Below are 442972 nucleotides of genomic sequence, written 5' to 3' on the forward strand. Positions count from 1 at the left end.
TTATAATTCCTTTTATTTTATTAATAACTTTAATAATTTTTATAATATAAAAATTACTTTTAATATTATTTACTTTTAAAGGATTATTTATATTATTAATATTAACCTTTAAAAAGTTATTATTATTATTATTAATAATATTAATAAATATTATTATTAATTTTATTATTTAAAAGCTTATTTAATAACTTACTTTATAATTTATTTTAAAGTTAAACCTCTTTATAAATAAAGTTTTTATTATAAATTTTATTTAATATAACGTTAAAATTAACGCTTTTATTAATAACTTTTTTAATAATACCTTTAATTAATTAATGGGATAAAATTAAAATTAAAATTAAAAATTTTTATTTATATAATTATTATCGTTTAATTAGCGCTATTTACCTCGTTTTTAACCCATTTATTAAAAATTTTATTTCCATTGGTTATCTCCTTTATATATAAATAAAAGTACTTTATAAAGTTATATTAATCGATCTTATTTATAAGTATTTAATTAATTTTATAATATTATTTTTATTAGAAATAATTAATATTTTCTATTAATATTATCGATATAGTTTATTTAAATTATATATCCTTTAATAATTTTATAATTTTATTAAATAATATTTTAAAATTTTCGATTACGTTTTTATTAATTTATATTACTTTAATAAATTCCTTATTTAATAAATATATCGAATAAATATTATTAAAATCTAATTATTTAGCGGCTTTCGCTTCCTTAATAATAACTTTAAATATATTATTAAAATCTTAATATAATATATTATTTAATAATTATTTTATAAAAATTATTTTAATTATTATATAACGAATAATATTTTATTTATTAATACCTTTTATAATTATTAATTAAAATAAGGTTATAAATAAAATTTAATTTTTTATAAATATTAATTAATTTATAAATAATATATTATTTTTTAATATTTTCGACTATTTTTATTAAATAAAGGTTATGTTTATAGATAGGTAGTTTATTTTAATTTTTATTTAATTAATTATTTATTATAATATTCGTTAAATTTTATAAATTTTACTGTAAAAGGTTATCGCGTTATTTATTTTAATCTTCGATTAACTAGTCGTTAAATGCGTTATTTATTAAATTATACGAATTTTTTAAAATAGAGTTTTAAAATATATAATTTTAAATAACTTTTTTTCGGTTTTAATTAAGCTTATTATATTTAAGAATTTATCGTTATTTAATTCTTTAATTATAATATATTAAATCGTTTTATTTAAATTTAAAGTTATAATTAATTCGTTTTTATTTATTAATTTAATTAAGAAAGATTAATTATTTAATAATTTAATCGTTTCGTCTTATTATTATTATATATATATATAAATTAATATATTTAATTAAGGGCTTAATAAAAAAATTTTTTTTTATAATAGTTATTATTAAATAAAGTTTATTTAATTATTTTTATTAATTATTCCGAAAATTCTTATTTTTTAATATTTTATTTAATTTTTATATTAAAGTTTTCGTTATAATTTTAATTATAAACTTTAAAGTTTTTATTATAATTAAATTCTAAAAGTTTATTCGAATTTTTATATTTTTAAGATTTAATTAACATTATTATTTTTTTCAATTAAATATTTCCTTTAATTATATAATCGTTTATAAATAATTTATTTAAGTTTTTATTATATTAAATAAATTATAATAAATAGTTTTAAATTTATTTTAATTTTATAATAATACTTTTTAATTATTAATTAATTTAATTATTTATTATTAAATAATTTAATTATTTAATAATACTTTAATATATATTAAAAATTTAATTTATTTAAATAATAAAATGTATTTATAATGTTTTAAAAAAAAATTTAATTTTCTTTTCTTTTTAATTTTAATATTAGGTTTATTTAAGATATTAAACTTTTTATTAACTTTAATGCCCTTTATTAATTTTAATAATATCTTTTATTTTTAAACATTTTTTAATAATAATTTATTCGTTTTATTATATTTTTTAATAAGGTTTAATATATTTTTTATTAATACTTTATATAAACATTATTAATTAAAAGTTATATTATAACTTTTTTAATAAATTAAATATTTTAATTTAAGTCAACCGGTAACTTTTATTATTTAACGTTTTATAAACTTTTTAGTTTTATATAATTAATATATATCGTTGTCGTTATTTATTATAATTTAAATTAATTATAAACGAATTTTTTCGAAAAAAATTTCCTTTTTTCGATATTAAATATAAATAAATTATTAAAACTATTTTATATACTTTTCATATTAATAGGAAGTTTAATTTATAAGTTAAATCCCTTACGCATTTTATAATTATAAATAATTCGACTTTTTATTAAATTATTTTAATAATTTATTATTTAATAATTTATAACCTTTATTAAATTAAAAATAAATTTTATTATTTATATTAAATTTATAATAACGACGAAACTTATTATATTTTATTTTAATTATATTCGTTACGAAATTTATTACTGTCTTTATTTCTTTTTAATATAATCGTTATATAAGATTGAAATCGATCTATTTATACAGTATTTTTAAAATAAAAAGTAATCCTTTAAATTTAAATTTATATATTATTTCGTTTAATGTTCAATTTAATATTAATAATAAAGTATTATTAAAATTAAATTATAAAATTAAAAATATCTTTATTTATAATACTTTTAACGTTATAATATAAAATTTAATTACGATATTTATATTAAGATTTATTTTTTAACTTTACTTATTTATTTAATTATATTATATTATATTTAAAGCGAGTTTCGTTTTAAGTTTTATTTATAAAGTTTATTAAAACATTAAAATAAATTTAAAGTTTTTATTTAAAATTATTTTATAAAATATATTTTAATTATAAAATAATAAAGTAATAATAATTAAATTAATTTATTATTTTATTATATATTATATATTTTTAATTATTAAAATTCTTTTTTTATAATTTATAAATTATTATTAAAATATTATTCGTTTTATTATAATTAATTATTTATTATAAAATATTTTTTATTAATATTTTAAAAAAATCGATAATAAAATTTTAAATAATATATTTAAATAATAATTTAAGTTATTTAATAAATTAAAAAAGTTCGATTTATTTTTATATTTTTTTTAATTAATATAATAATTTAGATAATATTAAATATATAATTAAATTTAATAATAAAACTTTTTAATAATAAATTTTTATAACTTATATATTATTTATTTTCTTTTCAAATAATATTTAATATTATATATTTTTATTAATAATTATTTAATATAATTTTATAAAATATATAATTCTATTATTTAAACGCTTTTTTTAAATATAATAAATTATTAATAAATTTATATTAATAATTTAATTTATTTAAACTTTTCGGTTTTATATTCGATTTAATAATTTTCCCGCGTTATTATATTAATTTATCGATTAATCTTTTCTATTTTCGACTTTCTTTATAATTTATTATAATTTTATTTTTTTATTTATGATTTATTATAATTTTTATAAATATAATATAAAAAACATTATTTATAATATTATTTAAAATCGACGTTTTTATATTTTATAAAGTTTTATTATTTTCCTTTAATAACTTTATTAAAAGTTTTAATAATATATTAAAGATTTTATTAATTAAATTTAATATATATTATATATTTAATTTATATTTTAAAAGATATAAAAATATAATTATTAATTTTAAATTATTTCTAATTAAATTTACTAATTTTAATAAAGATTATTTTACGATTTCTTTTATTAATTTATAATATATTGATATAATAATTAAGTTTATATAAAATTAAAGTTTAATACATTTCTTTTAATAAATTTATATTAAATAAAATATTTCTAATTTAAAAATTTAATATTTCATTTTAATTTTTATAAAAATCTTATTTATATATATAATAAAATAAATCTTATTAACGTTAATAATTTTATTATTTTATTTTTAAAATAAATAAAATATTATAATATTATAATTATATTTATTTAATATATTTAATTTAATAAAGGTTAATTTATTAAGATTTTAATAAATTAAATAATAAGTTTTTATTAATTAGTTTTATAAAATATTAAATATTGTATATTTTTTTTAATCGATTAAAAAGTAATTATTATAATTTATTTCTTTTATTTTATTATTATTTTAAAAATCTACTTTTTTTTTATTTAATTATTAAAAAGTTTATTTTTTTTATAAAGGTTCGATTTTTTATAAATATTAAAGGATAAATTTTTATAAAAACTTCATTATATTAATACAGTTTTTTAACCGATTAAATTTATTAAAATAAAGGATTATTATTATAATTTCGATATAATTATTAAATATCGTTATATTATTATTATTAATTATAAATTTTAAAAATTATATAATTAAATAATTAATAAAAAACTTTTTAAATAATAATAAAATATTAATTTCTTAAAATTTTTAAAAAATTTATTAAAAATAATTTCAATATTTTTTTATTATATTATTAAATATAATTATATCGTTAATATATATTTTAATAAAAAGTAAATTTATTAATTTTTAATCGAAAAAACGTTATATCAATATTAAAACATTTTTAAATTTTATTAAAATTATATTTAATATTTTAAGATTTTTAAACGATATAATTAATATAATATCTTTATATTATTCCATTATTAAAAATTAATAAAAAAAGTTCGATTCGTTTATTAATATTATAAAATATTTATTTTAAATTAATTTAATTATTATTTTAATAACTAAAAAAGGATAAAAATTCGGAATTATTATATAATTAACGGGCCTTAAATTAATAATTATTTTATCTTTTTTTTAATCGTTAATAATATATTATATTATAAAAATTAAGTATTTAAAAAGCGTTAATCGTTTTATTTATTTTAAATAACTCGATTTATATATAAAATTAAAAGTATTATTTAATAGTTTTTTATTTTTAATATTTAAAAGGTATTTAAATACTATTAGTTTTTAAAATTATTAATTATTAATTAATTTAATAATTCTTTAATTTAATTAAAATTTATTATATTTTTTATATAAAAATATCGCTTTATAAATAAATTTACAGTCCGTTATAGCTATATAAACTTTATATTTTATTTGTATTTTTAAAATATTATTAAATTTATTAATTTTTAATTAAGATATTTTTTAATTTAATTTTATTTTATTATTTTTAAAAAGTATTTAAATTTTATTTATAATCGAGGTTTTTTTATTAAAAAATTAATATATTTCTTTTAATATATCGAATTTGTTTTATAATTAATAAGAATTATCGTTACTTTTATATTCGTTTAATTAAAAGTTTAATATAATTATTACTTTTATAATATTCGCTTATATTTATATAATATAATTAAAACTTTCGTTTATTATATTTTTAATATATTTAATTTTAATATTTTATTATAAAATAACTTTTTTATTTATATCGTTAATAATTAATATAAATTTTAACGATTTAATTAATATAAATACGTTTATTATATATAATATTATTATATAAAAAATAAAGTTTTTAAATTAAACTTTAATATTTTTAAATAAATTAATATAATATATTAAAATTAATATTAAAAATTAAACGGAAATAATTATTTTTATTTTTACAGTAACGTATTTAATTAAAAGTATACGTTTTTATTTAAATTCGATTAAAATAATAAAATTATTAATTATTTAAAATATAAAATATTTTTATAAATAATCAATAATAATTTTTATCTTTTTCAATTATAATATTTTATAAAACATATTCGAAAATAATTTATTTATTTAAATTTTTTTTTTTTAATATATATTATATATAATTAATATAAATCGTATAAAATAAATAAATAGTAATATAAATTAGTTATAACTCTATATTAAAATAAATGGATATTTTAAATAATAAAATTAAAAAAATTAAACCTTTAACGATAATAAATAATAAATATTAAACTCCCTTTCTATTACAACCCTCGACTATAACCACTTATTATTCCCTACGGCATAAAATTTAAGGTAAACCCGGGGCTCGCGATAATATTATATTTAATTATTAAAAAAGGATCTATTACACTTATTTATATTATATAAACTTAAAATTTATTAAAGATTATTTATATCGAGTAATAAAGTTTTTAAAATTAACGTATATAAATATTAATTCTACGTAAGTTTTTAAAAAAATATTTCGAAAGTAAATATAAATTCTCACGATATATATTCCTTAAAATCTATAATTTATTTCTCCTTCTTATTGTATATATATATATATACGTTACTATCTTTTACTTTAATCCCTTTTATATTATTATATACCTATAATATTATTTATATTTTAATACCTACCTATATATACTATAATAATTATTAATAATAATAATAATATTATATTATATATATCTATAAAAGGCGTTTTTAATAATTTTAATAAAACCGGCGCCGTTATATTAATAATTAAATTTTAATTTTTTAAAAAACTTTATTTTTATAATTATTATATCGCCTTTAATAAATTCGATTTTAAAATACTCGAAACCGTATTTAATAATATACTTTTTAAATTATTATAATATATAACCTTTTATATATATAATTTATATATTATATATAAAGTATATAACGATAAAGATTATTATTAAAATTATTAAATAATAAAAGGCGTATTTATATATATACAAAACGGAAATAAAGTTCCGAAAACCGCGGAGCTTTTAAGTAAACTCGACGAAAGTCGATATAATAAGATCGCGGATTAGTTTAATTAATTAAAGGGAAAGGACCGTTATTAATAAATAGGAAATAAATCGAGATTAATAAATAATCTTTTAATAATAAATATATTACTATTAATTTATTATTAATTTATTATTAATCGATTATTATATAATTAATTAATTTATATATTTATTTAATTTAATCTATTATATAAAAAGTAATAAGTTTTATATAAATTTTCTTTTTAATATAAATAATAGATTAATGTTTTCTATAAGATAGGAAAGTAATTTATTAATTATTTATATATTATTATTAAATTTAATTATTTTTAAGCGATTTTATTTATTAAAACTTTTTACTTTTAACATTAATTTAGTTTTTTTAATTAAACTTTTTATACTATCGATTTCAGTATATAGGAATGGTTCGATTTTTATAATTTTATAATCTTTAACGATAGTATTTAAAAATTCTTTATTAATTATTAAAATAAATACATTTAAATTTATATATATTTATAAAACTTTTTTTTATATAAAAACTTTAATTTATATATATATATATCGGTTTAATCTTTTAATTTTATTATTATTTTATAAATTTAAATAAATTATTTCTAATTATTATAATTTTTATAATTTTAATTTAGTCGTTATTACTTTATTAATCATTAATATTATTTTTATATTATTTATATTATTTATTTATTTTTAAATAATATATACGTTTTAATTATAAATTAATATATAATTCGTTTAATTTATTATTAATAAACTTTAATTTTCTACGTTATTTAATTTAAATTAAATTAATAAATTTTTATTTATATTATATAAATTTTAATTTTAAAGTTTAATAATTATATAAATATTAATATATATATATTTAAATAATTTTAACTTTATATTAAAATTTTATTTATATTTTTTATAATTTTATTTTATTTTTAACGTTTTTATATAAATTTCTTTTTAGTGGGGTAAATAATATTTTTATTTTTATTATTTATATTAATATAAATTGTTTTTTAATTTTTATTTATAATTGTATTGATTAAAATATATTTTTTTTAATAAACTTTTTTTTATATTCGTTAATATTTAAATTATCGCGATTAATAAAAATTTCCTCGTCGTTTTTATTAAATATTATTAGTTTATTTAATTTTTAAATTTATTATTAATAAATATAATAATAAAGTTATTTTTAATATTAATATTAATAATTTCGGCCGTAATCGCGAAATCTTTATTTTTATTTTTATAAAAGTAAATTAAATTAATTTATTAAATTATAATAATTTTTTAAAAATAAACGGTTATTAAAACGATTATTATTATTTTAATTTCGAAAGTTCTAATTTTAATTTTAAAATAAATTTAATTATTAAAGTTTATTTTAATTACTTTTATTATAGTTTTTTTATTTATTTTTTTTTAATCATTTGTTTTTAATTTTTCATTATAATTGATAAAGTTTGTTATAAGAGTTAATAAAGTTTTTTATTAAATTAAGGCTTCGATAATAGATTTTATAATATCGCTTTATAATAATTATAACTTTAAGAATTATAGTTTTAAAAATAATATATCGTTTATTTATTTATATAATAAATATTTTTTATATATAATTATTTTTTAATTTAAATATTTTAAAAATTAATTTAAATTTATATTTAATATTAATTAAATTATTAATTATTATAAATTTAAATATAATTTATTTTAGATTTAATTAATATATTATATTAATTTATTTATTTATATAATTTTATAATTTTAAATTATTTTTAATATTTATAAATAAAAAGAAACTTCGTTTAAAATTATCGATATAATAAAGTTAATTTTTTAAAAATTTTATAAAACTTTTAATTCTGAAATTTTAAACTTTATTTTAAATTTTAATAAATAAAATCGAAAGTTTCCTTTTATTTAAAGTTTTATTATATTATTAAAAAAATTATATTAAATTTATATATTTCCTTTTAATAATTATTAAAAATATTTTTTTAAAATCTTTTTATTAATTTTTATCCTTTAGTTTATTAATTAAGCTTTTAATAAATAAAAATAAACTTTTTAAATAAGCCTCGAGTACTTTTAATCGATATTTAAAGGGGTTTTAATAAATAACTTTTACGTAGTTATAAGCTATTAATTTATAAAAGGTTTTAAATAATTTAAAAAGGGTAAATATTAATAAATTATTTAATAATAAATCCTTTTTATTATTGTTAAATTAATATTTATTATTCGATACTTCGTTATTATATATATACCGTTTACGTTAAAAAGTAATCTTATTTTCTTTAATAAAATTATAATTAAAAGAAATATTATAGATTAAAATGTACTATAATAATAAAGGTAATAAAATCCGTTTAAATATTAAAGGTAAAAATAAATAATTTATAATATATTTTATAACTTTTTAAAAAGTTATTTAAAATAAATATTTATTAATAAATTAATTTATAAAATAAATAATATAATTTATTTTTATCGTTTTATTTTAAATTGTTTAACTTACTTTTTAATAGATTAATAAAAAAGTATATTTAAAATATAATAGTAAGCGATATATATCTTTAATAAAACGAATAAAATAAATAGTTTTATTAAGGGGTATTTTTAATAAAAAATTAATATTTAAATTTTTTATTAAAAAATTAATTATTTAATAAATTTAAATTAAATTATATTTATAAAAAAAATGATTAGAAATCTTAAGTATTAATTAAATTTCTAATAATATTTTTAATAATTTAAAAGATTTTAAATTTAAGTTTATATAGAAGAATTTAAGATTAATAATCTATATAAATTTTATTATATATTTTAAAGTTTAAATATTTATCCACTTTAATTACTTAATACATTAATCGCTTTAATAAATATTTTAAAGTTTAAATAGCTACCTTAATTATTTTAATTTATTAATTATTTTAATATATATTTTAAAACTTAAATAATTATTTTAATCGTTTTAATTTATTAACTGTTAATTTATCGACGCTATAAATTTAATTGTTTATATATATGTTAGTTTCATTATTAATATTAAAAGTAATTTAAAAAGGGAATTATTCTTTTCTTTTAAATAAAGCTAGTATCTACTTTATTAATGTATAAAAAGGCGGGTAAATAAGTTAAAAAAGGTTAAGAAGGTTAAGAATATAAATATATTCTTATAACGAAGCTTTTTAACTTATAATTAATAGCTTATTATTAGAATAATTGTTTATAATAAACGATTAATATAATATTATATTAAGGTTTTTAATTACTTTAGAGATATTATTAAATATAAGTATTTAATAAAAAGTTTAAGATAATAAATAAAAAAAGTATAGTTTTAATAAAGTTTTAATTAAGCTTTATTTCTTTATTTAAATTAATTCTAATAAGGTTACCTTTATTATAAGTTTAATAAAAGGTATACTTTATAATAATTATAAAATCGAATTTTATAAAAGATTTAATAAAATAAAAAAAGTTATTATTAATATTAACCCTTATAATACTTATTAATATTAATAAAACCCCTTTTAAAACTTTAAATCTTATAATAATTAAAAAATAAAAGAATAAAATCCTTATTTATAAAACTTATATTTAAATTAATATAAATATAAATAATAAACTTTTTATTATAATCCTTTTTATAATTATTATAATAATATTTAAAAAAATAATAAAAAAAACCTATAGCTTTTTAAAAACCCCTATAAAATAAAAAGGTAATATCATTTATATTATACCTTATAAATTAAGAATAACTATTAATAATATTAAATTAAAGCTGTTAAAATAAAAGATAAAAATATATATATTAAATTATATAAAATAAAAAGAGAATAATATTAAATAAATTAAATTTAATATTTTAAAAATATAATAAATAATATATCTACGTTATAAATTTTATAATATAATATATAAAAATTTAAAAACCTTATAATAATACCCTTTTTTTTAAAACCCCTTTATTTTAAATTATAATATTATTATTATATAAAAACTTTAAATTAACTATATAAAATATAATAATTATAATTTAATAATAATTATTTTTATATTTTAATTACTTTTAATAAAATTTAAATAATTTAAAATTACTTTTTATATTAATAAGTAATTTAATTTATTATAAATTTCCTTTATTAATTATATTATATATAAGATTAATTAGTTAGGAAAAAGATTAAAGAGAAGTATAGTTTAATTAGAGATGGCCTTAAAGGGTTATTTAATTAAAACTAGCTATTAAGCTTATAGCGAAGCTATAAGTTATAATTATAATTATATTATAATTATATAGATTTAGCTTTATATTATATATTTAATTATATTAATTATTATTTATAATATAATTAACTCTATTAATACCGCTATTATATTTAATGGTTTAACCTTTATTATTATTATTTATACCTTATATATATAATATTTATAATATACCTTTAAAAAATTATTCGATTATTTATATTTTTAAAGGGCTTATAATTATTTATTTTAATTATAAAATATATTTTAAAATTAAATAAATTATTTTAAGGGATTTTAATATAAAATTTCCTAAATAAATAATTAAGGATTTAAGTAATAAAGGTATAAAATATAAAAACCTTTTATATTTTTAAAACTTTTAAAAAATTAAAGCTTTAAAAGTTATATTATTAAAGGGATTTTATATTTAAAAAGAATATATTTTCATTTCTTTTATTAACCTATTTATTTATAATATAATAGCCGTTAATTAATTTATAAAATATAGAACTATAAAAGATTTAAATTATAATTTAAATTATTAATTTATTTATATAATTTTATAATTATAAATAATTTAAACGCTATTTATAATCTTTAGCTAATTTATTAATAAATGAATATTTATTATAATATATTTAATCTTAAAGCTTTTTAAATTATAATTAAAGATATAATATTTATTATAAACCTTATTATTTATTATTAATTAAGTCTTTTAATAAAATATAAAATTAAGAATTAAAAAACGAATTAATTTTAAAAGAAATAATAATAGGATAAAATATTAATTAATTAGGAATTATATTAAAAGGTTTATAATAAAAAGGTTATTATAATAAAAAAATTATTTATTAAATCCTAATAAAAAAGAATAACGGAGGGTTATATTAAAAAGCTTAGAAACTTTTAAAGCTTAATTAAAATAATAAAGGTAAAGAATTAAAGTATAATTAATTAAAACGTTATATTTATTATCAAAGGAATTATTATATTTAAAGGAAAAGTTAAAGCTTTTATTAATATCTTTTTTTTTAAAACTATTAAATATATTAAACATTATAGATTTAAGCTTTAAATTAAAATTTAATACTTTTATTAATTATTTAATATTCATTAAAAATAAAGTAATTTAAATTATTCTTTGTTTTAAATTATATAAAGCTTTAAAGCTTTTTAAGATCTTTAATTATAATTTTTAAATTTTGATAAATATCTTAATATCGATATTATATTTATTATTTAATTATTATTTCTTTAAGGACTTTTACCCCGTTAAAGACTTTTTATTATAATATTTAAAAAAAATTAAATAAAGACGATTATATTAAAGTTAAATCTTTTAAACCTATTATCCTTTTAAAAACCTTTAATAAAGCTTTAAAATCTATTATTATAAAATAATTAAATTATTATATTAAAACTTTTTACTTTTTATTATGAAATTATATTAAAGTTTATAAAATAAAATTTATTAAATATATTATTTATATTCTTTTAAAACATATTTATAAAGTTTATAACTTTATTAATAAAAAGGAGTATTTCATAATTATATTATTAATATTAAATACCTTTAAAGTATTTAATAACGTTATTTATATTAAGTTTATTAATTATTTAATTTATTATAACTTTTTAATATTTATTATATTTTAAATTTAAAATTAATTAAAAGATTATTATGTAAACTTTAAATTATTAAAAGGGGAATTAAATTAAATTATTTAAAATTATAATATTCTTTAAGGTTTATTATTATTATCGTTATTATAACTTTTTTATAATATAAACCTTTTAAATAATATTATAAAAGAAAGTATTTTGATAATAAATATAATTAATATAATAATTATAAAAGCTTTAAAAATAACCCCCGTTATTAATATTAATATTAATAATAATACTTTATAAAATATATTATAAAATATATTATTAAACAACTTATAAAATAATTTATAAAATAATATTTATATATTTATTATAACTTAAGTTAATAATATAAATATTTTAATTATTAACTAAAGTATTATAAATAATTATAAAGTATTAAAAATAATATATAATAAAATAATAATTTAAGTAATTAAATATAAATATATTTTTATATTAAATAAATATAAATTTATATATTTATAAATAGAATAAAGTAATATTAAAGGTATATTTAATAAAACTATAATATTAATTATTAGAATTAATATATTAATTATTATAAACTTTAATAATACTTTATTAAAGGAATATATTTAAATATTTAAATTTAAATTAATTAAATTAATAAAGAAATTATAATATTTTAACGTTTAATTTAATTTAAACTTTCTATAATATTATTATATAATAATTATTATTAGAAAAGTTTATATATTAATATATAACCTTTAAATTATTTTTAACGTTTATTAAAGGTATAATAATATTATAAATTATATATTATAATATAATATAATATTAATTATATATTAAAGCCTTTTATAAAAGTATTATAAATTAATATTTTATAACGTTATAATAATTATAATAAAAAGTATTATAAATAGTTATTAATAATCTAAAAATTATTATATAATTAATAATAATTATAAAGATATATATATATATTACTAATTAAATAATATCTTCCCTTAATAAATTATATAATATATTTTTAATTATAATTAAATACTTTAATAACGAATTATTATAGTTTTACCTTTAATAAAATTTAAAAAGCTTATTAATAATCCTTCTTTATATTATATATTTTATTAAATATTATAAGTAATATTATAGAATGTAATTATTAATTAGGATTATTTTTTTATTTATTATTAAATTATAATAAAATCGAAATATAATAATAATAAAAAAAAGAGAAAAAATTAATAAAGTATATTATAATTATTTTATAAAAGAATTTAAGGTTAAATTATTAATTTTTTATAAAGATAATAATAAATATAATAATAAAGTTAATATAATAATTTATTTATTAATATAATAAATAGTTTAATAAATTTATTTAAAGATTATATATATAAATAAATTTATATAATTTATAATATATTTAATTAAATTCAAGGGTATTTATATATTATTAAAAATCGCTTTTAATTTATAAATTTAATAATTTTAATAAATTAATATTTTTATTAATAATTAAATCATTATCGCTTCCTTTATATCATTTTAACGTTAATTTAATTAATAGCTTTTAATATAGATTTTAAAATAATTTTAAAAATTATAATAAAGTAATAGGAAAACCGTTAAAATTAATATTTTCTAAATTTTAATTTATATAAATATTCCTAATAATGAAAAAGTTAATTAATTAATTAAGAAAATTATTAAAGTATTAACTATAATTATTATTACTATTTAAAAATAAATATTATATATATTAATTATTTTTTAATTATAAAATTTATTATTAACAGCTTTAAAAGTTATAAATATTATTATTATTATTTATATTATAATATATCTATTAATAGCGATAGTTACTTTAAAGCTTATTTAATAATTTACTTTAAAACTAGTTATTAAATTATTAATATTATTAATAATATTATTTATTTTAAAACCTATATAAAAATATACTTTAAAATTAAAAATGAAATTAATAGTATTATTTATTTATTTAAAATTAATTATAAAAAATGAAATATAAACGGCTTTAATTATTATAAAAGTTATTCTTAATAATATTAAATTATTTTTATAAATTTTAATATTAAAACTTTTTAAATTATTTAAATTATTATAGAAATACTTATTATAAAAATCGATATAACTTATTATTAATTAATATTTATTTATTATAATAATTATATAATGTATATTAATTAAGAAAATTTTTAATTAATAATAAATTAATAAATAAAAAAGTATATTTTATAAAAGAATATTATATTATTACTTCTTATAATTTAAAAAAGTTATATTTTTATAATATTAAAGTTTAAAATATATTATAATAGCTATTATCTTTTAATTATAAATAAAAAAATCATTTTTAAAAATTATTTATAATAAATTTAAATAATTAACTTTTTATTATATAATTATAATAATTATTAAATAATATAATATATATTATTAATTTATTTAAAATATAAAGTATTTAAAGAGGAGGTTTAAGCTTTATTTAATTTTAATTAAAGAACGTTATAATCGCTTATAAATATTTAAATAATTTAAGAATATTAAAAAATTAAAACCGTTATTATATTTATATTTTAAATAGGTCTTTTAAAACGCTTTATTAAAGAAATAATAAAGGATAAACTACTGCTTTAAAAACCTTTAAAGGAGTTATTTAAAGAATCCTTAAAAAAACCCTTTAATAATACTTTTATAATATTTTTATTTAATTTACAATAAATAATAAACCTTTTAAATTTAATAATTATAATTATTATATTATTATATATATAAGCGATTAAAAAATTATTTTATAAATATATAAACATTATTTCATAATTACTTTTATTATTAAAAAATTCTTATTTTATAATTTATTTAATAATTTAATTAAAAATAATTATATATTATTTTAAAATAATTAATAAATAACCCTTTTAAATAATTATTTTATAATATATTTAATAAAGTTGTTTTTTAATAAAGTTATTTAACGATATACTTTATAATATACTTTATAATATACTTTATAATTTATTTTATAATATTCTATTATTTTATTATCGACTTAATTTATTATTAAATAATTACTTTATAATTTATTTAATAATATAATAAATATATTCTTTAATATTAAAACCGTTTATTAAAACGTTTATTAATAATAATAAATATTTTAAAGGATATTATTTAATAAAAATAATTTATTATGAAAACGTTATATATATATTATAAAACATAATATTTAATTATTATTAATAAATATTAATAAATTTTTATATAATAACGTTTTAAAAAAATTTATTATAATATTTTATATTAACTTTAATAATATATATTATTTAATAAATAATTAAAATATTATATATATTAATTAATTTTATTTATTTAAAATTTTTTTCTAATATATATTATATATAATTAATATAAATAATATAAAATAAATAAATAATAATATAAATTAATAATAATTCCGTATTAAAATAAATAAATATTTTAAATAATAAAGTTAAAAAAATTAAACCTTTAACGATAATAAATAGTAAATACTAAACCCTTTTTTTATTATAACTTTCGATTATAACTACTTATTATCCCTTACGGTATAAAGTTTAAAATAAACCTGGGACTCGCGATAACATTATATCCAACTATTAAAAAAAGAATTACTCGTTCGTATTATATAAACTTAAAATTTATTGGAGATTACTCGTATCGAATAATAAAATTTTTAAAATTAATATATATAAATACCGATTCTACGTAAGTTTTTAAAGAAAACTTTCGAAAATAAATATAAATTCTTACAATAAATACTCCTTAAAATTTATAATTTATCTTTCCTTTTTATTACATATATATATATATATATATATATTACTATTTATTATTTAACTTTAATCCCTTATATATTATTAAATATATATATAGCTATTAAATTTTAATACTTATCTATATATACCATAACGAATACCAATATTAATAATAACGCTATATTGTACATATCCGTAAAGAATACTTTTAATAACTTCGAAAAAACTACTTTATTAATTATATATTATAACGTTTTAAAGTTAAAATATTTTATTAAATTTATTAACCTATTAAAATTAAAATACCTCGATATTGTTAAAACCGTCGATAATATAATACCTCGAGAGTCGAAATAAAAAATAGTTTTATATTTATACTCCTTCTTTATTACTTAATAAAAAATAAAGGTGAAAAAAAAAAATCGGGAAAAATAACGACCGGTTTTCTCGCGATTTCGATAACGGATACCGCGTCTTTATAAGGTTAAAAAAAGGCCGTATAAATATAAAAAAAGAAATTACGTTAATCCTTAATCGCTATTCGAAAATTCGTTATAACGAAATAACGAAATAAATAATATTAAAATATTAATAAGCAAGAAATAAAATAAAATTAATAAATAATTATTTAATAAATATATTATTATCGATTTATTATTAGTCGATTATTATATAATTAATTAGCTTATATATTTACTTAATTTAATTTATCATATAAAAAGTAATAAGTTTTATATAAATTTTCTTTTTAATATAAATAATAAATTAACGTCCTCTATAAAACAATTAATTAATTTTATTTATAATATTAAATTTTAATAATTTTAAACCTATATTTAATATAATTTAATTATTTAAATAACGATTTATTTTATTATTAATATCTCCCTTTTAATTTTTACTATCTTTAAGAAATTATATAGCGCGGGATATATTATTATTATAATCCCGTCCTTTTAATAAATATATTAATCTTAATAGACCCTATTAAAGGGATTAATTAAGGAAGAGTTATTATTCTTATTTAAAAATAAATAATATAAAAAGGCAGTAATAATTAACTCCCTTATTAAAGAACTTAATAAACTTTAATAAGTAAACCCTTCTTTCCTTCCTTTTTTATTTTTTTTTAATTTTATTATTAAGGTTATTCCTATTTAATCCCTTTAGTTAATAATATCTCTTTAACTTTAATCGATTAAAAATTAAACTTATTTTAATTTAATAACTTTATTAAAAATTAATTAAAATTTATATATTTAATATAATTTTTAATATATTAAAAGTTTAATTTATATATTAAAATTATTATTAAAATAATAAAATCTATATATATAATATAACTTGATAAATTTTTATTAAAAATAAACGATTAAAATTAAAAATTTATATATTAATATAATTTTTTACTTTAATTAAATATACCTTTAATTTTTAAATTATTAAATATATATATAATATAATTAGTATTTATTTAAATTTTTTTTCTAATATATATTATATATAATTAATATAAATAATAAGGCATAAATAAATAATAATATAAATTAATAATAACTCTATATTAAAATAAATAAATATTTTAAATAATAAAATTAAAAAAAATTAAACCTTTAACGATAATAAATAATAAATATTAAATCCTTTTTTTATTATGATTTTCGATTATAATTATTTATTATTTCTTACGATATAAAGTTTAAAATAAATCTGAAACTTACGATAATATTATATTTAATTATTAAAAAAAGAATTATTCATTTATATTATATAAATTTAAAATTTATTAAAAATTATTTATATTAAATAATAAAGTTTTTAAAATTAATATATATAAATATTAATTTTATATAAGTTTTTAAGAAAAACTTTTAAAAATAAATATAAATTCTTATAATATATATTCTTTAAAATTTATAATTTATCTTTCCTTTTTATTATATATATATATATATATATATATTATTATCTTTTATTTTAATCTTTTTTATATTATTATATATTTATAATATTATTTATATTTTAATATTTATTTATATATATTATAATAATTATTAATAATAATAACGATATTATATTATATACGTCTATAAAAAACGCTTTTAATAATTTCGATAAAGCCGACGTAGTTATATCGATAATTAGATTTTAATTTTTTAAAAAGTTCGATTTTTATAATTATTATATTATTTTTAATAAATTCGATTTTAAAATAGTTAAAACCGTATTTAATAATATACCTTTTAAATTATTATAATATATAATTTTTTATATATATAATTTATATATTATATATAAAGTATACGGCGGCGGAAATCGTTATCGAAATTATTAGACGATAAAAGGCGTATTTATATATATACGAAACAGGAATAAGGTTCTAAAAACCGCGGAATTTTTAAATAAATTTAATAAAGGCCGATATAATAAGATTGCGGATTAACTTAATTAATTAAAGGGAAAGGGCCGTCGCCGATAGACGGGAAATAAATTTAAAAAGGCTAAAATTAACAAATAATCCTTTAATAAATATATTACTATCGATTTATTATTAGTCGGTTATTATATAACTAATTAATTTATATATTTATTTAATTTAATCTATTATATAAAAAATAATAAATTTTATATAAATTTTCTTTTTAATATAAATAATAAATTAATATCTTTTATAGGATAGATAATTAATATTTACTTATTAAATATGTATATCCTTTACTTAAAAAATATTTAAAAAACGTAATATATTTAAATAAATAAAAATTCCTTTATAAATATAATTTAATAAATTATTTAATTTAAATTATATAATTAATAAATTATTTAATTATATTATTTAACTTTAAATAATATTATTTAATATTATTATAAATGTTACGATTTTTTATAATTTAAATATTATTTTATATAAAAATATTATTTTATTTTATATACTTTTAAAACCTTTTTATATTATATTTATAATTATTCTTTAATTAAATATCGGTTATTTATATATAAATAGGTTATTATTATAATTAAAAAATCAATGAATTTTTATTAAATATATATTAAAAACGACATTAAATTAGAATTTAACACTTTTTATTTTAATATCTTAAATTATTAAAAAAAGTTTATTTTATATTAATTAAGTTATTTAAAATTTAATTCCAATATATTAATTAATAAATTAATAGCTTAATAAATCGATATCTTTAATTAAAAAAATTATAAGTATTTAGAAAAAAACCTTTAAAAGCCTTTAAATTTAAATATAATTCCTTTAACTTTAAAATAAACGTTTATATTACCGGGTAATAATAATATTTAAAGATTTAAATTTTAATAATAAACCTTTAAAATTTATAAATTTATAAATTTATAAAATTATAAACTTTAAACGTTAAATTATTTAATGATAAAATCGTTAAATATTAATTATGAAATAATTTTATTTAATAAATAAATAACTTAATAATTATATATATTTTAAAAGATTAAATAAATAATATATAAATTATATAATAGAATAACTTTTATATTTTTTAAAAAGAATTTAAAAAGGTATTTAAAACTTTAAATAAAAACTTAAAATAAAAAATATAATAATTTATAAAATCCTTATAAACCTTTTTATAATAATTAAATTAAATCAACTTTTATTTTAATTAATATAATAACTCCTTTTATATTAATACCTTATAAAGGTAACGATTATAAGATTTAATAATTAATAATAATAATTATAATATATCTATTAACAACCTTAATATATTAAATTATAAATACTTTTTATTATATAATAACTTTAAATACTATTATTTAAACTTATAACTTAATTTCTTTTATTAATAAAAAATACTTTAAATTAATTTTTATATTTATTAATAAATATCTATAATTAATAATTAAGGTATATTTTAAATAATTATAATTAATTAATTTATAAAATTTAATAAAAGATATCAATATTTATAACTTTAATTCTTTGGATTTAAAGAAATAAAGTTTAATTTAAAATAATAAAATCGTTATTTTTATAAATATTATAGCTTTTATTTTAAAAATTAATAGTTTTATTAAAAATAATTATATTAATAATATAATTTAATAAATCTTAAACTTTTTTTAAACTTTATTAAAAAATAAAGCTTTAATTTAATAAAATAATAAAGTATTTAATTAAGATAAAATATTTTTAAAAATTTAAAACTTTTATTATATTATATAGGCTTTTTAATATCGCTTTTAATTAAACGAAAGTTTAAGTATTAAAAAATCTTAATTAATATTCCTTTATTTAAAAAATTTAATTAATAATTAAACCGTTTTTAAATATTACTTTAATTAATAAATTAAAAACGTTTAAAATATAAAGTTATTAACGTTTAATAATTATAATATAATTAATATTCGATAATAAATTTATAATTAAATTAATATAGAAATCTAACGATTTCTATAACCCTTTAAAAATAATAATATTAATATTATATTTATAAATAAAATTGATAAAATATAAAATATTTTATATAATTATATTAAATAAAAATTAAGGGGTTAAAATCGATAAATATAAAATATCGTTTAAATTTATATAAAATTTAAATTTATTAATAATTATATAATTAAGGAAATTTTTATTAAATATAAATGTAATAAATATAATAACAGAAAAAAAAAAAGAAAAAACATTAATAAAAAAATGTTTAATCTCGAAACGATTTTAATAAATCCTTTTTGAAAAAAAATTATAAAAAAAGGATAACTTTAAAAAATCTAATAAAGAATTTAAAAAAAAAATTTAATAATAAAAATAATAGAAAAATAAATTTTATATATAATAATTTATTATTATTCTTTAATTCCTTAAATTTTATTATTTAAATTAAATAATAATTTATTTTATAGAAAACGTTAATTTATTATTTATATTAAAAAGAAAATCTATATAAAACTTATTATTTTCTATATAATAAAGTAAATTAAATAAATATATAAATTAATTAATTATATAATAATTAATTAATAATAAATCGATAATAATATATTTATTAAAGGATTATTTATTAATCTTAGCCTTTTTAATTTTATCTTTTATTTATTAATATTTTAATATTATTTATTTCGCTATTTCATTTTAACGAATCTCTAAATAACGATTAAAGATTAATATAGCCTTTTATTTTATATTTATATAACCTTTCTTTAACCTTATAAAAACGCGATATTTACTATCGAAATTGTAAAATAATTAATCGTCGTCTTTTTTAATTTCATTTTTTATTTTTATTTTTTATTAAATAATAAAAAAAGAATATAAATATAAAATTATTTTTTATTTCGATTTTTAAAATATTATATTATTAATAACTTTAATAATATTAAAATATATTAATTTTAATCGATTAATAAATTTAATAAAATATATTAACTTTAAGGTATTATAATATATAATTAATAAAATAACCTCTTTAAAATTATTAAAGGTATCCTTTATAAACGTATATAATATAGCGTCGTTATTAATATTAATATCCGTTATAATATATATAAATAGGTATTAAAATTTAAATAATTATATATATATTTAGTAATATATAAGGGATTAAAGTTAAATAAAAGATAGTAATATATATATATATATATATACGATAAAATAGAAAAATAAATTATAGGTTTTAAGGAATATATATCGCGAGAATTTATATTTATTTTTAAAAGTTTTTTTTAAAAACTTATATAAAATCGATATTTATATATATTAATTTTAAAAATTTTATTATTTATTATAAATAATTTTTAATAAATTTTAAATTTATATAATATAAATAAGTAATTCCTTTTTTAATAATTAAATATAATATTACCGTGAATTCCGGGTTTATTTTAAATTTTATATTGTAAAAGATAATAAATAGTTATAATTGAGGGTTATAATAGAAAAAGGATTTAATATTTATTATTGATTATTATTAAAGGTTTAATTTCTTTTAACTTTATTATTTAAAATATTTATTTATTATAATATAGAATTATTATTAATTTATATTATTATTTATTTATTCTTTATTATTTATATTAATTATATATAATATATATTAAAAAATCTTTTAAATAAATTAAATAATAATTTTAATTATAATTTTTATTATTTTTAATTTATATATAATTAAAGTATAATCTATAAAAAATATTATAAATTAAACTTTATTAATCCTATATAATACTATTATATTAAAAAGAAATATAATAATATTAAAAAAAAGTTTAAATCTTTAATTTTTATATTTAAATAATAAATATATAATTATTATAATTATATATTTACTTTATATAATTTAATATTTAAATATATTATATTTATAATTTATATTAAAAGTTATAATAATAAAGAATAATCGATATTTTAATAATTTATTAAAAATAAATAATTAATTAATAACTTTAAATTAAATACTTTAATTAATATTTAAATTTTTAAATTATTTAAAATTAATATTAATTTTATTATAAATATTATTATATTCTTTATATATAAATTTATAATAACTTTTAAAATTATATTATATAAATAAATTTATATATAAAACATTATTATTTAAAAAACTTTTTTTTTTAAAGAGTTTATTTTTATAATTATAAATTATAAACTATTATTTAAAAATCGTAATTATTATTTTTATTTTAAAAAAATTCATATCGTAAACGTTTTAATTAACGTAAAAATAACCCGAATTATAATAATAAAAAACTATATTAATAAGCTAATTATAATTAATAAGAAAATTAAAATTAATTAAATTTATAAGAATATAAATATTAATTATATAAAACATTCTTAAAAAAAGGTATTTAAAATATTAATTATTATAATAAATATTATAATAAAAATAATAAATAATATATTAATTAATAATAATATAATCTTTATTATATTAATTATAATCGAAATAATCTTAATAATTAAATATTTAATAATAATAATATTTATCTTTATTTAAATAAAAATTTTAATAAATTATATTAATATTTAATTATATATCGATTTAAATATAAAGTTTATTTTGATTTTAAAACTTTAAAAAATTATTAAAAATTATCTTAATATAAATAATTTAAATTTAATAAATATTTCTTTAGAAATATTTTTACTAAATTGAATATTTAATTTAATTTTAAAATATATTAAAAAAGTTAAATAAACCGTTTTAATTAAATTATAGATTTCGATTCTTGATAAATTAAAATTTAATAAATTATATATAATTTTTAAAATTAAAAAATTAATAGATATTTTAAAAATTATTATAAATAAAAAAATTTATATTTATATTAATAATTAATCTTTTATTCTATTTTATAAAGGATTTTAATTTATTATTTATATTAAAAAGAAAATTTATATAAAATTTATTATTTTTTATATAATAAATTAAATTAAATAAATATATAAATTAATTAATTATATAATAATCGATTAATAATAAATCAATAATAATATATTTATTATTAAAAAACTACTTATTAATTTCGGTTTATTTCTTATTTATTAATAACGACCCTTTCCTATTAATTAATTAAGTTAATTTATAATTTTATCGTATTAACTTTTATCGAATTTATTAAGCTTTATAATCTTTAAAGCTTTATTTCGGTTTTATATATATATAAATATACCTTTTATTATTTAATAATTTTAATAATAGTTTTTATTGCTATATACTTTATATTTAATATATAAATTATACATATAAAAAATTATATATTATAATAATTTAAAAAATATATTATTAAACGCGGTTTTAAGTATTTTAAAATTAAATTTATTAAAATTAATATAATAATTATAGAGATAAAACTTTTTAAAAAATTAAAATTTAATTATCGATATAACGATATTAACTTTATTAAAATTATTAAAAACGTCCTTTATAAATATATATAATATAATATTATTATTATTATTAATAATTATTATAATATATATAAATAAATATTAAAATATAAATAATATTATAAATATATAATAATATAAAAGAAATTAAAATAAGAAATAATAATATATATATATATATAAATACATATAATGAAAAGGAAAAATAAATTATAAATTTTAAAAAGTATATATTATGAAAATTTATATTGATTTTTAAAAACTTTCTTTAAAAATTTATATAAAATCGATATCTATATATATTAATTTTAAAAATTTTATTATTTAATATAAATAATTTTCAATAAATTTTAAATCTATATAATATAAATAAATAATTCTTTTTTTAATAATTAAATATAATATTATTATAAACCCCGGATTTATTTTAAACTTTATATTATAAGAAATATTAAATAATTATAATTAAAGGTTATAATAAAAAATAGGTTTAATATTTATTATTTATTATCGTTAAAAGTTTAATTTTTTTAACTTTATTATTTAAAATATTTATTTATTTTAATATAAAGTTATTATTTATTTATATTATTATTTATTTATTTTATATTATTCATATTAATTATATATAATATATATTTAAAAAAAAAAATCGATTCTTTATTAATAAATTATTTAAAGAAATTAATAACTATTTTAATATATAAATAGATTATAAAATTATAAAAATTATTAAAAAACTAATAAATAAAACTTTTATTAATAAATAATTAATAAAATAAAAAATTTAATAATTAAAATTATTTATTAAATATTAAAAATAAAAAAACTTTAAATAATATATATAATATGTTTTATAATGTAAATCGTATAAAATAAATAAATAAATTAAACCTTTTTATTATACCTTTTTTTATTATTTAATAATAAATTAAAGAAATAAAGAAAATAAAAATTATAATAAATTTAAAGTTATTAAATAATATAATAATATTTAATAATTATTCATTATTATTATAATTTAAAATTATAATATATATATAAAGTAAATATTTTATTATTATTATAAATATAATAATGTTTTTTTATTAATTTATTATTTATTTTAATTATTAAATTAAATTTATTTCTATTAATTTAAAAAATATAAAACGATTTATAATAATATTAATAAACTTTAGAAATATTTTAATATATATATAACGTTTTATAAATATAATCTTTAAAAAATTTAATAACTTTTATAAATTTTTATTAATAATATTATTATTTATTTTAAAATTATTAAGGAATATTTTAAATATTTAAAAAAAGTTTTTAATTTATTTAATATAAATAATATTTTTATTAATTTTAAAAAATCGTTCGTTAATTATCCTTTTATTAAATTATTAAATTTTAAAGTTAATAATTTTAATTTAAATACGATTATTAAACGAATTATTATATATTATTAAATAATATTTCCAATTAATTTATAAATATTAAAACAATATATTAATATATTTAGATTTTTTTAATATTTAATACTTTAATATATATAAATTTTAAAATTATTATAAAAAAAAGTTATTTTTTTAATAAAAGAATGAAAATAAAAATATATAATTATTAAAAATTTAAATAAAAAAATAATTTATTATAAATTAATTAAATTTAAACTTTTTAAAATTAAAATTTTTTTTTTTAAAAGAATTTAAATAATTATATATAATAAAGTAACTTTATTTTATTATAATTTTAATTAAACTTTCTTTATTTAATTAAATAAATTATTTAAAAAAAATCGATATTATAATTTTTTATTTTAAAAAAAGAGTTAAATAATAATTTAAAATATTAATTTTTAATATTTTTATTAAATTAATTATATATTTTAATCGATATTTTCTTTAATTAAAAATAAAATATAAACCTTTTGAATTTAAAATAATATATTTAATTTTAATAATAAATAGATTTAAAACTATAATTTCATTAAATATTATATTTATCGTTATCTTTATAAATTATTTAATTATAAAGGGTTTTTATAAATAAATTACTTTAAATATTATTAATTTTAATTATTTAAATAAAAAATTAATAAATATGTTAATTTATATATTATAATATAAATTTTAAATATATTATATAATAAAAAGGATTAATTTTACTTTTAATATTTTTAATAAATTAAAAGTTCTTTAAAATATTAATAAATATATTAATAAATTAATAATTTTTAATAAAGTTTAATATATAATAAATAATATTAATTATAAATAAATAAAAATAATTATTAACGATAATATAAAATAAAAGTTTTTTAATAAATATAAAATAAATACTTATTTAATTTCTATTTTTAATAATTTTAAATACTTAACGAATATTAACGAAATCGTTAATAACTTTTTTTTTCTTAAATACCTTCTTAAGATTAAAAAAAAACTTTTATATTATATTAATTATTTAAAAATATATAAATTTTTTATTCTATATATATTAATTTGAAAATTCTTAATAATAATATATAACGATAAATATTTTTTTAATCTAAAATAAGTGTTAAAAATTTTTAATATTTTTATAATTAAAAATAAAAAGAAATTTATTAAAGAATATATTATATATTATTCGAATTATAATATTAATTATATCGATTAATAATTAAAAATAAAAAATTATAAATTTATTTATAATAAAAATCCTTTATTTATAAAAATTATAATAATAAATTTTATTTTAATTCTCCTATTTATTAATATTAAAAAAACTTTTTAATAATTAAAAAAAAAGCTTATTACGATATATATAATTATATAATAATAATTTTTTATTTAATTTCTAAAAAAATAATATTAATTCCCGGATATAAAAAATATATTATTAAAAATTAAATTATTACTTTTATTACTTAAATCCTATTAATTAATTAAAAGATCCTTTATAAAGTTATTTTTAATTAAAATTTTAAATTTATAAATAACTTTTAAAGAAATACTTAAAAAACTTTAAATATTTATTTCTTAATAATTATTATGTAATATTTATAAATAAATAAATTATTTAAATAAAAGAATTAAAATATAAAAATCGTTATTCGTTATTATTATTTTATTTATTTTAATAATTAATAAATCGATATATTCCTAACTTTATAATAAAATATAAATAATATGTATAATTAAATAACTAAATTTACGCCCTATTAATGACTATTTAATTTTAAACTATTTAATTTAATTAATATAATTATTAATATTAATATCGTTAAAAAAGCTTTTAAAAATATTCGCTTTATATAAAAATACTTTTAATAAAACGTTCATTTAATTATAAACTTTATAATTATAAATATTAAAAAAAGATATAATTTTAAATATCGATATATTAAATTTGAAATTAAAAATAAAGTATATTTATAACTATATAAAAATTATTACTTTCTTAAAAAACCTTTAAAAGAAATTATTATAATAACGGTTTAAATTATAAATAATTATAAAAAAATTAATAATTTAATTTATAAATTAAACTTCCTTAAAAAAAGTTTAATATATTTAATAATTTCGATTAAATATTTAATTCTTATTCCTTAAAGGGAAAATCCTTTTAATTAAATTTAATTTCTTCTTAATTCTATCGATATTAATTAATATAGATATAAATTTAATAATAATATTTTATAATATAAAATTAAAATTTTAATAAATTATTATTTAAATTAAACCTATAATAACTTTAAATACCTTATTAAATAAGAAAGGTTTAAATATTAAAATAATATATAAAAATAAAAAAATACTTTTATTAATATTAAAAAGTTAATTAAAAAGTATTAAAAATATTAATTTAATAATCAATTTATATATATTTTATATTAAAATAAATAAATTAAAAATTAAAATAAATAATTTAAAAAGAAACGTAAATTTAAACGATTATAAAAAGCTTTTAAAAAACAAAATATATATATTTTTATTAAAAAAAGAAAGTTTAATTAACTTTATAAAGTTATATTATTAATAATTAATACCCCCGTTAAAAATATAATAATTATAATATATATTTTTAATAATAAATTATTAATTAATTAAATTAAGATACCTTTAATAATTAAAAAAATATTCGTATTAAAGGAAAAAAACGAAATATTTATATTAAAGGAATTTATAATTTTAATTAAACCAGCTATTTCGAATAAATTAATTCCTCCTATAAATATCGTTAAAAAGCCTATATTTTTAAATATACCGGCTGTTATTTTAACGTCTATTAAATTAATTATATTTAATATAATATTAATTACTCTTATAATAAGAATAATTATAATATTTAAAGAATTTAAAATTAAAATATTAATAATTATTAATAAATTAATTATTATTTTAAAACGAAATTATAATAAGCTTTTTAATATTATAAATAAAAAAAAAGAACTTTTTATTATAATAATTAAATTACATTATAATATACTTTTAATCTAAATACCTTATAATATACCTATTATTATAATATACCTTTTAAAATATTAATAAAATAAATTAAATAATATAAAGGATTATTAAAAATAATAAAAGAAATTTCTAACCCGGTAATTTAATAGACTTTATTAAAAAAATTAATTAAAGAAAAGTTATTATTTTTATTTAAGAATAAACGATATAAAGAAATAATAATAATTAACTCCCTTATTAAAGGATTTAATAGGCCTTAATAAATAAACCCCTCCTTTCTTCCCTCTTTATCTTATTTTAATTTTATTATTAACGTTATTCTTATTTAATCCCTTTAAATCCCTTTCTTTTATTTTTAATATTTAAAATATATAGTACCCTTTTATAAATAAATAATTTATAATGTATAAAATAATAAATTATATATTTATTAAAGGATAAGAAATATAAAAGTATATAAAAAGTTTGTATAGAAATTTTTAAATAATAAAGGATAATAAAAAAAGTTAATTTAAAATAGCCCGAGCTTAATAAATACCTATTATAACGAATATAAGCTAAGGGCCTTAAAGCGTTATATAAATTAAATTTATAAGTCTTATATTTAACATAGTATTATAATTTATATAAAGCTTTACTTTTAATTAAATTTTAAATTAATTCTTTCTTTAAATTAATATAATAAATAAGTCCTATAAAATAAATATAAGTTTAAAAGGATAAATACTTTATTAATTAAATAAAAACTATATTAAAAGAACTATATTAAGCTTATAATAGGGTATATAAATAATAATATTAAATATAATTCTAATAAATATATTAAACCTTTAATTAATTAATTAAGCTATTAATCTTAAAATTAAACGCTATTTATTAAATCTTACATTTAAGCTTAATATTATATAATATAATTAATTTTTTATAAATCTCCTATATAAGTAATAATTTATTTTATTAATATATATTAATTATAATTATAATTTAAAATCAACTATTAGCTTTTATCGATTTAATATAATATAATAAAACTATATTTATTATAAATTTAATATTAATAAAAGAATTTTAATAATTATATTAATTATATTAAAAATAAAATTAATACTTTTTAAATATTATATTAATTATTATTTAAATTATTTTATTCTTTTAATATTTAATTCGTTCTTTTTTTTCTTTACTTTTATTTTTAATTAATTCTTTAATATTTAAAATAAAGAAGAATATTAAATTTAAACTTTAAATATAAGAATTTAAAATTTTTTAATTTTAATTAAAACAATTGTTTTAAATATTATATATAATAAGAAGAATATTATATTATATATAATAAAAAGAATATTGATTTTTTAAATGTTAATTTATTTTTATATAAATTTAAAATTTTATAAATAATTTAAATTACTTTATAATAAATAAAATCGCGATTATTTTAAAAATATTATTTAAAAATTAATTTTAATTAATTAAAATTAAATATTTATTATATTTTTAAATAAAAAATTACATTAAATAAAATTAAAATAAATAATAAATATTTTTTAAAATATATTTAAATTAAATATTTATAATATTATTAAAGATTAATTTTTTATTTATTTAATAATTTATAAAATAATAAATAATAATAATAATTTAAAATAATATTTAATTAGAATTGTTTAATATTTTTATTAAATAAAAATATTAAATATTATAATTTTAATTATAATATTAAATTTATATTAATTTAAAGTAAATCTTTAATTTTATATTTTAATTTATATATTATATTATTTTTATTCTTTAATTTTAATTTTTATATTTTTTAATATAATTATTATAATATTTTATTATATTTATTTAAAAATAGTTAAAATATTTAATATTATTTTTAAGTAAAAAAGAAATATTTTAAAAGTAATATTATATTAAAAAATTTAAAATTTAATAATAATAATAATATTAAATATAAACATTTTATATTTAATTAATATAAAAATTGTTTTAAATTTTATAATATATTTTATAATAATTAATAAATTAAAAAATAAACGTTTAAATATTAAAAATTCAATATATTTATTTTATTTATATTTAATAAATAATTATATTATCTTATAAAGGATATTAATTTATTATTTATATTAAAAAGAAAATTTATATAAAATTTATTACTTTTTATATAATAAATTAAATTAAATAAATATATAAATTAATTAATTATATAATAACCGATTAATTATAAATTAATAATAATATATTTATTAAAAAACTATTTACTAATCTTAATTTATTTCTTATTTATTAATAATAATCCTTTTTTTTTTAAATAATTAAGTTAATTTATAATCTTATTATATCGGCCTTTATTAAATTTATTAAATTCTATAGTTTTCGGAACTTTATTTTTATTTTATATATATATAAATATACCTTTTATTATTTAATAATTTTATTAATAATTTTCATTATTATATACTTTATATATAATATATAAATTATATATATAAAAAGTTATATATTATAATAATTTAAAAGGTATATTATAAAACTTAATTTTAAATATTTTTAAATCGAATTTATTAAAAGTAATATAATAATTATAAAAATAAAGTTTTTTAAGAAATTAAGATTTAATTACCGATATAATAACGCCGGCTTTATTAAAATTATTAAAAGCGCTTTTTATAAATATATATAATATAATAATATTATTATTATTAATAATTATTATAATATATATAAATAAATATTAAAATAGAAATAATATTATAAATATATAATAATATAAAAAGGATTAAAGTTGAAGGAAAAAATAATTATATATATTTATATATATATTATTATTTTTTACTTTAATCCTTTATATATTATTAAATATATATATAATTATTTAAATTTTAATATTTATTTATATATATTATAATAAATATTAATATTAATAATAATGTTATATTATATATATTTATAAAGGATACATTTAACAATTTTAAAGAAATTACTTTATTAATTATACATTATAATGCTTTAAAGTTAATATATTTCATTAAATTTATTAATTAATTAAAGTTAATATACTTTAATATCGTTAAAACCGTTAATAATATAATATTTTAAAAATTGAAATAAAGAATAATTTTATATTTATATTCCTTTTTTATTATTTAATAAAAAAAAAGATAAAAAAAAAAGTCGGGAAAAATAATAATTAATTATTTCGCGATTTTAATAATAAATATTATATCTTTATAAAATTAAAAAAAAGTTATACGGATATAAAGTAAAAAGCTATATTAATCTTTAATTATTATTTAGAGATTTATTGAAATAAAATAGTAAAATAAATAATATTAAAATATTAATAAGTAAGAAATAAAACGAGATTAATAAATAATCCTTTAATAAATATATTATTATCGATTTATTATTAGTTGATTATTATATAATTAATTAATTTATATATTTACTTAATCTATTTTATTATATAAAAATTAATAGATTTTATATAAATTTTCTTTTTAATATAAATAATAAATTAATATCCTTTATAAAATGGAAAGTTTTATTATTAATTATTAATTTAATATTATTTATATTATGTTTATCTTTATATATTAATAAATATTTCTTTTTATTTTATATTCCTATTATTTTAATAATATTATTTTCGTTTATATTTTTATATATTAATTTAATTCAAAATCGATATTAAAAGTTTTTATTAAATCTTTTCTATTTATTTTAATTAAATTTTATTTCTTTATTAAATCTTTAATTATTAAATTAATTATTTATTTTATTAATAAAAATAACTTAATTATATAATAAATTATTAATTTATTAACTTTATAGTATATTAATAAAAAAATATTTTAATTATAAGTTTTAATATAAAATTAATTAATTAGGAAAGAGATTAAAGAGAAATATAATTTAATTAAAGATAGCTTTAAAAAGCTATTTAATTAAAATTAATTATAAAGTTTATAGCGAAGCTATAAACTATAATTATAACTTTATTATAATTATATAGGCTTAGCTTTATATTTAAATTAATATTAAATATAATAAAATTATCGTTAAAAATTAAAATTAAATTTAATTAAAAATTATTTAACTTTTTTATTTTATAATATCTTATTTTATTCCTTAATTATACTGCAGTTTTAATAATTAATTATATTATTTATTCTTAATAAATATTTAAAAAATTATTTAATAAATTATTAAATCTTAATTTTTTCTTTAATTAATTTTAATTTAAATACGTTTTATAATTAAATATTTATTTATAAATCGCTTTTTTTTTAAATTTATTTTTTAAATCGTTAAATAAATTTTTTAATATTCGTTTTATATTTTTCTTAAAATATAATAATAACGCTTCGATTTCCGATTTTATTACGTTAATCGCTTTATTTAGTTTTAAAAATTACGTTTTTTATTTATTTTTTATTATATATTAACGAAAATAATCAATAATAATATTATAAATGTTATTAAACGCGCTTAACGTTAATTTAATAATTTTTTTTCACCTTTTTATTTTAACTTTATATAAATTATTAATTTTTATTTATAAATCTTTTAATTAATTTTAATCGTTAATTAATTCATTAAAATAAGTATAAAATTAACGGCTTTTTTAATAAAAAGTTTAAAATATTAATCGCGTTTCGTTATTTAAATATTTATAAATTTAATTATTAATATCCTCTTTTTTAAATTTAAAAAACTTAAAGTTATTAATAAAGTATATTTATTTAAATACGATATTAACGTTTTATTATATTAATTTATCTTTTTCTTAAAATTATTTAACGATATTTATTAACTATATATATATTTAATCCTTTTTATATTTAATTTAATTAACTTTTTATTTTAATTAATTATTTTTATAATAAATTTTTTTTTTCGCTTTTTATTATATTTAATTATATATAAAACTATTAATTTAAAACCTTATATTATCCTATTATTAAATAAAAAAGTTTTATAATTATTTTATTATTATATAAAATTTTTTAATTAACCTTTTTTCTTAAAGGCTAATATATTAACGATTAACGTTAAATCTTTTAAAACGCTTTATTTAATATTTAAAAAAGGTTTTAAATTAAATATTAACCTTATCTCTTTTGATAATAACTCGTCCTTTAATATTTTATATTAAATATTATATTTTAATATAATATTTACCGCGTTTTTTATTAATATTTTTTATAAAATCTTTTTTATTAAATAAAATATACAATTATAAATTTATTCCTTATCTAAAATATATATTAAATAATTAATTTTTTAATCTTAAACGATTATTATTCGTTATTATCTTTTTTTATAACGATATACCTTAATTAAAGCTTTATTTAATTAAATAAATCTCTTTCTTTAAATATTAAGTATAATTAAATAATTAATATTACTTAATAAACTCGTTATATTTTTAAGAGATTTAATTTATAGATTAATAAACTTATTTTTTATATAATAATAAAGGATTTAATATATTATTATAATTATTTATATAAATTATTTCCTAATAATTTATTTCCTAATAATTTATATCTTTTATATAATTTAAAATAAACCTCGTTTTTTATATTAAATTTATAATATCGTTTTATTTAATTATATTATAATTTTATTATATCCGCCGTGAAATTTAACGTATTTTTTATTTTTTATTAATATATTTTTTATATAATTTTTAAATTTATTTAATTTTTCGAAATAATTAAAACTAATAAAAAGCTTTTAAACCGAAAGTTTAAAATTATTTTATTTCATAATTTTTTATAAACCGCCGATTATATATTATTTAGATTAAAAATTATCGCCTTTATTATAATAAAAACGAAATATGATTTTTATTTTTTAATTCGTTTATTTATTTTATTCGTTTATTTAGGTATAATAATTTATTAAGAAAGTTAATTTTATTTTTTATTTAATTTAAAATATATATTAAAATTAAACGACGAATTTAAAATTATGATTTAAAATAATTTTTTAAAAAACGTTTTAATTAGTTTATAATAGCGTCGTTATTATTTAATCCGCTTAAATTTCTATAATATATATTATATAACCTAGTATTAATAATTCTTTTAAAAAAAATAGTTTATAATTATTATAAAATTATTATATTTATCTTATTTTAAGATATATTATATTATATTAATCATTATTATTTAAAGTAAGCTAATTATAAAATCCTATATTATCGCTTAAAATAGAAACTTTAATATTTCGATAAATTATAATAATTCTATTAATTTTAATCGATCTTATTGAACTTTAATATATTTAAAATAATTATAAATATATTATTTAATTTATTTAAATAATTTAAATATTATAAATAACTTTAATTTATATAATATTTATTTTAAAAATTAAACTATATATAATATTAATATATATAATTGTTTATTATCGTTTACTTTTTATAAATATAATAACCCGTCATTAAATAACTTATATTAATACCTTAATATTAATTAAATAAATTTATATTTAATTTAATCTTTTTAATTAGCGTTTTTTTCGGCTTTTTTTTTATAATATTTTATTAATTATTTAACCTTTTAACGATTTTATATTATTTTAATTTTATTTTATAGGCTTAAATAATTTATTATTTCTATTTAAACTTTATTTAAAAATTCGAATATATTATATAATTAAAGTCTTTTATTATATCGTTTAATATTAATAATTTCTTATTTATAATTATTATTTAATTATTTTTATTCTCTTTTATAAATAACTATAATAACGAGTTTAAGATTAAATTCATTATTTTTAAAATATATCTATTATTAATTTAAAATTATTTTTAATAATATTTATCGATTATAAATTCGTTTAATTAATAATATTTATAAATACTCTATAATTAACTAATATTATAATGAAGGCTTTATTTAATTAAAGGTTTATTTTTAACATCTTTATTATTTAAATCAAATAAGATATCTTTAATTCGATAGTTTAATATTATAATTCGACTTAAATTAGAACTTTATTTAAAAATAGAATAGGTTAAATATTTTTTAAATAAAATATAATTACTTTATAACCTTTATTTTTTAAAGCTTTTATTTTAAAGAAAAACGATTTTATTTAATCGTTAATAGATTATTATAAATATTCTTATATATTATAATTATAAAATTTAAAAGAATGCTTACTCCGTTTTTATTAGTTTAAATTTAATTAATTCTATTTATTTTTTATAATTAATTATCATTTTATATTTTCAGCTTTCTTTATATTCTTTTTAAAATAATTCTATTTTATAATTTTATAAAGGTTTTAACTTTTAATAATATTATAATATAAATTAATTTAATTAATTTATTATTTTAATATATTATTTTAATAGATATAAAGTTATTAATATAAATAATTTAATTAACGTTTTAGTTTTATTTTTAATAATAGATATATTTATTTTATTAACTTTAAATTTTAATAATTTTATATTAAAGTAAGTTAAAAACGATTTTTTAATTATAAATAATATTTTAATCTCTTTAAATTATTAAAATAACTAACATAAATAATTTAAATACTTTTTATTTATATCGTTATAAATTATAATATCGTTAATATAAATTTTTATAAAATTTAAATTATATAATTATTAATTTAGAAATTATTATATAAATAATAAATTATTATAAAAACTTATTAATATTATATTAAATACTTTTAATTTTTATAATAGTATAATTATTATTCGATTATAGTATTTAAAGGCGATTAGAATTTAATAAAAGAACGTTAATTTATTTATAATAGTAATATATTATTTTCTTTATAATTAAGTGATAATTATATCTTAAATTAATAAAAAGTAAGTATTTAATACTATAATTTTATTTAATATTTATAAGTTAATTATAATATACCCCTTTTTAATATCGTTTATAATATATTATATAATAAATATCGAGTATTTAAATAAAGTCGATTCTTTTATTTAATTAAACCGCTTTATTTTATATATTTTATTAAATATTTTATTAAGAAATTTTTAATTATTAATATTTAATAAAATGTATTTTAATAATAATCTTTTAATTTTATTAATTATTTATTAATGTAATTATTATTTATTTATTTTTTAATAGATAAATAATTCCTCGATTTATTTATAGCTTAGAATGTTTATCTATTAATTTTTTATATATTTTAACGAATTTAATATTTTATTTAATAATATATATATCATTAACCGCTTATCTTTTAAATATATTATTTAATTTTTAAATATTTAATAAAGGTTTCTTATTATTAAATCCTTAATTAATATCTATTATATTTTAAATATCATTCGCTATTATTATTAGACTTTTTAAAATTAAAAATATAAACTAATTTAATTTAAATTTATTTAAAAATTATAAATAATTATTTATTATCTCTTCTTTTATTTATATTATAAAAATCATTATTTTAATTATATAAATCTTATTTTAAATAATTCTTATAAATTTATAATAATTTATATCTTAAAATTAATTAATATATATTTAGTTTTTAAATTCTATAGGTTTATTTATATTATTAATTATAATTATAACTTTAATGAATTAATATAATAATAATATATTTATTAAGCTTAAAATATTTATTATAAATATTTATTTATAAATTATATCTTTAAATTTTAAAAATAATTCTATTTAATAAATAGGGATTAAAGTTATAGATTTAAATAAAATTATTATATTTCTAATAATTTAAATTTATTAATTTATTTTAATTTAATAATATAAATATTTAACTAAAGTTATAAAGTCTTTATTAATTATTAACTTTAATATATTATCTTTATAATTAATAATTGCTTTATAATTAATTAATTATAAAATATTTAATAATATCTTTAATAATAATCGGTTATAAATTTAAATTAAAATAAAATATTTAATTATTATTATTTCTTTAATATTATTAATTCCTAAAATATATAAAATAAAATTAGCCTTTTTATATAAAATAATACTACCTTTAATTTCTTTTATAATATATTCCCCTTTTATAAATATAGTTTATTTAAAAATATTATATTAAAATTAATTATAATCTATTATTATATTTAAAATACCTTTATTAATATATACTTTAATTAACCCTTTTAAAATATAAATTTATATTTTAAAATATATATATTCATATTCTTTAATATTATAAACTAAGGTTTAATTTATAATAATTCTTATAATTTTATATTAACTTTAAATATTAAATATATCCTTTTATATAATTATAATTTAATTATCTCCTTTTATAATAATTCATTTTAAATATTAATTTTAATATCCTTTATTTAAAAATATATTGGATTTTTTAACTTTTTTAATAAGGGTTTCTAATAGTATTTTCTAATTAACCTCATTATTTAAAACGATTTCTTTAATTAATTAAGTTTTTAATTTAATACGTTTATTATAAGAGCTTTAACTTTTAAAATATTTAAAAGTATATTAATTTATAAAAATATATTTTATATATTTTATATTATTAGAAAATATTTTGTTATATTTTTAATAATTCCTTTCTTTAAAAGGTTTTATTAATGTTATATTTTAAAAAAATATAAAATAAATATAATTATCTTTATTATTGTTTATAATAAAATCGCCTTTATATATTTATGTAAATATTAAATAATTATTATTAATTAATTTATTCTTTTATATATTTTAATTAGGGTTTTTTAAATCTATATAATATTTATCGTTTATACTTTAATATATTTTACTTTAATATTATAATTAGATTTAACGATTAAAGATTTATTAATTAAATAGACTTTAATTATAATAATTTCTATTATAATTATTTTATTTATAGCTTTAACCCTAGTTATTTTAATTTCAATAAAAGGAACTTCGATTATATTATAAAGGCGATTATAGGAATTAAGGAAGCGATCGTTTATTATTATTATATTAATTATACCTTTAATTATTATTTTATTTTTAATTATTATATTTATTATTTTAATTTTTATTATTATTTTAATTATTATTATATAAAAATTAATATTTAATTCTTATTTTAATTAAATTAAATTCGGTTTTAATAAATATCCTTTAATATTTAATTATAAGGTATTATACTTTCTTAGGTTAAGCTTATATAATTAACTATAATAAATTATTATATATTTAATTAAAAAGGGTTTAATACTTATAATATTATTAATATAATAGTAATAAGGAATATATTATAGATTATTATATCCTTAATTATAATATTTAATATTAATTATTATTAAAAATAAGTCGATTTTAATTAACCGGTTAATTTTAACTATTATTTATAAATTCAATTTTTCTTTTTTAAATAGTTTATATATAAATTAAATAATATTATTTCTATTAGTTTTATTATTAAACTTTATAAATTAAGGTAAAGTATATTTTATAAATAGTTTATAATTTATTTATTTATAATTATTTTAAAGGATTAATAATTATATTTTTAATTATATATTTATATTTAGATTATTATTAATCTTAAGATTTAATTATATTTTTATTATATATTTTATATGTTTCTTTAAATATTAGCGGTGTTAATTTTAAATCGTTTAATAATTTTATTTATATATTTATTTAATTAAATTAATATTTAATATTTTTATATTTTATTTAATATTTAATATTAAATTAACGTTACATTTTATAATAATGAAAAAAAATTAATAATAAATATATTTAATTATATTAAATTATTTTAAATATTATTTTAAATAAAATTTATTTAACTTTAAACGTTTTAAAAATAGATATTTATTTTAATTATTATATTATCTATACCTTTAAATATAAGATTTAAATTTAATTAAAAGTAATTAATATTTTATATTTTTTAATTATTTATTCTTTAATTATAATATTAATTAATTATAATTTTTATAATAAAATTAATAAATATATAAAGAATATTAATTATAAAGAATTATTAAAATATTATAATAAATATAGTTATTTTTTAATTTATATTAATATTAAGACTTAAGTTTAAAGGTAAGTTTAATAAGGAGAAATCGTTTAAAGGACTTTTTATTAACTATTTATAAGTTTTATTTAAAGGTATATTAAAGGGTCTTAATTAAATAAAGTTTTTTAACTTTATTCCTTATAATAAATAATTTATATTAAAAGGAATATAAGTATAAAGCGAATTAATAAGGTTTTATATTAATTTAAATTAAATTCCCTTTATATATAATATTAATTATAATAACATTAATTTCAATTTATTTTATTTAAATTATAAAAAGATAAATAATTTTAATTTAAGTTTTAATATAAAAGATAAATAAGGAATTAATAGGGGTTTCTTTAATTATTTTTTTAATTTAGTTTTTATTAATAAAGATAAAAAAGGATTTAATTATTTATCCTCTTCTTTAATTAAGGAGATATTAAATAATATAATTATTTAATTAAGATTTATTATTTTTTATATTATAATTAATAAATTTAATAAAATAATATAAGCTATTCTTTATTAATATACTTTAATATATTTATTTAAAAACAAATAGAAATAAATATCCCTTTTAACGGCTAAAAAGAATTATCTTAATAAATTAAGTTTAACGATTTTATTTATTAATATTTTATAAATTAAGCCGCGATTAATTGTAAAATTTAGGGATATACTAAGGTTTTATTAAATATAAGCTTTTATAGTTTAAATTATATTTTTAAAAGACTTCTTTTAAAATCTTTAATATATTAAATAAATAGATGATAATATAAAAAAAATTTATATCCTTTTTTTAGTACTTTATTTATTTAAAAACCAATAATATTAATTATTAATTAATTTAAAGCTTTATTATAATTAAAGAATTAAATTATAAATATATTTAAAATTATTAAAATAACTTCGTTTTTAGGGAAATCTTTAATATATTTTAATATTTTAATTATTATTTTAAATATATATTTATAATATATAATAAGTTTTATAATAAAGGGGAATAGTTTTTAAATATTTATTTAAGGATATTAATCGTTAAAAATGTATTAATTTAATTTAATTAAAATCTTATCCAATTAATTTAAATCGGTTATATTTAATATTAATAACTCCTTAGATTTAATTAAATTTAAATATTTTTTAATTTTATAAAGGAAAATAATTAATTATAGGGTTTTAATTATCAAGGTTATTATATATTATTAAGTTTATATACTTTAATATATAATAGAATATAAGGAATAGATTAAAACTTTTTTTATAAAGGTTTTTTTTATTTATTATATTATTATATAATTAATATTATTACTTATATATTATTTATAAAATTTAATAACTTTAATATATTAATAATAAATATATATATAAAAGTTGATAATTATTAGGTATAGTATTTATAATCTTTAATTTAATTAAGAGATATTATTATTATTAAATTAATTAATTAAAAAAAGAGAATAAAGGAAATATAGTTTAATTATATGTTAATTTAATTAAATTAATTACCTAAAGCTAATCTATTTAATATAATATAACTATACCTTTAATTATAGCTTAATTTTATATAAATAATATTTATAATAAATTAAAATTAATTACGTTAATTCTTTAATAAAAAATCCTTTAAATTTATATAATATATATTTTATATTAAAATAATACTTTATATTATAAACCTTTATTAAAAAATCGACTATATAATCCTTTAATATATATAATCTTTATTTATTAAAAACCTTCTTTAAATAAAGTAATTTATTAATTAAATAATATTAAAAACTTAATTTATTTAATTTTATTTATTAACCTCTTTTTTTTTAAAATACCTTTTAATAATTTTAATCTTATATTTTACCTTTAATTGATATAATTTAATAAATAAATAATTAGATATAAAAATATATATTAGATTAAAGGTTTAAATCCTTTTAAAAGCGCCATTTTCTAACTTTTATTATAATAGGAAATAAAGTTTTTTATCGTATTATATTAAACTAATAAAAGTTAATAGATTATTATAATCTATAGTTATAGTTAATATATATTAATAAAACGTTTTAATATTTATATATAGGTAATTATAGAAAATTAATTTATTTATATAATATTAAGCTTAAACCTAGGATTTAATATATAGCGTTTTAATTAAAATTTAATAATTTAACCGATTAATTAAAAAGCTCGCTATATTTATTAAAATTTTATTTTAATATTATTATTTATATATTTATAATAAATTTAATATAGTTTTTTTAATATAATTTTTAATTAATTAAGAAAGTATTTATTCTTTTAAATTTATATTTATTTTATAAGATTTATTTATTATATTAACTTAATTAATTAAATTATATAACGGCTCTATTATAAAATAGAGTTTATTAATATTTAAATAAAATTAAAGGATAAAAAAAAATTTATATTTTATTAATAAACTGCTTTTATTTTTATTTATTTTTATAATTTATAAGAAACTTAATTTTCTTTATTTTATTAATTCTTATTTTTATTAAAATTAAATATATAAATTTATTAATTATATCATTTAATTTTAAAGTCTTTTTATTATATATAATTATTTTATTATTAAAAAACAATTAAATTAATAATTAAAAAAAGGTATTTAAAATTTTCTTTATTTAATTAAATATATATTAAATATTTAATTTATATTTTAATAAATAAAAACATCGCTATTAATTATAATTTATTCTTTATTAAATTTATAAATATTAATAAAAATTATTTAATAACTTTTTTTATTAATTTATTATTAATTAAAATAATAATTAAATATATATTAAATTTCATCTTAATTTATTTTTTATAATAAATTTATATTAAATATAAAACCTTTAATTTAATTATTTAATATTTTAATTTAATTTTTATTAAAACTTTATTTATATAAATAATAAATTAAATATTATTAATATTAATTATTATATTATTTTATTTCTTTATAAAGTAAAAAATTTAATAAATGATATTTTATTTAAATTTTAATAAATTAAATAATAAATTTTAATTAATTAAATTTAAAATATTTTAATTATTATAAAAAAATAATAAATATTTTATTATAATATTTTATTATTATTAATAATTAATAAAAAAATTTATTTTATTAATAAAAATAATAAATTATTTTCTTTAAATTAATATAATTATTTTATTAACGATTAATAAGGAATATAAATTAAATATTATAATATAATTAATAAATTATAAACTAATAATTATTTATCATTTTTATTTTTTATTAATTATTTATTATATAATAAATATAAAATATTTAAAAAATATTAATTAATATATTTATTTTAATCTTTTTATTTTATATATAAAATTAAAATTTTAATTTAATAATTATTAATCCTTTAAATTTAAAGGATATTTAATTATAATAATATATTATAATTATTAATTATTTATTAAATTTATAATATCTTTTTTTTTTAATAATTTAATAATATTTTTATTAAATTATAATTTATTATATTTATTATAAAAAGAGATTATTTTATTTATAAAAATATAATTTATTATAATAATTTATATTTTATACTTTATTTTTATTAATAAAATATTATTAAATTTATTTATTTTTAATTATAATAATTTTATATTTAAATTAACTTTATTATTTTTAAATATAATTTATATTTTATTTATAATTAAATTCTTTTTATTTAATATATAAAAAGCTTCTTTTAATATATAAAATTTCTTTTATAATTAAAATAAATTATTTATTCTTTTAAAAATATCTTTTAATTTATTAATTATTATTATTATTATTATTAAAGATTTAAATAATAAAAACGTATTTATTATATAAAATAAAATGTTTTTAATTTATTATCTTTAATTTTTAATAAATTGCTTTTAATTTATATAATTTAATAAATAAATAATTAAATATAAATATATATATTAAATTGAAGGTTTAAATCCTTTTAAAGCCGTTATTTTTTTAACCTTTATTATAATAAGAAATAAGGTTTTTTATTACATTATATTAAATTAATAAGAATTAATAAACCGTTTTAACCTATAATTATAATTAATATATATTAATAAAATATTTTAATATTTATATAAAAAACTTATAAAAAAGTTAATTATATTTATATAATATTAAATTTAAATTCAAGACTTAATATATAACGTTTAAATTTAAATTTAATAATTTAATTAATTAATTAAAAGCTTATTATATTTATTAAAATTCTATTTAATAATATTATTTATATATTTATAATAAGTTTAATATAATTTTTTTAATATAATTTTTAATCGATTAATAAAGTACTTACCCTTTTAAATTTATATTTATTATATAAGATTTATTTATTATATTAACTTAATTAATTAAATTAAATAGCGGCCCCACTATAAAATAAGGTTTATTTATATTTAAGTAAAATTATTAAAAAACAATTTAATAAATTAATATAATTAATTAATATTAATATTAATAATTATAATAAAATAATTGATTTTAATTAAATTTTTATTTACTTTTTTATTATAGTTTATTTTTATTTAAATTTAATTGAAATAATGAAATTATTTATAGTTTAAAATATTAATTTCTTTTTTAAATAATTTATAATTATATCTATATAATTTAATTAAAATATTTTTAAAAAAATATTAAAAATTATTTTTAAAAAAATATCAAAAATTATTTTATTTATAATTTATATATTGTTAAAAAATTTAATTACGTTTGATTATTTAATTTTATTAATTCCTTTTATTTTTAATATAGTATATATTTTTTAATAAAAATTATTAATCTTTTTATTTTTATATAATGGAAAAGTTTAATTTTTATAACTTTATAATTTTTAATTATATTATTAAAAAAAATTTAATTTATTATTAATAATAATAATATATTTAAATTAATATATATTATAAATACCCCTTTAAAAATAAATACCTTAATCTTTATTTTAATATAATAATTCTTTCTATTTAATGATTTATCTTTTTATATATTTAAATATATAATTTTAAGTTTAAATAGATTTTATAACTTTTAATTATTGTTTATTAAATTTAATATTAATAATATTAAATCTTTAATTTTATTAATATATAATAATTTTTATTTATTATAAATTATATTTTTATTAATTTTTTTATAAAATAAATTAATTTAAACCTTTTTATAAAATAAATTATTATTTATTTTTAATAAAAACCCTTTTAATACTTAAATCGATTTAATCTCTATTTATTATATTATTTTATTATATAAACCTTAATTATTAAATTTAATATTTATATATCTATTAATAAATATATAATTAAATAATTTTAATTTTAAAATAAATATACCTTTATATTTTTTATATTTATTTTCTTTTTATAATTTTATAAAGTTATTTTTATATTTTTTATAATAAATAAAAACTTTAATTTTATTTTTATTTTTAATATTAATAAAATATTATTCCTTTCCTTTATTAATTATTTTATTTATTAAAATATATCCTTTTTATAATAATTTATTTTCTTATTTATTAATATTTTAATTCGTTATAATTAATAAATATTTCTTTTTTATTATTAAAAAAATTATTTATTAATTAAAGTATTCAATTTATTAATAATATATTTAATAATATAAACGTTTTTAATTTATATAACTTAATAAATAAATAATTAAATATAAAGGTATATATTAAATTAAAGGTTTAAATCTTTTTAAAAGTGTCGTTAGTTTTTTTAACCTTTATTATAATAGAAAGTAGGGTTTTTTATTATATTATATTAAATTAATAAAAATTAACGAACTATTATAGTTTATAATTATAATTAATATATATTAATAAAATGTTTTAATATTTATATAAATAGTTTATAAAAAAATTAATTATATATATATATTATTAAGTTTAAATTTAATTATTTAATTAATTAATTAAAACTTTATTATATTTATTAAAATTTTATTTAATATTATTATTTATATATTTTATAATAAAATTAATATAATTCTTTTAATATAATTTTTAATTAATTAATAAAATATTTATCCTTTTAAATTTATATTTATTTTATAAAGTTTATATAAAATTAATAAATTAAGAAAGTAAGAGGAGAGAAGTATACTCAATTAAGTTAAGCCTTAAAAAGGCTAGCTTTCTATTTAACTAATTAGATTATAATATAACTATAAGTTATAATTATAACTAAGGTCTTACACTTTTCCTTCTTTAAAAAGAAATAATACCTATTATATTATCTAAAACCTATTATTAATAATATTACTTTATATAAATAATATATAAAATAATAAACTTTAATTAAATTCTTAATAGTAAATAATCGTAATTTAATCCTTCTTTATAATACCTTTAAATACTTAAATCTCTTCTTCCAGTTAAACAGGTTAAAATAAATTATCATTATCTCTTCCGCTTAAGCTATCGTACGATTATTACTTATATAAAATAGTATACCGGGAATTAATATTTATATTCTAAATCGGTTCGCAACGACGGTTAAAATAATTATATTCGCGCCTTTCTATTATACCTATAATAAAAATGTTTATTACTAAATAAATTAAGTTTATTGCTAAACTAAAAATATTATAAGTTATTATTATATTTATAGTAATTATAGTTAGGGCACCTGCGGACCTTATAATATAAATATTTAACCTATCGGCATACCCTACGCAAGGAATTAAGAGCTTTACTACTGCATCGACTAGTTTTTTTTTTTTATAGCTCGTTATGTAAGGAATTTTTAATAACTTTTAATCGCTACTCTAATACTATAATTTATATTTAGAGTTTATCTCTTATAATCTAAAATATTTTAATATTAATTACTACTTATAGACTTACAATATCTTATTTAATCGATATGAATTTATTATTAATTAAAATATTAATTATAGCTTATATTTCGCTATTAATATCTTTTTTAAGTTCGTTTTTTAATTTATTAATCCGTTTATTTATTTACGTTTATATTATAAAATTTTTTTTATTTATAACTTTTTAAAAAAAGACTACGAACTTACTATTTATATTTACGCTATTAGAAGTTAAAATAACGGTTAAGCTAATTATAACCTATTTAATAATTTACTTTCAGGTTAACGTATTATTCTTATTATTATTAATTTTATATATTTTATAAAAATTAATTAAATTAAAGATTTCCACCCGCTTAGCCCAATTTTAGACTTTAACTTAAACCTAATCGACCTCGCTTTTTATATATTTTAAATCGTTTTTATTTAATAGCGCTATTTATTTATAAACGCTTTTATTATTTAATTCGCTAAGGTCGTTTTTATAAATTAAAAAATAAACTATATGTTATAAAGGAGGTATAGTTTATTTAACTAAGTTATAAATTAACTAATTAAGTCCGGTTATTTCTAATAATTTATAAATAAAACTAAATATAACATTAAAACTTTCTACCGCGCTGCTATTAAAACGTACGATCTCCAAATTGTATACATGTAATAATACCAATCCCTTTATCTACTCGAGCGACTTAAAATTTTTATGGCCAATGACCATATCCACCCGCAGCAATTAACTCTTGACTTGCCGATAGATTTAAGAAAATAAAAGGAGAGAAGCATACTCAATTAGGCTAAGCCCCGAAGGGGTTAGCTCTTTATCTAGCTAATTAAATTATAGCGTAGCTATAAGCTATAATTATAGCTGGGGTCTCACAGTTTATTTATTATATCGATTTAATTAATCGAATTATATAATAATTTTATTATAAAATAAAATCTATTTATATTTAAATAAGATTAAAAATTAATAAAAATAATAATATAAATAATATATTTATTAAAAACGATTATAATTATAACTTTTATTATTAAATCTTTATTTATAAATACCTTTACTTTTAATTCTTTTATTTTATTTTAAATAATTATTTTAATTATAATTTAAATAATTTTAATTACTTTTTTATTAATTCTAATTATAATTATTATAACTTTAATTATTATTAAAATTATTTTATTTATAATTATAATTATTTTTATATAATTATTTATTATTAAAAACTTAATTTATTATATTTAAACTATCTTTAATAAAATTTATAATAAAAAATATTAATAATCCCTTTTATTAAATTGAAGTTTTAATTATTAATTAAACGATTTTACTTTAAAAAAATTAAAGATTTAATAAATATAGTTTTAAAAAAATATTCTATTTATTTATTTATAAAATAAATATTCTTTATAAATTATTACTTTTTTATAAATACTTTAAAAATATATTAAAGTTTATATTTAAAATTAAATAAATAATAAATTATTAAAAATCTAAGTATAGTTTATATTAAATTTAATGAATAAATTAAATTAATTAATTTATTTATATAATTTTATAATTATAAATAATTTTTAAAATTTATAAATAAATTAATTAATTTCTCTTTTAATCCTCTAATTTTATTTAAATATTAATAAATTTTATTTTATAATAAGGTTATTATATAATTCGATTAATTAAATCGATATAATAAATAAGTTTTATAAATAAATATAAATTTAAAGGGGTAAATACTTTATTAATTAATTAAAAATTATATTAAAAAAATTATAATAAATTTATTATAAATATATAAATAATAATATTAAATAAAATTTTAATAAATATAATAAATTTTTAATTAATTAATTAAATTATTAAATTTTAATTTAAATATAATATATTAAATTTAAAGTTTAAATCTAATATTATATAAATAAATTAACTTTTTATAAATTATTTATATAAATATTAAAACGTTTTATTAATATATATTAACTGTAATTATAAATTATAACGGTTCGTCGCTTCTTATCGATCCGGCGTAGTATAATAAGAAATCCTATTTCCTATTATAATAGAGGTTAAAAAACGGTGTTTTCAAATAGATTTAAACCTTTAATTTAATATATATTCTTATATTTAATTATTTGTTTATTAAATTATATAAGTTAAAGGTTTAATTATTTATGTAATATTATAATTATTATAAAACCTATATCTTATAAATTATATAATATTTTAACTTTTAAAATTTTAAATTTATTTTTAAATTTAAAAAAATAAAATTTCAAATTATCCTTTATTTATATCTTTATTAAATTATATAACGAATTATATTAAACCTATATATCCTCTTTTAATAATTATTTAAAGTTAATTAAAAATATAATTTATTATTTAATATTATTATTAATATTATTTTAAATAATAATTATAAAAGAAACGTTCCTTTAATAAATATACGATTTAATTATTATATAATTATTAGGGTTGGAAATTAATTTAACTAATTTAAATTTAATTAATTTTTAGTCGACTAATTTTAGTCATTAAATTGAATTTAGTTAATTTAATTTAGACAGTAAAAATTCTAAATTTAGTTAATTTAGTTAGTTAATTGAATAAATTTAATTTAGTCTTAGTTAGTGACTAAATTAATCGACTAAAATTCATTTTATATTCATAGTAAAGAATAAACCTATTTAAAAATAAAAAGATTATTATATATAATTTATAAAAGAAATTAAAATTATTTATATTAAATTTAAAGGTTTAAAATATTTAATAATAATATAAAAGTTATATTAATATTTATAATAAATAAAATAATAATATTTTTAATTTTAAATTCTATTTCTTTAAATATTTCGTTTATATTAAATTAAAATACTAATATTAATATTTTAATATCAATATTTTAATTTTAGTTTTGTATTTTAATTTCAATATTCTAATTATAATTTTAATATTTTAATTTTAATTTTATAATTTTAATATTTTAATTTAAATTTTAATATTTTAATTTTAGTTTTATAATTTCAATATTATAGTTTTAATTTTAATATTGTAATTTTAATTTTAAATTCAACATTTTAATATTAGTTTTATAATTTCAATATTATAATTTTAATTTCAATATTATAATAGCTAGATTTCAATATTCTAATTATTACTTTAATATTTTAATTTCAATTCTTTAATATTAATATTATAATTTTCATATTTTAATTTTAATATTTTAATCTTAATAAGTAAAGGGGTTGTTTTAAATATTTATATTTTTTATAATATATCTATTTAAAACTAATCTGTTTTATTTTTTTATTTATTCCTTATCATTATCCGGCTGGATTAATTTATTTAAATCCTTAATTTTCTAACTCTTTAATAACATAATCCATTTAACTACCTTTGGGTTTAATTTATTCCTGGATTTAGTTATAATATTTCCTGATTGGGAAAAAGACCGTTTAGTTTTAATTGTAGTAGTTGGAATATTTAAATACTTTTTAGTTAAATTAGTTAAAATCGGGAATCGATTTTTATTAGTTTACTAATATTTTAATGGATCGGTTTATTATTTTATTAGTAAATATTTAAAATTATAAATTAATAAATAAATAACTTATTTATTATGATATTAAACTTTCGTTTAAATATTCGATATATTTATCGGTAGTATTTTGATTTCGATTTCTTTGAAATAATTCGTTATTGGAATCGTCATTTATATCGTTATTATCGATTAAATCGTCGTTATTTAATTTGTCGATATCGTTATTATCGTTATTATATTGGAATCGATTGTATTCTAATTTTAATAAATCGATAATATTATTTTTAATACCTTGATAAAAATATAAAACTATATTATTATTAAAATGTATTGTTTTAAATCGTGGATTTAAAATAGTATTAATAATATATGGTTTATAATTTTTAATCATAGTATTATTTAAACGACGATGAAAATATTTATTTAATTCTTTAATACCCGTTTGAATGGATAAAATTAAATTAGAATATTTTAAGGCTTATTTAATATTATTAGTAAATCTTTTTTTTTTAAAAAAGGAAAAGGATCATAAATAAAATAAATATTATATTAAAGTTATTTCTGTTTTTCATATTAAAATCGATAATAAACGCATTAAGTTTATTATATATTTAATAAATATAATATAAACTCGTAGGTAAAATCGGATATTTTTCGCCTTGTAATTTAACCGATAGTTTAATAAATATTTTAAAAATTTATTTAATTTTAGTTAATAATAATTAGTCAGAATCGGTTAAAAAAATCGATTTGAATTCGTTATTTTCCGTATTAATATTAATATATAATAACACGCTTTTAAAATAATTAATTAATGATATTATTTTAAAAGTAGAATTCTAACGTATTAAATTATTTAAAAAAAGAATTAATTAAGGTTTTATATAATAAGGAATTATAATTACTAAGGGGAATTTTTCGTTAATTTGTTTTTAATCGATAAGCATTAATATTAATGCCTTAATTAAATAATTCTTTAATTTTAACGTTATATTAAATTAAAACAATAATTCGCCGGACTCGATTTATTAAATTTAAATTTTATATTAGTAAATTATTATTAGAAAAATTAATATTTAAAGAAATAATTTACCGATCTGATCGTTATTATCTTTTGAATTTAAATCGTTATTAATATAAAAAAAGAGATTTAAATTCTCTTTTTCCGTTAAAATATAACGATTTAATATATTATGTATTATTAAATTAATAATATGTGCGGTATAGCGAATATTGTTATTAAATACTTTATTTGTTTTAGTTAAATAAAACGATTTAAAATTATTAACAAACGTATTATTATTCGTTATATTATTGTAAGTAATACTAAATTTATAAAATAATATTAATATATATTTTATTAAAAAGAAGTTAATAAAAAACTTACTAATAAATATTTTCTATTTTAATCGTATTATACGGGTGTATAATATTCTAAAATAATTAAAAAATATTTAAACCCGTATAATGGTTATAAATTGATTTAAAATTAATTAATTTAAAAATTAACTTAAAATCGTTATTAATAAACAATAAATTAACTCCTATATAATTAATTTGATTATTTGCCGTCTAAATATTAAATGTTATATTAAAATAACTATTATTCATAGAATGGTTATTTAATTCGATATTAAATATATTTAAATATTTAATAAAGTCGCATTTAAGGATGGATCGTATTTTTTTTCGATTTATAATAACATTATTAAATATAATATATTAATATTAAATAAAATTAAAAAAAGAATTAATTTACGATTTAAAATATACAATTAAATCCTGAAATGAATTAGAATTAACTATATTAAACCATAAATCATTATCGATAATAAAGGTTAAAACTTTATTATAAATATTATCGTTATTAAATTCGGTAACGGTAGTAGTGCGAGGGCGTTTTCGTAATAATTCGAAAGGGTTATTTTATTAATTTTTTAATTTTAAAACAAATTAATTAATAAATATCTTTAAAATTAATACTTAAATTTAAATATTAAAATCAATATTTAAATTTAAATATTAATATTAATATTAAGAATTTAAATATTAAAATTAATATTTAGAATTTAAATATTAAAATCAATATTTAAATTTAAATATAAAAAACTGATTTACTTTTTTATCTTATTTTTTCTAATTTTAGATTATAAGCAATTATTAAATGCTTTAATTAATAATAAGGTTATAAATTAAAGGATTAAAATCTAAATAATTTTAACTCGGTAAACTAATCGTATTTAAATAAAATATTATTTTAAAATTAATTATATTATATTTAAATACTTAAATATAAATTTAAAAATATTTTACTTACGTAATATATATACATTTAATTCAACGATCGCAATTCGGTTTAATCGATAATAAAAAACGTTTAAATAAACTATTTTTAATAACATAAATCGATAAATTAATATCGTTTAATTTAAAATTAAATTTATTAAAACGCTCTTTATTCGATAAAGAATTAACCGACGATTCGGTATTAATATCGATATTATCGTTAATTATTTTGTTTAAATCGTTATTTTCAGTTTTATTGTCGTTAAAAGGGTTAATTAAAATTAAATTAAATAAGTTATCTAAATAAAATTATTAATAAACATTTAAATAAATAAATAAATATTTATTAAAATAAATATTTAAATAAATAAGAAAAATAAATATTTAAATAAATAAGAAATGGAATAATAAAAGTAAAAAGTAATACTTAAATATAAATAAATATATTTAAAAGAGTAGATATATATATATATAAGAGCTTTATAGAATGAAAATTTTAAAAGAAGAGGAATTATAATAATATCTATCTAAAATCAAAATTTAAAAAAAACATAACGCATTAAATCAAATTTTAATACATTACTAAATTTAAATACTACGACATTGAATTTTTAAATTAAAATTTAATACCGTATCTATTTTTAAAATTAAATTTAATATATTATTAAATTTAAATACTACGGCATTAAATTTATAAATTAGAATTTAATACCGTACCTATTTTTAAAATTAATCTATTATATATTAATTAAATTAAATTCATACGTTAATTTATTTTTAAATTTAAATTCTTTATATATATTAAATAAATTCATATATTAATTTATTTTTAAATTTAATTTATTTATATATATTAAATAAATTCCAATTAAAATAATTTTTTTTCCATTATATAATAATAATCTATTATATTATTACTATTATTATTACTATTTTATTAATTACACTTTTAATTATTTAAAAACTTTATTAATTTTTAAATACTTATTTACTTATTTATTTAAAAATATTATTTATTTTTAAACATTATCCTTTACTTTATTTTATTTATTTAATTTTTTAAATTATTTAAATAAATAGTTTAATATATCTCCCTTAATCTTTATTACTATTAATTCGATTAAATTAACCGATTTAATTCCATTATTAACTCCTTTATATACTTACGATTTATTAATTTTTAATAATAAATCGAATCTAATAATTTACTCTTTAATTAAATTTAAAGATTATAATTCTTAATCGCTTTATTATTATAAACATTCTTTATTATAAAATATTTAATTATTATTTAAATAAAATAATATTAAAACTTTAATAAATATTTTCCTTATTTTATTTTAAAAATAATAAATTAAATATTAATATTTAATTAAAATATAAACCCTTAATTATATTTAAAATTTATTTCCTATTATATAATATATATTAAAAGAGGGGGAAATCTAATTTATTTTATACCTATATATTTAAATTTAAATCGATTATTAAAGAACAAAGGAAATTATAAATTTATTTATAATCTTTATAATAATAAACCTAAATTATATTATTCTATAATATAAATAAATATTATATTAAAAAATATATAACCCTATTTAAATATAAAATTAAATAATTTAATTAATATTTATTATAAAGGAAGGGATATTTATAAACGTTTAAAAGGTACTTATTTAAACCCTTTATTAAAATAGATTTAAAAATATCCATTTTATTTAGATATTTAATAGGAGTTATAGCGTATAAATAATTAAATTCAAATTTAAATTTAAATCTAAATTTAAGTTTAAATAGGATATTTAGAATTTAATTTTAAATAGAAATATTTAAAATTGAATTCTAAATAGAACATTTAATATTTAAATTTAAATTAAATTTAAAGTAATAATATTAAAAATAAAAGTATAATTAAAATATAAAATTTAAAAGTAAAATATTAAAATTTAAAGTAATTATAAAATAAAAATATTAAATTAAAAAATAAAAATAAATTATAAGAAAAATATTTAAATATTAAAGTTAGGATTTAAATATAAACATTAAAATAAAATTGAAATAAATATATTAAATCTAAATATAAAACTTAAATATTAAATATAAATACAAAATTAAAATATTAAAATAGAATTGAGATTTAAATATTAAATTTAAATTAAGATAAAACGAAACTTAAAGTATTAAATATAAATTTAGAATTTAAATATTAAAAAGAAATAATATTAAAATAAAACTAGAATTGAAATATTGAATTTAAATTTAGAATTTAAATGTTGAAAATATTTATTTTTAAATAAAACTAATATTGAAATATTAAATTCAAATTTTAAAAATAAATATTGAAAATATTAATATAAAAATAAAATTAAAACTAGAATATTAAATTGAAATTTAAATTTTAAATATTAAAATATTAATTTAAAATATTAATATAAACTATTTATTAAATATATTATATTTAGATTTAAATTTATATTATTTATTAATATTTTAATTAAATTTTAAATTAAATATTATTAATTTTATTTATTTTAAAATTTAATCCGTTTATATTAAATATATTTTTTAAAAATATTTTAGGAATTTAGTTTAAATAATTAAAAATCGATTAATTAATCGATTAAAATTCATTTAAATTATTTATTGATTAATTACTTAATTGAATTTATTTAGTTAATTTTAATTATTAAATAAATTAATAAGATTAATTTAATTAATAGTATAAATTTAATTAAAATAAATTTAATTAATTAAAATTAGTTTTAATTTTAAATATTATTTACTTTAATTAATTGTTAACCTTAAATATATATTATTTATTATTATACCTTAAATATACTTTTTTATTAATTTATTAAAAAATAAATCGAATAAATTAAAGTTAAGCGATAAAGGTAAATTTTAGAATTTATTTTATAAATTAATTTATTAACGTATATTTGTTTTAAATAATTTTTTAAAAAGCTGTAAAATATATTATAAATTATTTATTTTTCCCGTAATATTTAAATAGATATTATTACCTTTATCATTATATTATATTTTAGTTTAAGATATTTCTTTTAATTATAATTTTATTAAAAAAATAAAATTATTTTTTAATGTAAATAATATATATATAATAATGAAGTATTAAATAATAAATACTAATTTAATAATAATAATAAAGTTTTGTTATAAAATAATTTATTAATATTTATTCCGTTTAAATTATTTAAAACTTTTTATAAATTAATATTTTATAATTATATAGGAATTATTTATTAAAACCCTTTTAAATATTAGTTAAAGGTATTCGAGGTTTATTTAAAAGGTTTATTTTTATTTATTAAAAACTTAATTAATAAATTATAGGATAAAGATTAATAAAAATTTTTAAAGATATATCTTTAATTAAATTAAGATTAGAGTGAATAAAAGATTTAAAATTAAAAAATAATATACCGGTTATAAATAATTTAAAAAGCGGCGGCGATAATAGTAGAAATAATTATTTATTATAGGAACCTTTTTTTAATGATAATGTATAAGGTTAAATTAATGAAATAATTACGATTATAATTATAATAATTAATTTTCTAAATAATGTTTTAAGAATTTTTTTTATTTAATAATAAATATTATTTAATTTATTTAAAAAGTTTCCGATTTTAAACGATTAAATTATGATGGAAGTTAATTTTAATTAATTATTTTATATTTAGTATTATTATTTAATATAATAAAGGTGATTATATAATAATCGGGGTAAATATTCATTAGTAAAGTATATTTTTAATAATAATAATAATATATAATATTATTAGTAACGATATATAAAAAAAGAATATTTTCTTTATTAATTTTAAATAATTATTAAAAAAAGATATATAAATTTAATATAATTTTTTTAATAATATAATAAAGCTTTAAATAAAAGGAGACTTTTAATTTTATTTATTAAAGTTTAAAATAAAATTTAAAATTTTAAAATTAAAGGTTTTATAAAATCTTTAAGAGATTAATTTTATTATATTAATAATTTCGAACGGAATTTTATTTTATTCGTAGGTATTAGAAATAGTTTAAAATTATAAAGTTATATAAATAAATAGATAAATTAATATAATATATTAATTAGATTTAAAATAAATTATATTTAAATTTATAATAATTAATAATAATCTAGTTAATATTTAATATAAATTTAGATTAGTTTTTAAGGTATTTAAATAAAAAAGTAATTATATATAAGAAATATTTATTATATAAATAAACGAATAGTATATTATTTTTAGAGCCGCGATTTTTAAAGTTATAATTATTAGAAGGAGATATTCTAAGATTTATTATTAAAACTTTAATTTAATAAAAAGTATTATTTTATTTTTATAAAGATAAAGATAAAGTTTCTATAGTTATAAATAAAGTTATTAATATCCGCGTTAAAAATAACTTTATTATTGTATTTATTAATAATAAGTTTAAAAATTAAATAAATTATTAATATTTAATAGAGATAATAAAAAGATTTATTAATTATAATAATATAGATATTAATAAATATAAAAAGGAGATTATAAAGGAAGGATATATTTTAATTAATAAAATTATAAATAAAGGTAAAGAGGATATTTATATTAATATAAATAATAAAAATAAAGTTATTATTTACTTTATTAAAAAAATGATTATATAAAATTATTAAAAAAAAGTAAAATTATAAAATGTATAAATAAGGTTTTAATATAAAGTTAAAATTATTAAAATATATATATGTTAATATCTATATAATTATTAAACTTTAAAGGTGAGGTTTATATAATATAAATAAAGGTTTATTAATTTAATTTAAATTAAATAATATAAAGAATTAAAGTTTATTAATAATAAATTAAACGAATTATATATTAATTTATAATTAAAGTATATATATTGTTTAAGAATAACTAAATAATATAAATAATATAGAAATAATAGTAATAATTAATAAAGTAATAATAATTGAATTAAAATTATAAAAATAATAATAATAAAAAATAATTTACTTAAATTTATAAAATAATAATAAGATTAAGGAATTAAATTAATATATATATATAAAAATTAAAATCTTTATATAAAAAAGAATTTTATAAATATATATAAATTTAAATATATAATATTATATCTTTATTAAACTTATAATAGAAGATATTTTATTAAATTAATTTAAATAAATAAATAAATAATATTTTATTAAAACTTTATTTATTTACATTTTTTTTTAATATATATTATATATAATTAATATAAATAATATAAAATAAATAAATAATAATATAAATTAATAATAACTCTATATTAAAATAAATAAATATTTTAAATAATAAAGTTAAAAAAAAATTAAACCTTTAATGATAATAAATAATAAATATTAAACCCTTCTTTTATTATAACCCTTAATTATAATTATTTATTACCTTTTATAATATAAAGTTTAAAATAAATTTAAGGTTTATAATAATATTATATTTAATTATATAAAAAGGAATTATTTATTTATATTATATAAATTTAAAATTTATTAGAAATTATTTATATTAAATAATAAAATTCTTAAAATTAATATATATAAATATTAATTTTATATAAATTTAAAAAAAAAACTTTTAAAAGTAAATATAAATTCTCGCGATATATATTTTATAAAATTTATAATTTATCTTTCCTTTTTATTATATATATATATATATATATATATATATTATTTTTTATTTTAATCCTTTTTATATTATTATATATTTATAATATTATTTATATTTTAATACTTATTTATATATATTATAATAATTATTAATAATAATAATAACGTTATATTATATATATTTATTAAAAATACTTTTAATAATTTTAATAAAATTAATATTATTATATTAATAATTAACCTTTAACTTTTTAAAAAGCTTTACTTTTATAATTATTATATCGTTTTTAATAAATTCGATTTTAAAATATTTAAAATCACGTTTAATAATATACTTTTTAAATTATTATAATATATACCTCTTTATATATATAATTTATACGTTATATATAAAGTATATAATAATAAAAACCGCTATTAAAATTATTAAATAATAAAAGGTATATTTATATATATATAAAATAGAAATAAAGTTTTAGAAATTATAAATTTCTAAATAAATTTAACGAAAGCTAATATAATAAAATCGTAAATTAATTTAATTAATTGAAGGAAAAGGATTATTATTAATAAATAAGAAATAAATAAATCGAAATTAATAAATAATCTTTTAATAATAAACATATTATTATCGATTTATTATTAATCGATTATTATATAATTAATTAATTTATATATTTATTTAATTTAATTTATAATATAAAAAGTAATAGATTTTATATAAATTTTCTTTTTAATATAAATAATAAATTAACGTCCTCTATAAAATAATTAAAACTTTATTAAAATTATATTTCTTTTATTTATTTTTACAAACGTTTTATTAAGTATTTATATTTAATAAAATATATAAAGAGGGATTATTAAAAAGTTCTATAAATTATATTAAAAAATATATATTATATTTTATTATTAAAAGGTTTATATATAATTAAAGGTAAATTATATAATTTATAAAAAGGAATTACTAATTAATTAATAATATATATAGTTTTATAATTATTATTAATTTTATAATAAGTTTTAAATTATTAATAATTATTCATAATACTTTATATTATAATTATTATAATATTATAAAATATTATTTTATAATACTTTTTTAAAAAGCTTTTATATATAATTAATATTATATTATATTATAAGATATAATTTATAATATTATTATAATTTAATATAATTATTAAAATTATAAAGTATTATACCTTTAATAAATATTAAAAATAATTTAAAAGTTATAAATTAATATTTAAATTTTTTTAATAATAATTATTATATAATAATATTATGAAAAGTTCAAATTAAGTTAAACGCTAAAGTATTATAACTTTTAAATTAATTTAATAAAATTAAATTTAAATATTTAAATATATTTTTTAAAAGAAATATTATTAAGGTTTATAATAATTAATAGGTTAATTTTAATAATTACTATTATATTTTTATTAAATATATACTTAATACTACTTTACTTTATTTAAAAATATATAAATTGATATTTATTTAATATAAAAGCATATTTATATTTAATTATTTAAATTATTACTTTATTATATATTATTTTTAATATTTAATAATTATTTATAACGTTTTACTTAATAATTAAAATATTTATATTATTAATTTTAATTATAATTAATATTTAAATATTATTTTATAAGTTATTTAATAATATATTTTTTAATATATTTTAAAAGGCGTTATTATTAATATTGATATTAATAAAAGGGATTATTTTAATTTTTAAAGTTTTTAAAGTTTTTATAATTATTATATTAATTATAATTATTATAAAAACACTTTCCTTTAAAACATTATTAAAAAGGTTTATATTATAAAAAAGTTATAATAATAATAATAATAAATTTTAAAGAATTTTATAAATTTAAATAATTTAATTTAATTCTTTTTTTAATAGTTTAACTTTTATATAATAATTTTTTGAAATTAATTTTAAATTTAAAATATAATAAATAATAGAAAGTTATAATAAATTAAATAATTAACGAATTTAATGTATTTAATATTATTAAACGCTTTAGAAGCGTTTAATATTAATAATATAACTATTAAATATTTCTTTTTATTAATAGAATTATAAATTTTATAAATATATTTTAAAAGAATATATATAATATATTTAATAAATTTTATTCTATAAATTTTAATATAATTTTATAATAAAAAATAAAAAGTTTTAATATAATAATTTATTTATATTATAATAATAAAATTTAAAATTTTATTAAAGGTCTTTAAAAGGATAATAAATTTAGAAAACTTAGTTTTATTATAATTATTTTTATTTAATTTTTTTTAAAATTATAATTAGAATTTTTTAAAAAGATAAAAATTATTAAAGAAATAATAATTAAATAATAAATATAATATTGCCTTTAATTTATATAATTTAATAAATAAATAATTAAATATAAAGTTATATATTAAATTAAAGGTTTAAATCCCTTTAAAAGCGTCGTTTTTTAACCTTTATTATAATAAAAAGTAAGGTTTCCTTTTATATTATATTAGACCGGTAAGAGTTAATAAATCGATATAATTTATAACTATAATTAATATATATTAATAAAACGTTTTAATATTTATATAAGAAATTTATAAAAAAGTTAATTATATATATATAATATTAAACTTTAATCTAAGATTTAATATATAATATTTAAATTAAAATTTAATAATTTAATTAATTAATTAAAGGCTTATTATATTTCTTAAAATTCTATTTAATATTATTATTTATATACTTTATAATAAATTTAATATAATCTTTTTAATATAGTTTTTAATCGATTAATAAAATACCTATTTTTTTAAATTAATATTTATCTTATAAAACCTATTTATTATATTAATTTAATTTAATTAATTAAATTATATAACAGCCCCGCTATAAAATAAGGTTTATTTATATTTAAATAAAACTAAAAGATAAAAAGAAATTAAAAAGAATAAATATAATATTAATATTAAAGTATTTATTAAAATTTAAAAATTATAATTAAAAATCTTAAAGAGTTTTAAAATTTTATATAATTTAAAATAGAAAATAATTTAATTTTTTTTTTAATAAATAATTAATTTATTTTATAAAGGATATTAATTTATTATTTATATTAAAAAGAAAGTTTATATAAAATTTATTACTTTTTATATAATAAATTAAATTAAATAAATATATAAATTAATTTATTATATAATAATTAATTAATAATAAATTAATAATAATATATTTATTAAAGAATTATTTATTAATTTTAACTTTTTTAATTTTACTTTTTATTTATTAATATTTTAATATTATATATTTTATTATATTATTATAATAAATCTTTAAATAATAAATAAAAATTAATGTAATTTCTTTCTTTATATCTATATAATTTTTTTAAATTTTATAAAAATATAATATTTATTATTAAAATTATAAAAAAATTAATTTTGTTTTTAATTTTTTATTTTAATTTTTATTTTTTATTAAATAATAATAATAAAGAAAAATATAAAACTATTTTTTATTTTAATTCTTAAAATATTATATTATTAGTAATTTTTACGATATTAAAGTATTTTAATTTTAATAAATTAATAAATTTAATAAAATATTTTAACTTTAAAATATTATAAAATATAATTAATAAAATAATTTCTTTAAAATTATTAAAAGAGCCTTTTATAAATATGTATTATATAATATTTAATATATATTATTTAAGGTCGGGGAATATAGGAAGAATGTAATAAATTAAAGAGGCCCTTTTAAGCTAGATAAGTAAGTCTACCTTAAAAGGACTAATTCCTACTAATCTTATCGATAAGGATATCGATAAAGAATTAAGTGGATTTATTACACCCTTTAATGAGGCCTATTAATATTCTTATTAATATTAATATTTATTATAATATATATACTTAATAATATATAAAACATTAAAATTAAAATAATAATAATAATAATATGTATATATATAATAAAAAAATTATAGATTTTAAAAAATATTTATTATAAAAATTTATATTTATTTTTAAAAACTTTCTTTAAAAATTTATATAAAATTAATATTTATATAATTTAATTTTAAAATTTTTATTATTTAATATAAATAATTTATAATAAATTTTAAATTTATATAATATAAATAAATAATTCTTTTTTTAGTAATTAAATATAATATTATTATAGATTTTAAATTTATTTTAAACTTTATATTATAAAAGATATTAAATAATTATAATTAACAGTTATAATAAAAAAAAGGTTTAATATTAATTATTTATTATTATTAAAAATTAAATTTATTTAATTTTATTATTTAAAATATTTATTTATTTATTCCTTATTATTTATATTAATTATATATAATATATATTAAGAGAAAAGTTAAATAAATTATTACTAAAAATATTAATTTATTTATAATATTAATTTATTTAAAATATTAAAATTAAAAATAATTTTTAAAAAATATAAATATCTTTTAATTTAATTAAATATATTATTAATTATATTATAATATTTATATATATTATTTTTAAATAAATTTATTAAATCATTTATTATAATAATAAATATATTATATTAATAAATATATTCTAATATTTGTTTTATTATTATAATTATTATTATTTATATAAAAAATTAATAATATAATTATAATATATCTCTTTTTATTATTATAATTTAATTTTATTATAATTTAATAATAAATAAATAAACAATTTTAATTAATAATTATATTTTATAATAAGATTTATAATATTTAATAGAATATATAAAAAAGGATTATTAATAAACTTTATAAATTTTATTAAAAAAATATATTATACTATATTATTAAAAGGTTTAATTATAATTAAAAAATATATTATATATTTTTAATATAAATAATTTATTAAAAAGAATTATTATTAATTATATAATATTTTTAAAATTAATAATAATTATTTATAATACCTTTCATTATAATTATTATAATTTTATAAAATATTATTTATAATTTTATTAAAAATTAATTATAATTAAAATATTTTAATTTCTATAATATATTAAAATATAAAATATATTTTTATTAAATTTATAATAAAATAATTTTATTAACTTAATTTAAATAAATTAATAAATAAAATTTTATTAAAGTTTTATTAAATTAATATTTCTTTTATTTATTTTTTTTAAATTTATTTTTATATTAAAATAATATTAAAAATTAATAATATACCTTAATAAAGGGCCTTATTCAATTCCTTATCGATATCTTTATTAATATATTAAGACCTTATTTAGGATAGCTTAAATATAACCTTTTTAACTTTATTACCTAATTAAACTTTAAAATTTTATTTTTTCTTATCCTTATTTTATTACCTTATATTAAATTTATTAAATAGTAATATTTTTTAAAAATATTTATTTATTTTTTCCTTTCGATTTTTAAAGATTCTTTTCGATTATTAAATTAAAATTTTAATATACTTTTTAATTATTAAAAAAACGCGATAATTAAACTTTTAATTTTAACGCAGTTGAAATTTTAATACATTATTATAAATATTTTTTTTTAAAAGCGACGAAGTTTTAATATTTATTATTAAAATAATTAACTATTAATTTCTATTTATTTTTAATATAAAATTATAATTATTAATCGTTATAAAATCTTTTTAATTAAATTAATTTTATTCCTTTTTTTATTTAATTTTAAAATCGATACTATATCGAATTAATAATTACGCACGATTAAAATTTCAATAAATTACGTTTAATTAAACGTTTTTTTAAATCGATTTTACGTTTTTATTATAACGTTAAAATTTCAATATATATTATAATATATCCCTTCGAAAAGGATAATTTCTTTACTTAAAATTTTATTTTTTTAAATCCTTTTATTTAATATAATATCGAAATTTTAATATACGCCGTACTTTTATTATAATATTATAATTCCAATATATATTATAACATTTTTTCTTTAAAAAGGTCGATTTTTTTATTTAAAATTTTACTTTTTTAAAATTCTTTTATTTATTTAAAATTATATATTAAATACTAACTATTTATATATAACTCTTTTATATTTATTTTATAATATTGATATTAATTATAAATTATATTAATTATTTATAAATTATTAATATATAATATTAATTAAAAAAAATTAAAATATATTATTAATTCTAATTTTCTATTAAACTTTAAATTATATTTAAAATCGATTAATTTTAAAAATAAAATTAATATATATTACCCTTAATTAATTAATAAATTTATTATATATTACCTTAAAATAATGTATTAAAATTATATTAATAACGTTAAAAATATACCGATTATATTAATATATTATTATATTAATTATATTATATTAAAAAAATAAAAAATAAAATAAAATTAAAAGAAATAAAGAAAATTAAATTAAATTAATTTAAAATAAATTTTTTTAACCCTTTTTAATTAATTTAATAAAATTAATAAAGATATTAACCTTTTTTTTTATCTATTAATATTTAATATACCTTAATAAAAAGCCTTATTTAATTCTTTATTAATATTTTTATTAATATATTAAAACCTTATTTAAAATAGTTTAAATATAACCCTTTTAACCTTATTACTTAATAATAGATCGATTGAGGGGGTGTAAATACTAATGTATTCATGTATATACGGAGAGATAGAGAGAGAGAAAAAGGCGCTAGTTAGCTAGTGGGTAGAATAGACTTAAAAGGTGGACCGTTTCTACCTTTAAGGACCGCCTACTTAATTAAGTTTAATACTTAATCTCCCTTTATTACCTATCTTATTTAAGTGGGTCCCCCTATTAAGGCTTATTACTTAATTAAACCTTAAAATCTTATTTTTTCCTACCTTTATTTTATTATTTTATATTAAGTTTATTAATTAATAACTTTATTATTATATATTATATTAAAATTATATTAAAATTTAAATTAATTTAAAATATTATAATATATAAATTAATTTTTAAAGTTTTATTAAATTTTTTTTATTTTAATTAAATTCTTAAAATTAAAATTTATTATTATATAAATATTATTATATTTATATATATAAAAGTATAACGAATAGCTATTAAAGTTTAAAAGAAACTTTATAAATATATTAAATTTATATTAATTAAAATAAGAAAGTATTTAAATATATAAAAGATCCGGTTTTTTAATATAATAATAATATTTTAATTTAATTATAGGATTTAATATAAAAGTATAATAAGTTCATTAAAGTAATATATTTTATTAATAAATTAAATTAATATTTAAATTAATCGTTAAAATAAAGAGTATTTATATAAAATATATAAGAAAGGTTTATAATTTATATATTTAATTTTTTTTTATTAATTTTTAAATTACATTAAATATTTATAATTTAATATTTTTAATTTTTTTTAAAATTATATTAAATATTTACAATTTAATATATTTATATTTTAATTAGATTATATTAGATATTTATAATTTAATATATTTATATTTTATTTTTATATAATTTTTAATAATTATTTTATTTAATTTATTTATTTTATATTAATTATTTATTATTAATTATTTAATATTATTATCGTTATTTTATTTTAAATATATTAATTAATAATAATTATTATTAATAGGTTTGTTATTATAAATAGGGTGTTAACGTTAATCGATAAGTTTAATTATTATTAGGTTTAGGTATGTTTCGAGGTATCGTAGGTCCGTATTATAGGTAGGGTTTTTAATCGTATAGTTGAGTTAGGTTATAATAAAAAGGAAAGTATATTAATTAATTAATTAATAAAATATATTTAAAAAAATAAAACATTTTTATTTTTAAAAATTCTTTTTTAATTAAGTTTAATATTTAACCTTTCTTTATTATTTATTTAATTTAAATAAATTCTTTTATTAAAGTTTATTATTTATAATTTTTATTCCTTTAAATATAAAAATATTATTTAAAATATAATATTCTTTAAAATTAATTAATAAAATTATATATATTAAAATAAAGTTTATTTAATTAATTATATAATATATTAAATAGGATATATATTTTTAATATTATTTTAATTATATTAAAAAAAATTAATTTATATAATATATTTATTAAAAATTTTTTTTTTTATATTAATAAAAATATAATTTCTTTAAAAGGTTTAAATATTATATTGAAAATATTAAAAGTTTTATAAACTTTATAATTAATTAAATTTAAAATTCTAATTATATAATTAATTAAATCCTTTATTTAAATTCTATTTTTTAATAAATTACTTTTAATTAAAAGTATTTTAAAGCTTAAAATTAATAAATTATCTCTTAAGATTATAAGTTATTAAAGGGTTAAATAATATATAATTTATATAAAAGTATAAATAATTAATATTTATTATTTAAAGTAAATAAATTATATTAATTTATATATTATCTAACTTTAAAAACTTTATTATATAAGTTATAAACTTAAATAATCTTATTATTTATTATAGAAATAATGGTTTTTATTAATAAAAGGTTTAAAGAGTTTTTTTATTTTTATTATTAAAATATTTAATTTATTTTTTAATTTAAAGCTTTATTTTTATATTAAATAATATTTTTATATTTAAAGGAATATATTTAAATTATTTAATAATATAATATTAAATTATAAGTTATATATAGTTTATATAAATCTTTATTATCTAGCTATACTAACTATATTAGTTACACTAGCCACACTAGCCACACTAGCCTCTAATAGCTGCAACTTAGAACATAAGTAACTTTACCCCAGCCTCCTTATTTTTAAGGTGTACAATCTTACCTACTCCACATACTACTCGTCACTCGTTGTCCCACGTTTCAATCCATTAACTCTCTCTTTCAAAATCATTACGACACGGTCAATACACAGCACTACACATCTCTAGGCACCGTCGCGCTTTACTCTTATCTCTTCTGTACTGGTTTCGCGTGACGAAGTGGCCGTGTCGCGTTCTGCCGATTAAACCGAAATAAATGCCCGTGACGCGCACCTCCGATCAATTGGGCCGGCTTCCTACTCAACGAACGCCGTCTCCTACTCCTGCCCTGACGCTCGCTCTCGCAGACCGATGCGCGACGTAAGGAGCACGCGGAACAGACATATAGGTCTTCGTTGAAAGGACCGGGATCCGAGGAAGGGGACTACCGCTCCTTTCGGTGGTCTTCCTGCAACCGCAACCGGTATTTGTTTCTGTTTAATCCGCTGGGGCGCGCGGAGATTGCTACTTAGCTGTTATCTTCTACTCAGCATCGCATATCGCCGTTCTGGTTGCAGGCCTCAACTGGTGGTCTGGTAGTCCGGTTGTCATAATAGTAAGTCCTGGCCCTAATAAATGTCTACTGATGTGATGTTTCCGGGAAAGTAGAAGAGGAAGAACCCGCCATGCCTGCCCAAACGGCAGCAACAACCATACCAGCGGCCAGCCCCCCAGCCTTTCATATACCCACAGAGCATACGAACCATTTCATCGCCAGCGGGAAAGCTGTCGTCGAATGGGAAGCGTCTCTAGGTGGGACGCAATATCTTCTCCATCCCGATCCCCGGAATCGACATATTACATTCGAAGCTTGCGTTGAGAAGAACGACACACAATGCCTATCCTTCTTCCGACTCCGTGTTCCTGCCATGCACATGCACCTGCATGCTATCGTCCTGTACATACACATACCCCCCCATCATATATCATCCTTTGAATGGACAGTTGGCTGCGATGCCGCCAACCCTGCCGTTCAGTCAAAACTGGGTGGTGACCTTACCCGTCTCCAATTCCATCTCAAGGAACCTGTCCAGGTTATTGTGCCCGGCCAAGTGCCGCTGAAGCCCAAAAAGCCCGCGACCGCGACTGTGATCAAGGCGCTCGAGTCGCTGACAACAGCTCTGTGTATTACTGTATACCTCGAGCACACGACGCTGTCCAAAGCACGCCTTGGTTCCATTGCCCAAGTCATACAGTCGGGTCTTTCCCGACCAGTTCCTCGATATGGTGACTTGCATAGACTTTACAAGGGTATGGGAGGCAGCATCCTCCCTGCCGTTACAGACCCATATCGCCCTGAGCCCGAGGTTCCTGCATTGGCGCAAGCCGACAGTCCACCGTCGTACGACGAAATTGGCCCCGGACCACCCATGCCTCCGGGGGGGGTCTGGCTGCGTGAAGGAGCCCGATCTGCGGAAGCGGCAGTGCAAACGACGTCGGCAGTGCAGCACCTCTAGCACGCAATCAGACGACAATGTCCTCGTAGCGACGCATACACCGGTGCCGTTGTTGGGGTCCCATGGGAAGGCAGTTTTGCCCTTGGGGGGCTTAGCTGGTGGCGAAGCATTGCCTCCGTGGGCCCAAAGCCTCTTCGCCGAACTTGTTGAACTGAAAGGGGTCATCGCCACGCAGGAAAGAGTGATCCAAGACCTACAGCACAAGCTGGTAAAACTTGAAGGCCAAGCGAAGACGCAAGACAATGAGAGCGCGGTCCTGCAGCGTCGCATGGATGAGACCGACGTGGCCATTGTGGACTTGGATGCCACCGCGACGCAGCAAGGCGAGTCTCTTTGTGAGCTGGAGGACAGTCTTGCCTCTTTACAAGAGGATTGGGACTCACTCGCCGGTCGACGGGCACCCGAACTGGAGCAGGTAAAGGAAGAGCTTCGGGTCGAAGTCATGAACCGCCTCAGGAGCGCGTTGGACTCCCCGTGAGGCTCGTTCTTTTTTTAAACCTATGCATTACTTGCCTGGTCCCTTTCTCCCACATTCGCCAGGCCCTGGCGCCGTTACCCTCGACGCTGATGAGAAGGACGCGCGGGCAGGCACGTGGCAGTTGGGAGGCCTGAGCAAGCAACTGGTCCGGGTTACGGGCTGGAGCGTCGGGAACGGCTGCCCTCCGACTACGTAGTTGGGCACGCCGCCAGCGTACAGTTCTCTGATGAGCTCCAGCTGCGTGTAGTGGCCAACCACGGCCAGGCTAGCCGCTCTTAGACAGGCATATCGAAGACGGGGGGCGGCTGAGGTATGCGAAATGCGTACGAACGAAGGAGCCGGCGGATGAAATATAAGCCAGAGTACCCCCGACGAGGACGCGGCCGCGCATGTCAAGGACGGCGAAGCTCAACGAGGTCAGCGCCTACAGTCGGCACGCGCGTCTCCATTCGAACATGCCCGTGGTAGGCCTTTTCCCCGGCTTTAAGCTTCCAGGATATTATATACACTATACAAGCAGCTTAGCTCCCACGAGTATAAAGATATCGAAGACTTGTCTCGGGACTCTTTGGAGCAGCATGATCAATACACATGGATTGTTAGTAGCCACATCCGCGCAGTGGTGGCATTAGTGACGTGTCTGTTTTGTTGCTGCTGCTGAGAATCACTGCGTAGAGCAGTCGTAATGACCAATTGATATGAACTGCGGCGTAGTGGACATTGGTCTGTAAACTGCTGACTACCTTATAATCGTTGGCTTGGGGAATCAATAGGCATGGGCGAAGTTTGTAAATAGGATGGGTATTCCGAGCATGGATGGATTCCCCTGCTTGATGGCTGGTATTGCAGCCAGCGCACGTGTACATATAGGTACGGTAGGCCGTTGATGGCATTCCACCAAACTTCGGCCCACAAGGCTATCTATGTACGTACCTCCTCCTGCCTCTGCTACCTCCTCCAACCAATCAATTGGTCTCTCCATCTCTCCCGCCTTGCAACATAATCAAGGTGCGTAATTCTTCCACCATGGAAAACGCCGACGAGCCAGATGACTACATGTCTATGGACTTTTCCAGTGTCTCAACTAAACCTGCCGTGGAGACTTCGCTGCAGAGAAAGCAGCGTCTAAGACGTGAGGCTGAAATCAAAGGACGCCCCAAGTCCAAGGCCGAGCTTGCTGCCGACGAGGCGGCTGCCCGGGACCATGCCCTGTCAAAGTCGCTCCTGGACCCCGCCGCGCCTTCCGCCCAGAAGTCCAAGGGCCTGGCCATGATGAAGAAGATGGGCTTCGTCGCTGGCAGCACCCTCGGTGCCCAAGATGGCGCTGCAAGTGCCAACGCGGAACCCATCCGCATCAGCATCAAGGAGGACCGTAGCGGCATCGGCCTGGATGCCGAGCGCAAGCGCAAGGTCGATGAGGCCGCAGAGCAGCGAGGTCTGCCGCCCCAGGGAAAGCGGCCCAAGGTCGATGAGGGCGAGTTTCGGGACCGCGTTCGCAAGGAGCGCGAGGCTGCGCGCACCGAGAGGCAGGTATACGCGGCACAGAAGGTGGCAGAGATGCTGGGCGAGGAGGAGGTCCGAGGCCCATGCCAAACACAACAGCAACAGCATCAAGATCCGCAAAGCCCGCAAAAGTCCAGGTCGCGGGCCCTGTCCACCAGGCGTCTGAAGAGCATCCATGTTTTCTGGAGGGGCTTGGTTCGCCAGCGTGAAGAAGCAGATCGGGACCGCCGCATGCGGCATGATCTGGAACAGAGCCTGTCGTCTCGGCTGCCGACCTACGGAGAGGGGGACGACGAGGACGACGCCGACGCTCGACAAGCCATGGGTAGATCCGACCAGGTCGTAGCCCCCTTTGGGGACCTGGAGGATGAAGATGCTGAGCTGGATGAGTTCAACGCGTTAGAGCCCGAGGCCAGGCTACAACGTCTGGTGGCATACCTACGCGACGATTACCGCTACTGTTTCTGGTGCAAATGCGCCTACCCGGACAAGGAGATGGATGGATGCCCGGGCCTTACAGAGGAAGACCATGATTAAACTGCATTGCCCGTCCCAGCGAGACCTTCATGTTATAGGCGATCTTCCATGCTAGCGAGCTAGGTTGTGGTGCACTCGTGAAGACGTGATTGTGCACTGGCCAGATGCCAACTATGACTAAGTATACATGAGATTTATTTAGACTTGTACACGCCCATCTGGCTGGCTGCTTCCACAAACTGCCCCTCGCCATCCGGCAGCGCCGAGATCTCGGCTTCCAGTTGCAGGTCGAGGAAATTGCCCATCTCCGCCGCCTTCATCTCGCCTGTCATATCGTCGTTCGCCCCCAGCTGTCCTGCGCTCACCAGCTCCCCGTGTCGATGAGCAAGGTAGTTTTCGACTTGCGACACTGCGAGCATGAGCCTCCGTTTTGCCTTGGCTGCACGGGCTGTGGTTTTTGCCACGTCTGTCGTCCCAAGCAAGATTTCAAAAACAAGGGGCCCCGGATCCGCGTAGCCAAACAGTTCGCGCAGTGTTCTGTACGCCACCAGTAGCCCAACCTGGTCGTGAAGTTGTCGGAATGTGTGTAGGATGACTCGGGCCAAAGAATTGTCTATACTCTCGCCATTGAAGGAACGCACATGTGCAACCATCTCGGCAAACAGCGTCCGGCTAGACAATATTTCCGAGCCGAACTGCTCCCGGGGAATACTGCGAAGCCTGTTGACAGACAAGCTTCGCCAAAGCGCCGTGAAAACCCAAGGGTCCGGTTTGATGTCGTACTCTGCCCTCAAGCGCTGCCAACAGCCAGCCACATCCTTGCCGCGTCCACTCCCGAGATAGGAGGACAGTAGCTGATTTACCATGAACGAGTTTGGTGCGATCTCGGCCTGGGCGAAGGCATCCCAGACCTCTTCCACTTTTGCGTACAAACCCCGGGCTTGATAATTCTCTGCAAGCAGGGAGAAGGTCTCCAAAGTGGCACAGGGCCAACCGAGCCCGGCGGCCTGCATTGTAAGGCCTTGCATGGCCCGTCGATGCTGGACGAACTGGAGCCGGGCGTTGATCATGGCCCAGCCGGTATCGTCTGCGTGCTTGTAGTTCTCTGCAGACCCGGACCGTAGCCAAGCGCCTATCAGACCGTTCACTTGGATCGGCCGAAGGACGACCCCCTTGCTCTTCATTAGCAGTAGCACATCGCGTGCGCCACCGTAGTCGCCGTTCCCAATGAGCCGTTTGACCCATTTCCCAACGAAGAAAGGATTGGCAACAGCCAATGGGATCCGGGACCTCCCCCTCAGACGGATGGACCCAGAACTCATCATGTCGACGAAAATCCACAATGCGCGCTCCGTCTGGTTGGCTGCCAAGAAGAGCGATATGATCTGGTCGTAGTCATCAATGCTCATCTTGTCCCCCAACAGCGACGCCAGCCATTCGTAGACGTCGTACGCTTTGTCTGCGCGTTCACTCGAGTGGTCCAGGTGGGCTCGGATGAGGGGGATGAGGAACCGTGGATCACTTTCCTGTGGCGACTCCAGAATGGTGTTGGCGATGCGCTCGGCCCGTTCGACGTCGCCGATCTGGCAGTACATGCGCAAGCCCAGCTGCCAGAACTCGATAAACGTTTTGGGGTTCGTGCCGAGGGTTGCGGCCCATCTCCGGTGATTATCAATGGCCTCTTTCTTCCAGCCTTCTATAAACATGGATTCGACGGCCAGGAGTTGCCTCTCGGGACTCATCGGGACACCTGCCACCTTCATGTCCTTGGTGAGATAGTAGATGCGGGCCATGCGGTTGGTGTTGTCAGGGGTGTCTACGGCAAGCACGTCCCACAAAACTTCCCACGCCCCGCGGGGCACGACATTCCAGTCCTTGGCAAGCGCCGTCCTGGAGTTGGAATAATACATCCAGAGGCGGTTGCGCTCCTTTGGGCCCAGCCCGCCTTTGTTAAGATAGCCTGCGCTCTTCTGCAGCTTCTCGTTGAGGCGCAAGAACGTATTGCGGACTTTGTAGCTTGTGCCAGGGTTGATGAGTATGGATCGAGAAGACGGCGCGTCCGACTGCTGCGCGCGCGTAGGACTCCATCAACTGCATGTCGGCCATGGCATCGTATGCAGTCTCGACGTCTCCCGAGCGTGGATCTTGGCCGGGCGGGCGGGGTGGCGCCTTGAAAGCTCTCTCCTCAAGAACCCTGGCAATGCTGTTTACTTTCTCCAGGCTCTGCTCCATCTCTTGTAGCTGACCGGCGAACTCACCGCCTGGATCCATGAGAGAGCCGGCGAATTCATCCTGGCCTTTCAGACGGCGTAGCTTCCCGCCCTTTGCTTCCTCGAAGTAGTTGACCTTGACCTTGGGTTCGGCTGTCTCGCTTTCCCTGAGGAGGCCAAGACTCCTCAGGGTGCGCAATCGTTCGGCGTCATCGTTAGACCGAGCGGCAAGAGAAGGACGGTCGGTACTGAGGGCCTGGGGTGGCTTCTCGCCGGTGGCTTGGCTTGAGGATTTTCGCAGGCCGAGTGCGACTATTGCGGGAGGGCGCGGCGCCCTTCGAAGGGTCGCAAGGCAAGATTTGCAGACGAAACTTGGACAGCCCAAATCGATCATGGACGATCTCGAAGGCATGGGCGCTGTGGTACAAAGAAAGCGGAAACAATCAGATAGTCATAGTCGGTGGGCGTGGGTAGTTTTGAGAGATGCCCTCTCTCGACATTCGACAAAGTTGGGTACGATAAGATAATGGAGGCCAAAAGGGCTTGATGAATGTTGTACCAATCAATTTAATCGATTGGCTTATACGTTTTTATTTATTTATTATTTTTTTTTTTTTTTGTTTTTTTTCCCCCGGAGGTACCTCGATGACGCCGGGCGCCCTAACATACATCAATGCTGCATGCGATAGGCATGGCGCATGGGGGTTCCTGGGTTCCTTAATGCCCGTTACATTGATGTAATTAGCGAACGGGTCCCAGTAGGTACCTAAGCAATACGTGCAGGTAACAATTAGTGGGTGTACCTGAACCTGGCAGGTCAATTGGTGGTCGGCCATACACACCCAAACAACACACAGCGTTACACACTACATATATATCGATGTACCTACATTACTTACCCAACCTATAACCTACACGCTAATTCACGAGGGTCGTTTATTTAACCTCTCCTCTTCTTACTACCTGTCAGCTAGAACCGTCGTGCCCAACGGTACGACACGTCCGAGTGATTGTGTGACAACCAAACGCACCCATTGAAGGAATCGCGTTGCGCCGGAAACCAGCTCTCAACCTTCTGCGCATCTCATCTCACATCTCACACCCTCCATCCCCCTCTAAACGCCGCCCAACATGGCAGATATCGAGGTGCTGGGCGAAGCACTTGGGGACCAAGAACACAAAGTAGGTACACATGCCATCTCGCCGATGGATCTCCCCAAAGGTTACTAAACCGTAGTCCAGGCTGCCTACATCTTTGACCCTGCAGCGGAGGCCCCCGTGTCAACCAGACCGGCCAAGCGCCGGAGGATCTCCAAGAAGCACGCCGCACAGCCGGAAAAGCACAAGCAGAAACACGCCCACCGGTTTCAACCTCTTCTCAACGGTTTGGAGAGCAAAGAGTTCCTCCAGCTTCGGCAGGATGCCTTCCTGAAGTCCTGGTCTCGCGTCCAAGCCAGGATCGATGTTAGTTTAGCCAACCTCCCCCCCTGTGGCCCTGTTTATGAACTAACCCCTTCAAGGGCGTGCTTCGGGAAACGAACCAGTCGACTCTGGAAGCCGTCACTGCGTTTATTGGAGAATGCACCGCGGAAATGACCGATTCCCGCATTCCGTCGGCCCTCATCATCACAGGAGCTAACATGGCCTCGCAAAGTCTGCTTTTTGAACAGCTCTCCGATAGCCTCCAAACCCGGGCCGGAGCCAAGGTTGTCTTACTACGCTCGGGGGACGCTTCCAATCTCAAGGCAGCTTTGAGAAAGATCATTCTTGAGGTGGTGGCCACCCGCTCAGATGCCGCAGAGGAACAGGACCTCTCCCTCGGGAACGACGTATGTGCCCTTGCCCTTGTGCCTTGCTCGGTGCGCTCATTTCTTGTGTACAGGGCAAAAGATACCTGAATTACGACCTCGAAGCCCTTCGGGGCCATCTCGCCCATCATCCTTCACCACATGTGATAGTGGCTTTTCAGGACAGTGAAGCCTTCGAGACAGGTCTCCTGGCAGACCTGATCACATTGTTCAGGTATGGTTAGACCGATACCACGCTGCGTGGCCCTTGGAACTGACCGATTGCCCAGTTCCTGGCTCGACCGGATCCCCTTCAAGCTTCTGTTCGGTGTAGCAACTTCAGTCGAGCTATTCCAGGCGAGGCTGCTGAAATCAACTTGCCAGCTGCTCTATGGGCGCCAATTCGATGTGGAACAGGCAGACACCATCGTGGAGAAGATCTTTCAAACCGCAGTCGCGCACGTTGATGCGCCTCTCCGCATAGGTCCGGTGTCCCTCCAGATGATCCTGGCCCGGCAACGTGACCAAGCTGCCGGTATACCTGTCTTCGTGAGCTCTCTCAAGGTGAGTTGGCCACCAAGGCCCCCTCCCCTTCTTTTCCTTGCGGCAGCCCTGGTCCTGACCAGTTCTAGTACGCGTACATGTGCCACTTCTACACCAACCCATTCAGCGTACTACTGGCAGACAATGCACAGGAAGTCGCACTTCAAGCAGACCACCTCGAGGTAATCCGGTCCTTGGGCTCGTTCCGTAACCATGTCGAAGCAAGTCTGCATGACAAGGCAATCGGCCATGTGCAATCGCTCCTCGACGACGACGACTATCTCGCCCAGAAAGTCCAAGAGCAGCTTTTGTCCGCGCGCAGCTGGGCTTCCCGCTCCCTGCGAAACCTTCAGATTAGGATGTGTCATCAGGGGCGCACCTCGAAGTTCACCCAACTATACATCGATCTGCTCTCCCAGGGTGTGGGCGAGCCAGATCAGCTGGCCGTCTTTCTGGACGCGATGAGGCGGATGGACCCATCCGAAATGGTGTCGCTCCTCCACCAGATTGTGGCCATCATCAAAGATGGCGACAGCAACATGGGACTGGAAGGGTGTGGAGGCGACAGTGACCCGAGCGTGACACTGCTATCCGAGGTCGCCGCAGAAATCGACACGCTCTGTCAGGAAGCCAAAGAAGCCGGATTTACTGTGCGAAGCGAATACAGCGGACAAAACAAAATCATGCGGACCACGGTCATTGCGCAAAAGGTGCAACTGAGCCACGATGCTGCCACGCTTACCCCACAGGACAAGTCGTATACCAGGCTGGTGGACAAAACTGTTGAACATCTGCAGGCCATTTTGATGTGTGAGCGCGCAGAGGATGTTTGGCTGCATGAAGCCTGGCTCTACGATTTCCAAACCCCGTCTCGGGAGGTATTTATGCCGCGGCCACGGTCGGTCGTCCAGCGAGCATTGCTTCGGCCACATGACTATTTGGCATGCTCTTGCTGCAACTCGTCCAAGGATCAGATCATGTCTACGATCCCTGTGACCGCCATATTGTACCATCTCTACCTCGAGACGGGTTCGCTCATAAACGTCGCAGACCTATGGACAGCCTTCTTTGGCATCGTTGGCGAAGATGAGGGGGATGGTCTGGACGAGCGAACGGCGCTTGTCATGTTCTATCGAGCCATGTCCGAAATGAGGGTCCTGGGCTTTGTAAAGCCTAGCAGAAAGAAGGTGGACCACATTGCTAAGCTTGCGTGGCTCTAACGAGCCAAGATGCGGATGGACAGAGGGTGTGCTGGCCGGCGATAAAGCCCCCTGTAGGCGCACTGGGGGAAAAAGGGTAGGGGGGAGGGGTTCCAGATTCCCCAAAGGCGCGAGGGCCCGGGCATCTTTCTTGTCGTCGAAAACACAGTACGGACAAAGCCTTGCAGACAAACATGTGACCTTTGACTTGTCCAGCCCAACCCAGAGGGACGGCCTGGTCTTTGGTCGGCAATTCCGGCTCCTCATAGAACAAAGCTCGAGAGGCACGCCTGAAGCAAACAGCATAAAGGGGCGTTTGGTCTCACATGTACACCAGGCAGAAAGAAAGTCGAAACAGGCGCAACAAGGCGCTCAACAATGGAAACGGGCTTGTACAAGAAGAAGGTTATGGCCGCCGGGATTTTCGCGTTGGTTCTTCCCCGGTCTTGCCTAAGCCTGCCAAGTATTTCTCGGATCATCAGGAGCTCTCTCTCTCTAGTGCTAATTCCAGTCTTTATATAATACTACCATTCAGCTGCTGAGCGGCTTCGGCGGAACCAGTCGATCCCTTCAACCGGGTGAACAGCACCATTGGATTACTCTACTGCCAGAAGGGGATTAAAACACATATTCTCGCCTTGTTTGACGGATAAAGCGCATTTTATATTTGATTTCTTGACCAATCCCATTCACTATCCTGGTTACTGCCGTCTAGAGGTATCCATCATATTACTTGCCGCATCCGGAAGTCTCAGAACAACCAGAGGACGGCGGGCCAATCACAGTTGTGCAAACAAAGAACAATAAACCACAGCACACAAATACTCACACCAACTCACTCGGAACCACAGGCTGTCGGATTTGGCAGGATATAACAGTAGATCCGGTTCCCGGGACTCCTTCTGAGTCGCTCAGCCAAAGTAAAACAATGCCCTTCGAGCACACGCATCTTCCGCCCTCCCCGTCGTCGTATCCCCCCTCGCCGACGGATATTGCCATGGACAGCGCACAACATTCCAGCCCGATGGACACAGACTTCCCGTCGTCCCCAACGGCGTACTCCCCAGCAGAGAGCCAGTTCTCCACATCGTCGCTGCCGTCCTCCATGTCCTCGTTCGACCTGGAGATGGAGGTTGAGATGGATCTGGACAGCGAAGTGATGCCCATGTCGCCCACCGCGGCATCCAGTGTGGCACCAGCATGCACAGCCCCCCCAGACTCCCCGGCCCCCCTGGCCCAGACGAGCGACTACAGTGGTACGCTTCGGGGGTGCTACAACGCCCCCACCGGCAACGCTGCACCACCGCCGGGGCCGCCGCCTACCCTGACATCACGACGTGCCGCCGAGAACACGGCGTTCCGGGAGAAGGTGCGGCAGATGGCGCTGCCCCTCGCGCCCCTCGTCCAGCTCACGACCGGGGACGTGCATCCCCGATTCCCGGCGACGCTGCTGAACTTCTGGCTTCTCACCGACCACGAGCTCGAGTCGCTGGCGACCTTCTACCACCAGCGCACGCCTTGCGTCTGGACCCGTCACTACCCGTGCCCCGTCGCGTGGAGCCCGTCCATGCCGCTCGAGGAGAAGCGGCGCAAGATTGGCAAATTCATCGGGCTTCGAGGTTGCGAGACACCGGTGAGCAGCAAGTCGGAAGAACAGCTCATGGAGGAAGCCAGGCAAGCCAGGTGGCGAGAGGAAGACGAGATGTGGAGGCGGAAAATGCCCTGGTAGTGTGCGTGCTGGATGGGTGGACTTTGGAGTATAATGACGGGACCACGATTTGACAGATAGACACTTGTTCACTTCCATGCCCTCGCTTTCCCACAGACAATCGCAGGCAGGTGGGATCTATATTCTGATTCGGGCATTAACCTGACTTAATAATAAGACCTTGTTTTCATGCTGGTAATCTAGCAAGGGGCGATGGAAAGCATCCATCGAGTACAAGGTCACCGTTACTGCACCCCTCCCTGAACGCCGAATATGATGCAGAGCGATTTTAGGCCGGCGGTTGCAAATACCCGCCCAAGACATTACGCTTCCATGCCGGGTCTCATTTCTTGCCCTTCTTCTTCTTGCTTGGCGTTGTGACCGGGGTACTCGAGTCGACCAGTACGGCGTCATCGTCACTGCCCACCTTGGCGCTGCCCTTTGGCGGCTCCTCTTCCAACTCCTTCAGGAAGTCGCTCTGAATTGTCTCGCGTCTCTTCTCCCACCACTCCTTTTCAGCAGCCGCCTTGTTCTGGATGTCGTCAATCCGAGACCGTAGTACCGTGTTAGCAGCGATTTCGTTTGCGGATTGGAAGATGGTCTGGCCCCAGCCGGGGGCAAGGGCATTGGCCTGGAAACGGGTCAGTGGGAGGGCGGTGTTTATGCAAGTATATGGGGGAAGCGCAGGGCCCAACAGACCTCCATGACGACATCCTTCAGCTCTTCCTCAATCTCCTTCTCGGCACGTTGGAAGCGTTGGTTCAGGTCCTCGCCGACGCTGCCCCGCTGTAGGAGAGTGTTTAGAGCCTGCTTGGCCTGACGAACTTGGATGATGCGTGCAATATCTTCGACGGCGCGCCTGAGGAGGGCGGCACGGATGACGCCTTCGGGAACCTTGGTCTTGCGGTCCTTGTCGGCGTCGAGCTCCAGCAATGTCGAGTAGACTTCCTTCTGCAGATGTGGGGGGAACCAAGGCGCGAGGTTGGCGGATTCCGCTATGGGAAGGCGAGAGGGGTTAGCATGAGAAAACCAGGGCTCGGGGTATGCCTGAGACGTAACGTACCGGCCTTGCGTTTTCTGTAGATGGTCGAGAAGACATATAAAGAGCTGCCGAGGACGAAGATGTAGCCAAAGGGCAGAGCCAGGCTCCACCAGTCTATGTCGAACATTGTGCCGGGGGTGTGCGTGCTGGCAGGCGTCGCGCAAGGTTGGCCGAACGAGTCGTCTGTTTGTCTACCGAGATCGCAGGAACGGCCGGTTGCGGTGGGGGATGGATATAAACGAACGTGGCAATTGGGGTTGCGTACGCGACGTCGACGTCGATGTCGCGGTCGTGGTCGTGGTCGTGGTGGAAGAGGTGGTTTTTTTTTGTGTGTTTGTGGTCGCTGCTGCTGGGCCCCCCGTCCGAGAAATAAATCAATCGATGCGTGCGAGCTGAGGTGCGATCTTGACACTTTTCAAAAGCCACCTAGCGTTTACCAATACCGCAGCAGCGTTCCTCCAATGCTCACTGGCTGGGCCGCATGCACTGGCTGGCCGCTGAGAGGTAGGTACCTACCGTGCCAGCTCGAGCCAGGCCTGCGCCGCCCCACCGACTTGCCAAAGTACCTCCAGCTAACCTTCAAGAGAGGACCAGAGGCTCTCAGAGGTACCCAGCCGAGGACTGCCGCACATGCCACCAGCTACAGTACCTACCTAAAGTAGGTATTCACCTCAGTAGGGACCCACCCACCCCGTAAGCGCGCTCTCACCGCCTAAATTTTCAAGCATTCTGCCGCTCCCAAAGCAATTCGACGCCGGAGAGACTGAGGCTTGCTTAGACAGCTTCTTCGAGTTCACCCGCGCAAGTTACCTACCAACCGACCTAACCTACGCCGAGCGACAGGCCACCGGCTTCTCATCATTCACCATGTCGGAGAGGAAACCCGAGTTCTTGCGCTTTACAGGCCACAGGCATTTCACTCAACGCCTTGTCTTGTCCACCCTCACCGGCCGTCCTGTCCACATCTCCAAGATCCGATCCTCCTCCCCCACCAATCCGGGCTTGGCCTCACATGAGGTCTCCTTCCTACGACTCCTCGAGGCCGTCACCAACGGCTCCTCCATGCAGATCTCTTACACCGGTACTGCCATAACATACCAGCCCGGCCTGATTACCGGCGCTGCTCCAGGCTTCGGCGCCGGCGAAGGCAACGTAATCGAACACCAGCTTCCTGCAAACTGCACCCGCGGCGTAACCTACTTCCTTGTTCCTCTATGTTTGCTCGCCCCCTTTTCCAAATCCCACATGAACGTGCGCTTCACCGGGCCGGGCGTCATTACCTCAGCTACCGACACTGGCGACCTCTCCATCGATTCCTTTCGAACCGCCATCCTACCTCTCTACGATCTCTTCGGCATCCCGGCCATGCGCATCGAGCTGCGCGTGCTGCAAAGGTCATGCGCAGGCCATAAAGGGATCGGGGGCGCTGGTGTCGTCGAGCTGAGGTTCGCCAGTCAGGTCCGCCTACCCAAGACGCTACATCTCAACCGTAGCCCCGGTAGGATACGGAGAATACGCGGTGTGGCCTATGCGACGGGTGTCTCGGCCAGTAACAACGCCCGCATGATACATTCGGCGAGGGAGGTCTTAAATCCGCTAGTTTCCGACATTCACGTGGCCGCTCAGTATGACCAGGCGCCCTCCACCCAGGGAACAGAGAAAACCGCCGGGAAGAGGAGGATCGGCATAGGCTTCGGCATGAGCTTGGTCGCAGAGTCGAGCGCGGCCGGCGTCTTCTATTCTGCCGACGTCGTGGCTCCTTCCGAGGGTGGCGTGGTGCCAGAAGATATTGGTAAGCGGTGTGCCTACCAACTACTGGAGACAATACAAAAAGGCGGGTGCGCCAGTTTCGCCGCCTCAAGCACCATCCTGACCCTCATGGCCATGGGCTCAGAGGATGTCGGCCGGCTGCGACTAGGAAGGGAAGTTATTGGCACCGAGGAGACCATCGAGCTGGCAAGGGACCTCAAGACCTTTGGCGCAAGCAGTTGGGGCATGAGGAGTGTGGAGGACGATGACACGGGTGACATCATAGTCTCGGTGAAGGGGACAGGTGTGGGCAATGTTGGACGAAAAGTAGCGTAAACAGCTAAATAATATTTATAAACTTTGGCAGGGAGTTGGACGTTGATTTCGATACTATCACAGCTATCATGTACGGGTGGCTCGGGCAGTGGCCCGCCTCGCGTTTCTTTGCGCTGCCAAGGCAGCAAGAGTAGCATTGTAGCCCACGTTCTGCTCAAGGACAGGTTAGCCTCTGGACAAGGGGGCAGGTGACTGCAGGACACTTCGCTGGCAGCCAGTGAGCAACCGAGATGCAAAGTACTGACCTGCAATGCAAACGCGGCACCGCTTTCTGGCGTGTTCAATCGATCTCCCCAGGCCGTACGGATAGCATCCCGCACGTGGAATTCCGCCAAGGTCGCATTCCCCGAGTTCAGAACATCCCCAAGCTCTTCATAGCTACTGTTTCGTCGGGCCTCGGCGCTTCTAGGTTCTAGGCCCTCGCCCTCTGTACGTTCTGCCAGGCCCTCCAGGTTGCCCATTTCGTATGCTCCTGTCGTACCATCTTCCGTATGGCTGGCTGTCTGCGCATCCCTATGAACGCCGCGCTCCTCTGCGTCATGATCTTGGGTTGAGGTCGGTTGCGTGCTGGCCCTTCCCCCTCCGCCTCCCCCACTGCCCGTTGTTCTTCGCGGAGGCTTTATGATCTTGCGCACCTTGTCCCTCTCCATATTGACGGACAGCATAAAGCATTGCAGGCCGAGTAGTATAAGGTCGAGTAAGAGCAGCGCGAATTTCGAAGCTGGAGGCTTCTGGCCCACGAAGTCGACCAAAACGCCGCCGTGAAGATAGCCTCTCGATGCTTCACTGGCCTGGGGTAACGACGTCACGATGTGCAAGAGCATGCAGAGGAGGTTCGGGCCAACGATGGCGCTGACCTGGTAGTTGGGAAGGAGGAAAATGATGTTTTCGGGTTTGGGAGTCAAGTAGGTCCATTGCGGTAGCCATCGAAGGAACAGCCGGAAGAACGAACACCTAGACAATGCGCGGTTAGCCACTGCTCATTCAGCAGGCAGATCTGATGCGGCCTACTCCATGTAGTATAGTGTACATAGCTCGGCGTAGATCAGAGTGTCCAAGCAGCCGAGCAAGTGTGTCAAGAAGGCAAGCTTCTTAGTGAGGCCTTCTTTTGCCTTTCTGGATAGCGAGGATCGCCGTCTGCGGGTGTCTGCGGGTGCGGCATCGCTTCGTCTATCGCCGTCGTCGCCGCCGGCGCCGAGGCTGGAGGGATCGGCGGCTGTCTCGTCGTCGCGACGGGGGAATGTCGAGTGAGATTCCGCCAGCGATGTTGGGGTGGGATCATGGTTCATAGCTCCACCACATTTGATGATGATAAACCGCTAGGTGTGAGTGTGACCTCACATGCTGCTCCCAAGATCGATGCCGTCGTGCGGGATGCTATGCTGCAATGCTGCGGTGCTGTGCGGCAGGCGAGCAGATGTGGACGGAAGGTTGTACAAGCGGAGGTAGGCTCTAGGGATGTATGTAGGCTCGAGTTGGCTTTGAAGTCAGGTTGGTGATTGATGGACCCTGGCTGGCTGGCTAGGACCAGCCCGAGCTGGCTTAGGCGTCCTGACTACCAAGGCTGTCTGTCTGTGCTCTCCCGGCGCCCGGCGCTCGCCCGGTGCTCTCCCCCAGCTCATACAGTGCCCAGCGTAAGAAAAGTACCTGGTACTAAGTACTTACTGTGAGGGGCGACCCGCATTTAGTATCTGCCCGTCTTATGATGTAGGTAGGTACAAGTACATTCCTTTTCCATCCGCCTGTGCAAGGTGCTCAATTGGACGTCAAAAGGTTCCAGATTTTGCCAAACCTGACCGAAAGTCACGAGATACTTGTAATGAGCAAGAGCAATGCAGACGATATGTAATTTTCTATTCGGTACAATGGCACCATGCTGTCGCATGGTCCCGGTGCCACTTGCTCCGCAGACTACTACCAACGTGTTGTACGCCTGAACGCCATGATCATGTTCCCAATCCACAATCCGGAGTGCATCAATTCTTGCTCTTCTTTGCTGTGTCGTCCTCGGGCCCTGCCTCCTCGTCCTGCATGTCACGACTCCTTTTGAGACCCTTCATCTTCCTCGTCTGGAGATCGCCCAGATCTTGTCTACCCAGGTGGATTCTACCTAGCTTGTCGCCCATCAAGTCGGTCGAAACGTTCTTCTTGGTCCGCTCCTCTCCAGCCTTGGGCTTCTTGAGGGCCTCTTTCCACATGTCCTCCTGCGGTTCCTGGATACGGCCGGGCCGGAAGTCCATGCGGGGTCCAACCTCCTCCACTTCTACGCGCGGAACCTTGTGGCCACTTCGTTTCGTGCTGATCATGTACACGCGCATGTGGATGGCCGGCTTCACCTCGTCCCCAGCTGGCTCATCGGCGGAGATGTTGATCAGGTACTGCAAGCCCTCGACATCAATCTTGTCTCCGGTTGTGTCCCCGGTGAACAGCTCGGTGAACATGCTCTTCGCCATGGTGTATTCATTGGCCGTCGGAGAGTCGAAGGCAGTACCGGAGAAGACCAGCATTGGCCGTAAGCCAATCGCAGGTTTCCGTGTCTTGAACTGTGAGATCTGGCGGTAACTTTCAGGCTCAAGAGAGAGCTCGCTGGAGCGGGCAGATGGGTTAGTTGGGAGCCGAAATGGGGATGCAATCAAACGTACATCATGTCGAGGACTTTGTGGCCAAATGTCCTCCCCAAAGTCAGAGTATGAGGCCGCTTCTTGGAGCTCGAAGCAAAGACGAACATGCTGCAGTCGTTCCGCTCCGAGAAGAACTCCAGACTTGCCGGATCTGTGAAGGGGTGGATGTCATTCTTCTTGGTGAAGCGCTTCGCGAGAGGCGTTCGGAGCGCAAAGAGGTCGCCGAGCGCATTCTGGCAGACCTCAGAGCAGGTCGTCTGTTCGTAACCGTGTGAGCCCGGCTGTATCGCATGCGTCGCACATCTGTGGAAGACTTACATATCGGAGGAAAAGGGCGGTCTTTGGGTTTTCTACGATTTTGGGCGCTCGCTTCTCCAAAGCTCGCTTCGATCGCGCATTGCGCGGTTTCCTATGTTCGGATGAGTACGTATGCGAAAAGGCATTTCGGGGTGGCAGACTAACACTTGTCGAAGCATTGCGGTGGAATGGTTCGAGATGGGCTACACCAGGTTGTTGTGCTCTGCTGGATTTGTCTCTGCTTGCAAGCCGCATCAAGGACTGGAAGGACGCTCGCTATCCTGAAAATTTAAGCGGAGAAGGACGGCACAAAAAACGTGCCTTACTCAATCCCGTACGTACCCACCACCTACACCATCAATCAAATGGCCAATTGATAGTGCTGCCCTGGGCTCCTGGGCAGCTGGGCTCCATGGACCCAAGGTATGTAGGTCGGTTCAATCAATCAATCAATCACCAATCAATTGATTGATTGATTGCACCTTACCAACCTACCTATGTACATAAGTAGGTAGGTACCTACCTACTCGTTATCGAGTTCCTGCCGACGACGACCGGTGCGATAAGAAGATTGAAGATAACCACTCATTTCATATGGATGGAACGAACCTGCCCGCCTGCGTACCTCGCACCACCGCCCACCGTCGCACTTCCTATTCGGACCTTTCGGATCTCATGATTTGCCTGGCCTCAGGCTCCAGGCATGTTAGGTATAGAAAATTCCCATCGCACTTGTAGGTTCTCGTTTTTGGTAGCCAGCCCTGCCACTGTTGAGGCTAGCAAGTAGGGGTGGAAGTACACCGAGAGAATTTGATGATTACCTACATACATACCTACCTAGCGTGGAGGGCTCGGTGACGTTTTCGAGCAGTCCCTTGCAGGCATCTAGGTAGCCCCTAATAACTTACTTCCCATGCTTGGCGAAACGGTTGACGGGTGTCTCTAATTCAGATGCCCTAGGGGCTATTCTTGTATGGTATCCTTCTTCGCCCGGCACCCGGCACTGGACGATATATTAGTATTGCCTGCCCACGTCTGTCTACGTAATGGCATGCTGGAGACGCCATGATAATTAATCCACATGTAGGTATAATCTGAGGAACATTCGGAAGAACGCACTCCAAGCAACAACAAAGCTGGGGGCTAAGGTGCTAATTGCGTCCGCCGCAGAGCCCGTCCCATGAACCAACGATTTGGCGAGTGGATACGTATTTCCCCTCCACTGTCTCTCCTGTCTGTACCCAAGCCGGGATCCCAGACCCCCCCAGCCCAGACGGACATCTGATCGGTGAGTATGTATGTACATAGTGGTCGGTTGTTGTGCTTTGCCCTCGTTGGGGAGTGGCAGGTACGGGGTGTAGAGGGGATTAAGATGAATATATATCCATGGCGATTGATTGATTGATTGAAGAACCAGTCAATCTATTTACAGTATATGCACGTAGCAGCCTAACTCTCTCCCATCTCGACCTAGCGCGTCATTTCCGAGGTTGTCATCTAGCACCGCACCCGATCCCAATCAACATTCTTAGTAACTTGAAACACCACCACCTTTTTTTCCCTTAAGTTTGTGCTAGCATCTGCGCCTCTCGCGCCTCTGTTGTTCGCCCTGTCCACAAGTCGTTCCGAGCTTTCGAGCCTCTTACACTCGTTCGCGTTTCTTTGTCTTCTTTCGTTGGTCGAGGGAAAGTATCCATAGCCAGATCACAACAGTGATCTCTTCCGCTCAATGCGCCCGGGATGATAGAAGCCGCTTAAATATTTTGGTCCGGTGTCGAAAGCAAGCTCCTCGACTCCTTGCAACCAAAATCTCGAGAGAAAAAAAAACCCCTCCATCCTTCCCGTCTGGCAGTCAATGGAAGGTTAACATTGCCGTTGACAACCTACTTGTCAATAGCTTGCAGACGTGTGCCTGTACCCAAAATCAGCTCATCCTTCTATCTCGGGTCAAGTCCAAGGTTAGCTTTTAAGACCCATCTGCACCCTCCCATATTAAATCCAGTCATGATATGAGTGGGCCTACTGTCTTTGTGACGGCTCCCCCAGCCGTTGAGTCGACACATTCGTTCCGCCGCTCGCATTCCTTCTCAGACATGGTGCCTGAGCGATCACGACTGTCTCACTCAAACCTTGATGTGACATCACGAAAACCATCGCCGAGCACCAAGACCAAGCACCTGTCGCCTCTCCCAGCCTTCGACATTCCCTCCTTCGACCTGCCCGATTTCGACTTCGACCCCAACTTCTCCATCCCAGCTCCTGACCGCACGGCTAGCACCGATGCGAAACACACGAGCCTGCCTGCCTCCGAGCCAGATAGGATGGGCAGAGCAAGAGGCAAGTCGCTCTTGACCCGCCGCCAGTCATGGATGCCGGGTTCCAAGTCGGCATCTGACCTTGACCTTCCGCAAGATCAAGAAAAAGAGGCACCCAGGCCGCCCCAGAGCCCCCTGGAGCCCCATCATGCAGACCAGAAAGCGGTGGACAAATCGAGGTCGGTTTCGGGATCGTTTGCTTCGCTGGCGAAACGCTCGACCAGTTGGATTTCCACATCTCGTTCCCCGTCTCCGTCACCCAGGAAGGAGGCTAGGGACTACGTATCTCATAAGTCCCTGGGTCGTGAGCCCTCTCCCAGCAATGAGCCGGCCACGAATTCTCCGAAATACGTTCGCAAGCGATCTACATCGGGCATGGATCGAGAAGCCAACAAGTCCACCGACTCGCTGGGCAAATTGGGCAACTACCTATCCAAGATGAAGCAGCGCCCACAGAGCCTGCTGGTCAGGGGAATGTCAGTCAATGACGGTGATAGCACGGCCTCGTCGGTAGCTAGCTCGGCAGCGAACACCCGCCCTTCGAATGCAGCATCGGAAAATAGCAACACTACAGTTCCTGACGAGCTCCAGCGGCCACCGACGCAACAACCTCGAGATCCGCTGTGGTCGGCTTTCAAGGCGCTGGATGCCGAGTACGGCAAATTCCAGGCCAAATCCGTGCACATGAAAGTTAGTGTAGTACGCAACACGCTCCTCCCCTTTCTGCGTAAGTATGCTTTGCATCCGTCCAACAACACGTTGCATTTTGAGGAACTGGAGCCCAGGGCAACCATCTTGAACAAGTGGTGGATCGGTCTGTTGGACCTGTTGGACGGGAAAGCAACACAGTCGGTTGCGGGTGTAGACAGGCCCATTGTTCTCGAAGTGACAACCATCTTGATGATGCGTCCGGAATGGCGTCAGTGTATACCGCAGTTCAGCCCCTTAGCGCACCGAACCCCTCGCGAGCCAGTCGGGCGGAAGGGACGCGCGCATGGCGACGAGTCTGGCGGCCATTCACGAAGCTCGACGGCGGATTCCGACTTTCTCGCCGAGTCGGCTGAGCACAACGTACGCACGATGTTTGTTACAAATCTCGTAGCTCAGATGGGCATCGTTGTGGATAAACTGTCCCAGCGGCATGCACCATTGAGCCTGGTCAACTTCGCAGGGAGGGCTTGTGCATATGCGTTCTTCTTTGCTCCTGGGGTGGCGGAGGTCCTCGTCCGTTTGTGGGCTCTAACTCCTGATCTGCTCCGGCGCGTCGCCGACGAGTTCTGCCTGCCCCGACGTAGTAAAGGAGAAAGCGATGAAATCGTGGCCCTCTTCCCGCCAAACCTATCAACTCTAGGCTGGTCCTCGGTGAGGGCGATGGTCCAGTCGTTGCGACAAGCTGCGCAACTGCCCCTGGCCACGGCCAAGATTTCTTGGCATGGACAATGGGTGTCGAGATGGAGAGGGCACGACACCGATCTGTTCTTTCTTTTTTGCAAATACTATTTTATTCTCGCCGAGGAGTTCATGCCCTCGAATCTTCCGCTGGCGGAGAAGGGACGCGCGCCTGCGTTTGTATTAGTCAACGCGCAGCTTCTGGCCACCTTGGATTCGACGATCCACCGGCAAGCGGGCCTAGAGGCTTCCATGGGTCTGCCGCTGTCCGAGGGAGCAGATGCATCCGCCATGGCGTTACCCATGAACCTCAACAACAACATCAACAGAGGCATGAATGAAAATCGCCTTATTGCTCTTCTCAAAGACTTCCTGTCTACGAGCTCCATGGCGTTTCCAGGGGCTCGGCACTCCTTTGCCGAAGCCTTCATGGCGCTTATGAAGGCCGCGGCCAAGAGGACGTGCCAGTTCGACCACAACGCATGCTTTACGCTATGTGACTTCCTCGAGGAGTCATTAGTTGCGTACCGAGGCTTCGTCGGCATGGGCCGCTTGTCTCTCGACTACATAGACTGGCCGTTCTGGCTCGAGGTGTGTCGAAAAATCCTTGACTCAAACCACACCATGTCCGAAGTCCGAGTGCTTTCTCTAATCTTTTCCATCTGGGATGTCGCTACGAGTGAGCAAGCTCGAAAGGAGGCCATCTGCCAGGGCTGGCTTCTGACCGAAGACACCTTCAACAAGCTGTTTAATAATTGGTGCCCAATGGTGAGAGCATACTACATGCGTCTTCTTTGCTGGCGTATCTGTCGTAATGACGGCAGCGCAGATGACTCTGATATGTACGTCTCCGCACTGAACGCATCCATGGGAGACAAAGTTACTGACCGAACGCACTTAGCCGGATGTTCCACCTCGCGGCCACACGCCTTGGGACGGTTTGGTCCCATTATCTTTGGCTACGTGACGCAGCTGAACGAGAAAGCAACTGTGCACCATCGACCGCCCCAGCCACACCCGCCCCAGGCAAGCGGTTCATGATCATCCGCACGGAAGCCCCTGGGGCACAACCGGGGCTCATGGTCGGGTTTGACTCCTTTTCCACATCGTTCAACCCGTTGGAGTCCACATCAACAGCGCCGGCCCCGCCCGAGTTTGTGATCCCGCCAAACCCGGATGCTGCAGCCTACAAGAAGAAATGGAATTTGCTAGGCAGAGTCCTTCACTTGTCGAACAGCAACCCTGACGATGCCGAAGTATCAACGCGAGATGGCACAGTGGCCCGCAAAGCGGCGCCTCCTCCGAAGGTAACAAGCAATCCGGTCACTCCCCCGGCCTCGGATACGGATAGTATTGGATCCTCGCCTGTCTATGAAAGCCTGAAATATGTCTTCAAGTTTACTCTCTCTTGGAATGGGCCAAACTTGATGCCTCCTGCAGAACGTATATTGTCGCAGCCGCGCCTGCCCCTCCCGGCCCAATCTCAACTGGGGTTTCCAGATATGGGCCAGGGCTGCCAAACCCTCCCTTGGGCCGGCCTGCACCAACCCGAGCGGTGTCGGGTAGCGTGCAAAGCGGGTTGATCGAGGCAGCAAAGAACGCCGAACTGTCGGAGACGTCAGCAAGCCCGCGATCCTCGTCGACCATGGATCGCCGGGGCAGTCAAAGCCCAAGCATAGAACGGATCAGCAGCAATCAGTCGTCGCTGTACCAAGACCGCATCACGACGCCTACCACGGAAGCAATTACACACGGCACCAAACCAAGTAGCCATCTCGAGAGAGGGGCAAAGTATTCGGGGCGTGCTCTGGCAGAGTGGAGCCTGGTGGTGGCGGAATGTAACAGCTTCATTGATCGCCGGCGAGACGAAGGCGTGCCTGACCTGTGCGAGGTCGAGGTGCCTTCGCTAGGGATGCCGCGGTGAAGGATACACACATGTATAATGGGCCTTTGTGATTTTTCTTTTTGTTTTGGTTTGCAGCATATCTCTCTCCCTTTCTCTCCCTCCTACCTACCCTATTCCCGCCACCCCCTGCACACGGTCGGCGTTCGGGTTTCTTCCATGATTTCCCTGGCATGTACGGATTGATTTTTTTTTTTTTTTTTTTTTTTTTTTTTTTTTTTATCTGCAAAGCGAGTCCTTCAGGGCACGCCTATGAGTCTACCCCTCGTGTTATGCACAGATGGCATATTATATAACAAGCAACGGCGGCGACTTGGACAAGGAAGTGGCGTATATATCGCGGGTCCAAAAATATTTCAAGTAACCAGGGTTTTGGAGTTTGTGGTAAAGGGAACGAAGGAGTCAATAGAAGGAAGTGGTTTATATGAGTAAGAGGACGGTTCGGCGTCTTTGTATCAGTAGAATCATGTATTACATAGTATGCAATCAGCGACTGGCTGGATACATAAATTTATATATCTAGAGATTACATGGAAGTCCGGGAAAGTATACCCGCGGCATATATACTGAGGGGGCAAGTCCCCTCATACACAAGCATGCCCCTTTTCACGTGCTGGGGAAGAGACTTAAGTATGTCATGGCGGCTCTAGGATTGCACTGCCTGCTACATGAGTAAGCCACAGAGCAGTAAGGTTGGAAGTCGAGGCAATCAGTGGGATTAACTCGAGTTGTGACCGTTTGTGGTGAGTAAATCACCTACATGCCTGCCTACTTATACTTGTGTACTTGCTACCTACTTAGCATTGGAAGTGAGCAAGGATGTAAGTAAGGATGAGTAAGGATTAGGAGAACTATACGGTTATTAAGGTGCCCCCGCCTGTTATAGTGGGTAAAGATGGATAGATGTATGCATTTAGGAGGTACTTTTGGTTTGGTTTGGGAGTTTGGTGGTTTGCGTTAGGCCGACCCGCGCGATATTAGCAGTTCAGCGCTCCAGTCAGCGCTCCCCAGCACTGTACATACCTTAGGTATGCACGTAGGTTGCCTACTTCAGGTGCCTAAGTACGGAGTACCTACCTCGCACTCCTCCCAGTCCGTCATCCGCCACAATCTGCTACACCTTCCACCTTGATGTACTCGTACATGCAACTCGACTAACCTTAGCCATTTACTCGCGCTCCCTCTCTTTTCTTCTTTCTGTCTGTAAAACATATCTATCTACCTTCCTGGCCTGCAGCCATCATCACCTTTTCAATTCGAGCCCCATCGAGCTCGAATTTAATCAATCGCATCTCCTGTCTGTCAGCTTGCACCACCCCGACCGACTGCCTACATGTAGTCTGGTCTGTCGACCCTGGCACACCACCCAGACGACGAGCCCGGAGCCCGATCTTGCTTGGTTGCCGCCGGCAACGCGGCGCATCCGATTTACCCCAGGGCCTGCCTGCTCCAAGTCGACGCACACCGGCACATGTGGCAGCTACCGGCATACCAGCCGGCTCTCAGACTCCTGCTCGAACCCCCGTTGCGCTTCCGAGATTCGCGGCCAACCGATCCGGCGCCTCCCTCCCCCCTCTGACCTCGCGAGGACCTGCAGCGATCCCCGAGACGCAGTGGTCGCTCTCTGTGCATCGAACCGCGCCGACGCCACCACGCCACGCAGCCCCGACGGCGTTGCCCAACATGCCTTCAGCCCGTAGGGTACGCTTCCTGGTCATGGTGGGCATGGCTGTCATCGTCACCGCCCTCTTCTTCACATCCAAATTCGGGTCCGATGAGAGCAGCGCTTTCCAGGACTTCTATGGCAAGACGGTGAACGCCATGGAGCGCAAGCGAGGCAGCGGCGGCGCCCAGATCATCATGGACGGCAAGGGCGCCACGGCCGTCAGCGAAGCCAAGGACAAGGATGGCGACGGCTCCGTGGGCGAGGATGACGTCCAGCAGGCCAAAGAGATGGCCGAGCGCCTCCGCGCCGCCGAGCAGAGGGCCAAGGACCAGGCCAACGCCAAGGCGCCCCTCAAACCCGATGCCCCTAGTGAGGTCGTCGGCGTGGGGAGCTCGGCCGGCGGCCAAAACAGGAAGCTCAAAGACAAGGAGGGCTCCGCTGACAGCAAGGATGAGTTGGACCCCGAAAGCAAGGTCGAGACCACGCTGAACGAGATGTTCAAAAGGTCCCCAGGTACGTGACGGCCGCTTTCTTCCCCTCTCCCCCCACCACACCACCCACTAACTTTCGGCTTGCCATAGTCATCATTTTCTCCAAGTCGTACTGCCCCTACTCGAAGCGGGCCAAGGGTGTGCTGCTCGAGAAATACACGATCGACCCCGCCCCTTACGTGGTGGAGCTGGATCAACACCCCCTGGGCAAAGAACTACAGGCCAAGCTGGGGGAGATGACGGGAAGGTCGACGGTCCCCAACATCATGATTAATGGCAGGAGCATTGGGGGCAGTGACGAAATCAACGAGCTCGATGCAAGGAAAACTTTGATTGACAAGATCAAATCCATGGGCAGCAAGAAAGTCTCCATGAAAGAGAGGTTCACAAAACCTGCCCCGAAAGGCGGCGATAGATGAGACTTGGGTCAGGCCAGCCTAGTCTTTAGTGTCGAGTAACTTGCTGCATGCCACAGCACATACAATCCCCCGGTCCAAGACCCTTGCTACAGTGCTGTGCATGCCGTTCTGCGGTTGGTCATCGGGGTGCTCGGGGAAACCGCAGAAGATGAAGAAGAAGATGGCGTGGCTCTACACCTCTGAACTATATGGGCTGGGGAGGCGGGACCCCTACAGTCTCCGAGCAACGGCTGCCATGATGAAATGGCGGGGCAGACCCGTACAGGAATATATATATGTGTGTGTATGTGTGTGTGTGGGCACTGGAGATGATACCAAAGGTCGTGTATGATTGTTGGTTGTAAAGGATATCACAGTTTTTTAGAACGGCATACTTTTGGGTTCCCTCTTGTATTTATATCATCTGGCATTCCAACCGATAACTAATTTTGGTCAGTGTAACCAACATCGCCCATCCATCCATCCATCCATTCATCCATTCATCCATTCATCCATCGACCGACCTGTCTCCGGTTTACTCTCAGGGTGCGAGGCCCATGGCTCCATCCCTGTCCCATGCCCATTCCGAATCTGGTCAGATCCTGGGTGGACGGGTCATGGTATCAACAGTGCCTGGTGTTTTGGGTTTGATGCCATGTTCACTATCATATGCTGCTGTAGGGGGCTTGCCAACGTCGGACAGAACGTTTCTGAGTCTTTGCGCCAGAGACCTGTTCGCTTTGGTCGAGGTGGCAGTTTGGTCTTGGCGAGAACAGACAGTGGACGAGTCTGAAAAGATGGAGGTGGCATCAGGCGCTGGGGCCTGGGTTGGACGGCAATCTTGGTCTGGCATCGTGGTAGGGGCAGGGGCGAGGGCGAGGGTGGTAATTGCGCGATGCGGACTGGACCTCGGACAAAATGCCTACGACTTGTTCTTGGCCGGTAATTATATTCGCATCCGTGTCCACGAGGCAGACTGTACTCGGCGTGTCCGGCCAGACGAGCAGCAAGGCGTCGCGTCAGCTGGCGACGCATCGTGACTCATGACCAGGAACGCGACATGCCCACCTGCACCTGCGCCGGCCGGGGTACGTCTTGCGCGATGACGCGGCCGAAGAGAAGGCATCCATTCTGTTCAACATGGCAGCCACGGCGGCCACTACGTACTTACCTCGATCAATGAGGGCCTCGGGCGCTGGTCCGGTCATACCAGCTACGCCAGTCGCGCAACGCGAGACATGGAAAGACGTTGGGCACTGCATGATGTAATGACAAAATGACAACCTTGATGGCTCACCATGATGCCATCAAGGTGCGCATCGCTGCTCGCCCTACAGGCGCCCGAATAAAACCACCGCGATCGTCTCCTCCGACTCCAGACCTACTCTAGAACCCTTTCTAGAGACAGGAAGTATTGCTTGCAGCATCGTCTTACTTGGCCACGGTTTCTGGGAGATCCAAAATGGAATTACTGCCGCCCGAGATAATCCTGGGGATGGTGGAGCAGCACATGAGCATGGCAACTGTGATGCAGTTCATGCGGACGACCAAGGCACGTTTCCATCTTTCTCTCGAAGCCAGGAAAAGGAAAGGAACTGACCTGGCCGCATAGACTATCCGCTCGACCCTGCAGACTTACGAAGCATCCATTTGCAAAGCCCAGGTGGCAGCACGCGGCTTGCCGCCCATGGGGGATATACTTTGCACTCGCGGCCCGGAGCGTCGCATCCTTGCCGCCAACACGTTCGAGGCCATTCTGGAGCTGGACCTCCGACAGGAGCGGATCGGCGACGCCTTACGACGCGACTTCTTGAAGACGGGCAGCCCTCCGCTCCTGGGCCCGCTCACGGCACGGCAGCGAGGACGGCTGTTGGAGCTCATGAGGGCATCCCTGTGCCACTGCGATCACATTGCCGACATTGCGGCGGCCGGCAGCCAGGACGGCGGCTCGGGCTCGGGCTCGGATGCTTGCACCCAGACCCGGACGGCCCAGATCGAGTACATCGGGTCGCTGTGCACGAAAGAGCTGGCGGCGCTCTTCTACACGGTGGACACGGCCGGGTTCGGGTTCGTGCGAGCGCGCAAGTACGAGGCCGAAGACCCTCTGGTGTGGGAGAAGATCACGGTGTTTGAAGAGTGCCTCCTGCGGCACGGCTCGTGGTTCTTGTGGGCACACATCCAAGGCGGGCACGGGCACGGGCAAGGGCAAGGGCAAGCAAGCCACGCAACGCAGCTGATCGCGGCCGGCATGAAGGAGCTGACGGATTGGGAGACGGGCAGGGACGGGATGCTGCCTGGTTTACGAATGTCCCTGGTGGACGCGTACCGGCACCGGCTCGAGGACGCGAATGACGTGGACCTGGAGGCGTCCCTGAGGGACCGGGTACGAGGCATGGTCATGGCACCGCCGAATCCATGACGGGGGAGACGGGCCAATATCAGTACATGTATACTACTTGGTCGATGCGGTTCCATGGCCAGCTGTTGTGATGGTTGTGTGGGAGGGGCGGGAATCTCGCGGAAAACTCCAGAGCCCTGATCCCGGTCCGCATCGGCAAGAAGGCCGGGTTTGCCCCGAGTCACATTCCCCCACACACAATTGGCCCTCCTCATGGCGGGGGAGGGGGCTACCTACCAGCAACGGTATGTAGAGTATTCGTGGTAGAAGTGTTCATATAATTCACATGCTCCTTCCAAATCCTTATGACCAGCCATATATACCTATACACACGCATACGCACACGCACACGCACACGCACACACATACACAATGTCGGCCGCCGGGAGACATTTCCCGGCCTCCCAGCCAGACTGGAACAACCTCGAGGTGCTGCACAGAAACACCCTGCCGGCCCGCGCCCACTTCCACACGTACCGGTCGGCAGAGGACGCCCTGACGTACCAGGTCGACAAGGCGCAGGCCTACTGCCTCTCGGGGGCCTGGAGGTTCAAGCTGTCGCCGAACCCGTTTGAGGCGCCCGAGGGCTTCGAGGACCCGTCGTTTGACACGAGGTCATGGGACCGGGTGGCCGTGCCCAGCATGTGGCAGCTGGGCGGCTACGGCAAAGGGCCGCACTACACCAATGTCAACTTCCCCATCCCCGTCGACCCGCCCCACGTGCCGCTCGGCGACAACGAGACGGGGTCCTACGTGCGCACCTTTGAGGTGCCCGGCCACCTGCGCGGCGGCCAGCTCCGGCTGAGGTTCGAGGGCGTCGACTCGGCCTTCCACGTCTGGCTCAACGGCCACGAGGTCGGCTACCACCAGGGCTCCCGCAACCCGGCCGAGTTCGACGTCACCGCCCACGTCGTCGACGCCGGCCCCAACACGCTGGCCGTCCGCGTCTACCAGTACTGCGACGGGACCTACATTGAGGATCAGGTCAGTCCAGACGGTGCTTCCTTCTAACCTGTCCAACCAAGCCTGGCTAAAACCCCGATCCGATTCCAGGATCAATGGCGCATGAGCGGCATCTACCGAGACGTCCATCTGCTGGGCTTCCCGCGCGAATCCCGCATCGAGGACCTCTGGGTGCAGACGCAGCTGGACAGCCAGTACGTCGACGCCCGCCTCAACGTCCGGGTCCGCGTCGCCGGAAGGGGCGAGGTCAAGGTGGCCCTGCTGGATCCGGCCATGTCGGGCACCCTGGCCGCCTCGAGCGCAGCGACGCAGTCGGACGGTACCCTCGACTTCTCGCTGGCAATACACAACCCCCTCAAGTGGACGGCCGAGACGCCGACGCTGTACCACCTGCTCGTGTCCATGGACGGCGCGAGCTACGTCTCCCACCGCGTCGGCTTCCGCCAGGTCGAGATCAAGGACGGCCTCCTCCAGGTCAACGGCAGGCGCATCCTGCTCAAGGGCGCCAATCGCCACGAGCACCACCCCAGATTCGGCCGGTCGGTGCCCCTCGACTTTCTCCGCCAGGACCTGATGTTGATGAAAGCCCACAACATCAACGCCATCAGGACCTCGCACCAGCCTAGCGACCCGCGGCTGTACGACTTGGCCGACGAACTGGGGGTGAGTCGAATCGGTTGGACGACGGACCGACCGTATGTGTGTATGGACACCTGTAACATTGATGCTGACTGGCTGGCCCCCGTCTAGTTTTGGGTCATGGACGAGGCCGACCTGGAGTGCCACGGATTTGAGACCATCAGTAAGCTCCCTCTCTTGCCTGCCTGGGTCCGAAACTAACCCTGCTGCCCGTCCGCCCGCCCAGGCGATGCCAAGCTGAGCCCTGCCGAGCGCGCCCTGCCGTTCCGCGAGCGCCAGCTCCTCACGAGGCTCGACGCCGCCAAGTGGACAAGCGACAACCCCGACTGGGAAAGGGCGTATGTCGACCGCGCCCAGCAGCTGGTGCGTCGGGACCAGCTGCACCCGTCCGTCGTCATCTGGTCTCTGGGGAACGAGGCCTTCTTTGGCCGCAACTTGGTGGCCATGTACGACTGCATCAAGGCCTTGGACGACAGCCGCCCCATCCACTACGAGGCCGACATCCACGCCGACACGGTCGACATGTACAGCAGGATGTACCCGCCCATCGAGGAGATCGTCGCCTTCGCCCAGGACCCCAGCAAGACGAAGCCCATGGTCCTCTGCGAGTACGTCCACGCCATGGGCAACGGCCCCGGCAACATCCACGACTACCTCGACGCCTTCCACAAGCACCCCAAGCTGCAGGGCGGCTTCGTCTGGGAGTGGGCCAACCACGGCCTCCTGAAGCACGACGCCGACTCGGGCGCCGACTTCTACGCATACGGCGGCGACTTTGGCGACGTCCCCAACGACTCCAACTTCGTCATGGACGGCCTGCTCTTCTCGGACCACACGCCCGGCCCGGGCCTGGCCGAGTACAAGAAGGCGCTCGAGCCGGTCCAGGTCGTCTCCCACTCGCCCGGAAGGGTAGTCGTCGTCAACCGCTACGATTTCGTCACGCTGGACCACCTCGAGTGCGCCTACTCGGTCCTGGACGAGGGGAGACCGACTGGCCTGGCCGGGCAGATGGACATGCCCGCGGGCACCCGTCCAGGCCAGACGGCCGAGCTGGCGGTGCCTGCCCCCACGGACCTGGCAGGAGAGGGCACTCTGCAGCTCTCCTTCCGCCAGCGTTCCGAGACCCTGGCCCTGCCCTCGGGCTTCGAAGTGGCCTTTGCCGAAGTTCCCCTGACGTCGAAGTCCGCAGCAGCAGCAGCAGCAGCAGAAGCAGTGGCCCAGGGGGCGCCTGCAGCCAAGTTGGCCATCAGGGAGACTCGCACATTGCTGACGATTGAGTCGGCGACCACGGCGTGGGCCTTTGCGCCCGTCCACGGCAAATTGCGCTCCATCAAGAAGAACGGGGTCGAGTTCCTGGCCGGCAGCCCGGACCTGACCATGTATCGGGCCCCCACCGACAACGACGCGCCGCAGGACGGCTGGGACTGGAAGGAAAAGAGGCTGGACTTGGCCCAGTCCAGAACGCGGGGCTGCTCGTGGGGGAGCCCCGACGAGGACGGAACCACCTTTGCCGTCCAGGTCCGCCAGTCCTTCGGCCCGCCGACGCTCTCGTGGTCGATCGACCTGGACATCACCTACACATTCCACGCCTCCGGCTCGCTCAGGATCCACGCCAAGGGCACGCCACGGGGGGATTGCCTCCCTCGTACCCTGCCCCGCGTCGGATTCGCCATGGAGCTGCCGGCCGAGTGGGGCCGTGTTTCGTGGTTTGGCCGCGGCCCGGGCGAAAGCTATTGCGACAAGAAGCTCTCCCAGCGCCTCGGGGTCTACTCGGCCGACGTGTCGCAGCTGTGGACGGACTACGAGTTCCCCCAGGAGGGCTCGAACCGGACCGACACTCGCTGGCTGAAGCTGGCCCACGCCGACGGACAGGTCATGACGGCCCGGTTCGCAGACGCAGACAGCAGCCGCCCAGAGGCCGGCAGGCCGACGAGGAAGCTGTTCGATTTCCATGCCTCGCACTACCGTGTGGCTGACGTCGAAGCTGCCAAGCACCCGTACGAGCTGCACAGGAAAAAGACGGCCAATGTGGTGCTGCGGCTCGACGCTGCTCACCACGGCCTGGGCTCGGGCAGCTGTGGACCTCGAACCCGAGACGAGTACGCTTTGCTGACCAAGGACTTTGAATTTGCCCTTCTGCTAGAGTAGATCCGGGGTCACGGAGAAACGATTGTGCATCTTGTGTTATTAAGCAATGCAATGCATGTACCTAGTAGGAACAGAATAACTAGAAGTAGTAGAGGCCAGAGCACTGTATACTATCGGGTCCACCGCTCGAGTGCCCAGGCCGTTTAGTTGCTGCCCCGTTGCCCCTAGCGCTGTCCCGACAAAACATGTTCTGCCTACCATTCTACCGTGCTCGTTGTAGGAACTGATCCAGAGTAAACATTGCCGCCGCGCCCATAAAGCCTGCCTCGCCGTCACCCGCGTGATTGTCGTGAATGCGGTCTGCCTGGTCAGGGGGAGGCGTCGGGGTAGGCGGTCGCCCAAGGGGTCGGTGTGGCATGGGCGGCCGCGGCGGGAATCCCCAGGGGAGGAAAGGGCCAGCAGGTCTGACGGCCCCTGGCAGGAGAGGCGGCGGCGGTGGTGGGCGCATGTTGGCCGGCCGCATAAAGGGCATAAAGGCCCGGCCTCCCTCGTAGTTGGGAGGGTTCTGGAAATAGCGGCAGCTCCGCTTGTGGCGGCACTGGAGGAAGCTGTCCTGGTCATGGTAGTACTCGCCGAGGCATACGTAGCACCACTCATGCCCGCAGACGCCTGCGCAGCCGAGAGGGGGGAGGAGGTAATCAGTGCCAGGTCATGTTGGCAGGTTGGCAAAGGGCTCTGCCCAGACTTACAGGTGATGTGGTCACAGCCCGAATACTTGTAGACGTCCTTGCGGCACCGCGGGCACGACTTGGTCATCTCCTTGACCTTCTTCTCGGAAGCCTTGTCGCCCTTCCTCTGCCTTCTTGTGCGCCTGTCGTAGGCCTCGCAGGTCTCGCCCAGATGCCAGGGTACATTGTGCCGCCTGCACAACGACGCCTTACACGCGTGGCACTTGACCTTGGGGCAGTCGGCCCTGTCGAGCTGCCCGGCTCCGCAGCGAGGGTTCAGGCACCATTGAAAGTCGCCCATGTTGTCCAACGCCGCTTTGGTCGCTAGCGAATCGTACCTGCACGCGCGCACACACACAAAAACACACACATTAGGCCATCTTCTTCTTGCGGGACTGGGCCGGGGGGGTGCAAACCTCTCAAACGTAGCCGGGTCGGCAAAGGCGCCCACGTCCTCAAAGGCCAGAAGACCACTGCACTCGGGGCATTTGAGGCGGTCCCACGAGACGGATCCCATGCTCGAGGCAATCCACTGCCCGACGCAGTCTCGACAGGTGGCGGGCTGGTGGTCGCAGGCCTTGGTGATGCGACCCGGAAACTCGGACACCCTCTTCTCGTCACTGCAGACGACGCACGTTTCCGACTCGGCCACCAGCCAGCCCTCCTCTTGCACAAACCGGTCCTGAGCCGTGCGGGCCAGCTGGAATTCGACCGTGGACCCGAGGCTGACGCGCGAGTGCCTTCCCAAGGGCTTTCCTTGCAGTGACATGCTGATGTCTTCCGCTTCAATCGGCCCCCCTTCCGAGGACGATTTGGGATGGCCGACGTTGGTCAAGATCCTCTCGTGAAGCCACGTCCTGAGCGTGCGGAGTCCCACCGGGCGACCGCAGCTGAACGGATGAAAGATGTATTCCTCGTTGACCCCCTTGACGACAATATAGTTCCTCTCGGCCACGAGGTCGATGAATAGGGTTTGGCAGAGCCAGCCGTCCACCCGCCGGGCTTCCCAGTTGTTCCCCTGCAGTAAGCCCGGCCGCAGACCATCTCGCGCCGACACCACGACGCGGGAGCTGTCGTCTACCCCCAGGCAGGCGGCGATGCCGGCTCGGAGATCCCGAATCGTGCTGCCGGCTTCGATGCGGTCCGCGAGGCCCTCCACCTCGTGAGCATGGAACTCGACCCGGTCACTCCACAGCAGGCGTAGACTGCGACCGCCGCCACCTCGCGCTACCCTGTAATGCAGGGAAGCAATGGCGCGTGGTATCCTGTCGTCGCACAGAGCATCGCCGCCGTGGTAGAAGCAAATACTCGCATCTTCATCAATAGGGTACACACCATGTCGATATTTCCGGCGCAAAAAGGCCGAGACCTTGGACAGGCACGACGCGCTAGGGGGGATGCCAATCCTGATATTGGGCCGTAACCTGTCGAGGTCAGCGAGCTCCACCTCGGACAGATGCGCCGCACGCTGCGGCTTGGATGGCGGTTCGCGCGGTGGACGATGATGGCTGGCATGGCCGTGAACATGGCTGTCGCAGGGAGGCCTAATGTGTCGATGGGAAGCCGCTGGCGAGCGATGGACCATCTCGAGCGCTCATCGAGCATGTCCAGAGTCGTACAAGACGTCGCCGGATGGCCTAGTTGTTAGTTCTCGGAGATCTGAAAAGAGTAGACTATCGCCTTGGGCGGACGGGGAGGAAAAGAAGAAGTAGAGAAAAGAAGAAAAAGGCACATTCTCCGCGTGGGCCCAACGGTGAGGAGTAGAGTTGCACAAGCCAGTATCACCAATAAGGGTAGAGAGAGGGCAGAAGTGAGGCTCTGGACGGCGACGGCCGGCAACCCGCTGGAGTAGTCTGGCCTCGTCGGATCCAAGTGGTGGGCGGGCAATCCACTTGGCACTTGTCAAGAGGCCCCGAGCGTATGCAACTCTGGTGCCCGACGATCCAATGGTTCTTGATTATGGAGGGTGGTGTGCAGTATGCAGTGTGCATCCTCAACTCACCCTGCCGCGCCCGGTTAGAGTGTTAAGAGTGTGCTCTGGCGCCAGTGGCCCAAAGCCACTTTGTAGAGGCGACCAATCACCAGAGTCATCACGTTACTTCGGATGATTCTTCTTTAGGACCTTGTCAGCTGGGCACACACATCATCAGCAACCTTCTTCCAAGGATTTTTAGCTCGATTCGATCCCGAACAGTCTTGTGCGACAATAGACGCAAATCGTTGGTATCTCAACGGTGGTGATATTGAAAGATCTAATAAGAAGCGATGGAATATATTACATCTACATATATATAACCCAAATATAATTAACATCAGATATATAGGAATCAAGAAGAACACAGGCCGAACATAGGGTTTACGAGTAAATGAAAACCAGAAAACAAACGAAACATGCGTTGGCCTGTCCGCCAATGATCACAGCCAACATTGGACATGCTAGTTGATGTTCATTACTACTGGAACATCGATGCAAGCGTTGGGAAGGCACCTTCGGTCCGTAGCACCAGGTATCACGGGAGCGCAGTTCTATCTACCTCGAGGGAGCTCCTGTCTGCAAGGAAGGGCGTGCGTCAGCATCTACTCGAGATCCATGCCGTGCAAGTTGTGATTGTTGAGCTCGAAATTCGCAACGGGGACGTCCTGGGGATCCTGCGGGCCTTCTTCATCATCCATAGCGCGGCTGATCTTGTTCATCCCTTTGCACGCCGTGTCGGCGAACCAGTGAAGCTCGTCCAACGTGAACTGGTTGAAGTTGGGGAACTGGCAGTCGATGGTCTTCTGCCACCCAGAAGTCGGGTTCTTCTGGGTGGAGAAGTAGTGAGGGGCACTCCAGTCTCTGGGCTCCAGGTCGTGTGGTCTATCCCTGTCGGCGTACGCCCACGCCTGCTCTTCCTCTTCCGGCCAGTACGCGACAGGTGAGCCATCCGGTCCATCGGGCTGCTGGATCCCGGAGACAACCTCCACAAATCGTTGCTCTAGGGTTCGGCCGAGGCCCGAAGGATCCTCGAGGTCATAGCCCAACATGGGGTGAGGTTCTTCCCCTATGACATACTGGTCATAGCCCAGAGACGCAACGCGGCAGACACGTAACCGCAGCTCCATCTGACGGAGGCAGGTTGCGATCCACCTGTGGTGCTGTGGTGGTCGCGTATTGGGGAGTCCAATCCAGAGCACGTCATTGGGGGTTTCGAGGGCGCCGGCGCTGTGCACCTTTTTGAGATACACTTGGTTCAGATAGAGCTCCTTGAGCGAGTCTCTGAAGCACCTGAACATGGAAAGGAGCCCGCAGCCGGGCACTTCGACACGACGAAGCTCAAGGTAGGTGAGTCGCGGCAGGACCGACTTGGGCGGCTTCCGTATCGTCGGTATGGATCTGAAATGCCAGTCGTCAATGGTGCAGTCGCGCTGCGTCGTCGTCTTGAGGGGTTCAAAGGGGCCGTCGTCCCAGTCCAAACTGATCAAGCAGAGGCTCTCGAGGTTCGGTGCCTTGCCAATCATCTCCCAGAGGCGATGCCGGAAGTTGAGGGCCTGCGCCTGCCCTTCCTCGTGTCGCCGCACCGAGATGAGCAAGTTCTCGAGGGCGGAGAAGGCGTCAATGATGTTCCTGACGTCGCGGGGGTTCCTCCACAGCTTCACGATGGTGGTGTCAGTCACGTTTTCCAGGACGAGCGTTCTCACTTTGGCCGACTCCTCGGGCCGTTGGGCAATGGCCTCAAATGTGTTGCCCAGGATCATGGTAGCAGCTCGACAGTGCTTGGAGATGAGTTGGAACGGGAGGTTCAGGCGGACGGCCGAGACATTTGGGGTGTATTCTAGCAGCTTGCCCAGGCTGTCCCGGTAGTCGACCTCGGTAAAGGAAGCCTCGTTCAAGCAGTATCGGTCTCGCAGGGTCGTGACGAAGGCCTCCATCGAGGGGACGGTGGAGAAGATCTTGCTCAAGTAATTGACCTCGCCTACGGCTCTTGTCAGCACCAGATGCGCGCGTGGGGTAGCAAAGCAGTGCAGCTAGGTAGGCTAGACAGATAGATGGCTGCTCACCGTCGTCCCTGACCAGCATGAGGTCGAGATACAGCGCATGGCACAGGTGGCCGATGCGGCCGAGGGCGCCGTCGTCGAGCGGGCGCTCATGCCTGGCAGCTTTGTCGAGGCGCGTGAATTCCAGCTGCAGCGTCCGGAGGACACATGGCTTTATAATGTCGTCGAAAAGCCGGCAGACGGTGCGGAGGCCCAGGAGGGAGTTTTTGTCACCATAGTGATTGATGACGCAATACTCGAGGATGGAGAGGACGATCTCGGGAGGGAGGGTGTTCATAGTAGTACGAGTACGGTAGCTTGGTGGTGGTGTTGGTGGTGTTGGAACATGGAATCAAGTGGAGACGGCGAGACGCGGGAGCCGGGGAATTAACCTACAACCCGCGTAGCGCAGGGGGGTTTGGGGGGAAGGAGGGGCGAAACTAAAATAGACACAACTGCACATGCGTGCAGCAGGCCACTTTTTGCCATGTATAAGTCTATTGGAATGCATGCCTACGTGCAGGCAAAGACTACCTAGGTTTTTATATTATTTAGAGGAGAGAGAGAGAGAGAGAGAGAGAGAGAGAGAGAGAGAGAGAGAGAGAGAGAGAAAGTCATTATAGATGGTATGCATGGTATAATGGTAGTTACATGTATGTAGATACGTATAGGAGTAAGCTGTATATACATCAATACCTTGAACCCAGCTCTCTGTGTAGGTGGTACTGGCACCGCATCCATGCATGCAAATCCCACCGCCAGAGCGACTCTACCACGACGGTCTCTCTTCTATTTTCTATGTTCGAAAGTATGGGGGTTGCAGGCCAAAGGCATCTGTGAAACCAATACATGCACGCAAAAAAGAAAACACGCCAGATCCGGCCAGGCAGCCCCAAACCAAGAAAGGGCAGCAAAAATAAAAACACAGACAAATCTCTCGTCTAACCCTAAATCATATTTTGGTAACCGTCGGAGGCTAGCCACCCCGTATGCTCTATAGTCCCGTAACGCCACGTGTCGTGATCAAGTCATGTTCAATCCAAGCCTCTAGTGTCCGTTGACACCGTTCGCCGAGTCCGAACCGAGGACCGCCTTCTCCAGCGCCTGTTGGACATCCCTTACGAGGTCGTCCGACTCCTCGATGCCGCTGCTGATTCGCACCAGGTCGTCAAAGACGCCCACGGCCTCTCTCTGGTCCTTGGGGATGCCGGCGTGCGTCATGGCGCTGGGCAGCTCCACCAGACTCTCGATTCCTCCCAGGCTCTCGGCCAAGGTGTAGATCTTGGTAAGGCGGCAGAAACGCTCGGCAGCGGCGTGGCCGCCCTTGATGCGGAAGGACAGCATGCCACCGCCCATGCCGTCGCGGTGCTGCTTCAAGGCAATGTGGCGATGGGGGTGGGAGTCGAGGCCCGGGTAGTTGACGGCGATGACGTGGGGGCTCGCCTCCAAGGCCTTGGCCACGGCGGTGGCATTGGTGCTGGACTGGCGGACACGGAGGTGCAGCGTCTTGACACCGCGGTGTGCGAGCCAGCAGTCAAAGGCCGAGGGGACGGCGCCACCGGCGTTCTGCAGGAAGGCCAGTCGCTTCTGGAGGTCGTCCGAGTTCACGGCGGCGAGGCCCATGACGACATCACTGTGGCCGTTGATGTACTTGGTGACGCTGTGCACGACAATGTCGGCCCCGTGGTCCAGGGGGTTCTGGACATAGGGGCTGAGGAAGGTGTTGTCCACGACGACGAGCACGCCCCGGGCATGGGCGGCGGTAGCGACGGCGCGGACATCGACGAGCCTCAGGGTGGGGTTGCTGGGGGACTCGATCCAGACGAGCTTGGTGTCGTCGGTGATGTGCTCGGCAATGTCCACCTCGATCTGGGGGGTGAAGGTGACCTTGACACCGTGTGCCTTGGCCACCTGGGTGAAGTAGCGGTGAGTGCCTCCGTAGACGTCGCTCACGCTGATGACATGGGAGCCCGAGGCCAGACTCTGAAGGATGGTGGCAGTGGCGGCGCTGCCGCTTGCAAAGGCCAGGGCGTGCTTGGCATGCTCGAGGGCGGCCACGGCCTGCTGGAAGTTGTCGCGGTTGGGGTTGGAGCTTCTCGAGTACTCGTAGATGCCGACGGGCTGGCCGACCTCGCGCTGAGCAAAGGTGGTGGACAGCGAAATGGGCTCAATGACGGCGCCGGTGGTGGGATCATGGGGCGCTCCGGCATGGACGGCCAGGGTGCCAAAGCCGAGGGTTGGCGATGGCGCGCGGGGTGGGGTGGCGATCGGCTGCTCAATCGGGACCGTCATGATGGCAGGACAGGACAGGGCAGGGCAGGAGACGGGAGACAAGAGCCCCGCGTCGCTGGCGTTTTATTGGAAGATGGCAATGTTGTCACCCGCGGTCCAGATGGCGCGAGTAGGACGAATGAATATGGCCGAGTAGTATATATTACTGCCCGTCTTCCTTGCTCTGGCTTCCTGTGACTTTTTTTTTTTTGAAATACTTCTTTCTGCTCACACAAAGTCAGCAGTGCACATTCGTCTCATGTCCGATTTTTCCAGTGGTGTCGGAGGCGGCTCCACTGCATAGCATTGATACATTGATGTATGTACATATATATGTACGTAGGTAGGTAGGTAGGTACCTAACCTACTACTAAGCAGATCCAAGCTGGAGGCGGGCAGACCTACATGAACTTTGTTTCTTTCGCTTGCTTCTTGATGTGTTCTTGGGCGTGAGGGAGAAGAGGAAGAAAGGTCTGACTGGCAGTTTCCGTGACTACTGGGCCTTTTTATAAGTATCCTTATTTTAGTAACAGGCATGAGAATCGACCAAGCATTATGTTATAGTGGGAAGAGATTTTGTAATCCATTCCGAGGCTTGCCGCACAATTGAAGTGTGACCCATGCCCACTTCGGTTTTAGGTAGCCAGCCAACCTCTACACCTCCAACCCGCCAACCCAACGTCGATTCCGCCATCCAGACCGACCGCCTCTCGAGAGACGTGCGACTCTGGGCGGCATATGAGGCCCGTTCCTGAGCACGCAATCAGGCCCAAGGCCATCTTCCCAGAGTATCGAGTGAAAATCATGCAATTTCCACGGGCAATGGAACGATGCAAAACAAAGTTCTTGACCTACTACTACCTATGTATACGACCTACACCTCTGTGTCGGCGGTCCGTTTAGAAAGCGGGCTTGTTACGTATTACTAATTAAAGCACCACCGAAGCCGCCTAGCCTCAAATCTTGTCTCGGCTTGATCCTCGACTGGGTGGGCAACCGGATAGACAGGCAGACAGACAGACAGACACTGGCAACCGCGTCTACTCTCGGTTCATGCTTCCTCATCTACACACGCAGCCCTGCATGCGCCTTCCGCTAGTAGTATATACTACTTACATAACATAAGTAAAGTAGGCAGTAGGCAGGTAGCTAAGGTACCTAATGTACGCCCAAATGAGACCACGGGGCCATGGCCATTCCGGGCATGCTTTCTATCTACCTCCACCTCCATGTAGCATGTTACCAACTACTGTCCAGCTCCAACAAGCAGGGCTATCGCTTCAATATACCTCCGGGGGTGGCATCGGCGCGGGCCGGAGAGCCGGGACCGCGCATAGCCATGGGCGCGCAGGAGAAAAAGAGGATGCAAGGGTACATTGCCTACATGCATGGCCCTTCCGCACTCTCCTCCCGCGGCGCGGAACGGTGGAAGGAGAGTGAGGGTCATGAGGAATGCCTCGCCTCCAGGCCATCCGTCCGTTTTGCCCCGCCGTAGCGGCGGCTTACTGTCTCGAGACACTTTATTTCCAACCGCAGACCATTGCAATCTACATGCCATGCTTATACGCAGCACAACAACCGCGTTGACAGCGCCACCAGGTCACCCCAATAGTATATATATTTAAGCATGATTGATGTCAGCATGATAACAGGATTACGTTCGTCTCATGCACTTCTGAACTAGGTACGGCTGTCGATGTTGCCCGGGCAGACAAAGAGTCTCGTCCGCCCGCCGGCAGGCCGTTCTTGGTTCGAGAGGTAACGGCATATATAAGTAACCATATGGTCCTTTCTCGAACACCCCATTCGTTTGATTTTCGAGGTCTGCATTGAGGCGGCAACATCACCCATACCTTGACCAGCCAGCAGGACGAACATTTGATCCACCCAGTAACAATGAATTGGCTCACACGAGCCGCCGTAGTCGCAATCGCTGTCCTATCATCCGTCGGTTCAGCTCGCCATTGCCAAAACATTACCGTACCGATCTCTATCTCGTCTCGCAATGGCAAATTCCACTTGCAGGCCCCTGCCACTAACATCGAAGTCACCAACTTCGTCCTCAACATTACACGGCCAGGCAGTAATTTTACCAAAGCTGTCTTGGACGAGGCCAGTACCAAGCTCCCAACCCCCGAAGCACTGCTGACTCTGTCCCATAGTATGTGACCGTGAGTGGCAATTACAGCATTGCCGCGACTTATTGCGAGCCAGATTGCGGGCCTGGCAAGACTCTCCAGGTGCTCACACACGGCATCGCCTTCGACCGTAGCTACTGGGACTTCCCGCTCAACAACTACAACTACAGCTACGTCAACCAGGCCATCGGGCGAGGCTATTCCGCTTTCTTCTTTGACCGCCTGGGCCTCGGGCAGTCGTCACACGGCGAGCCCGTGAACGAGATCCAATCCTGGCTCGAGGTATCGGCGCTCTACGCTCTGACCACCATGCTCCGAGAGAACAGAATACCCGAGATCAAAGCCAAGTTCGACAAGATCGTCCACGTCGGACACAGCTTCGGCTCCATCCAGACCTACGGCTTGGTGGCCGCCTACCCAGACAGCTCGGACGGGATCGTCCTGACGGGATTTAGTCAAGACCCCGCCTTCCTTCCCTACTTCCTACTCGGGAACACCCTCGTTGGTGCGAATACCATACCAGCACTCACGACGTATCCCGCCGGCTACCTCGCGGCGGGCAACGTGTCTGGTGCACAAATAGGCTTCTTCGCGCCCGGCCAGTTCGACCCATCGGTTCTTCGAGCCGCAGCAGCGGCCGAACAGCCTGTGACTATGGGCGAATTGTTGACTGTGGTTGGGCCGTCTTCAACCACTAACGCGTTTCGTGGACCGGTCTTCGTGATCACCGGCGGTAAGGCGCCCGGGGCTCTGTTGCGGTACATCTAGGCACTAACAGCACTGCCCAGAGCGAGACATCCCGTTTTGCGGAGGTAATTGCTTCCAGACCAAGCCATCCATACCCGCAAATGCAAATAAATCCTTCACAAATGCAAGTTATTTTGATAGCTTCGTGGTGCCAAGTTCAGGCCACGGCCTGAACCTCGTGAGTACCGAATCCTTGGCCCAAACAAACGTGCCGATCTAACCTAGTTGAAGGAGTTCATGTTCCCTACCACGTACGGGAGGATTCTTGGGTTTTTAGACACCCATGTGTCGTCATAAGAACAACTCAGCCCACTGGTACGCTGTCGTGCTGCTTGCTTGATGCATAGTAGCAGGAATTATGACGTGGTTGCATGCAAAGCCCAGCTGCATGGTGTAGCCCATTTGGCTCTGCATGAGTCCGAGCAAGCAATCTACGATAACACCATTGTATCCCTGATCTTGAATACGAGCACGGTCGAGATAAGTATTACTTTGGTTCATGGCCCCCTCTCCGAGTCGGTGATTTAATCATTTTGTAGTAAATACTAGTATCCTAGCGTTGGCCCTATAATGTATGTCGTATAGCTTAATCTATCATGGTTGCTCTTCCAGCCAGGTGTAATAACGGTCTAGACGGTTTTTGGGTTGTCTCCGTATTTGGTGCTCATGTCCGCTTCTTCGTCGAAGTCCTGCGCACTGCTACCTTCGTATGCAAGTCGAACGTCTGTGATGGCGTCGCCCACCTCCATCCAGTGGTTACTCGTGGCAGGGATAGGGAAAAGGCGGCAGAAGCCCCAGTAGAGGGCCGATGACACAATGAACCCGCAGAAGAAGTTAAGGTTGAACTAGAACACTGTTCAGTATGGGCCATGCTAACGCACTGGTGGAAAGTCCTCGACGCGGCCAAACACGGATGGATGAGTGCAGCTGAAGGAAAGGCCGGGGCCGACTCACAATATAGGTAGCACCCGCAGGTACATCCCGGCCTACGGCGCCAGCGAAGCCAACAACATTGATGAGGATCCCCCCAATATAAGCAGCATAGGCACGCCAATTGATGCCAAATGTAAAGAAGTAGGGGCCTGTCTTGCGTGCATCGTAGAGCTCCTTGACTTCCAGGTATCCCTTCCGAACAAGATAGTAATCGCAACACATGACACCGGCGATGGAGCTCAGGAAGACCGAGTAGGCGCTTAGGTAGGTTGTGAACTGATTGCTGTCCGTCAAGAGGGTATAGGGGCACATGGCCAGGCCCACAACGGCGCAGATGTAACCACCTCGCCTGATATTGATGAACCGTGGCAGCAGGGCTGTCATGTCAGTACCGGCCGATACCGAGTTAGCCGCAATGTTGGTCCCCAGCTGCGCGAGGGCAAAAGCTGCGGCAATGACAAAAACGCCAAACCGCTGAGCCGAGCCGCCATCGTCGATGAATCTCTCAAGCAACTTCAAGGGGTCCCAGATTGGCTCACTTCCTGGGTATATGACCGCCGAGGACGACGACACAATAATGCCTATGAAGCTTGTAACAGCAAAACCGAAGGGGATCGTGAAGAGTTGTGACCAGAGAGCATCGCGTGGCTTGGCAGCAAACCGCGTGAAGTCGGGGTCGTTCACAATCAAGGTAGCAAAGTTGGCAATCGAGGACATGATGCCTGCGACAGTTTAGCATCCACACCCGATACTGCTGTCACCACCATACGTAACGGGAGGAGTCTTACCCTTGACGAACTCCCAAGCCAGCTCATTTCCATGCTAGGGGGGCTCTGGTTAGTCAGGCACCAGGTGTAGGCTGGTCGCAGGCTTACTTTACTGGATGGCTGGCGTACAATGGGACCTACGCCACCAGCCCTGACAATGGCCCAGATGAAGAAGGCTATGCCCGCGCACGGCACAAAGTAAGCCTTGACGGTGAACAGGTGGCGGATCTTGTGGACGGGGAACCATATGGCGGGCAGTGAGCAGAACCAGAAGATGAAGAAGGAGACGTAGTCAGCAGAAGTCGCTCCCGAGTTCGCCGGAAAGGTGTTTGGAATAGTATCCCGATCCTGTATGTTTATGCACCGGCTCAGTATCCAGGTCAACCCCAGGCAACTGGGCTGGCCGACAAGGAGGCGGCGGACTTACCCACGAGAGCCAGATGGAACGAATCATCAGATAGACGCAGTGCCCGCCGATCCAAGACTGGACACCGTACCACACACAGGCCATGGCGGCGCGGTTGAAGACAGGCCAAAGACTGCCCCAAATGCCGAAGCTAGACCTGCCCACAACCGGGAAGCCGATGTGGTACATGGCGCCTATCCGACCGGTCGAGCATACAAAGCAGCCAGCAATGGCGTATCCGATCCAAACGCACAGCCACGACTGCCACCACGAAAGCCCGCCGACAATCATGGACGACGAGATCATCCAGGTGTTGATATTGAAGGAGTCGGCAATCCAGAAGCCAACGAAATTCCACGGGCCCCATTGGCGGCGCTCTGGTTCTACTGGCTTCAAGTCATTGTTGGTCAACTAGAGTAGAGGCACGCCGCCCAGTTAGCTGTAAGATCCCCGGCGCTTGAGCACACGCGGTGGGTAGAGTCAAGAGAAGAGCAAATAGTGCCTGTGACTTGCCATCAACTGCGCCGTGGTAAGTCCATCCTCGTTGTCGACCGCGAGCTTGTCCGCCCACTGCGCAAGCCGGCTGTTGTGCAGCTTCTGCATGGCGGCAACCTATATGTACTGACACGGCAATGAAACAGGGTGATGAGGGTAGGTAGGGCGTCTAGGTTTTGATCGGGTATTGGCGTGGTAAGAACAACTCCCGCACACCAGATACGTAATTCTTGCACGCGAAACCCAGGCCGCTTCCGTTGGAGATGACGGACACTTAGCTACAAGGTTTACGCGGCTAGCAGTCGCATAGGGGTCGTGGTGCTTGAGGAGGGAAAACGGCGTGGATGAGCAAGATATGTATTTCGCTGCTGCCAAGGTTGATACAGACATCGAGCAAGGAAAGAGGAGAAGAAAGGCAGGGAGAATAATCGTGTCTCACGACGGAGGGGATGACATTGCAGCAACGGATATCCATGGCTGCCACCATCCCCCATCTTTCCTCTTGATATGATATGCGGCTGGTAGGTTGGCTTTGTCTGCAAAGGCTAACAGAGCAAGTACCGCTACGGCATGCGCATGCTGTCCTGTACATCCCCGAGCGACGAGCGATAAGGAATGACGCCTCCCCCACACGTTACCTAGGCGGATATGTAATTGATGGCAGGCATCTTTACTCTTTGTTGCTCAATCGGCTCGTTCCTTGCCCATCCTTGCAGTCTAGGGATTTCAAGGTGTATTGTCCGTGGTCGGCTTCTCCGCCACATCTCTTGCTGTTCCTGCCCTGTTTGGTCGAGCGGCCGAGATAGGAAGGCAAGCAGATCCAGCTTTCGCGTTCCCATAACTCCAACTGCTGGATGGGATGATGATGAGACTAGACCTGTCGAGTACGTGTGTGGGCTGACAGAAGTACATGCACGAAGTCGGGATAGCAGATCATTAGTGGGCTGGGCACGCATATCACCGTCAGTATTCCCAGCGGGATCCCCAGCTTATCATGTACAGGTGCTAGCGACAGCCACCCCTGCACTGCCAAGACCTCGACAAGGCCAGCACGGGCCCATGTCTAGATAACCAATTGCTCGATTCTATCGAGTAATACTCCCAATTGTTAAGTCTCCGGATGCCATTCGGATACCATACGTACGTACGTACCTGCAATACCTTATGTACAATCTTGGTGTAACCCGTATCAGCACGCCGAATCCGCAGCGCTGAAACCTATGTATGTAACCCATCCTGTTTGGATCCTTTGCATTAGGTATAATCCACATTGCTATGTCAAGTTGGCACAGTCAACTTGTCACAACGCTTGCCCCCTTCATTGTCTACCCTCAGCCAGTCAGCTTCACCTTCGCCAACTACCCCATTACCATTTTTGCCAACCAGAAACCGGAAGTACAAATCACGCAAAAGTGTGATACGAGGAGGAATCTAGAACGGCATGATTCACAATGTGGTATTTGCGCAAATTACATAAGATACCTCGCCGCCCCTTGGGTACGTCCAGAAGATCAACTCCAGCAAGTCTGTAGTGGTCCGCATACTATATAGTAGACCTGTGCTACCGCAAAATAAACCCACACCCGAGTAATGCCGCGGGCTCGATGATTGCAGCAAATGAATCAATCCGTACCACGCGAACTCGTATCCTCGACAAATGAAGTCCGCATACCAAAGGAAATTGACATCGGCGAGATGACAATTGCAAAGTATAGGTATCAGCGGAACCCCAGGTCCTACATGCGAATCCGGAACAGGTACCTAAGGCGTATCTGGGCGATATTGTACGTGATGTACTCGTTATACATCAGGTACGCGTTGGGCACATGGGTTGGACCTGGTTTCGCTGCAGATGTATCGGGCATCTTGACCCCTTGCAAAGATGGGTGAACACACTGTGCATCCTTCCACTGACTTGGTCCTGTCATGCCTTGGCCCCAGGTCGACGACATACCCTTCGCCTTGGCATCCTCGCCTGCACTGTAAGAGGCATCCGTGAGGACGTGCATTGGGTCTCCAAGCTCTGCTTCGCAAAGAAGCAAGAGCGCATGGCCGTTAGAAATTCCGGCACAGCAGTAATTTGCCGACTTGGACGACATATCGGCCAAGTACACGCCTTTGCCGAACATGTATCCCGAAACAGGTGCCTCTGGGGGTGCGATCCGAAGACCCTGGCTGAGGATGCCGCCGAAGTTTGTGCATCGGGAGCCGTGCCAGAGCAGTCTTCTGTCCTTAGGGGGCCCGGCGAATTCGCTCTGCTCAAACCGGTCCTTTTCGCCCTGTCGCTCGATGCGAAAGATTTGGGCAATCTGGTAGTTCGCATTGTGGGTTTGTCCACGTGTGGCCATTAGGTAGTTTGCCAGCTCTCGGAACTCAGCACTGTCCCGCTTGAGCGTGGTCATCTCTTCCATTCCGAGTCCTTGGAATTGCTGATCCAAAAGATTAATCTTTTCGGCGTCCTTTTCGTCGCCCTTCATGATGCCAGAAGCATCCTTCATATCTGACAAGCTCTCCAGAAGTTCTATTTCTTTCTTGAGCATATCGTTACTTTGGATGACTGGTGGCCGGGCTCTGCCAAAGGCATGAGGGATCAGAGAGAAGAAGGTGTTCGATAGAGCCTCCTTAGCATCATCGAATGACATGCCATGGTTGGTCTGAGCCGAAGCTGGGTCACCCAACAGCTCTGACAGGTCTTTGAGGGCCTGGAAACCCCGGAGAATGCTGCTCTTGCTGAGCTTTCCGAGAGGAAGCTTATTCACATCATAGTTTAGGTCACTCATCGTGGCAGCGAAGTATTGTTTGTTGAAAATGAGCTCCATCAACTCCTGAATGGCGGGGTGTAGCTTCGATTCTGGCGCTGCCCTGATGGCCTCGCCGGCGGCCTCGTCGAGCTCAGGGTCCTTCTTGGCCGGGGCGGTTTCCTCATCCTCGGAATCAGGGGCGTAGCTGCGCTCGATGAAGGTGTATTTCTTGGGTTTGGGTTTCTCTCCCCGGTCAGCCCAAGCCAGACCCGACTTGTCCTTGAACTTCTTGTTGAAATGCTTCATTGCTTCGTCCAAAGTACCATCGCCAAGGACTGCATGCTGGCCTCCTTCACCAACTCTGCCCCAGCGGGTCCATGTCTTGTAGTCGCCAGCGACATTGCGGAGAAGCTGGACGCGATAGAACTTGTTGTTGTTACTGGAGGCGTTGGTCTGGTTGAGTGAGGCGTCGTAGATGACACCAGCATCATCAACGTAGACTTCATAGTGTGTGAGTGTGCACATCTCGTCAATTGGGATGTGCAACTTGACTTCTGGATTGGCAATCTGCGCCTCTCCAATTGGCGGGTGCTCTGTCTTGGGCTCAGCTTTGGGCTCAGCTTTGGATGTCGCCTTTGACTCCGGCTTGGGCTGTGTCCTTTTCTTTTTAGCAGGCTGCTGCTGAGCATCAGCCGAGTTGTCGCTGGCAGCTTGCTTGCGGCGTCCATCTGCGGGTTCGGACGCGGATAAAGGCCGCGACGGTGAGCTGGACTGCACAGCGGCAGCCTTTCTCTTGGGTGCCATCGTGACTTATACGCCCGATTGAGGGGGTAGCAAAGCCGGAGTGATATTAATTGGCTAGGGCGAGTCTTGTAAGCAGGCTGGCTCTGTGTGTGTGTGTGTGTGTGCAATGTGGCCAACGGCAGGAAAGGTGAGAATGAGGTTTGAGGCAAATCAGATGGAATGCCAGGGAATACGGTTTACAAAATGCTCAAAATGAAGCAGCTTTGCATTTAAATAAGTAACATCTGATGTTGACATTAAGGCATTTGGATTAGGTGGTTGCAGGCAGCAACGACCCTTGGCATGGATCTTGGCTTGAGCGCCAGGCAGACAGGCAAGCAGTTGGTAGGCAGCCACCTCCCGAAACTATTCCTGAGGTGCAAGTAGAATCAATTTGATTGAATGCAAGCAGGTAGGTACTACATAATTGTACCCTCCCGATGAAAACCCAACCTGGGAACAACCTGGAATTCGCACAAACGCTTCAGATTTGCAGCAAGGGAATTCGCCTTTCCCCCCCTTCTTTCTTTCCTTGTCAGAAAGGTGATTGATTCCCACCCACGTCCCCGACTACCAACAACAGTCCCAACGGCCGGCCCTTGGTGCCTCATATCGGCCTGTCACCATGTCGTCGACAAGCTTGCTCATGACGATGCCTTTGGAGGTTTTGCTTTCCATTTCCTACTACTTGACGACTACAGACTACTGCAATCTTCGCCAGTCCTGCAAGCACATCGAGGCTTCCCTTCACTCCTCATTCGCCAAGGAGTACTTCTCCAAGCGGCAGTTCGTCTTGACAGAGTTCAGCTTGCAGGCCCTTGTCGACATATCGAGATCCAAGTTCTCGCCATACTTGACACACATCATTTTCGCTGCTGAGCGGCCAGTATGGGGAAGACCGCATTCGGCCGTGGACAGCACCGCCGAGGCGTCAAGGAGACTACGAATGCGCCAGGAATACACCAGCCACATCAACCTCACTAGCTTCAGCCATGACTTGGAGATGCTGGCCGAGGCATTTAGCAACTTGCCTAACCTTGAGACAATTGGAATGCGGGACTTCAATTCTCGTACTCGTTTCCGCGACCATCTCAGTGGCATGGAATGGAGAAGTTACGGCGCCAACACCTACCAACGAGACACCGGCTTGGCCCTGGCTAGAGCCTCGCCTCCTGGACCCTTTGGCCCTGCGCAGTTGTCCCTGGACAACAATTGGCCTCTGTATGAGGCCCGACTCTTTATTGGCCTCCTCCAGGCCCTGGGGAAGTCGGGCTCACACCCGAAGAGATTCGAGGTTATCCTGAGAAACATTGGTCTTTTCGACATGGCCTTCAACCTACCCCGGTTCTCTGAAACATTCACTGACCCTGTTCTGGCTCGGCTGGATACTTTGTTTCTGGATTTAAGCGAAGACCAGTATCCCGCCATGACACGTTCTGGTCCAGATCAGGCGCCATCTACTTGCACTAATTACTTCCTAAGGGGTTTTCTTTCGAGACTACCAGCTCTTTCATCATTGAGATTGAACTTCGCCATGTCCGACCACCGCAAAACCTGCGACTTCCTGTCATGGCTCGCGTCGCCGTTGCCGTTGACGGCCAACAGCGACAACGAAGGATGTGACTATGCCGGACTCTCTCCTCCGCCGCCTGTTGCATTCTCCAGCCTGAAGCAACTTGACCTGGGAAAGGCCTCAATCAGTATTGACGTCTTGATTTCTTTGGTAAACAAGTTCCAGCCCAGCCTGCAGGGCCTCAGTTTCTACAAGGTGACGCTCCTGAAGGGGGCCGAAGTATCTGATTCGCTTGGAAAAGTGAATTTATGGACCAGAGCCCTGCGTCACTTAATCAAGTCGAGCATGGCTCTTAAAAGCCTCAGACTTGACACGGTCTACCAAGACCATGCCCACCAAACGCTGCATATTCAATTCAAGGACACAGCTCGACCTCGGTCGAGGACCTTGTCCTGGTGGAGAGGGCAGGACAAAGAGAATGGGCTGAAGGATATGGCCAACAACATGGTCATCGATTGGCCTGAATCCGATGATGAGAGTATGGATGATGAAGGTAAGGGATTCGAAAAAAAACCTGAAAAGAAAAGACAGAAAAACAAGAAAACCCCCATTTGCTAACACTACGTAGACTCGGTTGATGAACTGGATGACGACGAAGACGAGGACGAGGACGAGGACCAGGACGAGTAGGAATCTGGCTGACGAAATGTTCGGAAGAAGCAACCCAACGTACAACCAACTGTCCCGTGTATGACTGCCCCATCGTCCGTCCTGATGGTGCTCATTCTGTTGTCAGCTGCCAATAGAATGATCGGTGTTGAAGGTAACTGGTGATAGGAAGGCTATTACGTCGCCTCCCCTGCCGAGAGTTTTTCCTATGGTCGATCACTATAGGTGGTCAGAGAATCGGCCGTGAGTCGAAACAGTACCACGTTTTGTCGTTTAGTCTTATTTGCAATAGCTAGCAGATGGGACTCGTGCCCACAATGCCCAAATAGATAAAGTGTCAGATGTACATATCAAGAAATGCGTGTGTACTTAAGGAAAACTTGGTTTTGACAAGCCATCTACGACAATATACCGATTGATCCACTAGTCAGCCGCCGGCTTCTGGCTCAGCGGCATGTTCTACTGAAAACCGGTGGTTCAAACGACCTGCATTCGCTTGACGGCGCCCGCCGGGAGGACGGTGGAGGTGGTGTCGGAACTCGCAACCATGAGCGACTCGCACTCTCCGTACAGCTCGTCCTGCTCGTACTACCTGCCCGTTCCCGGTTCGACGGCGCGGAGGAAAAGTCCTTGCGCTGTCCAGTATCGGCATTCTACCCCTCTACCTTCGTGCTGTTACGTGTCGTCAATGCTTCAACGGTACGGGGAACGGCCTCGTAGTATAAATTCTTCTTGGCATTGCCATCTGGACCGAGAATGGTTTTGTATGCCGTGGGTGTCTTCACAAGCACACTATTCGGGAGATACCGGAACGCTGGACCTCTTATGGCTCAGCCATGCGTTTGTTCACAAGAAGTAGGACAGGACCTCACATATCTTGCCTGCAGGGACCAGGGCCAGACATGGCGGCCCTCTTCCAGTGTGTGTCAATACGAAGGCCACCCTGTCAGACGAGCCCAGAAGACACAGGGTACTTGGCAAGTGGGAGATAACACAGACGAGATACTACCGCTGCAACAAAATAGGCGCAGAGGGTAGAAGCTGCCGCAACGGTAGCAGGGCTTGACTAGGCCTGACTATTTGGAGCTGACCAAAGGGAGGGGAGAGAGCACCCAGGTTATTATAATGCAGCGTCTATTGTTTCTTGTACACACATGCTGCATTTACTTGATGCTTGGAGGCATGTCGACTTTGGATGGTCTCCAACCAAGCTTCCTCATTAGGGGAGTTGGCTCGATTATTGCTGCACGTCTGTGGAGGCAAGGTAAGCTTTACGCAAAGTGATGGGAAGTATAATGTAATACAAAGAGAAGGTCTCAGTGCTCTACATTGCGACTCTGACTGCTGACCTCACGACTAACCCCCAAGTCGACATCCCCTTGACCTTTCACTATTGGCTCAATAAGGCAGCCTTAAGCTTCTCGGCACGGCATCGCAGTTGACAAGGGATGCCTGTAAACAGAGGCTGACTTTGTTGTGTTGATTGACTCGGAACTGGATTGACTGACGTGTGGAAACTAATAAGAATGTGAATAGGGGCGGGCAGAGGAACCACACCAGCCAGGCGTCAGAAGGCCTGCCTGTTCATGTCAACCAACAAACCATTCGGCGCAACGGGGTCAATCTAGCCACAAGTGTGTGCCGGCAGGACGGCAAAATGGTTTGCGCCCTCCCCTCAAGGATTATAGACTATCTATGTAATCGTTTCCATGGACCTGAAAATGCAATGCGCTGGTCAGGGGCCAAGAGACCCCTGCTAAGAACGCCTTTGCCCATGTGATTGACGCCTCTTTGATGATACCGTGAAACTCCGTTCGGATGCAGAATCCTCGCAACACTCCAGAAAAGCAGACTCGCTATCGACGAGACAACAAAACCCGCTAGATACATGCAAAACCTCGAAACCAAGCATCGCAATAGCCGGCCGACGTATTATCGAATGCCTGACCGCTTCTTCTTCTCTTCCTTCTGCCTCTTCAGTTCCTCGAGAAGCTTTTCTTCTCGGCGATCCTCCAACCTCGCTGCCCTCTCTGCCCTCGACTCTTCGTCATAGATATCGTCCATGCCTGCTTCCATATCACTCGAGCCATCCGAGGCGTAGTCATATTGGCGCGCATACGGATTATCTTCGTCTTCGTCATCAACCACGAAGTCGTCCATGTCCTCGTCGTCTTCATCCCGATAACGGTCGCGACGAGGGGCTTTAGGCGGAGCAAGGATTCCTCCCGGAATGCGTCTGGATGCTGGCCCCTTCCCAGAACTTGTCAATTTCATCGCAGGCGGTGCTGAGCGTGCCGTGCCGGAATAACCTGTCATGACAGGCCCCTTCTTCTTTTTCTCGGGTGCATCGCTGCCAGAGGAGGTAGGCCGGCTCTTGCTGCCGCTCTTGGCATCGCCAGCAGCACCGTTCCTGGGCACGGCCCGAGAACCCTTCACTTGCGAAGCGCCACCCTGAGCTGGCCCTTTCGTGCTTGTTCCATTGGTTGCCGGCTTCTTCACACCTTTGGTAGTCTCCCTCTCCCTCTCCTTCTTTGGCAGGGGCTTTTCGAGCGCTTTGTGTTGAATAATTCCTGCTTTGGGCATGATTTGCTGGGCCTTTGCACCTCGGGCCATGATCTCGGCGAAAGAGCCCTTCTTGGGTGCCTTGGATGGTTCTGGTGCATTAGAAGCAGCGGGCGAAGGCCTTGCTGGAGCGTTTTTGGAAGCAGCCGTAGAGGAAGGGGGCTTCGGTCGTTCGGTCAGGTCTCTCCTGGCAGGCGGGGGCACACCGGTCTGGCGATTTGCGGTGGCGGTGCCTGCGTAGGGTTTTGAGCTTGCCGGTGCCGCAGAGGCAGATCGCTGCCCGGCTTGAGATGTAGAGGATTTGGTGGTGGGATTGGGAAGACGGCCGGCTGTAGGAGAGGGCTTCCGAGATAGCGAGGATCGCGGTGGTGCTCCATTTTGCTGGGTTCTGGGGGTTTTGATGTTTGCACTACTACTTGCATCATCGTCGGCTTTGCGCTTTAAACCAACAGCAGTGGACGTCTTGACGGCCGAGGGCGTGCTGCTGGTGGTGGCCTTCTCGCCTGTAATTTCGGCTAATAAATCGGAAATCTGCGGAGACACGGAGTTGTCAACACACCAAAATTTGCACGACCGAAGCCTAAGGTTGTGCCTGAGCTAACCCATCGTAGGATGACGAGAATGGCGTTTACTTACCGGCATCTTGATCAGTTACTGAACTACAGTACTCTCTCAATCGGAATGTTGAGGGACTGCGCAGGAGCGATGGGGTTGCTGTCAGACGGAGTCGTGTGCCAGGGACATGATAGAAAATGTAGTCATGCGTGGTGGCGCTGCGCTCACTAAAGATAGCGCGACTGTTCTGTTTTCTGGTTGGGAAAGCTCGGATGTGGACAGGCTCAAGGATCGAGGTATTTTGATGGGCGAGGATGCAGCGGCCGTGAAGAAGGATGCACGCGATCCCGAACTGCTGAGGGAGGGGAAGGGAAGGGAAGGGAAGTAGAGAGAGTGTGAAGGGAGTTCGGAAAGAAAGAACCCAGGTTGTTCTTATGGACAGACAGAGACTCGACTGTCTGGCGATAATGGAGAACCACGTCCTCTCATAGGCTGGGCTCGGGATTGGACGAGCCTCTAAAGGTGCGCTAGCCTGAATTTAGGTACCAGTCATGAAAGGTTAGTGCAGACAGACAGACAGACAGGTAGCAGACAGGCAGAGACCAGTCAGTCCAGTCAGTCAGTCAGTAAGTCGTAGAGACCTCCAGCAGTCCGAACTAAAGTTTGGTTGCAAAGGGGACGGCAAAAACCCGGTTAAGGATTACATAATAACACATGAGTTCATGACATAACCGACGTAGAGTGCATAAATGCACAAGACATGCATGAGGACATGGAATGTGCTGGATAAGAATTGAATTGCCCAAAGCAGCTAGTCCCACAGGGACCGACAAGACAAGGCAGATGTGGAGGCCATTTGATGCCCATGTCGGAGCTTTGCACCGCATTCCTCTATCCTCGTGGGATTGGAGGAGTAGGCTGTTTATCAGCCCTTTTGGAGAGGGAGCTACCTAGCTACCTAGCAAGAGGTAACATGAATCTGTCACAATCCGCTTGTATACAAGTTTACATGACGTACCTGGGTGGAAGCAGCCACTTTATAGTACACTTAGCTAGACCTACCTACCCTTCAAGTGTCGCAAAGGGGGAAAAGAAGCAAAGATACATAGGATTTACACCGTCCTGAGATTTGGGGGGGCATCGAGTAGGCAAGGTGCATTTGTTCTTTCCCTACATGCGAAGGATAAGGTTGGTCAGATGAGAATGAAGAAGTCGTCGCTCTGTGCCAGGCAAGAGGATATCTACATACTAACCTACATGGCCTATTGGTGTATGTATGCACTCACTGCAAACTGGATGGCGGGGTTCAAATGGGACAGACAGAGCTGGGTCACCTCGGCCCAATCAGAACAGAGAGTGAGCTTGTAGTAAGGGCGACCCTAATCAGGTGACTCTTATCGGTCAGAGTGGAGCACCGGGAAAATCGATGCACCCACCAAGACACAGGCAGCCCACCTAATTTTGGAGGGCTGCTTGAAAGAGGCCGAACTTTTCTCAAGGCACTGGGAGAACAGAATTATTCCATCACCAAACCACCCCTCAACTAACAAATTTCCTCAAGGACTCGAAGACTTCAGTCTCCGCCCCAACTCGCGGTTAAATTGATTGATTTCTCAAGTTCCCCCAAGACAATCTGTAAGTGGCTTTTTCCGCAGCACTTGGATCTGGATTCGGAAACTCATCTAACACGAACACGTCTAGTCACCATCTTCCAAAATGAAGCACCTCGCAGCTTACCTGCTCCTCACCCTTGGCGGTAACGCCTCGCCCTCCGCTGCCAACATCAAGGAGGTTCTCCAGTCCGTCGGTATCGACGCTGAGGAGGAGCGTCTCGAGAAGCTCCTCTCTGAGCTCAAGGACAAGGACATCCAGGAGGTACGGCATATTTTTCCTCATCCCCGCGAACTGCCAAGGCAATCCGCATATATGATTACTAACATCACCATCTACTAGCTGATCTCCGAGGGTTCGTCCAAGCTTGCTTCCGTTCCTAGCGGCGGTGCCGGTGGCGCCGCTTCCGGAGGTGCCGCTGCCGCCGGTGGTGCCGCCGAGGCCCCCAAGGAGGAGGAGAAGGAAGAGGAGAAGGAGGAGTCCGACGAGGATATGGGCTTCGGTCTCTTCGATTAAGCGAATCGTCCCGGATAACGACGCTTACGGAATACTGAAGAAGTTTTGCGAAAATGAGACTGCGATGATCTGGCATAGGATCGGCATTAGGTATCCAAGCATCTTGCGCTTCTTGCAAAAGACGACTGCTGGATGCTCAGGAACGTTTAGGTCAATCATGGCCATGAAATGATACAGTCCGACTTCTCAGAAAACAAAGACCCATCCTGTGACCGTTGAATTGTGACGAGCTTCGTATGTTTCCAACTTCACCATGATCTTAACTGTCAAGCAAGGTAGGCAATCCCAGCTGCGGCAGTCTGTGTAACTTTGCAGTGCGACTTTACCGAGTCAACGTATTCACTTGTTGCCTTAATCGCGAGGCCATCTCTTCTTAATGTGCCTATTGCTGAGCATGTTTCGAGTACATACTTATATATAAATAAGTGGATATATATTGGAATGATGCACTCTATACATGCGCTGTACCGAAATGGAGTTGTTCACAGAGATAACGCTGGGCAAGGCCTAGGCAAATACATACCTATGTCAGGCCAATGAGTTATGCGCCAGAAGCTGGAAGTCATTTAACTCTTAGCAAGGTAAAGTTGGAAGCGACCCACTTCCTTCCCACTGTTTCCCGAGCAACGCCCTATGCGTGTCTGATTGGGCGATGGAGCACAACCCAACAATGAGTGCCACGACAAGGATGCCCTTTTGACCCAAGCTCGTACCCACGAGATGCAACGCGAACCCATAATCTTTTGCATGCGCGCCCGCATTGCTGCAATCTCCCTCCAGATCGCAATTCTTCGACTATGAGCAGTCCGGACGCGTAGAACATTGCTAACATCGGCCCAATTGACCACCATCATATTACTTCGACGTCTTCGCTTTGCCGGTCGCGCCCTTGTTTTGGCTAAACCACAAGTCCGTTTGTTCCGTGATTAATCCTTACGAGATCGTCAATTTTTTTTCTTCAATACGAGCCACAGGAAAGAATCACCAGAGATAACAACTGGACATTGGGATGACGACCACGTCCCCCGCATCCGTTGGCTCGAGCCATCAATCTGCGCCATCGCGGAAACCATCGTTAAGATCAGGTTTGAGGAGAGCGTCCTCACGATCACAACTCGACCGTGCCCTCTCGAATTCGGCCGCCCATTCGAATCACGCGTCTTCCAGGTCTCAATATGCCGCAAACACCACTTCTCATGCGGACAGCTCCGATGACGAGATACCTGTGCCTATGAAGCTCAGCGCACTCACCAAAGCCTTGCTAAGCGATGGCGGGTCCGCCGACCAACAACGTGCAGGTCACCAGTCCATGGCTTCATCGGCAGCTACACGAGGAGTTCGGACTAGAGCGCAGAGCCATCGCCCTTCTTCCCCCGTGTTAGCGGCACCGAAACAGCCTCAAGAAGTTGAGAAGCCTGTCAAGAGGCGCAGTATCCTGAACACATCAGCAGCATCCCGGGCGGAGGAGAGGCGACATACAAGAGCGAGCAGTGCCCAGCTATCTTCCCGACCCACCTCGCCAGCACGCAGTCAAGCCAGCCATGACGGGAACAGCCCTGTGCGGAAGAGAGTTGTGAGGCTAAGTACCACTCCGGGTGTCGCAGCGCAGTTTGGCGCAGTAGAGCCATCAAAACGGCGATCCACCTCCCTATCTGCCTCTCAGAGGGGAGCTGCTAGGCCACCAAGCCGAGAGAGTGTGGTGGAGGAACGGGCGAGTGCTTCAGAAATCCGGGACGTGAACACACCTGTTGCCCAGGCTCCTAGGAGCGTTCGCATTGCGGTCGGCTCTTCCGGCGGGAGGGGTCACTCATCCGGTTCATCGTCCAGAAGGACAGATCCTGCATCCCAACAGCAATCCGAGAACGATGCGCCCGAAGAATCCCTCACCGGCCAGCGTCCTCGGTCTGGCCTTGGCCATGGCAGCGGGTCACGACCTGGGTCTCATGGATCGAAGACACGAGCAGAGGAGAGCCAGGCTCTGCAGAGTGCCATGCGTGTCAAGAGAGTGGGGAAAATACCCGGAAGTTTCCTGAGCGGACCGGCGCGACGAGGCCGGAGGCGTCAAAGCGAGGAGGATGGCGAGAACGAGGGCGAGATGTTGCCTCTGAGCCAGGAGGAACCAGAAAGCCAACTTCCGCAGGACATTCTCGACCTAGAACCAGCCGACAACTTCGCTTCATCCTATTATGTGCCAGACCGCATCGCCTCTGGCAGTCCCCCCAGTGTGAAAGGCTTTTCGAGACGCGACCCCGAAGCATCTGTCGCCGAGCAAGGACAAAGTATACTGTCTAGGCGGACGTCGCCAGACCGAGAGGATGTCCCTATCCCACACCATAAGGTTCCATCGCCACTTTCGGACTTGGCTGCCCAGACTGGCCAAGAAAACGATGCGCCTCCCACCTTCAGAAGGAACAAGGGTTTGGAAAGCAGTATCCTCGAACAGAGTGCTGCCAAGGCATCGTCCCGGCCGATGAGCGCGCAAATGGGATCCATGCGACCTACTTCCCCCGAGCGGAAGCCTCTGACATCCCTTAACCAGAACACACCGAGAAGGGCTGCCCCTGCACCTCCGCCGAAGATGTCCATGCTGGAGGCGGCCACTTCTACAGCTGGAGCGGCTACTACCCAACAGGCATCTAGAAAGAGGAACTATATGAAAGTCAATGGGAAATACTACACCCGGATCGACTCGCTTGGCCGCGGCGGGAGTGCCAAGGTATACCGCGTCGCCGCAGATAACGGGAAAATGTTTGCTCTGAAGCGAGTGTCCACCGAGAACGCGGATCCTATGACGATCCGCGGCTTCAAGGGGGAGATTGACTTGCTCAAGAAGCTGAACAGCGTCGACAGAGTCATCAGTCTGATTGATTGGGAAATGAATGAAGAAAAGCAGGCTCTCAGCTTGGTCAGTCGGCCCATTCCTCGCTTACGCTGCATGAATAGCTAACATACCGGCAGGTTATGGAAATGGGAGAACTGGACTTCAACTCGCTTCTACGGCAGCGTTACTCGTCCGAGACGTCACAGTTTGACCCCGTCTTTGTTCGTTACTACTGGCAGGAGATGCTCGAGTGCCTTGCTGCAGTGCACTCTTGTGATATAGTCCACTCCGACTTGAAGCCTGCCAACTTCGTCGTGGTTCACGGGCGTCTCAAGCTAATCGACTTCGGCATTGCCAATGCCATCCAGACTGACGAAACGGTCAATGTCCACCGGGAAACGCAGATTGGAACGCCAAATTACATGAGTCCCGAGTCGTTGCTCGATTCTAACACGATGGGGCCGGACGGTCGTCGCATCAGCTCCAGCAGCCGGGTTCCTGGCGCCCCGAAGCTCATGAAGTTGGGCAAGCCAAGCGATGTGTGGAGTCTGGGCTGTATACTTTACCAATTGGTCTACGGCAGCCCACCTTTCGGCCACATCCCCAACCAGATGCAGCGATGCCAGGCCATCATCGACTGGAACTACCCCATCTCCTTTAAGGACCGCGGCATGGGAAACGTGCCGGTATCGCCCAGCTTGCTGCGTACAATGCGACGGTGTCTGACCCGGGACCGGGATCTACGACCCACGTGCCGCGAATTGCTGAGTTCGCAGGATCCATTCTTATATCCTGTCGAGTGTGGCGAGGGGCAGCTGCCGCTGAGTGAGGAGCTGCTTGGCCGCATCATCCAGAGTGTAGTCACCAGATGCAAGGAGAGGATGCCCACTGAAGCCGAAGCGCTGAGTGTGTGGCCTAGTGCGTACTGGGGCAGCATTGCAAAGGCTGTCGGGAGGGACATTGGCCGGTCTGGATAGAGACTGTGGTGGTTCAGGCTAGCAGATATACTTGGGCTACGGTCACCACCATGGCATGACTGGAGATTCAACACGAAGGGACGAACAAGGAACAACTTTGAATGCATGAACGAGTAGTTGGGATGTACGCTGGTTGGGTGGGAAGGGATCCTTTTTCGCTTTTTGATATTTGTGTTTTTGAGGGGCGGGCGTGGCGCATCGCCGGCCCGGCTCCCTTCTATATTTGTCGTCGTTCGTTCATCGTGCCAAAGGCGGATCTCGCCATGGCCGCGGAGTTTCTTGGGGAGCTTTTTTGGCATAAGACGGTCGAGGCATCTTGTTGGTTTATTGCTCATTGCGCGTTATATCTATATTCCCCCTTTGACGCGGCAGTCGTTTCACCCTGCGCTCTTTTCTTTCCTCCTTCCAGAGTGTCTAATACAAAATTTCAACATGGATATGAGGTCTCGAGATGTTGGTCAAGTGCTGCTGTTTCCTTTGATTGCTTATCATACAGATAGGTGTCACATTGCCTAGTCAAGGGTCTCTTAAAACCCTCCAAATTGAGTCTACAAAATCTGTACGGGTTGGTGATAGATGATACACCGTGGCATTTGTGACAGCAGAATCGGCTACCAGTTTATCCTCCCTGGTATATATACCGACGTGGCATGCGAATGTGTACCGAACGGCCGTTGCCCATGGGAGTGGCTCTCCGAAGCACATCTTGCCCCTACAAACCGACAGCCTCGGGACCGTTGATCTTGACCTCGCTGACGCGCAGAATGGTAAAGTGGTGCTTGCTTCTGACCTGCTTGTTGCGTCGTTGCCGGCGCTTCGTCTTGATCTTGATGCGCATAGGCTCTGTCTCGGTGCCGAGGACGGTGGCGCGGCATTCAAACAGTCGTTCGTCGACATAGGGGCTGCCCTTAAGGGTGAAGTCGCGGGAGCCCAGAGTGCTGGCGCGGTCGAGGCGCAACACGTCGCCGGGGACCACGCCGGGCATCTTGAAGGGCAGCCGGATCTGGTCGCCCGCCGTCACCAGGTAGGGGCGGCCCCAGATGTGCGCGGTCAGATAGTGCGCGGGCTGGGTGCGCAGTAGAGGCAGCAGCTGCGCGACGGTGGCCTGCGACTCGTTTGTGGGCGGGTTGACTTGCTGCGGGATGCGCGGGTAGAGAGCCTCTGCCGGCTGGGGGGTTTGGGGCCGGGACTCGGCCACCAGAGGCGCCGCCTCGGTTGGTCTCGTAGGTATGCTCGAGGCTGCCGTGGCATTTTGAATGGGTGTCGTCGCCGAATCGCTGGGGCTTGGCGAGTTCCTCCTCAATGGTGTTGTGGATAGCGATCGAACGGGCAGCTTGAACTGGGCGGCTGGCCGAGGCGTTGAAGGAGCTCGCAGCTCGAGGAGGGTGCGGAAAAGTGAGCGACTCATTTTCGCGGTGTCTGGCACTGGACTGGAAGGTTCACGTCGTCACCGTCGCTTTGGTGATTGACATCTGGCTGGTTATGTCGTGCAGCCCGTAAATTCTTCAGGTACTAACTAGCCCGCCTTCTTCAATCGATGACAGGGGTCTGGTCTTTGCTACTGGGAGTGGGCACCTCACATTCAATAGTGGAGTTGCCAGCAATCGCCAGCCAATCATAAGGGTGGATAACAAATTTATCCGCCTACATTTTTTTGATAAGTGGCGGGTCCCCAACTGCATCGCAACAATTTATCTATCACGACCAAGCAGCAGCAACCACCATCTGCTTCCATACATCTCAACAACCCCCCATCGCCAGGCACCATAACGCACCATGCCCCAGAACGAATACATGGATCGCCACAGGCGGCTTCACGGCCGCCGGTTTGACCACGACGAGCGAAGCCGCAAGAAGGAGGCCCGCCAGGCTCACAAGCAGTCCGAAGATGCCCAGAACCTGCGCGGCCTGCGCGCCAAGCTGAACCAGCAGAAGCGCCACAAGGAGAAGATCCAGATGCGCAAGCAGCTCAAGGCCCACGAGGAACGCGACGTCAAGTCCGCCGGAGAGAAGGACCCCAGCGCCCCTCTGCCCAACTACCTGCTCGATCGCAGCAACCCATCCACTGCCAAGGCTTTGTCTACCTCTATTAAGCAGAAGCGCAAGGACCAAGCTGCTCGATTGTAAGACTGATATGGCATCCCGAGATTTTCTAGACCAAACTTTCTGACTTAGCTTCGTATAGTGCCGTCCCTTTACCGAAAGTAAGCTTGCCATGGTTATTCTAAGCCGCTGGCAGTCAGTTGGAGCTATGCCATACCGGTTCATTACAAAGTTTGGACTCTGGAGCCTGCGTATCTTGAACTAACCGCCCAAACACGACAGGTCAAGGGAATTGCCGAAGAAGAGATGTGGGTTCTATTGTCCTATCCTCGTCGGCGCTGTTTCTGGCACTAACACGCCCACAGGTTCAAGGTGCTCCAGACGGGCAAGAAGGTCAACAAGAAATCGTGGAAACGAATGGTTACCAAGTCAGTGAAGGCTGTCTTCTCTCAAGCATTCACGTCTATCACCGCTAATCAAGCATTCTGTGTTAATCAGGCCGACATTTGTGGGCCCAGACTTCACTAGAAGGCCAGTGAAAGTACGTTATCCTTCGTTTCGCTCTGTTTTCCATACCAGAAGCTAACCTTTGATACCGTGCTGCAGTACGAACGTTTCAGTAAGTCGACCGAGGCCGGGATAAAGTGGGGCATCGGAACTGGTCCGAGCGTTACCCGGACCCCTTCAAGGTCCGGGGCAGCCGAGACCTCCGTAGCAGTTGCCCTTATTGCCCTCTCACAACATGCTCCATTTGGAAGAGTTACTGACGCCGAGAGCCTTTAGTACGTCCCATGGGTCTCAGATACAAGAAGGCTCACGTGACTCACCCTACGCTCGGCGTTACGGTAATGCTTCCGATCATAGGCGTTAAAAAAAATCCATCCAACCCGCTCTATACGCAATTAGGGGTGTTGTCGGTCAGTATCACAGCCTACATGGCAAGATCGATACCTGCTAACTTTCGCACGTACAGAAAGGAACCATCTTGGAGATCAACGTCAGCGAACTTGGGCTCACAACCACGTTGGTTCAATCCTCTCCTACTGATATATCATCAACGACCTGAGGACCTTCACTAACGATATTTACAGAAACGGGAGCGTAGTGTGGGGAAAATATGCGTTAGTAACCACTCCAATCTGTCTCGGGAGGGCCGAGTATGTGGCTCATGTCACGGCGCTGCAACCGGTGCTCTAGCCAACCGGTCAACCGGTCCCAAACCCTGCTACACAGGCAAAAGGACGACGTTGTCAAGCCAGCGTCTTGACCGTCTAAGAGCTTCCCACTGCCCCTCACAGCTCATTGTTGCGCTACCTGCTTTCCCTCCCGAGACAAAAATTCCATTTTTCCGAAAGAGCTATACTAATGTCTCGATAGCCAAGTAACCAACAACCCCGAGAACGATGGATGCGTACGTATTTTGTTTCCTCCTATGCCATGATATCAGCTGACTCGAGATTGCTTCATACAGGTAAACGCCGTTCTGCTTGTTTAGACCACGAGTGTGAAATGGGGAAATGGAATGAGCGAGAAGGGAAGACCGGACATGTACTTCGACGAAGACCCGAATCATGGTTGTGAACCGGGCAAAGAAGTACAACCCAGAACTGCTCGTTTTGGAGTTTAGGCGTTTATGCGTAGATAGTCACTGAATCAGGCTGCTAAATTGCCCTTTGGTCAGGCCACACATGAATGCCCTTCTTGCTTATAAAGCTCGCTCAGCTACTGGAGACGGACGCATATGTTCGGCATTCAGGGGAAGGAGGCCACGTGACCGAACCAGGGAGATACCGGGCCGGCCAATACGCTTTCTTGTTTCCACAGTATGATGTAGTGAGCGACTGTCAGTCTATATCAAAGTACTCTGCAATACGATTTAGACTACGACCAAGTTGGTTGGCGGCAGTGCATTGCTGTACTTGACAATTCTAAGGCGTAGGGGCCCAAGCTGCAGTAGCATCTATCACAGGAAAAGGCAAGACGGACAAATTCATCGTTTATATTAAAGTTGGATCTAAACTAAAACGCTAGCACCCACGCAGTTCCTTGACATGTAGCTACTCCCGTCCTTGAGGCTTCAGCCCAGAAAGATGGGCCTGTGACCTGCGACCTGCGGATTTGTTCGGTGTCAATGTCGTGGGTAAGTTGTGGTACTATGTTCGGGTACCGGGAATGGCAACGCTCGCTTATTCTTTGTTGTTGTGAGTGGAAAAGAGTACCCGCCTGCCTCAATGAACTCAAGGGGTCAGCCAGGCTGTCACTTGAACTTGATCGCAAACCTCAAGCTCGACGGGCGCAGGATGAAAGTCGGCCAAGTCTTCTTAGTCAACTGATTTCATACCCAGCTAGCAACGTGGCACGATAGGCATTGCCGTCGTGGAAGCTAACGGATGCTGTTGCAAACCCGCTATAGGATTGCGGGATCGCAATAACAAGCATGGCAGGTAATTCTTGGAGATATCCCTGTGACCTGGACATCCTGACTTGGATGAAGGAAAAGACCTCGAAAAGCAAAATCTCTTCCCATTAAGACACGATAAACACGCGAAATAAGTACAGGAGAAATCCGAGTGAGCCGTACAAAAAGGCGTCTCAGGTCCAAACAGGGAATTAAAAACAACCCCGGACTGGTTAGTTTCCGCTGTGGCCAGCATATGGCTTCAGCTCGTTCATCATATCTCTGGTCTCCGTCGAGATGTACGCCGACTTGACACGGCCATCTGGCAAGACGTCGGGAGCTGGGGGGAGAGCAGCTGCGTCAACAACTTTCTGGGGAAGCGGGTGGACTGGGCGCTGGCTTGAAGAGGAAGGCTGATTGGTAGCTGGCTGTCCAGTTGCCAGTCGACCCGCGGTACGAAGGTCCATGATGCTCCGGACTATGGCAAGGTCCTCCTGATCCTTGTCATTTCGAAGTAGACGCTGTTTGAGCGTCATGCGCCCACCATTGGCGGCTTGCTCACGCAGAGCTTGCTCACGAACCAGGTTGTCGTGTACGAATCGGCACTTGCCCTTCTTACCACAAATACCACCCGTGGAGTAGTATTTGCAGTGATTGGTAGGATCTGCTCTGATGATAGGGGGAGGCGGCAAAAACGAAGAAGCCTTGCGGGTTGGCAAGGACTCGGGCTTCTCGTCTTCCGAGTCGGACGAGGAGGATTCGGCACCATCCACTCGCATTTCATCCCCCTCGTCGTTGGCCTCTCTCTTACGCTTCTCAAGCTTGCGTTCCACTTTGGCCAACTGCCGACGCAGCTTCTCTGCCTTCTCCTCATCTTTATCCAGCTTCGTGACCGGCTTCTGGTCCTCACCGACTTCGGCGCGTTGTGCTGCTTCGGCTGCCTTCTTGGCCTCAACGCGAGCTTTGGTAGGGAAATTAGCACGACGCTCGGCAACCCAGCTTGCCATATCATCAACACTGTGATAAGCAGGGTCAGTATACCGCTTATTGCATGAAAGAATTTTGAGCATGACCTACACTGGAGCATCTGCCCCGAGAAGTTCTGACAGCCGCTTCTCCTCATCCACCGACTCCTCTTCCGACTCCTCGCCGTCACCTGGTGTCAATCCTAGTGTGTTTGTCTTTCTCTTCTTTTTCTTCGAAGATGAAGGATCAGACTTCTGAGCAGGACTGTGGTCGTGGTGCGGCCGTTGGCCGCGGTGACGGAACTTATCACCTCCTCGATCGTTGTGGTGGGAACGGCCTCTAAACGCCCCGGGGCCATCACGACCGCGACCCCTATTGCTGTTGTTGTGTGAATAAGGAGTATGTGCAGGCCCAGAGTAAGCGGGCGCAGGAACAGGGGGGTAGGAGGGGTAGGGTGGCGGCGGGTAGACCGACGGAGCGTGGTGCTGAGGGGAAGGATAATGCTGGGCATAGCCATTGCTCGCTTGAGTGGCATGACCAGCGCTCTGGTCAAACCCCATTCTGATAGCCGGACCCGAACCATGGTCAGGCCTATGACCACCTCGGTCACTCTGGAAGCCTCCGCGTCCGCCTCTGTTGGAGTAGGGGGGAGTAGGCTGCCCCGGTTTCACTCCACTGCCGGGCTGCATAGTCCGGGGTGTTGGAGCCATAAGACGGCGGGTACGACGGTTGTGGGTTTGGGGATATGCCGTGGGGGGTAGTTAGAAGGCGGGGGTGCATTGTACCCTTGCGGTGCGTAGCTTGGGTGGAAGGTACTTGGCGGGAGGGGTGCATTGGAATGAGGAGAATGGTTGGGCTGTGCAGGACTGCTCCAGTAGCCACTTGGTGTCTGACTACCATACTGTGCTGGGCTGTGGCCTGCGAATTCCTGGTGGGAATAGCTGCCATATGGAGGGCCATGGTGACCGCCTCGACCTCTGTTTGCACCCATGCCTCCTGATCCTCCACCTCGAGGAGCGTGCGAGTATGATGGGCTTTGGCCATAGGAGGGATAACCACCGGAAGGTGCGGCAGCTGGAGGCGGCGGAGGCGGCGGAGGGTAGGAGTATTGTCCCGCCATTGTGTGGTTTTTCTTGGTACGCCGTAGGCACGGGAGTATGGTACAGGAGAGAGATACGGCACGACCTAGGTCATAGGTCGGGATGCAGAGAAGACGGATGATTACAACACGGCCAAGTAATGCGAGCGAGTAGCTAGTGGTGGGGAGATCGGCCTTCAAGGCTCCGTTCTCTGCAAGCTTCAACGACAGTACTTGCAACTTCAGGAGTTGAGGCAGGAAGTCGGCCACCGCGTAGCGCCAGTAGTAGTATGTAGGACCGGAGCGAAGTAAAATGGCAGTATCCTCGAGGGCGGCTCTTGGGAAAGGAAATCGACGCTATTTAGATAAGTTGGACCGGATAGTCAGGAATGGCAATCGTATCGTATCGTCTAGATTGGAAGAAAATGGAATGAAATATCGCAAGAGGGATAGGCGTTGGTCGGGTGGTCTCTCGACTAAAGATGAAGTTGAAGTTGGTAGTAGTGTGGGAAAGCGCAATGAGGCAATCCTTGAGCACTAAAAAGGTCGCTGGGTTAGGTAGGTACCTACACATGTCTTGCTAAAAGCCAAAGCCAGGGAGGAGGAGCATTGATACGCCGTGGCGTGGCTGTCCAGGTGGCTGAAGTGGTGTTTATTGGAGAGCTCTGACAGTGGGTACCTAAATAAATTCAATGTTCGATTTCCTCTACCAGACAGAGAAGCCAAGGTTGTTAAATTGATAGGTTAGGCTACATACCTAGGTACTCCATGGGTAGCAACCTGTAGGCAACTCCGACCTAGAGCTACCACTTTACTGCAGAGCTAAAAGAGCCCACATAAATCCCGTCTTTCAAAGTCAAAGTCAGGCAGGTGAGACTCACTTGAAAGCAGCCGGAGCTAGCTTTGCTTTCGAGGCCAACATATCAATCAGCAAGTGAGTGATGTGGGAAAACATTTCGCAGAAATGTTCATACTGGTAAGACGCATCCTACCACTCGCCCTCCAAGGAGAAAAGGCCTCAATGCTAATATGACTGTTTTATGACGTTCTGCGCAGACCAAGATCGCGGACTTGGTGCAGATTGCACCGGCGCAGTTCGAGAAGCATAGCCGAGTCGCTATCGAGGACAACATCAATGCAAAGTACTCCAACCGTGTCATTCAGAAGATTGGCTTGTGCATTTGCATGTACGACCTGCTATGGGCTTCAGAGGGTTTAATCGGCCATGGCACAGGCCTCGTCAATGTCAATGGTGAGTCTGCCTGCTTGGTATAGCTACTAACCACATAACGCCACCACCGCAGCCTAAGCTGACGCTGCGCAGTCGAGTTCAGACTTATTGTCTTCAGGCCATTCAAAGGTGAAACCATCCTCGGAAGGATCAGCAGCGCTACTCCAGAGGGTATCAACAGTACGTCCACATTGGCCCTCCCTCTCCAAAAGCCATCAGTCTCCAACTGGCCCCTGACTCTCTTCTAGTCCGTACCGATTTCTTCGAGGAAATCTTTGTTTCCTACAAGGAGCTTCCCGAGTCTTGCGAATTGTGAGTTGGGCAAATATCCCAGCTGTAAGGGTGGTATGGCATCACATCGAGACTGACCGTAATCTAGCAACCATAATGCCCAGCTTTGGACGTGGGTGGTAGATGATGATCGCATGTACTATGACAAAAACGAGCCGGTACGTTTATCAGTCATCGACGAAGTTTGGCATGACCAAGTACCGGAGGGCACTGCCGAAGACGCGGTGGAGCAAGCCAAGAAGCTATCTCCCTACAGCATCCAGGGCACCATGATGAAAGAGGGCCTCGGTGTCTGCATTTGGTGGGACGATACTGAAGAATAGGGAAAGAAATGGAAAACGGTATTCGGATAGTGTCCAACGATACACAACCATATACGCGAGAGCGGTCGAATACTGCTATGTTGGCGTAGCCTCTATCTCGTTTTGATGCCCTCGAGCAATCTGTATTCCACGTCGTCGAGGATAGAATAATGCTTAATGACTGCCAAATTCTCCGCCTCGGCCTGAAACTGCTTGTCGGCATCGACACCTGGCCCAAACATATTGGGTGCCTGGGGAGCCATTCCCTGCATCTGCTGGGCCATCTGACTAGCGGCTGGAATAGGTGTGAGCTATAGCTTTATAGATATATAAGGGGCCCGGGAGGGGTTGGAGGGGCGGGGAGTTATTACCATTATCACTGCCCAGCAGGAAGTTGAAAACAAATTGAAGACCAAAGTAGCACAAAAAGTACCAACTGATGCTTGACATCCATCGGGGGTCCATCTCCTTGGTCGCTACACCGGCCTGCAGCATACTTTTGAACTTGATGGTGATTGGGAAGGGCAACTTCAATATAACGAAGCCGCTGAAGAAGGTGTTGATCCAGCTCATAATGAGCGTGTTCGGGACCATCATGGCCATGTTGTTCTTCATCATGCCCATCATGCCATCCATGGCACCAGGGTCGGTCATGGGGTTGGCGGGGGGTTGGCCGCGGCGCTCGGGGTCCTTGAGGTATGCGCCTGACTCGAAGGCAGTGGTCAGGAATTCGCGGCGGGCCTTGAAGGACGGAGCTGTCAGGGCATGGAAGTTGGATCGAACCGCCACACCATGCATGAGGGACCTCTGTTCCTTCAGCGCGGGCTGGTCGACCTTCTTGGGCGGGCTTGCCATGAGAACGGTTGCGTAGTGGCGGAGGATGCCGGTGAGGATCATGACTACGGTAATGGGAAAAAGGATCCAGTAGCTACACACAGTCGGGTTAGCTCGGCGCATCTATGATTAATCGAGGCAGGAGTCGACTGACAATAGCTGGGGATCCCTTTGGATCGTCTGCGGTGGTAATTGGGCCATCTTTGCAAGGGAGCGGCCTTTGGGCACCGTAGACTGCAGAGCTCCGTGTGCAAGATCTGGATCGGAGGAGTGTCTTCGCAACGGGTTTCTCTGAAGCGTGGCTGAAGGGTGGTTCCCAATGCAAGCTCAGGTGACTATATGTAGGTACGTGTATGGAGATGCAGGTGTTGACGGGACGGAGGGTCGGCCGATCGTTGTAGCGCTCCGGCACAGTGAGTTCAATCGAGAGGCCGGCTGGCAAGCTGCACATGTGTGGTGTAAGTCAGGTAGCACATGCACGTATCAGCCTCCACTCAAAACTGCCTAAACCGTACCTGGGTAAGTACCTAACGCAGCAGAAGGCCACCTCAACCTTTCCACCCCGGTAGCCAACTCGATCTCACGTAACCCGGACCCCAGCAGCTGTAACGGGGCTTACTTCTTCAATTGACGTGTTCCCTGGCCTCAATTGAACCCAAGTCTCTGGTATCCGACGAAGAAGAGCAACTGGGCGAAGAAAACAGAACAAGTATTAAATCGACAACATGGCTTCCCAAGAAAAGATCACAGTCCACAATCTGGCGGGTACGTTTGTCGCATCAAGGCCTCTTGGAACCCGGTGCATCCCCCCAACCGAACTGACATGGAACCGCAGATCTGAAGAACACCTCCGATGATGCTATTCCGAACTACCTCAACTCTCTGAAGTTCAAGCAGAACCATAGCCTGGTCGACACACGACTGGCTCTCGGCTATTCTGCCTTCGCCATCGCCGGCGCCTGCTTCGCCTGGGACTACAAGTTCGGCTTCGAGAACACCAAGTACTACTCTGCCGTGGCCGTGGGTGTCTATACGGTGATAAACACCATCCTCACCTTCTGGATCGCGTTCGTGGAGAAGGGGATCGTGTACCAGGGGACCACGCCCAAAGGAGATAAGGTAAGTCGGACCTCATGGGCCTTGCTTTTGTCCGTTGTGCTTCTCGAGCAGCCCCCGCTGCCCCGAGCAACCGTGGCTCTGTCGTTGGTCGACTAACGTCCTTGGGTAGATCTCCATTGCCACCTCGACCGACAAGAACATTCCTATCTACAAGATGAAGATCACGGTTACCAGCAAGGGCGGTAAACCTAGCCATCTCGAACTGCAGAAGTCTTTCACGGAGTGGTTCGACGCGGCCGGCCACTTCATCGTGCCCCCCTTCCAATCTATGCTGGCCACCTCTGTCCCGCTCATTGCGACTGCAGACCCCAAGAGAGTTGCGGCCACCGCAGCAGCACAGGACCCAACATCGGACTTTGTAAATATGAACCAAGATGTCCTGAACGCCTTGGCGGCCGGCGACGATGTGGGCAGCGCTACGAGTGCCGATACAGCCTCGGGGAAAAAGACCAAGCGAAGAAAGGCTTGAGAGGTTCCACTGTACTTGTGAAAAGAAATAGAGCCACTGAGCCCCCCTGACAATGCTGTCCAAGTTCAAGCCCCCTTTTATTAGATCCAACAGGTGCACCGTAGACATCGTGACTCGGCCGAAACCAACACGCCCACGCCCGGCAAACTAATCAGGGTTGGCCACATGCGATGTCGTGGATGTATGTCACTAGGTCGGTAGATCAAACCGGATACGACTATTGGACGATTACAGGAAGAAGAAGAAGAAAGAAAAAGTTTTCCTATTCTGATTTATTCGTGGGGACTATAGACGCTACAGACAAGAAGAGGCCTGATTATCCTAGATGAAGCGTTGACCCATCAGTCGTATATGTCACTGCGTTGTTGACAATCTGCAAAGCTGCTCGCGGCTTCGGTTCCAATCCAGACATAAGTTATCCAGATCTTTATTTCGTAGGCCCTGAACCGAGTCTGACAGGAAAGACGCATCATCAGGACAAGTTACTCCAGGCCTTCCTGCCAGAGATTGCCAACGCTCTAACCCCGCGTACCGGATCTCCACAGGCCAATGACAACCCTTGCAATACCGACACGCGATGCGGCAGCAGATATCTTGGTTCAAAGCATCCTGGCAGTTGTCTCATAAAGGTCAGTGCCGAATGTCGACATCTGCCGGCGTCGCTGCGAGTGGTTGTGCGCTTTCCAGGGCCTTGAGAGATCAACAGCGAACTATCAACATTCCTTGCCATCTTGTACACGGCCATGGTGTTTGTGACGAGTGCGGTCAAGTGCTCTTTCAAGCGCTCGGGATCATGCTCCAGAAGTTGGCACAACACCGTCATGACGGCGTTGATGTCGTCACTTACGCCAAAAGTAGCCAGCGAACGGATCACCACCCTTACTATCTGATCGGCATCGGACGAGTAGTCGTTATACTTTAGGTGCCTCAACACAGCAAAAATGGCCACAGAACGATTCGTAGCGCATCGATCGTCCTGGCCACTCTGATCTGCGCCCAAAGACGGGGAAGGAAAACATCTGTCGAAATACGGACGAACCGTCTCCTGGTAGATCCATTGGCCCCGGAACGGCTTAAGGCGTGCATGGTGTTGCTTAGTCAGATACTCTTTGGGGCTCACCAGAATACCAAAGCACTGGGCTAGCTGGCGTCCTATCGTGATTTCAGATGGCGCGGTATCGCAAATGGTTCGGAGAAGCCAGTTGTGCGCGCTTGTTGGTCGGTATCGTGCAACATCGCCAGCAAGGAAGTGTAGGACACTCTTGAATATAGCTAATCTGGTAGGCACGTCCGGGCTGTCGATGGCAGTTCCTCTACTCACCTGAGTATAACCGTCAGCGAGGCCATTAAGTACTACTGACCACTCTTCGGCGGATATATATTTGTCTGCCGACTTGTTAGAAAGCGTGGCTAGCGTGGCGTCGAGCGCGACGCGCCTGCTGCCAGCACACCGAGTCGGTGATTTCATCAAGATTTCGCACAATGGCACAATTGCTCGAAGCGGGCTCTGCAGGGCACAAAATATCAGTATATGGTCAATATGAGAATAGTGAATGGCGCATTGCTTACGATTGTGCTCAGGGTGCCAGGCCAGAGACCTTGAAGAATACCCAGTCCCAGCGGCGCAACACGGTAGTCGTCAGCGGGACTGAAGGTGATTTGATATCCTTGTTTATTCGCCTGGAAAGATTGAGACACTTGTGATCGGAAGTTGGCGCTTTCAGGCTCGCCATCTCTCCCATGGAACAACAGGGATGTTTCGAGGGCAAGTTCCAGTTCTTGCTGCATGTCCTCGCTCAACGAACATATGACCGAAGTTGCCATTCGTGCTAACTGGTAGATAAACCGATCTTGTTGTTCAACTTCGTGACTTGACTCAAGAGGGGAAATCTGCACTCAGGCCTATGAGCTTGTCGAGAGATGCATCCATCAGTGGTGAAGCGCCAGAAGCCAACTTGATGGACGTGAACCGTCTGTAGAGCTGCGAGACGACATGGATGGAGTAGCCCTGGAACTGCTTATAAGAGGAAACGGCATCTCCCTCCATTTCATTCAGGCTCTTTAGAGTCAGGTCCAGGTCGCCGAGTTGATCCAAATCAATCCGTGGCAGTCCTGGAACATATTTGTCAACGCCGGTGATCCATTGCTGGCGATTGGTGGCGTTGTCCCCAGGAGGAGACAGTGACTCCTTGTCGGGTAGTAACGCTGCCAGCGTATCTGCTGATCGAAGGATGGCAACGTGAATTGCATCTAGAATGGCTATCCAGTAAACCGGGGGCTCCTTCAACAGACTGTGTAGTCCCTGGAGAAGACCATTGATAAGAACAACGAAGTTCAACAAAGGAGATCCAAGTTTAACAGGGGCGGAGCATCCAATGCGGGTCAGTCGTAGTGCCACATCGTTCAACAATGCCGCTTGGTCCGTTGCATGGGCTTGCTTGTTTCCGAGGAACTTGGGCATTGTCGACAAAAAGTCGAACACCAACTGTTGGAAACCAGGCGGATAGAGAGGGACAGCCCTCCCCAGGGCCGTAGTGGCTGCATTGCAAATGGCGAGACTGTCCTCTTCAGAGGCATTCTGGACCAGACTCTTGCCCTCTAGAGGATATATGATGGATGACAGAGCCAGCCATTGGAAAACATTCTCGCAAACCTGCTGGGAACAGATAATTCGAGAGTCAGGGCCGCTGGCACGTTGCGACACCAAGGATGCCATGCCATCCATTGCCTTGGCTAGTACATGCGGCCCAGCGCCGGATTCCCATATGCGCGCGTATGCATCTGCAAACAGTTCGTCGCCAAAGAGATCGTCTTTCAGGTTGTCGTTTTCACCGGCCACGTCGATAAGGGCGGATCTGACCAGGAGAAGAGAGTTGAGCAAGGCAAGGATGTCGGCTTGATGGGATTCGGATTGGGTTTGTCTTAGTGTAGTGGTGATGTGCGGCATGGCGGTCTCTGCTACCAGTGAAAATGATTTTGAACTTGCAGCAGCAATAGATGTTAATAACTGGCCTGCTTGGGACGTATAGGTCGCGTTGGACAAATCGTCGCCCAAGTCTCTCCAAGCTGCTGAAAAGAAGTCCCGCAGATCAGCTTCGGGAAGCCTCTTAGCAAGCGTGCCGATTGCCTTCAATGTGGCATCGATGGTGTCTCTTATCTCTCCATTTCTAACTTCGTATTTTAGTGACGCCCATATCTGATTGGCGTATGGAACTACCCCCTGAGCAACATGCTCGTACTGTGCCACGCATGCCTCCAGAGTAAGGAGGATGTCGACTTTGACGGTGACGGTCACCGCATCCCCTTGATCCAGCTTGTTCAACAGGAAAGGAATCGACATGTCTGCAATACGGTAATGGGACGCAAAACAGGCTCGCACAGCCCCCTTGAGGTCATCCACGGTAATACCAGATGGGGTGACTGAGGCTCGTAACGTGATAGGGAAGTAATCGGAAAATGATTTGAACACTTCGACCAAGACCTCCTTGGCTGGTGAAAAGTTCTGGAGGAACAAGCGTAGTATCTCAAACCATTTCATCAGGTTTTGGGGGTCCCTCTCACTCCTACAAACGTCCACGAGGGTTATCATGAAGTCGCAAGAATTCCCATGTTGGTATGCCAGATCTTCCGCCACGAGCGAATTGCTGAGCAAACCGAGGACAAGGTCATATATCTCGAGACGGGTTGTTGGTGTTTGTCGCATGAAATCATCACCTAGCTTTGTTACACTCGTGATGATTTCACTGCCAAGTGTGGGCCTGAAGCCATCCATGGATGTCAGTTGTTTCAGAGCCCTGGAAGAAGCGCTGATGCCGGCACGGTGGTCGCTGGAGAAGAGGGAGTTGAAGAACCCGACGAGGAGCTTTACTTGGTCAGGCTTGAGAGAGCTTCTCTTGAGGGACTCCAATGTTCGCGCGAGAAATCCGAGCGCCTTGGCCCGTGAGATGAGGTCATCATCAGCGGCATCATCTGGACTCGTCATCCATCTATTAATGGATGCCACCCATTGGCCAACGGCAAGTCGGTTGGCGGCACTCTCAATAGCGGTGGCAGCTTGAACAGGACTGTCGTTGTCATCGCCATCCGAAAGCACATATTTGAGCGCAAGATCATCGAAGGACGCCATGTTCAGCGCGCGGTGTTCAAAGGGGGATTGCGGGCTGTTATCAAAGAACCTTGGCCGATGACAATCTGCCACCCCACGAAGAAGTCTAAACGCGGGCTTGGCCGGTTGTATGTGCGCGCATACGGTGTACCGCAAACTTGTGCGTGTCCTGGTAGTCAGAGATGCGTCTGTGTCAGGTTGTGTGGGCTTCGTGGGTGTGACATGCGATGTCCGTGGCAGCCAAAGCAAGATATGGCTGCTGCTGGTGATGAGAGAGCCTTGCAAGCGACGTCGGATGGCCCAGTCTGAAGCATTAACCCCACGTATTGAACGGACTGGCTTGCCGGAGCCAATGACGGAATGCGGAACCCCCAGTTTGGGCTATCGCTAGGCCGAATCTAGTAAGAGGGGGGGGATTGATTTTTTTTTTTACTCGCCCAGGACCTCGATCGACTGGGTAAATGTTAGAGATCGCTTTTGGACCCTCCTTCTCCCGCCGAATGTAGGATTCGATCTGGGTTTGATTTCAGTCGCTCCTTTGCACTCTCTTCTATTCTCGGCGGATTTCACCATCAGGTCAATATTGCGACGTGTTTCTGACCAGTACGATACCAGGCCTATTTACTCACTGCCTCTGACGTCTCTTTTCCAAGTATACTCGGCAACATATCATATCCTACCTGATCGCGGGGTAGTGGGGCAGGTATGTAGAAAATGACTTATCTGAGGTCGAAAACGTACATATGGAGAGACACACCAGTTGAAATGATGAATACCACCGATGCACCCCCCTTTTATACACGTCTTCGCACACGCATCTGGCTCATCTAGCTGACAACAGCCAAGGTCCTGTATACCTCTGCTCATCATGGCCTCTCAAGACGTCCCGAAAACCTGCAAGGTGATTCTGGCTGATAACATTGCCAAGAATCTGCTTGCGGAGGTGACCGAAACTCTCAAGACAATACAGCAAGATGCCCCAAGCAGGCCCACTCTTGTTGCCTTTCTGGCCAACGATGACCCGGCTGCCATGAAGTATGCTGAATGGTCCAAGAAGACTTGCGAGGAAAAGTACGTGCCTCGGACTGGGCGAGCCCTTTGGGATGCCTCGGGCTTTTTGACTAATTGGTCTCAGCGGCGTCAACTTCGATCTCCGCCAAGTTGACAAGAACACCATGGAAGAAGACGTGATGAATGCTAACGAGGACAACGGCGTCGACGGCATCCTCGTCTACTACCCCATTTTCCCCGGAAACCAGGCGCAGGACAGGTACATACAAGAAACTGTTTCTCTGCAGAAGGATGTAGAAGGCTTGTGCCACAAACACATCTACAACATGTACCACAACGTGAGATTCCTGGATCCTCCCCACAACCTCAAGAAGTCGATTCTGCCCTGCACACCTCTGGCTGTGGTCAAGATCCTGGAGTATCTCCACATCTACAACTCCATTCTACCGCCCGGAAACCGACTCTTTGGCAAGACCATCACGGTCATCAACCGATCTGAAGTGAATGGGCGGCCTATGGCTGCATTGCTTGCCAACGATGGCGCCACCGTCTACTCGGTCGACATAACCGGCGTCCAGGTTTTCACCCGTGGCCAGGGTATCAAACAACCCCGGCATCAAGTCCAAGACAAGGAGGGTTGGGGTCTGGAGCAGTGCGTCCCGATCAGCGACGTCATCATCAGCGGCGTCCCTTCGGGAGAACTACAAGGTGCCCACTGAGCTGATCCGGGATGGTGCTGTCTGCATCAACTTCGCGTCTTACCGCAACTTTGATGGGCCCGCTATCAAGGAGAAGGCCTCTATATACGTGCCTTCGGTCGGAAAAGTGACCATCGCTGTTCTCCTTAGAAATCTGGTCGTGAGTTCCCCCGCGGCAAAGCTATATTGGAAGTCTGGCATGGGATCATCTAACTTGATAGCAGCGGCTTATTGCCAACCGTCCATCAACGAAGCCTGATGGCTCAACAGATGAAGCTCAGGCCAAGGCCAAGAGTGAGGCATTCACAGAGGGATAGAATATAACGCAAGCAATGACAAGAAAGTATTGTTGAGAAAGACGCACGATTGCGCTACTCTGTTTCCTTTTCATATTCTTTCCCCCTGTCCTATTTTATCTAGACTAGAATTGACTGTCCGTATATGTGGGACGATCTGTATACCCAACTTACCGAGATATATCGCACAGAACACAGTTTTGTCGCGTGCAGATCGAACGAAAGTCCAACCACATTCGTTGCCAGGTCTCAAGCCTCGGTCTTCCAGGCGACTGGCCATTGCCCCTTGGCCAAAACAGGTTGGCGGTGCTCGTGTATGTAGGTAATTAATGACCAGGTAATCAGTCTGACGGAAGTAGCTGGTTCGTAGTGGGTCCTCCGCATCAACGATTCCTTCGCCAATCCTCCTTGCAGTCGGGTGCCTACAAGTTTGATGCCAGCTCCATCGATTAGGTACGCAACACCTTCAGGCAACTAAGACGGGCAGTTCCAGGCACCATGGTGATACTTGGGTGTGCAAGTGGGGAAGTCACGGGACCTCGTGGGTTGTTCGCGGGGAGGCTATTTAGGCAGCACACGCTATGAATTGCCATGTTCGTCATTAGGGAACTACACATGCATACTAAGTAGGTATGTACTTGCCTTTTTACTTTCATTTCTTCTTACCGAAGGAAGCTACGGCTGCCTGCTGGGCTCCAAGCTACACAGTGCATGTATGTATGTAATGTAGGCAGGCAAGGAGATAGAGAACAGGCGGGATTGTATGCATAAAGTCTCGCCATCCAGGCTCGAAGAATTTGTTGACCTCGTCTCCAGTCTCTGTCATCCCCATCTCTTCAGCCAAACCACCTGCCATTACACTCTTGACCTGGAATCCCTGAACTGCGACTACAGCCACGAAGGCTAGGTTGTCAACCTGGTAGCCATGGCCACCAAACCACTCCCCAAATTGCCTGTTCCTCATGACAAGTTGGTCGGGTACATCGCCAACCATCCATCAACCCCCATAGCCACGCTGATCCAACCCTACCGCCAGTATGAGACTCTTTTACGTGAGACTTTTGCTCAAGATCGAACGAACCCCCTCTTGAATGACCCCTATCTCAACGTTCTGCCTGTTTTAACACAAGAGACATCGAACATCAAGGCCCGTGCTCGTAACCTCGAACACGAGTCGGCATCGGAGAAGGAAAAGTACATCATGAGCCTCCCAGACGACAAGCGTCGACCCCATGGGTCACAGGCAGTGGTCCAATCCCTAGGCGAGTTTCGCCACAACTTCTCTGTCTTCTCCGAGGCCGCCTTAGCCGACTTCGATTGGTCCAACGTCGTTGCTGCTGGCTCTTCTGTCGTCAACTGTCTCCTCCCAGTCCCGGACAAGTACAAGGCCTCGAAGCGATCGCTCCGTCAGTACTACCACGACAAGTTCTGCCCTGCTTCTGATGTCGACCTCTTTTTGTATGGTCTTGACGAGAAGCAGGCTGTAGAAAAGATCAAACAGATCGAGACACAGATCAGAGACGCCATACTTGCCGAGACCACTGTTGTTCGTACCAAGAACGCAATCACCATTTGTACGCTGCATTGCCTACCCCCGCTTAGATGGCATTTTACTCACTTACAGCAGGCAGCCAATACCCGACGCGGCATGTGCAGGTAAGGTGTATCCTCAAGTATGACATGAGCTGGATGCACTAACATTATGGAAGATTGTCCTGCGAGTCTACAAGTCGGTTTCGGAGATTCTGACCGGATTCGACATTGATTGCTCTGGTGCCGCCTATGATGGGCAGCAAGTGTACTGTACACCTCGTGCGCTGGCCGCCTATATCACTCAGGTCAATCCCGTTGATCTCTCGCGTCGAAGCCCATCATATGAGAACAGGCTGTCCAAATATAGCCACCGGAACTTTGAGGTTTACTGGCCTGAGCTTGATCGCTCGAGGGTAGATCCAACTATATTTGAACGAAGTTTCAGCCGGACTCTTGGACTTGCCCGCCTTTTGGTGCTGGAGCGACTGCCAACAACTAACGCCCACGAGCAGTATCTGAAGAAACGCAGAGAAGAGCGTGGGCGTCCCGCCCTGAATCATCGTTTTCAGTTCAGGCTAAGAGGTAACATCAAGGATGCCCACGAAGATGAAGTTGCAGACTGGATCAACGAGGACGATGTTTCCAGTTATCACACGTTCACCATCCCATACGGGGAGAAGTTCCACGCCAAAAAGATCGAAAAACTATGTTATACTAGAGACTTGTGTAAGCTAGGCACCCAACCCCTTTTGATGTTCGGTCTGGCAACAACGACGCATTGGAGGCACACCAGATCGGAGCTAACTAGATATGTAGTGCTCAACGCTGAGTGGAACCAACCCAAAGACAGAGAGGTGTATCTTCATCGACATCCCGCCTTCTTTGGACGTGTGGGTGATGTTATCGCGGATTGCTGCGGTACCTGTCCAAAGCCAATCACACCCGAGGAAGTCGATATTGCGAAGAAGGAAGGCGAGATTTATGTTTCCGGGGAAGTCTCTTTCCGTATCGATAATCCCGGCAGACAGGTAAACAACCTCATGTACGATCCCTTCCTGGTCATTCGATTAACACAGTCGCAGCAAATCGGCTCCTTCAACCCTCTGACGGAGAATGATTGGACCGAGATGGCGTACGTGGGCAATACCGCTCGCCTTTGTCAAGCCATTGTGGATGAAGATCTCGATCATGTAGAGGACTGGCTTTCTCAAGATGGAGCTGATCCAAACCAACGAGATTACACCGGGCGCACGCCTCTACATCTTGCCGTGTCAAGTTCAACGCCAGAGATTGTGAGATGTTTGGTTGGTCACGGTGCACGGCTTGTTCCCAGGCTTGCCGATGGCCGCACTGCACTTCACCTTGCCGCTGCACGTGGCAGCGTTGAGATTGTCAGGATTCTCTTACAAAAGAGCTCCGGGAACGAACAAGAGCACGATGAAAGACAAGACATTCGACGAAAGGCTCGCGAAGCTGGTTGCCAGGAACATGGAAGTCAAGCGACAGGCGAAGCAAGAGATGCAGACAACCATGGTTCCAAGGAGGGAGAGGATTCCGACGAGGAAGATGTCGATTTGCTGACTGACGGCGATTCTGACGACGAAGACCATTCGATTGCCACTGGGTCGTTCGTCAAGGTCCGTGAGACAGGGGGTGAAAAAGAGACCGCCGAAGACAACCTACTTCTCGATGACGATGCAAGCGACCCGGATTTCTACAAAATCGACATTGCCGCATGGGACTCCCACTGCAGCGCACTTCACTTTGCTGTTCTTGGTGGTCATGTCGAGGTCGTGAAACTCCTTTGCCAGGAGTTTGCTGCTGACGTGTTGGCCCCAGTCAAGTTCGGCGACGGCTCGAATAACGATGGCCGGGCTGCCATACTGACCCTCGCTCTTGCACTGGCTCTCCCCATCGAGAAAGCCACGATGATGGCCGAAACACTGATCAGTCTTGGAGCCACATCATCACAAGCCGATGCAGGCGGAGTCACTGTGTTCCATCGCTTCATACAGCAGGGAAGCCCGACTGTGATCAACAAACTATGCGAGAGTGACAAGATGGGCTTGAAGACAGCTATCAACCACGTAGTTGTGGGCGGGTCTCATTGGCGTTCCACCGCTACGACCCCTCTCATGACGGCTATCGAGAGGGAAGACCCCATTCTGGTGATGCGATTGCTGAAGGCGGGTTCTCGCCCCGAGATTGACTTTGATGCATGGCTGAAAGGTTGGTGGCTCTTCCAGCCGGTTTGGGCTCCTCGAAGTGCACACGCTAACACGAAGCCAACAGGAGCAAAGCACACCCTAACACGAAGCCAACAGGAGCAAAGGTGACAATGGAGAGCAATCTCCGAGATCACGAATCTAACCAGAGTATGTTCGCACAGTCGGTGGAACAGCCGCTCATAGTAGCAGTTCGCTCTACTCAGCCGTCCACCGCCCTCGAGCTGCTCAAGAAGGGTGCAGACCCGAATGTACTCCCTAAAGAAAGCCAACGGGTGGTTCTGAGCAATAGGTATGGAGGGTACAGCACAGGCCGGACAGCTCTGGACATTGTACGCGCCACGCTCGAGAGCCTGCGCGCATACGAAGGGGAGAAACTCGCCTTCTTCCCAAATCCTTCACAGAGGTCATTTCAAAGGAAGTTTCTGGGTTACAGTTCCTCATCGACAAGCAATATGTATGGAAAGCCACCCAACGGACCCCAGAGAACTTTAGAGTTCCTTGAGCAGTTCAATGATCGGACGTACCAGCACTGGGTCGTTTCAGCCGATATTCGAAACAGGCTTGCTTTCTACGAAAAGGAGTTGGTTCGGTTTCAAAAGGAATCGGAGCAGATCTCCAACCATGATGGCCTTACGATGAAGAAAGACGCCATTGCAGATCTCATGTCACAGCTTCAGCAGGTTGAGGAGGCTCTAGTAGCCCGAGGCGCTAAAACGTTTCACGAACTGCATCCTGACATTGAAAATCCACAGGAGACTCGTGGTTCCAGTATCAAGGAGGAGGAAAAGCCATACGAGTACAACTTCTCCTTCAAGGGTGTGAAGGACGTTACTGAAGCAAGAAAAGCTGCTTACATCCAACTGTTGGTTCCGAGTTTCCAAGTCCCATTATACGTGTATTTCTGACATTGTAATAGCTTCGAAGCAGCCTGGCAGGGTGATCTGGACAAGATCAAATCGCTAACTTTGGCATCCTGGGACGCAGACAAGACAGAGCCCCCATTGAAGGTGGCCGTGGCTGACGAGCCGGGCAACACTCCGTTCTCCTTGGCATTTCTAAAAGGCCACTACGACGTCGCCAAGGCCATCCTTGAGATTGTCCAGGCGCAATGGGCACCAACTGATGAGGGCAATGTACGATACAAAATGGCCCATGACAACGACGAAGAATGTGGTGAAGGGTCAGATGAAGAGAGCGAGGCCGCGGAGCCTGAACTTTTCAAAGAGATCATCGACGGCGACTTCACGATTGAGAACATAGGGCAGGTTTCCATGCAAGTCAGAAGCAATGTCCTTGCTGCTGACTTTTTGCACTGGACGGCACCTACATTTGATTTTGACGGCGCAAAAGTGGAAGGATGTCACGACAGAGAAAGTTTACTTCATCTTGCCATGAGGAAAAATGACCTAGACAGGTTCAATCGCCTCGTAGACATGGGTATACACTTCACCAACCAGCGACCTCATTCCCCTCACGACGACGAGACGAGCCGAACCTACACCTTTCCTGCGGCAGACTTCTTGAGCGCCATCAAGCTCGGCCGCGTTGACATGCTATCTAGCATCATCGGGCGTACTGGCGCTGGTATGCCGCTGGAGTGGGTAACGAATGCCTTCCGGCTAAATGCCTGCATGATCTGTGTCGGTTTATTCGTGCCGCTACTGATTGTACTGGCAGGCATCTTGTCAAAACGAGTGGCGTCAACCTGCAAGTCAAGCCACGTTACTACCAAGGCCTCACGGTCTATGGGAAAAAGCGGTTAGTCTTTACTGTTTACGGTTCCGCGAAGATACCAGCTGTGCTAACGCTACAAAAGATCCGACTGGGCCAACGCAGGACGCTCTCTGATGACGAAAACCACGGGCAGCCAGGTTCCTCCTCTACTCACCGCAGCTCTTGTAGGCTCTCTGGCTTCGGTAGAATGGTTCATCAGCGACATTCCCGTGCGCCAGTACCTTGAGTTTGGCGGCTCCACGTCGGCAAGGGACGATCCTCGGCTGAAGCACCTGAGGCAGTCGCCGGGTGGGTTTGACCGAGCTATAATTAGGTGGCTTGGTTTCCAAAGTAAGTCAAGATAGCCAGTCTTGTCTTCGCCTACATGTTATTTACTCACTATCCCTCAGACGATCTGGTCTTGCACTGTGCCGTGATGGCTCCTGTAAGAGACAACACGGACAAACTCATCAGATATCTCATTCGAGTGTGCCCATCATCACTCGAGTCCAGGTCTGACGCTGGCTATACACCCCTTTTCCTAGCCTGCCTCCTCGGCCGTGAGCAGATTGCCAAGACGCTCATCGAGGCCGGTGCAGATCAGTCTGTCAAGGACAAGCAGTTCAACAACATCATCCATGCGGCACTGACGAACCAGCCCGTCCTGGAGCAGCTGCGGAAGCTTCTTGATCTCTTAGATCCAGAGCTCCGGAGGCACCTTTTCGTTCAGCGAAACCATCTTGTTCATGGCGGCAACACCCCTCTGCACTCCTGGCTCTTGAGCGAGAACCCCGCGATATACTCGCATAGCTACACTTACCAACTTCACTATCCCGGTCAATCGGAAACCCCAGAGACAAGTGACAATGTCGCCATCTTGAAGACGCTGCTGGAGTATTCAGGAGGCCAAGACCTTGACATACTGAATGGGTCTGGCGACACGGTTGCGCACAGCGCCGTCCTCTTGCAGCTGCCGGAGCAGATGCGCGTGATGCTCGAGCATAGCCCCAAAGGCCTGTACCGTGAGAACGCGGTGGGCCGCACGCCCGCCGAGATGGCCTACGACCTCTTCCTCGCCTACAAGGTGGCGCCGCCGCGAGACATCGCCTTCAAGCACCACAGCTTCAGCCACCACAACGCCAAAGACGGGGCCGACAAGCTGGTGAGACAGTCGCCGGAAGCTTTCCTCGCCCAGAGCAAGCAGCCCAAGGTCTCGCGCAAGGAGCGCGTCTGGGAAGTCGTCCAGGACTTCATGGCCAGGTTCCCCGGCAAACGCCGCCTGGTCAGCCTGAATGAAGCGAACGATGTCGCCCGCCGCCTGGGCGAGAACTATTCGTGGCAGCGCTACTACACCAAACAGACTGCAACCGATGCCGAGGAGCAGGAACGTGGCGAAAAGGAGAAGAAGGGGGAAGGTAATAAAGAAGAGACGGACTACGTCACGGTCCAGTACGCGGCTCGCAGAAGCCGCGCTTGGGGTAGAGACCAGTAGAAGGCATGCCGTGACTGCGGCGCCCTGTATTAAGGGGTTCGACCGTACGGATTGCTTTTGTTAGAATTTCACCACCAGACATTGGAAGGGGCCCTCTCCCTTTTTCCAAGATCATGCTATGCAGTCAAGATGTAGCTATATTACCTACAAAATATGAATATTGATAACTGCCCTTGATCTGACGTAGGAATAGTATTCGGGGAATGGCTAAACACCGCTCTAAGGGAAGAAAGATAGCCCCCTGACGCCATCAGATGTTCACTTCAATGAGCGGCTTCCGAACTTCTTGGTCCACCTGGCATCGAATGGGTGTAACTCGACGGCGCTGGGGTCGGCATGTCTCTTCTTCTTGGACGACGTCGAATGCGCCGCGGTGAGATTGCCACAGTCGGGCCGCTTCAGCTTGGTGTTGAACGTGTCGACGACCCAGATCAACACGCCGTTGGTCCAGCCAAAGCCCTCGACCACCTCGTACTCGCCGCCACTACCGACGGCGTTGGTGGAGTTGTCGCCGTACTTTTCGAACATGATGCCCTGGTCGGACGGGCTCAGCCCTTGCAGCTGCGGCGTCTCCGAGGTGGATCCTCCGGTAGCCCGCCACGTGCAGAAGGTGCTGTCCAGGTAGCGCTGGGCCAGTCCCAATGCCAGATCCTGGGTTCCGAGATAGTCTGGGTCGTCCTCCCCGAAGGTCGCCGGCGTGTTGAGCAAGCCTTGCATCAACACGTACATGAGCGGCGGCCAGACGTTGGGCTGGTCCCACTGCTGGCCCGTCACGATATTCGTGGCCGGGATGGCCCCGGCCTCTCGGGCGAGAAAGTCGACGAGTCTCTGGTATGCGATCCGCACGGCCAGCGGATTGCTCTTGAGCTGTCGGGGTGCCGCGCCAAGCCAGAAGGGGTAGAACTGCCCGACGTTGAAGTAGACTTGGTGGCCCTCGGGGGCGTCTCCCTTCTGTGAAGCCGTGGCGTCCTTGTCTGCAGGTACGAACTGGTTCTGGGCGCTCGAGGTCAGGTTGTAGTCGAAGTACGAGTTGTACTTGGCGCTCCACATGAGCGTGTACATGGCGGCAGAGCGCTTCTCGGCCGTTGTCGTGAACCAGGCCGCGCCGGTCTCGTTCCCTGTCGCTTTCAAATACTCTGCAATGGTGACTTCGTTGGCGTAGAGTATAGAGTTCAGATCCACGGGGACAATATTGGCCGTGTTCAGCGACCGCAATGGAAAGTACACATCATCAGCCGCATCCAGTGGGTTCTTCAGCCAGCGCGTCGTGTAGTCCCAGCCGGATTCCGCGCCACTTGCCAAGTTTGCATATAACTCTGCTTTTTCGGAGCCACTCAAAGCATGGGTTTCGGGGTAGATGATGCCCGAGGCGGCGTAGTATGAGCGGTTATTGGCCGTGACGTAGTCTTCCTTGTAGGACTCGGGCCTGGGCTCCGTGTTCTCCACGCCGTAGTGATTCAGCGTGTAGGTTTGACCACCGGCTTGGATCTCGACTGAGCGGTTCTGTGTCCAGAAGCCGTGCTCTTTCACCAGCAGGGGTACTGCGCGTTCCAAGATGCTGGTGTCGTTGGTATACTCGACGTAAGACTTCACCATCTGTGGGAGGACTGGTGGCTGCGACCTGTTGAGGTAGTATATCCTGGCACCATTGGGCACAAATCCAAACTCGTCAACCAGATCCAAAAAGTTCTCAATCACGTTCCTAGCAGGGCGAGGTATCAGTATGACTAATAGTGTACAGACTTCGATCATGGTCAGGTAGGAGACTGACTTGGATATTTCGGTAAAGCTCCCGCCTGTCCGTAGCAGTCCTTGCAGGATCCAGTAGGAATCCCAGTAGTACGGCTCTCTGAAACGTCCGCCGGCCTGGAGGAAGTCAGCACAGTTCAGAAGACAGCCCCGGTCAAGCGAGTAAAGCTTGCTCGGGTTGAGACGATGGGGACGGGGCGGTGAGCACTCACAACTACGAAGGTCCTCTTGAGGGGAATGAAGCTGTCGACACAGTCAGGGCAGTTGTTGGCGCCAACGTACTCTCTTGTCAGGTCAGGCCAGATCTCGATGACTTTCTGTGTGAACTCCCTGATGACTGTGTCATTGACCTTCTCCAGGAAGCCGGCATCCGTCGACAGCTGGTCCCTGGGGACGTCCCGAAGTTCGGAGCCGGCCTGGCCGAAGTAGGTCGAGAGAAAGTCATTGAGTTCAGTATTGTTGCTCAATGGCTTGGACAGGTTGCTGAAAGCGGCCACGACTTCATGTAAGGGCCGGAGCGTAGGTCTAGTTGCCGTTGGTTAGGACACACGACCTTGTATCTCTTCGAGGGGGATGGGGGTGCTTACAGATCGACAAAGGTCTTGGAATCGGAAAAGGGACTGGCCAGCTGGATGGCCTTGAGGATATCGCCATGGCAGTACAAGGTCGAGTTGCATGGTGCTATAGTAGAGCCATTCTGGTAGAGGCCTGAGACAAAGGCCGGCACCAGGGCTACGATGGCAGCCGCCGTAGCTAGTCGTAGACGTAGCATGGCATAGGAAGGCGGAAGCGGGATCCGTAGGTTGGCCTCCGTAGGTATTGGAATCACAGACAGGGAGAGACTTTTCGCATTCACTGAGGCTCGTTTCGAAGGTATGGGGAAATGTATATTTCTATAATACCCTCGTTTGAGGTCAGGTTGGGGGTTTATGTAGTAGTTAGTAGTACAGGGAGGCGAGACATGGTGGTGATGGCACAGCCAGCCGTACTGGCCGACCCGACTTGGTCACGGATCTGCCGAGTCGCTCACTAGTGGGGTAATGTGACGATGGATGGTGCATGGCGCTGCTTGTACGCCTGCATTCGGCTGGCCCAGTGCTGCAGTCGGCCTGCATCCGCGAGCCGAACACAGCTGTAGCCAATACGAGCAACTATTGGAAGCCAGATGGCTGGGCGACATGGCCTACTTGACCCATTGCGCTGGGAGTCTGACCAGGATTTGCGGCGCCGCCCACTGCTAGTATGTAGGCCTAGCCTCTATCGGCAGCGTCGTTGCCGTCTTTGTCTAGGTAGGTACGGAATGTACATGTATTTTAACTCCGCAGAAATCCTCCCCACGAAAATCGAGAGGCTCCCCGCATCCGATCCATATCCCCTGCTTTCTCCCCATCTACAGGCAATATGACGAGTGACGTGAGGCTGGGGATCCAATTGGCCCCTTCACTCACCGGGCAAGAGCTAGTAGTAGCAGTAGCAGCAGCCGTCATGCGTCTTCTCTGCAGCCATGACGTCATAACTTTTTGCATACCACAGTAGGTTAGGTCAATTGAGCGCATCCGATTTCAATTGAATAATATCAACAGAAGCGTGCAGGTGGGTTTCTACCTAGGCTTTGTATACATGTACTCCCGTGTCGTTGGCATGCTTGGGACCAAGCTTGGGAGGAGTGCTCCTCTCCGCGGCCACCTGCTTGAAAACCTCGGTCAACTTCTGGATAGCCCCTTCGCCAACCTGATAGTGCGTGATGATGCGGTTGCCGGATAACTTGAGCCCACGCTGGGCGCCCAGTTCGGTGAACCGCTCCCCGCTGCAGCCCATCGACTCCAGGTCGAGCCAGAGCATGTTGGTGTGCACCGGGTATAGCATCTTTCCCCCCATCTCAACCCACAGCTTCTCAACCCGCTTGGCCGTGGCGTGGGACTCCTTTAATAGCCCCCCTTCGCCGTTGGGGCCGGTGCCGAAAGTGACGTCGACGGCAACTCTTGCCGCTGCCGTGACGACGCCCGACTGTCGCAGCCCTCCGCCGATGGATTTGCGCATCCACCGAGAGTGCTTGAGCACCTCCTTGGGCCCGACAATGATGCTGCCTATGGGGGCTCCGAGCCCCTTGGAGAAACAGAGGTTCACCGTGTCGAAACACTCGGCAAAATCCTGTAGGGAACCGCCGCCCGAGGCAACCACCTCCCAAAGCCGGGCACCGTCGCAGTGCATCCGGATGCCATGCTCCCGGGCCCACGCTGAGATCCGCCGGACCTCTTCCAACGGCATGATCATGCCCCCGAGGGTGTTTTCCAGACTGATGACTCTCGTCGGACAGTCGTGAACATTGTCGCCTATGCATGCATGTTCCTTGACGTCTTCCAAGGTCAAGTGGATGCCATTGCGAGGAACCACGGCTTCAATCATGGCCTGCGAAAGGGATGCGACCCTAATAGAGAGAGAGAGAGAGAGGTAAGTATCAAGTTTCGACTAGCAGAGCTATATATATACACCGATATACACATATACGTTACACATCAGTAAACATTGCGGGAAACGTACCCTCCAGCCTCGTATCTGATTATGTGAGAGCGGTGGTCGCACAGCACACTGTGCGGTGGCTGTACCAGCAGGGAGCGGAGAGCCAGTTGGTTTCCCATTGTGCCCGACAACACGAACAATCCGGCCTCTTTGCCCGCCAATGCCGCAACGTGAGCCTCGAGGTCTATGGTTGTCCTATCCTCGTTGTACACGTCGTCATCCAGAGTTGTCACAGAGATGGCCGCCAGCATGGCGGCGGTCGGTGTTGTCTGGGTGTCACTCCTCAGGTCCAACGCGGCAGCTCCTCCATGCCCGACCCAGGTGGCCGGCGCGCCGTTCTGGCCATTTCCCTGATCCATTGTAAGTGAATGTGTAGTTGTTGGCGCAGGAGCAGTACGAAGGCGCCGAGACTGGCTGGTGGCAGGCCGAGGTATTAATGGGGACGCTGCTAGGTGCGGGGAAGAAGCAGGCGGCAGCCGAGGCCGGCGTTGCTCCGGCCTAGACGATAGGGCGCGGCGGGTGACGCCGCTCCACAGCTGTGACTGGTGGCCACGATGCGACGAAAGCTTCGGTCGAGCTCGACATGGCAACCTTAAGTCCAGTGGCTGTAAGGTTGAAGAGCAGAGCGCCGGACTACAGCGACCGGCATGCTTAACTACTTGTACAGTTCTCATCTTGACTCAAGCTCGGGCGACGATCCCCGACCTATGTTATACTCGGCAACTAATATAGGTAATGGAGGGGCACGTTAGATTAATAGAACAGGAGAAGTGCGAGTGGGAGAATGGGTAGATGGAGAGACAGTAGGTAGATGAGAGGAGAGGCTTGGCATCCATCCAGCTTACTTACTGGTTGGGGCTCTTGGCACTTGGGGTCTTGGACTCTTGGGGCTCCAATTGCAATCAATCAATTGCAATTGCTCTTATTCCCCCCCTGAAGAAACCAAGACCGGCGCTAGCTTCAAACAAGGTTAGGTATACAGCGGCATTGCACTTGCTTTAAATTTCAATCATTGGGTGTCATGCCATCTACAGTTTGATTGGATTCGATTGCAGATAAATACATGTACCTATGCATTGTAGGAAAATTACCATGGCAAGAGCGTTGCTTTGCTCAGGGTCTTTGCTTACATGCCTGCATCCAGCCGATGGTATATACATTACTTACCTAGCCTTATACGAAACCACCTAAGTAATCCGGTGATTCCTAGCAACCTGTCTGTCTGTCTGTCTTGATTCCGTTCTTCTTTCCCAGCATTAAGGCATTCCGTTTTTTTTTTTTGTTTCCATTCTCACGGTCGCCTTCTACCTGCTAGTTTCCTCGTCTAGCCTGAACTGAATTAGCTGGCCAGTAGCCCCCCGACCAGACCACCTGCAGACCCCCGTCCCGTCTCCAAAACTTTGCGACGTCGTCGGTCTCGCAATGCCGCAGCAGCACCCACAGTAACTGCCATCCCATCATGCGCGCCCCGAGGTGTCTAGGTTTAGACAGGCGGTCGGCCCCGAGACTTATAGCTGGCCTGATCTTCAGTTTCCTTCTGTTGACTTGGCTCAATCCGGCCTGGACAGATCGGACGGTCCACCGCGTCAACCGCTTCGACCCGCATCTCCAGGCTGGAGAAATAGATGGGCTCTGCAAGCAGCATGGATGGGCCCCCTTCAGGCCGCGGGGCTCGCCTGCCCGCCCGAGAAAGGTCTACGATCTTCTGATGGTCAACACGGAGCTCGACTGGCTGGAGATCCGCCTGAATACCACCTATGACTTTGTCGACTACTTTGTTGTCGTCGAGTCGCCAAAGACCTTCACCAACCACGACAAGCCTCTTGTCATCAAGGACAACCTGGACCGATTCGCCGCCTACCGGGACAAAATCATCTATCACACCCTGGATATCCCCCCAGGCTTTCACTCGGATCGAGCAAATCCTGCGTGGGACTGGGAGGACCTCCAGCGCAACGCCATGTACGATCAAGTACTGCCCCGGCTCCAGGGCCCGCAGGCCCCGGAGGACGGCGATGCCATTGTCGTGGCCGACGTGGATGAGATTATCCGTCCTGAGACCTTGGTCCTTCTCAAATCATGCAGCTTCCCCCGCAGGCTGAACCTCCGGAGCCATTTCTACTATTACAGCTTCCAGTTTATGCACAGGGGTGTGCAATGGTCGCACCCTCAAGCGACGTACTACCAAGGTTGGCGGACCATCTTACCGGTGAACCTCCGGAACGGCGACGGGAACCTGCCGCCCCTAGTCAAGCTGGAGACTGCGGACCTGTGGGACGCGGGTTGGCACTGCTCGTCCTGCTTTTCCACTATCGAGGAGCTGCTCACCAAGATGTCCTCCTTTTCCCATCAGTGGATGAACCACGAGCACTATCGCAACCGGGAGTGGATCGCAGAGCATATCCGGGAGGGCAAGGATATATGGGAACGGCCAGGGCAGGAATATGACAAGATCGACAACAATCAGGACGTGCCCAGCATTCTGCTCGACCAAGGAGGAAGATTCGGATACCTGATGAGGCGAGACGGACCCAGCGCCGGATTCACGGATTACCCCTGATCTTGCACCAGAAACAGCATACTCGTACATACTGTAAGATGATAGAACAAATACCACACGCCCAAGCGAATGGATGGCTGCAGTTCTTGTCTTGGATTTGTTTGCCCTGTCCCTGCACCTGCTGGTGACAGTAATGAGGACCGTGTCACAATGGCAAACATCGGTGTGCCAAATCAGGTTGGTTTGTGTTGCAGCACTCTGTCGAGTGCAACATACAGTAGACAGCTCTAGATGGAATTGTCGCTGCTTTCGAGGGCACGCAAGGCACAGAATGTGGGTTAAGGTTCAGAACCTTCGTCAAGGTGTATCCGTGGCACGATTTGATGCATGTCGCAACTCAGAGGGGGTGGCGGAGGACAGGCTCGGTCGCTTTGTCGGAATATAAGTTGCACTTGGTTTGCAGCGGCAATATCTTTTGAAAACCCAACACGAGACACAGATAACACGCCCGCACTTCCGTGCTGGCATCGGCATTGTTATGGGAGCGCAGAGAGACCGACCAATGATTGGAAAAGCGACAAGAAGCATAAGAGACCAAGCCGGCATGTCACTGTTTGTGGTTTTCACCATGTCGTTCTAGACATCGGCCAGCAGGGGAAACTTTAGCCTCACGTGCAACAAAGTCGCGCTCAACGACAAAGATGTCGAGCTACAAAGGGCTCTCTACATTCTGATTGGTACCAGAGTGTCTCGGTTTCCCTGTTACGGCTTCTCTTCCTTCGAACTCGAGACCGAGGCTGGACCTGCCTGTCATATGGCTGATCCCGGAGACAAAGGACTAGGCCCAGTGTGATACCCGCCACCCAGGAGAAAGAAGAAGCTGGGAAGAGAGTGAGAAAGACTGACCACGAGGGAGTCTGACATGAGGATCTGAGACACCATCACCTTTGACCAACGGTCCACACACAGGTGCCTGGGCAATGGCTAAGCTATATTGGTTTCAGAGAAGAAGTGAGTTGACTCTTAGTCTTGACGACGACGATGACCGACTCCCTCAACTCGACGGGCTGAGCAGCGGGGAATTCCTTGTGAAGGGAAGTTGTACAATAACAGGCTGCAACTGCTGTCGAAGCAGGGAGAGATGACCCTAGTCTACGATGCGCGTGCCCCAACTGCGATGGCAGTGGGAACATCACTTGGTCGGACTCGTTGCCGCATCTAGGCTAGCAGCACCTTGAAGGGAACCGTGGGCGGGGAGTGAGTGGGGTACTAACCGTCTGTCGAGGAGAAGATGGTTACTTACAGTGGCATCGGCAGCGAATGCAATACTTAAGGGAAGGGACGAGGTGACTGTGAGGTGATGGCGAGGTAAGGGGAAGAAAAAGGGCTTGATGGATGACCCAGTATCTGTGTAAGCTGGAGGGTTGGGATGGAGGATCCTCACCTCAGCAACTGCCCTTCACGATACATCATTAGTTGATAACCTGCATCACTTTGATTGACTACACTTACTGGTCGGGTGTTTTTCATACATTCCGCATAGATTTGTCCCGGCTTCCTGCAACAGTCCGGTAGCAAGCACGCACTGCACCACCGCATTTCTCCATTCTTGTAGTCGACCTACTCCTTCTTCCTGACTTCTTCCACCAGTCTTCCTTATTTCACCTCTGCACAACATCTCTCCACACCAATACACCAACCAATACACCATCAAAATCCACACGCTCCCGGTGCAACACGCGAATCCCGAATCACCATGAAGCTCCTCGCCGCCACCCTTGTCTGCCTCCTTGGCGTCCTCGGCCTCGTCGAGTCTCAGGGCTTCCTCGGCAACTGCACTTGGCAGTCCGCCAACCTGACCGGCAGCTTCCTTGGCATGTATTGCAACGACGACGACATCGCCGACTACGGATACCAGTGGACCTGTACGTTACTGCATCCTTTACCCGGCCACTTCCCTCACCCTCCTTGACTCAACACGCACATGAGTTGCTCGCTTTCACAGCTGCCAGAATCTAACAGTCTTGAAAACGCCAGGGTTCGACATCAATCCCTGCCTGATCAACAACGGCGGCCAGCTGGTCCCCTACGATAAGTGAGTTCCTGTTGCCCCCAGACCTGTGGCCCCGGCGCTCTACGCATACAGAAGAGCAACAGCTGACCTGCCGATCCCTCACAACAAAGCGGCAACTTCATGACCAGCTGTACCAACCTGAACTTCACGGCCACCAACCTCACCTTCGCTCTGACGGCCCAGTGCTCCGACACGAGCAGCCACTTCGTCCCTGCCGCCTACGACTTGAGTAAGCACCACCACTACTGCTGCCATCCATCTGCCCCCTTCCCGAACTCGTGCAACTGTATACCACGGAAATAAGCCTGCCTACTGACCAAATCTTCGTGCCCATGACATAGATCAAGTCCTCTGGAACCACAACGGAACTCTGGGTTGCTTCGAGCACCATGGTAATGCGACCGAATGCGGCCCGCAGTGCGACCCCGGTTTCGTCGTAATCCCGGATCCGTCGTAACCTGATCAGCTTCCTTCTGCCAATACCTCCCCGCTTAGGCCTGGCCAAAGGTGGTATGGGTTCTTGCCCGGAGGAAGTGGCGCCATCATCTTGGAGGAGAACGAGTTGATGACACGGACAAGTGGACTGGCTGTCTTAAGTACTCTCTAGCTGGATGCGTTACTTTGAGACGTCATGGTTGGGCTGCGAAACAAACACAGAAAGTCCGAGTCGCCGCGTGCAAACATACATGGAACCCCTTCGTACTGAATAGCGCAAGTTCTGAACCTATTTGATTTCCCAGCCCATCCTTCATATTACCTCTTCTCTATGGTGATTTTAGCCTGTCATTGAGGTTGAGTGAGTCGGCTCCCCTACATAATGGGGCTCTTCGGTGTCCATCTAGCGTTGATATTGCCGATAGGTCGGGTAGCCTTGAATCTATCTATATGTACACCTCCCGAGTAGACGGTAGATCCGCCTACCTCTCTCTTCTTCCCATGGCCATAAATCATGCAAGGACACATGTGCAAGGGCACGAAATATGTCCATGCCGTAGTTTTTGTTCACGCTGACGCTCAAAATGCTTCCAATATTGGCATGACGCCCCCTTTCGACGCGATATATCCGCCCATATGCTGAAATACTCAAACAACTCGTCCACACCCGTATGCAAACGCTTATCAGCTGCGTGGTTGCGCTTAAGAGGCAGCTGGGCCCTCATGGAAAATGCGGCAGGCGACGCTCCATTTGTTGACTCCGAGAAACGCCAGAAAAACCAAAAGACTCTGTCTTCATTCGTCATCGTAGTCGTAATAATCCTGCTCCCAAGATTGTTCTATCCCTCTCCCTTCTACCCGACTTATGCCTCCTTAGACTTCTTGGCACCAAATATGTGGCGGCCTCTAGACTTGCTGCGGCCCTTTTTGGATTTAACACTGGATTTGACACTGACAGCAGCATCGTCATCCGCGTATTTGCTCTTGTGAATCCTATCGAGTGATGTCAGTTTGGCTGTCCCCAGTTGAACCCTCTGTTTTGGGATACTTACCAGCTGTTCCCGGGCATGCTCATTCCCTTTGCCTCGGCCATCCTGTAGAACTTGGCGCTCTTCTTCAAATCCTTTTTGCAGCCAACGCCCTGCGCATAGCAGAACCCAGCTTCAGTGAGAGCGTCCACGTCGCCCCAGCCTGTAGGGAATCCAGTTAGTTCATGTCGCCACAGCTGAAACATGGGCAACTTACTACCAGCAATCTCAAAGCACCGCAACGCCAGTGCCTTGTCCTGCTCAATTCCCCATCCATTCATGTGACTGACGCCAAGTTCATATATACTCAGAGCAAACTGAGCCTTGCGTGTCTTGCGTTCTGTAAAATCCACCGTCTTGCCGTCCTTGACGTTGCCTTCATCTTCGGCAATCTCCACACTCGCACCCTCAGCAGCCTTTCGCAGCCATTCTACACCTTCGCGCTGGTTTGGCCGCATGCCCCATCCATGCCGGCAAGCCAAAGCATAGAGTAGCATGCCCGTCGGAGACCCGCCTCGCGCCGCTAGACGAAGATGATATGTAGACTCTTTCACCGAACCTTCCTCGTGGCACTTGATTCCCTTCTCCAGATGTTCGTCGGCGCTCATCTCGGCCGCCGTAGGGGCAAGGGACCTCGCGGGCTTCACGGTGCTTGCCGAATCGCTTGTAGCTGTTGACATGGGCGTGCGACCTCGAGTCTGGTCGTGCAGCGGAGACGTCAAAGGCCGACCACGGGGCGCGTCTTCTGAAGGTCTTCCGGCATCGCTGGTCGATGTACGACTCGGGGCGGGCGAAGGCCCACCATTCAAGGAAACCTCGTTGGATAGCTTGCTTCGCTCCAGAGAGGGCCTTCCGAGGTAGGGATCCGCAGCTGGCGCCGTGTCCAGATACCGCGACGACGAGCTAGTGGGCCGCGAGGGCGGCGACGGGGGAGCGTGGCCTTTAGTGAACGGCTGCACATTGCTAGGGTGAACCATCGGCTCCTCCCATTTGAATTGCGAAACTTCATCTGGGTTGAACATGCCCGAGTTTCTTTGCAGCGCCTTGCCTCTCGGCAATGAATATTTAGTGTATATGTAGGAAGGCGCGCCTCTACCGTCTTCGCCTACGCCGTCACCGAAGGCCTCGCTATGCATACTGATTGGCGTCTGCGCGGCTTCATCACCCAAGACAAACGATGGCTGGCTGTCTTGGGATGCTTGACGGGATGGTGTCTCAAGCCGAGCCGGTGGGTCAAAGCCGGGTGTTCCTGAGCGGCTAAGGGGCCTCGAGAAGTTGAAGGAAGGGCGTGGTAGCGATGCAACCGAGCTTATCGAAGGCGACCTTGCGTGGTGGAAATTTGCCGCCATTGGCGACGCCAAGGAGTGGCTAGAATAGGCACTGCTGCCTGACAGTTTGCGAGGCGGTTGAGAGTGGAAGGACACGCTCAATGTATCATCATTATGCGACTCGAGCGGTGCCGACATAATACTCGAGGAGCGCTTTGGAAACATGGATCTCGGAGGAGCCAGGCCCGACTCGTGGGAGATTTGCCGGGTGAGCTTCTCTGGAGACGGCGGTACTGATGTGGGCGCCTCGTCGAGAACGACATTTCCAGCGTCTCTGGAGCTTGGGTCTGGTTCCGTTTGACTCGTTTCGTCCTTTTGCTCTGGCAGACTTTCTAGGTCTCCGGGAGACTGTTCTCTTCGGGCGCCAAACACGCCATCATCTGCCTCGTCAAGTCGATCCAGCTGTCGGCCGCGCTCGAGGAAGCCGCGCTCAACGTAGGGATTTGGGGGCACCGGTATCGATTCATCCGGGGTAGGTGGTATGCGGCTCATTCTGGGGTGCATGGACACTGGTCGATCGGACGGGTCTTCGAGCTCGGAAAGTAGTCCCAGGCCTGTTTTTTGCATCGGGGTCTCGTCATGGTCTTCGCTTGAATCATACGACAGGGACCGAAAATATTCCGAGCGGCCCTGGACCACGAGGGGGCTCTCGACAGTCAAGGGGGGCAGTCGACTCATCCTCCTGCCCTGCTTGTTGCTCTCCTCCAGCTGCTTGGCGAGCAGCCGGCTTTGCGCAGCGAAGGCATCGAGTGGTGAGAGCGCAGGAGGAACCTCTCCTGCGACGTGTAATCTCGGGGATCGCAAAGGCCGCTGTGAGCTTGCGACAGATGCCGAAGAAGTCGACCTGAGGTCGATGAAGTTGGGTCGGTTTGCCATGTTGTTTCTTTGCAGACCGGCCTAAGGTTGCGCAAGGCGCGCGCGCGCGATCTACGATATATGGCAGCCGTGGTTCGAGTAACGAGGTGTGGCGTTGAAGGGTCAAGATGCAACGGTGCGACTATCTGCCTGGCGGGCACAATTGGGTTACGGCTGTTCCTATCCCAGTGGTTGGGTTCGTTTGTGGTGAGGGCCCAGTTCCCGTGTGCATCAGAATTCAAGTTGCGGCGCCGTAGTCCTCCCGAGAGTCAAAGTCGGATTGTAGAAAAGTATGCAGTAGGGATACAGAGAGAAGATGGAATTCAGGGCGCCACGGCTAAAGTATAATTTTCTAAGGAGTAGGGAGGTGATGGCTCGTTGGTGTGGATGGCGATGACGGTGGGCGATGGGCGATGGCGATGGCGATGGCTTCTGTCGCGAGTGGCAGGATGTAACAGGAACGAATAGGAATGCCGGAAACGGGGGTGTACACAGCGTATGTAGTCGATTGATTCGGGATGGCCTTTCTCTGGACTGGTTTTCAGGGTATCCGTCTCCAGGGATGTGATTCAGGATTTGGGGCCGTTTGTTCTTTTGTTTGTCAGGTATACCGTACCGTATGTCGGTGTTAGTTGGTACGTAAGAAGGAACTAGTCGGGTACCTGAGTGTGGCGGTTGAAAAAGAAAGGGGTGCGTCGTGGGAGGGCGACAGGATTGGCCGGCTTCGAAATGACGGCCCAGGTTGCCAGGTACCACCAGTTGCTGCTGGGCTTGATGAAGAACGGCAGGCACACGGGCAAGCAACAAAAGCCACGGTGCATCAAACCACACGATCCCTTCTTCCCCAGATGTCAGACTGGAACTACTTGGACTGGTGTTGCATGCGTGCATACATCAATACAACATCAATGCATGTAGGTCGTAAGGTTAGGCATGTAGGTAGGTAGGTATGTATGTAGGTAGTAGATATGTAAGTGACAAGCAGCGGTGGCAGTACCGTAGCAAAGAGAGGACGACAAAGGATTGGTGGGCAGCGAGCTAAATCAAGTATGTTTAGCTGCTGCTGCTGCTGCTGGTACTGATGCTAGGTCGCAGACTGGGATGACGGGGGGGTTGAAAACAGTAAGTCAGTAGTAGTAGGTCAGTAGGCCAGTAGGTCGGTCATGTGGGTGGGCCTGTACTCCGGCAGTATGTCAGAAAGTTAGGTGCCTAGCGTGGTCAGTCAGGGCTGGCTAGGTGTGCATGTACAAGATGTATGTAGTGGCTTCTTCTACCTTTCAATCAATAATACATCAAATTCGATCAATTGATGAATGAGATTGATCGAAATGGGCATTTCCAGGCAAGAGGGACGGGAAAAGAAAACCACGCCCGTCCCGAATGGAGAGGTAGGAAATAACAAAGCACCTGGCAAATAACGACAGCAGCCATCCAAAACCGTCCCTGCTGCCATGCTATCCCATCGGGATGGAGATGCGTATTCTGATGTGCAGTCTGATGGGCCACCTCGAAGGGGGTCAATTTTCTTTAGCCTCTTGGCAGGAGGGTCCAAGTTGGCAGTCCCGCAGTTTCGCCTGGTACCGGCGTCCGAGCTGTGATTGAAGCTGACGACGAGGTATCACTTACCTCAACATCGATGGGGTCGGGCAATATAAGGAAGGGTTACCCGAACCCCTACCCCATCCGCTCTTCTCGCCGGGCGGCTCAATCACCTGTTCCATTGCCGAGCGCTCTCTGGCAGGAGGAGGGCAGGAGGTGGGAGGTTATCTCGAAACCCTCATTAGGGGTCCTGGGTTCAGACCTCATATCTGGTCGATAATGCGATGCAGATGCAACCCCTGTTCCACCGCGCATCGATGTATGGGCGTACCCACATCCATCTCATCACCAGGAGGTAACTTATTTGATGTTGTAAGTCGGTAACCTCCAATGTAGGTAGGTACAGATGTACATATCGACTTTGAGTGCTGCAGGAGGTAGGTAAGTCAGTCAGCACTGTATGCACGCCCGTGCAGCTAGTAGTACAATGCCGTTCACGTGCATGCAAACCCCCTTGGGAATGGGTTGGAAGTTTATCCTGTTTTGGACCGTATAGAAGCGTACGGTACATACGATCTAGAGATTTCCCATACAGCGTCGCCGGTGTTTTGCTCGTATTGGCCGTAGAGACATCGACTATGCACCGAGCCAAAGGCTTAGCCTGGTCTAGCCCGTCAAAAATACGAACGGGCGCATTCGTTGGGCGCTCTAGGCCACATCGATGCCTAGCTTTGGACGGCTGTCGTCCCAAAGAGGGCCAAAGATTTAAGAGGAGCCATTTTTCCGCCTTCTAGAGCCCCTTCGAAGAGCACACAGCCCGGCCGGACACGACGCAACCGAACCAACGTCAAGTCACGGTTAAAAATAACCTTGGAACTTGGGACGAGCCGGCACGTTGGACGTCGGCACAAATGTCCACCTACCTCCTTTGGACGACCGTTAACTTATGAGACGGAATCTGGGGGGAGGGGCAGTGATGAACCAAGCATCCTGCGATCGCATGCTGTAGTTCACTAGGTTAACCCCATATCAATGCATTTGCCCTATATGGTAGCATAACGTTAAGTCCTTAGGGTGCTGCTGCTGGCTGCTTAGACTGAGCTCCAGTTTGCATCTTAGCCTTACTTGTAGCTGCATCACGAGGGCCGTGGGGGAGCCTACCAACATAGAAGGCATTGAAGCTACTGGCGAGTATCATCGAAACGGTGCTTGTTAGTCAACCAGCTTCACGGTTATGGCTTATCAGGTATTATAGCTTTTAGTAGGCCAATCTTGGGGCGGTTGGTTGGCCCGCATCCCGTCCTATCCCAGCTTTCCATGCTTGCTCCCATCACGGGTTCTGGCATGGAAATTGCAGTATGTGAGTGCTCATTAGATGAGACCCCTTCCCCCAATCGATTCATGTCAGATTGCTGCGACCTTCGGTAGTTGTGGTGCGAATAGCGTCGGGCTGAGAGGCTAGAAACAGCAAGGCCGTTCCTGTTACACACCGGAGGGGAAATTCTGAAATTCTAGAAGATTGCGAACCGCAATGCTGCAACTCCTTGGTTGGCTGTTATAAAAGGCGGAACAAGGAGGACCCATCACCCGATTTCGATTAGTACTGCTAGGTATGTAGGTACATATATAACCTGAGTGATGGCAGATGAGAACGTACGTACGCTCACTTCTCTACTGAATCCACTAACGGTGCCCCGAAATTGGAGGCATGCTGCCATTGCATCCTCGGGTATATCATGTACCTACATCAATGATATGTACGTCCTTGCATCAATGAACCAATATAAGAATCTTAGTAAGCAAGGGAGACGATCCGATGTGTTGCGTTAAACCGCCTCCCGCCTTTTGAAACATGATTGATCAAGAGTTCTTTTTTCTTATAATTAAGTTTAGGTTAGGCCCCCGATTACATCGCCGATGCCACATAGGTCACCTTGCCTTAACGCCCAGTACCGGTACTGTCTGTAAAGGTCTCGCAACATTACGTAGCTGGCTTGCTTGCATGGCTTGTTGCTTGCAATTCGTCCGGCTTTCGGCAGTTCATTGTTTTGATCGGCGCCGCATGTTTCAGCTGTCTCTGCGGGAAGTTTGATATCTTCCCACCGAGACACCCCATTGCTGTGAAGCTTCGTCCTGCCAGATGCCCTCAACCACCCATATAACATTACCTACCATATACACCAATGTACCGATTAAGTCCATCAGCCGGCCGTCGGCTTTTTGGCTCAGTAGCACATGCAAAGCATATAGGCTGCCGTTGCTGGGGCAAACAAACATATGCTGTTGCTATGGAAATGCCAGCACAAGAGTATCACTGGGGTTTATGGCACGCCAATATCTTTACATGCACTACACTACGCCTTACCCAGCTTGCCTGTTCAGGCATTGTGTAGGTAATTCTTCAACTAAGCCGAGTGGATGTGAGAAGCTTGGTAGCGGAGAATCCCTGCAATGTTGTGGCTCGAAGACGTTAGGTATTATACATATTCGGAATATCTATGTAGATATCGCGCAACGCTGCGTGCAGGCCCTCCCTCCTCGCCTCGTACACAGAAGGGAGTGCGCAGCCACCTCAATTGTGTTATGTGTTTAGCCTGCCCCGAGTTGGCCAATGTGTCATTGCCCCCCGTACCTGTCGCATTGATCAGACGAGGCCACGGCAGCACCTCACCTCGTGTCTGGCGAAGATTTGGCCGGTGCTTACTTTATTTTAGTGCTTGCATGACGTCAAGCTCAACGAGCCGGTGCTTGGCCTTGAGTGGGTGGCATCGGGTTTACTTTTCATCTTGTCCAAAAACAGCCATTGTTGGTGGTCAATGTCGATGGAGGATGGCCTTCGCCAGCTCACTGACCGTGTCACTCGATCGTACGCGTGGAAGCCTGGGACGTCAAGATGAACGTTGGCCCTTCATCTAATCCAAATAAATCTAACCGATAACTCCGCTTCCTATGCATCACATACAAACCCTAATAAGAACCTATGAGAGATCTAAGTGGCCCCTATAGATCTTTAGAGCGCAACTTCTTCAGCCTCGTCGCTCCTTCATAGACACCACGGTCTACTGCGGCAGCAACCGTCAGCGTGCCACCAATGACAGCGCAGATACCAGTGAGAAAACCGGAGAACGTTTTCACGCGCTCCTCGCGGTTGACAACCTTCATTGGGGAAATATCCTGTGTATCCGGTCAACGTCTACTCATTTTGGGGTCGTGTTCTGGCAACTTACGTAGGAGAAGAATACTCCAGGAATGCCACCTTGCGCGTGCTTTCGCTCCTGGTGGCCCTCGGCAGCATCGTCGCCACCAGCAAGACTTCTCTTGTGGCTGGTAACCGAGTACTGGTGAGTCTCCAAGCTGCCATCAAAAGCTTGGCCCAGATTTCCAAGCCAAGTGCCGTCGTCGTTCACTTGGCTGCCTTGCTTCCAGCCCAGGGGCAGGTAAGAAGTAGGCACAACCTTAACAAAGTACATGAAGTTGAAGTTGGGATCCTCCGTCGACTGTTTGACGCCGTCTAGCGGGTTCAAGTGATGGTTTGTCCAGGGGATGTTCTTGACACTCTTCTTGGCGATATCTTCGGGAAGTTGCGGTCCAAAGCGCAAGTGGTGGATGGTGTGTTCAAAGGAATGGCCAATGCCGGCTGGGTCATCCCAGTAGTTCTTCAGGTCATGAACGTGCATGTTCATGTTACTGAAGCTCCTCCCAGGGGCGAAGTGGAAGTTTCCAATGACCTTGTTGACCCGCAGACCACCTTCAATACGGCAACCCTCTCGGCGCTGCTCCTCCAGCTTTTCGGAATAGTGCTCTCGTTCGCACTGCTCGACATTCTCGCCACGGCCAAAAGCCCACGATGCCTGCGCGTAGGCTTCTCGGACCTCGTCGCAAGTGGAACAGCATCCGGCCTTAACAGCGTTGCTAGGAGCGGGTGCGCCGTAGCAGGGACCGCAGTAGTCGGGATCAAGATGCTGTGCAGCCTCGTCGGCGGAATGACTGGGGGGCTTTTCGTCAGCAGTGAGACAAGCAAGCGTGCCTGCGCAATGATGCATGGACTTACAGCGACAGAGCCTTGACATCGATCACACCACCGCCTTGCTGAGCGGGCTGGAGCCGGACCTTGTTGACTCCATGCATGACTCCATGTTGTTGTTCTCCGGAAACGTCCATGACATCCAGAGTGAGCAGCTCGCAAGGAATCTTGGGGAAGGTAATGTTCATATGGATCTCCATTCGCTCTCCTATCGTCGCATCGTCAGCGGCCACCAGAATGGGGGCAGTCTGCATTCTCCAAGCCACATACCTCTTCCCTTGTCGACAATGAGCTCTGGGTGTATCACCACCCTCCTGTAGTCAGCCCATTCCCCCCAGGCGAGATAGAGCACCACGATCAACGAGACGATGGTGACGATGCCGCCCGATGTGGTTCGTATCCTCGCATCCTCGACAGTCTTGGTGAAGGCGTCGAGCTTGGTGAATCTCGATTTGGCGGCCATGGCGAGTTCGGAGGCGGGCAACTTCGGGTTTCAAGGAAGGACGAAGCTCCAGGGCGCGCAAGGCAAGCAAAGCAATGTAACGATAGCACACTGCAAGAGCTGCGAAATGCCGCGGCTGCTGAGTGGGTTCAAAGGGGTCAGGGACGAATTGAATAAAGGAAACAGAGGCAATTCCAGTTCTACCGTGAACACGGCATTTGGGTTGGATCACTTTGGTTCCTCGGAGTGAATGCTGTTCGATAGGTACTCTCGGAGATGTCGATCAGGTCGCAAGTCGTCGAGGCCAGCAATCAAAATCCACACTGCGCTCAAAGTCAAGTCGAATCGAATCAAGCAATAGGTAGCACAGGCAAAGCACAGCACGTAAGTAACCCCGGACGCGCCAAAGAACACCTTTCGCTTTTCAGGGACCGCGGCTTAGCTTCCCAGGTTAGGGGCCAGCGGGCCCATAAAAGATGCTAACTCTGGCTTAGCGACGCTTATCTAATGCGCTCCCTCCTATCATGGGCATTCAATTGCATTTACCTAAGGTTCAATGTCGGCTATGACTGACTAGGTACAAATGAGGTATGTATGTACATACCTGACCTGCCCGCATCTATTAATTGATGACCTGTATGTAACACGGCAGTTGAACATTCGATCAGGTATTCCGGTACGAAAACCGATGGTTAGATGCTTGATGTGTGTGCTTGGTAAGCTGCCCTCCAGCCAACCAGCCTGCTTAACTGTTCAATACATGTACTCAGTCGGCTGCTGTATGCGTGCATGCATGCGCTGACTACCTATGGACCAGGCCGCCCGCCGGCTGGCCGGCAAGTCGTCATGATCGGTGTTGTGAAGGGGTGTGCACTGGTAGTCCATTATCAATCATTGTCAATACAATTCAATCTGATGCTATCTTCAAACTCGTCCGCAGGGCTCGCCGCCCTGGTCATATGCCTCCCGCGAGGGTTGGCGTACGACCGTAACCTCGGTCTTCCTTACGATGCCTAGCCCCTCAAGGATGTTCTCCTGGCTCTCTGCTGCTTTGGACCCAGAGATATCGATTTCCCGATCAGCATGGCTGCTAAGGCATTGCATGTCGTCCCCGCCTGCTACTCCTGCGTCTTTCCATGTGTTCAGTGCATGGGCAGAGTTCCTCCCATATCTCGTGTTACCGCCTGTCGTGCCTCGTCGGGTCTTTTCCGAAAAATACTTCATGAGCGGCGCGAGCGTCGGGGACACATGTTACAATGATCCCCAGGTTGTTCTCGATCGTGGACCACATTATCAGCTTGGCAGAGTCGAGGTAGTTGGCAAGGCTCTTGATGGTCTGAATGCGGAACATCTGGATGATGGTGATGAAGATGCCGAGAGCAAACAGGCCGAGGAGCACCACCTTCTTGCGGTTCTGGATCTTGGACGCATACAACGTTGGGAAGGGGAGCAGCATGCTTCAAGACTGTAGTCAGTATGGCTGGCCTGGGAGCTACGGTGTCTCTGGTGGTTGCTTACACTATAACATCCAACACTATCGTCATAGCAGCCACGGTGGTATAGAAAGGGACAGCCTCTATGCAGCGGCCGTGGATGATAGTCGGGTCCCATTGCTTGGCGATCTTGTCTGTTGTTAGTCGATCGTGGCACGTACACCATTCGGGTGGCACATACCGGAGTACAAAGGTTGATCTGGACCACCAAGAAGGAGGCGTGGAATAGGATAGTCACGAGGGACACCAGGACTGCTAAGAACCTCCAGATCCCCTTTGGCAGAAATCGGAAATACGATAGCAAGAGGCTGAGCTTAAAGAAGAGAATACTGGTGATGTAACTGCAATCGAGATGTCAGTCGGCTGTTTCGAAGGGGGGTACAATGGCCACTTACAAGGGAGCGCCTATGTATTGCAGCTGCATTATGTGAGCGACCTTCGGATAATCGGGACAGAGGGAAGCAACATACCAGTCCGAAGTTGTAGAGATTCTCTGGCGGCATGTCGTCGACATTCTGCAAACCCAAGCCCCATTTCGTTTCTAAGAAATATGGGTGAGCCATCGCACACAACATGACGGTGTGATATCGCACATCAAGCGTTTGGAGCACTTACGAATAACAGTGACCACTGCGAAGCCACACGATGCCAACTGGAATGATGTCAGCAGCGGGTCAAGCCATACATAGAGGAAAACACCACATACCCAGCCTATGACAATGACCACGTCGTCTTGAGTATAGCCGTTAGTTTTGTGTCATCGTATGTATCCGCCACTTGGACGGGGACGGAAACCTACCAGCACCACTGGCCTTAACCAGTACTACCCTAACATATGCCCGGAGAAGTACACTGACGAGCGAAAGCGATGTGAATAGCAATGCCACGGCCGAGATCCAAATAGCATCAGTGGGTGCGTCGTTTTCTGCATTGAACGTCCAAGCCATGGCGAATCTGCTTGAGAGGTTCTCTATGCACCGTTTCGTCCGTACTTGGAGGCTGGAGGAAGGCCTGGGAGAAGATTTAGGTCAGAATGGGCCGTGAGCCGACCAATTTCGAAAGCAAGCAGCGACGGGTGTCACTCTGGGGAAACACAGTGAAGTAGGTGGTTGATGTATCAAGTTCCAGTACAGCACAGGTGCGGGAGACTAGAAGGATAACACATACACAGTAGCGCTGCTAATGAAAGCGGCACTTTATGACGTCGAATGCAAGCGGTGTTGGGTCCTCCCCGTCGAGAGATATCGAATCTTAAAAAAGCAGCAAGGCATCCTCTCCCTCCCACATGGAAGGGACCAATTTTCTATGGCCGTGACTACAGACTTAGCTAACAAGGTCAAGGGCAGAAGGCAAACCCAACTCCTTATTTCACATCTCTAGGGCAGCTGAATGTCATGGGTGATGTGGAATCCGAGATATTGTCGCCGACAAGACCCATGGTAGCCATAAGCCTCGGGGTGCCCCCCATCCGGCAAGATCACCTAGCTGCTCGACCACATAGCGGTCAATACAAAAGCCGTGGGGATCGGGCTCGTCCTACCTGAACCTGAGATTCGACGACAAATTTTCGTCCAGCCGATCCTCGTGTGGAACAACATTGATATACCCTTTGGGCGCATGCTCCACGGAATGTCATATACCTATGATGTGGCAGCACAATACAGCGTCAACATTGGTAGATCGAGACCATAACGAAGAACATCAAAGTGTCGGCGGCAAACGTTGCTCCCCCATGTATCAAGCGTGGCCGCGGATAACGATCGTATCAAGATGCGTTGGGAGTTTCCGCTGGGACAAGGTGGTGTTCACTCGGGAACCCACGTGGCGGATACCAAACGGCTGGGTCACACCCGCCGTATGATTGCAACGTTCGGGCATCCCGCCTATGAACGAGTCATGTACTACGAAAGCGAGGTAATTCATCTGTCGATCCCTGCCAGGGTCAAGCACTGCAAGCCTTTCCCCAGAGGGCAAAACGAAGGAAGGCTTTCTGATACGGGATCATCGCCCCGTATTTCTCACTGTCGCAGTCTGCCAGCAGCGTCAAGCCGGGGGTATACTGGAATGTTATGTTACAGCTTGGTCCATGGTAACGAAGTATTGGACTTAAGGTTAAATTTTAGCTACCGTACAATCCGCCTTCAGGTGAATCTTGGTTCTATCGGGATGCGCCATTGCGATATCCAGGGCCGCGATTACATTAATTTTACTCTACTTTATCTCCTTCAGTTTTATCCTCTTCGTATATCGGCTGAAAAGGCATACCGGGTATGCGGTATTCGTCCTGGGGGCAGGCCTCACTGACTCGAACGATTGTGGAAGGCAATTCGCCTACCCCATGTCTGGTCCACCCACGAAGTCATCTTGGGTACGGGTCCCAGCCCAATAGATCAACAACACCAACGCCGCATCCAGACAATGGGGCCCAAAGGCGGAGGCAAGTCCGCACTCATGCTCTCGCTGACCGACAGCAGAGCCAATGATGCTGGTTCTTGATTGGAAAGCCGCCCGGGGTAGCACATTCTGATATCCAAAGACCGTACGCGTGCTAGCTGTGCCGCATGGGAATATCACCCCGGGCGGGCCAAGCTCTTCCAAATCATACGCCGAGATACGTCAAAAGTAAGCAGAGTTCCGGTCGATCGCAATGCTACGCTTTCTCTTCCCAAGCACGTCCACTCGTTTTTTCCCTCGCTTCACCGTCTTGGCCAATTGCCTCTTCGTGCTGCTGATAGGTTTCTTCTGCTCGCCAGCATGAAGCTCTTCTCTTGCTTGCTAGTAGCCGTCGCTCCTGTCGTCGCTGCAGCGTCACGTTGCCATCTCGCCGCCGCCGCGGGAACAACGAACACCTGCAAATGTTTCCCGGGAGACAGCTGCTGGCCTTCAACTGCAGAGTGGAATCGGCTGAACACCACCATTGGGGGTCGTCTGGTGAAGACAGTTCCCCTTGGCACGCCTTGCCATGGTTCGGATTATGATGCCGAAGTGTGCAAAAACCTGCAGCAGCAATGGCAGTTCGAGGATGTCCAGTCAGTCTGCCATTCCGATTCCTGAGCCCCCACTTCTACGTCTGCGATTTGCTAATACCGGAAGCAGCATGAGCTCCTCTTCTTCGGTAATGGCACCGTTCTTTGCCAACCAGAGCTGCGATCCTTTCCAGTCTAGGTCTCGTCCCTGCGAGCTGGGCAACTATGTTCGCTATGCCGTCAACGCCACTGGCGTCGACGACATCAAGGCGGCCATTGCCTTTTCCAAGGAAAAGAACATCCGATTCGTCATCCGCAACACTGGCCACGACTATCTTGGACGTTCAACGGGTGCCGGAGCACTTGCTGTGTGGACACACCACCTCAAGGACATCCAATTCCTCGACATCAACGACAAAGGGTACCAGGGGAAAGCCGTCAAACTCGGCGCCGGTGTCCAAGGATTTGACATCTTGGAAGCTGGCCGTGACAAGGGGCTAGTCGTTGTTGGAGGCGAATGCCCTACCGTGGGTATTGCAGGTCAGTGGTACCATGCACTTGTTTTTCAAACGCCGCTTCGTCTACCGAGAGCTGCCCTCGGGCTCAGGGACTACTGCCCGGGGAGACTTCTCGTGGCCGACAACTAGGGTATCCGTGAGTCCGCATATGCTAACGCAGTCTCATCTTGTAGGTGGATATACCCAAGGAGGCGGACATTCAGCTCTTAGCACCTCCTTTGGGTTAGCTGCGGATAATGTCTTGTCTTGGGAGGTCGTTACCGCTGATGGAACCTTTCTCGAGGCCAGCCAAACCGAGAACCCCGATCTATTTTGGGCTCTTAACGGGGGAGGCGGTAGCACGTTTGGCGTGGTAGTTTCAATGACTGTCAAGGCTTTCCCGGACGCCACGATTGGCGGAGCGACCCTTTCCTTCTATATGGGGAGCAACCCCAAGGAGAGCTTCTACGGGGCCATTCAAGCCTTCCACGAGGCGTTGCCGGCTATGGTTGATGCTGGATCGATGGTTGTCTACTACTTCACCAACGAGTTCTTCATGATCTCGCCCCTGAACGCGTATAACAAGACAAAGGGGGAGGTCGAGACGATTCTCCGGCCTTATGTTTCGGAGCTCGATTCTCTCGATATCAACTACACCGTGGCGTATAGTCAGTTTGATAGCTACTACGAGCACTACGACCACTATTTCGGCCCGCTACCTCTCGGCAACATCCAGGTTGGTATCGCCCAGTATGGTGCGCGACTGATCCCTCGCTCTGTGGCGGCCAACATATCCACGACCTGGCGAAGCGTTGCCGAGCAAGGAGTGACTTGGATCGGTGTCGGTACCGACGTCTCCTCCTTTGGGAACAGTGAGACCACATCTGTTCATCCAGCCTGGCGCGACGCCCTTGTTCACACCACGTTCACCCTGCCCTGGAACTTCACAGCTCCCTGGGAAGACATGATCGCCCTGCAAGACAAGATGACCGAGAAGATCATGCCTGAAGTTGAGGCCGCCACAGCTGGCTCTGGCTCGTATGGTAAATACCACCTCTGATCCACACTCTCCTTTACTACATGGTAGCATACTGGATGGATGATGGCTGCTAACAACTGATTTAGTCAACGAGGGCGACTGGCGCCAACCCAACTTCCAAGACACCTATTGGGGTTCCAATTACCAGAAACTGCTTGCCATCAAGAAGAAGTTCGACCCAGCCGACTTCTTCTACGCTACAGTCGGGGTAGGAAGTGAGGCTTGGAAAGTTGTCGAGGACGGCCGACTGTGCCCGGCGTAAGTTTGTGTCTGCATCTTCGTCCGCGCCCAAGCATTAACCATACAAGTAGGGCGGTCCCCCAGCCAGAAGATACCGGGATACATATTCTCCGCCGTGTAGAGCTTTGATGATTTGCCCCTGAGCACAATCAGTACTTGGTCGATACCAGCCGTTGTTTTTGGCCGTGTGCGTCATACACTTGCTTGACGAAAGCCGGGAGCCATGTTCAATGTATCATATCAAAATTGTGTACCTTAGCTAAATGAAATATAATACCTAATGATATAATAATACCCAGTGGCTGTTTTTCAACGTCGACTTTTGCCTCGTATATGGCCGAGTCACTGCTTTTGAAGCAGACACCACAAGGGCAAAAGCCGACGCCGGCAAGCCGAAGCCGACACGCCAACTGAGATAGTCGTCGGCCTCGGCGTGTCGGCTTCAGTATCTAGCCAGGTGAGGATGGGCATTGTATACATTACAACCGATATTACGACAAGCAGGTAGGCTGGATAAATTGAGTTAGGTCGTGTAAGCTGATGGAAGCCGGGCAGTGACTCAGATAACCCTGCCCCACCGTAGCACAGCGCGATGGATATGATTGGTATAAATACAGGATGACTTCGGCCGGTCGAACAACCAGGCCCTACCCGGGGCTTATACACAGTCGTTCACATCAATCTATATCCAGTTGTTACTTGGTCACGTCAGAACCTGGACTAGCTTCCATCTAGATCTGTCTCGAGATTGCCATCTGATTACAATGGCGACTCTGCAAACAGAAACACCCATTGGTGCTCTCCCAGCCCCCATTGTGACAACCCCCAAATGCTATCTCCGGTCCTATGACCCACGGGATGCTCCTGCCGCGTCTTCGTTGGCGAACGACGCCGAGGTGGTCCGTTTCCTACGGGACCGGTTCCCCCACCCCTACACACTGGAGGACTCGCAAACGTTCATCAAGTCGACGCTGGAGGCGGATCCGGTCCTCGATTTCGCCATCTTCGCCACGCCAGGCGCTGGCGATGAGGGAGGCGAGGGAGAATTCGCGGGTGGCATGGGCCTGACGCCGGGCCGCGACGTCCAGTCCCGCACGTGGGAGCTCGGATACTGGATCGGGCAGAAGTTCTGGGGACAGGGCATCGCGACCATGGCCGTCGAGGCATTTGCGCGCTGGGCCTTCCAGACGTTCCCCGAGCTGCACCGGCTCGAGGCCGAGGCCTACCATCTGAACGCCGGGAGCATCCGAGTCCTGGAGAAGGCCGGATTCACCAAGGACGGGGTCAGGCGCGGCGCCGCTTGCAAGAAGGGCGTGGTTATGGTCAGTTCCCGATTGCTACCGAGTCTCCCCCTGGCCAGTCGGTTTTCGCTCTTTGTAGTATATGCTGACTCACGATCACCCATCAGGATGTGCATGTGTATGGGCTGCTTCGGACCGAGGTGGATCAACTGGACTGACGCTGGAACGGCCAGGGCGGGAAAAGCCTTCCCATACGGATTGCTGCCTACCATTTTTAGATGCGGTGGCACAGAAGCTTCAGAAGGATTAGACTTCGCACGACTCCTAATATATAATTCGAGGGATGAACAAAAAGTCTACCTTGGTATCGCTTGTATTTGAATGAGTATACAGCCACGCATCCACCTGTGCTCTCGTCGTAAGGGCGTATGCGTTTAGTCAGAGATCGTGGCCATGGTGAATAGAAACTTCCCTGTGGAGGTGAATCGCTCCGTATTGCTGGCCCAAAGCGGCCTTGCCGTGTTGAGTCAGTACGCGCAGCGGATAGTAATCAGCATGATGGGGAAACATTCTCGCCATCTTGGCCACAGAGCATGAGGTGCGATTTCCAGGGAGCAGTAAAACCGGCGAAGGATGTGACAGAGCCAGGTAGATTTCCCAGCCATATGGCGCCGTCTATTCATGGCACGGTATACAAATACAAAGTGCTCTCATCAAGACCTGATGTCGTCCCTAACCGTTACATAACCCTGCTACTTTCACGAGTCCACCTCCATCTGCTCTCCCTCTACAGTCTGCACACTGACGTACTTGCCGATTTCATCCTTGGTGATGATCTTCTCGTTCAAAACAGCCGTGGTACCCCGTGCGAACTTGTAGTTCTTGAGCTTCTGACTCCGCTCGTTGGGCTTGACGTAGCCTCTGTGCAGGGTAGTCTTGTCTGGTGTAATGACCGCCACATCCACGTTGGATCCAGATCCAAGATCGTTGAAGATACCGGCTTGGATCGCCTCGGAGCAGAGCTTCATGGCATCTTCCTGGGTCAGCGTAGGCTTCCACTGCGTCTCGAAGACGGACATGGCAGCCAAAGAACCAGAACCCATGGTGACGTACGGCAGCTTATCCGTGCTTCCGTGGGCGTGAACGGTGAAGAGATGGACGCCTGTCGGGTCGACACCAGCCACGACCAGGTAGGCGCCGATGTGACCTTGGTATCGGAAGAGGTGCTGCTTCAGCAGGGTCATGCATGTGACGACACGAGGCTTCCGGCCTGTGGACAGGGAGTGAAGCTCGAGTTGGGAGGAAATGAGGGCGGTGGTGAACTCTGTATCGGCAGCAGTACCGGCACCGGCACACCAAATCTGGGGCGCTATGTAGTGAAGCTTCTCGCAGTTCTTGTCGGCAACGATGGGGCCGCTCGTGGCTCGGGTATCAGCAGCGATCTGGGAGACAGGTCAGTTGGTTATTTGCCCCGGGACTTGGCGTGAGTGCAAGGAGGACAAGACGTACCACCACGCCGCCATCGTATATGCAACCAACGATGGTAGTGCCTGTGCTGGTGGCCTTGGGTAGAGGGACACCGCGCGCATGCAAGGCTGCATTGCGGTTGTAGTTGGAGAAGTCGAAGCCAGGCATGATGGCTGCTTCGAGAATGGGTCGCGGTACGATCGAATTGCAAGCCGACTCCCGATGGAGGGGGGGATTTCAGTGAATGTTGTTTGGGTGGATGGAGGTAGGGTCACGATGAAGCTGGTTATGGGCGTGGTGCTGTCCGGGTCGGGCGCTTCGTTGACGACGGGTGGCAGGTGGTGATTGAATGGATGCCCTCGCTAGTGATGAAGCAGGCTGGAACGCTGACGAACAGCTGGAGCTGCCTTGAAGCTTGGACGTGGGCGCCCACTAAACACGCCTTGTACTCAGGTACCTACGGTTACTAGCCTGAGGTCCGCTACTGGGCTGGATCGATTTGATTGATCAAATTGATTGAAAGATGCGCTGGGGAGAGCTTCCACCCTGGATTACATAGGTACATGCACTTCAAAAAAGTACCTTCCCTACCTCAGAAGACCAGCCTCTGCGAGCGTTGGAACTCGTAATCTACGGTGCTCAGAGTGAGAAACATGCACCTGATGACTACAGTACACATGTGATCTTTGATCCTGTCCCGATTCATTGCGTAGAACCGGCAAGTATCTATGTTGGGTTGCTTCTTGGAGTAGCGGGAACAACAAAGGCCCCGAGCTGCTGCTGGACGACAGCATTCAAGGGAGGGCCCATTAAAAAGTGGCCTTGGCTTCGATAGCTACCTTGCCTGTAAAGGTCAGTCACGTCGTCGTCGCGATTACCTGCCTCTTACATTTACAGCCTCTAATAATCCCATTCATCAGGCAGGATTTTTCTTTCGTCTTTTGTCTTCTTCTTCCTCCGCCCTGATCACCTCCAGCGACGCGATACGCGACAAGACCTCGTTACTACCGATGCACATTAACCCCTTCTAGAAGAGCACCTGGCCCTCTTGTCCGAAACTGGGAACTTGTCAACAGGCATGGCTTTTGGCTTTGGGAATGTCGGCAATGCCCTGGGCCCTGGGCCAGCCCAAGGGACAGGAGCAGGATCCGTCAACCAAGGACCAGACTTGGAACTTGTTTCCACCGAAAACCTCGGTTTTCTATCCATAGCCGGTGACGCCAAAGTCCGCTTCACCTCTGCATGGTCTCCCGCCCCTGCTCAGAACGCCTCGCTTCTCACCATTGCTTCGCGGAAAGGCCTTGTCGCCGCAGCCGGCCCTGACGGCCTCACCGTTGCGACTACCGAAAATGTGCGCAAAGCCTTTGCCGGTTCGAAAGACGCCGACAGCGATTTTCGATCATTCAACCCAGAGCTGAAGCTACCGTTGCCCACGAGGATATGCCAACTCACCTTCACGGCCGACGAGAACTATCTCGTTCTGTCGGCCGAAAATGGAGGTGGTTTGGCTGTCTACAATGTTCAAGCTCTCCTCCAGGGCTCGACCAGTCCCGCCTTCGAGATTCCAACCAACGGGGAGTCGTTGAGGGCCCTGATACCGAATCCAATGCCCGAGAAGGGGGAGTTATGCGCTGTTGTCACAGACAAAGGCAACCTGCTCATAGCAGATATGAAGAAGAAGGATTTTGTCGCCGGGAAGAACGGCCAGATATTGAAGGACCAGGTCAGTTGCGTCGCCTGGAGTACCAAGGGCAAGCAGCTGGTTGCTGGATTGGGCGATGGCACAATACAACAGATGACGCCTACTGGCGACTTGAAGGCTACGATTCCCCAGCCTCCATCTTTGAACGGGAGCTTCTTTGGTATGTTGATGCCGGTATTTTTCGTCTCGAGTAACTACTTACCATGGCAGTTTCCTTCCTGGCCTGGTTGGAGAACGACTTGTTCTTGTCCATTCATATTTCTACGGCCGAACAGCCGCCTCAGTCTTGTTATCACTTGATAACTCGCCAAGGCCCGAATTTCAATTTTCAGAAGATGACGGACCCGGTCGACCCATTCGGGAGCCCCAAAGTTCCTCATCATACAGCAGCACGTTTAAAGGATTTCGACCCAAATCTGCAGGATCTTCTGGTCTTCTCCTCGACTGCAACCCCCGACATTGGCCTGATGTCGCGTTCGAAAACGCCTCTGACCTCGGACATGGATGCAGCTAAGATAACGGGCGTCTTCACAACCACGGAGCTCGCAGACGACTCCAAGCGTGCAACCTTGCCAATGGGAGAAAGCCTGGACAGCGGCTTGCCTGTAGGCACGGCTCTTGACTTGTCGAGTAAAGAGTCTGTCTATAAGCCTATCCCGACTGATGAGATGGAGCAGTCTGCAGGTCCATTGCCGGGGTATTGGGTCCTCAACGATGAAGGCGTGCTATCGGCGTGGTGGATCATTTATAACGAGTCGATTCGAGCAGGCACCACTTATCGCAACCTAATAGCTGCCGAGGGCAGTGCACCTGCAGCAGCTGCAGCAACCCAGCCAGCCCAGTCGAATGCGTTTGGTGCGCCCAGCACCACCGCTGGGACACAAGCTCAGCCAAGCACGTCGAGTCCGTTCGGCGCAGCCAGTGCCTCGCCATTCGGGGCACCATCTGGCCCTGGTAAACCGGCTTTCGGCGGACCTTCGGCGTTGGGAGCCAAGTCATCGCCCTGGGGTTCGCAACCGGCAAGTTCAAGCGCTGGCGGTGCTGCTTTCGGCTCGAGTGCTTTTGGGGGCCAACCTGCAGCCTCAGCCCCGAAATTTGGGACTCCTTCATTTGGCCAGCAGTCGGGGATTGGGGCCAAAGCCTCTCCATGGGCTACGGCATCAACCTCTACGAGCACGCCTGCTTTTGGGCAGTCTGGATTTGGTATTGGATCTGCCAGCTCGGCAGCACCGTTCGGAAGCGCAGCTGGAACAGCGAAGCCATCTGGCGGGTTTGCCAGTTTCGCGAACCAGGGTGGATTCGCGGCTTTGAGCAACGGTGGTGCTAAGAGTGGGACAAGCATCTTTGCTTCAAACAAACCGACTGAGACTTCCATGGAGACCAACAGCAGTACCTCGTTCCCGCCGCCGAGCTCCAAACCAGCAGGGGGGGCAAATGCCTTCGGCTCCCAACCGTTCAAGCTTACTTCTAGTTTCCAGCGCGACCCCAATGAGAAGGCGGACGATGGCTCAAAGGAAGCCTCTTCTGGGGGCATGTCCATGTTTGGGAGTGGGTTTGCCTCTGCAATCGGAGAAGCTGCTGCACCAACTAGCCCTGGCCCGTTTGGAACCAAGGAACAATCTACAACACCTACGACAACTCCAGCTCCATCCAAGTTCTTCTCACAGACCACCACCGCGCCGTCGGGCGGCGGAATCCTCGGTCAGCCCTCGAAGCCCACGTCGAGCATCTTCGGCGCTCCCAAGGTCAAAGTTGAGCCGGAATCGCCGAAGCCGCTCTCCGGGGCACCGAGCGCTCCTCTCCCCCCTGATTCTACCAGTAAGGCATCCTTTCCATTGGGCGAGTCATCATCCTCATCAACAACATCAATAGGTTCCCCAGATTCCAGGAAATCACCTGAAGAAGCTCCCCTGCCTCCCAGTTTCCCAACTTCGAAGAGTAAGCCGGCAGAAAAGTTACCGTTACCACCGGACTCTCCACCTTCGCGTGGCGATGACATTCCACTGCCGCCTGACCCGTCTACAAACAAGAAGGTATACGATGTGAAATTCCCTCCCCTCCCTGGAGAGAAAGAAGAGGCCAAAGCCAAGCCCAAGGTCGAGGCCTCGAATGATGCGCCGTTACCCCCCGATCCTACAACAAACAAAAAGGCATACGATGTGAAGTTCCAGCCAGTTCCAGGGGTCGCATCCCAACCTGCGAAGCCACGGTCTGTCTTTGACCGGGATCCTCCCAAGTCCACCGGGATGTTCATGTTTCCTACAAATCCACCACCCGTCTCGGATAGTGAGGAAGACGACGAGTCGGATGAAGCTGAAGCAGAAGACGCCAGTGAGGCCGGCACCGAAGGTAGTGGTGTTGACGTCGCTAAAGATCTGAGTCCGCCTCCAGGAAGCAAAGATGGTAAAGACAAATCGCCAGGGTTCACCCCCCAAAGCTCATTTGACGGATTGGGTGGCAGTTTCTCGACAATATCTCGGCCAGAACCGGAGCGTAAATCCCTGTTTGATAACACGGGGCAGGGATACCAACGTTCCCACAACCCAATCCCATCAGCCCCCGTTCACCAAGTCCGATACGCGGGGCTATCCCACCAAGGGTAATGGGAAGTGAGCAGAGCAGGTCGTTCAGTGCCCCGGGAATGGCATCACAGCTCCTGGGTGCATCGCAGAGACCCCAGAGCCGACCAATCAGTGGACGAGAAAGCGTCACGGTCGATTCACACATAGAGCAACAGCGCAAGGCTCGCGAGAGGAAGGAAGCCGAGGAGGCAGTGCTGTTGGTCGACGAAGAAGACGAGCGGAAACAGGAACTGCTTAATGCTAGCATCAAGCCGACCCTGGAGCTTGACGAGTTCATCGCGCACGCCGGCCCAGCCCCAGCTGCCGACAACAATATCCCTGCGCAAGTCGAAGCAGTGTATCGCGATATCAACGCAATGATCGATACGCTCGGGCTCAATGGGCGGTCCCTTGCCAACTTCATTGCCGGTCACTCCGAAGCGCTCCGGCATGAAAGACGTGAAAAGGAGGATCTCTCCAACCCGGATGACTGGACTATTGGCGAGCTCGAGGATCTGAGCAGGATCATTACGAGGGACCTAGCCCATGACTTGAGAGAAGCCCGTATCAACGATGCCGAGGACAAGGTAGCCGAATGTCAAGACTTGCTGCGGGACCTCATCCGCGACCGCAGCAAGCGCAACGATCTCCAGAAGATTATCCACGCTCGCTTTGATCCTGACCAGGTCACCGCAAACCGAGCACTGCCATTGTCGACCGAGCAGGCAGGACGGCAGGGTGACCTTCGACGAGATCTGGCCCATTTCACCAGGCTCTTGGCCGAGACGGAAGAGGGCCTTACCATGCTAAGAGCCAAGATTGCAGCGGCTGGCGGCGCCAACGGAAAGGGCGGCCCTGTGCCTACAATAGAGGCCGTGGTACGCACCATCACTAAGATGACGGCCATGGCCGAGAAGCGCAGCGGCGATGTCGATCTATTGGAGAACCGGATGCGGTCCCTGCGGTTCGCGTCGCCTGGCACTCTGAACTTTGGGTCCAGCACCCGGAGCCGCGAGGGCTCCCCCTTCAACACGCCCAAGAAGCAGCTAACCTCATCCTTCATGTTCTCACCCGACAGGTCGTTCCGCGAGAGCACCCCAGGCCACCATCCCCGCGCCAGCGCCATGCGCCACTCGCTCTCGGCGTCGGTGGCCAGCATCGGCGGCGGCATGTTCGCGGTGCCGCCCCGGAAGAAGATGAGCGGCTTTGGCGAGGTCGAGAAGAAGGCGGTCAAGGAGCGAAGGGCCCGCCGGTCCGTCGTCCTGGGCAAGGTCAGGAATGCGGTGGCGCAGAGGGGGCCCGTCGTCATTGCGCTCGACGAAACAGACTGAGCGAAGACGGAACTGGAGGGAATGAAAGGGGGATGGGACATTTTTATGCAACGATTACGACGTTAGACCAAAACACCAAAATCTGTATCACAACATGTAGCAACATGTACCTGTAGTCTAGTTTTCTTGGACGAAAAGAAAAAAAAAAGTTAATAAGGAACCCAGGAGCACATTGCGCATCATTGAAGCCCATCGAATCTCGCATCTGACGTTTGATCGTCTCTGCCTGGTCTGACAGCGAACATGCTCGATGATGCAGTTTGTACTCAACTTATCTATGAGCACCACCACAGGAATCATGATTCTATGATTATACAGCCAGACGTCCCGGGTTCTACTTATGGATCCTTAGATAACTCATATATCAACAGTTTAAATTTAGGGGGTATAACACAAGTAACAACCCAATTTGGCCTTTGGGTTAGGGAGCCGCACAAAACCAGCATGCTCTTCAATATGGCCTCTTCTTCCTCGCCACCCTGCCCCATCTCTCTCTGCCTATTAGCGGGGGAAAGAATATAAATTCACCCGTCTCTTCTTCACATTGGGAAGACTAGTCAAAAACCCACTGCTGCTAGAAACAAAACTTCGTACCTCGACTTATACAACGGCGCCTCCGGCCTCGAGACGCGCAACCAGTTTCTTGACGCTGGACCACTCCTCCGACCTGACGCCGTCCTTACCGCCCAGGTCGGGGCCGACCTCGAATACGGTGACGGCGGCATCGATGCCGCCCGTGGCAAGGCGCTTGCCCTCGCTGGGCTCCCACGCCACCTTGTTCAGACTCTTGCTGAGCATGGTGCGGCCCTCCTTGCGCTGGCTGGGGCTGATCTTGGTGATGGGGATCTCGGTCTCGATGCTCAGGTCCCAGATCTCCAGGTTGCCGGCGCCGTCGACGAGCGCGAACACGCCCGGCCGCACCGGAGACCAGGCGGCATCGTAGACGACATCTTCTCGCACCAGCTCGAGCAGAGGAGCCACGGCGGTACCTTGGGGTTCGACAATGGTGGATGTGGCGGCGGGGGCACGAATCTTCCACAGCTTGACGGACCAGTCCAGCGAAGACGAAAGCACGAGGTCGCCGAGGTCGACGGGACCTCTGGGGGGGTGGAAGTCGACAGACATGACGGGGGCGGCGTGGCCCTTGTAGGCGACGCGAGAGTCGATGCCCGCTTTCGCGCCGGCGCGGTCGTAGCGATGGCAGGGGTATATCGGACCTTCCTCGGAGCCAATCAAGAAATAGGTCGGATCCGCTGCTGGGAAGGCCATGGTAGTTGGTGCTACGTCATCGAATTTGGTGGGATGGGGGTTCGTAAGGGTGAGGGATTCCTGAGGCTGGGCCAGCATGTCGACGGACCAGACGCAGAGGTTGCCGTCGGTGGAGACGGAGATGATGTTGTTGGCGTTCTGTGTACCAACAATATCAACCGAGTAGACGGGATGCGAGTGGCCAGAACCGGTCAGAGGCGTCTTCTGAACCGGGGCCGACTTGGCTCGGGTGTCCCACAGCAGGACCTGGCCCGAGTAGGTACCGCCTATGATGAGGTTGGGGTGGAAGGGGGAGAACTTGGCGCTCAGGATGTCCGACTGGGCGTGGAAGACAAACTCGGGCCGGTCACGCAGGTTGGCGCTCCAGACCTGCACAATTCCATCCGGGTCGTGCGGGGCCGAGGGGTTCTTGGTATACGACGCAAGGAGCAGCTCCGGGAACTTGGGCGAGAAGTCGATGCTGCTGACCATGCGCTTCTTGGACCAGCGCTCATCGTAGAATTGGAGGACTTCCTTGACACGCCGCCGGCCCTTTCCGGCCACATTGCCCGCCTGCTCTTCGTCGTCGTCCAGTTCGTGCACTTGTAGACTGTAGTCGGCCAGAATGTCGTATTCGGAATCCAGCGCTCGCTCGATAACCTTGGTAGACCGCTCGACGAAATCCACAAAGTCGTCCGAGGCCGTCACGGCGTTGAGCTCCTCGTCTGTCAGTTTCCTGGCGGGGAAATTGGACGTGGCTACGGAGCCGTCCAAGGTCGCCTTGAGTTCTTCCTCAATCTCCTTGCGCAGGTTCTGTCGCAACTCTTCTTCTCGTAGCTTGGCCCTGGCGCTCTGTCTCTTGGTTGGCGTGGACGGGGCGCCGGTCAAGTCGTCATCCTCGGGCAGCTCCGAGATGGCGCGGGCGCGTGTTGGCGGGGGTGTCCATTCGTCCGTCGTCTGCACGCCCTTGCTGTAGGAGAAGATCTCTTTGACGGGCGAGGGCGGGCACTCGAAGACGGTTTGCAGAGCGACGGTGGTGAGGATCTGGGGCTGGGAAGGGGCGGCAATCTGGCCGTTGGCTTGCGATGCCAGTTCCGAGATGTCGCCGCTCAGCTCGCCGGCGCTGAGGACGCTGTTGGGACGGCTGCCTCGATGCGCCGGGGATGCGGCGCCTGTGGACACCGAGACCGGCCTGCTCTCTCCGACCAAGCTGTTGATGAGCAACTCGATTTCCTCGCGCTTGTCGCCTCGGCCAGGTGTCGGGGATATAAGCTGTGTGCAAGACAGGAAGATGCAGAGTCAGCTGGGCGCCTCGGCCTAGAAGGACAGAGCAGAGTAGGTGCAGGTGGGACATACATCGCCGGAACCGCTTACGCTGGGCCGACCAGCACTGGACTGGTTCGCCCTCAACTCCCGCTGCCGTTTGAGCTCGGCGAGTTTCGCCTTCTTGGCCAGGATCTCATCTCTGCGTTGTTGCATCTTGTCGGCGCCAGACACCCATGCCGGGTTGGTCCTCGCGTGCGGCTGTTGTACAAAGTCACAATGGCCCGATCTGAGAGGTGAGAAGGAAGGGCAGGAGGAGGCGGCGGCGACGGGTTGAAGATGCAAGTTGGTGTTCGGGGGGTGGGAGTTGAGGTCTTTGGGGTTTCGGCTTCAAACCGATGAACTGAACTGAACTGAACCCTTTCAGGGTAGGCAGTAGGTTAGGTAGTAGGTAGTAGTACTCCGTAGCTTGGCTACCTAAGGTCAATCTGTCGCCGCCAAAATGAAATGCGCGTTGGTGTTGCAGGGTTGTCGTCCCTTGTACCTTACTTATCCCTGAACTAAAAGCATAAGCGAAATGCATAACACATACTTATGCATAATGGGCACAGTTATGCACCTGGGAAAAAAAGCAAGAGCAAATTCCATCCAAATCAATCAAAAGCTCGGCAAAAGCTACTTGAGCTCAGCTAGGTACTTTTGGGTACGTACTTCTTCCCATCACTCAATTGCAGCCGCCGTAGCCAAAGTTTTGCCGTGCGAAATCTCCCGGCTCGACAGGATTGGACTGATAGAGACAGACTGAGCTCCAGCACTCGGCCGTCGCTCCATATTCTCTGACATCAACATCAATTCAACTCTCCTCCTCCCAATCCCGTCAATTGGCATTCTCTCGCCTTCGCGCTTGCTGCGGATTTCTCTTCTATTTCTCTCCTTCATCCGCCAGCCCTCCGATCCATCAAAATGTCTGCCTCTTCGGGAGTTAACGTACGTGGGCCATATTCTTCCTCTTCCTCTTCCTCTTCCTCTTCCTCTTCCTCTTCCTCTTCCTCTTCCTCTTCCTCTTCCTCTTCCTCTCCCTCTCCCTCTCCCTCCCCCCCATCCGGCACCTCCAGGCCTCGGGACCTGAGCGACCCTGCAGGAGAGAGGGGCATGAAAAAGAGAAGGCGGGATCATGAATGAAAGGAAGGGAGACCGGTCCCAGTCCCCTGAAAGCATCAGGCGCCTATCTCGGACCTCTCTCGATCTCCCCCCAGAAACTGCGCAATCGGACAATTTACAGAAAGGGAAGAGAGAATATGACGGGGTATGCTAACCACTATTCTCTCACCAGGTGCTTCGGTACTCCGCCCTCGCTTTCGGTGTCTTCTACGGTTTCAGCCACCAGCGATCCATTACTGCCTCGCAAAAGGCCGCCGCCGCACAGAAGGAATGGGCGCACAAGCAACACTTAATAGAGCAGGCTCGCGCCCAGTACGCCGAGTCCAAGAACCCCAAGCCCTCGTCTTCGGAGAAGAGCCCTCGTACGTTTCTACCTTTCTCATGTCGCAAACCTTCGTCTGGCGCGTGGCCTCATCCCGCGCTTCATTCGTGCGAGCAAATATCGCAGATGCTGACTTTATCCGACGCACAGTGAAACAAGACCCCATGGACCCCAAGTTCGACCTCGAGGCCTACCTCGTCGCCCTGGACAAGCAGAGCGCATGATTCGATTGATCCCTGATCGGTTACCCCGACTTTGGACCAGACGATGGGCTGTAATGTGAAGGAGCGGAGATGGAGGTGGTGGGAAGACCCTGGCATAGAGCTCGCCCGAATCCAAGAGGAACCAGAGTAAGAACGAGGGCTATTCGAAAAAGAAGAGAGTCTCATCCATGGGTTGGAGTGTATGACACTGGAGCAGAAGCTAGAGCAGCAAAACAAACCTACGTGGAACCCTGGCGATGCCGCCCCTGCAGGTGCTTGCTGTCGTAGTGGTCTTGCCTCGGCGGGTTGGGGCGTGTATGATGACGACGGTCTCGAAAAGATAACAAGCCTCATAGATTTTCCTTAGGTTCTTGTGTACATGTGTAATACGACAATTACTAGATCCCAGCGGGTGCCGGTGCCTAGAACCTCGCCCATACAGATGTATACTTACCTTGAATACAAAAACACCTGAAAACCAAAAGAATGCTCGGGGGTACTGATGAGAAGGGACGTCGCATTGGTCCTACATAACTATGTAATGTCCGCCGTCTCTGCTGTTGGTTTACACTGGGTATATTCCAGTCCGGGTATCAGGGAAGGGGGGCTAAGGTATTCATTCAGTAGTGTGTATGTTGGTGGATGTATACCGCCGTCGGGAGAGGCAGGCAGGCAGATAGATATGCGCCCAATTGCTACTCATATCCGCGGATCTTGTCCCTCTTCGTCCTGGAAACCGGTATGCTGGGGTATGTACTAAACAAGTGTACGTTGCTATCCTTAACAAAGTCTTTCCTCAAAAAACGCCCCTGTAGTTTTGGTGTGTGTGTTTGTGTTTTGGTGGTTGTTGTTTTTTCTCTCCATTTTTCTGCATTCATGTCGCTCAAAGACAAAATTGTGCCCGATCATCGTCTCCTCTATAAGGCTTGGTCCAAAAGATGGAATAGCCAGGGAGGGAGTAAGGGGTTTCGTTCAGGCAGTCCAACAAGCCATCCGGTGTAGTCATGGAGACGTATCGGAAAAAGAGGCTTTTGTGTAGTAGTACATCGATTCAAGGCAGAAGCTCGTGGGCAAATGCAGCATGCAAAGGTGTAAAAGGAAACGCCAGCGCAATGCAATTTTCGGCAAAGAAGAAACGCGTAAAATCAAAGGCAAGGCTGATTGGTAGCCAAGCTAGGGTCGCAAAAGACCGCCCAGGCGGCGAATTCGGTGACGAGGAGCTCGTGTGCCCGAAATGGGGATGCCGTCGTCCATCGAATGGCCGGTGTGGGCAAGGAGGGACGAGCTGTCTGCGGGCGGTCGAAAGTCAGACGAGTGACTTGAGAAGGTTGACTCCATGTCGTAGTTGCTATACATATCTCGTGCATCCGGCTTGTGGTATCCGGTGGTCTTGACATCAAAGTGTCTATTATCGGCGTGACTGCTGTGGTTTGCAGTCTTGTGGGCGCGGTCTTCTGAGCTGGAATATTCTAGAAAGGTATCAGTATGAGGTGTATACCTCAGGACTGTGTTCCTGGATTTCAGAAATGCTTACCGAGTTGCTTGGGGCTCTTCTTGCTCGCAGCATCATCACCTTCTTCTTCCTCCTCATCAGAACCACCTCCTGCAGCCATCTCGTAGTGATAGTTACCATCGGTGCGTTCCTCGTCCGAAGGGCAGGATTCTATCGAGATCAAACTCGGTGTTAGGTTACCGAAGAACGGGTTGCTCGATGCCGTCGAACTCTGTTGTGACGAATCGAAAAGCCCTGATCGCTTACCAGCACGCATGAGGTCCTCTTCCGCCAGCTCCTCGGCAATCTTCTCGAAATGGCTCTGGTCATACGCCCACGAATCATTCACAATGCGGGGATAAGCGGCATGGATCGATGAGGCTGGATCGGTTGGAGTCATGGGGGCAGAGCCAAACCCGTTCACAGGGTTTCTGGGTGAGGAGTCGTACTCGCCAAACGGACTTGCCTCATCTTTCGGGAGAGAGGCTGTCAGATTGGGAAACCTAGTGGCATCCGGGCTTTGGGTGCTCCGCCTGGCCTGCGGCGATTCACCGGCACCAGAAGGCTTCTTTTGGGCCAGCAGTTCTTCCACATCGACTGGGATATTCTTCTTGCTGGCTCTACTACCAGGCGGCGATCGTGTTGTATCCATGGCCGCATTGTATGGCTGGCCTTGTGCTGGCGAAGTAAATTCGGAGAACCCAGAGCGCTCGTTGGAGGAGTGAGATGGAATATAAGGTAGAAATTGGTCCCTGTATGACTGAGTGGGCATCGCAATATGATTTTCATCAGGTCCACTGGAGTCCAGGTCTCTGTTGGCAAGTTCCGAAGCCTCGTTGCGCACTGTTGGTTGCTTGTATCTCATATTCGTACGAGCTGGTTTTGCCTGTCCATTGTCTGCGACCGATGCAGTGGTATGCTCGACGCTAGATCTGGGAAGAGTACGAGGCTTAGAGCTGTTCTCTTTCTCATCCTGATGGCCACGACGAGCATCCAATAGTTCCACATTAGCAAGATGGGATCTACGGGAGCCGCCCTTGGAAAGCCGGGTGCTGGCTGACGACTGCGTGGCTGGCGTTGCAGTCTTTCCTGTATGGGACAAATGCTCTGTGGTTACAAGTGAAGCTTGGCGGTGAACTTTGCGTCCTGGCATAGGCGAAGAAGCTCGTGAAGTTGCTTCCTCAGCAGAGGATATGGAATTGGTCTCGCTATTGGGCGCATGATGTGTTGAAGGGGCACGCAAGAAGGATCTGAGGAAACTTCGTCTTCTGGGCTTCTTGTGTAACTTATGGCGACGGCTTCGATCGTCAAAGACATAGTGACCCTTCTGTATCTGTGACTCTGCGCCACTACTTCGGCTCGACGCAGGAGGGCCCTAAAGACAAGTCAGTGATATAACTGGATAGAAATACAATGACAGGAATGCTCACATGTGGGATGAAGAGTTGGCTACGCCCGTCCATAGAAGGTGCCTCGGAGTCTGTGAATGCGGCAGCAGCAACACACCGTCGGCAGTAATCAGGCTCAGCGACTTCACCTTTCTTCAGGCGATGCGTCATATGGTACCCATTAGATCTCATCTTACCACATCCAGCACAAATATGCTTGTATGGGAAGCGAGCAGGCTCCCCGGCATCTTTTTTGGCTGTCGACTTTCCCTGATGTTTTACAGAGTTCTCTGCCAACGCCTTGCTCTCCAGTTCCATAGACTGAGCCGGAATGTCTTCCAACGGCGGTCCGCTGTTCTGTTCTCCGCTGCCCGGGTTATTCTCATGGGCTGACTCATTATCTCCTGCAGCTAACGCTTCGTCGATACCAGCGTCGGCTGGGACGTTGCCATGTGAAGCAGCCCCCACTATATCAACCGGCGGAGGGGGAGGCGGCGGCTGGGAAGGAACTAGACCTGCTGTGGCGCTTGCCATTGGGGAGATATAAGGTGCCATATTGATGGGCTGTTGCTGCAGGTGTTGCTGCGGGTGTTGAGGAGGCATTGGCAGTGAGCCGGGATGATTCAACGCTAGACCTTGTGGGTGCATACACAAACCAGCAACCTGAGGGTTTTGAGGACCAAGCTGGGAACAATAGAAGCCTGGAAACGGGGCAGTGGCAGGGAATTGAGTTGCGTTGTATCCATGACCGCCCACAGGATAGACAGCAGGCAGGTAGCCAGCCATTGTTGGATATGTGGGATAATAGTCAGCCGGGTGGCTCTGTCGTGGCATGTTAAGGGGAGGCGGAGGCGGCGGGAGACAAAATGACGTCGAGGATTGGGTGGTCTCTGAGTCTGTGTCATCATCGTCGTCGTCCGAATTATACAAAACCATCTGCTTGCGACTGTTCTTTGCACTCGAGGACGTGGTTGACTGTGACATGGAACGTGAGCGCTGGCGAGGTTCCTGCTTCGCAGTGCTTCTCGGTGACTGGAGATCCTCAGAATACATTGCTATTTGTCCTGGCTTGCGGCGGGCCTGGGTTTCGGACGAGGGAGGGCTAGCTCCTTTACGCTGAACCGATTTCAGTTTGGCTGGAGGGGACGAGCTGTCGTCAAGGTAGACCTCGATATCCTGGTCGGAGGCTGAAACCGAAAGGGAACGCCGGCGAGCACTCTGCCTGGGCGGGTTATCCACAAGGAGCTCTCTCTCATAATCCACTCTGGATGGGATGCCAAAGCTTTGGCCGAGGATATCGAAGCCGTGTTTCTGCAATAGCTCTTTGTTCTTGTTGGGGGCTGTAGCTGACTTTCCTGACTTCGCCTTGGCCGCAGACGCCGAAACCTCTGGGAGCTGGGGCTCATCGGCCCCTGGTGATGCGTGGATGTCAACATGGCCTCGGGTGCTGTAGATGGTAACATTGATTGTCAGCGACATTCTGAGGCACTTATAACCCTCTCGAAAGGTCAGAGGTGATGTTGTAACATGCGAAGGAGACTGTAGTCCAAGCAGGTGAACTAGGTTGATGGTTCAAAAAGTAGGGGACGGAAGCAAGTCGCTAGCTGCTATGCAACTATGAAGCTGGTGGTAGGAGAAATATGCGACGGAAGATGGACCTATATGCGACGGAAGCCACTTGCGATGGAATCTGGGGAGAGCGGAGGGCATAGCAAGCATGCAACGGGGAAAGAGCTGGGACGGAAGAGGGAGTAGCAGAGATGCGACGGAAGGATCCAGCCTCAAGGGACAACGAGAAGAGAAATGACTTACCTGGCAGCACCAAGGGCCTTGATGGACTTCCACATGCCTCACGCCTTGATGCCCTTGCTCTTGTTGCGTTCTCGTCTTTGATCCAAGTTCTGGAAGATGGTATGGGCACGTCGAAAGAGAGGAAAGGAAAGGAAAGGAAAGGAAAGGGAAGGAGGATGGGAGAAGTTGCTGAAGGTTGTGACCAAGCTACTGGCCCAGACGGGCGCGGAATGAACCAAGACGCAAAGTGTCTTGGGTCAAGTTGCGAAAAGTTGTGAAGGTTGAGGGCAAGTAGCTGGATGGCGGTGGTGGTAGTAGTGGGAGGGAAGGAATGAAGGATCAAGAAGTCAGGTCAGAGCTGGGGAGGATATGTGGGACAGGCACTACATGTCAATGCTACAGTTGAATGTAAGCTTCAATCACAAAAAGGCCAAATGGAGCAGGACTACAGTGTGATAATTGTTGCCTGTCTTGTAAATTTGTAGGACAATCGGCGATTGTTCTGTTGCTTGACATTGTTGCATCTAGGCTTCTACGGGGAGGAGAGGCATGGGGCCTTCCTTCAGAGTACAATCAATCAACTTTTGGTGATATATTTGCATATCTAGGTACATGTTAGGTCAGGGAAGGCTCATGGATTGTTCCCAATCCATCCATAGGCCCAGAATTGTATTGTTCGGCCTGAAGAACAGGTAGAGAGAGAGAGGCCAGGCAACACGTTCTGGAGGGGGGGGGGAGGCAATGAAGCTTGGGCAGGGCAGGGCACGCGCAGTTCATGAGTAGCATGACGAACATCACTACACCATCACACCATCAGTATTTAGGAGCGACAAGAGGCAGGCAATAGTCAAGATAATCTATTTTTGGCACCTTGCTTTTGTTTGATAAATGTTACATACAAATACAAATGCCTTTATCGTTGGTCATTTGTTCTCTCAACTCAAGTCAACCATCGCCGAGGCACGTCATACATAATATATAAGAGGCTTGATTATCTAGGGCTCACTGCCACCTTGAGCATGCAATAGATCACCTACTCCACTCTCAACGCCCTTGGGCCTCGCTTCTTAGTGGCCTTCTTCTTCTTGTGGCCTCGTTCAAACGACGCCGCCGCAGCATGGTCACGGCCGACATTGTCGAGATCCTTGACCTTGTAGATACGGATGATCCAGTTCTCACTGGTGAAGGCCTCGTCTAGAGTGTTGAGCACGGGGCCAGTGTCGGGGAGACGAACACCACGGACTCGGTCCTGGGCCTGTCCAGGAGGGAACATGGTGTGGTAGTTGTAGTAGGACATCTTGTACCTATTCAAGCTCATTAGTCAACTGCCACTACAGGCCGGCAAGGGGGAAAACTTACATCAAGCTGTTCTTCATGGTCTCGGTGGCATCACCGTCAACACGGTACTCGCCACGGGGAGTGAAGAACTTTCGCTCGCTGACCTCATCGGGCCAGATGCCCTCGGCAATTCTCACCATCCACAAGAACTTGTTGATGTCGTCACCCGAGTATCCCAACAAGCCGCCAAAGACAACCAAGACATAGTCGACTTCGTGTTGGCGCATGATGGGGTAGCTGACCTCCTCGCTGGAGCTCATGGCTTTGCCAACAGTGGCGATGTGGGTGTTGTTCCAGGTGTTGTTGTCGACCAGGGTGGGTCGGTCAGCCATACCACCAATCTGGTAGCCGTAGTCCCACCACGACATGATCTTGGCATCCTCCTTGGTGTTCTGACGAAGCCATTGATAGGCCTCGCGGTAGTCATCAATGATGTGTTGGCTACCGTCGGGCATTCTGCTGGCGAGAACGACCGAGGGAGACGAGTACGCATTGGACGTAACCCACGTGCAGTGAAGCACAAAGAGGAGGAGGTAGATGGTCATGATGCCTGAGACCAACCCCTTGGACAAGAAGCTGTAGACACCGACGTAGGGCGAGTTGGCGCTGCGGAGACTGCCAGTGTTCTGCTTGGCCTTCTTGGAAGAACTATCCGTGGCATCCTCTTGCTCGGGGTCCTTGACCTTAGGGGACTTGACCGACAGGAAAGTGCTGAGAAGCTGCGAGGAGGCCATGGCAGCGGCAACACACACAATCGGAGTGAGAGTCAGCATAAGTCGAACCATCACACCAGCGAAGTAGCTTCCGAAGAGGGCATAGACCACGACGAAAACGTGCTCATCCTTGAGGTCTTGGAAGCACAGATAGACACCGGCAGGGAACAACCAGATCAGCATGTTCAGGTCGAAGAAGAAAGCAGGCCAGGCTGTGGGTTGATGCTCCGACACCGAGGCGATAATGGGGATGTGAATCTTGGCGTAACCAGTGTCCCACAGCGAATAGAATCGGCCGGACCAGGGGGCGATGTAGCCGGCCGAAGTCATGGCGACAAGCGCCAACAGCGCAAGCCCGAAGACTGCACCCAGACCAACAAACAAAAAGGCCTTGAACTGGGCGCCTGAAAGCGCGGATCGAATATAGTAAATGAAGGCTACCAACTGGAGGAAGCCGAAGATACCTGGTGAAATGATTAGCGGCCTTTTCCGGGTGCTTTGCTACACGGCAGGGTACTCACCGAGAGCGGGCATGTGCTCGCTGGTGCGAACAGGTAAGAATCCCACAAAGGGAATCTGCATGCTGGCCAGGGTACCCAGGGCATACCAAGTGGTGTAGGAGACGTAGAGTCTAGTGCTGTATCTGCCCATGCAAATGAGGACAAAGGCGTGCAGGGGCACCAGGCAGGTAATGAATGCGTAGCCACCCCACGAGGCCACCATGTAACCGTAGAAGAGAGCACACAGAGCTCCCCACAGGACGGAACCAAGCTTGAGGGCTTTGATCCACAGGTAGAAGGTGAAGACCAGGAGGAAGATGGCAATGGCCTCGTTATCGTACGAACCAGCGACGGATCTCGAGATATAACCGGGAGTGATTCCCATGAAGGCAGCGGCCAACAGACCAGCCGAGGTGTTGGTGGTCATCTCATTGGTCAACAGGTATGCGGCGAAGGCAGTCAAGCCAGAGAAGGCAGGTGCCAACAAGACACAAATGTTTCTGATATCGACGGGAATAGTGAGGGCTCGGAGGGCGTGGTAGATGGCACCGCTGGTGACCATCAGGCCGGGGTACAGCGTTCCTCCGGTGACTCGGCCCAGAGGGTGCCATGTTCGGTCATCGAACCAATCCCAGAAATCGTAGAACCCATTGGCGATCAAGTACTTTGTTGCTCGGAAGTTGAACCACGGGTCGACTATCTACAGGGTCAGCATTTTGTAGGCCGGTACCGCAGGAGACTCGGGGGGGGGGGGGCGCTCCTAGGTACGGTCTGGGAAGGAGGAACGGGGGCATAGACTGACACTCGTGGATGATACTCTCGAAGCCTAGAATGGTGGGCATTTGGTTAGCACACATTTACACGCGCGCACACACACGCAGCAGTTAACACCATGCGGCGTTTTGAGTGGGCAATTGGGCTCGACCTACGAATGACAGAAAACAGACGGCTGGAAACAGCAGCGCCGGCAATAAAGCAGAGAATGAGGACCCTCAGCAGAGTGCGTAGACTCTTGCTCTTGCCCACGTCGGCCAACACCTGGATGGGGCTGGGGTCAGAGGCGGTTGCGACAGCCATGATTGATCTATCGCAGCTGTCTGTTCCCTTCGAACAAAAAAGCGATTAGGGAGTTATGGTGATCATGGAAGTCGAGGCAACCAGGGCTTGGACCGTTGCGGGAGTAGATTGGTGTTGTTTGGTGGGTGGTTTGGGGATGTGAGGTCGGGCCAAGTGGATTCGGAAACCGACTTGACTTGACTTGACGTGTGAATTGAATTGGCTTCAAATTCCCTTTTCCAATTGAGGACAGCTTGCTTCCAGAGCTTGGTTGGAGCTTGGGGCCTCTCCTCTTAGCCTTCCGGGTAAGGTCACTAAAAAGGTGGGCGAGTGCAGCTGTGGGTGGATCAGCTTTTCCGCGCGTCCACCAACCGATCTTATAGGCGCATGGCAGCAGGCAGTGGAACCAGGGGTCCTCCACCTGGGGAACAGCCCGATCAGTGCCGACCAGGCCATCTACATCTGAAATATTCATAGCTTGGCATGCAAGACACAGACGCTCAGGGTGTTATAGAAGTAGAGAACTGAGACAGTATCCTATGGCAATGCAGTGTATTACCACACTCTCTATAGTGTGTTGCTTTGTCTTGAATAAATGGTAAGCTACTGACTTGCGTTCAAGTATCGTAAGGTGATCATCTGCATGTATGTGGTCGCAGCATAGCTACTCGTACTTGATTGGAAGCATGTAGAACCAGTAGTTAGGTAGCGTCTATGCCAATTATAAAACAGGTAGGTATACTCATATTTCAATGGCCATTGAAGTAAGCAAGCCCAAAGCCCTTGCTGGTCAATACGACACCGCAGCATACAGCCCCAGACACCCGGACACCAGCACAGCACCACCCCGATAGAGATTCAACAGCGCCCAGCGGTCAACCAGCGCATGCGCCGTCTCCTCCTCCTCGACGCCGACTTCCCTCTCCTCCACCTCCTTCGCCCCCAAGCTTTGGGCCTCGTCGACCTTCCGCAGCAGCTTCTCGTTGATGGGCGCGAGCAGCCCGAGGGTCCAGGGCATGACGCTGAGCGCCGCCAGGGCCGCGACCGCGTTGCAGATGGCGGCGCCCTTCTGGGTTGTTCCCCGGGTGGTGGCGGCGACGGTGTAGTAGTACGCCAGGGCCGCATGGGCGAGGCCTGGCACCATCATGGCGGGCGGGAAGAAGCGCGACGTGGCGGCGAACATGCGGCCCCACTGGCGCAGCATCAGCGGCGTGGGCGACTCGAGCAGGCGCGGCACCACGAAGAAGGAGAGGCCGAGGTTGAGGCCCGCCGTCGTGGTGAGCACCGCGGCATTGGTGGCCTGGAGGGCGCGGAGAGCGGGGGTGTTGGTACTGGGTGACATTTTATACTTTAGGACTATTCCTGAGTCTTTGGTCGTAGCTCAAGTTCATTCGGCTTCGCAACTGTATACTCTAATCAAATGAGTTTTAGAGGAGAAATTTGATGGATGAATGAACGATATGGTCCAAACCAGCCAACAGCCTCCATCTATTTGTATTAATATGCGTGCTGGGGATATGCGCCGGTGGCTTGTACGCATGATCCCAGCATCTTGGGGTAAACAGCCTAGAAATACAGCTGGCGTCAAAACTAATGACATCCAAGTCTGGCATTTTCCTCCTTTTTCAGATGGGGGCTTGCAAGATCTGGAGATGGAGTTAGCAGAATACACCAGTGCTTCTTCTCTTAGGGACTCCTTCCACGGATTCTAATTTTTGCCCGAATGGTTATGCGTGCTTGCCGTGCTACATACCTCATATGCACAGACGGTATGGATCTTGGGCACTTACCTCAAGCAAGCCGACATGACCCCCCACCCACCCACACCCCGGTCCGGTTTTCCTCCCAGAATCTCCGTAATTCCGCTGCCCTACTTGACTCTTTCTGTCAGGCCAATTCCTCAACGTCCAAAGCCCGCTTGGCTTAGTGGTAAAGCGCATCACTAGTAATAGGGAAATCACGATCTTCTCCGGAAGGCGCGACCGACCAACGATATGATGAGATCACTGGTTCGATTCCAGTAGTGGGCAATTCTCTTTTTGGGGTAGGTGCCAGGTGCGAGTTATTCCTTTTTGTTCCTCCTGCTTCTTTTCTTTTCTTTTCTTTTTTTTTTTTTTTACCCCTTGAGGAAGTTGCGACCTTTGTTTCAATTTTAAAAGCGAGTGCCTACCTTTTTATTCCTAACTTATTATTTTTATTTAATAATATATAAATTTATATAATATATAAATTTTATTTATAGTTTTATAATTAATTATTTTTATTTAAAAGGGATAATAATATAAGATAACTATTTTAATTTATTTACTTTTATGTTATAAAGCTAGCTAAGTTAGTTTAATAAAGTGATTTTCTTCCCATTTATTCCCATATTGCTTCCTTCCCAGTACTTTCCTGTATCGTCTGGGCTCATGCCAGCTAGCAATTGTCGAAAATCACGAGATGATGTCTGTCTCGTAGCATCTTGCTTATGCTTCCAAGCTCCTCCTCAGATCTCCTCATACAGCGTAATCGTTCTTTCATTCGAAGCAGCCAGAACCCAGTAAACGCCACCACCCGCGGCAACGTATTCCGCCCCGGTGGTACAGATCGCCGATTAGTATATATAAAGATGCCTTGGCCCAAGTTATGCATCTATAGGTATGGATAGTAAAGGAAACGAACAAGGGTCTAAGGGGCACGTAACCCGTAAATAGGGAGGGGAGATCTATACGTTGCTGTAGACAACTGGGCTGTTTTGCCGATATCTTGGGATGGCCCTCCCAAAAGGGGGCGGGCCAAGAGGCGAAGGCTGTCTGCTGGCACGCAAAGCCAGAGCTCTTACCGCCTCAGCGCGCCTCCTCTCGAACAGTTTGCTGCGCTCTTGTTCCCGTGAGATATCCCGCATGCGACCTTCGTGATCGGCGTCTGCCTCCGCCCTCATGCGGTCGGCGTGGAGACTCTTCTCTGCTCGGGTCCATGTGCTGTCCAGCTTTCGAGCCACTCCGTCAGGCACACACGTTGGTGGTTCGTCAGCCGGACGTCGCGTAGCCGAACCGCCCCAATAGCACTCGAAATCCAGCTTGGCTTGGTTGTGGACGTCGTCGGTGCCCCAGAAAACAATGGTATCACCATGATGTAGCTTCATCCAATACTTGGACGGAGCCTTGGGGTTCTTCGGCTCATTCGGCTGGAGGGGATTGTTGTTGATGCGCAAGCCGTTGGTCGCCTTGGTGGAGATGTAAAAGGCAAAAGACTCGGGCTCGGGGGACGCACGCAATGTTGCGCTGCCAGCCGAGCGGCTACGCCCCCAGGGCCGGAAGTCGGTCGGGGACCCAGTGTAGCCTTCTCTCCACAGCATTACTCGGAAAGCATACTTGGGCACCTTGGACTCCAGCGGATACTGGTAGACAACGGTGTTGTCCCGCTCTCGGCCCCACGACATGATTGGATCCTCCATCGAGAGGCATATGCCACCGATCAACGAGCCAGGCATCGGCCCCGACTTCGGCGTTGAAACTAATCTAGCCACCGTCTTGCGGCGTGGTTCACTTTCGTGTGTTGCGTTCAACAGCTGACTGTCGGGAGCGAGGGTACTGGGTATCGAGGCTAGTTCGTCGTCCAGAGCGAGCGGGTCTGCCTGAGGCGCGTCCCAGTCTCTGAACCGACCAAGAGATCGGCTATCGCGCCGTAGGAGCGCACGCTGCGTCTCTTGGGGGGCCATCGTCGACCCCAGAGGCTTGTTCCGTTTGGGTGGAAAGTATCTCATAGCGAGGTCCCAAAGAGGAGACTTTCCTGGGCTAAAGTCCTCGTTCCTTTTCTGGACGGCCTCCGTGAAGGCTGCATATTGCAAATGAGTCATTTCCGGGTAGTCGAGGTGCCACGTCTGTCTGTCGGCGCTGTCCCAGAAGGTTGTCTTGTGGAGAGGATAGTCCATTTGCCTCCCCGATTCACTTCTAATGATCGGAGGAACGCTGGCAAACAAACCGAGCTCGCTCTCGACTGCATCTTCTTCCGAGTCGTCGTCTTCCTTTGATTTGATCCTTTTGAAAGAGGGCCGAAGAGCAGCACTTGGACGGTCAAACTCATCACTACTATCATATCCGGGCTTCCGCTTGCTCGTGCTCAGGTCTCCGCCTTCAATTCGCAAGCTCGGTTCGGTCCGGGCCAAGGACTTCATGTTCAGGTTCTCCAGGATGGACTCCGCGCCTCCTAGACTCTGAGACCCAGCGCCTAGCGCCATACTGCGGGAGTTGCCTATAGATAGCGTGTCGTCGGAGGACAAGATGGCACGGGGTTGAGACAGCTTGGGCTGGCGTGGGGTGGATAGCTCGTCGGAATCAAAGCTGTCCAGGATCTCGGTGCCCCCTATGATTTCCGTCTCCCCCGCACTCACTCCAGATAGTGGAAGATTTAGTCTCGACTCGTGAACGGCGCCGGAGCTTCCAAACGCCGAGTTGTTCACCTCGCCCCAGAGTTGTTCGGTGGCGGCCTGGTTGTCCTCGAACGTGTAGTTCTCCTTATCTTCCTCGACGTCCTCGAGTTGCGCGAGTTCGTCCATTGTGAAGTCAGGGAGGGGTTCAAGCAACGCGCTAGCCTCGGCAAGTCCTGCGCTGTGTTGCCCATCGTGGAGGCTTAGCTGAGAGGCACCCTGCTCAAGCCCGTCATCGGAAATCTCATCAAAGGACTCGCTCGCAGTTTCGTTAAGCCACGGGTGGGCCATGAGTTCTTGGATTGTGGCACGGGTCTCGGGGCGCCGGTCGATCATCCTCTGCAAGAAATCGATACCCTCTGCGGAGACATTCTGCTGAACCAACGGTCGCGTATCTAGAGGGCGAGTCATGATGTGGTGCAGAAGCTCGGTGTAGCTAATGCCATTCTTCACCGGGAATGGGGGCGATCCCGTGATAGCGTAGAACAGCACGCCTCCGAGGGACCAGATATCCACCGCATGATCATATCGTTCCCTATTGACGGGCTTCCGGTCCTGACGACGTACCCTGCGGCCATTCTCGTCGTAGGTGCTGTACTCGGAGTAGACCTCAGGGGCACAATAGAGCAGAGTGCCACAGAATGTCTTCAGGAACGTCTGCTCAGTATCGATCATCTTTGATAAGCCAAAGTCGGTCAGTTTCACGATGAGCTCCGGGTTTGTCGATTCTACCAGGATGTTGTCTGGCTTGACGTCGCGATGCGTAATTTTGTTGTCATGCAGGTAGCCGACGGCATCAACCAGCTGGCTCGCGATGATTTTAACATAAGGCTCTGTGATGGCGTTATTCTCTTGGACTAGCTTGCCGAGATCACCCCCAGGGACGTATTCCATGACGATGAAGAACTGGTGGGTGTCCCAGTCGAAATGTTCGATATATTGCACAATATTCGGCTGATTACAGTCAGCGCGCTGGCGCAGAAACGGGCGGGGATGGCATGACTTACATGATGTACTCGTTGCATGATTTTCATCTCATTTTCGACTTTTTGATCTAATATACCGTTCTTCATGAACTTGCGCTTGTCAAGCTCTTTGGCAGCATACGGCAGACCGTTGTATTTTGAAGTGACCTTGTACACAGTTGCGAAGGCGCCTTTGCCGATGACGCCGACCCGACTGTACTTATCACCACCACGCCATTCCCGTGGAAAGCGCTCCGTGTTGAGCTGAGTCGTCTCATCGATTGGGCTTCGTTGTTGACGCCTCTGGTGGGGCGGCGGCATCAGTTTGGCCTAATCAGCGGTTTAGCAAAACCGACATGTTGTGTCATGGGTCACAACGGGGACGACTTACACCAGGGGCAGTGTTTGGGGCTATGATTGTCCGGTCTGGATCCTGACTTTGTAGTCTCCTCAGATAGTTGTTGAGGTTCTTCTGGAACTCTGCTTCGAGGTGATCATCTCGGCGCGGCACTCGGACAATAAACTGCAAGTCGTCGTTGTTTTGGTGCATGAAGATCTTCACGGTCGAACCGCTCTCCAGCGTTCGCCTAACTGCGCCTGACCCATCCTCCGCGTTCTTCTTCTTCAACAGGATGTCGTCGACAATAGTGCCATTCGTGGACTGATCTTCCAGTAGTACGACGCCGTACTTGTTTATATAGATGCGAAAATGGATGTTGCTGAGCCTCCGGTGTGGGTCGTGGGTGAAGCATATATCGCATCGTGTTTGATTGCGACCGAAGGTGAAGCCCAGATGCGGACTTTTGACAACGGAAGACAGCTTCAGGACGATCGCATGATCGCCCAGACCACGGGTGCGGCCGAATTCGCGGGCCCCATCTTCGCGATATAGATCCGAATCGATCGCATCGGCCGCGTACCTGCCCGTGATGTGCGGGCTGAACTCTGGCGAGTCGGCTATCCTCTGAATTTCGCGACTGGCATTTTCCGAGTTTGGGTAAAGAAGGCAGACAATGTCGGATATGTCTTCGTCAGAGAAGCCCGAGTTTTGCTTCCCCAGCCGCCGCGGATCGAGTGCAGTCTGCGTCGCTAAGGAAGGGAGGATTAGACAGGCGCACGGGGGAATGCGACGCAATGCGACGCAGTGGGGAATTCAGTTCGCACCTTGCTGAGTAGCCTGCGAATCTTCTGCCGGGTCATCCATTGGGCAGGAGTCGCAAACGGGCGCGACTGGGCTCACCAGCGCGCCTAGGCCTATGGCTGGAAGCAATCAAGAGCCAAACCGCCAATGTTGTAATTCACCGACTGCAAGAGGTCAGGGTCGAGCAGCCGGCGTCTAAGCGACTGGAGAGCAATGCTTTGGGGAGTGAAGATGGGAAACCGACCGGGGAGCTATACGGTGGAGGCTATGCAGTAGAATAGGTAAGAGGAGATGAAAAAGCGCCCGACTCGGTGAGTGGTGAGGTAGGTTATGTGTGCAGGCAACTATTTCGATGGCAGGGAAGATCGGACGGCGGGGTGATCCCTGGTTGCCGTGGTTCCTGTTTACCAAATTCGGCAAAGGTAACGTCAAGGCAGGCGAGAGGGCGAAACGCGCTCAGCTGGCTGGCTGGGTCTCGTGCTAGTCAGAGCACGCGGCAGAGAAAACATTCGAAGAAAAGAGCCGGGGGGGCGAGAGAAGAGAAGTGATGCGCATGTATGCTGTATGCTGTGTGTTTGTGTGTATATGTATATATATATATATATATATCGATCATAGGCGTGCGATGCCGAGAGTCAGGTACTTGAAAGTTGTGAAGTCGAGAAGACATCCATCACACGGGACTTTTCGTTCGATGGCGCTGTCCCAAAAAACTTGGGCTCGCAAACGTTAAGCGGGACGCAGCAGTCAGTACCAGGCGGCCAGGCGCGACAGGGACAGGTGCACCTTGCACGGGACGTCAGTGGGCTACAGGCTTGGTCCTGGGACAGGCAAACCTATCACTGCTAGTCCTCCAAAACAGGCCTAACCATTGGTCCTGGAGGCCTGCCGGGTGCTCACCCAATCTCTCCCCGGATTAGCCTAGGCAAGTAGGCATCGGTGAACGAACAATTGAATGAGGAAACAAATCCCAAGTTTCGTTTCTCGCGCCCGCTGACTGGCTGAAACTGACCAGGGACTTGGGGCGGAAACCTCGACATTGACTGCCACCCTCCGGCAGCGGTTGCTTATCGTCCAATCTGTAACCTGCAGTGATGTAACTCCCTACTACTTACTATACATTGATGCACTACATACATACCTTACTACCTCAGATGTAGAAACTCAATTCGGAAGACTAGTTTCGCAATCGCCATAGATTGACGTTTCACGAGGTATACTAGTAGGAAGTGCCATGATGACACCAAATCCTGCAAGGCAGGCAATTGGTTCGCTACCTTGACCAACGATAGCCAGTGCAGAAAAAAAAAAAAAAAAGCAAACGCCCCATTGCCAGTGAAATGATATGTGACAGCAGATGGCCCTAATATTGGTCGATCGCTGCACAAAGACCATGATGTATGCTACTGTGCGATAGGCAGTCATGGGGACCGAGTAGGTCACGTAAAATATACCGAGATAAGAAAGTGAGAGATGGAATGACAAAAAGCAAATGCATGTATTCTATTAGATCGCCAATGTCGAATGGCGACTATGCAGCAACGCTCCATCCGCTATATGTAGTACAATATGGAATAAAAGAAATTTTGAACCCCCAGATACCCAAGATTCTGTCCCAGTTGTGTCTCCCTTTATCCGAAAAACGTCTTCTTTTTCTTGGGTTTGTTGTCCATATCCTTGAGGATATCGTCGAATGTGCTTCCGCTCTGGGAGCCCTGTCGGTCGGGTGATGCAAGAGTGGGGGATCCTGCCATGCCGTGGAGGTTGCCCGACGATCTGCTTCGGTTCATCATCATCATGCTGACAGGCCTGCCAGCCGGCGACGACTCCCCGGCACTGAATATCCTCGAGGTCCGGTGGTCACTCGAGTATCCATTGGCTGGCATGGGCACGGGCTCAAGTCCCAGAGCGATGCTGGACCGGTAACCCGGTTTGCCCGCTGGCGAGTGAGATCTGGGTCGCAGTTGGGGCGAAGGCGCCATCAGGTGAGGAGACTCGCTGCGGCCTGGCGAATTCGCAGGGTCTAGATCCTCGAAAACGGACTGGGGTGCCTGGAGTGGCGAAAGACCATCCTCCGGGGGCGGTGGCAGTGCTGCAGCATTCGTCTCCCATTGCTTGGCTGCGAGCCAACAGTGGCTTCGGTGGTAGATGCCCTCGACCGAGAACTCGACAGCATCCGCGCTCAGCTCGACAAACCCAGCACCGCCCGCGACCTCGTACCATCTCTTGCGCACCTCCGGCGCGTCTCCCATCCACGGCGGATGACCCTTGGGCGGTTGGCACAAGAAGTACTCGACGCCCTCGGTGAACTTGAGGCCAGGCGCATCGACAACAAGCATGGGGAGAGACTGGATCACAACGTAGAGAAATAGCCAATATCCAATGCGCTGATCAGCCATCTCGGGAACCGACTTGCCCTTGGCTTCCTTCTGCTCCCACTCCATGAACTCCTTGATGAACGGTATCTTCAACGTAGATGTCTCAAAGTCGTAGGATTTGTTGAGGATCAGAAGAAATTCGTAGCTTTGAAGGTTTCTCTCCAATTTTGCCTGCTCCTTATGTGGCAGGTCGTGGAAATTCTCCTTGATCGAACGCATGGCCGGGACCCGGGGAATATCAAAGGGTATTGGTGGAAGTACAGGCGGCGATGAAGTGTCGTATTCCGTAAGGATTTTTCGGAGAGCCGACATCTCGGGTCTTGATGAATCCGATTCAACATCATCGGCAGTTTGGTCGATGACCCGTGGGGTTATCGACTCGCGATCGACGATCAAGTCGTACAGAGCGCAGAGATCCGAGTACAAGATCTTGAGGACCAACCTGTTCAGACCACTTTCAGAGAAGGGATTCTTCTTGCTGCGGGCCTTGGGAGGCCAGCTGCCAAAGTTGGTCTTGTAGTAGCTCAGCACGAATTGCCTCATGCGACCAAAGGATTTCCTCCAGACGCCGTATTTGACATTCCTATATTCGGACATTGACGTCGAGTTCGCGGTTCCAGAGAAGAGGGATGGGAACTCGAACGATTCTAGGCGGTTGTTGACGCTGGCTTGGCGGCTAACCAGATCCAGATGAGCACGCTCTAGCCTCTGCCGCGTGGGGGCTGACACCATTTCCCATAACGGAGACTTCAGGTCACGAATGGCCGAGTACTTTCCGACAGCATGAGCAAATGCCTCGCTAAAGAGATCCCATGACCGCATCCGTTCTCCCAGGACAAGCGCCTCCAGGGTCTTCTCTCTGCTATGTCTCACATCGGCCAGGGCCATGTTCTCCATGAAAAATGAGAAAGCCATCTCTACTGAAGCACCGAAAGTTGAGCCGTCTTCGTTGCAGAATTCGAATTCGCCCAGTAAGCTCGAAATCCGCAGAAGCACGGCGAACAAGGTGGGTTGCGCCTTGGTGCAAACCAACGGTTGCCCAGTGAGGAATGCGAACATGTTTCGAATGGCCACCAGTCGATCTACATCCTGCTGAGTGGTGTTCTGTTCTTGGCCTGGCAGAGACACGTTGGGGACATATAGACGTGAGTCTCCATTGTCGTCTTCCTCCGGCGGCGGTGACTGGACATAATTGCGTGCAGCATCGGCCGCCGAAAGACTGTCCTGGCCCAAGAAGGACCGGTTGCCGCCGGTGGGCGAGAGCGGGTCCAGGTCCAGGTCGCCCGCGAGGATATCCTGAAAGACAAGCGAGTAGTCTATCACAAAAGAGGGCACCTTGAAAGACGCGCCGAGCCCACTGCTTTTGGGGTGCAGGCAGACCAAGATCGTCCCAGCGTCGTTCCAGAGCTCGGGCACCTTCTCGCCGTTCGTGAGGATGGTGGTGTTGTAGTCCGTGTTGGGCTGGCCAAGGATCCATGCAGCTGCACCTTTCGTGTTCCTCAAGTCCACCGAGTTTGATCTGGATCGACCTCCTGGAAGCCAGCTTTTTCTCAACCGACCCCTCTTCTCTGCGTCTCGCGGCGGGCTCTGGCTGCCATGGCTCGAGCCAGGACGAGAGGCCATTGTTGGCGTAGTCACCGCAAGAGTTGATCTTCTCTCGGCAGGCGGTTGTGCCGAGACGCTCCTTCCTCGGGCATCTGGGACAGGGGACTGCTGTCGAGGCATAAGGTTGGCACCTGCCTGCGAGCTTGATGAGCGTTTATGCGCGTCGTCTTGCATAGAGTTCCGCCGCGAGCGCTGCCCGCTAGTGCTTCGCTTAGTCAACTTTCTACTCGTCTTCGATTCTGTTGATTGCACCGGCGTGTCGGCTGCGCCCGGTGGCGGTGGCGGTGGCTGGTCGGGTTCAAGAGGCACCGAGTTGTCTACTTTCTGCAATTTCGTCTTGCCTGGCGGCGTTGAGTCGCCAGAGCCCGAGGAGACCCGCTGACGATCGCTGTGGACATCATTCAAGGTGGTCTCGCTCGCTCGGAAGTCTGTCTTGTCGGGCGAGAACCAGTCTTTCATGTGCCCACTCGTAGCTGGCCGTTCGGGTATTGTTGAGGGGTTGGAGTGGTTTTTTTTCAGGGGCGAGTCTGGGGGAATCGGCTTCCGGTGGACGCTCTCGCCGTGTTCTGGCTCTACGGGGGAAGTGATCAGTGAGGGGAAGAACATAGACAGCCGGTTACGCTTCGACAGCTGGCGAGTCTTTGTGAGAGGCATGAGCGCTGGCTCAGAGCTGGCTGAGTCGCCAGCAGCTGGGTTGTCTGCTTCTACGACTCGGCTCAAGACGGGGTCGTCTTTATTGATTGGCAAGGTGAAGCTGCGTTCGGGGTCCTTCTTTGCAAAAGACCTCGAGGCAGCTCGCTTGTCTGCATCGGAGGAAGGGTCGCTGTCGAACTTGAGGAGGGATAGAAAAGAGGAGACAGACAGACTGCGCCCAGGTTTGGGGCGAGAGGCAGACTTACTTGAAGCCATCGTTGCACAAGCGACAGGACAAAGCGCAGAAAGCGTAAACCTTGATCGAGGAAAAGAATGGCTGAACAAAACAGAAGACAGTCCAGTAACTTTAATTCGCCTCGAGCCGTCTGGGTCAAGGCAGCCGGGCTGAACGGAGCCACCAATGGGCGTCCCGAATCCCGACGGTCAGGTCTAGGGGAAGTCTCTCTACCAAGTTGGTGGAGAGTTTCGGAGACAATACGTTTTGGTGGATGACGTTTGCTCCACCGGGCGTTATGCTGCTGGTGTTGCTTTTCCAGTGGTTGCGAGGGTATGCCTGTCCAAAGCGTCTCATCTGAGCACAGAAGTCAATGTGACGGTAGTAAGGGATGTTTGGGTCAAAGTAGACGAGAGAAAACGTTCGCTAGCACCCAACAAAAACAGTCCCTGGGGAAAAAAGGGTTAAAAAAAAAAAGGAAGAAAAAGGGACCATGAGGGCAAGCGGAAGCGGAGGAGACGGCCATAACGAGTATGCATACATACATCCTAAAAACCCGACCATTCCCATCCCATCCCATCCCATAGGGCACCTAGAGAGACCTAGGGACACACACCTGTATTCGCATATCGCTTGCTCTCTTTCGCCGTGCCTCGCCGCACCGCTGCAGACCTCCTCCTCCTCCTCCTCCTCCTCCTTCTCCTCAGGTGGGAGTGGGAGAGGGAGCGCGCGCTGGGTAGCGAGGACAAGCGAGAGCAAGGGTACGTGCCTACATTGCAAGTACCGGGAGTTGGGGGAATCGTGGGTGGGCATGCAGCATGGACTGGATGTACAGTGTAGGTATCCATGCATTAGCGACCCCGTGTTCCTCGCATCGTGTATTTAGGAGGACTAGCTCCAACAACTAATATTGACGGAGACCTCCTGAGTCCTATTTGCTCAGCCCGGCTGGCCTGTAGCCTGCAAATTTGGATGCGCTAGAATCAGCTCTCATTACCCGGCATTGACTATCGTGTTTCCAGGGCCATTTCCAACTTCAACAGTGTTTCTCTGTAGATTGGGCGTTTGCAAACGCGAGATCAAGCAAGACCGACACTCGAGGCACGTCTGAGCAGCGGCAGTCCGAGGTCAGAAAAAGTACGGTAAGATGACGCAGCGGGTGCAGGGGCAGAAAACCTGGGATGGAAGAACGGATGGGTTTCTGGATGGATGGGATGACCACCTCCAATTTACCGCCAAGCCCATCTGCCCATCTCTCCGCACTCCCGTCATGTACTAAGCTGCATGCAGCAGCAAACAGACAGGCAGGTTTTTTTTTTCCTTCTTTTTGGGGGGCTTCTTTTTTTGGTTCCCTTTCTGCTCGACGTTAATTAACTTTGTCTCTCTTTCCGTCTGTCTGTTGACAACCTTAATATACAGAGGTTGCAATGTAAACAATCACCTGTCGTCTGAAACTTCCCACTTGTTCCTGCGTTTGGCCAAATGTCTCTGTTCCTCCTCCCCCCGTGGCCTGCTTTGCGCTACGGCCTGTATGTTTCAACAATAGGAGGGAGCGATGCCTACCTAGGATTGTGGCGCGTGGCATCAAAAGAGAGGGGCGCGGGCACTACGAGTAGGTACTGCTACGAGCTCAGGGAAGAAAAAAAAAGAGGGCTATTAATAGCAAACATCCACTCACGGCGAGCTATCGATGCACACAACGCCATGGCTAACAGACTGACTTGAGTGTGAAAAATAGTACGTGTCCGTCGTACGGATATCGCGGCCTATAATATAATGGGCATGGCTCCTGCTCCCCCCCCTCTTGTCTATTGCGAACCACAAGCTGAAGTCAGACGTCGCCGCAGCGTCTTTAGCTCGACCCGTGGCTGCCCTGCCTGCCCTGCTCGAACAATGTATGTAGGTATGTACTTGCCCAATTGCTATTCCTGTCGTATCAACATGCAAAGGCAGAGGACTACGCCGTGGAGACGTGTAGCCTGCCTCGGCCTCCTCCCCTTTGATTGGATGAACGAACAGCCGTCGTTTTATACGTAATTCGCTTCGATCGCAACGAGCCCCAACAGCGAATGGATTCGACGACGCGAATCTCTCTAGTCCCTTCATGTGTAAACGCTAGCCAGCCTTATGGCAATAGACCTCGATGATAATCAATGAGTACATTATATAAATATCTATACGATGACTGTAAATCCCCGATGGAATTCCGTTCCGCTTTTCAAGCCTCACTGGTCTCCCGCCCGTGCAAACCCAAAGCACACGCCGTCCGTCGATGTTGGGTTGGTACGGCAACTACCACTGCAGACGGCTGCATATGCACTGCTTCAAAATAGGAAGAGGCTTTACGATTTACCAATGGACACGGAAGTGAACTGATTAAAGGGATTTGAACGCCACCGCGTTGGCTGCTCTTGCGGTTGGGACGGTCCAGCTATTTCCCCACGGAACGAGCAAGCGTAGTCCGCGCCTGACAGATGGCACAAACGTCCTCGTTTTTGCATGGCAACGTCTTTGTTACCGAGGCAAACGGCACCTGGCTAAGAGAGTCTCCGAGTCTTCGTGACGGTCAGACACTCCCGATATGTGTACGTATAGCTTACTACATAGGTGAGGTATGGACTCGATTAAATTCGACGGCGTGGGGCCCATCCGCCTCGTGTAGGGACATTATTAATCCACGGCAATTTCAGATCTATATTTCTCGGGAAACGGAGTCGACTGACTCCCGGTTCAATTTTCGGCCGTCCTCGAGACGAAGGCGAGGAGATGAAAGGCAAGTGGTACATTTGCGTGGTCAAAGCCGGGCGGGCCGCGATCCGTGATGACGTCGCCGGAGTCCTCGCATCCTTGGGCACTTGTTGAAATAGGCACGTTGATCTTCGATTCCTAATACAAACGCAACGCACACACCTGGTAACCTAGGCAGTAGCCGCCACAACTCGGTAGTTTCTCGGGTGGGATGATGGGACCTGCCCAAGCGCTGCTGTCCTTCTGGTGGAATGTTCGGATCTGAAATCCTTCTCATCCATAGATCCCGAGAGAATTCGGGAGTGGCTTGACTCGACGACGCTCACGGCAGGATAGAACGGACAAGATTTCGTCTTGAGGCTCTAAGTTTCACTATCGTAACCCAGTATATTAAATATTGCATGCTGGGGGCAAGTATGCCAATCAACACCAGACTGAGCGGACAATCAAGGGGTGTACATTATCTACTTGTATACTTAAATTTCCATCAGCTCTAGGTGGCCATTTTAACACTTTTACCCCCTGTGACGATGTGTCGGCGGTCTCAACTCTTACAGCGCAGACTATGTCTTGTATGCTAGATAGAAAACGATGTATAGATCAACCACCGTGGCATATACCCTACGTGGCTATGGGCACCGGCACACGCTTTGCACATATTGTTGAAGCACGACAGCTACAACAATCTCTCTATATAGCACAATCTCTCCAGTCGGCCAAGTGCCAGCTATAGCATCGCGCTCCGTACTCAATCAAGACCGCCTCCGAAGGTGTGCAACTGTGTCTTGGCAGAGACGCAACGAGGTACGGATTAATAGGCGGCAGTTTCCCGCAGACGCACAATTCATGGCGATCCAGAGCCAAGAAGAGGGATCGTCGTATAGAGATTTTCATTCGGCCCAACAGACTGTTCTCTGACCTGGCGCAAGCTGCCTCTCCACCGATCCAGACAAGGGCAAAGTCGAACGAGCGGTGCAGTTTGGGTTATGGTATGGGATGAAGCGATGCGGAGGCATGGGGAAAAAAAAATGTCCAAAATGTGTGAATTGCGTGATAGCTACATAGAGAGCAAGAGGTCAGAGATGTTGCCAGACTACGGGACCCCCATGTCGTCCATATGGGGCGGAGAGAAAGCGTGGGTCGGAGGCGGATATGTACATGTAGTAGTAGAGGCTAGAGGACGGGCCATTACCCATCGACCCTCCGACCCCAATCCTGCAGCCAACACCGCAACAGCCGTGGGAACATTCGACGGGTCATCGTAACCCCCTCCCCAAGCCCCGTCTCGTGATATGTGTAGGCTCAAGTATGAAGTCCCATAAATCGCTTTATCTAACCATGGTATGACAAGCTTAGTAATTGCAGCCAGAAGACGCAAGATGCCGCCGACCCTGAAGACGAAGGGGGTGTGCTGATTGCATGAGTGCCAATCACAGCCCGACCCGCCCTGTTCGCATTGTGGTGCACACACAGTACCATACCTACATTACATACCTACCTACCTTTTGGAGGGTGGTGATAGATGGATCGGAGGAGGGGGGCGCGCTTTATACCCCCTTGTCTCCCTTCTAGATTTCCATACCGTACCCAAGGAGTGCAGCTATCAGATCCAGGAACAAAAAGAAAAGGAAAGTGAGGTAGGGGGGGTCCTTTCCCATGAGCAGTACCATGAGGTTGGCGACAATGAGGTGATGTGCCGGGTCCAGTGTGTCGCCCCGGGGGGGAACTAGCAGGTAACAGGATCTGGCAGTGGTACAAGCGAGCATGTAGGTAGGTAGTAGGTATGTACAAGTCTAGAAGTATACGATAGGAATGGTTGGCAGGCCATGTATGCACGTTCCCTCCGTGTAAGCCGACATTTTTGCCTTTTTTGGAAGGAGTATCGGAACGATGTCTTAGAATTGGTTGCGCATAGAGAGGCCGGGGAAGTCTATAGAACTCGGGATCTGACTAAGGTATTCAATTCACCATCGCCGAATCAATTGCACTGCATCTGTCTGCTGTCGAGCCTCGCCGGACCTTGGCCCCCAACGCCGTGTATAGTAGAGCGTTGCCATGGCTGTAGTTCTTGTCCTTGACATCCCGACCGGCCGGCCGACACTCTGTGCGACCCGTCAACAACTGGCTTGGTCAACTTCGGTGAGAAGCAGGGATGCGATTCGTCAGTTCAGAGGCTCCCGTAGTAGCTTGGCCAGGCTGCCGACCAATCAGAGGGATGGCTGCCGATGCGCACTTTGAGGTATCTCGCCGATGCGTGCCTCGACTTCTACGAGTCGAGATGCTCGTCTCACCGGGAAATGACACTTCATCTTGAACCTCATTTGTCTCGTGAGCTTTTTTTGCCTGTTGATACCCCACAAGAATCTTGCTGGACACACGCCAGTGTGTTGATTCCGCCGTGCATTGTCTTACAAGCCAAGCTATGACTGGTGACTTACACGCGGGCATGGCGGCTCTCGGACAACTCGCCAACGAGGCCCCTGGCTTTATAAACCAGGTCGGGAGGAGACACACCCCACGGCAAGTCCCACTCAACTCAGGCAACTGGCATCAGGACCCGTTGCTCCAACACCCCCAGCTCGAGGACTTCCCATTTGACTTCCGTGACTGGCCCTCTCCCTTTGAAGAAGTCCAAGACGACCCTTATAGCGGCAGAGCTAGTGTCCCGCGCCAGACCTCAGCCACCCCTGCCAACTGGCATGACCATGACCAGTCAAGAGTCTTCTCTTTTGACATCAGTGAGTGGATAGTTCCCTCCATGCTGGATGAAGCCCAGGAGGAACACATGGAAGGACGAAGCAACCCCGACGCGGCATCCGTGCCAGGCCTCACGTCAGGATCTTCCGACGAAGGAGGCGCCTCGCCTTCTTCGCCCGTCGAGGACGGCGCTCCCGACAAGGCCCGGCTGAAGATCCTCAAGCAACATGACGACGACTACACCATCCCCCAGCGTGAGATCAGGCCCAAGAACCCTCACTATCCATCCCGGATTCTCTTGAACCACAACCTGGAATACACCTCGTCTCCAAACTTGGTGGACAACTATCGGGACAGCGCCACGTCAGGCTACACCTTATCATCGGCGGCTCACCAAGTGTCGTCGTCGATGAGGTCGCCCACGATCCTTACACAGAAACCCGGGCGAGGCAAGCGAGCAGGACCGCTGCACAACAGGGAGAATGTTGCTGAGGTCCGCGAGAGAGGTGCGTGCTTGCGATGCCGTATCAAGAAAACCAAGGTAAGTAAACCTCACACTAGGATTGGCACCGATGGCCGTTGACAGCAAACGCAGTGCAGCACGCAGTACCCCTGTGACCACTGTAGCAGCCATGCTAGAAAACAGTGGCGGGACAGCATGCTGAGCGAGTACGACCTTTGCGTTCGCCTCGAGAAAGGGATGGCGCTGGCATTCCCGCCAGACTTCTGTACGTACTGACACTCGTATATGTCAATATCGTCGGCGCCGCCAAGAATTGCCGCACGGTGGCCGTGTCCTGCATCGCTGACCATGTTCCTTCCAGCTCCTGCCGCAAGCAAATTCGGCGGCAAGTCCAACCCTCTCAGGTGGTTCATCTATTTCGACACGCAAGCAACGCTTCCTGAAGCCTTGGATGTGTGTGTGCAGGAAGTCGAGCTCGGGCTGCCTGCCATGAGCCACCAGGCGAGCAGCGGTCGGTCGCAGAGATGCTACGTCTTTCTCCGAGACTCCGTGCCTTCATCCCAGCTCATCGAGGAGTGGGTAGAGAAGCAGATGCTGAAAGAAAGTGACTCCGGGTTCTTGTCGGCCTTGGACCTGTTTACCTACTCCTGCGTGAGGGGTGGGTTTCACAACGTGCCACAGGTGAGTCTTGGCAGTCTTCCATAGCACTGCGCCATGCTGACATCACCAAGTACAACTTGCTTCACAACGTTCTGAGGTTTAGATGCATGTACCAGATATGGAAGCCTAGGCGCCTCTACTATCGTGACGCAAACGCCTCCCAGGCATACGTGCTGCCGGCCTCCATCGTGTGTGAGCTCAGAGGGATGGCACGAGCCGAGCTTCATCGGCTTGAGCGTGATATCTGGACCACATTCGACAAACTCTCGAGCCCTGGTGTCATGCAGGCAGCAGATCAGCTTCCGACTTGGGTCAGCATGATGTTGTTGATGCTTACCTATAAAGACATGCACACCATGGAAAGGATGCAAACCCAGTCAAGATCCGGTTCTTCTCATCGCAGTGGTGGCAACGCCGGGGTCTATCAGTCATTTGGTAGACCGGTACGAGAGCTCTTTATGGCCCTTGTGGTAATGTGCGAAGCCCATTTCAAGCGAGGCGTGCCCGATGATATTGCGGTTGCGGACCCGACCAATCATGCCAGTCAACGTGTAGGATCTTATTGGCAACAACTCCCCCACGAATCAAAGATGATAGCCAATAGTCTGGAGCAATTCTGTATGTTGCAAAGTTTTCTTCTCTCTTCTTCTCTCTTCCTTCCTCTTCTGCCTTATCTTATCTTGTCTGCTGGTCTTCTGCAATTACTGACTGACTATCGCAGTGCCCTCCCTGAATCGGGAATCAAGCTCACTTGATCCCTTCATGAAGACTCTCTTTGCCAAGATGGTAAAAGGCCATTCCCGTGGGAGCAAGAGGCGGAAAACAGCGTCATGATGGCCCAGTGAGTGTTGCCCAGAGCACAGGGATGTACGCCACACTTGGGCACCGAGGTTGGGTTTCAATGGCCACCTACTCGGACGCAATGCGGGCGGGCTTGATCGCCCCTGGTCCCGGGCACTTCCATGTGCGTCTTGAATGGCGTCCAGATCGTGGACGGGTTAGTTTCTTCAAGTCTTCGCAAGGTTTACCGTAGTTTTCCGCCTCGTACCGGACTATGACACCTGAACAATGATCGGTTCAACTTTTCTGGCCACAGTGTACGCGTTTTTCTTCTGTTTCCCAACATTCTTGAAAAGGCTCTGGAGGCTCGGGAGTTCAATTCCACGAGAGGCGTTAGCGGGAACCAGTATAGTTAGCTCAATACGATCCTTTTTCTTCTTCCCCTTTGTGGCGACCGCACGGAACCTGAAGTACGTGATATTTTAGTACAAGTTCGTTACAAGACTCAAGGCTCTTACCTAACTGCATTGCCGAGTTCCCCCGGGCTCCTTGGCTCGGTCGGGCAGAGCGTGGTCAATACAGCGGCAACCGCGCCGAAATACTCCGCCCAAAATACTACCTCCGGCGATGCGGCATATGCCAATTGCCTTAGACTCGAGAGCAGCTGCTGATCTATGGGGCCCAGGTCTGATCCCCATCTGGCGCACAAAGTAAGAGCAAGTGTTGCACGTGCAAGATGCGTGAAACCAGGAATACTGGGGTCCCGGGTTATAGCACGGTGTAGCTCATATGCAGCATTCGCGCTATCTGGCTGTCCAAGACGCGACCAGATTGCCTCGACGAACAACGGACCCAACTCGAGGGTGAAAACTGTGTATATATTACGTGCATCAAAGCCGGGAGGTACCGCAGACTTCAAGGTTTCGATGGCAGATGACAGCGTGGCGTCACCGGTGGTATCCCCGGGCTGTCGAAGAAGCGACAGAGGCCTCGTCTCTCGCATATGTTTGGGCAATTTCATGAGCAAGGCGCCCTCTCTGTTTCCACCGCTGCAGAAAGTGACACTGCGTATGTTTTGGACGGTGCTGACAAGCGCCTCCACGACGGTGGCAATGGCAGGAAATTGCTCTCGCCGCCTATTTGACATGCCGAAGATTTTACCTTCGTCCTCATCGTTGATCCTACGCATCCTTTTACTCTCCTTGAAGAAAGAGCCGGGAACCTTGCAGTTCTCTAGGTTAGTGACCCTTCTCTCCAGAATAACGGTCCCACTGTTTCATAATAGGGGCTTGACGCGGACAGAACAGCCGGCCGGAGTTACTTACCGTGTAGGCACCCACGGCTGGAATCGGGTATGGCTGTATCGGATCATTATGCATTAGCATGCTTCCATAGCCGCGGAAACCGCCACCGCAGAGATAGACATCTATGCCTGCGGGGTCTGAACTGGATGCTTGAAGGGTTGTCGGGAACTTGTTCTGCAGATCTGCGAAGGCTTTCTGCATTCCCGTATTCAGGTCGGATCGCGCGATATCTTGCTGCTTCGCTTCACCTGACTGGATGATCTTGATTAGCTTCGCAGCGCCGAAGGGGAGGCTCAACCCGGACTGTGCAGCGGCAATCTCGTAGTCGTCCATGGCTGAATTCAAGTACGTCATCTGAACTGATCCTCCACCAAGGTCAAGAAAGAGCCCGTCCACTTCTGCGAAGCCACTTCTTGCCCCGACAGAGCCGAACAGGGTCTCGACCTCGGGAGCCAAGATGCATATGCCAAGTCCAGATGCGGAATAGACAGCCTCAAGCATCGACGCCGCATTCTCGGCCTTGCGCATTGCCTCCGTAGCGAAGACCGTAATGTGGCCTGGTGGCACCCCATAGCTGTCTGCGATGGCCTTGAAGCGGGCCAGGGTTTGAGCAACACGGGTGATAGTTTCGGCTGGAAACTTCAACGGTGCAGTGGATGGCGAAGTGCTGAGAGCGTCGAAAAGCGAGATGGCGGCGCGCTCCTTGTACAAGCACTTCAGTAGGCGAGTCTGTGGCGGCGAAAGGTCCGATATGGAGAAGCGAATGCCATTGCTACAAGTTAGTTAGCCACCGTCTATTGCCAAGATACGAGCAATGCCGGCAATAGCACAGCAGGCAGAAAGCATCACGAACCTTCCCATGTCAACCAATGCGTAAAGGTGGTTGGGGAGGTCGGGAGTCCAGTTAGGCATCTTAGCCTCGAAATTGGCCAAAGTCACGACTTCTGTGATGGCCGCCATATTGAGCAACTCTGCGTTCTGATCTTGCTTTCGTTCTTTGTTTCCTCTGTCTCTTGTTTCTAACTTTCCTCCTTCTTCTGCAATCGGAGTAGACGATGAAATGGCAACCAGCGATGAGCAGGTCTATGTAGGTACTCACAAATATAATTGTGGCATGGACAGGACTGCAAGATGCATGGGAGCAGATGTGGATGCGAAGCATGTCATTGGCGCCTGATGGGAAGACTCCAATTGCATGGGTCCCGCAGCAGCTCAACCAGGAGGGGGCGCTAGAGAACGATAGTGCCAATCCTGACTGGAGCAAGCTAAGCCCTATCAATTGATTGATCGATCAATCAATCCAATCAAGCATAAATATCCGCCCGCGTGCTTGACGTCCGAATTCATGGACGGGCTTTTATGGGACACGGCACTTTTACCTACTTACTGGTCCCAAGTGCTTGGAAGTAGAGTAGATCGGCTGCCAGAAAACTAGCGGGATGAATAGCTAACACATTCTAGTTCGCTCCAAGTGTTCCAGTGTGCATTCTCATGGCCAGGTTGCCTTCTCCATGTTGCTGTAGTCATTCGGCTCGCCCACGAGGGCAGATCTCGCGTCTTGCCACCTGACTTGACTGCCCCGAGACGTGAAGTCTTTGCTTCCTACCGTGCCGCCAGCCGTGGCTCTGCTCAAGGCGATGTTCCAAGCAAAGCTGCTATCGCTCATACCAACCATCAGATCGGCCTGGAGTAGTAGCTCGTAGTCTACCAGCGTCTGCTGATCCCAACTCAAGCTTGACAGATAGCCGAGTTCTTCCTTGTCGAGCAGGTCTCTTTTCGTGACCACGGTGATGTTGAAGCCCCGGGCCCGTTCCGTGAATGACGTGACGTGCTCTGCGGATGCGCCGGGGGCGAGATACGCAAAGGAATATCTCGACTGCACCATGTAGCGCAAATAATACGCCGCTTGCTTTTCATAGGGAAGAAAGTCAATATCCCAGAAGTCTTCCTGCGCACGTAAGTGAACGCCGACGAAACCGAGGGCGGCGCTTGTGTCGCCGTCATTTTGGCCGGCATGAGCAGCAACCCTTTTCTGCATTGAGAAGAGCGCCGAAGCAGCAAGTCTCCGAACGTCTTCTCTAAATCGCAGGACATGCCCAAAACTTCGTGCGAAAGCAGGGCCGTCGTACGAGGTGGGCCATACGTACCGCGTCTGGGCCACGTTGACTCTCAAGGGCCAGAGACGAGTCTTTGGGTTGGATTTGTAGTCCAGGTACTTGGTGAACTGCGAAGCCCATCTCCCAGGCTGCGCTAGAACCGTCCGGTCCACCCGGCTCAGACCGAGGGCGTTAAGTCTGAGTGGTATGGGACTGGCCATCGGTGTATCGAATAGTTCGTCAATAGACCAGTACACCTTCATTTGCGGGCAGAAGGTGGAAAGCGTCCAATTCAGGTGACTCCTGTCATAGTAATAGTCGGACGGCGCACCACGCTGAGGTCCCTTGGGGTTTGGAAAGAACCTGGCAATGTCTCTATCGTCACGACGCACGATCTCGGGAATGATCAACTCCGCTAAACATGGCAGTCAGCCCCAACAACTTCAAACTTTATCTATTATACGGACTGACCACCGGCCTCAATGGCAAACCGGATGCAGTTGAGATGAACGTTCCGGACTACGCCTATGCCACCAGTTGGGGCATCACAATTGAAAATCAAGCCCTTGGTCCAATTCTTGGCCGAACACAAAGAAGCAATCGGCTCCCCGTCAAAATCGCCATCGGCATCTGCCTTGTTCTCGAGAAAATTACCCATGAAGAGGACCTTTTCATTCTTTCCATCTGCGGAGACTTCTAGAAACCCAATGTAGTATAGAGACCAGCCAAAAATGACCAGTGTCAGTAGGAGCTTGATGGATGATGGCAATGCTCTGGCCTGATCGAGCATGGTGTCGCAGGAGGCAAGAGAGAGAAAGAGAGATATATATATAACATGTAGCACGCGAGAGCCTCGCCAACATGGCAAGACCAGTTCAACTCTTAAGTAGGTAAATATCGAGCCCTCAAGGGATGAAGACCAATATGAAAACAAGCCATACTGTTTCAGTTGGACAGCACATATCGATACTGGCGTCTTCAGCCCTTCGAAGAATGCCGCGTCAGTATTCTAAGGGGCTGCCCTGTATTGATACGTTTCAAATCTGCCTTTGCGACGTCCATCGAGGTAAATCCATCCATAACACTGTATATAATGTAAATTTGTAATGGCAGCATGCCATTGCCAGGGAAATGCCCCCAATCCCCCGGCGAAAATGGTGAACAGTAAGCACAGCCTATAGATATGGGCCATGACGTGATCACGACGTATCCCTACGGTCTCCTAGAGTAGAGTTATACACGAGGACCAACGGATCGTACGCAACCACTGTATCGTGGCCATGCCAAATGCGTTCAGCCGTGGCACCAGTATGCGACTGGCGAACATATGCAGCGGGTATATGATCGTATGGGGATAGTTCGCAAATAGTTGGAAGATTGATCCCAACGATTGAAGGCAAGTTTGGATATATGCATGAACATTAGCCCGAACCAGAGAGAGAAGGAAGCTGGACCTCTTCCGAGGGGTCCATTGGTGGTTCCCTCGACATGTGGGATGAGGTCCGAGGCGCGTGGCAGTCGTGTCAGTTTCGCGATGTATAGATGAGCGTTGATTGGTTGGCCTCCAGAGGTATCACATCCCGCTTTCTTTCGCTCCCACTGCTCCAACCGAGCACTGATAATGAATGGATGGGCATCCGAAATGATGTCGGGAACTCGAGATGACGGACAAACGCCCGTTGGAAATCAACGAGGTTGGATTTGAGACGACGGATGAGCTTATTCTGTATTTTGAGCTTGATCTGGCCTTTGCCCTGACCTATGGAAGGGATAATCCTTCTTTCGTTGCAAACACCTACTTGAACCTTGGTTTGTGTGTGTGATCCATCAAATCAATCATTCAGGCCAGGCACGCACGCATGCACGCATGCACGCACACACGCACGCACATATTGGATCAATTGATGTACTTGCATAGTCGTACTGTGTGCATGTATGTAACGACTTCTCTCCCAGCCACCCTTTTTCAATAAGTGCCCGTGGAATGCATTACTACTACATTGCACTACCGCACTCCAGACTCCAGACTCCTGCTACTACATAAGAAATGTCTCACTGCACATGCCCTACATCTGGTTTGGCTCGGCTGTGCGTGCATGTAACGAACGACTGGCTGCAGTACGTACTTCCAGATCGCCGTTGTGATATTTGATTCGCCCAGGCACGTTCTCTGGGGATCCGAGTCTGCATCACAAGTAATCCCGTATTGAGTTGAGCAACAAACCTAGGGTAGGCACAGTGTATCTTCTTCACAGGGTGTCAACACCATATCTGCCCATCCATGCATTGGTTGATCCATTTGGCCATTGCCTTCGAGTTTCTGCAGTCGCTGCGCATGAGCCAAACAAGCTGCGCTGCCGTAAAACAAGCCATCACGAGAATACCATGTTTGGTCCTTTTCCTCGCCTGACTGGCTTGCTGGGCCTTGGTCCACCTCTTCCCACCATCCGATTGCTGCTTGTTTGCACTTATCGCCCAGCCGTTTTGCGCCTCTGCTAGACGCGTAGGTGCACTGTCCTCGTCGTGGTTGACTGCGCACCTATCGGTTCACTCGTTCGACCCCGCGGTCCGTCGATCAGAAAATAAGAATTGAAAATTAAAAAAAGGTATGCCTACCTGCTGTGTCCATATTTGTTGGCCACGTCCTGCAACCATACTGCATGGGCAGGGTTGCTGCTTCACAGAGACATGCAGTGGCACCTCTACTTTAGGCCCAAGCCAAGCACCGGCGTTGAACGTCTCGCCCTTGATGGTGAAGTCCTCTTACACTGCTAGTACAATCAGCACCACTGCACCTATCAGCACCTGCATCCATCGGCGCTGCCAGTGCAGTTGGCTCAGATGCTAGTGTCTTGCGGACTGGAGTCGCAAGTCTCGCAACACGGACTTCCACCACTTCAATGACCTACATCAAATACATCAATCTCATACGTGCATATCTCTCACATCGAACCGCTCGCAGACTTGTTCCAAAATGCCATCAAGTGTGGTCAGGCCAGTCAAGGGCCGGTCTCGACTTTCACCCACAGGCTCTTCCCCATGCCATTTCCTGATTCCCTGCTGCCTTGCTACCTAGGTACCTACAGGGATGGCCTAGGCCCCCCATAAATGTCCGCGCTTTGGCTCGACTCTAGCAGAAGACCTAGGCTGACCGCTCAACTTCAGAGTTAGTACAGTGGGCACAGTGGACTGGTCTCAAGCCAGTCCAGCCAGTCCGGCCAGTCAGGAAGCCGGTTTGCACTGCTCGTAGGTACCGTGTTGGGCTCACTTGGCGTCAAGGCGTGGCGGTTCAGGGCCTTTCCCGTCTTGCTTTGGTCGCTTACCGCATTCCCAATCCCAAATCTCAACCGCGTGCAGCCCGAGTAGGACGTAGTCCAGAGTCCCCGGGTACATGGCTGCATGAGGAGGTACGCAGGTCGACCGATCACCCCCCCCCCCCCCCCGTACATCTGCCCGTACCCTCAGCAGGTATCCCCCTCATCTTCCTTCTTTTCTGGATCAGTAAATAAACCCAGTCACTGCTCTTGGAACTGATTGATTGGAGGATGGTGCTTGTGTAAAGTAGGTACCGTCTCGCTCTTCTCCCCTGCCCCCAGTCGCCGCTCCACCTTCACTGTCACCTACCTGCTTTCGTTCAGTTCCGCTCACTCGCTACCTACATTACAACCTATCCCGCCCGCTTCCCGTCGCTCATCTTCTGCTTCCCAATTGCTTCAATTGCCCTGCACGATACGATACAGTCGCTCACTCCTATATGCTTCCCCCCTACAGCCCGTCTTGAGCGGACGGATTGCTGACGCCATCGATCCGGCAGGGAGAGGACTAGCAGTCTATTTACTCGAATCGTCATATACTTGGATTTGAACCGATCAGAGCGGGAGTCCCTTTGCTTCTTCTAACTGCTATACAATCTTCACGACGCTGCAATGACAAATCGCTTCCTTTTTCTTCCCGCCCAAGTCTAATTCTATATAAATATCGTAAATACCAAGGGCCGACACTGCGCAAGACAACCTGGGCCGATCGACACGACTTGCATATCTCACCGTCTTGGTTTCAGATTGCGACAAACTTGCGCGCCGCCCCCCCAGATTCCAATACAGCGCTTTTGTGTCAAAAACAACAAAGACGCGTCTATCACCTGGGCTTCCGCTTTGAACGATCCGCCTGCCGAAGCTTCGTGGGAGGAAAAACGCCAGTAAACAATATCGTCGAATACTACCCACTGGTCGCAACAAGCGCTATACATGCATCGCAGTGATCTCCAAGGTTGAAATTTATCACTCTCGCCATGTTGCCTCTACAATGCGGTGCGGCGACTCTCCCAAGGGGGTTTCGCCTGCCTGCCAGCGAACGCGACCCCAGGACTCCGGAACCTTCTGCTCCTATGGAGGCAATGCCGCCATCGCCACCGCGACCAAGACTCAAACTCAAGAGGCGCAATATTACTACCCAGCTCACTGCGCCGACACAACAGTTCTTAGCGTCTGTCGCTGCTGCTGATGTACCGATACCGAGTGTGGAGGAGCCATCCTTCATTAACACCGATGAGGATATGGTGGATGATCTATCCGAAGTGGATCTGATCGAACACGGCGATATGGGGTTGTTTGAACAGCTCCGTGCGCGCGCATTTTCGCCTCCCAAGACGCCCGCTGGGGACGTTGCGCCGACTCTCTCGGCGAGTGAATATCCAGACTGGTCGATTGAATCCTGTTGGAGCGGCTCTGATGCAGAATCGAGCCCGGAATACGAGTCCAGTCGCCCGTCAACGGCCTTCTCTACCCAAACCAGCGCGTCATCTCTTTACAGCCAGTTTTCTCACGCCTCAGACGACGACGATTGTCAATGTCCCAACGCCAGCGGTCCCGAATGCGAAGATTCGGATAGCGCTATGCCAATTGCGCCCGCCACGCGTTCCAGAAAGCCTAGGCGAGCCCCATGGACCAAGGCCATGAGCGCGCATCTGTGGTCTACGTATATGTTATACTTGCAAGACCCGCGAGTCACCCCTTTTCGTCTGGGGAAGTGTCGTATCCCACCTGAAGGTGTTTGCAATCGTGTTGCGCGGGAAGCCAAGCGAAGTTGGAAGGGCTCCAACGCCGTGACCCCAGCGAACCGAGACAGCACACCCACCGTAGAGACTAGCAAGCCATTCATTCAATGGCCACACACATGCGCAGCAACCAAATCTCAGCTGCGTGAATTATGCAGGCTTAAGGCTAGTACGCAGCCTGGAAACGCTATGTATACGTCTCGCAGTCCTACACCTTTCCAGGTTGCGGCTCATCGTCGTTGGAACAGGAAGCATGGGCCTGCGCGTCCACCTTCCGCTTTCTCCGCTCAAGATATGGCCATGTCCCTGACATTAAGTACCTCGGAGACTATGCAGCCGCATGGCCCCCTGGCGCAACTCACTTGCTCCCAACCCGAGCCAGAGGAGCCGGTAACACCGACTGCTGCTTCTGCGGAAGCCGCCCCGGGGCATACTTTGGAACATGCACCGCCGGTTAGTCGTCGTCGACTTGCTTCGCCATTCTTTGCTCGCAGTTATGGTCCTAGCTCGACAACACCGCTTGTTGATGGCGCAGATGTACGAAGGCAGCCTCATACGGTTGGTGCCCGCAAGTTGTTGAAATCGCCCGTGCGACTGACGCGCTCGAAATCCGGCACGCAGAAACGCAGGTCAGTCAAGTCACTCGAGGACCAACCACGGCGGCGGCCGAGCTTGTCTGCAGCTCTCTGGGGAATCCCCCCCACGGAGCCCGGATTACGAGAAGGAAACAAAACCCAATTTAGTTCAACAGCATCTGCAGAGAACGACAGTATGTTCATCCCAAGGTCAACAGATATGTCTGATCCGTTTGCCCCTGCCCAGAGCGGCGCGTCTGCTGGGCTTTCTGTGGCAGCGGCCGCATCTCAAATCCCACGACTGGGCTCTCCTTTTGGCGCCAGTCATTCCTTTCCCAATAGGTTGTCGCAACCGTTGGGCTTCAACTTGACGGCTCTACGCCGGGGGTTTGCTACGGTACAGCAGCCTTCCGAGACGAACCCCCCGAGCACCCCTTCCCGGTCAAGCCTGGCATCCAGACTTGCTTACATCGACCAACGACTAAAAGACTTTCGGAGTCGAAATAACGTCCCTCGGCGATCTCAGTCACCATGGTGATGATGATTGGCCTAGAATAAATCACGACAGCCAACTTGCTTAGCACAGCTATTTTCTTTGTATAGATTCCACCACATACCGACTACTGCTTCACTGGTGCAGGTGCCCAACTGTATTGGGCTACACTGCGACTTGCGGACAAACTACGAATTACGGGCACGCATTAATTTCTCAGGGGATAGGACAGATTGAAGATGTTTCACGGTTTCGAGGTTTGTCTGGGCCAGATGACGCATTTCAAGTGCCCGTCTCGCACCCGGACCCCTCTTTCACGATAATGAGGATATGATACGATTTGAATGAATGATGGATGGTGTCTTTATGAGACGGATCAACAGTTACGCTATACCATGCCAGTCGGCAATCTGGGCTCGTGTCCAATTGGATACTGGCGTTTTGGATACCAACGCAACAGAAGAAATTTCCCAACGATGTTATGAAGAAACAGGACACTGTAATTAGAATCAATTTCATTAAGCCCCTATGAACACCAACCGGCCCAGGAAGCGGAGAGTGTTGTAGACAAATTGATATCGCAAGTCCACTGCCCGCGTATTGAGACACGTGATATGGGAAATGTAGAAACCATACATTAATATTTTAGTATTGCACATTCACACAAAACAACAAGATGGCCGAGTCTCGGTGTTTAAGTTATCATTTTATACATATATGTAGTTGCTTTGATTGTTGTGCGGAATGGCTTCCCTTCTGTGAGCAGTACACATCTTTACTATGTCTTTGAGCCTCCAATAGGCTCCTCAGAGGTAATAATGATAAGCATATCCTCATCCACAAAGTTAAGTCCTTCCTTCTAGCACCCTAAAGGCCGTGCTCCCTTCTCCCAGACTCGCGTCCTCACCATGCATAGTAATAGTGTATATCTCAGTTGCGTCGCGGTTATTTCCAAGCCTGACTGGCCTGGGTACCTTTTGGGTGACCACAGCATGTACCGTCGTGTTTGTGTCTTGGCGAAATACAGAAGAGGCACCGCACCGCCCATCTGTTTAAATGTGAATGTTGCTAAAAGCTACATGCAAAAGGAGGCATGGGACTGGAAATCCAAGCCCATGCATCCCCAAAAAGGAGAAGAAGAAGAAAAGATATCATGAAAAAAACGTGGCTGTCGTAATAGGATTGTTTCTCCTTGGCTGGGCTAGCAGCGCTCGCACACTCGCTCGCTCGACTGCACTGCTCAGCAATGAGGCAAATTCTTCGATCATGACAGAAAGAAAAAACAAAACAAAAGGAAGGTAAGGGGGTGGAAACGAATGTTTGCTGCCGAAAGAGAAGGGGGCAGGCGGAATGATGGCGCTCCCTTTAGGGCATGCCCAGGTATAACTCGAAAATGGTCGACCGCGGCGACAGCACATTGCGGCCGTAGGTAGACTCGTGCTCCGACTCGCTGCTATCCTCGTCGGAGACGGGCGAGCGCAGCGCCAGCACCTTGTGCCTCTGGTGATGTTGCTCTTGCTGTTGCTGCTGCTGCTGCTGGGCCTTGACGTGGGGGCAGCGGCCCTGCCTGACGACGGAGCGGTGGGTGTGGAAGGAGCACTGGCGGAAACCGAATTGGCGCTCGTCGTTGCGCAGGTGGTTGGAGGGCAGACGCAGCTGCGGGTTCTTGGTGGCGATGCGGACGCGACTCTTGGAGATCTTGGAGATGTGGGCGACGTAGTCCCGCCAGAAGTCCGGACAGCCCTCGAAGAGGTCGTTCATCTGCTGCGCCGTCCCGGGGCGATCGAAGCCGCCACCCAGCGTCCAGGCCGTCATGGCGACGATCCACTTGCGCAGGCGGCAGCTGGCGTCGGGGTCGCAGTCGACGTAGATGTGGCGCACAAACTTGGAGCTGATGTCCCAGTTGCACATCAGGTGCAGGTCCTGAACGGCGTCCATGGCGGCGTCCTGCAGAGCCGGGACCTCGATGACGTGGGCGGCGAAGAGGTGCAGGTTGACCAGGTCCCACTGCAGCTCCTCGGCGTAGTCGTTGCAGATGGAATCGTCGATGATGGCCCGGAAGTCCTTTTTGCTGATGCTGTTGTCGTTGCGCTGGTGGAGCCAGTAGGTGAAGAGCTCGAACATCTCGGGATCATGATCCTCAAGCCAAAGGATGTTGAACTGGGCGTTCTGCTGCTTGAGTACGGCCGTGGCGTCCAGACGGTCACGGAAGTAGGGGGAGCACGACGCCAGGAGCTCTCGGGCTATGACGAACTCGCGGCTCTCCTCGCCGACGAACACCTGGACATTTTCCGAAGTGAGAACCCTGTACAAGTCGGAGAGACAAGGTCAGCGAGATGTTGGTATTGCAGCGTCTGAGGGAATCGAAGAGCGCCGAAGGAGAAGCAGAGGTTTGTCGGGACTTACGTAGATATCGAGAACCTCGTGGCCCTCGAGACTCTCTTGAGAGCCGAGCTTGTCGGTGCCATTATCGTGTTGTAGTTGTTGTGGCTGTCAGGGCTTGCTAACAGTATTATCGAACCAAGAGATATACCAGCGGACGGACCGGGAGAAAAGAAACGAGCGGCGATCACAGTCGAACGAAGAACAAGTCAGGCCAGCTAAACTCTTGTTGAAGCGGAAAACCTGCCACTTGGGTCGACGACGATGCTACTGACTACGGGATGGACGTAGATAGAGAGCAAAGCAGAAGAAGACAAAAAAGCAAACGCACACCCACACATAACACGGAAGGATGGAGGGCAGCTTTCTAGAAGAGCTTAAACATCAGGAGTGGAAACACGGCAAGCAGCAGGGAACCCATTAAACCTGGACTTTCTCCAGGATCTCTCGTCTCACCTTGCTGGTGAAAGTAGGCTCGGAGGTTAGGGATGGATGCACTCTACCTACTGCCTACATGTACTTAGCACGCCCACACACTTGGGATCTTAGCACCCAGCACCCAGCTTATCCGCTGCTGGATGGGGTGGGTTGTGATGCTACGCAAAGTAGACAAGCGGCCCAAGACCCTGGACGTTTCTCCCGGACCGGGCAGAAGAGTGGGAGCCCACACGCAGGCAAGCCACGAGAAGACAGGGCAAAGAGACCAGGCCCCAGGCAACAGGACGGTGGACCAGGCCCAGGCCCGGAAACAAGATGAACAGTGAGGAGTCGTCAGACAGTATGTACATACTAATACCTGATGGACTGGATTGGAGTGAGGCACCGAAACGAAACGGGTGCCCACGAGCCATGCAGCCGTCTCCATAGTTCAGTGTTGTATGTGAAATATGGCGCGGGAGTTGCCAAAAAGTGACATGGACCGAGCATGGATGGGCCTTGGGTCCATGGGCCTCGATAACCTTGTCCAACTATAATCTTTATTTTCCCTTTCCTTTCTCTGCTTTCTCTTCTCTTCCCTTCCTTTGGCGGAGCATGTCCGAAAGAGCACCCCCTGATCTGCGAGTAGCTTCCTTCGAGAGAAAGACGAGATGAAAAAAAAAAAAAAAAAAAAAGAAAAACATCCAATGTGCATGCTAACAGAGCAGAGCCCCACGTCAGCCTGTCTGGGGTTGAGGGCCAGCTGGGAAATCGACCAAACAAGCTTACAATTCGTGCACACACCATCATTTCGTGCAGCGATCGGGGTTGTCACTGTTGTGTGCTTGAAATAACCTATGAGGTAAGTGCAAGTCTCAGCCTGAAACCCGGCCGCCTATCAGACGCGCATGTCGTTGTCGAATCGTTATCGTGAATGCACGCCCATCTTCCAACTTGGCATTAGCAACTAACTGGTAAACCTGACGGCGGCCAGATGGGATTGCCGCCTTTCCGCGCCTCGTGTTTCCAACTAGGATTGGCGCGGCTTGTTTCGAAAGGCTCCCCAGAGCCCGTGAGCCTGCATGCAGTGGTGTTTGCCGCATACCTACCACCTACATACCTACCTACCTACCTACCTAGTGCTACGTAACCTCGCTCTTCGAGTAGATTGGAGGGGATTCCCACGTCATGCAGGCTCATTACTAAGTCATCTTTCCCTCACCTCCCGAGGCTATCGGCAAGCGAATACACGACGGCCACCGAGCTAAGTAGGTATGGAAGTATGTATATAAGCAGCTCTGGAATACCCGCCTCATACCTCGGTCGCAACGCAGTCGCCGAAGCAAAGACGACAAACAATCACCGGGATCCAGTGCTGCTGCTGCCGTTGCACGTTTTCCTTTCCCAGGCTCAGGCTGTGACGGGGCGGCTCAATCTGTATAGGTAGCACGTCCCCTACGTAATTTATTCGATCCCTTGTCCCTGTCGCTGGCTCCCCCCAAGCCCCCTGCTGCATCCGTTCTCAAACCAAACAAACTCCACCCACCCTCTAATTCATCCCTGCTCGCCCGGGGATTGCACCGTGGCATCGATCCTCAGCTCATCTCGCCAACGCATGCCAAGCCTGTCTCTTTGACCGCGGGCTGTCTCGACCAGCGAGCTAAATTGCCGACGCTCCAAAGCTCCAGCAAAGTAGCAACGTGCTAGGAGATTTCCATCACCATGGCCCCGTCATCCACTACCAATGTCCCGGCGCCGGGCGTGCCGTACTTCACCCCGAAGCAGGATCCACCCGTCGGCACCGCCCTCCAGCCAGAAACGGCGCCTACTCTGTTCCAGCCGCTGGCCATGCGGGACATGACGCTGCAGAACCGCTTCGTCGTCTCCCCCATGTGCCAGTACAGCGCCGAGGACGGCCACCATACCGACTGGCACTTTGCCCACCTGTCCCAGTTCGTCCTGCGCGGCAACGCCCTGACCATCGTCGAGGCCACTGCCGTCACCGCCAATGGCCGCATCACGCCGCAGGACTCGGGCCTCTGGAAGGACAGCCAGATCGAGCCTCTGCGCCGCATCGTCACCTTTGCCCACAGCCAGGGCCAGAAGATGGGCATCCAGCTGGCCCACGCGGGGCGCAAGGCCAGCACCGTCGCCCCCTGGGTCGCCACCCACACCGGCACGGCCAGCGCGGTCGCGCCCGCCGAGGAGGGCGGATGGCCCGACAACGTCTGGGCGCCCTCGGCCATCCCCTTTTCCGACACCTTCCCTCATCCCAAGGAGATGACGTTGGACGACATCCGGGACCTCGTCCAGGCCTTCCGCGACGCGGCCGTCCGCGCTGTCCAGGCCGGCTTCGACATGATTGAGATTCACGGCGCACACGGCTACCTGCTCACCGAGTTCATGTCGCCCCTGAGCAACAGGCGGACCGACGAGTACGGCGGCAGCTTCGAGAACCGCATGCGGCTGCTGTTCGAGATCATCAAGACCGTGCGCGACGTGATCCCCGAGGGCATGCCGTTGTGGCTGCGCATCTCCTCGACCGAGTGGATGGAGTGGGCCGGCGAGCCCAGCTGGACCGTTCAGGACAGCCTCCGGCTGGCCAAGATGCTCCCCGAGGCCGGCATTGATCTGCTGGACGTGAGCTCGGGCGGCAACAACTCGCAGCAGAAAATCCAAATCTCCACCTACTACCAGGTCGACATCGCCGGCCAGGTCCGGGAGGAGGTCCAGAAGGCCGGTCTCAAGCTGCTCATCGGCGCCGTCGGGTTCATCACCAATGCCGAAATGGCGAGGTCCATTGTGCAGGAGAAGCCGCCGGAAAACGGCAACAAGCCGCCGGAGTGCGGTGCCATCGAGGTAGAGCAGGAGGCCGGGCTAAAGACGCAAGCCGATGTAGTACTGATGGCACGACAGCTTCTCCGGGAGCCCGAGTTCCCCCTCAAGTGTGCCTTTGAACTCGGGGTTGAGGTTAAGTGGCCCAACCAGTATGCTCGCTCAAACTGGAGGGCTCATCGTCACTAGATGTAGGGCCCAGAGTAAGGGCGACGACGAGAAAATACACGGATTGCAGGGGACAGGCGAGCGGGATTTATGAGACATGATTATATGCGATGAATGCTTTCACTTTGACTTGGATTCGCCCTAATGCGAGAGCTACCATAAAATGCACGATATAGCGGGCTGAAACGAGCCTGAGCTGATGCACATTCCTCTGATCTGGCCAGTCTGTCGGGCTTGCTGGCTTCCTTGATTGCGTCTCCCTAGCCTACTTTCTCTTGGGAGGGTACTTCTTGCTGCCCACTTCGACCTTGGGCTCGCAGGTGCACCACTCGTCTTCTTTGATGTTGTCCATGACGCTGGGAATATGGCTCCCACAACCGTACCAGGTTGCCTTGTCTATTGGTGGTGTTTAGCCAAGTGTCCTCTAGGCTTGGCCAAAGATGCACCGATGTGCCTCACTTTGCACGTGAGGGGGGCAAGGGAGGATAACATACTGCAGCTTCCGCAAGTTACTTTCATACACATTTTGCAAGATTGCAGGTGGTAGTGGTGGTGGTGGTGATAATGACGGTGATGCCAAGAGGTGGTTGATGACAATAAGTTGCGAGGGTTGTTGGTTGAATTAGAAGGTGAATGAATGAATGGTTGGTTCAGATGATATTCAAAATCTGGAAATCGGTTATGGATGGGTACATGTGTAGATTGTACTCAGGTAGGTCCCCGGACTTGAACGCCGTCCACCACACACACACAGCCTGGATTCTGCGAACTGCTGCGGGTAATCTGATCGGCGAACTACTCTTCCGATGCTACAAGCAAGCCCAACTAACCGCTTTCCCCGTTCTCCGAAGTCGCCGATTATCTACTTATTGGACCGAGGGTGCTGATTGGTGTTCCAAATATTGATCCATCAATACCTAGCGTTTGGAATTGCATGTACTTATAGGTATAAGTAAGGGTTATATTTACGTTCATATGGTATAGCACACAATAGCATTATGCATGTTTGCAGTTTTCATTAAATTACAGTACATACTTATATTTCTATGTCATTCAATGAACCGCACAAGTAAAATCTACGGCGAAACGTAGCCAATAACCAAAGTAAAGACAAATATGTACAAGCCTATTTCACACGTAACGCCCGCCATAATGCCACATCACACTACACGACTATGTACGCGTAGACGTCCCGTAAACCCGGTACATCTCATTCGACATGCGTCTCGCGCTCGTCCGGCTTCCTGCTGCTCATCTCGCTCTCGGCTATGGATCGAATGAGCTGGGTCGCAATCTCCCCTCCGCTCGTGATGATCTCCTGCGATTGCTCACAGGGGACGTGGAGAAACAGGACCTTGCGCGGCCGGTTCTGTTTCGTCAGGTGGGCCATGCTGGAGTAGTAGATGAAGTCGCACAAGTAACGTCCCGGATCCTCAGATATCCTCAGGTCCAGCCCCTTCTGCAACGAGTCGAAATGTGCACATATGTCAGCCATCAATAATGAGTATTGTTTTTGCGCGTGGTGCCTTTCTAGACACCGGGACATACCGGACAGCGTTCGACCCATCGCTTGTGGATATCGCTCACGTCCAAGTCGGACAGGAGCTCCTGCGGCAGGCCCTCCCAGATCCACCCCTCGTCGCCGCCCGCCTCGCGGCGCCGCCGGTCGTCCTGCAGGAACTGGCCGTCGACGTCCTTGATCAGGTAGCCGGCGCGGTGGGCCCGCCGCTCGACCTGCCACAGGTGCTGGGGCCCGGCCATGCCGATGTGCAGCACCGCGTCGACCCTGCAGTCCGGGTCGTCCCACAGGCTCGGCACCAGGCCCCGGACCACCTCGTAGTTGACGCGGACCGGCGCCGGGTGCACCAGGATACGGACTCGCGGTAGGGGAGTGACAGAAGAGGAGGTCTTATGGGCCGGGTCCTTCACCCGGTCGACAGGGAGGTACTCGGGCAGCGACCGGGCGATCTCCCACGACGGGTTGACCGGGTATTGGTCTTTGAACGGCTTCAGACAATAATAAATGAGTTAAGAGTTCTGATGGCATCGGCTTAAGAAGATAAATGTGTCCCCATATGCAGGGTGAGAGTAAGGGCATATGCACTCATGACTTGACTTACACCGAAGCCCGTTACCAAGATAGTGAACTCGTCGTCGTCTCTGGAAATACCGACGGAGCCCATGGTTGCGTGTGCAAAGCTAAGCTTTGCCGGAGGAAGAGGCGAGGAGGAGAGGCAATCGGGGGGAAATGCTCAATCGTACAAGAAGTGCCCCCTGGTCTGGTCTGGGAGGGAGTGGTGCAGTGCCGTTGTCATTCCCAGAGGGGGGCTATGTTATTTGATGTTAAGTTATGTTGGAAGATGGAGAAGAGGTGACTGTGACTATATTTGATGCAAGTAACTTCAAAGAGCAAAGGGCGACTCCGCTCCTCCGCATGATGACGGACCGACCCCCTCGGCCTGAAGTTTATTGTTCTGTTACGTTTGGGAATGGGAAAGCAAGCAAGCAATGGCTGATGCTGCATTTGTGACTTGCTGCATGCGAAATGGCGGAAACCAGGCCCTCTGACCACCTCCCTGTCCCCTCCAGAGCTGGAATGTTGTCCGAACTTTGCGCAAGCGTCCGGCGGCTGGGCCTCGGGTGTTTTTGGTGGGTTAACGTTAACGTGGTGGTGGTTGGGTTTGGAGCAGGTTTGGCGTCATCCCAAAGTAGTCGTAGGTTAGTTACACACTCACTTCTTCTGACCTGCATTGGCGCATCGCCGGCCAACCGGGTACGAATGCCATGCATGCACGCTGCCATGTTTGGCCTTTTCTCTGACATACGTCTTCCAGTAAGTACATAACGTAGGAAACCGAAGCATTTCCATTACTTGATTGGCCAACCCTCGGCCGACCAAAGCCTGTTGTTTGTTACCTACTTCGGCGGTTAGTTCGTATTATGAGCCTGTTCGAGGTAAATCGCATGTCCATAGCCAAACTCCAGACTAGATGCCGATGGATATACCAGAACCGCGGTGTCTCGAGCATTATCCTATATTACATGAACCACCGTGCATTCGCTATCCAGTGTGCGAGCACGTCTGATTGAGACTGGCTGACTACTCAACCCCATCCTCGGTACCGCCTTCTTCTCCCTTCGTCAATATTTCCAAGTTCCCCGTGTTGTCCCAGGCGACTCGGCCTTCATTGACCGCGGACCGCAGCTGTTCGGACAGCACCTCCTTATCGCCTGTGACTGGATCCCATGCCCAACCCTCCTGCATCCACATCCACCGCAGATACGCCCGTAGCTCCTTATCCTGCGGCAGTACACGCATCCACTCGGGCTGGAACTCGCCCTCGCGACCCTTGCCCTTCCAGTCTTGGGCGCGCCCGAGCAGGACGTCGCGGCAGAAGATGCGCCAGCTGTCGATCGCATACGCGCCTTGCGTCATGTGGCCAATTTCCCATGCCGAGGTACGTGAGTCGTCGTGTCCTTCGGGTGGAAGCTCCTCTCCGGCCCGTATGTCGCTGCCATCCCCGGCCGGGGGTAGTTCTTGACGCCGTAGCGAACATTCTTTGTCGGCGGTCTTTCGAGCCATATGCGAGCAAACTTCTGAATCTGTGCCGTACGAACCACTGAGAGCCCAAGATGTTTAATCATGGCCGCGATCTCACTTGGCGCCGCCTCCGCAAGCGCCTCCGGGCTACGGAACGTGTCCATCAGCGTGCGGAACACGGGGATGGCCGCCTTCCCAGACGTCTTCACCAGGAAGGTGACGGCAATGAGCAGGCGGAAAGGATCATCGGCAAGCTCTTCTTGAACAAGGCCGAATCGCTGTGCGAATAGTGTAGGAAATGGCAATGCGGAGACTGTTCCCTTCGGCGGACGTGGACTCTTCGTCTTCGTAGGACTCGTGACCTTGGGGACAGCCTCGAAGAACTTTGAAGAATTGATTCGCTTCGGTGTACAGGTGGATGAACGAAGCACACGCCGGGGTGGCTTATCGATCGTATAAGAAGCTTGTTCGCTTCCAACCAATGTAGCTTGCAAGGAATCCGATAACGTGCTCTCGTCCCCGTTTACCGTAGATTCGACCGCGTCGCAAGTTCCTGGATGTGGCGACTGTCTGTCCACTGCAGTATCAAACTCCTGGATCTGGATATTGTAACCACCCATGGGATCCTCGCGTTCCACGTCGCGGTGATCGTCCGCTGGCCGGGTTGTGGAAAGACCCTGCGCGTGATTTCCATCCCGGCCTTCGTCATCATCTTGAGGGCCCTCATTGTCTTGAGCGGCGTCCTTGTCTTTGTCATTCCCGCTCCCGAGATACCAGGTCGTGGCGTCCTGCAAGACTGTGGGGTGGTGCTGCGCTGCAAGTGAGGCGTCAGTCGGCTCGAGTTGCGCAGCGAAAGCAGATCCTCTGGCTTGCCTCCTCGCTTGCTTACGAGACCTTTTTGCAATTTTCTTAGCAATGCTCTCAGGGATTTCGTCTTCGGCAAAGTAGGGTGAGTTTTCGCCTCGCTTCCGCTTGTTCTGTTTGCTGTCGCCGGCGGAAGCTGCTGGCGCCTGTTGCTGTGCCAACTCGGATTCTGATTGACCGGAGGAGACGGGCTTCTGGGATGAGCCCCCAAGAAGTTGGGTAACATAGGTGAGAATGTCCTGGCCATCGAGTGGCTCTGGGTTTGCATCTTTCCTGAGCAGCGAGTTGGCACATGCCAGCATCATGTCCAGCTCCTCGAACCCACGCAACAGGCCCAAGCTTCGAAACTCAGCGAGCCCGTCCGGGTCCATTTGGCCATGAGCAACAGCCAGACCGAATGCCTCTCTGTCCAAGTCATTCTTTGTGTTCCAGCCGAACATGAAGTCATCTGCAAGCTGGCTGTCCGGATCCTTGGCAGTTTCTGCCGGCTCCGTTTGCTGCTGTTGATCCGCTAGGTTAGCGGCCTGCAGCTGTTGTTTACCGGCATCTTTGTCCGCCAACCTCTGCTTCTTTGATTTCCGTCGGCGGGAGGCCATTGTTCCGTGAATGTATTGTGGCCACGTTTGCCTTTTACTGCATCGTGCGTGGTGAAGTTCCGTTCGTGTTGTAGCTAGGAAATATGATGTGCAGTCAGGCAGCCTGTTTTGGTGATGGCAAACAGGTGGGGTGATTCAGTGTGCACATTAGAGTCTACCAGAATACCACTATTCTGGAAATTGTCAGATATTCGTCAGACTTCGAGAACTCTGAAGGGCAGCAGACATTGTTCGATTTGATGATCATCCCAAGGCATGCATTTCAATAGTCGTGACATTGATCAATTGCTTCTAGTGTTGGGATGCTTAGTACGTGAGGGAGGTGGGAAACCTGAGGCTCACAACAACGCTTGAAGTCATGTACCATCTTGTCACTAAGAGCGAGAACGACAGGGCCTTTAAGTGAACCAAGTTCGCCAAAATTTTATGGGCACCCGAACGTTCCAAGGCTATTCGGTTTGGTGACTGTAGTCTTCTCTAAAGATTTATATGCACATGTGAAACTTGCTACTAGGTAGGTAGCAAATGCAAACCACTCCTGAACAATAGATACATCAATATTCTGGCATTCCCAGAGAAACAAGTTTGCCTTGCCGCCGGATCTTCATGCATAAAGCCAATAGATCTTCTCCCCAGTTCTCTCATCGCAGGGTAGACTGGGAAGGGGGGGAGAAAACAGCTTGTCAAGCAAACAGACAATGCAGCATCTTCTTCAAATCAGAATTGATAAACTTGATTTACACTCTAATGTCACCGTCTTTGGAGCTCCAGTACCGCCGTTTTGCAACCTCGATTCTCTTCCCGAGACAAAAACAAAAGAGCTACGGAGGAGCGTACTATTACATACAGCAGGGTTTAGGTTTCTAGTGGCGAGTGGTCTTGCTGGCCTTGGGAGGGTCGTACACCGTCTTCCTCGACTTGATCGGCGCCCACTTGTATCGCTTGACCCAGATGCTGAGAGCAGTCAAGACTGCAGTGACGGCCAAAACCTTCATGCCCATCTTCTTGCGGTCGTCCATCTCGGGCTCGGCAGCCCAGTTCAGGAACTCGGTGACGTCCTTGGCCATCTGCGAGGTCGAAGCCGGGGTTTCGTCCTCGTACTCGACCAGGCCATCGTACAGAACACGAGCCATGGCAATACCGGTTCCGGGGAAGTAGGGGTTGAAGTTCAGACCCGCCTGGACCTGAGCACCAGCCGGGGGCTCCTCGGGGTAACCGGTCAACAAGCTGAAGATGTAGTTGCAGCCACCGTGGCGGCCCTTGACGATCAAGCTCAGATCCGGGGGCAGGGCACCGTTGTTGGCAGCTCGGGCAGCCTCGTCGTTCTTGTAAGGGGCAGGAATGTAATCCGAAAGCTTTCCAGGTCGCTTCTCAATCTCACCCTCATCGTTGGGCTCCGTGTCGTACTCGTTCTGCTCAGCCAGCTCCTTGGCCTCGTCGACAGTCAAGACGGTACCGACGAGTGTTCGGTAGGGGACACGGCTGAGAGAGTGGCAGGCGGCGCAGACTTCCTGGTAGACCTGGAAACCACGGCGGAGGCTGTGATTCGGGTGTCAGTGGGAACCAATGACGAAATGCGAGTTCATCTGGACTCTTACGCTTGGTGGTCAAAGGTCTTGAACCATTGCTCGTGAACCCAGGGGTACGCTGTGGGGTGCAGACTGTACAGATATTTTGTTAGCAACGTCATTTTGATTAATTGGTGTGAATTGATATGATAATGCCATTTGGACCGCACCGGATCGACCCGGCTTGGTCCAGCGACTTGTGTTCATCGTCTGCACATACCCTTCTTCGGCAGGTGTCATGGCCTGAGCAGTAGGTCCGTAGAGATGGTAGTACCAAGCGACGGATCCAATGGCAGCAGCAGTCGAGGCGGCGGCGGCCATGTTCAGCCGCGCAGGGGACTCGGCACCGGAGCTTGACGTCGAGGCATTTCGCTAGAAGAAAGATATATAGTCAGCTACGACTGCTCCATTGCAGCTGTCCGGGTGGCCACCCTTGGTGGCAGGAGACCCATTGGAGCCAGCATTGAGGCTGGGACGAGCCCCAGGCAATTGATTGAGCTGCGTTGGGAATCGAATTGGTCGTACCTTGGCGAAGCTGGTCGCGCCATTTCTGGCGGAGTTGAGAATGCGCGTCGAGCGCAGGCAGGATCTTGCCAACATGGTGGGCGAGCTGCTCTTCAGGCGGATGAAGGGCGGCAAGCTGGTTGACAATGTCAATGGGTCGTCAGACTCGTTGTCTGGAGGTTCGGGGTATTTCGTCGTTTAGGGTGGTGAGAGAATTTGGAAAGCTCGAGAGAAGAAGCCGAACAGCAATCAGGAAAGCCTGGTTTCTGATTCGCCAGTCCCGAAGAGCAAATGCGGGTCGACTTTCCTGCGCTTGATCCGAGCGCTCACGTGATCTTCCGATCCTCTGGGTTGGGACCCGAAGAACCGAAAATCGGATAACCAATCCAGTGCTTCTTGTTACTGTACATGCAACTGCACGCACTCCAAGGTGGGAAGCTACGATTAATGGAGATGTCACATCAGGCTACTACATTCTGGCACGGGGCCATAGTTTGTAGATGCGTCTAGGCTCACAGATTATTTTCTTGTATAGAAGCCACTCTCTTTTCCCGTTCTGGTGAGTAGTTGACGCGTACGACAGATAGGCAGCTGTAATATGCCACAAGTGTTCCAAGTATAAAATGGGCAGCACTGGCGGCCTGGTAGTAATGTATGCCCATGTAATCGCGGCCAATACCGCTCAATACCATATCAAGCCCGGGCATCTTTTTTCTTAGCTCTACCCTCCCGTCTCATCCTTTCAAAGATCACAATCAGCGAAATACAGAAATACAAGAGGTCCCTGGCCCAGCATATGCCATGCGATCCGCCACTGAACAAGCGTTTGCCATACCCGAGCTGCTGGAGGCCATATTGCTCAGAGTAGACATGCGAACCGTCCTGGTATCGGCTCAGCGGGTCTGCCAGTACTGGCGAGAGCTTATCTCGCAGTCAAGCCCGCTCCAGGAGCATCTCTATTTCAAACCAAGGCAAACAGCCTTATGGGGTGATCTGGAAGAGAACCCGCTGGCCTGCGTCGCCCTACCAATACGCTTGTTTGCAGGAAACCCAGCCTCTTTGAGCACGTGTTGGCAGAGTACCTTATCAGACTATATGCGGCTCGTGTGCGACGAACAGTCGGTATGGGCATCTTGCGAGAAGGTCAGCCGGCGAGAAGCAAGTTGGCGCAAGGTGAGAGAGTCAGCTAATGAAACAATGCCCTATGGCCTTCTCAACTACGTGTCAATATGAGCCCGTGTTGAGTTTAGCTGACAATAAACGAGTGTAGATGTTGATTTGTCAACCGGTAACCCGTTTGCAAACCAAGTGGTCTCAGGGTAACGATCAGGATACCACTCGGCATTGGTTCGCAGGACCAGCATTTCTCTCACTGCAAAAGGAACTCAGCTTAGAGCAGGTAGTTAAGAGTGCGTGGCGTGGCATGCCCAAGTGTGAGGTGTTATATGGAGTCAGAGTTCTGACGAGCGGACGCGGGCCCGATCTCCAAGTCTGGGGAGACAGCCAAGGTTTCCACGGGCAATATCAAGGGTGTAAAGTAATTTGTTTCCATAAAGAAGGGCACCATACATACTGAGTTTCCCCTTAAATTGCCCTTTAATTATATTGCTACCTTCGCCCCGGTCATTTTTGTGTGTATCATTTACAGAAATCTCACGTAGATCATTGGCCATTCGAGCTTGAGATCTTCCTTCTCTCCTTAACAGCATTGGCGAGGTTTTCAAGCACTGACTCGGTTTCTTGCCAGCCAATGCAAGCGTCCGTGATACTGATTCCATGCAGCAAGCCTTGGGGACCTTCCTTTGGTACCTTCTGGCTGCCTGTATCAAATATGTTAGCCAATGCAGATGAGCAACTCTGACAGGGCAGGACTCACCCTCGTGAATATTGCTCTCAATCATGACACCCATGATAGCGGACTCTCCTTTCGAGATCTGTTCGGCCAGCTCGGCAGCTACCTTAGGCTGGTTCTTGTGGTTCTTCTGGGAGTTGCCGTGACTGCAGTCCACCATCAATCGCTGGCGCGTATTGGACTTGGCCAAAGCCGCCTTGGCTTCAGCGATGCTCTGGGCATCGTAATTGGTGCCCTTGCTTCCACCTCGCAGGATGACGAAGCAGTCATCGTTACCCACTGTACCAACGATGGCAACAACGCCCGGCTTCGTGACGGACAAGAAGTGATGGGGATGCTTGACAGCACCAATGGCATCAATGGCAACGCCCAGCGTTCCATCGGTGCCGTTCTTGAAGCCGACTGGGAACGACAAACCGCTGGCCAGTTCGCGATGCAATTGGCTCTCGGTTGTTCGGGCACCAACAGCGCCCGCTGCGAGACAATCGGCCAAGAACTGAGGGGAGATGGTGTCGAGCATTTCGCTGGCGATGGGCATGCCCTTGTCGGTCAAGTCGACGAAGAGCTGTCGCGATATGCGCAGGCCCTTGTTCATCTTGAAGCTGTTGTCGATATCCGGGTCATTGATCAAGCCCTTCCAGCCTACCGTTGTGCGGGGCTTCTCAAGGTAGGATCGCATGACAATCACCAACTCGTCCTTGTACTTCTCCTTCTCCTTCAGCAGCATGTCGCAGTACTCGAGGGCGGCCTTGGGGTCGTGGATGGAGCAGGGCCCGATGATGACCAGCAGACGTTGCTTCTCATCGGTGCCATTGACTACTGCGGCCACCTGCTCACGGCCCTCGAGCACTGTCTTCTTTCCGGTGGGAGTCTGGGGAATTTCATGTTGCAGCAGGTCCGGTGGCGTCAAGGGGTTGTAGCCGCGAACTATAATATACCAAGTCAATTGGAGTCGCAGAGCAATTGTCCATGTGGTTTCTTACTTCGCCAATCCTCGCTGTCGGCCTTGTTGCCCACATTCTTGTTCTCGATGAAGAAGCTCTAAGAAAAAGTGAGTCAGAAGAGGCTATCCGTGTAAGTGGCCGCAGTGATGTAATGGAGGGGCTACCTACCGACATGGTGGGCTGAAATCGGAGGCTGTGGAAAGATAATAAAGACCAATTGTCGGGACACCCGGGCTTGAATAGGGTCAATTGAAAAACCTATACTAGAAATAAGGGGGAGAAGATGTTACAATTGTTTGCTGGAGGACTGACAGGAAGAAAAGAAAAAAAGTCTGGCGGCCGCTGAGCGCAGATCGGAGCTGTATCGCATGCAGCTCAAGCTATGAATTGAGGTGACGGAACCGAAAGGCGGGGCAACAGGGAGAGCCAGTCCAGTCGCCATGCAGCCATTAATTATCACCGTTGTATCTCAACGTACATGGAGAGAGCCATCTGATGATACCTCCCTCTTCGGATGTGACGTTGGTACCCCCCGTGACTTAACCTAAGATGATTACTTACCAGTATCGTTAGTCGGGTTCCTGATGTACAAGTAGTCAGGTTCTAAATATATACGTACAAGCACTGCACACATCCTGTGATCAGAAACATTGATGTTTTCATTTGTTTAGCTGTATGTATGTAACCGTGCCCTTGCTGCCGCTGTTCGTCAGGTCATACGATTTCCATGTATACCTACCTACCTGCCACAGTTCAATGTTCGTGATATTTCGAGCAGAACAAACACATTCTTCTCCACTCTCTTGTCTTCCATCCATGGGAAAGAGTCACACCAAATCGGCCCCCTTATCAGTTGCGGATAGTCATTACTTCGTCTAATGCATCTTTTCTCCCACGTACACTCAGTAAGTATGAACCTGTTAACACTGAATGTACAAGTTGACTTTGGTGTATTTCTTCTCCCTTTCTCCCTGATGCGACCTGTGACCCGGCTTATTAGTGTTTGATTACATGCATCTGCCCCCCCTGACCTTGATGCAATCGTACTCGGAAAGTCCCTTACGCGGTGATACTGCATCCAATCACCACACTCCTCGAGTCCACGCTGGGTATCTCATTCGCCCTTTGTACGGAGGCCGGCAGGATTCTTGACCGCTTCCTTTTGGAACCGTTCCACACCATTGAGCTTGCCGTACAGCCACTTCAAGGCCATGGTGCTGCCTGACATCAAGAGCGACGAAAAGGTAAATAGCAAAAGCCTTTGCCACGTGCTCAAGATCTCAAAGATGGGATACGGATACCTGTTCACGAGTATTAGTGTAACAAGCCCTCCAGAGAAATGATGTCCAGTTTCCCTACCATCCATTTTGAGTGAAGCAATACTCTACCCAAAACCAATAGGCGAAACCTAATACGGTGCTAAGGGTGACTGCCGAGTATGCGTTGACCGTCCATGGCGGGCTAAGTAGAAGAAGGTCCAGCGCGAGCATCAGGCCTGGCGCGGCGTGGAAACCGAAATCGGGAAGAAAAGCAAGCTGAAAGTCGGGAGGGAACACGAGGGACTTGTCGATGGCGCAAAGTCCCCAGTACAAGACAGTAATCAGAATCTCCAGGGGTGCCGAGAAGACCGACAACGCATTCTTTACAGCAAACAGACCAGGCGAAAGTGTAATGTCTGCCAGTAGCCCGGCGATGAATGTGATTTGCGCCAGAGACAGGCCTATGATGGTAAGAAACTGATAGTGACCACCGTAGGCACTTGACATGGGCGTCTCCCAGTTGTTGAGGAACCGGAACGAGGCCGTGAACGAAGCAATACCTGCAGCATGCAAGAGCAGCGAGAATTGCCTTGATGGGGCTTCCAGCCGCTGTAGCTGATGTCGGGCCATGGTACCAGGATCGTGATCTCGTGGATGAATGTGTGCGGTTTATGTTTTTGGTAAGTACAATTGGAGGGACAGATTACCAGTGACGAAGGGTTCTGTGCTAACCCTTGAAGGGCCGAGAAGTTCTTAAGCGCGTATGAATCAATAAGACATGGTCAATATTACTACAGAGCAAACGAGACGTCATTGACGATATCAGATGGGTCCTCGGCTTTTTCGAGCATCCCGTGAACGCGCCCAAAGTCCATCCAACAAGGGTATAGCAAGAGCTGCCTGGCCCTTCGGCCTTGCCTGGAACGAGTACGAGCTTGGCTGACATAATCTGATCTTTGAATTCCGGAAAGGGGTAACGCGCCGGGGCGGACCTCAATCCGGAGGCTGCTATCGCCTGGAGTGTAAATCCAATTGGCATTGTTTCTAGAACTCGATAAACAGATTCGTGGTAAGTAACATATGCCCGAATCTAGGTTACATGGAGGTTAGGTTAGGTACACCTTTAGAATCATTCAGGTACCCGGGCGCCCACGTTCCAGCCCATCGGTGGTCGGCGTTTTGGGGGACAGTGCCCCGCGACAGGGAATATGCGACGCTTGTTATTATTAGCTTGAGCTTCTGCTAGAGCTTCCGTCAAAAAACATCCATCGACCATAGCTACAGACTTGCATCGCAGCGCATTGTCGCGCAAACCCTCCTGTCCAACCACAATACTTTGTCCTTTTCCCCGTCCATTTGATCCATTATTAGTGAGGAGTGCTTTTCTTTCATATACCAAGCATCGCAATGACGGGGGCCAGAGAGGACGAGGACTCCAAGTCCAACAAGCGCAGTCACTCTGACTTCGCAGACCAAGCCGCTGATGGTGAGTAGTATGCAAGCACACGGATTAGTCTATCTTAACTGTTCGGCAGCTGACCGGCGACAGACAGCTCTTCGGACGATGATATGGGCCCACAGCTGCCCTCGGCCGCACCTAAGAAGAAACGAAGAGTCCTGCCCTACGAGAAGCTGTACATTTCCGCGCTGCCCAAGTCGAATCGATACTCCAAGTCGCTCATGCACAAGGAGCACCTGTCCTTTGTCACCGTTACGCCCCTGACAGACTTTCTGATCACGAGTTCCGTCGATGGCGTTGTCAAATTCTGGAAGAAGGTGGTCGATGACATCGAGTTTGTCAAGGAGTTCAAGGCACACCAGGGGGAGATCAAGTCTGTTTCGGTCAGCCAGGACGGACGAAGTTTTGCCACGACAGGGGCAGACAAGACCGTCAAGATCTTTGATGTCATAACTTTTGATCTGCTGGCTATGCTAACGCTCGACTACACCCCGAGGTGCATATGCTGGGTTCACAAGCGCGGAGCTTCCATCCCTCTGCTGGCGGTCGCCGACGACACAGCGCCATTGATCAACATCTACGATGGGCGGGGAGAGAACCAGACGCCTATACACACGATCAAGGGTCTTCACCGGAGTGTTGTAACCATGATGGCTTTCAACGATGTCTACGATTGCGTAGTGTCCGCCGACGACAACGGGATGCTCGAGTATTGGAGCCCTAGCTCGAATTACGAGAAGCCGGAAAACGTCTTCCAGTACAAGAGTTCGACCAACCTATTCGACTTCAAGAAGGCGAAATCCACGCCGACATCACTCACCATTTCACCAACGGGCCAACAATTCGTCACATTCTCCATGCCCGACCGCAAAATCCGCATCTTTGAGTTCGCGAGTGCCAAACTGTACAGGACGTACGATGAATCCATGCAAGTCATCGAGGAGATGCAACAAGCTGGAACCGCCACGCAGAAGCTCGATGATGTGGAGTTTGGGAGGAGGCTCGCCGCAGAGCGTGAGATCGAATCGCCATCATTAAGGAACAAGGTGAATGTGATCTTTGACGAGTCTGGCCATTTCATTCTGTACGGGTCGATACTAGGTGTCAAGGTTATCAATACCTTTACAAATCAGGTTGTCAAGGTCTACGGAAAGGAAGAAAACATGCGCCCGGTGCATTTGGCCATTTACCAGGGGCAACCGCAGAAGAAAGGCGTTACGACAGTAGCGATGGCAGCATCCAGCAACCCCCTTCTCCAAGAGTCGGAAACACGCGACCCCATACTGGTCGCAACGGCGGTCGGCAAGGTGCGGTTTTACATGTTCACGAACCAGGAGGAAGTCTCCAAGTCGGCACGAGATGTCCAGAACGAGAAGCCGACGATGCTAGGTGCCAAGAAGGCGGCACAGACGAAGCAGGCCGAGACAGGCACGGCGGCTATTCTGCACACAACGTATGGCGACATACACATCCGGCTGTTCCCCGATGCGGCGCCCAAGGCCGTGGAGAACTTCGTGACCCATTCGAAGCGCGGGTATTACAACAACACCGTCTTTCACCGAGTGATACGGAAGTTCATGATCCAGGGCGGTGATCCGCTCGGTGATGGAACGGGAGGCGAGAGTATCTGGGGTAAGGAGTTTGAAGACGAGTTTAGTACGCTTAAGCACGACAAGCCCTACACAGTTAGCATGGCCAACGCAGGACCCAACACCAACGGTAGCCAGTTCTTCATTACCACGGAAAAGACAGTAAGTAAAGGGGGGGGGATCGGCACCCGTGTCAAACTATTAGTCGCTAACGTTTTAATGTGCAGCCGTGGCTTGATAATAAGCACACTATCTTTGGTCGGGCGATTCAAGGCCTGGACGTGGTACACAAGATAGAGAACGTGCGGACGTACAAGGAGAAGCCAGAAGAGGACATCAAGATATTGAACATTGATATAGTATGAAATCCACTCGACGGGGAGCATTGAATAGAGTTTCCGGATGACCTCATCGTGGCGTTGATTGAATAAGGGCCGATGGCAGGTCACTTTTTTGATGCGGGTTGATGTTTTCTGTACGTGTACGACTAGCAGTCGCAGTAGTCGGAAGAGGCCTGGTCGAGTCTTGACGGTCGAGGGAGGGGGGAAACGAGTGTCAGCCGTGGTTGGGGTTCGTGATTCGGTGACACCCAAGCAGCTGGACCGTGGAAGGCTGCATCAGTACTGTGCTTTGGTTAGTGTAGTGCAGTGCTATCAAGGCGCGCGAGTCATGCCCCACGTGTATCTGAAGCGGCAATCCGAAACCGCCGGCCTAGCGAACGACCTTATCTGTCTCTGGGGGGAAGCATGACCATTTGATTAGGGACCTTTGTGAATGAATGAATACTTCCACGTAGGTGCGACAACTTGTTATATATATACATATACTTACCTATACTTACTTGGCAACACACGCGTAGCCTTTTTTCGATCTTGTCGGGTACTGACGGACTGCACTTACTCCATCGAGAAGACACTGCTTCGGCGCGCATTGCCTTGTTGCAGATGTCAGCTTAGTGCGTGTGTGCAGCTGATGTTATGCCTCAATTCTAATCCCGGGACCAGTCTGCCGGACCCCGTGCCCGGCCCAACATGCCACGACCCAAGAAGCCTGGGGCGCCTGAACCGAAACGAAGGAGCCGTAATGGGTGCTGGTCAGATGCTCTTCTTGGCCGATCAATAATTCCGGGGTTGACGTGACTAACCAGCTCTTCAAGGCCCTGCAAAAACAGAAAGATCAAATGCGGGGAGGAACACCCGAGCTGCTTGAAGTGAGTATCCGTATCTGGCCCAGAACATGACCGGAAGAAAAGAGAAGAACGAGAGAAAAAAGAAGACGGAACTTTCCCCAGCCACGGTATACCTAAGTAGGCATGCCTAGCTAAGTATATGGAGCTGTTTTGCTAATGCGGGACCCAGCTGCCAACGAGCCGGTGAGCATTGCGATTATAGTATCAGGTTGAACTGGGATGGCCGCCGGGGAAAGCGGCCGGAGCCCGAGGGTGTAGACACTGGCGCCGCTGCCGCACCGTCCTCATCCTCCTCGTCTATTCCGGCCAAGGGCTTCAAGTTGGTGCACCAGTTCCCGGCGACAGCCTCAACCAGTGGGCGAAAAATTGAGCCATTGGGGGGGCCAGTGCCTCCTCTCCCTCCTCCTCCTCCTCCTCCCCCAGGGACGGTGAAAGGGAAGGTCACCTCGTCTCCGGCCGGGGAGGCGTCTGCCGCAACGCCACAGAGCTCGCCCGGAGACCAGCGCCCGAGTTCCAGCAAACGCATCAAGCTCGACAGCAAGGCGGCGGCCGAAGCCGGTGCTGACCAAGGGCCACCACTCTTCTCTCCGTCCTCTGTCAGAGACGCGGTGCCGCCCACGTTTCGATGGGCTTTGCCCGTCGTCCCTTCGGGCGCGTCGCCTGATACACCTACCACTGCGTCTACGTACAGCGACGATGACGCAAGCCAGACTCCACGCTCTGACCGTCTGTCGGCGACATCGCCCGACATCAGGAGAATGTCGGTCCATTCGCTCCTGTCCGGGCCCCCGGGCCTGCAGGGCTCTCAGGATGACTATGCCAGTCCTTCCAGCCTGCATTCATCTAACACTCACACATCGCAGTCGAGCCAGTCCAGGTACTACGGCATCGACCGGGGCCTGCCTGACCTGGACCTTGGCAAGAACGACGACGGCAACGCGATAAGCTCGGGCGAGTCTCCTTTCAGCCAGCGTGATAGGATGGAAACGCCCTTCGGAGACTTCGATACGGACCAACTCTTCTCGGCCGAGTTCGGATTCGGCGTGGATATGGACGATGCGACGGAAAAGACGGGCGGCTATTACGACAAGCCTGTATCCATCTACATACCTCCTCACCTGGAGCCTCTACCACCCAAGTAAGCATCTCTCCTTCGTTTGCATGGCGGCTCGTATATGCATGTTTGCTCACATTTTATAATTGTCAGACTTCTCAACAATCCTATGAATCTTCTGGTAAGTAACAGGCCCTCCGTTCTTAACTAGGACTAATTCTGACGAAATCGTATAGTACTTCGTAAGCCTCGTGACCATGTCTGTAGTCAGCCTGTGAGCCAGTGAACTGATTGAACTATTCATAGCACCACTTCATTAACAACACAGCAAGAGGTATGGTACATGTGCTTTTTCTATATCACTCCACTTTACCGCTTCTGCGACTCCCTGATGTCCACATACATGATGGATGATGCCTAGGCGTAAAGTGATATACCAGCACCTCTGCTAACATGGCCCAGTACTTGTCCCATACGACGACCCGCAAGCCAATCCGTTCCGCAACACTTTGCCCCTGATGGCTGTGAAGAACGATGATCTTCTAGCTTTGGTACTTGCATACTCAGGTATGGACACTCCAACCCCCGTGCACTTGCTGCTTACTTACCCTGAGAGACAGCCTCCCACAGGGCACGCGTCTTGAAACATCCGGAGCCAGAGCTTCGCATAGCGACATGGGTTACCGACATCTTCCCTACTTTACGACAGGCCCTGTCCGATCCACGAAAGAACTTTTCAGACGCCAATCTCGCAAGCGCAATCATGTTGGCATCGCTGGAGATTGTATCGCCCAAGATCTTTGGCTACAGCATCCCGTGGCAGAAGCATCTGAGTTTGGCACGCGAGCTCATCACAGCCCGTCCTGGCGGCCTGCATTACCAGGGCAATTTCCGACAAGACAACGTTTGCTCATTTCTTTGGAGCTGGGCTGCCTATCTTGACGTAATAGGAAGTCTGAGCGGAGGCCCCAAGGACTCGTCAACGGCGTGGATGTTCGACTATGAGATAGAAGATAGGAGTGATGGCTATGACGAGATTGACTGCATTATGGGTTTCACGACTCGTTGCGTCTATTTGCTGGCTAAAATCGCCGACTTGGCCCGGAAATGTGATGCTGAGCGGCTCACACTGCAGCAACAGCATCATGGCACGGCTGGATGGAAACCCGACCCCGAGACGTTGGCACTTGGCCTCAAGCTCGAAGCAGATATCAAGGAGAGCATGAGCCAACCCCCGCGACCTTGCAAGCACATCCACACCAAAGGCAACCTGGAGAAATGGGGTCGCGTTGGCCTCGCCGCCACGAACAAGGCCTTCCACTGGGCCGGGCTGATCCACATATACCGACGCATCTTGGGCAGGCCCTCTGATGACGAGGATGTGCAGACGGGCGTGAAGAAGATCATAGATTGTTTTGATAACATACGGCGGCACGGGACGTCGGAGCAGAGCATGCTGTTCCCCACGTTTACGGCAGGCTGCGACGCGCTGGAAGAATCCCAGCGGGCTTTCATACTCGAGCGGTTCGAGACTGGCGAGGCGCATGGGATGACACAGGTAAGAAAATCCCGACTGATGCCCTCCCCCCTTTCTAGTCTGTCGTCGCCAGCTGACCTGAGGTTATGCTATGTGTAGGTTCGTAAGGCGCGAAAATTGATGTTGAAGGTTTGGGAAACGGGCCAGCCTTGGGAGACCTTGCTGAGCACGGAGTTTATCGGATGATGCTTTGATACACGTGGTGGTTCTTTATCTTCTTGGTTTGGTCACATTGCTTTCTCTCGCTTTTCGGCGCTTTCGCTTGCCCTGGAGATTGGGACTTATAACCGTGGGTTGGTTCGGTCGGGGTTGGGTGAGGGCGGCAGCACCGTAGTACTGCCCTTGGAGTTCGGTAGAGTATACCTTGGGCGGCTCATTGGGTTCGAGCTCAGCTTCTTGCCTCTGTACTTGGGTTCCTAGGAAGGCTTCTCAGAATGATTAGAAAATATAAAGTAGGTTTTGCTGGGGGGAAGAACGCGTTTGGGAACATTAGGTACCGTTGTGACATGGACTTATTCATCGGGCAGGTACCTGTTGCACGAGGCATTGAAAAATGGCACTGCTAACCGCAATGACAGCATCGTCTCGCATACGTTACTTACAGGAGGAATACGAGGCCATGACCAGACCGACCTAAGATCTACAGGCTGGGTCCAATAGATAGGCGTGGCTGGAGAAGAGAGAAAGAAAGAAACGTCAGGTACTAAAGATCTATGCCTACACCACCGGGATGGACCGCTCTTAGCATCTCTTACTTGAGACATTGGCAGCTGAAGAGGGATCTACACCAGAAACAACCAACAAGCCAACGCACTCTACGATCAACGACACGAAGAAACTATCACCTTGGCATTGCAAGTGTCAACTAATCATTGCATATCTCCTTCGGGGTATACAGAACGGTCCTATCCATTTTCTGGGTGACGACAACAACAGTCGGGATATGTTATATTCTGCACCACCCTAGACGACCACGTGGCTGCCTCAGCACCGAACAGGCCGCTGTCCCCTGACGAGACCCGACAGATGTCTCGCTGGACTCGGTGTATGATTGAGAGATGCCCAATATGGGTAAGAAATCAGCTCGGGATTTGGCTCACGGGTGCCATTGCCCAGCCAACTCTCCTGCAATCCTGGTACATCCTCGTCGAGCGGCTACCTGCCGATGTGTGGCGTCGAAGCATCCCCATCTTCTCATGGTAGCAATATGGGCTCACCGGGCTGCTTTTGTGAGCTCTCCATCAGCACTTAGGATACTTGCTTTACGAAGTACTTGGACAGGGATCTTTGGGACGGGGAGCGGTCTGCCCGAAGATGAGCTGTCGTAATTCCCGCCCAGTCGTCACGAACCATTGGTCTGAGCTCCGAGACATTTCGGGCAATACGCATGAACGGGCAAGGGCGACGAAATTTGGGAGGAAACGTTTAGTTTATCCGTATTTCTTTTTTTGGTTGATACGGTCGCTTTTACTGCTCGATCAACATGTCCTTCTTCACAACCACTGTCCCTGCTTTATTGGAAGCACGGCACGGGGAAGCCATAGGAGAGAGAGGGTAGAGCCCAGTCGGCCGTGGCTGATACGAAAGCAGACGATGGAAATAGTATTCAAGAGAAGGGCGGGCCGATGTTTGAGAATTCCCCGTATATATGCGGCGCCCATGCCGTAGCGCTGCGCAGAAGGCAGTAGGTAGCTGTGCCCGTGACATGTCAGCATTCCTCCGGCATTTGCGTACATGCTTGGCATCGCCGCCACGACGCAACCACACGGGCTGCATACCATCAACATACACACGCAGTTTATGCAGTCAAGTACGTGACGATAGTTAGGTGTCCACGTAGGGTCACCTGCCATTCCATGAAGGCCAAGGCTCCGGTAAAAGAAGAAGAAGAGAGAGAGGGAGGGAGAGGATGGACTTGGTCGAAACGAAGAAACCTCAGTTTTTCTTTCCCTTGTGTACGACCGACGTCCAAACAGCCACCCCAGCATCGACGCTAATGCAAGTACCCGTGGGTTCATGCAATGGGGCGGTGACAAACAGGGTCGGGATCAGGATCAGGATCAGGACCAGAATTAGGATCAGGAACAGGGATGATAAACACGGGGGTTGCATCTGCTGCTGCCAAGCATCCCACGATATCGATCGCGCCATCTGCACCACTCTTCCGCGCTCCAAGCAGGGCCATTTCTGTAGGTCTTCTCTTCTACTTTTTCTTCGTCGTCGACGTCTTTTTTCATTACTCCATGCTGGTATGCAAGAGTTGGGCCTTTATATGCCATGTTATGCAGGAACAAGTTCGCTACATGCTCCTCCCTTAACTGAGGCCCATCCCATCGTATCCATTCTCATCCCTGGCTACTTACATACATGGACTATTACTGCCATACAACCGAAGAAGAACATCATCAATGATCATGCACTTGTGTTGTAATAGCCCTACAGTTACTCTGGTGACGACTTGTTGTTTGCCGAGCTGAGATCAGCTGCGCTGTAGCCTCGCCCGATTCTTCAACGGACGTTGGAATGCGGGAGGTGTTAGCCCAGGCACGCCACGGAGCCACAACAGCACGTTTCCGGATGGACCATCAACAACATTCCACAGCAATTCGGCCCAACAACCCGCTCGCAACTGCACATGACCCGCTGGAAACACCGTGATAGGAATCCTCCGAGTAGCAACAAGCAACACGCAACACGCAACTGCACTTACTGACGTTTCGACACGAACATACATCGTCCGACCAGGCCGGACTGGACTTCCACCATGGCCCCGCGTAGTAGATTGTACATAATGACAGACCGTGTCGGCAAGGCCGACTCGTGTTCAAGTGAACCAGAAGGGAAGCAGAAGAAGAAGAAGCATCCAACCTGTGTCTTGCCAGCCAGACCAGCCAGACAAGTAGTTCTCGTCTTCGTCTGCGTCTGGAAAAGAGATAGATAGAGAGAGAGAGAGAGAGAGAGATGACTGTCTTAGCCCCCTGAGGGCCTTGCAGCCCAGATATGTAGCCAGCAGAAGACGGACAGAAGCTCCAATTCTTTCTCGCCCTCTGGAATCGAGTCTCCCTCGCAAGCAGACAGCCCAGCGGCCTAGTATAGTCCCTCCCGTGTCCCGAAGAGGCCTCGGAATGTACCGAGGACCCTCCCAGGTTTTCGGAAATAGAAACGCCCCTGTCCGAAGACGAAGACGGGCTGGCTCTCTCTCTCTGTGTGTGTTGGATTGGGCGCAGAGGTGATTCTGGCCTGTGAGTGGCGGCCGGAGAGCGGTCCTGCCTGCTGCGTTCGCTCGCATTCTGCTCGACTGTCTCTCAATCCACACACGCACACGCCCGCACACAATCTCTCGCTCTCCCCCCTTCCCCCATCCGTCCTCGGGCTTTTTCTTTCATCTGCCCCTTCCGAAAGCGGTAATGGACGGCGCCCCTGCCACGCCCACAAAGCCGTTCGTTCACACTGGCAAATGGGCCATACAAAGTCGCGAAGTCCCAAGTAAAGACCATGTACCATTTTCTTTCTTCCGATGCTGTTGGTCGCTTCTCCAAAGAGCCTGCTACGCCGCGGGAACAACAGACTGGATATAGCAGAACAAGACAAACAAAGCCGGCGCCCAAGCCCGTCGCCCATCGCCCCTGTTTCTCTTTGCCCGCCTGCTCTTTGGCTCCTTTGGCTCCTTTGGCAGCACCTATACCTTGCCTCCCCGCCAAAGACCTTGTTACGTCGGCATACTCTATATCGAACGGACAAATAACCGCCATAAAACCGACTTCTCTTTCGATCGGCCCTCGGCCTCTCTTTCATATCAAAGACAACCTCCCTTTAAGCCGATAGTAGCATCATCTTTCTGCTCCTCGGTACATTGGCTTGCATACGGTATACCCAAGTAGCCAACCAACATCACTAGTCCCGCGCGCGCCTCTCTGCTCTGCTCCATTGAAGCGGTAGACTGCCCAAGCAGGAAAGAGGGTAAAAAGAAGAAGAAGAAAAAAAGGGCCAAAAAGCCCCAAGGGGAACAAAGAAATCAGAAGAGGGCTTGTGCAGAGCACAGGTACAGCAAGGCTGCATCTAACTAACTGTCTCCATCTGATACGGGGTGTTAGTGACATTCGCCCAGGGGCGTGTACATCCTCAGCTCGTCAGCATCATATCTGCCGGCCTGCTGTATTCCCACCCTAATATCTCGTCTATCTGCCTGCATCTTGCAGCGGAGAGATACCTGCTTCCCACGCGCAAAGCAGACAGACAGAAAGTGGATATCTAAAAGGGAAAAAGGGCCGGAGACGCGTCTCAATACCACGCGCCATTGACTGCCAGAGAGAGAGAGATAGAGAGAGAGAGGGTCATCTATCACTCCAGGTTCGTTGCCTCCAGCATTGCTTGACAAGTCATTCTTTTTGAGCCTCTTGTTATACACACACACCCCTCTCCCCAGTTCCTCCCACAGCACCCTCCACTCCAGCCTGGCAGCAGAAGCAGTACAAGACAAACCCACGTCTTGAGTGTTTCTGATAGGTCTTTCCACTAATCCCACCGCCTCTGCCGGCCATTCTGTATCTTCGTATCATTCACGCAGGGAGGATACACACACACACACACATACACGTACATGGCGCTACAGATGCATAATCTGTAATACAAGCGACATCACCTCCCTCACCTCACAGGCAGACAGCCATCGCCAGTGGATATAACACTTCAAGTACATATCAACTGACAATAATTTCTGAAACTCCAGGCGCAACCAGACAGACAGACGGCTTATCCTCACCCCCTTGTCTCTTCCCAACAGTAGACCTGACTGAAGCGCGCATACGGCCTCATTTCTGTCACATTGTCGACGCTTTCCAGAAGGGTCACCGTCCCCATTTGCAACACCCCGGACTTAGACTTTGCCCATCCCCTTGCGCGGCAACTCCGTGGCATTCGGTACATACACACGCAGACACACCGCTATCACAGCTGCCAAGTTGCGGACCGGGGCCTTGGTTCAGATAAGACATTAACCGGGCTCACAGCTCACGGTCTCTCATCCAGAGACACGCAGCGCTCGGAGAGAGGAGGGAGACGTAGCAGCAGCCTTGGCCCGCTACGACTTCACCATCCGACCGGGTGCCTTCGCTACCTGGAACCCTCCCCAGCTAGGTGGTGATCACTCATCACACCGTCGCGGCGAGTCCCCATCGGCCTTACGAGAATTTGGTCCTAATATCGCCCCTCCATTAACACCTAATATCTAATCTCTCCTTTATTCACACCCGGCTTCCCTGGAACCCTCGTTGCCTCCAAGGAAACAGGTCCCGTCTCGAGAGACCTAATACTTTTTCTATTTCAAGAAGATATGTCGAACACAAGACCAGCCTCTCCTGCGCCTTCGCAACATCCAGACGCGGGCGCAGATTTCTCTAATGGGTTCCAACAGCTGGTCAACTACAACCAGTCCTCGCCAGCCGTCGGCGTGCCGTATCCTCCTCGCCACCAAACACAGAGTCCGTTCAACAACCATGGCCTGCCCATGTACCCGAGCCCCTATGAAGGCACGCCGAGCCATGGAGGCACACCCGGCTACTACCACGAAGACAGCTTCGACTCGCAATACCCGGACCCGGACCCCGGATCTGTAAGTATCGACCCTATGCTGCTTGACGGCGACGACAAGACTAACACGGGGATCAAGGTCACCCCTCACTCGAATTTCCACTCGCCCCCTATGCCCCCCAAGCGCTATGCTCTGCGACACTCGACGACGGCGGCGACGAGCGAATCGGATCCGTTGCGCAGCGTGCAGTCTGGCGGCATCTCCAAGTCCAAGCCGAAACCGAAGCCCAAAGCCAAGGGGAAGAAGAAGGCGGCCAACGACTCGGATCCCAAGTTCAACTTCGAGGAGCCCTTGTCGGTGATGTGCAAGAGGGTGACGGACGTCAAGGATGCCGACATCGAGGCGTGGGTGCACCGGTCCATCGACGAGCGGCGACGCGAGGTGGAGGCGGACAAGAACCACAAGATCAAGCGGCCGATGAACGCCTTCATGCTGTACCGCAAGCACCACCAGAACCGGGTCAAGATGCGCTTCTCGCACGAGAACCACCAGATCGTCTCGGCTGTGTGCGGGCAGGGCTGGGCGCAAGAACCCAAGGAGGTCATCGAGCAGTACAACGAGTGGGCGCGCATCGAGCGCGACAACCACGCCCGCGCCTTCCCCGACTACAAGTTCACGCCCTCCAAGTCCAAGAAGGCCAAGAAGCCTGGCGGCGGCTACGAGAGCGACGACGACTGGGAGGTGCCCGAGCCCAAGGACGTCTTCAACAACGGCGGGCTGCCCCCGGGGGGTTCGCGCATGCCGAGCTCGCGGGCGCGCAGTGCCGACCACCCCGACGCCGACTACCACCCCGGCGGCCGGGTCGTGTATCCTTCGTCGCCATACCAGCCGCACCCGTCGCATTCGTCGCATGTGCGCAACATGTCGCACTACAGCTACCAGAACCCCAACAAGCCCCTGCCGGCCGCCTACAACGCGGGACTGCCGCAAAACGAATACTACGCGCAAAGCGTGCAGACGGTCGGGCCTCCGCACCACTACGGCCACCAGCCGGGCATGCCGCACCCGGGCTACCACCACGAGAACGTGTACATGATTAAGACGGCCCAGCCGACGCCCATGATGCACCACCACCCCGGCGGCACGCCCAACCATCATCACCCCTACTCCACCCACGGCACGCCCGTACCCCTGGCCGACTCGCCCTACGACTACCCGCCCTCCGCCACCATGTCGCCGCACCCGTCCTCGCTACCGCCACCGGACCACCACAGCCATCACCACCCCCACGACTTCTCCACCGGCACACCACACCCGTCGTCGTCGTCGATGCAGCACGGCGGCTACGGCGCCCCGCCCCCGGACACGGGCGGCAACGACTTCTACAACGAGCTCAACGCGCACAACGACTTCTTCAACCTGGGCGCGGACCCGCACTACATGGGCGACATGGGCACGCCCGTGAGTGGGGCGCCCGGCGGCGGCGGCGACCTCGACGACGCGCACCACCCGTTCATGGACCCGAGCGCCTTCGACCCGGCGCTGACGGGCGGCGGCGGCGGCCTCGGCGTGGGCGCGCCCTCGAGCCTGGCGGGGCTGGGCGACCTCGACGCGCTGGACCCGTCGCTCCAGGACCCGGCCGAGTGGAGGACGCAGGAGCTGGACGACCTGCTCGAGGGGACCTCGAGTAGTCCGACCGACACCTTAGCAGTAGCACCTCCGGGGGGTACTGGTTCAGAAGCGGGCGGCGCTTGAGGAAGTAGGCGGCATTTTTTTTCGTTAATTGGATGAATATCTTCCATGTCGTGTTGGTTTTCGATGTCGTTGGTATGCATGGAACGGATGAGCCGGGTTGGGCGCCGGAGGAATTTCGACTATTGTATCTATTATTCACTTTTTTGCCTCCTTTACATGACGCTGCATCTCTCTTGGATGTCACAGGACTGGGTTGGTTAAGGGGGTCTTCTGGTGCATCGAGTCCAGTCAATAGGACTGCTGCACGTTTTTCATTTCTGTATGATATGAACCAAAGGGGGGAGGAGTTCGGGGAACATAGAAGAAGAAGGGGGGGTTAGGAGGCGAGGTCGAACTTTTATGAGCTCAAAGCATGAATGAGCAAGTAGAAAGAAAGAGACGAGAAGCTGCCCTCTTGTCTATTAGAAAGATATCCAATAAGTCACACATAGGGATTAACTTGGAGACACCTCTTTTTCTTCCGGCTGGGCCAGTCCAAGCAATGATGTGAAGGAAATGTGCTGTGCGTGAATAGGTGACTTACATGGACTTTGCTGGCTCATTGTCCCTACCTTCTCTGGGCGTGGACTGTGCTGTGCTCTTAAGATCTCTTTACTGAGGCCACCTCAAAAAAAGGGGGAGATGCCACTCCCTAACAAAGAACACTGACAGGTCAAGAAGTAACACTTGGGTGCCTTTGTGAGTAGTAACATCAGCCGAGTGTCTCGACAACGGGGACGGCATCTGAAAAACTTGATATCATCTTCCCTCACCTCGACTTCTTTATGCCATGGATCCTCAGATCCTGGTACCATTCCCACCCTGGCTCATTCACAGCTCAGGAGTAGTGCTTTACTCATACCGCAATGACTGCTACGTCATAATCCATCTCGTCATCTTGAATGACCTGTCAAGCGGCCATGCGAGAACCTCCCAAGACTGCGAAATGTTTTAAGATACCTTTTCATTCGGAGGCTAAACCAATATACTCGCTGCGCTACGCTATAATTCATCCCTTAACCGTTCAGGCTCCTGAGATACTGCGGCCTCCTCCTCTGCCTCTACCTCAAAGATGCGTTCATCTGAGCTAGGATCCTCCTCCGCCTCTGGCATTTGCTTGTTCGGGGTGGGTATCTCCTCGTCGTCCCGTTGCATTTGTTTGTTCAGGTTGGGTATCTCCTCGCCGTTTTGTTCTCTCCGTAGTGTTTCGTCTCTGGACTCGTCAATGATTCGTCCGACTTGATCAATCATATCAACCATAGATTCTGGGTCAATGGGTTCAGGAGACTCCTTGGGCTGGTCGTGATCCACTCGTATCGTAGGGACGTCTTTGTTGTTCATTTCAGCTGTCGGAACACCGGGCTGGACGCCAGCGGACCCTGCCGCATCCTTGTCCGCGCCGTGGTGGCGAACCGAATTCGTCACTGTGACTCCGCTGCGGAAGAGGGTCCTGACAGGCAGCCATATCAACCACCACATGGGACCATACAGGAAGCGCCGGTAGACAAGCCAGCAAAGCGTTCCCGCGAGGAGGTAGAAGGCCGTCTCCAGGTACCAAGTATCGCTCTTCTGGCTCTTCAGCAGAGTTCCCAGCAGGTCTCGCGAGCGAGTGAGCACACTATCCAAGCTCGAGTATGAGTCGGACAGCTGCGCCAGAGCAGCCGTAGATTCCTTCAGCGTCGTGTGCGCAAAATCGCTCCGTGACAGCTCCGCCGCCATCATGTCGTGGGTCCTTCGTAGTGCTACTGTAACATCGTTGGCAGCTGACACCGTTTGTTCGTCCTTGGTCATGTCGGACCGCATCTTTTTCCTCCGCCGCACCGGCGGTTGCTGCTGTTGCTGTTGTTCGGATGCTGGGGACGATGCGCCAGATCGCGTGTTCGGCGAGGCGGCCAGGGTTGCCAGCAGAAGCTGCCGCTCCCGGCGCTGGGCGGTCTCGCGGTTGCGCTTGGCGGACATCTGGGCCTTACGGAAGGACGCCCGGCAGCTGCCCAGCTCGCCCTTTAATCGTTCCACCCCATCCGTCAACCGAGCCTTGTCGTGCTGCTTCGGGGGCCGATGGGACGTGATGTCTTCCTGGAGCAGCTCCAGGTCTTCGTTCTGTTCGCGTATGATCTGGATGATTTCGGTGCTGAGCTCTGCGCTGACATCGTCGTCATCACCAGCGGCTAGCGGTACCGAGCCGGGCTGAAAGTCGAAATTGGCGAGACGCTCGATGAGCTCGCGCAGCTGGGTCATGGCATCTTGCAAGGATGTGAGCCGGTCGTGCAATTCTGCGAACCGCTGTGTCCGATCGTCGGTCGACATGGCTATTTGCGAAAAGAATATGCAGCGCCCTTTCTAAAGATAGGTGTTGTTGCGCTTGGAGTGCAAAATGCCCGATGCGAAAGTGTCCCTAGTCGAAGAGGAGGACACCTCGACTTACAAGTCAAATGCAAATACAGGGATACAACTCTGGGCAATTGCTTGGGCCGTTGGTGACGTTGGTTTTAAGAAGCCCGCAGCCGCACGGCCACACTTTGAGCTAAATGCCCACCAGCCACAGGACAGCTGCAATTGATCGCGACCGGCATCTAAGTGCTCGCAATAAACCTTAGCGAAAATCGCTTTGCATGTAGAAGGTGCTTCGTTTCGAACCGCACTGGTTGACTTCCGCCCGGCGCAATTGCAATCCAAGTATGTATCATGTGTCCCCCCTCATTCAAGTCCGACTGCGACTTCCAAACATCTCTGTCCGGGTTCTAATCTCGGTGCTTCTTCAGCAGTCGCAATCATGATCACCAGGTTCATCACCGAGGTGAAAACCAAGTTCAACCCGTTCTCCGCTTCAGCCCGATCTACACGACTGTTCCTGTCGTCCTTGCCGGCCAATGCACGGAATCAGGGCATGAAGATCGACACCAAGCTTCTGCCGCGCACCTCGGTCGACCCTGCCCTGCTGCAGGTCAAGTTTAGTACGTCCGACCCTCCAAGCTGAGAAAGAGAGAAAAATGGCATATGGCTCCAGGACTAACAGGTGTGCTATTACAGAGGACGGCAAGGAGATGAACTTGGATGGCGCAAAGCTGGGAATCAAGGGAATCATCGAGGAGGTGGATCGCCACTCCCGTTTCCTGCAGAAGCAGGCCGACCTGAACGACGGTTAAAGGGACAGCGGCTGGTCTACGGGAAACATCGAAGCATTGCTAAGGCGTTTGGGTCATTTCCAGCAGAAAATTCCCACTGCACAAATACTGCAGCGTCTTTGTTGTAAGATGCAGTGTATAAGAAAAGAGACTTGATACCTACCCAGGCTGGTCCCCAGCTTGTACATGTAATATTATAAGCGCAAAACGCAAGCTTGACCTCGGAGGCTGTGGCAGCGATGCCTACATCCAGAGGTTAGCATCGAGACCTTCAGGACATGATACCCTTCTCAACTTATCTTCCACCGGATTAGACACTCTTGACTCCCTATCAAAGACGACGTCGGGTCAAGGTCAGCCAAGAGCAAAGCCAACATGCGCCTCGCGCCTTCAACCGCTGCAGATGCCACCAGAGACCCCTGTCTCCGGAATGGTTTTGCTGTTCAAGCATGACTCTGCCATCCAGGATGTTGCTGTCAAGCGCGGTGGTGAACTTGCGTCTGCTTGGAGGATGGGCGTTTCTGCTCATGTCTCTAGTAACCCATGTACATTACATAGGAAAGAAGGTTGGGCAATCAGTATACAAAAGAAATATACATATACGATCTATGTATAGTTTGCCAGTGAGTTCTTATTATAAGTGTGTACGGAGTAAGTAGGAGCTAATATACATGTTACATACCTAACCACATGTAAGCAGCCTCAATGGCCGCACAGTACTTAAGTGAACACAGCTGTAAATGCCCCACCATCTACGACCCCGCCAATCTACAATTTCGGCCAGCGCGTATGCTCGCTGGCAAGACGCGACTACTATATCTTCCACTTGCGCAACTGCTACTGCGTTGTAGTTTTCGGGTGCATCCTCACGTCCGCCGCCCAAAGCCGACTTATATTCCCCAAGACTAGACAGGAACCAGTAACACTTTTCGTTTCGCCATGGACATCGACGACATCCTGCGCGAGGTCGACCCCTCCTCGTCCGGGCTCCCCTCCGAGACGCGCGACCTCCAGTCCCTGACCCGGGTCTGGGTGGCCGAGCGGTCGACGCCGGAGCTGCAGTCGTGGCCGACGGACGGGCTGGTGGAGCGGGTGAACGGGCGGATCGCGTCGCAGATCGAGCGGGTCGAGGCGCTGACGGGCGACATGGACCCGCGCAGCAACTTCGCCCTCATCGTCATCCAGACCGAGCTGGAGCGCTACAAGTTCCTCGTGCGCAGCTACCTGCGCGCCCGCCTCGCCAAGGTCGACCGCCACGCCCTGCACTACCTCTCGACCCCCGAGCTGCGCGCCCGCCTCTCGCCCACCGAGCTCGCCTACGCCACCCGCCACCAGGCCCTGCTGCACAACCACTACCTCGCCTCCTTCCTCGGCTCCTTCGGCCCCACCCTCCAGAACCTCAACGACACCTCGGGCAACATCACCATGATCGACACCCCCGACTTGGAGAACGCCGTCTTCATCCGGCTGCTACGGGACGCCCGCATCATCGGCAAGGGCGTCGACGCCGACGGCGACGTGGAAGGCAAGACGGGCGACATCATCATTCTCAGGTGGTCTGATGCGAAGCCCTTGGTCGACACCGAAACCGCCGAGCTGGTGTGAGGGCATAGAGCACTGCTAAGCATACGAAGCTATACATCAATGTTCTCTATGTTAAATAGGGACAGGCCTGGGATCAAGCATCTACGAATTGCAGGGGCCGCTAATGGCATTGCTGTCATGGTATCCCACCTCACCATTCCGTTGAACGCCTTCGAAATGGGAGACCCCTAGAGTGCCGCGCTCATCCAAATTGGGACAGACCAGGTACGTTATTATAATCGCTGTCTTGATAAAGCCTCGTCTGACAAGCAATAGTAGACCAAAGTGCCCTACAGCATAACGCATGTACTCTACATCTGCAAAGTGCCAGGTATGAGGACGAACGCTTGCGTCATCATCTCTTGAGATCGTGAATCGTAGCCGTTCTTTGTGTGGGGACGATATACTATCTCCGACAAAGGTCTTGCCTGGTAACTAAGGTATAAGCCGTAAAGTCGGGGATAACGAGACAGGCTGTGCGTCTCGCGGTTTCCCCTGTTATAAATGAGACCTGGGATCGGGTTTAGACCCTTTTCCCTTGCTTGAGAAGATCTGAAACCTTCGGCGGCAAAACAAGAGCACTCCTGTCGTTGCGGCGATGGAAGTCTACCAGAGATACTGCCGTCTTCTCCGGTAGGTCTTCGTGTATGAAGTGGCCGGCCTCTGGGAAGACCTGCAAGTTGTACTTGCCTGCAAACAAGAGTCAATAGAGTTCGGGCCACGCCTAGAAGACGGGGTATGATAATAATAATAATAACAACAACAACAGCAACGGGGCAGCGTAGCCTACCTTGCATCTGGCCAATCGTCAATTCAGTGTCCAGTCTGTCCGTGCCTGCGAGCAACAGCAGCTTTCCGCCTCTTGCTTCGAGGAATTTCTTGCTTAAACCTACGAACCAGCCTTCCCAAAAGGGTTGTGTTCGCGCCAGATCTGTTCGCCATTTCCACGGCCGCGAGTCGCCTTCTGCTGCAGGCTCGTTGCTTAACAGACTTGGCACACTTGTACGTGCGGCGGTCGAGTTTCGTAAAGTCCGTGACCGTACATGCCATTCGATACCAGCTTCCACTGTGGCGAAACCAGTTGGTCTTGTCGACAGGTATGTTTGCATGCTCTGTAATGCATCCATTGCCGAACCTTCCACCACGTCGAGCACAGCGTAGCCTAGCAGGGCATTTCCCAGCTGTGCAGACTTGGCGAGCTCGGTGACGACGGCGCCTCCGAGCGAGTGGCCCACGAGTATGATGGGAGGCAGTTCTGTCCATTTCATTTCCGCCTTGGTCATCGTGATGACGGTCAGGAGGTCTTTGGCCAGGGTGCCCAAGCTTAGGTCGAGCTCCCCCCCTCAGGCGTGACCGTCAGGCCGTGGCCGCGAGCGTCGCTTGATAATATGCCGGCGGCGGGGACGCGCTTGCGAATCTCCGATGCGCAGACGGCAAATGAGAGACCTGAAGAGCCGGCTCCGTGGTGCATCACAAATAGGGGCCCTTTGTCGCCCGGTGATGTGAGATAGGCATGGAGGGTGAGACCAGGCGCACTACCAGGGGGCTGCAGAAATAGCTCTCTCTCAAAGTAAGTTGTCCATGGTATAGGCTGTAGAGTTCGCCCTCGTGCTACACTGCTTTCCCTGTCAGTAGCCATTGCTTAAGGTGGGGGTTTGAAGAATCCTGTTTGGTAGAGGAAATGGACTCACCCTTGAGGCCTGGCAAACAGCTTCTGGCTCGGGGACGGTATGATTGTGCCTGTAGAAGAGGCCGAAGAGGCCGAGGAAGAGTCGTCGTCGGGGTGGGATTCCGGGAGGTCGGTAATGTAGCTGTCCGCCTCCTCCATCTCCTCCTCCCGCTCATCGAAGGCATCGGGGTTAATGCCTGCAGTAAGCCGGGACTTAGCCCAGGCTTTCTGCAGGTCGCTCATGCCGAATCTTGGTCTGTAGGATGGGCTAGGGTGCAAAGGGTATGTGCGTGCAGCATCCAATGGCTACAGCGCGAGGGGGTTGCAGGTTTCCCTAGATCTATAGTCTATAGACTATCCCCTGAGCCAGCAAGTTTGCTGAGAGTAAAGCTGGTTGGGGGGTGAGTTGGCGGGTAGTAGGATGTTCTGTTTTCCATGAACCGAGATCTGCGGTTGAGCCGAAATCAGGGCCACACGCAACCGATGGAAACTATGAATGAATCCGCAGTCCAAACAGCAAAATAAAGAGGTTTCAGGGGTTGAGACGGTTGCCGCTTGTTTCTCATGTAATCTCTACCCTCATTGACTTGTTTAGACAAAGCATGGCGGCTATTTGTCGCAAGCAAGTGGTGGTTCCTGACCCTGCCCTGTTAGTTAGCGAGAGAGTGAGAGAGCTGGAGTCTTAGCGGGGTTGACATCATCCCACCTGCCTCTTTCCCGCCAGTACCTCTGGATTTTATCTCCAATTTACATGCACCCATCAATCGATCCTACCCGTTGCTGGTTTGCTTTTCTCATGGTGTTAATACGTACCCGACATCAACTGATGTAAATTGCGATGGCTACTTCGACTGCATCGGCACGTACGTAGATTGGAACGACAGGGTGCATTGTCTCCGGTTTCTAGGAATAAACTCAAAGCTCGTGGCTAGACTGATTGAGTAACACGTTAAGAGATAAGTATGCAACGCAGCCTATCAGGTGCAGCAGTAGATAGCGCTCACTTTTAATACATTGGCACCCATAAGGACTGCAAAGTATATAGACGTGCACAGACAAAAGTTGTATTCCGGATGCATTCCCAGTTCACTTTACCCAGACTTCAATCAATACAAGACATAAGCCGTAGTTGGTCCTTCTCGACCCAGGGGCCAACAACTGCTTCGCCACTCTTCTTACGGCCGGCGTTGAGTCACTTCCCGTCCTAACTTGAGTACAAGTCCCTGGCTCTCGGAGGGCCTTGACATTACATATCTGCCCATATATATATATATATATATACATATATCGTATTGGGGTAAGCAATGCCTTGGCTTGAACTGAAGATTTACACAACCAAGACTTGAGCATCCAAATATCCGAAGAAGAAAAAAGAATCGTCATGTCACGACGACTAGTGACGGTCCGGAAAGTTAGCGATGTCCAACCCATCAAGGGCGCTGACCGCATTGAAGTTGCTCTCATAGATGGTTGGCAATGTATTGTGAAGAAGGGGGATTTCGAGAAAGGACAGTTGGGGATGTTTTTCGAGATCGATAGCTTTCTCCCGGCTGAGGATCCGAGATGGGCTTTTCTCGAGTCCAACTTCATCAACTGGAACGGGCAACGAGGGTTCGTGGTCAAGTCGCAGAAGATGCGCGGTCAGATCTCCCAAGGCCTGCTGATTCCGCTCGGCGACTTCCCCGAGGCGGCGGGCGTACTGGGGAAGCTAGAGGATGAACTTGGCCAGACAGAGGCCGAGAGGCTCATGCAGAAGTCCTCTTTCGAGAGTATCCTGAAGGTGCAGAAATGGGAGGCTATGGACAACAAGACGGACGGGGCGAATGCGACGCCCACGGAGCCCATACCGTTCTTCATCCGCAAGACGGACCAAGAGCGCTGCCAGAACCTGCCCCACGTCTTCGAGGAGTGGAAGGACGAGATCTTCCAGGAGAGCACCAAGATGGACGGGTCGTCCATGACAGTCTACTTTGTACGGAACGACAGCGACAACTTCCAGCACCTGCCCGAAGTGGACGCCGCCGAGCAGCCGACGGTCGTCCAGCCCAACGGGCGCTTCGGCGTCTGCTCCCGCAACGTCGACATCGCCGAGGACGACCACGACAGCGACGCCGGAGGACCGCAGTACTGGCGGGTCGCCCGGAAGAACAAGCTGGCCGAGCGACTCTCAGGACTGGGCCGCAGCCTGGCCGTCCAGGGCGAGCTGTGCGGCGCCTCGGTCCAGGGCAACTTCGAGGGCTTCCCCGCCGGGTTCCACGACTTCTTCGTCTTCGCCGTCTGGGACATCGACGCGCAGCGGTACCTGCCGCCCAAGGAGACCGAGGCCCTGGCGGAGCAGCTGGGGCTGCGGCACGTGCCGGTGGTCGGCTACTTCCCGCTGCGGGAGATCGCGACCAGCGTGTCGGACCTGCTGAAGCGTGCCGAGGGGGTTGGATTAAATAAGAGGAAGCGGGAGGGCATTGTGTTAAAGCATGTCGGTAGTGATTTCGGTTTCAAGGCCATATCCAACTCGTATCTACTGAAACACGGGGATTAAAGCGATCAATTTTCGAAGTCTAAGTTGAAATCTATATATAGCTATCAACTATGTTAAGTGGTATATCAATTTCAGCATCCTCATCATCCTCGTCATCGGATGTATCGACTCTCTGCTTTAGCGGCCCCTGCCATGGGAGGCATCTCGGCGGACTCTGTCCCACAACTGGTCTCCAGCACGTTTCCCAGTTCACACCCAGAAATTCCTGATCACAACCCGTGCCGCCCAGGACGCTCAGCACCGCACACTGCGGCGCGTCAAAGTCCAACAACTCCGGATCCGTGGGGACATAGCACTCGTACTCGTACAGCAAGTCGATGTTCCTCAGCCGCGTCCCCAGGTGCAACTCCCAACTCCCCGTCTCCCACTTGTAAGTGGCCTGCTCGCCTAGCAGCAAGTTGTAGAACGTACCCATGGTCAGCTGCCCCGCCGCGTTCGACGACGACGACGACGAACAGGACGATGGGGGAGGCAGCTCGACCTGCAGATACTCCACCGAGTCGCTGGTCTGCGTCGTGTAACCCTTGACGATCTCCAGGTGCGTGATGGGCCCGCCGCTGCCGAGCAGCGGGAGACGCCGCCAGCTAGCCTCCGGGCGCAGGTAGACCTCCCGCTCGGCCTCGCTCTGCGCCCAGGGGAGGCGGCGGAAGGGGAGGGTGCAGTCGCCCTCGAGCGAGAGGTAGTAGTAAATGTTCTTCGCGCGCTCGTCCGCCGTGAACGCGTCGGTGGTGTTGAAGAGCGGTGCGAACCTGGCCTGCAAAAGCGGGTGCAAGCAGGGAGTCTCTTGCTGCCGGGCGAGCGACGAAGAGGACCTGCCCACCGAGGTGATCATGTCTTGGATGATGCTACGAAAGATCCTGGACGTTGCTTGACTGAAGAAAAATGCCCGAAAGTCCATCTGGCGAACATATTGCAGGATCTGGATTAGTATCTCAGGTGGGATATACTGTAGTTGAGCCATATCGACCTCGAGCGCCATCCGCAAAAGGGGGTTATGGCGTTACAATACATTAATCCTACATCTGCGTAGTTTGCCGGACGAGTGCTCAAGTCGAAGAGCCCGCAATTTGTGTGCCACTCATTAACCGAATCTAAACCGAAAAGAGTAATTAATGTGCTATAAAGCCGCATGTATCTGCCAACGGACGCATTTCTTCTACGAAGTCTACATATTACACGGTGGAATATAAAGTTGACAGAGCAGGGACAGAAATGTCACGAATCATATTCGGCAGTGATGCAAGAAGTCGTAGGTTTCATAGAGCAGCGCTTAATGATGCTGCAGAAAATCTTCAAATTTTAGCCCCTTTGTTAGGCTCAGCCAAGTCCAACTCCCTTAAATGCTAGCATGTATGTACGCCGTGTGATGCAAAATTCCATTGTGATGCGCCGTTTAAGCAGAGATCGTCATGCCTTCTGCCTTCTCCGGCTGGGCCTGTGTAGTTGTGACGCCCCGTGCCGATAGGGGCTGTTTTGCCTGCGCGCGATACTCGGCCTTTTGTCCACCCGCCGCCATCGCTGTCTGGTTATTTGACTTCTTTCCCGGCTTCTTGGGGCCTGCTGGGTCGATGTCAAGCCTGTTATCGGCATCGCGGGCCTGCTCGAGAAGATGTTCGAAGCCAAGCATCTCGCAGGTCTTCGTATAGCTCTTGCATGCACTGATGAGTTTGTACTCGGGTTGTTTGCCTGGAATGATTTGGCAGAGCAGGTACTTGGTGTTGCCGAATTTGTTCTCAACCTCCATACAATACCGCAGGTACTGCTCCGCCACCTCTTTCCAAGGTGCAGCACCTCCATCGGCCTTAGCCCTGAAGCAGCTCGAGTTCTTCTCGGCGCAAGTCGCGATCATGGCTCCATCGGTGCCAAACTCCTCCATCAGGCTCAGGGCGTGGTCACGGTCTTCGACGTCGCCGTTCATCACACATGCGACGCCAGCTTCGTGACAGACATCAGCCACCATGCGCAGCTGCTCACGAATCGCGCGCTCTCGGGGGCGCATCGGAGTTGTGCGGCAGTGGATCGTCAGGCCGGTGATACCTGTTGCGACGAGTTTGCGAACCAAAGCCTCCGTTTCCGCAGCCGTCTCGAGGAGCCTGATCTTGACGCTAATTCCGATTTCATGCTCGGATCCCACTTTGCCAACCAAGGCTTCCAGAATAGAAACAAGGAGGTCCGGAGTTTTGAGTAGAGCAGCACCCATGCCGCAGTGTATACTGAAAGGCTTGGGGCACCCAGCGTTGACATCGATCCCAGCGACATCGGCAGCCACCAGCTTTGCGGCTTCGACGGCCAAATCGGGGTTGGCAGTGCCAAGCTGGAATATGAGTTTTTGTCCTTCTTTTTCTGGGTGTATCTGGAACATAACGCTCTCTTTGGCATCAGGGGGAGGCTCTTTCCCGCCCTTGTGTGGCTTTCGCGTCCACATGAGAGTTTTGGTCTCCTCGTGAACCTTGCGGGTGGTACCAATCATGGCCTTGTCCACGGTTTCGGGGCCTATATACACATACCGATCATCAGTCATCCGTCAAAAGCCTAGTATGTTCCGCAATGCGCGGGTTATAAGAAGTACATACCCCAGACCAGGTCGGCCCCATAATGCAAGGCCAAGAGTCGCGATGGCAACTCGCCAGAGCGCACCATGGGCGCAAGTACGACTTTGCCGCGGTAGTCGACGCCCCGGCGGGGAATTGGAACCTTCTTGATTTCGGTCGCCATAGTGCTTCTCATAAGCCGGCTGAGAAGGGACATGACACGGAAGAGGGATTTGGATGGTGGCAAGCGTAGGCTCAGACTCTTGAGTTTTTAGAAAGTCTGTTGCCGAATTACTGTTACTCACAATTCCCAGCGGGGCGGATCCATCTTATCTTATCGGAAACCCCCCACCAGGCACTGCAACGATACCTCTAGACCTTCCAGGCGGGCTTTAATTGGAAGGGCATGTTGAGTTGCTTGCCTCAATACATGGCGATGCCGATAATTGGCATGTACTTAGAATATTAGAGCTCTGTGTGTAGTCTTCAAGATCTTGCTGTCTGTATAATTATTCTCCCAAATGCTGCATTTATCCCACCAATTAATGTACTTGGAGTGGAATCTGTGTGGAAGGCTGATGGCTGATGTAGTTTCGCTCCAGAGAAGCCACGCCACATGCCCGCTGCCCGCCTGCATGCGCTGTACCTCGAAAAACTAGACAGGCATTAGAGCGTCGAAGAACTATCCGAGTCATATCTGATTGGCTCAAACGGACATGCACATTCGGGTAGGTAGGGGTGTACCGCAAGCTAAGGCTGTTGAGGTTAATCTGAAGCCTTCCCTTCACCCAGTCCGCCAGTTACCTAGGTAAAAAGAAGATCGAGAGTTGCCGTCAGTCGAATCCGTTCCACGCTGTCCATCTTGAGCCGTGGCTTGTTAGATACTGGAACCGGCTGTTGCTGTACATACATACCCCCACGTCTCACGAGTGCCACGGGAGCTTGAGGTGTATATGTTTCTTCCATCCTTATGTTGTCGTTTCAAGCACCTGTATTTCGTCGCCAGACACTGCAGGTAGTCCGGTTTTCGCACCCGCGCCAGAGCCAGAGCCAGAGCCAGAGCCAGCTCTCAAAATCTTTACTGCCTCAGCAGCTGCAGCGGTGCCTTAGTCATTCCTGCTCCCCTTTAGTAGCAAATACCCGCCGCCGGGCCAATCACACCATCGCAACCAGCAAGCTGGCCGACCAATCCAGTAGCCAGCAGGGCCACTGTACCCCTCCCCCTCCTTCCCGCTCTAGCAGCATCCCCTCCGCCGACCCTTTCCGTCACAATAATTCTGCAAACGCTCCATTGTTGTTGTCTTCTTCTTCCTCCGCCAAAATAGCATCCCAACGCTCCGCCCAAATAGCTCGTCATCTTTCGAGCTCAGCGCCCGTATCAATCGACCAGAAGCTTCATCGTCCTAGTGACCCGTCCGGCACAATGGCCTACTCCGTCCGCAAGGTCGCGGCTCCCAACACCTTGGAGCACCGCGTCTACGTCGAGAAGGATGGCGTCCCCGTCTCCCCCTTCCACGACGTCCCCCTGTACGCCGACCAGGAGAAGGGCATCCTGAACATGATTGTCGAGATCCCCCGCTGGACCAACGCCAAGCTCGAGGTTCGTCTCCCACGCCTGGCCCTGCCGCCCCCTACTGCCCACCGTGTTGGTTCATGGCCTTACTGACACCCGATTTGCCTACTAGATCTCCAAGGAGGAGCTTCTCAACCCCATCAAGCAGGACATCAAGAAGGGCAAGCTTCGCTACGTCCGCAACTGCTTTCCCCACAAGGGTTACCTGTGGAACTACGGTGCCTTCCCTCAGGTTAGTATATCCTCTCTGCCCTCTGTCCCCTTGCCTCTTCCCGAAACACGGTAGAACCGATGTGATCTAACCGCGACCTGCACAATGACAGACCTGGGAGGACCCCAACGCCATTCACCCTGAGACCAAGGCCAAGGGTGACAATGACCCTCTCGACGTTTGCGAAATCGGCGAGCTCGTCGGCTACGTTGGTCAGGTCAAGCAGGTCAAGGTCCTCGGTGTCATGGCTCTGCTTGACGAGGAGGAGACTGACTGGAAGGTCATCGTCGTCGACATCAACGACCCCCTCGCCCCCAAGCTGAACGACGTCGAGGATGTCGAGCGCCACCTGCCCGGTCTTCTCCGTGCCACCAACGAGTGGTTCCGCATCTACAAGATCCCCGACGGAAAGCCCGAGAACCAGTTCGCCTTCACCGGCGAGTGCAAGAACAAGGAGTACGTTTTTTCTTCCCACTTTCCTCCGCAATGTACCGCATACTAACTGAGTTGACAGGTACGCTTTCGATGTCATCCGTGAGTGTGGCGAGGCCTGGGAGAGACTCATCACTGGCAAGACCCCTGCTGGCGGTGTTTCCACGTAAGTCATCCCATAATTTCCTTTTCAACTCGATACGAAACAAGCAAGAATATTAATTCATTATTTACAGCACCAACCTGACTGCTGCCAACTCCCCTAGCCGTATCAGCCAGGACCAGCTTCCTCCTCTGCCTTCCAACCAGGAGCTTGCCCCTGAGAAGATCGATGCTTCCATTGACAAGTGGTTCTTCATCAGCGGTGCTGCTGCTTAAATGCCGTACACATTTGGGAACTGATAGACAAAAATATTGCGGGGTTTTACTAACGATCGAAGGGGTTATAGGTGGTTGGTTACTGAAAAGCACATGCGTGTCTATAGAGAGCGCCCCTTTCTCCCCTGTTGATAGTCGTTGCACAAAATATACAATTCACTGCATATTTACTTACAAGCATGAATTCTTGTTCGTCACCCATTGCATATTCACACCTCTGAACGTCCGTCTCGCAATGTACGCTTTGATGCAAAGAATATCACGGTGAGCCATTGTAAATTCATGGATGTACGCTTGAATGCAGGAAACATATCGATCAATGATTTCTGTCTAAATTCGCAATCAGTCCATCTGGCGACCGCAGATTGGCACTCAGGCCGAATGGCAATGCTTCACATTGCAGGCCCTGTTGAGGCGTTGGTCCTCCCCCCTATCTCTTGTAACATGCAAAATCCAAATAAGCATGCAATCATTTACTGAACCGTGGTTAATTCAGACGCCCCATGCACAACAAAGTATCCTCTATCTGCCCTAACCAGTTGTGCCTCTAACATGTATGTACAGCAGCCACAACCCAGCCAGTACTAACGGAATATATATCCTATATAACTACAAAGCTGATGCATAAGTCATGCACCAAAAGAGAATAAAAACCTCAATGTCCGGGGCCCATCGTACCGTACCGTCTTCTCCATAGAAGCTTACAGGCCTCTAGTCGAGCCACTAGGCGAAACTGGACGAACAGGCTCGGAGGACTTGACGGGGGGCGTGTTGATTTGCTGCTTGGGCGAGGGAGACAGCGATGTGGCCGGAGGGTATATGGCTGGCGCTGGCGTGGAATGAATGCCATTGCTCGAGTTGGCTGACTGGGGCGGCGGCGAGCGTTTCTTCTGGGGCGAAAGGCCGTTCTGAGAGGGCGGCAGCGTTGGCGTCGAGACGCGCGGGCTGGAGCTGGGATGGGTCGGTTTCAGCTGCGGCGTTGAGAGGCCAGCGGGGATGCTGCTCGTGGTTTGTCCGGAAGAAAAGGACACCGAGGGAGGGGACAGCGCGGGCAGGCTGTTTGCTGCAGCCTCCAGGGGCTGCTTGAGGGGCGAGTCGGATCTCGCAGCAACAGATGGAACGCTCACATCCGCATGAGGAGGCATGCTGGATGAAACTGGGGCGGCACCATTGGTCTTGGGGGACGATACATGGAATAGCCCCTTGGGTGGGAGGTTGCCCTTGCTAATGGTAGAGTACGCCCGAGACTTGTTGGGGGACTGTTGCGGAGGAGAAAGCTGCGGGTGTGGTGAAGAGAAAGGGTTGAGTCCCTCGCCGAGTGTATATGGTGATGGAGGCAGTATTGCTGGCGCCTGGCTTGCGTGTTTGACAGGAATACTAGGTACTGCTTTAGTCTGCTGTTTGAGACCTTGTTGCAGCTGTGTACCGTTGAGAGGCGGTATTTGAGAGCCTGAACCACTCGGGGGAGATAAATCAGGCTTCGTCAAGCCTTTATTCGGTATCTCGACAACCAGTCCGCCATGCGGCGATTTGCTCGGTGGCTGTTGTTGTGCGCCTTCGGCCTGTTTGATCGAGGCAGGCGAAGATGATTCGTCGTCTTGATTCTTCACCTTGAGCTTGATAACAGTTTGCTTGGCATTCGCCCCCTTATTCTTGCAAGCACCACAGATGAAGTGGAAGTCGGCTCGATCGGCTTCCTTCTGACTGACACCCGCGCATTTGCTGTGCTGCCACACATTGCAGTTCTCGCACGCGATACTATGGGTGCCGTCGTCAACTTGCCCGTACATGCCGCAGACGCAGTCAAACGTCCATTCTTCTTCGTCGTCGAGCTCCTTCAGCGCTTGCTTGTTTCTGTCAATCTCGGCTTGAAGTCGGCGTTCTGATAAGCGACCAGTGCCTGAGTTCAGATTCCTGCTGTCTTCGGACAGCTGCGCCAGCTCTTCCTCATGCTGAATCCGTCGTGCCTCGCGCTCTTTGAGTCGCTTCTCCCGAGAGACGAGCCTGCTATCCCGCTCCTTTTCTATCTTGGCACGTTTCTGCTCTTCCTTCTTCGCAGCCAAGGCTTCACGGCGGTGCCTCTCCTCTTCTTCTCGGATTTGCTGATCGTGTTTTTGCTGCTCTGCTTTGTTGGCGATGCGACTTGAGCGCTTGGCATGTGCCAGCTTCTCCATGTTGAGTAGCTCCTTCTCTCGCGCAAGGGCTTTTCTCTTGCGCGATTCCTCATGCTTCTCGAGGATGGGAACAAGCCCCTCCTCGATACGATCCCGCAGCACCTTCTCGTTCTCGTCGCGTGTTTTGCGCATTGTGGCCAAGAAAGCCTGCACATCTGGCAGACTAACGGCAATACATTCCCACTTGGCGCCTCCGAGACCGTCGTCCTCAGGCTCGGCAGGTTCCTCAGCCTCAGACCCTGGCGCCTCGTCTTCTTCTGGGTCGGCGGCAGCAGACCTTGATACGCGGCGTCTCTTAGCGGCTCTTGATGCGGCAGCCTTGGCTTTCTTCGTATTCCTCTTGGGCTTCCAGGTGCTGTTGCTGTCCGGGGGCGGAGCATCCGTCATGCGATAAAGACGGTCGTCGTCAAGCAGGAAGTAGGTGCGATCATCGCTGTCCCAGCCGTAGGGCTCAATCCTCCACTCGGTCTGGTCGGAAACGCGCTGTTCGTCCATCTTCTCGCGGATTCGCTCAGGGTGTAGCATTACCCACTGAGTCAGTTTGTGAAGAACACGAAGCTGTAAAACAAAAGTCAGCCACACTGTCAGTACTGCGTGGGGCGTTATCGACCTACCTTGGTCAAAACATCAAAGTCGTGGAATTTGTTGGGCTGCTCCTCCGTGCCGAAGGGGTTATGATCTGGATCTTTGGAAACATACTGGCGCCTTGTATACTCGTCGAACAGATCGGGAGTCAAGCCGCGGTGTGATGAGACAAATTTCAGCAGGCATAGGCCGATGTCAACGAGGACTGTGGAATGCGACTTGAGGCACTCTGTTTCCAGAACCTACGCAGGAGCCGTTAGTCTGCAAGTTGGCCAGTCGCCGTTGTCAGCTGACACTTACGTCGATATCGATACTGTCATCAATCTTGACCACCTTGCCAAACAGATATATCCACTGAAACAGGTTGGCGAATTGCCACATGTTGCGGATACGATGCAACAGTGACGTCTCTTGGGACTGGTCCGAATTGGCCGGCGGTGCGGCCGGAGCTGGCGAATCCGCTTCGGGTTCTGCATCGCGCCGTGTGCGCTTCCTCGACGAGACCATCTTGACGGAGTGCGACGAGGATTTGTGGCTGATGGTTTGCGCGGGAAAGTTGGATGGAACAAGGTTGCTAGTGACTTCGCGGTAGCAGGGGGGGTCGCGAGATGTCGTCAGGTCGAGGGAGATGCGATAGAGATGGTTGACACCATGGGTGCGACTGCAAATGGAGGACTGTCCAAATGATGCTTGACAGGCCGATGCAAAGTTGCTCTGCACAGGTCGGTGGGGGAATAGGGCAGCAAGAAACCTCCAGCCGTCATGCAAATGGGATTAGATGTAAGGTTCGAGGCTCTGCTTGATGTTGGTATTTTTGTGTTCAAGGCACGTTCCGTCGAGCTTGCAAACGCGTTTGGCCAGTCCCTCCATTAAACCACTAGAAAAACGCGCCGCGCAGTCCGACCAAGCAGACCAAGCATTCCGGCTTTATTTAGCTAACACCGTACCCCGGTACACACTCGCATCAAACCATCTTCTTCAATGACTTCCACCATTCATGACAGAGTGATTTTCGTCACGTGCATACAACAACAACAACCTTTGAGCAACTGAACTGACTACTACCTGCACTGCAGTTGACTAGGCATGTAGGTATTCTTACTTCTGGGTTGCCCTGCCTCGTTGTGTGCATCCATGCATCGCCTGCTTGTTGTATCTCAAGGTTTCTCATCTTTTCTACTAGTTCGGCAGACAGGTCTAAACATCGAAAGACATGTCGCCTAATATCAGCAACCTACAGTCATTAGTTTCACTATCAACGTGGTAGCTGCAAGAGTCTGTGACTAGGAATGCCTACTTGACCCTATCATTCTGCAGTCTTCCAGTTATCCTGGGATAACTGGAACAATAATGACAGCGGAACAACTGCTGGTAATTAGAATTAACAGTGGTTATGGTGCCTCCAAGACGTATACTAGGACCAAATAAGCATCTTAGAGTATGTTTTCATGTTTGTAGAAAACCCGTGGAGTGTTGGTAGTATGCAATGTTAAGTTTGGTTAATTACCTCCTGAGTCCTTATATCGCCTTATATTAGTCAGCAGCTATTAGTAACATCTCTCCTGGCGCTGCATCTTGATCGTGTATGTGCGGTTCTTACTTGGGGAGATGATTCGTGATACAACATGTGGGAATTGGAATGGCCAATAGAAACCTTGTCTACCACTCATACTCAACATCATCGTAGCATTGAAGCACTACGAGGTAGTCTGCCAAGCGCGTATACGTCTAACGGAACGCGCTCAAACTCACAACTGCAATGCTGGGGATGAAGCAACAACATGGCCTAATGCACAAGAACTGGAGAGGCTAATGTAGAGAAGATGCAAGATCAGCGCTATCATCGTGTTTTTCAAGAGGATCCATCTGGCAGGAACAGACAGTTTGTCGTTTCAGGACCCCTTGCCAGTGTTTGAACGCATGCCGGCATGGGATCTGGACGAATTCTAGGTAGTCGCTCTTGTGACGTGTCCCCGGTGTCTCGCGTCTAACAACTCCCCACAAGCACAGAGATGATTGATTACCTGCAACGCAACACGCAATCTCTCCTATGTACTCGTCGGGTCTGTCCACCAGGGAGTAATATATTACTTAACACCAGTCGGCCTTCTCCCATGCAATCGTTTCGCTCTCCGGCTGGTCGGCATGGTCGGCATAGCCGGCATGTCCAGAATCAATACACGGCAAGCAAACCCCGGTGTGCAAAGCGACAGTGATACTGATTATGAACTGGCCCTCGAATGCATGTGGTACAATTTCTGGGAGCGTTGATATCCCAATCCGAGATCAGGGTATGTACTGGTCATTTTGGAAGGGAATTAATTTGATTTTAGGGGTATTAGGTACGAGGTAATGTTTCGTATTTTACAGCTGTAATGTTTAATATGGATGCCGGTGTTAAGGCTGGGTTTACTTTTGCAATTAACATGCCGACCAGAGCTGCTGTTATGATGCTGCCAGGCACCAGGGTGTGTTCATGCAATGATGGGGGCATCGTAGAACCCGTCTTGGCAGGTTCCGTTTCGCCCATGAAGAAAGTTGTGAATCCATCAATACCTAACTCACTCAAACTCTGGTTTGGATGGCGCAAACAAAGTGGGCTAGAACTTGTCGACCCCAAATTGTTCGTGTTGGTGTAAGTTGGAGCCGAGAGTTCTTGAGGCTGAGCTGGCCTGAGAGGAACCTTGTAGCTGCATCAATAGTGTGCAACTATGCATTCGGGTTGGTAACTTGCATTGGGGGGGGGCACGATTTGATGTGTGTCTTACTCTTTTGCTCTGGAGGGGCCCCCAAGAATCCTGGCCAAGGGGCGTCCCAAATCGTGGCCTTGCAGAAGATGACCGTTGGCTTAGGTTTCTAGTGCAGCTGGCAGGCTGGGTTAGTGCCTGGGTGCTGAGTGTTTCTAGTACCAGAAGAGCATAGTAGCAAGTGACCCCCCAGCAGGGGTGGATGGGCTGTAGGAGGCGTGGGAGGTCGCGCAATGGGGGCTTGACGGCACCTCGCAGGGCACGGGCAGAGAGAACCGCAGGGGCGGATCATCTGTTGGTCTCTGCCCCCCTGGTCGGATGCCTCTGCACCCCCAATCGCATCCAGTAGCGCAGTGTCAGAGAAACGGGAAACTTCGAGGTCGAGCACGTCTGACATCTGAAATCACCTTCACATCAGCCAACATAACCTCCATACCTACCTAGTACATGCACTAGAGCAATTGGGACTGCCTCACCCACCAACCACGGAAACCCAATCCTTGCGACGAGTTACATCCAACTGCCAGAATCCAGACATATCGGCGTTCCTGTTTCCTGCTTCGGTTTCGATCAAGACTGTTGTTGGCAATACAGAGAGTTGGTCCTTGTTGAACAACGGGCCCCTCGATCCTTCGTTTCTGTCTCTCGCTCTCTCCCTCCTTCCGACCCAGGCCAGCGTTGCGACGACGGCGATCACGACGACAGCCGTGACGGTAACGACGACGGCAACGGCGATAACCACCGCGCTCGATTCGACCTTTTGCTAGCATCTCTGTTTCTGTTTTGGAAAGGGCGACAACTGCGACCGGATTGGCCTTCTACACTCGCTTCTCTCGTGATGCTCTTTGTGTCAATCTAAACTACTAGTTGCGATTGCGTTCGCGCATTGCGCTGGCATTGCCTAGACCACTCGCCCGATTCTTTATGCGGTGGCGAGAGACATAGACCACCATGTCATCACAGCATCCGCAACAGCCTCCCCCGTCGCCTCAGTCGATACCGTTACGAAATCTGGCAAGATCTCCAGGCGAGCAACAGCAAGATGTAGAAGGGCAAGGCGCGGGCGCGGGCGCGGCAGCAGAAACGGGCTCTCGGCTCGGTATTCAGAGAATATCCCCGCCCCCGATGCAGAGGAACGTCGACTTGCCCGGACTCACGACCTACTGGGGACAGCCACAGGGTGTGCAACAAGAGCCCGGTGCCTCCCACGCCGGGCATGTTGGTTCAACCCCAAGCTCTCCTATAGACCCTGCCGCTCTTCAGTTTGCCCTGCCTCCGGAAATACATCCACCTCAGCCATCACCCGGACAGGCCTCGCCCAGTTCGCTGAATCCGTACGCCATGCAGACAACGTATTACGACGAGCCTTCGAGCGGCGACTACTTCGACTCGGACAGGGCACCATTAACATCTTCCGCGCAGCCGATATCTGGCGCACTTGGTACTCCACCAATCGAGTCTCAGCCGCGAAGCAGCTTCCAGACAGTGTCAAGCTTGGATGGCACCCAATCGCCCAAGCCTCGAGACACGAATATGCTGGGCTTCGATCTGGGTCCGGATTTCGAATCCAACAAGCACAAAAGTTTCGGCAACTCCCTTACACCAACGGATCATCGGCTTTCGCGGTCCCCGGGAGCGGCCTTGTCCCGTGCTGGGACAATTGTTAGGGCCATGTCCCAGCGTGTGGTCAATATCAGTGGCGAGGCAGAAACACTCGAACAGCAGCATCAGCGACGGTCGCGTTCTAGATCTCCCAGCGCGAGATCTCCCAGCGCGGATGGTCGCAGATCTCAGCTTCCGGGCGATTTTGGGGCCGACACATCATACCAGTCCCAGCTGCACCCAACATCGCCCCTCGAGAAAGCTGGAGACCCGTTTACCTTTGCTCCCGAGCCCCCAGTACTTCCCAGAAGGCCTATGCCAAATCCGCTTAAAGGCCGCTCACTCGGTATTTTTTCTCCAGAAAATCCCATTCGAAAAGGGCTCTGCGATGTTTTAGTCAATCCCTATATGGAACCATTCATTCTCATCCTGATCGTGCTGCAAACGATTTTGCTGGCTGTAGAATCTGCTCCCAACGTCCATACCGAGGGCAATGAACGACCTAAGAAATGGGGTGGCAATACAATCGACTGGGCCATGCTGGTTCTGTTTGTCATTTTCACTATAGAGCTTTTCGCGCGCATTATTGTGTCCGGCTTCGTACTCAATGCGACCGAGTACAGCACCATTGACCGAGGCAAGGGTGTGAAGAAACTAGTGGCCGAGAGGTACGAGGCAGTCTTCAAGCCGCAGCGGCAGAAGTCTGTAAAATCCCCTAGTAGGGAAGACACATTTGGCCCTCATACTTTTGCCCGCTCGTTCACGATGATGCATGGGCAGAGGCTGCCGGAAACGGTTGAAGAAGCACAGAGAATGCAACTGGCTCGCAGGGCCTTCCTGCGTCATGGATTCAACCGACTGGATTTCGTTGCGGTGGTTTCTTTCTGGATCACATTCGCGTTGAGCATCACGGGCCTAGAGGCGGAGCACCGTATCTGGATCTTTCGGATGCTGAGCTGTCTCCGGATCGTCAGGCTCCTTGCTCTTACCAATGGTACCTCGGTAAGTTAAATCCCATTTCCCCTGCATAGAAACTGGCGCCGCTAAAACTCCTCCAGATCATCTTACGGAGTCTCAAGAGGGCAACGCCCCTACTTCTCAGGGTATCCTTTCTTATTCTATTCTTCTGGATCCTATTCGCTATTATCGGAATTCAAAGTTTCAAAACAAGCTTGAGCCGGCAGTGCGTATGGGTAGATCCGGACGACCCCCAGAACTTGACTGCGACTTATACCAACGATGAAGTCTTCTGTGGTGGGCATCTGCATGAAAATGGAACAACTCTCCCTTGGGTCAGGATGCGCAATGACAATTTTTCGGACTTATACTCGACCACGACACACCCGAAAGGCTTTATCTGCCCTAAGGGGTCCTTATGTCTACTGCAAGACAGCCCCTACAATAATACCGTCAATTTCGACAACATCTACCATTCCCTGGAGTTGGTTTTTGTGTTGATGAGCGCCAACACCTGGTCTGATCTGATGTACTGGACCTCAAACTCGGACTATCTGACGTCCGCGCTATTCTTCGGGGCCGGCATCGTGATCATGATGCTGTGGATGACCAACTTGTTGATTGCTGTCATCACATCATCCTTCCAAGTCATTCGAGAGGAGAGCAAGTCCAGTGCTTTCACCTCGAGCCAGGAACCCTTGATAGCCCCAGCGTCAGACCAAGATCGCTTGCAACGTACATCGACCTTGCAGAAGTTATATGATAAAACCTCGATTATCTGGGTCATGCTGATCACGTTCGACCTGGTAACGCAGGCTTGGCGGAGTTCTAGAATGCCGGACAGCCGAGCGACCTTTATCCATGTTGTCGAGATCATTGTCACGAGCCTGCTGGATATCGAGATTGCCATTCGTATTGCTGCCAACTTCAGAGGGTTTCACAGGAACTATCGCAACCTCTTCGATCTTTTCCTCGCAGTGGCCACAACCATCATTATCCTCCCTCCGATCTACAACTCGGGTCAAACATACGCATGGCTTACTGCTTTTCAGATACTCAGGATTTATCGCGTGGTGTTGGCCATTTCTATCACGCGAAAGCTGATTCTACTAGTTCTGGGAAATGCTGCAGGTATTGCCAACTTGCTGCTTTTTGTGTTTTTGATTACATTCATCATGGCCATTTTTGCCGTGCAAATCTTCCGCGGCGAATTGCCGCCGACCGAAGACGGCGAGCTCGTCCGGATATCTTTCTACAACGTTTACAATGCCTTCTTGGGCATGTATCAAATTCTATCTAGTGAGAATTGGACCGAAATACTGTATACGGTTACCTCATACACAACCCACAGGGGAACCTCCTGGTACGGCTCAATGTTCCTTATCGGCTGGTTCATTCTCGCCTTCTTCATTTTGGTCAACATGTTCATTGCTGTCATCCAAGAAAATTTCGATGTATCGGAAGATGAAAAGCGGTTGGAACAAGTGAAGGCGTTCTTGCAACGAAAGGAGCTCGGAAACAACTCCAGCAATCTAGCCTTGTCGACAATATTCACCTTTGGGAAAACTCGGAGGAAGAAGGACCCTCTTGATTATGGGCCTGCAACCATGGAGATGCTCTTGAAAGATGCCGTTGTGCGCGAGTTTCTTGACGATAGCATGGATCCATTGCAGCAGTCATCCGCTGATGGGCATTCCTCACAACAAGGAGCAGGTGCCGGGGACGTTCGCCCTGGACTGCTCTCCGGCGTTTGGAGCAAGTTGCGTGGCTTATTCATCGACAAAGATCCGAACCCCTTTTACTCCAATATCCGGTTTAACGGCCCAAATGACACACTAGACCCTCGACAGATGGCTCGCGAGGCTGTGTCTGCTACATCAGCCCGGCGCAAGGCACAACGTGAGTACCTTGCCCGGCATCCAACATACAACAACGCTCTTTATGTCTTCACGCCAAAGAACCCCATCAGGCGCATGTGTCAGAGACTGGTTGGTCCAGGGAGAGGGAATGAGAGGTTCGACGGCGTTGAGCCAAGCAAGATTGCATGGTACACATTCTCCGCCTTTATATACGCCGCGATTGTGGCCATGGTGGTTCTTGCCTGTGTCACTACTCCGCTGTACCAGAAGGAGTATTTCGAGACACATTCCTTCAAGTTCTCCAACTGGTTCGTCTGGGTCGACATGGGTTTTGCTGTGGTCTTCAGCATCGAGGCGGTCATCAAGATTGTGGCAGACGGATTTTTCTTCACTCCGAATGCCTATTTCCGCAGTTCCTGGGGCTTCATCGACGGCATCGTGCTTATCACCCTTTGGATTAATGTCCTCACCCTTCTGGCCAACGACGGAGCCGTCTCGAGGGCTATCGGTGCCTTCAAAGCACTGCGAGCTCTTCGTCTGCTCAATATCAGTGACACCGCAAGAGATACTTTCCATTCCCTTGTCATCGTCAGCATCTGGAAGATTCTTGGAGTAAGCCACCCTCAATCCCCCGTATAAAATAGGTCACCTCTCTTGCTAACTTGTTGACTTAGGCCGCGTTTGTGTCCGTTTCTCTCTTGATTCCCTTTGCCATATACGCGCTGAATCTATTCAATGGCCTACTTGTCACGTGCAATGATGACGTCGAGAACCTGAATGAATGCTTCGGTGAATTCCAGGCTTCCCCGTTCAGTGACGACTGGCCCATGCTAGCACCTCGCGTGGCTGCCAACCCTTTCTACAGTTTCGACGACTTTGGCTCGTCAATGTTTATCCTTTTCCAGATCGTCTCACAGGAAGGTTGGACAGATGTATCATTCTCTGTTCAAGCAATCACTGGCAGGGGTAAACAGCCCGAGGACCTCGCAACCCCAGGAAACGCCATGTTCCTTGTCGTCTTCAACATCCTCGCCACGGTGTTCATCCTGACTCTGTTCATTTCCATCTTCATGAGAAACTACACGGAGCAAACGGGCGTGGCCTTCTTGACTGCCGAACAGAGATCATGGCTCGAGCTGCGTAAACTCCTCCGACAGATTTCGCCGTCGAAAAGCTCTTACGACGATTCTGAGAAGAAATGGAAGAAGTGGTGTCACAAGCGGGCAATTGAGAAGCGCGGCAAGTGGTATACAGCCATCACCGGCGTTCTCGTGTTTCATCTAATGCTTCTGATGGCCGAGTTCGAACCCGAGCCAGAGTGGTGGACACGTACAAGGGATATATTGTTCCTGGTCTTCACATTCACCTACATTGCAAACATCGTTATTCGCGTTGTCGGTCTTGGCTGGGCGCGATTCAGAAGGAGCTCTTGGGACATGTTCTCGCTCATCGCCGTTACCGGTGCTCTGGCCACGTCTTTCCTCATCGAAAGCAATCCGAAGCATGATACTTACAACCAGTTACACAAATTCTTCCTGGTGGCCATTGTCCTCTTGTTGATCCCGCGAAATGACGCTTTGGATCAGCTCTTCAAGACAGCTGCCGCTAGTCTGACGACGATCGTGAACTTGCTGGCCACCTGGTTGGTATTCTTCTTGGTCTTCGCCATAGCCTTCACCCAGACGTTCAGTCTCACCAGGTTTGGTGGTTCGGAGGATGCAAATTTGAACTTCCGGACCGTACCCAAAGCCCTGGTCATGATGTTCCGCATGAGTACTGGAGAAGGCTGGAACGAAATCATGGAGGATTTCGCAACCATAGAACCACCCTTCTGTGTCAAGGACCCCGAGTTCTTCGACAGCGACTGTGGCAGCACAGCCTGGGCCAGGGGCTTGTTCATTGGTTGGAACATTGTCAGCATGTATCTCTTTGTCAACTTGTTCATCTCTCTCATCTACGAGAGTTTCTCTTATGTATACCAACGTTCTAGTGGACTGCCTAGCGTTGATCGAGACGAAATCCGGCGGTTTAAAGAGGCATGGCGCAGTGTTGACCCAGCCGGCACGGGTTTCATCACCAAAGAACAATTCCCCAGGTTATTGGGGGAGCTCTCTGGTATCTTTACGATGCGCATCTACGATCCGGAAGATTCCGTTCGATCCATTCTTGAGGACGTTCGCAATGATCCCTCGCAGGGAAGGCACACGTCCATCGCTTCAGGCGCGGCATCCACGAGTGCCTATGGAGTCGATATCCGCAAGCTCAATGCCAGACTGAACAAGATTGATGCCGAGGAGGTTCGGAATCGCCGCCGCCAGTTCAATGTCTTCTTTGAAGAAGTGATGGTTTCTGCGGATCCGGACAGGGGCATCTCCTTTACCACCGTACTCATGATTCTGGCGCACTACAACATCATTAGCGACAGCAAGAGCTTGAGGCTTGAGGAATTCCTCCGGCGCCGTGCCCGTCTCCAGCGTGTTGAGGAGGAAGTCCGTCGAAGAGTTGTGCTTGGGTTCTTCGACACACTGTAAGTTTCGATCCCACTTTGCCACCTCCTTTTTGAAAACCGATCGCTAACGACCCTTGCTAGTTATTGGGCACGCAAGTTCAAGAGACATATCGACAAGAAGAAGTTGGGCAGAATGACGGCAGTTCCCCAGCTGGACGTTCCTGATATCTTTGTCGAGGACGAGGATCAGCGGCTCAAACCTCCGCAGCGGACTACGCTGGCTGTAACGCCGCAGAGCGCCAGCCGATCGTCCGAGTTCCTGGGTGCCTCGAACGCCGCGCGTCCGCTGCACAAGAGTTGGAACTCGAGCCAGGACGTAGGATACGACAGTTCCTCTGCGCACCCCTTGAGCGAACCGCGCGCCCCCTCCATGACACGACACCAAACGCAAATGTCGGCCTTCAGCTTCGAGCTGCAAGAGCCCGGGACCTCGTCTGCCGGGAACAGCAGGCGCGGCAGCTCCGTCAGTCCCGCGCAGGTGCGCGAGTTGTTGGACGACTCGGTCTGGGTCGAGAGTATCCGACGCAGTGCGACGATTCGCAAATCTGTTCGTAAAACCGACTGGAGCGCATACTGAGGTTGAAAGGGGTACGGATAGGAACAAGAGCAGGAGCAGGAGCACGACTGATTCTCATGATCACCAACGAATGCATAGCAGGCGTAAAAACGGGCGTTTGATGGGGAGGTTACATTTATTTTTCTAGCCGGCGGTTCAGGTTTGAACGGGTCAACGGACCGACAGAATACGTTCACGGGGGTTGGGTGGACGAAGGCTGCATGCATATATAGATTTAGTTTACGATACGATACCACCACCATAGCGATAGCGAAAGGAGGAGGAGGGCTAGGCCATCTGCATAAGTGATTTAGCAAGCGAGGTAGTTTTGTGGCAGAGTCACCGGCCCTATGTCTTCAAACGTAAATAATAAACAACATGAACCCGTCATCTCCAGAAATCGCAAACAGTTCTTGTAAGACCAAGCAAGCTCTTGGGGGTTTGGAGGGGAAGGGGATTCGCAAACGGCATCAACTGCGGTGGCTCAGTTTGTCGTGGGCAAACTCTGCAGGTCATAAGCCCCTATTTCGGTCGACGAGATGACAGAAGTAGTTTCACACAAGGCCATGATTTATAGGCAGGCTCTTTCTTGGTTTGGTTTGGTTCATGGTCAGCATCCACTGGTTTTGTGGTTCGTGCCAGGAGTGCCCAGGCTCTGCGTACGAAATCATGAGCTTCTATTTCCATCCAGAAGGTCTCAAGGTAGGTTCTGATACTCAGTTGCTATGTGCATTGCTTAGCCTGTGAGGCAGGATAGGCATCCTTGGGCGGGGGGGTGCAGGATGCATTATGTACGTCTGCATAGGGCTTGACGGGAATGCAACGGTCTGAGACAGATCTGTCTACATACAGGAACATGCAGATAGATAGCTGTAAGCCGCCACAGAAGTTCTTCTTTAGCAAACCTAATTACGTATGTAAACAAATACAATAATCAAATACATGTATACATTCTATCTACTAGATGTGCCAAGCGCAATGATTTGTCTTACTTGTATATGTATACTCGTATAAGAGTCGGTCGGGGCCGAATGGAGGTTGTGACCATTGGATCGGGACCTCAAGGATTGGGGTGTACTTGAAATAAATCGATTGATGTGCATGCCAGGTGCTTTAAGCCAAGGCAGGACTAGAAACCCCCTAGTGGTTTCGCGGGGCTCTCTATACTTCTCCACAGCAACGTAGGTGGCGGTGTTGCCGTACATAGACAGGCGGATTCCACATTGCTCTCTCTCTCTCTCTCATCAGTCCTTGTGGCCGGCCTGCCTAGGTACTGTAGATACATGTACATAGTTTGTTTCGTCTTTGTTGTCGTCCAATGCTCAGTGGGCAACGGCTAAAAATAGGTGTTCTACAATTTATGTAACCTAGCCCCAGGCGGCTGGCGGCAGAGATAAGAAGAGACGATGGTTCTTGCGGCTTGCCTTCCCACAAGATACATAACGAGCCTCGTGATCTTCGAGAACGGTTCTTGTTCCTCGTCAGCAGAGTCGATCTGCGGCCTTGCCGGGCCCCTCCAAGAGTTTGAAGCAAGGAGCCGTGAAACAACCAGCAGCGCAACTGGGATGCTTCCCTGTCACATCCCGAGCCCTCTGCTTTTTGGGGCATTGAACCTGCGACTCGACGAGTACCCCACCTTTGCTCCGAGTGGGGTGGCATTGTCTTGGGTTGAGTGTCACGTAACGGCATCCCTGTCGTCGATCATACCGTACCAACTCCTGATGAGAATTGCTGGCTCCTCCTCTACTGCCTCCTCCTCATCATCACCACCTCCGCGCATGCACGGCATCAATAGAAAAAGTAAGTGAGGGTGATGACGGACGTTCTGTTTTGTTTTTCTAGCCTAATAACCAACCCAATGACGTTTACACAGCTTAGGTAGATATAAAATCCAATTGACACTGATGGCTCTCTCCACTCCTCCAACGTCTTGCCCATTGTCCATGGTGGGCAAAGTCGACGCACTGGCCAAGAGACTGTTACATCCTTGATACGAGTCGTGGACAGCAGGACGGGAATGCCAGGGAGGGCTTGTTTCACCCGCCCTCATCGCCTGTTGACGCTCTTATTTTTCCGTCTTTTTTTTTTTTTCTCTCTCTTTGGTCCCTCTACCCAAGCGGAATGTCTCCCAATCCAGCAGGTGCGAAGAATTGGTCCCTACTGTGTACAATGTTAGATTCTCAAGAAAAGAAGGGAAATAGAAGAACCCAATCTAAACTCTAACACCCGGACAGTACAGTGCTACTGTATGTGGCTGCACCTCATGGTCACCGTGGTCTTTTTTTTTCTTTTCGGCAACGGTCTGATGAATGACACAAGCCGACGCCTTGTTGTCTCGTACCTACCTTAGCCAGGCTCTTAGCAGCATGACTAACTCGGCTGTTCATGACAACCTGCAACTAGTGTTGCATAATCCCAATCTCGCGTACAATGGATCCCCCCTGGGGCTTGCCAGACCCTGAGCAGCGACGCCTTCGGAGCTGGGTGATCTTTTGGCACTATCGCCCCATAATGCCCCATCGCATTCTTCACCCAGAGTGCCATCCTCTTGATCGGCCGTTCTAGTTGCGGCTTCCATGCAACCTCGAACCCCTGTCGCCCTGTCCTGTCAAGTCAAGCGTTGGAGAGTTTTGGTGTGTGTATGTGTGTGTCAAGGTCTGTCTTTGCCGGTACGGTACGGTGCCAGGTGCTGCTCCTGCTCCTGCTCCGCTCCCGGCCACTTACAGTATACTACCGTACTACTAGCCCTCTGGAGAGAGTCTGGGACCTGCGCCGCATCAATGCCTGCCACTGGACTTCAGACGACCGTCCAGCCCAGAGTCTCTGCGTCTCCGAGTCTCTTGTATAATAAGTATCCGGGCTTGGTCTCTCATCCTGGCCTCCGTTTCTTCTTCTTTCCGATCAGACTCTCACGTGTGGTGTCCCGATTCCTTCTCTCTCTCATCTCAGTCGACCTGTGTTATCAAGTCGTCCTCCCGACCACTTGACTTCTTCTCCCTGCTCTATTCTATCTTCTCTGGTCAGAATAGAACGTCCTATCTTTCAGTCAACTGACTTCGATCTACGCATCTAACGACATTCGCTTCACGCAACCTTCGACTTCTTCCAACCCCTCAGGCTGAGCCTCTTTTCCACCACCACTTAATACCCTGGCTTCGGTATCACGTCGGCTTGTCCTTGACGCCCATCTCTCATCGCCCTAGGCAACATCGATTTCTTCGGATCCGTCGTATAAGAGACCACCCCCGTCTCTTTCTTCCGCCACAGTCCAGTTCCTGCAACCAGACTAGACATACCATCCGCCAAGATGCAGTCCCCATCCCGATTCCAGACCATCCGCAACCGCTTCTCTCCGGCCGGCATCCGCACCAGCTTCCGCCGGGCCTCGTCGGCGTCGTCGCGGTCGTCCAGCTCGCGCAACTCGTTTGTGTCCAGTGCCTCCAGCACCCCCACCGAGACCATCAACAGCGTCATGTTCCGCCAGCCCTCCATCCTCTTCATGGAAGAGGAGAAGAAGGTGCATGGCTCGGAGCTCGGCCTGCTGGAGCCGCGGCCCATTGTCTACTGGGGCGGCATGGAGGAGCGCATGGGTCATTTCTAGAGCAACCTCAAGCCATCAAACTTCAACCGAGCTTTGCCCCGTACCGAGGTACGCATAGCTCGACGGCCAGTCTCTACATACTTTACAGAGATGAGGCATAGTTCTTAACTTTTATTATTCTACAACGACCCGCTGGATGGAGGTATTTTTTTTTTTGGAGACGAACGCGGGCATTTGGTACTGCAGGAGAAGGAGGGCCCTGGACTTGGTTCGCCAATGATTCAGGCACGCACGATATGATGGAGACAACACTTCTACGCACGCACGCACGCACGCGCGTGCAAACACACTTTTCTATGGAATCCGATTGATGATTGCAACCTCAATTTTTCAGGGATGCGACAGGAGTGGCAGCTCGGTCTACTTTGGACCCTAGGGTGAATGGCGCTCAGGAGAAACCTGGTCTCTTGCTAGGGACCGCCGCCAACGACTTGGACCGGCTGATGGATTTATTTTGGGATCTTCAAGAGATAGACAATTGATTGAATACAAAAATCCGGTGTTGGCTTGTCTTCGGGCAGTCACACTTCCAACCCAACCATAACTTTGACGCCAAACTTGCTCGGTGACCAAGTGACTAATTGCTCCACGCGTAAAACTTTGTTGTAATATGATGATGATGAATAAATCTGGTGGGGACTGACGGAAGCATACATTCATTCATACGATTATTTCCCTACAGTATTCCAGCGACTATACGAGTCAGGTTTATATACTACGTATGTTCCTTGGCTGTCTAGAAGGGCCTTATTATATGGTAGCAAGTGAGTATATACACTTAATGGGCCTAGCGGCACCCGGCTGCCCTGCCTGCTAGCATCTCTGCCGTTGTTTGATTCGCTAGTCATTTGGCGTATTCGGCTGCCGATCCGAGTGCCCCCCGATCGGGGATCTGACTACTCACTCACTCACTCACTCACTCACTCACTCACTCTCCACTTCTCTCCTGCACCTCTCCCATCTTTCCGCAGCGCCGCTTCCGGCACAATGACTACTAGCCCCGGTCTCGGCACTAATGCAGCCCAGGCACCCAGAGATTATAAGATGGCATGTGTCAAGAAAACCTTCGTCTGACTCGGGATTCATCTAGTTACGACGTGCGTATAGTGTAGTATACGCGGCAGACCTGCACCATGAATCGCAGTGAGGGCGAAGAGATGGAAGAGCTGACGTTGGCTCAAGACGCATCGCCTCGTCCGGCGGAACAGCCACCACTACCAACAACAACGCCAACCTCGGGCTTGACGAGAGCCCAGGCTGCCAGGCTGTACGTGAGTCATGCCTTCTCGACCTGGAATGCGCGTGGGTACGAGTTCGCTGCTGTAAGTGGTTTTTCGCCCTCCCCCGAAATAGGCATACAGTTTGTTGACCATGCCCCTTTGATTAGATCCTATTCACGGCGAGAGCCTATCCAGATACCCTGGTGGCGGCGGCGTTGCGGTAAGTTCCGGATCTCAGCCAGAAAAGGCAAGCGGACTCATTTGCTCTTTATTTAGCATGATCATCATATACCTGGTCATGATCATCCTCTCCGGCTCGATAGGAAGCTGGGTCCAGAATGCCCCGAACCGGCTCCGGACCCTGCTGACCACCATCGTCGTCAACCGAACCTCGGTCATCGTTGGCTCGTTCTTCTGGCTCCTGATCCTGAGCCAGGAGGACCTTGTGAGACAGGAGACGGTGTTCGTCCTCCCCAAGAACGACGGCCTCAAGCACGTGATCTTTGTAGTGGCAGTGACGTTCGGCATCATCGAGCGCTTGAGCTCGTCGGGCAACCTCATATCCATGGAGAGAGACTGGGTCGTTACCGTAGCTGCGCCTCCTGGGCAGCCGTATGATTTGACACACCTGAATGCCGTGATGCGGCGGATTGATCTCGCCTGCAAGCTGGTCTCCCCCATTCTGATCTCCGCCATCATCTCGGCTACGGACTCGGTGCGGATAGGGGTCATCTACTCGGCCCTCACTAGTCTGATTAGCATCCCGATCGAGACGGTCTCGGCTAAAGGGGTATGGAACAGCAGCCCTGTGCTCCGCGTTCCCAAGTTGAAGAAAGAGGCCCCCGAAGCGGCTTCGGTGCCCGCTTCGGCTCGAGCTATGTCATGGACAAGCCGCGTTCGTCAGTTCTTCAAGGGCTTCGAGATGTACTTCTCTACCGCGGTTTGGGTGCCCTCTGTCGCGCTCGTTCTGCTGCATTTTAACATGATGACCTGGAGAGCCACGTTCATTACTTATTTGATCAACGTTGGCTATTCTTTGAATACCATAACAATGGCCCGGGCCGTTGGGTCGGTCTTCGAGATCTCCAGTACCGTGGCCACGCCCCTCGGGATCCAATATATGAATAAGGCGTACCGGCAACATCGAAGCCTGGCTGATGAAGAAGACGAGCTGGAGGTCGGGCTGATCGAGCCCGATGAGCAGCAGCAGCAGCACGCGGCGGATGGCCAAACTTTGGTTGGTCTCCAACGGGTTGGTCTATGGGGTGTCAGTTGGCAAGTAGTGAATCTGGTAAGCAAAGGCACCCGGGTAAATTGCAAGAGGCTCCTTGGGCCGCTAACACATTCCGTACAGGCTCCCGTAGTTGTAGCTCTGTGGGCCATCTCGTCCTCGCGGGAGAAGCAGGAGACGCCGCCCTCCTTGGTGTCCTCTGTTGCACCAGATCTGGGCTGGAGCCTGGTGATCTTCTCGTTCCTCTCCTTTTCCCGCTTTGGCGTCTGGGTGTTCGACCTGACCACGCAGCAGTTGACGCAGGTCCTCGTCCCGGAGCACCAGCGGTCCAAGTTCGCCGGTGTCGAGACATCCGTCGTCAACGTCTTCGAGATCATGGGGGCGGCTGCGGCCATCTCTTTCCCGCGGACGGAACAGTTCAAGTGGCTGTCGCTGGCGAGCTTCGTGGCGGTGACAATCAGTTGGGCCTTGTATGCTGGATGGATTAGGGGGCAGAGGGGACACCTGCTGCACTGGGAGAAGCTGGGGTTATGGGGCAGGGCTTCGGGGAGGTGATACTTATCTACATCAGGACAAACAAACCCAATGAGGTTACTAGTAATAGGTAGAGCAGCGTGCCTTCGTCAACCTAGCTGGGTGCTCCTTAGCTGGCATACAGCACAGCTTGAGCTGCTTCAGAACAATTCAATTGCCGCCACAATCAAGATCAGCTTGGTGATTGTTCAAGTCCTTATTGTTGTGCTTGTCACTGACCGGGTCCCGGTCCTCTCTGGCCTCGGTTTGTTTTTCCAGCCCGTACTGCTCACGCCTACAAACCCCCCATCGGTCACGAACATTCCACTTCACTTTACGAGGTTTCTTGTAAAACCACCTACAGAAACTGCTTCGGTTCATCCTCTTTTTGATCCATCACATCCTCAACAACTTTCACAGTCTGCCATCAGAATTGTGTTACTGAAGAACATAAACCTCTCAAACATCATCACTGCTTCTACAGACGTCTTCTCCGACTTCTATAGACTACTCTCCTAATCTGTTTGCATCTTTGCAAAGTCTTCATCTTTCGCTACCTCAATTTCCTGCGAGGTCTCTTAACCCAGTATTCAATTCGACAAACCAGGGTTTGCTGAACGCACATAACACGCCCTGCAACATCCTCGAATCAAGTAAGTAGCCCATCTCTCCTTGGTTTCCAGACGTTGGGAATGCTCAACATCACTCGAGAGCTTTTCCATCGTTGCTAACTTGGTCGATTTCCAGAATGTCGTCGTACATCCGACGCATCATTTCCATGCGAGACGCTGATGGTCCGCGAAAGAAGCCCCTCGTTAGCAGCAAGGAATATGCCATGGCATGCCCTCCTCAGCTCTACGATGACTCGGAGTCAGACGATGCTGACGACGAGTATGAAACGGGCGATGAGTACCTACTCATCTCGTCGCCTGATACCCAGAGCGACGAATCCGAGGGTAGCGATACCGATCGCGACGTTGGCGCCAGCAAGGGTGATTCTGGCATCCTCGACATCATCGAAGACTACTTCAGCAAGCCAACGGTCCCGCTCTACCAGAGATTCGATGACATCGTCCTCGAAAGTAGCGAGGCTGAAGAGGATGCCCCGCCTGTTGTAAAGTTCGACCCTGCCATTCGAGTTGATACAGCCGTCAAAGGAGGGGTCAGCGATGTGTCTCAAGACCGCGACATCATCGTTGATCATGATTTGCAGGTGTTGGAGCAGAGCATCTCTCTTCGAGAGGGTGTATTTGCGCTGCAACAGCAAGACGAGGACGCTGGTGATGATACAGACGACTGGGAAATTGCCTCTGTCTGCTGCTGCGACAGCTGGGCATTCGAGCTGGAGGTTGCAGAGGAGGACCATGCTGCACGGGAAGAGGAACGGCTCGCAGTCGCCAAGGTACGCTGCTCAGACCAAACTTCTCGTATCTCTCCCGGGCCTGCTCAGAACGATCGTCGTCGGGATCGGAAGGTCGCATTTGCCGTTCGACCTAACGTGTTCGGAGAGGACTGATCTCGACATAACGGCAGTCATTCACCCTAAGTCACCGACTTTGCCGGACGACACGTGAAGACGGGTGGAAAAAGAACGGCATCAGAGACAAGCGCAGTATCAGTGCGAGTTACTCTGGCGAGCACATGCAACGGTACAACAGAAATCACCAGGAACTAGAGAGAACACGGCTGTGTTCTTATCAACTGCCCGTATCCTACCATACGATGGCCAACTTGCTGGCATCAGCTTCGTGGTTAAAGACGACGGAGCTATAGGAGAAATGATGGGCTGGGAAACGAGAGACAGAAATTATTCAGGACCGTGCAAGGTTGTACACGATATTTTCGTGGAGAGGGAACTGGAGGAAACGAGTTACATTGCCTGTCCCTCACACCCATACCACGCACAACACTCAGAGGACAATACGACTGCACTCCAGGATTGCAACAGGTCAATAATTCATGGAAGGAGATGCATAATGGTGGCCAAATCCTTTTCACTCACAGGACATGTACGATAGTCAGATGGCAATGATAACGAGCTGATGCCGTAGTGTCACATCTTGACACATCTAGTCAATGTATTTTCACCTGGTCTCAATGCATTGCAGATAAGTCACTGTAGTAGCAAAGTAGCAAAATAGCATATGTGAATCCGCTTGCACCTGATAACTCGTTGGTGGTCTTGGTCACCTTTACTCAATGTCTATGCCGGTGTCGACTGTGTCCATGCTATTTGTTCTATCTCGTTGAATCTCTCCTCTTACCTAAATATCGTCCACTCCGAGGGTGCGTCTTGTGAGATCTCTCGACCCCATCATCCAGTACACTGAGGATTTCCCAAGACGAACATCGCAAGCAAAGGACTGGATTCCTCCGTCATTATCGATTCATTATACTTTACCTCACCGTCCTCCTGTACCCCTTGGCAGTTCTCAGCCCCTTGGAGTCGGCGACACCAACAGCTGCCATACCAGGTCAACAAGCCAATACTCCTAGGTTTCTCCTCCCAGTAGACCAACTGCAAAGGCCAGGCTTACACCATCCACCTCCCTTGAAGATGCCCAAACAACGAGACCCGCCCTCCCCAAGCAAACCCGTCCCAGCCTCCTGGTGGTTCCTCACCGGCGGCACCGGCGCGCCCCCACGGACTCAAGCCGGCTTCCACCACCTGACCCTCGAGCGCAAAGCCGCCTACCGCGCCAAGGTCATGACCAAACTTGAGCGCAAAGAGGCAGAGCAGGCCCGAAAGGACGCCGTCGCCAAAGTAGAGCAGACCCGGAAGGATGCCCTCGCCGAACTCGAAGCAGAATATGGCCCCTCAGGGCTCGTGGGCAGGATGCTATGGCGTCTTCGGGGCGGTGTGGGTGACAATAGTCCAAAGCAAGGGGATGGGGACGGGGTAGCAGCCAATGGCGACGGAGACAAGAGCTGTCAGCGAAGGCGGCAGCGGTTGGGTCGGAAAGAGCTGATGAAGAAATACGGTCCTGGCTCAGGTGTTAAGGCGGGCAGGACTGAAATGGCGATGGCCAAATCTAGAAGTGTTCCCAAGCCGCAAGCCGATGCTCAAGCTGGTGGCAATGGTGACCAGGCACCTGTCAATGGCACAGCGGCGGTTAACACAACATCGGTCGATGCAAGAGAGGACGGCGCAGGAGAGGACGGCGCAGGAGAGAACAATAGAGGCGACGATGCAGGAGGCGAGAATACAGAAGCCACAGCAGCCAACGATGCGCCAGTAGATGGTGTCAGCAACGAGAACACTGCTGGATGATGCCTGGCCAATCCAAACAACGCCGAGAAGCACAACACAGACGAGTACCCAAATGCAGCAGCATCGGACACGGAGTAGTCAAAGATAACGCAAGGAGCAAACAAGGAACACATCACTCATATGTTGCACCAAGAGTAAAGCAAGTAGGATCATGCAGTACGCCGAATTTTATTTGTCCATTCGTCCATAAACCGTATTCTAAGTCCAACAAGTCACATGAATGTACACATCACACATTCCCTTCCAAGTCCCCCATCCCCATGCAGCCGACTGCACCTCTCCAGCTGTCGTTGCTTTAACCGGTGCTTTCACGCAAGCATAGCAAAGCCAACGAAGTCGGACTGGCGACGGCTTCTTTCACTCCGTGTGAAAGAGCCGAACCAGCAGCAAAACTGTGACGGATGCCCTGTAGACCAGATAGGTATAAGACAGGACCAAAGCGGCTCCATCGGGAAATATGCTAATCAAAACAACAAATCAAGGACGCCATCCTCCTTTGACTCCTAGACGCCCCTTTGCCGCATACGCCATGCATCATCAACAGATGGCAGAAAAAAGGGGCCAAAGTACTAAGAATAACGGAGATGCACGCAAAACAACAACAGCCAGCCGCAGGCTGTCAAAAGTAGTGAATCCCGAGAAAGGCTCAGGATGCTGGGAGAAGACACCACCACGCCCACGTCTGGATCGGGGAGTCGAGGTTGTGCAGTGGTGCGTGTATGAGAATCGTCGGTCTAGAGCATCATGCAAGGAATTATCGTGAGGACCATCCAAGGTCCAGGGGTATCCTGAGACATTACAGAACACTTGACATAAAGGTATCATCGCGGTGAAACAGGCTTGCGTAGGTGTAAACAAATACACAAGGCTTAAGACGAGATCTCGTCCAAAGAAAGGGCCGTGTCAGTGATGCCGAAGATGGGAGCGTTCTTCTTGGCCCATTGACGAGTGAGCAGAGATGCTGTTGCTTTGTTAGAAGACGACACGTTATAGGCGGCGGTGAATGGGTCCTTACCTTTCAAGAACTTCTTGCTAGCATATTTCTTGTAGAATGCCTCATGGATAACGGGCCGGGCAAGGTAGTCGACCATAAGTTCAAAGACGGGCTCAATCTCCTCCTCTGTGTAGCCAGCATAGTAAGACAGAGTCGGGTCCTGCACCAGGTTAGCAAAATGAGCGGCGGAAAAGGAACGCAATGAACGGCAAACTCACCCATTCACCTCGATCGAGGATCATGCGAGCCAGGAACATGGCAGCGGCAGCGACGTGGCTGGGCCTGTATGCCATGAAACGGTGATCGAGCAGGCTGATCTCCATCAGGTACTTCCCTATCGTCCGAGACTGGATGTCATAGTTGTCCGCCTTGGAGATACGACGCAGGAAGTTCATGGGATTCGGGTAGCTTAAGTCATACTCGAGGGTGCCCAGGATGAATCGCTCAGCACTGAGAATCTCGGCCTCGGTGAAGCCATCGTCGGCAACGTGCACAAAGTTCTGAACGTGAGGGGAGAGAACCTCCTCGTACTTGGAAGCAATGAACATGGCAGTGATGCCAACGAGCTGGAGACGGTCGAGCTGGACGACCTTGGCAGACAGGAAACGATCGATGATGTTGACAGCCAAGAAGAGGGTCTCCGGCAGGAGGTGGAATCGTGTGTGAACCTCAATCAACCAGTCGACAAGGATGCCGCGCGTCTTCCACTCGAGATCATCTTGGTGCTCCATGTACTCAGGGTTGGGCACCGACTTGGGCTCCAGGTCGCGCAGGTACTCGAAGATTTCCGTAGCATACTCGGCAGCCATCAAAGGATCATCCATATCCTCGCTGTCCAAGTTGGTAACACCCTCCGGGTAGATGTTGTCGTCCTTCGGTGCGGGCTCGGGCTTGACTTCTTCGACAACCTTCTCGACGACTTCTTCGACCTTGGCGAGCTTCGTCTGGGGCCGCGTCTGCTGGTTCTCGGCATCTGGGTTGAAAGGCTTCTTGCGGGCGGGTTCTTCATGGGCAACAACATCGGGCTTAACAGCTGTGCTGGACAGAACCTTCCTCTTTTGTGTGGTGTTGGCGGCATTGGCACCGACAACACCGCTTCCGGTGCGGGTGGCCTTGGCAGCGGGCTCCTTGGTGGCCACGGGAGCTCGGGCGGCGGCAGCGCGAGTGGTGGTCTTCTTCACGCCGACGGGGTAGCTGGCCTTGGAGACAAGGCCTGCAGTCTTGGTTGCGGCAGCCTTCTTGCCCTCAACCACCTCGGTCTTGCCCGCGTTGGTGACATCTCCCAGAGCACTTCGTTTCGTTCGCGTAGTGGTAGGGTTCGCGTTTACTGCTGACTTCTTGGATTGCAGAGGCTTAGTGACTTCGGATTCCAGTGCGGCGGCCTTAGCACGCGTCATACGCGCCGGAGCACCATTCTCGTCATTCTCGTTCAAGACGCCGCGTTGCCTTGTAGCACGTCCCTTCGCGGAGAAATCAGTCAGTACGATTCGAAGACGCGAACATTGATCGTGTTTCAGAACACGGCCTGTTTTTTTCTTTCTCGAGGCACGCGTAGGACGTGTATTTTTGTGAGGATGTTACTCACAACGGCAGGCATATTGCTGATTGAAGAACACTGTAATGGGTTCAATTCGGTGTCGAGGTGGTACTATAACGAATCAGGTCAGCTGGGAGTCTCGAGAGTGGGTGTTGTCAAGGTGTGAGTGCGTGTGTGGCTAGATATAGAAAAGCTAGGGAGGATATGTGTGGGGCAATGCTTAGGAGCGCCTTCAACACGCCCAGGCATGATGCAACACGTGCCTGACGCGATGCAAAGGCAGCAAGAGGGTGCAGGTTGGGATAATTGGGTTGGGGAGGGCACCGGCTCTCTTGTCGAGGAGGAGACGTACTTAGATATTATTATCGAGGCCTCGAGGGTGGTGGTAGGGGTGGTTGATATCAACACAAGCCCAAAAGTGAACTGAAGGGCAGCGTGACCTGTCAGCTACTAAAGAGTGAACCGGATTGATGGTGAGCTGGCGCGGTTGCTGTGGAAGTGGTAGGGCAATCCGAGCAATGGTCTAGAGGATGAAGGTTTGGTGGAGGGTCCGGTAGGAGGAGGAGTCGTTGGGTGGAATGAATGGAAAGAGAAGAGGTGTAGATGAGGTTCTAATGTTTACAAGAACCGGGACGGACAAGGTGTGGTTTTGAGTGAGAGAGGGCAATGTTTAGCTTGTCAGACAAGCAAGACGCAAAAGAAAGCGTGCACCGAGTGGAGCGGGCGTGCAAAAAAGATACCTGGGTACCTACTTCTTTTTTTGACGTGAGCGTGTCTGGTGTCGGCCCCGTCTCTGGAGCAGCGGTGCAGCGTCTGATCCCAGTGGGCGGGCGTGTGAGGGCGAGCGGTTACGCGGGTTCGCCTGCTATTCGGGCGGTGCCAAGCGTTGGAGACGTGCTACTGCTAGCTTGCTAACTCACTAGCCCAGCGCGTCTTGTTCGATTGTGGAGTAGGTCACGACGTAGGCGTAGCGAAAAAAAAGCGTGTCCAGCTGGCACACGGATCAGAATCAGGTTTGAGGTATGCTTGTTTGACGAGACAGTATCGGCTGGCTGTGGCTGGGAGATGTCGATAAATTCAATATGTCAATATGACTTTATTCACACTGCTTTCCGTTCGTTCGAGCTGCCAAGCTGGAGGAGGGAGGAAGGAGCCTTTTTGAAGAAATATAGAAACCGACTAACTTAGAACAGTCCTGTACTTTAAAATTGGTATGCACTCGACTCTAATTTCAGAATGTCTAAGAACAGACAGGAGCATGGACTGGAGGGAGGAATGTGTCACAACTTGGAAGATATACAGTTATGGATGGATAGTCACAGTCCTATTTATACATGCATTATACACATAGCGCAACATTAAGGACGATCGCTCAATGGATAATATCTGGGGGAGGGAGGAGACCTACACGATGCGGTAGATACGACGACACGATACGCCAGAAAGCCGAACAACAACAAGACCCGTCGAGCTACCTGCCTAGCTGCCAGTAATCGACGTAACCGTGATCCAGCGACCGTATGTTGAATGCCACCCTTGGTCCCTTCCCTGATTTATTTCCTGCTGTTCCGTCGTTTCGACTGACGCGATCCTCCAATTGTCGCAGGTCCCGCCCGGTTCTCCCTAGAAACCAGCGATGCGAGTCCCACTTCTCGCATTTTTGTCAATAGCAACAGCGGAGCAACGGCGGGCGAGGTATCCTGGTATCGTCCGGGTCTCCACCCGTTTGGACGCGTTTGCGGCTTCCCGCGTTGGGATCTGAGAAATGTGGCTTGTTCTGGACCGGGAGTCTGTGGCTTATATACCGAGCAGTAGTTCGCAAGTTCCCGGCAGCTCGAACCGCCCTAAATTAAAGGTGGTGGTGGTGGTGGTGGTGCGAGGTAGGTTACCTAAGGTAGCTGGTGGGAGGTACCTCTAGGCTTGCCCGTAACCGACCTGCCAATTGAGTGTGTCGGGAGCGGGCTCAGGTGAGGGCGGGGGGATCAATTGCCCGGGGCAGGAACAACCTAGCTCCTTGAGCTATCGAATCAATTGATGCGAACCTAGGGACCAGGGAAAATTACACGATCGGCCTCAGTTTGTATGTGACGGCGATCAGTAAAGACAAGGGCAGACAGGGAGCTCGCAGCAGCCCGACACCAATTTCTTCCCTACCTATTTTCTGTGCGCCTAGGAGGCAGCAGCAGTTGGCTGGCGTGCCATGATGTTGCAACCCAGGCTGTTGGCCGCAAAAGCGCCTCGGTCGGTGTTGGCGAGCTGCCAATGGTCGCCGAGCGCAGCATTCATCCGCCGCTATTCCGCCCAGATCCAAACCGGTGTCGAGCCCGTCACGACGTCCGTCCCCAGCCCGAGCAGCTTCGCAGCCGAGAGGCCGCAGTACGCGCAGGACCGCCAATCGACCGTCATTTTGCGAACCTACAAGCCCCGAACCCCAGGTGTGCGGCATCTTAAACGGCCCATCAACGACCACTTATGGAAAGGCCGGCCATTCCTGCCATTGACCTTCCCCAAGAAGGGTATGGGAAAGGGCGGTAGGAACTGTCATGGTCGCATTACTGTCAGGCATCGTGGAGGTGGTGCCAAGCGCAGGATACGCACTGTCGACTTTTCCCGCTGGGCCCCCGGGCCGCATATCGTCGAACGCATCGAGTACGACCCGAACCGCAGCGCCCACATTGCGCTTTTGACCGAAGAGCTCACCGGCAAAAAGTCTTACATCATCGCACCGGACGGGACGAGGACCGGAGATGTTGTGCAGAGCTATCGATCTGGTATCCCCGAGGACCTTTTAGCTAGTATGGGTGGTATCATCGATCCGGGTATTCTGGCCGCCAAGACTGCCCATCGAGGCAACTGTCTTCCGCTCCACCTCATTCCCGTCGGTACACCGGTCTTCAATGTTGGCTCTCACCCTAAGGGCAAGGCCGTCTTCTGTAGAAGTGCCGGTACCTACGCCGTCGTGGACTCCAAAGAGGAAGAGACCACGGCAGACGGTGTCAAGGTTGTAACGGGCAAGTATGTCAATGTCCGCCTGCAGAGCGGTGAAGTCAGAAAGTGCAGCAAAGATGCATGTGCCACCATTGGAGTAGCCAGCAACCCCCATCACCAGTACCGCCAGCTTGGTAAGGCTGGAAGAAGTCGATGGTTGAACATAAGGCCTACAGTGCGTGGTGTGGCCATGAACAAGGGTATGTTTTCGCATCGGCTGTTGCCTATATGTCTCATTGCTAACGGAACATGCAGTTGACCATCCCCACGGTGGTGGTCGTGGAAAATCGAAGGGTAACAGAAACCCCGTCAGTCCATGGGGACGACTGGTATGTTGCCTTTCCCCCCTCGCTCAGATCCCTGTCATAGCTGACCCATTCTTCAGGCCAAAGGTGGAAAGAAGACACGGAGAACAAAGAATGTCAACAGATGGGTGGTTGTTCCCAGAGTACGCAACCACGGAAAGCGCAGAGACAAGAAGGGCAAGCAGGCATAGACATAGACGCGTCGTTTGCATCTCGCTGTATATCCATCTGTACAAATCAGGACCTCCTATGTCTGGATGTAGACCTATGTATAAAGAGCTGTACAATACAACAATCATCCAAGACAAAGTGATATGCCGTGCCTCTGTACCATCATTGCCCCTTGCCTCTTTTTGCTATGGTGCAGTGCCAGGTGCAACAGAGCACAGGACATATCTTCAAGCTTTGACGAGAGATGGGATATGAAATTGCCCCCTAGGTGCCGGTGCATATGCAAATTCACCATAGCACTTATGATTTGCATGTCAGTACTCTAGAAAAATAGAAGAGCCGTAATGCAATAAGGGGTCAGGCCAATAATTGGCGGCGGGTCCTGATAGTGAAATTGTTAATTTAAAAAAGGAGGCGACAGAGCTGCATATATTGTCTTTCGCTGCCGGTGGGTCCCCCGTTCAAAGCGGACGGGGAGCCCTAGGCTCTCGATCCGGATATGGAAATCTAGGCAAACACGTTGTAATACGACCGTGGGCTGGTGGATTGTGAGTCACGTCAATAGTCGAGCAAGGGCCCGATTCCAGCCTTATAGGTACGCATGGGACGACAGGTGAATATTCGGTGACCCGGCAACGCCCCCTCGCGATGCTCACACGCCGCCGGATGGTCATTACAGATAGAACCCCGCCAGTCTTTCGTAATGCCTTCTACCTAATCCTCCATCCCTATTCGCGTGTGTTCTGGCGTGTGCAGTCCGTGATTCTGGGGCCCTGAAATTCCTGAACGGGCATGTCGCGTTTTATGGTCCCGCCGCGGAGCGGTGGCCGGAGCGGTGGCTCGATAGCGATGTCTTGCATCTATCGGCTGCCACTTCATCAGCAGCTACTGCTATCACTAAGAGCGTGCATGCAGCGCGACTGGTTTATGCTAAGAATGCAGGCCGGGCAGATGGCATCAGATGTTAATTCGGTGGTTCAGGCCTCACCGCCCCATAGCCCGACTGCTGGGAAGTGGAGGCAGTAACGGGATTCCTCGTCCCTCTGTGGGATCACGACTGCTACTTCCGGCTTATACGAGAAAGGATCGACCCTCACCCTTTCAGCTCATGTTACTCTGTGGCTGCTCTGTGTTCGTAGCATCGCTAGACAGCTCCGATTGCCCGGTTGTACACCGCTGCACTGGCACCTAACTGGGGTTGCTGTGACCGGTGCCGAAGTTGACCGCACCATCCTGGTGCTACGTACCCGTGGCGGAGAGCCGGTTCTCGGCCTTGGTCAGCTCCCCCGCTGCACCATCAAAGTCATCGCCCCGGGCGAGCGTGTACCCGTTGACGGCAGGGACGTCGGCCCGGACAGCTACAGGGTGGTGTAGAGTTCCATCACGCGGCCATCGTGACTACACAGGCCGTCTCGCCCGTAGTACTACTTAGTGGCAATACTACTGGGCGATTGAAGGGCTGCAGCTGCTCAGGAATGCATTCAACTTAAAGGCTTGCATTTTGATATATTGGATACATGTTATTGAAGACTCAAGGGTGTAGGATGCGATACTGGTTCGGATTAGGCAAATAACGCCGTTGGTAGAGTCTCCAGAGGGGGAGGGAAATCATCGAACACACACCTTCTCCTCTAACCGTTGACCATTCATCTAGGTATCAAAAGGTCCAGTGCTTCTTCGGGATCATTAAAAAACAGCCACGTGGAGCACATCAAGCATAGGCCCTGGTGCCGTACATCTTATGGTCCCCAATGTCGGTCTGGAAGGACAGAATATCACGTTCCATGAATTTTTGTATCACTGAAGAGTGAGATGGATAAGAATCATGAATGGCGCCTTTTTGTCTACCTGATGTTTCATACTACTGTCTACAAAAGTGTGAGCCAGTGTCTCCGCTTGTATCGGTGGTCTGTGATGCATATATAGCAATTACGACATGATAGGCTCAAGGGTGTTTCCACTAAATTGTTCAAGTCAGTAAAGCCGGTTCGTAGATAAGGAATAGGGGGATGGATTCTTACGCAGTAATGGTTGCCCAACCGATCAGACGCCAATGCTTCTCGATACGCCGAGACAGCGCAATCTTCTCTCCGAGGTTTGTGCATGCAGGCGAGGTCAGAGACAGCTTGGCAGCATCCTGCTTGATAGCAGCAACCTTCGCACCAGTCGATGTGGAACCAATGTTGACCATGAGAACCTCGTTCTTAGCCAGCTTGGCAACCTTGGCCTGCTTGCCGTCCGCCGTCCGGACACCCAGCAGTCTCTTGAGCAGGTAGAAGTTGACCTCGATTTCGCTGTAAATGGCAGGAAGACGTCCCTTGAGACCCAAGACGAAACCAACAAGACGATCGGCTCTGCACAGGGTAGGGTCGATCCTTGTACCAACACCAATCAAGCCACCGGGAACGGCGTACTTGAGGTCGTTGAACTCGGAGTTGAGCGAGACGATTCTGCTCACAATAGGCTTGCACTGCAGGTTGCCCTTGTCGTCGCGTGTGACGATACCCGGGCGAATCTCGATCTCATCTCCAAGCTTCAAGACACCGTGGAGAATACTTCCACCAGCAACTCCACCCTTCAGGTCCTCGATCTCGGCACCAGGCTTGTTGACATCGAAAGATCGAATAACCATCATGTGGGGGTCCTGAGTAAAGTCTCTGGGGGGGACAGGGATGGTGTTCACAATGGCCTCGTTGATGGCATCAATGTTGAACTTCAGCTGGGCAGAAATGGGGATGATGGGGGACTTGGCAGCGGGCGTGCCGCGGACGAACTTCAGGATGGACTGGTAGTGCTGCAGAGCGGCTTCTTCCCGCATCAGATCGACCTTATTCTGAAGAATGATGATCTTGTCCAGCTTCATGATCTCGATGGCGGCCAAATGCTCTGAGGTCTGGGGCTGGGGCACGGACTCGTTACCAGCAATCAGCAGCAGAGCGGCATCCATGACGGCGGCACCCGACAACATAGTGCTCATGAGAATATCGTGACCAGGGCAATCGACGAAGGAGACATGACGCAACAGCCGGTAGGTACCACTGCATCCCTCGCGCTCACACGGGGGGTCGACCTCCTTCTCGCTCTTGTAGCTTCGGAAGCATGTAGGGCGCGGGCACTCTTGGTTGTCGCACTTGTAGATCTTGGCGTTGGCATAACCCAACTTGATGGTAATGTTTCGGATCAGCTCGTTCTTGAAACGAACAGTCTGGACGCCAGAAATGGCCTTGACGACGGTGGACTTTCCGTGGGCGACGTGGCCAATGGTACCGATGTTGATGGTTGCTTGGCGGGCGATAATTTCCGGTGTGAGGGGCGATAACGAGTTCACGTCGAGGTCTTTTGGGTCGGTCTGGGGAGGCAACTCTGGTCTTTGAACAGGCGCGGGCGCAACCATCGGGGTCTTCTTCATGGCCGACTTGAGGGGCTGCTCTTCCTGCTGCTCCTCGGCAGCTCCCTCAGCTCCTCCCTCGTGGATGGACTCGTTGTCGGAGCCAGAGTCGGACTCGGCTACATCGTTGCCGAATTTGTCGCTGGTAGTCGCCATGATTGCGGTGCGATAAGTTGCGACAGGGTGGTGAGGTTGTGGTGGAGGCGACTTTACTGGCCGAGCTTGGGTCGGATTTGAGGTGGTGGGATGGAGGTCTTGATTTTCTTCAAATTTAGTGTGCATCTACAATCATGGATTGGCGCTCGCAGTAGCGATGACTCAAGTGAACCGAGGGGCATTACCCCACTATGGATAATGGGGCTCAGGCAGCTCCAGCCACAAAAACGACCAAGCCACAAATCTTTCTGATATGTGTTGAGGGAGAAAGCTTGACTCTTCCAATGCATGCGTGTTGACTTTTTTCGTGCTCGAGGATTTTATTGATGACAATATCAATACATATATGTATCTGGTCTCTTTTTTATCTCCTACCTTACTGTAGGAACAAACAACCTCATTGTTCAAGGTTCATGATGGCTTTGTGTGCGGGATAACCATGGGCATCATATGAAAGTATTGGATGCCAAAGCATAGGTTTGAATCCCCAGAGTTGGGTTCTCATTCTGCTGGTGAAATGGATTAGTCACAATGGATGAGATAAGGCTATAGGCATGGGGCGGATGGTGGCGAGAGGCATGTCCCAGCCGCACATCCGAGACATAGGACACTATACTGAGCGGCCCGATATGAACTACAACTATCCGACATCTTTGAGGTTGTTGGGTGTATGGGTATGTCTTTGAAGCAAATTGTATAGTTTGACCTGTATGGGGTTCACCTTGTTCCCAGGGTCAGGGTCGCAGGTTAACCAAATAAAGGATTGTTTCATGGCTTCCGCTCAGAACTTCCGTTCTTGATGGCTGTTGTAAGATTCTCAAATGCGATCACTTGGTTTCATGGGCATGACTGTGGGCATAGCAGCCAAGGCCAGACCTTACGAGCCAGCTACTCCCACCTGCATCGAGTTTTGATGTGTTCCTGTATCTACTACGAAGAGAAACGAATCATGGTGTCTAAACTTAGACAGCGAGATATTCTTCTTTCTCGCAGGCTCTGTTGCTTGGTGGATGCGAAAACCGTAAGTGACGATGATGACTCGAGATAAATTTATCCCACGACCCCTGATCTCTGCAGAATATCTCGAAGCGAAGCGAGGAACACATGGTCTTGGTGATGGTTGCCGAAGGCCGGTCTTAAAAATGTTGCCCAAGGTCAACTTACGATTCTAGGCCTCGCAACGGAGAGGGATGGGCCGGAGGAGGGGGATGGCTGTAGCTAAAAATAAAACCAATTTGTCCCCGAATGCAGCAAAAACTGGGTTAATTCCTCTGGGCACAGACCAGAAAGAGCTCGGCCGACCGTGACGATCGGAGTTCTTAGCGGCACAGCAGGAACACCTCCAATTCAATTGCCAGTGTCACCCACCATGGGGGACGGGAATGCTTCCCTTTTGGCTCTCGAACTGCCCGACACTCTGGACGAGTCATTCGGTTCGATTGAATTTCCCAATGAGAACGGAGAGGGGTTTTCTAGTGCTTATATCATATGTATATTTGGCCTACAATATATAACCTCCTACCACTTTGTCAATGGCGTCGCGTCTTGGGTTGCAACAAAGCCGCTGTACACGTACTTTCGCTTCTCAAAATAGCTGGGTTGGCAGCTTACAGGCAGCGAAAACAAGTCTGCACTGCTACACCAGGGTTGGTGTGAATGCTACGGATAAGCTCACCTTCACAATCTTCCCTTGTGGGTTGGTATATTTTGCGAAGCTCACAGAGTTGAACTTACGATGTCATTTCATTCCCTGTTGATTGATATATTCAATGTCTGTGCAGCACGGTTGGTGGAGCTTAAACATCATCTCTCCGACAGAGACGAGAAAGAAACGAAGAAAAATCCAAAGGTGCTCAGGTGAAGCCAACACAGAAGGCTGGCGCAACCCTACCTGGCGCTCTCAGATCAGCTTACCGCCCATATTTTCGACCCCATGCGACATGGACGGGCGGCATCACACGATTCTTGCCGCTGATTGGCTACGGGGCTTGAGACTCCACAGGGGTCTTGAAGCCCGTTGGCCTATCATGCTTGCAGATCATCAACAAGGGTATATCGAGGCGCTCCAGACCCTGCTCTGATTGGTTTGTTGCCTCCAACCGCACACCCAACCATATGCGAATACCTCGCTTCTCTCGTCCTCCCCTCAGCTTAATCCAAGACAATCCCTGTCGACGCTTGCTCTTGTTTCTGGCCTTTGCAAAGACTGCCAGAAACCCCCGAGTGGCTGTCGCTTTTGATTCGTACTTGGCATCCTCGACAACTTGTTGGCTGCAATGACTGACCAGGGCGCCAATGCAGGCCAGAAAAATTCGTACCGCCCAAATGGCGCCCACTGCTAGTCTCCGGGGGCGACTGTACCCTCCTTCAATATGCTGATTGATATTAGTAGACTTCGGTAAGCCGGCTGGGCGAGCAGCATGCAGTGTTCAGAGGTACTTTGCAGCCGGGTGGTGGTCTTGCTTCTTATTAACAGTCGTCCACGTATATCCAGCCATCCATGGTGATTTTCATGTTGCCCCTCATCTCTGGTCGTTCTGATATACCCAGCCTTTTCCCATCTTTCCGGCCAACGACTGTGATTCTCTCGCTTCCATTCTCGAGTTCACACCGTACTACTTACTCGTCTCTTCCTCTCTCTCTGTACTGCGCAGTCTGTGACAGCAAGAATCATAGCAACCGCCTCACAGTTTGATCCGAGGTTTCGCGAGCTATCGATCGAACGAACGGGACAAGCAGGACGGGGCCACTCCGTCACCCCGTGGGCGTCTATTTGGACGTATCGCCCGCTCAGAAATTGGAGCGTTATTCTAGCCGCCCTATCAGAGCCCATCACCGGCTTCCCATCAGCCTAGTCCCTGTGAGCAATCTCATTGACTCTTGCATGGCATGACCTCCACAGCTAACGGGCCCATGCAGCGGCTTCTTGAGATAGGTTGGGTGGTACATACACCAGACCGGCGCCTACACAAAACCGCCTCTGGCCCCAAGTGCTCAGCCCTGGGAAAGCTTTCTTCTCTCGACAGCTGGTCTCTCCATTCGTAACCTTCATACAAGTTGCTTCAGCCATATCTTGAACACTTGCATATCCCTCCCATTTCCTTGCAGCAGATTATATACACACTACCTGGCTGTCGGTTGTATAGAACATCACTTTCTTTCTTTCATCTTTACTATACACATACACCACACAATGAGCTCTCCCGATGATAGGAGGCGGCCCGCCGTCCAGCACTATACACCTTCCCGAACATCCTCCCAGGGCTCTTCGTCGTCAGGGTCATCACTAAAACAGCTGCGGACGCCGAGGTTCGCGGAGGCCACCAGTATCCACTCGCCCGTTGATGGAAGGGGACCGTTTGCGGATCCACCTGAGGCTACACATGCGCAACCGGCAGACGTAGGCTTTGGTTACATTGGCGAGAACACTGCGACTAAGGACTCGTCGAATGCCACAGTTCCCATGACGCCCTTGAAGAGTGCCATGAAAGTTCCCGGGACGCCAGCCAGGAGGTTCGACAACCCCTTGAGCCCGACGTTCAGGGAAGAAGAGATCCTCGGCAAGCGTGAGCAGGACACGGAGAAGGAGCAAGCAAAGGATCTTGTCAGTTTCAACCAGCTTTGAAGTTGTCCAATCAAAACAGCCGTGCTAACTGTATTACAGGCCATCAAGACAAGAGTGAGGTTCGCCAAGTTTGCGCTTCGTGGCGTCAACTTCAGCTGCAGTCTCATCATTCTTTCCATGCTCACATCCTCCTTCGCCATCTTCAACGCGACCAAGGCGCTGCCTCCCCAAAACGGTCTCCCGCCATGGGCAGAAAACACGAATTCCTGGCCTCAGAAGGTCGTTCTGGCCGCGGCTTGCCTCAACTTGTTTATCTGCGTTCTCATCTTCGTCGGCTACTGCCGGGGCGGCCACCACCGAGCTGAGAAAGTCGGCGTCTACTACACTCTGTTCGCTGTCGGCTGGTTCATCTTCAACATGATTATCTGGGCAATTGCCGCTGGTGTTCTACAATTCACGAGGAACAACAGCGGAAACAAGGATATGTGGGGATGGGCTTGCGTACAGAATCACCGATCCGAAGTCTTCTCCGACAAGGTCGACTATGCGCTCGTATGCAGACTTCAGGTAAGATCATCCACTTCCATGACAACCGGAACCCGTACCAGAAGCCGAGACTAACCTTGCACTAGAACTGGACCTTGATCTGCATCATTATCGAAGTCGTCATTGAGGTCATCAGCATTACGCTCTACAGCGTCATCTTCTACCGATACTACACCAAGCGCCGCCTGGCGAAGTCGATGGACATGCGGGATCGGGCGCGCTCCGACTTGTACCTTGCACAGCTGCGATCGCAGTCGGCTCCCAACACCCCTGGCTTCGGCCCCAAGTCCCCGGCCTTCTCGCAATATGCTCTGTCGCCGCGCTTCCCGCCTTCGGCCTACAAGTCTCTGGGCGAGATCTCGGAACAGCCCCAGCCAAGCTTCACCCCGGCCAACAACGTGGCCGAGCCATCGTCGTCCTTTGCCCAGGCTGCGTCACCGCAGAGCGAGAGCAAGCCGTTCAGCCTGCAGGCACCGCCCAAGAAGGCACCGAGCGCCACGCCCAGACAGGGCACGGGGGCTCTCCGGACTCCTGACACGCCTACAGCGCCAGTACAGAACTTTGACTTCGTGGCGCCGGGCGAGCAGCAGTACGCTGCCGTGCCGATCCCGGGGGCATACGCCGATGCAGCCAACAAGCCGGTCTACCGGTAAAGAAAGGCACGTCGAGTTGGACACCTGGCGGAAAAAGGGAGAGTTGACGAATAATGATGATTGGAAACCACGTTCCTCTTGTTCCAGCTGGGCTGATGGAGTCTGTATATGTTGGGAGGGTGGACAGTTTTGCTTAACTTGGGAACAACAACGGCGTTCTATATGGGATGATACCTGGGCAGGGGGCAGCGATGGACTCTTTGGCGGTCTACCACCCCTGAACACACACTTTTTCTTAACTATCGCTACTACGACACTTTGCCCGCGCAACGCTTTATGTGCGCCGAGGCCCGTCAAAATTTTTTTTTTTTTCATATAAAATGTAATTACACACTCTGTACAATCAAAGAGATATCCAAAAGCATCACTACATAGTAAGATTGCAGACTTATAGCAACATTTCAAGACTTATCTCAACTGTATTGCTTGTGTGCTCGCTGAGAATACCGTCCGAAGACCTCACGCGTGAAGACTATGCCATGTCCCTTTCAGCTCTACACAAGAGTGGCTAGTATAATTCAACGTCATTGTTGATCATGCATTACATGTCGTCTATTAACCAAGTGAAAATGTTGGACATTTCGGTGTTGGCCAAGCTGCAGGTTTGCGATTTGACAACAGCTGGCCTCGATGCCCATCGGGGACTAAGTAAGAATAATGGCCGACCCACCCGACTGATTACCCAGCCAGAAGGGCCAAGTCTAGGCCCTGTCTGTCCCCTTGTCTCAATCGCGCCAAGCAACTTTGGGTAAAAGTGTAGCAGCAAGACGGAAGGCCAGCAAGCAAAAGCAGGCGCGTCATCCCAGATCGTACGCAAGACAATTATTTGCCTTGCACCACACCAACACACTTCCACACACCACCCAAAAACCCCCCTCCTCGAAAAAGCAGGAACCAATGGCAAGCACGGCAGCAACAATGCAGCGTCTTCTTTGGCGGCAAGCGGCCCTGGCCAGGGCCTCCGCCCGGTTTTGCGCATCGTCATCGTCGTCCTCTGCCTCCGCTACTCGGTCCTTTGTCTCGTCCTCGCGGGTCTCCAGAGCTGCCGCTACCAGAGCGACTACCCCTATTTCTTCGCCGACCTACCGATCCTCTGCCCGAAGAGCCTACAGCTCCCAACCGCCCCCCAACCCGAACCCGAACCAGAGCGTCAAGTTCTGGCCTTTTCTGATCATCATTGCTGCTGGTTTCGGCGGTTACGTATTCCTTGTTAAACGCAGAATCGGTAAGTTTATTCTTCATCACCACGTGTTTCGTTACAGCCAGCCATATTAGGTCTGCAGTACAGATCCACGAGATTTGTTTCTTATCTCCCACGTACCACATACCACAATTCGAAGCAAACCTTTGGTTTATTTTCTCTGTCTCCCCGTAATACGTCGGGGGGCGTTCGGCAGCAAAAAAGCTAATCTAATTCTTTGGGTAAACTCACAGAGATGCCTGCCACCGACGCATCCAAGACGGCCTCCGGCCGCATCGGCGCCCCCGCCAAGTCCACACCCACCTTCAACCCCGATGACGTGACCGTCGTCTTCGTCCTGGGCGGCCCCGGCGCCGGTAAGGGCACCCAGTGCGCCCACCTGGTCAAGGACTACGGCTTCACGCACCTGTCGGCGGGCGACCTGCTGCGCGCCGAGCAGGACCGCGAGGGCAGCGAGTTTGGCGAGATGATCAAGGACTACATCAAGAACGGCCTCATCGTGCCCATGGAGGTGACGGTGCAGCTGCTCGAGAACGCCATGACGGCGACGGTGGACCCGTCCGGCAAGGGCGAGACCGCCGGCAAGAAGGGCAAGTTCCTCATCGACGGCTTCCCCCGCAAGATGGACCAGGCCGTCAAGTTCGAGGAGGCCGTCTGCCCCGCCAAGGCCGTCCTCTTCTACGACTGCCCCGAGGCCGAGATGGAGCGCCGCCTGCTCGACCGCGGTAAGACCAGCGGCCGCGCCGACGACAACGCCGACAGCATCCGCAAGCGCTTCCGCACCTTTGTCGAGACCTCGATGCCCGTCGTCGACGCCTTCGAGAAGCAGGGCAAGGTCATCAAGATCGACGGCACCGCCAAGCCCGAGGAGGTCCACAAGACTACCCAGCAGCGCATCGAGGCCAAGCTCGGCCGCGACTTCTAAATCCATCAATAATAGACTTGCTTTGCTGGCTGGATCCTTTTGCAGACAGACAGACAGACACATCCCCCACCCGCATACAATCTACACTTAGATACCTATAGACGCCCCCGTCCCCTGCAGCATGCGGTCCTGATGGTGGCGACCAGAGGAAAGAAACATACGACTGGATCGGGAAGAGTGAGGGGAGCTTGATTTGTTGGTTATAGAGAACACGCATAATCAAAGGGTCTGCCTGCTTGGAAGACCGAGTGGAAGGGCAGATCCACCTCCTTTTTGGACTTGTATCATAGATCGTACACTACATCGACAGACAGACACAGACCAGAGCCGGTACAAATGCCGGCTCTGGCTTTTCCTTATCCCTATATATGTATTGTTCAATATCAGTTGACTTCGTTGCAAACAAAACAAGACACCGTAAGAAACATTGCTCAAGAGTTTCAGAGTAGTATCATATTTGCATTTGTAGTGGTCTGTCCCCTATGGAAAGACTCTTCTACCATTTTACCAGACAACGTGGCTTGCTTTAGCTGCTCGCCGTCTTCTCCCTCGAGAGGCTGCTTTCGTTGCCTCTACCATGTGACACGGAGAAAGACCCTCGTACTGTCGCTTACACCCCATGCCTCCCCATGCAAAAATGGATGGGGAGGGAATATAAGCTTCTACTCAAAAACGATTAAATCGCATTCCCCACTTGGGCAGTTTCTTTCTCAATATGCCGAGAACAGACGGGGAAATATGCTTCGCACAATCATCACGATGTATCGCCGTCGCCGTCGCCTCCCCCATACCAGAAAATAGTCAAATGCCAAAGCCCGTTTCATCTTCGTATCATGACAACATAACAATGAACCCAGACGCCAAGTCTAGACCACGAAAAATCACCATGCCATCCCTAATGGGTCCCCTTTTTTGGTTGCAGAAGCGTAGGAAAAGCGAGAGGGACTATATTGTAGGACACATCTAATCCTCATCATCTCCTCGGGGCTTGGGCGGGGGGCGATCACTGCGGTCGCGGTCGCCACCGCCACGTCGGCGGTCGCCGCCTCTCCTGTTACCGCCATCCTCGAATCCGGCACCGGTGAGCTTGCGCTCGAGCTCCTCCACCTCACGCTTGCGCGCAGCTTCGGCGTTGGCCTGCTCTTTCCTCAGCGCGGCAGCAACGGCGGCGATGGTTCGGCGCCAGCCGTCGACCCGGTCGCCAAGCTCGCGCCATTGCTTCTCGCCGAAGACGCGGTAGACGGTACGGTGGACAAGGAAGACCTGCTCGCGTTGCGACAGCTTACCCTCCACGAGACCGGCACGGATCACGTCGATGGCCCACAGCTCAATCTCGTTCTCGGGGATAGCCAGCGCCTTGGTGATGAGCTTGTAAGGGATCTCACGAGACGGCTGCGACGCGGCGAGCGAGGCAAATGTGAGGAGGCGGATCTTGCGGTGCAGAAGATCGGCGTTCAGGTGCTCCTTCTCGATGAAGTCGTCGTGCTCCTCGTTGAAGTCGTTGTAGTCCTCCAGGTCCTTCTCGGCGAAGATCTCGAGGAGCTCGAAGTAGACAGCGTGAGAGTCGGCCAATGCCTGGACGGCAGGAAGGCCCATCAAGTCTGAAAAATCGTAGTGAGTAGGAGAAAGGAGGGCCGACTTCAGGGCGCGGAGGGCCAGGCGTTGGGCGTCCTCGCTTGAAACCTCATCCTTGCCGAATGTGTTGATTGCCTTGACGATGAAGTCGTATGACGTGCTGTAGATGGAAACGGTCAGTATAACACACCCCACCGCTGTATACATGTATGATATCAAGAATATTGACTTACTGCTCATCGCCAGCCTCGGACGCGACTTCGGCGATCTCCTCGTACAGCTTGCGTTGCTCCTCCTCGTCAATCTCCCACTGCTCGACCCAGGAGTCGAGTGTGCGCAGGTGCTTCTTGAGGTTGTCGAACATGGAGTACTGCTTGACGAAGCGGACGATAGCGGAGAAGATGTGGAACCGGATCTCGTTATCGGGCTTGACCATGTTGAAGATGTTGGTGAGAGCGCCGAGGGCCAGGGCGGGGCCGTTCTGGGGAGAGGAAGTAATGGGCTTCAAGAGGTTGTCGCAGACGCGGGGCAGCAGCTTGTCGGCGTTCTTGGACTGCATGACGAGGTAGACAAGCAGGTTGTAGGCGGCCGTGAACTCCTTCTCGGGGACCTGGTTGAGAGCGGAGGAGGCGACGATGATCTTCTTAAGGACCTCGTCCTGCTGGTCCTTCTCGATCAGCGGCTTGACCTCGTCGCCGATGCGCACGTAGTCGGCCATCTCCTGGGCCAGCTCGCTGAAGGTGCCATCGACGAAGACAAGCTGGGGCTGGACCGAAGTCGAAGCCATGGTGTCGGTTTGCGGGTGGGAAAATAGGGTTGCTCGATCCACAGGCGGGTTGAGAGGTTGAGGAGGATCTTTTGGATGCGGATTAAGTCTGACGCAGTGCTCTTGACGGGGACCAATAGCTTCGAGTACGCTATCGACTTCGCAATTATGTTCTTCAATGGCGGCCTGGCGGAGCCGATGGTAATTCGGGAAGGCGTCAATCTTCTGCACCAGCAATTTTGGGGATTTTTTTCGTGGGATGATTTATCTATCCGAGCGTTGTGCCTAGCGGGAACATGTACGTAGCCCATGCTGCCCCTCCTTTCGCAGGCTCCCCCTCTTTTATGGGCTTGCCTCCATGCTCAACCAATCGTGCCTGCTGCTGGATGCCCCGCTCTTGACAGATTCTACAGATGCTTTAATCAGAAACAAGAGGGACATACATGCATTAATCCAGTCTAGATTACCGAAACCAGCATAAGGAGCAATCCCGGTCAAGAAACAGGATCTTGGATATAGCTTCGTTGCTCTTTTCCCATTCCGTTGCTCATGCTCTTATCGCCTCAAGCCAACGGATTGCCTTTCGCCTACCTACAAATCCTTACTGTGCCAGAACTCGCATGGTATTGCTCTAGGTAGAAGAAAGTTGGCTTTCAGCCCGTACCATGATCGTGATGCATGTCTGTCTGTATTGACTCATCTACAATCACTCTGCTATGGCGAATGCAGACCCAATGAGATGTTTAATATCAGCAGTACCGTCGATACATTGGTACGGGCTCGACTTCCCGATGGAGAAGGGGTGCGTTGGTTGCAACCAACACTTCTACGCCATGTACTGGGGAGGGAACATTCGCTCCGGGAGGAGTTCTATTACATCATTTGTACGAATATATCGACCTGCCCCCAGCACTTATAACCCGTTGACTGGGAGCAGCTTTTAAATGTGACTGTGCACTGTAGTTGTTACCTGTACTATATGCCCATCAATCTGGCCAACTAGATAATATCTGACACATAAGACAATATGAGCTCTCTGCGACATCTTCATCTGGATAGCTCGCAAAGGCAACCACTACTCAAAGACCATACGCATGTGGGAGGCGAACCGCAATCCCTGCCCATCAAGCAGGTCCATACCCATCCTCGCGAATCAAACGGCGAGGAGAATGCAAGTGTGTACTTCATAGGCACCGCGACGACAATCATTGAGTGGCAGGGCACTCGTATCCTCACGGACCCGAACTTCCTACATGCAGGAGACCACGTCCATCTCGGCCCCGGTGTCTCGGCGGAACGGCTGACCGACCCGGCTGTTGACCTGCACGAGCTTCCGAGCCTGGACTGTATCCTACTCTCACATTACCACGCCGATCATTTTGATCAAAAGGTCGAGGCGTCTCTCAATAGACTCTTTCCCATCATTACCACACCTCATGCCAAAAAGTGCTTGACCTCGCTGAAAGACGAGCCCTTTGGGCGGGTCACAGAACTGGACTTCTTCGAGAGCGTAATGCTTCATACCGGCAATGAACCAGCCCCTGACACCGGCGTAAAGCCAGTCATCCGGGTGACGGGAATGCCTGGGAAACACGTACCGCCAGGCGCGCTGGCCGCTGCCAACGAATTTCTAAAAGCAGTGCCGCCAGTCAATGGCTGGCTCGTCGAGCTTGGCTACGCCCACGACACGGCCTCGGGAGCGGATCCCGAGGCGATCGATACGGGCTACCGGATCTACATTTCCGGAGACACGCTCTTCGTGGACGAGCTTCAGGACATCAAGCAGAGACTCCAGGACGACAAGATCGACTTGATGCTCATCCACCTGGGCGGGACCACCATCCCGGGGCCCAAGATGCCTCTGGTAATGGTGACGATGGATGCGGAGCAGGGGCTGAAGCTGATGCACCTGATGAATCCGGACGTGACCATCCCGATTCACTACGATGACTACTCGGTCTTCTTGTCGCCTCTTTCAGACTTCAAGGATAAGGTGACTGAAGCAAGATGGCACGATCGCGTTGTTTACCTGGACAGAGGTGAGCAGTACAAATTTAAGGTCCGGGCTGCGTGAGGGAGAGTAGGAGGAGAGTCCGATCTGGATCTGGGAGGATTTGGCAGTTTTGAGTTGGTCCGGCTGTCTGGGCTCACTAGGAGGCATGTGTGACTTCGACTAAGAGAGTGTTGGGTCTTGGCAATATTTTTTGACATAATGTTAAATGGAAATTACATGCATATAGGTAGCCGTCCACTAGCCATTGGTTGGTTACCCTGGAACCTTTGGAAACGAGATGCTTATCAGGTGATACTTTAACATGGACCAGCAACAGGCACCGACCTGCCCCGAGTCGCCTTGGAAGCCAGCTATAGAGCGCCTGTTAGTCTGTCTGTTGTCTGTTGTCTGTTGTCTGAACCAGGCTCAAACCTTGCCGGGAAAGATCTACGGCGTATAGGCTGATAAGGTTGGCAATGGTCCGTCCGTCCAGACTCTAGAGGAAGGAGTTATGCTGCACGGACCTTGTCTCTCTAATATAAAGCATTTTAATTAACGCTAAGGTTAAAACCAGGGATAAATAATTACGGCCGCCACCCTCCTTTCTTTTAATTAATGCTCTACTTTACTCATTTATTTCTAAATAAAAAGTCTCTTTGTTAAAGGCTTGGGTCCGACGCGCCCAACACCGCCGGCATCGCGTGCACTCTTGCTCTGCGGATTCCTATTGAAGGCTTCCAGAATTGGACCGCGCATATATCCTCCGCTCCGTTCTCGTTCTAGGTCGAGGTGCTGCTGCGTGCCGTGATAGGTATACGGTGGTCTCTCTGCCTGATATAGAACACCGAGCTTGGCTTGGGCTCGCACTCACTCTGGACATTCCAGTAACGCATGCGCCGTGCCGTGCACGTCTGTTTGTAACCAAAAAAGCAGCGACCAGGATTGGACCGAATCCCTTGATTTGAGCTGACAGAGCCACCTACTTGCTCTCTTCACTTACACTACCTATATATACGCCAGCCAATGGACCGGGATCGGATGGAGGGCGTAGTCTCTACCTCAGCTCCGGAGGCGCCCATGCATGACGCACCGCTGCTCAGTCCGTCTCCAGTACAACACGAACAATCCCGCAGCACCTTTGCGGCAATCCCGAATGGGGCCGCTAGAGAGAATGGTCCTGGCCTGGTCATGGCCGAGCCCGATGGAGCAGTAGTGTTAGCAGCAGCAGTCGGGGCTACAGCACCGCAACCGCAACCACAACCACCGAGTGCCGCCCAGCCGCAGCAGGCCGCGCCGCAGCCTCCGTACGTATCGTCAACATCGCCGGCCTCGGCCTCGGCACCGCCACCGCCACCGCCCAACCAAGTCACGCCGGCCTCGACCCCCAGCGTGACCCCTGGTCCCCCGTCGGCATATCTGTCGGCATCTCTACCACCCAGGACGTCGCCATTGGCAACACAGGCCCCGCCGGCGCATTATGTCCGCCGGACCTCGATGCCGCAAGGAGGCAAGGTGCCCATAGTTGAGCCTCCCGGAGCGGGCCTTCGGCGGGCCGCCAGTCAAAACCCCAATGCTTTCCAGTCGCCCAATCGTGACCATTCCCGGGAGAACCCCAAATTCAATGACGACCTTTCCAGACTTACGCACGCCGTGCAGCAATCGGTGCCTGAGGCGGTGCGACGGGTCACTCGTGATAACTGGGAGAAGATATTGCTGGGGACGGGTTTTCACCAGGCCTTCGTCGTAAGTAAATGCCATGTTTTATCTGTCGCTCAAATTATATTCAAATGGTCTGCCTTTTTCTCTTCAACTAAATGCCATGCCCATACCCATGATCCACCCATTCACGCATCCTACTGCCATCTTCCCAACGTCCTATGAACCCACCCCATCTTTGAGATCCGACCCAATCCTTAAGAAAAGAAACGCTCCCATCCCGATGTATCTTGCGATAGTTCAAAGCACCTTGTGACTTCCGTCTGATAACCCAAGCTATGCTTTTAAGACCTCATCGCAATCATTCCTTCTCTCTTTCCTTTCGCTTTTTGAAAACTTCGGGTCGTCGGTTGTGGCTCCCACAAGCGGTGTCTTGCATTCAATACAGCGCCCATCGGCATTGTCCATCCCAATACGCAATTAGGATTCCCAAAGCCATTGTGGCAGGAGGCACCCACATTTGACTGACTTCATACTAGATGAACGCCGTCATTCATCACGCAAACGGTGATATTGTTCGTCGTGGTATCAGGGAATTTGGTCGCAAGATGGTGTCAGAGTCCAAGGACGCCATCATCGCTCATTTCGAGCCGGCGGATATCGACGCAGTTGCTGATGCCATCCTGGACAAGGCGAGTGATTATTTTCTCGACAAGGCCCTAGAGCGGCGTCTTGCTACCATTGACGCCCGCTCCCTTATCGACGCCCTTGCCCGTGCTGAGCGGCTGGGGTACGAAAGCAATGATGTCAATGGGGACAACGGCACAACCGCATCACCGCCGTTGCCAACACCCGCCACTCAATTCCAGCAACCTCCCCAACATCAACAACATGCGCACCAGGACCTTGCCAGGCACTCTCCTACTTCACTAATACCTCCTCCTCCTCCAAAACCGCAGACAAGCTTGCAGTGCCCTCTGTGCTGGCGGAAGTTCGCAGCTGCGCCACCTTACGAATATGTAGGTACCCATTGCCATTCCATTCTTGGATATAATTCTCTAACTTGCCAAAAACAGCATGTCAAAAAGCAGCTTTGCACGAAAACTCCTCCCAACGCGGATGGTTTCCCCTTCAGCTGCTCTGAGTGCGGTGCTGGGTTTGTCACCGCAGTTGGACAGAAATCCGTGAGTCATGGTAGTCAACTTGTATATCTGGATTCAGACTAACATTGATCTAGCACTATCTGAACCGCGTCTGTGGCCAACACAGCTTCGCTCCGGCGACTCCAAAGGGCCCTGTTGCCAGCTCACCCGCGCCGCAGTTCGTACAGCAGCAGCCTGCGCCGCAAATGCAGCAGCGGACCCCGTATGAACAGCAACAACGACCTCCGCCGGCTTGGTCCACCCCCGTTCAAAAGCAACACCCGGCAACGCCAGGTTCCTCAGCACCGCCCTCATCTTCGGGCCCGGTTCCCGCAGATCCGTACGCACATCTGAACCCAGACACCCGTGCGAGGCTGGAGCAAGACCTTCTGGCAGCCGAGGCCTCGTATGCGCCCCGCTTCAAGGAGGCAGAAGATATACCTGACCCGGATGAGAGAAAACAAAAGCTGGAAGGTCTTCAGAACAGCTTCTCGACAAAGCAGTCAATTATCAGGAAGAAGTACGGCGTCCGACTCCGACAGAGGCGCACCAAGGAGGAGATAGAGGCAGAGCGCATCCGTCTCACAGGCCACACTGGCACTCCCGGTGGAGGCAAGCGACAGCGTGTCGATGACGGGCTTGGGGACACGCCGTCGTATGTACCGTCGTCGCAACAAGCCCACGCTACTCCCTCGGTGAACAACCCGGCGATTACACCAACGAAGCACTTGTCGGTAACAGACATGAACTCGTCTGGACTAGGAGGTTCTAGTGCGACTGCGGCCACTGCTGATCCGACTGTTGGCCTGCAACAATCCCAGCCAGCGCCTCCGCCTCCGCGCAACAGTTTGGCTTCTTATCAGCGGAATGGCTATCGTGTGGACAGACACGTCTCTCACTCGGCTACCCAGTCCCCTGTCGAGTCTCCTGTCCAAGCTTCTTCTTTTACTCCGGTCAACAGCCATAGCGCAGCCGCCGAGGCAACCGCTGATGCACCGACCTGGCACCCATCCCCTACCGCTGCAAGGAGCGGCTCGGCTGCAGCTCCTCTGGTTCTCGACGATGACGCTTTGTCTGACAGCGACTCGGATGGGGATGGGGGAGATACCGGCTAAACTCCCCCCGATGGGTAGCAGGCCCAACGGGCCCTCCTCAAGAGGCTGGGCTGGTTAATTTCGTCCACAATACGGATAAATAAGCTTGCACACTAGAGACCTGTGGACGGTCAGCAAGAGCTTGCATGATTTGATCCTTGAAGTTGTACGAAGTTGAGCGACCCGGCATGGTTCTTCCGAGATTCTCCAGTGGTATTTGATTTGTTATACCCCAACGTGCGTTGTGTTTTCATTTCTCCGTTTATTCATTCAAAAACGAGTTGCGAATCTTAACCTGGTTTGCGATACTTGGTACATACACACCGATGATGGCCGCTGTACTTTCCCAGCACATGCTTGTTGTTGCATGGCCCCCGGGAAATCAACTGGAGATGCTATCGAGATGTGGTTGAGAGATTCGCGATGCCCTCCAGTCAATATTCTTCTTATGCGTTCTGCGATTTGATTTCTTCATTCCAAGGCTTCAAAAGGTGTTACGGAAAAGGCGAGGGAGAGAAGGGGATGTTCAAGATCGAGAGAGGAGGAGGAAAACGTAGTGGTGACAGCGTTATACCCTCAGGCTTCGCCAGCCTGATCTCAAATTTTCTGCGTTGCGCTTTCATTTTCTTGTTAATGAGACAGGGAGTTTACTGTGCCAGCTTTGGGCCGCATTGCCTAGGTGCTTATTTGTACGATGTCCTTGTTTCTACCACCACGTTGAGTTAGGCAAATAGTCGTCGGGAACGAATGGCTTCTGCACATACACGCATAAATAGAAGCAGTCTCCTACTTTGACCACGTATTGTAGCAGTATCTTGCACTTTGGGTAATTTGGCAATGCCCGCGGTGAGATACACAGTAATGAGGCAGCTGGCGTAGCAGTCACTACGAGTGTCTATTCTTTGGCTCGGCTAAATTGGGGGCTGGATAGGACAATCCTGCATTGTCTGGGTCGATACAGTAGGTACGTGATTATGCTGCTGAAGACCAGGCCAGGTAGCCAGCGAGCAAGATCAGCCTTTGAAGGAAGACTAGCGAATATGGGGGGCAGGATCAACTCGACATTATGGACTTTGTCTCGGCGCTGCAACCGGTGCTCTGGACGACGTTGTCAAGTCAGCGTCTTAACCGTCTACTAGAGGTAGCACCACCCCTTACAGACTTGCGCAATCCTATATAGGTTTGGTCTGCTGCATTTGATATGTAGAACCCGTGACTTCAGGGGGCCTGGTTGATTTTGCATAGCATATAGTCTCACATGATAAAGAAACGAAAGTAAATGAACGATATTCGTCCCCTTCGACGAGGTTATTATTCTTTTTTTTTTTAATATCACAATATAAGTATCCGTTCCATCGCCCTGCCATGATCCGTCACTGCTGTACTTAACCCTACAGCGTCTCTCATCGCCTACCCGGGCCTCCGGCCCAGCAGACACATGGGTGTCGTAACCAAATAAAGAAACCATCAACCATCCATTAAGATGCTAGAAACAAAGAAAGAGAGCCGAATGCTCGCAAGAAGTGGTATCGAAGTAATAAACAAAAGGAACCAACACGCCCAGCAGTGCACGTTTACAAAATAATATAAACCAATCTCAGATTTTTCCTATTTTCCCATATTTGGAAGGTAGGCAAGTAGGCTCCTGGATCTGCCGTCGACTTTCCTCCCGACTCAGCCTGGAGCCCAAATAATACCCGAGAGACCATCATGACCGTGCAACAACAACTTGGGGGGTATGGTATGATATAAGATGCACCTCCGTCTGTCCTGACCTACCCTGCTTATGTCAAAGAACATATAATCAAGGAAAACGAAAACCCCCTGCAAACTCCATGCTCTCGAAACGTGGAAATAAACATAAAAGGCCAGCTTATGCAGAAATCCGACATGGACGATAAAAACGCATCCCGTGCATTAACAATAACGAAGTCGCAACGCAGTACCGCCTCCTGAGCTGGCCAAAACCCCCCAAAACATCCCCCCCTCTCTCGCCAACATTGACGATATACGCCTGCCAATTACCGAACCGGTCAAACCGTACTCGCTCAGCCGGTCACTCGCCTAACCCAGAGCCCCGTGGGCTCGTACTCGGCCTCGCGGTCCATGCGCTTGTAGGCGCGGTGCAGCTTGAGCCCAAGCTCGTACTCCTCGCGCTGCACGTCGGCCAGCTCGTCGCGGAGGACCTCGACCTTGCGCTTCTCGGCCTCGCGCTTGGCGATGACGGCGTTGCTCGCCAGCAGGTTGTCCGTCGGCATGAGCTCCGTCATCTGCCGGATCGCCTGGTTGATGTTGATGCGGCGGTTCCCGAGCGACTTGAGCTGCGCGTTGAGGTAGGAGACGCGGTCGCGAGCCGATACCTCAGGCGGCGCCATCGGAAGCAACTTGTCGCTCGACTCGGTCGAGGCTACCGAGACCCGGCTGTGGTTCCCGCGGGGGATCGGGTGCAGTCCAGAGGGGCGCGGCTGGGCCGGGACCGGAGAAGTCACGTAGTAGGGAGAATCCATATTGATCTTGATCGGCTCGGCAGGAGGAGTGCGGGCCTTGGGTTTGTCCTCGTAGCCGCTGACGATGGGTCGCTTGCGATCGAGGATAGAAGAACCGCTGGGGGACAAAGATGTCGTCGGAGACTGGTTGTATTGCCGGGGAGGCGTAGGTAGAGCAGGCGTATCTTCTTCGGCAGAGAGCCTCGGGGTGCCGGTCGCAGAGGTTCCGTACGTCGTGACACTGAAACGAGATGGCGGCTGTGTCCACTCTTCGGGAAATCCTCCAGGCGGCCGTTGAGAAGGGTGGATTTCGGGTTGCTGCGAATAGGTAGAAGACGAAGTAGAAAGTTTCGGGGTATGGCCAGCTGCTCCGGCAGGCTTTCTTCGGGTGGCTTTCTCGTTTGAAGGAATTGGTGTCGAAGTGGAAGGTTTCTTCGACGGAACAGGATGGGTGGCGGCAGGCTTCGGCGTGGGACGATGATCGTCGGACAGAGCAGGGCTTGGATATCTCTGGGACGGGTGGTCAGGTGTATCAGCTGTAACGCGCTGCACCGGGGGAGCTGAGGATTGGGCCATGTTCCCGCTGCTAGGCTTTTGAGAGAGGGTCTTGGTGGTAGTTGCGCGCTGAGCTGGTGGGGGTGAGGATGTTTCAGACCCCAATGAACTAACAGGGGACAAAACACCTTGGCCACGGTGGTCGTCTCTGGGGTCTCGGTTCGTCCTTCTGGCGCTCTTCGGCGGCACGTTCAGCGGCGGCACGTCGGGCGTGTCTTTCACGGGCGGCACTAGAGGCGTGCGCCCGCTGGCCCCGCGCCAGCCCGGCCTCGATGGCGGCATGGCGGGCTCAGCCAGCGCTTTGCCGGCAACTGGAGCTGGTGCCGGGGCCGGTGCTTCAGCTGGAGCTGGAGCTGGCGCTGGAGCTGGGGTTGGTGCTGCAGCTTTGGGCTGGCGTGTCGATCGAAGGCGTACGCCGAATATGTTGCCGCCGTCATTGGCCGGCGCACGGGCTTGCAGTCCTTGGGCGTATTGCTGGGCGCTGGGCACTTGCGAAGGGAGTCCGCCGCGGTCTTTGGAAGTCGGCTCGCCCGTGTGTTTATCCCAACGCACGTCGACATTCCGCTGCTTGAGCCGCTCCCTGGATTTGGACTCGTGCAAGGCGTGCACAGCTGCATCCGAGTTCTTTCGTCGCTCTCGTCGCATCATGGGGATCTGGCTTCGCGCAGCAGCATCTGGGCGAGCTGTGGGGTTCTCCATGGTCAAGTTGCCTTCTTCGATAGGCGAAACGTCCCCGTCGTTGGGTCTGTCATGAGTGCACATTGTTAGTCTCGATGCCCCTTCTTCTCGACCGTCATAAGATTCGGAGGGGCGATGCGCCAAGCAGGGATCGGCAGCAGCAGTTCTTATTCCACCAAAGGTGACTTGACTTTCTAAGTGGCTGCAATGAAGATTTGTTCGTAACGCCGCAATTCCAAATTAAAGGTCACGAATGTTTCAACAAGAGGGTTTGTGGAGGCGGGGAGAGAAGCCGAGCGTAGTAGTTGCACACTGACACGGCAAGCAATACAGGCAATCATCCGACGACTTCCTACATTCACCTCAAGTGCCGTGGCTGCTTATGGTCACCCTACCGAATGCGCCTACCTCAAGGAAGCTCGAGGCGCAACAGGGAAAAGGAAAGCAGAAACAGGAAGAGGAAAAGGGCACGCATTAGCCTTAACTTACCGTTCTGGCGGACCAGAATTGTCAGGTGAACTCGGCGGAGAAATCTCGGCCGGGTCTGCATACACCTCGTTTCTCAGCTGCTGGGCAGCAAAGGTGGCAGCGAGTGGCGACGGCTGCGAATAGATAGACGACGCCGGGCGCCCGTAAGAAGAACTTCGGTTGTTCTGGGTGGACGGCGGAGGCGCCTGTACAGCAGGTGCTGATGTTTGACTGCGGTAGTGTGGTGTCAGCATCGTGAAGTTGAACTTGGCTTTTTTTCCCCTTCTGCTTTCCGCTTCAATAATTCGATCTCGCTTCCACTTGGGGGCCCGAGGCCGACTTAAAACCAGGCCACAGAACAAATAGTACGAGGGTAGGAGGGACAATGACCCAATCGTGCCACCATCAATTACACATCCCTGGGAGCTGAACTGAGAGGCCCTTTGCTTCTTCCTTTCTTTCTGTCCTTCCTTCTCTTCCTCCCTTCTTTCTTTGTTGATTTGGTTCTTTTTGGCGTTTGCTCAAGTAGATGCGATATCTGGCAACATGGCACCCCGGGCTATTTGCGCGTTGTTGTCGCATTCAACCTGACCCTCTTTCTGCGGGTTGACGCGATTTTGGGCCAGTCTGACCGAAACCACCCATGACAGATAGACAGACAGACATAGCCCAAGCCCAAGGTTAAGCCCAACCTTCACCGTTGGCATTTTGGGGTCTGGGGGTCGGTCTATGGTGTGGCTGACAACCATGACTGCATCACGCCAGCCGGAAGAAGCAACATCGGCCAACCATTTTTGGTTTTCCATGTCCTGTTGGAGCAGCCCCCCGGACGGCCAAAGTCCAGAATTGGAGGGGGCGCAGAATGGATGCATGCCAACTCGAATAGACTTGTTGTTTGTGTTGTTCTTGCAATTGTACTTGCACTTGCATTTGCATTTGCATTTGCCAATCCGGGATTCAATGCAACGAATGCCATGCAATGCATGCAATGAGTAGGAAAAGAAAGGAAAGAAGGAATGCGCAACTTACTACGGTTCCGAGCTCGGTGCCCTTTGGGGTCTCCTGGGGGCCCCTCCTTGGATCTCGTAAGAATATCCCGTTGGTCGCGGCGGGCGTGCAGGAGGCGTTGGTGAAGATGATGAGGTTCGCGAGTTCTGCCACTGTTCGAGTTTCTTCTGCTTCAGCGCAGGAGCTCCGCCGTCCTTATTACGTCCCGTCTGGCCTGGCCGTAGCCGGTCCCACATGGTTGACATGACAAACGGGCTCGCGATGCCCGCGCCTGATACCTAGTCGGTGCTGCTACTAGCTAGTCGAAAGGGGAGGAGGGGTGTGGTCCTCTCTTCCTTCCTTCCCTCCCTGAACTGTAGGATCCAGTTTCCGGCTGGTTTAAAGAGTTTCGCGTAGAGTGGTGTCAGATCGCCGCGGGGATGGGCTTATCCGAAGGGCCAAAGACGCCAATTGACTTTGGGTTGCTGTCGCGGACGAGTCCCTGCGCGCGCGCATGAAAGAGGTCCCTGGGTGATTGATGCCAGCCCGCGCCCTCCGAATTATGCCGGGATGTCCTGTCCAGAGTCTGTGCGGGTGCTGAAGAATGTCGCAAGAAGCAACCGAAGAAGGACCAAGGACGGTTAATGATGTCGGATGGGGTGCAGTCGGTCTGTCATTTACGGGAAATCACAGCAACCGCAGAGTCGGTTTGGATCTTGGTTGAATGGGCGTGGCGCGTGGCGTGTAAGTGGTCCCAGTCTCCCAAGTCTCCAGTTCGCAGCGTCGGGCAGATTTGATTTGATGCCAGTCGAGAGCACGAGAGGCAAGGATGCGGCAGCCCACTAATCTTTGTCGACGGTAGCTCGGCCGGTATATGCCTGGGTGTCTGGACTTTTGCTTGGCAGCGAATCAAACCAGTCGCAACAGCGTAGAAGGGTTGAAGAGCAGACCGGATACGCCTAATTGGTTGGAAGACGGCGGTCGCGGCAAGTATATGTGTCGAGTCTGGACTGCGTACGTTTCGTATCACTGGCTGTCTATTCGTTATCGCTACTCGGGGAAAAAGGTCGCGTCACTGGGCCGCCGTGGTCAGGTGTGGATATCTTGTAATTCGTAATTCCCGGGCCTGCTGCCCAGTTTTTACCATTCAAGCTCTGCCAATGGGTGGATCGAGGGGAAAAGAAGGAGAAGAAGAACCAGAAGAAACAAGCAGAAGAAGACGAAGATGAACGAGTGGAATGAAGGACAAGAACGCAATATGCAAACACCGTACGCACAGTGGCTGGCGCCGAAGAGGCAGGGGAGGTAATGAAGTAATTAAAGAAGAGGGCGAAGAGATGGAGGTCGGCGGGTAAACGTTTATGTTTCTGTTCTTCCTTTTTTTTTTTTGGTCTTTCCTTCTGCAAAACGGCTTTTCGATAACAGATGAATCGGTAGTAATAACGGCCGACATAAGACGAACTTAACACGTCGATCTACGACTCGGGATGCTCCTGCAATCCTGTAATGTGGTATTCAACGGCTGTCGCCTCCAACACGATCCTCCGCCGGCGTCCAAGAGTGTTTCTATCCCTCACAGACCGTTGCATCCCGCCCTGGCGACCTTCTCCACTGTCTGCCAGTATTACTATTCAGCGCAATTTCACCATGGGCACGTGTAATTTCTCTATCTCAGATTAAGAGCTGCCAGCAAACACCACCGACAGGGGGTTTTTGGAACGGAGGGCGGCAGCGAGAGCGACGGCGAGGCTAATGCGATGGGCCGCCTAGGAGTCTAACCTACACAAGTGCCAAAGGGCTAAGGGACGGGCCACCTGAGAAATCGCAACTGTCAGTTCAACGGCGCCTGGCGCCGAAATCAGTGACAGCCCTTGGGACAATGTGCCGAAGCCTGGAAGTTGTGCCTGCAGCCAAAAGTAGATTATGGGATCATGCTGGCCGTTTCATGTGGCCTCGACGATTCATGAGCCTTGCAAGATGCGTCCTAGCGTTGACGCAGGGGGTCGGCAAGGCTAATTTGCTCCCCATGTCTCCCCGAGTCCCCGGCCCACCCACACGCACGCCAGCCAGCCCTGAAGATGGGGAGCAGGGAGTGCCTGTCTCTTCTTAAGTGCAGAGTGCAGCGCGCAGAGCATGCCAAATGCTCTTACAGGCACAGACTGACTGATACCGCTCGATGCTTCATTTATGTACGCATACCGAAACGCTATATACACATATGCCGCCAGGCCAGTGCGTTTCCCGTCAATGACATGACATGTATGGAGATGAAGATCAATACGATGGATGACACGAGGGGGTTGCAACTTGTCTCACACGTGGGCAAGACATGGCATGACTGTAGATGGAAGAGCACTGCCGGCTTTCAGCCCCTCAAATACGACCATCATGAGGAGGTCGTGTGGTGGCCAGGAGCCAAGAGGTTGCAATATGAGCAGAAATATGAGGGAAGATAGCGGTGTACGACCTACGTTGGCAGTACCTTACTTGACGTATCGTCCGTCGGCTTCGCTTATCAGCGGTCGGACGGCGATCCGGCAGGTGCCTGCCGATACGGGCTCCGACCCCGCCCCCCGCCACCGCTTCCCCGAGGAACTGCTTACACTGGATAGGTGGTAACGTTACTGAGGTGACGTGCATGACTGGTGATAACCCTCTTCGCTCTGCATTCGAAATTTGCCATTTGTGAATAGCAACCTTGGTCAAGAACAACCACTGCGTGACTGATTGGTCGCTCATGCCGAGTGCGAACCCCTCAACTACATACTTCTCGTGGTCTATGGCAATGTGAAGAACGGCAGTGCTTTCCTCAACCGTTACAAGAGACACCCAATCTCAAGAATATGCATATGAAAATGAGATACTCCTTGGCGTGCTTTGCCATGGGCGTTGCAGCCCTTCAGCCACTGCCACCTCCGCCGAAATCAACATACAACGGCACCGGGCCTGGCCTGGTTCTCGACAGCAGCTTTCCGAAGACCATCTATGTCCAAAGTGAACTCGCCTCGCACCGGGATACAGGTGGTCTGACTCTGATTCCACCTTCGGGTCAGGAGTTTGCCGAGACATTCCGAGATGACCTTGCTCGTCTTACCAAGAGCGAGTGGTCATTGAAAGTGGTGGAGTCTTTTGGCAAGAACGACTCTGGACTCTTTCTGGACCTCACCCGAGAGGATGGGCCAGCCGGCTTTCAGTATGCAAGTGGCCAGAGTACCGAGGAGGGCTACACCCTCCGTATCGCGGCCAACCAGGTGCGGATCACGGGCTCCGGCGCCCGAGGCGTGTGGTGGGGGACGCGGACGCTCCTGCAGCAACTCCTGATATCGAACTGGACGTCGGTGCCCGCCATGGAGCTCCGAGACGCCCCCGCGTACGCGACCCGAGGCTACATGCTCGACGCCGGAAGAAAGTGGTACTCCCCCTCCTTCCTCAAGGACTTGTGCACGTACGCCTCCTTCTTCAAGATGTCCGAGTTCCACTACCACATGAGCGACAACTACCCCCTCAATCGCGGCCACAACGAGACGTGGAACCAAGTCTACAGCCAATTCTCGCTCCGGCCCGAGAGCCGAGAGCTGGCGGGCATCGTCCAGCGTCCCAACGAGACGCTCAGCCGCGCCGACTTTGAAGACCTCCAGCAGCATTGTGCGAGCCGAGGTATCACGGTGATCCCGGAGATCGAAGCCCCGGGCCACTGCCTCAGCATCACGAAGTGGAAGCCGGAACTGGCTCTCGAGAAGAGGGACTTGTTGAATCTGAGCCACCCCGAGAGCATACCCACAGTCAAGAAGATCTGGGCCGCGTTCCTGCCGTGGTTCCAGACCAAGGAGGTCCACGTGGGTGCTGACGAATATGACTCGGCACTGGCCGACGACTACATCACCTTTGTGAACGAGATGGCCACGTTCGTGAACGCGACGTCCGGGAAGAAAATCCGGATCTGGGGCACGGAAGAGCCGTCCGAGAACCTCACCATCTCCAAGGACGTCACCATCCAGCACTGGCAATACGGCCAATCAGACCCCGTCCAACTCAGTAAAGCGGGCTACGACCTCATCAACTCGGAAGACTGGTGGGCCTACATGTCCCTCAAGAACGACCACATGCCCATCCTGCCCGCCCCCTACCCCCGATTCTTCAACGAGACCAGGACCGTACGTTTTGCCGACCAGGCGGGGTGGCAGTGGCAGCCCGCCCTCTACAACCCGGTCAACACCACCGAGCAACTGCCGGACGACGCGCGCGGCAACAAGGGCGCCGTCCTGGCCGCGTGGAACGACAACGGGCCCGACGCCACCACCCAGCTCGAGGCCTTCTACGCCATGCGCCGCGGCATCCCCCTCGTGGCCGCCCGGGCCTGGAGCGGGGCGCGAGGGCCGCAGCTGGACGTGTCGAGCCTGGGGGCATCCATCGACCTCCTGTCGGCCCAGGCGCCGGGCCAGAACCTAGATCGGCGGAGCGACTTCACGTCCTGGACCATCAAAGACCCCCAAACCGGCGGCGGGAGAAGTCCCGACTCCGTCGTCACGCTGGGCCACGGCAGCAAGGGCATGAACTACACCCTAACCCTCTCCGCCACGGGCCCCTTCGTGCTCTCGTCAGCCGACACGACGCTGCAGCTCTCCTCGGCGAGCGACGGCGGCCTGCTGACCTTCGTCTCCGACGGCTGGACGTATCCCCTCCGCGCGGTGCACGAGCAGGACGGCTTCGACCCCGGTCACCCGGGCCGCATCTGGGCCAACTCGACGCGGTCCACGCACGAGCCCGTGACGGTCTCGACGCCCGCCGAGATCACCATCACGGGCGACCCCGTCGGCGGCAGCCGGGTCTGGGTCAACGGCCGCTTCGCGGGGCGATTCGAGGTCTACGTGTTCGGCGGCAAGAACACGTTGTTCAGCTGGAGCCAGATGGCCTTCGTCGCGCCCCTGGAGACGGTGTCGGGTGGCGTGCAGAGCATCAAGCTCGAGCCGATGATCAAAATCCCGGTTGGCAACAGCGGCGGAACGAACGTCACGGTACCGCCCGCACAGAGTCAAGGGGGGCGGCTGCACAGCCATAAACAGTCGGGAGGGCAGCTCCTATTACTGGTTTTGGCCGGTGTTGCGGCTTGCTTGCTGCTAATGAATACATAGGACGATGCAATCGTTTCAGCCAGCGACTGAATATATAGGCTTCGAGAACATGTTTGTTCAAGGATAGTATGGAGCTTACGCGTAAAGTAAAACCTCGAGGTTAATAGGGGTTGAAGTGGAACAACCCAATGTCTACACGAGTAGTCCAGTATTACTACCAATCTGCGATCCTCCAATATGCAATGTTTTGATTTCATGTATATTGATATATAATTGCTTGAAACCTTCTGCCAAAAGCTATTCAAAAGTATCCAACGAAGCCCCAAACCTACAATAGGTAGGCAGGGATCATAACCATCTTCGCATCTCCACATCGCCACATCGCCACATCACCCCATCACGCCGCCAGCGTATTTGGCGCCGGTCCAAACTCGACCACCTTGCCATTATCCAACCGCACGAAGTAGTCCACATCCTTGACCGCCTCGAGCCGGTGCGCAATGGTAATGACGGTGCTCTGCCGCAGCTCGTCGCGCAGGACCTCCTGGATGGCCATGGCGGTGGCCTTGTCGATGGATGCCGTCGCCTCGTCGAGCACGACGACGGGGCTGCGCCGCAGCACCGCCCGCCCGATGCCCACGAGCTGCCGTTGGCCCTGGCTGAGGTTCTTGCCGCCGGCCTCGACGTGCGACCGCAGCGACCAGTCGGCCCCCAGCACCCGGCGCAGCACCGCCACGCACTCGTCGTCGCCGTGCTCGTGCAGCGGGTCCAGGTTCTGCCGCAGCGTCCCCGGGAACAGCACCGGGTCCTGCGCCACGAAGCTGATGCGCTGCCGCCACGTGTGTACGTCCACGTCGGCCAGGTCGAGGCCGCCCACCCGGATTCTGCCATTCGTAGGCTTGAGCGTCGCCAGCAGCGCCAAGGCCAGCGTCGACTTGCCCGAGCCCGTGCGGCCGAGGACAGCGCAGGTGGCGCCCCCGGGGATCGTGAAGGAGACGTCGGAGAGCGAGGGTGCGAGGTGGGGCGCGTAGCGCATGGTGACGCCTTCGAAGTGGATGGCGTCGCCGTAACTCGGCCAGGCGGAGGGGGGCGCGAGGTCGCCGCTGGACTCCTCCTCGAGGTCGAGCAGCTCGACGACACGCTCGACCGAGACAAAGTCCATCTGCAGCTGGCCGTACTGCTTGCAGAGGGCGTGGGTGGCCTCGACGAAGCGGGAGGCCGTGAGGAGGACGAAGGCGGTGAGCCCCGGGCTGAGCCCGCGGTACAGGGCGATGAGGGTCAGGGCAAAGGTGGCAAAGGCCGACAGCGTGTCGAAGCGGTACTGCAGCCAGGCCTGCAGGCTCCAGTAAAAGTGGTCCATCTTCTGGAAGGCGTCGACGATGACAATGTTGCGGTTCTGGAAGTGCGTCTGGCTGCGGAAGGCGCGGATCGTGGCAAGCCCCTCGAGCAGGATGCCGAAGTTGGACATGAGCGGGCTGAGCGATACCATCTCGAGCCGCCGCAGGCTCTGCGACGTCGGCAGGAACTCCATGAAGAAGAAGATAAAGCCGGCCGTCATGATCAGCGCAAAGAAGAAGAAGAGCGGCGTAGCGGCAGCGATGACCGCCAGACAGCTGATAAATGTCAAGCCGTTGAAGGCGAAGTTCTGCAGGGGGCCGATGACGCCGCCGTCCAGCATGCCGATATCCGACGTCAACCGGTTCATCAGGCGGCCTACTGGCGTGACATCGTAGAACCGGAACGTGGCATTGCTGACCTTGTTCAGGACCCGGATGAAGAGGTTCTTGGCGGCAATGTACAAAATCAGGAGCAAAGCGCAAGAGGCGAGGGTAAACACCAGCGTGTTCAAGAGACCAATCGCCAAGTATCCGAGCAGCCAGGGGCTGACGTCGTCTTGGGGATTCGGCAAGTTCTTGAACATCCCAGACCCGAAGCTGTCGTCTATTTGTGTGTCAGCATGAGCTTGGCCCTTCTTGTAGCCCTCGGTCCAGGCTTTGAGGAACCAGTCGCTGAACAGTCTGCTGAAGCGGAGAAGGGCGAACAGCGAGATCAGAACAGCCCACAGGTATAGCTTTCCAGCCTTGATGTACGTCCAGTAGACAGACAAGACAACACCGCCGTCCTTGCGGTGCTCCTCTTCAATGAACTTGTCAGGAATGGCGGCATCGACCTCGGCGACAGCATCGGCCGAATGTTGGTCTTCGCTTTCGGCCAGATTGTGCTCCGACTCGATGACGTTTTGCGGCACCTCGTCCGGCAGCAGCACGCGGGCTTTCCCATCATGCACCTCGACGGCTTGGTCTGCCAGGTGTATGCAGAGATCGATCCGGTGGGTAACCAGAATGACGGTCCTGCCCTCAAAAAGGGGCCCCCGGAAGAGCTTCTGGACGATCGACTCGGCCGTGTTGTGGTCCAAGGGCGCCAGCGGGTCGTCGAGCAGCAGGATTCGGGACTGGCTGTAGACAGCCCGGGCCAAGGCGACGCGGGCCTTTTGGCCTCCAGAAAGACCTACGCCTCCCTCGCCGATATCTGTCAGGTCTCCGTGCTTGAAGCCGGCAAGGTCCTGGGTCAGCGCGCAAGCCTCGAGAACCTTTCGGTATCTTTCCGGCTCGTAGGGGGCACAGAACAGGATATTCTCGCGAATGCTCATGTTCTGCAACCAGGGCGCCTGGGCACAGTAGCCAATCATCTCGGTCGGCAGGACGGCATCGCCAGCTTTCTGATCCAATTCGCCGAGTATGCTTTGGAGGAGGGCAGTCTTACCCGCGCCGACCTGTCCATATACAACGCTAAAGCCTCTCGAGAACCGCAGGTTAAGATCAGACAGGACGGTATCGTGCATCCCAGGCCAAGACAAGGAGGCGTCGCTGAACTCGATGTCTTCCGGCATCAGGGAGGATTCCCCTTCTTCCTTGTCGGGCTCACGCATGAACGTCTCGAGTCGCTCGATGGCAACAGTCGCGTTCAGGAGAACCGTGATGAGGTCGGGCAATTCCCGTAGACTGGTCTCGAGCATGCTGAACAGCTGGAGCGCCGGGAAAGCAATATCGACCGTCAAGGATTGCTTGGCGATGTACGTGTAAGCGAAGAAACTGGCTACGGGGAACAGCATGCCAGCCGATATATTGATAGTCGAGATGCTGACCGTCCAAAGCCCCGTGACAATCTTCAAGAAGAGCTCGTTGTTTCGCTCCTCCATGATACGCTTGAGCCACTCCGACTGCCAATCGTACCATCGTAGATGGCGGATCGCCTCCACAAACTGGGAAGTCGCCTGAAGTCGCTTGTCGGTCGCAGCCCGTCGAAGTTTCTCGTTGACGATTAGACGCCGGACGAACAGAGCATTGACGATCTGGACGAGGACGACCCACGCAATGCCCACCAGGCAAGACCATCCCAGGAGGAGCCACAGCAGACCTAGCGAGACGAGAAACTGCAGTGGTTTGGTGAAGAGGTTGCCAAACTCCCAGAATCGCTGGGAGATCTCGTAGCAGTCATTCCTCATCAGGTTGAGGATCTTGCCCATGGTGGCCGGCGGCGGCGTGGCCTTGATCGGGGCATATTTGACCGTCGCCTTGCGCCACGGGAGTCGCGCGAGGAGGCGGGCGTACCACCCCTCCTTCGGGTCTTCTCCGTTCAGGTCATTCCCATAGACGTGGGCTGCATCCTTCTCATCCGGCGTGAATCCCTGCGACTTCCTGGTCAGGGTTTTGGCGTAGATGCTGGTGATCATCTCCCCGCGAGACCTCTCGTAGGCACGCCGGCAATACCACAGGGAGAAGACGCCCGACTGGCTGGCTGCCAGCCGCACCGCCAAGATGGCCACGGCAAAAGCGATGGATTCTTCCCTCGGCGACGTGGCACTCTGTATGGACGCCAACAAGCGCTGGAGCAGCATCGGCGTGCCTAGGTTGGCGCCGGACTCGACGAGAGCGAGAAAGGTGATGATGATCAAGTCGAGTCCGTTGGCGAGCATGAGTCGCTTGATCAACGTGCCTTGGAGCGCCCCGAAAAGTTGGTGCAGTCGGGCGTGCTGGAACTCATAGGGCAGAAGCCAGACATCACTATCGTCCAGTTGCTTCTTGTAGCCCTTTCGCAGGAGCGGCTTCAGCCAGGAAACCGTCATCCATTCCCATAGAGATACGTCGTCTTCGGGGCTGCGAAGCTCGACACTGGCAGCATCGTATTTGCTCGCGATTCCTTGGCGGCCTAGAAGAGGATCTCGCATGGGCATGGAGAGGATGATGGTAATGCCGCCCAGTGCGATGAAAACTTCGCCGAGGTGCAGTATACTGGTCCGGTCTGCTAGCGTCTGTGTCGATATCGAAGCCACCAGAGTCCCGACGAGGCTTGTCAGGAACAGGGCAAGGAGAGTCTTGGGCGTTTTCCGAGGCCGCTGGACAAGAGTCAGGACGAACGACACAAGCCATGGCGTGATTCCCAACCACCTCCAGGCATTCGGGGGAGGGGTTATAGCCGAAGCTATCGTTGCCCCAAGGCCTGATATCGATATAAGTATAAGAGCAAAGGTATTGAGTGTCCATGGCCTCTTTACAGTGACTCTCTTTTCGAAATGTTCCTTGGCGAATATCTGAAGCCACAACGGTCTGGCGGAGAGAACCTTGGAGCCTATATAGACCAGGGCCAAACCGCCCGCAACAGCGGCTTGGGCTATAGAGCTGTAGGTGACGTCCATATTGTGTAGGGCTCCAAAGGAAGACTGCAAAGAGTGCTGCTGGTTTGCAAAGAGCTGGTGGGAGCTAGAGGGATCCATGATGGGCGAGAGTGGCGATATATAATATATGAAACGGTCCTGGCTCTAGCAGTGTATCTCCGGCCCTTCCAAAAGACAAACCATAACGGAGATGGGGTATTGTTGTCCACGGTGTTGTTGAAGACCGTGGAATGCAACAACTCTGTGTATTTTATACTTTATGGTATCCCCGAAAAAAAGACTGTTCAAAAAAAAAAAAAAAAAGGCGGAGATAGAGAACCCAAAGAGAGACCGAGACCGAGACTGAGACTGAGACTATACAGATATAGATGGGTGTGTAGAAAAGGGAAGGGTTGAAGGGATCGGGTAAGTCGATAATGGCCAGGCTGACTAGTCACTTAGTCGTGCATTACTGTTGTCTAGCCTTGCCTTGCATGCCACCCCGCCGACCCATGCAGTCCACACCTCTGAGCGAGTAAGTGGAGAAGCAGCGGTGATCATCCATACCTTCCTTCCCAGAGAAGAGGGACACACACCGCACCGTGCCGGCCTTTTCTGAGCCTTTCTGAGCCCTTCAACCACCCTGGGCGGCGTAACGGCGCTTCTGCCTGCACCTAGCATTGGTCCTTTTCGAGGCCGTTGCGCACACGCCTCGATTTGAGGAGCCATTGACACGGCACAGCATTAGACTGGCATGTGCTGTCACCCATAGTAAAGGAAAGGCGCTTGGCCTAGCAGATCAACAGGTCTGGGCCGTATTTGACCGACCCCCCGTCGGCTTTGCGGGGTGGAGTGCATTCGAGGGAGAGCCGCCGGCACACTTGGTCCCGAATACCGGTATCGGAAATCCGAGGTTCTTATCTAAGTACCCAAGGCTTCATATAAGACCATTTGCATTGGCCACAATACACAACACGCATCACACGACAGAAACATGGCATCTGGCTGAAAATGATAATAATGACGATAAAATGATGAATTCGTATAATCATAAAAACACAGAATGAATCTGCCTTCAAAAGGTATCCCAGATGCACCACTATATCCCCAGGGTATCACGATTACGCAACCAGAAATTCCCCTCCACCTCCTCATTCGCCCACACAAGCCAGCATCAACCTCCTGTAGTCCCCGCTGGTCTCGCCCTTGATGCGATGGTAGAGGCTCTCCTTGTACCGTTGCTTGTAGGCGCCCTTGACGTTGGCCATCATCTGGGGGTCCCAGTGGTAGCGTATCACCCGGCCCACGAGCAGGTGGTCTCGCGTGCCCAGGCCCGCCATCGACTCCTCCAACAGCGCCGCCGCGTGCATGTACTTGTCCGCCGCGTGGCGGAGCTGGAACAGGAGGGCATCCTCCATGTGACCGCTGAACTCCTTCTCAAGGGTGTTAGCATTCAAGTGAAATAGTGTATATATAACGAGTAGGAATGACAATGCGTAATAAATTACTTACCCTGCGAATGACATCATCTAGTCGCCTGCTGTACTTCCGCTCGTACGTGTGCGCAATGGCACGGATCTGGTTGTCGTTGCGCAAGCTCAGGATCGAGCACACCTTCATCTCGTCGGTGCCCACCATGCCCTCGGTCGCGTCGTACAGGGCATCCACGTCCCGGTCAACCTCCTGGGGAATTATGGGCGCGCTGTCTTCGGCGCGCGTGGCCCCCAGCACGATGAGGAAGTGACGCTCCGTCTTCATGGACAGGTCGTCCTTGACCATCTCCTCCAAGGACCTGCTGAAGACCTGCTGGAACTTGGCCTTGATGGCCTGTACATCGGCGTTGGAGCGGCCGAGCAGCACGTCGTTCAGGACCTTTTCGTCGGTGCCCATGCCGTGCATGGCGTTGTACAAGAGGTGACAGTCATGCAGGAGGGGGCCCTGGACAATGGCGACGAGGCCCTCCTGGAAGTGGCTACTCGTCTCATCGCGGATGGCGCCCTCGAGCGTCTTCTTGCCATTGACGTGGAAGTACGCGGGCTTGAGCGCCTCGACCTGCAGCGGGTCCTTGTTGTGCAGCACGTCGATGAGCAGCTGCTCGTTGGTCCCGAAGCCCTTCATGGCCCGGTGAAGGGCCTGCGCATCATAGTCCGCGTTCCATTGTATGGCTTGCGGGGGGCCGTAGCCCAAGGTCGGCGGTGTTGGCGGGCCGTAGTGCTGTGGGGGTGGCGCACCATACTGTCCTGGCGGAGGACCATATGGCGATGGAGGAGCACCGTATGGTGATGAGGGAGGAGCACCGTATGGTGACGGGGGCGGAGGAGCACCCGGGGCGCCATATGGTGGTTGAACGGCAGGTGCTGGATAGTAACCCCCTTGTTGTTGCTGCGGAGGGTAGCCCTGGGGCGGCGGATATTGTTGAGGGGGGTGGTGCACCATATTGTCCTTGTCCCGGAGGAGGAGCGCCATACGGGGATTGAGGCGGCGGAGGAGCTCCGTAAGGCGGTTGACCAGCGGGAGGAGGGTAGTATCCTCCCTGCTGTTGCGGAGGATAGCCTTGTGGAGGGTAGTGTTGAGGTGGACCACCGGGCGGCGGCGGCGCACCGTAGCCTTGTTGGCCGCAGCCAGGATACTGATTATACGACATAAGAGAGGCCAAGATGGTGCTGTAAGTGTATGTATGTATGTATGCTATCTGACTGATGATACCAAGAGACAAAAACAAGAAGTCCAAAATAGGAGTGTGAGAATGGAGTCAGCTGGCGTGAAAAAGGTATAAGTGGGGGAACAAAGGAAGACGGTGACACGCGAGGCGCGGAGGGGGTACTGTTATATCTTATTGAGAAAGCAGAGATGGAGGTAGCAATCACTTGGTTACTTGCGCAAGACACCCGCCACAGGGAGGCTATGTCACAGGATTGGGTGCTAAAACGGATCCTTTGCGTACAGAGTTTGTATATTGCGACGATGTTAGGCTACGTAAGAGGCAGTGGTCTATGGCAGAGTCACTATCTTGTGTGCTAAGGTTAGGCAGAGAAAGCTGAGCCGTGGCGGAGTATCGGGAAAAAACGTCATTTGCCTCACCCCACAGTCGTTAGATTATCTGGGGCACAGTCAGTTGTGGCTGATGCTGATTACATATCACCAGCAGAAAGAAGACCGGACCTGCAGATGCGGACAAATGGTACATAATTGCTTGCCGTATTGCTGGGAGGGTTGGAATTTGTCGTGGTTGGTTTCCGATTAGACCTTCACAACCACCCCAAGGGGTGTCAAACTCCAGCGTATGTTTGTGTCAGTCATCTACGATCAATGGCAGATGGTGGACGGGAAACAAAGAGGGCGGGACCCCTGCAGCCCATTGATTTAAACAGGTTCATCCGATCTGGCGCTAAAACAACAGTGCTGGCAGGGCGCCGTCCAACACAGCCACAGGCTCGGAGCATTTCTTCGCGACAGGGAGTTACTTGTTCGGCACTCGGCAGCTCGGGTCGATGATGAAACTTAAATGGTGAACTGAGTGGTGGCCAGGGATGAAAAGCGCCTTGTTTCTAAGCAAGAAAAGCAATGCCATGGGATTCTGCAATTGGATGGCATCCAAAAAGATGGGTTTCCCGCTATGCTGAGTAAGGTTGGCAGGCAGGTCGGCAGGGCGGCAGGTTGGTTTTAGTGCCAGGGACAAGGTAACAGAAACCGCTTGTGCGCGCCCTGGAAATGGGTGGCAGGTGGTTGGCTGGCGGCACACTCAGGCGAGGGTGACCACGGAGAGCCTGCCAATCAGGGAGGGCCCCTGGCATTGGCGATGCGACGCCCCAACCACCCGCGAACATTCAAGATTTAACCGACCAACACCTTGCCGATTGCCAGATTGGTCGACTCCAGCCTTCTGAATAGTTTCAGCAAATGCCGTGTCCCCTCATATAGTCCCACTCGTCCAGTAAAAACTCGGTAGGTCTGTCCTTTGCTCTCTTCTCCTTGCTCCATCCTGCAGTCTCCCTTTCGCCCGTCAAGTCAAGTCCAAGCTGCAAGGTGCAATATCCCGCCTCTCTTTCGGTGTCCGTCCTCCTTCTTTCCCGGCGTGTAGAAGAAGTACCTCATTTATTACTATTACTATTTCTATTTTTATTTCTATATATATATAAGCCCCTCTCGTGAGGCTATCCTAATTTTCCTACTTCAAGATGAAGTCAAACCTGCCCTTGTCTCTCCTGTTGGCCATCTGCTCCTCGGCTCAAACTTCGTCTGCACTGCCCTTCTTCCAGTGGCCACAGGAGGCTGAATCACCGCCATCGCCGCAGCTGGCGCCGAGAGCAACCTACTCAGTGGTGCCCATTGACGGTGGGGACGGCGATGGTAATAGCGACCAGCCACCGCCCGCCACCACTGTGGTCGAGACCAAGACGGTCGTCCACTCGGAGCCGACTGTCACGGATACAGTGGTGGTGACCAAGGCGACGCCGTCCGTCACAACAAAGGTTGTCTCCGTTGTCGACCCCAGGCCAACAACTACCATTACGGCAGAGCCAAAGATCACAACGACTACAGTACTGCCGCCTCCTCCGCCGCCAGCAACAATAACCAAGACGGCAATTACAACAGATGAGACCACAACGGCTCTTCCATCCACTCCTATCAGCACAAACAGCCCAGTCACAACACGGGAGACGACTCCATCTGTACCGTCCAGCCCTGCCAGCACTATTAACTCCAGCAGCCCGGCCACGACACCAGAGACAACCACAACTCTCGCACCCAGTCCTACCAGCACTAACAACCCAAGCACAACGCTAGTGGCGCCCGTTCCCACCGTCCCCTCGGTTACCATGTCAACAATAGCAACGAGTGTCCTCGCTTCGTCACCAGTAGTATCGTTGTCAACTCCAGCCGCCATCACCCCTACCACCAGCTTGTCGTCGACCAAGTCGTACGACAACGGCCAATGGCACACCAGCTATCCGGCCTGGAACGGCACAGGAGCCTATCGTCGCCGTTTTGCCGCCCTATGAGAGGAGATCATCGCCAACTTCAGAAACCAGGCTGAAGAAGGGAGGATCCATAATTCAAAAGTTTGTATGTATGATTACGACCAGTGCCCCATAAAGAGGGCCTTGCGTGTGAATGATAATGAGCCAGGAATGGGAAAACTCATGGTGAAAAGTTCGCGACAGACGAACCCTTCATTAGTCACTAATATAAGAAGATGAAAGTTACCTAATAATACTATATCAAACGCGCGGCTATGCTGCTTCATACTTGGCTGCCCTGTTGGCTGCCATGATACCTAGGGCAGTGCTTGATATACTTACTGCCTGATTTGAGGTTTGGCTATGTGCATATTCAAATTGTCGTATATTCTTTTCAATTTGCACTGGTTTGCTCATGTGTGCCCCATCTACGCGGCCTTACAGGTCATGCTGAAGTAATTGGTGGCATGGAACATCCTGGTTTCCATGGTTGAAGCTTTCATCTGGAGTCAATTTACATGACTACGTACTGCCGTTTCTACACGCTTTGTACGCCTGGGTATAATCACCGCAACTGGCACCCTCTCCTCCATCTACTACTCTACCTACCCCTATGCGCCGGCTTCTGCTGAGCGGCCTCGTGGCGCCGCAGCTCCTCGGGCACGCGACTGATTTGGCTCTTGCTGAGCATCTGCTTTAGATCGTACATGACGTCGTTGTCCTCGCTGCCCAGGAAGGTGACGGCCACACCGCTCTTGCCCGCACGACCTGTACGTCCGATACGATGCGTGTACGCCTCGATCGACGAGGCCATGTTGAAGTTGACGACCAGACTCACATCGGGCACATCGAGACCACGACCCGCCAGGTCCGTGGCGACCAGGACCTGCTTGGCCCCCGACCGGATCGAGGCGAGCGCCTCCTCACGCTGCTGCTGCGTTTTGGATCCGTGGAGGGAGGCGGCGCTGAAACCCATATTCTGCACTTCACGAGCCACCGAGTCACAGTTGCGCTTGACGTTGACAAAGACAATGATGGGGGGCGCGAAACCACCGTTGAGCAGGATCTCACGGAGACGCTGTTTGCGGCGGTCTTCGCCACTAACAAATTCGACGCGCTGTTCAACAGTCTCCACGGCCTCGCCAATGTTTCCGATGGTGACCGTAGCCGGGCGACGCAGGTACTGCTTGGCGATCTTTTCGACCGCTGGAGGCATGGTGGCAGTGTACATCATGGTTTGACGGTAACGGTCCTTGGCACTTAGGAGACGTCGCATGGCACTGGCGTCCTCGGCATCCTTTGTGTCGGGCTTCTCGTTGGTGACGGGCAATGCCGAGAGAATCTTGTTGACGGGCTCCTCGAAACCCATATCAATCATACGATCTGCTTCATCCATGACGACATAGCAGCATTGTGAGAAAACTAGCAAGTGCCGCTCGATACAGTCGAGCAGTCGACCCGGTGTAGCCACAATAATTTCAGCACCATTCCGCAAGGCGAACGCCTGTTCTTCGAGGGCGTGGCCACCTACCAAGCTCACAACAGTGAGGCCTAAGGGGTTCGCAAACTTCTTTGCTTCCGACTCGATCTGCTGTACCAACTCTCGAGTAGGCGCCATGATGAGCGCATAGGGACCGTCATCCTTGGTGAACTCAGTCAGGGCAGGAAGCTGAGAGATGTACTCCAGCATAGGTAGCAGAAATGCAGCCGTCTTTCCGGAACCGGTGGCTGCAACACCAATGAGATCGCGAGCCTGCAAGGCGATCGGAATGGCCGCCCGCTGAATGGGTGTCGGCTCAGTATATCCGACTGAGTCGATGATTTGCAACAGGTGGGAAGGCAGTCCCGATTCTCCCCAGTTGCGCATCGGATTTGGAATTCGCCCACCCTTAGAGGCGATGCCGAATTCTTCCTTGAATATGCGCCAGTCTCGTTCTCGCATGTCCGCCAGCTCCTTGGACTCCCAGTTGTTGCGTACGCGCTTTTTCTTTGACTTCTCCTTTGCCTGTTCCATCTGCTCGAGCATTTGCTTAGCCCGCTCTTTGCCGTGCTCGGGGTCGCGTTCTTCTATCTCTCGGGCTCGCCGTCGGTACTCCTTTTCCACGTTTGCGTCGTTCAGGCCGTCGAAGACCATGGATCCGCTATAGACTTCCATGCGTTCGGAATACACGGGATTCCAGTCTTGGCTAGTGTCCTCCTCGTCATCCCAGCCGAAGTTGAATTTCTGGCCACCGGTACGTTTACGCTTCTTTTGGGCCGAGAAGGTCGACTGGTTCAGCTCTGGGCCCATGTAGCGAGCTCGGATCATGGCGGCGTCAACGTCTTCGGGGGCTGGCCGTTTCCGACTGTTGTTGTTGTTGCCCTTGCCTTCCGAACGCTGACCGGAGTGGTTATCCCGACCTTTGGAATTGGAATAGTCGTTGGGATGCATCGCACGCGGACCGGTTGGAATAACCTCGCGACGTCGATTATCCCGTTGGGCTTGGCCGTAGCCCTGACTATGAGCCTGGCTTACCCATTGTCTGTTCTTGTCGGCGATGGCCCTGCGCTTCTGTTCCAGCTCCTCCTCTTCTTTGCGTGCCTTCTCAGCAGCCAGGCGCTCGCGTTCTGCCTTGGAGAGAAAGCGTGGCTTTTTGGCAGCCTCGTCAGCGGCCTTTTTCTGGGCTATCAGTTGCTCGATGTCGATAGGAACTCTCTTACTGCTTCCGTTGGAATCCATATTCGCAGGCAGGTGTTGATGCTGGAATTGGTAGGTTGGAATTTGATAGAAAACGCGGTAAACGGAAGCACCTTAAGCACTTCAAATGACAATGGCCCACTTTTCGATGCTAGCAACCTTGCGTATCGTAGATCTACTTGTACAACCGACTGGACCAAGCGACCGCAGGAATAAACCGTCTTGACTATTCCACTTACTCCAGGGAATAACAGCAGAATAAGCCAATACTACTGGAATAATAGGTCTCCTATATAACTGTTCATTCATTCGGAAATAGGTGACCAAACCTTATCAATTGTTCAAATGAATCGAGTCATATCGATACCTATCTAGTCATATCGATACCTATAGAGTACATGCGTACCAAGGACGCCCGCACCCCTGCAAGCTAAAGCCTAGGTAGGTACTTTGACAAAGTGGGACCCAAAGGACCTTGGAGTTCCAATTCCAATTCTTCAATTGCGCATCGAATAGTTAGCGGAAGAAGCAGCTCGTTGTCGACTTTGTATCCAGCAAGCACAGCCCGCCCACGCACGCACGCACGCCACGCCACGAAGCCGCGACAGATAAACCGCACACATCATGGCGAGCCGCTACGTCGAGCTGGCCAAGCAGATGCACCCGCGGCTGCAGCGCTTCTTCGCCAAGTACCCGCCGACGCAGATCCTGCCCCGGACGACGGCGGAGAACACGATCAAGGACGGCGCCGCCGTGAACCCCTTCCTCCCGCACAAGCACCCCGCCACCGGCCGCTGGCAGGACCCCGAGTTCTCCCTGCGCCGGCAGGCCGAGCTCGTCAAGCTGGCCCGGACCGAGGGCGTCGAGGAGCTCCTGCCCTTCACCCACAAGGGCACCGAGGAGCGGATACGGAAGCGCGTCGAGGAGGGTCTGCAGGTCAAGGGTACCGGTGTCGGGCAAAAGGTCAAGGGTCATCTGCACGAGCGTATGCTGGCCACCAAGTACGTTGCTACCCGATGCCTGGGGAATTGGATCATTGGCATCCTGGGATACATGACGGATATCTTGGACCGGACGGCGATACTGACAACTCGTCTAGGATGGAGAAGAGGAGAACAGCCATGCTGGGTATGCCCAGGTTGGTCAGAGAATGGCGGAAAGTATGCGCTGCCCCATCCCCCCAAACGTTGCGAGCGCACAATATACTGACTAGAACCACCAGACTGGTACACGTGGATGGAAGAAGTTCCCCCGATAAGGGGGCGATTTCGGAATATGGTGAATTGGATCACCGGCATCTTACGACTGTACAAAAGACACTGTATCAACATATATCAATCCACGAGCCCAAGGACCTTACCCCTACTCTCCCCAATGTGTATGTCCTGCGTGCTGTGCCAGAAATATACATCCTACTGCAGAGAAAAGCAGGGCCATATTTGCTCTGCTCAGTCCATCAAGCTGCAAGAGACCAATTGAGCTATGCATGAGAGGCAATGTCCGTGAAAAGCACCATGGTCATCCCATAACCCCTTCTCCCGGGTTATTTTCTTCCCCAGACAAACCCCGGCTGCCTGTTGGCGCAGCCTTACCAAACCAACTTACTCGCTGGACTTTCGGACTCGCCAGGGTCACGTGACCCGCAAGAACTTTCCGGTATCCAAGATTTCCAACTTTCGTCTGCCCACTTACTCGAGGCCTCAACGTCACACCTGCCCGATTCCCCTCACCTGATACCACGTTCGTCCAGCGCATTTCCTGATTTCCTATTCGCCCGTATGACTCTATAAATCGGTTCGCGTAGCTACTTACTCAAGAGGAAACAAAATTTATCCCACCCACCCCCGCGTGATCACCAAATTGAAGAGAGAACAAAAAGAGCCCGCCGCCGTTGCATTGATAGGAGACTGGCTGGAGAAGCGATCTACAAAGATCCATACGTATAAAACTCAGGAAAGGTTACAGAAGAGGATCCCCAGCCGAGACACAGAAACAGCACTGCCATGGCTCCACCCAAGAAGAAGGAACCTACCCTCTTCGAGATCCTCGCCCTCAGCCCGCAGTCTCTCCAGGGCCAGGACCCACCCACGGCCTCCAAGTCCGTCAAGCAGGCCTATCGCCGCGCCCTGCTCAAGTACCACCCGGACAAGAACCCCCAGGCCGCCGCCGCCACCAAGGACGGCAACGGCGCCGGAGCCAAGGCGCAGTCGCCCCCGCCGCAGACGGCCCTGTATACCGTAGACCAGATCACGCACGCCTACACCGTCCTCAGCGACACCAAGCAGCGCCGGGAGTACACCCGGAACCTACAGACCCGGACCACCACCTCTACTTCTGCTTCTGCTTCTACTTCTACCAGCACATCGTCGAGGAACAACACCTCGGCGCGAAGCCAGACGCACCATGAATTCAAGACGGGCGTAGAGACCGTCGACCTCGACGACCTGTCGTGGGACGGCAAGCGCGGCATGTACTACCGGTCCTGCCGGTGCGGGCAGGCGCGTGGCTTCCGCTTCCGCGAGGATGACCTGGATGAGTCGGGCGAGGACGGCGAGCTCATGGTCGAGTGCTCCGGCTGCAGCCTGTCGCTCAAAGTGCTGTTCGAAGAGGTGACGGACGACGAAGAGGAGGACGAAGAGGAGGTGCCGCAGCCACAGCAGCGCTCCAGCAAAGGCACACGGGACGTCAAAACAAACTCGACAGGTGGTATGGAACGAACGGTTAGCCAAGGCAGTCACGAGGGCAAGTCCGGTAAATGGAACTGGAAGTTCAGTTTCGGCATCTCCATCGGCGGAGGGGTTGGATTGGGTGTCGGTGCAAGAACTGGGAGCTCCTGAGTCTCCTGGAAAGCACCTAGGATTGGCGTTTCGAGGGAATGGATATGGAACTGGAGTTTTATTTTTTGCGCTTTCAGGGCGTGTTGGCTTAAGTTGACGTTGACACGAGACATGAGTATGCTAAACGAATCTCGAACGAGTACACCATCACTTGTATCGCAATATCTGAACCTGCAGTGAATTACTTGCATTGTTGTTGTTGTTGTCCAGACGGGTTGCATTAGAGTCTAAAAGGCAAGCATACGGCGATCAACCTCCAAAAGCTATTCTTTAGCTCTTCTGCCCGTAGGAAGAGAGACATTTCCCCATCCCCAAAAGTCATGGTCTTGTTTGTATTTGCAGTCGCGAAAAAAAAGCATGCAGAATCTCAAGTAACGAGGTTTCAAGCCGCACTCCGAAGACACCAGTATCCACCGTACCTCCCCCTCTAAATATCACAAGGTCAAGCGAAGGGCAGCTTTTACTCGGCAGCCTTGGGCTCCTCTGCAGGCGCAGCCGCGGCGGCGGTCTCGCCCTTATCGGTCTCCGTAGCGGAAGCTGATTGCTCAGTTGAGGGCTCGGCCTCGGACGAGGTCCAGAGAGTCTACGCACGCATAAATTAGCAAAAACGCTCACTATCCTCTATTCGGCTGTAACTTACCAAGTTGTCTCGAAGCAACTGCATGATGAGGGTCGAATCCTTGTAGCTCTCCTCACTCAGCGTGTCGAGTTCTGCATAAATCGTTGTCAGCATATATCATCCGGACAAAAGTTGCATGTCGTTACGCACCAGCAATCGCATCATCGAAAGCCTGCTTGGCAAGATGGCAGGCCTGGTCGGGGGCGTTGAGGATCTCGTAGTAGAAAACGGAGAAGTTCAGGGCGAGACCCAGGCGGATGGGGTGAGTAGGGGGAAGCTCAGTCTGAGCGACCTCGGTGGCAGCCTTGTAAGCCTCGAGCGACATATCGGCGGACTCCTTGCGGCGGTCACCAATGGCGAACTCGGCCAGGTAACGGTGGTAGTCACCCTTCATCTTGTGGTAGAAGACCTTGGACTCGCCGGACTTAGCAGACGGGATCAGGTGCTGGTCGAGAACCTCGAGGATGTCATCGCATATCTTGGCGAGCTCGGCCTCAATCTTCTGTCGGTACTCCTTGATAAGGCCGACCTGAGACGAGTTGCCCTTGGACTCCTCTTTCTGCTCGATAGAGGTGACGATTCTCCACGAAGCGCGGCGGGCACCGATGACGTTCTTGTAGGCGACCGAGAGAAGGTTGCGCTCCTCAACCGTCAGGTCACGGTCCTCGGAGGCGACAACCTTCATGTTCTCGACCATCTCTATTGACCGTAGTCAGCATATCGGCCGTTCGGCATCTTCTTGCAATCTACGGGGGAGTGGTCGGCGAGAAACATACCCTCGTAGCGCTCGGCCTGCTCAGCGAGCTTGGCGAGGTACACTGCATCTTCGTGACCCATCTTGTCGGCGGTTCTGTCGATACTGAGTCAGGAATGGGAACTGTAAGTGGAGGTAGCGCGGTCAGCAGCGTATCTCTGATTAAAGCGACTATTGGCAACGGCAAAGACAATGTAGTTTGACAATGTTGAGGAAGTGCGCGAGGCCTGGATGAAATCGTAAAAGGGATGGAGGGCTAGTGTGGAAACATGCAATCCCAGACGCGGATTAGGCAGGGGCGGGAGGTAGGCATTCAGTCTCGGCAGCCACAGCAGTACGAGAATTGAAAGCCCGGGAAATGGAAGCAGGCGATCGCAGCCGGGTTGTCCTTGACACTCTGGTGAAAATGCGCCTGGGGAAGCGACGGGTTTGATTGAGAAGCACGTCACAAAGGGAGGTGAATGGCAATTTCCCCCGCAATGGTGGGGTTTGCGCCTACTGGCAGTGGTTTCCTGGACGCGTGAAAGGAGATGCGTGTCGCTGGCTGGAAGTGGAAGCAGCGATTGGGGAGGTAGGTACCTTTTTGGGTGGAAGAGGGTTATCGAAATTGGGTGATGAGTCTGTCTGTCTGTGGTTGACGCAGGAAAAGAGTGTTGCCAAATGAGGCGATTGTTGTGGTGGTTGATGGACGATGACGAAAGAGGGAAAGAGTTCAGGGTTGGGATCAGATCAGATGTGCAAGGCCAGTGGCAGAGGGTGATGGTGCCAGTGCCAAGAAGTATAGCCAGTAGTAGCAGTGGAATTGGGAGGGATGGATAAGGCAATGGAATTGGGAGGCGGGACTTTTAGGCAGGTCTCAGGTAGGCAGGTAATGAGGTAGTGACGGATCAACAAGCAGATTGGCGTGGGTTCGGGCTTGGGCTTGGGCTTGGGTTTGGGCTTGGGGCGGGGTGGAGGGGACGCATGGAAGCGAGAGACTGGCAACTGGACAGCCAGCCGTCAGCCAGCAAGCAAAGCAAGCGGCCAAAGGCAGGCAGTGGCAGGCAGGCAGTCCATCCAATTCAACACTTGCCGTCAAGAAGGAACTGGCCGGCACTGGCTTGGCTTACTGGCTGGCTTTGGGCGTGACGCCCAGCTGCGAACGGGGAACGGGGAACAAAATCGAAAGGAGGGATGTTCCCTTCTTCCTTCTTTCCCTTAAGGTTATGGATGGATGGTGAAGTGCAAGATTGCAATGTTGATTTCCTAATTTACTTACTGAGGTAGGTAGGTTCTTACTTGGTACGGTCTGATCCTAGATAGTAGAAAACAGAAGATACTCGGAAGGGGGTGGTTGCAGTAGCAGGTTTGGGGATGTACTGAAAGTGAAAGAGACGACGAACACAAATGGGAAGGGATGGGGATCTCAAGAAGTGGCCGTTTTGGTTTTGGTCTTATCTGGCTCCAGTTCTGGAGAATCGGAGGAGAGGGTTCGCGCCTGGAAATTGAGATGGGTTTGGGCTTGATTTTGTTGGTCAAGGGAACAGGAGATACAGCACGTACAGTCAATCAATAGATCTGTCGTGTCGGGTACATCCAGGAATACAGGAGGTGTCCAGGTATGGCATGGTATGACGGGCCAGAAGGGACACCTAATAAAAGAGCATCAACCCCCGGGGGAGTCGGGGAGTCACTGAAAGAGGGGCAAAAAAGGTGTCCAGCAACCAGGTGACCGCCTGCTGGGTCAGCCTTTCCCAGAGCCTCCTGGACTAGTGCGAATGGGATCATCGCAGGGGGGCCAGCATCATTACCACCACACAACAGCCCTTTATGTTTTGCTTCTCATTGAAATGCGAAGCCTCAGAGCCATTTGGGCATGACAATATGTAAGTTTCTTGTTTTTTAACGCTTTCACCGAGAATCAACCGTTCAGTACACCGTTGCCTCGTGAGCTACCAATGACCACTCGATGCCCAGTCGATATACTCTCTCTTAGCCCTCTCTCACTGAAGCGTGGGTAGGTACTTTTTCGTCTTTATGGAAGACAGAAAGACATAGGGGCGAAGGCTATTCTATTCGCCAGGTCGCCAGTATGGCAAACAGACCAAATTGTCAGCCTAGACTTGCTTTTGCTGGGGGTCGAATATGGCTGTCTGCGTAGATGCTATCTGGTACTTGATGATGGCTTCAAGGACTGCCGCACTTGGTATAACCCCCTGCACACCGTAGGCGGTGAAATGGCTTCAGAAACCTGACCTCCAGCTTCGTGCTGTCTCTCTGGCGCTTGGCGTCGAGCTCTTTGCCGCTGCCTCCTGGAGTCTCGTCGCATCATGTTGACTCCTGTCATTCAATATTCCAATTAATCTGTTTCAGGAGCAAAGAAGCATCTCGAAACCGCCAATGACGTTAGACGGAAGGAGAAGGGCGTGCACGAGCCACCTCACGATACTCAGCCGGCATGCGGCAGATAGGCAAGACAGATTGATTTGTTGATAGGAGAGGAAGCACAACATTTACTGCCTTCTTAGTAATGATGAGTATTGGGGTGAGCGAGCCTCGGGATTCGCTCTCCGTCTGTTGCTCCTGTGAGTCTGTAGAGCGCATTGATTCCAGAACCCGCGAAGCCGCCCATCTGGAGCTGGTCATATGCGCTGTGGAACTCGTACGATCGTCGATGAGATATCCAACAGCGGGCTCGTATCTCAAAGTAGAAAGCATTTATGCTCGGTGAGCAAGTACATAGCTAGATGTGCACTCAACTACTTCCAAATACTTAGAGTCGAACAGAACAGAACGGGAGCTTGATATGTACAAGAAAGGAGATCACATAACACGCTTCGGCTGCCGCACCATCATCTCAACTCAAGTCTACTATGAATAGGTGGGATGGTTCAACCCCCAAGGACGGATGTATTTGCATAAGTATGCGCATAACGTCTGGTAGGTATTTGCAGACTGCTGTCACCAGTCACTGACTGCCCCAGACAGCAAACTGGGAATAAGCCTCCCCGCTAACCGACCCGTTTTCCCGGCATCCCCCGGCTGCAGGTGGCGCCCAAGCTCCAATGGGCTCCATCTATTGACGCAACCGCCAGAGCAAGCAGCAGAGCTTCCTGGACTGCCGCCCATCCCCAAGCTGCTGCCCGTCGCCTCCAACCATCAGCCCACAACCATCATTGCAATTGAATCTCATCAAGGTAAGTCGCGGGGCCAAAAGGCCGTTCTCGTGATCCTCCATGTCATCTGCACGCCCCCTCGAAGGCATATAAGGGCCTGTCGATCACCCTCGTCTCCATCATCATCATCCATCTGCGTGCAAGTCGTCAAAAGCTAATCAGCAAACCAATCTACCCGAAGGCAGATCCCCTCAGATCTATATTCCATCATCACATCACCACCACACCCGCAATTCTTTTCAAGATGTACCGACAATCCATTGTCAAGGCCTCCAGTGGCCTCACCGCCTACGCCCCGCGCCGGGCCTTCACCACCTCGCTCCGGGTCATGTCCGAGGGTGACACCGGTTCTCCACGTCTCGGCGGTTCTAAGTAAATACAGCCAGCCCACACCTACACGTACGTACACATACAAATCGGATGGTATAACTAACAAAGTGGCGTGCCACACTTGTAGCGACGCCTTTGTGAAGCGCGAGAAGGCCAACGAGGACTACACCATCAAGCTCCGCGAGAAGGAGAAGCTCCTGGAGCTCAAGAAGAAGCTCCACCAGCAGCAGGAGCACCTCAAGCAGCTGAGCGACCACATGTAAGCTTCCCACCCGACTCAGGTTTCCTTCTTCGATGGAATGAAGGAGACCCGAAGCTCTCCCCTCCCCCCTTCTACAGTCGGGGTTGCTTGCTGACACGCCGGTTTTCTTCCTTAGTGACGACTTAACTCGCGAGCAGGGTGGTGAGCACAACTAAAGCGCCCTTTTCATAGTCGACGGACGTTCGAGCTGGGACCCTCTCCTTGCAGATGGGAAAAAAAAGATGTTCGAGAAGAGTGGTCAAAGTCAGGTTTATCACTGAGCTTTCTTCAAATACCATTGGCACCACCATCTAATCGTATGATCTCGTGAGCCATTCAAGTTACATTCTCGTTTTCGGCCCAATAAAGACAAATTCAACCCGCTTCTTCGAGGGAGGAGACTCCTCTAATGGCCTATGGTCCGTGCATTATCTGTTTCCATGAACCTGTCAGTATTGTTACAGCCCCTTGGCTACAAACCAACCAACTGGCAGGCAGTGTGCTTGCTCTAGCTGTTCGGCTGCCAGGCAGAATCTCTAACACCTAGAGAGCGGGGCCTCGTAGACCTATATATAAAGCTGCATATATGTATATATCACTTCACATAACTAGTGGGCTATCTGGACCTAACAGAACGCTTGGTAGATATCGAGCCCCTGAGAAGGAGCCAGACCACCATGTCTCCTGCTTAGGATTCACATTCATAGCGGACTGCGGGTCCAAAAAGATATGGACGGGTGACGTTAAAACAACATAACTCCACGCGGACAATCGTGAAATAAACCGAAGTTCGACATGCCAACAAGGAAGGGGGATATAAAGATACATATCTGACCCCTGAACCTACTTGGCTAGACCAGCAAAGCAAGGCATTGAAGACTTATACGAACTTGTTTTGCCACTGGATTTATCGACTATGTAGTTTACATTCTAACAAACATGGGTGGTGGAATCAAACTTGCGCAGTACCCAATCTAGTTATCGGGTCGGGCGTCTGCCATGCTAATTCGCAAGCCTGAATCTACGTAGAATTACACTTCTCTATCTGAAGATCGAAGCACGCATAGGTCAACACCAAAGGTCGACCCCTCCTCAAAACCAACCGTCGTTGCTAGATATCCATACGCCTGTCCATGGGGCCAACCCCGATCCGACCCCCCTCGAGTGATGAAACCAACGACATCCCACTGCTCATCGCCGACCAATGTATGAGCGATAGAAGCTCTCTGCAGCGTCGGGCTCATTTCCACCATATTGGTTTCCGATGGTGGCGCTGGCCTTTTGCGCAGCATTCACCTTGGCCGTAAGAGTGGCGGCGTTGGTATCGATCCACTGCAGTTGTGACAGATGCCCGTTGAGAACGCGAACGATTTGACTCAGCTAGTTCCAGCAGTTAGTATTAGAACATACAGATAAATATGTGCGATGAGAGACTTACCGGGTCGTCAGGCTTATTACCGTTGCTCAGAGAGCCCGATATGTCGTTGATTTCTTTGATCATCTTCGAAAGATCGCGACCCATCTCGTCCAGCCTGTCAGTAAGCTTCTCGGCCAGCTTGTACGTCTTTTCGCGCTCTTGATCAGGGCCTCCCAGTTGCTCGTTGCGACCGATATCGCGGTTGAACATGGAATCGACTTCGGCCTCGTATTTGTCTAACCAGCTCTCGAGTTCCTCCTGCTGGCTTTCCACGGCGACTAATTGGCGTTCGACGTCGCGGCTTGCTTTCTCGGCTTCGTACGTGCTCAAATAAAGCTTTTGGATCTTTTCACCGTTATCGACAAGGAGTCGATCCCATGCTGCTACCTGTGCAGCCTGCTCCTTGAATTCCTTCTGATATTTGGAAAGATCAGTGGCCCATCGCGTGATGATCTCGTCCATCGTCTTGTTCTTCAAGCGCGCAATCTGGGAAGTAGGGCCTGTCGTCGATGCGCCCAAGTTGGCACTTGCGCTCGCGTTAGTCTTTGCTGCCTCCGCGGGCTTGTTCTGGCCTAGGATTGATCCCGTAGCAGGTGCTGTGGAAGCAGCGGGAGCAGCAGTGGCGGGAGCAGACGAAGCTGGTGTTGATGCAGCCTGGCCGAACAGGCCACCGGCCGCCTTTGGCGCTTCTGACGCCGGAGCAGAGCTGGCCGGCGCAGCAGCTGCTGCAGGAGCAGCGCCGAATAGACTAGGGGTTTTTGCTGCCTCAGACGTCGCAGTAGAAGCAGCGGGTTTGTTCATGCCCCCGAACAAAGATCCAGCAGGAGCAGGAGCAGTAGCAGTGGCAGTGGCTGCAGGCGTGGATGCAGCTGATGATGCCCCGGCAGTGGCAGCAGGAGCACCGCCGAATAATGAACCAGCGGGTTTCGCAGCAGAGGCGGCGGGTTGGCTAGACTGAGCATTTCCACCCGGGAAAATCGACGAAGTCGGCGTGCTGCTTTGTGCCGCTGCCGGCTTGCCGAACAAACTGGACGAGGTTGCCGGTGCAGTCTCGGCAGGCTTTGGACCGCCGAAAGGAGTGGAACTCGGAGCCGCCGCTTTTGGGGTACTTCCGAACAAAGTTGAAGGGGCAGCGCCCGATGATGCAGGCTGTGCAGATGTGTTCTGAGCAGGTGCCGCTCCAAGTCCAGAGAATAGACCACCTCCTGTTTTGTTCTCCTTCTTATCTCCTCCCGCTGCTGCGCCCCCAAATAGATTGCCCGTGGCCGGCGCTCCGGCAGGTGTAGTCGAGTTCATACCTCCGAACATCGGCTTGGCCGGGGTGGCTGTAGTGGCAGGGTTGGTTGTCGGTGTAGTACCGAACAGAGAAGAAGTCCCTGTACCGGAGGCTGGAGCGTTTCCGAAGAGACTACCTCCCGGTTGCGAAGTAGGTGTGGTGCCCGCTGCTGGGGTCTTGCTGTCCTTGTTGCCGAATAGGCCTCCGGAGGAACTAGCAGCGGCCGCTGGAGGTGTAGAGGCGGGGGCGGTTGAGGCCGGCGTCGAGCTGGTGTTTCCAAAGAGTCCGCCAGTCGCAGCAGGCTTGGCGGCAGCACCGAATAGAGATCCGCCAACTGCGGGTTGTGTGTTGGTGTTGCTGCTGCTACCCGAACCAAACAGGCCACCGCCAGTCGTTGCGCTGGGGGTGCTTGCACCGGAGGCTGGGGCACCAAACAGCGACGGCTTCGAATCAGCTGGTTTCGCAGCCGTGTTGCCAAACAGACTACCCGGGGTTCCTGAAGCAGGGGTTGTGGAGTTGTTGTTGCCGCTGCCGGCGTTGCCAAACGAGAAGCCTGAAGAGGCTGGCTTTCCGCCAAACAGACCACCGCCAGTAGAAGGAGGAGTGCTGGAAGCCGCAGGTGCAGAGCCGAATAGCGAACCTGAAGCCGGCGCGGACGAGGTTGTGGCATTATTCGATTGGCCAGCAGAGCTGGCATTGCCGAAGGTAAAAGACATGATGGGCGCGCCTGGCTGCAGCTAGGGAATGCTGCGTGATCGAGAGGGCGGTTGGTCGGAGGAATGTGTTTCTTCTTTCGGGGCTCAGGGCGCGCTTCTCATCCCTGCGCTCGCTGCCTTGTGAGGGAAGATCAATGTATGTTGATGTCGGAGGGAAAGGGCAGCAGTTGGTAGCTCGGCCTTTGCGTGTTGCCAATTTTGATGGAAGCAACTGTACCAGACGAAAGGTTCTGGCAATTGATCACCTACTGTTGATTTGACAGGTCTGGTGAGATGCAGGTGGTCCCAATGAGACGTATCAAATGTGATATGCAGAGGTATGTTTTTCTTGTTGTTGGTGCTTGCTGGCTGTATTGATTATCACGCCCAACCTTCAAGCTACTTACCTACTTTTTTCCCTACGCGACAACAGAAAGAGCTTCTCTCAGCTTTCAGCACCGACCCGCAACTTTGGATGCACGGACCAGATCAAGTACCCGTTGCCCAATGGGTGCTAGGCCAGTACTTTCCTTCGGTCCCCTGGCATGTACCAGGCCGTGGCCCCCCCCCTGCTGGTTCAGGCAGGAAATTCAGGCAGAAAACCAGCTTCTCTACTTGAGGACAAGTACCGGTTGAGAGTTGACCAGGGCTGCGAGCTCCGCCCGGCACTGTCCCTCCCCGTTCTAGACCAGACTGCCTGCAAGTGCATCCTTCCGCCATCACTGCCCTGACGGCCGATCGATCTGTATCCAACCCTCGATTCACGACCAAGACCTCTGCTACCTACCTATTCTACCACCCCTTCCACCCAGGTGCCAAGGGAGGTCGAAACTTTACTTGTATCTGCCAACTTTTGTTATCCACACAGAGATCGCAAAGTTTGGCTTGCATCAGCTTCCTGACCGAACACAAACCCGCTTCCATCGCCGTGTCCCCTGCTTGATTCGACAAGGAGCCCAGCCGCTTCTGGCGCCCATACAACTGTTCCTTTCAACCTCTCTGGCCTGATTTCTACATAATCTACCGCCGGCGGCTTGCTATTCTGTCCTCTTTTGGCAACCAGAGTCCCAGACCAGCTACCGAAAATGCCAGAAGAGCGCAAGTCGGAAAGCCTTGAGGCGCCAGACCGGAAAGGGCTCGAAGACGCCAGCGCACGCGAGCTAGGTACCTACATCTGAATGACAGTTATACCTCATACCCTCCGCTGACCAATTCTGCCACTAGCATCGTCCGACTCCGAAGACCATTTCTCAGATGCGCAATCGGCTCCGTCAGAGAGTGCGGAGTCTAAATCTCCGGTGCCCATCACCCGCGTAGAGAAAGTAGACGACGAGCCATCCTATGGCGAGGTTCCCGGGACAGAGGCATACGATAAACGAACTGGCGATGCCGCTCCGGATGAGGTTGCTGTCATCCCCGATCCGGAGACGGAGTCGTCTGCCAAAGACGCCACCACCCCGACCCCGGATAGCCAATCTGTTCCGAAGACAGTTGTAGAGGAGACGGCCGACGCGCCGGGCTCTACCACCCAGCACTACCACGAAGATCTTCGCAAAGCAGATGCTACTCCGGACTATGTCCGCAAAGCTGATGGCACGGGTGAGGCCAGTACTCAGCCAGCCTCGCTAGAAACCACCGGACAAGCAACTGGTACGGCAGCCAAGTCCTCCTGAGCTACCTGCATCGATTGACCCTACCCTCGTAGATGACGTGCCTGAGTCCCCAGCTCTGAAGTCACCATCCAAACATCGGCGAAGGAAGTCTTCAGCGGCAAAGTCAATGGACGCTTCTGGAGAACAGACAGTAGATGGTGGCGACGAGGACAATGATGATGACTTTGGCGACGATTTTGACGATTTCGAGGAAGGCGACGAAGATGCCGATTTTGGTGACTTCGACGACGGATTCCAACAGGCAGAGGAGGACGCCCCGGCTCCCCCGCCGGTGGGTGTCCCGCCTTCTGTCTCAGTACCCTCTTTTGTACGTCGAAGCTTTCATTTCCATAGCATGTGGTGTTGGGCCCTTGGGCAAATAGCTTATGATTTCCCAGCCAATATTAGATCTAGACGGTCTCGACTCCGAGGACGTCCTAGCAGCTACAGAACCCTATCTCAACGCATTGTACCCACCCGACTTAGATGAGCTCCCCGAGCTTCCTGGCCCCCCTAAAGACAACCCGATATTCTTCAATCCCCGAAGTGCTTCTCTCTGGTCACAACTGGCCGCGCCGCCACCGCTCCAACCCCCGGACTGGATCAGGTCACGCATACGGCGGCTTTTCCTGGTCTCCCTTGGCGTACCGGTCGATCTGGACGAGATCTTGCCGGCTTCGAAGCAGAAGAAGCTCGTTTTGCCATCACTGCATCGTGTCACCTCCAACGGGTCTCTACGAACATCATCAGAATCCAGATCGATATCTCGGATACGGAAGAACGAAGGCAATGACTCGCCAGCGTCTGTGGACTCCCAAGGCAAAGAAAAGCCTGGCTCAGAACCTACGCGGCGTAAGGGGCCCCTTCCTGCGCCCGAGTTGGATCTTGTTTCGGCGAGGCAAATGTGTGCAACCACAGAGGAGGCACTCAATGGCATGACAGACTCGGAGCTCAAGGAGCATGTGGCCAGGCTTCAGGAGATGGAAGGGCTGGCCAAGGAGCTTCTGGAGTACTGGCAGAAACGCACAGACGAGAAGGTTGGCGACCGAGAGACGTTTGAGGGTGTAATAGAAAACCTGGTCAAACATGCGCGCAAGACAAGGAAATAGGCGCGTTAGAAGGAAAAATGTACGATGCCTTCAGGTTAAGGCATGCCCATTGTGATTTGGCTTGCCTTGTCTGCATATGATGGATGATGATGTGCCATGGTATACATACAATATACGGCTCAAGCTAAATGTCACCTAATACAAATCTACTTGGATATCTGTCTCTGCTCTCTGTCTCGCTCATGAACAATTAATGCGCTTGCATAGAGATTAAAGGGACGAGGTTGTGCGAGGCTGGATTTCCCACCAAGCAAGGGTAAGGCGTGCAGATTCGCAGTCGCATTTTCCATCTGCAAGGCCGGCAGCTGTCGGCTTGGCTTTTTTGCTGCTTTGGCTTTACTACCCCTCCTTGGGGCGCTTCCCACATTAAAAAGGCATGGTTGTCCCCTGAGCTGGTTGACATGTAGGTTACACCGCCCAGCACAAAATATAGTTTTCTTAGTGGCCTGGCCCTGCGGCTGGTTGGTTTTTTTTGGTGATGCTGTTTCAGCCCGGCGCCTATCCGTGGCTTCTCGAGCAGCATCACTTCCACACGCAGGGCTGAGAAGATCACCGCTTCCCTCGACCTCGACCTCAAGTACCTCCCCCCCTGGCTTTGGGCCCTCCGTCCCTTGTACCGATCTAAACTAATTCTGACCTTCCTGATTCGTCTGTATTACTATCAGTCCATTGTTGTCTCTCCCTATTCCCACCCAGTGTACATGTACCTCAACCACTCTTATAGACACACGTCCCTTTGGCATTCTTTTCACCAGACGGATGTCGTTTCGCACGCTTCGTGCCGTGGATGCCCACATTCACCGGCTTCCCCCAGCGACTGCCCTGTATAATAGCCCCGCCGTCCGCTCTTGCTCTGCCCGTACGTTGAGTCTTTCTTGTAGAAATCTTTGTCATCCAAACTTTGCTGCTACAAGTGGCAGGCGCTCGTCCTCACTAGTCAAGTAAATTCAAAAGGCCCCATACCCATCCTGTCCCGCATCCGAGCGACCAGAGCTAACCCCACCATCTTGCCTCTGCCCGTAGTCTTACTGCCTCTCGTTACTCCCTCGGTCACTATTCTCCCAAGGGTCTACGCCTCTCTCCTAAAACTCCCAGTCTGATCCCCAGATCCTTTGCTCGCTCCTGTTCCTACCAGAGACGAATCAACAACATGTGCAGGCTGGCAGGCGATTCCGAGCACTTCGGCGGTGCCAACCCGGACCCGACCATGGGCCGCGAGCTGTTGCCAACCAATGTGGTCCCGAGGCACTACGACGTCACACTGGAACCCGACTTCGAGAAGTTCATCTTCAACGGCACCGTCGTGATAGACTTCGACGTCCAGGAGGAGTCCAAGTCCATAGCCCTGCATACTCTCGAGATCGATATTCACAGTGCTCAAATCAAGGACGGAGACAAGGTCGTGACGTAAGTCGAGCCGGGCGCAGTCGAGGTGATTCTATGTATGCATTCTAATCCTCCGTGCAGCTCTTCGTCGGCCATTACATACGATGAGGCAAAGCAGGTTTCGACGATTGAGCTCCAGGATGCTGTTCCGCAGGGATCCAAGACAACTCTGGAAATCAAATTCACCGGTCAGCTCAACGATCAGATGGCCGGCTTCTACCGCTCGACATATAAGAAGGCAGATGGCACGGAGGGCATGCTGGCCACCTCGCAGATGGAGGCCAACGACTGCCGCCGGGCTTTCCCCTGCTTCGACGAGCCCCTCCACAAGGCAAACTTCACCGTCACGCTCATTGCTGACAAGAACCTTACCTGCTTGAGCAACATGGACGTCGCTTCCGAGACCGAAGTCACTTCAGCAATCACTGGGACTACTCGAAAGGCTGTCAAGTTCAACAAGACCCCAGTCATGTCCACTTACCTCGTGGCCTTCATCATTGGCGAGCTTAACTACATTGAGACCAAAAACTTCCGCGTGCCCATCCGGGTATATGCGCCGCCTAGCTCAGACATTGAGCATGGCCGTTTCTCGCTGGAGCTTGCTGCGCGCACACTGGCTTATTACGAAAAGATATTCGGCGTCGAATTTCCCCTTCCCAAAATGGACATGGTTGCCATTCCCGATTTCGCTGCTGGCGCCATGGAGAACTGGGGCCTCATCACGTACCGGGTTGTTGATCTTCTCTACGATGAGAAGACTAGTGGCGCTTCCATGAAGGAGCGCGTAGCTGAGGTTGTCCAGCATGAACTCGCTCATCAGTGGTTTGGCAATCTCGTCACGATGGACTGGTGGGAGGGCCTGTGGTTGAACGAAGGCTTCGCCACGCTGATGAGCTGGTTGAGTTGCGACAAGTTCTACCCCGAATGGAAGGTTTGGGAAAGCTATGTCATCGACAACCTCCAGAGCGCGCTTGGCTTGGACTCCTTGAGAAGCAGTCATCCGATTGAGGTGCCCGTCAAGCGAGCTAGTGAGGTTGATCAAATCTTTGATGCCATTTCCTACGCCAAGGGCTCTTCTGTTCTTCGCATGATTTCAACCTACCTAGGCGAGGATGTTTTCCTCGAAGGTGTCCGGAAGTATATCAAGAAGCACGCCTATGGCAACACGCAGACGGATGATCTCTGGGCAGCTCTGGAGGAGGCTAGTGGCAAGCCTGTCAAGGAGATCATGTCGATCTGGACCAAGAACGTCGGATACCCTGTTGTGCAGGTCACTGAAAACGAGAAGGATAAGACTATTCACGTCAAGCAGAACCGTTTCCTTCGTACGGGCGATGTGAAGCCCGAGGAAGATCAAGTTTTGTACCCCGTCTTCCTGGGCCTTCGTTCCGCTGATGGCATTGACGAAGACCTCACTCTTTCCAAGCGCGAGGATAGCTATAAGCTGAAGGACCTCGACTTCTTCAAGCTCAATGCTAACCACACTAGTATTTACCGCACGTCATACACGCCAGAGCGTCTTGAGAAGCTTGGCCAGGCTGCCAAAAATGGCAAGCTGAGCGTTGAAGATCGCGCCGGCATGATCGCGGATGCGGGTGCCCTTGCAACCTCTGGTTACCAGAAGACTTCAGGTGTCTTGAACTTGTTGAAGGGTTTCGATACAGAGGAGTCATTCGTTGTTTGGAACGAGATCATATCCCGTGCATCCATGGTCCAAACGGCTTGGAACTTCGAGGATTCGGCAACGAAAGACGGTCTCAACGATTTCATCAAGGACCTGGTTAGTGAAAAGGCGCACAAGCTTGGTTGGACCTTCAGTGAAGATGATGGGCACATCGAGCAGCAGTTCAAAGCAATGTTGTTCGGTGTCGCCGGACTTGCTGGTGACAAGAAAATTATTTCCGCTGCGCAAGAAATGTTCAGCAAGTACATGGGTGGTGACAAGTCGGCCGTTCACCCCAACATCCGGGGCAGCGTGCTTAGCATTGCCCTGAAGTATGGCGGGACGAAAGAGGTAAGCATTGCTTGAGCGAATACTGTAGGACCAATACTAACGATGAGCAGTATGATGCGGTCGTTGACTACTTCCGCAAGTCTACCAACAGCAACGAGCGCAACACGGCGCTCCGCGTATTGGGTCGTGCCAAGGATCCCCAGCTGATCCAGCGAACCCTTGATTTCATTCTGTCGGATGAGGTCAAGAGTCAGGACATCTACCTTCCCGCCAGCGGACTTCGAAGCCACCCCGAGGGTATTGAGGCACTTTTCAACTGGCTCACCAAGTCATGGCCTGGTGTTTACAAACGGTTGAGTGGAAACCCGCCCATCCTTGGTAGCATGGTGACGGTGTGCACGAGCGCCTTCACCCAGCAAGGGCAGCTTGACCGGGTCGATGCCTTCTTCAAGGAGCAGGACACCAAGGCATTCGACCAGCCCCTGGCCCAGAGCAAAGACTCCATCAGGAGCAAGATTGCCTGGGTGGCTCGTGACAGCGACGACGTGGCGACTTGGGTGAAAGAGTACAAACAAAAAGCGCAGCTATAGACAGGTAATCTTCGAGTGCCCACGGTAAGGGCCCCCTTCGTTGGATCCCACGGCATAGAAAGGCGTGGGTTCTTTCGTGGAATATAGTCTTCCTTACAAGGCCCCGCCCAAACCGAGAGCAGAGCATACCTACTTTAGTCTAAACCCGTCCTTCATCAAAGACACCAATGAATTACCTACTAGAAACGAGCTGCCGATGCCCGCTGTGCTTTGGATTGCTGTTTCTAAATCCTCACCCCGTCCGTATGTTTCATGGGTAATTAAAAGGAGCGACCTCGCGCTCTCTCACCAACACCGTTCTTATTTCAAGATCGTCATCTAATAGATGGACACGACAAATGCTCAACTTTTCTGAGAGCACTACCGACAATACCGAGCCAGGCAACAGTCTCATGAACTTACTGGCAAACAATTACCCTGCATCATTCATAGAACAACAATGTTAGGCCGGAACATCAAGGTGGCGTAATGAAATATATCCTTGAAGTCAGCAAATAGATATAAAGATGTGCCTCCGGGCCTTCTTTCGATGGGCAACTTTAGGTTCGTCTAATAGATGAAAAGACAAATTTCGACTTCGACAATCGCCTGAATTGGCACACTTGTAAATATGCTTCTTGCCAGAACCAACCAAGTAGAGTTGGTCGAGGGAAGTGAGGTCAGCAGTCAGCTTCAACGAGGCGGAAACCCCGGCCGGCCCCCCTCAACTCGGGGCCCGAACCGGAGGGCCAAGAAGAAGAGACAGGAAAACACTCGGGGTCTTGAGTCGCCTCCAACATGCCGGCGACAAGACGGTTACGTGTCATGCAGGCAGGACGATGAATGCCCAAGTTGCCGTATGCGTACATATACATATACGGGCAGGAGGCTAGCCACAAAAGAAACAGCCCAAAGGCCGTGTGGCGTGATGGATGTTCAATGTGCATAGGGTCTAGGCCAGTAGATCGTGCGGTGCAGTCCACTTGCGCAGCGGCAACGGTACGACTACTGTAATCAGCCCCGAGAAATCCAGGGTCGCCCAGACTGCATGGTAGATCAACCATAATCTGGCCGAGCCGAAGGGCAAATCCGCCGCAACATCATGCGATGGGCTGCTGAATGGCACTGGCAGTGTCCACTTGGATCTTTCGACGCCCGCCCCGCTCTGGCAAGCCCCTGCGAGGATAAACCGGCCAAGCCTCTGAAAGATCGAGAAGCTATTACTCCAGTTGAATTAGGTATTGTTGTTACGGCGGGAAAAGAATAAATATTACCGGAACATAGGCGTATTTCGTTTACTTCCCTGCCGTAATCAAGAGTAGGTAAGTGGGATAATCGAGGTATAGTTGTCACTACCGTGGACAGAATACTGTTTATTCCAGCGGTCGCTTGTCTGGCTGGCTATCCGGGTGAAGAAGGAAGCAGGATGGATGCGCGCGTTCCTAAGAGAGTAACATCTGGACCGACACGGCTCACCCAGCAGTCCCCCAGGCTGCCAGGGACCAGAAAACCTGAAGCGAAGGAGAAGGAAAACCCATCCGGCTCAGCGGCTCCCATACTAACCCCGAAGGTACGGACCGAATGAGTGGTGTGATCAAAGGCAATGGCAACACTGAAGGTGGCGCTGTCCGGAAAGCCCTCCCTCTATATCGGACCTAGACGGCGATGTCAATGGGAACGACGGCGACAAAATTACGGGAGGCGAGGAATCAATTGCTCTATTAGGGACTAGACAGGACCGAAGGGACCGCGTCGAGTTGGGACTCTAATGAATGGCGGAGGGGTCGAGATACGACAGGGTGCACGGATATAGTTGTTATAATTGCAACAAGAAGGTCAGTTGGGTTCGGGATGTTTGTTCAGCCATATCAGAGCTATCAGAGCTCTCCTGGAACCTTACCAAACAATAAAAAGATGCCATTCAAGCTCTATCCCATGCTACCCGGCCATCGGACCGGACGAAACGAACAGGAAACGGCCATATTACCACGTAGCTTTGAGGCGAAAGAGCCCGTAAGTTCCCAGGCGTTCAGGAGACGGCCCGAATTTGGCCAGAGGGGAAAAGTGGCACATTCCCATCTGGACAGATAGTATCCAGCCTGAGCCGACGATGTTCAATGGACTTGGCGAGCTTTGGGCAGGCGAGATGGATGATATTAACCAACTAGACTGATTAATAAGACCACGTTCGGTTCGTTTCCCAGCAACCCTGTCCGGAATAGGCACAAGTGGGATTTTTTTCTTCATGGAGCTGCGACCATAAGCCTTGTCGCTTGTCTCGGAAACAGGTGAGGGTGAGGAGATCGGGTTCCGTCAAATCGTGGCGGACAGGGCGCGGAACAGCCCCAACCTGCGTAAACCTAAGGTACAGTACAGCTCAATCCCACTCAACAGCTCCTATCCTGCGTGCAGCATCGTGTACCTCCGGACCGGGCAAGTGATTGGCCTCTTGGAGTAGGGCAACCTCTGGGCAACCCATCGGGCCAGTCGCCTGATGTGAAGCCATTGGCTGGCTGCTACGTCGGTTCCCCACGCACGTCGCAGTAGCCAGGACGTCTAAGGTTTAATGTTAGGTGATTCAATGTTCCAGTCGAATCGAAATCGGGATTTTAGCCCCTCAACCCTTGAGGAGGGGTCTTTTGCTAGCTCCAGCACTTGCTCCCTCTCCCAGTGCCAGTACCAGTGCTCTCCCTCTCTCTCAGCAGGTGCTCAGTGCGTACCTGCTCAATCCCAACTGCCCCGCCATCCTGTTTACGTAGGTGCGTGTGTGTACCTACCAATAGAGCTTGCAGCTGTAGCCAATTCTCTCACCATCTGCTATCGTTGATACTCTTCCTCTCTCTCTCTCTCTCGCAATCTCTCAGAGAATTTTCTTCTTTCTCCTTCCTCTCTTCTCTTCCCCTCTTCTTCTCCTTCCATCCCATCTACCAAATCAAACCAATCCATTCGACTGTAAGTAGCAAAATCCCCAGTCAAAAAGAGGGCTTCTACCAATTGCTTCGCCTGTTTCCAATGTTATTATTGGGAACCAGGCTTGTCGGAGAGCTCCCCCAACCCCCACCATCATGCTATGCTATGGCGTTGAGGCATATTTCTGGAAACGGGGTTTCAAAACATTGCCTGCCCACTTGCTTGTCACACTCAGGTGCTTGGCTCCAGTCAATGGCCCTTGCCCGCTTGACCTGGGAGCTACCAACCCTGTCTGGCACCTCTTCCCTGGCTATTCTTAGTCGGGCTCAGACCTCGCCATCCGATATATAAAGCTCCAGCTCCCCCTCTTCCTTACTCTCCTCCATCGGTTCAAGCTGACATCCTTTCGTAACAACACAGTCATCACATCAAAACACATTCACAATGGCGATCAAGAAGATTCACGCTCGTCAGGTCTACGACTCTCGCGGTAACCCCACCGTCGAGGTTGACGTCGTCACCGAGACCGGCCTCCACCGCGCCATCGTCCCCTCCGGTGCCTCTACTGGTATGTCTATATCCATCCCCACGGACCCGACGCCCTTCTGTACACCTCGCAGCAGCAGCTAACAAGGTTTTGATACACAGGTCAGCACGAAGCCTGCGAGCTCCGCGATGGTGACAAGGCCAAGTGGGCTGGCAAGGGTGTCCTGAAGGCCGTTGAGAACGTCAACAGCGTCATTGCCCCCGCCCTCATCAAGGAGAACATTGATGTCAAGGACCAGAGCAAGCTCGACAAGTTCCTCGTTGAGCTTGACGGTACCCCCAACAAGACCAAGCTCGGTGCCAACGCCATCCTGGGTGTCTCCCTGGCTATTGCCAAGGCCGGTGCTGCCGAGAAGGGCGTTCCTCTGTACGCCCACGTCTCGGACCTTGCCGGCACCAAGAAGCCCTACGTCCTCCCCCGTCCCCTTCATGAACGTCCTGAACGGTGGCTCCCACGCCGGTGGCCGTCTCGCCTTCCAGGAGTTCATGATCGTCCCCTCCAAGGCCCCCAGCTTCACCGAGGCCATGCGCCAGGGTGCTGAGGTCTACCAGATCCTCAAGTCTCTCGCCAAGAAGAAGTACGGCCAGTCTGCCGGCAACGTCGGTGACGAGGGTGGTGTCGCTCCCGATATCCAGACCCCCAAGGAGGCTCTTGACCTCATCACCGATGCCATTGAGAAGGCTGGCTACACTGGCCAGATCAGCATCGCCATGGATGTTGCCTCCAGCGAGTTCTACAAGGAGGACGCCAAGAAGTACGATCTCGACTTCAAGAACCCCGACAGCGACCCCACCAAGTGGCTCACCTACGAGCAGCTCGCTGCTCTGTACAGCGACCTGGCCAAGACCTACCCCATTGTCTCGATCGAGGACCCCTTCGCCGAGGACGACTGGGAGGCCTGGAGCTACTTCTACAAGACCTCTGACTTCCAGATTGTCGGTGATGATCTGACTGTCACCAACCCCATCCGCATCAAGAAGGCCATTGAGCTCAAGTCGGCCAACGCCCTTCTCCTCAAGGTCAACCAGATCGGTACTCTGACCGAGTCCATCCAGGCCGCCAAGGACTCGTACGCCGCTGACTGGGGTGTCATGGTCTCTCACCGATCCGGTGAGACTGAGGATGTCACCATTGCCGATGTCGTTGTCGGTATCCGAGCCGGCCAGATCAAGACTGGTGCCCCCGCTCGTTCCGAGCGTCTGGCCAAGCTTAACCAGATCCTCCGCATCGAGGAGGAGCTCGGCAGCAACGCCGTCTTCGCTGGCGAGAGCTTCCGCAAGGCCGTGAACATGTAAAGAAAGAGAACAGTGCGATATACCATGGGATGACTTTTATGATCAGGAATGAACGGAAATGGCTTGGGCAGCGACATAGACAAAAGTCAGAATGAATGTGCAGAAATCCAATCCACTACCAAGTACAAATTTGTGTTACATCATCTCTTCAATGCCGTGCCACGTATGAGTAAGCGACCGATTGCTTCTGCAGATCAACAAACTGTGATCCAACCCAACTGACATCACTCAAACTTTGAAAGAGAATATACCAACCATATAAGCGCTCGAGTACTATGGACCATTGGGTATACTATAGCGACGCAACTTGGGGGGTCCCACTGATGGCGCCGTCTCGGCCGTCTATACTGCCTAGCTGTGAAGGTAGGTAGAGTGTGGGTGGTATTGCAGCTGTGCCGGTTGTCTTGAGAGTGACGCTCGACGTATAACATGCAGAAATAGGGTCTGGATATACTGCATCGTAGTGGAACAGTACCCACCAAATAGTGATGATGCAAGGATAAGGGCAAAGGCTTGCAGTAAACCGACGGCCTAAACGAGAAACGAGTACCTACCACCAAACAGCAGAATCGCCTGATTACAAGTTCGGCAGTTGTTGGCCCAATCTAGGGAGGTAGTCAATCGAGACCAGACCCTGATTTGTTGATTTGGGCCGAAAGTGACAGCTGTTGTGGCTGGTGAGGGGTGGCTCAACACGTGGCTATCGTCAGGGCAACGGCAGGGAGAAGGGGCCAAATAGTCAACAAGCAAGTCAATTTAATGGATAACACACCCCCACACCTTCGCTTTGCCGTTTTGAGAACCAAATTCCAACAAACTGCTGATCGATCACTCGTTCCCAGAGAGGTCAACGACAGATACTAACTTAGGTTTCTCGATCATACTGCCGCGCCATTGCGCCAAAAAACCGCCGTCGCTGACTTCTACAACAAACATCAACCAACCATGTCAGCCTCGGAGGATCTCATCAACTTCGACGTGATCGAGGGCCAGAAGGAGAACATCCAGTCACTCCCGGGCGGCCGATCAGCAAGGAAACTGGCAGAACTCTACTCGCCTTCGCCACTACACAAGCTGTCGACACCCACGCCCTCAGACACAAGGGACATCAACGACTGCATCCGTGCCGAATATGAAGCCGAGGTAGCCAATCTGGCCGAGTCGGACGATCCCCTCGACATCTTCGAGAGATACGTGCGGTGGACCTTCGATGCCTACCCCTCCGCGCAGGCCACTCCCCAGTCCCAACTGCATACCCTACTGGAGCGTGCGACCAAAACGTTTATCGGCTCTGCGCAATACAGGAACGACCCCCGCTATCTGAAGCTATGGATGCACTACATACACTTCTTCTCCGATTCGCCTCGCGAGACCTACGTCTTCCTGTCACGCCACAACATCGGCGAGACGCTCGCTCTCTACTACGAAGAGTACGCCGCCTGGTTAGAGGGCGTTGGCCGCTGGAACCAGGCGGAGGAGGTGTACAAGTTGGGCATCGAGCGTGAAGCCCGGCCCACCGCACGGTTGCTCCGGAAGTTTGGCGAATTCGAGCAGAGGCGATCACAGCAGCCCGAGGAGACGGACGCCCCTTCTTCGCCGGCGCTGCCCACTGTCCGGCCCGCGCTTGCTTCCAAGGTGGACCCATTCGCCGCCGCCGCACGAGCTGCCGATGCTGATCCGCAAGCACCACGAGTCGGCGCAGCTGCAGCAAGGCCCAGTGCTAAACCAGCCAAAGCCAAGATGGCTATCTTCTCAGATGCAGATTCTGCACCTCCAGTGGTGTCTGCGATGGGCTCCGGGTCGAAGGGGTGGGGTACTATCGGGTCGTTGGCGGATCGAAAGAAGGAGAACACAATGTCGCCGAAGCCGTGGGCAGGGGAGACGCTTCAGGCCGGAGGCAAGAAGAACGATGGCCCAAAGATGCCCGTCTTCAGGGACCCGGTAAGCTAGACCTGGTTTTCCCATACCCTCTATGCCCGATTGTTGATGATAATAGGACTAATTGTTGGCGGTTTCGCGATTGTTGTATGTTCAGTCCTTAGCAAGAATAGCAGAGTCACATATTGTCATTGCACCATCAAAACATCAGGTGATTGTAAACCCTGCCAATGGGAAACGCGAGCAAATCTTTGTCAACCTGGAAGCTGTTTACCCTACCCCAGCAGAGCCTGGCACAGAACTCAGCTTCGAGGAACTGTGGGCTGCAAGCAGAGGCTGGCTAGATGCTCGTTGGGACGAGGAAAGCTTCGCCGATTACCCACAGCAGGAGCAGCAGCCATCTGATGAGAACGCACCTAATGTAGAAGATCTCACGCAAAAGGTGGCCACAAAATTGGTTGTTCACCAAGACGTGGTGGAATTGGATGAGAACGGCGCTCTCAAGAACCAGCAACAGCAAAAACCCAGCAAACCAAGAAAGAAGAAGTTGATGGAAGTCAACGAGACGCAAATCAGTCAGTCACCTTACCCTCACCTTTTGTCAGTCTGATGTTGTTGCTAACCCCCCACCAGTCAAAGCCAAGCTCGATTCACCTTCGAAGCCCAAAATGAAGAAAAGAAACCACTCAGCAGAGCCCACCATGACTTTGCACACCAAAGCCGCGACCGACGAGATCTACGATCTTTTCAATGCTCCCATCAAGCCGGCCCAGGAGCAGGCCGAGGAGAGCGAGAATGATGAGTACATGACTGACGATGACTACACCAGTGGCGGGGAGAGCACATGCACCACCCGTCAGATTGAAATGAGCGATGCACCTGACGACGATGAAGAAGGAGATGATGATGACGACGGGAAGAGTATTAGCGAATGGTCCGATTTCACTGCTCGCAAGGTCCTTCCTGGCCTTAAGGGCGAGGAAGATGAGGAGAGAGACGAGAACGATACCCAAGTCTCAGACCTCATCGACGCCAATGACAATGAGCCTTCTGGTCCATTGACAGTCGACGTCCATGGTCAAATGGAAGAAGAAGAAGAGTCCATGACGCCTACCGATGATGAGTTCCCGCGAACCAGATACATTCCGATTCCACCTGAGGACTACGTTGCGCCAACTCGGCCGTTTAGGGATCCGGTCGAGGCGGCTAATAACCGCTTACCGTTCATGACGCCTATTACTGAGCGAACGGAATCGTCCTTGAACATCACCGGAGCTAAGTCTAACTTCTTCAAAACTCCTTGCCATGATATTCCCATGGAAGACGAGGACGAAGAGGAAGAGGATGACGAGGATTTCGAGCCTCTGAGCAGCCCATTGCGTGAGGTCCTCAGCGACCGTCGATCGCCTGTCAAGATCGCCCAGCCCTTTAGCGAGAGGATTGCGGCTAAGACAGGAGCTACCGTCAAGGCACCTCCTAAGGGACCCATCATCAAAGAGTCCCAGTGCAACCCCGTCGATACTGCAGTTCGAGAAGAAATCCTGAACCACGTCCACCCCCCTCTCAGCTCGTACCCGGGCTTCTTTGACCACCGCGAGACGCGCTGCGACAAGGGCCCAGAGATTCGCAGATACACCAAAGCTTTGGCGAAATCTAGACAGAGTGGCGGCAACGACCGGACCAGCATCAGCAGTCCTGTCACCCTCGAGTTTCCCGACACTGACCACGTCTACACGCTCAAGCGGGAACTGGGCAAAGGTGCCTTCGCTCCTGTCTATCTTGTGGAGAACTCGGCGCCTGGCTCTGAGGATGAGAAAGAGGATGAGCCACTCATCGAAATGGGCAAAGGTGACTTTGCCGTATCGAAGCGCTCGACTCTGGAGGCTCTGAAGATGGAGACACCCCCTACTGCCTGGGAGTTTCACATGATGCGACTGGCCGCCACCCGCCTCGGCCCTCAAGATCGTGCAACGGCCAGTATATCGGCCGCTCATGAACTGCACTTGTACCAAGATGACGGCTTCCTATTCTTACCCTTGCATGCTCATGGCACTTTGTTGGACGTGGTGAACTTCTTCCGCGAGCAGCCCTCGGGCGTCATGGACGAACCCCTCGCCATGTTCTTTGCCATTGAGCTTCTGCGCACGGTTGAGGCCCTCCATTCGAAGCAGATCCTGCACGGCGACCTCAAGGCTGACAACTGCCTACTGCGCCTCGACGCCCTGTCGTCGGCCAGCGGGAACGATCTCGCGACCCAATGGCAAGCGGATGGCAGCGGCGGTTGGGCTGAGCGCGGCATCGTGCTCATAGACTTTGGCCGCGGCATCGACATGCGTGCCTTTGTCCCCGACGTCCAGTTCATCGCCGATTGGAAGACAACGGCCCAGGACTGCGCCGAGATGCGTGAAGGCCGCCCCTGGACTTGGCAAATTGACTACCACGGCCTTGCGGGGGTGCTGCATACGCTCCTGTTCGGCCGGTATATCGAGACGGTCCGCTGCGACGCTGGCGGCCTGGGCACCGCCGCCAGCCGCCGCTATAAAATCCGCGAGAGCCTCAAGCGCTATTGGCAGACCGACATCTGGTCCCGCTGCTTCGACCTGCTGCTCAACCCGGGCAGCCACGTCGACGAGGAAGAGGGCATGCGCATGCCCGTCTCCAAGGGCCTGCGCAGCGTCCGCGAGGACATGGAGGTCTGGCTCCAAAACAACTGCGAGCGCGGCGTCGGGCTCCGGGGCCTCATGGGCCGCGTCGAGGCGTTTGCCCGAGCTCGCAAGTAGGGCTTGGCTGAGCGACGGAAACGTGCCTCGAAATAACGCAGCAACGACGACTTAAAAAAGAAAAAGAGAGAAAAAAAAAAGGGTGGTTGTCGCTTAGGTGAACATATCCACGCATACGCACACACATACACATACAGTTACACGAGTTCTGGTATACGAGACATGAGGCAGCGATGATGGCGTTGGGCAAATGATAGAAGGAGGAAATTTGCTTTTAGACATCTTGTTTTTTTTTAAGGGACACACGTGTTTATCATGATGCCTGACCCTGGATGAATCAGGCGAAGAAAGAAAGGAAGGACGACGGATGCCCAGACACGTACATCATGAAATACCCATTACTTATTCTCTCTGAACATTTATTTCTCTTTTATACAGTGGAGGGCCGATCCCTGCTGGAGTCCCCTGCTGTTGTACATAACGAGCATGAGCCAAATATAATACCCCCCTTCATACCCTAGAGTCGTCCATAGCATAGGATGTAAGTTTTTCCGTCTTGCAAATCTTCTCTCGTTCATAACTGCACATGCCCTCTTCGTGAACGCTTGAATCGCTTTCTAAACTATAGTACAAGCCAAGAGTAAGCCCGTGGATGCTCCAATCCTTTCATTTGATCTGGATCAGCCGGTTCTGGGCAGAGGGCGTCGATAGACTAACCAGTTGGCGGTCATTAATGCGGAATGTTGCCGGTTACTCCGACTCCTCTGCCGCATCCGATTCGCCCTCCGAGGACTCGGCTACCTTCTTCTTTCCTTTCGCAGGGGCCTTCTTCTTCGCAGCAGCAGTGGCCTTGGGCTTCGCGGCCTTCTCCGCCTTCTTTGCGTCCTTGGCCCCCTTCTTGTCGGCCTGGGCCTGCAGCTTGTTCCTCTCCCCCTCGCCCTGCGCCTGCAGTTTGGCGTCTAGCGCCTTGAACTCGTCGCCCTCGGGGTCCATGCCAATCAGACTCTCCAAGAGCTTGATCTCGTCGGCCCAGACCTGCTTGTCCTCGACGGACTTGCCGTCGGCGCCCTTGCGGTCGATGGGGGTCTCGAGGACCATGGGCAAGCCCTGGAAGGGCGCGTGGTTCATGACGTTGTGGAAGGCGCGCAGGCCGAGGAAGCCGGTGCCGATGTTGGCGTGCAGGTCGCGGTGGGAGTCGAAGGGGGCCTTGCTGTCGTTGAGGTGGAAGGCGCGCAGGTACTGGTTGCCGACGACGTCGTCAAAGGCCTGGACGGTCGCGGCGAAGGCCTCGGGGGACCGCAGGTCGTAGCCGGCGGCGAAGGTGTGGCACGTGTCGATGCAGACGCCGACGCGGGCCTTGTCGTCGACCTGGGCGATGATGTCGCGCAGGTCCTCGAAGCGGCAGCCGATGACGTTGCCCTGGCCGGCCATGTTCTCGAGCACGGTGACGACGGTGCCCTTGGTGGCCTTGTGCGCCTTGTTGAGCTGGGCGGCGATGCGGCTGATGGCCTCGGCGCGGTCCCCGCCGTTCGTGTTGCCCGGGTGGAAGTTGTACAGGACGATGCCGAGGCTCTCGCAGCGGTGCAGGTCGTCGATGAAGGACGCGTACGCCTGGTCGGCCTTGGCCTTGTCCGCCGCCGCCAGGTTGACGAGGTAGGAGCCGTGGGGCACGCAGTGCCGGTGGGCGTCGAAGTCGTGCTGCTTGGTCAGGCTGCGGAAGGCGTCGCGGGCCTCGGCGGCGAGCGGCGGGTTGTCCCACTTGCGCTGCGACTTGAGGAAGAGGGCGAAGGCGTTGGCGCCGATGTGGACGGCATTGTGCACCGAGTTTTGGACCCCTGTATTTTGATTTTCTGGTCAGCTTCGTACTAGAAAAAAGGGGGTATTATCCTGTTGCCCTTACCTCCTGCGCCGCTCACATGGGCGCCGATGTACATGGCCTGCTTGAGCGACGAGACCGCGGTACGCTTCGCGAGAGGCATGATGTCTTCGATCTTTGTCTTTGCCGTACGGGTCTTCTTCACTGGCTTAGAATCCTTTTCGGCCTTGACCACCTCGTCGTCGTCGTCGTCGTCCTCAGCTACAGCTTTGCGCTTGGTAGACCTCGCTTTCGGGGTAGCTTTGGTAGGCTTGATGTCTTCTGCTTCCGAAGCTTCGGATTCAATCGCCGTTTCCTCTTCGTCTACGTCACTGCCCGCAGTCGCGGCTTTGCGCTTAGAAGCGGCGGCGGTTCTCGCCTTCTTGGGTGCGGCGGCCGCGGTCTTGACTTCGGGCTTGGTCTCGGGCTCGGGTGCTTGGGCGGCGGCGCGGCGCGTACGCAACGATTGACGCGGAGGCATAGTCCCTTCTGTTCAATACTCTTGGGATGATTGAAACCGGTATCGCTGAGGATGGAGGCAGAGCTGTTGCGACGCGTAGAGAAGGTTTGGACTTTGGATGACGGAGTTGCGGACGCGTGCCGCCAAAGGTTGGAGCAAACGCGAGATCACGTGGTTTTGGCCGGTTTGACGGGCGGTCAATTAAGACATCCATTCCTCAGCAGCAGCAGCAGCAGCAGCAGCAGCAGTAGCCAGCCATTGTGTCACCGAGTAATTGAATAGGCGATAGATCACACTCGAGGATATTAATAGGCATTCTCGCGACACGGCTCTTGGGCACACAAAACGACAAGATTGCCACGCTACTTGACTTGACTGCACACCTCCGACGTAGCAGGTAGATCGGCTCCGGTTAGACAATGAGGGAAAGATCGGATGCGTAGTGCGAGATACCCTCTCGGTCCTCATCTCGCAGCTTTGGCCTCGTCATGCAAGATGCAAACTTACTTTCTCCTACCACTGCCGTATACATTACTAGCACTTATTGGCCAGCCAATCGACCGACCGCATGCTGTCCAGCTTGATCAGACGCCAGGGGCCAGGATGATCCCAAGTATTGAACAAACACCCGCAACAGACGACATCGCAGGGCGGTCGCAGGGACACCCTAGGTAGTGTTCCGACTTGGTAAACCTTCATTCAGGAAGCACCCGTGAAAAGAAGGAACGAAAAATATTTCGATTTTCCATGTTATTTTTGGTAGCAAGTTTGGAGCCGTATTGGTTTGCCTCCTACTCATACGCCCGAGTCTCATCTATGTGCTCCCCATCTCCCTTCTGACGACTTGCTCCCCCTGGCACCCTGAGTTTCGTAGCTTGGCCAAGACGGCAAAGAGACGCCCGTTTGCCCACCGTCCTGCGCGCTAACCTGACTGCGTGTAGTGCCCTAGAGGTTGCATATTGATTGCAGATAGAAGTCAGCATGGTCACGCGACTAATTGCCCGAAACGAAGACGGAGAAGCGCCGGCGCGGCACAACCGCAAAAACAAAGAACAAAATCACTCATCAGATACAAGTAGTGGCAGAGACTACACGTTTCGCCATGCCGAGACCTGATTGATGGCCAGACTCGGCCTAAAAGCAAAGTAGCATTAAGAGTGCGCCATGTATGAGTTCGAGTGTAACCTGCACGCATTGTAACTCCATACCTATCCTGCAGGCCTAGCCAGACCCATGCGGCACAGAGACAGATGCATATCCGCAGCTCTTTAGTTGAACCACCTAAGTAACACCACCTCCGGCTTGGTGCTCGGTGTCCATGAAGGGTTAAGAAAGCCGTGTCCTGTCTCGGTGCATCGTGCATCGTGGGGTGGTTCGTTAGCCGGCCCTCTTTCTCGAGACAAGATTGGCGGGGTTGCGTGGAGGAAATGGGATCAGAATCATCAATCAATTCCCCGTCCCCGTCTGTGTAATTTGGGATACTTTGCCTTGTGTGTCCCTCTACTGCCCCGGGATCTGGTTTGTCACCCTGAATGATAGGCAGAGGAGGAGTTCTCCATCCCTGCACGGTTTGTCGGTGCGGGATGTATGTAGTATGTAGTATGTAGTAGTAAATGATGTGGGATTCGTCGCCGGCAGCATAGCATGGGCTCGTAACATCAATGCCTGCACAAAGACAGTCGAGAAAATTTGCAATCGGGATAGCATCCAAAATCGACGCAACATACGAGATGACTTCATGAGCAGGCAAATATTTCAACCAAAGCAGAGATGAGCACACGAGCACTTTCCTCATCCGAAGGCCAAGAAGTCCCAAGCATTTCAGCGCCTGTGTGCCAAGCTGGAAGCCCAGAGACGCAAGACCTTGGGCGAGGCGAGCTGGCGGGGACGGTTGCGTGCTGGTGTGTGATGTCACCAATCAGAGCCTTCCGTAAGTTGTGCGCAACCTTTAAGCTGCGGTACATGCTGGCAGCATCGCCCTTGGCCAGACCCCACTGGTCACCCCACTGAACAAGCGGGGGGGCCCCACACGCCTTAGCTGCACCTTTTTTTTTTTTTTTTTCTTCTCGCTGATATTCCCGAATGTGTTCCTGAGCCAAAGACCGCCACACGTGTCGCTTCCCCCGGCACGCCATTGGCCCAAAAGCCCCCATGCCGACCTCCCTCCCCATAGCGAAAGATAGAGAAAAAAAACAGTAAGAAGCTACCAACAGAATCCTCACTCTGACGCCAATCCACTCGAGTGCGGCTCAGCCCCCTGTCCCGTTGGCCAGGCTGGTCCTGCCTGCCCTCCGAGACTTCTGTAGACCGAGTCTGTAATCGGCAATTGGCCATCAATGCCAGGCGCAATGCACGCTTTTTGCTTATGATCCCGTGCGGTTTTGGCCTGCGACCAAGACGTCATGTGCAGATCTGAGAAACAAGCATCCTGCTCCGGCTGTTCCTATCTTGGCGGCGATTGCCTGCCGTCAGTGTTTGACTTTGCTCCTCTCTGTTCCATCAGAAGGGCTCGCCTCCAGCACGATGTCCATCGATTTGCCAAGAGGCGTGCGGCACGAACTCACTCGGCAGCGGTATCAGCATGTCCCATGTGTGCAGCTCGTCTGGTCTTTGGTCTTGGGTCTTGCATATGGCTGGCAGGTTGGGATGTGGGGGATCTCAAATACATTCGGGTCCCTTGCAAAAACTTAGCTCCGCAGTAGTTCCAACTGTGGCCATGCCGCCGGGGTCTGCGTCTGCGATGGATTGCTCGAGGGCCAGAGAGGGCCCTTTTTTGCCTGCCTCGGTGTTTCTATAACCGGAGACTGATAGTCTAGTAACCTGCGTAGTTCAATATCTAGTCCCCCTCGGATCCGCCGCCAGGTCCGCTTTACACCCTCACACGCCCTAACCTGCTGACCTTCAGCGGTCCTCAAGCGGGTAGTACATAATGACCAAGACGTCCGGTCTGCTCATCCTCGACCCTCTCCTCCGTTTCCCTGGGCCAGCGAGCAAAGTTTCTTCGGCTCCCGGTTTCGCCTAACTCTCTCCAGGCGACTCGACATAAACCCACCACCGGTTGTTACCTTTTTCCGAACAACTTGCTTGTTGTCCGATTCCCCCTCCCCTGATACATATATCTCCCCCCTAATTCCTAGCCTCCCTCCCACCTGTCGTCTTGGGCGCACAACACGCAAGACAACATGGCTTCCTTCATCCGCCATCACCGGGAACACGACCCTCCCATCGGGGAGATCCCAGTCCCCCATGGCCCTTCCACCGGCGCCGAGCATGATCACTACCCGCAGCACACGGCGCCTGCCACGGACCACGAGAAGGACATCTTCAAGCACCTCACACACCCCGACGACTGCTACACACCCGAGGGCATCTACTGGGCCGACCTTCCCTTCTGGAAGCGTTGGAGCTTCGTTCGCAAGGTCGACAATGCCGAGGCCATGTCCGAGCTGCGGACCGTCGGCAACATGTTCAAGAAGGACCCTCTCAGCCCCGTCGCCTGGTACTTCCGCAACGCTGTCCTCCCTGGTGCCGGCCTGGGCCTCGAAGGTTATGTCCTCTTCTCCATCGGAAACCTCGAGCCCCTGTTCAAGTCGGTCTGGCCCGACTGCTGGGGCAACCACACGGTGTGCAGCACCAACTGGGTAGCTGCGGTGACGTATCTTGAAGTTATTGGTATCATGATTGGTCAGGTCGCTGTTGGTGTGAGTACTCCTTGACAAAATCCCGGCTGCAAGACATAAAGAAAACGGAGCCACAGGAGACTGACTCTATCTGCAGATCATCGGTGACTGGATTGGTCGACGATGGGGTCTTATCCAAGATGCCTTGATCATGCTTCTGGGTCTGATCATGTTGACCGCCACTTGGGGAACCACTTTAGAGGGTTGGGTTATCTGCTATGCCTGGTCCCTCTTCATCTACAGTATGTCTCCTCTGCCCCTTAGACCCTTCATTCCCTGTGGCTAACCGATATCCCCACAGGCTTCGGTGTTGGTGGCGAGTACCCCATCACTGCCACCTCTTCCATGGAGAATGCCGTTTCTGCGGGCAAATTGTCGACCCGTGACGATCGCCTGCACCGTGGCCGCAAGGTCACCATGGCATTCCTGATGCAGGGTTGGGGCCAGTTTTTCAACCAGGTCATCCTCATCATCCTGCTGGTCGTCTTCAACCGCGGATACGGCGAGGGTCCCGTGTACAGCCAAATCACTGCGCAATGGGTGTTCCGCCTCTCCTTCGCTATCCCTGCCATCGGCACCCTGTGGTTGGCGTACTACCGTACCTACAAGATGCGATCCGCTAGCAAGCAACTCGAGAAGGCCAAGAAGAAGGCCAACGTCACCGGCTACGACGCCAAGTCGCTGAAGATGACGTGCAGCAACTTCGGTGGCCGTCTCTTCGCGACGTCTGCCGGCTGGTTCTGCAACGACGTCTTCTTCTACGGCAACAAGCTGTTCCAGGGCAAGTTCATCGCTGTCATCAGCGGCGGCAAGAGCAACCTGTGGACGACTTGGCGCTGGAACCTGATCAACGTAGTCGTGGCGCTTGCTGGCTACTACTTGGCGTCCTTCCTCATTGACAACAAGATGTACGGCCGCAAGCTGATGCAGCAGGTCGGATTCCTCGTCTGCTTCATCACCTTTGTCATTCCCATGTCGAACTACTCGTACTACACCAGCCCCGCGGGTATCCACTCCTTCCAGGCCATGTACTTCTTGTCCTCGTTCTTCAACCAGTTCGGACCCAACTCGGTTACCTTCTTGGTGGCTGGCGAGGTGTTCCCTACCCAAATCCGAGCCAGTGCCCACGGTTTCTCTGCCTGCATGGGCAAGGCGGGAGCTCTGCTTGCGTCGGTTCTTTACAACTACATCGACGACCAGACCAAGTTCTACGTCGTGCCCTGGTTCGGTCTTGCCGGTATGCTGATCACGTTTTTGTGGCTTCCCGATACCACTGGCCTCGACCTTAAGGAGCAGGAGCGCCGCTGGAAGTACATCCTCGAAGGCCGTGAGAAGGACTACCACGGCATTGCCATCCACCCGCAGCATTTGTCTCTTTGGGAGCGTTTGATGGGCGTCGGCAAGAGCTACCACCCTGATATCGACATGAAGAGCAAGATTGAGGATATGCGTGCCGAGTGGGCCGAGAAGGAGGCTTCCAGGGAAGACCCCGAGGCTAGCAATATGTACGACGATGACGATGAGATCACGGAAGATATCCACAACTACTTCTCTGGCAAAGCACCTGTACAACGACACGGCAAGGGTGGCTTGAAGGAGAAGACTGCATCGAGCAGTGCGCCCAGCAGCACGAGTGAACAGGCTGGAGTGCTTGTCGAGAATGAGAAGGTTCATGGATAGATAGCAGATTACGACATTATGAAATTGGCAGCGATGAAAAAAAAACATGTCGTCTGCGTGCGAATAAAAGTGCTGGCACAGCAACATTGATATCCCATATAATTAATTGTTTTCGCAAGATGCTGAGACTCTCTATGGCCCATGACGTGACCTATGTGCATGACATGACATGATAATGTTACTTGCCGCTGCGATAATACCAAGATCCCGTGACTTCGCGTTTCTTTGTCGCGCCGGGTCCGCGCCTGGAGTAAGTTGAGTTAGTGGGGGTTCCCTACTGCATTGCTAGGTACAATTGTGAGCGTAATGGAGCCTTTGCCACCCTAACTTACCTATTCTTCTTTGCCTACACCACCTACCCTACCTGCCCTCACGTATCGATCGTTCAAGGAATCGCTTGGCAAGGTATAGCACTTTCACAGCATGATTTGGAGTTATCGTAAAAGTCGAGAAGAAACCACCAAAGAAACGAGTGCCAGGCTGCCGATAGCCAAACATGCCCCCAGCTAAGACGGCGAGGGCCAAACCAGCAACGCCCCGCCAGTCCAAGCTCAACTTTGGCCCTCCCAAACCCGGCGCAAAGACGTCGGCTTCGAAACAGAAACTGCCTCCCAATGGCAACATTCTGAATTTCTTCAAGAAGGTCGATGTTGAGGAGCCGCTTTTCATAGGCGACCCCTCGGTGGGGGGTGCTGCCGCCGCCTCTTCGCCGCCGCGCCCGAAACTCGACGAGCCGGCAGTCGACGGCATCCACCACCTCGCGCCCGAAGTCGGCCCCTCGTCCGAGTCCAGATTCAACGAGGATGTCGGCTCGTTAAAACGGCGCAAATTGGATTGCGACGGCGACGAGAATGATGCTCCAGCGACAACCAATACAGACGGGGCAACCTCGACATCGCAGAAGAGGGTCAAGAGGACAAAGGCAAAGAAGGGCCCCTTCCTGGACGACTCGGACAGCGAATCGGAATCGGCCGTCGAGAGCCCGACGAAAGAAGAGACCCCAGCGGATTCACCGGGGATGACAAGGTTAGAGGAAGACACCGCGCCGCAAATACCCCCCAGATCCGCATTGCTAAGGGACGAGAGTTGTGCAGTCGTGCCCGACGCTCCTCGGATCAAGACCGAGGACTCGGTGTATGACGACTTCAATGACATGGATGAGATGGAGGCCTTGTTTGACGACGAACTGGACGACGGCGAGGAATACCGCGCCATGCGCTACATGCAGGAGCAGGCCCGTCTCGAGGCCGAAGATGCCATGGACCCGCCGCCCGACGAGGGAGATATGACAGCAAGCTGCCCTCTGTGCAACGCCAGCCTCGCCGGGATGACGGCGGAGCATGCCTCTGTGCATGTCAATGCGTGTCTTGATGGCAACCCCTTACCACCGCCGAAGCCGCCAGCTAAACCCCCGCCAGAACCCAGCGTCGAATCTTCCGATGTCAGCAAACGCTTCTCTCGGGCTGCTGTGCCAAGGCCAGGGCAGGCGAATCCGATCGAGTTGGGCAGCAAACCGGCGAACCAGCCGACGTCCGCCTTCAGTAAGCTAATGTCAACCCACGCCGAAGACGAGGCTTGGGCCTCGGCTGCCGCTACTGAGACGGCCTCGCGCGGGAAACCCGCCTACCAACGGACCTGCCCCTTTTACAAGATCATGCCGGGCTTCTTCATCTGCGTGGACGCGTTCCGGTATGGGGCTGTCAAGGGATGCAACGCCTACTTCCTCAGCCATTTCCACAGCGATCACTACATCGGACTGACGGCAAGTTGGTCACACGGTCCAATCTACTGCAGCAAGGTGACAGGCAGCTTGGTGAAGAATCAGCTCCGGACGTCTGCAATGTGGGTGGTTGAACTCGAGTTTGACGAGAAGGTGGAAATACCCGGCACGGAAGGCGTCACTGTCACCATGATACCAGCCAACCATTGCCCTGGAAGCTCCTTGTTTCTCTTTGAGAAGGCCCTGGGAACTGCTAAAGGCTCGCCTCCAAAGACGCAACGTATTCTACACTGCGGGGATTTCCGTGCCTGCCAGGCTCACATTGCGCACCCCCTGTTGAAGCCCGATGTGGTAGACTCGATCTCTGGCAAGACGAGGCAACAGAAGATCGACATATGTTATCTCGACACCACCTACCTCAACCCTCGTTACTCTTTCCCGCCCCAGGAAATGGTCATCAGTGCCTGTGCGGAATTCTGTAAGACGATCTCGGGGGACCCGAATGCGACGGATGATGCATTCGAGGCCCTCAAGGGGCCCAAGGGGAGCACCTCGGTCAGCAATTTCTTCACCAAGGACTCGGCGGGCAACGAAGCTTCCGACGGTAAAGGGAAAGACGGCACGAAGGCCAACCCCAAACACCGCCTCCTGGTCATCTGCGGCACCTATTCGATAGGCAAGGAGCGCATCTGCAAGGCCATTGCCCAGGCTCTCAACACCAAGATATTTGCGTCGGCCTCCAAGATCAAAATCATCAAGCAGCTAGGCGACCCGGAGCTCACGGCGCTGCTCACGACCGACCCGCGCGAGGCCCAGGTGCACATGCAGATGCTCATGGAGATCCGGGCCGAGACGCTGCAGGAGTACCTCAACGGCTACAAGCCGCACTTCAGCCGCATCGTGGGCTTCCGGCCGAGCGGCTGGAACTTCCGGTCCCCGACGTCGACGGCCCGCAGCGTCAGCGTCAACGTGCAGCCGTCGTCGGTGCCGACGACGCAGGTCCTGCACGGGCCGGCCTGGCGCACCCGCTTCGGCCCCCGCGACTTTGCGGCCCAGCGCGGCAGCACCCGCGAGGCCATGTGCTTCGGCGTGCCCTACTCGGAGCACTCGAGCTTCCGCGAGCTCGCCCTCTTCACCATGGCCCTGCGCATCGACAAGGTCGTGCCCACGGTCAACGTCGGCAGCGAGGCCAGCCGCAAGCGCATGAAGGGCTGGCTCGATCGCTGGATCGCCGAGAGGCGCCGGGGCGGCATCGTCAAGGTCCTGGCTGAGGAGGCGGAAGAAGAAGAAGACGGAGAAGGTAGTAGGCGCAAGGGTGTAGATGAAGACGAACTTTGGGGGGCCAAGGATGGCGGCAAGGGCGGTTGGGTTAGCTGGTAGGATACCATTCTGTGTATAGGATAAATATTCCATGTCATGAATTACGAATGTAACAGTCAGATTGTATAATAATTCAGGGAGCCTATTGTTATATACTTGGATACATTTAACACCGTATTGCGACACCTTGATATCGGACCAGTTGCCCGGTTGGTCCGCTGGGAGTTTTAAACATACTTGACAATGTGACGGAGCGAGTACAATAGACTCCGTGTATCTTAGGTTACTTGCCGGATGGATCACGTCTACTTCTCGCCTAACGTCTCATTACAGTAAACGAGCTTTAGTTTGTGGTCATTTTGGCGACTTCATGGCCAAGAGAGAAGATTGATATGTCAGTCATCATAGATGCGGGTATATTCCTCTTTCCCGATGGAACTCGGTTCCGGAGCACAGGGTTGCGCCCAACTAATCTACTGTCCCTTCCCAAGTCAATTCGAGGGCTCGTAGATCCAGACCAAATCCTCCTATGTCAGGTGAACCGGTTTTGGTCTTCAACCCGTCAACTCATCTCTCGGCTCTCATCAGGCGCTCAGCCCTCCCTCGCTCTATCTCGTCTTCCCTAGGGGGTACTGATGTCACCTTTTGGGGACCACGAGTCTCATATGAGGGACTGGGCAATCATGGGAAATTCCGGGGCCCCTTACATCATCGGCTTGTGTGAAAAGAGACCTTTCCAGCTAGCTGCGCGAGAGCTCACTTCCTCACTTCGCCTTGGCAGCCTGGTTGGCAGCCTCTGGAGGGGGGTATGTCAGTCAGTATACAGATCCGGTGGAAGCATGAGCAGCAGCCAAGCAATGAGAAACATAGAGCTCGGCAGAAAATGCCCTTTTGTCAGGTTAGAACTTACCTCGCCGTGTGGCATCCTCGAGTAACGTGACGTCAACCGCGCTGTGGGGCAGGTGGACATATCTCACGACAGAGCCGCGGATGAAGACGTTCTTGACCGAGCTCTGGTGGTTGCAGCGTCGTTAGCCCTGAAATTACACTCATCCCCTCTCCAAACCACCGACGGACATACCAAGTGAGGGTACTTGAGCTCCTCGAGGACCTGGATATCATCGAGCTTGATGTTGAGGTACTGGTCGACGCTCTTCAGGGTCCCCCGGATCTGGATATCATTCTTGAGCTCGACGGTGACCTCATTGTCGATGAGGGTCTTGAAGAAGCTGGAGCAGGCACGTCAGACGTCATTCTTTTTCCTGATATCGCTGGTTTGGCGGGTTGCTGGCTTGCTTACCTGAAGAAAAGCATGTTGGCGTTTTGGGGCGGAGCAGAATTGGCAAGGAAAACCAGAAAATCTAAAGTGGTCGTCAACAGCAACAACAGCAACTCCGGGCGTGGGTGGTGGTCATGGAGTGGCAGCGGCTCTTTGTGGTTCCCTTGGCGATGTTTGATGCCATCGGGAGACGGATTGGTGAGTGGCACAAGCTTAATTGAGCCCATCAGTGGTTCCCTAGCAGCGTCACGTGATCTGGCCTGACCCGCTTACACTTAATACTGCCGCCTACAACTTCAGAGTTGAACGGAAGGCGCTGATTACTACATCAATCCTACAACCAATCAATATGGACAAAAGTGATTGCATTCACATACGAGTTTTAGTTTTAGATACTGATCTGCATCTCAATATATTCACACGATTAACTAAATCAACACTCACTCACCGCCTGACAGGTCACGAACATCAAAAGCTTCGCCAAACAGAAGAGTCAAGTTTAAGTGAAGTAGAGAGGGGAGGGAGAGGGGAGGGTGTTCCCGCTAGATTGGTTGCAATTGATCTGATCTGATGTATTTGAATCCGGGACTCCATCCGGCCCAATTCGATGGTCCCGGTCGGGAGCCCATCAAATGATTGGATACAAGGTTCTAACCTGAGTCGATACCTCTTTGCCAAAGATCCAACGAATCATGCTACCTCTGCTACCACTTGCATTTCCAATTTAGGTAATGGCCCGGGGGTAGACTGTCGTCTCTGTCTGTGATTGTGTCTTGTGCCTGCCTTTCTGCTGTTGGCTGTTTGGGCTGTTTGTTGTGCTTTGGTGTGTGTGTGTGCTGTTTGTGTGTATATTTGTATTTTTGGCCATCATCATTTCTTCCAAGCCAAGTCGCCTCTTTCACATCTAGCCTATGCCATCCATACTATGTAGAGTGTGTGCACTTGTAATGTAAGCCGAGGCCTTAGTACGGGGGACATGAGAAAGACTGCGGTCAAAAGAAAGAGGTGATAAAAAACAAGCCTGCCTCCCTTATACCATCTCAAATACTGGACATGAAAAGAATAAGAAGTCGCGCAAGCTACAGCAAAGTGGGGTATCCTTCCTTTCATCTCATTCGTATCCCTCCACATTTCCATTCCTGAATAAAAGATTCCCAAAAGGCCGCCGGGGGGGTCCTTCCCTTTCCGGCCGAGTACGCCCTCCCATGCAAACGCATCAATGTGCGGTGCGGTGCAGGGAGAATGAACGAGACGAGAATGATAAGAAAGAAAACAAAGCAAGACGGAAAAGAAAAGAAGAAAAGTAAAGAGAAGAAAATGAAACCCCGTATCGCGTGGGCGATGGTGGAAATGTTTAGGAAAGCCTTCGAGAGCGAACGTCCTGGCGCTCCCTATCATAATGCATCCTTTGGCAAATATTGCGAGAGAGCCCCCTTGCGGGGGGTCTTTTGGTAACTCGCCCCAACCTGTCCATTAAAAGCAGTCTCAAACGCAGCGCTACGCTTCCCTAGAAACACAAGGACTCCCCCACCACCATCGTTGCGGATGCACAGAGAAAATATATCCTGGCTCGAATCAGAAACGTCGTGACTCATAACGTGAACCAACAGGATTCCTGCGGTTCGCTCCCTTGCCGCCAGCAGACCGCTTCTAGCTGTCGTCTTCGGCATCCTCCTCCTCTTCGTCCTCTGGGCTCTCCGTCTCCAACTTCGCCTTCTTATGGGGCTGCCCGAGGCTAGCTTCCGATTTCCTTTTCGTGCCTGCCTTGGCCAACACGTCGGCCACGGCCTGCTCATCCGTCTTGCCGTCACCCTTGCCCTTCTCGATCTCGGCCACCTCGTCTGCAGTCAGGAAGCGACCGCCGGGGCCGCGAGGTCTGCGCATGGCGTGGTTGTGTCTTGATTCGTGGAGGTAGGGCTTCCGGCCTTTGCTGGTCAAACGCAGTGCCTCCTCCAGCCGCTGTCGGGCCACTCGTCTCTTCAGGATGCGATGGAATTGCTTGGCGTTCACGTAGAGGGGCGACTCTTCAGCGCCAGTCGCCACTTCAGGTGATTGAGGGGGCGGCATGGCCTGCGCAGGGGGCATGGGAGGCTGTGGTACTGTAGAGCGCGCGTTGTGGTTCAACATGGGCGCATTCGGCAGACCTGGGCTCGTAACTTGACTCAGACGGCGTCCTGATGGCATTTGACTCATCTGTTGTGGCGACCGCGGTCCGACGCCGTCCTTCTTGTTGCCCACCCCAGACCCCATCCTTGGTGACGTCTGTGGCAGGCTTGGATCCGAGGGCATGTAGTTGCTGTACCCCGTGCCCCCAGCGGCGGCGGCAGTGGCGGCCATTGCCGCGGCCTGTATGCCGGGGACATAATGCATGTTCTGCTGGGGAACACTGTACTGCGTTTGATACATGCTGTGGTTCTGGCCAGAAGTGGCTGGCTGGTGCTGGTTGGGGAGGATGGGAGACGACTGAACGCCGTGATGGGGTATGGTATGACTGGTCGGAGATGTGATGGTATTTCCGCCTGTTGTATTTGTGTAACCGGATTGGATGTGTCCTTGTGAGTGCGCCGACTGGGGTTGCTGATATTGGGCGTAGTCCATCATTCTTGAAAACGGATGGCGCAACGGGCGACGGGGATGTGCGTGATACCAGACCAAGGGTTGATGTCTTTTGTCGCGTTATACAGATAGAATCAACCGGCCCACCAAGTTTACAGGGTTGAGGGCTGAATGTGCGTGGGAACTAATAAGCTGCGTACGTGCACGACGGTATCTGTGCAGTCGCAAAGGCAAAACTGCAAAACTGGAGATTGACGTCGTTCTTCAGATAGAAGAAAGGTCCCGAAGGATGGCTGCAGTTGGGCACAGTCACTTAGGTAGCCGCGAGTGGGCGAGATGTGCACCCAATCTATTAGATATGCGTGGATGAGCTGGCAGTCGTCGATGTGGTAGGTGCACAGCGCAAGTCTCCGGTCCACGGCATATGCAAGAGGCGATGTGATTTAGATAGCTTCAGACCTGACGCGGGGCGAAAGTGTGTGCGTGTGTGTGTCTGTGGCTGAGCGATGGTTGCTTCGGAGGTGGGAAGTCAGAAAAGAGCAAGCCGGGCTGCAGTATAACAGCCACGCGTGGACTTGTCAAAGGATGGGGCTGTCGTCCAGAGACAGACGATGTGCCTATCAAATGTAATGTGCGAAAAAGTCGATAGTCCTGACGAAACAGCTTGAGCGGAAGTTTCCCCAGAATTCTTCTCTCTCCGTAATACTGGACTATATGACGGCGGGGCCTGTCCAACCAAAAGCATTAGAACCGTTACGTTAAGTATAAGATGGGGGGGTTTTTCGAATGATGCGCAAGACTTGGATGGGTGGCCAGTTGCTCATTTCGCGCCTTGGGCCACCACTTGATGCGCTGGCATGCATGACGGAATATGCACGAGCTACGGCCCCACTCCATTTGACCAGCTCAGCGATCAGAAACGAGCGACAGGAAAACCTGCCAGCCTTGACCGGTGGCGGCGCAAGGCAGTTTCGAGAGGGTGTGCCTAGCACTCCAACTCAGAGCCCAACCAAGAAGGGGAAAAGAATACATCTGTCAAGCTATCTAGCAGTGTGCACTTCGTTCCGCCGTCCTGGCGACGAAGACGGAGAAACAAACGGCAGGCGGTTTGATGCCGCCGAACATGCAGCTCCCAGAAACACATGCGACGCGCATGCCACAACGTTGGTTTGGGAACATAAGTGGAGGCACTAACCATCCACTCCAACGTGGAGAAGGTGTGTGCGAAAAGGGACGAGGGAGAGAGAATAGGAAAGGCCCGAAGACAGGCTACACAAGATGGGATGAAATGGAGTGGTGGTGGTGTGCTGGGCAGATGGGCAGGTCCTTGCTAGCAGGTGAGAGCGCACCGGTTTCCGATGCCATGCCCGCTTTAAGTCATGAACTGGTGGCAGGCAGATGTATCGTTGCAGATGGGAAAACGGGACAGGGTTTGGGGAGGGGGGTGGTGTAAGAGATTTGAAAAAGGAAGTGAGCCACACACCTATTTGGTCCAGAGTACCACGCCGTTGGGAACCGGCCAACAACACAACACGCCTGGATATTCCGATGGGATTAGACGGGAAGGTGAGTTGCTGATTCTTTATCATGCAAAGTCAGTGAACCGCGTTTCATATGTCTGGTCAGAAAGAGGAGTTGTTGGCAAAATATAGCCAGCGACATATGGTGCTGCTGACGGGCTGCATCTTGCAGCCAACGTCGGACAGATGGTGCATTAAGTAGGCATGTAAGCAAGCCAACGAGGACGTAATGCCCGCTTCAGCAATAGCTAGGGGCACTTATACATCCATCGGGTACAGCTGGCGGCTCGGGCCCGGCCACTTTGGCTTGTGCAGGCAGGGCAGGACAAAGGAAATAGAGAAAAAAGGTGGGAAGGGACTAACATGTACAGTACACCACTTACTCAGGTCGCGTAAGACTCGCGCGTTGGAGGGGCTCCGGGGAGAGCTGAAACCCGGCTCTGAGGCGACAACAACAACGGCAGTGCTCTGGAGGCACTCTGATTGAAGGGCAGACAACAATGTCAACTGATATCCGCAGGTAGACCCTGTCACCTGACGAGTATCGGGGCCAATGGAGATGGTGAGAATGCTCCTGGCGACGATGATAGGCTTTGATAGGAATTGGCAATTGGGTCGATGGTTTTGGCGGGCGAGCAGGCCGTTGATTTGCTGAATAGGCGGCTGCTCAGTGTCTGAGTTTTGCGCAAGCTCTCTGACTGGCTGGTTTGCTATTGAATGGGGCTTCTTGAATTGAAGCGCAGCCACTCAACAGGCAGGGTGGTACAGTGCAGCGAAAGAGAGCACCAAAGTGCGTGGTAGTCTCCAGCTGCTGGCAAGATAGGACGACGTTGGCGCACCTGAGTAGCTTGTGCGGCGGAATGTCGCGCGCGCTGTGTCAGACGAGAGGAAGGGAAGAGTGAGAAAGAGAAAATGAGGGAGTAGAGACGCGCTCTGCCAGTGTCGAAAGACGTAGGTAGTAGCGGTGTCGAAAAAAAAAAGTTGCAAGGCGCGCGCTCGCACAAAGCAGGACGCAAGACACTTTCGGGTCGATTGCGCACCAATGAGAGGGGCGGGCGCAAGCAGGAAAAACCTATGGCTGTCTGGCGGCGGCAGCTTAAGCTTTTGCTTCCTCTACCTAGCTACCTCACAGCGCGTGTAGATTTTTTGATTGAGTTGAGGCTGCGGTTCCTGAGTTGAACCTGTTTGGCGGGATCGAATCAGAATGCAGAAAGGCTTGGAGGAGGACTGCGATTCGCGAGTCGAATGCGGAGACGGGTAAGTCAGTTTAGCGAGGACGGGAAGGGCAGTATAGTGTTGCCAGAGACTCTTTGTGATTTGACAATCAAGAGACGAACTGTGCGTAGATAGTGGTTGGAATGTGTCGGTGGTTTTGGGCCTGCTTGTTTGGTCTGTTCGGGCAAGAAAGACAATTGATTCGATGAATTTTGGCCGTTGTGGACCAAAGAGAAGAGGGGATTGGTTGGCAGGAATTGGGCGATGCCGAGTAGAAATGGGAAAATCCACGAGGGTTTTTTGATGGGGCGCACCTTGCAGAGTGTGACTAATCAGGTCAGAGCTCCATCCAGCCAGATTTCAGAGGGGACGTGGACAGTACTGGACAGCAGAGCAGGCGCAGGAAAGCAGGGGCCGAAAAGGAAGAAAAAAAATTGTGTAAGGGCCGATCCCACTTGTTTCTAGTTCTGGTTCTGACTGACTCTTTTGCTGCCCAGTTTCCTGATCCACTAGGCTGGGATGCAGTTTGGTGCTTGAACATCAAATGGGAAAATCGACCAGACGTGATGTACGGAGTACCTACCTACCAATCAAAAAGTACCTTGCCTAGGTACCCTAGGGGAGGTGCTGGCCAGATACATGGAATACCTTCAATATGTAGGTTGAAGTATTGATTAATTGGATTGGCTGCTGCAAAGGCTCAATATTTCTCTGCGAACTTTTCATTTCAATTTCATGTCAGACAGCAACCCAGCCCCGAAGAGAAAGACGAGAACAAGAAGAACGAGAACAAGAACAGGAACCGGGCGGGCGGGCGGACGCTTCGGCTCTGTGACAGGCGGTACTGCTGACAGCACTGGGTGAAAAGACCCTGGTTCGATGCTGTTCAAGGTTGCAGCAACTCCAGGCGCTACAAGGAAAATGTATGTAAATACGTACCTGATTTATCAATCAATTTGATGACAACCAGGAAGACCAACCACCTTGGCGGCTAATCACAGTCAACCGCTTCTAATGCGCACAGTACCTGTATCTGTATATCTTTCTTTCTCTGTTTATACAGCTAGCTGCTGCTTGTCGCGACGCATTTCCCCTGCTGCAGCAGACTCACGCTTCCGCCGATTCGTACTGGCCAAGAAGCTCTTGAGGATGCGAGACTAGCCTTTTTTTCTATTTCTTTGAATTTTTTAAAATTCTTCTTGTCGTGTGGGTTGATGGTTTCGTAATGAGCGGTGTCTTGTCGCGCTGCTGCAAAGCGGTGGCTGGGTTCCAGAGTGAGGGTCAGCTCTGCCTCTTTGCCCACACTTGCCCGCCAGGCTTGTTAGTTAGCCTAGAAGCTCGTCACAGTAGCTGATCCAACCTGCCAACGGGCACCAGTTCGAACCGTCCCAAGCTAAGCACACGTGCTTGTGCTAGCGAGCTGTGGCAAGGCGCTTGCAAGATGTGCCTTGTCACGAGAAAGGCAGGAGCTCGAGGCAGTAGCTCGAGGTTCTATCCCTCGGGTGGGGGAGGGGGTTGAAGGACAGACAGGGGTGGTTTCGGTGGGCAGGGTACTCCGAGACCGAACGGGCGAGAAGGTCGTCACAGCCAGGCCACAGCCTAAAGACCAAACCACAACTGCGTCGACAGTTCTCTGGCGCGTCGGGACATTCGAAGCGTTAATAATAGGTAAGCTATTAAACACGTAGCCAATCCGATGTGCCTCGGTCTGCTTTACATAGGTAGGTAGATGGCAAGCCATGCACAGAGGTGCCGGCATTGACCGCTTCCAATCTCAAACGCTTGTTTGCCTTGGTGTCTTGATCTTCTTTGTTTCCCATGAGATGCGTGGCCGTAGAAACGAAACCGGGGAGAAACAAGAAATAGTGAATATGACAGAACATACTGTACGTGATCGCTGATCCCCCTCCCACGGTTGATCCAGCTGTCAGGCTATGGAGGAGATGGCGTTTTGGCGTGACACGAAGCAATCAATCCTAATTTTAGATCGACTGAGCTACTGAAGTCGTAGTAGCCTGGGTCGACAAGTACACCGTGCAGAAAGTGAAGGTGCTCGATGCGATACGATAAAATCGCAATACTGCGGGGGAGGTCGGGACTTGGCGGCCTGGCCTGGGAGCCTGGCTACCTGCGCTCCAGAAAAAATCAGAGTCAGAAGTCAGAAGGCTAACAGTGCGTGCAGACAGTAACCACCCGCTTGGGTTTTGGGTCATCGGGCTAAATCGGGCACTTTACGGCTCGCTTAAGGATCCGGTCGAGTGATGTTGGTCTTTGGGCAGTTATCAGCGAACCGTACATATCTGTACGGCAGAGAGCTGTGCGAGGCAACAATCATCATGTGACATCATTTTCGAAAGGCGCCTGTATAATGCACTGTGTGGTACATGGTGCGGAGAGGAGGGGGGAAGGCAGCAGAGCGTGTTTTGCCGTCTTCACTCGGTTTAGGGAGCCGTGGAGCGCATCATTCTGACGGTGAGGGTGGTGAGACGGGACCAACAGTCAACACGACCGGCTGGAGGCGAATTTATTTCCTTGACATGGTCACAGAGTTTCCTGAAAAGTCGGTGTAACAAGACATGCAGTGCGTGCTCGACCTCAAGCTCAAAGTGATGGGATTTGGGTTGGTCGGACGTCGTCAACCCACGCGGAACGTGCATCGCTAGGGAATGCAGGTCTCCAGTCGACGGGACGGACCCAATGGTTTGATGATGGGATGGGGGATGTTTCCTCAGATCTAAGAGAGGGAAGCTTGGACTCACCCGTAGTTGGGACTTATTGAGATCTTTGCCGCGGGTGCGTCCAAAAAAAAAAATCGAGTGGACGAGAATTCACGAGAACGAGTGGAATGCAGCAGCCCGTGAGTGGTTGACTATTCGTTGGATTTTCCGTCGATACAGAGCAGTTCCTCGCAGCCTCTTTTGAAACATTCTGGTGTTGAAACCTAAGGCCTGTGCTCCAATCATGCCGCCGTCGTCCGTGTGTCGTTTTGTTGCATCGCAAGGCAGCCCCGGAGCCCAGCACCCAGAGCCCAGTGCCCAGCGCCCAGGGTGAGGAGTTCTGCCAGGATAGGTACATGGTCGATTGGAGATCTCAAAACAGAGGCCCCCATGGCGACATGGTCTGAGCAGGGGTGGGCTTGGTTGGCTGATGCTGAGGTCGCCATGTGCGATATCCAGACCAGACAATGGAGAGAGATGCGATCAATCCATGTCGTTGGCCTCCCTCATCGGCTTACTTCCCTGGCAACACGGGCTTTGCGTGGCCTGCGTGCTGACTGGCCCATTCTATTTACTCCATGCCTGTCCATCCCCATCAACAGAGTTACGTCTATTTGCCCCTCAGGTCTAAGTGGTCTTTCCAAACCCCTAGGAATCTGGGATTGCCAAAGGCACAGTCGTTCTGCAAATTCAAAGTCATGTGCCGGCTGCGCATTTGGCATCCCGTGGACACTGGACAGTGCAACATAGCTGTCATTGATCGTCGTCGTCCACCTCCAAACGAGGTCGAGAATTCCGGGCCAATCAGCGCCCAGAGAAGCCATTCTGTTTTCTCATTCGGTCTCACATCCTCCCCATGCTTCCCACTTAGTTCCAACGCCAATCCTACTATCATAACTCTATCCTGCACGCCTGCCAAAGTCCATTCCTCGGTGACTGGCGGCTAACGGGAAATAAACTGTTTGGGTAGCTCCAGGCTGACGCTTCTCGCCGCTTTGGGGCGACTTTTGGTAAGTGATAGTGGTATATCCCAGTCCTTGGCCCATCCAGACAATTCTCTCCGCATCTGCTTATTTGCTTTTGCCGCACCGCACCGTCGGCGGAGAGGATAGGTGTTCCAGATTAGTGATGAGACCTACATGTCAACACGTGGATAGCCGCTCAGCTCTTGCAGTGCATCTGGAAGCCAAGGTAAACCCGGCAAAGGATAACGGGTTGGTGTGGTCGATCGAATCGCCCGATGGAGTACTGTGATGGATTCTCAGCCACCTGATGCCAACCCGTCTGTCGCGGAAATGAGGCATCGCCTAACTAATGGGTGATTTGCTAAATACCGCCGAGATGCTGAAGCAGGTAACACCCCCGTGTACTATCGCAGATTGTGGCCTCGTCACACCAGAAGTGTCATCACTTTGTTCAGCCGCTGTGATGGGGCCCTGGCTACGGCGCCGTCACGAGAACAGACCCGGAAATCATCAGTGTAGAGCCATTCTACATCGTCACGAGCCGGGTTCGTTTTGACGATTAGGTGCCCAGCTCTTCACAGGGGTGTTTCATTGGAAGACATGCGACCTTGACGACAAATATGTACTGTTTCGTGAAAACAGAAAGTCCATTTGTCAGGTATGGTTGGCCCGTCGCAGGACCTACGTAGTAACACGTATACGATATGGTTGGGCGTCTGGGTTGAATGAGGATGAGCATCAGTCCGATTATGAATCCAGAGTCCGTCCGGAAACCAGCCTGCTTCTCGAAATGAGGTCGAGCGACATGTGCATGGCCCTCGTATCCTGATGTTGGCCGCATTCGAATACTTAGTCACTTTGTGGCAAAGAGTGTTTTCCTATCTCCAAAACCTCGTCCACGCGATTCTAGGTTGCTACAGATCGAGAGAAGTTGACGGATTGTCTATGACATAAGAACAACTGGCTTAGTTTCTTGATACCTCGTAGAGACCCCTGAAAAATACCAAGTTATGGTGAATTTACGCTCAAGTGTCTGTCTTGGGTCTGGATTTGTACGACAACCCCTTGCCGACGATTATTCTCTAGTTGGAACATGGGCTCCTCTTGCTCTCATAGGTGACAGTGTTGTCTTCTGGTAACGGCCGTCCTTCGTCACAGGTTCGTCATCTAGACCCCCGATCTCTCAAACAATCGCCTAATGTCTTGAGGCAATGCTCAACAACCAATGTTCAACCAGTTAACATGAAAATATGACTGAAATCAGTGCTCATTTGTTTCCTATGTAGTAATCCCGCGTGCTCTGTCAACACCATTGTCTGCAGAGGACGCCCTTGGCTCTGCTGTCTACACTCGAGACCATGCCACTCAGATACTAGGCATGTATGCGCCAGTATGCCTTTGTTGATTTATGTGGCTTGAGAACTGTGTCAAGATGAGTGCCAGTAACAGATAGGGAACTCATCGCTTGGAAGATACAACACCTGTTTTTCGATCGCTACGGTGGATATGGCATACAAAGTGTCGCGCCGCACCTCCGTGGAAAACGAGAGCCATTTGCATGTGCTAGTCGATTTCATAAAGTGGTCTATCCGAGTCAGTTCTGCTTGCCATGGTCCAATGTTGACCTGATGTTGCTCATATATACATTGTCCGCGGTACTGTTCAGGGCGTGTAACGTCCACGAGCAGTTGGCTACATAGTAGAACCCACAAGTGGTAGACCACACTCATTCCACAAGCCCTGGACACTGTTACTCTACGAGACATGGCGATATAGCAACCAATGTCAGCCTTGGTTATAACATCCCGATATGATGATAGTATATATGGATGTTGCTATGCCTCAGGCGTCACCTCTTGCAAGTTTTCAGCTGTGTAGTAATATCAACCCTCTCAGCCAAAACCAGGCATATTTCATGATACAATGTATTGGGTTGATACCTGGCCTCATGTATAAATCATCCTTAGATATATCATTTTGATTTTATGAACCATACCCCGGAATTAACAAGGTTGGCTGTAGTGCGAAATACATGGTAGGAATGTTAGCATGGCAAAGCCTGTTTCATTGTCGTTACTGGCCTGGAGCAAATACGGGAATGACGGCATGCTCGAACCTTGCCCGGCTCCAACAAAGGCCTTTGATGATGCAAATACCACTACAGATTATGTGCATATAGTTTAGCCCTGCATGCTTTGTCCGCGATAATCTTGTTCTGCCACCAAGTGCGTGCAGGCAAGTAAAGTTTACCCCCCCCCCTCTCACACCACTTCGCTCTTAAAGAAATCCCATGCCTGCGCAGGAAACAAATGAAACCAAGCAACGAGGGAATAGGAACCTGTGGAAATCGATGCACCCACCGTTCTACCCTATCATATCCTATTCGATCACACATATATACATATAAGTTTGGAGCCATGTGTTATTATAGCGACCAGTTCTATGCCTGCGGTTGCCGCTACATCGACCCCAAGACCAACGACTACCTGCGAGTGACGCAAAGATGCGAAAAGGCAAAGAGAAAGAACAGAGACTGCCCCCCAGCCAAGCCCTTGGATCTTCGCTGGCAGCTGACGCAGGAATATTGCAACAACCCGAATTGTCCAGCCCAGCAGGGCGATGGTGGCGGCCAAAGGGGTGACGAGCAAGAGTGTGAACAATGATAATACCAACGAACTTCACTTCGATGCCAAAGGCGGTTGCTTGGTAAGCCCAAGGAGCCTGTCCGGGCACAAAAAGGCTGGCTGGCTGGTTACCTATGTTGGGGAAGCCGAGGAGTAATTACCAGAGTAGTACGAGCACAAGCAGGTTGCCAAACAACAACTCAAATCACTCGACCTGGACACCAGGTTTGGCTTGCCAGCTGATAGTCCAGAAAAGACCGAAATATCTCAAAAAGGTGTCTATTTCATGCCATCGCTTTCTAGCAGCGGGTATTGTAGACCAGCTCGTGGCCCTGTTGCACCCCCTTCCCCTACTGCGCCGCCAGCTGTGAACCAACGAACGCCCTTGGGTATTTAATCCCACAATGTACTCTATATATCAAGATCATCCCTTCTCTCCTTCAACTGGGTCTCAAAGTCTCCCACCCGTTCATTTCGGTAGCATCATCATCTCCCAGCAGATCAACTGCCGAGCTTTTCACGGGCTTGGATGCCTGCACGGGTTCTTGCTGAGCAGGGCGTGCGGGTAATACTGGTTTCCGGTGCCCCAGTCCTGGCAGGTTGACACCTCCACTGATCCCACCTTGTCCATAACTAGTGGTGCCCGTCTTGGTGGTGTTTGACCTTTGAGGCTGGTTCAGACCGGGCATTTGGCGTTGCATACCTCCTGTCAGATTAGAGGAATTGCTGTGCTCCAACCTGGACGTCAAGTTCTGAATATTAGTGCTCGCCCGCCGGGGCATGTTGAATCTAGTCACGTCTTCATCGAATTGGCCAAGGTCCTGAGATCCTGTGCCCATGGTGGGCGAGGTGAGGTGTACTGGCTTCTTGGCAACCTGAGCATAATAGTGTTAGCATTGGGACAGGACTTGGTAACTAAGAAAGTGTATAAACATGTTGAGGGAGCCTCAGCTTCGCCCAGGCGGCATCAGACCAAAGTCCATTACAACCTGAAGAAGCCCCCTAAAGTGTCATAGCGCCAAAAGGTAGTTGGTGCGGGCCTAGATCCATAGACCAGGCCTTTTCAGGGGGAGTTTGCCGACTCATGAGGTACTTACGGGCGGTGGAGCTTTGGATTTCCCAGATACCTGAGCCGGTACCGCGGACAATGGCTGCGACTGTTGAGGCGGCGGGGTAGGCTTGGGCGTGTTCGCGCTTTCCCGGTTGATTGGGATCGCCCGGGCCGGTGTCCCCGTCGTATTGCTGCTTGCTTGACGTCTCGGAGGGGGAGGGGGCGGCGGTTCATGCATTTGGCCTTGGCCGGGGATGGGTTCATCCATGAGATTGAGACGTCCAACCTTGGCAGGCAAACCTGAAGCTTCATACGGCGGAGGCAGCTTTCTAGGCGTGGAACTCGACGCCGATGTAGACAACAATGTAGAATGATTAATGTGCTCGTATGGCGAGCTAGAGATGCTGGAGAAAGAGCCAAGCCGCGAATTTGCCCGGGGAACATCAACCCATTCGTTCTCGTCATTGGGAACGAAAGGATTCGACGGCCGTGTCTTACTAAGTACCGTCGACGAAGCACCGTCAGCGGGCCTGGGAGCTTGGATCGAGGACTGTGCCATTTTCCCGTTCTCCAACCACCATCGCTGGCGATCTGAGCTGGCAGGCGGAAGGCCCGGTTCGATGGCATCATATCCGATGAGGTCCTCGTCATCTGAATCATCGAGTTCCAGATTCGTCCCGGTCTGGCCAACCTCGGCCTTGCGCCGATCATACAGCCCGCGACTGATCTTCTCCTTCAATGGTTCATCAATGATATTGACGATGCATTGATAGGCAGCGTACACCGGCCGATGGTCAGAAAATCGCAATGGAGCCGAGTTATATGCCACTTGCTTGATGTTGGCACCCTTTCGTAGAATACGATCGGTCCAAGCCGGGATCCGTGCCTTTTCACTGTAGACAACGTCAGAATACTTTGGCAATACACTTAAACGCAAACTTCACTTACGAAGTATCGTATCTGTCAGTTCCGATATCGAATTTGTAAGTCGGCATGAAGTTGATTTTAGCCTCCGAATAGAACGGGAAAGCTAGACCGGCAACCATTTGAAGGTTCAACTTCGATCTTGTTAGCAGATGCAGACCCTAATACGGATCTGGGACTCCGTCACTAACCTGATCGTTGTCGTAGAGCCTTGCCAAGTCTTGCTGCCTAACCAGTTCCATGGCTCGTTCATGGCTCAAGCCAATACGGTAATTAAAATCACCAAGCCATACGACGGTATCTGTTCATGTTAGTAAGCCGGCTCAAGGTGGGAAGGGCATGTTTCTCACCATGGTCATCAATGCCTCTGTTCCTTTGGAAACGCAGCCCGTGATTAATAGTTGCGTAGTCCCGGTTGCGTTCCTCATAGTTGGCAAAGCCAGCTGCCAGATGAGCAGTAACGAAGCATAATTGGGTATTTGCATATTCCATCCGAATGGCCACGGCGCCCTTGTTCCCGGCAATGCCTGACATACCGGTTTTCTTGACGCTGCCTTCGACGTTTTTGATCTTGGATAGCACCGAAACCTTGACGAATATGCACAGAGCTGCGCCAACAAGCTGACCGCTCCGCAACAACACATACTTCTCGCCGCCTATTCGCTGTGCATGTCCATTCAAATTCTTCTTGATGGCTCTTTCCCATGCTTGTTTTCGGGTAGGATCGCTGTTCATGATTTGTTGGGCGCTCAGCTCAACGATTTCTTGGAATCCCACAGCGACGATCTCGGGCTGAGTTGAGCCCAATACATCGGGATGCAACCATGGCGTGAGGTCATCGTTAATGCCTTCAGTTTTGCCATTGAGATTGAACGTGCCAACCAGTCTATTAATATTCATGTTAGTACTCGGTAAAAGGGTACTCATACAACTTTTGGTGACTTTTGGAGGGCAAGTGGCTCACATGGTGATGGTTTCCGTTGAGGAGAACTCGGCAGCTCGCTTGCCTAACTCGTTCGAAACGTAATCGCTAATAGGGTCAAAAAGATGCACAGGAGACTGGCCCACCAGTCTACCCAGGAGCATATCAATGGTGTTTTGTCGTGCTTTATCGGCAAAGTTGTTTATGTATAGTCTGGTTGCACTCTTCCGCGCATCTGCGATGGCACCAGCCAACGACATCTTGCCATGTCTTGTGAAGGACGACTTCAAAGCGCCTGTGCCGGCATAAATCCGGGACAATGCATCACCATTGTCTGCCCACAAGGTAGAGTGGCGAACCCAAAAATCCGACGACGCGTATTCAGTCCTGTGATTCAGGAACGACTGGAAAGCCAGCTGCGAAATGAGTGTCTGGATCAAGTTTGTACGATCAAGACAGTCAAGGCAATTGGTGCGAAAGACGCCCTCCTGCTGCAAGACCACAACCACTCTGTTACGCCCCGCAGGATCTTGTACAGCATCTCCCGCATCGTTCATCTCTTCGGCGAGGTAGTAAGCGAATCCGTCGGCAGAATGTTCAATATAGTTCCTGATCCCTTTCGCTGCTTCATACCCCATCTTTGTTTCCGCGTGGAAATCATAATCTGTAACCCGTAGAAGGGTATGGTCACGATTCTGTTTTTCATCGGGACGACTTAGCGAACAGTGGTTCACGCCAAAATGATATCTTTGCGTGAGCTCAACCTCTCCAGGCTTAGACTCGCTCAGCAAATTGACGACATGGACAGCACCATAGGATTGCTCAAGGTCCTCGAAGTGCTTGTTGAATGCAGGCTGCGACCCTTCGGCAGACCGTGTTATCGCTATTTTTTGCTGGCCTGGGATAAGACCTGCACTTTGCTCCCAAAAGACCGGAACAGATCCGCGGACCTGGACATAAGAAAAGAGGGTTCCGGAGGGGCTCCAGTAGATGGTCTCACTCTCGACGAAGTTGGCCACGTGGCCATCATCATCGATACCTCGACTGTTGAAGCGTGTGCCTGCTCTCTTGCAGGATAACCGGGATATCACTGTCAGGAAAGACGGAAGGCCAGTCTTCCCAGTGCTTAAAGGTGCCGCGGTTTGTGGTATTGTCATGGTGGTGCAGAACCCTCGTATCGCCGAGGTCAGAATCCTGGATGCGTCCAAGGCTTCGCGCTCATGGGCGAGAAGCCTGGATCGAAATTGAACTAAGGGGCTGATCATGAAGGAATTCCACAAAAACGAATCGTCGAAGTTGTCAATGTCGAATGTGGCAGAATCAACCGGCCTGTCTTGAAGTCGGTTTGTCAAGTCAAAATCGGTGCTGTAGTAAAAGCTGCCATTACTCAAGAGCTTCTGGAGCTCGTGATAGGGGTACAGGATCTCCCCTTCCCTGCGCCCAAGGTCTTGACCATAGGGCGAGTTGCCGTCTGAAAGTTCGTTATCGTACGGGTTGAGAGAGTAAACGTTGTCGTATTCGGCGCTGTTCAGACAGAAGAAATCCACGTTCACGATCCTTTCCACCGTCTCGCCGGGTCGCACCGAGGCCACCCGGTTCGCTTGGGTAACAACGGACAAGAAGACATCTTGGTCAATGGTGATGAGGCCTAGAGTGCCGTAGATTGGTCGGGGAGTGAGGGGTCGGAAATCGTTCAGGAGCTTCTTAGACGCCGGCGTAAACTCGACCATGCACTTGGAGATGGCGCCTTCGCTGCCAGCACGTGGCCTTGCGGAGGAGACGGATACCAGCGACCCATTGGCAATCGCTTCGCTCGTGGTCGGACTGTAGCGGAAGATCAAGGCGTGGGAGGAAGAGACGATGGCGATGGCGCGATGAGGGTAGTCGCGGATGAGGAGTTGGCTTGACTTGTCAGATGAAGGCCCCACGACCGTATCCCGCGCTGCCGCTCTCGGATACTGATCCATGTCGAGAAACTATCTCAACACCTGGTCCGACAGGTAGGCGCCGACGGATAGGGGTGGCATACCAAATCTTGACAAATGCCGAGGTGGGAATTCAAATGCGATCGCAACCAGCAACTCTCTACGAAGGAAGTAGAAGGCGGAAATGTGCTGGCTTGGGTAGGTGTATGCACGCTCAATGCTCAACGCGCTTTCCAACGTCATTCCGGGCCCCACAGTATCACCCCTTATCGATACGGGCGATCTAACATCGCTATTTTTACAGTTAGGGATTCATGAAACAGGTCCTGTCGGGCCTGGGACTTCAGAGGTGCAATAACTCGCCATACCGAATAACACACACACACACATAAACGTAACCATGTCATTCTTAGGACAAGTTCAATATATTCTCTACGCAGTTGACTGGACGTCTTCAGCGTATCAACAACACCTGGCTCGTGCATTTGTACAAGAGGCTTCAATGTCCCCAGCAGAGGGATATGCATGCATATTCATTACCAAGTGACCATGGCCATGCACTGACCGAGTTTAACTCTGCTCAAGACACACAAAGCTTATGCCGTTAATACGTTGCACACGAGCCTGGCAGTCTGGGGTTCCCAGTGGAAGAAGGCAACGCGTCTTTGTGCAGAAGAAACTGGACGTGGGAATGTGCTCAAGAAGCTCGGAGGCTGACCACTTGGTGCCTCCTCTGCGAGAGGTAGAGTGAGCTGGTGCGTGCTTTGCTGAGAGAATTTATCGAATGAAAAGAAGAAGTTTAAGGCCTCAGATTAATGATTTGAGATCACGAAGCTCAATGAGCCTTCATCCTCTTCCTATCATATTGTTTTGTATGGGGTATCATCATCGGCCATGTTTTGTAAAAGAAGAAGAAGGCTTCAACTGGCCTCCAAGTCTTGATTTTAATACTGCCAGGGCTGAAGGCGGCCGAGTGGGGAAACAATTAATTCTCTTGCTGCTTGCCCCCGCCCAGGCCCAGCCACACAATAAGCTGCAGGACGCTATGTAGCAAATGCTTACCACTTGGGTCGCCCAGTTCTAGGTAGTCCTGGCATTTGAGCCGCATTGGATCGACCTAAAGGAAGAAAAAAAAAAAGAGTTCGTCCACACCCCCCAGCGTCCAGTAATAGAGAAAGTATTTCTACAAGTTGCAGGTAACGCCACGACAGAAGATCATCCCATCCTCTATCCATCCATACCTCCAGCCATCCCTCTGTTGTTCCTTGCCATCCCATTGTACATACTGTCACATCTCCAGTACTCGGGCGGTCGCACAAACACACATTGGTCAACTAGTAGATGCACTCTGCCCATAACCACTGCCATCGAAGCTTGTCACTGTGACGAACTCGGGACTGACTGACCGATCCTGCATCATCGCAGCCGTCACTTGCGCTAGTAGCGCGCAGAAAAATCCACGTTCACTTGCAAGACAAGGTCCCACATCAAATCTTAGCAACCTACAGCCTGCTGTACTCGCTGTGCTACACGTTGTGCTACGCCTGGAGCCCATAGGTACATCCAGTACATTGATCCTACCTACCGCCTGGCCGTTCTTATCTACCTCGACCGCAACCTAACTTCACATTCCTTCCCTTTCACCTTTGCGCGTGTTTCCACCACTTCTCAGCCTTGTTTCCCCCAACTACCTCTCTGCAGATCTTTGCTCCTGCACTCGACCTGTGTCCAACTGCACCCCTTCGTTCTGTAAAACCAATTTAAAGCGCCAGCAGAGATGGCAGACTTCAACCAGTTTGCCGGGGCGGACGAGGACAATGTTGAAATCAAGAAGCTTGGTGCCGAGGTGGTGAGTAGTCTTGCTGCATAGCTGCGCCGGTCCCTCGATGCGAATCCCCAGCATAAGCTAATTGTCTACCCGCATACAGGATGCCGATACCGATAACTTCGAGTCCTGGGAGAAGCTGATCAGAGCATGCGAAGCTCAAGAAGGCGGCCTCAATCGCAATTCGAGTCCCCAAGCCCTTGCCACGCTGCGCGATGCCTACGATCGATTCCTGCTCAAGTTTCCCCTACTCTTCGGCTACTGGAAAAAGTACGCCGACCTCGAGTTCAACATTTCCGGCCCTGAGTCTGCCGAGATGGTTCGTCTTTTCACAAGTCCCCCGTTATTTGGTCCGCGCCGTTGCTGACAATACTGAACAGATCTACGAGCGTGGGTGCGCCAGTATCACCAACTGTGTTGACCTCTGGGCTTCCTACTGCTCCTTCAAAATGGAGACAACCCACACGCCTCATCTCGTGAGAGAGTAAGTAATAACGGAGAGCTTTTCCTTCCTCTTAACCATGCCACCAAGCAGAGAAACTCTTTGTTCGAGACAACACCACTTTGAACCCCAACACTACGGTTCTGCCAAGACTGCTAGCATAGTCATCGATGGTGAGGAAACCAACAATCATCGTGGAAATGTTGGAACTTTCTCACAGAAAACACCAGGCTCTGGTTTCTTACACTGTCACCTTTCTGACACGTCGCTTTCTCGTCGTAATCCTATGACTTCGTCTATCTCGGCTTGATTGATTTGGATTGGACCAGTTACACACACAAACTTCCCCTTTCTGTATTTGCACTCCTTCCGCCCCTCCCTTCCTGCCCCTTTCTATTGAGCAAAAGGACGACTAACCATACCCTAGGCTCTTCGAGCGTGCTGCTGCGGCTGTCGGCCTCGACTTTCTAGCACACCCTTTCTGGGACAAGTACATCGAATACGAGGAAAGGCAAGAGGCGCAAGACAAGATCTTTGCCATCTTGCAGCGCGTCATCCACATTCCCATGCACCAATACGCCAGGTACTTCGAGAGATTTCGCCAACTAGCCCACAGTCGCCCATTGGCCGAGTTGGTGCCGGCCGATACCCTTGCGCGCTTCCGAGCCGAAGTAGAGGCTGACCCGGCAGCTTTCGGCGCACCGCCCAGGACGGAGTTGGAACTGGAACGCGACATCCGCGCCCGAATCGATAGCATGTACTACGAGACATTCCAGCGGACACAAGAGGAGACGACAAAGCGGTGGACCTACGAGTCAGAAATCAAGCGCCCCTACTTTCACGTCACCGAGCTGGAGAATTCGCAGATGGTCAACTGGCGAAAGTACCTCGACTTTGAAGAAAGCGAGGGTGATTTCGCCCGGACTACGTTCCTGTACGAGCGATGCGTTGTAACCTGCGCGCTTTACGACGAGTTCTGGTTCCGATATGCCCAATGGATGGCGTCACACCCGGGCAAGGAGGAAGAGGTGCGCCATATCTACATGAAGGCCGCAACGCTGTTTGTGCCAATCAGCCGACCTGGGATTCGACTGGAGTTCGCATACTTTGAGGAGTCCTGCGGTCGCACGGACGTCGCGCGTGACATCCACGAGGCCATCTTGATGCAGTTGCCGGATTGCGTCGAGGCGATTATTTCTTGGGCCAATCTCCAGAGACGACAGAGCGGCCTGGACGCCGCGATTGAAGTCTACAAGGCTCAGATCGATGCCCCTCATGTCGACATCTTCACAAAGGCCGTGCTCGTGACCCAGTGGGCCAACCTGTTGTGGAAATCCAAGGGGTCTGTAGACGAGGCACGCACCGTGTTCGCCAAGAACGTGCAGTGGTACGCAGACAGCCGGTTATTCTGGCAGAAGTGGCTAGAATTTGAGCTGGAGCAGCCCACGAGCAGTGAGAACGAGCCCGAACATGCCGAGCGGCTGAAGCAACTGTTTGAGGCGCTCCGAGCCCCGAGCCGCATCTCAGCGGGCGCGAAGCAAGGCCTCTACCTTACTTATCTTACCTACTTGCAGGAAAGAGGCGGCAAGGATGCAATGAAGCAGTTCCTCATTATTAATCGGGAGGTGTTTGGGTAAGTGCTCTTTCTCATCCGAGGACGAAGACTGGATGCGAAGGGCAATAGATACTGACTGGTGAAATAGGCCGCAATCCGTGTCGACTTTGGACAAGCCATCTCTCAAGGAGAACGGTTCGGCCAAGGCTCCTATGGACGATGCCACTCGGCAAAAGGCGGAGGGCAGTTACCCAAGATACTATGAATATTTCGGGGAGGCTGACGTCAACGCCCAGGGGACGGCATCGTTCAACTAGAGCACTCGGCGGGACCAGGGCCTCCCTCTATGCCAAGGCATGGCGTGCTTGTATCATAACTTGGGCGCGCGTAACATGTTGACGTTGCTGTTTCTGTGTTTGTTTGCTGAGCATGTGTATCGTGGATGCCGAGCTCTACCGCTATTGCCCCTATAATTTGGGTCCAAGTCGGGAGCGGAATACAAATTGGGAGTTGGAGGTATCTTCTGTTATTTCATGATTTAGGGTTGCCACATGAGACGGACCCGAGGCAGAAGGGGACTCTGGGGGTGATGCCAGCCGCCGTAATCCGTTCAGATATACCATGTAAAAGTAATTGGGCCCAGGGCGCCTTGATTAGGTCAAAATCAGACTTGCCACTGCCCCGAGCAGAAGCCGAAAGAGGCGAGTGAGTGCGGTGAGGTATGAGGAATGAGTCAGAAAGGGCAAATGCCGATGCTAAGGCAGCAGAGAAAGTATATCTAAATTGCATGTCGTAACGAGCCTGGGTGGCCGACGGAATGCGCTGTAAATCCGAAGGGCGGAGAGACTCGAGAGGACTCGAGAGAGAGCAAAGTGAGCATGACGGCTCTCGGATCGGGCACGCGGGTGTAGCAAGATGCAAATCCGAGACCGGCTTGTCGCCAGTAAGCGGGTTGCGGGTGCTTCTTCAGGCACAAGTGGACGTTGAAGACTACTTAAGGCAAATGCCGAAGTCGCCGAGGGAACGTGCTAGCGTGCGGCTGCGCGTGCGGGTGTCAGTCAGACACTAGCTCGCTCGTCGACCCTTCAATCTTTTTTTATATCTCTCGCCTTTTACATACTTTTTTTTCTTCTCTTCAGGGTCTGTTCGACGGGCATTAGTCAACGAACAGAAAGATGAAGAAGAAAAAAGCGGATTGCCTGTTTAGTCGGCTGGTGGTTCCACTTGGTGTTTGTTCCAGCTTGCGACCCAGGCAGCCAGGGTCCAGATATTAGTACGACTGGAGCCCCAATTGGTTCAAGGAGCCAATCACGCCCGCGGTATTTGAGAGATATTACACCATAGTCCCAGCTACTGTTGCTACGGTCTCCTGAGACTATGTCATGAAATGTTCCGTTGAGGCGAGCCGGCGACGGGATACTGGGATAATCTGATAACAGAGTGGCTCCCCTCTAGCCTTCCCTACTTCCCCCGGATAGCTGCGACTATTCTGGGCAATACATTACATATACCCATATCCACTTGCCCTGCCTGTCTCGTCTTCCAGCTGTTCTCTTGCCTCGTGCCCGCCAATCCGTGACTAACTCTCGCTGACAACAACAGCTGCCTGCATATTTGATTCGACATCTCTGCCACCGTTGCCGCTTATCGCCCACCTTCTTCCCCGGCCTTTTCTTCTGCCCCATCCCCCCCCCCCCCTTCTGTCTCTTGTCTTTTCTTCACTCCTGCGTATAAATACCCTCGCAGAACACCTCTGATCTTTCCCGGTACTGCCTTAATCGGCCACTGACTGTGTTCACAACAATCATTCCCAAGGTGAGCAAGGCATCATGACCCCTTCTCCTCTCAATGCTTGTCCCTTTTGGTAGCCAAACCATGACGTGCTGGCTCCTCGGAAGATCCCGACGGCTGGCCGGCATTGCCATGTTTGCTTGCTGCTCGCTGCTCGCTGCTTATTTTGTTTCCCTCTGGTGTCACTCCCTCCAATCTTCCACCCCGCGTCGTCTTGATCGTTCTTGTCCGCCCGTGAAACTTGCAAACGATTTGCCCGTACTGATTCAACCACTTGCCCAGATGTCTGCCGCCAACTTCTCTCGACAGGTCGCCCGCTCGGCCCTGCGCACCAGCGCGCGCAGCACCTTTTCCACATCCACCCGCCACGCCTTCCGCCAGAGCGGCCGCCGCTTCTACTCCTCGGAGCCCCCCAAGCCCTCGGGCTCGTCGTCGCTGGTCTACCTGGCTGGCGCCGCCGCCGCCGGTGTCGGCGGGTACTACTTCTACTCCCAGAACGCCTCGTCCGTCGCCCCCAAGCTCGTCAACCCCACCAAGGACGACTACCAGAAGGTCTACAACGAGATCGCCGGCCGTCTCGAGGAGAAGGACGACTACGATGACGGCAGCTACGGCCCCGTCCTTCTCCGTCTCGCCTGGCACGCCAGCGGCACCTACGACAAGGAGACCAAGACGGGCGGCAGCAACGGCGCCACCATGCGCTTCGCTCCCGAGGGCGACCATGGCGCCAACGCTGGCCTGAAGCACGCCCGTGACTTCCTCGAGCCTGTCAAGGGTAAGCGGCTCCTGCTCCCCCTTTTGCGCCATTGCGATCAAACACTAATTCGATGCTTGTAGCCAAGTTCCCCTGGATCTCCTACTCGGACCTCTGGACCCTTGCTGGCGCTTGCGCCATCCAGGAGATGCAGGGTCCCACGATCCCCTGGCGCCCTGGCCGCGCCGATAAGGAGGCTGCCGCCTGCACTCCGGATGGCCGTCTTCCCGACGGTGCCCAGGGCTCCAGGCACCTCCGCGACATCTTCTACCGCATGGGCTTCAACGACCAGGAGATCGTCGCCCTCGCCGGTGCTCACGCTCTCGGCCGCTGCCACACCGACCGCTCTGGTTTCGATGGCCCCTGGACCTTCTCCCCCACCGTCCTGACCAACGACTACTACACTCTTCTCCTGGACGAGAAGTGGCACATCCGCAAGTGGGACGGTCCCCAGCAGTACCAGGACACCAAGACCAAGGGTCTCATGATGCTGCCCGCCGACTACGCCCTCATCCAGGACAAGGCCATGAAGCCTTTCGTCCAGAAGTACGCCAAGGACAACGACCTGTTCTTCAAGGACTTCAGCGAGGTCGTGGTCAAGCTGTTCGAGCTCGGCGTCCCCTTCAAGGAGGGCACCGAGCGCATGACTTTCAAGCCTACCAACGCATAAGCGAACCACTGGCCGACGCTGCGCCTGCCCTGCGCCTCTAGCAGGATGTAGGATGAGCAAGAATGCGTTCCATGACTTGAAAGGAGGAAATAAAAGAGGAGACAAGATGTTATACCCCCGGGGCAGGCCCAAGAGCAGAGAGGCTCGTTGGGTCATAGATTTGCATCTAGAAGAATGCGGTCGAGAGATGGAATCTCACGCATAATGAACGGTTGGCTTTATCTCGGGAGGAGTCGATGATCTCTTCCTAGACTACGAAGCCAGTTCTGTGTATGAATGTGTAGAATAGTTGTTGGTTTTACTTGGCAAAGCTCATTCAAGGGTGGTATACCTCTCAATATACACCAGTGAACAAATCGCGATGTCCCAAGGTGTGATGGATTTGACGCGAGGCTGATTTCCCCCTAGAATATCTGCGCTTTTCGGGATGGCCGGTCGGCAGGAATGCCAGAGATGAGAAGAGAGGGAGAAGTGAGACAGAGCTGATTCTCCGATTCTCACCAAAGGAGGAAGAGCCGAATCTTGGGGTTGGCATGAACTATATTTCCCCGCATTTACCCCCCTTTCCAACATCACCCAACTGCCCCTGGCTTTCAATCCCTAGGAATCTAAGCAGGTCGCATAAATAGAGGAGCAGTACCAGAAAAGGCCGGATTGTGTGTACACATGTTGCCCATTGTCATCTGGTATTAGGGAGTCCTGGGGAAGTGTCATAAAATGGGCTGCTCAGCAAGAATATACAATTTTTGCATACCATTTACATCACGTCACACCTACGCCATAGAAAGAGACACATCACTAAATCAAGAACACTAAGCGAGGATTTGGTACTATATCTATTGGTTGTAAAATGGGGGACCCCTAGAGTCGCTCAGCCGCGGTCGACCGGGCTCTTGTCTCCCTGGACTCGCCGCCGCCGAGACGAGGCTTCTTATTGTTGTTGTGTAACGCCATGTCCCAGCTTTTTCCATCCTTTTATCCGCTTCTCAAAATACGTCGTCGACCAATATCTCGCCATGATCGGTCAAGTCAAATCGCAACCGCTGTGTGAAGCTAATCTCCACCGTCCTCTCCGTGATCATCCCCAACCGCCCATCTTGTTTTCACCTACAGCAGCACCCGCTGAAGGTGTGCGAACCCGCTTCGCAGCTTGGAGTAGAATCTGCAGCCGAGGGACGAGGCTGCAAGTGACAAATATTATGTAATGTACATCGAGAGATTGTAAGAAAGTGTAATAACACAAAGACGTAACGTGACGTGACGTCTTAGAAGGGGAAAGGGACGGGGAAGAAAAAGAAAGAAACAAAAAAAATAGACATGTAGACATTAAGGAAGCTCGCTTGTTCGTAATTCGTCAGTAAATGCAACTCTTCCCGCTGCAGAGTCCCAGTAATTTGTGCACCAATTCACAATAGAGAGCTGTCTGGTCTGGTCTGGTCTACTCTGCTTCCGCGCAATGCGCCTCAGCTGTGCTCGATTTCGGTGACGTTTGTGTCCTACTCTCGATGGGTATCTCTGGTTGGCTGGACCACGGTAGAGGCTGTCACCTACCGGTCCAGTGGTGTAAAATGGCCATGGCTCATCTGCCTCGCTTATCCAAGCACGTGCAGAACTAGTTCGCATGGCACTGATGCCGGGTGTGTTGTTGGATGGCTCCTCATACGTGAGGTGCGCCAGGGCGGCCCTTGCTCAATGAATCAAGCAGCTCATGAGGTGGTATCCTTCGCATTCCGCTGCCGCGGTCATACATCGATGTGGGTGCAGGAACATAGCCGTCGCGCTTCTTCCGGTACCGATCAAGAGCAAGACCGGCCACCACAATGAGAAGCATCAAGGCCAATGAAATTGCGAGGCCAATGAGGACGATGAATCCGACTGCTAGCCCAGAGTCTAAGGAAGTAAACAAATTAGTAGCTGCGTCAGAAGGTCAATTGGCGCATTTGTGACTTACTTGAAGGCTTGAAGAAGTTGTCCGGGTTTTCGACGAATATCTTCGCAACCGAGCCAGCATCATTGCCCGTGTTGCTTGTGAGAGCATACGGTCGGATCTTCTCTCCATCGAACAAGGCACTGGACGCCTTCCCAAAGTTAGGGATGGACAAGGAGCCTGTGATCATCAGGATCTGGTTGTCGTCAACAAGTTTGGAGTTCGAGCCACGGGATTCCGTCACAGTGAAGACCTGAAGACTCTTGATGGCCGTCTCTGGCCCAAAAGCGATCTCGGAAGGGACCATAGACGAGCCATCGTACTTCATCAGGTACACTGATCCATTCTTTGCGGTTCCCGAGACCCAGAGCTGAGTGCCTTCTTTGTTGGCGGCAGTGATTGCGTTGACAGGGCCCGGAAGCTCGGGGAATCCCGACCACGAAGAGCTTGAGGTATCGAAGGATGCAAGGTAGGCAGATGTATCGTTGAGGGTCATGTTGCCGCCAACTACCACCTTGGTCTTGCTAGACCAGATCATGGCATTCACATCGCCCTGTAACCCGAAACCGGGCCGGCTCCATTGGAAAGTCCCGGTGTTGAAGACGCAGAGGCCAGGGCAATCCAACGACCCGGCATCCTCAAAGGAGCCTCCCACAAAAACATCACCGCTGTCGGGTCGAACAGTAATGGAAGAGACAGTGCCCTCGCGACCACTCAAGGATGGAGGCTGTTGGTTGAATTTCTTGCTGGCCATATCAAAAGAGACAAGCCCGTTCACAGGAGACCCGTCAACTGTCCCATTGACCCGCCCACCAGCAAACAAAGTGCTTCCCTGAACAGCCACAGCGCGGAAAGCAGACTCGTTGGATACGCCAGCTGGAAGACCGGTGACTTTGTTGTTTGCGATGCCATCAACAAAAGCCATATTGGCAATTTTTTTGCCGTCGGAATCGGTTGCAGAGAAGTGACCGGCGAAGATGGTTACATTCAGTCCACCTCCTTTGTAAAAAGTACCAGCAACGACACCGGAGGCATCCGTGCTGTTTGCCGACGAGATGCGGTTTGCGAAGCCAGCAAAGTTGGTAGTCGTACTGGTCGTAGGCGTCGGCGGCTGGATCTTGAGAGGGAAAGACCCTAAACTATCGCCCATGGCCACAGCTCCCTCGGCACGCAAAACTTGTGAGCTTAAGGAACCAGCATACACAGACTTTCCGTCGTCGGCCCCATCGATGAGCGATGTTGAGAGAATGCCGTCGAGGAATGGAGTAGGACCATCCAGGTTTTGCAGCCAGTTGTTCTGTGACTTTACCCAAACTGCGAGGCCATTCACTGCGCGTTCGGGGTTGTTACCGAAGGCCAGTATTTTGGAAAAGCTGCCAGACACAGCAATCACGCTCTCCGGTTTGTTGGGAGTGAGGTTCAATGTCATGTTGACAATGTTCATGACCGGCCCATTGACTCCAGCACCGAGAGCATTCCATTTGTTACTTGGCGGGTCGTAGACTGCAACGTTCTGGAGGGCTGGGTTTGATCCATCGGCCGTGTTGTTGAAACTGCCACCGACGAAGAGCTGGTTCTGCACAAGGGCCATAGACAAAATTTGACCATTGATACCGCCATCAAGCGGAACTGTAGAGCTGTCTTTGCTGTTGATGGCGACAATGTTTCTCACTTTGTCCGAGGTGAAATTGCCGCCAATGTAGGTAATATCGCCGGTCGTTGCCAAAGCACTCACAGCAGACCCCTTCGAGAACGTTGAGCCGAGTTTGTCGAATGCCGAGGTCTGGAAATCAGATGTATCGACCTTGGCTTTGCTGGGATCGTATTCGAACAGACCGTTCAGTCCACCCGTAGAGTTCATCAGCACAAAGTTGACTTTCTGTGCAACCATGGTCATGCTTGACAGGTCTTGGTTGTTCAAGGCTGTGATTGTGACACTGGGACGGAACGAGCTCGAGCTTGCGTCAAGGATGGCCATGCCAAGCACGTCGTATTTGTCGAAATTGTTGGTCTGGAAGAGGACCTTGCTTTCCACTGGCGCGTCTGGGCTGACGCTCCATGTAACGTTCACTTGGCCACGATTCGCGCAAGTATTATCCTGGATGCAACCTGGAGTGTATAGCGAGATGGTGTAGTTACCAGCTTCTCGGATATCAGGGAAGAAGGTGATGGATGCAGCCGCCGCGGTGACCGGACTGGGGATGTTGACTGAGAGATAGTCCGCATCACTCTGGCCAGATGGCGTGGCTTTCCAGTCACCTGTGGTGGTTGCGCTCGAGGCGAATGAGGTGTTGGCGCATGAAGGCTCGTTGAAGTCGTTGATGGCGTAAGCGAATATATCATCCTGGAAGAGCTCGATTCCATTCAAGCCGCCGCCCTTGCCATACCACTCAGAAACGTCGATCCTGAACTCGTTCATGCCAACCTGGTTAACGAAGTGAAAGTCCTGGAATTCAACAGAGGGATCATCGCTAAGAGGGCACTCGCTCGTGCACGAGGTGTTCTGTTTCGTCTTCGGATCCACGTAGGTGAAATTCATAATTCCGCTGATCGGTAGAGCCGTATATCTCCAAGTCTTTACGCCGCGTCCATCCTGGTGCGTGTTCCATAGCCGGAGCTTGGTGGGTTGAAACCCGTAGCGGAACTTTGCAGACCACGAGCCTGGTGTGTTGTCTGCTAGCAGCCAGGTGTTTCCTGGGCCGTCGGTGCCGCCGGTTTTGCAGACGATATTCTTCGGGTCACTGAAACCGGCAGCCGTTGCGCCTTGGTTTGCTGAGATCGTGGCGGCTGATAAGTTGATGACCTGTTCGTCAGGTTGACTCGGAGTGCTCGTGTTGCCCAAACCAGTGAAGCGTCCACCAAAGATGATATGGCCATTCGAGGCTTTGGAGATGGAGGTGACGGGACCGTTGAAGCCGGCGAATGGCAGACTAGCCCAGTTACCACCCTCAACCCATGTGACCGCATTTGTCGAATCCGCCGCGGCCTTGAAGCTTCCTCCGACGTAGACCTTGCCAGCATCATCGTCGCACAATACCGTGTTCACCTGTCCCAGCAGACCAGCGATTGGGGTCAAAGTCATATCGTCAAGCTTGAACTGCGCGATTCCGGTCGAGGACTTGCCGTCCAAACTAGTGAAGTTACCGCCCAGGACAAGGCCGCCTCGAAAACTGCATATTGTCTGTATCGACGCGTCGGCTGTGAGAATATTAGAGAAGACGCCATTAGGCAGGCGAATCATAAGTGACTCGGAGCCATTGGTGTTGAATGGCTGCTCGGTTTGGCCCTCAAATTCATTGAGTGATATGCCAGCGAAATCTCCAGCAATAGCTACACGCCCCAAATTACTAAGGTCGAGGTTGGGTGAAGGCACTGCAGTTATTTTTAACGCCTGCGACAGCGTCGCGATCGTGGAGAGACCGAAAATATATGCCGATAAGGAATTAGCGGGTTTGCGTGACGCAGGCCGCCGCCCGTAAGATATTCGCATTTTTTCTTCTGTCGTCTTGCTGTGACCTAGGACCGGAGCAACAATGCGAGACTGGTTAAGGCCCTGCTCCGGTTGGGTTGAGATAGCCGGGGAATCTGGCTTCGTGGATATTACGAAATCATGAGAAGTGGCTTCAAATATGAACACTGGCCATGAAGTCAGAAAAATCAATGCGGGTGACGCGTGAGTAACGAGCGTAAACTGCTGGTTGTGACGAAATTTGGGCAGGATTAGAAGGACCAATCAGTCCTCGTATTTCTTTCTGGTTCTATTCGCGTACGTTTGTCGAGATGGCCCGGAAATTGAAGGGAATGATTAGAAGATGACGCGAATTCGGCAGAGGGAATTTACTGCGGCCGGGTCACGGTTCGAGGCAGTTGTCGTGGAGAAACGAGTCGTTGCCTATTATTGTTTTGGTTAATTGAGTTGAAAGGAGGGTTTTCGCTGGTTTCCCCTGCCTTCGCTCCTTTGGGGGCGTTGCGAATTGGATTGAATTGAATTGAATTAGGATGCAGACAGCGAAATGCCAATGCCAATGCCAATGCAGCTGACTGAATTGACTTGGGCTGCAGGCGGGAGATGAAGGGCCCGTGTTGTTGTGAGTGGTACCTACATGTACGTACACACACAAACAGACGCACCAGGCTGCTGTACTGCGCTGCGCTGGCTGCTTGCAACTTGCACGGCAGGGCACTGCTGGAAGGGATGTGTGATATGTACTCGTGCAGTGGACAAGGGAAGCTGGCTAGTCGTACCTGGCAAGGACGTGTTCTGGCCCCGTAACAGGCCTAGTGCGAGTCTGGAAGAAATGTGCACTGAGTTTACTGGTGTTTTGACTGGCAGTTGGTGACTTGGTCTGCTTTCCACTGCGGGGCGTTCCTGGGCTAGTGGCTCTGGTTAATCAACGGCCAGGCCGGGCTGTCCAATCGATTTCCTGCTTGCTGCTTGCTTTTCTCTGCGTCTTGGAATTGACTGAAAGCGGATTGCGATGGACGTGTGTGGTCTGAGAGACTTTCGATGCTGTGACGTGCCGATAATGGACCCGATATGGACGGCTGCTGCTTAAAAACAGGTTCACCCAAAATTAGCGACCACCCATTAAGCTGCTGCCGATAAGATTACAGTGACTCTCTTGTCCAGGAGTGACATGGCTGCCATCCCCTCCCGACACGCTGCGCCTCTTCCCGTGTGTCGCAACCGGCCATTTCATGAGAAGGGGGGGTAACATTGGTTATTGGATGTAGGCTGTCGGCAAACGCGGCCGTATGATGAACCTGTCCCGACTCCCTCCCAAGGTGCGCCTCTTCTGAAGGGGCCAGCCAGAGACACGGAACGGGGGTGCAACTGAACATCTTCGTTTACTTACAGACAGGCAATATGAGATCAAATAAGATGACGATTGTAACAACCGATGAGTTGGACTGCGGGTAACTACAGCAAGCGTCTGCGTAGCGCCAACCTCTTTCCGTTCGATCTGGGTGATTATTGTATGGGTCCAGCGGGATGAGATGAATGCGACTATCCGGAAGTAGGTAACTTCGGGGGTGGTCGTGTTTCGAGTCGCGTTGGGAGAAAACGAGCGTGGTAGAGACAAATCACGACGATTATCCCTCAAAAATGTCGCAAAAGCCGACGAGAGCCACCCTGGACAGGTCTTGTCTGGTTGTTAGAGAATGTGGTGGTGACCTCTGATCAGGGGTAGAACAGCCGAGGGGGGCTTGAATGATTGCTACAGTCAGTGCGGACGATTAAACGAATGAATCCGAAATAGAAAGAAGGTGAGAGGAAAAGGCTGGATAGCCAAAATAGACGGGCCTCTTGCAAAACGAGTCTGCGAGAGTAAAAATGATTTCAAAAGAGTGACAGTGTTCTAAGAAAGAACTTCAACGAGCATCCACCGTTCGACCCAACCTTGGCGAGCGTGAGAGAGCGACACGGTGAATACGAGAGGGGTGGGAAGGAGGTTCGTCGATTTCAGAGGGAGAGAATTGGCAGGTTAACACGAGAGGCACCAAGAGGTTTTCTGTCAGCCTGCGTGCCTGGGGTCACGGCTCCTGCGTCTGTCCCCAGTTCTGGCCTGCACGATCCAGGTACGCGTCGGTGGTGGGTGGTGGGTGGGGTGGCCCTGAAAGGGGCTGCTGCTATCTTGGGTTAGGTGTGCCGGGGCGCTGGTTCGGTTTCCTCCTCGTCTGTAACTGGTGCAGTATCATCATCCGCCCTCGCTAGCCCGGGCACCGTGCAGGGGAGAGACTCAGGTCAGCAAAAGCTGCACGTACAGATCCCGGCCACTCACGAAGCCGATCGGACTTTGAATCAACTTCATACGACGCGACCTCTGGCTCGGGTCATGGCCTCGTGCATGACAAGGAAACAAAAATCAATATGCACCCGCTCAGCTTCAGCTTCGGCTTCAGCTTCAGGTAAAGAAGTAAGTAAGTTCCTCCATAGGATGTATGTGCATAAGGTTCATGTCGCTAATAAGGTGTCTGTCAGTCGGTGTGCCTGATGGTGTCACTGTATCTCCCTCTCGTGGCTGTTTTGCTTTAAGTTGAGCCTCTGGACCAAACTACTATGTAGTATGACAGCCATGTCTTATGCGGCGCTCGTTTCCCATGTCACTTGGATTTTGACAGATCTGACAAGGGCGCAACCTAAAACTTCACCATGGCCCCCGTGGCATGTACACACATACAGATGTAGTGAGAACTTGTTCGATAGTCAATTGGAGTCTAAATGGCTGATCAAAGAATGTGTGTGTCGATCATCCGGCATACATACCGGAACATTATCTGCCCTACGTGGGTTGATCCCAGCAATATCTGCTTGGGGTAAGACCTGCTTAAATCTGCATGCTTTTTCCGACCATCTCGCGGTTTCAGAACTTCATTCTTCGGGGAGACCATAGCATTGCTGAAAACTGGCTGTGCATGCTTGGAATACAAGTGACAGAATGGTCTGCTTCACGTGGCTGTGTTAGGCTTTCTGGGGTGTCCATGCCCGGATAAATCAATTCCACGACAAATGAGGAGGCCACTCGATCTTCCAATGTACCCTATATCTTGTTGGCGTATAGCCATGCAGATATATCGAATTCGTAGAAGCTCATGACAAGCCCTGGCATATGCACGCCGCAAGGAGGAAGGAGACAAAGAGTTTCAAAGTCATGCGCAACGGCTGCTTGGACACCGAGTACTGTTGCATTAGGGACAGTTACAAGAGACTCGAGCATAGCACCAGCATGAATCTTGTCTGGCGCTCCTAACGCCTTGTGCGTAAGTGGGCTTGGACGGCGCCGCCGCCTTATACTTCAATCTTGCCTTCCGCGTGCATACGAGTTTTGTAATCGCGAGGGGACTCGAAGTGCTCTGGTTTCCCTCCCCAGATGCCCAGCTTTTGCGCCTTAGCCTTGGCTTCCGCAGCTTTGTACTCCGCCTCCAGTCCTCCAAATTCGGCACCCGACTTGGCTTCATAGGTTGTGGCCAGGCCTCTCTTCAGCATCTCGAGGCCGACGTCCTTTCGGAAAAGGAATCGGCGTACAAAGACTGTTGCGACAATTCGGTCGTACTGGTCGCGCCTGTAGATCTTGGCCCGTACCCGGTTCCCCAGGAGATATTCGGTAAGCCAGGCCAGCGCATCTGTCGCAAACGGCTGGGCTGTTCTGCCGAAGTGCGCACCTTCGGGGGCATCAATGCCTGCGATACGTATGGGTATCTGGGAGCGGATTGTCAGGGCCGGGCTTATCTCAAGTTCACATTTGGACCCAACTCACCGTCTTGTTCTTCAAGTCCACCTTCTTCGTAGGGACGTTGCGCAACCAGCCCCAGCCGGCCATTCTTCCTCCGGGGGTGTGAAACATGTGGAAGTTGTCGCCATCGCCAACGGCCGTGACCTGGCCGAAGATGCTACGCTTCCGGAAGGAGCTGGGCTTGACATAGCCAGCACCCGGTATGCGACGCAGGTAAGAGCGGTACACATGGAGAGAAGCAAGGACTGTGGTGGTCACCAGAACCGTAGGAATCCAATTTCTCGGGTCCTTGAAGTGTTGCCAGTCGGTGCCATTGAGGCTGTCAGCCCAGGAGATCGGGCGCCTCTTATCCTTGCTGGACTCTGATCGTGAGAACGGCCATACCATCGTCGTGGTGCGCAATGATAGGCGCCACGTGGATTCGTCCAACAGCAACCTATGTGCTGCGTTTCCGAGATATTGCGCACTTGGGGGGGAAAGTCGTAGCTTTCAATTCATTTCCCGTCCATCTAAAGATTTCCGTTGGGCAGGTTGTGTGCTGCTTGCTGAATCAATCCGATGCAATGATGCCTCAGGCCACTATCTGCGATGAGCCGCCCGTCCTTGGGAAAATTTAGCGGGCAGCAGCAAGAAACAGGCAGACTGACCGCCGCTTCGGCTGAACCCCCCACATCCAACCAAACCAACCAACCCGCGCCGCCACTGGAATCCGACTGGCCCAGATTCCATGCGTGACTGCAAACAATAATCCATCCCCAGCTTATATCGATATGGGCAATGATATGTAGGCAGGTATGCATCAGCATTACCGGGCCATTGTACGACCATACAGGGATTAATGCTTAAATACACCTACCATATCAATTGCCTGTCCACGCAAAGCACTTTGACGTCAGTGACCAAGAACCATGCCTGCTGAACAAAGCGATCTCCGTTCCACCCAATCGAAATACCATGCTGCATTGCTGTGGCATCTCGACTTGGTCTGTTGCTCTTCACCCTGCAACCTCTTCCGAAGGATCACAACGTTAGAGCGCCACGGAGAAGCAACTATATGTAGACGCTATATATCTTTGTTGATGTCCAGGAAGCTCCGAGTCTCCGACAAAGAGGAGTCTCGTCCGCCAATTTGGGGGGAATTGCATCCAATCCAGTATACCTCGCGAATCCTGCAAAATTTCGCAAGGACCAGCGCTTGATCGTCTTACTTTGCCCACACATCAAACGCTCCCACACTCGGTCTTGCCTTGTTCGTGCATCAACTCCTTCATCAAACTGCAAACTTCGTCCTGGAGAGGTCCCATCAAGGCGTGCACGTGATCATCGCACTCTACGGGGTCGCCGTGCTCAACAGGTGACCTCCAAAGTCCAAACCACCTGCATACATAAGTACCAACCTACTTTCACCGCTCCGGCGCAGCATATATATCTCAATTGCGACGGCATGAGCAGAAATCTGGACTTTCTCCAGTTAGAGTACGGTAATTCACCATGACGGGCCATCGCGAAGCGCGCCAGCGGCCAGCCGCTTCGCGCCAAAATACGTCGAATCTAGAGCGCGAGGAGCGGCGGCCGTTGCTATCGCGAGCTCGTTTCGCCCACTCTATGGACGGAGAGCAGTTCTTCAGCTGCAACACCAATGCGCACGCCCATCTTCCCGTCTACACCAATATCCACCGGATACGAAGAGATGTGGTGTCGATTGTGGAAGACTACCTGACGATTGAGCAACTAAGGGACCTTCGTCTCAACATCTCGGTTGTCCGTCCCTTGGTCGACAAGCTCTATGAATTGGACGACATATCTATAGGTATGCACCTGCTTCTTGGCAACCCTCTTTTTCCGCGCAGATTAGATCTTGTGCAACCCAGCATGACTTGCTAGTTACACTAAACTGGAACCCTGAATCAGTTACTAATCGTTTCCAAAGTATACTGCCTCCTCGTCAACCGGGCGCAGTTCCTCCACGAACAGCAACATTTGAACAACCGTCAGAATGTTTACGTCAGTCGCGCAACTCTCTGCGAGGTTGTCGCTACCCGCATTCTGAGGCGCTTCGGCGAGGACAATCCAGGCCCGGATGGTCTTCTGCTGCTTGCCAACATTCTGGTGGCTGGGTTCGAACCTTTTCAGAATGCGCCGGAAGAGGTTCGCCGGCAAGCTGCTGCGTCGGCATCATGGGAGCTCCGACGGACTTTGCCGGCTTTGGAGATTGCCATTCTCAGCGAAAGCAAATACTTCCTGAGCTCTAGTTATTGCCAAAGAGTGTAAGTCCCTGCATCTACCGCAGATCGGGGGCGATGCTGACACATGATCACAGCACTGATGCGATATACACCGGCCACATTGTTTATACTCCGTCAACGTTCTTGGATATTATCCCCGATCGCTACAAGCAAAAGCCCATCTCGCTTTACGACCCACGCGAAGCTCCTTTACTGAACCAGTATAGACTGATCGTTCCGCGGACAAGAAACATCCTGGAGCTGTTTCATTTCATCCTATTGCTTTTCCTTTATCTACTGTTCATGGCAGAGCGAAAAGCAGCGTATTTCAGTTGGTATGAGATCACGTTCGCAGTATATGCTTTTGGCTGGGTGCTTGACCAATTTGCAACGATACTAGAACATGGATGGTAAGTGTTGATAAAAAGCCATATGGAGACGGCCACTAACATACCTCAGGGGTGTATATACTCAAAATTTGTGGTCTTTCTTGGACGTCATGTTCGCAATTGTCTACTGGGCCTATCTGATCATCAGACTACATGGTTGGAGGCAAGGCGAATTTGATCATGGACAGCAAGCACTCGATGTTCTTGCGATGGGTGCACCATTCCTGGTTCCTAGACTGGCTTTCAACATTCTCTCCGACAACTTAGTCTTTCTTTCCTTGCGATCCATGATGGCCAACTTCATCATCCTCACGGTCCTGGCATGTTGGTGCTTCCTGGGCTTCCTTCTGTCCATGGTATGGCTTGCCGAAGGTCGCCATAGAATGCTGTACGTATTCCTCCCCCTCTGCTGATTCCATTACTTACCAATGTCCCATCAGAACTATCAGCAAATGGATGTTGTGGATTTGGTTCGGGCTGGATGGCACAGGAGTGCAACGTTCGGTAAGATTACCCAGCACCCAATTGTTGCCTGTCTCGTCTAACCTGGGCATGTAGACCGACTTCCATTGGCTGCTTGGACCGACTTTGATGATTACCTTTGCCTTCCTGGGTAACACGTTGTTCTTGACGATTCTCGTGTCGATGCTGTCGAATACGTTCAGTACCATCGTTGCGAATGCCACAGCAGAGATCCAGTTTCGCCGTGCAGTTCTGACCCTGGAGGGCGTCAAGGCAGATGCCATCTTCGCCTATCCGCCGCCTTTTAACATTTTAGCAATGTTTATCCTGCTGCCAATGAAGTTTTTGGTCAATGCACGATGGTTTCACAAAATCCATGTGGCCACCGTACGAGCGATCAACCTACCAATCTTACTGGTTGTTGCGATCGCCGAAAGGCGTCTGCTATGGCCCGAGTCCAAGAAAGCAAGGGCCGCCACGAGGGGATGGTTCTGGGAGAGGTGGAGAATCACAACCCACGGCGACATTCAGACCGTATTTTCAATAGCACCGCCCGATTCGGTCGAGGATGATATTGCCGTGGACGACGAGCTGACCCATCACATGATTCGACGGCAGTATATCCGACAGCAGAGCGCGGCCCATGACGCCTTGCCCAAGTTCCCGCTGAGTGACGATAGCAAAAGCGAAGGCAGCAGACGTACCTCAGCCTTGAAACCCCCAACAAGGAGAGACTCGATTGCTCCCTATGGCGAGCTCGACCAGCAGGTCCGGGATATTATCAACGAGTCCGGCGAAGTCAATCAAGTTAACGACCGGCTAATTTCGCTGGAGCAGACCACTGCCAGGATGGAAGCAATGCTCGAGGAATTGTGTGCCAATGCACTGGGTGATGACGATGGGTCTTTCGAGGGCGGCAGTATGAAGACTAGTGGAATGACAGGAACTATTCGCGACCTTGATCGGACGGACAGAGACGAAATCGACGATTAGAAACGGGGGCCTGGGGGTTCTGTCCAGACCGAACTCCAATATTGCTTCACGTTCGTCACGCATCTGATTTAAAGCGTGGATATGCTACATATTAAAAGTGCTCTTACATAGATTGTTCAATCCTACCTAGGGTTGCTGCCTTGCCTGGCTACCATGACGGCGGGTGACGGTCTACTACTGCCTGCCTACCTGTCCAACACGTCAATGATGAATTATCTTGAGTCTTGCGACGCGCTCTTTGGTTGCCTAACTGGACATATTTTTTGCCAAACGTGCCTTCTCAGCATATCTAATTAACCACAAACATTTAATTCACCACGGCACAACTGCAGACACTGCCGTTCATGAACCCGAAAAAAGGCCGGTACATACCACAAACATACTTCGTTACCACCGAATTCATTTTGACTGCTACATCTAGCTGAAATCATACCACAGTATCAGCAAGTACCTGTCGGTTGCTCAAGCGAGATTCAACCTCTAGGACTCGGAATCTGTCACAGGACCGGCCTAAAACGGCCAAGGGCCACTGGCACTGTCGTCGTCTTTTTATCCCCATATCTCTGTTTGTCCAAACCTTGAATTGAAGCCAGAGGTCTGGAAAGTCCTCATTTTACTTACTTGTAGTGTAGGGACAGGAGAGCGATGTGCACGTCCGCCCATTTCCGCTCCCGCGCCTGCGGCCATCACTGGCTCCAGATCGAGGCTGCCTGCTACCCAGGCCTGGGGTTCAACAACTGCGACACATTCGGCGACGGCGTGGCGCGCGAGGGGTCGCCTGTAGTGGCCGTCGACACGCTATGCCCCGCCTGCCTGCGCCCGGGGCTCTACGACAAGAACACGGTCCGCATGATTCTCGAAATCAAGAACCGATGTCGCTGGGGGTTTGGGCCCGACAAGAGGGACTTTGGGGTAGACTGCTGTGTTATGTGATCAGTGATGGCTACGACCGGGGAAGGAAGAAACCCAAGGAGTTGGAGTGGTAAAATCCGGGGTTTGGGATACTTCTGGATGGAGTGTTGGGGGAAACAGGACGTGATGGAGTTCTAGGGACGGACAGTCCTTTCCCACCAAACATCACACTCGTCGCTTGCATTTACATCAATAGTCGGTCATACCTTCTCACCGCGTGGTGGTCGTAACTCCCAACTTGTATGATACTTGAAGTCAATCACGTGCTTATTGATCATTTTAGCACAAGTTGGGGAAAATGGGGAACTTTCGCACCTCTGCAGCTAATCAACGGCCGTCAAACCATCCTTACACGACCCGGCCCAAATTGTATCTCTCTTCTAATTCTCCAAACCCCGAAAAGGATTTGTCCGTGCCACTCGGCACATCCCCTAAAAATAAGCCGCCCCCAATGCTGCCCACGCCCGACACCTCGCATGTGGCGTTTGAGCGCGTGTACGAGCCTGCCGAGGACTCGTACCTACTGCTCGACACGCTATCCTCTGAGAGCGAGACGGCCTTCCTGAGGAGCCGTTTCGGTGGGAGCAGCAGCGCCAATGCTGGCACGCCGACACCGGCCGGAACCATCCCGGCGCCGTTCGTAGTGGAGATCGGACCCGGATCCGGGGTCGTGATTGGCTTCGTCAACGCCCACGCCACGCACATCTTCGGGACCTCCGCGGTGCTCACGGCAGCCATCGATGTGAACCGCTACGCCTGCGCCGCGACGGGGGAAACGGTACGGAAAGCCGCTGCCGATAACGCCACATCATCACCATCATCATCGTCCACCTCAAAACAGAGCGGATCCTTCCTAGGCGCCATGCAAGGCGACCTCACCGCCCCCCTGCGGGACGGCTCCGTCGACGTCCTCATCTTCAACCCCCCCTACGTGCCGACTGAGGAGCTGCCGCGGCAGCCGACGGCGACGGACATGGTGACGTCGGAGACGGCGCCGACGTTCCAGGACGACTCGTACCTGCTGTCGCTGTCGTACGCGGGCGGCGCCGACGGCATGGAGATCACGGACCTGCTCATCGGGCGTCTGGGCGAGGTACTGGCGCCGCGCCGGGGGTGCGCCTACGTGCTGCTGTGCGCGCAGAACAAGCCCGAGGCCGTCAAGGCGCGCGTTCGCGGCTTCGGCTCCGAGTGGCGGGCCGAGACGGTGGGCTCGAGCGGGAAGCAGGCCGGCTGGGAGAAGCTGCAGATCGTGAGGATTTGGAGGGAGGAGAGCTCGCAGCAGCAGTAGTCGCATCAGGAGAAGGAGAAGGAGAAGGAGAAGAATAAGAAGAATAAGGGGGGCGAGTAGAATTCAAGCAAGTGGGTTTGTCAACACATTTTTATTTTTTGTTCTTCCTTTTCTTGCTGTCAGTTCGGCGATTCCCAACCCTGCAGATGTATAAGGAGAAAAAAAGGAGGAAGCCATACCAGCCGCCCCAATCTTATATCAACACGAAGGAGTTTCTTCCGTTCAAGTAGCAAATATGTGAACCCCCCTTAAACGCCATTCGTTGCATGTTTTCAGGGCGCCAATTTTCATTCCCCTGGTGAATAGTCCCTTTAACGCTCTAACACTTTCTTAAGTCCGTCCTCAAGGCCTGCCGCCGCGACCCCGGCCGCGGCCCCGACCGCCGCCGCGCATGCCTCGTCCTCTACCACCGCCGCGGGCGCCGCCACGGTCCGCGACCTCCTTGCGGGCCTTGTTCTTGGGCTTGACCGAGTCGTCGATGAGCAATGTGTCGAGGGGTAGCGAGTCGGGCAGGATGAAGTAGCGGACGGTGGAACCACGGATGTTCATCGTGTCGAGCGAGATGGGGTCCTGGCCCTTGGCCGTCATCTTGACCGTCTTCAGCGCCGTGTTCATCTGGGGCGACACGGACGTGATGGTGCCGTGTACGATGGTGCCTGGAGAGGGATGCCAAATTAGCCTTCTTCGCGACAGGGTGGCGAGAGACGCGCGCGGTGGGTAGCGCACGACAAAAACTTACCATTTTTGAGCTCAATCGTCACCGTCTCGTTGGCACATTTCATCAAGAATCTGGTAGATGCATGGTCAGCCTCGTGTAGCTTTATCTTCCCCTTTGGTAAGGTTTGCCTTAGCACTCTTTGTGCAAAACGGTAGAGATAGGGAAGGCAATGCAGTTCTTACCTAACGAGCTTCATCTTGGCTGGTCCTGCTGTTGTGTGGTATGACGCAGGTGTATTATTGATGGATTCGCGGTTTGCTGGTCGCGTGGAATGAGAGGTGTGGTAGCTCTGAGCTTTCCTGCCTGGAAATTTCGCTGGGCACAGTCCATCTAGCCGCAAGACGCACTGTCTTCTCACGTGACCCCACCCATGAAGATGCAGTTCTGCCATGAAAGATTTTGGATAAGTTATACTTCCCACATGGTCAAGCTACTACCATTGCTACAGCGAAAGTGATTCAAACACGCAGTTCGGTGTAAAGATATGTGTTGGCCGTTGGGCAGCTGGCTATCGACGGCACAGCTGGCGGTGGGATAGTGATAGTCGGTGGTGACCGGTAGTTATCTGATACTCTTAAAACTTATAATACCGAAGCTGCGAGAAAAAGAGCCAGGTTCAGTTTAGCAAATGATTGCACTAATGATGATACGGAAAACTTGAGCATTTTGGTTGAGTGACAGAGGTAACCGTGATATTTGAGGAGCTGGTACTGTTCATGCCCAGAACATGGCTTAGGTAAAGTTACATAGCAGCTAACAGGTACGTAATGCCATTGCCCGTACTATTTGTCCTTCTCAGTCTCGTTCTCCGACACCTTTTCCCACTCGTCCTCCGTGCTGACACCCGATCTCGAGCCGGGTGAAGGCTCTGGCCTCTGCTTCAGCTCCCCGATCGACTCCACCACCTCGACCTCCTTGCTTGCCGAGGTCTTGGGCACGCGTGGGGGCGCCGGGGTCCCGACCGACTCGACTTCGGTCGAGTCGCTCTCGTCGGCCGTCTGGCGGGCTATGGTGTCTGCCTTGGCCTTGGCCTCGGCTTCGCGCGCCTGCTCCTTCTTCAGCTCCACCGCAAACCAGTTGATCGACCACCACAGGCCGCCGCAGATGACCGAGAGGACGACGAAGTGGAGGCTGTGCGTGCCGATGAGGAGGCCGAAGAGCACGAGCTGCAGGGCGGCGAAGGTGGCGTTGGTCGCGATCAGGAGAGTCGGCGTGGTGCCCGGGATAAAGATGGAGCTCCACAGCTCTTCGATAAAGGACGCCATGCTGCCGGTATTTGTGCGAGAGCGTCTGTATTAGGAACGCGACGGTGGAAGCGTCTTTGCTGGGTGTATGCGACAGGTCTGGAGCGTTTGGTAGAGTTCGGGAGCTCGGGGCGTCTTTTGTCAGGTAGTTGATGACGTTTTTTCGGTAGAAGCCTTTGGGGCAAATGATCAAGGACTAGGGAGGGTCCCGGGAGAACAAAGAAGCCCTCGTGTGGAAGGACAGCTAGGGCCGTAGAGATGTTGGCTACTGTGGTCCCTTCTTTTTCTTGGCCAGGTGTTATCGCCGGCGTGGTTGATTTGGTTAGGCAGTAACGGACTTTTTGACAGCAAAAAGAGGCAGCACTGCAAATGATGCAACCCAATTTATTTAGTCCCGTCTTGATAAATCACAGCGCGTTACTCGTATATTCGATAGCGGGGCAGCGCAGGCTGGAGCGATGACAACAGGGCAGGTCTGGGTCTGGTCAACCACACAAGGACTTGGCTTGGGGGAGATGCAGAAGGACGCACTGGAGTGTTGCTGGCTCAAGGCGCGATGAAGTTCAAAGGGGACAGGAGAACAAAGAAGAGAGCGTTCCAACGCAACAAATATAATATAAACAAGACAAGACAAGACAAGACCCGTAGCGCCGGTGTCCCTTAGAAAGACGCAGCCCGGACAAGAGAGCTACCTGAGCCTAGGGAGGTGAGGGGCACTGGCTGGTTGCTGCACCAAATGTACTTTGCATAGCAGGTCGTACGGTACCTCAAAATCGAGGGTCCTACAGTCCTGCAGTCCAGCCAAACGCCGGTCATCCTGGCGTCCGACTGACTCCCCGTGACAAAGACGGATGTACCGTGGGTCTAATGCCCCGTCCCTGATGATGCGCTGTCTTTCCACACATACCAAAGACAATGCGACTTGGGTATCGGTAGTGTGGTGGTGGTGGTGGTGGTGGTTGGTTTTCAATGTACTTTACTTACCGACCACGAACTGGAACCACTTAGATACATCAATACATCCATGTTCGCTGGAACGGCCCCTCCACAGTATAAGGTCCTCCTTATTAGCCTACCCGCGTGCTTCCATCTTGCAACTTACATGGAACAGACGGAACATATTGCACGCCGTGACTGCATGTGGCTTCTAATGAAGGGGGATGCGTACGGACAAGTACTTTTACGTTTCCCCTTGTAGCATACCCAGGTGTCAATCAGATCGAAATAACGTCAGGCGAGGAACGGCCGGCAAAGCTTATCTGCTTAGGCGGTTAGAATGACTGACTGCGCCGAGGGATATCGATAGGTGAAGTATATACCCCCCGAGTTCCCGATTTCAGGGCACCCAAGCAGCATGCATGTCAGATGTGACTGGATGGGACTGGCTCGGATTGCTTGCTCAATTGTCCAGACTACAGTCCAAGTAGGCGCAGGATTGCGTGCGACGAGCTTATATTTCTGCCCAAAGCCAGGTTGTCAAGGTACATTTTACGGAGGATAGGCAGCACGGTATTTAAAGTACCCAAATGGTGCCGTAATATCCCTAATGTTCGCCCTTGCCTTCCCTTCTTCTGGTTTTGGTTTTGGCTGGCAGGGTTATTGAAGCCCGTGCGACACTTCCGGCGACATCGCATATCGCACTCGTTGCAGGCGACATTTTGGCCTGCAGAGCCTCATCCCATCTATTCTTCTGCCACTTTCCCATCTACCTTGCCATTAAATCCGGGCATTTAATCCACGGTACGCCTGCTGTGGTTCAGGAAAGATCCCGGTGCTCCTGCGCAGACCTTCTGGGTTACCGACCCGACAAGTCTATCTGGCTTGCATCCGTAGTCGCGCAAAGGCATACACCCAACAACACGCGAAACCAACAATATTCTACCAGCCACCGGCCTGAGCAAACACCGCCCAAAGCGACCGGCTGTCATCTATCGCCGGGCTCGCGAGCGCACTGCACACCAGAGCCTGCAACATGCAGCTCAGCGAGTCCATACCACAGAGTGTCGAAATATAGAAGGACTTCCAACTGTCTCACGTCATGATGAATAGCGCATCTTTCGGCTCGCCAGAGCCCCAGGTGACCAAGCAAGTGCCCGCCGAGATCGACAACATGGCTACGCCTTCCGAACCGTCCAAGTCCCAGATAATCATTCACGAGCAACCAATACCGTCCATAGCCAAACTGCTGAACGAAAAGAAGCCAGAGTGGGAAGCCGTGCAGACCAAGAAAAGGCCGCTGTATCTTCTGGATCTACCGGTCGATATCCTCGGCCTCATCGTCAAGGAGGTGAGCTGGTGACACTGGGTATGACGCTCTCGCAATCGCAATCTAATGCTTGACTGTCTAGATAACACATACCAACGATCTTACGTCGCTCGCGCTTACGTGCTCTACGCTCTACAATCTGTCCGTCCCTCATATATATGCCCGCTTCGATATAGTTTGGCCCGACTCTACAATACCGAGCAATGAGTCCAAAGGGGTGGATGCGCTCACGTATGGGCTGTCGACGCTATGCCTTGGAAGCAAGTTTGCGCAGAGATCCAGATGGACCAAGGGCAGGAAACCGGGCACTGCGGGAACTTCGCAAAGGCTGATCGACAATCAATATGCCAAATACACCCGGAAGTTCTCGTTGGGCAATGGCCCCAAGGACTGGGTCGCTGAGTACAACATAACAAAAGAGAGTGGAAAGATGCTGGGCACACTGGTCGCTCTGGCTGTCAACAAGATGGCGAATTTGGAGACTTTCGTGTGGGATATGCCAACCGGCGTTCTATCCGATGTCTTTATGGCTCTCGCGTCCACCCAGGACTACGAGGCTGACGGAAAACATAAGCTGCAGAAAGTCTGGATCCGCTGGCATGACAATATGGCCCTTACAGGTGCCGAATCGCCCATGTCAACCCCCCCTGCTCCGCCGGTGGCACCCATGGCCATCCCCACGGTCCCGGCCCTTAGCCCGGTATCCGCTATGGCTGCAGTGCCACCGGGGGGTCGCTCGCCGCGTTATGCTGATAGCCACGTAGAATATCCCACTTTTAGCGTCCTCCCGTCGCTCAAGAGCCTAACGGTGCTTGACATTGACGAACTTGCGTATTTGGACGAAATGTCGGAACTAATTGAACGGTCTCAAGGCACGCTTCGGGAGCTTCGAGTGGGGATATCGCCGAAGGCCACAGGGCAGGACTTTGCCAATACTTGGGAGGGGGACAACTTACACCAAGTGGATTTCAACGCACGATGGCCTGGCGAGAGTGCCATTCCGGACAAGAGACTCGGGGGTGTGCTCGGGGTTCTTGTGGGCAGAATCTTTGAAATCCGCCGCAAAGGTATTCCTAGATCGAAGCAGAGGTTTGCGCAGGAAGAGACGCCAGCAGCGAACCCGGCTACTGCTACCGGCGGCAGTGCCGTCCCAGACCCTGTTCAGCCAGACAAACAAGGCACATTGCCAAGGCGCACGCTCGATCCAGATTCCGACCAACGTGACACTTTGCCACAGGGTTCCTACGAGGGGCGGAAGCGGTTAGATGGCAAGCTAACTTTGGAGGTACTGGAGCTGGAACGAGTGTCGCTGGCCATGCAGGTGTGTTGCAAAGCGTTCGACTGGTCTGTCCTCACGAGCTTGACCATTCTGGACTGTACTCAACACGAGACCCTTTGGAAGGTGCTCAAGCGGCGATTTCAACCAACGCAGGTTCTTCCTGGCTCTCCTCCGGGAACGCCCCTGCAATATCATATGGCTCTGAAGCGTATTCACACCGACCTGGCGACCCCCGCCCTGATCAAGTTCGTTAAGGAAACCTTGGCACCCAACTCGCTCGAAGTGTTCTTCTTGCAGGACCGTCGACGGTCAACCGCGCCACCGCGGGTAACCGTTGATCAGATATTCAATGGCGCGTTGAAGCGGCATCGTGGAAGCTTGAAGAAGCTACTTCTTGACAGTTCGGACAAGCTTGGCACCGAATCAAAGGGCACCCGCTGGCGGCATTGGGTTCTTTCAGGTGATATCGTCACCTACATCACCAGTGGCCGTATGCCCAACCTCAGAGAACTGGCTGTGGCAATCAACTACAGGGACTGGGTAAGTTGCAAATATATGGCATTTGGCCTCTTGCGGTACTAGAGTTACCGCCTGGAGAACCCCGATAAAGATACAAAGTGGCTAACCGAACGACAGCACCGATTCCTTCAAAGGCTTCCTAATATTCCACAGCTTCGATCTCTGTATATCCAACACATGCAAGACCCGTTTGACGGCGGGTTTGAGCCTAGAGAGTTGGCTTTGCAGCTTGTCGACATTGTCACTCTGCGCCCGGAGATCCAGCTATGCTACATCGGCATTGCTAGCAAATGCTTCGAAATACTTGAGGCGTCGAAAGGGGCTTCTTCGACCCATCCAGGCTCACAAGCCCATGGTTCCCACCATCACCATCACAACAACAATGCTGCAGGGAACATGCCGGCCGGCGATGTCGATGAGGATGATGAAGACGAGCATAGTGACGGAGACACCGAGGACGACAACGACGACGGGGACGACGCAGGCGGCGGTGGTAACATCGCTGTCGATGCTGGCACCGATGATGAAGACGGCGACGATTCGTCGGATGACTCGGTCGATGAGGGCGCCGATTCGGATACGGAGTCGACGTTCCAGGAGCCTGACCAGGGCCAGTCTCATCTGCGGCTACGCGAGATACTGTTTTATGACGATAAGGTCGCCATATTTAAGGCCAGACACGCCCGTCTCTAACGCCCCGGACAAATTGGTACGGATCGGGGTCGGCACCTGGGTCGTCTTTCGCACGAGAAGAGAAAACACAACCACCAGGATCATTTTGCGCTGCATGGGATTTCTACATATTTATTAGTCACCCGGACCTTTTACGTACCAGGATAACATCCGTGGATGGGGTTCTTCTTCATTTTTCTCCCTCGCTTTAAAAAGCCGGCGTCTTGGTATGGTTCACATGGGAAGGAAAGGGGTTTTTCTTGGGACGGGATTTGATATGTATTACCCCCCTAAGTGAGCGGGAATGCCGGTTGATCGATATGCATCAGGACGGAAGCGGGGAAACTGACAGTATGTATGTACGTGAGCGTGTGCGAGCTAACGAGTTCCCAGGGAGGAGTTTGGTTTCCTGGCACATATGTAGGTAAAGAGAATTCACCAGCGAGTACATGTACGAGACAAAACTAGACAGTGTTGTATTTGGTACTTATTCCGCATATTATATGATACGAAGTCTTCTGACACTCGGTTTCCTTCAAGTATCTCTTTTGCTTGCCCTGGAGTAGACGGCGTGACGTTTTTGGGTCGAAGCTACCACTCTTCCGGCTCAGACGCGGTAGCTAAAAATGTAGGAGGCACCTACTCGGAAAGGGGGGACGGATCGGTGGCAAGATAGGCGTATTGTTCACAACACTGCCTGCTAGGAACTTCCCCCCTATTGCCCCTTGTTACGGAGGGCGTGCCATCGTCTGCTATGTTCTGGTTTGGTGAATCTTGTTAGCTGCTTTGGTTCCACCGCGAGGTCTCATCCCATGTACATTCGAGAGTTATCCGTGCCTCTGCCCTTGGTATTTCGCCCCTTACTAGTTGGGCCTTGCCGTGGGGATGACGGGGCAAAATGGTACGCGCCGTGCCGCAGAACGTGTTCGTTCATTTCTACCTTTGGCTGTCACAGGGTGGAGATAGATAGAATCGAGTACTTACTTGGGTCGCTGTGCCTCATTGTTTTTGTCGAGGCTGTCTAATAAAAGAAACGGCAGGGCTTATGACCTGGACCCCCGAGCGAGAACGAGGCTAGACAAGACAAAGCCAACCGCTGCCAGGTCATTCAATATATGGGCCTGGTTATGGAGCCTCTCTGAGTCTACTGCGCCGCCGCCACCACCAAGAACGTACTGGCATTCTCTCCGGGTCAATCATTGATGGATCTTCCGACAGCGCGAGCGGGAATCCAAATGTGGCACACAAGCCTCTCTGCCTGTGTCTGCCTCTCCTTTTTGTTGTGCACGCGTTTGTCGAGATCCGCGCCGCGTTGCTGTCACGTCATGCCCACAGCCTCTCCTGGATCGACGACTGCGATTGCACCTGCTTAAGGCGTGAGGCAGGGAGGGGGTGGTTGTAATTGAAGTAAGAGAAGGACCCTTCTACCCTGCCTCCGTTCCATCTACAAAGCTGTGCTCTTCACCAACGACTTACCTTCCTGGGAGGCGGGTGCAGTTGGGAGACACACATGTTTCTCCTCGGCATGAATGTGCCTAGGAAGCCTTGCCGAGTTACTCATCGTCCATGCCCATTTAATATTCTAACCCAATGTGTAGGTAGTCATTGTTCCTTGTTACGCCGGGTAGAGTTGATGATAGCACGTCCCCTGGACATTTGACAGTCTCCTGGTGGACTAAAAACACCATAGACCCACGACCATGGCACTGGGTTATTGGCTTCGGAGGATCTGTCGGTTACGGAGCGTGGGATGTCTCTAAATGTGGACATATGAGTATGAGCTGTGGTCAGCACTCAATCCAGCCTCTGTAGAGCTCCCACCTTGACTGCTCGGATGTGACACTAGGCTACCTCCACGTTGGTATTAAGGGGGGCTTCGTCAGCGAATACCTGATTTGTCATGGCGACCACCAGCATTATCAAACAAAATCAAGAATCAAAGACTCGTTCTCCAAATCATCAGGACCTGGTACCTTGCTCAGCCCTCTAGGTTTCTAAGGGTACTCCTCTTTCACGGCTGTACCGGAGCGCCATGGCCCTACGCTGTTTGGAACTCGGACCAAGACCATAACATCACGCCTACTCCTTGTCTTCGACGCGATTGCGACCCCCTGTGAGATGGATGTTGATTGGTGCTGTCCCCTGGGCGCATAGTTAGATTCCTTCATGTTGGCTCTGGCCAACCCAGCGGACCGATCTTAGCCCATTGGAGCCAGTCCTACATGTAGCGTACATCATCACTAGCAGGATGTAATGGTAGTTCAGATAGCCCGACTCCGGTCGCTACTGCCATATTGAGTCACCGGGAGGGGGGAAAGGGGGGGGGGGGGGTATTTGTGCCTCGACAGATCCTGGCCTGTATGACCCCCAGCACTCTGCACAGGCATGTCAAGTCGCTGGCGACATACTGTAGCAGGCTAAAAGCAGGCTCCGTACCCTGTATCGACCGATAGGGTACATTATACCAGCCGGACTAGATTGTGGTTGAAGAGCCAAGGGGCGAAGCGTTTCTTTACTGTGACTCTGGCGCTTCCTGCCAGGGGATTTGCGTCTATGCCTGGATATGGACTCGGAACAGATGGCTAACGCGGAGACAGGTCTGCAAGGCAAAAGGAGTGCACCGCACTCTACATGCAAATATGCATCATGGTAATAAGTATACTTCGTGTACTTGGATTCGAAGAGCATCGCCGCTAAATTGATATACTGGCGCAAGTCCCGGTACTTTGTTGAATTTGATGAGCATGTCCGATTTGTCAGGGGATAGATGAGAAGGGATTCACCCCTAGGCGACGATTGTACAAAACAGGAGACGATGACCCCCAAGAGGATCCCCACCATCGACCAGAACGGAAAACAAAGCATTCTTCTCTTTCTTTCCGCCCAGACCAAAATAGTGCCCACCCACGTGGAAGCGTTTCGGGCTGAAGCTGCTGCGCACGATGTCGTAGTTAGTGCGTACCAGCAACGAGCGGAAGACGGTTCCTGGAGATGAGGAGGATGACCATCCCAGAGAAAGATGTGATGATATACCAGGCCTTCGCAGAATTTCAGGGGTGATTTCATTGGTCAAGACAGCCGAGCGCGTCAACAAGGTTGACGAGTCGGAGCAGAGCAGGTGTAAGCCCTCTGCATAATGGCGACCAGCATTCTGCATCTTGACCGTTGCCTGCTGGCTCCCCCTTCTGACATAGGAATATCGTAGCCATGCAAAAAGCGGCCAGTCAGGCCTTGCGCGACCATGTATGCATGGCTGATGCGGGAGGCTAAAGCAGCAACAGACAGGCTCATAATCGTCACCAGGCAGTTTCGGGTCTTGGCTATCGAGCCTGAATAGCGGAAAGGGGGGTAGGTGAATGGGATATGAGCTTGGGATGATGGTCTACAGAGTGACGTCTAGGTATGCAGAGTATTGTACTGGTCATGGCACGGGTATAAGTGACGGGCCAAACGAGAAGTACCCTGGCAACCCAGCTCCAGGAAGCAACGCCCCTCCCATGCGGCTAGCCACGAGGTGTTCCTTCCTTTTTCTCATCCTAAATGTTTATTTTTGTCCCAAGGCTCAACGGCGATCACTGTATTACACGGTATTACTCACCACCGTGACTGGTATGTCTACATCTCCAGGGTCTTATCAGCCTTGGATCAATATCGGACCCAGCAAATCTGCGGTCGCCAGACAGCCGGAAAAGACGGGAGATCCGCCCCAGCCCACTTTGTACTGGCCTGTACCGATGAACAATGGCGGCATGTGCCGCTATCGTGCCTGATATAGACAGCGGGCATTTATGGGGAGGACAACAGGTGGGCGGTTCTGTAAGACTCGTCACACGTACAGGAGAGTCACCATTCCAACGGGGCTGGCAAGAGATGTAGGACCGAAGTCAGTAAGGGTCATGGTACTGTGAGTCAGTCGGTGATTGGTGGCCGTTCGTGGTTTCCCATCTCCTCCTACTCTCTCGGTCGGTGTCCAGGTAAAGTGCGAGTGAGTAACATGAAAGCCCAGAGCCCCTGTAAAGACGGTAGTCTAGTCTACAAGACCAGGTAGGGCTGTAGGGTCGAGTGGGGGAAGTGGCTGAGTCTCGACGGTTCCCTGGCCTGGCAGCCGTTGGAGAAGGGGGCTTCCAGAGATTGGTACAGTAATACAAGTGCCCAGGTGGATGCATTGTCCTTACGGACTCTCCAACATTATTAATCTACTGGACACATGGGCGTGGTTTGCCATTGCAGCCAAGCCGCTGCACATGCCGAGTATGCAAAACCAGTGATGGCTCGTTCTCTGGCACCCAAATGCTACCCCCTTTGACCCTCCAGTACCGGCAGTAACGATTGTAGCAGTAGCAGTAGCTGCTGACAGCACACCATGAAGTACATATATTACAGGATGCTAAGAAGGTACCTAAGGTGATGACCCGCGGGCGGACAATGTTATTCCCAGATTTCGGCAGCATGGAAGGAAGCAAAGAAGCAAGGAAGCCATCAGCACGTGGGGGAAGCATCCGCCGGCAACCTAGTCTGCTACCCAAATCCAGCAACGGTAGGTAGCGCGTGTACTGCTACGAGACGAGCGCGTGAGTGCGTGAGAGGGGCACAGTACAGTAGTTTCTCCCAGTGGTAGTGAGTGCTACGCGAACACACCAACCACGCACCCCTAAATGCTTCAGCGCCTCAGCTGGGCCTGCTGGGACCTTCCTCTTTGCGCATAGAGCCATTGTCATGTCTTGGTACGAATGCGAGAGACACGCAGAGTCCATGTGGATATCGACGTCGGTGAGCTATCTCACGGTAAGAATAGCCTGGGCACTAATAAGCAGCAAAAGTGGCAATGCGCTGCTGGGTCGACGATCCGGTCAGTGGCGTCTTGGTCCCAGGTCCAGCTCTAGCTCCAGCTCCAGCTCCAGCTCCAGCCTGGCTTTTATGGAGCCCGAGATCTAAAGATAGAAAAATCCGCCTAGCATTAACTCCGTCATTTTGTTTTCTATCATCGACGGGAAGGGGGTCGCGGGAAATCATAATCACGGCCAAACGAGTAGGCAGGGGAACCGTCAGAGAAGCCATTTAGCTTCTGTACCTACCTACCTACCTAGGACAAAGCGTGTGTCTGTCACTCGTCACAAAACGGCTAGGTAGAAAAATGACGACATGGCGAGTAGCGACGACGGCAAGGGGACCGGGACGCCCACCAGTCAACTCGGACTCTTTGCGAGGGCTTGGCTTGGCAGAAGCAATGGCCCAATAAGGACGTATGCGGCGCGGGAGTGTGGGTTCCATTTTGCACATCCGATGCCGTCGTCCTCATGCGCGCGTGCGAGCATGGATAATGTATCATGACCCAGGTGAGATGGTATCCCCTTGAACGCGATAACGCTGCCCTCCTGCAAAAACAAAGTATTGTACGGATCAGGGATAATTTAGTGCGATGAACAATGCGTTTTAGACGTTCCGCCTACTATAGACAGCCTCTTATTGGTCAATATCCCCTGCCCAGTTTCGCACGGTCGCGTTGATCGTTTATGAAAAGTACTGTACGGAGGGCAGCGTTATCGCGTTCAAGGGGATATGCATCTGCAGCGAACACACGCCCGCCGATGAGAGCGAAAGAAGTGTCCCCTCCCCATGCTGTGCCTTTTTTCCCCTTCTCATCCTGTCAGAACTTTAGTCCTCTCTATCTCTCTCTCTCTCTCTCTCTCTCTCTCTCTCGTGCAACGTGTGCCACCCACGTTCCGATCCATGAGATGACATATCCATGAGATGGTTGACCAAAGAACCCAAACCATTCGTCGCATCATGGTTGCTATATGCCCCCCTGTCCGCCTGGTCCTTTCCGGCCCTAGTGAGTGTAGCATGTATGGCACTTTTCTGAACCAGCGGCGCGGCGGGCATAGCTGATGTAACGCGGCGCGATGCCTAATTTTGATCCTCGGTCACTTTGGTGTGTCCCAGTCCCAAGAAGGGAAGGCGGTTCGTCAGCACCGGGCGCGGCAGGACCAATTCGCCGTGCTATGGAACGGGCATTATCGAGATAGATGCCGGGGCATACATACAACTGAGACGATAAGATGTAAAGCAAAAGGCGCAGGTGCAGGCACAGGCGCAAGTCAGGAGTTCGTGGGCCCCGGGCGATCAGCTCGGTATTATCCCCGGGACTGTCGGTGAAGCTAACAGTGGACCCCTACCCTGCCTCCGTTCAGTGCGCAATGCACTCGAGATATGGTGTCGTTGGCGTGTGCAACCAAAGCGTTTGCTCACCCAGTCGTCCGTCGGCAGCGCGGTTATGTCGTTAACGCAAGCAAAAGCCGTTGGACGTACGAGGCAGAATCAGACGCGGTCTGCTGCTTGCTCACCGATGTCCACTTCACGGCAATACCACCGGGCATAGGCAAGCGCGCAAGGGGCCAACGAACAAAAAGCAACCCTCCGTACATAGCAAATGTTGCTGTTGCAGTACTTACATCTCAACATGTGCAGAATACATGTACTGACTCACAGTACCTGTTTTACCTGTGCATATAGCCCAGAGAAATGTATTGAAAAAAAAAAAAAAAAAAAAAAAAACCGGTAAGCTCTGTTATACTATTATTTTATGGCCGTATATTCTACAAAGGTCAGTACCTCATGCTTACAGCTAGCTGTATACGACAAAAACTTGGGATGCAGATGGGAAACTATAGGTTACCTATAGAATATGTACTTGGGGGTCCACATGCTTGTTCAAATCACTCCAGTTCCACCCAAGACCCGGCGGCATGGGCGGGAGGTCAACGTGGAACGTGGGACTTGGGAGTGTAACGTCAACTTGTCCTACATACTTGGCAGTACATCAGCACTGCAGGGGCCTCTGTCGTCAGGTGTGGGTAGCATGTAGACAGGCCCTATAAGTTGCGCGCATATATTGCACACACAAACCATACCACACTTACATGGCTCCTCCAAACCCGATGCCTTGATAGGACGGCAGCCCGCTGCAAGGGTAGACCGGCTCTGAGGACGGTCCCCTCCACAGTACATATCTCTCTTTGGCGGCTTTACATCATTTACCCAGAGCAGCCGGCCAGCTAGCTACCGTTAGATCGGGACGTTTCAGCCTGCCTTGCAGTGCCAAACAAGATGCACCCATGGCCGATCTGACCTATCACCAACCACAGGTACTCCCATGTATGCAATCGGTACTCCTCACCAACAACCGCCTGTGTTGCCCGAGACCGCTTCTTGACGTGTTCTAGACGAAGGGAGGCGTGGAGAAGAAGAAGAGACCATATGGGGAGAGGAAGACGACGCTGCCATTCCGAGCGAATCAAAAACTGCCCGGGATTGTACTGATCAGTCCACAAATCGGACTAGTCTCGGGAGCAGCCAATATGATGCTACCAACTAACGAGAGCATCCACCGTACTAGCAGCAACGACGCGGCACAGTCGCCAGCCCGCCGCAAGAGGTGACGATGAGTGCGAAGCTGCGGGTTGAGACAGGCTGTTTCATGAAACCCCGAGGGTCCCGTCTCTGGTGGATGATGGATGGCTGTCCGAATCGAATCAGCTGAGGCAAGAGCGGAAATCTGCAACCATCTTCCACAGACCTGTCCAACCATATCTGGGTCTTGTGTTTGTTGCTTCTTGCTGATGGCCAACCTCATTGTTTCTCGTTAGGTATTCGGTCCCAATATACTCTTCCGGGACATCGCCAATGCGGTTTTGTGTATAGGGGAAAAGGGGGCAACCAGAACCTCTCCTGATCTGACCGATAAGCGCATGCCTGTCTGCTTGTCATATGTACTGGCGTGGCTTTACATGTTTCATGTAATGGATTTCTCCCCGAGGAAAAACAAATCGACCGGTCTCTGTATAGAATCCCCTCTCTCTTACAATGGATCGCGAGTGTATCTGCTCAGCGAGTTATCGCTTGGACAGCTTCCCAATGAAACTCATTCCGGACCAAGATTCCGTTAAAGTCAATAGGGAGCGATTGTTCAGTATCCTTGTTGGTCTGAGAGAGAGAGAGAGAGAGAGAGAGAGAGTTGAGTCTGCTGTAGTGTGGCCAAACAAGGAAACACTGCTTGTTCGAGCTGTAGACCGCTAGCGATTCTGACTACCGCCCTCGTCCCTTGGCTGAAGATGGCTGCATGGCAGGTTGGATCGAAGACGAGTATCTTGCACATTGGCCATTTGCCACTTGAGGTCGCATCCTCCTCCGCGAGCATGTGTGGAGTTACATAAGCTTGGCGTCGCCTTGCATTCAGATGTAAGGAAGGAAGCGTCCAGGTAAGGGTTTGAGGTAGTCTTCGGACTCAGCCTGCCTCAGATGAAACAAAGCGCCTGCAAGCTCGGCAGAGTAGCTCGAGGCTGCCATAAGCTGGCATAATAAGGCAGAGAGGATGAGTTGGCTTGCGGCACAGATGTAGTCATCTATACTGAAGTGGAGGGGGGCCAGCAGTCCACTGGGCCTAGCCCAACAGAAGAACGCTTGCCTCTCGCAGGAATATAAGGGCAAACGATAAAGCTAGAGATTCCATGGCGTGATGCAGCTGAAGATGGGTGCACGAGCAGTGGCGTGACAGTGTAGCTAGGCCGTCGTTGTCTGAAAGGACCCCTGGGGATCCAGGCTACATGAAATATGCCACTGCATAATAATGCTGCAGCTTGTGCCAATCCAGAGAAATAATATGTATGAGATGAGATGTTCACCCCAACATACGCAGGATCAGAGTATCAACACACAAGCAAACATCCGGCTATCGCTTAGCCAGTCTGCCTGCAATAAGAGGATGTCCGACACGGCGACCATAGGGCTAGCAACACGTGGGTAAGAAGATGATGACTTGTTGCCGGATGTTAGAACCCCCATACGTTGAAATACCTACAGGTCAGTATGCATTGTTGGTATTTCCCGCCCCTACCTCTGCTAGCTGGTGTGTTTTTTTTCTCTCTCTCTTTCTCTCTCTCTCCCCTTCTTTGTTTTCTTTTCCCACTATTCAAACCTCTCCTCTCTCCCACAAACTATTCTGGTCGAAGTGAAGGTCAGCAAAGGATGAAAGAGATTTCGGACCAACCGTCGTATATATAAAGTAAGAACGATGAAAGTAGAATCTTGTTGCTGAAATTGGCCCTTTAGTAATGCGCAGGTAGCTCAGCAATGTGTCAGTGGGCACTGCTGTTACGCCGGGCCCGTACCCAAACTGGCCATATCTCGGGATACCTGGTACCCAAGTCCGTTGGTGTGTTTTCTTGGGGACGACACAGGCCAAGCTGGAGCTGGAGTGTAAGCAAAGCCCGCAATCACGTTATGTCAGTTCCGTTTGCATAAAGAAGAGCGATCTCATTGGAGGGAGGCAGGCGTGCGTGTGCAGAAGTGTGTGGTGGAAAGAACAGTGCAGTCAGTCGGGTACTTTGTAAGGTTAGCTCAGCTACCAAGCCCCCACACCCCCCATAACGTCCATGCTCCTCTCAGCTCTCCAGCCCTCCCTTACGCTCGCCCGCTCTTTTCTCTCTTTTCCCCTGGGTAAGCGTCCTGAACGTTTACTACATCGGAAGCATAGAAAGTGCTAGGTTGGGGGAACTACCATCTGGCAATGTTAATCATCCAATGCCTACCACCCATGATCGTGAATATTTTACAGGAGGCAGAATGAAGAGCTGAACATTACAGTAGAGGGCTGGTGGTGGTAAAGGTAAAAGTATGTATGTCGGGCTTCCCCTGCGACCAATTGAAAATTGATCGCCAGCACGGACGCTTCTTTCACTTCCGTTTGATGTTTTCCTGCACTCCGTAAGCATCGTCCCCTCCCACCTATGCGTTCAAGAGGATAGCGATGGGATTAATGTAGCTGCAATAAGGGCTCTCTTGACTACTCCAAAACAACTTGGTGGTGTGGGCTGGAATACATGGTATGCGTCCAGAAGTTATACACTGGGACCGAGAAGAAGAAGCAGAAGGATGAAAAAGCACAGGGGACCTGGAGTGTTGCATTGCATGGCGTTTGGAGTGGTAGCGATGGTGGTGTTGGCCGCTCTTTCCTCTCTTCTCTCTACCTTGCATGCGCATTCGTCGTCGCCTGGCACCCTGGCTGGAGACCAACCAAAAGGCCCCCCTCCCCAATACTCCCCACCCCCCGGTCCGTCGCCCTGGTGCGGCTAGGCAGGCAAAAAAAGGCCAGCAGCGATCAGCGCTGCGCTTGATGTTGACGTTCCACATCAATTCTGCCCGCGCCTATTGCCGCCGTAGACGAGGTCTCGAATAGGGCTAGTGGCTTGACAGCAACCCAAGGGGCTGGGATCAGAATCCTTCCACGCAACTAAAGGGACTGTGTGTCCTCTCCCTGCGACCTGTTTCCAAATGACTTCTTCGATGGGCCTTCGATTATGCCCCTCTGACTCCCGTCTCTCTTGCACACACCTACTCCGACGGACACACTCTCGTTCTCGCCCACGCACCCACGCTCGCGCGCACACACACACACCCACACCCATCCCCAAAGATTTGATTTGTCTGTGGCCATTAACCTTGGGTGTCCGTCATGGTAATGGGCTGGCTGATGTCTCATCCTCGCCCACTGATAGAGAGCCTGTAAACGCTGTAGCCACTGTCCACAAGCAGGCAGGGCTCTTGTCGCTCTCTCGTCCCTCGCTCTCTGCTGCACATCGACAAGTCTGATGCAACATTATGCAGGGCCTTAATGTGTGCCAGTGTAGCCGGTTCTAGAAGGCCATTCGAAAGAGCGCCGCTCGCTTGGTTTAGACTTGCAAATGCGGCCTCGCCATGGTTTATTCTAAATTCCGTGCCTGCAATGCCCTGCCAGCTGACCCAAGTCTCCCGCACACAGACTTTGGCCTCTGTCGGATTGACTACCTCGAGCATTTGCCGTACTTCCCCCTTTGGCTTTACTTTATACGCTGGGCCCTACATTTAGTGTGCGGGCTGCTTCGAGTGAGCCACCCAGGCCTCGACGACTTTGGTGTTATAGTTGTGTGTAAGTGGTCAAGTGTGAACTTTTCCGTTCGTGGCAGGCCAAGGAACAGGCAAAGCGCCAGCAAAAATACAAGCATAATGGCTAGGCTGGTCACCACACGGGACTTCGGGACCTGGTCGAACAGAATGCTGGAGCCTATTGATCCTCAAAAGCCATCCATCCCGCCACCAGCGTACCGTTGTGTAGGTAATGTTCGCTGCCCATGCTTAGTCTTCTTAGACTGGCACTAGGTAGGGCGCAGGGCAGGGGCACCTCTATACGCCACCCCCCTCTAAGCACTTACGACACACACGCCTCTCACACACACACACTCTCTCTCTCTCACTCTCTCGCCGAACGTCGAATCCCTACCCCCCGGTCACTTTGGCGTCCTTTGGCTCTTTGGTACTCTGTACCTCCCGATTGAGAGGTCCGCTATTAGGGGTGGGTTCGTTTCCTGGCCATCCCTGTCAGGTACCCCATGGTACTTTCGCGCTAAGCCCGAGTCTTCTTATTCCTCGTGCGGCGCGCGATGCCTACCAAGGTTCAAGGACTGCTAGTCCTGTGCTGTGCTCCACCACCAAGTACTGCCTCGATCAGTTCATAAGCATCGAATGCCCTGCCGCTTCGATTCTATCTGGGAGGCTGAGAGACTTAAAGACTACGATGACCAAAGATAGCTCTTAATCAACTTTGCAGCTCTTCGTCTTGGAGCCTCATCATCATTCTCCAGCGTCTCGGTTCTTCAGCCTTTATATAAGCCTCGTAGGACACGCCTCCTCTGCCGTCGCCCTTGTTTCTAGTGGTCTCACTTTTTGAAGACGGAAGACGCCGCTATCAGATACTGTGTACGTGAACTTCACCTCGACCAGCCCATCGCCATCGTTGTTCCAATGGACCCGTCTTGTCAGGATCAAATCGGTGATGAGGACTTGCACTTACATTCATCTAGCTCCAGCCTTACACATATACCCTTCTCTTCGGTGGACGACTCGCAGAACCACTTGGCACCTTCGAATACCCCTGGCAACTTGCTGTTCGACTTCGATCGACCAGTAGCATCCCGCAGGACCCACACCGAGGGCCGTATAAGTCCGGCTTCCCACTACTCCGCACCTACTTCGGTGTCTTCTCGTCCACCATCTCTATCTTCTCCAGGTTATACCAGGATTTCTGAAGATATAGCGAGGCAGTCGGCGTTTACCTGTGCTCCTTCGTTGCGCGTCCATCCTGCTCCAGAATACGGCACATACTCACCACATCCTCCATCACGCTCAACCATCGCGGATATGAGTACTGTTGCAGTTCACTACGACTCGAGGTTCGAGATGGGGGTCCCACGCAGTACCTACTCCTGGCCTGGTGAGTTCAAACAAGCAACTCAGTGCCCATGGTCGGCTGAGCTAACTCGAGGCATAGACGCGGGACAAGACCTTCTCGGTCATGACCTGGGATCCGTCAGTCATGGCTCCGATGCCAGTTTGACTCCACCCAGCACATCAAGATCGGTCACGGCCAGCCCACCCCGTGGAACCCTGACGCCGGAGCAGCGCGAACTGAAGAGGCAGCGAGATTTGGCCCGCCGTGATTCAAAGGCCTCGTTGCGAGCCCGCCGCGGCATGAGCGGCTCTTACGCATCGCACTCCCCTCCGGTATCAATAAACGAGTTTGCTCCATCGTCCGCTCTACCTGTCTACACGACATCGTCATCTCAGATCTCTTTATTGGCTGAGCCTGTCACAACGATGCCCGGAACAGGATATATGCCTTCTTACTCGTCACCTCTTCCGGAACCTAGTCACTCCATGTTCGCTGGAAACTTCTCTTCTCTGTAGGTTATGCAAGAAACAATATTGATCCGTGAAGGGGGCTAACACCGGTTGCTAGACCGTCTACCGCTTACATGAGCATGGATTATCCATCTGCGTATCCCCCGACCTCATCAAGTCACTCTACGAACTCGCATTACGAGTAAGGACACTGTGTGGCTCCTATAATTTGATTTGCGTGTCTAACATGAACCCCTTAGAACTGCGCGGCCCTCGTCAATGCATGATAGCCACATGCTCTACCCCGTACCTCACATGCTCCCTTCTGGGAGCAGTCCAACCCACGAAGGGCATGTGCGAGTCGTGCAGAGCCGTCCGAAACCTCAGTGCTGGGAGCACGGGTGCAACGGTCGACAATTTTCCACCTTCAGCAATCTGCTCCGACACCAGCGCGAGAAATCGGGCCAGGCAGCCAAGGCAGTGTGTCCAAACTGCGGGGCTGAGTTCACTCGAACGACAGCCAGGAACGGCCACCTCGCGCACGATAAATGCAAGCAACGCCGAAACTCATAGCCGTCGAGGCCGGCACGTTTCCCTTTCTTCTTGTTTCACCTATACGATCGTTTACGAGAAAGCATGTACTTTAGCAGGAGTTTATGGTTTAGAAAATTTGCTTTTTCAGGGGGGCTGTTCATGTACAATAGTCGACAACGGCTTTCAGCGGGGAATTTCATGCAAAGACATTTAACGGAGGCATTCGCGGATATACGTTTTCAGTATATAAGGGATTCTGAGGTCGACAGTGGGGAGCCGGATTGGCATGGGAGTCAGTTACCATATACCCCCCTTTTTCCAGAGGGCGAGGATCGTTTTCCGCCCCTTTTTGTTATTCTCTTTTGTTTTGCTTTTTTGCATAGTCTCTCACGAAACCTCTCGAAGGTCTCGACTGTATATTAGATCACTGCTAGAGTACATTTTGTTTCCGCTTCTCCTGGTTGGATTGAAAACGAGATGCCATCTTGAATCGAACAATTCGGCTACCAAAGAAAAACCACGATACCTACTTTGCACTGCTATTGCTCGCCTGCCTATGAACCTCTACGATACCACCCTGACTGCTTTTCTAGGTAATGACTAACAAGAATACTTGATTGATTGACACTGCTAGTGACGTAGACCGGCAAAAGGTTGTTTCCTCGGGCCATGAACGTTTCCAAGGCAATGGGACTTGGCCAATCACTTAATTGGCCGCCTGCAGGAGCTCTAGCTACTCACCCGCTAGTACTTGTGACCTTAAAACGTGCTCGCTCGCTCGAGCAGCAAGATGGCGCAGTTTCAGCGAGACTTATGTCATCCGGCCTGGTCGGTCGCGGTCGTCAGGCACACGCACAGGCACAGGGGCACGCACGCACGCACGCATTGGCACATCTCACTGTACCTGTACTACACCACCACCACCACCACCGCTTACATCGAATGTTGTTACTCCGGGGCAGGCCGGGGCTATTGGGGTTCATTGATGTTGCGTTTCCCGACCTGACCACCGTGTCGGAGATATCAAATATGCAGCAGTAGGCTAAAAATGTACTTTGATGTAATTAGATCATGTCGCGCATCCGGGAGATGGAGGTTGGTCATGCAAGAAAGCAGACAGACAATGAACGCCGTGTTTTCTTAAAATAGGTATGGTCCAATCTCAAACACGGCAAGCCACGATCTGCTCCCTCCCCGTGAGGCACTGTGCTTGGGGGGTGTGTTGTTGCTGTCATAGGTGAGGCAAGTAACATGATGGGCCCGTCTAGTTGTCGTGCGCATTGTAAGCAAATTTGGGGGCCCCTGGTCATCGACCACAGACGGAAGGTGTTCGACAAAAGAAAGACGTGAAGCGGCCGGGCAACACACGTGGGACCGGGGTCCGAAGGGCGAAAAGAGGGTGGGCGGGCAGCAGCGGTGAGTGGTCGGAGCCGCTCTTTCGTTACATGCAGAGCAGAAATTTGATGGCGAAAGCGCAGTGAGCGAGTGGTGTGTATTGCAGATGCGCCATACCACATTGGTTGGTTGCGCACATGGCGTTTTGGAGGATTGCCTACCTACAATGTTACCACACCCGCGCGATGCCCGTCGACATTATTCGCCCGAGGGCCCCGCGGAGGCTTCAACCAAAGCAGCCCCGTTTCATCATCGATGAAACCTCTTCTCTCTCTCTATTTCCTGCTTGCTGCTGCTGCTGCTGCTGCTGCTGCTGCTCTTATTTCGAATGCATTCCCAAATTACACTGCGCACACCACCACTCAACCCCAGGTTGGACCACGGCCGTCAATCCAGGAAGCAGATCATCATGCACGGCCTAGCTTCCTTCCCGTTGACGAATCTCGTGTGCCTTAGTGTCCATTTTCGATCCAACCCCGCTGTTTGTCATCCGTCACCTTCTTTGTTCTTTCTTTGCACAGCCATCTTTTAGTCGATCATTACGCCGTACGTTAGGTCTCAAAATAGAAACATACCCTCCGAACCGGATCAATTGACAGGACATCAGATAAATTGGCATTGAGCTATGCATGTCCATAGGCGCCCCGGTTTAATTGCAACGGCTCAACTTGGGTGAAGCTGAACAAGACCCCGGGCCACGATGGAGCGGCCGGCCAGTCACAGACCGAGACCTACATCAGGTATTGATGCATTGTGTGTGGGTAGAGTCCTGCACGGTCTGCTGTCGCGTGGGTACGTGACATCGGAGTGTAAGATATGACGGTATTCCCAGGGTACAAGCCGTCACCTCACGTTGATGGCTTGTTGAGATCGGCGACCGCCATCGAGCTCATGCGGGGCTACACTGGTGATGTCTACCCAAGGTTAGGTAGGTGGCTACTGTAGGTGGAGTGTGAAACAAGAAACAAATCCGTCTGATGGTACTCACGCTAGTAACAGCTTACCTATTCTCCAGATCGATTTCACCACTGCATAGCCATTGATCATTTGGTGTTTCGATTACCGAGTTTGGATTTCTTACTACTGAAAGCATTCGGAGACAGGTACATTGATGTGCTGAAGCTGAACCCCGACGCTGCTTGGCAGAGCTCCAGCTTCTAGCAAGGTCTGCTTGGAATGGTTGCAAAGAATCTGCATGGAAGCTTCCAACCGTCATCTCTTACCTACATCAGCGCACGTGGGAAAGACACTGAAGGAGGAGGGTGGGTGTAGTGCATGCCGACCCTGTTGGCAGACAATGCAAGTCCTCACGTGGAGCGAACCATAATTCTCCCCTTATGGGGTTTTCTTCGCCTTGGCCGGTTCGCTTATACACCTGGCTGTACGGAGTGCGGATCGCCAAGTTCTATTCCAGGACAAAAAGAAAAGTGGCAGTATGTACCTGTCTACTGTGCTCGTAGTGCTCTGCTGCTACCCTACCACATGTAGGTAATGTTCCAGGTGGTGAGTGTAGGTATGCATACCCCGCACGCGAGCTGTACCAGTAGTATATTCTCGTTCACTCACTCGCCGGTTCTGGCTTTGACTAGACCTGACAAAACTCGATACCAAGTACGATGAAAACAGCCGGTCGACATTTCGAGCATTCAAGAATGATATAATTCGTTCTCGAGTAGAGTATTCTGCGCTGGCCCAGGATTCATGTCCCTTCTTAACTCGACCGAATCATTTGATCATTGCTGCCGGCTTCTGCGGACCAAAGCCCGACAGTCCTACTACACCAGTTATCAGCTAGCTGTGCCATCGCCATGCAGCAGGGGCGCCAGGGGTGCCATATGGAGCTCACAATCGCTTACAGACGATTGGCCATGGCCAAAGGCAACATGCTGGCAATCCGGACCACCATCTGACAAATTACAGCCGGGGGAGCCATCTTGCTTCAAGCACAACCAGTTCGGGCCATACGGCTTTGTGCCACATCCCTGGCACAGAAGCACGCCGTAAGCGTAAAGGAGAAGGTCTCGAGACATTGTTGTTCATCTCACCTCACGCTACCCTTCAAGTACTTACTTTCACAGCCGGCTTATCCCACCAGTCAGCTTTGGGGGCCTTGGAACCCTGGGGATTCTGTGATGGAAAAGGGCGGGACCCAGGGGGGTAGGCCACGTGGGACGAATGTTGTGGCACAACCGATGGTGTGCCTGCGAGCATGAACTACTCAGATTGCACACACGGCCCAGCTCTTATTCCCGGCCTCAACGACACATACGGGTAAGGCTTCTTATCTCAGGGTAGGGCGGGTGAGAAATGGGCGAAGCTGTGGCCTATCTCCGCACTCACTGCAAGCACCTATACCCCCCTTCGCTTCCATGATCTGTCGCCAGAACGTATCCCCCACCATTTCCGCCATGATTACGAGCGCAATTTCGTCTTTACACCGAATCAAAGTGAATTCCACCGGAGAGGGCTGTTTCATGCTTATTCTTGTTGGTGTTGTTGGCGTTGTTGGCAGAAGGCGAAGCTATCTGTTGTTGTTTTAAGAACAGAGCAGCGGCAGTAGGTGCGCAGGTTGCAAAAGCCGTCGTGAAATAACACGCCGGGAGCGAGAGAGATTGGGTTCGCGATTCGTGTGCCTCGAGGCGTTGTTTTGCGACCCCAAGATCCTCGAATAGCACCGACCGGCCCCGACGGCGCTGTCTAGGCACCCCCTTGAGTTGGCTGGCTGCCGTGGTCGTATGCACGTACATACACGTAAGGTACATGCATAAGTTATGCAACCTCCTTTCACTGGACTTTATTTGAAGCTGAAAGCCACGGGCCATAGTTGCGCTGCGCTCGAGTACCAATATGATCAAGGGCTAAAAACCACGCCCGTATTGTCACTTATGATGGAAGCGCTCGTGCGAGATCGGATGTTGCTCGGTTTTGCGCCCAATGAGAAGGGTTCCTCCGGCATGCAGCCTTACCGAACCAGACGGAACGGGAGGAGCGCGGACCTGCCACTGTCACGACAATGGGTTGGTTTTGTGTCCAGTAACGGCAAGGGCCCTCCGGGTGGGGAGTGTCTTCTCGTTCATTGGCCATTCATCGACGACGCAAGACTAAAAAACACGGAGCTGGACGCCATGACGGATAAGGGTGCTGTGATCGATCTTACAGTAGCTTCCGCCTGGCTTTCTGTATCACAAGCCACATAATCACAGATAGACTCGATACAGTACGGTACAGTAAGAGCCACGGCAGGGCGATGACAAGTCTAGTAAGAGGCAAGTCATCATCATCGAGGCATGTTGTACCCGCTACATGTGCAAATCTCAGACCCCTGCCCTTGTCGGATACCGCGCTGTGGGGTCGGGGCCAGCAGGCCTTTGCACAATTCTCGGCTTACAATCCATTTGATTTGCCGGCTCGTCAACTTCGACTGCGAACGGCTGCTACGCCGCCGAACGGACCTGGTAGCTGAGCTATCTTGGGCTCTGAAGCCACTCATCTCACGCTTCATGGTCGATCTAATTTGATGTAACTGCTTTCAGGGGAGGCAAAAGGCAACATCACATCAGAGGGTGGCTAGAAGGTGAGAATCTACGGACATGGATCTACCTTGTAGAACAAATAGATCCATTCCATTGGAGTGGAACTGAAGGCACAATAAGGTTTTCTTTTGCGTTTCTTTTTTAATCTGATCGTCGCCTACGGGATTAGTATACCCCAAGAGTCGTTTCACGACGACTATCCGTCGTTACGCTTACCAACAAGCTGGGTCAGTCAGGCCGGTGACTCTCTGGTACCATATCGTATATCGGCCCATCCCATCAACCCGGATCATCCAGGTCACACAATCCCCCCGGAGAAAGAAAAGCATGTGTTGTTCCGAAGCGGGCACAGCCGGCCAATAACTGGCCCATCGGAAATTTTCACGAGTTGCGTTGGCCGCTCAAAGGAGCAATATGATTTTACTCAATTTGCACCGACTGGTCGAGTCGTTCCGCAAGCGCAATTGCGTGCCAACACTGAGGGCTGAGTGGATGACGGGTAACAGCCGCCACCGTTACGCAGGGCTGTACGGAGTAATGTACTGTACCCATATAGCGGAGGAGGAGAAATACACCGCATGATCAGGTCATGACAGCACATATTGCACTGTGGGTATAACGAGCGGCCGGTGTAACCGCCCTAATCCGTGCAATTGCCTATTCTAGTAGTATAGCACTTATCATCTGGGCCAGAAGAGAGGGCAGGTCGAGGGGGAATTGACTTGTGGTATGTGACACATTGTATTACGACTGCCTCAATCATACACATCGGGATCACACGCCTCTTCTCGGATGTGTAAGTAAGAGGGTGAGTAAGTAAGCAAGCAAGCGACCAAGCCATGGTTTGGCAAATCGCGTTTCTTACCAAATGGTGGATGGAATCCAGCTCGTGGTATTTTTGGCCGAGCCTCGCTCTCGGGTCCGAACGGAGCAGAGCAAGCTTTTACTGTACCATGCAGCATTACCTATTGCTCGGATAACAACCTCTGCTATGAGGGTGGTCCGATTTTTTTGAACGGTCGGTGTCCCATTTCCCGTCTGTTCCCGCCCACTCTTCCCCTGCCCTATACGTGGGGTTGAACAGGGGCTTTGTCTGCATTGCGACAAGTCAGTAAAGATTACTTACTACTACTAGAGCAGCAGCAGCAGCAGCAGCAGCAGCAGCATTGGCGTACGGTACCGGAATGTACTGTATTGCTGAGCCCTGCGAGTGGACACGGTGAATTGAAATACAAACGGGCGTCCCAGCTGATGTGCATAAGCCCCGAGCCCAGCAGCTTATGCAGACAATACAGTAAGTCTTTGAAGTCTAGCAGTGTGCGTCTAAGGCAAGTATGTATCAGCTTAAGACACCTAGTCAATTTGACATTCAGTTGACATGTAACACGGGTAAGCAGCCTTACCCGATCACA

The 442972-nt window shown here is 47.6% G+C and overlaps 121 protein-coding genes across 121 annotated transcripts; 62 read left to right on the top strand and 59 right to left on the bottom strand.

The window, feature by feature from the left end:
• Positions 1–67554: 67554 nt before the first annotated feature.
• On the top strand, positions 67555–68863 carry PG985_015312 (uncharacterized protein; the record flags this gene model as incomplete). Its single annotated transcript, XM_066835078.1, has 2 exons — positions 67555–68313; positions 68372–68863. 2 exons carry the CDS (start codon positions 67555–67557, stop codon positions 68861–68863), a joined length of 1251 nt encoding a protein of 416 aa, XP_066676281.1.
• A 1026-nt stretch (positions 68864–69889) lies between these two features.
• PG985_015313 (uncharacterized protein) lies at positions 69890–70903 on the top strand (the record flags this gene model as incomplete). Its single annotated transcript, XM_066835079.1, has 1 exon — positions 69890–70903. One exon carries the CDS (start codon positions 69890–69892, stop codon positions 70901–70903), a length of 1014 nt encoding a protein of 337 aa, XP_066676282.1.
• A 134-nt stretch (positions 70904–71037) lies between these two features.
• On the bottom strand, positions 71038–73465 carry PG985_015314 (pentatricopeptide repeat protein; the record flags this gene model as incomplete). The annotated part of the gene is made up of 2 exons (XM_066835080.1): positions 71038–72859; positions 72927–73465. The coding sequence occupies 2 exons, from the start codon at positions 73463–73465 to the stop codon at positions 71038–71040; spliced, it is 2361 nt and encodes a 786-aa protein (XP_066676283.1).
• Positions 73466–74184: 719 nt separating this feature from the next.
• PG985_015315 (origin recognition complex subunit) lies at positions 74185–76603 on the top strand (the record flags this gene model as incomplete). Its single annotated transcript, XM_066835081.1, has 6 exons — positions 74185–74235; positions 74296–74517; positions 74574–74882; positions 74936–75075; positions 75131–75404; positions 75473–76603. The coding sequence occupies 6 exons, from the start codon at positions 74185–74187 to the stop codon at positions 76601–76603; spliced, it is 2127 nt and encodes a 708-aa protein (XP_066676284.1).
• Positions 76604–77510: 907 nt separating this feature from the next.
• PG985_015316 (uncharacterized protein) lies at positions 77511–78311 on the top strand (the record flags this gene model as incomplete). Its single annotated transcript, XM_066835082.1, has 1 exon — positions 77511–78311. One exon carries the CDS (start codon positions 77511–77513, stop codon positions 78309–78311), a length of 801 nt encoding a protein of 266 aa, XP_066676285.1.
• Positions 78312–78633: 322 nt separating this feature from the next.
• Positions 78634–79459, bottom strand: PG985_015317 (translocation protein sec66; the record flags this gene model as incomplete). The annotated part of the gene is made up of 3 exons (XM_066835083.1): positions 78634–78921; positions 78990–79285; positions 79354–79459. The coding sequence occupies 3 exons, from the start codon at positions 79457–79459 to the stop codon at positions 78634–78636; spliced, it is 690 nt and encodes a 229-aa protein (XP_066676286.1).
• Positions 79460–80199: 740 nt separating this feature from the next.
• PG985_015318 (18S rRNA biogenesis protein RCL1) lies at positions 80200–81417 on the top strand (the record flags this gene model as incomplete). The annotated part of the gene is made up of 1 exon (XM_066835084.1): positions 80200–81417. One exon carries the CDS (start codon positions 80200–80202, stop codon positions 81415–81417), a length of 1218 nt encoding a protein of 405 aa, XP_066676287.1.
• A 66-nt stretch (positions 81418–81483) lies between these two features.
• On the bottom strand, positions 81484–82706 carry PG985_015319 (uncharacterized protein; the record flags this gene model as incomplete). The annotated part of the gene is made up of 3 exons (XM_066835085.1): positions 81484–81567; positions 81663–82371; positions 82429–82706. 3 exons carry the CDS (start codon positions 82704–82706, stop codon positions 81484–81486), a joined length of 1071 nt encoding a protein of 356 aa, XP_066676288.1.
• Positions 82707–83393: 687 nt separating this feature from the next.
• Positions 83394–84514, bottom strand: PG985_015320 (valyl-tRNA synthetase; the record flags this gene model as incomplete). The annotated part of the gene is made up of 4 exons (XM_066835086.1): positions 83394–84003; positions 84060–84295; positions 84357–84447; positions 84501–84514. 4 exons carry the CDS (start codon positions 84512–84514, stop codon positions 83394–83396), a joined length of 951 nt encoding a protein of 316 aa, XP_066676289.1.
• Positions 84515–86428: 1914 nt separating this feature from the next.
• Positions 86429–89963, top strand: PG985_015321 (uncharacterized protein; the record flags this gene model as incomplete). The annotated part of the gene is made up of 3 exons (XM_066835087.1): positions 86429–88881; positions 88941–89435; positions 89480–89963. The coding sequence occupies 3 exons, from the start codon at positions 86429–86431 to the stop codon at positions 89961–89963; spliced, it is 3432 nt and encodes a 1143-aa protein (XP_066676290.1).
• Positions 89964–91625: 1662 nt separating this feature from the next.
• PG985_015322 (glutaredoxin) lies at positions 91626–92518 on the top strand (the record flags this gene model as incomplete). Its single annotated transcript, XM_066835088.1, has 2 exons — positions 91626–92121; positions 92190–92518. The coding sequence occupies 2 exons, from the start codon at positions 91626–91628 to the stop codon at positions 92516–92518; spliced, it is 825 nt and encodes a 274-aa protein (XP_066676291.1).
• Positions 92519–93092: 574 nt separating this feature from the next.
• On the bottom strand, positions 93093–93759 carry PG985_015323 (uncharacterized protein; the record flags this gene model as incomplete). Its single annotated transcript, XM_066835089.1, has 2 exons — positions 93093–93399; positions 93665–93759. The coding sequence occupies 2 exons, from the start codon at positions 93757–93759 to the stop codon at positions 93093–93095; spliced, it is 402 nt and encodes a 133-aa protein (XP_066676292.1).
• A 14-nt stretch (positions 93760–93773) lies between these two features.
• Positions 93774–94916, top strand: PG985_015324 (uncharacterized protein; the record flags this gene model as incomplete). Its single annotated transcript, XM_066835090.1, has 2 exons — positions 93774–93809; positions 94110–94916. 2 exons carry the CDS (start codon positions 93774–93776, stop codon positions 94914–94916), a joined length of 843 nt encoding a protein of 280 aa, XP_066676293.1.
• A 351-nt stretch (positions 94917–95267) lies between these two features.
• PG985_015325 (glycoside hydrolase family 2 protein) lies at positions 95268–98645 on the top strand (the record flags this gene model as incomplete). The annotated part of the gene is made up of 4 exons (XM_066835091.1): positions 95268–95879; positions 95949–96521; positions 96609–96660; positions 96724–98645. 4 exons carry the CDS (start codon positions 95268–95270, stop codon positions 98643–98645), a joined length of 3159 nt encoding a protein of 1052 aa, XP_066676294.1.
• Positions 98646–98847: 202 nt separating this feature from the next.
• PG985_015326 (uncharacterized protein) lies at positions 98848–100898 on the bottom strand (the record flags this gene model as incomplete). The annotated part of the gene is made up of 2 exons (XM_066835092.1): positions 98848–99254; positions 99335–100898. The coding sequence occupies 2 exons, from the start codon at positions 100896–100898 to the stop codon at positions 98848–98850; spliced, it is 1971 nt and encodes a 656-aa protein (XP_066676295.1).
• Positions 100899–101890: 992 nt separating this feature from the next.
• On the bottom strand, positions 101891–103625 carry PG985_015327 (uncharacterized protein; the record flags this gene model as incomplete). The annotated part of the gene is made up of 2 exons (XM_066835093.1): positions 101891–103266; positions 103352–103625. 2 exons carry the CDS (start codon positions 103623–103625, stop codon positions 101891–101893), a joined length of 1650 nt encoding a protein of 549 aa, XP_066676296.1.
• Positions 103626–104374: 749 nt separating this feature from the next.
• PG985_015328 (cystathionine gamma-lyase) lies at positions 104375–105619 on the bottom strand (the record flags this gene model as incomplete). The annotated part of the gene is made up of 1 exon (XM_066835094.1): positions 104375–105619. One exon carries the CDS (start codon positions 105617–105619, stop codon positions 104375–104377), a length of 1245 nt encoding a protein of 414 aa, XP_066676297.1.
• A 1875-nt stretch (positions 105620–107494) lies between these two features.
• On the top strand, positions 107495–108703 carry PG985_015329 (uncharacterized protein; the record flags this gene model as incomplete). The annotated part of the gene is made up of 3 exons (XM_066835095.1): positions 107495–107759; positions 107813–108469; positions 108525–108703. 3 exons carry the CDS (start codon positions 107495–107497, stop codon positions 108701–108703), a joined length of 1101 nt encoding a protein of 366 aa, XP_066676298.1.
• A 409-nt stretch (positions 108704–109112) lies between these two features.
• PG985_015330 (uncharacterized protein) lies at positions 109113–111192 on the bottom strand (the record flags this gene model as incomplete). Its single annotated transcript, XM_066835096.1, has 6 exons — positions 109113–109328; positions 109438–110138; positions 110205–110238; positions 110313–110531; positions 110611–111000; positions 111103–111192. 6 exons carry the CDS (start codon positions 111190–111192, stop codon positions 109113–109115), a joined length of 1650 nt encoding a protein of 549 aa, XP_066676299.1.
• Positions 111193–112820: 1628 nt separating this feature from the next.
• On the bottom strand, positions 112821–114629 carry PG985_015331 (uncharacterized protein; the record flags this gene model as incomplete). The annotated part of the gene is made up of 1 exon (XM_066835097.1): positions 112821–114629. The coding sequence occupies one exon, from the start codon at positions 114627–114629 to the stop codon at positions 112821–112823; it is 1809 nt and encodes a 602-aa protein (XP_066676300.1).
• A 604-nt stretch (positions 114630–115233) lies between these two features.
• On the top strand, positions 115234–116811 carry PG985_015332 (uncharacterized protein; the record flags this gene model as incomplete). The annotated part of the gene is made up of 2 exons (XM_066835098.1): positions 115234–116674; positions 116750–116811. The coding sequence occupies 2 exons, from the start codon at positions 115234–115236 to the stop codon at positions 116809–116811; spliced, it is 1503 nt and encodes a 500-aa protein (XP_066676301.1).
• A 1911-nt stretch (positions 116812–118722) lies between these two features.
• On the bottom strand, positions 118723–119994 carry PG985_015333 (uncharacterized protein; the record flags this gene model as incomplete). The annotated part of the gene is made up of 2 exons (XM_066835099.1): positions 118723–119883; positions 119989–119994. 2 exons carry the CDS (start codon positions 119992–119994, stop codon positions 118723–118725), a joined length of 1167 nt encoding a protein of 388 aa, XP_066676302.1.
• A 1629-nt stretch (positions 119995–121623) lies between these two features.
• PG985_015334 (ribosomal protein P2) lies at positions 121624–122034 on the top strand (the record flags this gene model as incomplete). Its single annotated transcript, XM_066835100.1, has 2 exons — positions 121624–121782; positions 121861–122034. 2 exons carry the CDS (start codon positions 121624–121626, stop codon positions 122032–122034), a joined length of 333 nt encoding a protein of 110 aa, XP_066676303.1.
• Positions 122035–123043: 1009 nt separating this feature from the next.
• On the top strand, positions 123044–125832 carry PG985_015335 (kinase-like domain-containing protein; the record flags this gene model as incomplete). Its single annotated transcript, XM_066835101.1, has 2 exons — positions 123044–124939; positions 124993–125832. The coding sequence occupies 2 exons, from the start codon at positions 123044–123046 to the stop codon at positions 125830–125832; spliced, it is 2736 nt and encodes a 911-aa protein (XP_066676304.1).
• Positions 125833–126544: 712 nt separating this feature from the next.
• Positions 126545–127240, bottom strand: PG985_015336 (mitochondrial 54S ribosomal protein bL21m; the record flags this gene model as incomplete). Its single annotated transcript, XM_066835102.1, has 1 exon — positions 126545–127240. The coding sequence occupies one exon, from the start codon at positions 127238–127240 to the stop codon at positions 126545–126547; it is 696 nt and encodes a 231-aa protein (XP_066676305.1).
• A 368-nt stretch (positions 127241–127608) lies between these two features.
• On the top strand, positions 127609–129370 carry PG985_015337 (Ribosomal protein S8e/ribosomal biogenesis NSA2; the record flags this gene model as incomplete). Its single annotated transcript, XM_066835103.1, has 6 exons — positions 127609–127955; positions 128241–128295; positions 128652–128792; positions 128849–128898; positions 129253–129286; positions 129347–129370. 6 exons carry the CDS (start codon positions 127609–127611, stop codon positions 129368–129370), a joined length of 651 nt encoding a protein of 216 aa, XP_066676306.1.
• Positions 129371–130506: 1136 nt separating this feature from the next.
• PG985_015338 (uncharacterized protein) lies at positions 130507–132359 on the bottom strand (the record flags this gene model as incomplete). Its single annotated transcript, XM_066835104.1, has 3 exons — positions 130507–131290; positions 131351–131922; positions 131964–132359. 3 exons carry the CDS (start codon positions 132357–132359, stop codon positions 130507–130509), a joined length of 1752 nt encoding a protein of 583 aa, XP_066676307.1.
• A 922-nt stretch (positions 132360–133281) lies between these two features.
• On the top strand, positions 133282–134162 carry PG985_015339 (RNA polymerase III subunit Rpc25; the record flags this gene model as incomplete). Its single annotated transcript, XM_066835105.1, has 5 exons — positions 133282–133293; positions 133374–133569; positions 133642–133728; positions 133797–133860; positions 133928–134162. The coding sequence occupies 5 exons, from the start codon at positions 133282–133284 to the stop codon at positions 134160–134162; spliced, it is 594 nt and encodes a 197-aa protein (XP_066676308.1).
• Positions 134163–134254: 92 nt separating this feature from the next.
• On the bottom strand, positions 134255–135176 carry PG985_015340 (uncharacterized protein; the record flags this gene model as incomplete). Its single annotated transcript, XM_066835106.1, has 3 exons — positions 134255–134436; positions 134513–135069; positions 135130–135176. 3 exons carry the CDS (start codon positions 135174–135176, stop codon positions 134255–134257), a joined length of 786 nt encoding a protein of 261 aa, XP_066676309.1.
• A 524-nt stretch (positions 135177–135700) lies between these two features.
• Positions 135701–136563, top strand: PG985_015341 (Signal peptidase complex subunit SPC2; the record flags this gene model as incomplete). The annotated part of the gene is made up of 3 exons (XM_066835107.1): positions 135701–135740; positions 135811–136094; positions 136204–136563. 3 exons carry the CDS (start codon positions 135701–135703, stop codon positions 136561–136563), a joined length of 684 nt encoding a protein of 227 aa, XP_066676310.1.
• Positions 136564–137035: 472 nt separating this feature from the next.
• Positions 137036–138387, bottom strand: PG985_015342 (uncharacterized protein; the record flags this gene model as incomplete). The annotated part of the gene is made up of 2 exons (XM_066835108.1): positions 137036–138070; positions 138133–138387. 2 exons carry the CDS (start codon positions 138385–138387, stop codon positions 137036–137038), a joined length of 1290 nt encoding a protein of 429 aa, XP_066676311.1.
• Positions 138388–138439: 52 nt separating this feature from the next.
• PG985_015343 (MMS19 nucleotide excision repair) lies at positions 138440–140689 on the bottom strand (the record flags this gene model as incomplete). The annotated part of the gene is made up of 1 exon (XM_066835109.1): positions 138440–140689. The coding sequence occupies one exon, from the start codon at positions 140687–140689 to the stop codon at positions 138440–138442; it is 2250 nt and encodes a 749-aa protein (XP_066676312.1).
• An 847-nt stretch (positions 140690–141536) lies between these two features.
• Positions 141537–142694, top strand: PG985_015344 (methylenetetrahydrofolate dehydrogenase; the record flags this gene model as incomplete). The annotated part of the gene is given in 4 exon segments (XM_066835110.1): positions 141537–141739; positions 141804–142365; positions 142379–142537; positions 142602–142694. 4 exon segments carry the CDS (start codon positions 141537–141539, stop codon positions 142692–142694), a joined length of 1017 nt encoding a protein of 338 aa, XP_066676313.1.
• Positions 142695–143598: 904 nt separating this feature from the next.
• On the top strand, positions 143599–149639 carry PG985_015345 (Ankyrin repeat protein; the record flags this gene model as incomplete). The annotated part of the gene is made up of 9 exons (XM_066835111.1): positions 143599–144247; positions 144301–144329; positions 144383–144932; positions 145023–146435; positions 146531–147296; positions 147351–148031; positions 148112–148192; positions 148251–148498; positions 148558–149639. 9 exons carry the CDS (start codon positions 143599–143601, stop codon positions 149637–149639), a joined length of 5499 nt encoding a protein of 1832 aa, XP_066676314.1.
• Positions 149640–149897: 258 nt separating this feature from the next.
• Positions 149898–152160, bottom strand: PG985_015346 (glycoside hydrolase family 37 protein; the record flags this gene model as incomplete). The annotated part of the gene is made up of 3 exons (XM_066835112.1): positions 149898–151505; positions 151601–151913; positions 151976–152160. 3 exons carry the CDS (start codon positions 152158–152160, stop codon positions 149898–149900), a joined length of 2106 nt encoding a protein of 701 aa, XP_066676315.1.
• Positions 152161–152993: 833 nt separating this feature from the next.
• Positions 152994–154267, bottom strand: PG985_015347 (threonine aldolase; the record flags this gene model as incomplete). The annotated part of the gene is made up of 2 exons (XM_066835113.1): positions 152994–153816; positions 153930–154267. The coding sequence occupies 2 exons, from the start codon at positions 154265–154267 to the stop codon at positions 152994–152996; spliced, it is 1161 nt and encodes a 386-aa protein (XP_066676316.1).
• Positions 154268–155367: 1100 nt separating this feature from the next.
• Positions 155368–156468, top strand: PG985_015348 (glycosyltransferase family 17; the record flags this gene model as incomplete). The annotated part of the gene is made up of 1 exon (XM_066835114.1): positions 155368–156468. The coding sequence occupies one exon, from the start codon at positions 155368–155370 to the stop codon at positions 156466–156468; it is 1101 nt and encodes a 366-aa protein (XP_066676317.1).
• Positions 156469–158164: 1696 nt separating this feature from the next.
• On the top strand, positions 158165–158939 carry PG985_015349 (uncharacterized protein; the record flags this gene model as incomplete). The annotated part of the gene is made up of 4 exons (XM_066835115.1): positions 158165–158333; positions 158446–158503; positions 158593–158711; positions 158824–158939. The coding sequence occupies 4 exons, from the start codon at positions 158165–158167 to the stop codon at positions 158937–158939; spliced, it is 462 nt and encodes a 153-aa protein (XP_066676318.1).
• Positions 158940–159780: 841 nt separating this feature from the next.
• On the bottom strand, positions 159781–162149 carry PG985_015350 (uncharacterized protein; the record flags this gene model as incomplete). The annotated part of the gene is made up of 3 exons (XM_066835116.1): positions 159781–159910; positions 159970–160108; positions 160163–162149. 3 exons carry the CDS (start codon positions 162147–162149, stop codon positions 159781–159783), a joined length of 2256 nt encoding a protein of 751 aa, XP_066676319.1.
• Positions 162150–166667: 4518 nt separating this feature from the next.
• Positions 166668–168154, bottom strand: PG985_015351 (uncharacterized protein; the record flags this gene model as incomplete). The annotated part of the gene is made up of 4 exons (XM_066835117.1): positions 166668–166841; positions 166895–167654; positions 167719–167899; positions 167962–168154. The coding sequence occupies 4 exons, from the start codon at positions 168152–168154 to the stop codon at positions 166668–166670; spliced, it is 1308 nt and encodes a 435-aa protein (XP_066676320.1).
• A 903-nt stretch (positions 168155–169057) lies between these two features.
• Positions 169058–170573, bottom strand: PG985_015352 (uncharacterized protein; the record flags this gene model as incomplete). Its single annotated transcript, XM_066835118.1, has 9 exons — positions 169058–169336; positions 169389–169590; positions 169652–169755; positions 169808–169967; positions 170022–170044; positions 170097–170167; positions 170242–170278; positions 170333–170358; positions 170426–170573. 9 exons carry the CDS (start codon positions 170571–170573, stop codon positions 169058–169060), a joined length of 1050 nt encoding a protein of 349 aa, XP_066676321.1.
• A 2150-nt stretch (positions 170574–172723) lies between these two features.
• On the top strand, positions 172724–174390 carry PG985_015353 (uncharacterized protein; the record flags this gene model as incomplete). The annotated part of the gene is made up of 3 exons (XM_066835119.1): positions 172724–173132; positions 173284–174132; positions 174215–174390. 3 exons carry the CDS (start codon positions 172724–172726, stop codon positions 174388–174390), a joined length of 1434 nt encoding a protein of 477 aa, XP_066676322.1.
• Positions 174391–175132: 742 nt separating this feature from the next.
• PG985_015354 (uncharacterized protein) lies at positions 175133–175827 on the top strand (the record flags this gene model as incomplete). The annotated part of the gene is made up of 2 exons (XM_066835120.1): positions 175133–175690; positions 175777–175827. 2 exons carry the CDS (start codon positions 175133–175135, stop codon positions 175825–175827), a joined length of 609 nt encoding a protein of 202 aa, XP_066676323.1.
• Positions 175828–176367: 540 nt separating this feature from the next.
• Positions 176368–177244, bottom strand: PG985_015355 (proteasome A-type and B-type; the record flags this gene model as incomplete). The annotated part of the gene is made up of 2 exons (XM_066835121.1): positions 176368–177051; positions 177119–177244. The coding sequence occupies 2 exons, from the start codon at positions 177242–177244 to the stop codon at positions 176368–176370; spliced, it is 810 nt and encodes a 269-aa protein (XP_066676324.1).
• A 910-nt stretch (positions 177245–178154) lies between these two features.
• PG985_015356 (Nuclear pore complex subunit) lies at positions 178155–182670 on the top strand (the record flags this gene model as incomplete). Its single annotated transcript, XM_066835122.1, has 3 exons — positions 178155–178938; positions 178989–181181; positions 181301–182670. The coding sequence occupies 3 exons, from the start codon at positions 178155–178157 to the stop codon at positions 182668–182670; spliced, it is 4347 nt and encodes a 1448-aa protein (XP_066676325.1).
• Positions 182671–183270: 600 nt separating this feature from the next.
• On the bottom strand, positions 183271–185397 carry PG985_015357 (cytoplasmic dynein-like protein 1 intermediate chain 2; the record flags this gene model as incomplete). The annotated part of the gene is made up of 2 exons (XM_066835123.1): positions 183271–185190; positions 185275–185397. The coding sequence occupies 2 exons, from the start codon at positions 185395–185397 to the stop codon at positions 183271–183273; spliced, it is 2043 nt and encodes a 680-aa protein (XP_066676326.1).
• A 747-nt stretch (positions 185398–186144) lies between these two features.
• PG985_015358 (mitochondrial ATPase- f0 complex- subunit e) lies at positions 186145–186888 on the top strand (the record flags this gene model as incomplete). Its single annotated transcript, XM_066835124.1, has 3 exons — positions 186145–186168; positions 186515–186704; positions 186815–186888. The coding sequence occupies 3 exons, from the start codon at positions 186145–186147 to the stop codon at positions 186886–186888; spliced, it is 288 nt and encodes a 95-aa protein (XP_066676327.1).
• A 1152-nt stretch (positions 186889–188040) lies between these two features.
• PG985_015359 (uncharacterized protein) lies at positions 188041–189011 on the bottom strand (the record flags this gene model as incomplete). Its single annotated transcript, XM_066835125.1, has 2 exons — positions 188041–188336; positions 188402–189011. 2 exons carry the CDS (start codon positions 189009–189011, stop codon positions 188041–188043), a joined length of 906 nt encoding a protein of 301 aa, XP_066676328.1.
• Positions 189012–192571: 3560 nt separating this feature from the next.
• On the bottom strand, positions 192572–195166 carry PG985_015360 (oligosaccharyl transferase STT3 subunit; the record flags this gene model as incomplete). The annotated part of the gene is made up of 5 exons (XM_066835126.1): positions 192572–192842; positions 192898–194053; positions 194111–194785; positions 194892–194915; positions 194965–195166. 5 exons carry the CDS (start codon positions 195164–195166, stop codon positions 192572–192574), a joined length of 2328 nt encoding a protein of 775 aa, XP_066676329.1.
• Positions 195167–195935: 769 nt separating this feature from the next.
• Positions 195936–196487, bottom strand: PG985_015361 (uncharacterized protein; the record flags this gene model as incomplete). The annotated part of the gene is made up of 1 exon (XM_066835127.1): positions 195936–196487. The coding sequence occupies one exon, from the start codon at positions 196485–196487 to the stop codon at positions 195936–195938; it is 552 nt and encodes a 183-aa protein (XP_066676330.1).
• Positions 196488–197852: 1365 nt separating this feature from the next.
• On the bottom strand, positions 197853–201725 carry PG985_015362 (uncharacterized protein; the record flags this gene model as incomplete). The annotated part of the gene is made up of 4 exons (XM_066835128.1): positions 197853–200510; positions 200564–200851; positions 200913–201610; positions 201686–201725. The coding sequence occupies 4 exons, from the start codon at positions 201723–201725 to the stop codon at positions 197853–197855; spliced, it is 3684 nt and encodes a 1227-aa protein (XP_066676331.1).
• A 1568-nt stretch (positions 201726–203293) lies between these two features.
• On the bottom strand, positions 203294–206554 carry PG985_015363 (uncharacterized protein; the record flags this gene model as incomplete). The annotated part of the gene is made up of 1 exon (XM_066835129.1): positions 203294–206554. The coding sequence occupies one exon, from the start codon at positions 206552–206554 to the stop codon at positions 203294–203296; it is 3261 nt and encodes a 1086-aa protein (XP_066676332.1).
• A 5153-nt stretch (positions 206555–211707) lies between these two features.
• PG985_015364 (uncharacterized protein) lies at positions 211708–213814 on the top strand (the record flags this gene model as incomplete). Its single annotated transcript, XM_066835130.1, has 5 exons — positions 211708–212499; positions 212554–212686; positions 212783–213102; positions 213198–213632; positions 213803–213814. The coding sequence occupies 5 exons, from the start codon at positions 211708–211710 to the stop codon at positions 213812–213814; spliced, it is 1692 nt and encodes a 563-aa protein (XP_066676333.1).
• A 319-nt stretch (positions 213815–214133) lies between these two features.
• PG985_015365 (Ppx/GppA phosphatase family-domain-containing protein) lies at positions 214134–216125 on the bottom strand (the record flags this gene model as incomplete). The annotated part of the gene is made up of 4 exons (XM_066835131.1): positions 214134–214326; positions 214380–215083; positions 215187–215937; positions 216019–216125. 4 exons carry the CDS (start codon positions 216123–216125, stop codon positions 214134–214136), a joined length of 1755 nt encoding a protein of 584 aa, XP_066676334.1.
• A 529-nt stretch (positions 216126–216654) lies between these two features.
• On the bottom strand, positions 216655–218051 carry PG985_015366 (uncharacterized protein; the record flags this gene model as incomplete). Its single annotated transcript, XM_066835132.1, has 2 exons — positions 216655–217676; positions 217733–218051. 2 exons carry the CDS (start codon positions 218049–218051, stop codon positions 216655–216657), a joined length of 1341 nt encoding a protein of 446 aa, XP_066676335.1.
• Positions 218052–221552: 3501 nt separating this feature from the next.
• Positions 221553–223430, top strand: PG985_015367 (uncharacterized protein; the record flags this gene model as incomplete). The annotated part of the gene is made up of 1 exon (XM_066835133.1): positions 221553–223430. The coding sequence occupies one exon, from the start codon at positions 221553–221555 to the stop codon at positions 223428–223430; it is 1878 nt and encodes a 625-aa protein (XP_066676336.1).
• A 1320-nt stretch (positions 223431–224750) lies between these two features.
• On the bottom strand, positions 224751–225853 carry PG985_015368 (uncharacterized protein; the record flags this gene model as incomplete). The annotated part of the gene is made up of 2 exons (XM_066835134.1): positions 224751–225690; positions 225792–225853. 2 exons carry the CDS (start codon positions 225851–225853, stop codon positions 224751–224753), a joined length of 1002 nt encoding a protein of 333 aa, XP_066676337.1.
• Positions 225854–227906: 2053 nt separating this feature from the next.
• On the top strand, positions 227907–229208 carry PG985_015369 (NADH:flavin oxidoreductase/NADH oxidase; the record flags this gene model as incomplete). The annotated part of the gene is made up of 1 exon (XM_066835135.1): positions 227907–229208. One exon carries the CDS (start codon positions 227907–227909, stop codon positions 229206–229208), a length of 1302 nt encoding a protein of 433 aa, XP_066676338.1.
• Positions 229209–230397: 1189 nt separating this feature from the next.
• On the bottom strand, positions 230398–231370 carry PG985_015370 (uncharacterized protein; the record flags this gene model as incomplete). Its single annotated transcript, XM_066835136.1, has 3 exons — positions 230398–230646; positions 230736–231194; positions 231308–231370. 3 exons carry the CDS (start codon positions 231368–231370, stop codon positions 230398–230400), a joined length of 771 nt encoding a protein of 256 aa, XP_066676339.1.
• Positions 231371–232287: 917 nt separating this feature from the next.
• PG985_015371 (uncharacterized protein) lies at positions 232288–234188 on the bottom strand (the record flags this gene model as incomplete). Its single annotated transcript, XM_066835137.1, has 2 exons — positions 232288–232724; positions 232802–234188. The coding sequence occupies 2 exons, from the start codon at positions 234186–234188 to the stop codon at positions 232288–232290; spliced, it is 1824 nt and encodes a 607-aa protein (XP_066676340.1).
• An 863-nt stretch (positions 234189–235051) lies between these two features.
• Positions 235052–236356, bottom strand: PG985_015372 (cytochrome c1- heme protein precursor; the record flags this gene model as incomplete). The annotated part of the gene is made up of 4 exons (XM_066835138.1): positions 235052–235727; positions 235787–235849; positions 235977–236128; positions 236282–236356. The coding sequence occupies 4 exons, from the start codon at positions 236354–236356 to the stop codon at positions 235052–235054; spliced, it is 966 nt and encodes a 321-aa protein (XP_066676341.1).
• Positions 236357–237922: 1566 nt separating this feature from the next.
• Positions 237923–239230, bottom strand: PG985_015373 (3-deoxy-7-phosphoheptulonate synthase; the record flags this gene model as incomplete). The annotated part of the gene is made up of 4 exons (XM_066835139.1): positions 237923–238080; positions 238137–239039; positions 239096–239153; positions 239225–239230. The coding sequence occupies 4 exons, from the start codon at positions 239228–239230 to the stop codon at positions 237923–237925; spliced, it is 1125 nt and encodes a 374-aa protein (XP_066676342.1).
• Positions 239231–240170: 940 nt separating this feature from the next.
• Positions 240171–240945, bottom strand: PG985_015374 (uncharacterized protein; the record flags this gene model as incomplete). The annotated part of the gene is made up of 2 exons (XM_066835140.1): positions 240171–240357; positions 240416–240945. The coding sequence occupies 2 exons, from the start codon at positions 240943–240945 to the stop codon at positions 240171–240173; spliced, it is 717 nt and encodes a 238-aa protein (XP_066676343.1).
• Positions 240946–241722: 777 nt separating this feature from the next.
• Positions 241723–243728, top strand: PG985_015375 (uncharacterized protein; the record flags this gene model as incomplete). The annotated part of the gene is made up of 3 exons (XM_066835141.1): positions 241723–241801; positions 241865–243525; positions 243591–243728. 3 exons carry the CDS (start codon positions 241723–241725, stop codon positions 243726–243728), a joined length of 1878 nt encoding a protein of 625 aa, XP_066676344.1.
• Positions 243729–244342: 614 nt separating this feature from the next.
• Positions 244343–247329, top strand: PG985_015376 (uncharacterized protein; the record flags this gene model as incomplete). Its single annotated transcript, XM_066835142.1, has 8 exons — positions 244343–244456; positions 244722–245690; positions 245760–245787; positions 245843–245848; positions 245913–245940; positions 246069–246173; positions 246227–247164; positions 247243–247329. The coding sequence occupies exons 1-8, from the start codon at positions 244395–244397 to the stop codon at positions 247327–247329; spliced, it is 2223 nt and encodes a 740-aa protein (XP_066676345.1). The 5' UTR covers positions 244343–244394.
• Positions 247330–252475: 5146 nt separating this feature from the next.
• On the top strand, positions 252476–254428 carry PG985_015377 (HMG box protein; the record flags this gene model as incomplete). Its single annotated transcript, XM_066835143.1, has 1 exon — positions 252476–254428. One exon carries the CDS (start codon positions 252476–252478, stop codon positions 254426–254428), a length of 1953 nt encoding a protein of 650 aa, XP_066676346.1.
• A 981-nt stretch (positions 254429–255409) lies between these two features.
• Positions 255410–256714, bottom strand: PG985_015378 (uncharacterized protein; the record flags this gene model as incomplete). Its single annotated transcript, XM_066835144.1, has 1 exon — positions 255410–256714. One exon carries the CDS (start codon positions 256712–256714, stop codon positions 255410–255412), a length of 1305 nt encoding a protein of 434 aa, XP_066676347.1.
• A 466-nt stretch (positions 256715–257180) lies between these two features.
• On the top strand, positions 257181–257553 carry PG985_015379 (mitochondrial 54S ribosomal protein mL53; the record flags this gene model as incomplete). The annotated part of the gene is made up of 2 exons (XM_066835145.1): positions 257181–257361; positions 257438–257553. The coding sequence occupies 2 exons, from the start codon at positions 257181–257183 to the stop codon at positions 257551–257553; spliced, it is 297 nt and encodes a 98-aa protein (XP_066676348.1).
• Positions 257554–258471: 918 nt separating this feature from the next.
• PG985_015380 (GINS complex- Sld5 component) lies at positions 258472–259137 on the top strand (the record flags this gene model as incomplete). The annotated part of the gene is made up of 1 exon (XM_066835146.1): positions 258472–259137. The coding sequence occupies one exon, from the start codon at positions 258472–258474 to the stop codon at positions 259135–259137; it is 666 nt and encodes a 221-aa protein (XP_066676349.1).
• Positions 259138–259639: 502 nt separating this feature from the next.
• PG985_015381 (Protein phosphatase methylesterase 1) lies at positions 259640–260399 on the bottom strand (the record flags this gene model as incomplete). Its single annotated transcript, XM_066835147.1, has 2 exons — positions 259640–259806; positions 259907–260399. The coding sequence occupies 2 exons, from the start codon at positions 260397–260399 to the stop codon at positions 259640–259642; spliced, it is 660 nt and encodes a 219-aa protein (XP_066676350.1).
• A 41-nt stretch (positions 260400–260440) lies between these two features.
• PG985_015382 (uncharacterized protein) lies at positions 260441–261028 on the bottom strand (the record flags this gene model as incomplete). The annotated part of the gene is made up of 2 exons (XM_066835148.1): positions 260441–260732; positions 260808–261028. 2 exons carry the CDS (start codon positions 261026–261028, stop codon positions 260441–260443), a joined length of 513 nt encoding a protein of 170 aa, XP_066676351.1.
• A 1138-nt stretch (positions 261029–262166) lies between these two features.
• PG985_015383 (DRB0094 family RNA ligase) lies at positions 262167–263321 on the top strand (the record flags this gene model as incomplete). Its single annotated transcript, XM_066835149.1, has 1 exon — positions 262167–263321. The coding sequence occupies one exon, from the start codon at positions 262167–262169 to the stop codon at positions 263319–263321; it is 1155 nt and encodes a 384-aa protein (XP_066676352.1).
• Positions 263322–263352: 31 nt separating this feature from the next.
• On the bottom strand, positions 263353–264282 carry PG985_015384 (uncharacterized protein; the record flags this gene model as incomplete). Its single annotated transcript, XM_066835150.1, has 1 exon — positions 263353–264282. One exon carries the CDS (start codon positions 264280–264282, stop codon positions 263353–263355), a length of 930 nt encoding a protein of 309 aa, XP_066676353.1.
• Positions 264283–264714: 432 nt separating this feature from the next.
• On the bottom strand, positions 264715–266036 carry PG985_015385 (dihydrouridine synthase; the record flags this gene model as incomplete). Its single annotated transcript, XM_066835151.1, has 2 exons — positions 264715–265814; positions 265895–266036. The coding sequence occupies 2 exons, from the start codon at positions 266034–266036 to the stop codon at positions 264715–264717; spliced, it is 1242 nt and encodes a 413-aa protein (XP_066676354.1).
• A 1239-nt stretch (positions 266037–267275) lies between these two features.
• PG985_015386 (inorganic pyrophosphatase) lies at positions 267276–268446 on the top strand (the record flags this gene model as incomplete). Its single annotated transcript, XM_066835152.1, has 5 exons — positions 267276–267452; positions 267538–267657; positions 267749–268092; positions 268151–268234; positions 268305–268446. 5 exons carry the CDS (start codon positions 267276–267278, stop codon positions 268444–268446), a joined length of 867 nt encoding a protein of 288 aa, XP_066676355.1.
• A 701-nt stretch (positions 268447–269147) lies between these two features.
• On the bottom strand, positions 269148–271712 carry PG985_015387 (reticulocyte-binding protein 2 a; the record flags this gene model as incomplete). Its single annotated transcript, XM_066835153.1, has 3 exons — positions 269148–271178; positions 271235–271447; positions 271506–271712. The coding sequence occupies 3 exons, from the start codon at positions 271710–271712 to the stop codon at positions 269148–269150; spliced, it is 2451 nt and encodes an 816-aa protein (XP_066676356.1).
• A 3191-nt stretch (positions 271713–274903) lies between these two features.
• On the top strand, positions 274904–281456 carry PG985_015388 (calcium channel subunit cch1; the record flags this gene model as incomplete). The annotated part of the gene is made up of 4 exons (XM_066835154.1): positions 274904–276556; positions 276613–278982; positions 279045–280897; positions 280961–281456. 4 exons carry the CDS (start codon positions 274904–274906, stop codon positions 281454–281456), a joined length of 6372 nt encoding a protein of 2123 aa, XP_066676357.1.
• A 3286-nt stretch (positions 281457–284742) lies between these two features.
• PG985_015389 (uncharacterized protein) lies at positions 284743–285036 on the top strand (the record flags this gene model as incomplete). Its single annotated transcript, XM_066835155.1, has 1 exon — positions 284743–285036. One exon carries the CDS (start codon positions 284743–284745, stop codon positions 285034–285036), a length of 294 nt encoding a protein of 97 aa, XP_066676358.1.
• Positions 285037–286169: 1133 nt separating this feature from the next.
• On the top strand, positions 286170–288042 carry PG985_015390 (Solute carrier family 40 member 1; the record flags this gene model as incomplete). The annotated part of the gene is made up of 4 exons (XM_066835156.1): positions 286170–286358; positions 286424–286476; positions 286533–287547; positions 287611–288042. The coding sequence occupies 4 exons, from the start codon at positions 286170–286172 to the stop codon at positions 288040–288042; spliced, it is 1689 nt and encodes a 562-aa protein (XP_066676359.1).
• A 706-nt stretch (positions 288043–288748) lies between these two features.
• PG985_015391 (uncharacterized protein) lies at positions 288749–289516 on the top strand (the record flags this gene model as incomplete). The annotated part of the gene is made up of 1 exon (XM_066835157.1): positions 288749–289516. One exon carries the CDS (start codon positions 288749–288751, stop codon positions 289514–289516), a length of 768 nt encoding a protein of 255 aa, XP_066676360.1.
• A 1041-nt stretch (positions 289517–290557) lies between these two features.
• On the top strand, positions 290558–291271 carry PG985_015392 (uncharacterized protein; the record flags this gene model as incomplete). Its single annotated transcript, XM_066835158.1, has 1 exon — positions 290558–291271. One exon carries the CDS (start codon positions 290558–290560, stop codon positions 291269–291271), a length of 714 nt encoding a protein of 237 aa, XP_066676361.1.
• Positions 291272–292140: 869 nt separating this feature from the next.
• PG985_015393 (cyclin B) lies at positions 292141–293862 on the bottom strand (the record flags this gene model as incomplete). The annotated part of the gene is made up of 4 exons (XM_066835159.1): positions 292141–292232; positions 292287–292425; positions 292484–293725; positions 293851–293862. The coding sequence occupies 4 exons, from the start codon at positions 293860–293862 to the stop codon at positions 292141–292143; spliced, it is 1485 nt and encodes a 494-aa protein (XP_066676362.1).
• A 2140-nt stretch (positions 293863–296002) lies between these two features.
• PG985_015394 (mitochondrial 54S ribosomal protein uL2m) lies at positions 296003–297286 on the top strand (the record flags this gene model as incomplete). Its single annotated transcript, XM_066835160.1, has 3 exons — positions 296003–296990; positions 297046–297119; positions 297176–297286. 3 exons carry the CDS (start codon positions 296003–296005, stop codon positions 297284–297286), a joined length of 1173 nt encoding a protein of 390 aa, XP_066676363.1.
• A 1909-nt stretch (positions 297287–299195) lies between these two features.
• On the bottom strand, positions 299196–300810 carry PG985_015395 (eukaryotic translation initiation factor 2 subunit gamma; the record flags this gene model as incomplete). Its single annotated transcript, XM_066835161.1, has 2 exons — positions 299196–299226; positions 299288–300810. 2 exons carry the CDS (start codon positions 300808–300810, stop codon positions 299196–299198), a joined length of 1554 nt encoding a protein of 517 aa, XP_066676364.1.
• A 3193-nt stretch (positions 300811–304003) lies between these two features.
• PG985_015396 (uncharacterized protein) lies at positions 304004–305574 on the top strand (the record flags this gene model as incomplete). Its single annotated transcript, XM_066835162.1, has 3 exons — positions 304004–304414; positions 304475–304942; positions 305008–305574. The coding sequence occupies 3 exons, from the start codon at positions 304004–304006 to the stop codon at positions 305572–305574; spliced, it is 1446 nt and encodes a 481-aa protein (XP_066676365.1).
• A 918-nt stretch (positions 305575–306492) lies between these two features.
• PG985_015397 (UMP-CMP kinase) lies at positions 306493–307700 on the top strand (the record flags this gene model as incomplete). The annotated part of the gene is made up of 2 exons (XM_066835163.1): positions 306493–306799; positions 307009–307700. 2 exons carry the CDS (start codon positions 306493–306495, stop codon positions 307698–307700), a joined length of 999 nt encoding a protein of 332 aa, XP_066676366.1.
• A 963-nt stretch (positions 307701–308663) lies between these two features.
• Positions 308664–310062, bottom strand: PG985_015398 (PCI-domain-containing protein; the record flags this gene model as incomplete). The annotated part of the gene is made up of 2 exons (XM_066835164.1): positions 308664–309435; positions 309509–310062. The coding sequence occupies 2 exons, from the start codon at positions 310060–310062 to the stop codon at positions 308664–308666; spliced, it is 1326 nt and encodes a 441-aa protein (XP_066676367.1).
• Positions 310063–311068: 1006 nt separating this feature from the next.
• PG985_015399 (uncharacterized protein) lies at positions 311069–312115 on the top strand (the record flags this gene model as incomplete). Its single annotated transcript, XM_066835165.1, has 1 exon — positions 311069–312115. One exon carries the CDS (start codon positions 311069–311071, stop codon positions 312113–312115), a length of 1047 nt encoding a protein of 348 aa, XP_066676368.1.
• A 996-nt stretch (positions 312116–313111) lies between these two features.
• On the top strand, positions 313112–315947 carry PG985_015400 (uncharacterized protein; the record flags this gene model as incomplete). The annotated part of the gene is made up of 4 exons (XM_066835166.1): positions 313112–313777; positions 314230–314709; positions 314767–314874; positions 314928–315947. The coding sequence occupies 4 exons, from the start codon at positions 313112–313114 to the stop codon at positions 315945–315947; spliced, it is 2274 nt and encodes a 757-aa protein (XP_066676369.1).
• Positions 315948–317974: 2027 nt separating this feature from the next.
• On the bottom strand, positions 317975–321357 carry PG985_015401 (uncharacterized protein; the record flags this gene model as incomplete). Its single annotated transcript, XM_066835167.1, has 3 exons — positions 317975–319712; positions 320135–320344; positions 321143–321357. 3 exons carry the CDS (start codon positions 321355–321357, stop codon positions 317975–317977), a joined length of 2163 nt encoding a protein of 720 aa, XP_066676370.1.
• A 2598-nt stretch (positions 321358–323955) lies between these two features.
• PG985_015402 (beta-N-acetylhexosaminidase- variant 2) lies at positions 323956–326232 on the top strand (the record flags this gene model as incomplete). The annotated part of the gene is made up of 1 exon (XM_066835168.1): positions 323956–326232. One exon carries the CDS (start codon positions 323956–323958, stop codon positions 326230–326232), a length of 2277 nt encoding a protein of 758 aa, XP_066676371.1.
• Positions 326233–326569: 337 nt separating this feature from the next.
• Positions 326570–330946, bottom strand: PG985_015403 (ABC transporter; the record flags this gene model as incomplete). Its single annotated transcript, XM_066835169.1, has 1 exon — positions 326570–330946. One exon carries the CDS (start codon positions 330944–330946, stop codon positions 326570–326572), a length of 4377 nt encoding a protein of 1458 aa, XP_066676372.1.
• Positions 330947–331977: 1031 nt separating this feature from the next.
• Positions 331978–333292, bottom strand: PG985_015404 (uncharacterized protein; the record flags this gene model as incomplete). The annotated part of the gene is made up of 2 exons (XM_066835170.1): positions 331978–332259; positions 332339–333292. The coding sequence occupies 2 exons, from the start codon at positions 333290–333292 to the stop codon at positions 331978–331980; spliced, it is 1236 nt and encodes a 411-aa protein (XP_066676373.1).
• A 1712-nt stretch (positions 333293–335004) lies between these two features.
• Positions 335005–335829, top strand: PG985_015405 (uncharacterized protein; the record flags this gene model as incomplete). Its single annotated transcript, XM_066835171.1, has 1 exon — positions 335005–335829. The coding sequence occupies one exon, from the start codon at positions 335005–335007 to the stop codon at positions 335827–335829; it is 825 nt and encodes a 274-aa protein (XP_066676374.1).
• Positions 335830–336388: 559 nt separating this feature from the next.
• On the bottom strand, positions 336389–338506 carry PG985_015406 (mRNA splicing protein prp28; the record flags this gene model as incomplete). Its single annotated transcript, XM_066835172.1, has 1 exon — positions 336389–338506. One exon carries the CDS (start codon positions 338504–338506, stop codon positions 336389–336391), a length of 2118 nt encoding a protein of 705 aa, XP_066676375.1.
• A 582-nt stretch (positions 338507–339088) lies between these two features.
• PG985_015407 (mitochondrial 54S ribosomal protein mL59) lies at positions 339089–339722 on the top strand (the record flags this gene model as incomplete). The annotated part of the gene is made up of 3 exons (XM_066835173.1): positions 339089–339465; positions 339564–339624; positions 339687–339722. 3 exons carry the CDS (start codon positions 339089–339091, stop codon positions 339720–339722), a joined length of 474 nt encoding a protein of 157 aa, XP_066676376.1.
• Positions 339723–340467: 745 nt separating this feature from the next.
• Positions 340468–341301, top strand: PG985_015408 (uncharacterized protein; the record flags this gene model as incomplete). Its single annotated transcript, XM_066835174.1, has 1 exon — positions 340468–341301. The coding sequence occupies one exon, from the start codon at positions 340468–340470 to the stop codon at positions 341299–341301; it is 834 nt and encodes a 277-aa protein (XP_066676377.1).
• A 460-nt stretch (positions 341302–341761) lies between these two features.
• PG985_015409 (tyrosine 3-monooxygenase/tryptophan 5-monooxygenase activation protein) lies at positions 341762–342757 on the bottom strand (the record flags this gene model as incomplete). The annotated part of the gene is made up of 4 exons (XM_066835175.1): positions 341762–341884; positions 341942–342012; positions 342071–342619; positions 342697–342757. 4 exons carry the CDS (start codon positions 342755–342757, stop codon positions 341762–341764), a joined length of 804 nt encoding a protein of 267 aa, XP_066676378.1.
• Positions 342758–346073: 3316 nt separating this feature from the next.
• Positions 346074–346576, top strand: PG985_015410 (uncharacterized protein; the record flags this gene model as incomplete). The annotated part of the gene is made up of 3 exons (XM_066835176.1): positions 346074–346201; positions 346287–346418; positions 346537–346576. 3 exons carry the CDS (start codon positions 346074–346076, stop codon positions 346574–346576), a joined length of 300 nt encoding a protein of 99 aa, XP_066676379.1.
• A 1015-nt stretch (positions 346577–347591) lies between these two features.
• PG985_015411 (uncharacterized protein) lies at positions 347592–349809 on the bottom strand (the record flags this gene model as incomplete). Its single annotated transcript, XM_066835177.1, has 2 exons — positions 347592–347780; positions 347839–349809. 2 exons carry the CDS (start codon positions 349807–349809, stop codon positions 347592–347594), a joined length of 2160 nt encoding a protein of 719 aa, XP_066676380.1.
• Positions 349810–350873: 1064 nt separating this feature from the next.
• On the top strand, positions 350874–352549 carry PG985_015412 (uncharacterized protein; the record flags this gene model as incomplete). Its single annotated transcript, XM_066835178.1, has 4 exons — positions 350874–350952; positions 351013–351438; positions 351494–351768; positions 351839–352549. The coding sequence occupies 4 exons, from the start codon at positions 350874–350876 to the stop codon at positions 352547–352549; spliced, it is 1491 nt and encodes a 496-aa protein (XP_066676381.1).
• Positions 352550–353699: 1150 nt separating this feature from the next.
• On the top strand, positions 353700–356479 carry PG985_015413 (uncharacterized protein; the record flags this gene model as incomplete). The annotated part of the gene is made up of 3 exons (XM_066835179.1): positions 353700–353956; positions 354017–355949; positions 356000–356479. 3 exons carry the CDS (start codon positions 353700–353702, stop codon positions 356477–356479), a joined length of 2670 nt encoding a protein of 889 aa, XP_066676382.1.
• Positions 356480–359812: 3333 nt separating this feature from the next.
• On the top strand, positions 359813–361210 carry PG985_015414 (enolase; the record flags this gene model as incomplete). The annotated part of the gene is made up of 3 exons (XM_066835180.1): positions 359813–359936; positions 360017–360281; positions 360319–361210. 3 exons carry the CDS (start codon positions 359813–359815, stop codon positions 361208–361210), a joined length of 1281 nt encoding a protein of 426 aa, XP_066676383.1.
• Positions 361211–362155: 945 nt separating this feature from the next.
• PG985_015415 (uncharacterized protein) lies at positions 362156–365868 on the top strand (the record flags this gene model as incomplete). Its single annotated transcript, XM_066835181.1, has 3 exons — positions 362156–363151; positions 363246–363663; positions 363722–365868. 3 exons carry the CDS (start codon positions 362156–362158, stop codon positions 365866–365868), a joined length of 3561 nt encoding a protein of 1186 aa, XP_066676384.1.
• Positions 365869–366558: 690 nt separating this feature from the next.
• On the bottom strand, positions 366559–368144 carry PG985_015416 (uncharacterized protein; the record flags this gene model as incomplete). Its single annotated transcript, XM_066835182.1, has 2 exons — positions 366559–367643; positions 367709–368144. The coding sequence occupies 2 exons, from the start codon at positions 368142–368144 to the stop codon at positions 366559–366561; spliced, it is 1521 nt and encodes a 506-aa protein (XP_066676385.1).
• Positions 368145–371305: 3161 nt separating this feature from the next.
• PG985_015417 (uncharacterized protein) lies at positions 371306–373483 on the top strand (the record flags this gene model as incomplete). The annotated part of the gene is made up of 3 exons (XM_066835183.1): positions 371306–371824; positions 371901–372045; positions 372105–373483. The coding sequence occupies 3 exons, from the start codon at positions 371306–371308 to the stop codon at positions 373481–373483; spliced, it is 2043 nt and encodes a 680-aa protein (XP_066676386.1).
• A 496-nt stretch (positions 373484–373979) lies between these two features.
• Positions 373980–376583, top strand: PG985_015418 (DNA repair metallo-beta-lactamase-domain-containing protein; the record flags this gene model as incomplete). Its single annotated transcript, XM_066835184.1, has 1 exon — positions 373980–376583. The coding sequence occupies one exon, from the start codon at positions 373980–373982 to the stop codon at positions 376581–376583; it is 2604 nt and encodes an 867-aa protein (XP_066676387.1).
• Positions 376584–377287: 704 nt separating this feature from the next.
• PG985_015419 (uncharacterized protein) lies at positions 377288–377837 on the bottom strand (the record flags this gene model as incomplete). Its single annotated transcript, XM_066835185.1, has 4 exons — positions 377288–377319; positions 377434–377536; positions 377605–377752; positions 377824–377837. The coding sequence occupies 4 exons, from the start codon at positions 377835–377837 to the stop codon at positions 377288–377290; spliced, it is 297 nt and encodes a 98-aa protein (XP_066676388.1).
• Positions 377838–379452: 1615 nt separating this feature from the next.
• Positions 379453–380403, bottom strand: PG985_015420 (nuclear transcription factor Y subunit A-7; the record flags this gene model as incomplete). Its single annotated transcript, XM_066835186.1, has 1 exon — positions 379453–380403. One exon carries the CDS (start codon positions 380401–380403, stop codon positions 379453–379455), a length of 951 nt encoding a protein of 316 aa, XP_066676389.1.
• A 9436-nt stretch (positions 380404–389839) lies between these two features.
• Positions 389840–394263, bottom strand: PG985_015421 (Inositol-1-4-5-trisphosphate 5-phosphatase 1; the record flags this gene model as incomplete). Its single annotated transcript, XM_066835187.1, has 6 exons — positions 389840–390274; positions 390497–391343; positions 391399–391508; positions 391566–391675; positions 391725–392260; positions 392339–394263. The coding sequence occupies 6 exons, from the start codon at positions 394261–394263 to the stop codon at positions 389840–389842; spliced, it is 3963 nt and encodes a 1320-aa protein (XP_066676390.1).
• Positions 394264–395998: 1735 nt separating this feature from the next.
• On the top strand, positions 395999–398360 carry PG985_015422 (uncharacterized protein; the record flags this gene model as incomplete). The annotated part of the gene is made up of 5 exons (XM_066835188.1): positions 395999–396070; positions 396150–396365; positions 396427–396530; positions 396916–398121; positions 398192–398360. 5 exons carry the CDS (start codon positions 395999–396001, stop codon positions 398358–398360), a joined length of 1767 nt encoding a protein of 588 aa, XP_066676391.1.
• A 1756-nt stretch (positions 398361–400116) lies between these two features.
• Positions 400117–401258, top strand: PG985_015423 (heme peroxidase; the record flags this gene model as incomplete). The annotated part of the gene is made up of 2 exons (XM_066835189.1): positions 400117–400609; positions 400672–401258. 2 exons carry the CDS (start codon positions 400117–400119, stop codon positions 401256–401258), a joined length of 1080 nt encoding a protein of 359 aa, XP_066676392.1.
• A 1657-nt stretch (positions 401259–402915) lies between these two features.
• On the bottom strand, positions 402916–406675 carry PG985_015424 (Polarized growth protein rax2; the record flags this gene model as incomplete). Its single annotated transcript, XM_066835190.1, has 2 exons — positions 402916–403148; positions 403210–406675. The coding sequence occupies 2 exons, from the start codon at positions 406673–406675 to the stop codon at positions 402916–402918; spliced, it is 3699 nt and encodes a 1232-aa protein (XP_066676393.1).
• A 3300-nt stretch (positions 406676–409975) lies between these two features.
• On the bottom strand, positions 409976–410807 carry PG985_015425 (uncharacterized protein; the record flags this gene model as incomplete). The annotated part of the gene is made up of 2 exons (XM_066835191.1): positions 409976–410386; positions 410445–410807. The coding sequence occupies 2 exons, from the start codon at positions 410805–410807 to the stop codon at positions 409976–409978; spliced, it is 774 nt and encodes a 257-aa protein (XP_066676394.1).
• A 1104-nt stretch (positions 410808–411911) lies between these two features.
• PG985_015426 (nonselective cation channel) lies at positions 411912–414489 on the top strand (the record flags this gene model as incomplete). Its single annotated transcript, XM_066835192.1, has 6 exons — positions 411912–412230; positions 412351–412687; positions 412741–413055; positions 413105–413422; positions 413475–413538; positions 413593–414489. The coding sequence occupies 6 exons, from the start codon at positions 411912–411914 to the stop codon at positions 414487–414489; spliced, it is 2250 nt and encodes a 749-aa protein (XP_066676395.1).
• Positions 414490–415134: 645 nt separating this feature from the next.
• Positions 415135–415422, top strand: PG985_015427 (uncharacterized protein; the record flags this gene model as incomplete). Its single annotated transcript, XM_066835193.1, has 1 exon — positions 415135–415422. The coding sequence occupies one exon, from the start codon at positions 415135–415137 to the stop codon at positions 415420–415422; it is 288 nt and encodes a 95-aa protein (XP_066676396.1).
• A 430-nt stretch (positions 415423–415852) lies between these two features.
• On the top strand, positions 415853–416689 carry PG985_015428 (uncharacterized protein; the record flags this gene model as incomplete). Its single annotated transcript, XM_066835194.1, has 1 exon — positions 415853–416689. The coding sequence occupies one exon, from the start codon at positions 415853–415855 to the stop codon at positions 416687–416689; it is 837 nt and encodes a 278-aa protein (XP_066676397.1).
• Positions 416690–417031: 342 nt separating this feature from the next.
• Positions 417032–417603, bottom strand: PG985_015429 (small nuclear ribonucleoprotein Sm D1; the record flags this gene model as incomplete). The annotated part of the gene is made up of 3 exons (XM_066835195.1): positions 417032–417345; positions 417429–417478; positions 417590–417603. 3 exons carry the CDS (start codon positions 417601–417603, stop codon positions 417032–417034), a joined length of 378 nt encoding a protein of 125 aa, XP_066676398.1.
• A 586-nt stretch (positions 417604–418189) lies between these two features.
• On the bottom strand, positions 418190–418672 carry PG985_015430 (uncharacterized protein; the record flags this gene model as incomplete). The annotated part of the gene is made up of 1 exon (XM_066835196.1): positions 418190–418672. One exon carries the CDS (start codon positions 418670–418672, stop codon positions 418190–418192), a length of 483 nt encoding a protein of 160 aa, XP_066676399.1.
• A 2020-nt stretch (positions 418673–420692) lies between these two features.
• Positions 420693–423408, top strand: PG985_015431 (uncharacterized protein; the record flags this gene model as incomplete). Its single annotated transcript, XM_066835197.1, has 3 exons — positions 420693–420938; positions 421000–422736; positions 422833–423408. 3 exons carry the CDS (start codon positions 420693–420695, stop codon positions 423406–423408), a joined length of 2559 nt encoding a protein of 852 aa, XP_066676400.1.
• Positions 423409–435222: 11814 nt separating this feature from the next.
• Positions 435223–436671, top strand: PG985_015432 (uncharacterized protein; the record flags this gene model as incomplete). The annotated part of the gene is made up of 4 exons (XM_066835198.1): positions 435223–435691; positions 435749–436160; positions 436217–436300; positions 436359–436671. The coding sequence occupies 4 exons, from the start codon at positions 435223–435225 to the stop codon at positions 436669–436671; spliced, it is 1278 nt and encodes a 425-aa protein (XP_066676401.1).
• Between the last annotated feature and the right edge of the window lie 6301 nt (positions 436672–442972).

Source organism: Apiospora marii (assembly GCF_038362585.1).
Source record: "Apiospora marii strain CBS 49790 chromosome Unknown utg000013l_segment0_segment0, whole genome shotgun sequence".
Lineage (NCBI taxonomy): Eukaryota > Fungi > Ascomycota > Sordariomycetes > Amphisphaeriales > Apiosporaceae > Apiospora > Apiospora marii.